The sequence below is a fragment of the Mobula hypostoma genome, chromosome 1 (genome assembly GCF_963921235.1).
Source record: "Mobula hypostoma chromosome 1, sMobHyp1.1, whole genome shotgun sequence".
Lineage (NCBI taxonomy): Eukaryota > Metazoa > Chordata > Chondrichthyes > Myliobatiformes > Myliobatidae > Mobula > Mobula hypostoma.
Window position 1 is genome coordinate 164,997,493 of NC_086097.1, and position 566,286 is coordinate 165,563,778.

Below are 566,286 nucleotides of genomic sequence, written 5' to 3' on the forward strand. Positions count from 1 at the left end.
TTAACCTACTATCAGTAAGGTACACCCTTGGACTATGGGAGGGAACTGGAGCACCCAGAGAAAATCCATGCATTCCACAGGAATGCCAGGATTGATCTCCGCACCCCAGGACGTAACAGCAGTGTGCTAACCAATACACGAGTGTGGCGCCCACAGAGAAAACCAGTGGGAAAATGGAATTACTGTGAGCTGGCAAAACCCCTATCGACTGAAATGATTTCCTTCAACGTGTTGAGTTAATAGTAAATTGTCTACCTTCAAAAAGAACACAATCAGAAATTTACATGAATCAGGAAAATGCGGAAAAAGGTAAGTGTGGATTGTGCTAAATTTATATGTATCAATGGAACAAATATAGCAAACACAAACACAAGACAATCTGCAGATGCTGAACATCCAAGGCAAAAAATGTGGTAAACAAAAAATAGCCATCAGTTCCTACTTTCATCTGGAATGTTTACAAGAGCATCCAGGAGACTTCAATATCCAAAGACACCATGGCAAACATGGAGACTTCAGACCCCTTCTGGCCAGCAACATTGTTTTTATTCCGCCAATAGCAACCCTGCACCATGACCTCTGCACCATCCGCAGGATTCCCTGTGTTTCAATTTAACTTGAGCTTCCATTGGAAAGGTAGAATGCTTGAGGAATACTCATGGGCTGTGTGGTAGTGTAGCAGTTAGCGTAACAGCTTACACCACTAGGGATTGGGGAGCAATTCCCACCGCTGTCTAGAAGAAGTTTGTACATTCTCCCCATGACCATGTCTCCTTTCAGTGCTCTGGTTTCCTCCCACATTCCAAAGACATATGAGTTAGTAGTTAGCAAGGCATGGGTGTGCTAATTTGGTGCTGGAAGAATGGTGACCCTTGCCCTTCGGACTGTGTTTGTCATTGACAAAATATGATGCATTTCACTCTATATTTTGATGTTTCGATGTACATGTGACAAGTAAAGCTAATCTTTAATCTTTGAGTGTAGAGAGTTGACATGCTGGATGTTGGGAGGACCTTCTCTTAACTTGCACCACCCTCATGGAGAGGGTGTGAAGCAAACAGTGAGGTATTTGGAGAAACAGTAAAACCTTGCAAATTCCCCAGCTGAAAATAGCATCTGTTCCCAGGATATGCCCATTCCATTCCAGCGCATCAGAGACTCAAAAAAATGGGGTTTCCCTTCCTCCACTATTGATGCTGCTCTCTCCCACACCTCCTCTACTTCTGCAGTCACCCCATCTTCCCACTGCTTTAACAGTGATAAAATTCCTGTTGTCCTTATCTATGACCACATGAGCTTCCTCATCCAAAACATCATAGAACATAGAACATAGAATAGTACAGCACAGTACAGGCCCTTCGGCCCACAATGTTGTGCCGACCCTCAAACCCTGCCTCCCATATAAGCCCCCACCTTAGATTCCTCCATATACCTGTCTAGTAGTCTCTTAAACTTCACTAGTGTATCTGCCTCCACCACTGACTCAGGCAGTGCATTCCACGCACCAACCACTCTCTGAGTAAAAACCCTTCCTCTAATACCTTGAACTTCCCACCCCTTACAAAGCCATGTCCTCTTGTATTGAGCAGTGGTGCCCTGGGGAAGAGGCGCTGGCTATCCACTCTATCTATTCCTCTTATTATCTTGTACACCTCTATCATGTCTCCTCTCATCCTCCTTCTCTCCAAAGAGTAAAGCCCTAGCTCCCTTAATCTCTGATCATAATGCATACTTTCTAAACCAGGCAGCATCCTGGTAAATCTCCTCTGTACCTTTTCCAATGCTTCCACATCCTTCCTATAGTGAGGTGACCAGAACTGGACACAATACTCCAAGTATTTCCATAAATGCTGCCTGACCTGCTGAATTCCTGTAGCATTTTGTATGTACTGTTTGAAAATAGTTATTAGCTATCTCCAGGACAAGCAACAAAAGCCATTTCATATGATAGTTAAGATTCAATCATGTTGTTATGGCCTTAAGATTTACATGTCAGATCAGCTCAGAACGGATTGACTTTGTACTCTATTAAAGAGAAAAGTGAACCAGATTTCACCTGTGCTCTATGAATAGAATTGAAATCAGATTTGGCACCCTGGCATTAGGTAACATGCTCAATTATATTTAGAATCAGCTAGGGACATGATCTTATTTAAAATCATATGGAAGAAACAGGTCAACACTCACAACTCCTACCTATTAAGATGAGTTATTGCATGAGGGGAAGATGTAAACATGCACTTTGTATAAACTGGCGAATTTGATTCAATTAACTGTTAATGAAGTGATATACTGCCATCTGCTGGCAAAGGCTATAATACACCAGCAACAACTCTAATCTTTGCACTTCGTTCAAACTGTGCTGTTATCTGAGGCAGTGGCTTAATTACAGAGGACACCAGCTCCCAACCTACAACTGGATGTACCCTAGACAAAATAAATTATCATAATAACTTTCAACTACAACCCGTGTATTTTCTTCTATAGGAAGGAGTCGGTGGCAGATCAGGTGACCTCTGTTCTGATTCCAACCTAGTTTGGACTTGCTTCTTCAAATCTCTTCACCAACCTCTTTTTTTCTTGGCTCTGTAGCTTGCTCCAATTAACTTTCAGCAGGCCACATGAATTATACCATTGCTATTCCAACACACCCTGAAAAAGTAGGTGTGTAACAGAAGAGAAAGCTGAGGCAAATAGACTTTAAAGAAGTAAGTCTACTGGCAAGGCAGGGGCAGAATTGGAGTGTGGAAAGTTTGAGAGGCTAAACTGCATTTATTTGAATGCAAAAAGCCTCAGGCGTGATGTGAATGAAATGGATTGGTTAGCATGAAACTGTGATATTATAACTATTAAGGTGTTCAACCCGGAGAAGTGTGAGGTGGTACACTTTGGAAGGACAAACTCCAAGGCAGAGTACAAAGTAAATGGCAGGATACTTGGTAGTGTGGCGGAGCAGAGGGATCTGGGAGTACATGTCCACAGATCCCTGAAAGTTGCCTCACAGGTAGATAGGGTAGTTAAGAAAGCTTATGGGGTGTTAGCTTTCATAAGTCGAGGGATAGAGTTTAAGAGTCACGATGTAATGATGCAGCTCTATAAAACTCTGGTTAGGCCACACTTGGAGTACTGTGTCCAGTTCTGGTCACCTCACTATAGGAAGGATGTGGAAGCATTGGAAAGGGTACAGAGGAGATTTACCAGGATGCTGCCAGGTTTAGAAAGTATGTATTATGATCAGAGATTAAGGGACCTAGGGCTTTACTCTTTGGAGAGAAGGAGGATGAGAGGAGACATGATAGAGGTGTACAAGATAATAAGAGGAATAGATAGAGTGGATAGCCAGCGCCTCTTCCCCAGGGCACCACTGCTCAATACAAGAGGACATGGCTTTAAGGTAAGGGGTGGGAAGTTCAGGGGGGATATTAGAGGAAGGATTTTTTACTCAGAGAGTGGTTGGTGCGTGGAATGCACTGCCTGAGTCAGTGGTGGAGGCAGATACACTCGTGAAGTTTAAGAGACTACTAGACAGGTATATGGAGGAATCTAAGGTGGGGGCTTATATGGGAGGCAGGGTTTGAGGGTCGGCACAACATTGTGGGCCGAAGGGCCTGTACTGTGCTGTAGTATTCTATGTTCTATGTTAAAACTTATTAAGTGTACCCAGGAAAGTTTTCTCATGTAATACGTAGAAGCACTACTAAAGAAAGGTCCATATTTGACCTCCTCTTCAGAAATGAGGCTGAGCAAGTGATTGATGTCACATAGGGGGAGCACTCTGAGACTGGTTGTCACAAGTCTGTTAGCTTCAAGGTTGTAATGGAAAAGGTAGGACTGGTTCTCAAGATAAAGTCATTGGTATCTACAGGTGAGGTGCCAGAGGATTGGAGGATAGCTCATGTTGTTCCATTGTTTAAAAAAGGCTCTAAAAGTAATCCAGGAAATTATAGGCCAGTAAGTTTGATGTCGGTAGTAGGTAAATTATTCAAAGGAGTACTAAGAGATAGGACCTACAAGTATTTGGATAGACAGGGACTTGTTAGGGAGAGTCAACATGGCTTTGTGCGTGGTAGGTCATGTTTAACCAATCTATTAGTTTTTCGAGGGGGTTACCAGGAAAGTGGATGAAGGGAAGGCAGTGGATGTTGTCTACATGGACTTCAGTAAGACCTTTAACAAGGTCCCGCATGGGAGGTTAGTTAGGAAGATTCAGTCGCTAGGTATACATGGAGAGGTAGTAAATTGGATTAGACATTGGCTCAATGGAAGAAGCCAGAGAGTGGTAGTGAAGGATTGCTTCTCTTGAGTGGAGGCCTGTGACTAGTCGTGTGCCATAGGGATTAGTTCTGGGTCCATTGTTATTTGTCATCTATATCAATGATCTGTGGTAAGTTGGATCAGCAAATTTGCTGATGATACAAAGATTGGAGGTGTAGTGACAGTGAGGAAGGTTTTCAAAGCTTGCAGAGGGATTTGGACCAGCTGGATAAATGGGCTGAAAAATGGCAGATGGAGTTTAATACAGACAAGTGTGAGGTATTGCACTTTGGAAGGACAAACCAAGGTAGAACATACAAGGTAAATGGTAGGACACTGAGGAGTGCAGTAGAACAGAGGGATCTGGGAATACAGATACAAAATTCCCTAAAAGTGGCGTCACAGGTAGATAGGTCATAAAGAGAGCTTTTGGTACATTGGCCTTTATTAATCAAAGTATTGAGTATAAGAGTTGGAATGTTATGGTGAGGTCGTATAAGGTATTGGTGAGGCCGAATCTGGAGTATTGTGTTCAGTTTTGGTCAACAAATTACAGGAAGGATATAAATAAGGTTGAAAGAGTGCAGAGAAGGTTTACAAGGATGTTGCCGGGACTTGAGAAACTGAGTTACAGAGAAAGGTTGAATAGGTTAGGATTTTATGACCTGGAGTGTAGAAAAATGAGGGGAGATTTGATAGAGGTATATAAAATTATGATGGGTATAGATAGAGTGAATGCAAGCAGGCTTTTTCCACTGAGGATAGGGGAGAAAAAAAACAGAGGACATGGGTTAAGGGTTAAGGGTGAAGGGAACATTGGGGGGGGGGTTTCTTCACACAGACAATGGTGGGAGTGTGGAATGAGCTGCCAGATGAAGTGGTAAATGCGGGCTCACTTTTAACATTTAAGAAAAACTTGGACAGGTACATGGATGAGAGGTGTATGGAAGGATATGGTCCAGGTGCAGGTCAGTGGGACTAGGCAAAAAAATGGTTCGGCACAGCCAAGAAGGGCCAAAAGGCCTGTTTCTGTGCTGTAATGTTCTATGGTTCTATGGTTCTAAGCAGGAATTTGCAAAAGTTGATTGAGGGAGGTTGTTTGCAGGTAAAGGAACTTCAGACAGGCAAGGAAGATTTTGGAGCCAGCACATTCCTATTAGAGTGAAGGACAAGGCTAGCAGGTTCATAGAATGCTGGCTGATAGTGACTGTTGAGGAAAAAGAAAGGGGCATATTTCAGGTGTAGGCAATTAGGATCGAGTAAGATTCTGGAGGATTATAACATCTGTAGAAGTACACTTAAAAAGAAAATCAGAAGGGAAAAATAGGCCATGAGATTTTCCTGTCGGATAGCATAAAGGAAAATTCCTTGAAGATTGTACAAGTGTATTAAAGCCAAAAAGGTAACTCAGGTGAGAGTAGAGTTCATAGAATTGTACAGTACAGAAACGGGCCTTTTGGTCCGACCAGTCCTTGCTGATCAAGATGCCACATCGGGTTAGTTCCATGTGCCAGTGTTTGGCTCAAACCCTTCTGAACCTTTCCAATTCGTGTATCCGTCCAACTGTCTTTCAAAAGTTGATATTGTACCTGCCTCAACCACTTTCTCTGGCAGGTCATTCCACGTGCATACCAATATTGGTGGAAAAAATGTTGCCTCTCAAGTTCTTCTCAAATCTTTCCCCTCCCACCTTAATTCTCTGCCTTTTAGTACTAAATTTCCAAACCCATTTTACCATAAGAGCAGAATTAGGCCATTCAGCCCATTGAGTCTACATCCCCATTCCATCATGGCTGATTTATTATCCCCTCAACCCCATCCTCTTGCCTTCTCCCTGTAACCTTTGGTACCCTTACTAATCAAGAACCTATCAACCTCCACGTTAAATATATCCAATAACTTGGCGCCTGCAATTGTCCAGAGCAATGAATTCTACAGATACTCCATCATGCGGCTAAAGAAATTCTTCCTCATCTCTGTTCTAAAAGGACATCCACTCTGTCTGAGGCCTTTCAATATTCAGTAGGTTTCAGTGAGATCCCCCCCACCCCACCTTACTCTTTTGAAATTCAGCAAGCACAGAACCACAGCCATCAAATGCTCCTCATACGCTAACCCCTTCATTCCCAGGATCATTTTCATGAATCTCCTTTGGACCCTGGACAAGAGACTGTTATAATTATAAAAGGTACTGATCGGGTGGATGACCAGAGTCTGTTTCCCTTGGTAGGGGCTTCTAAAACTAGAGAGCAAAGGTTTAAGGTGAGAGGGAGGAGGTTTAAAGGGGATTTGAGAGGTAACGTTTCACACAAAGAGTGTGTTCGTCCATCGTTCACATTGATGAAGACCTCGACACCATTATGATGGTGTCAAGACTAGCGCATGATATGGATTTAAGTGAGGGAGAGTTGCACAGCGTCAGCCTCACTCTCTGTTCCCAATTCCCATCTGGATCCAGCAGCAAGACAAGAGTTGAGACGGCTGGAGATTGGACTAAGCGCAGTGGATGACCAGGACGTCTTCTGTGTCATGTCGTGCTCTACACGTTCCACGACGTTTGCAGAGACTGCCTTCTTGATCGTTGGACCTTCCATTGGTCTCGTCCGCTCAATCCACCGGAGTCTGTCTTCACGTGCTGGGATAGACAACTCCCTATCTCACCGAGGGTTTGAGACCCGTCGGCTACCCTCACCTGGTTTAGCCGGCTTGTCGAAGCCGTTGCCCAGGGTGTGGCCGCTGTCGCATGCAAACAGCTACGAGGAGCCAGAGGTGAGAGCTGAGTGCCAGGTGGGGACCAAAGGTGGATTAACTGCCTTGAAAAGGATGTGACATGTTCCATGTTTAGCGATGTATGGGGTGTCAGGGAGGGGTGGCACCTCTGGTGGGGGAACATGTCACACAAAGAGTAGCTGGTATCTGGAAAGGGCTGCCAGAGGAAGTCGTGGAGTCAGAAAGAGTAGTAACGTTGAAGAGGCATCTGGACGGGTACTTGAATGAGCAGGGAAGAGAGGGATATGGAATTACTGAAGGCAAGCAGGATTGGTATGGAAAGGCAGTGATGTTCAGCATAGACACTGTGAGCTGAATAGCCTGATTCTGTTCTGCCCAGCTCTATCATGTCAGGTCACCGTGCCACATGGTCCACAGCTTACAGTAGAATAAACAAGAGGTTGTTTTAAACACAACAGGTTCTGCAGAAATCCAGAGCAGCTCACAAAATGGTGGAGAAACTCAGGAGGCCAGGCAGCAGCTATGGTTGGGGATAAACAGTCAGTGTTCTGATGAAGGGTCTCAGCCTGAAACATTCCCCTCCCTAGGCTGTTTTCAAAGCACTTTGAGAAGGATACCCAGCCACGGAGAGAGCGCAGAAGACAGCAGAACAGAAATTAGGATGGTGAACTGGAGCTGTGAATCGACAGTTGGACTTCCTTGGAGTAGTGAGAGGTGTGGATGGATATGTTCAGGTGGACGATTAGGGACTAGGGCCAGGATGAGGCAAATTGTGAGGTCAAGGGTTCATCTTTATCATACAAGAGCTTTGTTCGAGAGTCTTATAATAGCAGCATAGAAGCTGTCTTTGAGCCTGGCGGGACTTGTTTTCAACCTTCTGCCTGATGGGGAGAGGGAAAGGGAGAATGTCTGAGATGAGAGGAGACTTTGATTATGTTGGTTGCATTCCTAAGGCAACAGAATGTGTAGACAGAGTCCACGGAGGGGAAGCTGGGTTTTTGTGATGGAGAGAATTGTGTCCACAACTCTGCAACTTCGAATAGTCATGTGCAGAACAATTGCTATACTAAGTAGTGAATGCCGACAAGAAAATGAATCTTGGGGTAATATATGGTTTCATGTATGTACTTTGATAATAAATTTACTATGAAATTTTGAACTTTGAACTTTGATGCATCCAATACTTTCTGTGGTGTATCCATATGAATTGGTTTGATCAAAAAGAGCATCTGAGGAAGTACGCAGAGGTGCAGGAGTGGCCTCATTAGGATGAGATTTTCTGCAAGAACTGATTACTTTTGCACAGACTTTGATAAGTTACCGAATGAGATTTACCTTGTTTAAGAGTTGTGATGTTTTGTCATGAAAGGAGTTAAACTGCGTATAAGTAATTTTTGAATTTGAATTTAAACTTGCAGATATACTGCCTGGAACTGAAACTGAACTTAACTATAATACTTGAGAATAGGAATTATATTTGTTTTTTTAACTAACTAGGGATAAGTGTGTGGTTCCTATTCACTGCCTCCTTCCTGAAACCTGGATTCTCCTGATGGCCTATCAGCTCCCAGTGTAATTTGATTTTCTCTAAAGAGTGCGACGATTAGTCACATACGATAAGACTGGAGATACGCAGGTGTTACATAATCATGGGGCAATTTACACTGACCAGCTGGTTTGCCTTTGGACTGTGAGAGGAATCCAGAGCACCAGAGGAAACTCAAGCAGTCATGGGGAGAACACACAAACTCCATGCAGGCAGAGGTGGGAATTGAACCAGAGACACCTGCAGTGTAAAGCATTATGCTAACCACTACACTACCATGCTGCCCACTCAGTCCTGATCTTGCAACAGATCCACTTGGTTCTACCAGTTTTCTGTTAAATTTTATTCACATTATCAGGTCCACCCACCTTTTTGCTTCATGTGCCTAGAAATTAAATGCTAAATGTGGAATATGCAGCATTGATATAATGCACAGATCCTTCGAAATCCAATCCTGGAAACTATTTCTCAGTTCCTGGAGACTCTAAATGAATTCTAGAGAGTTGGGAGAATTATGCCCAGTCAAATAAAAAATGCTATTAATGTGGTTATCTGGATGGAAAAAGCTTTCTGCCAGGACTGGAGGGTCAGGGATCACTGGTGTCTAGCTGCTCTGTGTAATGAAGCTATGACAAACTCTATTTCCAAGGTGATAATTCCTTCTCACTGTCTCACTTTGAACTAGACAATTTGAAATCTTAGCATTATGTTTAATCCAGAGTTGAATTTGTACCCTGATCCTTTGTACTGTCTGCTTTCAAACCCATTATCTCACCACCTTCCTGCTCCAACTTAGCACACCGTCTGAAAGCACTAAGCATTCTTTTGCTGACGACAGCAGTTCCTAGTCTGTAAGTTTTTGACTGGAAATTGCTCAGTGTTGTTTTTCTCAGACTAAAGCAACACTACTGGCTTTGCTGTGTTTCCTACTGTATACAAGAACATCTGAAAATAGGAATAGCACTCAGGCACTCTGCCCCTCCATTCAATATGATCATGGCTCCTCAATTCGTTTTCTGTATCATTTCCTGATAACTTCTCCATCTTTCAAATATGTATCTGTCTCCAGCTTAAATGTATCTAACAAACTGGACTCCATTACCTTGTGGAGTAGAGAATGCCACAGATTTGCCACTTCCGAGAGAAGAGAAAATTTAAATGACCGTCCTTGTATTATGTGGTTATTTCCCTTGTTTGTGATTCTCCCATGAGAGAAAACATTTCAGCATCTACTTTGTCACCCATCACCCTCCGTCCCCACCCCACCCCAAGGATCTTACACATTTGAATAAGGTCATCCTCACTTTCCTGAAGCTAGAGGAGACCAGGCATAAACCGCCTGGTTCTGATAGGTAAAGCAGCCTCTCACAGCACTCATTGAACTCTTAAAGGGATAGGGCACAATGCAAGGGAGTATTGCCACTGGACAGTAAATGCTGTGTTGTTGGGAGACATGACAGTAGGAGAGCACTGCCACAGGATTAAATAGCCTGAACTCACTGGACAATAAATGCTGTGTTGTTGGGAGACATGACAGTAGGAGAGCACTGCCACAGGATTAAATAACCTGAACACACTGGACAATAAATGCTGTGTTGTTGGGAGACATGACAGTAGGAGAGCACTGCCACAGGATTAAATAGCCTGAACTCACTGGACAATAAATGCTGTGTTGTTGGGAGACGTGGCAGTAGGAGAGCACTGCCACAGGATTAAATAGCCTGAACTCACTGGACAATAAATGCTGTGTTGTTGGGAGACGTGGCAGTAGGAGAGCACAGCCACAGGATTACATAGCCTGAACACACTGGTAAACTGTCTCCACAGTGGTTATGTTCTTTATGCATGATAGAGCTCCTCTCCCACTCACCCCACCTCACCTTCATCCTTCCCCTGGGTTACACAGCAATCCTCCTGGCAAGTTGATTGACAGGCCCCTGAAAGGACATGAATGCATTCAGGAGAAGCATAAGGAGAATATATCATCGGAAACAATCCACCACCCATTTAATCGAGTATTACCTCCCCTAAATATGGCTGAGTCCTTGGATCCGATGTAGGGTTTATCAGACTTCTCAGCATGAACAGAATTGAAGTACAAGCAAGTCAGCCCCAGCTTGAAGCATTCCATTGGAAGACTGGAATAAGTTTGTCCCATCATTGCACAACGATGATCTCATCTGGGAAACCTCAGCTACTTATAAACTTTATGAATAGAATTTTGGAAAGTACTTAACTTTTGGAACAGTTTGATCTCAGTCCTCTCGCTCAACCACCCCACTCCGCCAAATCACTCACCTAGACATCTCACCACTGGCCCAATCACACTCCCTCCTCTTGCAGCAACTCTCACACTTCACACTTATCACTCCACTGCGCACTGCCCTGTTAGCGCATTGTCACAGGCACCATTACAATTCTAAGCCTACGAAGTCTGTCATTCAGAGTTTTGTGATATACCTAATGAAATTATGAAACTAGAATCCACAATAAATCACAGAGAACGAGCGTAGGACAGATGGTATGGCATATGCAAGCAATCAGTCAGCTTCACTAGCTGTAATAGTCTTACGTTGCAACTCGGTCTTTGACGTGCCTAACCAGGAACTGTGAACTACATACATGGTGCTGTGACTATTTGTTTAATATTAAAGTTCTTGAATTATATTTTAAATTTCAGCAGTTATTTACTCAGTAACATAAGAAAGAGTTTTATGCATGTCCTTTTTTGTTGAGCACAAAAAGAATTGAAATTGATGTTAAAATAGGACTGTATGTTTCAGTGACAGATGGTGTAAATTGGGTGCTAGACAGAAGACAAGCAGAGCCAAGGTGCACACATTAACACAAGCCAGGGTACTTTGTTCCCTGCCTGGAATTTTCATAAAGCTGTCACCTCTACTCAGGGAGCTTGATATTTTTTGATTTTCTCTTCTGCAGGCTGTTATTGAAAACCTCAACGTAATTTCCTTTGGTGAGCACTATTTCCTGGAAGAGGTTCCTTGTTAAATCAACATTTTATGACAATAATATTCATTTAACCCTCATTCCTTTATAACACTTTTTCAGGTGGGTTTCCATTGGAGAGGTTTAAAAATGTACATAATTAGGAGGTACAAATTCTTCAGATTGACAGAAATATATTCAACTCGATATGAAAGCCTCCAAAATGGATAGATCAGCCTTGGTCAATCACTATAGAAGCATTAGCATCTTATACTGGAGTATAAGCATCCTTGCCAAGGAGAGACTCTCTAGGACTATTCTACCGAATCCATGCTCTGTGAACATTTTTAATTGCAGAGACACCTCCAGATAGTACAGATAACACTGCCTCTTTGCTGTTTGTGGCAATAGTTGTGATCAAATGGCTTAGTGTCCTATGTCATGCATGGGGTGTATGGGGTGTCAGGGAGGGGTAGCACTTCTGGTGAGGGAACATGTCGCATCCTTTTCAAGGCAGTTAACCCACCTTTGGTCCCCACCTGGCACTCAGCTCTCACCTGTGGCTCCCCATAGCCGTTTGCATGCGACAGCGGCCACACCCCAGCCAACGGCTTCGACAAGCCCTCAAACCCTCGATGAGATAGGGAGATGTCTATCCCAGCATGTGAAGACAGACTCCGGCGGATTCAGCGGATGTGACCAATGGAAGGTCCAACGGTCAAGAAGGTGGTCTCTGCAAGCGTCGTGGAATGTGTAGAGCACGACAAGACACGGAAAACGTCCTGGTCATCCACTGTGCCTAGTCCCATCTCCAGCCATCTCGACTCTTGTCTTGCCGCTGGATCCAGATGGGAATTGGGAAGAGAGAGTGAGGCTGACGCTGCGCAACTCTCCCTCACCTAAATCCAAATCGCGCTAGTCTCGACACCAAGATCCAGCTGGTGGCGCAGTGGCATCAGTGCTAGACTCTGGAGCAAAGGGTCCCGAGTTTGAATCCAGTCGGGCCGCTCCCAGGCACGCTTTCCACCCGTGCCAGGTTGAGTGTCGAGCTAGCAACTCGACCTTGTAAAAAGTACTAACGGTGTCGAGGTCTTCATCAATGACGATGGATGAACCATGCAGATTTGCAGTATAAATCCTAATTTTTCTGTTCTAGTTGAAAAGATTTTCTATACACAACATACAAGGATGTCAGTTGTAAATCCCATGACACATGGGCAAGGCAAGCACCTTTTTCACAGGTTTAGTAAGAACCCAAAATCCCACCCTAGTCATTTCCTTTTCACACCCCCCCCCACACTTCAAAAAGAAAATACAAAAGCGAAAAAACATGCACCACCAGGCTCAAGGACAGTTTGCATATCACAGTTATTGGACTTATGAACAGACTTCTACAACAAAGATGAGCTCTTGATTACTCGGCCTACCTCGACATGGCCCTTGTTCCTTATTTATCTACCAGCACTGCACTTTCTGTGTAACTGTAACACTATATTCTGTTTCCCTTTTTACAGGCTCAATGTACTTATGTATGAAATGATCTGTATCACTAACAAAACTTTTCACATGTAATGATTTCCTTCACCAGTGCATCCAGTGCACTTGGCAAAATGGCTTCTCTTCTCAATGTTTCCTTATGTAGAATAAGATCAATAAAACTGTAGTTCTAATGCAAGGTAATTTATATTTCTTACTATTTTATCAAATGTGGCCATTTTTGTCTCCCTTTCCTGTCCTCCTTTCTTTCCTGTGTATCTCCTGCAGATTTGTCCTAGATGACCAAGGTATACAACACCCCTAACATTAGCAATGCATTACACAGGCTAAAGAGCTTAACTGCACATTCAATATCTCTTACCATTTCATCCAATGACAGGTATTCCCTATGTTCCACACACTCTCCTCCTCCACCTTCTCTTCGACTTAGACTAACTTGTTTTCTTTCTGTCTCAGCTCCCCAAATCATGACGTGCCACATCCGCCATACATGCCGATGAACCAACTGGTAGTTCCCATTCAGGATTTCTTCCTTCCAGATCAGTATGAACCACACCAGACGAAACCTTTGCTACCAACCTGAATGTCCGTTCCACACAACCAAATTCATCTCAGTGTACTGAAATGTACAGTTCTTAACCATTTTACCTATAAGTTGCAAATTGCCAGATCAACATTATTATTAGACTACTTCTTCTTGGAATTAAGATAGTAATTTCATTCTGATTAAGGAACTAAACTCCAATGATGGCTGTCCAGTGGTTTTTGGTTTCCACTGGTTCAGTGTAAAGTGCATCTGCTAATATATGTTCTTTCTTTGATAATATCTGGTCTGTCAAAGAGTTTAACTGTCTCAGACACTATCACTGACCTCATCCACTCTGGAGAACTCCCACCCACTGCCACCAAACTTATTAGTTCCCTATAGTTCCCTTACCCTGCACTGCTCGCTTCTACTTCCCACCCAAGTTCCACAAACTGGACTGTCTGGGTTGGCCAGTTGTCTCTGCCTGCTCCTGCCCCACTGACCTCATGTCCTCATATCTCAATTCCATTCTATTCCCCTTGATTCAGTCCCTTCCCATCTACATCCGCAACACTTCTCATGCCCTCGATCTTCTCAGTAACTTTCAATTCCCTGGTCCTGACCGCCTCATCTTCACCATGTCCCTATACAGTTCTATACCCCATCAGCAAGGCCTCAAAGCCCTCCGCTTCTTTCTTGGTGGAAGAACCAACCAATCCCCTTCCACCATCTTTCTCCATCTGGCAGAACTGGTCCTCACCCTGAGCAATTTTTCCTTTGGCTCTCCCACTTTCTCCAAACCCAAGAGGTAGCCATGGGGACTCGCGTGGGCCCAAACTAAGCCTGCCTTTTCATTGGCTATGTAGAACAGTCTATGTTCAAAACCTTCCCCAGTTATACTTCCCAACCATTCCTCTGCTACATTCATGACCGTATTGGTGCTGCTTCAGGCACCCATGCTGAGCTCATCAATTTCATCAATTTTGCCTCTAACTTCCACCCTGCACTTAAATTCACTTGATCCAACTCTGACACCTCCCTCCTTTTTCTTGATCTCTCTCTGTCTCCCTCTCAGGAGACAAACCGTCAACCTACAACATTTATAAACCTACTGATTCCTAGTTATCTCTTCCTACCCTATTTCCTGTAAAAATGCTATTCCCTTTTCTCAGTTTCATCACAACCACCGCATCTACTCTCAGGATGTGACTTTCCATTCCAGGATATCTGAGATGTCCTCTTTCTTCAAAGAATGGTGATTCCCTCCCTCCACTATTGATGCTGCCCTCACTTGCATCTCCTCCATTTCCTGTACATCTGCACTGAACCCATATTTTCACCATTGTAATAGTGATAGAGTCCCTCTTGTCCATAAGACAATAAGACGTAGGAGCAGAATTAGGCCATTCAGCCCATCAAGTCTGCTCCGTCATTCCATCATGGCAGATCCCGGATCCCACTAAACCCAATCCCCTGCTTTCTCACCAAATCCTTTGATGCCCTGACCAATCAGGAAACTATCAACTTCGGCCTTAAATATACCCACGGACTTGGCCCACACCGCAGTCTGTGGCAGAGCATTCCACAGATTCACTGCTCTCTGCTAAAAAAAGTTCCTCCTTACCTTTGTTCTAAAATGTCACCCCTCAATTTTGAGGCTGTGTCCTCTAGTTCTGGATACCTCTGCCATAGGAAACCTTCTCTCCACATCCACCCTATCTGGTCCTTTTGAAAGGTTTCAATGAGATCCCCCCACATTCTTCTACATTCCAGTGAGTACAGCCCCGAAGCTGCCGAATGCTCCAAGTATGTTAACCCCTTCAATCCCAGAATCATCCTCGTGAATCTCCCCTGGACTCTCTCCCATGACAACACATCCTTTCTGAGATATAGGGCCCAAAACTGTTGACAATACTCCAAGTGCAGCCTGACTAGTGTCTTATTATCGGCTTGCTTTAATATTCTATTCCCTTGAAACAAAAGCCAACAATGCATTTGCCTTCTTTACCACTGACTCAACCTGTAAATTAACCTTCTGGGAGTCTTGCATGAGGATTCCTAGGACCCTCTGTACCTCTGATGTTTGAACCTTCTCCCCATTTAGATAATAGTCTGCACTGTTGTTCACCTCCCAACCTCTGTTTTTAATCTCCATCCTTCCCACCCCCACCTAACTCCATCTGTCAATCAACTCGTCTTCACCTGGATCTACCTGTCACTTGCCAGAGCTTGCCCCTCCTCTTCAAATCACTGTCACCCCTTCACTCCTCTATTCTATCAACCTGAATTTAGGATCTTGGCTTGAAGGATTGACAGTCCATTTCCCTCCTTAGACGCTGCCTGGCTCACTGATTTCCTCCAACAGGAGGAAATTGTTAGTTGTAAGCACACGCCTCTTCTACTGCATATAAATTTTGCAACTGTAAGTGAAGTTCTCATACCATATTAATTATGGTACAAACAACTCAGTTTTAAGGAGGAGATGCTAGGGGAGAGAGAAGTGACAAATGAAGGAGGAGGTACACTGCAGTGTATGCTCTGTAAGGTGTAATTAATTATTTTATGGGACCAGTTGAGGGAAGAAAACCATGAAGGGTACATGAATAATTCACTCCTTTCTAACCAGTGGCAGGTCCTGGTAAGGGCATCACAACAGTGGGTATAATAATGTTCACTTACAAGCTGCAGTGGAAGTTTAGCACAAGCACTTCCCACAAGGAAAGGGGCACAGACAACTGAGCAGATGACGGTGCTTGGCTTTACAAGTTTGGAACCAAAGCCAAGGGACTAACGAACATTCTGGCCACAGTACTAAAGGTGAGCACTCCTGAACCAGCCTCTGCACTAGACAAATTGTTTCAGTTCACTAACAAAACAGGCATCTCACTGACAGTGAAGAAAACTGCTTAGGTATACGTATCTTTATCACAAGAATCATGACAAATCTAATCTACCTGATCACTACCGAGTCGCTCAGCAGAATGATGGAAATTGTTTTCAATTGGGCTATCAAGTGACATCCACTCACCAATAACCTGCACACTGATGCCTATTTTGCATTTTCAAAGAATTCAAAGTACCCTTATTATCAAAGAATGCATACATTATACAACCTTGAAATTTGTTTGCTTACAGGCAGTCACAAAGCAAGGAACACGGAAGAATCCAATTAAAAAAAAAAGACCAGCCACCAATATGCAAGGGAAATGTATACTGTAATAAAACCAATCATGCAAACAATAGAAGCGAGCAATAACAACAACACTCTGAACTAAATTGAGAGCTTGGATCCAAATCCCTGGAGCAGCCCAGAGTAGGCCCAGAGCCTCTGTATTCAGTTCGTCGTATTAGCAGGGCAAATCACCGCAAAATTCGCAGACACAAACTTTGTCTGTGGCAGTCTCACAGCCTTGGCATCGTGGACCGGGGAGCCCCCAATCTGTATGGGCTGGTGTTTAAATTGTCCAAGCAGCAGATCTTACCTCTGATTAGGACCTGGGCCCCTGCCACGCTGAATCGCACAGGGCCTAGACTTTGCTGCCAAAGAAGCTGTTCTCAACGTCTCCAAAATGGCTGAGGCACCTGGCTCTAGAGCTTACTATAACCTCGGTCTAAAGAGCTAGTTCCCAGAGATGAGCTGAGATACACTGCACTTGACATCAAGGTAACTAAGAGTGGCCTCAAAGAACTCCAGTGAAACTGAAGACAGTGGGCTGTGCCATGCCCAACACAATCAAAGCCTGTGTGCCGTGTAAACTACATAGCTTTCAGACAAGAGACAACTTCTAACAGGGAAGAGTCTAACCAACTGCTCATGCTACTCATGTCCCCGTCACAGAGTTCCTCCATCCTCCACCATCAGTATCAGGTGTAAACACCATTCCCACCCCCCCCCCCCCACCCTGACTACATCCAAATTTAGAGGTCAAATAAATACTGCAGCTGCAAGTAAATGTCAGAGCCAGTGAATGATTCATCTCCTGACACCCCAAAATCTTTCAACTGTCTTCAAGGTACACATCAGGAGTGTGAAGAATTACTCACCACCAGACTGTATGACTGGAGCTTCAGCAACACTCGATGCTCAACACTATCCAGCACAAAGCACCCTGTCTGATCAGTGCTCCGTCTACCATTACCACTCCAAATGTTTGACCCTCTACCACCCAGTGAACACTGGTTACAGAATGAACCAGCCACCAAACGGACTGTTGTTATTAGCCTGAGTTACTCTGCCAGTACCTCCCAAGCCAGCCATTCCTATCACCAAGATGAGCAGTATGTACATGGGAACACTGCCAGCAGCATGTTCCCCTCCAAGTCATACACCACCCCAACTTGGAAATGCCTCGCTGTTCACCTGGAACCCATGCCTCCACAGCACTGTGAGAGTAACTTCATCAAACGTATTGCAGCATTTCAGAAAGGAAGCTCTTTACCACCTTATGGGTAGTTCAGGACGGGGAACAGATACTGTCCTTGCTAAAATAATTTATAAAAATTCATTATTTTGATACTTTAGTAAAACTTATGGCTTAGCTATTTAAACCAACTTATCTTCTGCGATATGAAATTACTCTCCACTAGACATTCAACCCGTGGGAATATTAGTAGGAAGGCAAACTGTTGCTAACAATTTTGACTCAAGGACTTGATGTACAATGTTATCAGTCATGAGACCCAGTTCTGGTGATTACTATACAAAGTACATTGTGTATTAAAATTATTGAGAAACAGAAAAATGTCACTCCAGCCAGCAAGCTTTTCCTTGATATGTTCAATCTCATTAGTTTTTCTTCAGTATTTATCACTAGAATGGTGGATGGAGGAAGCCAGATGGAACAAATCATTCTGAAATGAGACCCAGAAAAAATGATCTGGGAAATACTGCATTTTTAAAAAAGTAATAGTGCATATATGTATAGTGCAAATAATAGTGTCAAGCAATGGTGAAAGCAGATTTGATGGTGGTTTTTAAGAGGCTTTTAGATAGGCACATGAATACAAGGGGAATAGAGGGATATAGATCATGAGAAAACAGAAGAGATTTGGCTTACTTTGTGGCCATATCTGTACAGACAATCTGGGCTGAAGGACCTGTTCCTGTGCATTATGACTTTTTTATTAAATGTAATGATGACTGTTTTCTAGCTCCTTGAAAAATTTGCCGTATCGTGTGCTGCTGGCAGTCTTTTTTTGTTGGCATGGAAATATAGAAGGAATTAGCAACCCCACCCCCCACCCCCAGCACTGCAATGTTTTAGAGTTCCAGCGGGAATACGAGATGGTTCATCTAAACCCTGGTGTCCTTTGGTAGAGAGTTTGCATTTATAGCTATTGATGAAAGCAGGGTTATTACTTGATTGTAGAAATCTTTTTCCTAAGATAATTTTATTACCCTACAATCTGAGGTAACAAATAAATTAGAAAAGCATGAGTGCTTGCAATCTAATTTTTAATCATCATTCTTTATTAAGACAAAACAAGGTATTAATTGAACAGAAATGAGCGCTCAGATTAAAAATACAATTTGTACTGTAAATGAGTAATCACTTTAAAATGCAAATATTAAATTTTCATATTGGTATTGCCAAAAGCAAATCAATTTTCAGGTTTGGGAATAATAAGGCAGACTCACTGTCATAACATTAGCAAATGCATTGGCAAAATTGGATGCAAATAGTCTGAAGGAAATGAGAAAAAAGACACTGGAGTTTTCATGGGATGCGCACTGGGCAAGTGTCAGTGATTTCGCTATAGATTCATTAGGTGGAATGGCTTCCTGTGCCTTCCTTTGCTGTCTCTAAGTCTAAGCTTTGCACTACGGGGGAGGAAAGGCAAAGGCTTCACTCAGTTCTGGAAAGAACAGGTATCTTCAGATTGCCATTTCAAGGTAAGAAATTTCATAACCCAGAGGACGTTCAATTGGTGAGAGATAATTTTCAAACAGTCTAAGAAAAACATTCTCCTTAAAGGGAGAAGTAGAATGAAGAAGGTGAAAAGTACAAATGTGCATAAGCAATTTTTTGCAATAAGTTTACTGACAATGCATAAAATAAGTATTAAAAATCAGTCAATTTGAATATTAAATAGAGAAAACTGTTTTTTAAATCAATGAGCTTATTCAATCAAGCAGCCTGTTTTCTGAAAAATTATTTCTATTAATTATGAGAATTAGTCATTTATTAATAAAACACTATTTCCATCAAATGTTATGATACATAAACATAGTCTTCATTATTAGATAAATGACTGCAGTATCTGTGAGGCATACCAACTACAACTAAAATAGTAAAGAAAAATTTCCCAAATCAAATCACATTATCAAATTAAATTTTACACTGAACATAGGGCAGATAAGCAAACCCTGGCCAGAGACAAAAACAGAAAATGCTGTAAATATTCAGACCAGAGTGACGGGTATTATATTTAGTGTCAAAGAGGAGAGAGTAGTAAATAGATGGAGATGTTTAGGAAGGGTGTGTGAAATCCTAAGGTTTCCCTGCTTTAATCAATCTCAGAAATATAAATAGACAAGCAATGTTCAGCATGAAACTATGACTATTTGGTATTTTTCTCATCCATTGTTTTCTCTTCCTAATGACCCTGGTTTTTGCTTGGATTCAAGATGCATATGCCTCCATGTCACATCTTTATTGTGCAAACAGGAAAAAAGGTGTAAGTTCAAACTAGTAGATGTTAATGTGAGGAAATTCTCATGCAAAAGTGAACAATAATATGCCAGTTTGAATAGGGATGTCATACTCTGGAATTTCTTAGGAAAGTAATTATTCATTGTAAGGCCATTTATACAAAGGAATTTCTTCATGAGAAAGCATACTTTAATGTGGACAATCTAGCGAGAAGATTTGTGTAAATACAGTCACTGGCCCTGTTTTAAATGTGGCTTTTTACTGGAGCTGAGTCTTGGACAAGGCCGTACATCACTTTAAGCAGCTGCTTGACCTCTCTGGCTGAAGAGGACATCCACCACTGTTGGATCAATAAGAGTGGAAACATCACCCAGTTCCTTCTCATTGCAAGCAATACGTCTCAGAATGCGTCTCATTATTTTACCTTTGAGAAAAGGATAAGGATTTGATTTAGTTTTATTCTGTTGTTTGTTGATAACATTTGCTCCAGTCCCAGTACTTCAAGATGACATGTATAATTTACCTGAACGGGTTTTTGGGAGCCCAGGTGCATTCTGTATGAAGTCAGGTGTGGCAATTGGTCCAATCTTTTGCCGCACTACAGATTGAAGGAAAGATGATGAAAATATTTTCATAAATGTAATAAAAGGCAGCAGATGCTGAAAACAAGCAACAGTCTGCTGGAGGAATTCAGTGGGTCAAGCAGCATCTGTAGAGGGAAATGGACAGTCAACATCGAGTTAAAATCTTTCTTCCAGAACATAGAAAATCAGCCTTTGGCCATAGCAGAGGTCAGTCTAGTTGAGGGGTCTCAACCCAAATACTGACTGTGTATTACACTCTACAGATGCTGCCTGACTTGCTGAATTCCTTCAGCAGTTTGAATTTAGGATAAACTTCTTGTGTCAGTTGATAGCATTCTTGTTTCTTGACTGACTGTGCTGTAGATTCAACTCCTGCTCTGAAAGCTTCAGCACAAAAGAAATCAAAGCTGAGGCTCCAGTCTGGGTGGTGAGGGAGCATTGTTTTACTAAAGGTGATGGCGTGAGCTAAGATTCTAAATCAAGTCCCCATCTGCTCTCTCCGATGGGTGAAGAACAGTGTTGTGTTTTGTAACTTCAAAACATTAAACTAATTTAAAGAAAGACATGGGTGTCTGAAATGTGAGTTTACTTTAAGTGAAGTGTGTACGTATCATGTGTTAGCATGATGACATAATTTGCATATGTATACATATAACTCATCATGAATTACTTAAACAATGAATGCTTAATCAAACAACATATTTACAATACTACAAGTACTACTGAAATATGAAATGCACACAAACAGCAAGAAATTTCTCCTAAGTTATGGATTTCTATTCTATACTTCAATGTAATTAAATTAGATTGTCTAGTCAATATCACATGCCTCTCAATCACTTATTTATATTAATTCTATGTTAATCCATCTTCTATTCTTCCCCACATTCTCATCAACTGCCCTCATCCACTACACTCCTCTCCTACACATTAGGTGCTATTTACTGTGGCCGATTCACCTTCCATCCCTTACACCTTTGGGATAAGAACCCAGAGGAAACCCACAGATGCAGTGACCACTCAAAATGGGTGAACCCAGGTCTCTGGCATCATAAGACCCACCGTCTCTCCCAATACATAGAATCTCAGAAGCCTGGAATAGACGACAGGAAAAGTAAACCACCCGCCAAACCACCCAGCCTACTGCCCGACCACTACACTTGTCAGCATCTGCAAGGTCCACACTGGCCTCATTCAGACACACCAGAACCCAGCACTAATGAAAGGAAGCAAGTTGGAATGGGTATTGGTGTACTATAGTCACTGTACTGAGATACAGTGAAAAGCTGGTCTTGCATACTGTTCATACAGATCAGATCATTACACTGTACATTCAGGCAGAACAAGGTAAAACAACAATAACGCAGACTAAAGTGTAACAGCTACAGAAAAAGTTCAGTGCAGGTAAACAATAAACTGCAGCGTCACAAAGAGGTAAACTGTGAGATTGAGAGTCCAATTTAATTGTACCAGGGATCCTTTTAATAGACATCCTTGGTCCTAAGGGCTTGCCTGAAAAGAAGACAACTTGGAGAAGAATTTATCAGAAACAAACAACATGGCTGAACTTCCAACAAATATTAATCTTCTTGAATTTGCCACCAGGTTACCAAGTCTGGGTAAACTGGTAAACATTGTGTGGATTTTGATACAATTCTTCACAAAATCAAATTTATCTGTAAATAGCATTTTCTTGAATTAGGGCTAATCTGCTCCAGGGTCTGAGAATCACCTTAATCTCATTAGGTTGTTAATTGGATGTGCTTCACAATTACTAATTATTACATGGTGAAGGGTGTGATTGTCCCTTCTTCACCTATATGTATGGGCCCTCCCTATCAAAGCATTTGCTACAGTATCCAAAATTGTGCCAAGTGTTACTGTTTCCAAAATAATTATGCCTTTTTTTCAAATTTGCTGCTGCTGTATTCCCTCATCTGAGAACTTTCTGTGGAGACTAAGCACGGTCTCTTCTGATCAACATACCTTTGCTTTTCAGTTCATCTGAAATGGACTTGGTCAATTCCTTTCCATCCTTCAGTGTGACAAAACAGTAGATACATTCACCTTTCACGGGGTGTGGATGGCTTACTACAGCAACCTCTGCCACTGCACTGTGTTCTGACAGGGCTGATTCCACCTCAGCGCTGCTCAGCAGATGACCTGTGGATTTCAAAGCAGAGATATCATTGATAGGATTCGTAGGGCAAGTGTATTGTTGACAGAAGTTTAGTGAACTTATCTGAACAAGGAGCAAATTTAGAAATTGAATGTGCAAATGGACTTGCGAGTCCTAGTGCAAGTTTCCCTAGCGGTTAACTTGCATGTCGGGTCAGTAGTGTGGAAGGCAAATGCGATGTTAGCATTCATTTCCAGAGGACTAGAGTATAAAAGCAAGAATGTAATTCTGAGGCTTTATAAGGCATTGGTCACTTGGAGTAGTAAGAGTGGTTATAGGCCCGAATTCTAAGCGAGTACAAGCTGGCATTGCAGAGGGTTCAGAAAAGGTTTCTGAGATTGAACCCAGTAATGAAAGGGTGAATGTGAGGAGTGTTTGATGGCTCTGGGCCTGTACTCACTGGAGTTAGAAGAAAGGGGTGTGGAGAGGGGGCATCTCATTGAAACCTACCAAATATATTGAAAAAGTGGACGTGCAGATGATGTTTCCTATGGTGGGTGAATCTAGGACATGAGGGCACAGCCTCAGAGTAGAAGAATGTCCTTTCTGAACAGAGATGAGGAGGAATTTCTTCAGCCAGAGGGTGGTGAATCTATACAAATCATTACCACAGATGGCAGTGGAGGCCAAATCATTGGGCATACTTAAAGCAGAGGTTGATAGGTTCTTGATTAGTAAGGGCACTAAGGTTACAGGGGAGAAGGCAGAAGAGATAGAGAAGAAAGTAACACTGCAGATGCCTGTTCAAGTTTAATTGTTATTCAACCATACAGGAATACCCATGAATAGACAAATAAAGCAGTGTTCCACCAGGGCCAAGGTGTAAAACACATTACTAACAATCATACACAGCACAATGCACATACAGCACATACTCTATAAGACAGCAGTAGACATACAGTCACACAAAAAACATGTAACATAGCCCAAGTCCCTGAGTCCATGAATGTTGTCAGCAAGAGCAAGCCCGCAGTAGTCCACAGGTAAACACACTCCAGCTTGTCTTCCACCAAGCAAACACTGGCGGGCAGCACCGATGCCGCGCCACACCGCCTCCGGCTACCAGCTCTGCACCTCTCTCCTGGATGGCTGCAAACAGGCAAAACTGCACATGAGGCCTAGTCTTCATTACAACCAAGGAATGCAACTCCCCTGTCGTTGGTCCCACCAATAAACCAGTGAAATGGATTTGCAGCGTTCCACAGTACCAACTTCCAACAGGGTCTTGCAATCACAAGAAACATGACTAAGATAATCACTCGCAGTTAGACAGCACACCGCCTTTATGCACCGACTCCAACCCCTCTGCAGCAAACAACGATATGGTCTGCACCAAGTCCAGCTCCTCTGCCAATGAGCAACTTGCTGATGGGGTAGACCAGCAGTTCTTGATGTCCAACATTGTCTTGCGATCATAAAAAAGATGTTTAAAAAACACAATAACACAGATGAGAACCAGGCAGATTATAGGAAGTTCAGAGAAAAGGTCAAAAGGAAATAAAAATGGTCAAAAAGAAATTGTGCAATAAACATAAAAGGGAATCCAAAACGTTTCTAGGGACTGATGAGATAGACCAATGAGTGACCTACTCTTAAGTAGAACTGTACCAAGTAAAATTTTACTGCTGGTTTCTCACCAAAGACATTGGATCTGTTAAAAATTGATAAAGGAATGTACAAGAAACATCAGCTGTACTTAAAAAGGATAAATCGGATGCATCCTAGATTGCCAAGACAGCTAACAGAAGAATACGAGGAGCATTGGCCAAAACCTCCCAAACATTTGTAGAAATAGAGGTACCTGAGCATTGGAGAAATGTAAATATTACTTCCCTTTTCGTGTTGGGGTAAACCCAGTAAACATCGGCTTGTCCTTGGTAGTGAGGAAGTGATTAGTTCAAAGTTGCAGTCACTTGCACAAATGTGGATTGATTAGGGAAAGTAATTATAAATTTGATAAAGCCAAATTGTGGTCAATCAACTTTGTTAGAGTTTCCTCATGAGATAGCAAAATAGGTTGATCAAAGAAGGAGAAAAACAATTCATATGCTGCAAATGGGCTTTCAGATGCTTGATTAGCCTGTCATTAAGATCAAAGCCTATTGAGCGACAACAACTTAACAGGAAACAGCAGTTTCAATTGTTTTTCAGATAAGAGAGAAATTTTCTGTGGATTTTCCCAGCAGCTCTCAGTACTTGAAACCACACTTCTGTTAATGTATATTAATTACATGACTTAGGTCTACAGAGCATAATTTCCCAATCTACAGTATGCTTTGGAAGTGCAGTGACCTGTGTCGAACTCAGTATTAAACCACGAGGACGAAGTAGTAGTACAATCACTTGAATTGAGTATGATGTTTTCCTACTGCATTATTTCCTTAAGGAGAACACATGCACATGACTTTGCATAACGCGGGGAGGCTGATGCACGAACAGCCATCACACAGTCCTTGATAGATCAGGGTCAGGTTCCAGTGGCGTGGAATGCAAGATGACTTGGGACCCTTCGTTGTCGCAGCCTTCCTCTACCTACGCTGCCATTGTGATGTGTCATCATCTTCCACCAGCTCCACTGTTGAGGTCTTGGTGGCGTTGCTTGCTCTTTGCTCTGTCATGATCCTACTGAATGTTGGGGCAGGCATCACAATGTACAGTGAACTGGGTCATTTGCATTAACAACCAACATAATCTGAGGATGTCCTGGGAGCAGAGCACAGGTGTCATCACACATTCCAGCACCAACGTAGCATGCCCACAGTGTTCATCAGAACAACACGCAGCCAGCATACAACAAGCAACAGCAGCAAAATAAACCCTTTTCCAAATAACCTCTCTCACACACACACATTGGCCTTCAACCCCATGACATGTCACCTCTGGGCCTCTGACCTCTGAACTTGTCGACCTAAGGGTTTCGACCTTCAGGCTTCAGCCTCCACACTCAGTAACCTTGGGCTTTGACCTTTGGACTTGCCAATCTTGGGGCTTCAACCTCCAGACTGTAGCCTTGGACTCTCAGGCATCAGGCCTCTGACCTCCAGACTTGCCCACTGTGGGCTTCTTATCCTTTATCCTTAATGACATTTCAATTCTTGAGTGTTGTTGAAGCGACATTCAAATGGAAAGTGCAGCACTGTAGGAGGGGTAGTGTAGCGGGCAGCATAAGGCTTTACTGCATGGATGATTGGAAGATCGGTATTCAATTCTCAGTTTTTTTTTATTAAGTGCAATCGTGAACAATAGCCAGATCAGAAATGCTGATCAAGTCAACTAGTTCCCAAAGAGAACTCTGACAGGCCAATCAGATGGTTCACTGCTGCTCAGTGATAGAACACAAAAAAATCATATGTACAATTAAGAAACATTAAAAAATAGTAGAAATACTGGAGTCATGACAATCATGATGAAGTCTGCTGGAGAGAGATTTACACACATGCTGTCCTCTATAATTCAAAGAGACTGAAGGATAAGGTTGCAGGGTGACAAAACATGACAGGAGCACCTGGAACTAAAAACTAATCCCTAGTGAGAGAAACCAGCACCTGTTCTTTTCGCACTGTTCTCCCCCTTACAGTTGTCTGTAAGGAGTTTGTACATTCTCCCCATGAACATGCTCCCACATTCCCAAGTCATACAGGTTAGTAAATTGTAGACATGCGACGTACGACACTTGCCGGCTGCCCTCAGGCTGCATTGATCGTTGACGCAAATGACACATTTCACTGAGTGTTTCGATGTTTCAATACACATGTGACAAATAAAGCTAATCCTTTAAAACCTATAATATGTGATTTTTAACCATAGCCTTATTTGTCCTCCCAGATTCCATAAATTTCTCTAGATACTACTTCAGAGAGCAAGAGAGATCTCTCAGTTCCTTGGTTGTAATTATCTCCCAAATAATCACCAGGGTGGCAGGGTAGAGATACATCTCCACCAAAGGAGGTGTAAGGCACTCCTTCCTTCCACTGGCCTGCAGGTCACCCTTGGGCAGGCTGTAGCACCTGCTTAGCCCCCCAATCAGGACCACGGGAAGCCATGGGAGCAGGCGGGGGGATAGTTGTATGAGCAGCTGATGCATATCACAAGTCCTAGTCAGGCAACCACTGACGCCAGCCAGATAACCTCTTCAGAGAATTGATCATGGCTGGCGTCACCTGCCTTGTAAAGACACTGCCCAGAAGAAGGCAATGGCAAAGCACTTCTGCAGAAAAATTTGCCATGAACAATCATGGTCATGGAAAGACCATGATCACCCACCTCAAACGACACAGCACATAATAAATGAACAAATCCCCAAATGGAATTATCTTGTCAGAATCAGAATCAGGTTTATTATCACTGGCAAGTGTCATGAAATTTGTTAACTACCATATCATAATTTGTTAATTATCATATTGTAGATGTTGGGAGTTTCTTGTAAGCAATTGGCTACCACTTTCCCAACATTACAACGGTGACAAAGTCATTGGTTATGAAGAGCTTGGAATACCCTAAAGAAAAATTATGAGTTTTTTTTTAAATGTGTATAGTATATCCAACATCCGAAATACAACCAAGCATGATCCCTACTGGAAAAAATACACCCCAGCCTTAGAACATTAAAGACGGTTTGTTCAGGGAGCACAGCTGATTTTTTTTTTATTTAATTGGCCGAACGAACAGATAACCCAGAGAGAGATAGTGTTAGCATAGCTACCTGAGACATTGAGCATATCGTCTACCCTTCCAGTGATCCAGTAATAGCCGTCTCCATCTCTCCTGCAACCTGCACAATAAAGCTTTCTGTGAGAAAGTCACCAAACTGGAAAAGAAAATGATTTATTATCAACACATAATGGCAACAAATTGTTAAACAATAGAAACAACATGATTACTTTAAATCATATTCAAGTTTCAGAAAGTAACTTCTTTTTCATAGAGTCGTAGAGCACAGAAATGTGTCGTCTGGCCCATGACCATGCTGACCAGTTGCTCATCTACATTCATGTTTGCTCATGTTAGGACCATAGTATCTACACCAGTGAGTCTCAATCTTTTTCTGCTCGTGGTTCACTTGTGACTTTCATTTACCACCCTCCATAGTCTCCATTAGTTGCTAAAGTTTTTTCTGATTAACTATGCAAATTATTCTATTTAATATTTATGTTTTAACAGTTTATAGGTATTATTGTATGTTAAATATAATGTTACAGGTGTATGTGGGAAAATAAAGCTCGTCATAGGATACTTGATTTATAATATATATATCGTATAATATTCTTCCAAGCAGCAACAAAAATGCTGTTAATATTGTTACTTTGTGTATTTAGTCATGTCCTTGCGACTGATACAAACTAGTGAGCACTTGAATATCTGGTTGCAACTTGGTTAAAGATGATCAAAGATCACCTCTTTCCACCACATCAAGATAGTTACTATTTTTTGATAGCAAGTGAAGAGCTTGACTAAAACCACGCTCAACTGGAGAAGAAGTGAAATCCAATTAAAAACAATATCGCCTTCTCCCGGATCTGTGGAAACTTATTTTGAATATCACCAGTCATCTAGAAATTGTGCTTGCTGCCTTTGAATTTTGTTTGATCCGTTCTATCTCTCTGCAGCTCAGTAAGACGTTCTTGCAATGTGGTGTCAACATCACTCACATTCACCCTAAATGGATCCACCACCCAGTCTGGAACACAGGGTATATTTCTTTACATTGGTTTCCTTGCTGGGCCATTCACAGATAATCCCTGTATCAAAGATATTGGAGAACCAGCTGGGTTTTTCCAATAAACAGCTTTGTAGTGACATTCACTGACATCAATTATTTAAGACTGAGCTTGGAAAAGTGAAAGGCGGTCTATTCAAACAAGACTTCAATAGTTCCTAGGCCACCTTCCCTGAGTAGTTATTAAAACTCCTGGGAACAACAACAGTGGGATTAAAACATGGAAAATCTGCCTCTATCAGGTCTCTTCAATCTGAAAATTCCTCATACATCAAAGCCAAATGCTTGAGTCCAGTCCAAGAGGCAAAACCAACCATGTGAATATAAATGGCTAAACCATTTGTGGCAGGAGCGTACAAGCTTTTGTACCTAGTAGGTCACTCTCCCATAGAAGGGAAAGACCACAGGCTGATATTGCTGTCAATAATTCTGTGCCTATCAGTCTACGCTCTTCCCCCTCCAAGGGAAAGTGATTTATCAGGTACAGCATGTGCAATAATGTTAAAAAACATATGATACTAATTTAATAACACACGTGCAAAATTCTACAACAGAATATAACTGAAGGATTAAGGCCTTCAGTATCATTTACACTCTACCCCAACTGGGCAGCATTTGGAGAGCTGGGGATGTCCTCTTTCCACCGCTTGCCAGGCCTGTCAGAGAGGGCACTATTGCTTTCCACCCACCTCTCTGCCCCTCACTGCCCACTCAAAGACCACCCACCATTACCCAGCCTACTCTAGTTCCCGTCAATTGCTCAAAGTACTTCTCCATCAATTACAGGATCTTTTCACCATCATCATCTTGACCCAACAGTCGCCCTTCGCTGATAATCCGCTAGATGCCTCCAAACAGCTCGACAGTGACATGATGTCTCTTTGGACTTGATAGGCAATTTCAATGACCTGTGAGATACTCTGGCACTTACATAAATGCCTACATTGGACTTGCAGAAAATGCTTGGGTGTAAGTAGTTTCAAAGTTTATTGTGAATTTAGAAAAATGAATACAAGCATCCTCAGGAATCATCCATCAAGCACTGATTCAGCAGAAGGCCAGTTCAAGCAACACAACAAATCTACATTTAATGCTAAAAATCACTAAATGTTAAAATAGTAGTTTACTGTCTCCAGTCAGGTAAAATCCCGGGAACTGTTTGAAGTAAGTTGTCTCAAAACGTTCATTGTCTCCGTACACTGTGCGTAGTATGGATGGCCATGGCTGCTTGAATGCCTGAGAACAGGATAATATCACCAGGAAAAAATATCCACAAAACACTTGAGAACAAGTCATACGCAATTTCCTCTTTACATCATTATTTATATAACTATTTATAAGGCCAATGTGGCCCAATAGTATTGTATGTCTCCAAAGCAGAAATCCCTGAAAAAGGAATTAGTGTTTCCCAGCCAGAATAAGAATTTCAGCAAAGATAAGGTCTTGCTCTTAAGTAAGAGCTGGAATACGATTTTAAACAAGGTGGGACAGCGGAAACCTGACTGGTTGTGGACTAACCAATCAGGAGGAACAGACAACAGGAGTTGAGTATATATAGTATATACCACTGGACTAGATGTACCTAGGTGTCATCTCTGATGAAGATAATGGAGTTTGTCACAGAAATATTGGTTAAAATCAACATTTGGACCCAGCTGGAAGCCCAAGAAGAGTTTATGCAAGAAGTCCCTGAGTTTTCTAGGTTCTAATTGACTAATGTTCTAACTAACATCTGGGATCACATTCTGCTCAGTACAGGGTTCACTAAATGAAAAGCCAGTGATCTGAATTGAGAGGTAAGTATTTTCCAAGACTGCTTTTACTTTCCTCAAAGAGTACTGACACCCACTTTAGAGAATAGGCTGTTCTCTCATCTGAAAGATAGCACTTCCAGCACTACATTGCCAAACTAGAATGTCAACCAAGACTTTAGTCACTATTAAAGATGTCTTTAAAAGTGACACTGTGCACTGGTTGGCTACCATGTTTGCTACTCTGCAGTCAGGACGCCCCCCGCACCCCCCCCCCACTCACTCCACTCTCTACCAATTACCTCTGTGGCTGTCCTCACAAAAGTAGAAAATGATGCTCCTCCTTTAACTCTGGTGAAAGTATGAAATATCAATAAAAAAAAAGAATAAAGCCTAATAGTCTATATTCTTCTATTGGCTCTCAGTTCTTGGGGGTATCTAAATACTTCTTAATCATTACTATTATATCTGATTCTACCCCCTCCCCTGGCAAAATATTACAGATATCTACCATCTTCTGTGTAAAAAAATACTTACCTCATATACCATGTCTCCTTTAAACTTTCCCCCATCACTTTAAATCTATTCCCTCCAGTACAGTATGTAACCTTTCCACCATGGGAAAAAGTCTCCAATATATACCCAAGCCATGCCTCTCATAATTTTTTAAACCTGTCAGGTCTCCCTTAGCCTCCAATGCTCCAGAGAAAACAATCCAAAACTGTCCAACTTCTCATTATAGCTAATACAGTCAATCCGGGCTTTGTCCTGGTAAAACTCATGCACCCTCTCCAAAGCATCCTCGTGTGACATCCAGATCTGCACACAGTACTACAAAAGAGGCCTTGCTAAAGTTAGAGAGCATTCACAAGCACATTGGCAGGACTGGAAGTCTTGAACTTTCAGGAAAGGCTGGATAAACTAATGCTGTTTTTCCTGGAGTGAGGGAGGGTAAAGGGTGATGATATGGAGATTTATAAAATTGAGGGGCAGAGATAAAGTGAGTGACCTTTTTTTCCAAGAATAGGAGGGACAAACACTAATGGCATAGTATTAAGGTGATACGGGAAAGGATGCTCAGGAGCAGGTTTTTTTTCCTCAAAGAGGGTGATAGATGCATAGAACAAGTTGCCAGAGAAGGTGGTAGAGGCAGGTACAATTAAAATGTTTTAAAGACATTGAACAAGCTCAAAGATAGAAAAAGGTTCAGAGCAAATGGGGCTAGTTTAACAAAGCATCTTGCTCAACATGGATAAGTTGGGCTGAAGGGCTTGTAACTCTAGGACCCTATGATGCTTTATAGTTTTCACTGAAAATTGTCTTCTTGCATTTGAACTCCCAAAATGCAACAGCACACACTTGTCCAGACTGACCTCCACCTCCCAATTCTTTGGCCAAATTTCTAACTGTTCTATATCCTGTTGTATCACTTTACAACCTTCCTCACTACCCACAACTTCACCAAATTTTGTGTCATCTGCAAACTTACTAATTATCTCACCTATATCATTAATATATACCACGGATAACAGAGATTCTGGAACTGATCTTTGTGGAACATCATTGGTTACAGATTTCAAGTCAGAGAAATGTCCATGCCAATTTCATATTCATCTTACCAAATCATGGTGGATCCCATGTGATTTAACCTTCCGGACCAGTGCACATGATGGAACTTGTCAAATGCTTTACAATTAATATTAGCATGAAGGGACAACCCTGCTGCTTTCCTCCTTTACTGAACACACATTCTTCCCTTCCCTCTATTCATACTTTCCTCATGGAATTGATTCTCAACTGTTGCAGATTCTTGAAGGCACATGGTATCCTCCAGTACTTTGCCCATTTTTACTGTTCCAGTGGTTCAGTGTTAGTGATGTTCTGGGTCTTTGGGTTTCACCTGGGACAGGTGACAAATCTATCTGATTTTGGTTCCATTAGTCTAAAGTAGCACTAGTGTCTTTTTCTTTCGGACTTGCTAATGCTACAAGAGTTGATCTGTTGGAGATGTTATCAAATCTCATTTTGTTCAGGAAGGGATGCTCACGCACACAACACTCATTGCATGGTGACTAACTGCATTCAATGGATGGAAGGCTACTCATTGATATTCAATGGGAGCAAATTCAGTATTACTGGGTGTAGCCCTGGCAACCTGTGGTTCTTCTTTGCACAGCCTAACCAGCTTTAACCATGGACAATATTTCAGCACACTCAATCTCTTTGAGTAACCTCTGATGTGTTGATCTTGCTGGATGTAACAGACCTCACATTTGCTTTGTTGTATCACAGATCAAACATCAATCAGTTCCTAGTACATTTTCCCATTAATACATTCACAGAACAGAGAAAAAAATCAGAAAATACTTGCTTGTGTACTGAACCTTATCTTACCTCTCACAAACATCTCAAGCCGATTTCTAAGCAGTGAATTGTTACTCAGCTTGTTACACTGAAGCATGTTTGCATAAATAAATTGTAACATCCTGGAAAAGAACTGGCATCAAAGTGTCACAGCCCAACAAAGCACAGTGTCAGCAGCAAAGGATCGACTGCAAATTGTTGACGTGCTCCCAGCCAAGGCTGTGTCACACTCTCTCTCGTCAGCAGATACGTGTGCTGAACCTCACAGTGGGGTTAGATATTTACCAATTCACAGGTTTAAGGAAGCCCAGGCTGAGCCGGACCAGGCACTTACCAAGTATCCTTCACCTTCTGCCTGCAACTCCTCACCATGTTCATTCAGAACGGCAGGGAGCACCCCAAAGAAGGGGAATGTCTGGTGGGATAATATGGAAGCAAGCAATTAAAGGAAGCAATTTCGGATGGAATATAACTCAAAAAGATCAATAACAATGCATCAGATGCAAAGCTTACAGCAGATCCTGGTTTCAACGGGGTTACAGCCGGCAGTGGTGTCATCATTGGGCCACCCTGTGCACACAAACAAAAACATAAGCTACAGCTGCGTGCACTTAGCTCACAGATCAGCCATGCCAGCTCTTAATGCAACATAGGTTTGATGGGCCGAAGGGCCTTAATGGACTAGAAGATGATGTTCCATCTTTGTTCAACACTAAATACCAGAATAGAGATAACTTGCATGAACTAGCTGAATATATCATTCTGGTGGGACAGTGGTACAGATAGTAGAACAACTGCCTCACAGCAGCCAGGGTTCCATCCCGACCTCTGGCACCATCTGTGTGGCGTTTGTATGTTCTCCCAGTGACTGCATGGGTTTCTTCCAGTTTCTTACCGTGCCCCAAGACATGCAGTTTTGGAGGTTAAGTGCCACTGTAAAATGGCTAGTGGAACTTTTCCCTTGTGTAAGTAGATGGTAGAATTTGGGTGGAATTGATGGGAATGCAGAGGGAATAAAATGGGATCACCGATCAGCATATCTTCCACGTGGACAGCTGAACACTGAGAGCCAAAGTGTTTGTCTCCAATCATCACAATCAAATCCCAGTAATTTTGAGGAGTAGGGTGAGTAGATGCAGCTGCTTTATAGTCCGCGCAGATGTGGTGTACCTGTTTCCACACTGTATGGATCTTAGACTCTCCATTTACCTCAAGATTACTGGGACTTGCTTGTGATGATTTGGAGACAAGGGCTTTGGCTTCCTACATTCAGCAATCCACGTGGAAGTCTGGCAAGTAAGACATCACATCCCAAGGGCTTATATGTATGATGATGTGGCAGGAACAGCAAATTGAAAGTTGGAACTTATTCCTATCCTCAAGCTACATGCCTGACCTTGGTCTAGCTGCTATTGGAGATGCTGTTAGGATGATGAATGGATAGGATATCAATTGCCTGATCACAAACACCTCCTATTTCAGAGTAGCAATAGAAAAAGCTGGTGAATTCCTGGCTGCCTCTAAATAGTCAAGAGAAGGAGAGAAATAAATTTTAAAAGGTGCATATTTAATTCATTTTCATGGTCAGGACATTGCTGGCTAGGCTTCTAATTTATTACCCATCCCTAACTGCATTAAGAAGGTGGTGATGAGCTGTCTTTAACCACTGCATTCCTTCTGGTAATGGCAATTCCTGCTGCTGGTAGGGAGCTCCAGGACTTAGACCCAGCAGCAATAAAGCAACACTGAACAAAGCAATAAAGCAACAAAGCGAAAGTGAAAGAAAACCAGTGAAAAGTCAGAATAGAGTGAGATGTGGCAGGAACCAACAAATGCTGAATTTCCATTCTCTCTTGCACGTGGTGTCCTTGTGGGAAAAGATTGTGGATTTAGATTCAAGATCCAAGATTGTTTAATGCTATTTCCAGGACATGAGTATAAAGGAGAACAAAATAATTGTTACCGTGGATCTGATGCAACACAAAGAAACACAAATGGTAAAGAACACAATAATTTTTTAAAAGACACAATAAATATAAATTCATGAGATAGCTTATACACAGTCAGATTGTACATCCATATAGTGATGCTAGGTACAGGTGTGTCTGTACATAATGACTCTGACAGGAAATGATAAAACAGTGGTGGTGGAGGCTGTGGAAGGGTGGGTTAGTTGTGGGGGTGTTGATCAGCCTTACTGCTTGGAGAAAGTAACTGTTTTTGAGACTGGTGGTCCTGGTATGAATGCTAAATAGCCTCCTCCCAGATGGGAGTGGGACTAACAGCCAATGGGTAGGTCAGGAGGGATCCTTCACGATGTTACTTGCCCTTTTTTGTAAATATGTCCTTGCTGGTGGATAAGTTGGTGCCAGCGATGCATTGCGCAGCTTTGACTACCTGTTGTTAAGTCTTCCCGTCTGCAGCAGTGTCTCATTGGAAGCATCTTAGCATCATAAAGGGTGGAAGCATGTCCTTTAGCCTGACTAATCCACGCCTACCAATTTGTCTTCGTGAGCTAGTTAGTCTCACTTGCTTGTGTTTAGTCCATGTTCCTTCGTACCTTCCCTATGCAACTACCTGTCCAAATGTCTTTTAAACACCCTAACTGTGCCCTACAGAACCCTTGCCGATACATTCTGGCTACTGGAACTAATCAATGAGTATGGGATATTCTGATTCTATCCTATTGAAAATATACAGGGGGGCCAGCTGGTGGCGCAACGACATCAGTGCTGGACCCAGGAGCTGAGGTTCCCGGGTTCGAAACCAGTCAGGTCCACCCCCGAGTACACTTTCCATCCGTGCCAGGTTGAGTGTCGAGATCACAACTCGACCTCGTAAAATAAAGGTAAAATACTGTGAAAATGTCTGTGTGAGGAGTGATGTGTCACACAGTCTCTCTCTCACTCCGTGCCTTGTAAAAGTCATGAAAGAGACATCATCACGGATGCACGCATGGACACACACACACGCACAGACTCGCACGCACGCAGGCACACGCCAAAAAAAAAGAAAATATACAGGGGAAGATAATAGATGAATGTTTGTGTTAATCAGTGCTCATTAAAGCTTCAGAGTAATCCATAACATGCCCAAATCTACCAGTACCTCCAGCAGTTCATTCCATATACTCACCACCTTCTGTGTGGGAAAAGTTACCTCTCTTAACTTAATCCTATTCTACCTATTTTTAGACTTCCATATCCTGGAAAAAAAAGGCTGTGACCATCCACTTTAGTTTTTGTCCCTGGTGATTTCATATAACACTGCAAGGACACACCACAACCTTCTGCACTCCATAGAACCATAGAACCATAGAAACTACAGCACAGAAACAGGCCCTTTGGCCCTTCTTGGCTGTGCCGAACCATTTTCTGCCTAGTCCCACTGACCTGCACACGGACCATACCCCTCCATACACCTCCCATCCATGTATCTGTCCAATTTATTCTTAAATGTTAAAAAAGAACCCACATTTACCACCTCGTCCGGCAGCTCATTCCATACTCCCACCACTCTCTGTGTGAAGAAGCCCCCCCTAATGTTCCCTTTAAACTTTTCCCCCCTCACCCTTAACCCATGTCCTCTGGTTTTTTTCTCCCCTTGCCTCAGTGGAAAAAGCCTGCTTGCATTCAGTCTATCTATACCCATCATAATTTTATATACCTCTATCAAATCTCCCCACATTCTTCTACGCTCCAGGGAATAAAGTCCCAACCTATTCAACCTTTCTCTGTAACTGAGTTTCTCAAGTCCCGGCAACATCCTTGTAAACCTTCTCTGCACTCTTTCAACCTTATTTATATTCTTCCTGTAATTTGGTGACCAAAACTGAACACAATACTCCAGATTCGGCCTCACCAATGCCTTATACAACCTCATCATAACATTCCAGCTCTTATACTCAATACTACGATTAATAAAGGCCAATGTACCAAAAGCTCTCTTTACGACCCTATCTACCTGTGACGACACTTTTAGGGAATTTTGTATCTGTATTCCCAGATCCCTCTGTTCCACTGCACTCCTCAGTGCCTTACCATTAACCCCGTATGTTCTACGTTGGTTTGTCCTTCCAACGTGCAATACCTCTCACTTGTCAGTATTAAACTCCATCTGCCATTTTTCAGCCCATTTTTCCAGCTGGTCCAAGTCCCTCTGCAGGCTCTGAAAACCTTCCTCACTGTCTACTATACCTCCAATCTTTGTATCATCAGCAAACTTGCTGATCCAATTTACCACATTATCATCCAGATCATTGATATAGATGACAAATAACAATGGACCCAGCACTGATCCCTGTGGCACACCACTAGTCACAGGCTTCCACTCAGAGAAGCAATTCTCTACCACCACTCTCTGGCTTCTTCCATCGAGCCAATGTCTAATCCAATTTACCACCTCTCCATGTATACCTAGCGACTGAATTTTCCTAACTAACCTCGCATGCGGGACCTTGTCAAAGGCCTTACTGAAGTCCATGTAGACAATATCCACTGCCTTCCCTTCATCCACTTTCCTGGTAACCTCCTCGAAAAACTCCAACAGATTGGTCAAACATGACCTACCACGCACAAAGCCATGTTGACTCTCCCTAATAAGCCCCTGTCTATCCAAATGCTTGTAGATTCTGTCTCTTAGTACTCCCTCCAATAACTTACCTACTACTGACGTTAAACTCACCGGCCTATAATTTCCCGGATTACTTTTCGATCCTTTTTTAAACAACGGAACAACATAAGCCACTCTCCAATCCTCCGGCACTTCATCCGTAGACGGCGACATTTTAAATATTTCTGCCAGGGCCCCTGCAATTTCAACGCTAGTCTCCTTCAAGGTCCGAGGGAACACTCTGTCAGGTCCCGGGGATTTATCCACTTTAATTTTCCTCAAGACAGCAAACACCTCCTCCTTTTCAATCTGTACAGTTTCCATGGTCTCACTACTTGATTCCCTCAATTCCATAGATTTCATGCCGGCTTCCTTAGTAAATACAGATGCAAAAAACCTATTTAAGATCTCCCCCATTTCCTTTGGTTCCGCACAAAGCCGACCACTCTGATCTTCAAGAGGACCAATTTTATCCCTTACAATCCTTTTGCTCTTAATATACTTGTAAAAGCTCTTTGGATTATCCTTCACTTTGACTGCCAAGGAAACCTCATGTCTTCTTTTAGCCCTCCTGATTTCTTTCTTAAGTATTTTCTTGCACTTCTTATACTCCTCAAGCACCTGATTTACCCCCCGTTTCCTATACATTTCATACAACTCCCTCTTCTTCTTTATCAGAGTTGCAATATCCCTTGAGAACCAAGGTTCCTTATTCCTATTCAATTTGCCTTTAATCCTGACAGGAACATACAAACTCTGCACTCTCAAAATTTCCCCTTTGAAGGCTTCCCACCTACCAATCACATCTTTGCCAGAGAACAACCTGTCCCAATCCACGCTTTTTAGATCCTTTCTCATTTCTTCAAATTTGGCCTTCTTCCAGTTCAGAACCTCAACCCTAGGACCAGATCTATCCTTGTCCATGATCAACTCTTGAGGAAAAATACCCCAGCCTAGTCAGTCTCTATTTATAACTCCAAACCATCCAGTCCAGGTAACATCTTTGTGAAAATTTGCTGCACTCTTTCCAGCTTAATGACATACCTCCTATAGAATATACGCCAGGGATAAAAATGGCAATCAACCCAACTCTCTTGGGTTCTTTACAACTTATAAAAATACAAAAATCCTTAATGAGGATCACTCTTTAACAGAATGTTTACCGTTTCAGTCTGCCAAAAGGTGTCCATGATGGGACACTGCCCATTGCCAATGACGTTATAATACCATGTCCAAGCTTCAGGGTTAATGGGTTCTCCAGCACAGCCCAAAATCTTCAAAGACTTGAGGTTGAACCTAAAGAGCTCAAATGAAAACTTTATCACAGAGAGGAAGGAAGATTCTTAAATCATACTAGACACCTGGCATTATAAGGTCAAATACACCAGAAATTTCAATTGAAACCCAACTGTAGCTTTGCAAGAAACTGAAATACAATTGATATAGCTGCCATTGTCCATCTAAATCTGAAAGGCAAAAAGCAGGTTAATGTTATTGCCTTTTTGAGAATTTTTAAAATATTTGCAATATCGCTCAAGGTATTAGACATCAAAAACAGAGAATTCCAGTAACATACACCAAGCCAGTCAACTAGATCTAAAGTGGAAACATTCACATTTTACAATAACTTCCCAGCAGGATTTCTACAAAACTTTTCATGGGTCATATTTTTTTCATGTATATATTCCTTCCAAAAAATGTATTGCTAATATTTGTCTTCTAGTTGTTTTAAGTTAGTTATGCTAATCTTATTCAAAATGAGCTGGAACGAATTTAGGATTATCAAAATTTGTTTAAGATGGTAATTATGATAATTCAGAGTTACAATCTTTTAATTAACTGCACTTATGAAAAATATTTAAATAACCTTAAAGTCTCATAAATCTGATTGCGTTTTTTTAAAGGAGGTGACTGGGAAAAGTCATGAATGCAGAGCAGCAGACACGTTGAACTTTAGCAAGGCTTTCGACAAAGTTTCACAAATTTGGCTGGTCGAGAAAGTTAAGGCATTTGGGATCCAAGACGTGTTGGCAAACTGGATGCAAAACTGGATTGGAGCTCGGAGGCAGAAGGTAATGGTTGAAGGCTGTTTTATTGGAAGTCTATAAATAGCAGCATGCCACAGAGATTGGTGCTAGGACCATTGTTTGTCATATATGCTGTATGTAAACAAATTGAATGAGGATATAGGTAGACTGATTCGTAAATTTGCTCATAATGGAAGAATTGGCAGTATAGTTTACAGTGAAGAAGGTTGTGAAAGGACATCTAGGCACACAGGCCAGCTGGAAAGATATACAGAGTCGTGGCAAATAGAATGTAATCTCTCCTCATATGTCAGAATTGTCAAGTAAACTTATGCTGCATTTCTACAGCTATGGGCTAATCAAGGTCATATTTAATTGAAATAAGATATCTTTACTCAAATCCTCTTTTAACAAAGGCTAATTTAGCATTTGCATCCTGAATTGCCCTCTGCACCTCTATGACAGTTTTCAGTAAGCTATGCACAAAAGCATATTGGTCCCTTTTAATATCAACATTTCTCAATATCTCACAATTTTTCTTTCTTCCCAAGGGTATAACGTCACACTTCTCCACATTGAACTTGTAGTACCCATTCCTGACTACGTCTCCCGATCCTTCTTGAATTCTCCTTTTAGCTATTCATTTTCCCAATTTCTTTTAAGTCATCCACAATGAAGAGGTACAGCCGAAGTATGGAACCCTGTGGTGTCCTACTGATCATACCCCGCCTATGTAAGAAGGGCTTGTTTACTGCTTTGTTTCCTATTTGTTAGCCAACTCTGAGTTCATTCTGGTAATGGGCATTACATTTTAACATTGGTGCTCTAAATGTGTTACACACAGAAATGGTCACATTAAGCCACGTTGTCTTACTTTCTCACAGGTCCCTCGCCGAACTTCATCAGCATTCTAATGACAGTGGGTGCCGTGTAGAGCTTCGTCACTTTGTACTTTTCAATTATTTCGTACAACCTCCCCACATGTGGATAAAGCAGCAGACCCTCAAACTGAGTGGAGATTAACAGAAATATATCTGTTGGAAATTCATCCTAATCAAGTGCATGTCTTGTTTTTCCTTTCTAAAATTCTTTTCTTTTGGTTCCCTGGCATCACTGACAAATGCCAGCATTTGGTTGTCCATTCTTAATTGACCTTGAAGTGAGTGGCTTGCCAGGCCATTTCATAATCAACCACCTAGGTGGATCCGGAGTCACATATAGATCAGACCAGTGAATATGGCAGTCTGTCTCCCCTGAAGGACTGTAGTGAATCAGCTGGGTTCTTTCAACAGTCCAGTAGTTTTGTGGTCATTACCATCAATGACTAGTTTATTTTTCATTCCAGTTAATAACTGAATTTAAGTTCCGTACCTGCCTTAGTGGGGATTGAACTTGGAACTCCGGGTTGCTAGTGCACAGCTTTTCTTTTAATAGTCTGGTAATTGAAGTGCATCTGCAAATGCTTCTGAAATGTTGTGAGAGTATCTGGCTCTGCCGCCCAGCACATTACAGATTTCAAACACTCTATTTGAAAAAAACCCTCCTCAGATTCTCTCTAAACCTTCTCGCTCTCACCTTATACCCGTGGACTTGGCTAATTGGTATTTCTTTCAGGCCTGATTTTGCTCTCCAGTCCCATAATTCCAACCTTACAATTGTATCTTTAATGCTGTTTCTGATCCCAATGAAGGAAGCGATAATAGGGGCATTTCACTGACCGGGCTGCCTCTCAGTCAGTGCTGGAGTCCTACACAGAAGCACCAAGATGGAGGCTTTAACCTTCTACACATTAACCAAACTTGCACAGACTATATTTCCATTTCCGGGAAAGATGTGTAACAGAGCTGGTACTCACAAGTACACTTGTTGCACCATTTGCCAGTGGTCCATAGGTGACATATGAGTGTCCAGTAATCCATCCAATGTCTGCCGTGCACCAGTACACATCATTATCGTGATAGTCAAAGATGTATTTAAAACTGATGGCTGTGTAAATTAAGTAGCCTGCCACAGTGTGCAGTACACCCTAGAATGAAAGCAACATGTTATTAGTGGAGTTGTTCTGAGGGGGGATCATGCTGGGAGAGGTCATGTTACGTATTATCTGTGACCACACTCCTCCTGTAAGCTGCCACTGGCCTGACACACTCATTCATTGTGGAAACTGTTCCTCAAATGCTAAATGGATTGATGTAATTATCCCAAAGTAATATCAAGTATATCAGAGCACCACACTCCACGCTAATGCCCCAACCCTTAACTACATGATCCAAAGCACCCCAATCTCAGAAAAAGAATCAGGTTTATTATCAAGGCATGTGTAATGAAATTTGTTAACTTTGCAGCAGTAGTTCAATGCAGTACATAATATAGAAGGAAAAAAAAATAACAAAAAATAAATAAGTAAATCAAGTACAGCATATGTAAATTGAATAGATTAAAAAACAGTGCAAAAAAGGAAATAATATATGTTAAATAAGTGAGGTAGTGTTCACTTTGTCCACTTTGCGTGCCTCCTGTATGTCGGTCACTTTCAAATCATAAGACTATAAGACATAGGAGCAGAATCAGGCCATTTGGCCCATTGAATCATGGCTGATCCCTTTTCCCCCTCCTAAATAAGACCATAAGACATAGGAGCAGAATTAAATCTTTCATCTTTCCCTGCATTGTACAATCACCTTGCAATACAGATGAAGGGTCCTGACCCAAAATACCAACTGTACATTTCCATTCATAGATGCTGCTCAACCCGCTGAACTTCTCCAGAACTTTGTGTCACTAGCTAAAAGTCAGGCCTTCTGATCATCCTAAATGCGATCATTGTTTATGTCCATACTTTCAACTGGCCATCCCCAACGTCTGGATTTGCCTTGTAACCTCCCCATCATTCTTACTTCCCTACGACTATTCCAAAAGCTTAGCTCTTTGACCAAATGTTTAATCATCTATAATGGAGCTCTGTCTCAATTTTGTTTGTTTAATAATCTTGGGAAGAGATGTTTGGTGTTTTACTACACCAAAGGTAACATAAAAAGAAGTTGTTGGTGTACGTGGCTTTCAGCCCCTCAAATCTTACATCTAAGAGGAACCAATGCTGGAATTCAACATCCTGAAATTCATGAACAGCAGCTAAAATGGTGAGTTGATCCAAATGTACTAATTGCTGCTCAGTGAGGTATTGACAAGTGAGAAAATTGATGGGCCGGCTGGTGGTGCAGCGACATTGGCGCCGGACCCAGGAGCTGAGGTTCCCGGCTTCGAAACTAGTTGGGTCCACTCCCGAGTACGCTTTCCATCCGTGCCGGGTTGAGTGTCGAGATCGCGACTCGACCTCGTAAAATAAAGAAAATACTACAAAAATGTCAGTGTGAGAAGTGGTGTGTCACACAGTCTCTCTCGCTCCGCACCTTGTAAAAGTCATGAGAAAGGCATCATCACGGACGCACGCACGGACATGCAGACACGCACACGCACACACACAGACTCGCACACGCACAGGCACACTCCAAAAAAAAAGAGAAGTAGGAAATTGCAAGCATTTACAGAATTTATTTACAATCTATATTAACTTGCACAGATAAGCAATAGTAAAGGACTGAGGAGGAGGGTGACAAAGGAGAGGTAAATTCAGAAAATGGATTAAGGTTGGATTTTAAAAGCTGTAAGAAGCCTGAGGATGTGCTACAGGAGCAAGGTTGTGGGAAGGAATGGGTAATAATAGAAATGCATGCAACTGCCCTTGATATCACTATGGTAACAATGAAAGGGAGCAACAATTTGAGCTGGTGTCTGTAACCTACAAGGAGACAGCAAGCTTGCCTTGGGCTTCCCAGTAGACCCACTGGTATAGAGAATGAAAAGAGGATGTTCAGCATCGACCCATTCTGGCTCACACTGCTCACTGGCGTTCTTCATTAGAAATTCCCAGCACATATCAGTCTCAGAGTTCCAGAATAGCTGTGGGAACACCACAAATAATTAGTGCAAGAAAATATTTTTAATTTAGCTGACACACAAGCTGGCACAGAATGAAGAAATGTCATTTCTCACTGTCTTGTTTGGTGATATATATATGTGTACAGTTGAATAATAAACTTGAACTTAATCGAACAGAATCATTGCTATAATCTTCTTTCTCACTCCATGGACACTAAGCCAAGAAAAATCCAGTCACCAGAATCACACAGACCCTGCACAGGAAACAGCTTCCATTATCTATGGGACTACAGTCGGAAACTGAAATGTACTCTTGGTGCCCCTTGAGCACTGGGTTCATCTTATGTTAGGCTTGCAATGAAAAGTTGAATATCTGTGTTGCGACCTCAATAAAAATAATGGTACAACAAAGCAGATTTAGGAAGAAGCCCTGCGCCAGTTTACTTAGCTGTTGGTGCATTAGGAACACAAGTTTGTTGAATGCTTTATAATAAATATTTGTGTAATTGGAGTACCATGGCAATGCCCATCCCTAATCATCCATGAGGAGATGGCGGTGAGCATCCTTCTCTCTGGAGATGACACACCAAGAGTGCTGTTTTCCTTAGAAAGAGACCATTTAACCAATTGACTTCATGCCAGCTCACAGAGAAATCCCATTCCCTCACTAAATTTCAATCAGGGGTCATTCACAGTGGCGAATTAACTTGTGACTTTGGGACGGCTGCACCTCTGTGCTGCTCTGTCCACAAGGGAGTTTCAGGACTTTGACCGAGTAACAATGAAGGATGGAGGATGACATCAGAATTGGAGAGCTGTTCACATTTCCAAAGCAATACAACTTTCAGAAAGCCAGGGTGAAGAAATAAAATGAACCAAAAAACATATTTGTTTCTAAATGGACTAAATTGACTAAACCATTTAGTTATTGACCTGTCGTTCAAAATGAAGACAAGAAATAGTCACTGGTCCATAGCATTAGCAATCAAGTGCACAGATCTTGAGATAGGAAGGGAGGGTGGGGAGGAGCAGGCCTTAAGGGCTGAATGGCCTTTACCTGATCAAGGATGTTCTTACATTTATGTCTATCATGATTGTTTGGCTATTTCATATTGAAGTCATTCAGCATTTACCTGCAATATGTTACAGTGGGCTTTTCCCTGGCTCTTCCTTAGCTTGTTGCCAAGGTGTTGAACCACAATGCACCTTTTCACAACAAAACCCTTTCTGTAAAGAAACTGAAGATTAATTTGTGTCAAAACATACAGAATCATTCTAATAATAGCACAGGGTTTACTCACATTTGGAAAAGCAAGGGTTTGTTAGGTATAGTCAGTTTCACAAATTTGGTTGAGTTTTTTGCGGTAGTGATAAAGATGATTGATGAGGGTAGGGCAGTGAATGTTGTCTCCCTGGACTTTAGTAAAACAAGTTCCCTCACCAGGCCAATCCAGAAAAAAAAGCACATGGTGAGTTGATAAATTAGATCGAAAATTAGCTTGGTCAAAGAAGGGAGAAGGTTATTTTTCTGATTGGAGGTCTGTGACGTGTGGTGTTCTTAGGGATCAGTACTGGGACCATCCTTATTTGTAATATATATCAGTGATTTGGATGAAAATGTAGGTGGGCTAATTAATAAGTTTTCAGATGACATGGAAATTGGTGGAGCTGTGGGTAGCGAAAAAGGTTGTCAAATGATAAATAGCACATGAAAGATCAGTTGGCTGATCCAATTTTCCTCTTAGCCCCAGTCTCCTGCCTTTTCTGCATATCCTTCATGCCCTGACCAATTAAGAATCTATGAACCTCTGCTTAAATATACATAATGACTTGGCCTCCATAGCTGCCTGTGGCAAATAATTCTACGGAGTCGGCATCCTCAGGCTAAAGAAATTCCTCCTCATCTCCATTGTCTATATTCTGAGTCATTGACTTTTGATCTTAGACTCTCCCAGCATAGGAAACATCCTCTCCACATTCACTCTATCAAGACCTTTCACCATTCAATAGGTTTCAATGAGGTCACCCCTCATTCTTCTGAATTCTAGTGAATACAGGCCCAGAGCCATCAGGCACTCTTCATATGACAGGCCATTTAATCCTGGAAACATTTTCATGAACGTTCTTTGAACCCTCTCCAGTTTCAGCACATCGGTTCTAAGATAAGGGGCCCAAAACTGCTCACAATACTCCAAATGAGGCCTCACTAGTGCTTTATAAGGTATCAACATTACGTCCTTGCTTTTATATTCTAGTCCTCTCGAAATTAATGCCAGCATTGCATTTGCCTTCCTCACCACGGACTCAACCTGCAAATTATCCTTCTGAGAATCTTGCACAAGTACTCCCAAGAACCTTTGCAGCTCAGTTTTTTGTATTCCCTCCAGTTGGAAAACAGTTAACTCGTTCATATCTTCTACCAAAGTGCATGACCATACATTTCCCTACACTATATTCTATCTGCCATTTCTTTGCCTGTTCTCCTAATCTGTCCGTCCTTCTGTAGCCTCTCTACTTCCTCAAAACTACCTACCCTTCCAGCTATCTTCATCTGCAAACTTTGCAACAAGGCCATTAATTCCATCATCCAAATCATCGACATATAACGTAGAAAGAATCAGTTCCAACACAGACCCCTGTGGAATACCACTAGTCACTGGCAACCCTTTATTCCCACTCTGTTTATTCCCACTCTTTGCCTCCTACCAATCAACCACTGCTTTATCCATGCTAGAATCTTTCCTGTAATGCCATGGGCTCGTAGCTTGTTAAGCAGCCTCATGTGTGGCACCTTGTCAAAGGCCTTCTGAAAATCCAAGCATACAGCATCAACCAATTCTCCTTTGTCTATCCTGTTTGTTACTTTTTTTAAAAATTCCGACAGATTTGTCAGGCAATACTTTTCCTTGAGGAAACCATGCTGACTATGGCCTATTTTATCTTGTAACTCCAATTACCCTGAGACCTCATCCTTAATAATCGACCGAACATTTTCCTAACTACTGAGATCAGACCAACTGGCGTATAGCTTCCTTTCTTCTGCCTCTCACCATTCTTGAGGAGTGGAGTGATATCTGCAGTTTTCCAGTCTTTAGGAACCATTGCGGAATCGAGTGATTCTTGAAAGATCCTTACTAATGCCTCCACAACTTCTTCAGCCACCTCTTTCAGAACTCTGATGTGTACACCATCTGGTCTAGATGACTTGTCCACCCCTGACATTTCAGTTTCCCAAAAACCTTCTCTCTAGTTATGGTAACTTCACACACTTCATGCCCCCCGACACCTGGAACTTCCTGGAAATATGCTTAATGTTTATGGTTGATAACTGCTATAGTCTCCTGTTACATTTCTACTTTCCACAGACATATATATTTGGTCTCCCCTTGATTTCTCCTCTTTCTGGTCCTTATTTTCTCCCAGGGCCCTTCTCCCTCTGTAAATAACTGTGTGGGCCAGTTTAAAAAATTGGAAACTATATACATATAAAAAAGCAAGGGTTATGTGTTAATGCATCTTGTGTTAAAACTCAGTATGCACAACTGCCCACAATCTCAAAGAGCTGCCACATTATTATCACAATGGTTGTAGGAAGTGGGATTAAGCCTTGAAGTTCACACTGCAAGAAACAAACTGTGGAGGAAATTAGACAGTTAAAATTTCACCTGTACTGAAAGAAAGAGGGGAGCCCATTATAGCCCATATACTGGTTATAATTCACACACTGGTTACCTCCTCTCTATCTTTCAGTCTGGATGAACAGTCTGACCCCAATGTTGACTGTCCATTTCCCTCCACAGATGTTGTCTGACTTGCTGAGTGCTTTCAGCAGGGCTCTTTGCTCCAGATTCCAACATCTGCAGTTTCTTGTGTCTCCGTCTGTCTTACAATTCACACTGTTCAGTTGCCTTTGTAGCGGGACAAAGCTCTGCCAAGGAGAGAAGGGACAACACTGGGCTGGGGGGGAGGAGTCAGCACATGGTGTCAGGAAACAGAGCTCTCCAAAACATTTGTATTCACATGCTTAAGTAGCCCCATGGCACTTCCTGCCAGAATTTATCCTGTGGGAAGAATTCGGGGCAGTGATCACATTGTGAAAAGCTGCGAGAGGCAGGCGAACTCACAAAACTGATTTGCTGCTGATCAGTCAGACAAACACGGTGAGAAGGAAATAAAAATTAATGTCCACATGGGACACTTATTTCATATGTGGTTGGCAATTTAGTCTTGGATTTTCTCCTGGTTTACTGTGAATAAAACAACACAGGTCGAAGGTTGCACCTTTTTCAATTATCAGCGAAGAAATGAGCACCATGTACATCGATGAACTGCATATATGACACCAAGGAAATGGCTCCCATCTTTAAGCATCTTGTACCCAATCCAATTGCCCACTGGCCTCAAGGTCAAAAATTACTTTTACACTCACTTTACATACTTTGGTACTCTTATACAGTACTACTGGTAAGGCCACACTCGAAACACAGTGTTCAGTTTTGGTCACCCTGCGATAGGGAAGATGTTACTGAAATGGAAAGAGTGGAGAAAAGATTTACAAGGATGCTACCAGGCCTTCAGGGACTGAGTTATAGGGAGAGGTTGGGCCAAGCTAGTACTTCATTCCTTGGAGTGTAGGAGATTGAGGTGATCTCATAAAGGTGTATTAAATCATGAGGGGCATGGATTTAAGCTGAGAGGGGAAGGATTTAATAGGAATTTGAAGGACATCATTTCTACACAATGGGTGTTATCTATGTGGAATCAGCTGTCAGAGGAAGTGGTTGAGGCAGATAAAATTACATCTTCTAAATGACAGTTCTACAGGTACATGATTGAAAAGGTTTAGAAATTATGGACCAAGTGCTGGCAAATGAGACAAGCTTGTATGGGGCATCTTAGTCAGCAATGACGAATTAGGCCGAAGGCCTTGTTTTCTTCCTGTATAATTCTCTGACATTACACAAACAACGCACACACATTTTGGTCTATGAGTGGTGAATAGTTACAATGTGGATAGATGCCAAAATACATTCACAAGAAAGTAACATGTAAAAATGCTGGGTGATAACAAGAATCAGACAATAGTGTACAAAATGACCAACAGGACACAGAGTACATCATAAAACTGCAGGAGTGCTGTGCAAGTATTAGTACCACAAATAAACTCTTCTCGGGCTTAGTACCACACAGAAAAATGTGGAACATTTGGTACAACACAGCCATAATTCCCAGTGGGCACATGGCCAAGTGGTTAAGGCATTGGACTAACGACCTGAAGGTTGTGAGTTCAAGCCCCAGCCGAGGCAACGTGTTGTGCCCTTGAGCAAGGCACTTAATCACACATTGCTCTGCGACGACACTGGTGCCAAGCTGTATGGGTCCTAATGCCCTTCCCTTAGACAACACTGGTGTCGTGGAGATGGGAGACTTGCAGCATGTGCAACTGCTGGTCTTCCATACAACCTTGCCCAGGCCTGCACCCTGGAGAGTGAAGACTTTCCAGGCGCAGATCCATGGTCTCACAAGACTAACGGATGCCTTCTTAAGTGCAGTTGATGAAACCTATGTTAGTTAGGAGGTATCTTCCTCTACTGCAGAGTATGTATTGTAAAGTTTACCCAACAACGCAGAACAAAGCATACGGTTGTTTTATTTTAAATAAAGGGGAAAGGTTATTTTCAGAAGATCGAGGTCCAAAATAACTCGGAAGTTTATCAAATGAAGTATCAAGATTTTAAGTTAGAATTTGGGTGACAATGTTTAAAATATTTAAAAGCAGAATTCCTGACTTCTGCATTTAATTTATTCTGTTATAACTCCATCATATTTCTTGCATTTGGATTTCCCCTATGCATAACAATGGTTTTCATTGAAAACTAATCACCATGGACAGAGCACTGGGTTTACAGAGCATTCAATAGGTAACTTCAAAAACGTAGGATCAATAGTGCACTAATAACAAAAACCTCACTTGCATTTACACTTCTCCAACGCAGCATCTGCGATCTGTTTTAGGTTGATCAGCTTCTCTCCTCTGTAAAAACCATCTAAATGACAGGAAAAAATGTAAATGTATTGACTTTTCCAACAAATATTCAAAGTGATTTTGAGTATTAAAGTGGCATAAACTAGGATAAGAGGCAGATTACAGAGAGCAAAGGGAATTGTCAGGAGAACAATAGACTTTACCTGCAGTAACCAGTAATATGCATTGGGAATCTAATATTCTGTCACACAGAGATTCAGCTGAGAAACCTGCAAACTGAATAATAAACACATGAAACAGCTATAATTCCCTCTGTTCTTTAGTCAACACAGCGGACTAAATATTCTGTTGATGGTGGTGTCAAGCCCAGGAAAAGATTAGAACTCAAGCTGAAAATCAATCTAAGAGAATACATTATGTGAAGATCGGATTATCTGACTTTTCCATGAAATTCCCACAAAATAAGCTGCATTCTATCAAATATAAGTTCAGGAGCTGGTTGGTCCACCCCAGCATTGTCATAGGGTCATAGAGTTTTACAACGTGGAAGCCGGCCCTTCGGCCCATCTCATCCATGCAGACTGTTGCCCAATGAGCTAGTCCCACCTGCTTTCATTTGGCCCATATATTACATAACACTCCCCTGGGCCCTACCATTTACTGCATGTCCTATTCTGCTTTGATCTCTCAAAATTCAATACCTCACATTTATCTGGACTGAAAGTCACACATCAATCCTCAGCCCACATACTTAGCTGATCTCACTGTAAGTTTCCATAACCTTCTACAGTGCCTGCAACACCAGCTCATCATCTGTAAACTTACTAACTACGTCTCGTATACTGACATTAAAATCATTTATATAAATTACAAACAAAGCTATCCGATGTACCATGATGAAACGGTGTCTTTGCAATTTGTAACATAAAACTGTTTGGCACCAAAATTATCAGTGATTGTCTCAAAACAGCTCAGATTTCTTTTGACTGATCAAGGCAGCAATGAAAGTCACACTACACAAATTGTTTGATTAGCTAACTTTACTTAACTCAACTAAAGAAGAAAGAAATGAGTATTTCATATAATTTTATTTAACTCTGCACTACAAATTTAATTTAACTCTTAACTAGAAAACAAAGCTCAAGTAACTTCATTTAGTACCTTTATTTAAATCTTAACTAAAAAAACACAACTCTTTATTTGACTCTCCACTCATGAATCAAGCCCAAGCCAGTGCAATTCACAGTGACACCTATTAGCAATCAACAGTTAAGCAATGCTGCTTGCGTGCTCGTAACCACTCAGTCTCTCAGCGCTGGGGAACACCAACACACAACAACAGACGAAGGAGTAGCAAGGTTGCCAGGTACTGGTCATAATCCAGTCCATAGTAAATCTCCAAAAATCCAATGATTATACAGTTCAGGGTCTCCCTTATCTGTCCTACAAGCAATTAACAACTCCACATAAGATAAGGCAACTGATATTCCATGTACTGGAAACCACCAAATGACCCTCTGAGACAGGCCTACCTGTGTAACCAGAGTCTAAAACAAAAATTAAAGTCAGCCATACTGTTACATATTCAGCCATTTTGTTAACCTATTCAGCCATTTTATAGCTTTTGCAATTTGGAAATCACTAGTTCTGCTTCACCTTACTGCAGTGGCCATCTGTACTCACCATTTGTCTGACCTTTATTGCACCTTATTGACTGCCTGCACTATACTTTCTCAGTCATTCTGACCTCCCTCATTGTTGAACATCCATCCTACATTGTGAAACCCAAAGGAACTGATTGTTGTACTACGCCATGGCAGGACCAGAGCTGTGTCAGAAAGTAGTTCTCCACACAAATGATGATTAATGAGGATTCTCAAGGTGATGTTCAAGAATCAATGATATCATGAACAGGACAGATGTGTGCATGGAATGATCCCCCATGCAAAATTTTAGTTTATGATTCACCACTCATTGATACTATAAACTGTCTCCTTCATTTGGTGTCTAATCCATGGATGTAAATTGATGAATAAGCACCTTTGCAATTAGTGTTAAAAAATTGCCTGGTAAAGTGATCAGTGACCACATGAACTCAATGTGTGGGAGACCATTTGTTAGGTCTGCCTGTGATCTGTGACTAACCCATTACCTCTGACTCTTCAGGACTTAACTGGTCGCTGCTTGTATTGAGCCTGTGCCCCTGACTGGCTCAAATCCCAGGTTGGCTCATGAATCCTGACCAGCTTGTAATCTCTGATTGGTCTGCGGATTTCTTCAGAACTCCTGATTGGATCATACCCCCAGTTGCTTTAGTACCCCTAACCTGATGGGATGTCTGATAGCTTATGACTTATTACATAGTTTGTGAGTTTCTTTCTAGCTCAGGATATAAGTGATTCGTAACCCTGTAAAACTGCTCTGGTTTCAAGTTCCTAATGCCACACATAAAGTTTTGCATTCAGTAAAACATAGCAAGTTCCACAAAGCAAAGGCCCCATGAAATAAACCAACCTTAGCTATCCAAACAGAGATACAAGAGACTGCAGATGCTGGAATCTGCTGCAACAAACAATATGCTGAAGTGGGTCAAACATCGTCTCTGGGAGGAAATGAATAATCAGTGTTCAGTTCTGGGTTTTGAAATAAAAAAAAACAAACCTGCAGGATTTTAACCCAAAACACTGACAACTCCTCACCACCACCACCACCACCAACCCCACCCCCACAGATGCTGCTCAACCTGCTGAATTCCTCCAACAAAAAACAGAGAAAATCTGCAGATGCTGGAAATCCAAGCAACACACACACAGCAGGACGGGCAGCATCTATAGAAAAGAGTACAGTCGACGTTTCAGGACGAAACCCTTCAACAGGAGTTCCTCCAACAGACTGTTTGTTGCTTACCCATCGAATTAACCTGATTTCTATGTCCAAGATACCAAGAGACTTCCATGGTTCTCTTTCAAATTGTCTCATGAGCTCTCTTTACATTCATCTATGAAATGGATAAAGCCTTATTTCATGCCTCCCTATTATGGGATATTGCCTCACAAGTGACACAATATACCTTTATCTGTTCCAGATTTCATACTCCCCTTGTCTTCTATTCCACAATTTTAACCTTAGTGTTATGTTTTACAGTGGTCCTGAGACACCTCATCTGTAATTATCAGTTTTAATATTGTGTTCACTGGGAAACTCAGATACCCCAGTGTATACATACCACGATAGAGTGGACAACTCCTATTCTTGCACAGGCCAGCATTGCGTATATCAGTTCTGGGATCACTGGTAAATATATGGCAACTCTGTCTCCTTTCTGCACACCTGCATATAGAACGAAATATTCAGCAGTTTGTTTATGATCAATTTGTTGTATTTCTGATGTCAAGCATTTGAACTTAAATCAGTAGACCTAAGAAATGTAGGCCAATTCAATCAGCCTCCTGAATTGTTGGCTGCTTTCCAACAGTATCACTTTCAGTAGGTGTTCCACACGAACATATACAAATCAAGAAAGCACAATCTTTTCTGCTCATAATTCTATATACTTTGATCAGTCACTTCTCAGTCTCTTATGCTCCAACCAAAAAAACAAAAGGATTGCATTAAGAGCAAGAGGATCGCAAGGGACAAAATTGGTCCTCTGGAAGACCAGAATAGTAATCCATCTGTGGAGCCAAAGCAGAAGGGGCAGATCTTAAATTAATTCTTTGCATCTGTATTTACTCAGGACTCAGATACAGAGTCTATAGAAGTCAGCAAAGCTTCCTGGACCCTGTACAGATTACAGAGGAGGAGGTGTTTGCTACCCTAAGGCAAATCAAGGTGGATAGATCCCCAAGGTCCAAAGGGTTCCCTCAGACTCTGTGGGAGGCAAGTGCAGAAATTGTTGGTGCCCTAGCAGAGATATTTAAAATATCCTTAGCAACAGGAGAGGTACCAGAGCATTGGAGGATAGTCAATGTTGTTCTGCTGTTTAAAAAAGTCTCTAAACAAAACCAGGAAATTATAGGCCGGTGAGTCTGATATCAGTCGTGGGAAAGTTATTGGAAGGTATTCTAAGCCACCAGATATATAAGTATTTGGATAGAACATGGACTGATTAAGGATAAGTCAGCATAGCTTCATGCATGGTGGGTCATGTCTAACCATTCTGATGAAGTTTTTCAAGGAAGTTACTAGGAAAGTGAATGAAGGCAAGCCAGTTGATGTTGTCTACATGGACTTTAGTGAGGCATTTGACAAGGTCCTGCTTAGGAGGTTGGCCAAGAAGGTTCAATTGCTTGGCATTCAGGAGGAAGTAGTAAATTGGACTAGACACTGGCTTTGTGAGAGAAGCCAGAGAATGGTAGTAAATGGTTGCCTCTCTGAGAGGAGGCCTGTAACTAGCAGTGTTCTGCAGGGATCGGTTATGGGTCTTTTGTTGTTTGTCATCTATATCAATGATCTGGATGATAATGTGGTTAACTAGATCAGCAAATTTACAGATGACACCAAGATAAGGGGTGTAGTGGACAGTGAGGAAGGTCATTGTGGCTTGCAGAGGGATCTGCATCAGCTGGAAAATTGAGTTGAAAAGTGGCAGATGGAATTTAATGCAGATAAGTGTAAGGTTTTGCACTTTGATAGGACCAACCAGAGTAAGTCTTACACAGTGACCAGTAGGGCACTGAGAACAAAGGGATCTGGGAATACACCTCCATAATTCATTGAAGGTGGTGTCACAGGTAGATTGGGTCGTAAAGAAAGTTTTTGGCACATTGGCCTTCATAAATCAATGTATTGAGTACTGAAGATGGGATGTTATGTTAAAGTTGTATGTTAGCAAGGTCTAATTTGCAGTATTGTGTACAGTTTTGGTCACCTACCTACAGGAAAGATGTAAATAAGATTGAAAAAGTACAGAGAAAATTTACAAGGATGTTGCTGGGTCTGGAGGACTTAACCTATAAGGGAAGATTGAATAAGTTAGGATGATATTCACATTTGGAGAACTGCGCACAGTGCCCCAATATAACATAATCAGTGTTCTGTAAGGATACAACATAATGGATTTGATATCCTGACTTATGAAGGCAAATGTGCCATATGCCTCCTTCACCACTCTATTAACCTGTGTTACCACTTTTAGGGAACTCAGACCCATAGGTCTCCCTGTTCATCAACATTCCATAGTGTTCTACCATTTTCTGCACATGTCCTACCCTTATCTGATTCCCAAAATGCATTAGAGTCAAAATCAGGTTCATTATCACTGACTTATACACTCAGTGGGCACTTTATTAGGTATCTCCTGTACCTAATAAGGTGGTCATTGAGTGTACGTTCATAGTCTTCTGCTGCTGTAGCCCATCCACTTCAATGTTTGATGTGTTGAGCATTCAGAGATGCTTTTCTGCACACCACTGTTGTCACACATGGTTATTTAAGTTACCGCCACCTTCCTGTCAGCTTGAATTAGTCTGGCCATTCTCCTCAGAGCTCTCTCATTAATAACAGAACTGAAAGTCACTGAATTTCGTGTATTTGTTTTTGTTTTTTGTAAGCTCTAAAGGGTGCTGTGCATGAAAATCCCAGGAAATCAGCAATTTCTGAGATATTCAAACCGCCCCGTTAAGCAGTAACAATCATTCCACAGTCAGTCACTTAAACATGGAACATAGAATAGTACAGCACAGTACAGGCCCTTCGGCCCACAATGTTGTGCCAACCCTCAAACCCTGCCTCCCATATAAGCCCCCACCTTAAAATCCTCCATATACCTGTCTAGTAGTCTCTTAAACTTCACTAGTGTATCTGCCTCCACCACTGACTCAGGCAGTGCATTCCACGCACCAACCACTCTCTGAGTAAAAAACCTTCCTCTAATATCCCCCTTGAACTTCCCACCCCTTACCCTGAAGCCATGTCCTCTTGTATTGAGCAGTGGTGCCCTGAGGAACAGGCGCTGGCAATCCACTCTATCTATTCCTCTTATTATCTTGTACACCTCTTTCATGTCTCCTCTCATCCTCCTTCTCTCCAAGGAGTAAAGCCCTAGGTCCCTTAATCTCTGATCATAATCCATACTTTCTAAACCAGACAGCATCCTGGTAAATCTTTTCTGTACCCTTTCCAATGCTTCCACATCCTTCCTATAGTGAAGCGACCAGAACTGAACACAGTACTCCAAGTGTGGCCTAACCAGAGTTTTATACAGCTGCATCATTACATCATGACTCTTAAACTCTATCCCTCGACTTATGAAAGCTAACACCCCATAAGCTTTCTTAACTACCCTATCCACCTGTGAGGCAACTTTCAGGGATCTGTGGACATGTACCCCGAGATCCCTCTGCTCCTCCACACTACCAAGTATCCTGTCATTTACTTTGTACTCTGCCTTGGAGTTTGTCCTTCCAAAGTGTACCACCTCACACTTCCTCAGCCCACTTCTGCATCCTATCAATGTCTCTCTGCAATCTTCGACAATCCTCTACACTATCTACAACACCACCAACCTTTGTGTCGTCTGCAAACTTGCCAACCCACCCTTCTACCCCCACATCCAGGTCGTTAATAAAAATCATGAAAAGTAGAGGTCCCAGAACAGAACCTTGTGGGACACCACTAGTCACAATCCTCCAATCTGAATGTACTCCCTCCACCACCACCCTCTGCCTTCTGCAGGCAAGCCAATTCTGAATCCACCTGGCCAAACTTCCCTGGATCCCATGCCTTCTAACTTTCTGAATAAGCCTACCGTGTGGAACCTTGTCAAATGCCTTACTAAAATCCATATAGATCACATCCATTGCACTACCCTCATCTATATGCCTGGTTACCTCCTCAAAGAACTCTATCAGGCTTGTTAGACATGATCTGCCCTTCACAAAGCCATGCTGACGGTCCCTGATTAGACCATGATTCCCTAAATGCCCAGAGATCCTATCTCTAAGAATCTTTTCCAACAGCTTTCCCACCACAGACGTAAGGCTCACTGGTCTATAATTACCCGGACTATCCCTACTACCTTTTTTGAACAAGGGGACAACATTCGCCTCCCTCCAATCCTCCGGTACCATTCCCGTGGACAATGAGGACATAAAGATCCTAGCCAGATGCTCAGCAATCTCTTCCCTCGCCTCATGGAGCAGCATGGGGAATATTCCATCAGGCCCCGGGAACTTATCCATCCTAATGTATTTTAACAACTCCAACACCTCCTCTCCCAACATATCAACATGCTCCAGAACATCAACCTCACTCATATTGTCCTCACCATCATCATTCCCTCTCATTGGTGAATACTGAAGAGAAGTATTCATTGAGGACCTCGCTCACTTCCACAGCCTCCAGGCACATCTTCCCACCTTTATCTCTAATCGGTCCTACCTTCACTCCTGTCATCCTTTTTTTCTTCACATAATTAAAGAATGCCTTGGGGTTTTCCTTTACCCTACTTGCCAAGGCCTTCTCATGCCCCCCTCTTGCTCTTCTCAGCCCCTTCTTAAGCTCCTTTCTTGCTTCTCTATATTCCTCAATAGACCCATCTGATCCTTGCTTCCTAAACCTCATGTATGCTGCCTTCTTCCACCTGACTTGTCACCCATGGTTCCTTCACCCTACTATTCTTTACCTCCCTCACTGGGACAAATTTATCCCTTAGATCACATTTCTTCCCCATTCTGATGTTTCATGTGAACAACTGAACTTCGTGACCATGTCTACATAATTGCTGCCAGATGATTAGATGAATAAATATATTGTATTAAAGAGCAGGTGTACAGTTGTACTTTTAAGTGACCACTAAGCGCACATTGTGAAATGTGTTGTTTTGCAGCAGCAGTACAGTGCAAAGATATAAAGCTGCTATAAATTATAAAATAAATAAATAGTGAAAAATGTTAATAGGTAGTGTTCACTGGTTCATGGACCATTCAGAAATATGCTGATGGAAGAGAAGGAGATATTTCTAAATGATTGAGTATGAGTCTTTAGGTTCCTGTACCTCCTCCCTGATGGTAGTAATGGGAAGGGGGCACATCAGCCATGTGTCGTTTCTCTGCTGCCATCTTGTGTTACATGGCTGTGGTAAACCATATATATATATATATATATATGTATGTTGTAACTGGGTTAACTGTCTGGACACGCCCCTCTGCTGACTGCCCCTGTGGCTCCTCCCACAGACCCCTGAATAAAGGTGATTTCAACCTGCTCCTCCCCCTCAGACCAGGGGCAGACACTCAGCATGCTGAAAGTCTTATTTTACTGTGAATAAAATAGTCTTTTGGAGTAATTGAAGGTGCATCAATGGCCTCCAGCCTCTTCCCTGCAGACTCTTCCATGTCTCGGAAGGTATGCATTCTCCTTCTTGGGGCACCACCTACTGATGATATCCACGATGGCGGGGAGAGCTATGCCTGTAGTGGAGTTGAATGAATCTACAGTCTCTTGTGATCCTGTGCATTGGAGCCTCCATACCAGTGAGAACACTTTCCCCTGTGCATCTCTAGCTAGAAATTTGCAAGAATTGTTGAAGATGCATCAGATCTCCTCAAACTCCTCGTGCTTGTCAGAATTAAACTAAATCTGCCAATTCCAGCTGAATCTACATGTTTCTGTGACCTTATCAACCTTCCTCGTATCCAAGCACCACCAATATTCATGTCACACGTTTTTGGTGGAGACCCTGTGGAATTCACACCCAGAATGAGTACCTGCAGCGGGCTGTATATCAGGACATTGAACAAAAGATCAAAAGAGAGGAATGGAGGGCTACACAGATTTATCAAGATGATTCAAGTACAGAGACAGGCCCCTTAGCCTGTCCAAACATCCCTGTGTTGGAACAATCCAGCTAGTTCCAATCCTCCTCATTCTCTTCAGAGCCCTGGAAATACTTACTTTTCAGGTAGTTACCCAAATCCGTTTTGAACGCTAAAATTAAATGAGCCGCCACTGCTTTTATTGGAAGTGCATTTGAGGCAGTAACAGCTGACTACATGAGAAAAAAGTTCCTCATGTCACTTTTGGGTCCTTTGCTAACCACCTGATGCCCTGAATGAATTTCAGAAACTCCTGCTCCTCTTTATTCCTTAGGTTATATTTGGATAGTTGGAGTCCCCTGATATATTTACTCTTATTTTGCTTCCCTGCAGTTCCCCTGCATATTTATTCTTCACCGTCCTTCCCATTAGCTAGCTGGTAATAGGGCGGTCCCAGCTGTGTTATTACACCTCTATTTCTTCACAATTCTAACCAGATAGACTCTCCCTGGGAAAATTTAGAGATACATCACAGCAAAAGATCCTCCTAGCCCAATGAGTCCATTCTGCCCAATTACACCTATGTGACCAATTAACCTGTTAAACCATGGGAATGTGGGTGGAAACCAGAGCACCTGGAGGAAATCCACATGGTCATGGGAAGGGCATACAGACAGTGTCAGAGTTCAAGCCGAGCTGCTGGTGCTGTAATAGTGTTACACTAACCACTACACTACTCCGTCGCTCACTCTAACACATCTCTCCTCTCCCGTACTACACATTCTCTGTACAATATTGCCACTCCCCCTCCTTTTTTCTCATTCTTCTAGTATCCAGGAGGATTCGGAACTGATTTCTGCCCAGTTTGAGGCACGTCTCTTTTACTATCATACTTCAATAATCCCATATGGTTACTTGCACCTTGAACTCAACAAACTCTTCTTGCATTTAGCACTATGCACCTTTAACACTTCTTAGATTTATAGGTAAGTTACTAGTTTATGGAGTTATAACTTTGGAAATTCATCGGAAATTGACTCGAACATTCTCATTTATTCTAGAAAATATTTAGTGTGGCTTAACACACTGATATCTGGAATCCACTTTTGCTGAGTTCCAGCAGATAGAGTTCAACCCAGGTAAGTGTGATGTGGTTCATTTTGGTAGATCAAATATGATGGCAGAATATAGCATTAACGGTAAGACTCCTGGCAGTGTGGAGGATCAGAGGGATCTTGGGGTCCAAGTCCATAGTACACTCAAAGCTACTGTGCAGGTTGACTCTGTGGTTACAAAGGCATATGATGCATTATCCTTCATCAACCATGGGATTGAGTTTAAGAGGCAAGAGGTAATGTTACAGCTATATAGGACCCTGGTCAGACCCCACATGGAGGACTGTGCTCAGTTCTGGTCACCTCACTACAGGAAGGATGTGGAAACTATAGAAAGGGTGCCCAGAAGATTTGCAAGGATGTTGTCTGGATTGGGGAGCATGCCTTATGAGAATAGGTTGAGTGAACTCGGCCTTTTCTCCTTGGGAGTGTCGGAGGATGAGAGGTGATCTGATAGAGGTTTATAAGATGATGAGAGGCATTGATTATGTGGATAGTCAAAGGCTTTTTCCCAGGGCTGAAATGGCTAGCATGAGCGGGCACAGTTTTAGGGTGCTTGGAAGTAGGTACAGAAGAGATGTCAGGGGTAAGTTTTTTATGCAGAGAGTGGTGAGTGTGCAGAGTGGGCTGCTGGCGACTATGGTGGACGGATACAGAAGGGTCTTTTAAGAGACTCCAGGATAGGTACATGGAGCTTAGAAAAATAGAGGGCTGTGGGTTACCCTAGGTAATTTCTAAGGTAAGGACATGTTCAGCACAGCTTTGTGGGCTGAAGGGCCTGTATTGTGCTGTGGGTTTTCTATGTTCTATGTTCTATGATGTATTGATATTGGTTTTGGTTTAGTATTGTCACATGTAAAAAGATACAGTGAAAAGACTCTTCCATACTGTTCATGCAGATCAAATCGTTACATAATACAAATCATTACAATATAAGGTAAAACAACAATAATGCAGAATAAAGTGTAAAAGCTACCTTAAAAATGCAGCACAGTTAAAAAATAAAGTGCAAGATTATAACAAGATAAATTGTGAGGCCAAGATTCCATTTTATCGTACAAGAGGTCTGATCAAGTGTCTGACAACAGTGGAATAGAAGCTGTCCTTGAGCCTGGTGGCACATGCTCTCACATTTTTATATCTTCTGCCTGATGGAAGAGGGGAGAAAGGACTATATCCTGGATGGGTGGGGTCTTTGCTTATGCTGACTGCTTTACTGAGGCAGTGAGGAGTGTTCACAAATCTCCGAGTTTCTTGTAGTCTCACGCAGAGCAGTTGCCACATGAAAGCATTATACACACATACAGAATGCTTTCTATGGGGCATCGGTAAAACTTGGTTAGAGTTGATGGGAACATTCCAAATCTTTTTAGCCTCCTAAGGAAGTAGAGGCATTGATGAGCTTCCTTACCATTATATCAACATGGTTGGACCAGGGCAAGAGTTCAACGTGACCTTGTCCAACCCTATTCTTGCATCAAACCAAGACGCCCAGGCACAGGTGCAGAATTCAACCCCGATAGGATTTTCCTGTCTATGGTGGCAGTGGGAGTGATGAGCTGTAAGAGACCCGTCAGCCTCCAGAAATGTGGTGAGGAGTGGAAGAGACAGGGGAATAGGTTGTGTAGGTGAAGTACAAATAATGCCTGAAAACTCTAAGCAAGTGCAAGTGTTTTTTTAATATATGGCATTATAACCTTCTTGTGAGAGAATTCCAACAGTGTGAACAGGTATGCATTCACTCAAAAGTGCCATGTAAATAAAATGGTCTTCTTCTAGTACTAATTACTCTGGAAACTACACTGTGGGGTTTCAGCCAGCACAGTCACAATACAACAGCTGTAATTAAGTTCATTCTGTAATAATAGTTAATTTGTATTCTTTGAAAAAAATGTCTGAGGCATAAAAAGCCTTTACTTTATGTTATATAATATTTGCAACAGCTGCTTCATTGGACATTTAATTCAAGTTTAATTTGGTAACTCTAGCCACTACATTTAAATAAAGTAAAATTAATTAAGGTGTGGGTTGGAGTGATAATCACCTTACTTCATGAAATAGTGAGAGACATTCAGAATTATGAAACAGCATGAAAGGTAGTAGGAGTAATATGTTTCTTCTCCAGCTTGTTCTGCTATAAAATAAAATCATATCTGATCATTAGATGCACTTTCCTGTCCTATTGCAAATTATCTTGATTCTCCTCATATCCAAAAAAAATCAATCCCTGTTCTGAATATATCTCAACATTTGAGACCAAAGATTCATTAACACTTGATTGAAGGAATCTCTTCTTACATCCATTCTAAATGCCTGACTCCTTGTCTGTGACCCATATTTCTTGTCTTTCCCATCCATGGAACCACGCCTCACCAGGATGAAAGTAACCTGAGTGTCTTACCAACTTTTTACTGAAGGTTCTAATCACATTCTTACCAACATACTGTATCTAATAGTGCACAATCATATCTGCATCCCATCATCCATCAAGCCTCCAAAGAACTTTTTCATTAGATCACCTTTTATTCATCTAAACTCAAAGCAGCACAGTCCTGATGGAATCGCTCCTAGGAGGATAGATTCATTTTTCAGAGTCTGTCTAACTTGTTGCACTCAGCTAATGCAAGTTAATCCTTCCTTATCTTAAGAGACTAAAACTGTACTGAGTTCCCCATGTGTGGTCACATTTTTTAATAGGCATCCGTTAGTCTCGTGAGACCATGGATTTGCGCCTTGGAAGGTTTCCAGGGCGCAGGCCTGGGCAAGGTTGTATGGAAGACCAGCAGTTGCCCATGCTTCAAGTCTCCCCTCTCCACGCCACCGATGTTGCCCAAGGGAAGGACACTCGGACCCATACAGCTTGGCACCAGTGTCGTCACAGAGCAATGTGTGGTTAAGTGCCTTGCTCAAGGACACACACACTGCCTCAGCCAAGGCTCGAACTAGTGACCTTCAAATCATTAGACGAACGCCTTAACCACTTGGCCACGCACCAACACTGTGGTCACATTAAAGCCTTGTATAACTGCAGAAAGACTTCTTTACCCATATATTACAATCCATTCATAATGAAAGCCAATATACCATTTGAGTTCCTCTTGGTTCCAATATTTGTCTTATTTTTCTGTAATTCATGTATAATGTCTCTCAAGTTCTAACAGTATTTTCTGATCTCTGTCCTTCTAAAAATATTAATTTTTTCCCTTTTTCAACCTTATTTGATAACCAAATTATATTTCATCCTCATATTCTTGTCCATTCACAGGATCCAAGTGGTCCATTTGTAGCACTTTTAAACACTCGGTAGTGTTTTGTCATATCGGGGCTCCACCTTTACAACATTAATACATTGATTTTCTCTGCAGATCTTTCCTCCCCTCCATCTTTAGCAAGTCTTTTACTATCATAGCCATATGGCTTCCTATTCATCCCTCATCTTTCCTTTCGGATGTCCCCTGCAGTTTCTCATTTCCAACTTTGCTCACCCTTCAACCGTCACATGAAATCTGCTTGTCTTCACCCCTGACAATAATTCATCCAGGGTTTTGGCATTCAGATGGAACACATTTAATCTGATCCTCTTGGTACTGTCCCTTATAATGCCACATCTGCTCCCTGCTGAAGTAAATGCTTGATGCTCTCCGAATTGTGAAACTGCTTTGCAAATTTTATTTTTAATCTAATATGAAACATCCCTCTATCTCATTCATTTGAAGTCCCACATACAGTATCTCATCACAACAGAGTCTGCCATACTTTGCTTTAATATAGTACTCCAAACAGTGGATTAATGAAGTTCCCTACATATTGGAATAGCATTACAAACACAAGAGATTCTGCAGATGCTGTAAATATAGAGCAACACACATAAAATGCTGGAGGAAATCAACGGGTCAGGCAGCATCTGTGGAAATGAATAAACAGTCGATGTTTCAGCTGGAGACTCTTCATCAGGACTGGAAAGAAAAGGGGATGAAGCCAGAGATGCTGCCTGACCTGCTGAGTTCCTCCAGCATTTTGTGAACATTATGTCTCTGCTGCTGCTGCAAAAAGCCGATTTGAATAGCATATATTCCCTTGGTATGTTTGCATATGATAATGAATTTGGATTAACAGAGCTCTTCACAAAGGCGCAGCCAGAGCTCACAGAAGATTGGACTAACAGAGTTTACAACACACTGGAGACCTCACTGTATACTGGGATAACAATACCGCCCAAGCACTGAATGTGCAGGTTCTCCACACACTAGGATAGTTGGGTTCCCTAAACGTTAGAATAATAGCACTCTCCACTTACATGAATAAGTTATGAACTCTCTACAGCTGTCTAGATAAAAGAGTTATTCACCTAAACTCCGCAGGACATTGGCAAACTTGCAGACTTCAGTTAAGAGCTGGGAGTAGGTGATGGCGGAGCAGTCATGAGGTTCATTCCCTTCCCTGAAATAATCGGTTAAAATCATTGGATTAGTGATAAAGTTCCATCATTAACATGATCAATCAATAAAACTCTACACTCTATGCATGCTGACTTCTATTCTCCTTCTATCCCACTGCCTTCTCTCCCTTCCCACCAACCCATTTCTTTATCCAAACTGATGGTTTTAAGTTTCGAGACACAAGCCATTGCAAATGCTGGAACCTGGAACAATGTGCAAACTGTGAAAGGAACTCATCAGGTCAGGCAGCATCTGTGGAGGGAAATGGACAGTAAACATTTTGGGTCAAGACCCTTCATCTGATCTGAAAGACAGAGGGGAGTTAACCAGTATAAAGAGGTGAGGGCGAGGAGTGGGACAAGAGCTGGCAAGTGATTGGTGGATCCAGGTGAGGAAGCATGATAGACAGATATAGAAGGGAAGTAGCAACAGAGGCTGGAAGAGGATAGGTGGAGGCAACAAAGGGCTGCAGGTTCAAAGTTCAAAGTAAATTTGTTATCAAAGTATAGATATGCTACCATATACTACCTTGAGGTTCATTTTCTTGCAGGTATTTACAGGAAAAATAAAGAAATACAATATAATCTTTGAAACAACACATACATGAACAAAGACAGACGAATAACCCATGTGCAAAAGTACAATGTGAAGTACAGATAGAAATCTAATAGGAAAGGAAAGTGGAGCTTGGTTTGAGGTTTAGATCTGCAGGGTTTGAGCTCTCCTGAACCTCATCCAAATAGCCAGTATTCCTGTGTATGCTTAAGAATTTACAGTACATTGCTAGAAAGTTCAATCGAGTAGGCATCTCTTTCCTTACTAAACCTTTCCTCAACAGAGACTGAATTTGGTGTTTTCAGAAAAAATCTATTGAAAAGTAGTCAGGAGCAGGATGAAAGGACCACTTTAATCTAGTAGTATTGAATCTGGCCTCATACCTCTCTGCAAAGCATGGCCTGCCTGCTGAACATCTGGCCATTTTCTCCAAGGTCGTAACTGACTGGTGCTTGTGCTGATCTTCCCTATGTAACTTCCAACCTCAACCCCCAGAGCCTGCTGGAGTCTTCACCCCAAGATCCACATGTCCTGCTAGACACATAGCTTCAGCATGCTCCTGGCCCACAACACACCTTTCTTCCTGCCTTAATTCAATTCTTCTCATTCTTATTCTTCCCACTTACAACAATGTCAATTGCATTTCCATACACCTGTGTTAAGCTGGCTGGTGGTGTAATGGCATACGCACTGGACTTCAGGGTGCGTGGTCCTGGGTTTGAATCCAGCCGGCCGGCTCCTTGCACACTTTCCATTCGTGCTGGGTTGTGCATTGAGTGAGCAACTCGGCCTCGTAAAACAGACAAACGCTAAAGAAATGGCAAGGTGCCGTTCAATGTGTCAGTGAGGCGCTGGAGGATGTTATTGTTTATGTTCACCCTTTTTCTCCCACTCAGAGGAAGAAAAGTCTTCCCATTGTCTTCACTTTACTACCGCCACTTTCAACAGCTCATACCTGCTAAGTGGTAAGTGGAGGTGGAATTTCTGCCAGATTTGCTCTAATGCCAGAAACAGATGCAACTTCCTCCTCTCTCAATTTTTATTATTCTGAAGGATTTTTTCTCTCTGTGACTTTCTGGTTCACTCGTCAATCTTCACCTGTACCTATTCCCATACTCAAGGCATTTTCCCATGCAACCACGAGAGATGCAAAACCTTCCCTTTTATTTCTTACTTTCTCTCCATCCAACAGCACAAACATTCTTTCACAATGAAGCACTGACTCTTCCAATCTGATATGCTCCTTTGTTCTCTCTCTTAATGTTAACTCATTTGTCTCAAGTAACATATTTCTGTTCTAAGTGGATTTAACAGTTTATCTGTTATGCTTCCAATTTACCATATCTATCTAAATTAGTGCTGTGACCCTCACAATCTACACTTCCATCCATTTGTAACTAGGATTGTTTTTTTTTGACTTAACTATTCACTACGCTTCCTTATTAATACAGGATAACAGGTCAGGCAATACTAATGCAGAAATTAACAGAATTAACATTCCAGATTGACCTGAGATTGTTACCTATTTATCTTTCCACAAATGCTCTTTGACTGCAGAGTATTTTCAGATTGTTCTATTTTCATTTCAGATTTCCAGCATCTGCAGATTTTTTCTGGATTACATTATACTCAGATTTTCAAGCTATACCTTATTAATACATGCATCTGCTTTAACAGTCTTTATAACATTGTTCCATTGCTGTGATGATATTGATATATTAAGGCATATCATAAATGTTTTAACATAGGATCATTCTTTTTAAGTGTTTCACTACTTGTTCATGCTGTCTCTTGTAAAACCATAAAGGCTTGCCTTTCATCGCCATAGCTTTGTTCTTAAAAGGCAACACAGCTCTTCGTTCTACTAAAGCAGATAAAGATGTCTCGTGATCAGAAATATAATAACCAGATTTCAGTAAATTAGGAAACTGAACTGCTGCAATACCTATTCTGGCAGAAAGTATAATAGACCAACAACATAATATTACTAAGCTCTCAAGGTCAGGAAGAGTTCACCACTGGTTCCCAAGGGCTAAAAATTCAAATGCACTGTATAACTCTCCAATGACTTCAAATGCATTTATTGCATTATTCACATTATTCATTTCTAGAGAATTTTATGCAAATCCTTCTACTCAAATGGCACTTGGTCGATAAACCTCTATTTAATTTTCTGGATTTATTTTATTCTGTGGTAGCACTGCTGACAATAATTTTCTTCCTTTGTAAAAATGACAGGAAATCAACTTAAAATGATTAATACCACTTATAATAGCAAAAGCTAAAACGACCATAAACCTTTCACTAAATATCCCCTTATGGACAGGTTGCATGATCGAATAGCCAAATTCAGCAAGAAGTAATGAAACTAAAAATCATTTCTGTGATAAGCCAAATATTTGAAAGAAAAGTAAACTCTGAGGAAGTGTGTTTGATTTTTTTTCATTACTTACATATGAGCAATTGTATAGATTTCAGATACACACAGCAGGATGAGTAAAATATTAGGCACATGCCAGCAATCAGAACTCACAATCTCTGGTTCCCGCCGCATCCCAAATATGGGTTCTTAAGTTAATTGGTATTGTCATTTATGGCTAATGGGAAAAAACTCAGGGAAGAATTCTGAACATGTAAGGAACCAGGAGAAGGGAAATGTGACTGAAGAGATTGCTCAGAGCTAGCATGGGCCAATAGGACAATTAGCATCTTTCTATGTCGCAACAATTAACAAATATTCCTTGATCCAGTCAAATTGGTCATAGTGAAGAGAGGGCAGGTCAAAGTTATGTCATAATGCTGCACTGCCTTCAACACAAAGAAACAAGGCTGAAAGATGCAGCAAGCAATCGTATGGATTCTGCCTGGCTCACTGCACAATAAGCAACAGTATCTGCTTATTGGTATTGGTTTATTATTGTCACATGTAACAAGATACAGTGAAATCAGATTTCCATTGTATTCCATGTTCTCCTATGGAAAAGTCAAACCTATTCATTAAAATATTCTTAACCATGCATATTGTATCAACACTTCCTCATGATTTGACTTGCCTATACCAGAATATAAAACTCCATCAGCAAATGCGTCTAAGTATGGCTCTATCAGTAAGTGCCATGGCATTCCTCTGCCTTCTCCCTCTAACCTTTGATGCCCATACTAATCAAGAACCTATCAACATCCACTTTAAATATATCCAATGACTTCCTTTCCCGAGCCATCTGCGGCAATGAAACCCACAGACTGACCACCCTCTGCATTAATAAATTCTTCCTCATCTCTGTTCTAAAGGTACATCCTTTAAAAGGTTGCATGAGGTTTAGAATATGGAATGAATTTCAACCCTTTGTTTTGCTTCCTGAACATGTCCAGCCCAAACTTGTATACACCATCCACAATTGCAATGCTAATTAAAAGACCAATTCCATTCTAATCACCTGAGTCACATTCAATCAATCAAGGGTTAGGGTAACAAAATTTGAAACAAAATTCCCTGACACAAAGAAATTTTGCACGTTACTGCGTGTAGAACAAATTTAACTTCATTAGAATTCACAATATTTTCCTTTATTTTTGCATCCCCCACTATTCTCTTTGATACAGAAGAACTTCAGTGAAGTGCCATAAGTAACTGGCTACTTTTGAACCAAACTGCAACATTAATGTCATTAGAAGCCAACGGTGGGAAAGGAGGATTCATTTTCTTGAATTATTTCCCGAAACAACAAAATTACTGCAGACACAGAATCACTTCTTACCTAATTAGTTTTACTAGGATACAAATTAAATCTTTGTTTAAAACATCCACCATCTACTGCACACCAAGTCATGTTTGATAGGCAATCAATCTTTAATAAAATAGGTGTGTGGAGGGAAGGATGAATGACAAATAATTGATTACCAGTAATAAGCTATTTTCTCTCCCTGATCAGTTTCTTGTGTTTTTCTATCCAGAAGATTGTAGCAGATGTTTGTGGTTGCTCCCTTCATGAAATTCACATACACGTTCCCCTTTGTCACATCAAAATTGTAATCTAGGATTGCACCTGTGGGAGGGCTGTTCCAGTAAAACTCTTGCACAAGCTCACCCCAGAATTCTATCAGAAAAAAAAATAAGAAAATCTATAAATATTAGAACATACTTTGTCAAAACAGAAAATGCTGACAGAAATCAGTAGGTCAGGCGGCATCAGTGGAGGAAAAATGATTGATGCTTTGGGTCTGTGACCCTTCATCAGAACTGGGAGAGAGAAAGATGCCTATAGGTTTTAAGTAGGAGGGAAGGTATGGGGAAGAGATGTGTAGAACCAAGGGGATGTCAGAGGTAGGGGAGAAATGGCCTAATGGGGCAGTTATTAGCAAATTAAGCTACTAGACCTGTGTAAAGGAGACAGAAGACAATACAGATGCTGGAATCTAGAGCAACCATCTGCTGGAGGAACTTAGAGGGCCAAGTAGCACCTGTTTGGAGGTGGGGGAGTGAAGCACCTTCAATTACTCCAAAAGACTGAGGTTTGGTAAAATACTGAAAGGCTTTTATTCGCTGTACAATACGACCTCCACAGTGAGTGTCTGCCCCCGGACTGAGAGGGAGGGGCAAAGCGAACACCTTTATACAGGATTCTGTGGGAGGAGCCACAGGGGCAGTCAGCAGAGGGGTGTTTCCAGACAGGCAACCAAGTTACAACATATATACATGGTTTACCACAGGGAGGGAGAAATTGTCAATGTTTCAGGCCGAAACCCTGCAAGTTATGTGTAATGAATTGTTAATGGTAAGATGGTGGGGCATCGTCCCACTGGCTAGACAAATGTGTGTAGAAACCATAAAAACTGAAAATAGAAAATGGTGGAAATCCAATCAGGGCAGGCAACATCTGTGGAAAGAAAAACAGTTAATGTTACAGATGAGACTACTTTCATCAGCACTTGTTTACAGCACCAGGGTTTTTAATTGGTTTCATATTTAGTTCAGAAGGTAAAATAACCACTAATAAATTTACAATTTAAAATTTATTTCTTCATTATGAAACAAGAATGTGGAGCAGAAGTCATTTGGCTGTTCTGCAGGTCATGGCTGAGCCAACTTTGTACAACCATCTTTGTCTTATTTTTCAATACCTGTTGCAGACAAATAACTATCAATCTCAAATTTCAATTAAACAATTAATCCAGCAAAGAATTCCCTAACATCTTGCAACAATTCTTTAATTTAAATCCTGTCTTTAATTTAAATCCTGAAACACAATGAATACATGGAATGGACTCGTTGTCTTACGAGGAAAGGCTGGACAGGCAAGGCTTGAATAGTTCAGAAGACTGGAGAGTATTGTAACTTGATGTACAAGATCCTGAAGGGTCTTAATGTGGTGGGTTTATAAATCTGTCTGGATCCTAAGGTTGCCATAGCCGGGGATGATAGTGGGGATAAGCTTCCACTACCTATAAAGTGCTCCAAATGGCGGTTGACTCTAACAGCCTCGGACAACCAAGTCCAACTCTTGGCCTTCACGTGCGGCTGAGCTACTAGGCCCAGCAGAATTGTTTTTACTGACAAGAGAAGGGGCAAAGCTGGGCCACTGGTGCCTCAAAACCAGTTGCTCTGGGCAGGTGGGGCTCGTCAGCCTCAGACGGCAGCCTGCCTAGGAGAAGGAAAACTCTGATTTTAAACCTCCGCTGCCTTGCGGCCATACCCACCCATGGGAAAGGCTTTGGGAATAAACCCCGAGGAAGAAATCCGGAGCTGGGGTCCCTAAGGCAGTTTGATGTTGTTTACAACTTCACTCTGGCAACCACTGCGACAACAGTGGTGCCAAGCTGTTATCAGTGCTTGCCCTTCCCTTGGACTACATCAGTGATATGGAGAGGGGGAGCCCACTGCATGGGCAACAGCTGGTTCTTCAAATCTTCCCATCCAGGCTTGCGCTCTGGAGAGGACTCTGTCTGCCAGAGGAGCAACCCCATGATCCCCTGGGATTGACAGCTGCCTACTATAACTCTGTCTTCTCCTGTGAAAGAATCTAGAAGTGAGGGGTCATTGCTTTAAATAAGGTGTTCCCTAAGAATGAGTGTGGGAACTGGAGCCAGGTTCATGACCAGAATTGGAAACAGCAAGGATCTGAAGAAGCTTCAGCCCTTGAACTTGCCCAACAGGTCTGAGATTGTTGCTCCATGTGAGGATGAAGGTGGGGACTGTAGGAAGGATGAGCAACTGAACCATGCCACCATGGTTCAGGAGGCCATTCAAGAGGGGGAGAGAAAAGAAATGTTGCTGTAATTGGGGGTAATATAGTCAGGGGAATAGACACAATTCTCACAATTCTCTGAGGGAACTTGAGCAGCTAGTGAATAAATTAAAACACAGAACCATAAAGATAATTATCTCTAAATTGTTACATAAGCCATGTGTGTAAATTGGCACAGGGTTAATAAGATCAGAGAGCAAAAGCATGGCTCAAAGGTTGGTGAGGGAGTAGTGGGTTTGAATTTGTGGGACATTGGGGCCAGTACTGGGGAAGGAGGGAGCTGTTCTGATGGGACGGGTTCCACCTGAACTATGCTGGGACCATGGTCCTGGTGAATCGCATAACTAGGGCTGTGGATAGAGCTTTAGGGGTGGGGGGGAAGGTGTTCAACAGCCTGGAAAAGTATGGATAAGATAAAAGGGAAGGAGAGTACAGAAGAAGTGATGGAAGTCTCCAAAATAAAGAATAAGACAAAAATTTAGTAAGGGTTAAGAATTTAACTTCAGGCGACATGAAGACAAAATTGAAAAGGGTGTGAATGCAGTAGTGAAGCTGTTCCTTTTGAATGCACACAGTATATGTAATAAGGTACTTCATCTTGTAGCACAGTTAGAAATTGGCAGATGTGATGTGGGCATTACTGATAGATGATTATAGTTGGGAGCATTGAAGGATACGGATTGTATCGAAAGGACAGGCAAGTATGCTGGGGGGTGGGGTGGTAGGATAGCTTTATTGGTCAAAAATTAAATCAAATCCTTAGAAAGAAGTGACATAAGATAAGAAGTTGTAGAAACTACAGGGATAAAATGACCCTGATGGCAGTTAATATACAGGACTCTCAAAAGTAGGTAGGATGGGGGGTACAAATTAGAAAGGGAGATGGAAAATGCATTGGGAAAGGACTATGTTATGATGGTAATTGAGGATTTTAATATGCAGGTAGACTGGGAAAATCAGGTTGGTGCAGAATCTCAAGAGAAGGAATTTGTAGAATGCCTATGAGAGGGCTTTTTGGAGCACTTTCTGGTTGAACCCACAAGGGAAAGGGCAATTCTGGATTGGGTGCTGTGAAATGAAGTAGATTTGATTAGGGAACTTAACGTAAAGGAACTCTTAGGAAGCAGTGATCATAATATAATAGAATTCACCCTGCAGTTTGATATGCTATTACAGCTTGGGGCATTCCGGAGTTTGGAGTTCCATTCCATCGTCTTCTATAAGAAGTTTGTACATCCTTCTGTAGGCATGTAGGTTTCCTCTGGGTGCTCATATTTCCTCACACAATCAAAAGACATACCAGTTAGTAGGTTAATTGGTCATTGTAAATTGCCCTGTGATTAGGGAAAGGGCCTGTACCTCATATCTCTAGAAAATAAATAAAAATTGGATGTATTACAGTAGAGAAAGGCGATCTACAGAGGATTGAGAGAGGACCTGGCCAAGGTAGATTGGAAGGGGACACTAGTAGGGATGACAATGGAACAGCAATGGCTATAGCTACTTAGAGCAGTCCAGAAGATGCATTATCGGATCATCTCAAAGAAGAAGCATTCTAAATGTAGAGTGAGGTTAACTGTGACTGACAAGTAGTGGGAGAGTCGAGGACCAGAGGGCACAGCCTTAGAATAGAAGGATGTTCCTGTAGAACAGAGATGAGGAGGAATTTCTTTAGCAGGAGGGTGGTGAGTCTATGGAATTAATTTCCACATATAGCTGTAGGGTCCAAATCATGGGGTATATTTAACGTGGAGGTTGATATGTTCTTGATTAGTAAGGGCATTGGTTCCTTAAGGCTGTCAAAGCCGAGGGAGGTAGTCGGGATAAGCTTCCACTACTTATTAAATGCTCCCAATGGCGTGCATCTGAAGTAGCCTGTGAATCTTTAAGATGAATTTGGCATCTTAAATAGCCAAGTCCAGCTCTTGGCCTTCATGTGTGGCTTAGTTACTAAGCCCAGTGAAACCATTTCTACTGACAGGAGAAGGGGAAAAAGTGGGTTACTGGTGCCTTAAATCCCATTGCTTCGAGCTGACAGGGCTTGTCAGCTGTAGTTGGTAGTTCACCTAGCAGAAGAACTCTGATCTCAAATCTCCACTGCCTTGCACTACAGTATACTGACTCATGGCCAAAGCTTCAGGAGAAAACCCCGAGATAAAGTACAGAGCGAGTCCCTAAGGCAGTCCAACATCAAGTTCAACACTGACTGGCAACTCCTACAATTCTGCTAGTGCCAAACTGTATCGGTCTCTGCTATTCCTTTGGAACCATCAGCTGCATGGAGAGGGTGTGCCTGCGGCATGGGCAGCAGCTTGATCTCCATATCGGACTGCCCTGGTTCGCATATCTCAGGTAGACAGCTAGGATGCAATATCCACGGTCGACCCTGACCAACAGAGGGCCGTACATAGAAATGGCATCACATGTTACGATGAGAAGGCAGGAGAATCAGGTTGAGAAAGTTAATAAATCAGCCATGATAGTATGGCAGAGTAGACTTGATGGACCGAATGGCCTAATTTTCACCTGCTTCTTATGGTCTTTTCTGTTAGAAATATGGGCAAGTTTACATACAAATTGAAGCTGGAACTGACACAGAAGTCCTCGTGCCCACTGCTGTACCTTATTGCAGCTTTAGTATCATTGCCAGTGAAGGGAACACCACAAAAGCATAGCGGCTAGCACAACACCTTTAGATCTCAGGGCATTGCTGAGTTCCAAGTTCAATTCCGGCACCATCGAGAAGGATTTTGCATGTTCTCCCTGTGGCTGCATGGGTTTCTTCCAGATGCTCTGGTTTCCTCCCACAGTCCAAAGATGTACAAGTTAGTAGGTTAATTGGTCGTTGTAAATTTCCCTGTGATGAGACGAGTGCTAATATAGGTTGGTTGCCAAATAAAAGCAATGAGGCTTTTTTTTTGGTTATTAATGAACATTTAGTTTAGTTGTTACAGAGTAGTAAGAGTTCACTGGACTGATTCCTGGGAGAGCAGATCCTCTCCTGAGTAGGCTGGTGGTCTGTCCATTACACTTTTGAAGACTGAACTCATTGATACCAGATAAAGACAAGAGACTTCAAGTACTGAAATCTGGAGCAACAGACAGCCTGCTTGAAGATCTCAGTGGGTCGATCAGGAAATCTGGGGAAGAATTGTTGATGTTTCAGCTCAAAATCCTTCATCAGGACTGGGAGGGGAGACTGAGCAATTCCATTCCCACCCCCATAACGGATGCTGCTCACCCACAGTATGTCCAACAGGTTGTTGCTCCAGATGAAGGGCAGACATGGGGAGGTTGCTGTAATCTGAGGGAGGCATCTCCATATACCAGGCTCACCACTTAGGACGGAAAAGCTGACAAAGACTTTCATTCAGAGGATTGTGAATTTTCATCCTGTACTGCTGTCGAGGCTCTGTTGCTGGAACATCTATCGATATATTTCTGGATATTAACGAAATTAGAGGAATGGACGATGCGGTAAAATGATGGTGGGGTTCAGGACTAGCACCGATCTTGTCGCCAGCCTCAAAGGGGCCGAATGGCATTCTGCTCTTTATTTTTTCTTATTTTCCTATGCCGTAGATTGAAAAGTATAGCGATTAGAAAAACCCTTCGAAATACTGGAGAATTTGCTTTGCCATGCTAACCAACAAAAAAAAATCAATTGTAAGAGATATGATTCTATGAAGTGCTATCCGCACTGTGAACTAAGTTTGCCGATTTAGTCGTATAACAAATCAGAATATCAAGGACACAAACTGAAACAGCCTCACCTGGAAACTCCGCGATGGTGCAGTGTGAGTGGGGCATACACTCACGAAATATAAAGAGAAATACCTACGCATAATTGGATTCCTTCACTCGTTTCCTCAATATACTCTACCTTCTGGGTTTTCAACTGATTTTTTGTGCATCCGTTTGTACGTTTCGATGTCGGGTATATGAGCTTTCGGATGGAGCCTCCGGTCGGGGTGGTAAAGTATCTCATTTCCCGAAACTCCTTCAGAGGTCATTGTTGGGGGAAGCGCTCCGGTTAAAGACTGGACTCGGCTCCTTGGAGAATCAACCCTTAGCACGGCTGGAAACCACCTCCTTCAAACTCCTCCCCTCCAATCCTGTACTGTCAGTCGACTAGAACGTTCACCTCACAAAAGCTACCGACAAGTGTGCAAACAATAGTAAATGCCCCGTTAAATAGCAAGGGAGAGGTTTTAGTGGAACTCTCAACGCTGGTAAATACAAATTCTGAACGTTCTTCTTCACTTTCTGTTTGCATCGGCTGCGCACTTTCCCGGGAGCACTAATGCTCTGCCCCAGATTCAAACAACAAATAGAATAAAAAATAGAAGATTCTAGACATGGCAGCATCTGTACCGAAACAACCATTAACGCTTCTTTCAGGCCATTGGTTTGGAAACAGTATAAGTTGCAGAGAAAAGGAAGGTTGGAGTGGACAATGAGAACGCCTTAGCCCCAGGGTTGAGCTGTTGAACAGCAACCACAGAAAGCGCACCCTTTTCCTATTGAGTGGATGCAAGGGAAACAGGAACAAAATCACACTGTGCCATTGATATGTCAATGGGAAATGATAATCTCTTCAGACAGTTTTCATTGTTCCTTTCAGTGCAGGAGGCCATTCAGCCCATCACACCAATGTCTTCTCTCAGGTGGATCCCATTCATCATTCCACCATTTACAACCTAGAACATTCCAGCACAGGTAGATTCTTCAGCCCACAATGACAGCAATTTAAACGGTATATCTGCCTGCACTTGGTCTATAACCGTCCATTCCCTTTCCATTTCATATGCTTGTCTAAATGCTCCTGTTGTATCTTCTTCCATCACTTCTCCTGCAATTCATCCCCAATACCTACCGTTCTCTGTGTTGAATAAATTTAACACAATCTCTTTTCTCTAAAGATTGGGACACTAGTGAAATGTGTTCAGACACATTGGTGGTCTGACCAATATTATTGTATTTGAGCACCCCTGTAATAATGTTGTTCAGACCTCTAATGTGCTAATAGGTTCTTCAGACCGGTATCTTCTACATATGCTTTCCTGAATATTCCAGAGAATGTCTCCCAGTTTATGGGAGACAAATGCTTTTTGAGCTCAACTTGTATTCAACATCTTTGAAATCCATAAGAAATAGTAGTTTTTTTTATATATATTACGTGCAATTGTGAACAATAGCCAGATCAGAAATGCTGATCAAGTCAACTAGTTCCCAAAGAGAATTCTGACAGGTCAATCAGATGGTTCACTGCTGCTCAGCGATTATAAAAAGTCATATGTAAACTCGTAGCAAGTACATAGAATAGGCACAAGGGTCGCTAGCCCCTGTACCCCAGAAACATAACTGAGCAGTGTGGCGGAGGTATGTGCTATGCATGACCTGATCTGAAAGCATGATGTTGACTCATAACAGATCATGTTCATGGTGGAACAGCTTAGTCAAGGATGGGGTGATCAGTACAGATGGACAAAATTATACCTCCACTACCCCCTAATACCCTTTAAGAATAATGTCTATGAAACAACATTTACTGCCTTCCCAGTGTATATGACAAATAAACTCTTCCTGGGCTTCCAGCCAGGTACAGGTATCCATTTTAACCATCATTTCGATGACAAACTCTGCCATCTTCATCAGGGATGATGCCTGGGCATGTCTGGACAGGTGGTATTTATACCTCTGTCATCCATCCCTCCTGGTTCGTTAATCCCACCTTATTTACAATCGAATTCAAGTTCTCACTTAGAGCGAGACCTTCACCTTTGTTAAAATTCTTTTCCTCCAGTTTTATTTCAATGACTTCCTTCACCAGGCAGTCCCAAAAGCTGTTGGCATGGCACGGTAGTTTTGTGCTGTCAAAGTAATCCTATAGCCTTTGCAAATACAATTTTCTCCCACCAATTTCTCCAGCCTGGCTGATATATACTACTCTGCTTTCACAGGGAATCCTGTAACCACCAACCATCCTGAGTCTCAGGTCATCTTTGACCTGCATAAACTGTGAATTGAGCTTCCTTACGGATTTGTGGATGGCCTTAATCCAGTATTTCTTCAGGATTCTGGCAGTCCTTCCAGAAACCATGGAAATATAGGGAAGACAGGTGGTAGCAACATGATACTCCTCATTGTTAGGTTTCCTGGTTTCTCCACAGCCCTCTTAAGGGCCTGATTGATTGCCTTCACCTTGTAGCCAGTAGGTAATCGTCTTATATCCTCGGGGAGACTATTGGGTCCGAAATAGTTTTCGCACGGTTAATCAAAGTAGAAGGAACTACATTGGAAGGTGTGGTGGTGGCAGTTATTGGTGAAGTATAAGTCTGTGTGAGTGGGTTTCTACTAGACGCCATGTCCAAGGCTACTGTCCAGTTTCCACCAGGATCCTGAAGAAATACCAGATTAATACCATCCACAAACCCATTAGAAAGCCCAAGTCTCAGCTTATGCAAGTCAAAGATGACCTGGGACTCAAGACAGCTGGCATTAACAGGACTCGTTGTGAATGTGGAGCAACATATACCAGCCAGACAGGACACACAGTGGAAACCCGCATCAAGGAACACAGGAGGTGTGTCTGTCTGGGTTACTTGGAGAAATCCGCAGTAGCAGAACATTGCATTTGCAATGACCACAGGATTGAACTACTGTGCTGCGCCAATGGCTTTTGGGGCAACCTGGTGAAGGAAGGCTTTGAAATAAAACTAAGGGAAAAAAATTTTAACAAAGACCAAGCTCTCACTCTACATAAGAACTGGAATTCAATTGTAAGCAAGATGGGAGAGCAGAAACCTGACTGGATGGGGACTAATCAGTCAGGAGGATGGATGACAGAAGTACAAATACCACCAGACTAGACATGCCCAGACATCATCCCTGATGAAGATGGCAGAGTTTGTCGTTGAAACGTCAGTTAAAATTGATATCTGTACCCAGCTGGAAGCCCAGGAAGTTTCCACATCTAACATGAAAGAACATCAAGAGCCTTGAGCCCTGGTTAAACCACACTTGGAATATTGTGCTCAGTTCTGATCGGCTCATTATAAAAAAGATGTAGAAGCTTTAAAGAGGGTGCAGTGGAGATTTAGCAGGATGCTGCCTGGATTAAAGAGCATGTCTTATGAGGATAGATTGAACAAGCTAGGACTTTTCTCAAAGAAGGATAAGAAGTGACTTGATAGACGTGTACAGATGATGAGACATGCATCAGGTGGATAGCCAAAGGCTTTTTCCCAAGTTAGAAATGGCTAATACTAGGGTGGTGTGGCATAAGCTTAAGATGATTGGAGGGAAATATAGGGGGAATGTCAGAGATAAGTCCTTTACACAGAGACTGGTGAGTGCAAGAAAATACCCTGCTAGGCATGATGGTAGAGGTAAATCATTTATAAAAATCTTAGACAGGGACAAGGATGGTAAAAAAAATGAAGGGCTATGTAGGAAGGAAGGGTTAGATTGATCTTAGGGTAGGTTAAAAGGTCAGCACAGCATTGTGTGCCAGTAGTGTTCTGTGTTCTTTGTTCTAACAGTAATAGTATAAATATGTGATAAAAAAAATACAGAACCTTGACAAGTTTATGAACTGCTATCTGGCAAGAAGTATAAGTTTTATCAGCTGTTTTAATTCATTATTGACATTATATCATAGCACTATGTAACATAGTAATAGCAATATCTTTAACATTATAACTTTATAATTTCTGTTGTCATGATTAGAATTGTAATTACTTGTGCAATGATGTAAGAAATAGTCATCAACTAATTGCAGACTTGACCACATTGTAACGCAGTAAGAGAACAGCATGAAGGGAAAATGAAAATTTATCTTTGAGAAGGGAGATTTAGGGGGTGTCTGGGAGAGTGAAGGGTATGAGAAAGGAGTGATAGCGATTGGGAAGCAATTGGCGTGCAAGAGGAGGAACTGGGAGATTGGAGAGGGGGAGTAGGAATAGAAGGAACAGGGATGAGTTAGAGAGAAAGTAAGGGGAGAAGTGAGCTAGAGGAGAGGTATGGGCAGTAAAGAGAGCATTAGAGGGGGAGTTGAAGAGCAGAGAAGAGTGAGGGAGGGAGGAAAGAAAGAGCAGGGTGTGGTTACTGACCTAAGTCAGTGGTATGAGAACATGGTAAAACACACAAAACACTGGTTTTCAATGAGAGTCTGATCTCCATGTCTTGGAAGGGTCAAGCCTTTAATTTCATATCCCCCTTCCTCTGTGGAGGAAGTGGAGAAGTCACCCTCACTAATAGCTGCAGAGAGCTCAGAAAGAATGAGGAGGGGCAGCATCTCTATGTCATAGTCACATGGGTGCCCATTGTCATTTTCATAAAAGCTGGTAGATCAAAAGCATAGATAAGAGATTTTAACAAAGAGTTCCAAAAGGGAAAACCAGAATTCCATAACATTCCAGTACCTCTTCACAGCTGTGGCTATCAAGGTAGGTAAGAAATTGTGTACCCTGTAGTAAATGACTTAACTCCTGACACCCCAAAGACTTGCCACCATCTACAAGACACAAGTCAGGAATATGGTGAAATACTTGCCTGGATAAGAAATTTGACACAAGCAATAGGGAACTGGTTTATTATCGTCATATGTACAGAGAAGAGATTCATTTGCATGCCATGCAGACAAATCATTCCATTCTGATGCAGTTCAAAATGGGAAACAAAACCGAATGTGGATCATAATGCTAAAATTACAGAGAAAGCGCAGTACAGTACAGGTAGAGAAATAAATTGCAAGGACCAAGGTGAAGTAAATTGGGTGATCAAGTCTATTGTATAAGAGGTCCATTCAAGAGTCTCATAAGTTCAAGACAGAAGCTGCCCTTTTGTATCTTCCCAGTGGGAGGAGGGAAGAGACCAGTACCAACAACTATCCAAAATGTTCACTCATCCCACCCCTGGTGATTGTGCACTCCATCCACAAACTGCGCTGCAGTTACTAAGACAATATTTGCACAACCCACAAATTTCCAACTTCCACCATTTTCAGGTGCTTGGGAACACTGCCACCTACAGGTTTCCTCCCTTATTACACACTGTTCTGACTTGTACATATACTATAAGTTCAAAGTTCAAAGTACATTTATTATTAAAGTATGTATATTATGTACAACCTTGAGGTTTGTCTCCTTACAGGCAACACCAAAACAAAGAAACATAATGGAACCCATTTTAAAACCACCCAATGTGTGGAAAAAAACACAAATTGTGCAAACAACTAAAGCAAACAACTGAAATTCACGAAAGTGAGTCCACAGCCTCGAAGCCAGTCGTCACTGCAGCCGATCTAGTAGCCTGTTAGTTGCAAGTCACAGTCTCAGTTCAATGCAGAGACAGGTAAACCTCACCAAGCAGCACGCTAAACAATCCATCCCTTGCTTCTGTCCCCATCACCCTGATCCTTTCGATCTGGCTTGGCGCTTAAGTTGATCAAACCTTGTGTCGTTCCTTGATCTTGGACCCGGATCCTGCTGCTTCGATATGCCCTCGGGCTCGGGCCTGTAACACATCTTTCCAATTCAGCCCAGCACTTAAACTGATCAAACCTCCAGTCTGTCCTCGCTCTCGGGATCGGACCACAAAAGCCATAAAACATAGGAGCAGAAATATACCATCCCCCTCAACCAGTCTGCTCCGTCATTCCATCATGGCTGATTTATTATCTGATTCTCCTGCCTTCTCCCCATAACCTTCCCACCAGAGTTCGTGTTTTGCTGCACAGAGGGAGTTTAAACCAGAGTTGCAGGAGGGTGGAAACCATAGCACCAGACAGACGGTGAAGTGGTGTCGAGAATGATGTTGTTAAGCCTGCATACAAAGTCACGAATCAAAAGTTGAGCATGGTGGAGCTAATGTTCTGAGTTGTGTATATTTCTACGCAAGGAAAGATGGATGAGCTTGGGCATGGATCAGCATGAGGGATTATGACATTGTAGCTATTAGTGAGACTTGATTGCAGGAGGAGTAGGACTAGTAGCTCAATATTCAGAGGTTGTGTTGCTTTAGAAGTGATAGGGTGGAATTACTAGTCAGGGAAAATTTCAAGGCAGTGCTCAGTGACAACTGGAGAGCTCAGCTAGTGAGGCTTTATGGGTAGAACGGAGGAACAAGAAAGGTATAACCAGGTAACTGTGATTATATTATAGACCTCTGAACAGTCCATGGGATTTAGAGTACTGTTGCAAGGAACATAAGGTTGTGATAGTGAGTAATTTTAACTTTCCACATATTGACTGGGATGTCCACACTGTAAAAGGGCTGAATGGGAAAGTGTTTCAAAGTTCAAAGTAAATTTATTATCGAAGTGCATGTATGTCACCATATGTAACCCTGAGATATGTTTTCTTGCAGGCATACTCAGTAAATCCATAGAATAATAACCATAAAAGAATCAATGAAAGACCACACCAACTTGGGCATTCAACCACTGTGCAAATACAAAAAGAAAGAAATAATAATAATAGTCAATAAATAAGCAATAAAAGACAAGAACATGAAATGAAGAGTCCTTGAAAGTGAGCTCTTAGGTTGTGGGAACATTTCAATGATGGGGCAAATGAACTTGAATGAAGTTATCCATTTGGTTCAAGGGCCTAATGGATCAGGGACAAAAACTGTTCCTGACCCTGGTGGTGTGAGTCCTAAGGCTCCTTCTTGATAGCAGTAGTGAGAAGAGAGCATGTCCTGCGTTGGTGGGGGTCCCTGTTTCCCTACGACAGCATTTCATGTAGATACGCACAATGGTGGGGAGGGCTTTGTCCATGATGGACTGGGCCGTATCCACTACTTATTGTAGGATTTTCCGTTGTTGGTGTTTCCATACCAGGCTGTGATGTAGCCAGTCAATATACTCTCCACTACACATCTGTAGAATTCAAATGGGTTCAGGAAAGTTTCCTCAATAAATACATAGAAATCCCAACTAAATAGATTGCAATACTAGATCTCCTATTAGGGAATGAGACAGGGCAGGTGACAGAAGTTGGTGTAGGGGGAAACATTGCATCTAATGATCATAATAGTATTAGTTTCAATCTAATTATGGACCTTGGGTTGAAATTCTAAATTGGAGAAAGACCAATTTTGATGGTATCAGAAAGGATCTGGCAAGTGTGTATTGCAACAGGTTGTTTTCCGGCAAAGATGTACTTGGTGAGTGAGAGGACTTCAAAAGTGAAATTTTGAGAGTATAAAGCTTCTATGTTCCTGTCAGAATAAAAAGCAAGGAGGACAGGTTTCGAGAACTTGGGTTTCCAAGAGATATTACAGCCCTGGTTAAGAAAAAGAAGGAAGTGCATAGCAGGTATAGGCAGCTGGGAACAAATGAGGTACTTGAGGAGTAGAATAAATGCAAGTGATCACTTAAGAATGAGATCAGGAAGTATAAAAGAAGGCGTGAGGTTGCTCTAGAAGACAAGATGAAGAATAATCCTCAGGACTTCTATAGATATATTAAGGGCAAGGGACAAAATTGGCCCTCTGGAAGGTAAGTGTGGTACAGAAAAAGATGGGGGAGATCTAAAAGGATTTAGCCAGAGAGTGGTGAATCTATGGAATTGTTTGCCACAGGCAGCTGTAGAAACCAAGTCTTTATTTATATTTAAGGCAGAGGTTGATAGATTCTTGACTGGTCAGGTCATGATGTGATACAGGGAAGGAGATTGGGGCTAAGAGGAAAATTGGATCAGTCATGATGAGCTGGCAGAGCAGAGTCAATTGGCTTAATGCCTTAATTCTGCTCCTATATCTTATGATATTGTTGTCTTATGGATTTTTTTGTATCTTTATTTACTCAGCAGACAGGCACAGTCTATAGATGTTAGGCAAAGCAGCACCAAGGTCATGGACCCTGTACAGATTACACAGAGAACGCTGTTTGCTACCTTGAGGCAAACTAAGGTGGATAAATCCCCAGGGTGTGACAAGGTGTGACAAGGTGTTCCCTTGGACCCTGTGGGAGGTTAGTGCAGGAATTGCAGGGGCCCTAGCAGAAATATATAAATCATTGTTAGTTACAGGTGAGGTACCAGAGGATTGGAGGAGAGCTAATGTTGTTTAAAAGAGGCTCTAAGAATAAACCAAGAAATTATAGGCCAGTGAGCCTGACATCAGTATTGGGAAATATATTGGAAGGTAGTCTAAAGGACCAGATATGGAAGTATTTAGATAGACAAGGACTCATTAGGGGTAGTCAACATGGCTTTCTGTGTGGTAAGTCATGTCTAAACAATCTTAAAGATTTTTTTGAGAAAATTACCAGGAAAGGTGATGAAGGCAAAGCAGTGGATGTTGCCTACATGGACATTAGCAAGGCATTTGACAAGATCCCGCATGGGAAGTTGTTTAAGAAAGTTCAGTCATTTGGCATTCATGATGAGGTATTGTAGTAAATTGGATTAGACATTGGCTTCGTGGGAGAAGCCAGAGAGTGGTAGTGGATGGCTGCCTCTTTGCCTGGAGGCCTGTGACTAGTAGTGAGCCACAGGGATTGGTGCTGATTCCATTGCTGTTTGTCATCTATATCAATGATCTGGATGATAATATGGTAAACTGTATCAGCAAATCTGCAGATGACATCAAGACTGGGGGTCAAATATCTTCAGTACCATTTTTATCACCATTTTTGATTTTGTCTCCATGTTACACTTCAATTAATCTCACTGACTGAAGTTTTGCCCGATCATCTGCTTGTTCTTCCTTACAGTTTCACTACACATTGCATCTACTTAAATACCAGCTGCACCATCCTCAGCCCCATCACTCCATTTCCCATCCCCTTGCCAACTTAGTTTAAACCCTCCTCAGAAGCTCTAGCAAACCTGCCCGCAAGGACATTGGTCTCTTTCAGGTTCAGCTGCAACTTGTCCCTTTTCTACAGATCATACTTTTCCCATAAGAGATCCCAATGATCCAGAAATCTGAAAGCCTGCCCCTGCACCAATTCCTCAGCCACACATTTATCTACCAAGTCATCCCATACCCTCACTGGCGCATGGTAACAACAAGCAATCCAGAGATTACTACCCTTGAAGTCCTTTTCACCTAACTCCTTATATTCTCTCATCAGGACCTCTTCCCTTTTCCTACCTTTGTCATTGGTACCAATATGCACCATGACTTCTGGCTGCTCATACTACCCCTTTAGAATGCTGAGGATCTGATGTGGGACATCCCTGATCCCTGGTAGGAGTCAACATACCATCCTGATGTCTCTTTCACGTCTACAGAATCTCATGTCTGCTCCTCCAACTATGGAATCCCCTATCATTACTGCACTCCTCTTCTCCCTTCTCTTCTAAGCCACAGAGCCAGACTCAGTGTGAGGGACCCAGTTGCTGCTGCTTCCCCCTGGTAGTTTATACCCCACAACAGTATCCAAAGTGTTATAATTGTTATTGAGGGGAACAGCCACAGGATTACTCTGCTCTGGCTGCCTATTCCCTTTCCCTCTCCTAACAGTCACCCAGTTACGTGCCTCCTGCAACTTAGGGATGACTACCTCCCTGTGGATCCTGTCTTTCACCTCCTCCCATATGAGTCAAAGATCATTTTGCTGCAACTCCAGTTCCTCAACACGATCACTGAGGGGCTGCAGCTCAATGCACTTCATACAGATGTAGTTACCATGAAGACTGGAGATCTCCCAGAGTTCCCACTTCTCACACAAAGAACATGCCACTAACCCTGGACCCATTTTCACCATATTAGCTACAGTATATATTAATAGACAAAGAAAGGGGAAAAAATTCTAGAAACTTACTTTGAGCCTCCATCTATTCTCACTGAAGCCTGTTGAACCAAACCCTGATCACTCTAACACTGTCCTCTCCAACAGTGTCCACTTCTACAATGGCTATTCCAATTACACCTTGCTTCTTTACTTTGACCTTTGCCAAGTACCTTGTAGATTGTTATGACTGCAGCCTGCTGAAAGTCCTGAAAGGCCCTGAGCTCTTTTTCAACCTCATGCCAATTCAGCCAAGCAAGCAATTGCTCACGATGATTGCAGACCACCATAAAAGACTTCTGACTGATCACTATTGAGGGGTCTAAGCAACATTGCAGGAGTACCCTCAACAGAAAGAAGAAAATGACTCCCTTAAACACCCCCTCAATGGCAATTAGGGATGGGTAATAAATGCCAGTGATGCTAGATCCAGAAAACTCATTTAAGCAAGTGTCCTATCTAGATGCGTTAGGCCAGTTATTGAATATTTGAGCACCTGAGATAGAAGAAAACTTTAGTTATAGAGTCATAGAGTTATACAGAATGCAAACAGTATCCAAAATGGCCATCTAAACTCAGTAGTTTCTACAGGTGCTATAAATCTTGAGTAACACACACAAGTTGCTGGAGCAACTCAGCAAGTCAGGCAGCATCTGCTTGAAGGCTGACTTGCTGAGTTTGTCTGGCATTTTGTGTGTGTTGCCCATCTAACTTGTTCCCATTTGTTTGTATTTGGCCCTGTTCCTCTCAAGGTTTCCTATCCATTCAGCCCAGTATTGATTGTCAATGGTTGTGCATTTTCCATCAAAGTTCAGCAGACTAGAAATTCTGTATTATATTTTCACTTAATAATCCATGGAATTTGAGTTTAATTTTTAGGCTTCCAATAACGCCTCAGCAGGGGACAATTAAGGTGGCCTTGAACCAGGAGCAACCTTGAGATATAACTAACCTGTATGACTTCGCAGCAGCGACAATACTCATTGAGAAGTTGCATAGGCTGCTTTATTGAATTTACGAAGAAAACCTTCTTCAATTTTTCAAAAGCAATTTTGGAATATCAAATATGTTCTAGTTGGTCCATTTAAAATAGTTATAACACAAAGAAAGGAGGGAAACATGGATTGTTACAGCAACAAAGCCTCAAATAGGGCAGTTCCACTGACATCTGTTCTTTCAAAGCCAGTCGCAGCGCAGTTGGGATAATGATCAAATTGTTTCAGTTACTGCACAATTCAGTAGCATGGAAAGTTGGAAACAAGGGCCAGGAATGTACAGCTGTACACATCATTATTATCATACAGAATGATCTGAAAGCCAGCATGCTGGGACTGAATCAACAATATTTATTGTTCTTCATTAAAAAAAAGATATGCACCAATTCGTTTATACATTGCAAATTATATGAGAAAATCCTGAGCTAACAGATCTCAACATAAAGGGGCTCACATGTCAGCTTTTCTGATGTGGAAAAGAACTCTGCTAATTTGCCAGTCCTGAATACTGTCACGCAACCATATCTGGTACACACACACACACACACACACACACACACACACACACACGTGCGCACACACACAAATAATTCTGTAATGCTCCCACGCAGTCAATTACCTTGTCATTGTGTACTGTTTGGATTTGCATCCATGTTATGTCAGTTTATGCAGGGTACAGGGCAGAAGCCCACGGCACTTTATGCCAGAGTAAGGGAAAGTCATGCATTACAAGTTATAGCTTATTTAAAAAACAGCGGTTTAAAAACCTATAAGCTGCTTTGATTCATTTGAATGCTGTTTCACACAGTGTAGGGCTGTAGCATAGCAGTTAGTGTAACACTATTACAGCACCAGCAAGCTGGGTTCAATTTCACCCCCGTCTGTAAGGAGCTTGTATATTCTCCCTGTGACCACGTGTGTATTCTCTGGGTGCTCTGGTTTCCTCCCACATTCCAAAGGTATTCAGGTTATTAGGTTAATTGGTCACATAGGTGTAATTGGGCAGCGCAGGCTCATTGGGCCTGAAGAGCCTGTTACCCTGCTGAATCTCTAAATAAAACAACAAAAACAATCAAGCCTTCCAGTTATTGAATCTGCATTTCCAATTTTGTCAATGGAGGGCAGTAGAAACCATTTCCTAATCATAAAAGTTGCTGGTGAACGCAGCAGGCCAGGCAGCATCTCTAGGAAGAGGTGCAGTCGACGTTTCAGGCCGAGACCCTTCGTCAGGACTAACTGAAGGAAGAGTGAGTAAGGGATTTGAAAGTTGGAGGGGGAGGGGGAGATGCAAAATGATAGGAGAAGACAGGAGGGGGAGGGATGGAGCCGGGAGCTGGACAGGTGATAGGCAAAAGGGGATACGAGAGGATCATGGGACAGGAGGTCCAGGAAGAAAGACAAGGAGGTGGGGGGGGGGAACCCAGAGGATGGGCAAGGGGTATATTCAGAGGGACAGAGGGAGAAAAAGGAGAGTGAGAGAAAGAATGTGTGTATAAAAATAAGTAACAGATGGGGTACGAGGGGGAGGTGGGGCATTAGTGGAAGTTAGAGAAGTCGATGTTCATGCCATCAGGTTGGAGGCTACCCAGACAGAATATAAGGTGTTGTTCCTCCAACCTGAGTGTGGCTTCATCCTTACAGTAGAGGAGGCCGTGGATAGACATGTCAGAATGGGAATGGGATGTGGAATTAAAATGTGTGGCCACTGGGAGATCCTGCTTTCTCTGGCGGACAGAGCGTAGATGTTCAGCAAAGCGGTCTCCCAGTCTGCGTCGGGTCTCGCCAATATATAAAAGGCCACGTCGGGAGCACCGGACGCAGTATATCACCCCAGCCGACTCACAGGTGAAGTGTTGCCTCACCTGGAAGGACTGTTTGGGGCCCTGAATGGTGGTAAGGGAGGAAGTGTAAGGGCATGTGTAGCACTTGTTCCGCTTACATGGACAAGTACACTTACACTTCGAATAAGTGCTACACATGCCCTTACACTTCCGAACAAGTGCTACACATGCCCTTACACTTCCTCCCTTACACCTTATATTCCGTCTGGGTAGCCTCCAACCTGATGGCATGAACATCGACTTCTCTAACTTCCGCTAATGCCCCACCTCCCCCTCGTACCCCATCTGTTACTTATTTTTATACACATATTCTTTCTCTCACTCTCCTTTTTCTCCCTCTGTCCCTCTGAATATACCCCTTGCCCATCCTCTGGGTCCCCCCCCCCACCTCCTTGTCTTTCTTCCCGGACCTCCTGTCCCATGATCCTCTCGTATCCCTTTTGCCTATCACCTGTCCAGCTCTTGCCTCCATCCCTCCCCCTCCTGTCTTCTCCTATCATTTTGGATCTCCCCCTCCCCCTCCAACTTTCAAATCCCTTACTCACTCTTCCTTCAGTTAGTCCTGACGAAAGGTCTCGGCCTGAAACATTGACTGCACCTCTTCCTAGAGATGCTGCCTGGCCTGCTGCGTTCACCAGCAACTTTTATGTGTGTTGCTTGAATTTCCAGCATCTGAAGAATTCCTGTTGTTTTCCTAATATAAGACAATAAATTCATGCATTCTTCTGCTTGAAAGAAACAAAATAACTTCATTAAAAATACCTCATTCATTTTTTATTAATCCTTTAAGTTTCAATTTTGTGCAAAATTTGAATAGTTGCTTTTTGATATTCTTCTTTTTGCAGGTATTTCTTCAGGATGGAAGGCAACTAACTTCCACTCCATTTTTTAATGATCTGAGAGATTGATGAGGCTGGTGAGGGAACTTCAGACTTTTCCACAGGTGGGACAGGATGTGGCCCTGAGAATTTTATGAGGTGGTACACTCCTTGCACTGCTCACCGGGACTCCTAGATGTTCCCAGTGCATGGTTTCAGGTTCTCATACAATCCCAAAATCTCCTTCCACACTTTAGTGATCCTGAGGAGTCATTGGGATTCCAGTTCTTTCGTTATTGACAGGAATGGAATGTTCCAGTCAGTGTATATGTCAACAACTCCTTGGGCAAAACAATGAAATACTGGGAGTTTATTAAATATGAAAGGATATGATGCAAATATATCTTTTAGCCACTAATATCGCACTTCTCTTTTTGCTGATTTTGTCATTACACGGACAAGCTTCAGTAACTGAAATGTGTTTCTGTAAAGAGTGCAAATGAAAGAAACCAGCATCAATGTGACACTTTTCATGACTTTCGGGTCTCACAGACCTTTGTGACCTAGATACCTGAGATTAGTCAATAACTAGAAACCCTACTGGCTTCCACATTGACACGCTTCCTCCCGCCCCACTTTCCTACTTACTCTAAGACCTCAATTCCATTCTCTAAGTTTCTCCATCTCCACATCTCTGATGATGAGAGATCTACACCGCTGTCTTAAAGATGTCTTCCTTTTTCCTTAATCATGTTTTCCTGTCTAGTATGGCAGAACTCTCAAGCACTTTTCTACTAGCTGCCCTTCTACTTTCTGTCTCTCTTCTCCTAGACAGAAGAAGGTTAGAGTTCCCCTTGCTCTCATCTTCCACCCCACCATGTTCCACATTCAATAGATTATCATCCATTATTTCCACCATCTTCAATGGGAGACCCACAATTAGACCCATTTCCCTCCCCTTCTATTTCAGTATTCCGTGAAGACCATCCCATTGTGACTCCATGGTCCACATCTACATCTCCATCATTTATTCCAATTCTCCTGGCACTTTTTCATGTAACCACCATGAAAATTGTTCTTCCAAGTGTAAAGCCCTGGTTAAGATTTCTACTGCTATGCTGTGAGGTATTTTATTTTAGCAGTTTTCTGTAAAAGCCATGCGTCCTGCTGGTAAGAATGTTTTGGTTTCAGCTAAAGAGAAGGAGCCACGTTGTCCAACTTAGGAATGCTGTGTCAGCCAATCAGGAGTGGGATGGCCAGGAAACATGCCTGGAGGATCCCATCCAAAGGAGAGACTCTATCACAAGGAAAGCTTTGCAAGGCGGAGGATTCCAGGAGGGAAAGTTCCACCTGTGATTGGTGATAAGAATTCAGCACCACGAGTAAAGCTACTCCCAGCTACTACAGAAACGAGCTCCAATGTGCATAATTAGACTGGGTTAACCAAAATGGGCCCTTTTATCTTTCTTTTTCTTTCTCTGTTAACTGTTTGATAAGGTTGAAAAATGGTAAATATACTTTTTTTACAACTTTATGCTGGCATACAATCTGTCATTTCTGGGCACTGATAACCATGTATGGGCAGTATTTACACAACATTCACTCAAATCGAGGTTCCTTTAATCAGAACATCCCAATGTTCCTGCTTGGTTGAAGCCCAAATCATATTGACCCCAGATGTATATTGCTTATAAAAGGTGGCCTTCTCACTGTTGAGTCACGTGGCTATTAGCAGGGTCAGCTAACGAGCCAATTTGGTGTATGAGCCCCAGTCTGAGGGTTACACGAGTGAAATATCGATTCACTTCCATTTCTTTCAATTTAATGTACTGTGATGAATGCAGAATTTATTCTCCGCTGAAGAAGAAACCAATTGCTAATCGAATGACTGCCCTGTGTATATCACTTCATTCCAGTTTTTGAACAGCGGCCAATCAGCATATGGGATTGATTGTAAAGAACAAATTAAAGTAAGGCAGAGGCTAGCGGAGTGGCCATCATTGAAGTGGACTGAGTTAAAGTGGAGATTTTGAGGATTTAGCTCCTTGAGGCTTCAGCTCCTTGAGGCTTCAGTGGGGAGAGTCAGAGAAAGCAAAAAAGCTGTAGGTAGATTCTTTATCCCCCATGGTTTATTGCTTTTCCTTCTTTATATTTGCTCAGCTAGGGCAGAAGAGATAACAGGCTGGATAGTGGAATGCTCCTCATGCAGGATGTGTGAAGGTAGGGAGACCTTTAGTGTCCCTGACGACTTCAGCTGGAAGAGGGATATCCAATTGCAGCTTCTATCACTCCACGTTAAGGAGCTGGAGATGGAACTGGATGAACTCTGAAACATTCGGGAGGCTGGGGGGAGGCGCTGATAGATAGGACATATAAAGAGGTAGTTACACCCAAGGTGCAGCATACATGTAACTGGGCAACAGTCAAAAAGGGGGAAGGGGTTAAGTAGCCAAGGTAGAGTATCCCTGAGGCCATCCCCTCAACAACAGGTATAGCATTTTGGATACTGTTGGGGGAGATGACCTCCCAGAGGAAAGTCACAGCGGTCAGGTCTCTGGCACTGACACTGGCTCTGTGACTCAGAAGAGAAGGGGGTGAAGAGGCAAGTTGTGTTGACAGGGGATTATTTAGGGGAACAGAAAGAAGTTTCTGTAGATGAGACTGAGATTCCTGGATGGTATGTTGTCTCCCGGGTGCCATGGTCTAGAACATCTCGAATCGAGTCCTCAGCATTCTTAAGTGAGAGGGGGACCAGCCAGTGGTCATGGTCCATGTAGGTACCAATGACATGGGTATGACGAGAGACGAGGCTCTGCAAAGAGAGTTCAGGGAGTTAGGTGCTGAGTTAAAGGGCAGGACCTCCAGGGTTGTGATTTCAGGACTGATACCCGTGCCATGTGCTAATGAGACCAGAAATAGAAAGATTATAGAGTTTAACATGTGGCTAAGGAATTGGTGTAGGAGGGAGGGCATCAAGTGATTGAATCATTTGACTCTCTTCCAGGAAAGGTGGAACCTGTACAGAAGAGATGGTTTGTACCTGAATTAGAAGGGGACTAATATCCTAATGGGAAGGTTTGCTAGTGCTGAGTGGTGAGGTTTAAACTAGAGTTGGAGGGGGATGGGAACCAGAGTGCCAGAACAGATAGTGGAGAGGTTGTGGAGACAGTTGTTGTTAAGACCTCAGGCAAAGTCAGGAATCAAAAGGTTGAGCATGATGCAACTAATGTCCTGAGCTGCGTATATTTCAATGCAAGTATTGTAGGAAGGGCAGACGAGCTCACAGCATGGACCAGCACCTGGAATTATGATATTGTAGCCATTAGTGAGACTTGACTTCAGGAAGGGCAGGACTGGCGGTTCAGTGTTCTGGGGTTCTGTTGTTTTAGATGCGACAGAGTGGGAGGGATTAAAGGAGGAGGGGTGGCAATACTACTCAGGGAAAATGTCACGGCATTGCTCAGTCAGGACAGATGGAAAACTGATCTAGTGAGATGTTATGGGTGGAATTGAGTAAAAAGACCTCATTAACAGGGCTATATTACAGACCACTCAACAGTCTAAGGGATTTAGAGAAACAAATTTGTAGAGAGATCACAGACTTTTGAAAGAAACATAAGGTTGTTATAGTAGGTGATTTTCACTTTCCACATATTGATTGGGACTCCCATACTGCAAAAGGGCTGGATGGGAAAGAGTATCAAATGCATTCAGAAAAGTTTCCTTAATCAGTAAATGCAAGTCCCAATGAGAGAATGTGTGATACTCGATCTGCTCTGAGGGAATGAGATATGGCAGGTGACAAAAGTTTTTATAGGGGAATACATGACATCTAGTAAATATGCAGAAAAATAGATCTTGTCCATGGGTTGAGATTCTGAATTGGAGAAAGGCAAGTTTTGATGTTATCAGGAAGGATCTGGCAAGTGTGGTTTGGGACAGCCTATTTTCTGGCAAAGGTCTACTTGGTAAGTGGGAGGCCTTCAGAGATGAAACTTTTAAGAGTACAAAGCTTGTATGTTCCTGTCAGAATAAATGGTAAATATAACAGGTGCAGTGAACCTTGGTTTTCAAAAAATATAGAGGTTCTGGTTAAGGAAAAAGAAGGAGGTGCATAGCAGGTATAGTCAGGTAGGAACAAATGAGATACCTATGGAGTATAAGAAATGCAAGAGAAAGCTTAAGAAATAAATCAGGAGGGCTAAAAGAAGGCATGAGGTTGTTCTGGCAGACAAGGTGAAGGATTCTACAGCTATGTTAAAAATAAAAACATGGCAAAATTGGTCTTCTGGAAAATCAGGATGGTAATCCATGTGTGGAGCCAAAAGAGATGAGGAAGATCTTAAATGAATTTTTTGCATCTGTATTTACTCAGGAGTCAGACACAGAGTCTGTAGAGGCGAGGCAAAGCAGCAGCAACTTCAGGGACCCTATATAGGTTACAGAGGAGAAGGTGTTTGCTGCCTTGAGAAAAATTAGGGTGGATAAATCCCCACGGCTTGTCAAGGTGTTCCCTCAGACCCTGCCAAAGGCAAGTGTAGAAATTACCAGGCCTTAGTAGACAAATTTAAATCATCCTTAGCATCAGGTGAGGTATGAGAGGATTTGGGGATAGCCAATGTTGCTCTGCTGTTTAAAAAAGGCTCTAAAAATAAGTTAAGGACTTATAGACTGGTGAGTCTGATATCAGTAGTGGAAAGTGTAATAACTTCTACTTTGAAAAAAGGCACACTTGACAACTTCATGCCAAAGAAACAACTTTATCTCGAACTTCAAAACCTTATGTACTTTTACAACCCGTACGGCATGGCGGGCACACTATACACAGAGCCCACCAGAAATAAAAAGAACGAAAGTAGAAACCCCCCCCCCCATTATCCTAATTAGTATTAACTTACTTTTAGTAATGCTTACTGTGGTAAACCATGTATATATGTTGTAACTGGGTTAACTATCTGGACACGCCCCTCTGCTGACTGCCCCTGTGGCTCCTTCCACAGTGTCCTGTATAAATGTGTTTCGCCTTGCCCCTACCCTTCAGTCCAGGGGCAGACACTCACCGTGGAGGTCGTATTGTACAGCGAATAAAAGCCTTTCGGTATTTTACCAAACCTCAGTCATTTGGAGTTATTGAAGGTGCTTCACTCCCTTTACAACACTTCTCCCCCTTTAAAATCCAACATCCCCAAATGTAAAAAACTAGGAAATAAAAACTGGTGTTATTAATTTGTGTACTCTGAAAACTTATACTAGTATCTTAGCAACAGTTTATCAGTACAAAACATCTGGGAAATGTGACGGATTCAACATTCAATCTAACAACAACAAAAAAAGAACTGTCCCGTCAAAAATTCAATCTGTCAGGAGGTTTACGAGTGCACTGTGATCTGCGCACTACCCCCGGTGACCCAGCAGGCCCCGCTGGTGATGGTGTTTTGGGTGGGTCTGGTGTTGGGGGCATGAGCGGGGTCTGTGTGTCTGCGTGAGAATGTCCATCATCCTCAGGGGACCCCGACCCCTCTGCCAGCGTCTCGCCCTCTAGCAAAGTCACTGGTGAACATGCTTCTGCAGTAGATCTGTCTCACAAATGGAAACTCCATGGAACTGTCTGCCTCTGAGCCGGTATCATGGCGCAGGTGCACATGGTCCTGATGTCTGCGGAAAACATGCCCATCGGTCAGCTGAACAACATAGGAGACGGGACCACTCCGCTTAAGAATAACCCCAGGCAGCCATTGCTGATTGTTTCTCACATAGACATTGTCATCTGGTTTTAACTGCCTCTCTCGCACATGTTGATCATGTCCCTCCTTCTGCTTTTCCTGCTTTCTCTCCACTTTCGCCTTCATATCTGGGCGCAGCAGGTCCAATCTTGACTTGGGCCCACGCCCCATCAGCATCTCTGCTGGAGTGCAGGCAGTTGTAGTCTGCGGCGTGAGGCGGTATTTAAACAGGAAACGTGAAAGCCACGTGCTACGAGAGTCCCTTGTCATCCACTTCAGGCTTTCCTTCACTGTCTGAACAGCCCGTTCAGCCAAACCATTTGAGGCTGGGTGGAAAGGGGCCATCCGAATGTGATGAATGCCATTCTGCTACATGAACTCACTGAATAGTTCACTAGTGAACGTCAGGCCATTATCAGTGACCAGAGTGTCAGGCAACCTGTGGAATGCAAACACTTGCCTGAGTTTGTCTATGATTGAGGGGGCTGTGATGTTGCTCATGATGTGAGCTTCAATCCATTTAGAATGCACTTCTACCATTACAAGAAACATCTGCCCCATAAAAGGGCCAGCAAAGTCCAAATGTAGCCTAGACCATGAGTGGTCTGGCCACTCCCATGGGTGCAAAGGAGCTGATGGTGGCATATTCTGATTAGTCCGACATTGTGTGCATGATTTTACCTTGTTCTCCAGATCTTGATCCATTCCTGGCCACCAAACATAGGATCTTGCAAGGCTTTTCATTCGAGACACTCCTGGGTGAATCTTATAAATTTCCTCCACAATCTGTGAACACCCTCGCCCCCCAGAAAATACAACCATCCTGCAGATTGAGTTCTGTCTTACGTTTGGCATAAGGCCTCAGTTCCTCTCCTTCCACGACTCTCCAACCTTGTAAAAGAAAAGTCTTGACTTGGGACAGGACTGGGTCCCTCTCTGACCACTGCTTGATCTGGGTCACCTTTACAGGTGTCTCTGACAGCCTCTCCAATGAAAACACAGTCTCTGGATTTGCCTGTTTACCAGTCTCCCTCCTGACTTGGTGCACTGCCGCCGACTGCGACTCCCCCATGTCTTTTCTGGATATCCTTGACATTATTAGCAGCCAGCTCCATACCTTGGGCAATCTCATAACCTTTCTTGAAAGTCAGTGGTGGGGTTTCCCCTAACAGGCAGCATTGTATGTTGTCATTATTAATGCCGCATACCAATCTACCACGGAGCACGTCTTCCAGCACTGCTCCGAAATCACAATGCTCCAACAGCTGCCGAAGCTCGGCCACAAAATCGGCCACAGACTGACCTGGCTTCCTGAAACGGCTGTGAAACTTACACTGTTGGACTATCACAGAAGGTTTTGGATTGTAGTGGTTCCCAACGAGCTTGACCAGTTCGTCATATGGAATGTCCCCCCCGGTTTCCGCGGTGCGGCTAAATTCCTTATTAGCTTGTAAGTTTTTGCCCCACACACACTCTGAAGAATAGAGCACTTCTTAGCCTCCTCAGTAATTCCATTAGCACAGAAAAAGTATCCCAACCTTTCTTCATACTCCAGCCAGTCCTCGTTCCCTTCCAGAAATTCACCGATAGTTCCAAAATTAACCATCTGAAATGCAAAGCTCCCATTCGAAAAACGTGCCAATACGTTCACAAAACCAGTTCACCTTGTCACCAAAAATATGTAGTAACTTCTACTTTGAAAAAGGACAACTTTTTCATGCCAAAGAAACAATTTTATCTCGAACTTCAAAACCGATATGTTTATACAGAGGCTTTTACAACCCATACAGCATGGCGGGCACACTATACACAGAGCCCAATGGAAGTAAAAAAGGAACAGAAGTAGAAACCCCCAATTATCCTAATTAGTATTAACTTACTTTTAGTAATGCTCACATTACAACAGAAAGGTTATTGGAAGATATGCTAAGGGACTGGATATATGAATATTTGGATAGACATGGACAGATTAAGGATAGTCAGCCTGGCTTCGTGTGTGGTAGGTTGTGTCTAACCAATCTTATAGAGTTTTTCAAGAAAGTTACCAGCAACATGGATGTTGTCTACATGGACTTTACCAAGACATTTGACAAGGTCCCACCTGGGAGGTTGGTCAAGAAGGTTCAGTCGCTCAGCATTCAAGATGAGGTAGTAAATTGGATTAGACATTAGCTTTGTGGGAGAAGCCAGACAGTGGTAGTGGAGGGTTGCTTCTCTGACTGGAGGCCTGTGACTAGTGGAGTGCCATAGGGATTGGTGCTGAGTTTGTTGTTGTTTGTAATCTGTATCAACGATCTGGATGATAATGTAGTTAACTGGATCAACAAATTTGCGGATGACAGTGGAGGGTGAGGAGGACTTTCAAAATTTGCACTGAGATCTGAACCAGCTGGAAAAATGGGCTGAAAATGGCAGATGGAATTTAATGCAGACAAGTACAAGCTGTTGCACTTTGGGAAGACCAGCCAGGGAGGTTTTACACAATGAATGGCAGGGCACTGAGGAGTGGGGTGGAACAGAGGGATCTGGGAATACAGGTCCATAATTCATTCAAAGTGGTGTCACAAGTCAATAGGGTTGTAAAAAAAGCTTTTGGCACATTGGCCTTCATAAGTCAAAGTATTGAGTACAGGAGATAGGATGGTATGTTGAAGTTGTATGAGATATAGGTGAGGCCTAATTTGGAGCATTTGGTGTAGTTTTGGTCATTTACCTACAGGAAAGATGTAAATAAGTTTGAAAGAATACAGAGAAAATTCACAAGGATGTTGTCAGGTTTGAAGAACCTGAATTATAAAGAAAGGTCGAATAGGTTAGGACTTCGTTCCTTGGAACATAGAAGATTGAGAGAAGATTTGATAGAGGTATACAAAATTATGAGGGGTGTAGATGGGGTAAATGCAAGCAGGCTTTTTCCAGTGAGGTTAGGAGGGCCGACAACTAGAGGTGGTGGTTAAGAGTGAAAGGTGAAAAGCTTAAGGGGAACATGAGGGGAAGCATCTTCACTCAGCGGACCATGAGAGTGTGGAATGAGCCGTCAGCATAAGTGGTGCATGATAAGCTAATTGTTGGCTTGATAACTTTGCTCTGCACTCTATCACAGACATTTCTTTATTCTCTTCAACACTGGATTTCCCCTGCTTCTCTCTACAACACTGGATTTCTCATGTTTCCAGTTCTGATGAAAAGTCCTCGACTTGAAATGCCTGCTCTGTTTCTTTTCACTTTAATGCCACTCGACCTGCTAAGTTCTTCCAAATTTTCAATTTTGTTCTGTAATTTAGACTTTACTGTTTTGAAAGAAAAACAAGCAGCCAATAACCATAATCATTTGTAGGACAAATGATTGCTTAATTTGTTTACTTTCACAGATACTCATTTTGAACATTGACCAGGTTGCAAGATGTATTTTCTATCCTTCTTTAAAAAGCATTTTTACACACATCCTGAATGTCAAATTTATGCAAACTAATTTCCTTGTCAATGTTGCACTCATCTCGCAGAAATACATGTAATTCTACTTTAGTTCATATCCTCAAATCCTGAGAAACATCTTCAAACTACAGTACTCTTGTTGCTCAGAGGACAGAACAACCAGACTTGACAGTAGTGAAATAGTCTGGTTCCTATAGTAATATTTGTCAAATAGTTTTTGAATACTTTTAAATCTGTGTTGACATTGAGGAATTGTTTACAAATGCCAAAGTCTGGGTATTTAGCTGAATTAATGAATTGATTTTTTATTGTCATATGCGCAGGGGTACAGTGAAAAACATTGTCCTGCTTGCCATCCACACAGACCATTTCAACACATCAGTGTACAAGGGAAAACAATAACAGGATGCAAATTAAGGTGTTACATTTACAGAGAAAGTAGAGTGCTGGCAGACAATAATACCATAACAAGATAGATTTATTCTAGTCACAAGAGATTCTGCAGATGCTGGAAATCCAGAGCAGCACACACAGAGGATGCTAGCGGAGCTCAGCAGTTCAGTCAGCATCTATGGAAAGGAGTGGACAGTTGACATTTGGGGCTGAGGGCCTTCATCAGGACTGGAAATTAAAGGGGAAGAAGCCAGAATAAGAAGGTGGGATGAGGGGAAGGAGCACAAACTGGAAGGTTGTAGGTGAAGCCAGGTGGATGGGGGGGGGGAGGAGGAATGAAGTGCGAAGCTGGGGAGGGATAAGTGGAAAAGATAAAGGGCTTAAGAAGAAGGAATCTGATAGGAGGGGAGAGTGGGATCATGGGAGAACGGGAAGGGTGAGGGCACTGGGGACGTGATAGGAAGGTGAAGAGAAGAGAAAAGAGGGGTGTCGAGGGAGGGGGATTATGATTGCCACCCAGCAAGTGCAGGAAAAATTACAGAAACTGTAGAGTTTAAAAGACAATAACCAAAGCTAAAGCCACTCCTTTCAAAACGCTGGGATATAGGTTATCAAATTATTTAGATTTATTGACTTTCATTGTCACTAACATCTCAAATGCTTTTATTTTATAATTAATACTTATTTCATTCAACATAGTGCCTGCATTTGGTGACAAATTGGAAGACAATTGTAGTTGCCTGTCAATCAAAACTTGTAAGCACATGCCTGTAGATAGACCAATATAATTTGCACATGAACGTCCTCCACTCACTGCACTTTTTGAAAAAAAAAGTTTTTATCCGGATTACTAACTTTCATTTCTGTTTCCTCTACTCTTTAAATAGATATTGCTTTCTGAGCATATTGACTGTTTTTCTTGCACAATACATCTTGCTGTGTGTCATATGGGCCGCTTCACTTCCTGTTTCTTTGGCTGATCCACTGTCATAAGTACAATGTTTATGGGGCATGTGCAGGAGACACAGCACAAAAATATTTATCTGAAATTTGAGCACAAGATATTGCACATATGCATTTATATAAATCAGCCACAGCACATAAAAAACAAGAACAAACCAGAAACCTGATTTTTTTAAAAAATATTCAGCAACTTCAGTGGAACTTGATAACTCTTCATCAGAGGTTAGAGAATAAGCATGTTTTAAGCTGCAGAGAAGGTACATTCTAGTTCCATCTCCTCCAGACATCTAAAATGCACTTGACAAGCTTCCTCAGCTGACACCAACACTATTTGTGTTTCTCCTAGACTTTGTCCTATCCCTATCACCAACTGTCATTTAAAACATGTTTTTTTTAACTTTACCTAATTCTGATAGAAGTTCGTCACTTTCTATTTCCACAGCTGAGCCTGACTTGTTATGTGTTTATAAAATTTTCTTTTTTTTAATCTCAGAAACACCATGGATGTATTTATTTGCATAACACTGCACATCAGATGTTTAAAGGAAAAAGTTGCACATTGGCCCACTCCAGACTGCTGCAGTGAGAGGTGAGTGATGCGCTAAAGATAGATGCAACCAATATAATGACTCTGTGAGGAGCACCACAATCCAGGTTCCTACTGGACATTTAGGGTTGAGTTTGCAAGGGAACCCCTCAAAGAACAGAGGGTGCATTACCCCAGAGGGCCAAATGAGAGCCAAGTTTGTGACTGTGAAAGAAGTCACTAGAGAGGCACTGAAGCTAGTTGATATTCAAGTCTTTATTCAGCAAAATGCGCAACAGGGATCATATTTGAAATAGTCTTGGAAGAAGAGACCTGTTTGACCCAATATTACATGATATTTTAATATGCTAAAGATTAAAGATAACAGCAGGACAATTCTATAGTTACAATGTAACTATAATGCTTCTTTTGATTGACATACAATTTTCAAACACCTCCATCATCACACCCGTACTCCAGACACCCAAAATGAATGTTAATTCCCACTGACTATGGTCCACATTCATGCATATGCAGGCACCTGAGGTCAAATGGAATGTTCCTTTGTTTGCAATCAGCCCCAAGATGCAGCTCCAGGAAGATCATCACTCAGAGCTGCATTTTAAATCCAATCTACAATCCATGTTCGGGTGTGAAGACTGGCTGCTGTTGCTATATTCCATAACTCCAGAATGCATCCTAGCACTCTATTCAAAAATAAGTGTCAACACTACTACATACAGAACTAGCAACACTGAATGTATTGACCAAATGATCCTAAGAATGTCTACTTCCTCATTACTCTTAACATCACAATCTACTTTATGATATTGCAAATTATTGTTTATCTGCACTGCATTTTCTTTGTAGATGCTGCACATTAACCTGCACTCTTATTGTGTTACCTTGTACTATCTCATGATTTGATCTGTATGAACAGTATACCAGACAAGTGTTTTACTGTAATTCACTACTTGTGGCAATTATAAACCAATTCTAATTCCACTTGTTAAGAATGTAAAAAGCTTTGCATTGCATTCTTGTTTTGTAAATTCAATTATAAATAGAGACCACTTTTAAAGTAAAAAAATACATGACATTGCACACCAGAGGCAATACACACTCATTGCATGACACTGCACATCACATGCAGAACATATAAATATAGGAGTAGAATTAGGCCATTTGGCCCATTGATTCTGCTCTGCCACTTCATCACGGCTGATCCAATTTTCCTCTCAGCCCTAATCCCCTCCCTTCTCCCTGTATCCCTTCATGCCTGACCAATCAAGAATCTATCAAACCCTGCCTTAAATATACATGAAGACATTGCCTTCACAGCTGCCTGTGGCAGCGAATTCCACAAATTCACCACCCTCTAGCTAAAGAAATTCCTTCTCATCTCTATTCTAAAGCAACACCACTCTATTCTGAGGCTATGTCCTCTGGTCTCAGACTTTTCTATGATAGGAAACATCTCCTCCACATCCACTCTATCAAGCCCTTTCATCATTTGATGGGTTTCAATGAGATCGCCCCTCATTCTAAAGAAATCTAGTGAATCAAGGCCCAGAGACATCAAACACTCTTCATATGACAAGTTATACAATCCTGGAATCATTTTCTTGAAACTCCTTTGAACCCTCTCCAGTTTTAGCATATCCTTTCTTAGATAAGGGGCCAAAGACTGCTCACAATACTCCAAGTGAGGCTCCATCAATGCTTTATAAAGTCTCAACATTACATTTGTACTTTCATATTCTAGTCCTCTTGAAATTAGTGCTAACATCACATTTGCCTTCCTCACCTTTGACTCAACCTGCAAATTAACCTTTAGGGGATCCTGCACAAGGACTCCCAAGTCCCTTAGTGCCTCAGTTTTTTGTATTTTTTTCTCTTATTTAGACAACCTTTCATTCCTTCTACCAAATTACCAAATTGCATGACCATACACTTCCCAACACTGTATTCCATCTGCCACTTCTTTGCCCATTCTCCTAATCTGTCTAAGTCCTTCTGTCGCCTACTTCCTCAAAACTACCTGCCACTCCACCTATCTTCATATTATCTGCAAACTTTGCAACAAAGCCGTCAATTCCATCAGCCAAATCATTGACATAAAATGTAGAAAGAATCAGTTCCAACACAGACCCCTGTAGAACACCACCAGTCATCGGCAGCCAGTCAGAAAAGGATCGCTATATTCCCACTCTTTCCCTCCTGCCTCTCAGCCACTGCCTTATCCATGCTAGAATCTTTCCTATGATACCATGGGCTCATAGCTTGTTAAGCAGCCTCATGAGTGGCACCTTGTCGAAGGCCTTCTTAAAATCTAAATACACAACGTCACTGATTCTCCTTTGTCTATCCTGCTTTTTATTTCTTCAAAGAATTCCAACAGATTTGTCAGGCAAGATTTTCCCTTGAGGAAACCATGCTGACTACAGCCAATTTTATCATGTGCCTCATCCATAATAATCAACTTCAACATCTTCCCAGCCACTGAGATCAAACTAACTGATTAATAGTTTCCTTTCTTCTGCTTCTCTTCCTTCCTGAAGAGTGGAATGGCATTTGCAATTTTCCAGTCTTCTGGAATTATTCCAGAATCTATTCTAGTGATTCTTGAAAGATCATTACTAATGCCTCCACGATCTCTTCAGCCACCTCTTTCAGAACTCTGGGTGTACACCATCTGGTCCAGGTGACTTATCTACCTTCAGACCTTTTAGTTTTCCAAGAACCTTCTCTCTAGTTATGGTAATTACACACACTTCATGACCCCCGAAACCTGGAACTTCTACCATACTGCTAGTGCCTTCCACAGTGAAGGCTGATGCAAAATACTGACTCAGCTCACTAGCCATTTTGTTTTCTCCCATTACTACCTTTCCAGCATTGTTTTCCAGCAGTCCTATATCCACTCTCACCTACTTTATGTGTCTGAAGAAACTTTGGTATCTTCTTTAATATTATTGGCTTGCTTACTTTCATATTCCATCATTTTCTTCTTAATGACTTTCTGTAGTTGCTTCCCAACCCTTTAACTTCCCATTAATTTTTGCTCTATTATGTGCCCTCTCTTTGGTTTCTATGCTGTCTTTAACTTCTCTGGTTAGCCATGGTTATGTCATCTTTCCTTTAGAATACTTCTTCCTCTTTGGGATGTACATATCCTGTGCTTTCCAAGTTGCTTCCTGAAATTCCAGCCATTGCTGCTCTGCTGTCATCCCTGCCAGTGTTCTCTTCCAATCAATTCTGGCCAATTCCTCTCATGCCTCTGTAATTCCTTTTGTTCTACTGTAATACTGATACATCTAACTTTAGCTTCTTCTTCTCAATTTTCAGATGAATTTGGTCATACCATGATCACTTGCCCCTTAGCGTTCTTTTACCATAAGGTCTGTAATCAATTTCAGTTCACTGCACGTTATCCAATCCAGAATAGCTGATCCTCCAGTGGACTCAACCATGAGCTGCTCTAAAAAGCCATCTCATAGGCACTCTAGAAACCCCTCCTCCTGGAATCCAGGACTAACCTGATTCTCCCAATCTACCTGCATATTGAAGTCCCCCATGACTATTGTAACGTTGCCCTTTGGCAGGTATTTCCTATCTCCCATTGTAATTTGTAGACCACATCCTTACTACTATTTGGGGGCCTGTATACAACTCCCATCAAGGTCTTTTTACCCTTGCGGTTCCTTAGCTCTACTCACAATGATTCAACACCCTCTCCTCACAACACATTGCCTCTGTTTGTAAACCAGCTACCTCATCTTCAGCACTATTAACTGCCTTTCCTATGATACTTCTTGCGTTGAAATATAGGCAGCTCAGGATACTAGACTCACCATGCTCAACCTTTTGATTCCTAACTTATCTGAGATCTTACCAACATCTGTCTCCACAACCTCTCCACTAACTGTTCTGGCGCTCTGGTTCCCACCCCCCTCCAACTCTAGTTTAAGCCCCACCTTGCAGCATTAACAAACTTACCTGCTAGGATATTTGTCCCCTTACAGTTCAGGTGCAAACCACCTCTTCTGTACAGGTCCCACCTTCCCTGGAAAAGAGCCCAATGATCCAAAAATCTTATGCCCTCCCTGCTACACCAACTCCTTAACCATGTATTAAACTGTATAATCTTCCTAGTTCTGGCCTCACTAGCATGTGGCACTGGGAGCAATCCTGAGATCACAACCCTGGAGGTCCTGTCCTTTAACTTAACACCTAACTCCTTGAACTCCCCATGCAGAACCTCGTCACTCGCCCTAGCCATGTCATTGGTATCTACATGGACCGCAACTTCTAGCTGTTCATCCTCCCACTTAAGAATGCTGAGCATTGAATCCATGATATCCTGGACCCCAGGCACCCGGGAGGCAACATACCATCCAGGAATCTTGTGCTCGCCCACAGAACCTCCTGTCCGTTGCCCTATCACCATAGTGTGCCTGTCCTCCCTGCTTCCCCTCTGAGTCACAGAGTTTCAAAGTATTTTCAAAATATATTTATTACCAAACTACATATTGTATATGTTACCATATCAGCTTGAGGGAAAAAATAAATACAGAAGAATTTATGAAAAAAACTATACATAAGCAAAGACTGACAAACAACAATGTGCAAACGAAGACCGTCTGTGCAAATAAGAAAGAAAACAGAAATAATATGAGTTGTAGAGTCCTTGAACATTCATTTATAGTTTGCACAATCAATTCAGAGTAGTGTTTGAAGTTATCCACTCCGGTTCAAGGCTCTGATGGTTGTACGGTAATAACTTGGTGCCACAGTAGCATAGTGGTTAGCGTGATGCTGTTATAGCTGGAAGTGTTAGAGTTCAGAGTTCAATTCTGACGTCTGTAAGGAGTCGGTACATTTTCTCCATGGAATGCATGGGTTTTTTTTCCTAGGTGCTCCGGTTTCCTCCTACCATCCATTGGTGTACTGGTTAGTAGGTTTAACAGGTCATTGTAAATTGTCCTGTGGTTAGGCTGAGGTAAAATCTGGGATTTCTGGGTGGTGCAGTTCGAAGGGCTGGAAGGGCCTATTCTGTGCTGTATCTCAATAAATAAACTGTTCCTGGACCTGTTGGATTGGGACTTAAGTCCTCTGTACCCCTGCCCATTGGCAGTAGCATGGCTTGGATATTGGGGGTCCATGATTTGGGTTCTGCTTTCTTGTGACAGTGCTCCAAAAAGTGCACTCAATGGTGGAAATGGCTTTGCCTGTGAAGGACTGGGCTGTATCCACCACTTTCTGTAGCCTTTTCTGTTCCTGGACATTGTGTTTCCATGCCAAGCTGTGATGGATATGCCAAATCTACTTAAACTTCTGAGAAAGCTGGGGCATTTCCATGCCTTCTTTGTAATGATACTTATGTATCGATCACAGGATAGATCCTCATATATGCTAATACCAAGGAGTTTGAAGCTATTGGCCCTCTCTACCTGTGTTCCCCTAAAAAGGATTGGTTTATGGACCTCCTGTAGTCAATAATCTGCTCTTTGGTTTTGCTTGTCTTTTGAGAGGTTGATGTTATGGCACCACTTAACCAGATTTTCAATCTCCCTCCTATATGCCAATTTGTCACCACCTTTGGTTCTGCCAACAACAATGGTGTCATCAGCAAACTTAAAATACTGCATTGGAGATATGCTTGGTCACACATTCATAAGTATAAATTGGGTAGAACAGGGGACTAAGCACATAGCTCTGTGGTGCATTTGCGCTAATAGTGAGCGTTGAGAAGACGTTGTATTCTTCTTCCGCATACTTTTATTATAAATAGAGTTTACTTTAAAAATGTAAGTATCAGATGCAGCGCATACACTGTGCATTGAATGCAGCACACCCACATCAGATGAACGGGGTGGGTGAACCCACTCGGAGTTCGATTGCAGTTTCTGTGCGCTAGGCTGTGCAGTGGCGTCGATCCTTCGAGTTAGCGGCCGTCATGTCGCTGTCGGGCCTTTTCCGCTCTGCCGTTTCACACTCGGTAAGGTCGGAGTGTTTGTTCCGGGCTCTCCGATGTTTCGATGCGAGGCGGGCATTGTTTAGAGAAGGAAACAGGGGTAAGGGTTACAGCAGTGGCGAGGTTGGGCCCAGATCTCCATGTCCTTGGCCAGGCCTGAGTGCGGATAATGGCGGCGGTCGACCTTGGTGGGGAGGGCGCCAGTGTCCCATCCTGGGTACAGTCCTCAATCACCCCCAGCAGACCTATCTGGACGTTGCCCCCCTCCCCGACCCACTTGGAGTTGTCTCGCCAACCCGTCGACCCTCTGCAGCTAGCTCCAGCCCCATTCATTAATGACTGTTATAGTGTAATCGACTGAAATAAAATAGAGATGTCCTAAAAGGATGGCAAATGGCGCCACATAAACGATCTAAGAATTACTACTCAGCCCGTTAAGCTTGTTCTGTTATTTATTAAGATCATAGCCAATTTAATTTCAAACTCAGTTCTGTATTCCTATGTGCCTGCAAAGGTTTTCGACCTTTGTTTTCAATTGTTTAACAGCTTTATAAATATTCAAGGAAAAAGCTTCCATCACCCTTTGAAGAGAGTTCCAAAGGTTCATCGCTTTCAGAGAAGAAACTGTATCCCATCTACATTTATGTCCTCTTATAATTTGTATCTTTGACCCATTCTCACACGAGTCCGAGAGATGAGTATTACAGAAAAAGGACCTCCATTTTGTCAATCTACACTAATCCCATTCGCCTGCATTAGGTGTATATCTAACACAACACCTATTCAGGAGCTTCTTCAAATGCCTGAAACAGGACTGTGCAAAGATCTAATTGCTGTGAGCAAATTGTTTAAATGGAGAGAAACTGAATATTGCACCTGCAGTTCAGAGGGAACTGAGTGACCTTGTATATCAGCACAGAAGGTAATAATGCAGGTACAGCAAGTAAATGGAACGTTGGTCTTTACTGTAAAAGGAACTGAGAAGAAAAATGGCAAAGTCTTTTTCCAATTGTACTATGTGCTGGCCTGGTCAATCCATATGGAGTTTTGGTCTCATTCATTATTGAGTTACATGCTTGCATTGAAGGCAGTTCTGAAAAGATTCACTAGGTGGAGTTCTGAGATAAAGTGGTTGACGGAAAAATGAAAAGTGATCCTTTTGATGAGATATGCTGATAGGATGTCACCTTTCAAAGGGGAATCTAGGACTAAACGTTCACTAAATTAAGAGAAGTACTTTTATTTTTCACATATTCATGAATATTAATAGTCCTCTACACTGGTGGTGTAGTGGCATCCAACACTGGATTTCAAGGTGGTTAGTCCTGAGTTTAAATCTGGCCGGGTCCTAACCTGGGCAGCAGCAGTATCTGTGCGGAAGAAAGGCCTGACCATGAAAACCCTTTGGACAACAATATCAAGCAACACACATCAAAGTTGCTGGTGAACGCAGCAGGCCAGGCAGCATCTCTAGGAAGAGGTACAGTCGATGTTTCTCTGGCGGACAGAGAAAGCAGGATCTCCCAGTGGCCACACATTTTAATTCCACATCCTATTCCCATTCTGATATGCCTATCCACGGCCTCTACTGTAAAGATGAAGCCACACACAGGTTGGAGGAACAACACCTCATATTCCGTCTGGGTTTCCAACCTGATGGCATAAACATTGACTTCTCTAACTTACGCTAATGCCCCACCTCCCCCTCGTACCCATCCGTTATTTACTTTTATACACCCATTCTTTCTCTCACTCTCCTTTTTCTCCCTCTGACTATACCCCTTGCCCATCTTCTGGGTCCCCCCCCCCCGTCTTTCTCCCTGGGCCTCCTGTCCCATGATCCTCTCATATTCCCTTTGCCAATCACCTTTCCAGCTCTTGGCTCCATTCCTCCCCCTCCTGTCTTCTCCTATCATTTTGGGTCTCCCCCTCCCCCTCCCACTTTCAAATCTCTTACTAACTCTTCCTTCGGTTAGTCCTGATGAAGGGTCTTGGCCTGAAACGTGGACTGTACCTCTTCCTAGAGATGCTGCCTGGCCTGCTGCGTTCACCAGCAACTTTGATGTGTGTTGCTTGAATTTCCAGCATCTCCAGAATTCCTGTTGTTGTGGACAACAATATCAATTCATTACAACTCATGTCCTCGGTGTTATTTTTTATTTGCCCAGGTTGTCTTCTTTTTCACATTGGTTGTTTGTCAGTCTTTATTTTTGTATAGTTCTTCATAAATTCGATTGTATTTTTTCCCCTGTAAATGCCTGCTGAAAATGAATCTTAAGGTATTATATGTTGATGTATATGTATACTTTGATAATAAATTTATTTTGAGCTTTGAAGCGGAGTACCATGGAGGCTGAATTATTGTAGGAATTTAAAACTTGAGTTAGTTTTTGGTCTGTTATAAACCCAAGAGAATAAACAAAAAAAAATGGATTTGAGGCCAAGATCTGACCAGCCATATTCTTATTGAATGGCAGAGCAGGCTCAGTGGGCAAAATGGTGCATACTTACTCCTTTGTTTATTTTCTCAAGTGTGCAGTTTCAGATAAAATCTAAGCCATGCAATGGTGAAAACAGAAAAATTCCTTTCATAAGCACAGTGGAAATTTGGAACTTATTCCCCAAAGGATTTTGTTGTGGAATCACTTGAAGCTCTCGTGATCAATACATTTTTTGATTTGTGGTCAGTCTAACTAAATGGTGAAAAGGGCACTTTGAGGGATAGCAGCTGAACACCTGTTCTTTTGATATTAGTCCAGTCTTGGTGTACAAGAGGACATGATGTCAAACATTAATGAAAAATTGAAAGGTTGATTCTAATTTCAATTATAATTGTGGTATTGGAATTGGTATATTATCACATACCAAGATACAGTGAAAATTTGTCTTGTATACAGATCAAAGCATTACAAGGTGCATTGAGCTAGAATAACATAAAACAATAGAAATGCAGAATAAAATATAAAAGCTGCTGAAAAAATACAACGTGGGTAAACTATACAGTTCAAAATCGTAAAGAAGTTGAGTTTATCGTATAAGAGGTCTGATAAGAATCTGATAACAGTGAGATAGAAGCTGTCTTTGAGCCTGGTGATATGTGCTTTCAGGCTTTTATATCTTCTGCCTGATGAAAAAGGCATGAAGGGAGAATGTCCAGGGTGGGTGGGGTTGTGATTACGCTGGCTACTTTACAGAGAAGTATAGACAGTGTAGATAGAGGGGAAGCTGGTTCTTGTGCTGAACTGTACATAGAATATATAACTAAACAGCACAGGAACAGGCCGTTTGACCCACAGTGTTGTGCTGAACCGAATAAATTAGTATCAAATTACTGAATAATCGAATCCCCTCTACCTGTGCAATGTCCACATCTTTCCATTTTCCTCTCTTTCATGTGCCTATCTAAGCGTCTCTTAAAAGTCTCTAATGTGTCTGCCTCTACCACCACCCCAGGCAGTGCATTCCAGGTATTAAAAAAAAACCTGCCCCTCATGTTTCCCTTGAAACTACCCCCTGTCACCTTAAATGCATGCCTTCTGGTTTAAGATATTTCAACCTGGGGAAAAAGATACTATCTTTTTACTCTGTCTATGCCTATCTTAATCTGATAAACCGCTATCAGATCTCCCTTCAGTCTCCAGCTCTCCAGAGAAAACAGCCCAAGTTTGTCTAACCTCTTGTTATAATGCATGCCCACTAATTCAGGCAGCATCCTTCTACACCCTTTTCAAAGCCTCAAGATTATCCCTACAGTGGAGTGACCTGAAGAGTATGCAGTACTACAGATGTGACCTAACAAGAGTTTAATACTCTAGCTGTGTCCATAACTCTATGCAGTTTGTTGCAAGTCATGTGTAGCGCAGCTGCCAAACCAAGCCATTATGCATCCAGACAGAGTGCTTTCTCTGGTGGATGGATAAAATTTGGTAAGAGTCAAAGGGACATGTCAGATTTCTTTAGCTGTTGAGGAAGTAGAGGCATTGGGGAGCTTTCTTTATTGTGATATCCAGATGGTTGGACCAGGGTAAGCTATTGTTGATGTTCAAATCTAGAAACTTGAAGCTCTCAACCTCAACAATCAAATGAAGCTCACTAATGCCTCTCCTTTCTGAGGAGGCCATAAAGGAGCTGGATTATGCACATCAATATGAGTATACGTCATCCTAACATGCTGCATCACTGCTTGGCATGGGAACTGCACTGCGGCAGTCAAGACTGTCCAGTGCATCAGTGGCACCAGCCTACCTGCCACTAAAGACATAAGTGTAGAAAGGTGCTGTAAAAAAGCTAGCTGGTGGACTGTTTGTCCCATTGACATCAGGGAACAGGCTATGTAGCATCCATGGTAAGACCAGCAGGCTCAAAAACAGTTACTTTCCCCAAGCGGTAAACTGATAACACCTCCAACTATTAATCCACTCCACCACCACTACTTTTTCATTTCCTGTCAGTCACCTTATGCGCGGACACCTCTGTACTTGGCATTACATTATGTACATATAATTAATCTATTTACATAAGATATTTTGTGTATTTATATTTATTTTGTTTTTAATTATTGTGTATATTTGTTATATATTGCATTGGATCTGGAGTAACAAATATTTTGTTCTCCTTTACACTTGTGAACTGGAAATGACATGAAACAATCGTGAATCTTGTACATTGTTTTGTAGACATGAGCATGTGCCCTGCCCTCCTTTCTGAAGTCAATGACAAGCTCTTTTGTTGACATTGAAGGAAAGGTTGTTGTCATGACACCATGCCCTTAAGCTCTCTGTCTCCTTCCTGTATTCAGGGTCATGTTATTTAAGATGCAGACATTTGGGATATCACAGAATAGAAACAAAGCATTCCACTCATGAGACAGGAGTTGCCTTGAGAGAGGGATTTTAAGTTATTTGAGGAAAAGATTGGCCAGTAGTTTTGAAAGACAGGTAGGCAGTTCCTTAGAAGGAACAATTTACTATATCTATCAGCATGATATTTAAATGTAAGGTGTTTAGTATGAATGGGGTTAAAGGAGCAGGCGTTGGGTTTTGCTGATAAAAACAAATTCATGAGGATTTTCAGAAACAGGAAAGCACAGTTAAGAACAAATGTGCTGGGAGACTTAAAGTAACTTTGTTTTGGCAGACAAAGATGGTAAAACTGAGACATGCATCATCATAGGAATATCAGTAAGCTGTTCAAGCCCTTGAGTCTGTTCTTGTAGTTCTGGTTGGATTTTATTTTTATTCAGTCTGCTTTGAGTGCAGGCTTTCTCAACCCTATGTTATATATGGAATGGAGTTTGCAAGTTTTTGTTGTTACTCATTACTGATTTCTCTGGAGTGTCGGGTGCTAACTGATGACCTGAGAGACGTAGAGTGCAGTCAGCCTTTTCATCTCAAGGCAAAAATGTCAAACGCTAGCAAACATAAATTTAAGATCAGTAGGGTGCAATTTGAAGGAGATTTATGAGGCTTTTTTTTCCACAAAGGGAGCGGCAGATGGCTTGGATTGTGCTGCCAGGGAACAGGGTGAAAACAGATAAGATAGCAGTAGCAACACTGAGGAGACAGACACGTGAACAGACAGGGAATCGAGGGGGAAGGGGCGGCGGTGGTGGTATAACCATGTGCAGGCAGATGTGCAATTTAAATTGGCATCATGGTTGGAGCAGACAGAAGGGCCTGTTGTGCTGTACTACCCTATAGCTTATAGCCAGTAACAGATGAGAGCTGAGGTATCAGAGAGAACTGGAAAAGGAAAGAAAGGCAAAGTGTATGACAAACTTTCAGAGGGAATAGACGTGTACAGTTTAAAATTGTGAAAGCATGGGGCCAAAAAATGACCACCTTGAAGAACGTGATGTAAACTACTTTTATAAACTGCCTTTACAAAAATGATTTTTTTCCTATGTTATAGCTAAGAACAGGTTAGCAGCATGATCGAACTAAGTACTGGATTTGTGCCCATCAACCTTTCCCCTATTAAATATAAACTGATTTGACATTGATCAAAATTAAATGATAGAAACCTTGAAAAACAGAAGTAAAGAGTCCTTTCAACTCCTTTTTGTCTGACCTACAGTTCAAAACAATCATGGTAAATCCTCTACCTCAATACCATATTTCCTGTTTCTCCCCATACACTTGATAACTTTGGTGTCTAGCAATCTATATAAATATCTTCAGCGATCGACCTCTCCCTACAGCTTGCGTGTCTAAGATGTCCACAGATTTACCAACCTGTGATTAAAGACTTTGCTCCTCATTTCACTTCAATTTTTTACCTCATCACTGTGATCACTATCTTACCTCTTCCATGGCTAGGAGAACACCTTCCCAGCATCTAGCCTATCGAGCCCTGGCAGAATTTCAATGAGATTTCCTAAACTAATGAATCCAGACCTAGTCAATCTAATTTCTACTTGTACTAAAATCTTGCCATGCCAGTTTGGTAAATTTTCATTGCACTTCCTCTATGGCACTTAGAATCTTTCTCAGATTAGGAGACTCATACTGCATACAGTATTTTAGGTGTGGCCTCACCAAGGCCCCATAGTAATTGTAGTTAGACATGCTTGTATCTGTACTCAAAACTTTTGCAGATAAGTCCAATATAGCTGAAAATGGTAATGAAGTACATGTATGGTATGTTTGCCTTTGTAGGCCGAGGCATTGAGCATAAGAGTTGGGAGGTCATGTTGCAGCTGTGCAAAACATTGGTTAGACCACATGAAGTGTGTGTACAATTCTGATTACCACACATCGTAGCAAAGGAGAGCATGCAAAAAAAAAGATAGACTGCCAGGGCTAGAGAGCTGTAATTATAAGGAGAGATTGTATAGACTGGGTTTATTCTCTCTGGAACATAGGACGTTATAGAAATTTATAAAATTATGAGGGACAGGTGTAGAATAGTCAGTCTTTAGTTTCCCATCAGGGAAGTTTAGAACCAGCAGGCGCAGGTTTAATTTGAAAGGTGAGAAATTTGAATAAAATCAGAGGGAAAAGTTTTTCATACAGAGAGAACTGCCAGAGGAGATGAAAGTGATAATATTATAATATTAAAAAAGCATTTAGACAAGTTTCCGTATGGGAAAGCAGTAGAGGGATCGAGGCCTAATGCAGGTAAATAGGATTAACATATAGAGGTATCATGGTCAACAACAATCATGAATCACAATCCACTCCAGTTTTGTGTTGCCAGCACATGTAGAAATATGACATTCAACACTCAGTTTACTTATCCAAGTCATATGTTGAATTTTGAAAGATGGTGATTATATGTATTGCATGAAGTACTCAAACATGTTTGCGTAGTCTGCGGCAGACCTTGTTTCTTGGGCTTTTTTTATTGTCAAAGTTAATATTACAGCCAGAATTACAGCCAATGTCACTAATAAATTTAGTTGTGGTAATTTCTACAAAGTCTTTAAATAAACACTAACTGAAACCTCTGATATATTAGTTTTGCTTCATTGGTCCTTGTGTGGAACGCACCTCTCTGGAAAAATGTCCTGAATTATGTATACTTGAGCTTTTGATCTGCATGAGTTTGCAATGCTTGTTCATGGGCTGTAGGTAGTCTGTAGATTTTAGTTGTACCTCATGGTCTCTGATGGAATTGATAGCCTTTCTGATGTAGTAATTAACCATCGCTGTATACAAGGGAATAGTCCATAAAGCACAGCTGAGATACACAGAAAGGTCTCTTTTCTCTACAAATCTGTCATATAAAGGAATATTCCATCAGATCGTGGGTGACACTCTTGCCATAATTACCACCTAGATGTTCAGAGCATGTTTAAAGAATTGCATCTGCTCAGTTGACCTGAGCCATGAGACAAAGGAGCAGAATTAAGCTACTCTGCTCTGCCATTTGATTATGGCTGATTTATTTTCCTTCTTAACCCGTTCTCCTGTCTTCAAAATGGTTATAAAATAAGTTGCTGAACAAAATGTAGTTAATTATTAACAATAGGAATGTACATACTTAATGGGAAAAGGGGGAATTCAAAAGGAAATAGTATTTTTACCCGAAGTTGAGTTATTTTGAAAGCTTAGTAATGCTGAGTAGAAAGGGCATCTTTAACCAGATGGGATGCATTCTAGTCACGGGAATGAAAATCTGGTGAATTTTAGAAGTTCCAGCCATAATCTTTCAAACCTTCCTTGTAAGAATGGTGGCAGAGAATTACAAGGATTGTGGGGTGGCAGTATTCAGAAAAGGAGAAAAGGATAAATCTAACAAATTAATATAAAAGGTGGGGAATATTTCAAAGAGATTAATTTGGGAGAAAATAAATTGGTGGTTGAAAATGTATTGGTTTGTTCAGGGCAAATTAGGTTCAATTTACTTCGTACTAACTAACTGATAAACTGGTAAAGACAGAGTAAGATTAGTACCATTAATGTCCACATCAACATCAAAGGACTTTTGATAAAATTTGGCAGATTTGTTCGTGAAATGAAATCTCTTGAAATTAAAGTGCAGCAATTGGACCAAGTGTTTGTAATTGAGTTATTGAATGTAAGTGTACAGTACTGTTATGCAGTGATTTGTGCAGGAATGCTAACAACAGGAATTCTGCAGATGCTGGAAATTCAAGCAACACACATCAAAGTTGCTGGTGAACGCAGCAGGCCAGGCAGCATCTATAGGAAGAGGCGCAGTATGTGTTGTATTTGGTTAACTGTACAATTTAAAAATTCGAATGTCCTTTATTATCAAAGTATGTAAACAGTAGACATCTTCAAGATTCATCCTCCTGCAGGCAGCTACGAAACAAAGAAACACCATGGAACCAGTTCAAGAAAACATCAAGCACCCAACGTGCGAAATAAAAAGAACAGATTGCACAAATGGCAAAAAATGTGCAAACAACACAGAAAATTAAACATCAAGCTAGGAGTCCAGTATAATTCAGTTCTGTTCACAAGAATCAAAAGTGCAATAAACATATGAGGATTGTAATTGACTTCGGAAGAATATAAGTGGGAAATAGTAAATGCAACTTAACCAAATATTTAGTCGTTTATTTGACCAGGGAAAAAAAACTAAAGAGCTAATATAGAGTAAATGATTAAGCCAAACATTTATAATGCAGCTACAACAATGTGCAAGGGCAGATCATTTTTTAAAAGCTATTTTATAGAGTATAAAAGGGGGCAGGTTTACAAGAGCAGTACTAAGAATGAGGGAATTTGGTTATACAAACATTGATTGGAGAAGCAAGGTTTGCTCTCCTTAGAGCAGAGAGGATTCAAAGTCATTAATGATAATGATGGAGTACATAAGGAAGTGTGTGTTGTGACAGATTTACAGTAATTGCCAAAAGAACCAGACGCAATGTAAGGAGAATTAGTTTTAGGATTATATTTTGGAATGCACTGCCTGAAAGGTTGTTGAAATCAGGCAATGTAGTAATTTTTAAAAGGGAATTAGACAAAGATTTGCATGGGGAAATTTTGAGGCACTCTGGGGACTACTTTGTTTCTGTCACAGGCACCGAAGAGGCAGATGGCCTCTTTGTCGTATATCATTCAATAAATGTTGCCAACGGGGAATTGTTTTCGGAAGCGGCCTGTAGGACTGAAATCATTGTAAATCAGTTGAAGTTTATTAATAAAGAATAGGTTAGCAATTGTGTCTCCAAATTCAGCTTCTTTCTGCAGAAGCCATATCTTATTTGAAACAAAATGCTCACATGATTGTTTGCTCATTTGATACTTTGTAATTGTACACTGCAAGTGTTCGGGGAGGAATTATATTTCACATTTCCTGTAAGGTTTAAGTAGACCCGTGATAGTTCTACAGATTGTGCTGGACTTCCATGTGCTTTCAATGGTGTTGCATTGTGCTGTTAGAGAAATCACTTTGATGCCTTGTACCACTTTTAATTCCTTACTTCACTTTTAAACTTCAGCCAGCAGTTAAAAAAATAAAACTTTCTAATACATCATGTTAAGTGTAGCTGAATGAACAATTGATTAAATTAACTGATGAGGAAGGCAGTTGCTTAAATTTTGTACTGTTTGAATCAAGCAACTAATTCTGCTAGTACACCAAGGAGATCAAAGGTTAAATTCAAAAGAGGTTATTTAGCAATGAAAATGAAGGGTTTCTGTCTTGATTTGGAGTTAGTAGTTGAGACTGTAAGGTTATAATTTTAGCACCATTCTTGGTTTGTTGCATTTAATGTTTTTTTTTACTGTTCAATTGAAAGTCTATATGGCAATTTAATGACTTGAGAGTGGATCTGATTGACAACACCAATATGCAAATTTATCCCCGTATTCTGAAAACTTTATCAACCTGATGAATTTTCTTCAAATGAAAATGATTAAACATTTCTGTGGCCAAAGAACTCTTGCAGTAGATTTTCTGGTTGTAAATAACTCTGAAACACATCTTCAAATGTGGAAGAAATGTCTGTCGTTGCTGGACAGGACTTAAGTTACACTTTAAAATTCCCAAAAGTTTCGTCAGGTAACGGTAGACTTTTATTTTGTTGATAATGGATTTTGAGAAATGCACTTTTTGAAATTTCAGTTTGAGAGCCAGTTGGCTGTTGCTGAAGGCCTAGATTAGAAGATTCAGTAGAGACAACACCCATCCAACCTTTAGATTAGGCTTTTATAAATGAAGAGAATATTGTTATACTTGCAGATGCATAGTAATGAAAGCACCTAAAACTATGCAATGAACACATTCCAATTACATTTGCTGTAAATTAATTTTGATGTATTGATTAATAGAATGGAACATTGGGCATTTCCTGGTGTTGTGTTGCGTGAATTTTAGAGGTTTTATATTTTCTTTTGAGACGTACCGCTTCTATTTTTTGTTCTTTCTTTTGTGTAATTTCAAAGTGCAGGAGGTTGTTGTGCAAGTTGTTCTCTTTTCTTAATTTACATTGTTCTGAAAATGCAATTGCAAATCCTCTCATTGGAGTATTTGTTCCTGGCCACAATCTTACCTGATATCTTGTCTTGTCATTTATTATTTGCTGTATATTTTTTAATGCATAAGGCTCAATAAACTGTCAGCTTTAGCTTGTGATCTTGAAGAAAAGTTCCTATAATGATCTAGTGATTAGTCATGTAGATAGTCTATTTCCCAACATTGATTACGATTGGGTGCTGTTCAAGGGTTCAGCAAAGATGATGTCATCAAGCAGACAAAATAGCAAGCCATGTTAAAGAATTCTCACAGGAAGCAAAATTGTAATTATTAACTCTTAACAGTTTGCAAAATGTGTCATAAAGATTGGAACATAGATAAATGTAGAATCTGAAACTTTATGAATGTCTTTTAGGGGAATTCCAATGTACCTTGGAACGTCTGGTTTTAAGTTTGTGAGTATTAGATGTGGCCTACTGTGTTCTTAAAATTTTACTTGGAGTTTATACAACAAATATAACATTTGTGAGTTTTAAATAGTAAAGAACTTAGTAAATATCTGAAATTCTATGTTCTGGAGTAAAAGAATGCAAACCTTCATACTGTGCAGGCAAGCAGGGAGTTGCTGACTTTTCTGTATTTGTGTATGATCCAAAATTTGCTATCAATTTCACAGAAAGAATGGAGCACATTGTCTTGCTATGTAGATAACCATAAAACTTAGTCTTTTTGATGATTAGATAGCTGTACTGTTAATAAATACGATACATTGCAGGATTAAGAGCACTCTATTTGTTTTATTTCATAATTCTCATTGACAGATTACAGATTGCATTACAAAGCTTTTGTTTCCTCCGTGATAACTTAGTTACATAAGATTATAAATAAATATAGCAGATCATTTGTTTCACAAGGTGTTAAACCAGCTTTCATACTCCATGTATCTCCTATTATTTCTTATTAGTGTCAGTGTAACTCCGCTCTTTGTCCTCCTTCAGCCTCCTGTTAATTTATATTGTTTATCTCATCATCTCTCTGTGATTGCAAGTTCCATATTTTCACTACTCTTTAGATGAGGCTATTTCTTTTGAAATTCCAGTTAAATTATTTGATGATTACCTTATAACAAAGGCTTCCAGTTTAGCTTTTCTCCGCAAGTGGAAGTCCGTTCTTACTCTTCCAGAGTCTTTATTTTTAACGTTTCTATTAGGAGGTCACTCCTAGCTGTTTTTCTCCAGAGAAAACAGATCCTGTTTGCAAATTCTTTCCTGATGTAACAGACTTGTGTTACTGTAAACTACCTTGTTAATCTTTTATGTGTTCTCTCCAGTGTCTGTATATGTATTTAAATAACATGGCAAGCAGAACTAAGTTTGATCTAATTGAGGTCCAATATGGTTTTAGCATGATTTCTTTAATCTGTAGTTAGCTGTAGTGCTCAGTTAGCTTTTTAATGGCCTTGCTAACCCGTGGTGCAACTTTTAGTAAATAATGTTTGAAACTGAAACTTGCATTATCCAAGTAATAAGTGACCTCCCCCTAAAATAAATTACCTTGCACGTGACCGTGTTGAACTCAGTGTGCCCCTCCATCAATATCTTAGGTGTCACGATTGACCAACAACTCAACTGGATCAGCCACATAAATACTATGGCTACAATACATGAGCAAGTAGGTATCCTGCAATGAATGACTTGCCTTTTGACCTCACAAGGTCTTTCCACAATCTACAAGGCACAAATTAGAGGTGTGATAGAGTAGACTACTTACCTGGAAGAGTTGCAATGCCAGCAACTCTCAAGGGGTATTACTCTTGCACTCTATTAATAACTGTAAACATTAATTTCCTCCACCATCTGCACACAATGGCTATCATGTGTAACATTTATTAATACTGGGCCATTATTGTCATTTGTACCAAGAGACAGTGAAAAACTTTTTGTTTTGCTTGCCATCCAGACAAATCATGCAATACATAATTACAACAAGGTAAAGCAAAAACAATGGAGAATGTAGAGGAATAGAAGCAGGAGTAACCCTTTTTTTTGTTTCTCAGTTGTGTCATGGCTATTTCTCCATACATACATGTGTGTTATTTCCAAGTACCAATGTGCCTTATTGAAAGCCTCCGAAAGTCTGAGTATAACACATCTGGTTCACCCTTGTTTATACTGTTAGTTGCAACTTCAAAAGCACAAATGTGATTTCCTTTTCATAAATCCATTAAATTTCACAGTATTCTTTTTCCTTTGAGCTACAAACTGTCCCAGGGAATGGGTTTTGTTTTTACAGATGTCTAAAAGTCAGTTTTGTTCATGAGTAGGAAAATAGACAAAAATCATTCAATATTGTAACCATACCTCCACTATGTTCAAAATGATGATTCCAGGAATGAAAGGGTTATCATATGAGGAATGTTTGATGGTTCTGGGCCTGTACTCACTGGAATTTAGAAGGGTAGCCGGGGGGATCACATTGAAACCTTTCAAATGTTGAAAGGCCTAGACAAAGTAGATGTGGAAAGGATGTTTCCAATGGTGGGAGAGTCTAATACGAGAGGGAACAGTCTTAGGATAGAGGGGCATCCAATTAGAACAGAGATACAGAGAAATTTCTTTAGCCAAAAGTGGTGAATTTGTGGAATTTGTTACCACTGGCAGCTGTGGAACCCAGATCGTTGGGTGTATTTAATGTGGAGATTGATAGGTTTTTGATTTGCCGTGGCATCAAAGGTTATGGGGAGAAGACTAGGAAATGGGGCTGAGGAGGGGAAAAGGATCAGCCGTGAGCGAATGGCGGAGCAGACTCGATGGTCTAAATGGTCCAGTTCTGCTCCGGTCTTGTAATGAACAGCATCAAAAACACATAAAGCTCATTAAGATGTACTAAAAGTGCTGAGAGTGGGGAAACTAGGTCTACCATTCATGAAAGCAAACAAACTTCTGCATTTCAGATTAGTACGGGAGCTTGCTTGTGTGTAGGGATGTCCACAAGTTGGGTGTTCATAGCCCAGGGAAACAGCATGTGTGCTGCTTTTAACTCCTTGTAATAGCCACACCTGCCTTAGCTGGATATACATTGGAAACTACATAATTATTCTTAAAAAGTTAGCTATTGCTGTTTTTTGGTATGCTTTTCAATATAATTTCCGAGTCTACCATGACCAAGTCATTCTTTTTGCCTTCATAATTCAAATTTAATTATTTCCTCTTTTAATTTTTATACTCCATTTTATTGTGATTATTGTTCTGTAAAGGCCACTGAAATAAAATTGCAACAGTGATCTTCTGCAAATCATTTATTCTTCATTTTTGCTTCTGCTTGTTTGGATTGTCCAGTCCATGTAGATTAATGTCTGCAATTATTACTCCTGCCACATGCTCCTTAAATATTTTGCTTTATGTTAATACTTTGCGTCACCTCTACTATTTGAGGCCTATGTACAACTCCCACCAATGTCAAATAAAAACAGAGAATGTTAGGAAAATTGTTTAGGTAGCATCTGTGGAAAGAGAATCAGAGTTAAGGTTTCTGGTCCAGAATTTAGTTTTTATTTCAGTTTTCTGACATCTGGAGTTCCCCCCCCCACGAATGTTATTTGCCTCTTCCTTAACTAAACCATCTGAATGTTCACTTGTTAATGTGTTATGTGCATATTTTTGTGAAATTAAAGGAGCAATAAAAATGAATGATTTTTGGATTTATTTTCTTATGCCGCTAGTTCACTGCTGTCTATGTCAGTAATTTGTCATTAACTTTTAGTGTTGTTTTAGATTAGCCTCAATCAAGTGATCCCAACATTCACCGAAAACTTTCATTCTTTTCTTTATCACATTTTAGGTAAGACAGATCCGATATGTACAAAGGACAGCACAATGTGCAGGAGGAAGTGGTGCAGCTTCGTTTGTGGTAAGTAATTGGTGCACAATATAGAATATGCATAAATAAATTGAAGCCTTTTCAAATGTTGTTGATGTATTTTCAGGTGAATTAACCCGGTACAGTGGTTAGACCCTTTCAATTCTGGACCACGACTTGATTAGAGATTTAGATTTAACTTACTTAAGGTCCTTACAAATAATAAGTAAAACTGCTTTGCTTTAGTCTCAACCCATATTTGGGTAGAAGATAATATCTTTGAGACCATATTAGATTACTTAGCAATAAACTAGAAATATTTGTTGTTATGTGATGTAGTGCTCAGTTTATTTGAATTTACAAAGTAGAATGCAATGTTGTTCCATTATAACCAGACAATTAGTGCTATTATTTGCTTTGAAAAATGTAGCAAATGTAACCCTTTCCCATATCTTAGTATTGTGGAAGCAGCTAATGGTAACTAAGAAAATATTCAATTTTAATATATTGATGGAGAGCAATACCACTAACTAAATCAATGAGGAATTTCATCTGTGATTGAAAAATAAAATTTATGAATTCACTCAGTCTTTGCAAAGTTGTGGTTTATTAAGCACCATATTATCTTGTTTTGCAATGTCTTCCCCATGGTTCAATCTGACAGATATACTGTAGAGCATATTTATGATATTAGAATTATGTATTTATGTTCAGTGTAGCTATTGTGTTTAAGTCGTCATTGGGGAAACTATTTAACTACATTTTAGTTAAAGTCATTTGAGTCTGAATTGTACACCATGGAAGCAGGCCATTCAGCCCACCAAGTGAACACCCTGCCATGTCAATTTTATCTAGGGTTTTCAGCTTGCATTTGTACTTTGCAGTTGTCTTAGCAATTAATGAAAAAAATTGGCTTTCATGCACTGAATAGTCATTTTTATTTGTTATTTCTGTATGAGTCATTGGCAAGGAAAGCATTTATTGCCCTTGAAAATAGTAGTGAATAACAGTACATAGAAACTTCAGCAGTTTGGGGCACTCCTACAGTCCTGGAACTTCCTGACTATTTGCCAGAACTGATTTTGATTATGAGGATTGTGCATTACTTGCACTCAGGATATTTCCGAAAATGATGTGTCATTATATAGATGCAACATCTGGATTAGAATTATTTCTATCCAATTGAAGTCTACAATGTCTGTAATCTCAAAATTATTACTCCACAATTAGTTTAAAGGTACTTTTATCCTTTCCCAAACATGGAGTGACATGGTAACGTAGCCGTTAACATTACGCTTTCATTTGGATTAGCTGACAACATTCAGTGCGGGACTGACTGACAGTATCAGAGCTTTTGTACCCTGATAAAAGGGATGGCACAGTGGCGTAGTGGTTAGCTAAACACTAATACAGTGCCAGCAACCCGGGTTCAATTCCCTCTACTGCCTGTAAGGAGTTTTTACATTCTTCCCATGACCACATGGATTTCCTCCAGGTGCTCTGGCTTCTTCCCACATTCCAAAGACATACGGTTAATTGGTCACATGGGTGTAATTAGATGGTGCAGGCTTTTTGGGCCTGAAGGGCCTGTAAGTTTGCTGTATTTCTAAATGCAAATAGAAAAAAACAGTTAAAATCTTATTCAATCATATTAATGACTTTTTAATTAAATTTTAAATATTAAATGAATATAGGAACATAGAATTAAGAAGGAGGGAGGCACAGGACTAAAAATTATAGGTTAGGTAGCCTGCCTTCAGAGGTAACTTATTGGAGTCCATTATTAAGAATGAGGTTTTGGGTACTTGGAGGCACATAGGCCAAAGTCAGTATGATTTCTTTAAGAGAAAATCTTGCCTAACAAATCTTTTGGAATTCTTTGAGGAAATAACAAGCAGCATAGACAAAGGAGAGTCAATAGATATTGTTTACTTGGATATTCAGAAGGCCTTTGACAAGGTGCTGCACATGTGGCTGCTAAACAAGATGAGAGCCCATGGTAACACAGGAAAGATACCAGCATGGATAGGATGAGAGGGCACAACCTCAGAATAAAATGATGTCCCTTTAAAACAGAGAAGAAAAGGAATTTCTTTAGCCGGAGCATGGTTTGTCTGTGGAATTCATTGACACAAACAAGTCATTGGGTAGATTTAATGTGGAGATAACAGGTTCTTGATTAATAACTGCGTTATAGGGAGAATGGGGTTGAGAGATAATAAATCAGCTATGATGGAATAGTGGTGCAGACACGTTTTTGGCAACATATAGGTTAAATTCACATCAGTCCTGCTTTACTGCACTGTAGATGGCTATAAAGCAAATTCTGTAAAGACCACAACAGGGGATTTCTGCATTAAGTTATGTTTTCAAATCACAAATGTTGGACAGTGTATCATTTCAAAGCAAAATACTCAGTCATCAGGAATCTATACAGCAAGGTTTGTGATGGTGAGAGTGCATTTAAAGAAGACTTTTGATGGAGTGTTGACAACTTTAAAAATTATAAGAGACGTGTTTAGAGAAAATGTAGGGCAAGAAAAGAAGGCCAGAAGCTGGACTCTGCATTTCAATCTTGCTCCACAATTTGATCTTTTACCTGAACTTCACTCTGCCACACATTTACGTCATGATCGGCTGAATGTCCCATTCAAAGCCAATTCCAATCTCATTAATTCTGTTCCCTGGCTAATTTCCCTGAAAGTCATTTCCTCTCACATTCCTATGAACTCCATATTGATTCTCCTAAAATGTACTTGTATTAGGGAGTAACTTAACCAATTTACTAACGATCAGCCTATCTCTAGAGTATGGCAAGAAACCCACACAGTCACAAACTCCACACAGACTGGATAAACCAGAGTTGCTAGAGCTGAGGCATGTATGTCTATTATTCCGCTCTCTATCTGTGCTTCTAAATGTAATTAATGAGTGTGCTTCCACAGCTTTTAGCTTGAGAATTCCAGCAATGAAGTTTACTCTTCAATGACCAACCCTCTTTCCCCTCCCCAACCTGCACAAGTGAAAAACTCTAATACAAGGAAACTTTGTATTGCTAAGCCCCTACAAAATGAATTGCAAATTTCAAGGATATCAATAAAGATTGTGGACTGGAGAAGAGATGTGATGAGGCTGAAGTAGGTTGCAGAAGTAGTGAAGATGAAGACCATGGATTAAGGTTGCTCAGGTCAAGGATTTTGGAAACCTCTGCATTGTGGCAGGAGATGATGCATGCTGATGAGGGGAGGTTAGGGAATAAGTGCGGCAGTCCAGCCCACTTGCCAACTACGTGGGCCAGATCTGGAGTTTGCAAAGACATCATTAAAGTAATTGAGTGCAAAGGCGAATAAAACTCAAACATCCCTTCAGTGGTGTGGGGGAGGATCAGTAGCATGTGTTTTTGTGAAAAATGTTCATCTTTTTAATGCCCAAGTTGTGGGATTTGCAGTTTACTCAGAGCTAACTAAAGTAGCTCTGTTTCTTGATTTTTGAACTGAGGGAAAATCTTGCTTGGTTATGTGGCACAGCCATGCACTTTTGATAAAGGCTGGTTTTGAGCTAGGTTTTGTCCATATCTGACCTACAGATGATGCAGCAAATGGCATCTAAATATTGAGAGAAAATAGGTAGAGAATATTAAGCCCAAAACGAATGCTGAGTTTGTGAAGAAAAGTTCTAAAGCTACAACAGTGATTCAGAAGGCAGAAAGAAGTCCGGAGATACAAAAAATGGGCAGCTCAATGTTAAAGGTTACAGGTATATCTTTAATATAACAGTCTATTGATAATCTCAATCTGATGTATTATTTCCTTTTGCAAATGTCAGCATGATTTTCCTTTACATACATTTGAGCAGTGTTTTTTGTTGAAGCACATCTCCTCAATGTGCAGTGGTGGGAGCAGCCTCAGAATTTCTTTTACCCAAGCAGTTGTTGGAATGATTGCTCCTTAATTCAGCCTGCAGTCTTTGACCATGGAATGTGCTAGTCCTGTGCATTTAGACATCTTTTACCAATCTGATCATCTTCCAACAGCAATTGGATGTTTGTTTCAGTTTGTCCCTGTAAGGCACAAAATCGCTTTTTTCTGAAAAAGCTGTGCCTTTGATTAGCATTATCACTGGATTACCTTGTTCTCCAACCTCACCTCATTAGGCTCCCTTCCTACCCATGCATGTTAATTGTACATTGTCAGAGTATTTTGTTGATGTAATTGTCTCCTATGCCACCTTGCTGACATTACATGAACTTGACGATCAGGCCTTTGAGAAGATCTTTGAAATTAGTGGAAAGCATTGGCAAAGACCATTAGATGTAAACATCTGGTGCAAAATGTAAATCAGCCCTATAAAATGTACAAATTCCTATTTATGTAATGAAAAGCACTGCTTTCCCTCATCAGCTTCTACTTAAAAATCTGTTTTCCTTTAAGCATAGGGATTCCCCTGAGAACAATCAAGACACACCTTTTGATTTCACACCTGAAAATTACAAGGTAAGAAAACTGTAACTTTTGAGCTTCTTCTGAGAATCAAGTTTACTATCACTAACATACGTTGTGAGATTTGTTTTGTGATAGCAATACAGTGTAATAAATATAAATTACTAAAAGTTACAATAAGAAAAATAAATAGTACAAAATGAGAGCAAAATAGTTCTTTGGGTATTCTAGGAAATAATTTCGTGAAATCCATCGAGAGAAGGATTCGTAAAATTGCTTTATATAATGATGACTCTGCAATTTACTCATTGATACAATGTTAAGCCAAGGCTCTTTGGTGTAAGAAGGAGAGGAAGACAGTAAAAGCAGAACAGCTCTTCCTGGAGGTGAAATGATTCTGTGCCACTGGAGATTGTGTATTATCAGAATATTTCATATTTTGAAAAAGGGGAAATGAGCATATATTATAGATTTTACATTTTAAGGTAAGCCTTAGTTTAGTTATAAGTAATTAGTATTGAGAACTCATCTATGCTTTAACAACATAATCTTTGGAAACTAAAGGATTGTAAACTTTGATGTTAGCCATTATTGTTTGGAAGCTTGGAGGGTCTTTGTAAAGTTAGATTGCCTTACTGACAACATTTGGAAAATATTCAGTAGTAGTACTGTTCTCTAATCAATAGTACACTGTACTGCACAAAACTAAAAATAAATAAATAATTAATGGCTAGAATTGGTGATTTTCACATTCACTCAACTTAAAACCATTTATTCCTCTCCTTGCTCTGCTTCTATTGGATGAAGTGTTTTGAGTCATACTAAGATCAATAAATTCTTGTACTGGTATCTATCATCATCTTGAACTACTGCTGTCTTTCCAGCAAGGTAATTCCACTCTTGTTGAGAAGGAGGTCCAGAATTTGGACATAATGATGGTGATGTCCATGTCAACGTGGTGGGTAATTTAGACATGATGGTTTTGAAGCATATCAGCTCCTGTCTGAATGGTGACTTGGATCCACTCCAATTCACCTACTGAAACAACAGGTTGACAGCAGATGCTACCTCACTTCACACAATCCTGCAATGTCTGAACAGCAAAGATGTATGCATCAGGATGCTCTTTATCAATTACAGTTTGGTATTTAACACTATCATTCCCTGAAAACTAGTCAGTAAAATCCAACACCTGAGCCTTGTGCAATGAGATGCTGGACTTGCTCACTTGTAGACCCCAGTCAGTCTGGATTGGCGAAAAACATTTCCTCCACAATTTCCATCGGGAACACTACAGGGATGTGTACTTAGCCCCCGCTCTACTCACTTTCATCTATGACTGTGTAGCGAAGTACAGCTCCAACACCATATGCAAGTTTACTGACAACACCACTGTAGTGGGCTGTATCAAAGTGGGTGATGAATCAGCATACAGGAGGGAGATTGAAAACTTGGCTGAGTGCTGTAATAACAACAACCTCTCACTCAATGTCAAAAAGACCAAGGAATTGATTTTAGACTTCAAGAGAGGGAAACCTGAGGGCCATGAGCCAGTAATTATCAGAGGTGGAGAGGGTCAGTAGCTTTAAAATCCTGGCTGTCACTATCTCAGAGGACGTGTCCTTGACCCATCATATAAGTACTGTTGGGAAGAAAGCACAACAGTGCCTCTACTTTCTCAGGAGTCAGTGGAGGATTGGCGTGTCATTGAAAACCTTGGCAAACTTCTATAGATGTGTGCTGACTAGCTGCATTACGGCCTGGTATGGGAACACCAATACCTTTGAGCCTTTGTTAGTATGTTTATGGTGCAAGAATCAAGATCCTGAAGAAAAGTTTGGATCTCCACATCAAGCCATCTCTTGGTTACATCAAACATCAGTGTCAGAATCCACCAGTCTTCCCATGTACTATCTCAGCCCTCAGCAACCTGAGCAACAGAATATTCTGAGAGCAAGCCTAAGGAGTACATTAGGGGTGCCATGGTTGTGTAGCAGTTCATGTAACACTATTTCAGTGCCAGCTGCAAGATCGGTTTGATTCCCATTGCTGTCTGTAAGGAGTTGTTTGTTCTCCCCATAACCATGTGGGTTTTCAGTAGATGTTCTGGTTTTCTGCCATATTGCAAACATGTATGGGTTAGGGAGTTGTGGACATGCTATATTTATGCTTGAAGCGTGGCGACACTTGCCAGCACAGTCACTCCATGTTGATTTGATGTAGTAACGTACAGTACTGTGCAAAAGTCATAGGTACATATATATAGCTAGGATGTGTAAGACTTGCACTTTGTCAACATGGAGCTGAGAGAGAGTGTGTAAATATGACGGGAGCAAAGAATGTTGGAAATGGGGAAGGTGGAGCACTGCGGGAGGGGTGTGAGATAGATGGCAGAGAAAGTGTGTCAGGGTCAGGGGGTCGCATGGGTGCAGACGCACCCAGCTCTGAGAGACCAGGCAGTCATTTGATTCTAAATATTTAGTTTATTGATCATTACAGAATGTCTCTCTGGTGCTTCCTGCTCCCTTCCCCTTTTCCCAACCATGATTCCTCTCTCTCCATCCCCTTCCCACTCTCAGTCCACAATAGAAACCCATATCAGAATGAGGTTTATCATCACTCACGTGTCATAAAATTTGTTTTTTTTTCGTGGTAGCAGTATAGAACAATACATAAAATTACCACAGTACTGTGCAAAAGTCATATGCACCCTAGATATATATATAAATTCTTATTCTCACCCCTTAGGGGTGGTGTGTATATGTATTTTCCCCTCATTCACGGGTCCTCTACCAGAGGCCTGGGAGCTTGAGGGTTCAGAGTAGTATCCTTACTGTTCCAAGTAGTGTGCTCGCCTGGTCCGAGGTCTCAGACGTTGTTCTGGGGATTTGTTGGGGCCACTCTCCCAGTCCACATGTCACAGCTCCATGTGCTCCTATCACCACCAGGATTACTCTGGCTTTAACCTTCCAGATCCTTTCTGTCTATTCTTTCAAGCTGTGGTATTTCTCCAGCTTCTCATATTCTTTCTTCCTGACGTTACTGTCCTTCAAGATTGCTACATCTATTACTATTGTTTTCTTCTGTTCCTTGTCCAGTATTACTATGTCTGGTTGATTGGCCAGTCCCTGCTATCAGTCTGTATTTGGAAGTCCCACAGGATCTTAGCTCTGTCATTCTCCACTGCTTTCAGTGTTTCCCATTTGGACTTGGGTGTCCACTCCATACTCAGCACAGATGTTCCTGTACACAATTCCTGCAACTTGGTTGTGCCATTCAGTGTATGCTGTTCCTGCTTGCATCTTGCACCCTACTACTATGTTCTGGATGGTTTCAGTGGATTCCTTGCACAGTCTGCATTTTGGGTCTTGTCTGGTGTGATAGACCCTTGCTTTCATTGCTCTTGTGCAGCCATGAGCAGCACATCTCTGCTGTCCCTCAGCTTTGCCATTTCCAGCTATTGTTAGGACTTTCTTATGTCAACCTCCTTTGATATCTGGCGATGATGCATCCTATGCAGTGGCTTGTACTGCCATGGCTTCTGGTCTTCTGGCTCTGCGTCTATATCCCGTGCCTGCTGTCTGGGGTATTCTCCTAGCAAGTCATCCTTAGGGGCTATGTTCTGAACATACTCATGGATGTTTCACATTTCTTCCAGGACTGTGGCCTTGACATTTCCAAGTCCTCGTCCTCCTTTATTCTGGCGGGTGTACAGTTGCTTGACGTTGGACTTTGGATGGAATCATCCATGTATTGCTAGTTGTTTCCACGTCTTGATATAAGCGGCTTGCAGTTCGCTCCTTGGCCAGCACGCTATTGTGGCCGGGTATCTGATGACTGATTGGGTGAATGTGTTGATGGCTTTGATCTTGTTCCTCCCATTCATCTGGCTTTTTAGGACCTGTCTCAATCTTTGGAGGTACTTGGATGTTGCAGCCTTCCTTGTGTCCTCATCATGGCTGCAGGATCCCCAGGTATTTGTAGCTGTCCCATACGTCTAGTATGTGGCCTTTAGGTAACTCCAATTTCTTCAGTCTTAATGAGTTTGCCTCTTTTCACCACCATCCAGTCCAAGTTACATCCTGATGTCTCTGCTGAACACCCTTGTCAGGTGGATTACTGAGTCAATGTCTCTTTCATTTGTGGCATATAGCTTGATACCATCCATGTACAAGAGATGGCTGATGGTCACTAGATTCTTGAACCTCTACCCATATCTGCTGGCTGAGGGGTTTTAAGCCGATGCAGAACAGCAGAGGGGATAGTATATCACCTTAGTATATTCCACATCTGATGGTCAATCATGCTACTGGCTTTGAGTTAACTTCTAGCATTGTTCTCCAATGGTCCATTGAGTTCTTGATTAAGGTCTTTAGTGTCTTGTTGACCTTGTACAGAGACAGGCATTCCAAGATGCATGTGTGGGGCATTGAGTCGTATGCTTTATGGTAGTCAATCCAGGTTCTGCTTAGGTTGGTTTCCCTGGTCTTGGAGACTCATGTGACTGCTTTGTCTACCAGTAGTTGGTGCTTGGAGCAATTATCAATCCTCCTCTGAGCAGGGCTCAGGAATTTACACACATGTTCCTTCAGCTTGGTGGCTATGATGCCTGATAGGAGCTTCCATGTTGTTGAGAGGCAGGCTGTAGGCCAGTAGTTTGATGGTGTTTGTGAGGATCCTTCTTTATGAGTACTGCCCTTCCTTGAGTTAGCCAGTCAAGGTGGGAGCCTGCTTCAAGCAGCTGGTTCATTTGAGCTGCCAGCCGTGTACGTAATGCTGTTAGTTTCTGCAACCAATAGGTGTGGATCCTGTCAGGCTCCGGTGATGTCCAGTTCTTCATACTTGCTACCCGTTGCTGGACATTACTGCTGTGATGGTGACTAGTTCTTCCTCTGGGAGGTTGCAGAGGCTTGCTTGTAGGTCTTTCAGCCATTGGGCACTGGTATTATGTCAAGCTTCTTTCTCCCATATATTCTTCCAGTACTCCTCAGTTGCTGTTTTGGTTGGTTCAGGTACTGGCATGTTGTTGCTCTGGAACTGTGTGAATACTTTTCCGGGTTCTTTGGAGAAGAGCGCATTTATTTGCTTGGCCTCTGCGCCCTTAGTATATCTCTGTAGTCCGGTAGTCAGAGTTTTTAACTGTTGCTTTCCAGGGCTTTAGCTAGGGACATACCTCTGTACTTCCTTAGTAGCCGGTCTTCCCACCTTTCTGCAGCTCAGTTAGTCTGCTGATCTTCGCCCTGTGGTTTTCATCCTGGCTTTGAATCATCAACTCCAGGGGGTGGGGTGGGGTTATAACAGTACTCTCCACTGTGTTTCATTTTGTAGCCCGGCATTTCTAGGACTGCTGCTGCTGATACATATATTAGGTTATTGGTCTCGGTTATTTTGGAGGTTGCAATTATGAGTAGTGCTTCATTGGCTGCTTCTAGCATGTTGTCTGATGGAATTTTATCAGTAAGTCTGATGGGCCTCGTTCGTTGATTGACAGTTGTCAGTTTAGCTTTGAGCTTCTCTGATTGCAGCAGCCAACGTCGATATGCCCCAGGGTGAGGTTTGAACTTGCATTTCCCGTATACAAGGTGATACTATGACCTTTGTGCCATCTGTGGGTGCTGGAGGTTATATATGCCTCAGTACTGTATTTCACTGTATGTTTCCATGTACATGTGACAAATAAAGCTAATCTTTTACATTTTTAAGGCTTCAGTATGGCACAAAATAATGGTCAACCTTGCAGTAGCGACTTACCCCATCCTCCTCAATCAGGCTCATTTTACAACCGGGAATGGATATCTCATAGCACTGGAGATATAACACCATCTTAAACATCAAATCAGATCAATTGGCAGGGAAAAATAAAGCCAATGTTCACTCCCATTGTCAACGTTCTGATCAGTTCATCCATCTGCAGTGGGTAGGCCACATTGTCCACAGGTTGGACAACAAATTCCCAAAACAAGCAGTCTAGTTCAAGATCAGTTGGAGTTAAAGATTTTCAAACAACTAAACAATATTTCCAAAAATAATATTTGTCAAAATGTTTCTTGATAAAACTTAAGACCCTTAATAACTCGGTATAGGAGGAGCAGTCAAGAAGATACTTGGCCCGGGAACACGGCTAGGAGCATTGCAGCAAAAGAAAGGCACAGTGTTGCAAACTTGCCTATATGGGACAGGTTCTGAACATCCCACTTAGTGCATGAACCACTTCAGAACCATGAGAACTGTAACAGAAATAAGTCAGGCTACATCCACACTACACTGGATAAATCTATAACCGAAGCCTTTTCTCTTTGTTTTTACCCTCCGTCCACTCTGAAGTGCCGTTTTCCTCCCTCCAGAGTGTGTAAATTTGAAAACACCGATTGTGCAGAGCAGTGTGGACGGGGTAAACGGATATTTTTAAAAACGCTGTCATGACGTGCCGGAACAGATAGTGGCAGCAGCGCGGCATTTCATTGTTTTCTTGAATGCAACCCCCCACACAACCTAACAATTTCAGAAGAGATGGCAATGAGACCGAAGCCAGAAGAGTTAGAAATGTACTCACCAAATACTTTGACCCATAGCTTACTGAATAAATAAATATACTCACTTTGCCCTGTTTTCTGTCCTTGCTTGTATGAAGGTGGTTTACCTATTTATGCAAGTGCTTCTCTGACAATAGATGTGTAGCAGCCTAATGTAACATTGTATGGAAATACAAGATAACACTGATGCAGACGTGTTTTATACATTTAACAAGGTGCTTTATTAATGCAACAGAGTTAGTCAGTTTTTCAGTGTTCGTCATCAACCGGGTCATACTGTCCGTGAACTCCCTGTTACTCCCTCCATACGCTCCAGTATTTGTGGTTTTTTAGTTTTAAGTCCTCCTGCGTGAGAGCCAAGAGCAACTCCTTTAAAGTTTTTCTAGTCTGTAACTGGACAAATGCGCACCAAGTGTACTGTTTCCTCTTTGCTTGTTTTCTGTGTGTCCTGCGCATGCCCAGTAGGAGGAGATTTGCCCAAATATCCGCCTAATGTGGACGGAAATATTTTGAAAAATGCCTGGTGTGGGCGCCTATTGTTTTTACGCGAAACCAGGGTTTTCAAAATTAGCCGATTTAGTGTGGACGTAGCCTCAGTCTCGGCCATGAAGATTGACAAAAAAAATAACATCATGAGTGTAGTCACCTTTCTCTTTGAGCCGAATGAAAATGGACTATGCAACCTTCATCATCTTAAATGGAGCTCTGTAAATGCAATTAGTTCCTTTCTCTCCCCCCCCCCAACCCTTATAGAATTTCCAAGCCCAGTAATTCATATTTTATCATTCGATTATGTACAACATAAAGTAGAATAGCTATGGTTTCCATATAATTTAATGTGTTTATTGATTTTTATCCTGGTTCTTTATTTGGAGGTGTGTGTAAATGTTTGCAGTTTAAATCATGATTGACAAAACACAAACTTGCTTTTCATTTTATCTTCGTTGTTGCAGCGGCTAGAGGTTATTCTTGAGAGTTATCCAGAAGGACATAAATCAGCTGCTGTAATCCCAGTACTGGATCTAGCACAGAGACAAAATGGTTGGCTGCCCCTCTCAGCCATGAACAAGGTAAGTTAAGTGTGATCAAAAGTTTGTGGTTGAAAGAAAGCTAAATGACATGGTTTTAAATTATATTTTCCTCCTCCTTTTCTCCTGTCCACCCTGTGTTTTACATGTTAGAGGCATCTGAAGCACAGTTTGTAAAAGTGCTTTGTAGTTAAACTCTTTTTGTTATTGTTTTGGTCCCTTTCAGTCAGAACTTTACAAAATTGTCATTCGGTTTTCAAGTTATTCCCTTTTTGTTCAAGAGCCTGATGGTTGAGGGGTAATAACTTCCTCCAGACTCGCCACTAGGTTTAGGAACAGTTATTACTCCTCAACCATCAGATTCTTGAACCAAAAGGGAATAACTTGAAAACTGAATGACAATTTTGTAAATTTCTTCACTCAACTTCACTTGCCTCACCAGAGAAATGTTCCCACAACCTATGGACTCATTTTCAAGGACTCTTCATCTTATTCTCAATATTTATTGCTTTTTTTTTCTTTTTGTATTTGCAGTTTGTTGTCTTTTGCACACTGGTTGAATGCCCAATTTGGTGCTGCCTTTCATTGATTCTATTGCTTTATTGCCTGCAAGAAAATGACTTTCAGGGTTATATATGGTGACATATATGTACTATGATAATAAATTTCCTTTTAACTTTAACCTTCTCTCTGTATGGAAGTGTCTCATGTCCTAGTTAGGTATGATGTCATCACGATTTGGCATTGCAGATTTGCAATGACAGATCTGCTGACACTTCCTTAATCCCCAGCATTTCTGATCATCCTAGCCTGAATACATAGTAACTATTTTTCCTTCGGAATCATAAGTGTGTCCATTGTTCACAATCACGGAAATATTATCTCAAGGGGTAGTAGTTCTAGAGGATTGTTCACCGTCACCAGTGCTTCATGGGAGTTAGGAATGCAGTAACACACATCCATAAATTAAAAGCAATATTAGTGTGGTGAATGATCTTAGATATTTAACTTCAGTAAAAACTACATTTACAGTAATTTCAATGGGTTTATAAATTCCAAATAGAAGTAAAATTATAGCTCTAATTAAGTATGAATAAGTAGAATCGGAGTTGTATAGCACAGAAAACAGACCCTGTTACTCATTACATCCATCTGCCAATCTTTTTGCCAATCTGCATAAATTTGTTTGCTCCTATTAGGGTAATTCTCTTCTGAGTTTTCCCTATTTAAGTGCTTTCCAAATACAGTGAATTCAGGTTAATTGGGACACATTGAAACCAGCACATTTTGGGCCAATTAAGCAGCCAAAGTTTCATGGAAGTAGTTAAAAAGACAATCTACCATTTAACTGAGTAACAGATTATGTATTTAAATGAACTAGAGAAGAAATTAGAATATTAGAAAATTAGAATTTTGCCTGACGCCAGCCCCCTAGGCCTGAGTCGACGTAGTAGTAGCGTCAGTACCACTACAGTATTAGAAAACTGTATTGGTTCCTAATAGTTATCGACAGAGGAATTCATCCAGTGTATGCTTTCATAGCCTTTTGTTTGTAAATGAACAAAATCAGTTCAGAAGTGTAGATAATAGACTGCCTTCATTGCCTTCCTGGATGAAGTTGTATCAAAAATTACTGCTTTTTAATTCACTGTGAGTCAGCCCAAATGAATTACATAACACAAGCACTCGCAACTGGCACTCTTTAAAAACTGTTTGCTCTAAGAATAGTGTAGTATCTAATGGTCACACAAGAGCACATGGCTGATGCTAATTAGAAATTGTTTGGCAACAGTCTCCCAATTAAGTGGCATAGTGTTCCAAATAAATGAAGGAAATTCCAGTCCTGCCGAAGGGTTTCTGCCCAAAATGTTGACTGTACTTTTTTCTCATAGAGGCTGCCTGGCCTGCTGAGTTCCTCTAGCATTTTGTGTGTGCTGCTTAGATTTCCAGCATCTGCAGGTTTTCTCTTGTTTGTGAAAGAAATTCTGGCTATTTTGTCCAATAATTTTTGTTCTTTAAGCGTTGTCCCAAATAAGTAGCTGCCCTGATTAACTGGAATCCACTGTACCTCCTAAACTTCATAATTGTATCTGATTCCACCACATTCAGTGGAGGCGAGGTGTAGGTATCAACCACTCTGTTTTAAAACAAACCTTGCCCTCAAATTCCCTTTTAAATTCTTTTCTGTTACCTTAAATCTATTCCCTTCTGTTTTTGATACTCCAGTATGAGAGAGAGATTCTGATTACTAACCGTATTTATGCTGCTTATAACTTTCTATATGTCTATCAAGCTCAGCCTCTTTTTCTCCAGGGAAACAAGTCCAGTCTATCCATTTTTTTCCCAATAACTAAACTTCATTCCGAATAACATCTATCCTGGAGGACCTGCTTTACAGATTCCTTCCTAATTACTTCAATTCTCTCTTCAGGAACTCCTCCCTTTTCCTACCTATGTGATTTGGGCCAGTATGTACCAAGACTTCTGGCTGCTCACTGTCCCTCTTTAGAACGGTTTGGACCTAATCGGTGACGTCTCTGATCCTGGCACCTGGGAGGCAACATACCATCCGGGTGTCTACGTCAAGTCCACAGAATCTCGTGTCTACTTCTAACTATGGAATCCCCTCACACTACTATAGTCCTCCCCTCCCACCCCCACCCCCGGCCGAGTCACAACGCTAGACAGTGCCAGAGACAGGATCGTTGTAGCTTTCCCCAGTAGGTCTCCCACCCCCTGACAGTACAAAAGTGGTATACTTATTATTGAGGGGAACGCCCACGGGGATATCTGCAAAGGCTGCCCATTTCATTCCCATCTCCTGACAGTCACCCAGGTATCTGTCTCCCACAACTGAGAGGTGATCACTTCCCTATAGCTCCTATCAGTTTCCTGTATAAGTGGAAGGTCATCAAGCTGCAGCTCCAGATCCTTAACATGCTTTCTAAGGAGCTACAGTTTGATGCAGATGTGGTTATCAGGGAGGCTGAAGGTCTCCCAAAATTCCCACATCTCACACAACACAACAAAGCCACTGGAGCCATCCTCACTGCACTATGTACTAACGTTGAATGTTACAATGGAAATCAAGGTTTGGAAGATGCAATTGTCGCGAGCGTTGTTTGAAGGCAGTCCATTATCTGCACTAGTGTCTGCGCTAATTTTGTTCATTTACAGTCAGTCAAAAGAACATGGTGGCATATAGTAGATTAATTCCTCCGTTGATAACTATTAGGAAGTAATACACTGTTTTAGATTAGATTAGATTCAACTTTATTGTCATTGCGCCGAGTACAGATACAAAGCCAATGAAATGCAGCTAGCATCTGACCAGAAATGCAAAGAATAGTGTTACTTACAAAATAACTACGAATAAAAAGTAAGTGCTACAGCACACAATTATGAAAGTACTGAGACAGTACAATAGGGGTGCAATACTGCTTAGCGCTGTGATGTGAGGTTCAGCAGGGTCACAGCCTCAGGGAAGAAGCTCTTCCTGAGCCTGCTGGTGCGGGAGCGAAGGCTCCCGTAGCGCCTACTGGATGGGAGGAGAGTAAAAGGTCCATGGTTAGGGTGAGATGCATCCTTGATAATGCTTTTTGCCCTGCTGAGGCAGCGTTTATGGTAGATGTTCTCAGTGGTGGGCAATAATCCGCTGGGCAGTTTTCACCACACGCTGGAGTGCTTTGCGGTCCGATACGGGACAATTGCCATCCCACACTGAGATGCGGTTGGTGAGTATGCTCTCAATGGTACAGTGGTAAAAGTCTGTCCGTATCCTGGGACAGAGGTGAGCTTTCTTGATGCTCCACAGGAAATAAAGGCACGGTTGCGCCTTTTTGATCAGGATGGAGGAGTTCAGGGACCAGGTGAGATCCTCGGAAATGTGGATGCCAAGGAATTTGAAGCTTGATACACACTCCACTACAGCTCCGTTGATGTAGGTGGAGACGTGAGTGTGGCTCCTGGCATGCCTGAAGTCCACAATGATCTCCTTGGTCTTCTGGGTGTTCAGGGCTAGGTTGTTGTTGGCACAACATGCGGCCAGGTGCTGTAGGCCGTCTCGTCCTCCCCTCTGATCAGGCCAACCACCGTGGTGTCGTCTGCAAACTTGATTGTGGAGTTAGAACCAAGTACAGGAACGCAGTCATAGATGAAAAAGGAGTACAGAAGAGGGCTCAGCACACAGCCTTGAGGCACGCCGGTGTTCAGGGTGAGAGTGGAGGAGGAGAGGTTGTCTAACTTAACTGATTGGGGTCTATTAGTCAGAAAGTCCAAGGTCCAATTGCAGAGGGATGAGCTGATACCAAGCTGGCGAAGTTTGGCGATCAGCTTGGAGGGAATCACGGTATTGAATACTGAACTAAAGTCAATGAACAGCATTCTGACGTAAGAGTTGGGGCTGTCCAGGTGGGACAGTACTGTGGTGGTATAGTAGTGTTCTAATTTGTTCTGTATTTCATTTAAATATATGATTTGTTATTCAAACAGCAGTCTGTCTTAACTATTTCCATGAAACTTCAGCTAACTGGGACAGTAACTTAGATGGGCCAAAATGTACTGGTCCCGATGTGCCCTAATTAACCAGAATCCACTGTATCTGGAGTAGTTTGCTGTAATATTTTGTCTAGAATAGTTGCTTAATTCACTTTTCATTATCAATGTATATTTATCATACGTCATTTTTTAGATGCACTGCAGGGATTTTTTGGTGTAGGGCATCACCTGATTGAAGTACAGTTGCAAGAAAGAGTTTGTGAACTCTTTGCAACTACCTGGTTTTCTGTATCAGTTACTCATAAAATGCGGTCTGATCTTCATCCAAGACACACTCATAGAAAAAACACAATCTGCCTAATCTAATAACACACAAACAATTGTACTTTTCATGTCTTTATTGAACACACTGCTTAATCATTCACAGTTCAGGCTGCAAAGATTATGTGAAACTCGGTATTTAATACCGAGTAGAATCTCCTTTAGCAGCAATAACCTCCACCAAATATTTCCTGTAGATACTGAATAGACTTGCACAATGGTGAGGAGGAATCTTAGACCATTCCTCCATACAAAACTCTTTCAGTTCACCAATATTTCTGGGATACCTTGCATGAACAGACCTCTTCGGGTCAAGCACAGCATCTCAATTGGGTTAAGGTTTGGACTCTGACTTGGCCATTCCAAAACATGATTTTTTTTTTCCTTTTTAAACCGTTCTGTTGTTGATTTACTCTTGTGTTTCAGATCATTGTCTTATTGCATCATTAAACTTATATTTAGCTTCAGGTGACGAGCCACTGCCCTGAAATTCTCCTGTCAATGCCTTGAAACAATTTTGAATTCATTGGTCCCTCAACAATTGTAAGCTGTCCTGGGCCTAATGCAGCAAAGCAGCCCAAACCATGATGCTGCTTTCAAACATGCTTCACAGTTGGGATGAGATTTTGGTGTTTGTGTGCAGTGCCCTTTTTCCTCCAAACATAGCTGTGTGCATTTATGCCAAAAAGTTCAACTTTTGTCTTATCTGTCGACAGAACAATGTGGAATATTCAAGTGGTCCTTTGCAAACTTGAGATGTGCAGCAATGTTTCTTTTAGGACAGCGATGTCCTTCATGAACACCACAGGCACTTGTTCAGGCAGAGTTTTTCTTCAAGTGATACATGAACAGAGACTTTAGCATGTTCTGAAGATTTCTGCAGGTCTTTTGCTGTTGCCATTGGGTTCTTTTTCATTTCCTTTAGCATTGCACATTGCGCTCTTGGTATGATCTGCAGTTTACCGAACATTCAAGAGTGTCAGGGAAATGAAGTATGTGTAGTGAAAATTACAACTGAGAAGGTGTTTAGGAAGCTTAATGGTCTGAGGGTGGATAAATCTCCTGGACCTGATGGAATGCATCCTCTGGTTCTGAAGGGAGTAGATAGAGAGATTGCGGTGGCTTTAACAATGGTCTTTCAAGAATCAATAGATTCTGGCATTATACTGGATGACTAGAAAATCGCAAATGTTACTGCATTATTTAAGAAGGCTGGGAGGCAGCAGAAAGGAAACTTTCGATCTGTTAGCCTGACATCAGTGGTTGGGAAGTTGTTGCAATCGATTGTTAGGGATGAGATTACAGAATACCTGGAGGCACATGACAAGATAGGCCAAAGCCAGCATGGTTTCCTGAAAGGAAAATCCTGCCTGACTAACCTACTGCAATTTTTTTTGAGGAAATTACAAGCATGGTAGATAAAGGAGATGCAGTAGATCTGATGTACTTGGATTTCCAGAAGGCCTTTGACAAGGTGCTGTACATGAGGCTGCTTAGCAAGATAAGAGCCCATAGAATTACAGGGAAATTACTGGCATGGGTGGAGCATTGGTTGATCAGTGGAAAGCAGAGAGTGGGTATAAAAGGATCCTATTCTGGCTGGCTGCCAGTTACAGGTGGAGTTCCACAGGGGTCGGTGTTGGGACCGCTGCTTTTTACAATGTATGTCAATGATTTGGACTATGGGATTAATGGATTTGTGGCTAAATTTGCCGATGATACAAAGATAGATGGAAGAGCGGGTAGTGTTGAGGAAACGGAGACCTTGATAGTTTAGGGGGATGGGCAAAGAAGTGGCAAATTAAGTACAATGTTGGATGTGTATGGTCATGCACTTTAGTGGAAGAAATAAATGGGCGGATGATTATTTAGATGGGGAGAGAATTCAAAGTGCAAAGATGCATAGGGACTTGGGAGTCCTTGTGCAGGATACCCTAAAGGTTAACCTCTAGGTTGAGTCGGTGGTGAAGAAGGCGAATGCAATGTCGGTGTTTATTTCTAGAAGTATAGAATTTAAGAGCAGGGATGTGATGTTGAGGCTCTATAAAGCACTCGTGAGACCACACGGAGTATTGTGTGCAGTTTTGGGCTCCTTATTTTAGAAAGGATATACAGACATTGGAGAGGGTTCAGAGAAGATTCACGAGAATGATTCCAAGAATGGAAGGGTTACCATATGAGGGACGTCTGGCGGCTCTTAGGCTGTATTCCCTGGAGTTCAGGAGAATGAGGGGGGGAATCTCATAGAAACATACCAAATGTTAAAAGGCCTGAACAGATTAGATATGGCAAAGTTATTTCCCATAGTAGGGGAGTCTAGGACAAGAGTGCACGACTTCAGGACTGAAGGATGTCCATTTAGAACAGAGATGTGGAGAAATTACTTTAGTCAGAGGATGGTAAATTTGTTGCCAAGAGTGGCTGTGGAGGCCAAGTCATTGGGTGTATTTAAGGCAGAGATAGGTAGTTTCTTGATTAGCCAGGGCATCAAGGGGTGTGGGGAAAAGGCAGGGGAGTGGGGATGACTGGAAGAATTGAATCAGCCCATCATTGAATGGCAGGGCAGACTTAATGGACCGAATGGCCTACTTTTGCTCCTATATCTTATGGTCTTATAACACACTGTTTTCCCATTTTTCTCAGTTCCTTCGTCCCCACCGCATCTGTTCCTAGGATGAGGCTTCCTTTCCAGGACATCAGATATGTCCTCCTGTAATGTTAAGAAGTTAGCATCTCGTAGGCCTCTTGTGACCCTGGCTATTTTGCAAGGGTCATAGCAGCTTAGACTTGGAGAAAATTATAGAAGCACAAATGTATTCTCATGAGATAAGCTGAGCGTGTGACATCGTCCTTGGTATGCAACCTGTGCTTAACTTCAGTTCTTGCTTAGAGTAGCTTGTATCATTGCTTGATTAATTGCTTTAAGAGACATACTCTGCTTTGTACTCACTATGGCACCTGCAATATAAGCATGATGATCAACTTCAATAAAAAAATAAATTCCAAAAAAATAAGAATGGCTATTTCAAGGGCAGGAGGCTTTGAATGGTAAGCCTGTGCCTGTTTGTATCCAGGCATAGTGGCAATTAAAACTGTTACACGAACAGTTTATGGCCTATAAAGTTAACAATACTCATCTGTACAGAAACTAAGGGGGTGAACCCACATGTATCTGTGTACGTGACTGCATGTGTATAAAAAGAGCTGTATTTGCTTCAGAAGCGGGAGACCTCTGGAGCAGCCTCCAAGAGTGCGCTTAGGGGAGGGTTCTCTCTGGTAACTTGCTAATAAAGAGTTAAAGTTACATTCACCGTAGTACGTGGTGTCTTTGCATCGGGTAGATCGAAAGAAGTTTACAATGCTCCTCTTTCAAAGAAGAGAGTTTCCCTTCTTCCACCATGGATGCTGCACTTGCCTGCATCGTCTCCATTTCCCTTAATGAGGATAGAGTTTCTCTTGAGCTCACCTACCACCCATGAGCCTCCACATTCAACACATTCTCTGCAACTGTCTGCCATCTTCAACAGGACCCTACCACCAAACACATCTTTACCTCGCCCCCACCCCCATCCGGTGTCTACAAAATGGTGGTACGCGTAGATGCGGCGGCCTTGCCGGCTCCAACCAGCAGTGAAATTTCTGGTCCTGTTCATCTTTTCTGTGAGCAAAAAACATTGCTATAGATTAAGAACACTGAAATTTGCAAGTTTACCTCATTAATCAGTGGAATAATGAAGGTGCTGCGCAGTTATGGACCAACGTGGCGAACGGGCTCTTGTTCTACACTTTGGTCTACTACATTAATTGGAGGAGCGACTGCTAGGAGCGGTACAGAAGCACAGTAGAGGACCAGTATTAAAGCAAGACTTTTAAGCTCGCTGTGCTCCTGTCGATTATACTTGATAATGTCTGATCACTAGGAAAGAAACTGGATTAGTGCATCTGAACTAGCGGGACATGAGAAACTGTTGCACACTCATCCTGACAGAAACATGGCTTCAAGACATCATTCCAGACTTGGCCATCCAGCTAGAAGGCATAACCCTTTCGGGTGGATAGCAATGCTGTGACCTCCGACAAGACCTTTGGAGGAGGTCTCTGTCTACAGCTATAAGAACTGATGTGTTAATGCCTTAGTAGTAATGGCCCACTGCTCACTGCAGATAGAGTTTTGAATGATGAAGTGCAGGTCTGTCTGCTTACCAAGGGAGTTCATTGTTATGGTGATTATTGCTGTTTACATCCTCTCTTTGCTAGTGCTGGAGAAGCGCTGCTGGAAGTCTACAGCATAATCTGCATGCTCGAAGCCACTCACCCTGTCTTCATTGTTGCTGGTGACTTCAATCCTGCCAACTTAAAAATGGTCCTGCCGAAGTTCTGCCTGCATGTTAACTTCACAACCAGAGGAGAGAATATATTAGACCTGGTTTATACCAATGTACAGACCACTGGTTAAACAAGTAAAGCCGGTTCACAGGGAGATCAGACCTGCCCAGAAGGTGCCACCTCAGTGCTGCTGGACTGCTTCGAAAGCACGGACTGGATCATATTCAGGGAGGCAGCTACTACAATCATCACTTCAACATAGATGAATATGTGGGATCAGTGACTGGCAACATAGGAAAGTGCATTGATGGCGTTAACGTGATTCAACACTATACTGCCAGGACAAACCAGAAACCATGGCTGACTAGAGGTTTGGTCACTGTTTAGGGACCGGAAAGCTGTCTTCAGATAGGGAGACAGGGCGACTTTAATGTTAGCAAGAGCTGCGCTCTCCCATGCCATCAGGAAGGCAAAACATGAGTACACACAGAAAATCACAAAACACTCGTGACACCAGGGACATGCGGCGCATGTGGTAAGGTATGTAAACCATAACCGATTACAAGTCCATCCCTCACATCGGTAACAGAGACGCCTCTCTTCCTGATGGGCTGAATGCTTTCTATGCATGATTTGACCGATTGAATGATGTAACGTCAAGGAAAGCCCCTTCTCCCCCGAGGAACAGGTACCCAGTTTGGTCGCAGCCGAGGTGAAGGGGACCCTAGCCAGGGCAAACCCGTGCAAAGCAGCAGGGCCAGACAACATAGCTGGTCAGGTCTGAGGAACTGTGCAGTTTAGCTAACAGAGGTCTTAACGAATATTTTTAATATCTCTCTGAAAGAGTCCAGAGTCCACTGTCCCTACAGACTTCAAGGTAGCCACCATCATTCCATCATCGGTGCCAAAGAGAGCAGCGGTACCTGGCCTAGATGATTACTGTCCAGTGGCACTGACTTCAACAATCATGAAGTACTTTGAGCAACTGGTAATGATCGTATGAAATTCATACTGAGCACTGGTGCTCCCCGAGGTTGTGTACTCAGTCCACTGCTGTTCATGATACTACAGTAGTTGGCCTTATCAGCAGCAGTTATGTGTAGGCATACAGAGAGGTGGTAGAGAGAACAACAATCCGAGTCTCAACGTGATCAAGACAAAAGAGATTATTGTGATCTTCAGGAAGGCACAGGTAGATCACTCTGCTGTGGAGGGAGTGAAGAGCACAAAATTTCTCAGTGTGCGCATAATGAACAACCTAACCTGGCCCCACAACATCTCACAAGTCAAGAAGGCACAGCATCATCTACACTTCGAGGAGATTGAGGCATGCATGGCTCCCGCCCCCGTTCTAACAACTTTTTACTGGAGCATGATTGCGAATGTACTCTATGGCTACATCATTATGGGGTACAGAAGCTGCAAGGTATCTGACTCCAATACCCTACAGAAGACAATAAAAACTGCCCAGAGGATCATTCAAAGAACACTTATTATTAAAGTATGTATACATTATACAACCTTAAGATTTGTGTCCTCACAGGGAGCCACAAAACAAAGAAATGCAAATAAACTCATTTTAAAAAAAAGACAAAACTTCTAATGTGCTGAGAAAAAAAACAAACCATGCAAGCAAATGGCATTCTGAACTGAAGTCCATAAAGAGAATCTGTACCCAGACCCTTAGTTCAGCGCAGAGCCTGTCCCTCACCTCGGGCTCTGACAGCCTGACCTTTTCAGTCTGGCCTGGTGCTTAGATCATTGTCCAGACATCGGGTTCTGTTGCTTCGATATGCTCTGGGGCCTGGACTCAGCTGTCTGGTTTTGGCCTGAACCTGATCTTTCCAATTCGGCCTGGCGTTTAAATCGATTGGACCTTGGGTCTTCCTTGCACTCAGCGAAGGGTCCACTGTCTCGCCTTGGCTCAGTTCTGCCGCATCGAATTGTTTCCAAGTCCAAAGGGAAGTTATAGTCTATTGCTTGTGATGATGTTTACCAAAAAATGATGGTTAACAAATATTTAGTTGTTTTCCTTGTTTCATCGGCCACCAGCCAGAGGTCACTGAGATTCACCAGTGCCATTAGGGTCTCACTCCCTCCTATTTGTGACATTTACTGGGAGTGCTGCAGATGAAGGGCCCAGAGTATTGTTGACTATCCTTCTCGCCCATCCCACAATCTCTTTAACCCACTACCATCTGGAATGAGTACAGAAGCAACAGGACTAGGACTGTCAGACTGGGTAACAGCTTCTTCTCTCGGACTGTGATAGTAATGAATACCTGCCACCACCGAGATCTCGTCACTAGGATAGTGAGATGCTTACGGTATTATTTACTGTTCACCTGTACTACTCTTTACTACATGCATTTTGAATTATTTTATTTATTTATAGTATAATATGTTGGGTTATGTGCTGTGTGTGATATATGTTGTGTGGGTGCACTATGGTCCGGAGGAAGATTGCTTCGTTTGGTTGTATATATAGTATGCACAGTAAAATGACAATGAACTTGAACTCTGCCTCCCCGTGATTCCCTTGTCCATTCGTCCCTCTCCATTAATCTCCCTCCTGGAACTTATTCCTGCAAGCGGCAGAAGTTCTACGCATGCTCTCCCTCACCTCCATTCAGGGCCCCAAACAGTCCATCCAGGTGAGGCAACACTTCACATGCAAATCTGTTGTGGTTGTCTGCTATATCTGGTGCTCCCAATGCAGCCTCCTTTACGTTAGTGAGACCCGACATAGATTGGGGAAATGCTTTATCGAGCACCTCAGCAAAAAGCGGAACTTCCCAGTGATCAACCAATGAGGCCGCTGTCAGATTGGAGGAGCAACACCTCATTTTCACTCTAGGTAGTCTCCAAACTGATGGCATGAACATCAATTTCTCTCATTTCTGGTAGTATTTTTCCCCTCCCCCTTCACTTCTCCACTCTGGCCTCTTACCTATTTTCCTCTCCTGCATACCACTTCTGTCTGGTGCCCCTCCTCCTTCTCTTTCCCCCATGATCCACTCTCTTCTTCTACCTGATTTCTCCTCCAGCCCTTTGCCTTTTCCACTTATCACCTCCCAGCTTCTTACTTCAACCCCCTCCACTAGTGACCTGGCTTCGCCTGTTACCTTCTAGGTTGTCACCCTCTTCCTCCTCCCCCAATCGTCATATTCTGGCCACCTTCTGCCTTCCCTTCCAGTCCTGATGAAGGTCTTGGTCTGAAACATTGACTGTTTATTCACTTCCATAGATGCTGCCTGATCTGCTGAGTTCCTCTGGCATTTTGTGTGTGTTAATCTCCTCTGCACTCTCTGTGGCATAATTACATTCTTCCTATAGTACTGCACATAAAGTAATTAATGTTGTGAAGTTGAAACTTCTGTCCCAATGTTGATATTTTTGTGACCTAACATATGACAAAGACATGTGTATACCTGTCTTCACCAGCTTATCTACCCAGGATGCCATAGGGAATTATGGATTGGAACCTCAAGATCCCTGTGTACATCAACATCCCATAAACTTGTACCATTTACTATACATATCTCACTCATATTTAATTTCCCAAAATGTATCATAATCTGCCAATACTCCAACCAAATTCCCATCTGATCGATATCCTCCCGTAACCTTGGACAACCTTTGCTATCCACGACATCACCAACTTTTGTATTTTCTGCCCAGTTATTAATCATTTCTCCTACATTCACATCCAGGTTGTTAATACATAACATGAGCAATAAAGTACCAACACTGATTTCTGCAATACTGAATTGATTATAGGCTTCTCATCAGAAAAGCACCCTTCCACTGCTCCCTGCCACTTAACACCAATCCACTTTTGGATTCTGTTACATCTCATGTGCCTTTAACTCTCTGGACCAGCCTGTGAGACCTTTAGCAAATGCTTTACTGAAGTCCATGTACTGCCCTGCCTGTTAACTTGTTAAAGAAAATCTAGTGAGACAGTGTTTTCCTCATCCAAGCTTCATTGACTCTATGTAATCATCCCCTGCTCCTCTTGACACACATAAATTCTATCCCTTTAGATTCTTTCCAGTAATTCAGAGAAAGAATAGTGATGCAAGGCTCACCAGCCTGTCATTACCTGGCTTTTAACATGCTTCCCTTCTTAAATAAAGGAACAACATTTTCTTTTCTCTGTTCTGGCACTTTGCCTGTGGCTAGCAAAGTTGCAAAATATTTCTCTTGCTTCCCATAGCAACCTGCAATAGAACTCAACAGACCCCGGATACTCATCAACCTTTATGTATCCCATAACATCTAATACCACCTCCTGCTCAGCATAGTCATGTAGCCCTGATCAAACATTCCATTCCTAATTTTGCCATTTGCCTTTCATCCATACTGGGACATGCTAGCCCGGAACTCTTCACACAATTTTTAAAAAGTTCTTTCTCGTCAGCTGTCAAGTTACCTGCATTGATCTATCTCAATCTGCTTATGTCATCTCCTCTAATGCTGTTGGAGTTAGCTATCCTTCAGTTCAAGATCTCACATGAGGACCAATCGTATTCCTTTCTCTAATTTTCTGGATCTTTCCATTTTCCATTGTCCACAATTTAAAATATATTCAGTTTAAATACAAGTTGATGAGGGATTTGTGGATTCAAAAAATTCCCATTTTACTAATTGAGAGCCTTACAGTTTTTCAGTGTTGTACCTATATTGGCTTGTATTATCAGAATTGAGTAAATGCCAAACTTATTCAATGCCATATGCATGAATATTGTAATTATTACCATCTGCCCCTTTTCTCATTCCTGTTCATTTTTATTCAGTTCTGCAGCCTCCTTTTACCTTTTCTAAGAAAGGCATATTTTTAAATGGTAAGTGCCTCCTTCAAAATAGTAAATTTCAGCAGAGACTAATTGATCACCTTGTAGAATTACTAAGAAATAAGCTTGGCTTTGAGAACACTATGCATAAAGCATTATTGTCAGCCATCTGTTGTGTTACAGCACTTCAAATCCAGCCAGGCATATTGGTGATCCTCTGATCCAGCAAAGTGCATCTGTTATTTTGACCTAAGAGTTTCATGTTGACAGCGGCCCAGTTATGAAAGCAAATGACATGTTGACCTTTATTGCGAGACAGTTGGAGTTTATAAGTAGGAAACTGTTGTTAGAATTGTGCAAGGTGTTTGTGAGGCCATAACACGGATTTCTATGCATTATCACTTTATTTAAAAAAATATAGAAGCACTTTGGATGCAATCCAAAAAAGATTTGTTAAGCTAATTCCTGGGTGAGAGCGTTGTCCTGTCACAAGCAGCTAACAAAAAAAATGGATCTGTAGTTAGAACAATGAAGGCTGAAGCACACAAGATCCCAAGGGGCCATAAAAGACTATAAATGGAGTTGTTTGCATTGGTGGGAGTCTATGGAGCAAGAGGGCATTGTTATAAGGGTGCCTGGTAGATTTTTCTTGCAGAGGATGTGGAAATCTGTAGAATTCTCTATTCTTTAGAGTTATGGAAGCTAGTTGATGGGAGGTATTTAAAGAGGGGGCAGGTAATCTTTTGAAACATTGGGGTATTAATGATAGATCAGAGTTGAGACCTGCGGTGGATAAGCCATGATAATAATGAATAGTGGTGCAGAGTTGTGTGTGTGTGTGGATGCGGTGGCTGTGTACTCTTATTTTTTATGCTTGGGGAAATAATGTTTACTAAATTAACTAACACAAAATGGAGCTAATAGTAAAAGTATTAAAATATTTACAGTTTTTGTCATCTGATTCTCAAGCAAGTATATTATTTGATTGCTAAACATGGTCATGGTTTAAATCTTTGAACACATGCAACTATATATTCAGTTACAGTTTCATGCTCGTCTGTCATAAGTTTTTCCATAGAAGGTTCAGTTAGTTCACATTAGCTTTTCCCATGTGAACTGCATGCAGTTATTTGCAGCATTAACCATTTACCATCACGGACAGTTTTGGAATGCCTAGAGGTACAGGGATAGTAAGAAAATCTCTCCAGGTAAAAGGCACCATTTAGATTATTGTGCTAGTGTCAGCTCTTTAAGAGCTATGCAATTAATATCACCCCCCATCTGTTCCTACTGCCTCAGGCTGCACATTTCAGATTATAAATTGCTTTTGCATTTTCTTGCTCTCAATTCATTTACTTGTTATTTTAGATATTCCACTGACTGCAATTTTGCCCTGGCTTCTGCCCATCTTTCCTCACAGTCTCACTATACACTGCATCTAGTTGTATACCAATTGCCCCATCCTCAGTTTCCCATCCCTTGCCAAATCAGTTTAAATCCTCCCCAACAGTTCTAGCAAATCTGCCTGTAAGGATATTTGTCCCCCTCAGATTCAGGTGTAATCCATCTCTTTTGTATAACTTAACCAAGAAGAGATCCCAGTGATCCAGAATTCTGAAACTCTACCCCCTACTCCAGTTCCGCAACAATGCATTCACCTGAGAAATTATCCTATTCTTACCCTGACTGGCGCGTGGCACGGGCAGCAGTCCAGAGATTACTATCCTGAAAGTCCTGCTTTTCAGATTCCTACCTAGTTACTTAAATTCTCTCTTCAAGACCTCCTCCCTTTTCCTACCTATGTGATTTGGGCCAGTATGTACCAAGACTTCTGGCTGCTCACTGTCCCTCTTTAGAATGCTGTGGATCTAATTAGTGATGTCTGTGATCCTGGCACCTGGGAGGCAGCATACCATCCGGGTGTCTATATCACGTCCACAGAATCTCGTGTCTACTCCTAACTATGGAATCCCCTCTCACTACTGTAGTCCTCCCCTCCCACACCCCCTCTCCGGTTGAGTCACAACGCTAGAAAGTGCCAGAGACATGATCGTTGTAGCTTCCCCAAGTAGATCTCCCACCCCCTGACAGTATCAGAAGTGGTGTACTTATTATTGAGGGGAATGCCCACAGGTATATCTGCAAAGGCTGCCCATTTCACTCCCATCTCCTGAGGGTCACCCAGGTATCTGTCTCCCACAACTGAGGGGTGATCACTTTCCTATAGCTCCTATCAGTTTCCTGTATAAGTGGAAGGTCATCGAGCTGCAGCTCCAGATCCTTAACATGTTCTCTGAGGAGCTGAAGCTCGGTGCACCTGGTGCAGATATGGCTATCAGGAAGGCTGAAGGTCTCCCAGAATTCCCACATCTCACACAACACAACAAAGCCACTGGAGCCATCCTCACTGCACTATGTACTAACAAGTGTTACAAGGAAATGAAGGTTTGGAAAATGCAATTGTCGAGTGCATTGTTTGAAGGCAGTCCATTATCTGGACTAGTGTCTGCGCTAACTTTGTTCATTTAGTTTGTCAAAAGAACATGATGGCATACAGTAGATTAATTCCTCTGATAACTATTAGGAAGTAATATACTGTTTTATAGTACTGTAGCGGTATAGTAGTGTTTTTGTTCCGTATTTCGTTAAAATATATGATTTGTTACTCAAACAGCAGACTGTCTTAACTATTTCCATGAAACTTCAGCTAATTGGGACAGTCAGTTAGATGGGCCAAAATGTACTGGTCCCGATGTGCCCTAATTAACCAGAATCCACTGTATCTGGAGCAGCTTGCTGTAATGTTTTGTCTAGAATAGTGCTTAATTCGCTTTTCATAATCAATGTATATTTATCATACAAGTCATTTTTTGGATGCACTGCAGGGATTTTTTGGTGTAGGGCATCACCTGATTGAAGTACAGTTGCAAGAAAGAGTTTGTGAACTCTTTGCAACTACCTGGTTTTCTGCATCAGTTACTCATAAAATGCGGCCTGATCTTCATCTAAGACACACTCATAGAAAAAACACAATCTGCCTAATCTAATAACACACAAACAATTGTACTTTTCATGTCTTTATTGAACACATTGCTTAATCATTCACAGTTCAGGCTGCAAAGATTTTGTGAACTCCTGTATTTAATAACTGGTAGAACCTCCTTTAGCAGCAATAACCTCCACCAAACATTTCCTGTAGATACTGAATAGACTTGCACAATGGTGAGGAGGAATTTTAGACCATTCCTCTATACAAAACTCTTTCAGTTCATCAGTATTTCTGGGATACCTTGCATGAACAGACCTCTTCAGGTCAAGCATAGCATCTCAATTGGGTTAAGGTTTGGACTCTGACTTGGCCATTCCAAAACATGAATTTTCTTCTTTTTAAACCATTCTGTTATTGATTTACTTTTGTGTTTCAGATCATTGTCTTATTGCATCATTAAACTTCTGTTTAGCTTCAGGTGACAAACCACTGCCCTGAAATTCTCCTGTCAATGCCTTGAAACAATTTTGAATTCATTGGTCCCTCATCAATTGTAAGCTGTCCTGGCCCTGGTGCAGCAAAGCAGCCTCAAACCTGCCTGGCCTGCTGCGTCCACCAGCAACTTTTATGTGTGCAGCCTCAAACCATGATGAGATTTTGGTGTTTGTATGCAATTCCCCTTTTCCCTCCAAACAGCCATATGCATTTCTGCCAAAAAGTTCAACTTTTGTCTTATCTGTTGATGGGACATTGTGGAATACAGGTTTCCCCCGCCATCCGAAGGTAGAGCGTTCCTATGAAACGGTTCGTTAGCCGGAATGTCGTAAAGCAAAGAAGCAATTACTATTTATTTATATGGGAAAATTTTGTGAGCATTCGCAGACCCAAAAATAACCTACCAAATCATGCCAAATAACACATTAAACCTAAAATAACAGTAACATATAGTAAAAGCAGGAATGATATGATAAATACACAGCCTATATAAAGTAGAAATACTTTTCCATAATCATTGCCAGCACTGTTCTCTGAAGCGAAAATCTCACGCAAGCGCTGTTGGCAAAAACACTCTCTCCAGTAACCTTTAAGCTATGAAGCTGCCAAATCGTACCAAATAACACGTAAAAATACACAGCCGATATAAAGTAGAAATAACGTATGTACAGTGTAGTATCACTTACTGGAATCGGGAAGACAGCTTGCTGAGCACACTGATGATGGTGTGTTAGGCTAAGTCGTCGCAGGTTGGGGTGGTGCAGTGGCCCCCACCTTCCAGGCCACCGACCGATACCAAACCGTGAAGCATGCAGGGGTAGCTGGGATGCATTCAGCACATCTTTAAGAAAAAAGCTGAAATAAACATGCTAAGTAATTAGGTGCTGCCTGACACGTAATTAATTAGCATGTTTATTTTGGCTTTTTTCTTAAAGATGTGCTGCGTGTCTCCCGGCTACTGCTGCATTCTCCGCAAATCGGTACCTGTCCGCTGTCTGGGTGTTGGGGTGGTAGGACACTGAGGTGTCATCTCATCGTCTGTTTCCATTAGAGCAGGCAGCTCATCTTCTCCTATGACTGCCCGCCTCGATGTCGAAGGTTGAGGTTCGTCATCTGCTGTGGCTGATGTGGAAAGCTTGCTTGACTGCTGAGCCTCGTGCATTTTTCTATCATATAGTTCTTTGTAAGGACTCAAACTATCTTGCAAATACTGTATGCCCTAAACTGACGTATCCTTTCAAAGTTAAAGTCGTACTTTATCATTGCGGTGAAAATCTCATGCAGTTGTTTCACGTTCTTTTCGCTACTGCATTTGGTTTCGATTGTTATCCTTTCCTCTTCCAATTGCATCAGCTCTTCATCCATCAATTCTTGGCCATGGGATGCCAAAACCTCTTCAACATCATATTCGTCAGCTTCCACAAGCCAAACTCATGTTGTCCTTACTTCGTTCAGCACGATCAAAATGCTTAATTATGTCTAGTTTTACGCTAAGTGTAACACCCTTACGCGCTCTTTCAGGCTTTTCCGATACCTTAGAACTCACCTTGCTAAAAGCTGCTCACAGGCACGTGTTTAAGCAATGCCGTTCCGAATCCGGGGGGAGAGCAGCTGCCTTTTATCGCACGCTGATTTTTTTCATAACAGTGAAAACACCTTCTGTTAGTGAAAACAGGGTGCTAATATACACTTTGTAGATCTTTCGTAACAGTGAGGTTCGGTAAAGCGAATGTTTGAAAAGCGGGGCACACCTGTATTCAAGTGGTCATTTGCAAACTTGATGTGCAGCAATTTTTTTTTAAAGGAGAGCGGTGGTTTCCTCTGTGGGGTCCTTCATGAATACCATACATGTTCAGTGTTTTTCTTATAGTGGACACATGAACAGAGACTTCAGCATGTTCTAGAGATTTCTGCGGGTTTTTTGGTGTTGCCTTTGGGTTCTTTTTCACCTCCTTCGGCATTGCACTCTTGGTATGATCTGCAGTATACCAGACATTGAAGAGTGTCAGGGAAGTGAAGTACGTGCAGTGAAAATTACGATTGAGAAGGTGTTCAGGTAGCTTAACAGTCTGATGGAATGCACCCTTGGGTTTTGAAAGAAGTAGCTGGAGACATTGTGGAGGCATTAACAATGATCTTTCAAGAATCAATAGATTCTGGCATTGTACAGGATGACTGGAAAATTGCGAATGTTACTCCACTATTTAAGGGTGGGAGGCAGCAGAAAGGAAACTTTCGACCTGTTAGCCTGACATCAGTGGTTGGGAAGTTGTTGGAATCGATTGTTAGGGATGAGATTATGGAATACCTGGAGGCACATGACAAGATAGGCCAAAGCCAGCATGGTTTCCTGCAAAGAAAATCCTGCCTGACTAACCCACTACAATTTTTTGAGGAAATTACAAGCATGGTAGACAAAGGAGATGCAGTAGATGTGGTGTACTTGGATTTTCAGAAGGCCTACTGCACATGAGGTTGCTTAGCGAGATAAGAGCCCATGGAAGTTACTAGCATGGTGGAGCGACAGAAAGCAGAGAGTGGGAATAAAGGGATCCTGGAGTTCCACAGGGGTTGTTGTTGGGACTGCTGCTTTTTATGATGCATGTCCATGATTTGGACTATGGGATTAATGGATTTGTGCCAAATTTGCTGATGATACAAAGATAGGAGGAGGAGCAGGGGTAGTGTTGAGGAAACAGAGACCCTGCAGAGTGACTTAGATAGTTTAGGCGAATGGGCAAAGAAGTGGCAAATGAAATACAATGTTGGAAAGTGTATGGTCATGCACTTTGGTGGAAGAAATAAATGGGCAGTCTATTATTTAGATGGGGAGAGAATTCAAGATGCAGAGATGCAAAAGCACCTGGAAGTCCTTGTGCAGTATACCCTAAAAGTTAACCTCCAGGTTGAATCAGTGGTGAAGAAGGCGAATGCAATGTTGGCGTTCATTTCTAGAGGTATAGAATATAAGAGCAGGGATGTGATGTTGAGGCTCTGTAAGGCACTCGTGAGACCACACTTGGAGTATTAGGTGCAGTTTTGGGCTCCTTATTTTAGAAAGGATATACTGACATTGGAGAGGGTTCAGAGAAGATTCACAAGAATGATTCCAGGTATGAAAGGGTTACCGTATGAGGAACGTCTGGCAGCTCTTGCTGTATTCCCTGGAGTTCAAGGGAATGAGTAGGGAATCTCATAGAAACATTCCAAATGTTAAAAGGCCTGGACAGATTAGCTATGGCAAAGTTATTTCCCATGGTAGGAGATTCTAGACAAGAGGGCACGATTTCAGGATTGAAGGATGTCCATTTAGAACAGAGATGTGGAGAAATTACTTTAGTCAGAGGGTGATAAATCTGTGGAATTTGTTGCCACGAGTGACTGTGGAGGCCAAGTCATTGGGTGTATTTAAGGCAGAGATAGATAGTTTCTTGATTAGCCAGGGCATCAAAGGTTATGGGGTGAAGGCAGGGGAGTGGGGATGACTGGAAGAATTGGATCAGCCCATCATTGAATGGCAGAGCAGACTCAATGGACTGAATGGTCTACTTCCGCTCCTATTTCTTATGGTCTAAATAGCTTTTGGAGAGGGCATTACCGTAGAGGTTCTCATACTTTTTTGAACCTAGACTGTGATTGTTTAAATGGGAAGAAGTACAATTGTTTGAGAGTTGTTAGTTTAGGTAGAATGTGTTTGTCTATTATTGTGACTTAGATGAAGATCAGACCACATGAGTAATTAATGCAGAAGACCAGGTAATTGTAAAGGGTTTACAAACTTTTTCTTGCAACTGTATATAACAAATTATGAAGGGCATATATAATGAAAAGATTTTTCCCCATTGCAGATCTGTTTAAAATAGGAGATATAGGATAGAAGGTTCAGGGAACTCTGCAAAAGAATGTTTTCACCCCGAGGGAACACACTGTGTGAAGTGGAAGTGGAATTTCTCACAATGTTTCAGCATCTAGATGAGCACTTGAATTGCCAAGACATATAATAATATGGACCAAGATCTGGTAATTGAGATTAGTATGTTGTTTAGCCTGCAGCGTTCTGGAGAGCTGAAGGATCCAATTCTGTCCTATGCCTCTATCTCAGCAGAAATGATCTGGAGAAGTACTCAGCATGACAAGTAGCATCCATATAGAGAAATTACATTAATGTTTTGGGGTGGTGTCTTTCCATTAAAAAAAATCATAGTTTCATACAACATAGAAACAAGGATTTTAGCCCACTGATTGCAATAAAGTGCCTGTTTCTATGCTATATGAACCATACCAACTGTTAAGACTCTGATTGGGTTAATCCCATTTTATTCTCCCTACATTCCCTCCAGATTCTACCTGATCCAGAATAGTAAGATGCATGGAATCAACTCAAAATTGGCTTGGGTAAAGAAGACAAACTGTAGTGGTGGAAGGATGTTATTCTGACTGGAGGACTGTAACCAAAGGTGTTCTGCAGTCATCAATGCTTGGACTATTTATTTGTGATAATGTAAAACTAACTCGTACAGCAACATAGATGACTGATTAGTATGTTGGCAACAACAAAAATTGCCAATCTCCTTCATTATCCAGAACGCTTCCAAACGATACAGCAGAATATAGATCAATTGTAGAGATGAACAGAAAAATGTTGAGTTGACTTTAGTCCTGAGAAATGTAAGGTGTTGTATTTTGGGAGATCAAATGTTAAGGAGAATGTACACAGTAAATGTTGAGACTCGCAGGAGTATTGAACTATAGAGGATTCTTTGGGATCCAGGTCCATAGCTTCCTAAAAGTAACAAGACAAATGTTTAGAGTGCTAAATGTAGTCATTGAGTCATAAAAAATTACAGCATATAAAAAGGCCTTTCAGCCCATCCAGTCTATGCCAAACCATATAAATTGCCTAGTCCCATCAAATTACACCCAGGAATAGCCCTTCATACCTCTCCCACTTTTCTTGAACGTTGAAATCAAAATCACATCCACCACTTGCGCTGGCAGTGGTGTTCCACACTCACCACTCTGAGTGAAGAAGTTTCCCCTAGTGTCCCTCCTAAACATTTCACCTTTCACCCTTACTCATGAAAACTAGTTGTAGTTTCACCTAACCTCAGTTGAAAAAGCCTGCTTGTATTTACCCTATTTATACCCCTCACAGGCCTCCAGTCATAGAGGCAACCGTCTATTACCACACCCTGGCTTCTCTCCCAAAGCTATTATCTAATCTAATTTCTTACCTCATCTTGAACCTTCTTGACCAACCTCTCATGCAGAACCTTGTCAAAGGACTTGCTAAAGTCCATGTAGACAACATCCACTGCCTTGCTTTCTTAAATTAAACTTGCCTGATAACTTTCTTGAAAAACTCTTAAGCCCGGTTAGACATGACCTACCAAGGACAAAGCCATGTTGACTATCCCTAATCAGTCCCTGTCTATCTAAATACATGTATATCCAGTCCCTTAGAATACATTCCAATCAATCATTTCCCCTCTACTGATGTCAGGCTCACCGCCTTTAATTTCCTGATTTATTTTTAGAGCTTTTCTTAAACAACAGAACAAGATTAGCTATCCACTATCCTCCAGTACCTCAACTGCTACCAAGGATGAGTTAAATATCTCTGCTTAGGCCCCTGCAATTTCTGCACTTACCTCCCAAAGGAACACCTTGTCAGGCCCTGGGAATTTATCCACCTTAATTTTCCTAAGACAGCAAACACCTCCTTCTCTGTAATCTGTATACAGTCCATGTCTTTGCTGCTGCTTTGCCTTATTTCTGTAGACTCTGTGTCCATCTCCCAAGTAAATACAAATGCAAAAATTCCATTTAAGATCTCCTCATTCTTTTGCCTCCATGCAGATTACCATTCTGATCTTTGTCGACCAATTTTGTCCCTTGCAACCCCTTTGCTGTTAACTTATCAGTAGAAGCCCTTAGAATTCTGCTTCACCGTGTCTGCTAGAGCAACCTGTCTTTTTTTAACCCTCCTGCTTTCTTTGTGGTTTCTTGCATTTATTATACTCCATAACTACCTCATTTGTTGCTACCTGCCTACACCTGCTGTGCACCTCCTTTTTTCTTCTTAAACAGGGCATCAATCTATCTTGAAAACCAAGGTTCTATAAATCATTTATCCTTTCCTTTTGTTCTAACAGGCACATACAAGCTTTGTACTCTCAAAGGCATCCCACTTACCAAGTATACCTTTGTCAGAAAACAGCCTGTCCCAATTCATACTTGTCAGATCCTTTCTCCAATTTAGAACCTCAACCAGAGGATCAGACCTATCCTTTTACATGATTACCTTGAAACTAATAATATTATGATAACTAGATGCAAAGTATTCCCCTACATAAACTTGTCACCTGCCCTGTCTCATTCTGTAATAGGAGATGAAGTATTGCACACTCTCTTGTTGGGACTTCTGCCAACTGATTAAGGAAACTTTTCTGAACATACCTGACAAGCTCTGTCTTTTACAGTATGAGAGACCCAGTCAATACACAAAGTTAAAATCACTTCCTATCCCAACCTTGTGTTTCTTGCAACAGTCTGCAGTCTCTGTACACATTTGTTCCTCTAAATCCCAGATTGTTGGGTGGTCTATAATATAGCCCCATTAACATAGTCATACCTTTCTTAGTCCTGTCTGCCACTAGAAATGTCAAATATGGCATACTTGCCTTCAGAGTATAAAAATCAGGAAGTCATGTTGCAGTTGTAGAAAAACTTTCGGCTGCATTTGGAATACTGTGTTTAGTTCTGTTTGCCCCATTACAGTAAGGATGTGAAGGCTTTGGAGAGGGTGCACAGGAGGTTGCTGATTGGATTAGAGAGGTTGGATAGATTTGGCTTATTTTCTCTGGGAGCAGAAACTGAAGGGAGACCTGATTAGAAAATGAGAGTCATAGGTAAGGTAGATAGCCAGAGTCTCTTTCTCAGGGTAGAAATGTTAAATACTAGAGGAGATGGCTTTAAGGCAAGAGGAGAGATGTTTAAGGAGATGTTTGGAGTTGATATTTTTTTTAACAACAGTGTCTGGAATGTACTGCCAGGGATGATAGTAGAAACATACATGATAGTGGTGTTTAAGATACAGGTGTCCCCTGCTTTTCGAATGTTCGCTTTACGAAACCTCAGTGTTACTAAAGACCTACATTAGTACCCTGTTTTCGCTTTCAGAAGGTGTTTTCACTGTTACGAAGAAAGGCAGCACGCGCCCCGAGCAGCCGCTCTCCCCCGGATTCGGAACGGCATTGCTTTAACACGTGCCTGTGAGCAGTGTTAGCAGGGTGAGTTCTAAGGTGTCGGAAAAGCCTGAAAGAGTAAGGGTGTTACACTTAGCATAAAACTAGACATAATTAAGTGTTTTGATCGTGGTGAACGAAGCAAGGACAAAGTGAGTTTGGCTTGTGGAAGTTGAGGAAGATGATGTTGAAGAGGTTTTGGCATCCCATGACCAAGAACTGATAGATGAAGAGCTGATGCAATTAGAAGAGGAAAGGATAACAATCGAAACCGAATGCAGAAAGTGAAGCAACTGCATGAGATTTTCGCTGCAATGATAAAGTATGACTTTAATCTTGAAAGGGTATGTAGGTTTAGGGGATATTTGCAGGATGGTTTGAGTGGTTACAAACAACTGTATGATAGAAAAATGCGTGAGGCTCAGCAGTCAAGCAAGCCTTCCACATCGGTCACAGCAGACGATGAACCTTGACCTTCGACATCGAGGTGGGAAGTCATAGGAGAAGATGAGCTGCCTGCCCTGATCGACGATGAGATGACACCCCCGTGTCCCACCACCCCAACACTCTGGCCCCGGACAGATACTGTACCGATTCGTGAAGAACGCAGCGGTAACCGGGAGGCACACAGCACATCTTTAAGAAAAAAGCCGAAATAAACATGCTAATTAATTAGGTGCCGCCTAGCACGTAATTGTCGGCCCAGATCAGAGGCGATGCAGTTGGCAATCGCCTCTGATCTGGGCCGACATTTGTGTGCCGGGCAGCACCTAATTAATTAGCATGTTTATTTCAGCTTTTTTCTTAAAGATGTGCTGTGTGCCTCCCGACTGCTGCTGCGTTCTTCGCGGCAATGTATCAGGTCGGCAGCCCGGAGGGTGGGGGCCACTACACCACCCAGCCTGCGACGACTCAGTCGAACACACCATCATCAGTGTGCTCGGCGTTGTTTTCCCAATTCCAGTAAGTGATATTACACTGTACATACATTATTTCTACTTTATATAGGCTGTGTATTTTTATGTGTTATTTGGTAGATTTGGCAGCTTCATAGTTTAAAGGTTACTGGAGAGCGCTTTTCTAAAATATAATTTTTATTAAATTTTCAAAAAGAATACATGAAAAGATAAAACCTACCCACCCCCCTCCCCTTAACTCTCCCCCCCACATATATATAGTCCTACCTAAAAGAAAGAAAGAGAGAAAAAAAAAGAGCCGCCTGGGTATTGGAAGGTTTCCACACGCTCCATGGGATTCAAAATAAATTTGGTATAATTATTCGTTACTTTCCCCAAGTAACCAAATTCTTTGTCGGAGCACTTAAATATGACATCCTATCTTTTGTAAATAAGGGCGCCAAATATTCAAGAATGTTACATAATTATCTCTTAAATTATAAGTAATTTTTTCAAGTGGAATAGAACTAGCCATTTCATTATTCCAACGATCCATACTTAAATACGAATCAGATTTCCAAGTAACTGCTGTAGTCTTCTTAGCTACTGCCAATGCAATTTTTATAAATTCTTTCTGATATTTATTCAATTTAAGTTTCAGTTTTATCCCTTCAATATCACCTAATAGAAATAATACAGGTGGAAGTTGAATTCCAGTAATTTGTTCCAATAAGACTCTTAAATTTATCCAAAAGGGTTGAATTTTAAAACAAGACCAAGTAGAATGTAAAAAAGTACCAATGTCTTGATTACACCGAAAACATTTATCAGATAGATTTGAATTTAGTCTATTTATTTTTTGTGGTGTAATATATAATTGGTGTAAGAAATTATATTGTACTAGTCTAAGTCGAACATTTATTGTATTTGTCATACTGTCCAGACAAAGTCTTGACCAATTTATTTCATCAATATTAATATTCAGATCTGTTTCCCATTTTTGCTTTGACTTATGAGTTCCTGTTTAATTGTCTGTTCTTGAATCAAATTATACATACAAGAAATAAATCTTTTAATTTTCCCTTTTTGAATTAAAATTTCTATTTCATTAGCTTTTGGCAAAAACATTGTTTGACCCAGCTTACCTATTAAGTAAGCCCTTAACTGAAAGTAACAAAAGAAGGTATTATTAGATATTTTATATTTATCCTTTAATTGTTCAAATGACATCAATATACCTCGCTCAAAACAATCTCCTATAAATTTAATCCCTTTTTGGTACCAATTATATAAAAGTTGATTGTCCATTGTAAAAGGAATAAGTCTGTTTTGAAACAAAGGTCTCCTTGCTAATAGAGATTTCTGTGTTTCATTATCAACATGAATATATTTCCGAGATTACAGTATTTGTTTCAAACATTACCAATACAATTGCCACAGAAATTTTTTCAAGAGTTAAATAAATCTGTGAGAAAATTTCTTTGGAAAGGTAAAATGTCAAGAATATCATTGGAAAAACTGACATGTAATTTTAGGTTAGGAGGGTTACAACTTCCAAACTTTAAAAATTACTAAAAAAGCAAATCAACTTAGATTTATTGCATCTTTTTTCGATGATCAAAAACCAGCATGGATTAAAATAGAACTAGACAAGATAGGAGAAAATAAACCTGAAGATTTTGTATATAAATGGGAATCTAAATGGATACGGGAAAAGAAAGAATCTCCTATATTAACACACTTGATTGATCTATGGAATAAGATAAATGTTGATAAGGAGAGCGCTTTTATGCCAACAGCTTTTCTGCCAAGAGCGCTTGCGTAAGATTTTCGCTACGGAAATCTGTGCAGGCAATCGTTGTAGAGAAATATTTCTACTTTATATAGGCTGTGTATTTATCATATCATTCCTGCTTTTGATAGGTTATTTTTGGGTCTGCGAACGCTCACAAAATTTCCCCATAGACAGGTTCCCCCCGCCATCCGAAGGTAGAGCGTTCCTATGAAACGGTTCGTAAGCCGAAATGTTGTAAAGCGAAGAAGCAATTACCATTTATTTATATGGGAAAATTTTGCGAGCGTTCGCAGACCCAAAAATAACCTACCAAATCATGCCAAATAACACATAAAACCTAAAATAACAGTAAAAGCAGGAATGATATGATAAATACACAGCCTATATAAAGTAAAAATACTTTTCCACAATCATTACTGAACTGTTCTCCGGAGCGAAAATCTCACGCAAGTGCCATCGGCAAAAACACGTGCAAGCGCTCTCCAGTAACCTTTAAGTTATGAAGCTGCCAAGTCATACCAAATAACACGTAAAAATACACAGCCGATATAAAGTAGAAATAATGTATGTACAGTGTAGTATCACTTACGGGAATCGGAACAGCGCCGAGCACGCTGATGATGGTGTGTTAGACTGAGTTGGAGTTTGGGTGGTGCAGTGGCCCCCCCACCCTCCAGGCCGCTGAACGATACATTGCTGCGAAGAACGCAGGGGTCCAGCGGTAGCCGGGAGGTACACAGCACGTCTTTAAGAAAAAAGCCGAAACAAACATGCTAATTAATTAGGTGCTGCCCGTAATTGTCGGCCCAGATCAGTGCCGATTTCCGATTGCGTTGTCTCTGATTTGGGCTGACAATTACGTGTCGGCGGCACCTAATTAATTAGCATGTTTATTTCGGCTTTTTTCTTAAAGATGTGCTGTGTGCCTCCCGGCTACTGCTGCATTCTCCGCGAATCGGTATCTGTCCGTGGCCTGGGGGTTGGGGTGGTGGGACACTGGGGTGTCATCTCGTCGCCTGTTTCCATTAGAGCAGACAGCTCATCTTCTCCTATGACTGCCCGCCTCGGATGTCGAAGGTCGAGGTTCGTCGTCTGCTGTGGCAAGCTTGCTTTACTGCTGAGCCTCGCGCATTTTTCTATCACACAGTTCTTTAATAAGGACTCAAACCATCCTGCAAATATCCCCGAAACTGACGTACCCTTTCAAAATTAAAGTCGTACTTTATCATTACTCATTCGGTTTTCGATTGTTATCCTTTTTTCTTCCAATTACATCAGCTTTTCATCTATCAGTTCTTGGTTATGGAATGCCAAAACCTCTTCAACATCATCTTCGTCAACTTCCACAAGCCAAACTCACGTTGTCCTTACTTTGTTCACCATGATCGAAACACTTAATTATGTCTAGTTTTACCGTAAGTGTAACACCCTTACGAGCTCTTTCAGGCTTTTCCGATACCATAGAACTCATCTTGCAAACGGCTGTTCACAGGCTTGTGTTTAAGCAATGCCGGCGAGAGTCCGGGGGAGAGCGGCTGCTCGGGGCACGCTGCTTTTATCGCGCACTGAATTTTTTTTTGTATCAGTGAAAACACCTTCTGAAAGCGAAAATAGGGTACTAATGTAGGTCTTTCATAACAGTGAGGTTTCGTAAAGCGAACGTTCGAAAAGTGGGGGACACCTGTAAAAAATGGTAATTGCTTCTTCACTTTGCGACATTTCGGCTTACGAACCGTTTCATAGGAACGCTCTACCTTCGGATGGCGGGGGAAACCTGTATATTTAGGCAGGCAGTTGGACATGCAGGAAATGGAAAACTACAGTTCATATGCAAGAAAATAGGTTTTGCTTAATTTGGACTCATTTTGACAGACATTGTGAGCCAAGGAGCCTGTTCCTGTACTGTTACATGTAAAATAATGAGCCTATGGAATTCTCTACTTATAGAAGGCAGTTTGAGGTCAAATCATTAATCATATTGAAAATGAAGCTACAGACAGTTCAAATGGCTAAAGAAATGAAGGGAAAAAGACTGGAAAGGATTCAAATTTTGGATCATTAGCTATGATCATATTGAATGGCAGATCAAACTTGAATGCTCATCTGGCCTACTATTTGCTATGTAAAATAGTCAACTAATATTAAAAGAATGGCAAATGTCAGAAATCCAAATTGTTGCTTCTCTGTAATTGTTGAATGGAGTGCTAAATTTCATCAAGCACTGTATTCCTGGAGCTTGTATTGAGTTTTGTTGGACTAAAAGAGATGGGGACAGTAACATGCCTGTAAGGTCAGTCATGTTTCTGAACTAAAGGTATCCTGTAGAGTGGTTTCCCATTTTGTATTTAGTCAGTCTGTGGTGGAAGAGGCCACATTCTCATCTTTGTCTGAAAAATATCATGGACCTAAAATACTAACTGATAGTCTACAGAACCAGCCTGACTTGAGCTTTACCACAAGGAGTTGCAAACATGAAATGCTGTATCTGAGAGTCCATTCTTGGAACCAAAAAAATTATGAATCACCTTCTGTACTTTTATTTCTGTATCTTTCCCTTTAAGGTTGCTGAGATTCTAAAAATGCCTGCAATGAGAGTATATGAAGTGGCAACATTTTACACCATGTTTAATCGTAAGCCAGTGGGAAAGTACCACATTCAAATATGTACAACCACGCCATGCATGCTGCGAAACTCTGACGCCATTGTAAAATGCATCAAGGAAAAACTTGGTAAGCAGGAAAAAAAATTCTCAAAGAATAGAATTGTGTTTTTAGGTAGATGTGCTTCTAAACTGGATTTGATTACACGATCCTTTCAAATTCTTGAATGGACCACTAGGAATAGGGTTCCCCTGGTCCTCACCTACCACCCCACCAGCCTCTGGGTCCAACATATTATTCTCCGTAACTTCCGCCACCTCCAACGGGATCCCACCACTAAGCACATCTTTCTCTCACCCCCCCTCTCTGCATTCCGCAGGGATCGCTCCCTACGCAACTCCCTTGTCCATTCGTCCCCCCCATCCCTCCCCACTGATCTCCCTCCTGGTACTTATCTGTGTAAGCGGAACAAGTGTTACACATACCCTTACACTTCCTCCCTTACCACCATTCAGGGCCCCAAACAGTCTTTCCAGGTGAGGCAACACTTCACCTGTGAGTCGACTGGGGTGATATACTGCGTCCGGTGCTCCCGATGTGGCCTTTTATATATTGGCGAGACCCGACGCAGACTGGGAGACCGCTTTGCTGAACATCTACGCTCTGTCCGCTAGAGAAAGCAGGATCTCCCAGTGGCCACACATTTTAATTCCACATCCCATTCCCATTCTGACATGTCTATCCACGGCCTCCTCTACTGTAAAGATGAAGCCACACTCAGGTTGGAGGAACAACACCTTATATTCCGTCTGGGTAGCCTCCAACCTGATGGCATGAACATCGACTTCTCTAACTTCCGCTAAGGCCCCACCTCCCCCTCCCCCTCGTACCCCATCTGTTACTTATTTTTATGCACACATTCTTTCTCTCACTCTCCTTTTTCTCCCTCTGTCCCTCTGAATATACCTCTTGCCCACCCTCTGGGTCGTCCCCCCCCTCGCTCCTTGTCTTTCTTCCCGGACCTCCTGTCCCATGATCCTCTCGTATCCCCTTTTGCCTGTCCAGCTCTTGGCTCTATCCCTCCCCCTCCTGTCTTTTCCTATCATTTTGGATCTCCCCCTCCCCCTCCAACTTTCAAATCCCTTACTCACTCTTCCTTCAGTTAGTCCTGACGAAGGGTCTCGGCCTGAAATGTCGACTGCACCATTTAAAGTTGTTTTTTTTGTAAATCTTTACTTATTAAGAAAACATTGCCTACATACTATTTTCATCTTTGCAGAATAAATCAAAAGACCTAAACAATATATACATTTAAAGTTACTTAAATATAGACACAACTAATTTGCACAAATACCAAATTCTGTTTTAGTTATCTCAGTTGTAGGAGATGTACTGGTAAAGAAATCTGTTCACAGAATTCCAAAAGAATTATATCTAGCTAAACAAAGAAATGGCATCTTATTGTAATATCACAACTTGAAGAAAGCATATCTAACAATATGCAACTCTGGACTCAATTATTTAAGTTTTGAGTGGAACTTGGATCTGTAATAATGCCACTTCTGAGGATTAGTTCCCTCATCATGTATTTTAGATTGGCTAGATAGTTGGTTTAGCATTAAGATAATGCCAAACAAAGCTCAACTATGTTTCATTTGAAGGTTAGGATTATAAATTTGTGATAAAATGGACTTTTTCCAGCACTCCTATATTAACTTGTATTTATCTCGTAGAATTTACATTTCATTTTATTGTGCATTCATGTCCTGGACTAAATAGTAAGATGGTAATCTGAAATGAAAATTAAACAACAGCATTATTTATTAAAAATTTAGTGGGGAAAAACTGCCTTTGTAGTAGTATGTATTTTGACAAAATGTCTCTATCTGTCTTGCTGCTTCAAAACAAACTAGATAGTGTTTTTTTTGGTTCTTGCACCTTTTCTTTAGAATTGTGGTCTCCCTTTCATTCTCCCTACCAAAATAGAACACATCACATTTTGCAACATCAGATTTCATCTGCGACTTTAATCAGCAAGCATCAACCAATAAATATAGAGGTAGAAGAATCAATTTAGTCCAAATTAAATTGAGAAGTTGATAGCTTAAGCATGGTTTGTGAAGTAAATTGTGTGTATAAATGAAGGTGTAAACTTAGCTTCCTACTGAGTGAAATAAATGCTTCAAGGCAAGACTAATCTTAAACACTTATTCACTCTGCTTTCCATAAAAAAAAGGATAATGACATCATTTCAGTAAGTGGAATTAATGTTGTAATCTTTATGTAACGTTATTATTTAACTAGCTTGATTAAAAGTTTTGATCTGAAATGTAGAGACAGGAGAGTTTTGAGTGACTAGTATTGAGCCTGATAAACATAGCACTTAAAGCCTCAAACTCTTGAATCAATTGTGTTGCATAGGTCTTGGTGCTATGTGAGACTATACTGATGTTTTGTAACGATTGAATTATTGCAGATTTTGATCCAAAAATCCCATGTCTTATTGCTGGTGCTTTTAATATCTTAGACATGATCAGTACCTGATGTTCACCAGACCTTTGCAAATGCACCTGTATGCTTCCTAGAGGAGATTATTTACTCAGTACTAATCATGAAGTCATTATTTACTTCCACAGGCTAATGAAATTTCTATTTTTCATCAATTTTTCTCATAATTATGGCTTGTCAGTAGTCCTGTACCAAAAGTTTGCCATTCCAACAATGGTCTAATTAATTATCTGTACAGATTTTTCATTATCTGCTTTCTTTTTCCTTTTAAATAAATGATCCCATTTGACTAATGATTTCCACTAGCTTGCAAACAATTGAAACAATTGTCCCTCCCCCAAATACTTGTAACATTTGCTTCCCCTTCTTTTTCCTGTCATCCTACTACTGAATTATCACTTTTTCTCCTTTCTAGTCTTTCTAATGAGAGACAATAAGACCATCATTACCCCAGCTGAAAATGGTATCCCAAGGCAGTCATGGTTCAAATCAAAGGCATTCATGCTCTCTAGTCAGAATGTGAACAGCTGTGGAAGTAAATTGCATTTCTTGCAAGTGATTAACTATAACTCATGACGGTAGCTGAAGAATGATAATCAGGTTAATCAGTTCTAGGCTATAAATAGTATCCTACAATTCTTTACATTTTTGCAATTTGTAGCAGAATCCTGGAGTCAATGACCAAGCTTCCCATTTCTACCAAATTCCATCCCCATTTCAGCTCTACTTTATTCCCTCCCCACCACTGAATTGGCAGTTTTGCCTTTAAAAAAAGTAGCAGTAACTTTCCTTATATAAATTTCTAGTTGCTGTCATTTTTGAAACAGTGCAAGTTATAATATTTTTGGTTAATAACAGGTATTAACCAGTCTCAGCATAAAACAATGCATTTTAAACATAACAAGTTTCAATTTTCTATCTGAAAATGAACAGGTCTTTAATGATTAGTTTTGAAGTTTAATTCAATAGCAAGTGCCTCAACTTGTTTAACAATGAAAGATTAACATATTCTTAAACAAGCTCTGTTTTTTACTATTTTTGAAAAAGCTATTCAAAATTGGTTCTGACCATCTCAATTCAAATGGTTTTGATGCAAAATTAGGAAATTTAATTTTGTTTTTAGGTATTGCAGTTGGAGAAACAACATCTGATAAGCTTTTCACCATCACAGAAGTGGAGTGTCTAGGCGCATGTGTGAATGCACCAATGGTGCAAATTAATGACAATTATTATGTAAGTATTACACATCTTTCACCATTTTAGATATTCATGTGATGATAAAAATGAAGACCATGCATATTATTCAGATTGTACAAATACAAATCAGATGTTAAAGGCAGGAAGTAAGTGCCTCCCTTAGAACCACAAGAGCAAACATTTCAAAGTAAACCTAAGATTATTAAAGTCCAATATTCATACCAAATCATTAACAGCATTGATCATCTCTCACTGAACCTTGTGGTACACCAATGCTCAGATTTTCAATATAAAATATCCTTCCAATATCACTGTCTTAGTCCTATCATCAAGCCAATTTGTAGTCCAATTTATGAAGTTGCCTTGAATCCTATAGGCTAGTCTTTTGATCCATCTCACACGTGGCCTTGTCATAGACCTTACTGAAATCAGTGTTAGCTACATTAACTGCAATGCCCTCAGCAACATAATTATTACCTCTTCCAAAAATTCATTTCAAATTGATCATACAGAATCTCCCGCTAATTAGGTGCTGTTAACCAACTGAAATCCCTGCTTTTAAACTGTAGAGTAATCCTGTTCTTCGGTTCCTTCCCCACCCCCCCCCCAATAATTTCCCTAAACACATAAATCAGTAATTATCTGGGTTATCTCTATTGGTTTTCTTGAATAAATTCACCACATTTGTGGCCTTCCAGTCATCCTGTAGCTCAACTGTAAGCAGTGAAAATTTAAAGATCTATTGCAAGGCCCTAGCAATTTTCTCCCTTGCCTCCCATAGCAGCCTCGGATGCATTTTAGAAAAAATCAGGTTTCAATCACTGGCATAAGTGATATCACATCAGGTTGTGGTGATTTATCTGCTTTTAAGCCTGCTAATATATCTAAACCTTAACATCATATTTCAAGATGTCATTGTTCCTATACTCAAATTCTCGGAAAAACAATGCTGAGTAAATCCAGATTAAGTATTCATTTAAGACATTGCTTTAATGAAATAAAAATTATGTCCATCAGCCATTGTCATTAATTCTACTTGTTGGCTACATGAAAGTCAAGACACAAAAGCTGACTTCCAAATTGATGACACCTTGATTTAACAGAATTTGAGATGGATGCGTCCAGCTGAGGTTCTGGATATAAGTCTTTGCAGTGGGGCTTGAACGCCCTAGCTTTCTAACTAATATTAACCAACATAGTAATAATTTATAACTAAATTACAACAAGCTTCTCGAAAGATTGCACAAACACTTGACTGTTCTTTACTTGCTTCTCAGAATATAATCCCTTGAGCATCCAGTAGTTCTCTTGTATTATTTTCATCTAATGCTATGTAGTTTCTCATTTTCAGCTTTAATACCACGTATTTCCTCTAACAATAGTGTATAATTTATATTTATATATTAAATATAACTAATGGTATTTAGTGATCTTAATAATTTGCATTATAGGAGGACTTAACACCAAAAGACATGGAGGAAATAATTGATGAATTAAAGGCAGGCAAGATTCCCAAACCTGGCCCAAGGTAAATAGAATGTTAAGTTATGTAGTAAAATGCAATATTTAAAAGCTACTTACATTTGGAAGATTGTTATTGTGCATTATTTATTAAAACACTTCATATGAACCTCTGTGCTTGTTTCCCCTTATAATTTTAGTTAGACTAGTCCCTTTAAGAACCTGTGTTTTAGCATCAGCAAACAAGATCGTGGCTTTCATGTGCATCACAGATGGATTTATGATCTTAGACCATAAGACATAGGGGCAGAATTAGACAATTTGGCCCATCAAGTTTACTCTGACATTCAATCATGGCTGGTTTATTTTCCTCCCTTCAACCCCATTCTCATGCCTTCTCCCCTTGGCCTTTGTTATTCCTACTAATCGAGAATCTGTTCATCTTCAGTTTAAACATACTCAGTGGCTCGGCCTCCACGGCCATCTTTGGTAATAAATTCCACAGATTCACCACCTACTGGCTAAAGAAATCCCTCTGCATCTCTTAATAGAATATCTTTTTATTCTAAGGCTGTGCCCTCTTGTCCGAGACATTCTACACAGCCACTCTATCATGCGCTTTCAATACTTGGTAGGTTTCAATGAGATCCCCCCTCCCCCTTCTGAAATCCAGCACATACAGACCCAGAGCCATTAAACACTTCTCATACACTAAGCCTTTAATTTCCAGATTCATTCTCATAAACCTCTCTAGACCCTCTCCAATGCCAGCACATCCTTTCATCGAAATGGGGGCCCAAAACCTCGCAATACTCCAAATGCAGTCTGACCCAGTGCCTTATACAGCTTCAGCATTACATCTGTGTGTTTATATTCTAGTCCTCTGGAAATGCATTTCATTGCATTTGCCTTCCTATCTACTGATTCAACTTGCAAGTTAACCTTCAGCAAATCCTACACTACGACTCGCAAGTCCCTTTGCACTGCCAATTTCTGTATTCGCTCCTTGTTTAGGAATAAGGTTTAGACTATAGTGGATTCCAGTTTTTTTTCTTTCTTAATCCACCTTGATAGGTCAGACTTGAAACAAAAGTCTAGTTTGAAATCAGCACATTTTTGGGTGGGTCAAAATGTTATTTCAAGGTCTGGATGTTTTAATTCCTGGACTCAATTGAATGCCATTGGTTAGCCAAAATAGCTCAGTCAGAAGCTACCAGCCAGTGTTAAATACAAGGTTGCTGGAAAGTAAGTGAAATGTAGACTAGAATCTAAAGCAGAAACTTTCCTTGTGGGTACTAGTAAAGGTTGCGTACTGCGCTAGTAACAATCTGCCCTTTTAAAGAAATGAATTAAAAGCTCTTACAGTGTGCTCAAATACAAACAACTTAAGTTGAAGGTAAGTAAAGCATATGTTTGAGCACACAGCATATAATAAATTCAACAAAAATAGTATAGAGAAACAGAAAAATGGCACAAAGTGCAAGATTCAATATAAAGAAATGGATACAAGTTGTGCATATCAATCTCATTTACAAAGAGGTAGAAGTCTTCATTGACAGAATTAATTATACCCACCCTTCGTAAATTATAGTTGTCAATATGTAGCCTTTTAAAGCTATCTTGATGTATAAGGGCACACAAATATAATGTCTAGGTTCTCATCTCCATTGATCTTAAACCTTGCTCCTCTTGCACTTATCAAAAACGGAGAGATTTATGGATTAGCATGTCATTAAAACAACGCCAATGTAGCTGTGTTAGTTCTTCTCTCCTTTCATCCTATTTCTTTCTTGCACTAGCATCTTCATTCCTTATATGCCACTTCCTTCGTTCAGTTTCCATCATCTGCTTCCTCAAATTTCCAAATTTCTGTAATTTCTAACTCCATTGTTATAAGGTTTCTCAAAAGTTCCAGCTATTTTCCCATTAAATCTACTATCAACATTCTCTTCAAGTCCCACCAGTTCTTCATTTTCAACCTTACTGAAGTTTCATGTTTGAATCTGACTTTGTTCCTGCCATAAAACTGAAAAGCTGTAATTTTTTTTTAAACTTAAGTTTGAAGTTTATTGTCATCTGACTGTACATGTATACAACCAAATGAAATATTTCTCCAGACCATGGTACACCCACAAAACATGTATAACGACAAATATGTTAATAAAATGTAATTCAAAGTGCATGTAGTGCACAGCATCGGTAAACAGCTCACTGTCCTAGTGTTGAGACCTTGCTGGTGGCAGGACTTTATTAGTCTCTCAGCGTGAGGGAAGAAGCTGTTACCCAGTCTGGTAGTCCTAGTCCTCTACCTCCACCCTGATGGTAGTGGGTCAAAGAGATTGTGGGATGAGTGGTAGGGATCCTCAACAATGCTTCTGGCCCTTCGTATATAAGTGTCACAATTATGGGGAGGGAGACTCTCAGCTGTTTTACTATCGTCTGTAGGGTCTTGTGGTCCAATATCTTATAGCTTCCAGACCATGCATGAGGCAACCAAACTGGACCTAATAGTGCTCCTGTAGATAGTTGTTATAATGGAGAGCTTTACATACATTAACCTCCTCAAAAAGTGTAGATACTACTGTACCTTCTTGACTAATGTGATGGTGTTGTGGGTCCAGGTTAGATCGTCCATTACTTGTGCACTAAGGAACTTTGTGCTCTTCACTCTCTCCACAGCAGAGCCATTGATATGCAATGGAGTGCACTCAACCTGTGTCTTCCTGAAGTCCACAGTCATCTTTTGTCCTTGTTGAGACTTGGGTTGTTGTTCTCATACCTCTTGACAAGCCTCTCTACCTCCTCCTTGTATGCCAACTTATCATTGTTGTTGATGAGGCCAAACACTGTTGTATCATCAGTGAACTTAATGCGGTTTGAGCTGGATCTGGCAATGCTGTCATGAGTCAGCAGTGTGAACAGCAGCAGGCTTAAGCACATAGCCCAGGGGGAGGAGACACCAGTGATCAGCATGATGGAGCTTGAAATGCTGCTGCCAACTCAGACTGACTGGGGTCTTTCCATCGAGAAGTCCAAGATCCATTTACAGAGAGAGGTGTTGAGTCCCAACAAGGACTATTTAGCCTCCAGTCCCTAAAGGCTGATCATGTTAAACACTGAGCTTAAGTCGAACAACAACCTGGCGTATGAAGCATTGTTTTCCAGGTGGGGCAGTAACGAGTGGAGGATCAAGGCTATGGCATCATCAGTGCACTGGTTTGAGTGGTAAGCAACCTGGAAAGGGTCCATTGTAGCTTGAAGGTGGGATTTTATATAATACATTATCAGCCGCTCAAAGCACTTCATGATTGTTGAGGTCAGTGCCACTGGTGGTAATCGTTTAGGCCAGTTATTGTCTCGCTCTCTCTTGGGCACCAGAATGATGGTGGCTACCTTGAAGCCTGCAGGAACAATGGTCTGTTGCAAAGGGATATTAAAGATGTCCGTTACGATTTGGTGACATGATTGATTACAGAATTCAACACCTTTCCCACATCGTGCCACTAGATATTCCACCCACAAATATTCACTATTATTTGTCCAATCTCTACAAGAAGCATCTGTAGTGGACTCTTTCCCTCGTTTTATATTTTGCACTACTACAGCTGGAGTGACTCAACATCTAACACTTGGTACTTCAAGTCACTTTTATTGTCATTTCGACCATAACTGCTGGTACAGTACACAGTAAAAATGAGATGACGTTTTTCAGGACCCTGGTGCTACATGGACAATACAAAAACGACACTGAACTACATAAAATAACAACACAAAACTACACTAGACTACAGACCTACCCAGGACTGCATAAACTGCACAAAACAGTGCAGGCATTACAATAAATAATAAACAAGACAATAGGCACAGTAGAGGGCAGTAGGTTGGTGTCAGTCCAGGCTCTGGGTACTGAGGAGTCTGATGACTTGGGGGAAGAAACTGTTACATAGTCTGGTCGTGAGAGCCCAAATACTTCAGTGCCTTTTGCCAGATGGCAGGATGGAGAAGAGTTCGTATGAGGTGTGTGTGGGGTCCTTCATAATGCTGTTTGCTTTACGGATGCAGCATGTGGTGTATATGTCTATAATGGTGGGAAGAGAGACCCCAGTGATGATCTCAGCTGACCTCACTATCCGCTGCAGGGTCTTGCGATCCGAGATGGTGTAATTTCCGACCCAGGCAGTGATGCAGCTACTCAGGATGCTCTCAATACAACCTCTGTAGAATGTGGTGAGGATGGGGGAGATGGACTTTTCTCAGCCTTCGCAGAAAGTAGAGATGCTGCTGGGCCTTCTTTGCTATGGAGCTGGTGTTGAGGGACCAAGTGAGATTCTCTGTCAGGTGAATACCAAGAAATTTGGTTCTCTTTAACGATCTCAATGGAGGAGTCGATGTTCAGCGAAGAGTGGTTGTTCCGTGTCCTCCTGAATTCAACAACCATCTCTTTTGTTTTGTTCACATTCAGAGACAGGTTGTTGGCTCTACACCAGTCCATTAGCTGCTGCATTTCCTCTCTGTATGCTGATTCATCATTCTTATTGATGAGACCCACCACAGTTGTGTCATCAGTGAACTTGATGATGTGGTTCGAGCTGTGTGTTGCAGCACAGTCGTGGGTCAGCAGAGTGAACAGCCGTGGACTGAGCACACAGCCCTGGGGGGGGCCTCCGTGCTCAGTGTGATGGTATTGGAGATGCTATTTCCAATCTGGACTGACTGAGGTCTCCCAGTCAGGAAGTCTAGGATCTAGTTGCAGAGGTTGGTGTACAAGCCCAGTAGGCTCAGCTTTTCAATCAGTTTTTGAGGAATGATAGTGTTGAATGCTGAACTTAAGTCTATGAACAGCATTCAAACATACATGTCTTTTTTGTCAAGGTGGGTTAGGGCCAGGTGGAGGGTGATGGCAATGGCGTCGTCTGTTGAATGGTTGGGACAGTACGCAAACTGCAGGGGCCCAGTGAGGGGGACAGCATAACTAGTGCCTCATAACTAGCCTCTCGAAACACTTCATGATGGATGAGTGCGACGGGACGGTAGTCGTTGAGGCAGGACACTGAGGACTTCTTCGGCACAGGGACAATGGTGGTGGCCGTGAAGCACATAGGAACGACGGCGCTGCTCAGGGAGATGTTGAAGATGTCAGTGAGAATCTCAGCTAGCTGGTCTGCACATCCTCTAAGCACTCTGCCAGGAATATTGTCTGGTCCAGCAGCCTTCTGTGAGTTGACCCTGCACAGAGTTCTCCTCACATCGGCCACGGTACAACACAGTATCCTTGGTACAATCTTTGGTACTTTCTGGTCTCTCAGCAGCTTCATCCAAAAAGTGTTTCACAGGAACACTATCTCACCCAGCTCTGGCATGCATATTCAATTCTCAATTTGAATGGAGTTCTTTTGAAGCTGCTTATTTGACATCCATCACTGGATCAACAGAAATTTCTACCTAAATAATGGAAAGCTGTGTCTTAACACTAAACCACAAACTGTTCTCTGGGCTCCAAGAGGAAGAACCTGGCTAGAGGCTACCATGACTTTAATCATTTCTTGATTAAAGACTGCTCAGCTCCATCTCATTAATGTTACTCAATTGTAGCACTGCTTAAATTCTTACAGATTTTTGGTACTTCTAGGCTTGATGATTCCAAAGTCCTTCCATCTGGGCTCCCATTCTCTACTTATTGTAAATTTGTTCTCCAACTCAATTACCCATATTATAACTAACAAAAGTTCTAGCCACCAAATATTTGCTGTCTCTGAGCTCCTCTGGGAATTCTCTTCACATCCTTCTAGATGTTTAGTACTTTGACCAATCGTTTAGATACCTGCTGTCACGTGACTGTTAAATTTTGTCTAGCAGATCTGTACTTTAAAGCATGCAGTTAGAGATGTTCAGAAAAAAAATCCCTTTTCACACTTAAGCTTTAAGAGGGCTCCGTATTGAGTGTCTATACCAGGTAGTGCTGAATACAAGCACATTCTGAAGAATGGTGCATGGTTTGGAAAAACATTTTTCTCTGTGGTATTTACACAAAATGCTTCATTATCTTTTTCCCTTTTTAGGAGTGGGCGATTTTCTTGTGAGCCAGCTGGAGGTTTAACTTCATTGTTAGAACCACCCAAGGGACCTGGTTTTGGACTTCAGCCGGGACTTTAACTAATGTAGCTGGTAATGTCTTGAACTGATGGTGTCTCAGTATCTGCACAAACAAAATGTATATAATAAAATGTTTTTTCTCATACTATAATCCTGAACTCAATTCTTTTGTCCTATATTATTGAATATATAAACTGGCTTTTATTCATGATGCTACCCCGGCTGCTCCCCTCCCACTTTGTACTACAACATTTAATACACATGGAAAGCTACTCATTATCTTCCTATATATTTGTAGCATGCCACACAGGAAAGTACTTATGCCATTTCTACACCCCCCATGATGTTCTGATGGAACAGATCAACCATTTTCAGACATTTAGTTCAGCCAATGAATTAGCTGTTCAGCACCCCCCCCACCTTCAATGAAATCTTATAAAATTAGAATTCCATAGTTAGATTTTTATAACTCATACCTGAAGACAGTGTACATGTACCTAATTTTGGTACAATGTTTAGTTCAAGAGGATGAACATTTGGCATTAATCAATAGATACGTTCTGAATTAGTTCTTCTATTAGGCATCCCGTAATCCACCCTACACCACTATGTATTCTCCTGAATATCAGATAGTAATCTGTATACTTTGATAAAGACATAAAAAGGATGATGAAGAGTTCCCTTCATCTTTGAAACTGACATTTTATTTTTTTGTAATTTTTTATTGAAGTTCATCAAACATTTCCATAAGATGTATTTGAGATATTGTACATATATATCATAGTCATATATGCCACAAATCTCCACATAATATCTAAGGTATACACTTACAGAAGAGAGGAAAGAAAGAACAAGCAAAATGAGAAAACTATGTACAAGTAGGGAGTGATTTTTTTTTACAACATATTCAACATTAGAAAGTAAGGAAGCTACATATCCAGAAATCAGTAAATTCATTTCACAAGGAATGGATGCCATTTTGCGCAAATGAAAGCTGAAAGATAAAACATAGCACGGCACTACACTGTCTCTGATGCCAAAGATAACTCAAATGGACCCTAATCCCCTACCACAGCCTTTTAAATGAGTGCAAATCAGAATTAAATCAATGAACAAAAATTACAGTATATACACATGCTTTGTTAAAAATAATTTGTAGTTTTCAGTTCAGTACTTAATCTAAAAAAACTTGTACAAAGTTGGTTTTATTACTAGAATGTGCTTGTCCGTCCCTTGTTACTCTTGGTGTAGTGATCCACTTAAAACTACTGCAGTCACTGATATAGCTATTTTAAAATAGAAATTCACTCATTATTAGCTGCTTAAGATGAACAAATATTTAAGCGCAGTCACAATGACGTGCACCTTGGTGATGGTATTGCCATATGTCACCTGCAGTTGTTCTTCCAAACAGTGAAATGTATATCCAGATGGTGGATGCTTTGAGTTTTTAAATAAAAGACCTCGGGTAATGGTTTAAATGGAGCCACAGAACACTGGTGACAGATAGCTGTCAAACATTTTCTTAGTGGATGATGCAGAGATGAGGGTTTATAGCTTCCTTATCACACAAGCCACAGGCTTTCACCAGAAAGCCTGTGAACTCCAGCAGCTAAAGTACAGCTGTTACATTGATGTAGTTAATGGAAAGTCTTGCAGTAATGGTTTAGCGTCAATGTAAGTAACAGCTCTGAATATCATGGAGGGGCAATCAAACTCTGGATACTGTGTGGCAGAGATAGTATGTTAATTATTTGAGCCTTTATAGGTGGAGGCATGTTTTCTTTTAGCTGTGATTGGGACTGAATGCTGCAATCGTTGCTAATCTTGAGCATATTGTAGTTGAAGCAAGCTGAGTTTAAGGTAACATTCAAAGGTTGAGATGATCATCCATTTGTGCCAAGTTTGACATCAGCTATGTGAGATTTCAATCTAATCCTTATCAATTTTAGTTTTGTGACTTTCTCTGTGATCAATTTTTTAAAAAAAATCTATGTTTCCCCTCTGCTTGGAACCATTTATGGCCAGGTCTTATTCTGTATAGGGACTCTAAAATACCCAAATCTCACATCTAAATTAGACCAACTGCTGGTAAACTTGAAGTTTTATAGTTTCTACATGTGGCTTCAGTTAAACAAATGTGATTTCTAATGATCAATCGGACATCTGATAATTCTGTGCTCGTTTCTAAGATGCCATAAGCTAAATTCTGCTATATACTTTCAAACAGGTGACTAACAACTGATTCTGAATATATTCCAAGAAGCTACAGAACAAGTTTAGCAACATTAACAGTGAGAACTGGTTTTTTGCTTTTAATTGAAAAGCTTGTGCAACATACTTCCCAGCATTCTAGCTCCTGGCATGCAGTTGGTCCACCCACACTGAATATGTAGCCAGTAACAGAACTCCAGATAAGTATCACTGTTGAATTAGCTTACCGTTTGATCAGCCACCACAGTCAATCTTAAAATCTGTTTGACTTTAAAACATTTTAAACCTGTCAAATTTGTTATTCAACTGTGCCCTTATTGAGCTGAATCATTGTCTATTCAATAGCAAAAGTAAGATACTTTATCTCGACATAAATACTCTCTTACCTGAATATTCTAACATTATAGTTTAGGTTGCATTTACTAGAGTACCATAAATACCACAATTAACACAAATGCAAGGAATATAAAACAACTTTAATTTTACTATTCCTTTGTATGTTCAGTATTACATGCTGTATCTCATATCCAGCAGCACTATGGAAGTACTTGCTTAATGCTGATTGCATTGGCTTAAAGTAGCAGTTCACCAACTTCAAGGTCAATTACAGACTGACAATAAATGCTTGCCCTATTAGTAATAACCATATTCTGTAAATAAATGTGAAAGACATCTATTTGTAAAATTACTAATATCAACATAATATTTAACATGCAATTATTCAATAGTAAATAGCGACTATGGTTATTTTGCCCTCTAACATGCTCATTATTTATAGCAACAGCAGTGTTTTTTTTTCTTAATTGGATAAAATAGCTTGATAACCTTCATATAGATCTAGAGGACATCAGGCACACTACAGAAATGGATTGACATAACTGCAGACAAAACAAGCATTTTGCATGGGATTCATAATAGTCTTGTATTATTAAAAAAATTAACTTCAGCTTGGGGAATCATTAGAAATGTTTCTAACAATCTTTTTATTCTTGAAGTAAAGGAAATAAAAGCAGATCATTGTTTTAAAGTGAAAAGAATTACCCTTCAATGAAAACAGTGACCCAAATTGAAAACAAAACTCTAGCATAAAAATATTTGCCATCTGTTTCTGACAACTGTGAAACTTAAGAATAATTTCAAATATGATAACTGAGTAAAAGAACTTAGAACAGTACAACACAGGAACAGGCCTTTTTTCCCACTATGTTGTGCTGACCTAATTAACCTAATTCTGCCTACGGATGGGAACATATTCCTCTATTTTCTCCTTGTAACCCATACTTTCTAAATGAAGGCACCCAGTAAACCTCTTCTGTACTCTCCATAACCTCCCCATCCTTCTTATAATGGGGTAACCAAAATGTTTAGTCAATGGTGTGACAATTGCACAAAATGCAATACAGTAATGCTAATTTTTTAAAAAATGGGACATAGTTGCAAATTAAAGTCTCAAAATGACCTGTAGTTGTATTAAATTTGTACATTATGATTATTGTATTGATTACAAGTATCAGGCACAACTTATGTCAACACAAAGTAATCCCCATTAGCTTTTCCTTCCTCATGGTAGGGAATGGATAACTTACTTCTCCATCCCTTACATATAAATCTAGACAGTGAGCATCATGACAAAGAATTGGGACCTTCCTAGTCCAGTATATTACAAATACTAAATTGTGCACTTAAGGAAATGAAAATAGGGAACAACCAGTAGTTTCTGGTGGGAACAGCTTACCATCTTTAACGTACTCCCTAATATGGCAGCTGATATGGAATCAAAATATGACAAATGTCAGTAACTATATGTCTCCACTCACATTAACAGCCAGTATCTGCCAGTGGCCAGCTATGTCAATTCCACTTCCTATTCCCAAGTCTGTTCGTGACCTCTCTTTACTGACAAGTTGAGGCTAGATGCAGATTAGAAGAATCCCATCTTGGTAGTCTCAAACCTGCTGGTATCAACATTGATATCTACTACTCTTAATAACTACTCTCCTGTTCCACCCTACTTTTATTTTCTCCGTATCCCTCTGGCCCCATTAGCCCCTTCCCTTTCCTCTTGCGTCTTATCCATCATCCACACCTTCATCCCTCTGGTTCCCCACCTCCCCTTAACTCCATGGTCTACTGTCTTCTATCAGATTCCATATTCTTCAGTGCTTTGACTTCCTCCCGTCACATCATTCCCATTCCTCCCTCCACCTACCCATTTTCCTCCTCTTGCCCGGATTCACCCATCATCTGCCAGCTTGTGCTCGTCCCCATGCCCCATTTCTTTTTGTTCTAACTTTTGCCCTCTTTCTTTTCAGTTATGATTAAGGGTCTCAGCTCAAATGTTGACTGTTCATTTCCCTGCCTGACCTGCTGAGTTCCTCCAGAACTTTTGTCTTGTTCCAGACTCTCATCATCTGCAGTCTCGTCTCTAATATAACTTTCATGACAAATTGCATGGAAAGAACAATACATTTTATGATGCAGTTTATCCAGAGAATGAGAGCTAGGTTTAACCAGAACTCAGATGTAGATTTGATTATAGCCTTGGTCCAAATACAAGTCATATAATTAAATTCCAGAGAGTAACTTAGTGTGACATCAAATAACAGTGATAAAACTTAAATCCACAGGTATCAAAAAAAATTTAATTGGTTGAAGTGATACCTTACAATAAGATGGTTGAGGTTAGAAATCAATTATCACACCTCTAGAATGTCACTTGACAACCAAAAAGGCAGTGGATGCAACCATCTTCTGCTTCATCAGAGACTTTCATCAAAAGGTTGGAAATGGAGACTTCAGAACAATTCACTTGCAAGTCCTCAGTAAATAAAAACAACCCATGCCTGCTTGCAACAGGATCCAGCAAAAGACAAGTAACATTTCTTGTCACAAATATGTCAAACAATCACAATCTTCAATAAATGCCATCCATCTACTCTGGACAATCAATGGCATTACTATCTAAAATTCTCTGAATATCAACATCCTTAAGGTCACTATAGACTCAGACTAAACTAAACTCACCATGTGTATACTATGATTACTACAGATCATAATCTAGATACTTCATGACAAATGACTCATCTATCAATCACCCTAAGCCTTACCACCATTTAAAATGCACAAGTCAGGTAAGACTGAATAGTGAACACTTGCCTAGATCAATTAAGTTCAAACAACTAAAAGAAATTATCAATATTCAGGACAAAGCCTCCCACTTGATTGATTAATAACTGTACCATTTTAAAAAAAGCTTCTAGTTTACTACAATAGCATTTTCGAAAGCCATAATCTCCAACACCCGGCAGGCATATAGGAACAGCACTATGTAACAGCTCACAAAGTCACACACAGGCCTGATCTGGAAAACACTGGCAGTCCACCATTGTCAGAGACTAAATCCTGTAAGTCTCTCTCCACAGCACTTTCAAAATAACTTCACATGAAAGACAGCAACATTTGAAGTTAGTAGCTAGGCAATCGAGAATGGACAATGAATGAGCCTTGCCAGCAACACCCACGTTCTAAATGGATAATCAAAAATATTCAAATTGAAAGACTACATGTAGAGAGAATCCAAAATGATAGAACATAGATAAAAAATGTAGCTTACAATAAATATGAAAGTCATTTCATGAAAGTTGTGAGTAAATTTCTGCTCATTAGTTTTAGTTTCACAAAGCCAAGTCCATCCAAATCACTAGCAAAAGTTGTGATCCTTGTTTTAGTTTTAGTTTCAGAAACAATGCTTCATTACTACTGACTCTTGTCAGCTAGTTTTCCCATCTATGTGCAGCCTCTACAATCTTGGGCACATTTATAAGTGCTTTGGAGCATTTTATTTTCCTATATCAGCTGCATTGGAACATATACAACTAACCTTAGCTTATTCCAAAAGTTTCTCCTCTAACACATGTTGCCTTAATAAATCTACCTAATTTTTCTTATCATCAAGTTTTAATTCTATACTCAATTCTGTCTACACCTTCTCCAACACAAGTATTACTGGTTTACAGTTACTGTGTTTATCCTTACCCTCTTTTTAACAAGAATGTGACACTCACAATCTTCTATTCAGGCATCATCCAACTCTATAGCTACTTGGAAAATGACAGATAAGGACTCTGCTAATTCCCACAACAGCCTAGTAAGCATCCCATTCAGGGTACATGTTTTAATCCAGTTTCAGTACAATAAGCTTTTCTGGCAGCCCCACTGTACAAATTTAGCCCTTCCTATATCTAAACCAAGTTTTTTGGTAAGGAAAAAGTCAATAAATTAAAGTAGAAATATAGCAATTTAGGAAAATTGAATACAAATCAAAATGGCTTTATGAAAGTCAATTTATCGTCATACACAAATACAAGTGAATGGAAAATTTGCGGCAGCATCACAGGCACATAATATCACATAAGCATCATTCACCCGAAAAACAAATTTTACATTTCTTTTTACAAAAAGCAAAATTAGAACAAATTCCATTTGAGTCCAAAGTGATCAAAATAGTTAAATTCCTGACGAAGGGTCTCGGCCTGAAACGTCGACTGTACCTCTTCCTAGAGATGCTGCCTGGCCTGCTGCGTTCACCAGCAACTTTGATGTGTGTTAGTTAAATTCCTGATGTAGGTTTCAGACTGAAACATCAACTATTTATTCCTATCCGTAGACGATGCTCGGCTTGCTGCGTTCCTCCATCATTTTGTGTGTTGCCAAAGGTAAATTTGAGACAAACTTGCTTGAATTCTGAGGATATGACAGGAAGATGTGATAAGGGAACCTGCAGATATTGTGCATTTAGATTACCTAAAGGCACTTAAGTTGCCCACAAGAGGCTACTGAATAAATTAAATGTGCAGGGCTTTGGAGGAAATGCATTGGCATGGATTGAAGAATGGAACTGAAATAAACGTACCTCTCCCATCAGCCCCTCCAGCCCTTTAACTTTCCGAGCCACCTGCTTCACCTACCACCACCTATCTACTCGTCCTTCCTCTCCTCCCACCTTTTTATTCTGGCCTCTTCCCCCTTCCTTTCCAGTCCTGAAGAGACTGTTCATTCATTTCCATAGCCTGTCCTGCTGAGATCCTCCAGCATTTTCTGTGTTGTACTGGAATAAATGAGTCCTTTTCAATCAGGAGTAATGTAACTAATGGTTTACTCCATGGATCAGTTGGCTTTCAATTGTTTACATTAATGACCTGAAGGGAACAAAACGAAAGGTTTCCAATGCAAACATGAGGAAATCTGCAGATGCTGGCATTTCAAGCAACATACATAAAAGTTGCTGGTGAATGCAGCAGGCCAGGCGACATCTCTAAGAAGAGATCTCCTGACGAAGGGTCTCGGCCCAGAACATCGACTGTACCTCTTCCGAAAGGTTTCCAAGTTTTCTGATGATACACAATTAGGTAAAAAGGCATGCTATGAGGACATTCAAATTCTGCATCAGTATATTTATAGATTAAATATACTGATTGAGCAAAAACCTGACAAAAATGGAGTTTACTGCAGGGAAGGACAAGGTCACATGATCAAAGAGGGATCTAGGTATTTCTTGTGCATAAATTGGTAGAGATTGATTTTGATGTTCCCACAGGAGGGCAAGCCATGAATTACATGACATGGGTGCAAAATAAGAGTTAATTCATTTTAAACTAGTTTGTACAAGTTTTAGAAGGTTGAGAATCTCTGGAATTCTCTTTCACCTAAGGGAGGTGAATGCCCAATCATTAGATATGGGCAAGGTTGAGATACTCAAGCAACTGAAGAACTGAGGCATAAGGCCATCACGTAGGGTCTTCAAGAGCCTCTCGGCCTACTATTGCTTTTGTGTTTAGCTTAGTAGCTCAGCTCTACACTAAACTTTTTTCTGTAGCTGTTACACTTCATTATGCATTGTTAGTTTTTTTTACAGATCAAATGCACAATGCATTGACATATAAACAAGGTTTTCACCATCTCAATACACAGGACAATAAACTAATTCCAAAAAAAAACGTAGCTATGCCTTTTGCCTTTATTTTCCTTTCAGTCCCTATTCAGGGCGACCTGTCCTTTTTCCGGTTTATTTGTCTGTAGAATATGTTTGTAATCGATTTTGTTTTAAGAGTTGTTTTAAAAAGGCACAAAAAGGAAAATAATTGGTTTGGACTCAATCCATTTGCAGTCAAAATGAATTAAACATAAAGAGAAGTGTGCGTGTTTTGCTCTGGATTTCCCGTATCGGCAGGATCTCGTGTTTACAACTGATCTGACTCACGTCAGATTTAAACAGAAAAACAAAATTATAAGCCATGTTAATGTTAAAATAATTTTATTAAACTACACGGAATACAGGAAATAAGGTCTTTTAATAGTTCATATTCATACAGGAAATGCATACTTATAACAAAAAAAATTTCGGAGTTCAGTTAAAATAATTACGTTTCCTTTCTGGACGGCACTGGCTTTTGTTTTGACAAAAGCAAATTCGTTGCAAATGGAACACATTTTCTCAATGCTATATACTTTAAGGACCACAGTATTCCAATCAACCCTGTTCGACCTCTCAATGTCTTCACACTTCCTCCACTGCTCCCTCGGTAGATAGAACAGCACTGCCCACAACATTCCCAGGGACCGCGCATGCGCCCTACCATCCCAGACATCTGGCCGCCAGGATCCCTTTCCTCAGCAGAGCATCCAAGCATTTCTAAGATAACGCTTCATAAATAATTCATAGTAGACTTCTGTGACATCTGAACACCAAACATCTAACTCTTTAAACAATGAGGCACATTCAGCATCTCCGCATTTGATCACTCCACCCCCATTATTTCCATATCAATCCAGTCGGCGCCAGTGTAATCTCCATCCTGCGTATGCGCAAACTGTTGCCAAACTCCAAGGAGAGTCACCCTTCCCCCAACGCTCGGTCCTAGTGCGCCTGCGTATACTGCGACAATCGGACCAACGCCCTATACCCCACAAACGGCGGCAGGCTATCGCCGTTCTGCGCTTGCGCCCAATTGGTCTCTCCGGGGCTTGCCCTCGCGCACGCGCAATTGCTTCCTCCTGCCCTGTCACGAACAGCAAACCATCGCCTCCGCAGAATCACCGCTCACAAGCAACTACCGCATACAACAGCGCCTGCGCACATTCTTTCTACACCCCCACCAGTAGACAAGAGTAGAAAGCATCGTTCCGCATTTAATCCCCAACTACGTCCTAATCCTCATCCAGACAATAACTAAAATCAAATTAACACTCGACGATTTTTTTTACCAACCGTCTTGCAGATCCATTTTACCAACAGGACGACCGAATCAAACTGTATTTTAAAAAAAATACAAAGCCACTTTCATGCGACAGCTACTCGGTATTCTTTCGGTCGTTGCAGAGCCTCTTTACCCTTTTCTAGAACTTTCCAGTCTCTTCGGAGACGTTACGTCACAAATTATCAAACGCCGCCGTTGAATGCTGGGAACGGTGCTTTGCCACCGTAGTTATTAAACTTATAAGAATACAAAGTGTTTTAGGGGCAAAAAATAACCATAGCACATCCTAGAGAATTTGAAGATTGTTTCTACATTAGGTGCTTTAGAAATTGAAAATCGATGACAGGAACGGGCTGACGTGAGCCAAACATCCAATCAGATGGCCTGTAACAAAAGTCTTGGGTTTGTGGGTCACGTGAGGGAGTTACGTCCAACCAGAGGAAACGTTGGGCCCGCGGAAAGTCAAAGGCCGTCCCGGAGATGGAACCTTATCAAAGGTCTCGCCGTTTATAATTTCTCTTTTTTTAATATTGTATATTAATAAAATACGTTATAGTATCGGTAGCCCGTTTTTCGGTGGGATTGCAGCGTATATTGTTTGTTTGCAAGTCCGGAAATTTTTCAGCGCGTTTCCACAACACGTCCCTTCAACAAGGTAAAGGCCGTGAGCGATATGATGTTTTAATAGGAAAGAGCGAACGAAGGCCCGCAGTAGCAATCAGATATTGTGTGTTGTGCGACTGGGTCATGGCTACCAGGAGGCGTGTATGAGTCTCACATTCTCTATGTTGAACGGCGTATATATACATATTTCGGAGGTGGGGTGGGGGCTGAATTTACATTGTTCCATGTTGCCAACTGCTCGCCTTTTTTATTTCCTTGATGTCCTGCTTTGGTACGTTCCCCAGCGATTTAAGGATTGTGGAGTAAATATTTGCTCAGATAACTGTTTAATGAGTACTGCATTGGGTGCAGCGTAGAGGTAATGCTCTCTTTGTTGATTAAGTATATGCTTAAATGCAGTCGAAGATGTTTCAAGGTTTATATTGGCAGAAGTAGTTTGGTGTGTTTTATAATTTAAGTTAGTGATAATATGATTCGACAGTAGCTTCTCAGTGCTGCAGCTTTGTGAGATACGGTGGTGGTGACGCGTCTGCACTGAACTAAAATGGCTTTATGGTTGTAGTCGCTTAGTGGTAAAGCAGCATTGTATATAGACTACTTGAAGCCGTTTTACAAATATTACAAGTGATACTAATAATCCCATAATGACATGATGCTGGCGTAATGAAAGGAAGAAATGAAGTCTTGTCAACCATTTCCTTTTAAGTATTGGATAATTGAAGCGTAGGGTGGTTGAGTCGTTGTGGTGGGGTGGTGTTTGGGGAGAGGAAGGGAAAGTGATTCAAATTAAATCTGTTGATAATTGAGCATACTGTTTTATGTTAATATTGAGCGAAGTAGATTTAATTTAATCCTTTAGATTTAATAATGATCTATGTTCTGGTAGTGTGAAATGCAATTGTCTGGGGAATGTAGACATTTTGAATCTCAAAAATCGTGATTTTTTTTGTTGTGTGTACGTCTGCCTGTGAAATCGGATTTAGATCACGGAGGGAATTGGGACCAGTTTTTCTGTAAACAGGAAATGGTTTAATGTTGGTTTTAAAAGCTTTATTTATAGCGCATAAAAATGTGCGCAAATAACTATGCTCTTTCAATGCGCTTGAAATGTAGGCTCTGGCTATGAAGTAGTTGATACTGCAGGTTTAACAGACCCTGAATGGCATTAATTTATTTTCACCTCCTCGCCCCCCCCCCACGGGAGTACTCAAGGTGGTGGGAGTAGTAGCATGGTACTATGATTACCCATTTAAAGATTCTAATTGAGAGCTCTGTTCGTGTCTGTTTTTTTCCTAACAACGCAAATAACACGTGAAATGTATGTGAAATCTTTTCTTTTGTCATTTAATAATTGACATTTTTTCCACCCTGCAATCTGTGAAAGCCGAATGTCACTTTTGGTTGTATTTTATTTTCAGCCACGCGTCTTTGAGTGCATTCAATATATGTCGAGGGTTATTTCACTTCATGTATTTTTATTATACTATAAAGGTGGTTCTCTTATGCTAGGGAGTGCAATAGCATTTAGAGTAGATTAAACAACTGTACACAAAATCTGGTTCAATATCAACAGCATATGTTGTGAAATTTGTGCTTTGCAGTAGCAGTACTTTGCAATACATAATAATAACTAGAAGTTATAATAAGTGGGTGTGTATAGAGCAAAAACAGGAAAAAAGTGTCTAATGTCCATACAGAAGTCTGATGGTGGAGGGGAAGAAACTGTTCCTGAAACATTGAGTGTGCATCTTCATGTTCTGTACCACCACCTTGATGGCAGCCCTGAGAAGAGGGTACGTCCTGGGTGTTGGAGGTCCTTAATGACAGATGCCACCTTTTCGAGGCATTGCCTTTGGAAAATGTCCTCACTGCTGGAGAGGCTAGAGCCTGTGATGAAACTGGCAGAGATAACAACTTTCTGCAGCTTTTTCTGATCCTGTGTAGTGGTCCCTCCATACCAGGCAGTGATAAAATTGGTTAGAATGTTCTCCACCCCTTCCTGAAGTCCACAATCAATTCCTTTGACTTACTGATGTTTAGTGCAAGGCTTTGTTGTGTCATCATATGATTCCTATTCACTTTTTTATATTACACCTTGCTGTCACCCACAAGCAATGTCAGTTTTTATCACAGCTGAGCCCCACCTCTGTTTTCACTATGAATGCAAGAAATTTTCCTATGCACTCAAATGCATACTTCAGTCAAACATTAGTAAAACTTCATGCTATGCATTTGGATAATGTCTCAATGGACTAGAACAGAGTTCACAACCTTTTTTTATGCCATGGATCTCCGCCAGGTTGGGAACCCCTGGACTAGGATAGAAAGATATAAAAACATCATGTACTATGCATTTACATTTAATATGCAAATGTCTTGGGCACCCTAGAGTTTTCTGTATCAATTTTGTTTTACATGTTTTTTGTCGTCTTCATTAGTGTGTCAGCAGAAAAGAGCAAGCATTCATTTGGAAAATGTTACAAAGATAAGTTCAATATTTCATTAAAGAAGGTAACATGAAGTAGTAGACTACTTCTCAAATAAAAACTTGATTATGGTGTATAGTCCAGAGAATGATTAAACACAGATAACAAGCAGGTGCAGATCAATGATACAATAAGTTGAATGAACTGAAGCAGAAATGGATGCAGAAGGAATTAATTTGGGCAAAGGACAACGAAACTAAAAGGTGAATGTGTGGTAGATGTGACAGTTCTTACACCATGGCAAAAGTGAGCATCGCAGGAAGACACAAGGTGGTCATCCTGCATCAAAACAAATCCACAAGGAGTCAGGTGCTGAACAATAGCAGCAAATGCTCTGGACTGACGACACAAAATGTAAAATTTTTGGCTCGGGCAGGAAGCAGTCTGTCCTTAGAAGAGCTGGAGAGTGCTACATGGATGAGTATCTGCAGCCAACATGTTTGGGGCTGTATTTCTGCGAATGGAGTTGGTGATCTGATCAAACTGAATGGAATCCTCACTGCTAAAAAGTATAAGCAGATTCTTATCCATCACAAAATACCATCAAGGAGGCATCTGATTGATCCCAACTGCATTCTGTACCAGGACAATGACCCCAAACGCACGGCCAAGTCATAAAGAACTATCTTCAGCGAAAAGAAGACCAAGAACTTCTGCAGCTGATGGTATGGCTTCTGCTGAGCTATGATCTCAACATCATCGAGGCTGTCTGGGATTACCTGGAGAGACAGAGGCAAACAAGACAGCCAAAGCCTTCAGAAGAACTGTGGCAAGTTCTCCAAAATGCTTGGAGCAATCTACCAGCAAATTTTCTTATTAAAATACACAACAGTGTTTCTAAGAGAATTGATGCATTTTTAAAGTGAAAGGATGGCCATACCAAGCATTGGTTTGATTTAGGTATTTTTTTTACTGTTTACTGCCCTTTATGGTTTTTTTTATATTCAGAAACTTTTCATTTCATTATTTTTGAAAGCATCTTCACTTTACAGATTTCTTTTACATGTGTCAAAGTCTTGCACAATAGTGTATATAGCTGTGGGAGGCAAAATACAACAAAGTGACTGAAAATCTAAAATAGCTTGAAGGAGCATTGAAAACTAAAGTCTATTAGTGTATCATTGAATGCTGGATAAGCTTTTTTTGACCTTAATGCTGATTAGAAATTAATGTTTCTTTTTGAGCTCACTAATATCTGTATGTGCTTCTAACATATGAAGCAAAAGAAACATGAGCTGGAGTAGGCCATAAGGTTCCTTGCACCTGGTCCACCATCAGCAAAATTATTGTTGATTTGATCTACATCCGTCTTTACTTCCCACTTACCCTTGCATCCCCAACACACCAAAGACTACATGGGCTGTAAGTATATTTAATAATTTGGGCTCCACAGCTTTTTGGTTTTGTGTTTTCCAGAGATTCGTATATATTCCAAGAGGAAAACAATCCTCTTTTGCTCCTATAAAATTTTCCTTGTGTACTTGTCCAATTTCTTTTTGAAAGCCTTGATTACCTGTTTCTGTGATTATGTGGAGTAAGTCCTTCCTAAGAGTGGTGACCTGAATTGGAAGCAGTACTCCAATGGTGCCTTAACTGATGTTTCACACAAATAGAACTTCAGTCGTTGCAGTTTTACTCTACATTTCTCTCTGAGATCTATGAGCCCTATTGTTTTGCTAACAGCAGTCATGTCTGCTACTTTCAAATATGTGTGATTACAGAAGTTATTTGATATTTCCTACTAATTTTAGAATATTGGGAGAATAAGTCTTGCAAAACTATGACACTGCTGGTGGAATAGGTTGCCCCCTTTGATATTTATTGCTGAGCAGTAATTACTTTTTAAAATTCTCAGGAATCGGTTCAAAATACATTTATAAAGTATGTTGTCTACAGCTTAACCTGTGTGAATTTTAATTTCATGTTATACAAATCAATGAAAATAAATCTGATTCTGATTTCAATATATTGTGATGATGCAGATGCAGATTTACTGCTGTGATTGACTTCACAATGACCCTGACTGCCTAAGCTTCAGAAGTATCTAATCAGTTTGTGATGGTTTGGGATGTTTTGAAATCACATGAAGCCATAAATGAACATCTTTTTACTCAAAATATTAAACTTTTACATTTATTGTGGAATTTTTTATTTTGACCTGCGAATAAAAACAGTTAATTGCTATTGAATCCTACTTTAGTCGTACTGTTTTTGATCTTTTTATCTGATCAAACAGATTGATAATTTGGACTAAGTTTTTCTATGTAGCAGTCGGTGTAGCATAGGATGCTTTGCCACAGACAGTTGCCTTTTTCCAAATTACTTTAGTCCAACATCAAACATGGTTCACTGTTTGCATTTTCATACCACAATAACTGGCTGACACTTGAATTGCTGTTTTATGTTGAATTATTGTTGTTCTGTACTACTTGCTACTGAATGTTAGCTATTAAATTTAGTTTATTGCTGGACTGTTTCGGGGATTACAAAGATATGCTAATTCAAGCATTCAATGAGATCAGTAAGATGAGTTCAGGTTGCAAAGGAAAGTGTTTTATAACTTTGTTTTATTCTTTATTTCTCATAACTATTTAAATTATTTTTATGGTGTAATTATTTACAGGGTTGCCATTGAAATCTATTTGCGATCGATGTTAGTATCTAAATCAGAGAAGCTACATGTATTTATAATGATCATGATATGACCATCAATTGCAGGCAGAGCAAGTGGGTATAACCTCCAATGAATTAAAGAGAAAAATACAAAACATATGGAGAGGTACTAAAAATGACAACCTGGATAGTGTTCAGAATTCCATGCTTAGGGAGGTGCAATAAATACACCTGTATCTTGGGAAATGAGAGAAACCTGAAATTAATAATATTGGCATCCTAATGTTACAAGTTCAGTAGTTCCATTTAATGTCAGAGAAATATATACAGTATACATCCTGAAATCCTTGTTCTTCGCCGACATCTACAAAAACAGAAGTGTATCAAAGAATGAATTACAGTAAAAATGTTAGTACACCAAAGCCCCCCCCCACTCCCCCATCACACACAAGCGACAGAAAAGCAATTACCCTTCCCTCACCCACTTACGCAAAAATCAACAGCACCCTTCACCTACAAAGCATGCAATAGCAAGGCCCCCAATAAAGATCATGATCTGTAGTACAACAAAAACTAACCGATATGCCACAGGCTCTTCATTCTCCCTAATAAAGAGAAAAAGAGTTGTCTTCTTCCACAGTGGGGTGGGGGGAACATAACAAAACAACTCGCTGATTTACATTGTTGAAAGTCTGTCATAGTGCTTTTTTTCCCAGAGTTCTGAGACTCTGGAATTGACAAGACTTTCCCCAATGACAAGACAAAAAGAGAGCTTGAATGGCCAAGTACAGAGCACCCGACAGCCAATCTGTTCCTTATTCTCCTGCGGCACGTCAGTCAGCAGCATACTGGCTTAGAATCAGCCTATCTCCAGGGCTGCGAAACCTCAGAACCGCAAAGGCACACTCATCTTCTAGGTGCGTCCTTGGGATATCGAAAAGCAGCCGGTCATGACCGGAGAGTGGGCCCCACCACTGCAAAAAAACAAAGTCTGAGTGTAGCTCCAGGTCAGAGTCTTCAGCAGATCCCCATCCACCCTGAAAGGGTAAAGGAGAGACAGTCAAGCTGTTTTCACAGATGAATGCGAAGGAGTTGCAATTTAGCGCCATCATGACTCCGCCTACAAGCCTGTTATTAGTTGATTAGTCTGTTATTAAATTTCTAGTTTTTTTTTGTCAATAGTCAAATGCACTTGACTGGATTTGTTTTCTCACTAACCTTGGTTCAGTTTGTTATGCAGTACGTGTATACTCTAACTGAAATATTTGGCTTAGTACTAGGTACAGTCCTTTGAAAAGGTATTCAGTCCCTAACCGTTTGTTCATATAAATGGTTATTACAACCAGGGATTTTGATCAAGTTAACTGGGGATTTTATTTGTAAATCGTACGAGGGGTGATTGATAAGTTTGTGGCCTAAGGTAGAAGGAGTCAATTTCAGAAAACCTAGTACATTTATTTTTCAACATACTCTCCTCCTACATTTACACACTTAGTGCAGCGGTCGTGGAGCATACGGATCTTGGACCTCCGGAAAGTGTCCACGGCAAGGGTAATTGATAAGTTCGTGGCCTAAGGTAGAAGGAGATGAGTTATACAGCTCTCGTTACATGCACATGCAGTTCAACTGTTTGAGTGATTATGCAGAAAGATTGAAGTTAATAACTCTTCTCCACCTACCTTAGGCCACAAACTTATCAATCACCCCTGATGAGTTACTAATTTCAAACCTTCTGCATAATCAGTCAGAGTTGAACTGCATGTGCATGTAACGAGAGCTGTATAACTCATCTTCTTCTACCTTAGGCCACAAACTTCTCACCCCTGCTGCAGACACTTTCTGGAGGTCCAAGATTACGTCCCACGACCGCTAGACTAAGTGTGTAAATGTAGGAGGGAACTATATTGAAAAATGGGCTGGGTTTTCTAAAATTGACCCCTTCTACCTTAAGCCATGAACTTATCAATCACCCCTTGTATGTTCCTTTTTTCACACTACAGTCAAAAACAAAATTGTAAAATATGATACACTTAAAAACTCAAACTGAAATGTTGGCAATTCAAAAGTACTTAATTGAACTACCTCTCGCAGCTATTACAGCCAGTAGGTTTTATTGTACTTGCTTCATGCACTGGGATACTCTCTTCAGTTGGTCAGGAGCAGATGTTGTCAGGTGGTGTCCAACCTTCACAAAGTTTTTCAATTGTTAACCACTACACTCTCCAGTTTTACTCTATTAGATCTGCACAACGTGATGGAGCAAGATTTGTCCCTTCATCCTTGCAAAATTGCTCAAGCAGTGTCAGGTTAGTTGGGGAGCAGCGGTGGGCAGCAATCTTGACATCTTGCCAGAGATGTTCGATTGGATTAGGGGTTAGGCCTCTGACTGGGCCACTCATTACAGACTCAAGGGTCTGTTATCATTGGAATTCAGAAGAATGCATGGGGATCTCATTTGAAACCTACAAATGTTGAAAGGACTAGATAGGGTGGATATTGAGAGGATGCTTTCTATGGTGGGGATATCCAGAACTAGAGGATACAGCCTCAGAATTGAGGGGTGACCTTTTAAAACAGAGATGAGGATTTTTTTAGCCAGAGAGTAGTGAATCGGTGGAATGTTCTGCCACAGACTGCGGTGGAGGCCAAGTCCATGGGTGTATTTAACGTGGAAGTTGATTGTTTCCTGATCGGTCAGGGCATCAAAGGATATGGCAAGAAGGTAGGTATATGAGGTTAAGTGGGATCTGGGATCAGCCATGATAGAATGGTGGAGCAGACTCAATGGACTGATGGCCTACCTCTGCTCCTGTGTCTTATGGTCTTATGGACATCAATTTTTTTCCCCCCATTTGAAACCACTCCATGGTTGCTCTGGCAGAATGCTTTGGGTCGTTGTTCTGCTGAAAGAGAAACTCTCTCTCCAGTTTAAGCTTTCTGGCAGAGGCTAGCAGGTTTTTATCCAGAATCTCTCTCTCTATTTAGTAGCATTCATCTTCCCATCAATCTTGACAAGATTTCCGGTCCCTGCAAAGGGTGAAAAGCATCCTCATAGCTTGAGCAACATACATCAAAGTTGCTGGTGAACGCAGCAGGCCAAGCAGCATCTGTAGGAAGAGGTGCAGTCGACGTTTCAGGCCGAGACCCTTCGTCAGGACTAACTGAAGGAAGAGTGAGTAAGGGATTTGAAAATTGGAGGGGAAGGGGGAGATCCAAAATGATAGGAGAAGACAGGAGGGGGAGGGATAGAGCCGAGAGCTGGACAGGTGATAGGCAAAGGGGGATACGAGAGGATCATGGGACAGGAGGTCTGGGAAGAAAGACAAGGAGGTGGGGGGTGACCCAGAGGATGGGCAAGAGGTATATTCAGAGGGACAGAGGGAGAAAAAGGAGAGTGAGAGAAAGAATGTGTGCATAAAAATGAGTAACAGATGGGGTACGAGGGGGAGGTGGGGCCTTAGCGGAAGTTAGAGAAGTCGATGTTCATGCCATCAGGTTGGAGGCTACCCAGACGGAATATAAGATGTTGTTCCTCCAACCTGAGTGTGGCTTCATCTTTACAGTAGAGGAGGCCGTGGATAGACATGTCAGAATGGGAATGGGATGTGGAATTAAAATGTGTGGCCACTGGGAGATCCTGCTTTCTCTGGCGGACAGAGCGTAGATGTTCAGCAAAGCGGTCTCCCAGTCTGTGTCGGGTCTCGCCAATATATAAAAGGCCACATCGGGAGCACCGGACGCAGTATATCACCCCAGTCGACTCACAGGTGAAGTGATGCCTCAGCTGGAAGGACTGTTTGGGGCCCTGAATGGTGGTAAGGGAGGAAGTGTAAGGGCATGTGTAGCACTTGTTCCGCTTACACGGATAAGTGCCAGGAGGGAGGGATGGGGGGGGGGACGAATGGACAAGGGAGTTGTGTAGGGAGCGATCCCTGCGGAATGCAGAGAGAGGGGGGGAGGGAAAGATGTGCTTAGTGGTGGGATCCCGTTGGAGGTGGCGGAAGTTAACGGAGAATAATATGTTCGACCCATAGCTTGATGCTATTTCCACCGTACTTTGTAGAAGGGATGGTGTTAACTGGTTGATATACAGTATTAGATTTATGTCACACGTACTGCTTAGTGTTGAGGCCAACAAGTTCCAGTTCAGTCTCGTCCAACCACAAGACCTTCTTCCACCTCTTTATAGTGACACTTTGTAAAGTTGTAATGGGTAAGGATATGCTTTTTTTTAAAGCTGTGGCTTCTTCCTTGCCACTTTTCCATAAATAACCTTTTTGTTCATGGCCTTAGAGATTGTGGAGCCATGAGCTTCATCTCCAGTTGCAGCCACTGACTTCTGCAGCTCATTCAGAGTGACCATTGGCATCGCAGTAGTCTCTCTTATCTATATACTACTAAAACTCTCATGCTCTGTCTGTCTGTTTGTGATCTCCAATTAGCGCAAACACTGCATTACAGCAGCACTTTTTTTTGGCTAAATCGAACTAAAATGCGCTAACTTACAGCATGTAGGCAAAGTTCAGGGTTGTATATTCGTATAAAATTGCTCATTCGCCAAAATCAACAGGCTCGTTTTCACCTGAGAGCCGATTGGCCATCATGGAAATTGGGACGCGACAGCCCGATGCATGCGCACGGCCAATCTTAGCAGCAACACCGACCGGAGCAAAAGGGCAGGGCAGCTCTATTTCGAGGGGTCACATTCTGCTGATCACCATCAGCATGTGCAGGATTGGGACAGATGTAGCTGCCACTCATCAATAAGAGATAATTACTTCTTATTGTAATGACATACTTCAAGACACTCATAAAACCCTTTGATGCAGTCAAAGGACAGCGGTGACTATATCACATTCATTTAGGAGAGAGCCAACCACATCAAGAGTAATCAGCATCCTTTGCTGTTAGTGTGTCGTATCTTCTATCCAGCATTAGGGTAAAAAAAATGGTCAGCCTAATTATGCCGTGTGGAAACGGAAGGGGGGCATTATGGTCAAGAGATAACGCCAAACGTCGTTGGGAAGCGGCAAGGAGAGGGAGAGAACAAGAATCGGATGAGGCCAGGGATGCACGACTCCAGGATCAAAGAGTTAGGACAAAAAAAGATGAGCGATGAAGAGACGGGGGATGAAAGGGCTGCACATTTCCAGAATGACAACGAGAGGCACAAGGGTGGCAGATAAACCAGAAATTATGCCATCAGAAGTGTCCTTCATTAAATGAGGAGCAGCTATATTTGCTTTGCTATGTGTCGTTCTTCTTTAATAAACTGAGGTTTTCTACTTCATTTTCCAAAGCAAAGCAATACCAGTAGCATTCAGGAAAATTTAATGTTCATTCTGGTTACATCAGACTGCACTACCCTTCTCTCAAAGGATGCCCCAATGGGTCACCCCGTTGTCTAGTAAGTGGTATTCTTCTCCAGCAGCTAAATTTAGAGGGGTGGCCTGACCTAGGCGGTGGGGCTGTGGTTTCAGATATTTCCACTTTTTCATGATGGACTGCACTGAGCTCCAAGGTATGTTCAGTGCCTTTGAGATGGTTGACTACTTTTTCCCAGATTTGTGCTTCTCTATTAATCATTTCCTTGAATTGTCTTCATTTTGATTTGATCTGTTGAAAATATATTGTTGGACCGTAGAGAGGGGCTCTTTACAGCATTATGAATTTATTGAAAACAGGTGATCCTCCAATTTCCTACATGAGTGAGTTGGCATCTGAGTAAAGTTAACATAGTAATTACAAAGGGGGTGAATACTTTTGCAACCTCGCAATTTTGTTTTTTTAAAATTTTTAGTAAGTGATCACAGGTTTTGGAATTTTTCTTTCGATTTGATATGATGCACAATGTTTTGTAGATTAGTTCAAAAAATTCTACTTAAGTATATTTTAAATTTAGAAAATGAGAGTAAAATGTGAAAGTAGTTGTGGGGACTGAATACTTTTTCAGAGCACTGTATATTTAAATCCTTTTGATCTAATATTAAGTGAAAGGAGATGGGAACCAGTTGGATATTTCCCTACTTTATCTTACATAAATAGTGCACTTCAAAACTAAAAATAGCATTTTTTTTATGTATATAAGAGAAAACTGTTTAATGTATGCATTTAAAACATACGCGCTTATTTGATCTTCAGTGCTTCATTCAAATTGCAATTTAGGTAAATCATAGGGTCCAGTGTTTTTAAGACTTTATATAGGAAGTTTTCACAGTTGGTCATGTGTATCTCATGTCCTTAAACACTTAAGTTTAGCAATGATTTTCCAGTTTTAACATGGTCAATGTTTTATGTTTTCAATTTTCAATGACACTGTTTTCCTAGGCACTGTTATACTAAATATGAGCTGGGTTTGATAATTTGAGGAATTTCTTGTCCTTAACTGCTCTTTTGGAATAATTTTTAAAATTTTTATTTATTGTTCCAGTGTAGAAGTAAAATCTTTTTTTTCTTTTATGTTCTTTATTGTCTGTACTCAGAACTCAGGAAATGTTTGAATATGATGTTGTTGACAGAATTGCACATCAAGCCCATTTCTATATTTGTCAAACATAATAACATAATTAGTTAGGTCTTTGGGCTGCTGAAGGGTCAGGGGTGATCTTCCTTAGCTCCATTCCCTTGATTCCCATAATATAAGGGCTTTTCATGTTACAAATGTACTGGCTTTTCAGAATCATGTTTATTATCACTGTCTTGTATGACATGAAATGGTTTGTTTTGCAGCAGTACAGTGCAAAGACATAACTGGTATAAATTACAAAATACTGCAAAAAAAAAGTGTATAATGAGGTAGTGTTCACAAACTGCTCAGAACTCCGATAACACATGGGGAAAAACTGTTCCTGTGTCATCAAGTATAGATCTTCAGGCTTCTATAGTAATGAGAAAAAGGCATGTTTGGGATGATAAGGGTCCTTAATGATGGATTCTACCTTCTTGCAGTATCACTTCTTGAAGATGTCCTTGATGGTGGAGGAAGTTGTGCCTGTGATGAAACGGGCTGAGTCTACAGCACTCTGCAGCCTCTCAGAATCCTGTGCATTGGAGATTACATATCAGTTGGTTATGCAGCTGATAAGAATACCCTCCACTGTAATCTATATAGAAATTTGTAAGAGTCTTTGGTGACATACCAAATCTCAAACTCCTAACTAAGTAGAGCTGTAGGCTTGACGACTTTGTGGTTGCATCAATATGTTGAGCCTAGGACCAATCCCCAGATTTATTGACACCCAGGACTTAAAGCTCACTATTTCCGCTGTTAACCCCTCAATGTGGATGGTGTGTGTTCTCCTGTCTTCCCATTGCTACAGTCCACAATCAGTACCTCAGTTTTGCTGACATTGAGTACAAGGTTGTTTCAATACCATTCAACTAGACGATTTATCTCATTCCTGTACACCACCTTGTTGCTATTTCAGATTTCACCAACAACAGTGGTGTCATCAGTGAACTTATAAGTGGCACTTCATGCAAATTTTCCCAATTGTTTAAAGCAGTTTCCAGACTGGTAATAACTTAATGACTGGACGCGGTATATATTCCATTGGTTTAATAATGAGTTCTGCTGGGGTGCTTCATTTTAATTTTAAAAAAAGTAATTATTGCAAGTGAATGTGGAGCCTATAGAAAATAGATGTTTCTGATTTGCAGAGAAATTGGCTTGCGGAGGGTTCACTGGAATTGGATTCCTTACAGAACCCAAGAACTTCCTGTATTATGAAATCTTAAGATCTCAGTTTTGAATCGCTTTTATGATTGGGTCTTCATACCTCTCAGCTAGAGAATTCCAAAGGTTTACCATCTACCAAGAAAAAACTTTTCCCATTGTTATGGTCGTATGTGGCCTACACTTCACATGAAACTGTGACTCTGGGTTCAAGGCTTTTCAGTCTGAGGAGTGTGCACCGGACAGTATTTTTACATGTTTCATTAAGATTGCCTCTCATTACTCTAAACCCCAGAGGATGCAGGTATAGCTCATGCAACTTCTCATCAAGCAAACCCATGATCAGAGTCCTGATGAATCAAGTAAAGATTTTTTTTCAAAAGTCAGAATTGCACAGTTAATACTAGAAACATTCGGCAGGTCTTATTGTATCTGTAAATAGAAAACTGGGAAAGTGAGAAGATGGGTGTTTTAATTAATAGAAAGGGCTGGTTAGAACAGAGAATTTACCTGGTGGGATAAAATTGGGGATGCTGAGGTTATTCTGTTCACAGAGCTAGCTAGTGAGTAGATTAGAGGACAATGAGAGAGGAAAGAAATAACAAAGGAACATGTTAAAACTGTAAATTCAGATTAGAATTGCTAAATCTAAATGCAAAAAGAATGCTGGAAATGATCAGCCACTGTTTGTGCAGGCAGTGAAACCAATTTGAGCAAATAAAGATGGATCACCTTGTAGCAAAACTGGCAAGTTTTGTACCAACAGAAAAAACAATTAATGGAGTTTGTTGAAATTGATTATTGAGTGCAGAGTGTTGCAGCTAGCCCAGGGGAAGATGAGGTGCTAATTTTTTTAAAATCTGCAGTTTCTGGAAATCCAGAAATTAAAAACACAAATTGCTAGAAGCATTCAGCAGGTCAGGGATATCTCTGCAAACAAATGGGCACTCGCTCCATGGAAAGAGAAACCCTCTAACATTTCAAAAATGCCAGGTCAAAACTGGATGTGATGGAAAATCAAGTCAGCTTTATGTTGCCAAGATGAGGTGGAGGAAGTGCGGTTTGTCAAGCATACATTAGCATAGTGCAGGGGGCCACATACAGGTCAGAGATGGATGGAGAATTAAGATGTCAGGTAACTAGAACCATGGGGTTGCTGTCCCTCCAGAGCTGGATGGTTCAGCACAACTTCCTTCACAATCTTGGACTTGCCCCATCAGAAGTACTGTAGTAATCTTTGTTGTATCCATCCCGATACTCTTGTCTGCACCTTAAAACTAAGCTGCTTTCTTATTATTCCAATGAAGGGCCTTCAACCTGAAATGCTTACTCTGTTCATTTTACTACAGATGCTGCTTGACCTACAGAGTGTCAAGCAGATGAATTCTTTGTTCATCTTCCAATATATTGTACCCTCTTCCAGTTAGACATTGGATTTGATGCTAGCTAACTATGTTCCCTTTGCTATCACCATGCTTCCTTCACATTGCAATATTATAAATACCATTTTGTTAAAGGGCTCCAGCTGCTTGGTGCTTTATTAAATAATTTTTTTGGTTCCCTTCTCACTACTATTCCACCTGTTGAGAAAATTATACTGCTAGTGATTTGTGTATGACCACAAAACTTAAAAAGGATGGATTAGTATTTTCTCTGTGCAGGGTATCAAATTGATTCTTTCCTGCTGATTTTGCTTTAAATTGAGAAACCACAAAGGGGAAAAAGCATGTAATACATAAAAACTGCCAAAATGACTAAGAGTGAAAGGGAAGTTAGTATTATTGGGAAGTAGTGAAGAAGTAAATAACCCAATCAGAATCCGGTTTAATATCACTGGCATATATCTTGAAATTAGTTTTACAGCAGCAATACGGAACAGGTCATAATAAATAGCAGTATAAATTGCAAAAAGATAATTAAGTAGTGCAAAAAGGGAATGAAATAAAGGTGGGGTCGTGTACATGGGCTGTGCATTCATAAATCCAAAGGAGGGGAAGAAGCTGTTACTACAGTGCTGAGCTTATGTCTTCACACTCCTGTAGCACCACCTTGATGGTAGCAATGAGAAGGGGTATGTACTAGTTGATGGGGGTCCTTAATATTGGATGCTGCCTTTTGAAGACGTCCTCTTGATGCTGGGGAGGCTAGTAATAATGATCAAGCTGGTTGAGTTTGCAGCTTTTTCCAATTCTGTGCAGTGGCCCCTCCGTACCAGATGCTGATGCAACCAGTTGGAATGCTGTCCATGGTACATTTAGAAATTTACTAGAGTCATACCAAATCTTCTCAAACTCATAAAATATAGCCACTATCATGCTGCTCTGTAATTACACAAATATGTTCGGCTCAGGAACTGGAAACTGCTCACTCTTTCCACTGCTGATCCTTCATTGAGGACTGGTATGACTTCCCCTTACTAAAGTCCACAATTTTACTGACGTTGAGTGTAAGGTTCTTGCTGTGACACCATTCAACCAGTTGATCTATCTCATTCTTGTACACTCCCTCATCACCATCTGAAATTCTGCCAACAATAGCTGTGTTACCGACAAGTTTATAGATGGTGTTTGAGCTGTCCCTAGCCAGACAGTAGTGGGTGTAAAGAGAGCTTAGCAGTGGGCTAAGCACACATTCTTGAGATATGCAGGTGTTGATTGTCAGTGAGGAGGAGATGTTATTTCCAATCCACACTGCAATTTGATCCTTGACTTCCTCATCAGGAAATCACAGTCAGAGGGAGGTACAGAGGCCCTGCTTTTGTAGCTTATTGATTAGTACTGAGGGTATGACGGTGTTGAATGCTGAGTTGTAATCAATAAACAGAAGCCTGATGTAAGCATTGCTATTCTCCAGGTGGTCCAATACCAAGTGGAGAGCCAGTGAGATAGCATTCGCCGTAGACCTAATGAGGCAATAGGCAAATTACAGTGGTTCCAGGTTCTTGTTGAGGCAGGATTTGATTTTGGTCATGACCAACATCTCCAAGCACTTCATCAGCGTAGATGTGAGTGCCATTGGGCAATAGTCGTTGAGGTGGCTCATCCTGCTTTTCTTGGGTGCTGGTATGATTGTTGCCCTTTTGAAGCAGGTGGGAACCTCCAACTGCAGCAGTGAGAGATTGAAGATTTCATTGGACACACCCGCCAGCTGGTTGGCACAGGTTTTCAGTGCCCTACCAGGTTCATAATTGGGGCCTGATGCCTTGTGAGGGTTCGTCCTCTTGAAAGATGTGGTCTGCCTCCAAAAAAGAGAACACAGGATCTCTGGGGATTCGTACAGGTATTGTTTTATTCCCCCTTTCAAAGCATGTATGAAACATGTTGAGCTCACCTGGGAGTGAAGCATCACGGCCATTGATAATAGATTTGGCTTTGTGGGAAGTAATGGCCTGCAACCCCTGCCAGAAGTGCTGTGCATCAGATTCCATCTCTAATTGGGATTGTTTTCTTACTCTTAAAATAGCCTTCCATAGGTTGTACCTGGACAGTTCTGGATCATTGGTCATGAATGCCACAGATCTCAGCAGACTGTGAATCTTCTGGTTCATCCACAGCTTTTGGGTTGGGTATGTCCAATATGTTCTCGAAGGGACACAGGGCTTAGTGATAACTGTGGTATATTCATTGAGATTCAAAGCTTAATTCCTGAATATTATTTAGTCCCAGCCGGCTGGTGGCGTAGTGGCATCAGCGCCGGACTTTGGAGAGAAGGCTCTAATTAATTAGATTGTTTATTTTGGCTTTTTTCTTAAAGATGTGCTGGGTGCATTCCGGCCACCACTGCACCGCTACATTCTTCGCGGTGATGTATCAGTCTGTGGCCCAGGGGTTGGGGACCACTGTTGCAATTGACTTATCACTATATTCATGTGAGGAAAATATGTGCTGTGTGTTTAATATTAAATTCGTTAGATAAACCCTTTTAGAAACGAAATTGAGTATATTAGCCACTTATAAGTGACTTATAGTTGACTAATCACCTATACTCTGGTATTCTGGTCGTGATTAACACCCCCTCCCCCACAGTTGGCCGGTCCACGGTGTAAAAAGGGTTGGGGACCCCTGATCTAATCCATCAATTCAAAGTAGTTTCATAAGCCATCCTCAGCCTCTTACTGTATGATGAAAGTAGAAGTACAGCCAGGTGATTGGACTTTTCAAAGTGTGGGTGCGGAATGGCGTGGTAAGAGGTCTTGATGGTGGTGTAACAGTGGTCAAATGTGATGGCTCTTAGGTGATGTGTTAGTGGTAATTGGTGAAATCCCCTGCAATGACAGGAAAAGCATCAGGGTGCACTATTTTCTGACTGCTGATCACTCTGCTCAGCTCCTCCTATACCTGCTTGACTTTGGCCAGGGGTAGGATGTATACAACCACCATGATGGCAGCAGACTTAGTTGTTCTGTCTTTGAAGTAGATGTTGAACCCCTCAGGCTGCAGTGCATGAGGTGGGGGGTGAGCCATGTTTCCATGAAGCAAGGTACACGACAATCCCTGATGTCCCTCTAGTTCTGCCATCTTGCTCTGAGGTCTTCAGTTTTATTTTCCAGAGATTATATTCACCAGCAGGATAGCAGGCAGTGGGGCCCCTGGTCTCAGGGTGTTGCATTTCAATTTTACTTGCAGACCAGCAGGTTTCTTTTAAGGGAAACTGCACGTGACTTGAGTCTGCAGTCTGGAGTCCACTGTTTTTTTAAAAAACCTTAAAATGATGTTACTTACTCAAGAGCCCATGGCTGTGACTGTGGATTTCAGATGTAGTCGTCTTAAACAGGAATATTTGATTCCCTTCAGAGCTGCATGCAAAGAGTTGCCTCTTTCTGGTGTCAGCTTGGTCATGTTGGCTAATATTTTTTAATTATGAAACGATTAAAAACAAAATGAAATCTTGCAGCATTTAAGTTATGAGAAGATCAGAAGTGACATTTTAAAAAAATAATTCATGGTTCCTCTATACCAAAATACCTAGTAATAAGACAAATGTTTGTTCTATATTTACTTGAATCTGAAACTGGGCTATCATCTATCTAATTCTATCTACTGTGCATTGTAAACAACCATTTTCAATTGGCTCAGCACTGATACTTCATTATTTTTCAGTTCAATTTTGAAATTATTCCAATAGTCTAGTATGTAAACAAGCCATTAAAGTTATTTGTGATGTTCACTAGAGTCCTGCAAAAATCTATATTATTTTCTTTTGATTCTCTTCTTCTTCCCCCACCATTAGTACATCTGTTTTTATGTTCCAAAATACTCCTTTGAGACTTGAGTGCATGCTTGATCTTACAATCTCTCCAGTAATTGGCAGAGTAGTCTTTGATTTTACTAGTTGAAAATTCATTAAAAATTAATGCAGAAAAGAGGGGAAAATTGAATTTTTCACTCAATGTCAGCAAGACTAAGAAACTGATTATTGACTTCAGGAGGAGGAAACCTTGAAGTCCTTAAGCCTACCCTCATCAGGGAGATGAGAGGTGGAGAGGGTCAGCAAATTTAAATTCCTCTGTCTTATCATTTCAGAGGATCTGTCCTGGATCCAAAGCTTAAGTGCCATTATGAAGAAAGCACTGCAGTGCTTTTACTTTCTTAGGAGTTTGGAAGTTTCAGTTTGTCATCTATAACTTCGACAAACTTCTATAGATGTGTAGTGGAAAGTATGCTGACGCCTTGCATCACAGGCTGGTTTGGAACCACCAATGCACTTGCTTGGAAAATACTAGAAAAAGTAGTGGACACGGTCCAACTTTCATGGGTAAAACCCACTCCACTACTGAGCACATGTAGGTGGAGCATTTTTGCAGGAAAGCAGCTCCATCATCAAGGACCCCCACCACAGCCCAGGTCATACTCTCTTCTCGCTGCTACCACCAGGAAGAAGGTACAGGAGTATCAGAACTTGCACCACCAGGTTCAGGAAAAGTTATTACCCTCAACCGTCAGGTTCTTGAACCAGTGGGATAGCTTCACTCAGCTTCATTTGCCCATTACTGAACTGTTCCCACAATCTGTGGGCTCACTTTCAAGGACTCTTCACCTAATGTCCCTGTAATTATTTAATTAACTAATTAAATATAGTATTTCTTAATTCAGCTTTGTTATTAGTATTTCTTTAGACTTTTTGTATTTGCAGTTTGTTGTCTTTTGCAGTTTAGTTGTTTGTCATCATATTGGGTACAGTCGTCCATTGATTCTATTGTGTATTTTGTATTTGCTATGAATGCCTGCAAGAAAACGAATCTCAGGGTTGTATATGGTGACATCAGTGTACTTTGATAATAAATTTACTTTGAAATTTGAGGATGAGAAAGGCAGGTATTAAATATCACATTAGTTTAGAGGTGTGGTTAATTTAAGCATGGTGCAATAAGTTCAGCAGTTCAGTAGTTAATGCTATCTGCGAAAGGCGTTTTGTGAGTCTGTTCATTATTGTATGGAATCTTTACTCTGGCATGAATATTTTGTATGCAGTCATTATTAAGATAGAATTTAACTTATTGGAAATTAAATGTAAATAAAAACTGCAGATGTTGGAAATGCTTGGATGGTCAGGATAGGAAGTTCAAACCCTTTTTAAATTGATGTCTGGTGAAAGGGTAAATAAAATTGTGCGGGGGAGGGGTTTAGGAGCATGCTTTAAACCGAGTTTCAGATTTCTGGTTGTATGTACACTCAGAAGCTTCATCAGTTCCCCATTGAATACTTGCAGAAAATTCATACACAACACATTTAACAATTGATTCTAGAGGTCTGTAAGTGCAAGTTAATTTTTCTCTTCTGATTCAACTGATTTTTTTTTATTTTCTATGCCTTTTCAACCTTAAATAGCCTGTCATTTTGGATCTTCTAATTGTGTCATCATTTACATACTTCAATCAGTAATCTGAAATGTCACCATGTTTGCAAATATGTGTTTATAATAGAGGACCTCATATAATGTGAAGTGGTATAGTAACTACCTTAGCTTGCCCAAACCCCTAGCATTAACACCAATCTAAGAATAAATATGAAAATGCTTAATGATTGCACTTGGATGCTTGGAAACGACTTTCTATACATGATTGGCAAAAATTCCACGGCCAGTGAGTGGAAGGCAGCAACAGCTGCACACAAATGATACATTACTCAAATAGATTTCTGGAAAAAATTAAAACTAGTAGAGCGTGAAATATTTCTTATAAGGATTCAAAATTAGCTCCATATGTAGAACTAAAAAAATTCTAGCTTTTAGAATAATTTTACAAAAAAGACTCAATTTAAAAGATTAACAAAATAAACTATCTGAAATATCCCAGAATGAGTGTCTTACAGTAATATAAAAAATGTCTACATAAGCATGTGGATATTTGTGGGGAGTGAATTCTTCCAGAACGGCCACACCTGTGGAAAGTATCTATGTTGAGTCAGTCCAGCAAAGTTGTCAAGCTGAAACAGAGATGTACTGTATAACTTAAGAAATGGATAAGAATCTGCATAATTTACTCCAGATAAGAGTCTTGAGATGCATAGATCTCCACTGTTTAATTAAAAATCTCCCCCATTTCAAAAAGCCAAAATTGAGGTTGTTCACTGCTGATTGAATGGACAAGTTTGATCTGAAACACTGCAAAATGAAGCAGCTTATGGCTATATGTAGCTCGACTTGGATGATAGCCAGGACTGGGAGAACAAGATTTTATGTGGCACATGATTACCCTTGACTTCAAAGAAGCATTTGCCATCAAGCGTCCTTTATAAAACCATCTATAAAGTACAAGTAAACAATGCTTGGATGAGTGCAGCTCAAACAGACTCGAAAATTCAATGATAGTTTGGGCAAATGAGCTTGCTCTATTAACAGTTCTTGAATCAGCTGAATAAAGTGGCTGTGGTGTGTATTATATACAAAAAATACCAAGAACATGTCAAACTTCAGCACTTTCTAAACCTGTGACCTGTACCATTTTAAAGGACAGAAGGCACATGGCATCACCAGCAACTGCATGTTGTATTTCACACTGCACAATGTCTTGATTCCAAATGTTATAAGAAAGGAACGATGTATTTTCTAGTCTTTGAGCTTCCTGCTAACAATGTGGAGTACTTTAACCACAGAGACAATATAAGTTGACTTGATATGCCCTATTATTGGGCAATAAATGTTGGCTGAGTCAGTGTCTCCATCCCATTAGCTCTAACATTTCCAGTGTTAACAAAGTTCATACAGGAAATGAGGTTTCAAATATCTGCCCATACTTATCACTATGCAAATATTCACCATTGGAACCTGACTTCCCCATCCTCAGATTTACTCAACTGATGTTGGAATACCGATCTTTGCGTTCGTCTATTTCCTAATTATGAAATTGCAAGTCTGGTTGGTCTCCCATCTATCGTAAACTTGTGCTCATCCAAAGCTCTAACAATATCCTTGCCTAAGTTCCATTTCACTAGTTACTCCTCTGCTGGTTTCACTTAAAATTCTCATTCCAATTTTCAAATCTCCTCACCTTCTCATCAACAATTCCACAACTAAATCCACAATTCTAGTCTACTTGATAACCTCTGATTTAATCGATCTACTGACATTGAAGTTCTGCACTGAAGTTCTGAACACCTTTACAATTCCCTTTTCAAATCTTTTTGACCGAGCTTAGTAAAGTTTCCCAACATCTGCTTATTTGTCATGGCACTGAGTAATAAAACAATTTCAGTAAAATTCCTGTGAAGTACTCCTTTTCACTAAATTAAAGGTGATGTATGTTCCCCAACTATTAATAGGGGAGAGATAGGTTTTGGTTATGGCAGTGGCCGTAGATATCATAATTGCTAGAGACTTGATAGTTCATAGTAAATAGTTTACCATTTACTTTTTGCCCTTTAGTATTGCTTTGTGCTATTTGCTAGCCTCAGGTTGGTAAAATTGTTCGTTGGTTTCTAGGTGGTGAATACTGCAAGTGGATTCTATCTCCATTATTTTTCAAACTAAACAGTGAAAATGTGTAAACTATATTAACCAATTCCTTGGGTAGAGAGGAGCACTCCAAAAACATCACCCCAGCAAATTTTATTATTACATTTATGTTGGTGAAAACTTGCTGGTGCACATCAGCCACTATTTCCTAATGCATAATACTGACTGTAAGTTAGACTTGTTTGTCAAGTGTTTTGAGATGCAATTGAAGTCTCTTGAGGATGAATATAGTATTCCTTTAGTCTACGGGATGGACTGAAGCATCTTGCCAAGTTTTTTTTAACCATACTTTCTAAACCCATAACTATCACCTAGAATAGTGTTTCCCAACGCCCCCCTAAAACACCTTCATACTTGCCAACGCCCCTTTCCAGCACCTGCATGGTGTAAAAATATGTCTACCATATGCTAACATGAGAAAAATTATTCTGCTTTAAATTTTCATTTGTCTTTAAACCTAGTTTACACAGTGTCTGTGCTGTACAGCAGCTTTGATACCAAGGTGATCCTTGAGCTTAATGGTTTTTAAGACTTGAAATATCTGGTTCGAGTTGTAACAGAAAAAGCCTTAAGTCGCGAAATAACACAATATTCAAGCGATTTCTGTTTTTTGTGAGTATATGGTTCACTGCACTGAAGCCTCTTTCCCAAGGTAGGAGGATGGAACTGCAAAGAAGAGCAGTTTGGCTCTTCTCCAAAGACTAGGAAATTTCATATGACAGTGTAGCCACATACGACAAAAGCCAACATTTTTGAAAAGCTTTTTTGTTTCTTCATCATTCTGAATTTTGATAATTTCTTCTTGCAGACCCTCTTCCTGTTCTTCCACCTTGCAAAGAAATGGGTTAATTATCCAGTCTGGAATTTCCAGATTGTTCAAATCCTTGATTCGATTCTGAAAATTCTCCAGTGCCTGCAAGTGAGAACAGTACTTTGCAAATCACCACCTGTGAAAGAGAGTGGCATACTTTCCATGCAGGGAAACTGAGAACATTGTCCTCCCAATATTTTGCTCATATATTTCTAGCTTTCCAATAAAAATGGACACTACACTTTTTAGCTGGAGTAAATTGAAATTCTCACCCTGCAGTTTCATATTTAGAATGTTCATTTTGTCATACAGATTGGCTAGGCATGCCACATCTCCATGTAGAAGTTCAATCTTGTTTCTCAAGCTTTTGTTGACTTTGAGCAAAATATCAACGATGGTCAAAAAGATCAAAGAAACATTTTAAGCATCAGCCTTTGACAGCTAATGCACTTCAGTGTGAAGAAGCAAGAGTTCAAACACTTCATCATTATCATGGCATAACTGGCAAAGTATTCTGCTGTTTAATGGATGAGCTTTAATTTTATTGATAGCAGATATTACAAGAATTATGATTGAAAAAAGTTGCTAGCTGAGGTTTACAGCTGTAAGATGTTGATGATGAATTACACAATAGATTGCAAATGGGCTTGGCATTTCTTTTTTCATAACTGCCACCTCACCAGCATGGTGACTTGTCATGTATGGTGTTCCATCCTTTGCACAAGAAATCATGTTCCTAATTGGAATACTTTTATCCTCTGTATAAATTTTGAGCTCGTCGTAGATTGATTCTCCGTTGCTGTTTTTAACTTCATAAACTTTCCTGTTTTTGATAAGCCATGTATATGTCATTAGCAACACACATCAAAGTTGCTGGTGAGGGCAGCAAGCCAGGCAGCATCTCTAGGAAGAGGTACAGTCGACGTTTTGGGCCAAGACCCTTAGTCAGGACTAACTGAAGGAAGAGCTAATAAGAGATTTGAAAGTGTGGGGGGGCGGGTGCCATCCTCTGGGTTTTTCCCACCTCCCCCTTTTCCTTCTCTCTGGGCCTCCTGTCCCATGATCCTCTCATATCCCTTTTGCCAATCACCTGTCCAGCTCTTGGCTCCATCCCTCCCCCTCCTGTCTTCTCCTATCATTTTGGATCTCCCCCTCCCCCTCCCACTTTCAAATCTCTTACTAGCTCTTCCTTCAGTTAGTCCTGACGAAGGGTCTCGGCCCGAAACGTCGACTGTACCTCTTCCTAGAGGTGCTGCCTGGCCTGCTGCATTCACCAGCAACTTTGATGTGTGTTGCCTGATTTTCCAGCATCTGCAGAATTCCTCGTGTATATGCCATTAGCAATGCCTCATTGTCTTGCACAGTTGACTCATCCAGTTTTTTGTAGCTCTGGGCATAGTTGATACTCAATATCTTCACTCATTTGGTCAATACGACGAGCTGCAGAGTTATTACTCGGGAATTGGTTTTTAAGATACTGGTATCCATTTTGAGCACATCTGATACAGCAGGCATTATTAATCTTTCACCGATTGTATGAGATTTTCCACACTTTGCTATCATTTTGTAAATGTTAAAAGAAGCAGTGAGATCACTATCAAGACCACTTTTAGCTATCTTGGCAAATGACTCGTGTGCAATGCTTTTCAAATGCTTCTTTCATCTTCTGGAACTGAGTAATGCCATAAGTAGTCTTTTTAGGGTGTCTTTTACTGAAGTGTTCCGGTAATCTTGATGGTTTCATGGTCTCATTCGTACAGTATTACAAATAAGACATGGGGTGTCACTGATTTGACAGAAACGGAATAAAATCATACTCTGAGTTTGTAACATTGCATTGACACACTTTCTGTAGTTTCTGTTTCTTATAAGTTAGAATTCAAGGATTCTACTTGGAATTAAAGCGTTCTTTGGTTGAAAACACTATCATGGTTTGAGATTAAACTTTGAGGTACATCTGCAGGCATTTTGAACACGAAACAAATCTGTAACTTAAAGGACAGAGGTATCTGCTGATCAAGGACCCACCCCACTAAGAACCAAGAAAGGATGAAGAATCTTCAAGGATTGTGAGATGGCCAGAACCTGTTCGAATGAAAACTTTGAAGAAATCCTCAGTTGAAAAGGCCAACCAACAACAACTGGACTAGACAGAATCCTTGCTGAAGTACTTAACCATGGACAATTTCTGGTGTTAATACTTGCCTCCATGTGCAAAGAACAGAGCATGGTAGGAGGTCTCAAACACGGCAATCATAACCACTTTACTTCTGATTGCACTAATTAAAGATGTTTTCTTATTGTAATTGCAAGGATTTTTCTCAACTACTTCCTCTTGGAGGCCTAAGAGTTATTCTACTTATGTAGTAATACAATGGGCAAGATGTTCGTTTTATGACAAATCCAAGGAAAATATAGAGAACATCAGCCACTGTACAGGCTTTTTAAAAATATATCTCAATAGCTTTCAACTCAATGAGAGGAGTTAGGCAGTATTCTTCTACACTTTGTAATTCTACCATTGCATACTAGTCATTGAAGAAATCCAGTACAGATCCAATCATGTATAGACAAGGGTCAAGCAAGGTGGTGTTTTCAAAACAAGTCTTGTCTCAATCCTTTCTGTAGTATTTCACCTCCCCTCAAATGAGCTTCCTGCTAAAGTGGAACTAATTTACAAGACTGACAGTATGTTGTTCAGCTATTGTGATCTGCATTCCAGAATAAAATGAGTGGAACCTCAGTGAAGAAGTCATAGTACACAGATAGTGCTTGTGCACATGGAACTTAGCAGCATTCCAAATCATTGTTGATTCTGTTACTGAAGTGCAATAAATAATGGCTGTTCATCAAGCATCTGAAAGACAAAGACAACACCATTGCCAATTATCAAGAAATATAATCACATCCTGGTCAGCTTAGATTATTCCTCTATTTAACAAGCTATCTCTTAGTGAGTACAAACAGTGGTAAATTTCATCATCAGTATTCATTCATTCCCTTCAAATAGCCAGGAAAAATGTATGTGAAAACAAAGGCGTATAGGCTCTGCATCAAGCTTATGTTTTGCTGAACAGCAGTGACCCCTACCTACTCTAATATATGGAAATGACGGGCAGCCAATGGCATGTATCTAACATTTGTAACTACAGGAGGTCAAAATCTGCTGGTATGATAGCCATTCTATCTCTATCAGGCCAGTTTCTCCAACATCAAAGTTGTAGATGAGTTCGACCATTTCCTAATACTCAGGCCACAATGTCTGTTTTTGCATCAGACTTTTAAACCACTGTCACAGCAAACAATAGATTAACTATTTCAAGGACATCCTGAAAATCTCCTTGGATGAATGCAAAATCTTTGCCCACTCATGGAGACCTCTGGGCCATAGCTGCTTAAACCAATGGATAAGCACATGGGATGGGAGTAGTGTATCCAAAAATCTGGAGGCTACTCACGAACAGTGGAAGGAGCACACAAGGTTCCAAACAACTTGCTACATCTATTAATTAAAGTTCCACTTCAGTACTCTCCTGTGCATCAGGATCTATGGATCTCACGTGGAATTTGTTGGTCACATCAGAATAGTAATGAATGCAAGTCATCTTTGATCCTAAGGGGTGCCCAAGGAAGAACAGTAATGTAATAAACTTAACAGATGAGTAGGAGAGAAGCGCAAAACTGAAATATTCATTGGACAACATCTATGGCGAGAATAACTTGAAGATACCTACTGAGTTTCTCATGATAAACTCAACATTGTTGCAAGTTTCTTACATAGAAGCCAAGGGTAATGTTTGGTTTGTGTGGGTGTGTGTGCGCGTGTGGAGTATACTTATTATGGTGGTCAGAGGTTCTGCAGTTATTTTGCATTGCTGAATGCAACTTGGCTTCAGCAATGCTGCTGTTTTCTAGAGATGTAAGCTCCACCCACAGAAGTGGTTCTATAGTGTAGCTGAAAGCATTAGCTGAATGTAAGGGAGTCCAACATTTCTGACAATTGTCTTCATGTATGTAAGCAGTTTTTCTCCTATTGTTTTGAGGTAGCTTTGAATTTAAAGACTCTTGGCTATATGGTTGGTGCTGGGGGAATTTTATTGTGCAAAAGCAGTTTTATGTATTGGAAGTGGTTCTGTACTAGAACTGCAAAATCAGTTGTTACGTAACCGGCAACAATGAATATTAATCGAGACAGGTTTTATAAAAACAACCGAACACACATAAGCGATGAGAAAAAACAAAGGAAAACTTTGACCGGAGGTTAACAGGTACGCAGTTGTTCACCAGCTCGCCACTCGGCTCTGGTTCTTAAAGCGTTAACTGTGAAAACAGTTCTTAAAGCGATACAGTCAGAGATAGTTCTTAAAGCGATAACTTCAAAAGTCCAACAGTTTTACACATTCAATTGGGAGAGACTTCTCTAGAGTACGATTCCTTCACCGATGCACCTTTACTGCCAGTTCTGTTCACAGGATTCGCGATGCCGACAATAAACAGTTTAGATCGACTGACCTTAAATTCCTTTTAGAGAGCCTTTTTGCATGAACTCATTGTGCTTTTACAAGAGTTATCTCAATGCAGCTTCTCTTCAACGAAGACCCAATAAGGTCGATCCTTTATTAAACTGCCAACCGATGCCAACTTCTCTCGATCCTTCACTTCGATGAATTCTTCACTCTCCCTTCAAAACTGTCGGAATTGAGTAAATTGGCACTTCCAGCCGCAAATTCCCAGTCCAAGTAATATAGAACCTTTCAACAGAACATACAACCGTTTTAAAAATGAAACTGCGTCGCAAAAACAAACGCAACAGAAACGGAGGCACAACACGTTCTACCTGGAAATCTACAAACTCAAAAACCCACTGCGTCACCTGAGTCGACCCTTATTTAGTCACGAGGCACATGTCATCACGTGACCTCAACGGCGAGAAACTCACATCAGGTGACCTCCAAAAGACCATTACAGCATTCTTACCAAAAAAACAGATCTCGAGCATGTAACACAGTATCTTCTAGTTCTCAGTATTCAGCACATTGTGATTTGCAGACATCTCTTTTTAGAGTACATCCTGGTTTGTGTTGTTTTAAAATGTGCTGGAACTTCCTTTTGATGTGGAGTTTACAAATGTTTGTTCAAAGAACCATGATGTGACTAGCACCTGTAGATGTGTTTTGATCCCTCTGCACATGACAGACACATTGTGATTAATAGGAATTCTTTCCCTATTGCAGTTGGATATAATTTTTGTTCTCCTAATTTTGGTCTTCATTCAGCAGCCAGGGTGTGTGCCCATTGACCAGGAGGTCATGAAAGTGAGACATGAGGTAGTAGATAGTGTTGGTTGGCAGTAAGGATTTGGAAATCACACCTACACACAAGGTTGTTTTGATGAATAATAATCTCCCGCTTGCTGTCATTGAAAAATGGCTATATGTGTGTGTGGTGCTAGGCTGGGTGGAGTTAAGTTATGGCCAACTGGATGCATAGGTGTATTTAGTTTGGGTCTTCGTAGAATCATGCAGTACTGAAACAGGCTCTTCATCTTACCATACGGATGTCAAAGATTGAGTACTCTTCTGTACTACTTGCATTTTGTCGCACATGGCAGGTAGTTTACTATGCAACACACACCAAATGCTGGAGGAATTCAGCAGCCAGGCAGCATTTGTGGAAAAGAGTAAACAATTGACATTTCAGGCCGAGACCCTTCATCAGGATTTTTCTATGCGTTGGCAATTCATATGCTGGTTACTCCAATCTCTATTTCCATCTCTTCAAGAAATGTTTTCCAGATTCCATCATACCCTGGGTGAAAACAAAATTCGTCCTTGTGCATGAAATTGTTGCTGTATGTTTAGTTCAGTGAAAAATATCATTGGGACTAAAATGTTTCCTAATGTTGATAGTGTGATAGATGTAAAACCGAGACAGCTACATTAACACACGTTTTGGTCGTGTTCTGTATTGAAACATTTTTGGAAATCTATTTTTTCTACAATTTCTAAAGTTTAAAAAAATTAATTTACAACCTAATAAATTGACAGTTTGGTATAATCCCTCAATATATTCATGGTATTTCTCTATCAGACCAACATGTAATTGCATTCTTAACATTGTTGGCCAGAAGGACTATTTTGTTGAAATGGAAAGATGCTACTGCGCCTACTTTGATATAATGGTTCTTTCAGGTGATGCTATGTCAGAGTTTGGAGAAAATCGGAAGTGAAACTTTTGATCCTCAATTTGATTTTGAGAAAAGGTGGGTCTTTTTGCCTGCTATTATCATCTGATTTGAGTTTTTTAATATGGTTTCCTTCCGACTTTTGTTTAAATGGATTTGAGTTGGCGGGTGGATGTTTTTCTCATATGGAAGCTTGTATGGCATATAGCTCCGGGGTTGTGCTCCCAATGGGTTTTCTTTTCGTTTTTTTTAGTTAGTAGGGGTTTTTTTCTCTCTTTTTTCTTTCAAAAAAAAAATTAACACTTTATTTTTTCTTGTTATTGATATATTGCTTAGCTTTGTTAATCAGTTATTTGCTAATTTAATTCTTTACTGTACATATTGACATATTGACTTGATTATCTTAATGTATTTTTTGTTGATCTTTAGTAATAATAAAAAAGATTTTAAAAATGAAAATATCATTGGGGCTCCAAGGTAGTGTAGCAATAGCATGACACTATTACAGCTCCAGGTGTTTCGGAGTTCAATTCTGGCATCATTTTGAAAGGCGTCTGTACATCTTCCCCATGGATGCGTAGGTTTTCCCTGGGTGCTCCAGTTTCTTCCCACAGTCTGAGGATGCACCGGGTATTGTAAATCGGTCATTGAAAACTATCCTGTGATCAGGGTAGGGTTAATTAGGATTGTTGGGGGTTGCTGGGCAGCATAGCTCAAGGGCCTACTCCACACAGTATTGCTAAATAAATAAATCTGGACCAGTCAAAAATTTTATCGGCATTCATACAGAACTAGAAATTATAGTTCTGGTGATTCTTCTGCATCTATTTACATGCTGTACTCCTTTAATTGGGCCTGTGCCTTAGCCACTTCCATCACAGCAGCCTCTGGCACAGCATAAATAACTATTAAACATAATGATTCTTCACCAAGCCTGCAATAAAATCAAAACTCTTTTGGCAATTAGACAGAGAGCTCAGACTTTCAGTGTTTGAGTTTGTATTGGTGTCTGTGAAATTCTTAATTCTCTCAGTTGCAGCTGCTTCCTCTATTTGTGGAAAGAATTTATAATAATGAAAGGAGTTTCAAAAAGTTGTTCTTGGCTCTACAATTGAAAGCATCCAGTGTAAATGGCACTTTGGTGTTATGCACAGCAATCACTTTTTTGTACCAATGTTGGGATGTAAATTCTTTGTATGATCATGCCAGCATTTGATAGGTAGCTTGAAATGTTGTTCTGTTAGTTGGAATATTTACTCCAATGCACTTAGACATAGGCATTTCCTATTTTTTCTAGATCTTTCTTCATTTTGTATAAAGGTTCTGTTTTTATTTCTTTGGGAAATTTAGGAAGGAGCATTCTGCAATGATGCAGGGCTGAGTTCTAACAATAGAGCATCTGGCCACTTACTACTTTAGAAGGTATAGAAAATCAATCTTAGGGTATCTTTGTATTTAATATTTAAGATATTTATTGCACAGTTCTTATCAGTAGATAACACTTAATTCATACATAAAAATTGTAAGTCTTGTATATTATTAGATTCTACAGATGCTGGAAGTCCAGAGCAACACACACAAAATGCTGGACAAACCCAGCAAGTCAGGCAGCATTTATAGAGAGGAATATACAGTCAACGTTTTGGGCCAACAAATGATCACGAAAATCTAGCAGCAGATCAAGTCTTAGATGGTGATAGTTTTTATACCTTACATAACGACATTAAATTTTTTAAGGTTGTTCATAAGAAATCTAACACCAGAACAAGTCTACATTGCTGGTTGTTTATATACTTTACATAAAGCCTAAAAAAAAGTAAAACTACAAATACAGTGTACTGTAATCTTTTAATCAAACCACGGCATTGCAGATGGAGACTGGAAGCTTTGCCGCTGTTTGTTGGTGTTCAATAGCTGATACAGGTATTTTCCCGATGCTGCTTTTGTTATCCTGCACACATTATGTCTTCATTATATTAATGGTGTGTACTAATTTTTACTGTTATGAATATATGTGTGATGAACAAGTGTAAGACCAAGACTTCTTACATAAATTATAACATAAATTTAGAGTTGGAAATGATGATGATCCCAAGCTATCTCATTTTATATTCCAAAATTCTAAAATGCCCCATAAAAAATCCAAAATACAAATCACTTCCAACCCTAAGCATTTCGGTAAGGGGTACTCTACCTGTATTGATCTGAGTATGGAGAAAGTCAATTAGCATGTCTCTTTCTCCCTCTCTTTCCACTCACCACTCACCCATAAGAGAGTTCCTTATATCCTGTGCAGCTAATGCTTGCCTGGTTGGGGGATGAGGTTGTGAATGTGGAAGCAAGATGTCACTGTCAATCTCTGTGCTGCTGGGCATAGTGCTCTTTAGGGTCTGCTTTATGGTCCATTGATTGCAAGGCTCCTTGCTGTACTTCAGCAGGTCCCTAGACCGTTGAAATACTAGAATCTCCTTTTAAAATTTCCTCACAAGCATTCTATTACTTGCATTGCACATATGTCTGTGCTCAGCTGGTACCCTGTTTGTGTACATTAGTGTGGAGCTCTCGAAATAGAAAGAGCCTCTAATCCCTCAGAGCAGTTTAAATAATCAGGCAGTACTTGATGAAGGTGCAACGTGTGCTTCCAGTGCAGGAGGCTAATTTCATGATTTGGGATCTCTACTTTTGACTCCCAATTTTCTGTAGGCATATTTAAAAAAAAATGTATTGCAAGCTATCTTTAAGTAAATTTGCTATTTACTCTATAGCTCATAGCACATAGTATCTATGTGGGTGATACCTTGGTCTGATATACAGAGCATTGTCAGAGAAATTTCAGTAAGCCAGAATGTTTTTTGTCCAGATGCACTTTATCGTCTTTGCAAAAGGGATTTAAACAACTTTGCATGATCATGTAAATGCAACAAAGATCCTTTCAAGCCTCATTTAAACTTTATGCAAATATTTCCATTAATTTGCATGTTACTGTATTTGTCAGTTTGAGTTGTATGACTCAAAACTCGTTTGGTGACACCTGAATGTTGCATGTGAGCAAAGAGCCAATTAAAGACCTGCTATTTCTCAACTTTGTATAAGTTCATGTCTTGTTGCTTCATTTATCATTTTTTTTCAGAACTAATAACTTTGCGGAAATCCATCTGGACTAGCCCTGTTTAACAAATTTCATATTAGATGTCCAGTTGTATGAAGTCTATGTTTTAACAAGTGCTCAGTAAACAGGCTAACAATTCTCCTTAGTTTACTTCAGTGCTGCTCTTGTTTGTCACACTATAGTGCTCTTGATTTTCTTTCAATATTATTTTGGAAAGCACAAAGTCTGTTTTATATTCTTCACTTCCCTTTCCAATTTTGAGCACAGTGATGGTCAACCTTGGATTTTTATGATTTTTGTATCGTTAAACTCCAAATAATTTTCATTAACTGGATGATTCTTAATCTGGTGGCCCAGAAACTATTTATTCCTCGGTTACTTTAAAAATAATTTCTACCCAATCGCTAATAGATTATTTCTTCTCCTGATTTATACTTCTATTTATTCTTTCCCAGTAGCTTATCTGTATTTAAATATGTCTTGTGTTTTATTATTTTATTTTTAGTTTCAAAAACCCATATGTGATCCAGTCAAACCAAAAAAGGACAATTCTAAGATGGTACAACAGAGGATTATTCCACTATTATTTTCTGTGCTGTGACAAAACTACCTTATTGGACACACCCTCTTGTTTTTCTCCATAACTTGCTAAATTACCTCTTTTAGTGTTTATCTAATTTCATTTTGAAAATTCTGAAAATAATTACCTTTTAGAGATGTGTTCTTAATGTAGTGACTCATCAATTAATTTTCATTTTCTACTTCATTTTTTTGTCTTGAATTGCTTCAGGTACTGGCATTTCTATCACTGGATTACACTACTTGTACCCATGATGAGTTTGAATATCCTTCAAAAAGCTGAATGAGCTCAGCAAGTCAGGCAGCATCTATAAAGAGGAATTCACAGTTGACATTTTGTGCTAAGATCCTTCATCAGGACTGGAAAGAAAGGGGATACAAGCCAAAATAAGGAGGTGGGGGAAGGGAAGGAAGATAAGCTGGCAGGTGATAGTTGAAACCAGGTGAGGGGTAAGATGGGAAAGGAAGGGGAGGGGATGTAGTAAGAAGCTGGGAGGTGACAGGTGGAAGAGATAAAGGACTGAAGAAGGAATCTTAAATGATAGTGGGCCATGGCAGAAAGGGAATGAGAAGGAACACCAGAGGGAAGTGATCACAGATGAGGAGAGAAGAGGTTATACAGAAGCCAGAATGGGGGAATTGAAAAAAGAATGAAGAGGGGTGGAGAAATTACCGGAAGGTAGAGGAATCAATATTACCAGAAGTTAAAGAAATCCACCTCCCCACCTTATTCTGGCTTCTGCTCCTTTCTTTCCAGTTCTGATGAAGAGTCTTAGATGAAATGTTCCCTCCACGTCAGATGCCGAGTTCCTCCAGCATTTTGTGTATTTTGCTCCAGGTTTTCAGCATCGACAGAACCTCTTATGTTTATATTTAGTGTTTAGAGCATCTCCACATACTGTAATTCCCTTCCCTGATTCTAATCTAGTAAATTTTTAAAGCCTTCATGTATTTTCTGAAGTGTAAAGCCAAAAGTTGGCCGAGTACGATGGCTACGGCATAGCCATTGACACGATAACTACTTTGCTTTTATGTATTCTTGTGTTTTGTGTTTAAAAATCATAGATGCTGTAGGCCTCATTAAGTTATTTGGCTTGTTATGCTCCCTTCAGAATCTTGTGTACTTGTATGCTCAGGTCCAACTATCCTACCAACCACTTTCTTCTACAGCCTCCCACAATTTTGAATTTGTTCATTGAAGTTTGTGGCGTTTGTTGGGAGGTTGGGGTGGTAATGTTGTGGTCTTAAAAATTTATTAGAATAGAGTTGATATGAAATAGTTTGTTATGAGAGCAACCACAAAGTTTTATATTTCCTTTCCTCATTCACTTTATTAATGTGAAATATTTTCTTTATGCTAAATTTTATGTATCATTTTACCAAGTCTCCTATTGTCATTTTCCTTTATTGCACGTCCTGTATGAGTGTAGCTCGAACAACACTTGAGACAATGCCATCTTAAAAAGAAGCAGATACAGGACCTTGATTAGCACCCCATCAAGTGTTCTTTCAGAGTTGCTGAACCTAAATCCTGGAACACCTGATCCAACAACATTGTAGGAGCACCATCATTAAAACTGATAGTAGTGGTTTAAGAAAGTGGCTCACCTCACTCGAAACAGGGATGGCCAACTAATGCTGACTTTGCCGGAGACTTCCCCACATCCTGATAAAATATTTAAAAATGTTTTGTGTCAATTCCATAAAACCACCCAAAAAATATTATTAGTATAAAACTATGGATTACTTGCAATGGACTAGGCCAGGGGTCCCCAACTTCCTTTGCACCGCGGACCGGTTTAATATTGACAATATTCTTGCGGACCATCCGACCCGGGGGGTGGGGCGGTGCGGGGGACGTTAATCACGACTGGAATATAGGTGATTAACTATAAGTCAACTATAAGTCACTTATAAGTGGCTAATACACTCAATTTCGTTTCTAAAGGGGGTTATCTCATGAATTTAACATTAAACACACCGCATATTTTCCTCACATGAATATAGTGATAAGTCAGTTATAACAGTGGTCCCAAACTTCCGGGCCGCGATACATTGCTGCAAAGAATGCAGCGGTAGCCAGAACGCACCCAGCACACCTTTAAGAAAAAAGCCGAAATAGACAAGCTAATTGATTAGGTGCTGCCTGGCACGTAATTGTCAGCCCAGTTCAGAGGCAACGCAATCGGCAATCGCCTCTGATCTGGGCTGACATTTACGTGCCGGGCGGCACCTAATTAATTAGCTTGTATATTTCGGCTTATTTCTTAAAGATGGGCTGGGTGCGTTCTTTGCGGCCCAGAGGTTGGGGACCACTGAATTATAAGTCAATAGCATCATAACGCTTTAAGTAACATTTGGATATTAAACACACAGCGCATATTTTCCTCGTATGAACATATAAAATCACTGCAGCACACCAATATCGCTGAATCAGTGGGAGCCCTGGGCTTGTTTTCCTGCAACAAGACGGTCCCATCAAAGGGTGATGGGAGACAGCGATACTCGAAGGGGTTTCCTTATGTCCAGTCTATTCCGCAATTTAGTTTTCGTTGCATTCATTGCAGAAAACTCCGCTTCGCAGCGATATGATGTTGGAAATGGAAGCAACGTTTTCAGTGCTTTCGTGGCTTTCTCAGGATATTCAGCCTTGACTTTGATCCAGAATGCTGGCAGAGATGTTATGTCAAACATACTTTTCAGCCCGTCATCATTTGCAAGCTCGAGGAGTTGATCTTTTTCCCACACTGACATGGAAGATTCACCGGAAACATTCACAAATGGGTCACGGACCCATTCCTTTGCACGTCTTGAGTCACTGATGACCTCGCGTGCGTTCAAGTTCAACAGTGGGCGTGACAGGGAATGAGGAAAGGTGCAGCTGAGACTCGTATCGTTTCATATTGCCAAATCATATCGTTTCCTCGTGGCCCGGTAGTACATGCTTTGCGGCCCGGTGGTTGGGGACCACTGGACTAGGCACCAGGCTTGGACATATGGAGCCTATTTGATTAAGCAGAGTTCATCTAATATTAAAGGCCTTTACCAAAATTGCAAGACCTGTCCCACAGTTTACAAAGCAGTATATTTTAGGATTGATTACTAATGATCAGGAGGCTGTTGAACTGTTGTAAAAGCCCACTGATTCACTAATATTTTTATAAAAATAAAACCTACCGTATAAATGTCCCATTATTAACCAGGATATTGTTATTATATGACTCTTTGGCTGTGATATTGGTTACAGTCACAAAGCAGAAAATAGGAAGAGAATGTGTAATAATGTCCCAAAGATGATTCTTCAACACTCTGAAGTTATTCCGGCAGGACACACAAAATTATTTCTATCTGCTACACCTCACTGCTTGAACAGTAGAACGAAGGTAGCAGCATAATTATGCTTAAAAAGAATACAGGGGATCAAAGTCTTCATCTCTAGTTTGGTTAATGACAATATTGAGAATCCTTAACATTAACTTCAGAGCTATATGAATTATCCCATTTATGGGCATGGACATGTGCTTATTACTACATACTACCCTATCCCAGCTTGTGAATGAGGAGTGTAGTACAGCAACAGGACATGGATCTTTACTATCTGCAGTATTCATTGTGGTGAAAGGCTTTGTGATATCACTACAGATCAAGCTGATGTTTCTTAAACCCAGCCTTACTTTTGTTAAATGAAAGAGCTTAAGAGCACTTAAAACCTAGATGCTGAAAGTGTCTCTGTCCAAAAGGCGGTGCCGCCGCAGCAACAGCAGCATTCCAGTGTTATCTCCTATTACATCATTTGTCATATTCCTTCACTATTACCATCAAGCCAGAGACCAAAATCATAGAATGAATATACCATGGAAGGAAGTCATTTAACTCCAACTCTGTGCTGGCTCTAAATGAGCAATTTCGATACTACCATTTCACCATCCTCTCTTCATAGCACTGAGAGTTAGTTTTCCTTCCGGATACTTATCTACCACCCTTTTGCAGCAGATTTCTATCTACCTGCAGTACTGTCCCTGGCAATGCGTTCCCCAGTTTTGCCACTGTAACATAAGTTTTGTCCTCATGCCACTTTAGTTCTTTGCTAATCAATCTGTTTCCTTTGGTTCTTGACTCTTCTACTTATGTGAATGGTTTATTTCCCTTTCTTAGTCCATTATTTTCATGATTAAATATTATCTCTCCTAGATCCCTTTTGATCTTTTAGTCCAAGGGGAGCAATTCTAGTTTCTCCTAAAATAATAAGAGAAAAAGCTGCAATATTTAACATTTTTGCTTCCCATCAATGCTGTCTAAACTACCATTTCAAGATTCAAGATTGTTGAATGTCATTTCCAGTTCACAAGTTTAAAGAGAATGAAATAATTGTTACTTGGGATCTGATGCAGCTCAAAAAAACACCAAGATAAATAACACAAATATAAATACTTAAGATAGCATATATACATTGTATGTCCATTAAGTGATGCTAGGCATAGCAGCATCTGTACATAAGGTGACTCTGATAGGAGTAAAGTCGTAGTTGGGGGTGCGGTGGGGTGGATTATTGGTTGGAGCTGTTGATGATCAGCCTTGCTGTTTAGAGAGGTAACCAACTGTTTTTGAATTTGGTAGTCCTGGCATGGATGCTACATAGCATCCTCCATGAGCAGGATGGGTGAGATCCTTCGTGATTTCTGTTTTTATTTTAGGATTTCCAACATCAGTAGGTTTTTTTTTCTCTAGCTTCATTCTGTCTCCTTATCTAAAGTCCCTTATTCCCTGATTCATTTTGCTCAATTTCTGCTGCACCCTATCTCAGAGCTTCAGTTTATTTTCTAATGACGGACTAGCCAAATCCTTATTATCTTCCCAAGTCAGTAAAATTTGAAGTAGACAACCCAACAGTGAAAAATACAAATGAAAATTGAAATTAATCTTGATTTTGTTGGGTACAGTCTAACATCCACACTTGGTATTGATCTGAACTTAGCTGGCTTCAGATCTAAAACTTGGAACTCATTGGCCAAGATCACCCTGTATTCTTTCAGTGAATCCCTGTATGTTGCCAGAGCCTTAAGTAACATTATCAGATTATTTAGGTGGGTAAAACAAAGCATGTCTACCAAATTGCTGACAAGTTTGACAGATGCCAAAACCATGCCTGTCTCTGCATCCTTATCAAAAGCATCGCTGTAAAGCCAAAATTCAGAAACATTCATAAACTATTAGAATTATGAACAAACTCATCTTAAAATGCAGTAAGCCATTTTCAAAAAATACAGCAAGTGCTGAAAAAAATATAACATTACTTTTTTAAACTACATTGGAATAAAAAGAATCTCCATTGAAATAAATGGGTTTGTGGATTCTGTACCAGTTACAATTTAGTACTGAATATGTGCACAGGGTCTCCCCCTCCCCCCCCCCACCACCCTAGGTGTGCTGCAGAATCTCAAGAAGTTCAGTCTCTGCATTTGAGCTCTGTGAATTAGCCAGATGAAATCAGTAAGCAAGTTGAAGAATTCAGTCATTGAATTAATGTGCCAAAGTCCTGTACTTGCTTGCATCTTTAGGGGTGAATGAAGCCATTTCTCTGCACAACTGCTGGCATTTACTAGCAGGATTTAGAAATCAAGCGCAACAATTCTGCCATCACAAGACTGCAGATACTGGAAGTTGGGAGCAACATGCAGAGCAAGCCAAGCAGCATCTATAGAGGGAAATGAGCAGTCAACATTCCATTCATCTAGACTGTTGGCTCAGTGGAATGGCCAGTACATTTCTGTTCACCAATTAGTTTGAACTTCGAAAAATAACTAATTCACACCAGCACTGAAGATTGTTTTAAATTAGAGAGGCATCCATGGAGTGAGCATTATGTGTAGTGTTGAAACTGAATTAAAATGAAGATAATTTGTAAATTTGTCAGCAGTGTTAGTATTGGGAGCAGTTTGAAGATCAGTGATGACCACAACAATAATGCATTGGTTTGAGAGTTATAGTGTCGTGATCAATGAGTATTGATTATTTTAAGTTAATACCATGCATTGCATTTATATGTGAGTTTATTCTGTAAAGTATTTTGAAAATCTTTTGCTCCAGGTATTGAATTCTGTTTTAAAAGTTAGTTTTGATCTACTCACCAGAAGTATTTTTGTTTTACAATTAATGTTGCAATTAGAAGTGTGTGATTGACTGTGATAATATTCTGTAAGTAATGTTTGAGTAAATTATCAAAGAATTTTTTGATTTAACTACAGTTTAGGTTTTAATTCTAGGAAATCTATTCTAACCTTGAGCCACTAGAGGAAAATTCATCGTAACAATTAGCTGATATTCCACATTGTGACATGTGGCTTAGGTTCTCGGTTACCTTGGCTAACTTGATCCATTGGAGTTTTATAAATAATAAATGCAGTTTTCCTGTGTGGTGTATATTTCCTGCCCATTTCTTTCCTGCTTCTCCTTTTTAATGAGTATTATCTGTTATGTTTTATAGTTCCAGTTATTCTACACCTCATTGAGTTATTCTAGACAGGCCCCTTGACTTAAAGCAGTCCTTTTTTCTACACTAAGGAATGGATTGAAATGTGCTGTGGTGCAGGCATGGTTGGCACACAAACACAACAATACCAATGGTTAGGACTTGTACTCACTCTACTACTAAATTCGGTGGCTAAGATTTTTGGTTCATGTTATCACTAGTCATATCATTAGGCAGTTAAAATGTAAGAGAACACTGTACGAGGAGGCAACATCACACTCAATGTCAACAAGACATTACTTTGCTTTACTGGCTTTGAGAAGATTCTGGGAAGCAAGCACATACTCTGGCCTTGGTGCGAAGAAACTTCGAGACGGGACGCAAGCCAATGTTTGACTCCATTTTACTGTTTACGTGTCCATTAATTGCTGATTAACACATCAAGGAAGACTGAGACATTGAGATGAACGCAGAAGGTAAGCAAAGGGGTTCAGCGCCAACTGCCTGCCTTTTTGCTCACTGCCAGAGGAGGGGTCTGTGTGCAGCATGTTGCTGTGTGGCTTGCTGTGGTAGATGAGTAGGCCTCTCTGCCTTATGTAGTGTCCCTCTCTTTCAATGGATGCAGGTGATATCGGAGGATAGTATTGTGGTCCTGTATTTTGTGGATTGGACTGTTGTGTTTATAGACTGTGGTCTTTTTCAGACTTAACGGTTTTTATATTCTGTGTTTTTTATAGACTATTCCTTTTCTGTTTTGTTGGATGTGAAGGGGGTGTGGTGTTTGGAGGTTGATATTCTGTTAGTTTTTTTGTCCGGGGGAAGGGTTGTTTTTTGGGAATTGATGTTCCGTTTTGTGCAGGGTGGGTGGGGTTGATGATCGGTTCATTTTTCGGTTTTTGTGTGGGGGGGGCAGTTGTTTCTCCCTGTTCTTTCTTTGTTTCTAGGATATCTGGTGAGATACAAATTTCAGAATTGAATTCTGAATTACAGGCTTTGATAATAAATGAACCTTCGAAGACCGACAAAGTGACTGTTTACTTTAGAAAGGGGAAGTCAGGAAAACTCGTAAATCCCCATTGAGGGGTCAGTGGTAGAAGGGGCGAACAGCTTTAAGTTTCTGGTTATCAACATCTCAGGATCGATCCTGGGCCTGACAGATGCAATCATGAAGAGACATGTCGCCAAGGTCAGGGATGGCTTCTGTCTTCCTTTTATCTGGCTCCTGAAAGGATCTCTTTTACGGTAAGATGGGCTCTTGGTCTTGCAATCTACCTCATTCAGATCCTGCACTTCTTCGTAGAAATCAAGGCCTTCCATTGGTTGGTTTGACCATGAATGTTGTGTTCCAGCTGTCTATGTGTTAACACAAACCATATCATACTGCCCTGGATCACATACTGGAGAGCATGGTGTTGCCCCTCTAGCAGGCTTCTGCTCTCCATGGAGCTGATAAATCCAAAGGAACAATAGAGATCAATATAGTTTGGCAGCTGTGGCATCGCAGGGGTTGCCAGTCAGCGTTGAACTCAACGTAGGACTGCCTTAGGTTCTCCAACTCTGCATTTTTCCACGGGGTTTATTCCTGAAGCCTTCCCCATGAGTGGGTATAGCCTCAAGGCTGCAGAGGTTTGAGATCAAGAGTTTTCCTTCTACTTGATGAGCTGCTAACCATGGCTGATGAGCCCCATCTACCCAAAGCACCAGATTTTAAGGACCAGTGACCTCCCTTTGCCCCTTCTGTCAGGTTGTTCCAGGCTTAGTAGCTATGTCGCACATGAAAACCGCTCTTGGGCCCTCGGAGACTCCATCTTCCTCTCACTCCACCATCCCTGAATACCTCAAACCTCCCTTTTCCTCAGATACTACCAGCCCCCTTCCCCCTCCAATCCCAGCTCTCATCCGTACCAGGTCTTCACCATTCACTCTGACCTTCCCCTCTCTGAGGCAGAATGTTCTGTCCTCAGTAAAGCCTCACCTGCGAAAATGGGGGAACACCCCCCTCTCCCTTGCCAGGGAGAGAGAGAATCTGTGGTTTGTTGGATGAAATGCGAAGCCTTTGGGGTAACTGTAAGGTCTGTGTCTTTGCTATCGCTTAGCACACGTTTGTGGTTTGTTGCTTTTTGTTTTGCCAGTGGGGGAGGGGGGAACTGGGAGGACTTTGGGGTTCTCACATTTAACCGTCGTTCATTCTTTGGGGCACTTTCTGTTTTCGTGGATGTTTGCGAAGAAAAAAGCATTTCAGGATGCATATTGTATACATTTCTCTGACATTAATATTCGATCTTTGAACTTTTGAACCTTTACCCCTCTACACCCACACCTCAGCAAGTTCTGAACCTGCCATGACGCTGATCTTTTCTTCCGCCACCTCTGTCTCTGAGCCTACTTCTTTGGCAAGGACTCTCCACCCTGCACCGGTGACCCCTTCTCCTGTCTTTAACCCTCCTCTTCCTGGACACCCCACCCTGGTCTTCTGCCTGCTCTGGACCTTTTCATTGCCAACAGCCAAAGGGATATCAGCCGCCTTGACTTCAACATTCCCCTCTCCAGTTCCAACCTCACCCCTTCCAAATGCTCTGCTCTCCACTCCCTCCGCACTAATTCTAACCTCACCGTCAAACCCGCAGATAAATGGGGTGCAGTAGTAGTCAGGCAGACCGACCCCTATCTTGCTGAGGCGCAGCGACAACACTGAGACACCTCCTCTTATGTACCTTTTGATCAGGATCCCACTAAGGAGCACCAGACCATTGTCTCCCACACCGTCACTGACGTTATTAGCTCTGTGGATCTCCCATCCGCTGTCATCAACCTCAAATTTCCTTCAGCCTGCACCTCCCGTTTATCTACCTCCTACCCAAGGTCCACAAACCCACTTGTCCAGGTAGACCCATTGTTTCAGCTTGTTCCCGCCCCTCTGAACTTGTATCTGCATACAGTACATTGACTCTGTCTTATCCCCCCCAGTTCAGTCCCTTCCTACCTATATCCATGACACTTCACACATTTTGGATCTTTTCAATGTTTTCGAGTTCAATAATTCTATCCATTTGTCCCTCCTCACTGGTCTCCCTCCTGGCACTTACCCTTGCAACCAAAACAAGTGCTACACCTGCCCCTACACTACCTCCCTCACTACCATTCAGGACCCCAAGCAGTTCTTCCAGGTGAGGGGACACTTCACATGTGAATCATAGACTGTGTCTGGTGCTCCCGGTGTGGCCTCCTGTATGTCGGTGAAACATTGACTACTCTTTTCCATTGATGCGGCCTGGCCTGCTGAGTTCCTCCTGCATTTTGTGTGTGCTGCTTAGATTTCCAGCATCTGCAGGTTTTCTCTTGTTTGGGCTGTATAATGATTTGATCTGTATAAACAGTATGGTACTTAGTACATGTGACAATAATAAACCAAAAGCAAGGGCAATTTCTTCTCCCTTTGCCATCAGATTTCTGAATGGTCTGTAGACACTACCTCACTATTTGTCTTTTGCGCTGTTTATTTAGTTCTGCAACTTTTTGCAACATTTTTGTCTTGCACAGTAGTGCTGCTGAAAGCAACAAGTTTCATGACGTATGTTAGTGAAATCAACTTGATTCTGATTGTCGGAGAAAGTTTATTGATTTTTCTCTGGTTCGGAGTTCAAAGTACATCTATTATCAAAGTATGTATACTGTATGCAACCTTGAGTCTCATTATCTTGCATTCAGCCACAAAACAAAGAAACAATATAGAACCTATTTTAAAAACCACAAAACAAAGACCATCAGACACCCAATGTGTTATTTTAAAAAAGTACAAATAATATATAAGTAAACAAATAACGCACAGAGCATTGACCTCAAGCAATGAAAAAAAGATAAACTTTCAAGGTCAGTACAATGATGGACTGCTGGGATCATGACTAGCAATCCCTTGGATCCTCTCATCTTTAGATTGATGGCAAGATAGGTGAGAAGCATTTTCTAAAATTGGGATTGTGAAAACATCAGTATATTTATATTTATAGACTGATATCCTGACAATTTAATGAATATTCAAGTTTGATATTGGGTCACTTAAAGCTAGTATCAAGTTTTATATATTCTTGGAGTAATGGGAAGAGATACAACATTTAGCTTGGGATGAGTCTGACATTGAGTGGTTTCCCACTTGCTGTCCTATCATGTCATTCTCCTGAAAAATTGAGTTGTGAAATGGTGAGAGAACATTCCCAGGGCGTTGTTGGGTACGAAGTTCCATAATTCAATTATTAATATTGAAAGAAAATCTATTGGCATGTCAGGATGGTAGTTCACTTCGAGGGGAATTTTCAACCAGCTCCAGGTGTGTAGGAGGTAAAGCTGAAGAAGCCTTGTGGAGATAATGCATTATGTTTTGCAAATAGTGCATCAGTATTGAGAGACAACTGATTTGTTCTACAGTTGTTGTGCTTCTTTGGCATTGTTGACCAACACACAAAGGAACTGGAGGAACCCAGTGGGTCAGACATCACCTTTGGAGGAAGCGAACTGTTGCTGTTCAGGGTTGAAACTCTGAAGTTGCTTTCAATAAGCAACTGAGCAGACATCCATTGTTTTTTTTTTGTTGCTATCTTGATGAAGGCCCAGTCAGGGTGGTCGCAAGCTTTCAAGGCTTCTCTCAAATATGTGTGCTCCTTGCCTTTAGCTGAAATGTTGGTTGGCACATTCTCTGCGCGGCAATAAGCCCCAATTTATGTTTTAATGGAGCATGAGAGTCAGACTGTAGGTACTGATCTGTGTGGGTTGATTTCCTGTAAACTTCAGTATCAAGATGTCCATTTTCTTTGGAAAAAGTACTGCACAATCTAAAAAGGCCGGTCTATTGTTCTCAACGTCTTCTCATGTAAATTTAATGTTATTATCCACTGAGTTGATGTGTTCTGTGAAGGCTTGCAGCTCATGGATTTTTTTATCTTGACCCAGGCCTCATCCACAGACCCGAGCCAATGACTGGGTGATGTTCCACTGAAGGTGTTCAAAGTTATCCTTTCTATGTCTTTGATGTATAAGTTGGCTACAGTAGAGACACCGATGTACCCGTAGCACAACTGTGTTGCTGTAGAAGACATCTTTGTATTGCTTTCAGGTTAAATCTCGGCTATATATCTACATCTAAGGACAAGGGACACTCCTTTGATAATGTGTACATTTTAGACAGGGAGGGCAGCTGGTTTGAAAGAACTGTTTAAGAAGCCATCTTTGTTAAACTGGAAAACCCATCCTTGAAAAGAGGGGTGGGGTACGACACCACCAATCAGCTGCTTCCAATGCAGTCCTAACATCTCTACTCTGGCATCTCCACAACAGTTCACACCTCCATTCATGTAAAGATGAGACTAATGACCTTCTCATTACCCCTATGTCTCTTAACAACCCTTGTGTGATTGCTATACCTTTTTTTAAAAAACTCAAGAGTTTATAAGGCAGAAAACTACCCACCCTGGAACTGAATAAGCTCTCTTGGATGAGTGGCGAAGCGTCTTCTAGACAACACAACAAGTCCAGTTGCCTTGATCTACTACTGCTTGATATATAATGACTGGATGACTGAGAACCTTCATAGACAAACATCCATTGCTTTGTGTTATGTAAATTGTAAATTTGCAGTGACTGAAAGGATACTGAGACCTTGCTCTTATAGTTCCTAGTGTACAATAACTCTCAGGATGACAATGATGAAGAAATTGACAATAATGCTGAATGTATAAGTATCTTGCACTCATTCTGAAGGCTGATTTATATTTCTGCGTACGGGCTATGCCGTAGGCCTGATTTATACTACTGCATAACTCTACGCCGTAGCGAGCATGCGTTGTGTCTGCAACGCTCTGCAATTCGCTGCCAAAACACTAGTTGGCAGTGGGGTTTCTGTGCCACTGTGTGGGGTTTCTCTGTGAGAGACATGGACAAGGAAATGCATTTCAAATATTTTCGGATGTCGGCAGGTAGATTTGACGATCTGGTTCATCATCTTAAATCATTTATTTCGCATCAGTGTACAGACATGGCGGAGAAAAGCAACTGGAAATGCGATGCTACCAAGCGGACCGATCATGGTTGTTGCGGTCTGCGACACGTGAGTTACTTTTTTGGGGGAGGTACACGTCACTCTACGTCATAGGGTACGTGGTACCTACGACGTAGAGTTGACGCAGAAATATAAATCAGGCTTAAGTTTTACGTTTTAAATGTGTTCTTGTCTACCAATTATGGATGTATAATCCTGTAAGATTCTGCAACACTCTGCAATGAATGACAAATTGCATGGGTGTTAAAATGTCTGAAAGGGTATATTCTTTCACATACAGTTTCACTTTTCTTAGATGTTCCTCTTGTAGGAAATTTGAATAATGAATATTGCAACAAGACAGATGGTTTACCGTATGTTTGGGATTACTGTCGGAAGTTAATGCCCTACAGTGCTTATGTAGAGCAATTCTGTCAGTGTTAATAGAAAAAAATGTATAATCTTTGCACAGTTATCAAAAGAACAGCCAATATATTTACACAGATGTACAGATCTTAACAATTCTGATCTTTGCTTATAATGCAAGCTGGCCCTACTGATTACTCAAAAATATTCTTAATTTTTTCTTGACCTGAGCCTCAATATTGCTCATCAGTTGAGATTTCCTAAACTTGCCAGGTTTCCCCTTCACCCTAATAGGAATATGCAGCTCCTGGACTTTTGATATCTCATTTTTAAAAGCTTTCCACTTGTTTGTTCCTTTCCCTTCAAATAGGCTTACCCAATCAATCTTTGCTAAATCCTGCCTAAATCTCCAAAATTAACCCTAATATGTGGACCGGTACTATCCCTTTCCATCACCATCTTAAAACTAAAATGCTCTCTGACTGCCACTTCAGTTATCTACCCTGTCTCTTTCACAGAATTGCACCTTTCTGAGTTACACCCACCATCAAGTTCTATAGGAGCAATTGGCTATCTTAAGCAACCAAACTAAAATTGGGAAAATGTTTCCTATCTAATTGTTCAGGAGTAGCCACTTTTTTTGTGAAAGGGAATTTAGATTAGGATTAACTGGGCTGGAAATAGAGCATTCTAATTTGTATCTGACATCCTTTTTTCAATTTCAGGAATGCAGAAATGATGAGGTTAGAGATAACACACAAAATGCTGGAGGGGACCTCAGTAGGTCAGACGGCAGCTATGGAAATGTCGATGTTTCGGGTCAAAACCCTTCATCAGGACTGGAAGGGGAGGGGGAAGAAGCCAGAATAAGGTGGGGGAGGGAAAGGGGTACAAGCTTGGAAGGTGATGGGTGAAACCAGTTGGTAGGGGATGAAGTAAGAAGCTGGGAGGTGATAGCTAGAAACAGTTGGAGAAAAATGCTGGAAAAGAATCAGATAGGAAAGGAGAGTGGACCATGGGAGAAGGGAAGGATGAGGGACACCAGTGGGAGGTGATAAACAGATGAGGAGAGGAGGTAAGGGAGGAGCCAAAGTGGGGTATTTATTTCTTATCCTGGTTAAGGGTCTCAGCATGAAATGTTGACTGTTTACTCATTTCCATAGATGCTGACTGACCTGCTGAGCTCCTCTAGTATTTTGTTTGTGTTGCTTTGGATTTCCAGCATCTGCAGAATTTCTTGTGTTTAGATAGTTAAAAAAGTTCAAAGTACATTTATTATCCAAGTATGTATACTATATAAAACCTCGAGATTCATTTCAGCCGCAAAACAGAGACCCAATAGAACCCATTTTATGTGTACACACACACCATCAAGCACCAAAATATGCAGGGAATAAAAACAAATTGTTTAAACTGAAATTCATGAAAGAGAGTCCAAAGCCACAAAGCTAGTCATCATTGCAGCAGACGCAGGAGCCCACAGGTTGTTGGCCACAGCTTCAGTTCGGCACAGAGGTGACTAAACCTCATGGAACAGTGACCTAAACTGGCCCGAGCTTCTTCAGCCCCGACTACCTGACCTTTTCAATCTGGCCTCGTGCATAAAACATCCAAACCTGGGATCTTGCCTCGCTCTCTGGTCTGAGCTCTGTCGTCTCGACTGCATCCCCTCTGCTTACCTTAGTTTTGCTGCATTGAATCGCCTCCAAGTCCAGTCCAGCAATGACCAAACATAAGCTTATTCCTGCTCTTGTGTCCAGGCCAAGATGCCTCAATTCTGCCTGTACATGCCACACTACAACCTTCCTGCACCTTTGAGAATTCAGTTCACAATGCAAAATTGCTGGGTCATACAGGCAGTCAGCAGCTCAGCTCCAAAAGGGAAGTTGTAGATCACTGATTGCAGTGATTGTATCTGAGAAAAAGTGTGATTAATACAGTAGTTTTTTATTTTGTTTGCTACCTGCAAGATGTTGCTGTACTTCACCAGTGCCATCTTAAATCTCAAGTTGGAGGTAAGTATGTTTTACATGTTGAGAATAATATTTGTTGCATCTAATTTTCAAACAGAAATACATAGATTTTTTTGTTTAATGAGGTCAGTTGAATGCATTATTATTGATTTGAAAGCCAGGGACTTGTTTTAAAATGGAGTACAATAGAAGTAACAAATGGAAAATGAGTGTGAAGTTAAAACATATCAGATTGTTATTCTTTGGAGCAGAACTGTATTTCAGGTATAGGTACAGAGGGGGATGCCTAAAACTTAATTTTTTTGCCATTGTTTATTTAGTTACCTTTAAACTTAATTCTACTTGCACTATGTTGCACTATGTAATGATCTCATCGAGTCGGCTCTGCCATTCAGTCATGGCTGATTTATTATCCCTCTCAATCCCATTCTCCTGCTTTATCCTCATAACCTTTGATACCCTTACTAATCAATAACCTATGAACATCTGCTTTAAATATGCCCAATCACTCCCCTCTGGCTAAAGAAATTCCTTCTCACCTCTGTTCCAAGGGATCATCTTTCTGTTCTGAGGCTTTGCGCTTTGGCCCTAAACACCCCCACAATAGGCAACTTACTCTAGGCACCCTGTCACACTCACCTCAATTATAAGCGAATGCTCTGAGAGGCTGGTTAAAGACTACATCTGCAACATGCTACTACCCACACTGGACCCCCTACAATTTGCCTATCGACGGAACCAATCTACCAATGAAAACATAGCCACAGCACTACACATCATCCTCACTCACCTGGAGAAGAGGGATGCATATATTAGAATGCTCTTCCTGGACTACAGTTCAGCATTCAACACCATAATTCCCCCCAGACTTGACAGGAAACTCAGAGACTTCGGCCTGCACCCTGCCTTGTGCAGCTGAATCCTAGACTTCCTATCGGATTGTCGACAAGTGGTAAGGATGGGCTCCTTCACCTTTGACCCTCAATACAGGTGTCCTGTGTCCCCTCCTCTACTCCCTTTACACCCACGACTGTGCTGCCACACACAGCTCTAATCTGCTAATCAAATTTGCAGATGACACGGCATTGATTGTCTTTATTTCTAGTGGTGACGAGACAGCCTACAGAGCAGAGGTTAATACCCTGATGCAGTGGTGCCAAGATAACAACCTCTCCCTCAATGTCCAAAATACAAAAGAGCTGATTGTGGATTACAGCTTGCCCCAATCATCATGGATGGGACTGAGGTTCAGAAGGTGAGTAGTTTCAGGTTCCTCGACACCAAAGATCTCACCTGCACTATACACACCGGCTGTGTGGCAAAAAAAGCACAACAGCATCTCACCTCAGGCAACTGAAGAAATTTGACATGAGCCCCCAGATTCTGAAGACCTTCTACAGGGGCACCATTGAGAGCATTCTGACTGGCTTTATCACTGCCTGGTATGGGAACTACACCAAGCTTGATCGCTGGGCACTGCTAGAAACTTCCCTCCATTGAGTACATTTACAGCAGCAGTTGCATAAAGAAGGCCTGGGGAAGATCATCAGGGACACCAGTCACCCCAACCATAAACTGTTAAAGCTGCTTCTGTTTGGCAAATGGTACCTCAGCATTAAAGCAACAACTATGGGACGGCTTTTTTCTACAAGCCATTAGTCTTATAAATTTGTATGTCTGTACATTGTGACAGAATCACAACACAAAGATTTTTACTCCCTCATGTTGTGGGATGGATGTAAGATTTAAATTTAAGTAAATTCCTCTAACTAAGTTCAGATGAATTCTCCACATATCTAGGCCTTTCAATATTTGCTAAGTCTCAGTGAGAGCACCCCTCATTCTTCTAAACTCCAGTCAGTACAAGCCCAGAGCCATCAAACTCTCCTTGCACGTTAACTCTTTCATTCCTGAGTTCATTCTCATGAACCTCCTCTGGACCTTCTCCAGTGCCAGAACATCCTTTCAGAAAGGATCCTCATTCGGAAAAATGAGGGATGACCTCATTGAAACCCATCGACTGGTGAAAGGCCTTGACGGAGTGGATGTGGAGAGTGAAAGGCCTTGACAGAGTGGATGTGGAGATGATGTTTCCTATGGTGGGAGAGCAAGACCAGATGGGACAGCCTCAGAATAGAGCTGTGTCCTTTCAGAACAGAGATGAGGAATTTCTTTGGCCAGAAAGTGGTGAATCTGTGGAATCCGTTGTCACAGGCAGCAATGGAGGCCAAGTCCTTGGGCATATTTAAGGCAGGGGTTGAAACAGATTCTTGATTAGTCAGGGCGTGAAGGGATACAGGGAGAAGGCTGAGAGGGAAAATGGATCAGCCATGATGAAATGGCAGAGCAGACTTGATGGGCCAAGTGGCCAAATTCTGCTGCTTTATCTTATGTCTTTTAAGAATCCCATAATTGCTCACAATTTTCCAAGTAGTGTTTTACACATGCCTTCATAAAGTCTCAGAATTACATCCTTGCTCTTGTATTCCGGTCTTCTTAAAATGAATGGTAACATTGCATTTACCTGCCTTACCACTGATACAACCTGCAAATTAACCTTTAGGAGATCCTGCATGAGGGCTCCCAAGTACCTTTGCACTTCTGATTTCTGAATTTTCTTCCCATTTAGAAAGTGGTCTATGCCTTTATTCCTTCTACCAAAGTGCATACACCATACACTTTCCTACACTATATTCCATCTGCCACTTTGCCCATTCTCCTAATCTGTCTACGTCCTTCAGCAAATTTCCTGCTTCTCCAACACTTACTGTCTTTCTTTGCATCATCCGTGAACATGGCCACAAAGCCATCAGTTCCATCGTTCAAATCATTGACATATAATGTGAAAAGAAACGGTTCCAAAACCTACCACTGTAGAACACCAGTAGTCATCAGCAACCAACCAGAAAAGACCCCCTTTATTCTGTCTTTTTGTTTTCTGCTGGTCAGCTAATCTTCCATCCATGCAAGTATCTTTCTTGTAATACCATGGGCTCGTAACAGCCTCATGTGTGGCATCTTGTCAAAGGCCTTCTGAAAATCCAAATAAACAATAACTACTAATGCTCCTTTGTCTATCCTGTCTGTTATTTCCTGACAACTCTGTAGGAAATACTTCCCCTTCAGGAAACAAAGCTGCTTTCAACCTTGTTTACCATGTGTCTCCAAGTACCCTGAAACTTAATAATCCTTAATAATGGACAACTTCCCAACCAATGAAGTCAAGCTAACTGGCCTATAATTTTCTGTGTTTTGCCTCCCTTACTTCATAAAGTGGAGCGATGTTTGTGATTTTCTATTCCTCCGGAACCATTCCAGAATTTAGTGATTCTTGAAGGATCACTACTATTGTCTCCATAATCTCTTCCACTACCTCTTTCGGAACCCTGGGGTATAGTCCATCTGGACCAGATGACATGTCTAATGATATTGAGAGCCTGTTGAATGGCAGCTTTGAATTAAATTTCTGGGAAGATCATAGGCAACTTCAGCATTTTGAATTTGCGATGTTAAAGGAATTTGAGTGTGTTTCTAAACAGACATGCAACACGGAAGCAATCCTTTTCCCCCACCATTTGCATGATGCTCACTGAGTGCCCATCTAATGACATTGCATTTTTCAGTACTGGAAAAACCTGTAGCCTTTTATGCCTTGACACTTCAGATGTTTGTCTAGGTACTTAAATGTTGCGCAAATCTGTCACCTTGCTACTCTTAAACAGTGCATTCCAGATTCCAACTGCCTTTAGTCTGAAAAATGTCTTCCTCTGCCCCTTATCTTAAACATATTGATTTTTTAAATTCCTTTGTTTTGGAGGAAAATATCTCCCAATTTCTCCTTATCTCTGCCCTTCAAAATATTTGCATTTCACAATCGGGTCTCATTGCTCTCCTCTGCTTCAAGGAAATAAATGCAGCCGGTGCAGTCTTTCTCTCTCCATGACTGAAATGCTTCAATTTGGGCAACACTACTTGCACCTTTCTAGTGTAATTATGTCTTTCGTGTATTATGGTGACCAGAATGTCATGTAATACTTTAACTGGAACCTAAACAGTACTTGATAAAGTGTGCCATAACCTTCCGCTGTGTATCGATTGCTGTGGCTAATAAAGACAAGTACCCCATATACTAGTTTCACCAGCTTGTATACATCTCTGCCACCACCTTTAGGGGTAGTTTGTATATACCGGGTGCATCCTTGGACTCTACCATTCTTTGCAAGGGTGGTCTGCTACTTGGAGGGAATCTTGAAGTGATGGCTTTCCTTTACATTTGTTGTAACTTTCTCTATCTAGAGCAGGGGTTCCCAACATTGAGTTCACAGACCCCTTGCTTAATAGTATTGGTCCGTGGCATAAAAGTGTTTGTAACTCTCTGTTCTAGTAGGATCAGTTCCAGCTTGGAAAGGTTGTTTATATTTAGATAAAAAGCATTGGTGGGTCACTTCAAGGTATTTATGTTACAACAGTGATGTGAATAATGTTAAAAGTGTCCAGTGGTTTGCTTGATTGGCTGGAGCTTTTTTGAATGTTGGGGCTGCATTCATCCAGGTAAGTGGGGGTATTAAAGAAACGAAGCTAGTCTAGTGTTCCAAGATAGCAGGATTAGAGAATGCTAGTTAATAATCGATATTGGGGCTTTGGTCAGGAAAAAGAAGGGTCCATATCTTGAGTATTTTCAGCTGGGACAAATGAAGCCCTTAGGTACAAGGGTTGTTGGTGGGCAGAGGGAACATGAGGTATCCTTGGAATAAAGGAAAATCCCAAACAATTCTATTTATATTAAGAGCAAAAGGGTAAATGGGGAGAGGCTAGGTCTCCTTCAGGATCAATTACATATGGGTTTTCCAGAGGTAAAGGAGTTCTTCAGTAGATACTTCTCATCATGATTTACCATGGAATGAACTAGTGAGTTCAGAGAAGTAAACACAAATTCCCTGAAAAATATCCACATTATGAACAAGGAGGTGCTTGGCAGTCTTCAAGGACATAAAGGTGGACACATCTCTGGTACCTGGCAAATTGTATCTTTGGATGTTGTGGGAAGCAACTGTTGGATCTTTGTTAGCCACAGCCAAGGTGCAGGAAGGTGGTTAATGTGTACCTTTAAGAAAGGCTGCAAGGACAAGCCAGGGAATTACAGGCAGGTGGGTTCAACATCAGTGGAGGGGAAATTAACTGGAAAGGATTTTGAGAGACAGAAGTTATCTGCAGTTGGAAAGACAAATTGAGTAAGGTTTTGTGTCTGGAAAATAATGTCTCATGAATTTAAGGTTTTTGAAAATGTGACCAAGAGGATTGATAAGGGCGTGTTGGTAGATGTTGTCTCCATAGACCTTAGCAAGGACTATGACAAGGTCCCATGTGGTAGATCACATCCAGAGTGAACTAGCCAATTGGATGCAAAATTAGGTTTGTGATGCAAGACATGAGGATGTTAGTGAAGATTGATTTTTGGAACGGAGTCTGTGATTAGTAGGTTGCCATATGGATTACTGCTGGGTTCCCTGTTGTTTGCCATTATATCTTAATATTTGGATGAGAATATACTGTATGTAGCATAGTTGCAACAGTGTGTCATGTGAAGTTATTGCTTGACTGATTAAGTGTTTTCCCCTAATCTCTATTGACTTCAGTTTTCCTTGGCCTTGCCATGCTAAGGCTGCATCACTATTGAGAGTAGTTAATTTCATATCAAGTTCCTCTTTTTTCCATTTTTGAAATTAAATTGGAGCCAATTGACCTTGGTAGGATCTTAAATTAAGCTTTGGTCAGCATTTCCATCAACCTGAGTGTACTGATGGGCTGGATTAAATGTGTAAATTCATTGACCCCGTGAAAGATAAACTGGAAAATGCTTCAGTGGGTAAGGCAAGAGCCAGAGTTAACATTACAGGTCAAAGATCAACTCATCAGAGGTGTAAACAGGAATCACCTTAGTTTTTAAGTTGCAGAAAAAGTGGGGACCACCCTTTGAGATGGTGTGTTGTTCCAGAGAGAGGCCAAGTACATGTACAAGAGGTGATGTGGCAATGCATAGTACTGAGCATGGATCTTAAGAATACAGTTGTTTGAGAATGTTTAGATAGCTTGAATATGCCTTTGATCTTAGGTGAATTTGAATTAAGTAATCTCTGGTGGAATCAATTTGAACTGGAGATGTTGCCAAGGAAAAGTGTGTAGCTGTGGTAGTGAGTTTTAGTGAACATATTGCAGATAAGAAGGCAACAGAAAGCAGTGAGGGTAAACAAGATAAATGAGGTCCTGCCGAAGGTTTCAGCCCAAACCATCAACTGTATTCTTTTAACAACACACATAAAAGTTGCTGGTGAACGCAGCAGGCCAGGCAGCATCTCTAGGAAGAGGTACAGTCGATGCTTCAGGCCGAGACCCTTCGTCAGGACTAACTGAAAGAAGAACTAGTAAGAGGTTTGAAAGTGGGAGGGGGAGATCCGACCATTTCGGATCTCCCCCTCCCCCTCCCCCTCTTAAATCTCTTACTAGCTCTTCATTTCGGATCTCCCCCTCCCCCTCTTAAATCTCTTACTAGCTCTTCTTTCAGTTAGTCCTGACGAAGGGTCTCGGCCTGAAGCATCAACTGTACCTCTTCCTAGAGATGCTGCCTGGCCTGCTGCTACGTTCACCAGCAACTTTTATGTGTGTTGCCTGAAATTCCAGCATCTGCAGATTTCCTCATGTTTGTGACTGTATTCTTTTCCGTAGATGCGGCCTGGCCTGCTGAGTTCCTTCAGCATTTTTGTTTGTGTTGCTTGGATTCCAGCATCCGCTGATTTGTCTCTTGTTTGTAAATGGGGTGCTTAGAAATTTTGTCGAAGTGTGAAGTACCCACTCTGCAGCTTAAAACAAATTCTCTTTCTCACTTTCCAGAGATCTTCAACTTGAAATGTGAATACTGATTTTCTTCACAGATGCTCCATGACCTGCTGAGTATTGCAAGCACTTTTTATTTTTAGTTCAGGCTTCCAGTTTTTGAGGTTTATTTGATTTTCAAAATTGGAACTTTGGAAAATGGTAATGTTGCTGGTGTAGACGTGCAGATTAACAATACGGGCAGCATATCCTCATACATAACATCCAGAAAACTGTCTGGGCTCGTGCTATATATAATAATATTAAAACAGATCAAATTTTCTTAAAACTGATATTTGCAACAGTGTGCTATCTGGAGGAGTCCAATTATTTATCTTCCATTCAACCCCTAAACACCAGCATTTGTTGCTGTTTCTGCTTGGTGAAGGAGCAGTTCTATGCAATTGACTTTGTACTGCTATATTGCCTCATGGCTGAGGCAGCTCCTGCAATTATGGTGCAACTCTCAAAGATGCTAGTGAGGTTACTTTGCGGGATTAGTTAGGTGTGATTTTGCTGTTTCAATTCAATGCCTAGTTTGATCCTGGATGGTCTGTTTGATTTTATTCCTCTTTTACTCTGTGGAAGCCGTTTGCCATCTATGGCTTATTGGCCTACTTCAGAGAAAAGGTAAAAATTAACCACGATACTGAAGTTATTTATAAACCGGACCTGCAAAGACAACAGGTTTTCTTCCTCAAAGAATGTTAGGTAACCAAATAAATTTTTACATTTAGCTTTTCTAGTAGCTTTAGGATCACCCTCAATATTAATTTTGTTTAATTGTTTTAAAATACTGTTTTATTTTTGGTGGAATTGAAGTTGGCAAAAAATGACTTGAAACTAACATGACTGAATGGTTCTTTAAACCCTTCCCACCATTTCCACCCCCGTGATTAATTGCAACTAAAAATATTTACAACACAGAGGTTTTGCAGATGCTGGAAATCATGAGCAGCATGCAAAAAATGCTGGAGGAACCCATCTATGGAGGGCAGTAAATAGTCAATGATTCAGGCAGCAACCCTTCATCAGGACTAATAAAAAATCGGCAAAACACATAAAATTTGCTGGTGAACACAGCAGGCCAGGCAGCATCTCTAGGAAGAGGTACAGTCGACGTTTCGGGCCAAGACCCTTTGTCAGGACTAACTGAAAGAAGAGCTAGTAAGAGATTTGAAAGTTGGAGGGGGAGGGGGAGATCCAAAATGATAGAAGACAGGAGGGGGAGGGATGGAGCCAAGAGCTGGACAGTTGATTGGCAAAAGGGATATGAGAGGATCATGGGACAGGAGGCCTAGCGAGAAAGAAAAGGGGGAAACTTCCGCTAATGCCCCACCTCCCCCTCGTACCCCATCTGTTATTTATTTATATGTACACATACTTTTTTTCTCCCACTGTACCCCTTGCCATCCGCTGTTCCCCCCCCTTTTCTTTCTCCCTAGGCCTCCTGTCCCATGATCCTCTCATATCCCTTTTGCCAATCAACTGTCCAGCTCTTGGCTCCATCCCTCCCCCTCCTGTCTTCTCCTATCATTTTGGATCTCGCCCTCCCCCTCCAACTTTCAAATATCTTACTAACTCTTCTTTCAGTTAGTCCTGACAAAGGGTCTTGGCCCGAAACGTCGACTGTACCTCTTCCTAGAGATGCTGCCTGGCCTGCTGCGTTCACCAGCAACTTTTGTGTGTGTGTTGCTTGAATTTCCAGCATCTGCAGATTTCCTCGTGTTTGCGCTAATAAAATATCGGTTTGTTAATATTATTTGAAGGTGACTCTTAAAATCAATTTAATATATTAAGATCGTATGCAAAATGGTGTTTCTTTTCTGACAGTATGATCTAGTCATGTACTATTTACAGGACTTTGCGAAGTGAGACCTGATTGTCACTTTATCTGTTCAGATTACTTGATAATGCAGACCAAGAAATGTTGGTTCACAGCATTTAACATGGTATAATTAGACAGGTTAATTATTTTAAATTGGGTTTGTAAATACGTTTGGAACCTGTGGTAACAAATATAACTCCTCAGATTTTTATTAGGCCAAAATTCCTGTACTAGTACTTTATCAATGCATTGTGCAGATCCAAAGGTTGTCAGTAACTATAACTACATTGGGCAGAATTAATTTTTTTATGATTTCAAATTTTTGAACAATTATAAACTTACATATGATCTGGTGCAAACTTTAAAGATGGGGGTTTCTGTTATTTTCATACACCAAACTAGTTTACTTACTGTAACAATGTTTTTCCTAATGTCCAGGGATAATGGAACTTAATGCAGAGGATGGATGTATTAAATTACATTTAAATGTTAGATATTTGAACTTAAGAATTTGGTGCATGAATTGCCACACCTTAGCTGTTTGTACCATGCATTATTCTGATTTACAGTATTTCCACAGCTGGTTTGAATTATCAATTTATTAATTACTAACACTTTTAAACTAAAGCTGGTTTGATGTATTCTGTCTGTAAGCCTAAGAGTGTAGTGTTTTAACTTGGCAAATTCCAGTAGTTTCCTGCACGCACAGTTAGCTATTACATCTGAGCTATATAAGGCAGGAAGTGAAAGATTCATTCAGTTGTTCACATAGTCCATTTATGGCAGCTGCCTTTTGTGTTTTTGTAGCAAAACCCAAAGTGGGTGAAAACATGATTTGTGTTCATTTCCCTTTAACAACATGAATGGAGGAAAGCCAATATTTCCCATCTATTTTCATTGGAAACACGATATGCTATCTGGATGAAAATAAGCATAGTTCAGTAGCTTATTAAGAACATAACTGTCGTTCTTTTGGGTTCTTTAAGCTGCTACTGCTTGGTAACTGCCAATTGCTAAATGTTACCATTTCTGAACAAAAAGTTAAAAATATGACCATTAAAAGCCTTCCCATAGAAAATACAAATTCTGCTTACAATAGTTTGTAGTTCATTATTTAAATAGATGGGATGTTTGAAAAGTTTAGATGAACTGCCATATAGTATAGTTGTTTCTCTATATGAATTTACATTTTTTATATTATTCACTTTTGATCGTGACTACCTGATCATCTTCCCTTTCAAAACTGTCCAAAAGTAGTTTTAATCAATGTTCCCTCTAATTTTTAGTAGTCAGGATGCGCAAAAATCTTAAGTTGTGCAAATTTTTTTCCTGTGACAAAAGTATGTGCGCACTGAATGTACACATGTAGGTTTACAAAATATTTGACATAAAACTGCACAGAATAACAACAAAATAACATACATATTTAAGTCACTTATTTTTTTTCTTTCTCCTGTCTTTGGCATTTACCCATTCTTTGTAAACTCTATCTAGACTAATAGAACTTCCATCCAATTGATAGTTTTTGATTCTCATTAACATATCCAAATGACATTCACCTAAACAGTTTCTCAGCTTGTTTTTGAGTTGATTCATTAGGCTAAAACCTTGCTCACAGTCAGCATTAGACGCAAGAAAGGTTCCCTCAATGTCCATCAACTGTGCAAGGTCGCAAAACTGTTCATTTTGAAGTACAAATGCCACCATTTGAGCAAAGTTTGAAATGCGTTTGGATTTAATTTTTTCTTGCATGGAAAATTTGAAATAATTAAACTATCTATTACAATATTTTCAGCTAGAAAATCATGATATTTTAGACATAAGACATTAACTTGTTCACCGCCAAGTGTGAAGTCACAATCTACAATTGCGGAGAAATCGAAAGCTGACCATTCTTGTACCTCAACTTTGATCTCCTCTGGGTTTGATCGTTTCGCATTCACTCATCTGCACTCAACCGTAACATGCGTAGCATTCCTGTAACGGGTAATGACGGGTTCTGTTGCCTGAGCTTTTGCACACCGTCCAAATGCGATTTACTTGCCAAATGACGCTTCAAAAAGTCAAGTTTCCAAATATCATCCCACTTCTTTCCACTCGCAAATTCTTCAGCAACTTTTGCATCACAACATAAATATTTCTCGTAGCTGAACGTTCATGACTTCATGAGCAGTTTCTACTCTTTTGTTATGCCATTCAACTTTAAACAAATTTGCAGTTCTTTTGGGCTTCACGCCCTTCGCTTCCTTTGAATTCGACATAGTGAATCAATACTTTTTTCAATAAAAACTTAGTAAGCTATCAACAGGATTTGAAACAAAGCTTTGTAAACTTTACGATATGAACACTGTCCGTGGAACAGGAAAGGCGAGGTGACGTAAATTAGTGATGTGCATTGTGATATTTGAAAAAATGACTAACTAGCTAACAGAAACAGCTAAAAGATTATTTTCAATAAGATTAATTATTAATTACTACATTATTTTAGGTAACTAACCTTTTGTGTGCACATTAACTTCCTTTGTGCGCTGGTTGAAAAACGTGTGTGCCCACACACACGCGCACAGCTTAGAGAGAACTATGGTTTTAATACTGTATTTTTTACTTGTAAATACAAAACTGCTGACAAGGCTGAATTGCATAATGATCCTGTCACTGGACTCCTCTTCCAGAGCTATGATCTATAGATTGAGAGATGTTTAAATCCCAGTAGCATCTGGGGAATTCAGATTCAAGTAAATAAATTGAAAAGAAATCTAATTTAATGCTAGCATTGGTAGTAGTGACCATGAAATTGGTCTATTGTCATCAAAAACACATCTGCTTCAAATGACATCCTTCAAGCAGGAAACTTGCCATCCTAGTCTGTTGGAAACTCGAGATCCAGAGCAATATGATTTGACCCTTAAATTGTCCTGCACTTTATGAATGAGAGTTTGAAATAAGTTGAGTTTTAGCAGAGAACTGTACAACTAAACTTAAGTAATAATGTTTTGACAAATTTGATTTCCTGTTTCAGTAGGTTTGTTTGCCGCAAGAGATCTGACATTTTATATACTTTTGACTTTGTAAAATGATGAACCATATTGGTTTTAAATGTGAAAAATAGCAGAAGCAGGCTATTGGACGATTTAAGCTTGTTTCGTTCTATAAGATCATAGCTGGTTTGATCTTGACCTCTAATCCTCATTCCTACCATTTTCCCATGACCCTTGCACTTAAAGTTTCTTTTTTTTTAAGATCTATTTTAGTCTGAATGGTGGGGCCCTTGATGTTGGATATTGCTTTCTTGTGGCAGTGCTGCTTGTAGATGTGCTCATGTTGGGGAGAGCTATTTAGAGAAAGATGTCATCTTTAATTGTCGTTGTCGTGGCTATCCCTCGAGGTCGAGGATGATGGTCTTCGTTCTGAAGAAGTGGCCCACAGAGCAAAGACACTTGTGCGTGTATTTGTTTAACGTGTACTTGTTGTTGCACTCCAAGAAGCACACGATACTTCACAAATCATCCAACTGATTCCAGTGGCATGGAATGCACGATGATTGGAGCTGATGGACTTGTTGCAGCCTTCATCCGCCTTCACAGCCGTTGAGTTCGACATAACTTCATCCGCCTGTTCCACCGTTGAGGTCTTGGTTGGATTGTTCTTCGTCAGGGACCTCACCCTCGACCTTATCGCCATGGGTGACCCTACCAGGAGCATAGGTCCAGACGGCATCGCTCTCGGGATCACAGGACCATACAAGCTTCTCCACCGCGACAAGGTGACAATCCGTGGAGAAGCATCTTTAATATCATTATCAAAATGTTGCCTTTTGTTTTGCCATATTTTATATGATAAATTACAATCTGTTATGGTATTTTATTTGGTATCCAGGACTTAATAATAAATTTATTCTGCAGTTCATATCTTATTGTTCGTGTTAGTTTCACAGGCTCTTAGAAAATTACAAGAATGCTTGCAAGGGGTTCAAGAGGTTTTGTTGGAAGGGTTTCCATCCCTCCAGCCCCCACCGTTCACATTAAATCACATTTTATTTCATCATATGTGAATTGAAGTTTTGTAATTATTGCCATGAAGCAAAAGTTAGTGTGAATCACAAGAGTGTAAAATTCAATGTGCTGTGTGTTGCAAAACGTGTTTTTGTCCTGTTACTCGAGGTTCAGTTCAGCTACGTGTATGTATATATCTGGGTGATCATATTGTGAATTATAACATAACAGGGCCATTATCTTTTAAAGCAAAGATGACATTTAAAAAACTTTTTTTCTCTGATGTGTTTGTTCTTCATGAGGAACAACATGAATAATTTTTAGAAAATATTTTATTGCATTTTACAGGGAAACGTGGTTTAGCTCTGTGTGAACAGTTTCCTGTTTTCTATGTCATTGTTTGCCATTGCTGCTTGTTCAGTCAGCTATGTCTGAGAAAAGATTTTGTGTAACACTGTAGCCTATTATGATGCATTTGATATGGGGGCAGTTTTTCTGTTGCCCTGAAATTGCTGGCCACCTACCGTGTGCCTTGCTGTTTGGTGCAATGTTCTGCTGGGTGACCATCTGTCAGTACATTGGCATGAAGATATCTTTGCTTGGACAGCTTCCTGCACTTAGAATGACTTTGATAGCAGATGAGGAGCTGCTTCAAGATTCTCCGACTGCCAGAGCTGTTAATTTAATGAATGCTTGTCAATGTCTTTGCCTACATTCAAGTACACTATACAAAATAAACTTTTCAAAACAAATTTTAAAAGATAACAGATTAGAGCTAAAGAAGCAATTTTCAAATTAGCAAGCCACCATCATTTGTGTCACAGGTTTCATTTGCTGTTTGAAGATATAGGCCATCCCCAGGTTACAAATGCAGGATTTATGGACAGACAGACACACAAATGAGTCCTCTAATATTATTAAATTTAAAATACTTTTTGTTGTGTTTTGCAACTAAATGAAAAACTGATTGAAAGTAAAACAAGAGAGCTGCGAATGCATGTCTAACTTTGACTTTTATGCGAGGTGTGCACATATCACGTGGTGGCATGATGTCATATGCCATTTTTGTACGTTTACCTATAAGCCTTAATGTGTTGTGTAAATAACAAAGAAAGCTTAATCAAACAATGTTTACAATATTCAAATATTACTGAAATATTAAATGTACAACTCTCCTCCCTGCTAAGCTATAAATTCCAGCTGGATATAGAATGCATCTCAACTATCTATCTAAACAGTATACTATATAATACAACTACTATATAGACATCCATAGCATCGTAAATTTTAAATTGTCCCATTCAGGCCTAAAGATTGAATTGCTGTGGAAGATTTCTTTCTTTTGTGGGATGATGTCTTCCCTAACTGTGGGCGGTGGGGGGGGGGTGCGTGGTGCGTGAGGGTGGCGGTCACCCTGCTTGGCAGGTGAGTTTCAGGGTCTGGGGTCTCCTCGGTGGATGTATGAGTTGATTCTGGGACTGCAGGAAGTTATGGCAGCTTTGGACATCTTTCTTCTCTAATAATTGCCTCTGCTGTCCTCAACTGATTGATGTGTTGTCTTCAGATGACATCAGACGCAATCTCCACTGTGTAGGAGAATAGTGCAGTTCTGTCCTTAATCTTTCCAAGTACCCACTTTTGATCACCTCTGTAGTCCCTTGCCAGGACTGAAGCATTGAACCTCCTTGTTTGAGGAGCCCTCAGTTTAACTCAGCTGTTTGTCCTGCTTACTCCTCCTGAGATTAGGTTTGAAGAGATCCAAGTGAGAACACGGGATGACCCAGTTACAGCATAGATAGTGAGTGGGTTGTGGAGTGTGCTACATTACAATAAGCAAGGAGGCAATTAGCGAGCCTCTGGTTCAGTATTAGTATAGTGTGTTCTGCTGGCGTTGCTGGCAGTGTGTTCTTTAGACTGCAGACAATATTTCCACCTTTCATAGCTGGGTGGTATGGTGCAGATGTAATGTGTCTTATTCTATTCATTTTCAGGATTAACAAACTGTTTCACCACAAACAGTGGTCCATTGTCACTGACTTAGTTTTCTAGAACACCAGTCCTTTGAGAAGTGGCTTCTCAACACATCAACAGTGTGCAGGGCTGTAATGGAGGCTATTGGGAACACTTCTGGCCACTTAGTAGCTGTGTCCATTAACTACCAAGAAATTTGTGCCCATGAATGGTCCAGCAGAATCTACATAAATCCTTTGCCCAGTGCAATGGAAGCCATTCCCAAGAATGGCGAGGTGCTGCTCTTGGCATCTTCTGGACTAGTTGGCATCCTGCACATTCTACGGCAAGCTGCCAGATCTGCTCATCAATCCCAGACCACCAGACAAAGCTTCAAGAAAATGCTTTCATTTTAACCATGCTTAGATTACCGTCATGTAGCTCCTCCAACACTTTAGCTCTCAGTTTAGATGGAGCAACAATTCTCAATCCCCACACAAGTCAACCTCCATCAAGGACAAGTTCATTTTGGTGCTAGTAAAAATGGGGGAACTGGCATTTCACCTGCACATTCCCGCCATCCTGTGTGCCATCATGCCAGCTATCATGTAGACCTGACAATGTGGGGTCTTTTTTTGTTTCCCTTAGGATCATTGCTTCTGATTTGAGTCAGGAAGAATACATCAGGAATGCGTCCTCTACTCTTGACGTATTCTTCCTGGATCAAGTCAGTGTCCTCTTGTAAATTTTGATGCCATTCATTGTAATACTGTGTTTTTAAAAAAAAAAAATACCATATTGCTTTTGGTGTATTTGCCAACCTACTAATAGGTTCGAACTATGGACACGTAAAAACAGAGCCAATTCATTACCTGGGTCTGCAAATCAATTTCATTTATCTTTTTTTCTGATGGAATGTGGATCTATATTATTAGAAGGATGCAAAATCTTTGAGATATAGAAACATAGAAAATAGGTGCAGGAGTAGGCCATTCGGCCCTTCGAGCCTGCACCGCCATTCAGTATGATCATGGCTGATCATCCAACTCAGAACCGTGTACCAGCCTTCCCTCCATACCCCCTGATCTCTTTAGCCACAAGGGCCATATCTAACTCCCTCTTAAATATAGCCAATGAACTGGCCTTAACTGTTTCCTGTGGCAGAGAATTCCACAGATTCACCACTCTCTGTGTGAAGAAGTTTTTCCTCATCTCGGTCCTAAAAGGCTTCCCCTTTATCCTCAAACTGTGACCCCTCGTTCTGGACTTCCCCAGCATCGGGAACAATCTTCCTGCATCTAGCCTGTCCAATCCCTTTAGGATTTTATACGTTTCAATCAGATCCTCCCTCAATCTTCTAAATTCCAACGAGTATAAGCCTATTTGATCCAGTCTTTCATCATATGAAAGTCCTGCCATCCCAGGAATCAATCTGGTTAACCTTCTTTGTACTCCCTATGTGGTAAGGATGTCTTTCCTCAGATTAGGAGACCAAAACTCCACACAGTACTCCAGGTGTGGTCTTACCAAGGCCTTGTACAACTGCAGTAGTACCTCCCTGCTCCTGTACTCGAATCCTCTTGCTATAAATGCCAGCATACCATTCGCCTTTTTCACCGCCTGCTGTACCTGCATTCCCACTTTCAATGACTGGTGTATAATGACACCCAGGTCTCGTTGCACCTCCCCTTTTCCTAATCGGCCACCATTCAGATAATAATCTGTTTTCCTGTTTTTGCCACCAAAGTGGATAACTTCACATTTATCCACATTAAATTGCATCTGCCATGAATTTACCCACTCACCTAACCTATCCAAGTCACCCTGCATCCTCTTAGCATCCTCCTCACAGCTAACACTGCCGCCCAGCTTCGTGTCATCCGCAAACTTGGAGATGCTGCATTTAATTCCCTCATCCAAGTCATTAATATATATTGCAAACAATTGAGGTCCCAGCACTGAGCCTTGCGGTACCCCACTAGTCACTGCCTGCCATTCTAAAAAGGTCCTGTTTATTCCCACTCTTTGCTTCCTGTCTGCCAACCAATTCTCTATCCACATCAATACCTTACCCCCAGTACCGTGTGCTTTAAGTTTGCACACTAATCTCCTGTGTGGGACCTTGTCAAAAGCCTTTTGAAAATCCAAATATACCACATCCACTGGTTCTCCCCTATCCACTCTACTAGTTACATCCTCAAAAAATTCTGTGAGATTCATCAGACATGATTTTCCTTTCACAAATCCATGCTGACTTTGTCTGATGATTTCACCACTTTCCAAATGTGCTGTTATCACATCTTTGATAACTGACTCTAGCATTTTCCCCACCACCGATGTTAGGCTAACCGGTCTATAATTCCCTGGTTTCTCTCTCCCTCCTTTTTTAAAAAGCGGGGTTACATTAGCCACCCTCCAATCCTCAGGAACTAGTCCAGAATTTAAAGAGTTTTGAAAAATTATCACTAATGCATCCACTATTTCTTGGGCTACTTCCTTAAGCACTCTGGGATGCAGACCATCTGGCCCTGGGGATTTAACTGCCTTTAATCCCTTCAATTTACCTAACACCATTTTCCTACTAACATGTATTTCCCTTAGTTCCTCCATCTCACTGGACCCTCTGTCCCCTACTATTTCTGGAAGATTATTTATGTCCTCCTTAGTGAAGACAGAACCAAAGTAATTATTCAATTGGTCTGCCATGTCCTTGCTCCCCATAATCAATTAAGTCATTAAGTATATTAAGTATATAGTGGATATGGCTTCAATAGTTTGAGGTGTAGATTTAAGAAGAAAGTGAGGAGCAGTTTGCTTTTCCCAGAGAGTAATAAATATCTAGAATTTTCTGCTCAGGGAAGCAGTAAGGACTACATTATTAAATATATTTAAGATACAGTTAGATGGATTTTTGAAGTGTAGAGTAACTAAGGGTTGTGGAAAAAAGCAGGTAGGTGGAACTGATCCAGGGCCAGATCAGCTATGATCTTCATGAATAGTAGAATAGGCTTGAGGACCAGTTGTCCTAGTCCTGCACCTATTTCTTATAGGTAAGTTAGGTGAATGGGCAAAATTTGCCAATGGAATATGACACAGAGAAGCATAATTTCAGTACCAGTTCATAGATCTCAGAACTGTTGCTTGGGATCAAGAGATTGAGCAGATTGGTCCTATACTATGTAGTTTAGAGGTTACCATATAAGTTACTTGTTTAAGGCAGAAATGAGGAATTTCTTCTCAAAGGGTTGTGAATTTTTAAAAAACTTTTGCAGAATGCTGAGTCACTAAGTATATTCAAGTCTGAAATGTTAATTTTCTCAACTTTGACAATACAAAGTTATGAGGACAAAGCAGGAAGTTGAGGTTGTAGCTAGTATCAGATCAGCCGTGAGTGATGAGTAGGCTCAGCATCCTTCATGAACTATTATTAAGCCCATTTCTTAACTGTTTTCTTAATATGTTCTTCATCTTTTCAGCTATATAACTCAATTTTTGTGAGGCTTCTCCAAATCTACAGCACTGTTTCTTGATTTTTTTTCCTTTCTCTGCTCTCTGTTTGCACTACTAATTTAATTATATTTATAATTAATTTTCTCGTTCTTTTGTCAAGTTATGTGTGATAAACTGCCTTTTGCTAAGACACAGTAATTTATAAGTTAGGTGCATTAAATGTTGCTGAAAATTTAGCTGTCATGTCAACCACTTTATTTTTGGCAAGGACAGACAGCTTCAAATGGTCTTCGTACTAATTTTTCTTGGTTTATAGTTCTGGAGAGATTTGAAACTTAGAAAGGCTTAATCTTATAGTGCTAACAGAAAATGTTTTTATTTTGCCTTGTAACTTGTGTTTTCAAAATATTTCAGAAGGAAAATGGGGAAAAAAATTTCTGGAAACTTAACTTGTGAGTATCGCACTAGTGGTTAGGGAAGTTACTGAAAAGATTCTTAGGGAAAGGATTTATGAGCCTTTAGACAAACATGACCTAATTAGGGATAGTCAGTGTGTCTTTATGCAGGACAGGTTGCGTATTAGTAAACAATAAAATTTTCAAAGAGGTATCAAAAGTGATAAAGGTAGAGCTGTGGATGCTGTCTACATTGATTTTAGTAAGGTGTTTGACAAGGTCTGTCATAGGTGGCTCATCCAGAAAATTCAAGATTGTTGATTGTCATTTCAATTGCACAAGTGTAAAGAGAACGAAATAATTGTTTCTTCGGCTCCGATGCAGCACAAAAAAAACCAATAAGATAACGCAATAATTTTTTTAAAAAAACAATAATAATACATAAGATTACTTGCATACAAAGTATGTCCAAAAAGTAATGTTAGGCACAGGAGTGTATGCTCCTAGGGTGACTGACAGGAAATGATAAAGTAGTGGTGGTGGGGATGTGGAGGGCTGGGCTAATGGCTGGAGATATTGATCAGCCTCACTGTTGGGGAAAGCAACTTTTTGAGTGTGGCATGGACGCTACAAAGATTCCTTGTGTGAGTGGAACAAATCAGTCCATAAGCAGGGTGAGTAGGATCTTTAATGGTGTTACTCGACCTTTTCCAGCACGTATCTGTCGACATGTCCTTGATGGCGTGTAGGCTGGTGCTGGTGATGCATTGGGCGGTTTACATACCCTGCACTGATGCAGCTTGTTAGATGCTCTCTGCTGTGCATCTATAAAATGGCAGGAGTGTAGATATGCATAGTCCAGCATTCTTCAGCTTCCTCAGAAAGTAGAGACGTTGGTAAGTTTTCCTGATTATGTAAAATGTGTTCTGTGACCATGAGACGTTTTACACCCTCAGAAGTTTGAAACTGTTGTGCCGCCAATGCAAAGAGGGATGTGGGTTCAGCTGAAAAGGTGCATAGGATCCATGGTGAATTGGCCATGGATTCAGTGTTGGCTTGCCCATAGAAGACAAAGTAGTGGCACTTATTTCAGCTGGAGGTCTATGCCTAGTGGTGTTTTGCAGCTATCCATACTGGGACCTCGGGTGTTTATGATATGTGGAAATTACCTGGATAAAAATATAGATTGGTGGGCGAGTTAGTTTCCAGGCAGTATGAATATTGGATAGCATTGAAGACTGGCAAAGAATATAGCAGGATATACAATAGATCAGTTGCAAATATGTATGAGGAAATCTGGCAAATCTGAAGCTTTACACTTTGGGGCATCAGATGTCAAGATGCAGTATTAATGTTGAGACCCTTAACAGGATGTTGCAGCTTTATAAAACTGTGGTTAGGATGCACCTAGAGTACTGCATTCAGTTCTGATCGTACCATTATAGGAATAATGTGGAGGCTTTGGAGAGGGAGCAGAAGAGGCTTGCCAGGATGCTGCATAGATTCCAGGGCATGTGCTTATAAGGAGAGATTGAATAAACATTTTTTTCTCTCTGCAACGACAGATGTTGAGCAGAAGTCTGATAGAGGTTTATAAGATTATGAAAAGCATGCATAGGGTAGACAGTAGTATCTTTTTCCCCAGGTTGAAGTCCAATACTGAAAGACATGCATTTAAAGTGAAAGAGGATAAGTTCAAAGGAAATGTGCAAGACAAGTTTTTTTTTGCACAGGAAGTGTTAGGTGCTTGGTATGTGCTGCCTGAGGTGATGGAGGAAGCAAGTACAATAGGGGTGTTCAAGATGCTGTTAGGTAAGCACATACAGTACTGTGCAAAAGTCTCGGGCACGTGTAAAAAAATTCTGTAAATCGAAAATGCTTTCAAAAGTAATGAAATGAAAAATTTCTAAATAAAATTCATTATAAAACACAGTAAAATTTTTAAAAATACTAAATCAAATTAATATTTGGTGTGACGACCCTTTGCCTTTAAAATTGCATCAATTCCCGTAGGTACACTGTCATACAGTTTTATAAGAAAAGTGGCTGCTAGGTTCCAAGCATCTTGGAGAACTTGCCACAATTCTTCCGCAAACTAGCTGACTCGCTTGCTTCTGTTTCTCCAGTTAATCCCAGACAGCCTTGCTGTTGAGATCAGGGCCCCGTGGAAGCCATCCCATCTGTGCAAAATTCCTTGTTCTTTTCGCTTAAGATAGTTCTTTATGACCTTGTCTGTGTGTTTTGAGTCATTGTCCTGCTGCAGAATGATTTCGGGACCATTCAGACATCTCCCTGGTGGCACTGCATGATGGATGATAATCTGCTTGTGCTTCTCAGCATTGAGGATTCCACTAATTCTGACCAGATCACCAACTCCATTTTCAGAAATGCAGCCCCAAAGCTGCAGGAAACCTCTGCTTGCTTCACTGTCGGCCACAGACACTCATCCATGTAGTTCTCTCCAGCTCTTCTATGGATAAACTGCCTCCTGTTTGAGCCAAAAATTTCAAATTTTGACTCGTCAGTCCAGAGCACTTGCTGCCATTGTTTGCCACTCCGGAGGAATGACTTTTTGGCAGCAACTACTTCTAACAAGACCTCTCCAGTGGTTTCTGAGAGTTCGGAGCTGATTGCAGTGCTGGAGTTTTTCCGATTTAGAAGGGACGTCAGTTTGATGTATCTCTCGTCCGCTGCACTCAGTTTCCGTGGCCGACCAATGTGTTTCTGATCCTCAACCTTGCCCAGTTCTGTGCTTCCTCAGAAGAACTTGGACAGTACATCTTGAAACTCCTGCCACACAATTTCTGCTTGGGTGAGACTTTGCTGATGCAGGATGACCAACCTTGTGTCTTGTTCCTCTGCTCACTCTTGGCATGGTGTAAGAATTGATGATTTGAAGATTAAACTGTCACATTTACAGCACCCTCACCTTTTAGTTTGGTTGTCCTTTGTCTAGTTTGATGCCTCCTACACCTGTTTCAGTTAATCAGTTTAGTTTATTCAACTCAATATGTCATTCATCCTAGTGTTTGTTATCTTTGGTTAATCACGGACCTACAAGAGTGTAGGTCTTACCTATGTACCTATGTAGGTCTCACCTACCTATTTACCTACAAAGTAATTTTGTTTTTGTTTCTAAAGTAGTTTATTACTTAATGTTACTTTCTTTAACAAAATACGAAAATTTCTCTTACAGTTAATTTTTCGGAAAATGAATGTTTAGGAATCTAACATTTGCTCTTTTCTACTGACACTCTAATGCAGAAGACACAAATAAACATATAAAACAAAACCTATATTAAAAATCTCAGGTACTTATGAGTTTTGAACAGAACTGTAAATGTGCAGGAAATAGAAGGACATGGACCATGAGCAGGTTGGAAGTGATCAATTTTATTGTGCATCTGATCACTAGTTGGTTCTGCACAACATTGTGGGCCAAAGAGCCTCCTCCTGTGCTGTTGTGTTCCATGTTCTATATTTTGTCTGTTTTCCTTTTGATGCAAGGTCCAGCTGATGGGAAAATTATGCTGTCAATTCAACTAGTTCTGATGTTTAGGATTTATTAAAATCAAATTCGTAAACAGTTGATACAGAAAATAATTTTCACTTTTGGCTTTCAGTGCGTTCAATTTTCTTGTGAATTTGGTGGCTTTTGTACATGGCATCACTAAGATAATGCTCATTTTTAAAAATTGGAAATGGAAGCATACAACAGGAATTCTGCAGATGCTGGAAATTCAAGCAACACACATCAAAGTTGCTGGTGAACGCAGCAGGCCAAGCAGCATCTGTAGGAAGAGGTGCAGTCGACGTTTCAGACCGAGACCCTTCGTCAGGACTAACGAAGGGTCTCGGCCTGAAACATCGACTGCACCTCTTCCTACAGATGCTGCTTGGCCTGCTGCGTTCACCAGCAACTTTGACATGGAAGCATACAAGCTGGGTTTTAAAAAGAAACATACAGCTTCAGGCACAATTTTGATTATTTTATATCTTTTATATTTTATTTTCCACTGTAATTCCCAGTACAATTAGGACCAAAGGCAGCATTGCATATTGTGGTATCTCATACCATGGCTAAAGTCAAACTGATGCTTATATTCAAGTTTTGCATTAGCCTACTTTTTCAGATCTATGCTATCAAATTTCAATATTTGGGTCTCTTGGAATCTGGAGTTCTCATGCATAATGCATGACTACCTCATTTTGTGGTCAGTGTTTCTTATTTTATGTTTAAGCACATAAAAGATAAATGACCAGGCATATAGGGAGCAAGTGGAAATATGATATTGAGGTAGAAAATCAACCACAATAATACTGAATGCAGATTAGATTTGAATGGCAAAGTAGCCACACCTATTCTTTTATCTTTTTCCCTGTGTATCTATATGCGAAGTAGAAGGGGAGTTCTTGGCTATATAAAGGCTCTTTAGTAGTGTTGCAGCAGACACCCCCCCCAAAAAAAAAGTATTTTTGAACTGCCTAGGGATATGTCAAAAGTTCTGAGATCTATGAACTGGTACTGAAATCTATTAAATTGCCCTGTGGCCTCTTGTTTGAGCTGCTTGTAACATTTATATATAAGCAAATGTTATGTCATCACCTTTACTAAGTAGATTGAGAGTAGAACATCTAGTCCTCACATTTTCTGTTCTTCTCTCACTCTTCCCTCCCCCCACCCCCATTTTAGCCACCACAGTTTGGTTTGTTGTCCACGATAATCTTGTGTGGTTATCTTTTATGTGTTTACCCATTTGTTGGGATGTGCAACCAAGTTACAGGGAGTAATGTTTTGACAAGCAATAACTAAGCTTTTGGAGACTCTCTGAAGCATTGTGCATGTTCATAAACTTTTATAAGTATGCTCCCTTGAATGCCTGCTGGTGCTTTACAACTAAAGATTGATTAATCTGCTCAGAAAAGATTTTGAACAACGGACTTCACTCTATTCATGTTCCTCCATTTGTTTGAGAACTTCAGATTAATCTGACGCTATCATCTACAGTACTCTGGTAATCGAATGTCGATGGGCCTATGAATTAAATATTTATGCTTGATCCCTTATGCTACTCCTCTCCAGCAGGCTGGAACTGATGTCAATTGTCTTTGTAGTTCATTGATTGCAGGTCAACGATCATTCATAATGTCCTCCAAAGTTTGTTCTTTGGATTTGATAGACGTATACAAAATTGAGGAGTATAAATAGAGTAAATGCAAGCAAGTCTTTTCCACTGAGGTTGAGTTAAGGATGAAAGATGAAAAGTTTAAGGGGAACATGAAGGATAACTCCTTCACTCAGGGTCAGGAGAGTGTGGAACAAGCTGCCAGTGCATGTGATACATGCAAGCTCAATTTCAATGTTTAAGAGAAGTTTGGATAGGTGCATGAATGGTAGGGGTATGAAGGGCTATGGAGGGTAGGTCAATGGGAGTAGACAATTTAATGGTTCAGCATTGACTTGATGGGCCAAATGGCCTGATTCTATGCCATACTTTTCTATGACTCTAATAGTGTTCTCCGTGAACAGGGTAGGGCTAAAATTATGGCATGTGCTCCATGTAATGTCTCTTTAATACCTTGCTTAATGCTATGATAATACCTCAAGTTTATTCTTGTTGGAACAGGGTGTGATGCAGCTCCTTTACACGGCATAAGAAGTTGGGGAGCATGGTCTGCATGCTGGGGGTTCTTGATGATGGATGTTGCTTTCTTGTGGCAGTGCGCCTTGTAGGTCTTCTCTATAGTGGGGGTGGGGGGAGCTTTTCCTGTAATCAACTGGGCTGTACCTACCACTTTTTGTAGGCTTTTCTGTTCTTGGAAATTGGTGTATCCATACTGGGCCATGATGCAAACAGTCAGAATACTCTCCACTGTGCATCCACAGAGGTTTGTCAACGTTTTAGTTGGTGTGTTGAATCTGTGCAAGCTCCCAAGGAAATAGAAGTGCTGCCATGCCTTCTTTTGAAATGCTGCTTAAGTGTTAGTCCCAAGACACATAGCCTCACAGGATAAAACCAAGAATTTGTTACTAACCCCTCTCCATCTCTGATTTTCCCCCAATGAGGACTGACTGATGGACCAGAAACCTGTAGTTAATAATCATTTCTTTGGTTTTGCTGACATTGAGTGTGAGACTGTTGTACAAAATAAATTATTGGTTCATTCTTACATTGCTTTTCATGTAAGTTTTCTGTGTGAAATTGGCTTCTGTGTTTACCATTGTTATAATACTGATTACACTTCAGAGTGATTTGTTTGGCTTGGATTTTGAGTGGCCTTGCTTTGCAAAAGGAATTAAATTTATGTACAGTTGCAAGAAAAAGTTTGAGCCCATTTTCTGCATTAATTACATAAAATGTGGTCTAGTCTTCATCTAAGTCACAATAATAAACAAACACAATCTACCTAAATTAATAACATACAAACAATTGTACTTCTCACGTCTTTATTGAACACATTGTTTAATCATTCACAGTCCAGGCTGGAAAAAATATGTGATCCCTTGTATTTAGTAACTGGTAGAACCTCCTTAAGCAGCAATAACTTCCACCAAACATTTCCCATAGCTGTGTCTCAGACTAGCACAACAGCAAGGAGGAATTTTAGACCATACCTCCATACAAAACTGTTTCAGTTTATTAATATTTTTGGGATAAGTTGCATGAACAGCCCTCTTCAGGTCGTGCCACAGCATCTCAATTGGGTCAAGGTCTGGACACTGACCTGGCCTTTCCAAATTATGAATTTTCTTCTTTTTAAACCATTCTGTTGTTGATTTAAGTCTGATTTATACTTCTGCGTCAAATGTAGACCGCAACAACTGTGATTGGTCCACTTAGTAGCATCGCATTTCCAGTTGCTTTTCTCCGCCATGTCTGTACCCTGATGCGAAATAAATGGTTGGAGATGATGAACCAAATCGTCAAATCTACCTGCCGATATCTGCAAATATTTGAAATGCATTTCCTCATCCATGGCTCTCATGAAGAAACTCAACACAGTGGCATAGAAACCCCATCGCCAGCTAGTGTCTTGGCGGTGAATTGCAAAGTGACGCAGATACAACAACACATGCTCACTACGGTGTAGGGCTACGCAGAACTATAAATCAGGGATACAGTGTAGCCCGTACGCACAAGTATAAATCAGGCTTTACTCTTGTGTTTTGGATTATTGTCTTGTTATATCATCCAACTTCTATTAAGCTTCAAGTGACAGATTACTACCCTGATATTCTCCTGTAAAATGTCTTGATACAATTTTGAATTCATTGCTCCCTCAACAATTGCAAGCTATCCAGGCCCTGAGGTGACAAAGCAGCCCCAAACCATGATGCTATTTCCACCATGCTTTGCAGTTGGGATGAGGTTTTGGCAAGGGTATACAGTGCTCTTTTCCCTCTAAACATCTTGGCTGTTGCTTGAATCATGGGTCATCTTTGTATGATCAGTTGTAATCTCTTTTTAAACATATACAACCATTGTAGAGTTTTATCATCTGCAAATTTAGTCACTGTTAACTGTATGCCTTCGGTTTTTCATGAAAATAACAACCAATTTCAGAGAGTTGAAAAGCTGCTTCAACAAATTCTAAGCTGCTTTTTAGTTTCAATTTGATGTAGTTTGATTAAATTATCTGTGCAGCAGCATAACAAGGCTGCTAAAAGTCCCTAATAAAGTCAGAATGTCTTGTATGGAAATGAATGCACAAGTAGTGACATTTAAGCTATTTGTTGTTTGAGAAATGCTTTGGGACATCCTTGGTCTTAAAAGATATTATCTTCATGCCTTAAAAGTGGTGACTGGCTTCCAATCTCTTGATCTTCTGAGCTGAACATTCAGTTTAAAGTGCTGCATTGTAGTTTTGCAGTTAGCGTAACACTTTACAGTGCCAGTGATTGGAAAATCAGGATTCAATTCCTGCTGCTATTCGTAAGGAGTCTATACATTCTTCCCATGACTGTAAGTTTACTCTGGGTGTTCCTGTTTCATCTCGTATTCCAAAGGTTAGGGTTAATAAGCATGCAATGTTGGTACTGGAAGTATGAAACTACTTGCAGGCTGCTTAGAGCCTATCCTCTGTGTTGGGACATTGATGTAAATGGCATATTTCAATGTATATTTTGATATACATATAAAAAATAATGCAAATCTTTAATTTTGATAATGGATTGATAATTCATAATATTTCTCAAAATACTAGTGACAGCAGCACCAGATGAACTTAAAAATGAGGTGTCACTGGGTTAAACTACAACAATGTGCACAATCTGCAAATTGTGCAATTAAAGCACCATTGAGTAGGAATCTAGGCAATCCCATAATCAGTAGATCAGATTAAACCTCTTGTGTTTCTGCCACTGGTAGTTGTGGATGGTAGTAGGCCATTAAACAGCTGGCAGGAGAATAAGAATCCAGGAACATTCACTTTGTACCTGTTGGGGTGGGGGAAATTAAACAGTGAGCAGGAGAGTAAGTGAACAGTGGACATCCCCATTAACTGTTAATTAGACTGTTGTATCATGCTAAAAGATAGGTTGAAGCATTTACAGCCAAGTTTATCCAGAAATGCAGGGTCAGTGGTTAATTTTACTTTCCTCCTAAGATCCCCACTGTTGTAGAAGCCAGTTTCAGTTCTTGACTCACGTCACAACCTATGGATTCACCTTCAAGTACTTTACAATTCTTGTGTTCACTGTTATTTATTTATTTATTTTCTGTATTTGGGCACTGCCTTTTGCACATTGGTTGTCAGTCTTTATTTGTGTGTAGCTTTTCATTGATTCTATTGTAATTTTCTACTGTGATTGCCTACAAGAGAATGAATCTCAATTTTGATAATGCTATTTATTAGGAAATGCCTGAATGCATCAGATACTCAAAGGACTATGAATTCAGGGCACCCCTGTTGTAGTACTGAAGTTTGTGTTTTAGAACTTCAGGAAGCTGTGGCAGAGTTGTTCCAGTACAGACCTGTCCTCTACCTATGATTAGTAAAGGCATCCGTTAGTCTTGCAAGACCATGGATCTGCGCCTGGAAAGTCTTCACTCTCCAGGGTGCAGGCCTGGGCAAGGTTGTATGGAAGACCAGCAGTTGCCCATGCTGCAAGTCTCCCCTCTCCGCGACACCAGTGTTGCCCAAGGGAAGGGCATTAGGACCCATACAGCTTGGCACCAGTGTCGTCGCAGAGCAATGTGTGATTAAGTGCCTTGCTCAAGGACACAACACGTTCCCTTGGCTGGGGTTCGAACTCATGACCTTCAGGTCACTAGTCCAATGCCTTAACCACTTGGCCATGTGCCCACCTACCTATGATTGTAGAACAATTGACCAGCTATGTCTAAACCACAAATAGCATATAACATAAAAAATAGAAGCAGTAAACGGTCATTTGACCCCAGGTGTTGCTCCAACATTCATTAAGATTATGGCTGAATGTTTTATTAATTATGGTGCCATTTTCTACACTGCCCTTTTCCTCCTGGATTATTTCATATTGTACCTTCCTTTTCTATCCATGATTTGGTCATTCATTGCTGAATTCCTGACTTTTTCCAATCCATGGATGTTTTCTTCTGTTGTGAGATTATAAACATTTACTTTTTGATCTAATACTGTTATTTCTTGTAAACCACTCACTTATTTTCTTGTTAGCTGAAATTACTAAATTGGAGAAAGGCTAATTAAAACAGTGTTAACCAGGAGCTCGGGCAACTGTTATTGGGAAGTCCATACCTGATATATGGGAGTCGTTTGATGGCTTGCTGGTCAGAATTCAGAAGCAACATGTTCCTGTGAAGGATAAAGACTAGGATGATAAGATGTTACAAATTAAGGAAGTTAAAATTGGATGGGGCCTTTGAGTAATACAAAGCAAGCTGGAAATTGGAGAAAAGGCTGAAACAGACTATGAAATGTCCTTGGCGAGTAGGATTAAAGGATCCTAAGGCGTTTTATACATACATTTAAAACTTAGGCAGAGAATTTATACCTGGAGTGAGAAGATACAGGTGAGGTACTAGCTGGATACCTTGTATCGGTATTCACCAAGGGTAGGACCTTGTGGATTGTAAAATTAGGGAGGGGTGTGCTGATATTCCAGGGCATGATGACGTCAAGGACAAGATGATCTTTAAGGTCAGGGCTTGATGGGGATCTATCCTAGGTTGTTGAGATATACAAGGGAAGAACTTGATAGGTGTCTCTATATCCTCTTCAGCCACAGTTGAGGTCCCAGGTGACTGGAAAATAACCACTGTTCCTCTGTTTAAGAAGGGGTGAAAGAGACAGACCAGTGATTTATAGGCCAGTGAAACGTATATCAGTGGTAGGAAAATAAGATTCTTAAGGATAGTCAGCATGGCTTTGCATGGGAAAAATTTGTGTTGCAAACTTGATTGAAATTTTTTGTGGAGGTGATGAAGATGATTGAGGGTATGACTGTGACTATTGTATATGTGGAATTTAATAAAGCTTTCAACAAAGTCTCTTATGATAGGCTGATCCAAAAGATTAAGGCAGATGGGATCCATAGAAACTTGGTAGATTGGATTCAAAATTGTCTTGGCCTAGAAGACAGGTAGTGGTAGAAGGGTATTACTCTGATTGAAGGTCAACAAACACAAGGATCAATGCTGGGAGTTCTGTTTATGAAGGATATAAATGGTTTGGATGAAAATTATTAGTAGGTTTCTAGACAACACAAAAATTGGGATAGTTAGGAAGGTTGTCGAAGGATTAAGCACACACACAAGTCGAAAATTTGGGCAGACAAATGGTGGATGGAATTTAGACAAGTTTGAGGTGCTGCTCTTTGGGAGGCCAAAACTAAAAGTATAAAGGGCAGGACCTTTGGGAGCATTGTGGCAATGAGAGGCCTTGGGTTCCCTGAAGATTGTAAACAACATGTACAGCATTCTTCCCACCATCTTTCAGGGTGTTCAGTATAAAAGTTGGGAAGTTATGTTACAGCTGTATAATGCTTTAGTTAGGCCACATTTTGAATATTGTGTGCTAGTCTGGTTGTCATGTTACAGACACAATGTTAGAGGATTTTATGGGAGTGTGGAAGAAGCTTGAAGTCCAAAGTCCTCATTAGGGAACAGAGGTGGAGAGGGTCAGTAGCTTTAAGTTCCTTGGTGACAATATTTCAGAGGATTTGTCTTGGGACTATCACAAGTGTCATCACAAAAGGCATGACAGTGCCTCTACTTCACTGGAAGTTTGAATAAATTCAGATTTGTGATTGAAAACTTTGACAAATTTCTTTAGATGCACAGTGGAGAGTATCCTAGCTAGTTGCATCATGGTGTGGTATGGAAATGCCAATACTCAGAAATGGAAAAGACTACTAAAAGTGATTAATACACCCGAGTCCATCGCAGGCAAAACCCTAACCACTGTTGAGTGTATTTACATGGAGTGCTGCCACAAGAAATAGCATCCATCACCAAAGACCCCCACCATTCAGGCCTGGTACTCTTACTTGCTACTACCTGGCAACACAGAAGCCTTGGGTCCCACACCATTAGGTTCAGGAACACTTATGATGCTACAGCCATGAGGCTGCTCAACCATTGTGCATAACTTCAATAACCGCTACTCTGAACTGATGCTTTGACCTATAGACTAATTTTCAAGGACTCTTTACAGCTCTTTATTTGCACGGTTTCTCTTCTTTTGCACATTGGTTGTTTGTCACATTTAGTCTGTTTGTGTATAGTCTACTGCCCTTGCAGTGCTTTGTCTACAAAGTTAGGCAGGGAGTCAAGCACTTTCTCAAAAATCACCCAAGCTGAAAGCTATTTTCAGGGTTTTTAATGAGAAAATTTTGTGAAACTGCAGAAGGTTAAGTAAAACGCATATTAGGTTCAATACAGAATTGTTGCACATTAATATTATAGATTGTTCCTACTATCAGCATTAAACAAGGAAATGAACATGTGCAACATTCTATAACTATGCTGTGGACTACAGTGAACTCATGGCGCGACAATAGCTTAATAGCGATGAATGATAAACATAATACTTCCTTCAAGGTAAATCTACTGAATGTTTATCAGCATTAAGAAGCTGAAGACTTATAGATATTGCTGTTTCAAGGGAAAATAGAGTGGATGAAGATGGATGTCTTTCTACCGTGAGTGCTTCAAGTCAAAATCCAAATTAACCCGTGCAGGAAATGATGTAAAACAAATTATATTTATACAAGATGAATTTATACAGATATATTTATACAAGATGAACTGTATAAAAAAGGAACAGAGCCTCTAGAGGCAGAATACCCCCCTGCCTGACTATACAATGTCAAACTTAACTACTGAAACTAAAAGTCAAATGACTATTTCATTACCCCTGGCAAAAGAATGTACAATCTCAGAGGCTAGTCTTGAAGCAGTCTTGCTGAGAGGTCTTTAACTGTTCTTGCTTCGAAAGTGTCATCCTTCATGACATGCTTGTAATGTCTGATGTGTAGACCAGTGAAATGATGAGTGGGGTGCCTCTGAAGTGAGTTGTACTCTCTTAATATGTCCTCAAACTCACTGTAGCCCATCAGAGCCAAGAAAGGGGAAAGAGTTCACTGAGATAACTTTGAATGCAGAGAGATTGTACTGCTCACCTGCCTTATGTGTCTGCCAAGCAACAGGAGAATCTCAGCAGAAGAGCTGAAGTGGGAGAATCTTGTCAGCTCTGTTCTTAAGATGTGAATGATTGCATGCATCTTCAGGAGCTGTGATTTCATCCCTGGTGTTGGGAATATGGTCACACTCAATGAGGGTTGGCAGGGATAATCAGATCTCCCCTCCTATTGACTTCACAACAAGTCCTCTGACTCTGCTTCCCACAACTTCTGATATTGCAGAACATGTCATTAGAGTGAACATGTTCTGCTGCAGGTGTGCTAGAACCAGTCTCCCAGGGTGCTAGCCCAGAACTTATAGCTGTATCTGTGTCTAATTCTTAGGTGTAAGATGGTTGTGAGCTCAGTTTCCTGGAGAGCACTGGTGCTTACTGCACCACTATTATGTGTCTATCTCTGTTCTGAAATATATTGTTACTGCTTCTCCAGTTCTCCTTGCTATTATCATCGGATTCTCCACCACTTTCCAGATGACTGTCTCGTCCACATCTGGACTGACTCTGCCTCGTCTTTCCTGGCAAGTCTCAGCATCTCACTCAAACTGTTGTCCAATTGGTGATTTATCACCACAGCCTCGTGCAGCAAGTGAGGGCTGTGCATTTGGTTCTGCAGTAGCTTCTGTTAAGAGGCAAGCCACTGACGCAATTAGAGCATTTTGTGTGCTCTGTTTAAGTGACCTTGGAAACTTCTCACTTTCTACCTTAAATAAGGATTCATCTTTCTTTAGATTTGAATCTGAAGCAGAGGATGCAAATTCAGGAGGAGGACTGGGTAAAACAGTGGTATGAAGCATAACAGGAAGCTGGTTCCTTTGTTGATATGATGTCACCCTCTGTTGAGCAACCATGTCATATTAGAGGGCTTGCACCAATGGTCAGTTCTTCAGTCACCATCCCAGAGAGACGACCACTCCTGTCTAAGTTAGCTGCTACTTCATGCGCTTTTGTCTCTGCTAAAACAGCTTCAACTTTGTGCTCCTCCTTGAGTGCAAGGTAGCCGCTACACAAGCTTTCTCCATGTCTTTGAGCTTTTTCCATCAGTATTTCAACTTTGTGCTTAGCATACACTGCTTTCATTCTTCCTGCTTCAGCTCTGGCAGGCTTGTGCTGCAGCTTTGGTACTTGTTTTGCTTGAGTGTCACAAAGACGCTATCAACGCGCCTCATTCTGACCTGATTTCCAGGGCTCAACAATCGACATTGCTGGGTTCAGAAGCTGACATTATAGCGTAGTGTTCAGATGAGTCTCCAGCCTGCAGGCTATACCATTGAAGACAATTTATCTTTTCACTTGGTTTGATCAAGGCATCGTGCAGATAAAAAGATTTTTCTTGAGAAGATCAGGTTCTGTCAGTAACCTGACTTTGTGTGACTTTCTTTATATAGGGCAGGGCAGCTCTTCAATCTTATCTCATTGATTGGAACACCTGACTCCAAATAGCTTTTGTAGAAGGCATTACCCCAGAGGTTCACATACTTTTTCCAGCAAATACACATAATATTGGACCATTTTTCTCAATAACTAATTGAACAAGTATAATGTTTTTGTGTTCTCTTTATCTAGCTTTAGGACTTGCATGAAGATGTGATCACATTTTAGGTCATATTTTTGCAGAAATAGAGAAAATTCTACATGGTTCACAGACTTTCTGGCACCACTGTATGCACTGTTTGATAATAAATTTACTATGAACTTTGGAAGAGACTTACCATAGGATTGCCTGGATTAGAGTGCATTAGCTAGAAGGAGAAGATGGGCAAACTTGTAGTGTTTTCTCTAGACCAGGGGTCCACGGCATAAAAAAAGGTTGGGACCCTTGCTTTAAACCATCAGAAGTTGAGGGATGACCTGATGGGTATATAAAATGCTGAGAGGAATGCACAGAAATATTTTCTGGTGTTTTAATGTCAATGATCGTTGCTTTACTGCTGCTTACATGCGGGAGAGAGGGGAGCTGGGGGGGTGGATTTTGGTGCTCTAACATTTAACTTATTATTTGGGGCCATTCCTCTGTTTTTTGTGGATGTTTGTGAAGAAAAAGCATTTCAGGATGTATTTTGTATACATTTCTCTGACATTAAATGTACCTTTGACATACAAAAGGACATTGATTTAAGGTGAGAGGGAGAAAATTTTTTTTGTGAGCAATTTTTTTTTCACCATGTTAAGTGCCTGGAATGCACTGCCAGAGAGATAAATGAAAGCAGATACAATAGCAACAAGGTATTTAGTTAGATAGATTAATAGGCAGGGGGTGGAGGGGCATACTATGTGCAGTCAAATGGGATTAGTTCAAAGTGGCATCATGATGGGCCAAAAGACCTTTTCTTCTATGGAACAGTTTTTTTCTGATGGGTTTCTGCAAGTCTGTTACACACCACAGCCATAAACTTGAAAATCCTCATCACTTTGTTTTTTTCGTTTTGGACAGTAAGTTTTTTTCAGGAATGTAGTAAATAATTTCAGAAGCATTCCTGTACATCCAGCATATGTTTTGTCTGTCACATGACTCACTTGGAAGAGTCTTTTTCAAAAGAAAGAAAAACTTTACAACCAATATTTTGACAGCCACAAAATTGGCTTGACTGCAACTTTGATGTTTTTCATCATTTATGTGGAAGAGTTGATCTTATAGGAAGAGGTACAGTCGACGTTTCGGGCCGAGACCCTTAGTCAGGACTAACTGAAAGAAGAGCTAGTAAGAGATTTGAGAGGGGGAGGGGGAGATCCGAAATGATAGGAGAAGACAAGAGGGGAAGGGATGGAGCTAGGAGCTAGAAAGTTGATTTAGCAAAAGGGATATGAGAGGATCATGGGACAGGAGGTCCAGGGAGAAAGAAAAGGGGGAGGGGGGGAAAACCCAGAGGATGGGCAAGGGGTATAGTGAGAGGGACAGAGGGAGAAAAAGGAGAGAGAGAAAAAGAATGTGTGTATATATAAATAACGGATGGGGTACGAGGGGGAGGTGGGGCATTAGCGGAAGTTAGAGAAGTCAATGTTCATGCCATCAGGTTGGAGGCTACCCAGACGGAATATAAGGTGTTGTTCCTCCAACCCGAATGCGGCTTCATCTTTACAGTAGAGGAGCCTGTGGATAGACATATCAGAATGGGAATGGGACGTGGAATTAAAATGTGTGGCCACTGGGAGATCCTGCTTTCTCTGGCAGACAGAGTGTACACCTATGTCCCATTCCCATTCCATTCTGATATGTCTATCCACGGCCTCCTCTACTGTAAAGTTGAAGCCACACTCAGGTTGGAGGAACAACATCTTATATTCCACCTGGATAGCCTCCAACCTGATGGCATGATCAAACTTCCGCTAATGCCCCACCTCCCCCTCGTACCCCATCCGTTATTTATTTATATATACACACATTCTTTTTCTCTCTCTCCTTTTTCTCCCTCTGCCCCTCTCACTATACCCCTTGCCCATCCTCTGGGCTTCCCCCCTCCCCCTTTTCTTTCTCCCTAGGCCTCCTGTCCCATGATCCTCTCATATCCCTTTTGCCAATCAACTGTCCAGCTCTTGGCTTCATCCCTCCCCCTCCTGTCTTCTCCCATCATTTTGGATCTCTCCCCCCCCCCCACTTTCAAATCTCTTACTAGCTTTTCTTTGTTAGTCCTGACGAAGGGTCTCGGCCCAAAACGTCGACTGTACCTCTTCCTAGAGATGCTGCCTGGCCTGCTGCATTCACCAGCAACTTTTATGTGTGTTGCTTGAATTTCCAGCATCTGCAGATTTCCTCGTGTTTGAGTTGATTTTATGTTTGCTTTTACGTAGAAGGGCTTGCCCCAGTTGCTTTTTTGTGTGTGGATAAGTGGGTTGGTATCCACAGGTAATTCCTTAAATACCTGACAAAGGAACTGAGCATATCAATTTAAAATTGAGCATTGTTTTGAAAGCATTACAGGAAAAGATGGTGGAACTGAATTTCACAGCAATTTTTAAGATTTGAGCAGGTACCTGGGAAGGATTGATTTCTAGAGTAATGAAGAAAGCTCGTTGTCTGTGAACCTTTGGGAATGCAGGCAGCTCTTTCAAAGAAGTATGATTTTTGTTGCATCTGATCATGACTTTGTTTCCCTCTTTTGCCCCTGTTGCTGCTAATTCACCAATCTGCAGGATCTGCTTAACATTAAACTTCATACAACATAATCAGAATTTCACATATGTTACTTATTCTGCCATTTCTTCAATCAAGTGCCACACCTACCAAAATATATGTGCATAGTTTGTAATTTTGCTGATAAAATGGACTCTGCTGCTAGAAAGTTCTGAGGCAGCATTCTTATCCTTACAATTGGTAACTGAGCTCGTACTAAAGAACACAGCCACTCTGCCATCTGGAAGCATGTTCTGCCAGTATCAAACAAATATGAAAAATGTATTCATCTAGGAAAAATGGAATTCCTCTTGCAGAAAGTCCTGAGATCAGGCAGCTCGTGTTTGTGCCCCATATAAATCAATATGTCATGTTGTGGCAGGAAAAAAATTTGAGTATTGTTTTGAACTTACAGAATTTTCTCAGTATGCAATTTGTTTTGTGCTAGAGTTGCATTTGTCTGATTTAGCAATGTGTGTGCTATATAAACAAAAGAAAATGGAAAATGCTTATGTAGCAACATGAACCAAGAAAACTTCCTCTGCTATTCATTTAGAGTATAGGATTGTAACCACTACAACAAGATTTATTCTAAAGCTAATGTTTTTCAGATATGCAAATAGGCAGTGCATGTAAGTTGACTTGTTTTCGAAGTAATGTTGCAAGACATAGCCAATATACAACCTTTTGATTGTATATTTTCCATGAGATTAACAGGCCACCTTAGACGAAGTACTTGAGTAAAGCTATCATGACTAAGATAATCTGAACAAAAGACTGGCGTCATTGACAAGTCCAATTTTCAAAGTAAACCTAATTTCTGTATTTTCAAAATAATTTTTAGAGGTGCTATATTATTTTTTATTATTATTGTTAATACTACTCTACCTGCTCACCCAAAGTTACTTTATTAATAGACAAATCAGATTTTTCTATCCCACAATCCTATTTATTACACACCAGCATGGTGAGCCAGCATGGCCTTTGTGCAGGGCAGGTGTTATCTTACTAACTTAATGGAGCTTTTTGACAAGGTAACAAGAGAGGTTGGGCAGTGAGGGCAAAGTAGGGCAGTGGATTTTGTCTACATGGATTTTAGTAAAGCATTTGACAAAGTCCCTCATGGGAGGCTAACACAGAAGATTAAGATGCTTGGGGTCCATGGTGAATTTACTGTTAGGATTCAGAACTGGCTTGCGCATAGAAGAAAGAGGGTAGTGGTTGAAGGGAGTTAAGATCATAAGTCATAGGAGCAGAATTAGGCCACTTAGCCCATCGAGTCTGCTCCACTATTTAATTGTGACTGATCCTTTTTTTTCCCCTTCTCAACCCCATTTCCTGGCCTTCTCCCCATAACCTTTGCCGTGTCCAATCAAGAATCTATCGATCTTTGCCTTAAATACACTAAATGACCTGGCCTCCACAGCTGCACTTGGCAACAAATTCCACAAATTCACCACCCTCTGGCTAAACAAATTTCTCTGCATTTCTGTTTTGAATGGACACCGAAAAGTTTCAATGAGATCCCCCCCCCCATCCTTCTAAATTCCAGCAAGTACAGACCCAGAACCATCAAACGTTCGTCATATGATAACCCTTTCATTCCTGGAAGCATCCTTGTGAACCTCCTCTGGCCCCTCTCCAATGCCAGCAAATCTCTTCTAAGATGAGGAGCCCAAAACTGTACACAACACTCAAGGTGAGGGCTCACTTTATAAAGCCTCAGCATAACATCCTTGCTCTTGTATTCTAGATCACTTGAAATGAATGCTAACATTGCATTTGCCTTCCTCACCACTAGTTCAACCTGCAAGTTAACCTTTAGGGTATTCTGCACAAGGACTTACAAGTCCCTTTGCATCTCAGATTTTTGGATTTTCTCCCCGTGCAGAAAATAGTCTGCACATTTATTTCTACTACCGAAGTGCATGACCGTGCATTTTCCAACATTATATTTCATTTGCCATTTTCGTGCCCATTCTGATCTGTCTAAGTCCTGGCAACAAAGCCATCTATTTCATCATCTAAATCATCGATATACAGCATAAAAAGAAGTGATCCCAGCACCAACCCCACTAGTCACTGGCAGCCAACCAGACAAGGATCCTTTTATTTCCACTTGCTGCCTCCTACCAATCAGCCAATGCTCTAACCTTACCAGTCACTTTCCTGTAATACTATGGGCTCTTAACTTGGTAAGCAGCCTCATGTGTGGCACCTTGTGAAAGGCCTTCTGAAAGTCCAAATATACAACATCCGCTGCATCCCCTTTATCTATCCTACTTGTAATCTCCTCAAAGAATTCCAACAGGTTCATCAGGCAGGGTTTTCCCTGAAGGAACTAAAGGGAACCATGCTGACTTTGTACTATCTTGTCCTGTGTCACCAAGTACTCCAACACTTCATCTGGAACAGTTGACTCCAACATCTTCCCAACCGCTGAGGTCTATAATTTCCTTTCTGCTGCCTTCCTCCTTTCTTAAAGAGTGGAGTGATATTTTTGCACTTTTCCAGTCCTCTGCTACCAAGCCAGAGCCTAATAATTTTTGAAAGATCATTTCTAATGTTGCCACAATCTCTAATGCTACTTCTTTCAGAACTCTAAGGTGCAGTTCTTCTGGTCTGGGTAACTTATGTACTTTCAGATCTTTCAGCGTTTTGAGCACCTTCTCCCTTGTAACAGTAACTGCACCCACTTCTCTTCCTTCACACACTACAACATCTGACACACTGCTAGTGTCTTCCACAATGAAGACTGATGCAAAATGTTCATTTAGTTCATCTGCCATCTCCTTGTCCCCCATTATTATTTATGCTGCCTCATTTTCTAGCGGCCCTTTATCCACTTTTTTATTTTTTTACATACTTGAAAAAGCTTTTACTATCCACTTTGATATTATTTGCTAGCTTGCTTTCATATTTCATCTTTTCCCTTCTAATGATTCTTTTAGTTGCTCTGTAGGTTTTTAAAAAGTTCCCAATCCTCTATCTTACCACTAATTTTTGCTTTGTTGTATGTTCTTTCTTTTGTTTTTACATTGGCTTTGACTGCCCTTGTCAGCCACCGTTGTACTATTTTGCCATTGGAGTATTTTTTTCATTTTTGGAATGCACATGTTCTGCACCTTCCTCATTTTTCCCCAGAAATGCACGCCATTGCTGCCCTGCTGACATCCCTGATAGCAGCTCCTCCCAATTTACTTCGGCCAACTCCTCTCTCATACTACTGTAATTTTCCTTACTCCACTGAAATACTGCTATGTCAGACTTTACTTTCTCCCTATCAAATTTCAAGTTGAAGTTCATATTGTAATCACTGGTTTTTAAGGGTTCTTTTACCTTAAGCTCCCTAATCGCCTCCAGTTCGTTACATAACACCCAATCCAGTATAGTTGATCCCTTAGTAGGCTCAATGACAAACTGCTCTAAAAAGCCATCTCTTAACCATTCAACAAACTCACTCTCTTGAGATCCATTACCAACCTGATTTTCCCAATTTGATCTGATTTGATCTGCATGTTAAAATCTCCCAACACTATCATAACATTGCCCTTTTGACGTGCCTTTTCTATTTCCTGTTGGGAAGGCTGTGTATAACTGCCATCAGGGTCCTTTTACCCTTGCAGTTTCTTAACAAGGATTCAACATCTTCCGAACCTATGTCACATCTTTCTATTGATTTTGATGTCATTCTTTATCAGTAGAGCGACGCCTCCCCTTCTGTCTACCTTGTTATCCCTCCGATAAGACGTAACCTTGGACATTCAGCTCCCAACTACAACCATCCTTCAGCCATGATTCAGTGATGGCCACAACATCATCCTGGCAATCTGTAATAGTGCAACAAAATCATCTACCTTATTTCTTACACTGTCCGCATTGTGATACAATACCTTGAGATACTGTATTTGTTACCCTTTTTGATTTTGCATTGCTGATGTACTGATACTCACCCTGTTGACTGCGACTTTCTCCCATCATCTGCCCGCCCTTCCTGACAGTCTGACTGCACGCCATCTTTACCTACTCGAGCTGGAGATCTGTAATTAGTGGTGTTCCGCAGGGATTTGTACTGGGGCCTTTGCTGTTTGTGCTGTATATAAATGACCTGGGTGAAAATGTTTCCAAGTGCATCTTTCTGCCAAGAGCCATTGCATTTTTTTTTCTCATTTCAGATCTCCAGGAACACTGATGGGGGGGGGCGGGGTTCAGAGTAAATTAGGAAATTGAGTTGTATTTGTGTCTTTAAAAAGAAAATGCTTCCAGAGAGGTTAGTGATCCTGGAAACGGCCTTGAAGGAGGCAAGACATGAGATTGCTGGGGCTTTGAAATGTCCTCTCTAGGTGTAGACAAGGGTCCTGAGGACTGGTGAGTGGCTAACGTTATACCTCTATTTAAGAAGGGAACAATGGAACGTCCTAGGATGGCGAATCTCTCGTCAGTTGTAGGGAAGATGCTGGAGAAAATTAGGGATAGGATATATGAGCATTTGGAAACCCGTGGCCTAATTGGGGAGAGCCAGCATGGCTTTGTGTGACCAGGTCGTGTCTTAACAACTTGATTGATTGTTTTGACAAGGTGACGAGAGGTTGATGAAGGTAGGGCAATGGATGTGTCTGCATGGATTTTAGTAAGGCATTTGACAAAGCTCCTCATGGAAGGCTAATCCAGAAGATTAAGATGCTTGGGGTCTGCAGCAAATTGTCTGTTTTCATTCAAAACTGGCTTGCATATAGAAGACACAGGGTAGTGGTTGAAGGGAGTTATTTGACCTGGAGGTCTGTAATTAGTGGTATGGCGATATAGGCAAATACATTAGAAGCTTTTAAGAGTTGTTCAGATAGGCATATGAATGTGAGGAAGATTGAGGGATTTGGACATTGTGTAAGTAGGAGAGATTGGTGTTTGGGTGTTTTGATTTGCATTTCAACTGGTTCGGCACAACATTGTGGGCTGAAGGGCATGTTGCTGTGCTGTTCTATGTTCTGAATCCCCAAGAGCTTTATAACCTCCATCCCAGAGTTGCTAAAGAAATAATGGATCTTCAGGGAATGATTGTTATCAACTTAGAGAATTCTTTTTTTCTCTGCATACTGGAAAATGGCAAGTGTGACACCTCAGTTTAAGAAATGGAATGAGAAAGGAGCCAGAGCACTTTTGACATGTAGACCTATGGCAGTAGTTCGAAAAAAAAAATTGTGGAATTTATATAATGAAATTGATATCCAGGTGAGTAAGTATGAGTATATTGAAGGAAAATCTTGTTTGACTGTTCCATTGGGATTCTTTGAGGATGTGTATCTAGTAAAGAAGATGGGTTGGAGGCAGTGAATATATTCTATTTAAATTTGCAGAAGACCTTTTACTGAAATCTCACATTGGAGGTTGCTGAACAAGATTGGGTCATATGGATTTGGGAGTAATCACTGTGGATTAAGAGTTGATTAACTGATATATAACTGGGAATAAACGGATCCATCTAGAGTTCACAAGTAACAAGCACTGCACAGTAACATCTGTGTTCAGGGCTCCATCGGTTTGTAGTTTATGTCAGCAATTTCTCTCAGAGGACTAAGTCTAACACTTCCAAAATTATTGTTGACATAAAATTTAAGTGGGAATGTGAACAGTGGCAAAGGTGCAAAGAGGCCTCAGAAGTTATTAACAAGAATGAGTGGGGAGCAACATGCAGGTAAAGTATGTTGTGAAAAGATGATTAGCTGTCTGTGTCACATGTACTTCAAAACAGTGAAATGTATTGTTTTTGTCATTTTTTTATTTTGTGGAGCAGTCTACGAGGATCGCCATGCTTCTGGCACCAACATAGTATGCCCACAACTCCCTAATCCTAATTGTACATCTTTGGACTGTGGGAGGAAACCAGAACACCTGGAGGAACTCGGCAGGCTGGGCAGCATCTATGGAAATGAGTAAACAGTCAACATTTCGGGCTGAGACTCTTTGTCAGGATTAGAAAAATAATATTCTTTTTTCCCCCAGTCCTGCTGAAGGGCCTCAGCCCAAAACGTCAAGTATACTCTTTCCCGTAGATGTTGCCTGGCCTGCTGAGTTTCTCCAGCATTTTGTGTGTGTTGCTTGGATGTCTAGCATCTGCAAATTTTTTGGCACCCAGAGGAAACTCACATGGTTATGGGGAAAAACCTGCAGACTCCTTACAGACAGTGGCAGGAATCGAACTCCGATCAGTAATGACTGGTACTGGGAAACAACTGCATTTACTACACTACTGTGCCACTTCTAGATGTGGGGTCATCCACTTTGATCAAACAAAAACAACACTGCTGGGATTTTTAAATGATGAAAGATTTGAAATCAAGTTCACAGAGATCTGGGAGTGCATAATTTACTGAAAACAGAAGAGTAAGTGCATTAGGCAATTGGGAATGATGATTTTATTGCAAGATTTTGTAATAATGTTTTACGATTATATAATGTCTTGCTAAGACTTCACTGTGTACTATTTTGGTCATCTTTCCTAAAAACAGATTTCTGTTGTGAAAAGGAGTTCATTAGATTGGTTCCTGGACTTGAAAATTTAACATAAAAGCACAGCAAGTAGTCAGCAAGAGGAACAACTAACTTTTCATTTCATAGATCAGAACAGTTGACAAAAGATCTTTGACCTAAACATTTAACTTTTTCCACAAATGCTACCAAACCCTCTGAGTGTTTCAAGCATCTTCAGTTTTATTCTTGGGCTGGTGGATCTCCTCACCTGGAAAGGGGTAAAGGTAGAATAGGTCTCAGTTATCTAGAATTTAGAAGAATAAAAGTTGATCTATTGAAAGCTGCAACATTTGTGAAGGATGACTTGACAAAGTGGATGAAAAGGCTGGAAGGGGAAAAATTTCTGCAATATTAGGATGCTGAGTCTTTGGAATTACCTACTCCAGAGGACTTTAAGCCTCATTCATTGTTTCCGTTATGAACAAAGATCACTAGGTTTCTGGATATTAAGGCTTCAAGGAATTTGAAGGGGCAATTGGGTGTTTGGAAAAGTTAAATCACAGGCTTGTATGGCTGAGCAAGCTTGAAGGGTCATGTAGCTCACAGGCACACATCTCATTAAAATTAAATCAGATATTAAGATCTGCCATTCAGTAATGAAAACAATTTTTGCACGGCTATTTCTTATTGATTTTAATAAGCTTTCTATATTTGTTAGTCTAACATGGCACTGGATCAGTGTGCTAATTCTCAAGTATAAAAACTGGGGAATTAAGAGGAAGCTTGCATTGCCTGGTTGGACTCCATGGAGAATCTGCCAGTACAGCATTGGTGTCCCGGGGCTAACATTAAACTGAATGTTAGACCGCATTTCATTGCTTGAGTTTTAGTCAGTCTTCGTAGGCTCCCAGGTTCAGCTGCTAGAGGACTAGTTTGGGCAACATGCCAGATCAACTTTACTCCAGCTCAATGATTCACTATGCTGTTTCCTTTCATATTTGCCCTATAGTGCGAAAGCCTTCACTTGCTGTATGCATGACTGATGTGTTGCTATATTTTATCACTGTACATTGCAGATTCTTCCAGCTTTCTTTATCTGGATGATCTTGCCTTGACCCACAACACCACCTCATGAGTCAAGAAGACGTGACATTATCCATACTTTCTAAGGAGTTTGAGATCTGCAAGGTTCCCTGCCCTGATTCAAACAACTTTCTACATGAGCACCATTGACAGTGTCTTGTCTGGCTACATCTTTGTGTAGTACAGAAGCTGCAAGGCATCGAACTATAAGATCCTTCAGAGGATGGTTAAAAATCACTAAGAGGATCACCAGGGTCTCCTCCCCCCACCCCCCATATTTATGATATTTACCAAAAGCAGTGTATATGAAGGACCCAAAGCATTGTTGAGATCCCTACCACCCATCCCACAAACTCTTTGACCCACTGTCTTCAGGAAGGAAGTACAGGAGCATTTGGTCTAGGACTGCCGGACTGGGTCACAGCTTCTTCCCTCAGGCTGTAGACTCATGAATACCCTGTCACCACCAAGGTCTCGTCATTAGGACAGCGAGCGGTTTACCTACACAGCACACTGCATGAACTTCGCATTATATTTTGTTGCGCAGACACGAGGAAATCTGCAGGTGCTGGAAATTCAAGCAACACACACAAAAAGTGCTGGTGAACGCAGCAGGCCAGGCAGTATCTATAGGAAGAGGTACAGTCGACGTTTCGGGCTGAGACCCTTCGTCAGGACTAACTGAAAGAAGAGATAGTAAGAGATTTGAAAGTGGGAGGGGGAGGAGATCCTGAAACAGCCGGAAACGTCGACTGTACCTCTTCCTATAGATGCTGCCTGACCTGCTTCATTCACCAGCATTTTTTGTGTGTGTTGATTATATTTTGTTCTGTTTTATGTTCTGTGTGATATTTTGTGGGCGCTCTGCAGTCCAGAAGAATGTTTCATTTGGTTGCATACATATACAATAGTAAGATGACAATGAACTTGAACTAATACGGTTGTCACACAAATTCAGTGACCTAGGTTCAGTCCAGACTTTCATGTTGTCTATATGGAATACGTGTGTTCCCATGTGACTGTGTGGACTTCTTTGTGTGATCCAGTTGCTCCCACATCATAGAGATCTGCAAGTAGGTTAATTCAGTAAATTACCTTAAATGCAGCATCTCCAAGTTTGCGGATGACACGAAGCTGGGTGGCAGTGTTAGCAGTGAGGAGGATGCTAAGAGGATGCAGGGTGACTTGGATAGGTTGGGTGAGTGGGCAAACTCATGGCAGATGCAATTTAATGTGGATAAATGTGAAGTTATCCACTTTGGTGGCAAAAATAGGAAAACAGATTATTATCTGAATGGTGGCCGATTAGGAAAAGGGGAGGTGCAACGAGACCTGGGTGTCATTATACACCAGTCATTGAAAGTGGGCATGCAGGTACAGCAGGCGGTGAAAAAGGCGAACGGTATGCTGGCATTTATAGCGAGAGGATTCGAGTACAGGAGCAGGGAGGTACTACTGCAGTTGTACAAGGCCTTGGTGAGACCACACCTGGAGTATTGTGTGCAGTTTTGGTCCCCTAATCTGAGGAAAGACATCTTTGCCATAGAGGGAGTACAAAGAAGGTTCACCAGATTGATTCCTGGGATGGCAGGTCTTTCATATGAAGAAAGACTGGATGAACTGGGCTTGTACTCGTTGGAATTTAGAAGATTGAGGGGGGATCTGATTGAAACGTATAAGATCCTAAAGGGATTGGACAGGCTAGATGCAGGAAGATTGTTCCCGATGTTGGGGAGGTCTAGAACGAGGGGTCACAGTTTGAGGATAGAGGGGAAGCCTTTTAGGACCGAGGTTAGGAAAAACTTCTTCACACAGAGAGTGGTGAATCTGTGGAATTCTCTGCCACAGCAAACTGTTGAGGCCAGTTCATTAGCTATGTTTAAAAGGAAGTTAGATATGGCCCTTGTGGCTACAGGGGTCAGGGGGTATGGAGGGAAGGCTGGGTTCTGAGTTGGATGATCAGCCATGATCATAATAAATGGCGGTGCAGGCTCGAAGGGCCGAATGGCCTACTCCTGCACCTATTTTCTATGTTTCTATGTTTCTATGTCGGTGGTGAGAGCATTAGAGATTTGCTGGGTATGTAAGTATTATTGACTCAGTAAGCTGAATTGCTTTTTGTAAATATTGTAAGGAAATATGGAAATTTTTCTTAACTAGACTGGGGAGAAAAATGGGGCGTATTTTTCAAGTAATAAGAAATTAATGGAATTTACAGGGGAATTGAGAAATAATTGTCACTTAATCATACTATGTTTGAGTTGAGAATGATGGGGCAGGCTTGAGGGGCCTGATGGCCAACTCATGCTCTTTCCTTGTGTGCTCTGCTTACAGAGAGTTGTTTAATTTTGAATCAACTGTCTTATGTTTCCAGTTTATACTTTGAAGTGATGACCTGAGAATCATCTTGGAAACAATGAATTCCTTTCACAAGTTAGTATGAGGATTTTTTGCATTACGGTATCCTATTTAGTCACCTCCATCAATCATCATTTCTGTTGGATTGTTCCACATGGATCTGTTCTGGGATCCTTCCTCTTTGTGATTTTTATAAATGACCTGGATGAGGAAGCAGAAGGGTGAGTTAGTAGGTTTGTTGATGACACAAAAGTTGGGGGCGTTATGGATAGTCTGGAGGGTTGTCAGATGTTACAGCAGGACTTCAATAGGATGCAGAACTGGGCTGAGATGTGGCAGATGGAATTAACCCAGATAAGTGTGAAGTGGTTCATTTTGATAGGTCAAGTTTGAAGACAGAATATAATATGAATGGTAAGACTCTTTGCAGTCTGAAAGACAGGGAAATCTTGGTGTCCGGGTCCATAGGATACTCAGAGCTGCTGCACAGGTTGACAGTGTTGTTAAGGCATATGGTGTGTTGGCCTTCATCAACTGTGGAATTGAGTTCAAGAGCCGTGAGCAAATATTATAGCTATACAAGACTTTAGACCCCACTTGGAGTACTGTGTTCAGTTCTGGTCATCTCACTACAGGAAAGATGTGGATACTATAGAGAGAATACAGAAGAGATTTACAAGGATGTTTCCTGAATTGGAGAGCATGCCTTATGAGAATAGTTTGAGTGAACTTGGCCTTTTCTCCTTGAAGTGATGGAGGATGAGAGGTGACCTGATAGGGGTGTATAAGATGATGAGAGGCATTGATCATTGGATAGCCAGAGGCTTTTCCCCCAGGGCTGAAATGGTTGACATGAGGGAGCATAGTTTTAAGATGCTTGGAAGTAGGTACAAGGGGAAATGGCAAAGGAAAGTTTTTCACACAGAGTGGTAAGTGAGTTGGTCTTTTAAGACAGGGGTCCCCAACCTTTTTTGCACCACGGACTGGCCGACGGAGGGGGGTTGTTAATCACGACCGGAATATAGGTGATAAGTTAACTAAAAGTCACTTATAAGTGGCTAATACACTCAATTTCGTTTCTAGAAGGGTTTATCTAACGAACTTAGTATTAAGCACACCATATATTTGATGCCGTGCAACATCAATGATATTCTAAATGCTCAGTCATGTTATGAGTATAGACTACTTGAGATGGAGTATGGGTGGGGGTAGGAATCAAAATTAATGTAATCATGTTTTCACTTAAATCGAAGATGTCCTCAATGGTGGGGGGAGGGGGCTTGTACCCATGATCAAGCTTGCTCAGTCTACAACCGTCAGCAACCTCTTTCAATCCTGTGCACTGATTTTCAGGAACCTGGACCCTTTCTACCACTGACCCCTCAGTGAGGATTGGTGTGTGATCTCTTGGCTTCCCATTCCTGAAGTCCCCAGTTAATTTCTTCATCTTTGCTGACATTGACTGCATGATTGTTGTTGTGACACCACTCAACCAGCTGGTCTATCTTGGGCCTGCATGCTTCTGAGATTCTGCCAACAACCTGTGGTTGTGAAAAAGGATATAGTGCTTTCCCGGCATATATGACGAATAAGCTCTTGGGTTACTGGTATCAATTTTAACCAATGTTTCGATAACAAACTGTCATCTTCATCAGGGATGATATTGTGATTGGGGGCTCTGAAGGTGTAGATCCAACTCTTGTTTGAAGCATGGGTCCAATATCCTAGCACAGATTTAATAGAGTTGTTAGGGAGGGTTTAAACTAATTTGGCAGGAGGATCGGGCTTAGTGATAGGGCTGAGGAAGGGGGAAACAAATAAATCAAAGATAGCGTGTAACAGAGATGATAGAAAGGACAGGCAGGAGGTTAGGCATAATCACAGCCAATGGGATGATTTACAGGGCAATGGAGGCATGGTGTAGTTAAAACAGAAAGCAACAAATACTGGACTGAAAGTGTTATATTTGAATGCACGCAGCATAAGAAATAAAATGGACAATCTTCAAATTCAGCTACAGGTTGGCAAGTATGATGTTGTGGCCATCTCTGAAACTTGGCGAAAGGATGACTGCCATTGGGAGCTGAACATCCAAGGATATACAATGTATCAAAAAGATAGGTTAGTAGGCAGAGGGGGTGGTGAAATAATATTAAATCATTAAAAAGGGATGACATGGGATCGGAAGGTGTAGACTCTCAGGGTTGAGTTAAGAAATGGCAGGGGTAAAAGGGACCATAATGGCAGTTGTATACAGGCCTCTAAACAGCAGCCAGGATGTGGATTACAAATTACAACAGGAGATCGAAAAGGTGTGTAAGAAAGGCAATGTCATGACAAGCGTTGGGGATTTTAACATGAAAGTGAATTGGGAAAACCAGGTCAGCACTAGACCTCGAGAGAATTTGTAGATGGCTTTTTAGAACAGCTTGTTGAGCCCACTAGGAGGATCGGCTGTGCTGAATTGGGTATTGTGCAATGATCCAGAGGTGGCAGTAGAGCTTAAGGTTAAGGAACCCTTGAGGAACAATGATCACAAAATTATTGAGTTCACTTTGAATTTTCAGAAGGAGGAACTAAATTCCAATGTGTCATTTCAGTGGAATAAAGGAAATTACAATGGCGTGAGAGGGGAACTGACCAAGGTAGACTGGAAAGGGACACTAGCAAGATGGACAGCAGAGCAGCAAAGGCTGGAGTTTCTGCAAAAAATGAGGGAACTGCAAGACAGATATATTCCAAATAAGAAATTTTTGAATGGAAGAAGGATACTACCGTGGCTGTTAAGTGAAGTCAGAGCCAAAGTAAAAGCAAAAGAGAAGGCATGCAAGGAAGCCAAAGCTAGTGGGAAGATAGACAATTGGGAAGCTTTTAAAAACTTGCAGAAGGAAACTAAGGTGATCATTAGGAAGGAAAAGATGAATAATGAAAGGAAGCTGGTGACAAATATCAAAGAAGATACTAAAAGCTTTTTTTAAAGTATATAAAGGGTAAAAGAGAGTTGAGGGTAGATATAGGACCAATAGGAAATGATGCTGGAGATATTGTATTGAGAGACGCAGAGAAGGCAGAGGAACTGAATGCGTATTTTGCATCAGTCTTCACAGTGGAAGACACCTGCAGTGTACTGGATATTCAAGAAAGTCAGGGAAGTGAAGTATGTGCAGTGAAAATTACAACTGAGAAGGTGCTCAGAAAGCTCAATGATCTGAGGGTGGATAAATCTCCTGGACCTGATGGAATGCACACTTGGGTTCCAAGGGAAGTAGCTGGAGAGATTGCGGAGGTATTAACAATGATCTTCCAAGAAATGATAGATTCTGGCATTTTACAGGATGACTGGAAAATTGCAAATGTTACTCCACTATTTAAGAATGGTGGCAAGCAGCAGAAAGGAAACTATAGACCTGTTAACCTGACATCAGTGTTAGAATCGATTGTTAGGGATGAGATTACAGAGAACCTGGAGGCACAGAACAAAGTAGGCCAAGGCCAGCATGGTTTCCTGAAAGGAAAATCCTACCTGACTAACCTCCTGCAATTTTTTGAGGAGATTACAAACAGGGTAGACAAAGGAGATGCAGTAGATGTGATGTACTTGGATTTTCAGAAGACCTTTGACAAGGTGCCGCACATGAGATTGCTTAGCAAGATAAGAGCCCGTGGAATTACAGAGAAGTTACCAACACGGGTGGAGCATTGGCTGATCAGCAGTAAACAGAGATTGGGGATATCAGTGGAGTTCCACAAGAGTCGGTGTTGGGGCTGCCGCTTCTTATGATTTATCTCAATGATTTGGAATATGGGATTAATGGACTTGTAGCTAAATTTGCCAATGATACAAAGATAGTTGGAGGAGCGGGTAGTGTTGAGGAAACGGGGAGCCTGCAGAGAGACTTAGATAGTTTAGGGGAATGGGCAAAGAAGTGACAAATGAAATACAATGTTGGAAAGTGTATGGTCATGCACTTTGAAAGAAATAACTGGGCAAACTACTATTTAGATGGGGAGAGAATTCAAAGTGCAGAGATGCAAAGGGACTTGGGAGTCCTTGTGCAAGATACTCTGAAGGTTAACCTCCAGGTTGAGTCGGTGGTGAAGACAAATGCACTGTTGGCATTCATTTCTAGAGGTATAGAATATAGGAGCAGGGATGTGATGTTGAGGCTCTATAAGGCACTTGTGAGACCACACTTGGAGCATTGTCTGCAGTTTTGGGCTCCTTATTTTAGAAAGGATATACTGACATTGGAGAGGGTTCAGAGAAGGTTCACAAGAATGATTCCAGGAATGAAGGGGTTACCATATGAAGAACGTCTGGCAGCTCTCGGACTGTATTCCCCGGAGTTCAGGAGAATGAGGGGGGGATCTCATAGAAACATTCCAAATGTTAAAAGGCCTGAACGGATTAGATACGGCAAAGTTATTTCCCATGGTAGGGGATTCTAGGACAAGAGCGCAGGACTTCAGGATTGAAGGACATCCATTTAGAACAGAGATGCGGAGAAATTGCTTTAGTCAGAGGGTGGTAAATCTGTGGCGTTTGTTGCCACAAGTGACTGTGGAGGCCAAGTCATTGGGTGTATTTAAGGCAGAGATAGGTTCTTGATTAGCCAGGGCATCAAAGGTTATGGGGAGAAGGCAGATTGGTGGGGACACTTGGAAGAATTGGATCAGCCCATGATTGAATGGCAGAGCAGACTCAGTGGGCTGAATGGCCTACTTCTGCTCCTATATCTTATGAGCCGCCATGCTTCTGTCCTAGCAGCTGCTTGGTGAATCTGTAGGGATTTGCAGTATTGGGATTGACATATTTTACGCTTTTAAATCCTGTAATATTTCTAACACAAAATGTTGCTTATGTTGTATTTAGTTACTGTAAATTAATATTTGAAATGGATATAAGGCTTTTAGCAAAAACAATGTAGTCTCTTCTTGACTATTACTGTCCATTGCAAATTTACAAAGCTGATCTTATTTGAAGTCCTGACGAGGGGTCTTGGCCCAAAATGTCAACTGTACCTCTTCCAATAGATGCTGCCTGGCCTGCTGCGTTCCACCAGCATTTTGTGTGTGTTGCTTGAATTTCCAGCATCTGCAGATTTCCTCGTGTTTGCTTATTTGAAGTTTACAGCTTTGATACATAACTAACTGCATTGTGCATAAATCCTTGTAAAATCATGTACTGAGCAATTCTGTGCTATTTCTGCAGTCATAGGTATTCACACAGTAAAAAATGATGACATTATACTTTATTAATATAATTTATAACCTTCCCTTGTGTATTTGCTATAATTTGCCAAAAATACTATCAAATAATAGCAATTTAGATCTAGAACAGTCAAGCAAATTTCGTGACTTTGATGAAATTACACTGCCACTGGTAATGGAATTATTATTTTTGATGGTCTTTCTGTTTCCTTAATTTCCTTCGAAGTGTGTACTCTTCAGGCTGCTTAGTTTTGGCCATCCAAAAAAGGGGTGTTAACTTAACAGCAGAATCTGTACAAGGTTTTATTCTTTCCATTCCATATCTTGACTTGCTAATAATGGATCAGTGAGACATCTTCACAGGAAAGATGTAAAGTGTCCTTAATCGGACAAGTATTATTATTGACTTAGTAGGTGAGATTTATTAATTTTTATTGTGATAGATTTCATATTCTGATGCCAGTTAATTTTTAAAGGTATCCCCTAAAGAATTTCCAATAAAGAAATGTATTTGCATTCCATAACTGAATACAGGTCGACCTTCTATAATCCGGCACCGTTGAGACCTGAGGAGTGCCGGATTAGTGAAAATGCCAAATTACAGAAGGATCACATTAAGCAATAGCTAACCGCCTCATGATACCTTTTAAAATATCAAAGGATTCAAAGGTTCATTTAATGTCAGAGAAATGTATACAATATACATCCTGCAATGCTTTTTCTTCGCAACCATCTGCGAAAACAGAGGAATGCCCCAAAGAATGAACAACAGTTATAACCCCTAAGTTTTCCTCCCCCTGCGCACGTAAGCGGCAATCAGCAACAATTTCCCCCTCCCCACCGGCAAAAAATAAAGCGCACACACTACCAGCACTTAAGTGTGAGCTAAGCGATGGCAAAGACTTAGACTTGCAGTTACTCCAAAGACTACATTGCACTCGCAGTTATTGAGGGAATCCTTGTTAGCTTCTTTTCCTCCGCTTAGTAATATGCTTAAATTCAGCAGGTCACCACGTCTGATCTGAGGTCATGGGCAGAAGAGAATGGACCGCTGGCCGGGCGACGCCGGAGGGCAGTGCGCAACTGCTGGCAGGTGGGCGAGAAGGCGGACTGACCTAGCACGCGTCAGCTCCCCTGCTGCTGGCGGGTGAGACGGCCGGGTGCCGGGCGGCTGTGCCTCATGCAAGTTATATTAATAAATGCAGGAAGACAAGCAGGAATCGCCTGTCTGTGCTTACAAGAGTGTGCCAACACGTAAACAGATCTAGCGCAACCAAAACAATGCGCAGCAAAGTGGTACGGTGGCCTGGAAAATTCGAAATTACGGTTGCGCGGAAAATTTGAAATCAGTGTAGATTATCGAAGAAACTAGATAACAGGTAGTCGGATTAGTGAAAGTCGACCTGTACCTCAAGAAAAATGCAATTTGTATTCTTTCTTTTTCAGATAAAGGATGACCAAATTATTGCCTGAAACAGGCAGCTGAGGAGAAAGGATTAAAAAGCTGTAAAATGCCCAAATCTGGGTCTTCCAGAACAGCACAGACTGAAAGTTCTGATAGCAACAGCAACATGGTTGAAAAACAGACTGGAAGGAAGGTAGGTTATGCTTTATAATAGAATATTCTTGGAAATAATTTGTTTACAGGCATGTCTTTGTAATTTTGTAATAAAACTAAGAACATTTTCAGAAACAAATTCATTAAAAACTTGTTAGATTTGTAGTTCTGGAATACAGTTTTCAAAGATATATTAATTTTTAATTACTTTCCAAAGGACTTCCTAAATTCATATTTAGTAACCTTTTCTTTCCAATGAAAGTGTTACTAGAATTTACATGATATCCTTTTCTGATTATCTTTGTCAGGAATACTTGGTTTGAGTATTCATTACTTGTTTGGATGAGTTATCTGGTAGCAGATGGAAGTCTTTAATTTGTAAGGAGTTTGAATTTCTATTCATATAATTATATTTACTGTTTCATTTCCTGCATGGTAGTTTCCAGAAATGTGTTTGTCACTCTGGGGTGGAGCAGAATTGAACATTCAAATTTACATGTTTACTCCATTCTGCATCCGAGAAATAAATGAATTTTGTAGATTTCTGTTCAGATATGATTTGTCTTCAAACCTTCCAGATAGCGTAAGGTATCTTTAATGGAAGTATATAACATTGTCAGATAAATTCATCTTCTTTGCACATCTATCACATAGACATAATTTTCCAAAAATAATATTTTTTTTCCCGATTCAATGAATCTGAATTTAAAATCCAATTGAGTCACTACTTTCAAATATTTTCTCTCTCTCCTATCCAGTCCCTGAAGAATGAGGATGACATCCATTCCAGTTTGTGGTTTCTGCATTGATTGATATGAGATCTGCTGTTAGTGCCACAAGTGGGGCTGGATTGTTTGGTGGGGTGGGGGAACAATATAGTTTTGTGAGGTGATGCATTCCTTTTGCTTTTTAAGGTGAACTTCTGTGTGTTCCTGAGCTGAATGGTCTCAGTGCTATCCATATAATTTCAATATTTTTGTATTTTTAAACAACATGGAAGGAGCCCATTTAACCCAATGAGATGATTAGGCTCTTGGGCTCATTCCTCCTTTATTCCTCCTGTAACCTATATTTCACATGCCATCAGCTCCCGTGCTGATTCTCCTGTTGCCCACCTACACCGGTGAGAAATTTACAGTGGCCAATTAAAGGTCACACCTTTAGGACATAGAAGGAAGCAGAGCACCTGGAGAAAATGTATACAGTTATAGGAAGAATGTGCAAACTTCACACAGACAGCATCTGAGGTTGGTATCAAACTTGGGTCACTGGAGTTTTGCATAGCATCTGTATGTAAGGGGTTTCTTCTTTTACGTTACTGCGTAGGCTAGTTAAAATGACTTCTTTGTTATGTTAACTGCTGAGAAAGTTCTCTCGCTAGCAGCTTGTTTGGGTTATATTATTGATAAGAGAGCAAACGAACCATTGGGATAGATGTTATTCTTGTGCGTCTGTAAGCTATTGTGATACACGGGTTTTTGGGACAGAAGGTGCGATGGGGAGAGAGAGTGGACGCGGTGCTGTGAGCTGGCTAACGGGGTCGGACCCCGAGCAAGAGTCCGAGGTCCAGGGTCTTCGGCGAGGAGAGGAGACGGAGACAGACTCGTGTGGAGCGTCTGGTCAACCACTGTGGTTGTTCCCAGGCGGCGGGTCGAAATGGTGAGAGGGGACCGAATGGTGAAGTGAGGATCATTACTCGAGCTCCAACTGTTTGTGCATGAAGTGATTGAACTTTGATAAGTTTTTAAAAGTTTAGCCTTTTATTTTCCTTTTATATTCTATCTACTAATTATATAGTTCCAGTAATATCTATAAATTGTAATCAATTAATCGCATATGGTGTTTTCTCTGTGATTTGGCAGGGAGGGGTACATCACACAGCATCCACACAAACTTAATTACCCAGTTTGGCAGGGCCGAAGTCTGCTTCCCCTAGACGACAACGAGTTGAGCGAGCCTAAGGTTTACCAGGGGTACTACATGTAATTGCTGTGCTAAAAACTTGTGGACCATAGATTCCTAGTTCTAAAAGGGAGTATTTTAAAAGTAATGTTTCAGGATCATTGTTGTATTTTTTCTGTCTACCTGTAATCTCCTTTATGATAGAGCTCAGAATAATATGTCTGTTTTATGGAGTCTGGTATTAGGCACACAAATGATGTAGCTTATCCAGCTGAGGCAACTGAATGTAATTGGGGCCTCATTGCCGGGGTACTTGTCCTGGAAGAGAATACTGACCTTTCTTTTCTTCTTGAGCCAGTCAGTTTAAGATTCTGCTGCAGGATTATTATTGGTATTACTCCTGTGCTGTGTAGGATGTCAATGCCTATGAAATGTAAAGGAAGGCAGAGATCTCTGTTGCCATGGGAACTAAGAGTTTTTTGCCCATTTCCCATGAAGAAAGCAATGCTAGTGCATTGAAGGTAATTTTTTTCTCTCAACATCTGCCTATACTCAAAGCTTGCTTTTGTTATGATGAGAGAAATCCATTGAACCTTGTGACTCCTTTGGTCAAGGGTTGGAGGCCTGTCTGTGTTGTGGTGGGAGAGAAGGTAGGAAAGAGGTTTGTTTGCTAGCTGCTATTCTGTTGTGTTATTCTGCTGAGCTTTGTGGGCATGCTATATTAACAGTGCAATGTGTGGTGACGCTTGTGGGCTGTCCCAGCATTTCCTTCGGTGCGTTGGATGTTAACACAAAATGACATGTTACACTGTATATTTCAATAAACATATGACAAATAAATCTGAATCCAACTCAACAGTCCAGTCAGTTCCATTCTCCTCTTTGACCTGCCACTTATTTTTGTCATATGCTAATTATGTCTCCTTTTGATTCTTGTGCTACCTATCTACACCTCTTTTTTTCTGTAGACAGCGAACTTGCCTTCTCATCTTTCGGACATGAATTTGGAACACCTGGCAGAAATGCACATAACCATGGAGAGAACCTGTAAACTCTACACAAAGGATTTAATATGCTGCAAAATGCATTTTAGTTACTGTGTCAGTAACATGTGCGAATATCATGTCATAATAATAACTCACAAAATGAAGGATTGACATCCTCGCTATAGTTCTAAAGATTTGTGTCCCACGCTAGAACAGACTTCTGGTTAAGCATGTGGTATTTTTACATCTGATTTTCAAAATCCAGTCATCCTCTTTGGACATTCAGTGGCTTATTACTATTGCCAAATCCTATTCAGTCAACTTCCTGGGCGTTGCCACTTCCTGGTATCTTAACTGGATCAACCACAGTCATGCCATGACTGCAAGAGTATAGATTGTTCAATAACAAATGATAACAATCCTGATCACAAAAGCTATTTGTCTTCTGTGGTTTCTTCCCACCAGAAAGCACAAGTCAGGAACGATGAAATATCTCCATTTGTTAGAAACTAAGGCATTTCTGATGACTTTTAACAGGTTCAGTACTATATTTTTAAAAAAAAGGTTGATTGCAAATCCCACCCCTAACATCCTCTTTCTTGAATATTCACATTTAACCCTGTCAGATGTATCCTCTAAGATGTACTAGAAGCCTGAATATGCTTTTCCAACCACCTAGGATCACAGGTTCAGTATTTCAAGATAATAATATACAAATTCTCTTCCAAGCTGCATACCATTATATCTTATAGGAAATGGGTTTCTGTGCCTGCATTTTCCCTGAGTTAGAATCCTGAACTTTTATTATTGTGATATCTCATGTTGGAAAGTAAATTTGGTAATTTTTTTCTTATTGTCACATCTACTGAGATGCTGTGAAAAAGCTTTTGTTTGTGTGTCATTCAGACAGATAATTCCAGAGATGAGTAAATCAAGATAATAAAAGAGAAGTGTTACAATTACAGAGAAAGTACAGTACAGGTAGACAAAGTGGAAGGGCAATGACTATGTAAATTGGAAGATCAAGAGCTTGTCTTTTGGTGTGTGAGAGATCTGTTCAAGAGATTTTATAACAGCAGAATGGAAGCTGGAAGCTGTCCTTGAGACTGATGGTACATGTAGGTACATAGCTATTTTTCATCACTACAGTCAGAGTACGATTTCTCTCTGACTCCAGGAGATGAAGCAGACATTTTACTATGCACCTTCTCAAGAGCAGTTCGCATTAGAAAATAAATGGAGTATTTCCCATGAGTTGAAAAGATGAAAAAAAAACAGTTGGTGTCATTTTCAGACAGTTTAATGGTAGAGGAAATTGACAGATCAGGTCTGATCTGAACATCCATTCTTTTCATTTGTGTATAAGAGCTATTAATATTATCTGATGGTGGCAACCTGCAATGAAATAGTTTGACTGAAAACCACTTCATTCTGGTGCACAATTTTTCAAAAGTGCATCTGTTAAGTACATAGTTTTTATTGTGTAGGCTGGATCCTTTTCTCTGTTATGGGGATGGTGTAGAGACAACTTGAAAATACTAAAAGTTACTGAGAGGCTAAGTGAGGCAATATTACGTATGACGTGCTTCCAACTAACTAAATTCCAAGTTGAAGAAGTACATTTAATCCTTTATTACAAATCAACAATAAAATCATTGGACTATTCCATAATTCATGTAAAAGTAATAGGATCAAATTGAAACAAGGACGAGCGGTCAGTGAAAATATCTGCTCCCTACTCACCCCCTTTCTGTTCTACCAAACAGGTGACTATATTCATTTATTTTAACCGCTAATTCCCACCCAAACCCAATGACGAATTACCTTAACCCAGAATGAAGGTACACAACATAAATTCAATACAGACAGACAATAAATGGGTACATGGCTACTGCATCCAATTATAATACTATAATAATTACATTTATTTATTACTTATTACTGAATAGGAAACATGAAATCCTTAAGGATAAACATATTGTCAGCACATTTTAACATTATGCAAATGTCATCTTTCTTCTTTAAACCAAGTCCTGTAACAGTCATCTGGGCCAGAGGTTATTAGCACTTAGCCCAGTACAGAGTAACTTTACTACCATTGTCTTTCAATTCAGTATGTCAAGTCAGTGTCACGAAGTCAAACAACCAAAGTAATTGAAGCTTCTAGAGCTGTAGCTTCTCAAATGTCTACCTCCTGTAGAAGACAGATCTTGGTTTTAGGCCTGTCCAGACAGCTGATCTTGGTCATGATGCACACCTGTCGCATAAATCCTCTTCTGGAAAGGCTGGATGACCCTGACCGTGATCCCATAAGTTTCAAAGCACTGTGTCATCAACTGTAAGTGCAAACTTTCCTGGGAGGAAATTGTGCTTTGTACACGACCTTTTCTGGCATTCCTGTAACTGTGGTAAATACTCCTTGACCCACTGTTTCCAAAACAAGTTTTACATGTATTGGACCTGCTTCCATCTACAATGAGCTTAAAGTGATGTTCTCTGAAAAGTTGCTCCACAGTCAAGCACACGTGGAATTTCACAAGACAAAGGAGCAGAAGTAGGCCATTCAGCCCATTGAGTCTGCTCCGCCACTCCACCATGAGCTAAACTATTCTTCCATCCAGTTCCAATTTCTGGCTTTTTCCCCATATCTCTTGATACCCTGATTAATTAGATACCTATCAATCTCCTCCTTAAACACCCTCAATGATCGGGCCTCCACAGCTGTATGTGGCAATGAATTCCATAAATCCACAACCCTCTGGCTAAAAACATTTCTCTTCATCTCTGTTTTAAATGGGTACCCACTAATTCTAAGAATGTGGCCTCTTGTCCTGGACTCACCCATCAAGGGAAACAGCCTTTCCACATCTATTCCGTCCAACCCTTTTAACATTCGGAATGTTTCTATAAGATCCCCTCTCATTCTTCTATACTCGAATGAATACAGTCCAAGAGCCGACAAACGCTCCTCATATGTTAGGCCCTGCATTCCAGGAATCATCCTCGTAAATCTTCTCTGAACTTTCTCCAACATCAGTACATCCCTTCTAAGATAGGGGGCCCAAAACTGCACACAGTATTCCAAATAAGGTCTCACCAGTGCCCCATAGAGCCTCATCAACACCTCCTTACTCTTGTACACTATTCCTTTTGAAATGAATGCCAACATAGCATTCGCTTTCCTTACTGCCGATCCAACCTGGTAGTTAACCTTTAGGGTATCCTGCATGAGGACCCCCAAGTCCCTTTGCACTTCCGATTTTTGAATTTTCTCCCCATCTAAATAATAATCTGTCCGATTATTTATTCTTCCAAAATGTACAACGGTACATTTCTCAACATTGTATCTCATCTGCCATTTCTTTGCCCACTCTCCTAAACTGACCAAATCTCTCTGCAACCTTTCCGTTTCTTCAACACTTCCTGCTCCTCCACCTATCTTGGTGTCATCTGCAAACTTAGCCACAAAACCATGTAATCCAGAATCTAAAATCATCGATATACATTGTAAAAAGAAGCGGTCCCAACACCGACCCCTGCGGAACACCGCTGGTAACGGGCAACCATTAGAATAGGATCCCTTTATTCCCACCCTTTGCTTTCTGCCTATCAACCAATGCTCCACCCATTCCAATATCTTTCCTGTAATTCAATGGGCTGTCATCTTACTAAGCAGCCTCTTATGCGGCACCTTATTGAAGGTCTTTTGAAAATCTAAATACGCAATATCTACAGTCTCTTCCCTTGTCAATCTTACTCGAGATTACCTCAAAAAATTCCAATAGGTTGGTGAGGCAGGATCTTCCCTTCATGAAACCATGTTGGCTTGGGCCTATCTTGTCATGCACCTCAAGGTATTTTTCATAACGTCGTCCTTGAGGATCGATTCCAATATCTTTCCCACTACCGATGTCAGACTAATAGGCCTGTAATTTTCTTTTTGCTGCCTCCCTCCTTTCTTAAGCATCGGAACTACATTTGCGACCTTCCAGTCCTCTGGAATCAAGCCAGAGTCTATTGATTCCTGGAAGATCATTTCCAATCCCTCCACAATCTCCAAAGCCGCCTCCTTCAGAACCCGTCGGTGCACCTCATCCGGTCCGGGAGACTTATCTATTCTTAGTCCATTTAGCTTCCCAAGCACTTTCTCTCTAGTAACCTTGACTGTACCTAATTCTATTCCCTGAGACCTCTGGCTATCAAGTATGTTGCTAATGTCTTCCACTGTGAAGACTGATGCAAAATACTCATTTAGTTCCTCTGCCATCTCTTTGTTACCCATTATAATTTCTCCAGCATCATTTTCAATCGGTCCTATATCCACCCATGTCACTCTTTTACTCTTCATATATTTAAGAAAACTCTTAATATCCTTCTTTTATGTTAATTGTCAACTTACTTTCATAATTCATCTTTTCTTTCCTAATGACTTTCTTAGTTTCCTTCTAAGTTTTTAAAAGTCTTCCAGGTCCTCATTTTTCCCACTAATTTTTGCTTCCTTGTACACAGTCTCTTTTGCTTTTATTTTAGCCTTAACCCCTCTTGTTCGGCACACTTGTGCCATTTTTCCATTCATGATTTTCTTGTTTCTTGGAATATATTTTTCCTGCACTTTTCTTATTTCTGCTAGGAATTTCATCCAATCCTGCTCTATCGTCCCTCCATCTAGCTTACTTTCCAATTGACTTCAGCCAGTTCCTCTCTCAAACCACTGTAATTTCCTTTGTTCCACTGAAATATCGATAAACCTGATACCAGCTTCTCCTTTTCAAATTTAAAACTGAACTCAATCATATTATGATCACTACTTCCAAGGGGTTCCATTACCTCCAGCTCCTTAATTGCCTCAGGTTCATTACACAGCACCCAATGCAAAACAGCCGATCCCCTGGTGGGCTTATGGACAAGCTGCTCCAGAAAGCCATCCCGTAGGCATTCTACAAACTCCCTCTCCTGAGATCCAGTACCTTCCTGACTTTCCCAATCCACTTTCATATTAAAATCCCCAATAATTACCTTGACATTTTCTTTCTGACACGCTTTTTCTATTTCCAGCTGTAACTTGTCCACATCCCGGCTGCTGTGTGGAGGCTTGTATATAACTGCTATTAGTGTCTTTTTACCCTTGCCATTTTTTAACTCGACCCATAAGGATTCTACCTCTTCTGATCCTATGTCCCTTCTTTCTAGTGATTTGATATCATTGCTTACCATCAGGGCCACGCCACCCCCTTTACCTACCTTCCTATCTTTCCTATACACTGTGTATCCTTGGATATTCAGCTCCCAATCACATCCATGATTTAGCCATGACTCGGTGATGGCCACAATGTCATATCTTTTAACCTGTAGCTGTACAACAAGGTCATCCACTTTATTTCTAACTGTGTGCATTTAAGTACAGTACACGTGGATCAGTATCTGTTACCGATTTTGCTATGTTTCCATCGCACAGCAAAATATTCTGTCTATTCACCTGCCTGTCCTTCTTGCCATTTTTGCTGCACAGTATCTTTGACTTATTTCTATTTTCCTCTTCCTTGACCCTAACACCCTGGTTTCCTTCCCCCTGCCAACTTAGTTTAAACCCTCCCTAACAGCTATATTAAACAATCCCACCAGGATATTAGTACCCTTTGAGTTCAGGAGTAACCCATCGTTTTTGTATAACTCGTACCCTCCCCCAAAATAGATCCCAATGATCCAAGAATTTGAAGCCCTACCCCCTGCACCAGTTACTTAGCCACACATTCATCTGCTTAATTCTGCTATTCATACCTTCATTAACGCGTAGCTCAGGCAGCAATCCTGAGATTATTACTCTGGAGGTCCAGCTTTTCAATTTTCTTCCTAGCTCCCAGTAATCTTCCTTCGGGACCTCCTCTCTTTTTCTGTCTATGTCATTGGTACTAACATGTACCAAGACTTCTGGCTGCTCGCCCTCTCTCCTCCGAAAACTCTGGATCCTATCTGAGATATCCCGTACCCTGGCACCAGGGAGGCAACACACCATCCGGGTATCCTTGTCCAGCTCGCAGAATCTCTTGTTTGTTCCCCTCACTATGGAATCCCCTATAACTACTGTATTTCTCCTTGCTCTCTTGATCACGGCACTGGGCAGAGTGCCAGAGTCCCGTTCACTGTGGTCTTCCTCTGTCAGGTCAACCTCTCCAACAGTATCTAAAACGATATATCTGTTTCTGAGGGAAAATGTCACAGAGGTGCTGTGCACTCTCTCTCTATAGGTATTATCAATCACCTCCTCACTTTCCCTAACCAGCTGAAGGTCATCAAGTTGCAGCTCCAGATCCCTAACACGGTCCTTAAGGAGCCTCATCTCAATGCACCTGATGCAGATGTAATCCTTGTGGAGGCTGGGAGTCTCCCAAGGTCCCCACATCTGACACTCCAAGCACAACACTAATCCTAGATGCATACCTCTAATGCTACTGTTATTACTAAATAAATAAACCTGTAACTTATCCCTTTACTATGAGACTCAACAGTCGCAGGAAGCCTCTTCCCGTTTCTGCCTAAGCCCGTTGAGCCAAAGCCCTATCACTCTGCAGCCTCTCACTCCACTGCCCGCAGGATACGGTGGTGTTCTTTTTAAGCCTTCCGTGCTCTGAAAAATTTCCTTTTTCTGTGGTGTGGAATGTACCAGACTTGCCCATCACTGCGTTCCAGATCCTGAGCGGGTACTCTCTCAGCACAGCCTTTGGAGATGACATCCTTCATGAAAGCTGCATAGTCAGTGTAAAATGACAAATCCCTCTTAAAGCTCTTACTTAAATTCAGAGCACAATGTTCCGCAATCTTCCTATATTTGGAATGTTAACCACCTTTCTCTGGTAAGCTAATCTTGTAGTAGCCATCCACCAGTTTTGCAGAATTTGCAACCAACTCCATGAACTTGTGGTCTTTCCTTGACGAACCAGGCTGCTCATCCTGACTGCATTCAGCAAAGTTTGTGTTAAACTGCTGCTGCCAAAGCTCATCCAAGTTCGAAACTGAGATCCTGCTGTCAGCTCGGCAGTGCACGATCTTTTCCTTGCTCTCCTTTCAGTGGTCCACAGTCCAACCCAGCATTGTTCAAATTGCATAGAGTCCATCATTAACACTGCTACTCACTTGCAATGGCTCCAAAGCTTTAGGCACATTTGTCCCTATCCGCAGCTCAATTTCTGAATCAACCTCTTGGCAAATGGACATATTTCAGGTGAGACCATCCCTGGAGATCCCTCTGTCATGGAATGTTCCCTCCATTGACAGGCATACTTTCCTGTGAAGAGATGTTAAATAGTTCACAATAATTTTCACCATCTAAACCAGCCACGTCCAATTCTGAAATAGTCTGGAACTCACAACCTTCTCTTGACCCATAGTCTGTAAGAGAATGTGAGTCTTTTTTCCCTGTAAGGTTGAGCTTGTTCCATTTAGGCCCATTGTGCAGAAAACTGCTATACTACATTAATCTAGGAAAGCACAAGTAACCACCGTCTTGTTACCTTTCTTAGACTTCACGTACTGGAACTATAGGAAATTTACATTCATGATCAGCAGCCCCATAAGGCCCCTGGATAACAGAACACTGATCACTGATCACTGATCTGTCTGATTCTTTCCTAGCTTGTTCTGATTCTGCTCTCCCTTCCTGTGAGTGGATATGAAGTATGATGGGATGCCTAAAACTGCAAAACTTGCATGAAAGACACTTCCTGTGATCTTTGCTGATGCGTCCTGTACACAAATAGCCACCATTTTCCTTTAGGAAGACAATCTTCTCACTATGGCCTTTTTCTCCAGCTGAGGGCACAAATCTAATGCGTGTCCACCCCCACAGAACAGGCAAACCCTTTTGACTGATGAGACCATTTCCCTCCTTTTAGTTCCAGGTTCAGTATTAGCTTTACTTCCCACAGAGGCCACAGTAGTGGCAAAGCTGCTTCCTTTAGCTCTAGAACAATGTTGTTACTTAGTTTTTTTCATACCTTTGCTTATTGCAGGTAATGGATGGAACATCCTGCATATTCCCCAAACACTGAGTTTGTTGCAATCTTTACTTGCCTTTCAGTAACATTACCAATTTTAATGAAAGTAGCCTTAGAATTGTGCCTTTCTTACAATTCACAGGCCACCATTTAACTTCTATCCCTAAGCTTATGAGGCAGTTTCTTTAGAACAGTCAGCATATTAGCAGGCATATGGTCTTATGGTCATATCCAGCTCACTTTATGCACTGCACTTTAATGGAATTGCAATAGCCTCTAAGAAAAAGACTGAAATCTTGAAGAGCTTTCACATCTTCAGATTTGATGGATATCCATGAAAGAACCTTTTCCATGTAGGTGGATGCAATTTTCTGTTTATTATCAAAATGTTCCTGTAGTAAAGCCTTAGCCTTGACATATTCTCTCTTAGAGTCAACATTCTGGCAACTTCTAACAAGTTCCCTAGGATGACCCCCTCATGTACTGTTTCAAGGAAACAGAGGCAGTCACTATGGCTGTCAGTCTTGCTTTCTACACTGTTTTCATAGGCCTTCATGAATGCATGATATTAAAATGGATCACTGTTGAAGATTTGAATCTTTTAGGCAAAGGTGAAAGATGTTTGTGTGCAAATAAGGTTGTTGTTTTATTTAGTTTCCTCTTAATATCCAAAATGCTGTTTGATCTCTGTCATCTGAAACAAGTGTTTCCATGCTGTAAGTGAATGTTCCTATGAGCACCTGGAGCTGCTGGATGTGAAATAGATTCAGAGTGCTTCAGTAGTGCAGACTGAGAGTAAACACCCTGAACTACCTCTTAGGGGTTTTATTCATATTTCCCAGACATTTGAGGAATGAATAAATCAGCACTGACCTTGGGTGTTTTTTGACTGTCCTTATGCATTGGACTGTCCTTATGCAGCACTTTAATCACTGAACATACATGAAGCCCTTAGCACCCTAACCTTAGCCATACTTGCAACGATTTCTTACCCCATTTTCCTTCCTTTTCCATTGCTGTTCCTCTTGCTCTTCCAGTGCATATTTAGATTAGATTATTAGTTTATGAGGACACGTAGTCCTCTTTTATTGTTATTTAGTAATGCATGCATTAAGAAATGATACAATATTCCTCCGGTGTGATATCACAAAACACAGGCAGACCAAGGCTGAAAAAACTAACAAAACCATATAATTATAACATATAGTTACAACAGTGCAACAATACCATAACTTGATGAAGAACAGGCCATGGCACAGTAAAAAAGTTCAAAGTCTCTTGAATGTCCCACATCTCATGCAGACGGGAGAAGGAAGAAAACTCTCCCTGCCATGCCCAACCACAGTCCGACTCTGAGTCATCCGAAAACTTCGAATCTCCGATCAGCCGTCCGACACCGAGTACCGAGCACCATCCCTATCCGAACGATTCAACCTCAGTCTCGGTCGCCAGCAGCAGGCAGAGCCGGGGATTTTGGGGCCTTCCTTCCTGAAGATTCTCGATTGCCCAGTAACAACGGCAGCGAACTGGTGTTTCAGAAATTTCTCCAGATGTTCCTCTGTGCTTTGTCCTTCAATTGGGAAACATGGTCTGTTGGAAAGTAAGGCATGTCTTCATTCATTGCAGTAGCATCAGATTGAACATGGCCATCAATGTGAAATGTTTGAGCCATCTATGGTTTTACATCCTCTTTTAATGCTGTGTTTATCAATGCTTGTGAACCATTCATTTTGTTTTCCTGTTCATCTTTGGGAGGTAAAAGAATCACTGTGTGATGTAGCTTAGTGGCAGCTTCACAAAGGTTAGCCAAGTTTTCAAATTGAGATTGCATCTGTAAGGCACTTTCCTTATTTTTCATAAGATCCTTAAGTAATGGTATTAAACCTTCAATTTTGTTCACAATTGTTCTACACTCCTTTTGAAGACTTTCAGTTTTATTCACTAAAACTTTGGTAGTAATTTTAACTTCTCTCTTGCCGGCCTCCATTTCAGAGCCACTGATGTCAATCCCATCCTTTGATCCACACATGTTTGCAAAACGCATTTGCGTTGTTCCGTTAATCAACACAGGCAACAAACAAGCTACTCGGGCATCTACAGCACGTGAACCAAACTAAATAAACAGTGTTCAATTCAAATGTCAGCAAATGGGACAATATTTCAGCACTTAGGAACTTCACAAACCAGACAACAAGCCAGAGCTTTAAACTCTTCAATAAAACAGAACAAAGAACCATCAAGCAAACGCCATATGATCGAGCAACGGTCCCCAATGGACAGGCAGTACCGACCAAACTGTGTTCCATCCATAAATACACAGCATGAATCAACACAGCCATAGGTAGGACTGCCACTTCAGCTGCTCACATTGCCAATATGCCTTCTCACGTTCTGTGTTGCGATGGTAGTTACCTCAGATAACAGCTGGCCTTTCTTTGTGTTCCTTTCTGTTGGAGTTCTTTTTCCACCAACAAGTCCAAGCAATTTTCTTCGTTTAGAATGTGATACATTGTACAAAATAGTCTGTGCTGATGGCTTTGCCATAAACTGGTTTTTGGCATGTGGGAAAAAAATTATTGTTGACAAAATGCAGTGACTACTTGAAAACAAACAAAAAGTCACTGGGAGGCTAAGTGAGGGAGCATCACACTGTATGGTGTGCTTCCAACTAACAAAATTCCAAGCCAAAAACTCCATTTAATCCTTTGTTAAAACCAACAATAAAATCATTCAACTCTTCCATAATTAATGTAAAAGTGATTGGATCAAATTCAAACAAAAATGAATAGTCAATGAAAACTATGTGCTCCCTACTCACCTCTTTGCAACAGGTGACTATATTTGTTTATTTTAACTGCGACTCAGTACCACACGCCACACACTAACCGCTGTCCAAACCCATGTGATAAATTACCTTAACCCAGAGTGAGGATGTGCAACACAAATACAATGCAGGCAAAATATAGATACATGGCTCCTGCAGATGGGAATCAGAATTTCTTGCAAACAGGGTAGCAACCTGCAGAATTGCTTTCTTGCCACTTTTCATCCTTCAAGTATCTCATTTGTCCTTGCCTGTCTATACTTGCGATGCACCTCCATTTTTTTCCTTAACTAGAGCCTCAATATCTTTTGAAAACCAAGGTTCCCTAAACCTGTTGTCTTTGCCTTTTATTCTGACAGGCACATACAAGCTGGTGTTTGTTCTGAAATGTTCACTTTTGAAGGCTTCCCACTCACCAAGTACACCTTTACCAGAAAACAGCCGGTCCCAATCCACACTTGTCAGATCCTTTTTGATACCTTTCTCCAATTTAGAATCTCAATCTGCAGACCAGACCTATATTTTCCGTACTTACTTTGAAACTAATGGCATTATGATCACTAGATGTAAAGTGTTCCCCTACACTAACTTCTGTCACCTGCCCTGTTACATTCCCTAATAGGAGATCAAGTATTGCATACTCTCTCATTGGAACTTCTATGTACTGATTAAGGAAACTTCCCTGAACACACTTGGCAAGCTCTGTCCCATCTGGATTTCATGCTTATCCTCCAGTTCTGTATATTCTGAGGTGCTTGAAGAGTCCTATGTGGGATCCCCACATACTGTCCATTCTTGAGTGTCATTTATTTCAATGATTTGGATGTACAAAGCAAGGTTAGGAAGTTTGTAGGAGATAATAAAATAGCTGTTATCTTTAACAGTGACAAGGGTTATCAGGATTTACAGAGGGGTATTGATTAGATGGGTAAGTGGGCCAAGAATTGTAAATAAAGTTTAATTTGGATCCGTGCAAGGTATTACACTTCTGTAAATGATGGGACTTGCACAGTAAGCAATAGGGCCCTGTGCAATGTTGTAGAACAGTGAACCTAAGAGTACAAGTACATGATTCCCTGAAAATTGTATCATAGGTAGAAAAAGTGATTAAGAAACTTTTTGACTTTCTGGCCTTTATCCATCAGGTCACTGAGTTTAGAAGTTGAATGTTATATTGCAATTGTAGAAGACATTGGTGAGAACGCTTTGGAAGCTGGGATATTACGTTAAGATATAGATGATATCACATTTGGAATATTGTAGAACATAGAAATCTACAGCACATTACAGGCCCTTTGGCCCACAATGTTGTGCTGACCATGTAACCTACTCTAGAAACTGTCTGGAATTTCCCTACCGCATAGCCCTCTATTTTTCTAAGCTCCATATACCTATGTAAGAGTCTCATAAAAGACCCTATTGTATCTACTTCCACCGCCGCTGGCAGTGCATTCCATGTACCCAGCACTCTCTGCGAAAATCTTACCTCTGACATCCCCGTTGTACCTACTTCCAAGCACCTAAAATTATGCCCTCACGTATTAGCCATTTCAGCCCGAGGAAAAAGCCTCTGGCTATAAACACGATCAATGCCTCTCATCATATACACCTCTATGAAGTCACCTCTCATTATGTGATGCTCCAAGGAGAAAAGGCCAAGTTCTCCCAACCTATTCTCATATGGCATGCTCTCCAATTCAGGCAACATCCCTGTCATCCTGAGCAGCAGCTTTGAGTATCCTATGGACACGGACCCCAAGGTCTCACTGATCCTGCTCACTACCAAGAGTCTTGCCTTTAATATTATATTCCATCTTCTAATTTGACCTACCAAAATGATCCACTTCACACATCTGGGTTGAACTCCATCTGCCACTTCTCAGCCCAGTTCTGCATCCCCCAACTTCATTGTGTTTAGTTTTGGTTACTCTGTAGAAGAGATTTACGACAATGTTGCTGGGCTTTGAGGAGATGAGTTATAGAGAGAACTTGAGAAGGTATGGCCTTCTTTCCCTGGAGAGCTGGTGAATGAAAGGTGATCTTAGGTGTAAAATTATGTGGGGCAAAATAGGGTTAATGAGTACAGTCTTTCTGAGGATTGGGGAATCAGAACTAGAGGGGAGACATTTGATAGGATCTTAAGAGTCATGTTTTCACCCAGAAAGTTGTCAGTATATGAAATAAGCTGCAGAGGAAGTAGTTAAAATGTACTTGGATAGGCACACAGATAGGAAAGGTTAGATGGATATGGGGCAAATCTATGCACATGTAACTAGATTAGATGGAAATATTGATTGGAATGGACTGGTTGGGTCAAAGGACTTGTTTCCATGCCCTGTGCTCATTGACTACGAACAGTGGGACAGGAAGTCCTTGACCAGATGGGTGGCTAGTATGGTGCTTCTTCTGTTTTTGTTAAGTTTCTGCACGTTCCCAACAAAGAGGTTTGATGTTCTTTGTACTTTGCTGGATGCTGCTGCTCTATTTTGATTGATAGCTAACAAGGGATTGCCAGGAGTGGGTAAGAATGATGCTCTTTTCAAAACAAGCTTTAGGAATTTTCTAAAGCATTTTCTCTATCATCCTGGTAATTATGGAGAGCTTACAATAGAGTGGACATTTCAAGAGCCCAATGCTGGTCATACAAACATGATTCTGATATTGGTCATACAGCCTACCCATGAGAGTTGGTTGACTTGCTCGAAATATTGGTCTGGGAAAGTTTGCTGATGAGACCAAACAATGTGGAAAGTTTTGCAGGAACAGCTGTAGCACCATTTTATTGGCTTGATATACTCACTGTAGATCAGGGGTTTCCAACCTTTATTACGCCATGGACCCCTACCATTAACCAAGTGGACCCCAGGTTTGGAACTCCTGCTACAAACAGTTCATGTCTCCAGTATAGTGTCATACAGCAATACAGGTTTCCCCCACCATCCGAAGGTAGAGCGTTCCTATGAAACGGTTCGTAAGCCGGAATGTCATACAGCAAAGAAGCAATTACCATTAATTTATATAGGAAAATTTTGTGAGCGTTCGCAGACCCAAAAATAACCTACCAAATCATGCCAAATAACACATAAACCTAAAATAATAGTAACATATAGTAAAAGCAGGAATGATATGATGAATAGACCGCCTATATAAAGTAGAAATATCTTTCCACAATCATTGCTGCACTGTTCTCCGTAGTGAAAATCTCACGCAAGCGCTCTCGACAGAAAATCTCACGCAAGTGCCGTCGGTAAAAACACGGCGCAAGCGCTCTCCAGTAACCTTTAAGCTATGAAGCTGCCAAATCATACCAAACAACACGTCAAAATACACAGCCTATATAAAGTAGAAATGATGTATGTACAGTGTAGTATCACTTACCGGAATCAGGAAGCCATTGAGACCACTGGTGATGATGTGTTAGGCTGAGTCATCAGAGGTTGGGGTGGTGCAGTGGCCCGATACCGGGCCACGAAGAATGCAGCGGTACAGCGGTAGCTGGAATGCACTCAGCACATCTTTAAGAGAAAAGCTGAAATAAACAAGCTAATTAAAAGTGCCGCCCGGCACCTAATTAATTAGCTTGTTTATTTCGGCTTTTTTTCTTAAAGATGTGCTGGGTGCCTCCCGGCTACCGCTGCATTCTCTGCGAATCAATATCTGCCCGGAGGTTGGGGTGGTGGGACACTGGGGTGTCATCTGTTTCCATCAGGGCAGATAGGTCATCTTCTTCTGTGTCTACCTGCCTCGATGTCGAAGGTTGAGGTTCATCGTCTGCTGTGGCTGATGTAGAAGGCTTGCTTGACTGCTAAGCCTCGTGCATTTTTAGATCATACAGTTCTTTGTAAGCACTCAAACCATCCTGCAAATATGACCTAAATCGACGTACCCTTTCAAAATTAAAGTCGTACTTTATCATTGCAGCGAAAATCTCACGCAGTTGCTTCACATTCAGTTCCTGGATAACTTCACTTTTGACCCGTTCGCTGCTGCATTCGGTTTCGATTGTTATCCTTTCCTCTTCCAATTGCATCAGCTCTTCGTCTATCAGTTCTTGGTCATGGGATGACAAAACTTCTTCAACATCATCTTTGTCAACTTCCACAAGCCAAACTCACGTTGTCCTTACATCTGCCTTTGTTTCTCCCGTTTTTCTTTATAGCCCATACTTCCTCATTCCTCAAGAAATAGGAATCTCTTAATCCTGTATTAAGCTGTTGTACAACCAAAACTGAAATTTCTGCGGATATAACAGGAGAGCAACTTTAGAAATTACTAACACAAGAAAGTCTGCAAATGCCGGAAGTCCAAAACAACACACACAAAATACAGGAGAAACTCAGCAGGTCAGACAGCATCAATAGAAATGATTAAATAGTCAACGTTTCAGGACTGAGAAGAAAAAGGGAAGCTGCCAGAATAAAAAGGTGGAGGGAGAGAGCCAGTTTTACCAGCAATAATTGGGTCTAGAGCTATCCCCACCAACAAGATTAAATTAACTGCTCAGTTTAAACAGTTAATTGAAGTACTAGAGAGGCATTCAAGCAGATCACCCAGGTGCCAGACCTTGATATCATTTTGTGTTGGGGAGCAAGTAGAGAGGGTTAAGACAAAATCAGGAAACCTATGAATAGTCAGGTGAAACTAATTGTACAATTAGAAAGATGAAAAAGTGCTTGAAAAATCTCTCGTAACTAAAATTAAGGAAAATCCTAAGATGTTATATGATAACAAATAGTCAGTCATTGTCATACTTTATTGATCCCGAGGGAAATTGGTTTTCATTACAGTTGCACCATAAATAATAAATAGTAATGGACCATAAATAGTTAAATGGTAATATGTAAATTATGCCCGTAAATTATGAAATAAGTCCAGGACCAGCCTATCGGCTCAGGGTGTCTAACCCTCCAAGGGAGGAGTGGTAAAGTTTGATGGCCACAGGCAGGAATGACTTCCTATGACGCCCTGTGTTGCATCTCGGAGGAATGAGTCTCTGGCTGAATGTACTCCTGTGCCCACCCAGTACATTATGTAGTGGATGGGAGACATTGACCAAGATGCACATAAATATATATCAGGTACTCGAGAAACAAGTATGGAAATGGAAAAGATTCAGTCGTTTTTCAATTCTCTTTAGATCCACGCAGAATCAAGGAGACAGCTGTTAGGTACTGGTGTTTAGAAATGGAGTAAAGAATACAATTAAAAGTCACTGTGCCTAATGGATATGAAGAGGAAATTACCAGTGAAGCAAGTCATTGAAAAATTATATAGATAATCGTTCAAAAAGGCTGTTTAATTATTAACTATCGGTATGGATTCAATCAGAGACTGTTATCAAACTTTTTTTCCTCAGACTGAGGAATTTAATGCAGACGTGCGAGATGGTGTACTTTGGAAGGACCAACCAGGGTAGGTCTTAGACAGTGAGCGGTAGGTACTGAGGAGTGCAGCAGAACAAAGGAATCTGGGAATACAGGTCCATTATTCATTGAAATTACATCACAAAAAGATAGGGTTGTTGTGAAAGCTTTTGGCACTTTGGCATTCGTAGATCAAAGTACAAGAGTTGGGATATTTTGTTGAAATTGTATAAAATGTTGGTGAGGTTAAATTTGGAGTATTGTTTGCATTTTTGTTCACCTTCTTACAGGAAAGATGTAAATAAAATTGAAAGAGTACCGAGTCAATTTACAAGAACGTTGCCGGGACTGGAGGACCTGAGTTGAATAGGTTAGAACTTTATTCCCTAGAACGTAAAAGATCAAGGGAAAATTTGATAGGGGTACACAAAATTATGAAGATAGTAACAAGGGTAATTATGAGAAGGAATCTAGAATTCCTCCTACACCTTATTGGTGACTGTCCTATGTTTGCATATTGATTATTGGAAATTGTATTTCATGATGTTCTGTCTCAAAATTTTCTTACCTTTGAAAGTTAAAGTCCTTTTTTTAAAGAAAGCACCTTATCCGTTACTGTTTAAAATATAAACACTCATATCTTCAAAATGTTCAGTTCTAGTATTATAGTAAATCTTACGTGCTTTTCATAGCTCCAGTAATGCTAAAAACTGCAAGGAACTCTCCTAGATGTGTCTTTCAAAAGTACTAATTCAGCACTATTGGCATGTCCTCCTTTGATTCCCAGCATTCAGAATTTCCAATTGTTTTATTCAACACTCTTTTTCTACTTCCACTTTGCTTAGAATTACTTGAATTTAAAATTAGTATTGTCACAGGTTCTGAGGTACAGTGAAATAGCCTATCATTGCATACAGAAGTTTAGACATTGTCTCTGTTACTTGGGGGTAAACTTATTCACTACTACTTTGTCTGTAGGAGCTGGACCAAGACTGATGGTGTTTTGGTAGAACCTAATCTAAAGGCACAAAACAAAATAAGACTTAAATTACCTTCAGCAGGAGGACCTGTAGCCTTTCTGAAGGTTTGATGATTGCTTTCATTCAGTTACAAAGCACAATTGATTGATTTTTTTGTCTCTGTTGACCAGTAAATATGTCTGAAGGCCATTTTCTCCCACCCTTTTACTAAAATAATGCTACCAACTGGGTACTTAGTAAGATTTTCAATAAGAAATTGCATTTAAGTGATACAGAAATTAATTATAGTAACCACTCATGACAAAAACTGTTTCACAATATCAATGGCATTTACTGTGCTGTCATGCTTTTTTAAATGCCTTGCTGTAAAAGCCTTCTTAAGCAGGGGTCCCCAACCTTTTTTGTATTGCGGACCGGTTTAATATTGACAATATTCTTGCGGACCCGCTGACCGGGGGGGTGGGGGCGGGGTAGGGTTGCCAACGGACAAGAGTCGCAGTCAAATACGTTGAGTTTACCCCGAGAAAGACTACAATGACCATGAAGCCTTGCGCGGGCACCAGTGCGTGTGTGTAACCTGACGATATTTTTTCCTCCTCCTACAAATGGTTTTTGGCAATTCTGCTCGGGGGGTGGGGGGGGGGTTGTTAATCACGACCGAAATATAGGTGATAAGTGGCTAATACACTCAATTTCGTTTCTAAAAGGGTTTATCTAACGAATTTAATATTAAACACACAGCGCATATTTTCCACGCATGAATATAGTGATAAGTCAATTATCAGGGGAGGACAGGGGAGCTTGAAGTAAGTGTTGAACGAACTTCCAGTAGAAGTGGCAGAAGCAGGTTCGATGTTATCATTTAAAGAAAAATTGGATAGGTATATGGACAGGAAAGGAATGGAGGGTTATGGGCTGAGTGCAGGTCGGTGGGACTAGGTGAGAGTAGCGTTCGGCACGGACTAGAAGGACAGAGATGGCCTGTTTCCGTGCTGTAATTATTATATGGTTATAAGTCAATAGCATCATAACATTTTAAGTAACGTTTGGATATTAAACACACAGAACATATTTTCTCCATATGAACATATAAAATCATTGCAACACACCAATATCGCTGAATCAGTGGGAGCTCTGGGCTTGTTTCCCTGCAACAAGACGGTCCTATTGAGGGGTGATAAGGAGACAGTGATACTGTACTCGAAGGGGGTTCCTCATGTCCAGTCTATTCCGCAATTTAGTTTTCATTGCATTCATTGCAGAAAAATGTTGGAAATGAAAACAACGTTTTCAGTGCTTTCGTGGCTATCTCAGAATATTTAGCCTTGACTTTGATCCAGAATGCCAGCAGAGATGTTATGTCAAACATACTTCTCAGCCGGCCGTCATTTGCAAGCTCAAGGAGTTGATCTTCCCGCGCTGACATGGATGACGCGTGCGTAATGACCTCATGTGCGTTCAAGCTCAATACAGTAGTGCGTAACAAGGAATGAGGAAAGGTGCAGCTGAGTCATACCGCCAAATCATATCGTTTCCTCGCAGCCCGGCACAGGTCCGCGGCTCGGTGGTTGGGGACCACTGTTCTTAAGTATGAAACACCTTGGAAGAATCTTTTTGGCAAACCATGGAAGTTATTAGATGTATCAGAAATCACTAATTCATTAAAAGATGTGATAGAAATAGAAATTCAGATCTTCAGAATCATTGAGTGTGGATGATGGAGATATAGGTTTCATTATAATCTCTAAATAATAGTGTTTATATGTTTAAAATAATAGCTCAACACCGATTCAGAGCTTGAAATATAAGCAGTTACTTGGCCATCTGTACAACAGAAAGGAATCGGTGGAGCGTAATGCTGGCACCATGCATTATACAGAGAGATATTTTGAGCATATTTTCAAAATGCAGTATCCCAAAAGGCAGCATCCTTCATTAAGGACCCTCACCATTCAGGGCATAACCTCTTCTCAGTACTCCCATAAGGAAGCTGGTACAGCAGCCTGAAGATGCACACTGAGTATTTTAGGAACAGCTTCTTTCCTCAGTCGTCAGATTTCTGAATGATGCATGAACCCAAGAATGCTACCTTATTATTTTACAATTTTTGCACTATTTATGTACTTGTTTCTTATTGTAACTTGTACTGACTTATAGTAATTATTGTAAAGGGTGGCACAGTAACGTAACGGCTAGCATAACGCTTTTCAGTGCCAGCGATCAGGATTCAGTGCTCACTGTTGTCTGTAAGGAGTTTGTGTGTTCTTCCCATGACAGTGTGGTTTCCTCTGGGTGCTCTGTTTTGATCTCACCTTCCAAAGACATAAGGATTAGTAAAGGTTAGTAAGTTTTGGGCATGTCATGTTGGCAGCGTAAGCATGGTGACACTTGCGGGCTGCCCCAACACACATTCGGACTGAGTAGGTTGAAGCAAACAATGCGTTTCTCCGTATGTTTCAATGTACATGTGACAATAAGTTAATATTTAAACATTTAATCTTTATTGTGTATTGCGCTGTACTACTACTGCAAATAAACAAATTTCATAATGTATGTCAGTGATAATAAACCTGATTCTGATTCATTCCTGAGATCATCAGGATATCAGTAAGATTGAAAGAGTGCAGAGAAGATTTACTGGAATGTTGCCGGGTCTTCAGGAGTTGAGTTACAGGGAAAGATTGAACAGGTTAGGACTTTATTCCTTGGAGCGTAGAAGAATGAGGGGAGATTTGATAGAGGTTTACAAAATTATGAGGGGTATAGACAGAGTAAATGTGAATAGGCTCTTTCCATTTAGATTAAGAGAGATAAATACAAGAGGACATGGCTTTAAGGTGAAGGGGGAAAGGTTTAGGGGGAATATCAGGGGGAACTTCTTCACTCAGAGAGTGGTGGGAGTGTGGAACGAGCTGCTATCTGACGTGGTAAATGCAGGCTCACTCTTAAGCATTAAGAGTAAATTGGATAGGTACATGGATGGGAGAGGTCTGGAGGGTTATGGATTGGATGCAGGTCAATGGGATTAGCAGAATAAAGTTCGGCACAGACTAGAAGGGCCGAACGGCCTGTTTTCTGTGCTGTAGTGTTCTGTGGTTCTAAGATTGCAGGCTATATTTTAAGATGTTACCATGCTGGAATTATAATCTGCTTTCTTATTTACAAAAGTTATCTCTGCACTCAAAAAATTGCAGCAGAATGCCATATTTAAAGGTCTCCGGGCTGGATACCAAGAAAATCGACTTCAGAATATAGAAGAAAGCTCATTGCAGAAGTGAGAAAATGAATTTGGGAACATTCCATGCAAAGCAAATCAAGACATATTTCAGCACATGCCCATCATTTGTGCTTATCAGGAATATTCAAAGCATTTGGTGATGTTAAATGGAAAAAGCATAGTGCAGTTTAATTTGGAGTCAATTCATATTTTAATATGAGCAGAGAGATTGCATCTTCCCTTTATCATATTTGCACTTATGAAATGTACCTTTCCATAACACATGATAAGTATTACTGTGGCTTGGTATTTTTAGGTTAATGTATATATTTTGCCTCATTTTAGAATAAAGAGAAAGTTACATCCTACAACAGAACACCTAAGATAGACCGCAGTGAGCTGGAAAAAGAAGTGAAAGAGAAAACTTCTATGAAACGTAAACTTCCATTCACTGTCAGTCCATCCAGGAGTGAGCAAAGAGAATCCGACACAGGTAAATCAGATGTTTTATGTGGAAATGTAACAAATTATCTTATTGTAGATTAGTATTTTTATAGATGATTGGAAAAAATAAGCAGTTGGTGTATTAGTAAACATGGATAAAGAATAAAATATGCAGAACTATGAAAGAAGAATTTAACTTATTTGAGCAACCCAATGCAGCCAACTTTGTTAATTATATTTTATCAGTTAATTTTCCAGCTAGATGTACATTTGCCTCTATCACATTGTGTGATGCATCCAGATTGAGGACGCCCTCCATTAGTCAAAGTCGACCGTGATGTTTCTTCCTAGTTGTTTACATGATATGCAAAGCAGGGCAGCATGATAAGAAGAGCAAGCTGTTGCCCATGCAGCAGGCTCCCCTTTCCACACAACTGATGAATCCAAAGGGACAGCAGAGACTGATAAAATTTGGCACTTGAGATGTCGCAGGAGTTGACTACGTTGAACTCGATGTAGGACCGCTTTAAGAACTCTAGCTCTGGATTCTTCCTTGATGTTTACTCCCATGAGAGGGTATAGCTGCAAGGCAGTGGAGATTTGAGATCAGACTGTTCCTTCCCTTTGATGGGCTGCCAACCACAGCTAACGAGGCCCATCAAACTGAAGTGACTGGTGCCAGTAACATGCCTTTGCCCCTTCTCCTATCAGTAGAAACTGTACTGCTGGGCTTAGTAGCTAAGCTATATGTGAAGGTCGACTGCTGGACTTGGTTGTCGGATGCTACTTGAGATGCACACCATTGGGAGCATTTAGTAGATTGTGGAAGCTTATTCCCACTACCTCCCCTGGTGATGACAACCTTTAGAAACCTGCATCCAGATTATGCATAGTTATATACTACCCTGAAGTGAAATAATTGTGTTTAGTCGTCCATTCAGCTTCTTTCCCCTGAAACCTTTTTTTTCTCTCCCCATTGTTTTTCTCGGGCATATAGTAAATAATTTCTCCAATTATATCTTGTCAATATGGAAAATCAGGAGATCCTTTAAGGCCAATTTATACTTCTGTGTCAAATCGCTGCCATAGGTATGGCGAGCCGCGTACCCTATGCCTTAGCCTGACACGCACCTCCCCAAAAATGTAACTACGCGTTGCGGTGACCCAGACTGCAACAACTGCTTGGTAGCATCGCATTTCCCCCTACACTGCAGTAGCTTGCCATTGGGCAACTGAAGGGCAGGGAAGGATCTCTGGCTGCAATGCTTTCCGTAAAGCTTTACAGACCTCCAAAATTATGGAGGACCCTGCGCTTGATGCCAGTTTGTAGCTAACTGCTACAGCCTGTTGACTTCCACCTGAAACTAAAACTCGAATGGTGATTGCCAGTCTCTGAGTATACTGTGTTTACACTGATGTGAAATAAATGGTTGGAGACGATGAACCAAATCGTCGAATCTACCTGCCGACATCCGAAAATATTTAAAATGCATTTCCTCGTCCGTGTCTCTCAGTGGCCGGGCAAGCACAGAAAATTCACCCTCCTTCAGTTTCAGTCGCCATTGTTTGAAATTTGAGTTTCTTCGTGTTGAGTTCCAACACAAAGAAACTCAACACAGTGGCATAGAAACCCCGCCGCCAACTAGCATTTTGGCGGTGAATTGCAGAGCAATGCAGACACACCAATGCACAAGTATAAATGCTCACAACGGCGTAAGCCACTTGCGTAGGGTACGGCGAAGGCTACTACGCAGAAGTATAAATCAGCCTTTAGAGATCCACAATTAAGTTTTTTAGTTGCAAATGAACAACTTCTATTGTCTTCCCACCAGATCTTGTGTCTGATGCCAAGTATGAGAATAACATTTGCTACAATGTTGCCAATGGCATTATGTTCTTCTTGCATGATGATAACCAGCCCTGCAGTCTGTATTCCATATAGAGAAAATCCTATGCTTGGTATTACTCTCTTGATTTTAATTCCATTTACTATCACAACTAAGATCTCAGCTGCTTCTCTCACATTATGTGCAGATGGGATCAATGATTCATCTACCAATATATCAAGATTATTTTTCTACACTGTAGGATAAGTTAATGCCTTATAAAACGGAGAGATTGCAATTTAATGCAGTTTGAAAAAAGATGAAATTACAATCATAACAATGTTACTGGGTAGTTTTCCATGTATTGGTATATATCTGCTGCAACATTTTCACTTGTATGCAGCCACAACAGAGGCCTACATCTGCAATACATTGATTTCAGTGTTGATCAAAAACCACTGTAGTTTATTATAAATAAAAACAAAATACTAGAAGCAGTCAGCAGGTCAGACAGAAAGGAGTCAGAGATAAGGTTTCAGATTGAAGACCCTTCATCAAAACTGGGAGAGAGGAAAAAAACTAAGTTAATTTTAAATTGCAGAGAGCTGGCTGCTGCTTTCTCCCTGGAGAGACATGGAGCTCATTTAATTTACCTTCCCACTCCCACATTACTGCCACATTAGTCATTTCGTCTCACTCTGAGATGTAATCTCTGTTCAATCTAACCCTTCCCCTCCTTCTCTGCTACTGAAAACTGACCTGTTTTCTCTCTTTCCCACTTCTGATGAAGGGTTTGAGACCTGAAGTATTAACTATTTACTTACTACAAACTTTGACAGGCATAAGTGTTTCTAGCATCTGCAAATTTTTGATTTTCATTCGCAGTTCTAGGAAGGGGTGGATAAGATGAGGGAAATATTAGTCAAAGAGTGAGACTAGGTTGCCATTGGTCCGTCAGGCATAAAGATTGATGGGGGCAGTGGAGGATGATAATAGCGAAGGAGTATGTAATGGCTATGGTACGTGCCTAGAAGGTAAGGTTATACTAATGAAGTGAAAGAAAACTCAGATAGTGTCACGGATTGATGGCACAACAGAAATAGTCTGTTCTGATAGAGACAGAAAAAGCAAGTAAGAAATTTTGATATTGAGCTGATGGTGAGGTGCTGTTACTCAATCTTACATTGGGCCTCAGTATAACAGTGCAGAAAGGCAAAGACTAATGGGAGTGGGTTGGGGAATTAAGGTGGCAGACAGTAGTAAACTCAGTCATTCTTACAGAATGAACATGGTTACACTGCATATCCGGAATTCGTTCCTTCCATGTAGAGCATTGTGAGCACTGAATGGAGTACAGGTTTCCCCCCGCCATCCGAAGGTAGAGTGTTGGTATGAAACGGTTCGTAAGCGGAAATGTCGTAAAGCGAAGAAGCAATTACCATTTATTTATATGGGAAAATTTTGTGAGCGTTCACAGACCCAAAAATAACCTACCAAATCATGCCAAATAACACATAAAACCTAAAATAACAGTAACATATAGTAAAAGCAGGAATGATATGATAAATACACAGTCTATATAAAGTAGAAATACTTTTCCACAGTCAGTACTGAACTGTTCTCTGTAGCGAAAATCTCATGAAAGCGCCATCGGCAGAAAATCTCACGCAAGCGCTGTTGGCAAAAACACGCCGCAAGCGCTCTCCAGTAACCTTTAAGCTATGAAGCTGCCAAATCATACCAAATAACACGTAAAAATACACAGCCTATATAAAGTAGAAATAATGTATGTACAGTGTAGTATCACTTACCGGAATTGGGAAGACAGCGCCGAGCACACTGATGATGGTGTGTTAGACTGAGTCGGAGTTTGGGTGGTGCAGTGGCCCCCACCCTCCAGGCTGCCGACTGATACATTGCCGTGAAGCATGCAGGGGTACAGCGGTAGCCGGGAGGTACACGGCACATCTTTAAGAAAAAAGCCAAAACAAACATGGTAATTAATTAGGTGCCGCTGGGCACATAATTGTCGGCCCAGATCAGTGCCGATTTCCGATTGCGTCGTCTCTGATCTGGGCCGACAATTATGTGTCGGCGGCACCTAATTAATTAGCATGTTTATTTCGGCTTTTTTCTTAAAGATGTGCTGTGTGCCTCCCGGCTACTGCTGTATTCTCCGTGAATCAGTATCTGTCCGTGGCCTGGGGGTTGGGGTGGTGGGGCACTGGGGTGTTATCTCGTCGCCTGTTTCCATCAGAGCAGGCAGCTCATCTTCTCCTATGACTGCCCGCCTCAGATGTCAAAGGTCGAGGTTCGTCGTCTGCTGTGGCTGATGTGGAAGGCTTGCTTGACTGCTGAGCCTCGCGCATTTTTCTATCACACAGTTCTTTGTAAGGACTCAGACCATCCTGCAAATATCCCCTAAACCGACGTACCCTTTCAAAATTAAAGTCGTACTTTATCAATACTCATTCAGTTTCGATTGTTATCCTTTTTTCTTCCAATTGCATCAGCTCTATATCTGTCAGTTCTTGGTCATGAGATGCCAAAACCTCTTCAACATCATCTTCGTCAGCTTCCACAAACCAAACTCACTTTGTCCTTACTTCGTTCACCATGATCGAAACACTTAATTATGTCTAGTTTTACGCTAAGTGTAACACCCTTACGACCTCTTGCTTTTCCGATACCATAGAACTCATCTTGCAAACGGCTGCTCACAGGCATGTGTTAAAGCAATGCCGGCAACAATGCAGTTCCGAATCCAGGGGAGAGCGGCTGCTCGGGGCGCGAGCTGCCTTTTATTGTGCGCTGATTTTTTATTGTGTGCTGCTTTTTTTTTGTAACAGTGAAAACACCTTCTGAAAGCGAAAACAGGGTACTAACAGGGTACTACAGGGTCTTTCGTAACAGTGAGGTTTCATAAAGCGAACGTTCGAAAAGCGGGGGACGCCTATATACTAGATTGGAAGAAATGCAAGTGAATCACTGTTGGGACTGTTTGGGTCCATAGATGGTGGAAAAGGAAGAAGCGAAGGGACAGGTATTGCTTCTATTGTTTTTGCATGGGAAAATGTGATTAGGTGGAGAGCAGTTGTTGGGATCAAAAGAGTCAACCAGGTTGTCATAAAGGAAATGTTTGAAATGCTGAATTCTTGCTGGAATTGGTGGAAATTGCAAAGGATCATCAATTGGATATGAAGGCTGGTGGGATGCAAGGTGAGGAATAAGAAGAGCAGTGAGAATGAAAGTGTAGGAAATAGATGAGATACAGTCAAGGGATCTGGCCACTATGGTTGAAGGAAAGCCATGGTTCAGCCAGAAAGACTGGCATAGCTTCAGCCCACAAGGGTTTCCATAGCGACACTTTTGATCTGGAAAATGAGAATGGAGTTGAAATTATTCAACTTTTTTTTATAATATAATTTTTATTGAGTTTTCAAAAAGAATACATGAAAGATAAAATCTACCCTCCCCCCCCTTAACCCTACCCCCCCCCTCCATATATAGTCCTACCTAAAAGGAAGAAGAGAAAAAAAAAAGAAGAGCCGCCTGGGTATTGGAAGGTTTCCACATGCTCCATGGGATTCAAAATAAATTTGGTATAATTATTCGTTACTTTCCCCAAGGGACCAAGATTTTTTTCGGAGCACTTAAATATGCCATCCTATCTTTTGTAAATAAGGGCGCCAAATATTCAAAAATGTTACATATTTATCTCTTAAATTATAAGTAATTTTTTCGAGTGGAATAGAACTAGCCATTTCATTATTCCAACGATCCATACTTAAATACGAATCAGATTTCCAAGTAACTGCTATAGTCTTCTTAGCTACTGCCAATGCAATTTTTATAAATTCTTTCTGATATTTATTCAATTTAAGTTTCGGCTTTATCCCTTCAATATCACCTAATAGAAATAATACAGGGTTATGTGGAAGTTGAGTTCCAGTAATTTGTTCCAATAAGACTCTTAAATTTATCCAAAAGGGTTGAATTTTAAAACAAGACCAAGTAGGATGTAAAAAAGTACCAATTTCTTGATTACACTGAAAGCATTTATCGGATAGATTTGAATTTAATCTATTTATTTTTTGTGGTGTAATATATAATTGGTGTAAAAAATTATATTCTACTAATCTAAGTCGAACATTTATTGTATTTGTCATACTGTCAAGACAAAGTCTTGACCAATTTGTTTCATCAATATTAATATTCAGAGCTGTTTCCCATTTTTGCTTTGACTTATGGATTCCTTGTTTAATTGTCTGTTCTTGAATCAAATTATACATACAAGAAATAAATTTTTTAATTTTCCCTTTTTGAATTAAAATTTCAATTTCATTAGGTTTTGGCAAAAACATTGTTTGACCCAGCTTACCTTTTAAGTAAGCCCTTAATTGAAGGTAACAAAAGAAAGTATTATTTGATATTTTATATTTATCCTTTAATTGTTCAAATGACATCAATATACCTCGTTCATAACAATCTCCTATAAATTTAATCCCTTTTTGGTACCAATTATATAAAAGTTGATTGTCCATTGTAAAAGGAGTAAGTCTGTTTTGGAACAAAGGTCTCCTTGCTAATAGAGATTTCTGTGTTTCATTATCAACATTTATCTTATTCCATAGATCAATCAAATGTGTTAATATTGGAGATTCTTTCTTTTCCCGTATCCATTTAGATTCCCATTTATATATAAAATCTTCAGGTCTATTTTCTCCTATCTTGTCTAATTCTATTTTAATCCATGCTGGTTTTCGATCATCGAAGAAAGATGCAATAAATCTAAGTTGATTTGCTTTATAATAATTTTTAAAGTTTGGAAGTTGTAACCCTCCTAACCCAAATTTACATGTCAATTTTTCCAATGATATTCTTGACATATTACCTTTCCAAAGAAATTTTCTCACACATTTATTTAACTCTTGAAAAAATTTCTGTGGCAGTTGTATTGGTAATGTTTGAAACAAATACTGTAATCTAGGAAATATATTCATTTTTACAACATTGACTCTACCTACTAATGTTATTGGTAGTATCATCCATTTGTCAAAATCTTCTTGAATTTTTTTCAATAGTGGTAAATAATTAATTTACACTGGCATAGCTTCAGCCCACAAGGGTTTCCATAGCGACACTTTTGATCTGGAAAATGAGAATGGAGTTGAAATGATTCAACTTGAAGGTGTTTTCAGCCAAGCAAGTAAGTGTGTGCATGTGTGTGTTTGAAGGGGAATTGATTGGCGCTTGTTCAAGAAGCTGGTTTTTAGACACTCTGTAGTATGGAGATGTAGGGTTGTTTATCTGCTGTGAAGGTGGGCCTTTTGGGACCAGGGAGTTGTCAAAGTGGCAGAGAACATCAGAAATAGTTGGTTGGCATCCATCTGTTTCAAAAGACAGTGGGTGAATGTGATCATCATCACAAGCCTGGGCGAAAGGTATGGAGATCCTGAGATGCCCAGTTGTCAAGATCCTCCTCTCAGCCTCACCAGTGTCGTCCAAAGGAAAGCTAATGAAGCAATGTATTTGGCACCAGCTTGGCTGCAGGAGCAACTGGAAGGATGTTCAATGACATTCAGCCGCCTTAGGGACTCACTCTGGATTTGCTGTCTGGAGCAAATCCATAGCTTTTACTCCCGTGGCTTTCATCTCTCTAGAGGATGCCCACAAGACAGTGGGGCCATTTACCCATAGCTGGGGATCTGGTTTACGAGCAGCAAGGCGTGTCCACACACCGGTGGGCCTGCGTGCTCTGTGTGCAGGGACCAGACCTCCTCCCCGTCCTCTGTAGTTCAGCTTGACCAAAAGGAGTACAGTTTCTGTGTGTTGCCAGCGAGGACGAACTATATGAGGTTTGCTGTTGGAGAGGCTATGTACTGGCGGGGAGACACTTGCACATTCAGCTGTCCTTTTCGCAAGACTGCTAACCAGCGGTGGTAGGTGAAAGTAAGAGTGACGAACATTACTCACTACACTACCACACTAGACGTGTCACAACAACCAATTTGATATCAGAAATGCAGTGGATATAAATGGGAAAGAGCTGAGGTCAGGTCAGAAGGCATAATTTTAATGGGCAAGAGCAGGCCAAAACAATGGGGCTGCCAGAACGGAGTCGTCTTTAGGATCTTGGGCAGACATTAGAAGTGGACTGTGCAGTGGTGGACCACAATTTATCTTGTTGTTCTCAGATTGTCTTCTAGCAACAGAAAAACTGATTGCGTGGCAATGTGTCTGTCAACCAGTAAGCAAAGGAGACTCATTTAATACCATACGCATAGTTAAAGAAGGGAATCAACCCATGCTGCTTTCAAAATATGTAGTAACTTTCACTTTAAAATGATATGGTATTGTTTGATTATTTGTTTTGGCATCATCTGGAAGTGTAGAAACCTTTTAAGTATGAAAGTACTGGAGTTGTAAAGAACTTGCTGTTCTACTTTTGTTTTCAGACAGTTCCCATCAAAACGAAGTCTATCTCTATTCACTAGGTCACTAACTGTAATTAAATGTCATTTTCTGGAATGCAAAATAACAAGCCCTGAGAAGGGTGTGACTGCGCAGGTTATAAACATTTTCTTTCAGGCAAAACAATTGCTAATTAATTGTAAGTGTATCTTTATATTACATTGATACAAAATTCATACAGATATTTTTAAAAATCTGAATGTAATAGTTGACGGGGGGAGAGAGTGTGACTGAAAGCAAAATGTTAACATTTTTACTAACCATTCATTTTAAGCATGTACTACCACCCTATAAACTTACAATTATAGTGTGGGGTAATGTAGTTGGATAGATGACACATATCGTTCATAATAGAAAATGTTCTATGTAATTCACAAACAGCAGCATTGAGTGCTTGTGTTCACTTTAAGACACAGTGTCTAACATAATGATGACTGCATAAGGCAATTGCTTTGGTTTTGTTTGTACTGGAAGTAAAAGGCTGAGGCTTTTGTTAAGTATATAGAGTGACTCCTAAATGTCTTATTCACAAAATCCTACATTGGTGACCTTGACACTGTCAGACAACTCCAGACTTGCTCAGCAACATGTCAACCAATGGAGTCACTTTGAAGCTGCCAGAGTTTTGGGAGCAGCACACTGCTTCATGGTTTGCACAGCCAAACGCCAGTTCACACTGCAAGAAATTGCCACGGATAATATTAAATTTTGCTATGTAGTAGCATTGCTTAGAAGTTCCATTGCAGCCAGAGTGATGAGTCTACTAGAAGATCCACCTGATTGTGATAAATATGTCACTCTGAAAACTGATCTATTACAGACTTTTGAGTCTTAGCGCGCCAGACGGTTGCTCTCCTTGCCCTGCCTGGGTGACACAAGGCCTTCAGAACTAATGGACCATATGCTATCTCCTGGGTAATCACCGTCCTCATTTACCTTAGTTACCAACATAACTTCCACCACCACCAAGCACATCTTTTCCTCTCTCCCCACCCCCCCCTGCTTTCCGCAGGGATCGCTCTCTACGCGACTCCCTTGTCCATTCGTTCCCCCCTCAATCCCTTCCCACCGATCTCCCTCCTGGCACTTATCCTTGTAAGCGGAACAAGTGCTACACCTGCCCTTACATTTCCTCCCTCACCACCATACAGGGCCCCAGACAGTCCTTCCAGGTAAGGCGACACTTCACCTGTGAGTCGGCTGGGATGATGCACTGTGTCCGGTGCTCCCGGTGTGGCCTTCTATATCTTGGTGAGACTCAATGCAGATTGGGAGACCGCTTCACTGAACACCTACGCTCTGTCCGCCAGAGGAAGCAGGATCTCTCAGTGGCCACACATTTTAATTCCACGTCCCATTCCCATTCCGATATGTCATTCCATGGCCTGCTCTACTGTCGAGATGAAGCCACACTCAGGTTGGAGGAACAACACATTATATTCTGTCTGGGTAGCCTCCAACCTGTTGGCATGAAGATTGATTGCTCTAACTTCCGTTAATGCCCCTCCTCCCCTTCTTACCCCATCCCCATTTCTAATTTATTATTTATTTATTTTAAAAATTTTCTCCTCTTTTCCTCTCACAATAACTCCTTGCCTGTTCTCCATCTTCTTCTGGTACTCCCCTCCCCCCTTTCTTTCTTCCAAGGCCTTCTGTCCTATGATACTCCCCCTTCCCCAGCCTTGTATCCCTTTTGCCAGTCAACTTCCCACCTCTTGGCTTCATCCCTCCCCCTCCTGTCTTCTCCTATTGTTTCGAGTCTCCCCTCCCCCTCCCACTTTCAAATCTCATACTATCACTTTTTTCTGTTAGTCCTGACAAAGGGTCTCGACCCGAAACGTCGACTGTACTTCTTCCTATAGATGCTGCCTGGTCTGCTGCGTTCCACCAGCATTTTGTGTGTGTTGCTTGAATTTCCAGCATCTGCAGATTTTCTCATGTTACCATCTTTATTTTATCTTTAAAGTACTCTTTATTGCAACAAATGCCTAATCAAGTTCACACAGCCATTGCTAATACACCAGTGATGGACAATAGTGAGCTTGCTAAAATGGCCAGTAGTCTACACTCAGCCAAGCAGAAGTGCATCATTTCTCCTCCTCTCTTTCTATCAGAAACCCCTATCAGCAGAGCCTCCAGCAGACTCATGCCGGTGGCTCCACACAAGATGTTTTTACCATGCACGCTTCAGCATGAACACCATGAAGTGCTGACTGCCATGCAGCTTTGACAGTGTCAGGACATCAGAGGTCTGTGAACACCATGGGTTCAGCTGCCAGAGTCATCTGTTGTTCATTTCAATCACCCTTTTAAAACGTTGCTTCCTCTGTGACATGGGCACTCATGGGTGTGCTGCCATCATCGCCCATTGATATAAGGGAGAGAACAACAGCCCCTCAATGGAGGCTGCCACTGGCAACGGGATCTGGACTTACAGGTCATGATGGTCTACCACAGTGGAACAGCTTGGGTACAGCTGAGAGTCTGCCTCTGTCATTGGATACCCTCTGGTGAATTTATGACTTGTAATTTAAGAAAACAATCTTCTGAGTTTAAAACTTAGCCTGACTTTTCCAAACCACCAGAAGTAACCTGCTGTAACTTGTCTTGCTTAAAATAAAATTAGATTTTTCAAGAAACCTGCTTTAATGTGTGCAAACAATCCTGATTTATGAACTATGCAATACATTTTAAAAGGGCGTGGGAATAAAGGATTTGTTTTTATAATCTGAAAGCCTCACTGATTTAGAATGTACCACAAATTCCTAATTGTCTGCACTAATCTCAGGTGACATTCCTGTGACTTGGGTGTGACCATTGAACAGAGAATAAAGCAGATGTACATCAGAAAAAAAGGTTTCCACAGCATTATTTATTAGTGGCTGAGATAACACAGTATTCTGAACAAGGTGATTCTTTGCATTTGGTTAAAGTCAGTGATTCACATACTGATAATAAAAATGCAAAAACAATAGGTGAGCTGCTGGAGGAACCCAGTGGCTCAGGAACTATCTGTGGAGGGAAACAGACAGTGTTTTGGGTCATCTGGACTGAAAGAGCAGAGAGAACATAGAAGTAAGGTAGAGGTTTGGGGCAGAGCTTGCAAGCAATCTTCCAATGTCTACAGTTTCTCTTGTCTCTATCAAAGCACAAAATGACTACATGAAGTAAGTTAAAATAACTATATGAAGGAACCTATAGAAGCAAGCCCTTCAGCCCATCTTGCCCATGCTGAACTATTAATCTGCGTAGTCCCATCAACTGTACTTTCCATAGTTTTCTACTTCACCCTGTGATGTTCTGGTTTTGTTCTTTTTCTTAGAAATGTTTTTCTTTTAATATTTTTATTGTTTTTTTAAATAAAGAGAGCATAGTATAAAGGAGGTTTTTGCAGTTCATAACAAATGTATCACATGTACAATTCACATTTATGAAAGAGATGCACCCATAGTACAATCATGCTTTGGTTGCCTCCCTGCCCCTGACCCACCCCTCCTAATCCCCATCTTCAAGCTATCATTACATTAGCAAAAAGGGTTAGACAGAACCTTTGTCCCCACAGAGCTGCATTGGTATAGAGAGGGTGTATTTTCCTAATACATAGACTGTTGTATGTTTACAAGTCTGAGTCCGTAGAATTTTACTGGGAAATGCTGGAGGTCAGGGATTTATGTGCAGAGGAAAGGAAGAAAGGATGAACCTTTAGTATGGCTGGGAATCCTGGAAATATTCAGGAAAGGGTCCCCACACCTTTTGGAACTTTATGTCCGGGTTGAGAATTGAATAATGGATGTTCTCAATGTAGACTGGACATGATGTCCCTGAGCCACTGAGCGTTGGTGGGCGGGGCAGCATCCCTCCACCTGAGCAAGACTGCACGCCTGGCCAACAGAGAGGCAAAAGACAGTGAGCGATATTTGGTCGGACTTAAGTGCGTGTCCCCCTCTCCTGAGATGCCGAAAAGAGCACTCAAAGGGTTAGGTTCCAAATTATAATTAAGTATTTGCGATAGAATTTGGAAAACACCTTTCCAGTATTTTTCCAAGCTAGGGCATGTCCAGTACATGTGAATAAGGGAAGCCTTGCCCCTTTTGCTTTTGTCGCAACAGGGATTAACATCTGGGTAAATGTGAGATAATTTAGTTTTAGGCATATGGGCCCTGTGTACAACCTTGAACTGTAACAAGCAGTGGCGGGCACATAAAGAGGTTGAGTTAACTAACTTAAGAACTGAATCCCATACATCGTCTGACAGTGAGATATTTAAATCTTGCTCCCAGGCAGTTTTAATTTTGTCTAGGGGGGCTCGCCTCAGGACCACTAGCTTGCCGCAAATACAGGTCCACAATCCCTTATCCGAAATCCTTGGGGTCAGTTGCATTTCGGAATTCAGAATTTTTCGGATTTCAGACCCCCTCCCCACCCCGATACCAAAAAACACGTTTGCTCAAGTCCCTTAATTAACCTGTCTCAATGCGGTGGACTTTAAGACCCAGCGGCGCACCAAACCTATGCACATCCTCCCATTTACTTTAAAACATCTCTAGATTACTTATAATACCTGATACAATGTAAATGCTATGTAAATAATTGTTATGCTGTATTGTGTATGGAATAATGACAAGAAGAAATTTTATTTCCAACAAAAACATTCAATAAAACATAAAAATATACAGCTTCAAACGAACCGCATCAAACACATGGTAAATGACTTATCGGAATAAATGTAGAACTCAACGTCACTGTCACTGTCACTATAAAACTTCAGTAACTTGTCTTTCTGTTTATTTAAATCATATACAATGGTAGTTCCGACACTAATTTCTTCAGTAAGAGGCCACACAGACACACCACGATCAGGCTTCTGCAATAACTCCACTTCCTGCGTTATTGATAAAGAAGATTCCTTCTCTTTTTCTCATTGTTACCCATAGGGGTATCTGCAGCTCTTTTTGACATTTTCACAGTGAAATTAAACACAAAGTTAACAGTGAACACAAAATATCAGCGAACAGCAAATGCACGTGCAACCAGTATGAGCGCTGAGCCACAGACTGACGTCTGGCGTCCTCTGCTAGTGCTGCCACGTCACACCTGAGTGACGTCAGCTGTTGGCGAAAAAAAACTTGGGTTTTTGGAGCTTTTTGGATTTCAGAATTTCGGATAAAAGAATGTGCACCTGTAGTAGATATTAGACCTTTGCGCAATGGATTCATGCAGAGAAACATATCAATAACATTTGTGTCGGTTGCCTCAGGGAAGTTTGATATCAAAGGCTGATAAAATGTCTAATTTGCAAATATCTGAAGAAATGAGTGTTGGGTAGGTGAAACTTTGCAGACAGTTGTTCAAATGATGCAAAGCAGTGGCAGAATTCCACCCTGCAAAAACTCAGTTCAGGGAGGTGGCACCATCAATTTGCGAGAGACTCCCGGAACTTCCGGGAGAGGTGGGATGTCTGCAATTGAGTCGCTCCTTAGCAGCTAGCCAGCTAGTTTAAATAACATTAGTTATACTAATGAACGAATGACACCTGATAAACTCACCTCAACATGTCTTTTACAGTCTTAACCCACCATAAGCAATAGAAAAGTCATTGTTGCAAACAGTCCAGTGAGCAACACTGTCATTATTTTTGACCCCTGTTAGGCAGGGGTACACTTCAGTGTAGTCTGTGGTGACGTATGTTTTATATTTACTTTTTTTTTGGAACACTCTGCCAAGGCGTGTGCTCTCTCTCAAAAAGATCGATTTCCAGGATATTGTACAGGTGTCCCCCGCTTTTCGAACGTTCGCTTTACAAAACCTCACTGTTACGAAAGACCTACATTAGTTACCTGTTTTCGCTAACAGAAGGTGTTTTCACTGTTAAGAAAAAAGGCAGCGCGCACCCTGAGCAGCCAAGCTCCTCCCCTGGAACTGCATTCGAGCCGGCATTGCTTAAACACGTGCCTGTGAGCAGCCGTTAGCAAGATGAGTTCTAAGGTATCGGAAAAGCCTAAAAGAGGTTGTAAGGTTGTTACACTTAGCGTAAAACTAAAGCATAATTAAGCGTTTTGATCGTGGTAAACGAAGTAAGGACAAAGTGAGTTTGGCTTGTGAAAGTTGACGAATATGATGTTGAAGAGGTTTTGGCATCCCATGACCAAGAACTGATAGATGAAGAGCTGATGCAATTGGAAGATGAAAGGATAACAATTGAAACCGAATGCAGTAGCGAACGGACCGAAAGTGAAGTCGTCCAGGAACTGAATGTGAAGCGACTGCATGAGATCTTCGCTGCAATGATTGCAGAAAAGTACGACTTTAATTTTGAAAGGGTACGTCGGTTTAGGGCATGGTTTGAGTGCTTACAAAGAACTGTATGATAGAAAAATGCACGAGGCTAAGCAGTCAAGCTTACTGTCGTTTTTCAAGCCTTCCATATCAGCCACAGCAGACGATGAACCTCGACCTTCGACATCGAGGCAGGCGGACATAGAAGATGACCTGCCTGCCCTGATGGAAACAGATGATGATGAGATGACACACCAGTGTCCCACCACCCCAACCCCCAGGCCGTGGACCGATACATTGCTGCGGAGAATGCAGCGGTAGCCAGGACGCACCCAACACCTTTGAGAAAAAAGCTGAAATAAACAAGCTAATTAATTAGGTGCTGCCCGGCACGTAAATGTCGGCCAACATCAGAGGCAATTGCCAATTGCGTTGCGTCTGATCTGGGCCGACATTGACGTGCCAGGCATGATTTGGTGAACGCTGACAAATTTTTCCCATATCAATAAATGGCGATTGCTTCTTCACTTTACAACCTTCAGTCTTACGAACCGTTTCATAGGAACACTCTACCTTCGGATGGCGGGGGGAAACCTGTATATAATTTGCGGGCATCAGGGAGCCACTGTCAATATGCGGGAGATTCCTAGAACTTCCGGGACAGGTGGGATGTCTGCAGTTGTCTATAAAAAGATCTTTAAAGCGCCTGATGCCTTTTCTATACCAGTCTTGAAATGTTGGATCATGTATAGAAGGCTGGAAGAGATGATTATATAGAATAGGAGTTGAAAGAGAGAAGCCATGGAGTCCACTCTGCTTTCTGAACTGAGCCCATACTCTCAGGGTGTGCTTGATATCAGGATTAACAATTGGTTTTGGTGTAAGAAAAGGGAGTTCTGGTTTTTTTTTTAAATCTTCCTTTTTTCCTTGACTTTTGTTTCTCCTGGGCACTCCATCTCGGGCATATTCATTAATTCTCTCTCAATTTGTCTGGGATAGAGAATTCCAAACTGTAACAACCCTGTGGAGAAGCATTTTCTTGTCATTTCTCTTAAATGCTCACTCCCCTATTTTGAATCCATGTATTTCAGTTTTAGATGCCCACTCTAAGGGAACCTCCTTTCAGTATTCACCCTTGCAGAACCCTCTCTAACATTTATGTTTCAATCAGGTCTCATTTCCTTCTAAATTCCTGCACATGCAACCCAATCTGCATTGCTTGTCTTATGTCAACCCCTTTATCTCAGCAATGAACTTAGTAAACCTTCTCTGCTATGCCTCCAGTAAAAGCATGCCTGCCTGTAAGTGATCACATTCATATATAGAATATTAGGTGTGGCCTTAGCAGCACCCTGTTAAGTTGCTTCAAAGCTTTCCTGTTTTGTATTCCATTCCCCTTCTAATGAAGACCAATATTCCATTAGCCACCTTGATTTCTTGCAGCACCTACATGCTAACATTATATTTCGTGCACAAGGACCCCAAAACCCCTTTATATTGCACTTTTCGTTTTGTTCTTGTTAAATAATTACTTTCTCATTCTTTTAAATGGATACTCATCTGCACCATTATTATTTTGGTCAGTTACGTTTTGAATTGCACCTTATTGTACAGTGTGGAATTCCAAATACACTGTGTGTACTGTTTCCCTATTATCTTGCCTGCTTGTTACATTCTCTATCAACTCTTTCAAAATGCTTTCCCTTTCATAAAGCCATGTTAGTTCTTGACTGGCCAGCAACTTGAACCATGAAATCTGAAGGTAAACAATGTACTTTGACCTGGAGATATTTTTCCTTTTTTATGTCAACAGGTGCAACTATAGTTATGTATTTAGCAGGACCATATTACAAATGCTGAGCCCAAGTGCTGGAGAATATTGAAAATTATCCTATAAGCCCAGAGCAACAGTGAGTCAAAAATTGTAGATAACAAATCTGATAATGCTGGTATAACAACAATACATTGTTCTTAAATAATGTGGGAACTTTGAAGCATTTTAGCTTACTGGAATCCTTGGACATTTCAGAACTGTTCTTTAGTCCAACCTCCTCCCCCGCCCCCCAACCTTTTTTGCACTGCGGACCGGTTTAATATTGACAATATTCTTGTGGACTGGCCGACCCGGGGTGGGGGGGGGGTAGGGTTGCCAACAGACAAGAGTAGCAGTCCAATACGTTGAGCTTACCCCGAGAAAGACTACAAAGACCACGACGCCTTGCGCGGGCACCCGTGCGCATGCGTGTACATGCCGATTTTTTTCCACAAATCATTCTTGGTAATTCTGTTCAGGGGCGGGTGTTAATGCAACCGGAATATCGGTGATAAGTGGGTAATACACTCAATTTCCTTTCTAAAAGAGTTTAGCTAACGAATTTAATAATAAACACACAGCGCATATTTTCCTCACATGAATATAGTGATAAATCAATTATCAAGGGAGGACAGGGGAGCTTGAAATAAGTGTTGAACGAACTTCCAGTAGAAGTGGTAGAGGCAGGTTCGATATTATCATTTAAAGAAAAACTGGATAGGTATATTAGGTATATTGACAGGAAAGGAATGGAGGGTTATGTGCTGAGTGCAGGTCGGTGGGACTAGGTGAGAGTAGCGTTCGGCACAGTCTAGAAGGGCCGAGATGGCCTGTTTCCATGCTGTAATTGTTATATGGTTATAGAAGTCACTTGTAAGCCAATAGCATCATAACATTTTAAGTAACGTTTGGATATTAAACATACAGCACATATTTGCCCCGTATGAACATATAAAATCATTGCAACACGCCAATATTGCTGAATCAGTGGGAGCCCTTGGCTTTTTTCCCGGCAACAACACGGTCCTGGTGAGGGGAGACAGCGATACTCGAAGGGGGTTCCTTATGTCCAGTCTATTCCGCAATTTAGTTTTCGTTGCATTCATTGCAGAGATATATTGGAAATGGAAGAACGTTTTCAGTACTTTCATGGCTATCTCAGGATATTTAGCTTTGACTTTGATCCGGAATGCCAGCAGAGATGTTGTGTCAAACATACTTTTCAGCCTACCGTCATTTCGAAGCTCGAGGAGTTGATCTCCTTCCCGCGCTGACATGGATGATATGTGGGTAATGACCTCACGTGTGTTCAAGCTCAACAGTGCGTGACAGGGAATGAGGAAAGGTGCAGCTGACTCATATCGCCAAATCATATCGTTTCCTCGCGGCCTGGTACCAAATGCTTTGCGGCCCGGTGGTTGGGGACCGCTGCTTTAGTCTATACAGCAGTAATAATATACTTAGCGATTTAGAAAGCATTTATCCAGAGATTTGGAAATAAAATTTAAGGCCCGTAAGGTTACCCAGCTGATCTGCTAATCAAAAGCACACATGTGTTTTGTGTGGGAATAATGACACCAGCAACTACTCAACCTCTGTCCTAAATTCTCTGCGTAGATTTTAATTACTATTACTCAGAACTAAGAGGTCAAGCAAAAGGAAATGGAGCATTGAAACAGAAATAAGTTAATTAAAGTGCTGCAATTAGCTTGAAGGCAACTTTTATAATAACTATTCATTAGCAGTTCTGACAGGATCTTTCCCGTGTCCAAAACTGCTCATTATTCCAGGATCAATCTAGATTGTAGACAGCCCTGACTTCATATTGTGAACCAACTTCTTGCATCCTTTCACTTCAATAAATGCAAGGTATATGTGAATATTTTGTCATCAAATTCAAAATCATTAGTTACCTCTGCTGTTTCTCTCCATTCAGCACAGAATTTACATTTCTCATGCTTTGTTATATCATCTTAACTTTCTGAGCACACATTTTCCACGAGAGCCACCTTTGCTCTATTCCCTATTCTCACTGACCTCCGATGTTAGCAGGTATTATTTACTGGTTCCTTCTCCTGTATTGTTCTCATTCACAACAGCTGCGGAAAAGCTTCTCAAAAAAATCCTCACTATTGAACCTTCAACATTCCCCAAATTTCCCTCCAAAGTGTTCACTATGCTAACACTTGTTAAATATCATGCATCTTATCCTCAGAGATCCATATTTTAATGCATCTAGTAAAACTTTCAATCCCAACACAATATGAACATTGCTTATAAATGTGACAAAATTTTAAACTATCCCATTTTTAACTGTAGTTTTTGACCTTCAACAATGCTATTCCTTCTCGTGTTCCTCCTCCTTTAACTGCTGTTATTTCTTCTTTCTTATTGATCACTTCTATAATTGGAGAATTGACTTGTAATGTTTTTTTTCTCCCTCACCAATACATTTAGTCTCTAAACAGGAATTGATTCCACTCCCTCCTGTTTCAGTGCAGTCTAAAGGTACAGGAGCCTCAGATTCATGAACAGGTGTTACAGTGTCTAATACCAAAGGGTATGCATTGAAAGTGAGAGGGGGATAGGTTCAAAGGGGATGTGAGGGGTAAGTTTCTTTCCTGGGTTTGTGGATGCCTGGTATGGTGATGGAGGCAAATACTTTGGAGGCTTTTAAGAGATGTTTGGATGACACATGGATGTAAGGAAGGCGGGGAGATGGACATGGTGTAGGTAGGAGAGATTAGTGTTTGAGTGTTTTTGATTTGCTTTTTAGCTAGTTTGGCAAACAATATTGGCCGAATGGCCTGTTCCCATGCTGTACTGTTCCACGTTCTATATTACCCTTCAACCATCTGGCTGATGAACGAAAGGGGATATTTATTTTTGATATTTATTGCTTATTTATTTACAACTTATTATTATTTCTCTTGTATTTGCACAGTTTTTTGTCTTTTGCACACTGGTTGCATGCCCAAATTGGTGCTATCTTTCATTGATTATATGATATTCATTATTCTATTATGGATTTGTTGAGTATGCCTACAAGAAAATGAATCTCTGGGTTGTATATGGTGACATATATTTGTACTCTGATAATAAATTTACTTTGAACTTTCTAATGTACATGCTAACCTTTAGAAATTTCACCTCAAAATGCAAATGTTTCTACATGTATTTTAATGACATCCAGCTCTTGTGTGACTATTGTTGGCACTTCAGTACAATGTTAAAAGAGAGAATAAAAGTATGTGTAAGATTTTCTATATAGCAAAGTAATTCTAGCTTAAAATGCCAGCAAATCTTTGCAGTCAAGCTAGCATATAGGAAAGAAACAGTAATGCTTCAGGTCTAGCCCTTCATGGAATCTTTTAGATGTGGAGCCTATAAAAGTAATTGTTTCACTTTTCTCCAGATGCTACCTGACCTGCTGAGTTTATTCAGCATTTAGTGTTTTTATTTAAAACTAGACAATGGAGTGACCTGTTGGGGCACCCTTTGAGAGAAGGGTAGTGCAGTCTGATGTGACCAGAATGAACATTAAATTTTCCTGAATGTTATTAGTATCACTTTGCTTCGGAAACTGAAGTAGAAAACCTCAGTTTATTAAAGAAGAACGACACATAGCAAAGCAATTCCTCCTCGTTTAACGAAGGACACTTTTGATGGTATCATTTCTGGTTTATCTGCCACCCTTGTGCCTCCCTTTGTCATTCTGGAGATGTGCGGTCCTTTCATCCCGTCTCCATCTCTTCTGTTTGTTCTTTGTCTCTGATTCTGGAGACGTGCATTTCTCAGCTCCTTTGTCTCTTCCTCTCTCCTCCTCCTGTGCCTGTTTTTATCATTCTGGAAATGTGCAGCCCTTTCTTCGCCCATCTCTTCATCTCTTCTGTTTGTTGTTTGTCTCTGATCCTGGAGACATACATACCTCTCCTCCTCTTCTTCTCATCTTTTTTTGTCCTGATTCTTTGATCCTGGAGTCGTGTGGCCCTGGCCTCATCCGATTCTTGTTCTCTCCCTCTCCTTGCCACTTCCCGATGACGTTTGGTGTCATCTCTTGATCATAATATCCCCCTTCCCTTTCCACGCGGCATAATTAGGCTGGCCTTTTTTTTTACCCTAATGCTAGATAGAAGATAGGAAGCAGTAACACCAAAGGATGCTGATTATTCTTGATGATGTGGTTGGTGCTCTCCTAAATGAACGTGATATAGTCACCGCTGTCCTTTGACTGCAGCAAAGGGTTTTATGGGTGTCTCGAAGTATGTCATTACAATAGGATTTAATTATCTCTTATTGATGGGTGGCAGTTAGATCTGTCCCAATCCTGCACACGTTGATGGTGATTAGCAGAATGTGACCCCTCGAAATAGAGCTGCCCTGCCCTTTTGCTCCGGTAGGTGTCGCTGCTGAGGCTGGCCATGCGCATGCATCGGCTGTCGCGTCCCAATTTCCATGATGGCGGATGGGTTGTCGGGTGAAAGTGAGCCTGTTGATTTTTGCGAATGGGCAATTTTATACGAATATGTAACTCTGAACTTTGCCTGCATTCTGTAAGTTAGCGCATTTTAATTCGATTTAGCCCAAAAAAGTGCTGCTGTAATGCACCATTTGCACTAATTGAAGGTCACAACACAGAGAACATGAGAGTTTTAGTAGTATATAGATAGATGTAGTGTTTCTGCATTTAACATACTTGGGCCACTGCCCATACTTCCAATTTCCTCCTGTTCAAAGCTGTTCAAAGACTCAGGATATTCCAAAGCTTAAGTAAGAAAAAGTGAAAGTCCAGTTTCATGGTGTAGTAAACCACTAAAAAAGTAATTCCAAATTATTTTGCGTTAACCTCTATTACTTCTCACAGATACAATACAAATATTGCATGTTGTTATATTAGTGTTTTCCATTTAAAGCAAACATTTTCTAGTTCAACTTTACAAATGCTATTAATATGGAAAGTCCCTTGTAATTTAGTTCTGGGTCACATGATCTGAATTTGATGTTTTTTGGTCATTCCACTTAACAGAATCACATGATTGGAAACTTTGGTTTCTGAAATGTTGGTGTGCTGAGATTTAAAAATAGACATCGCAGGAGCACGCATTTTTAAATTATTTAATTTGACCTTGGCAAAGTGAGAATTCTAAGATGAAAAATACAGCATTAGCTTAGTTTCCATTTCTTCAGCTCGATAGACTATAATCTTTAGAGCCTTCCTTTCAACATAAAAAAAATTTTGTTGATCAATCTTGTCCAGAAATTTCCAACCAAATTTTTAGGTAGTTGTCATGTAGAATTTGGTAATTGAAATCTGTTAGATGCTCTCATAAGTTCTCTTAAAATGTTGGAAATACTATTTTGAATAGACTGCCACTAAGATAGAAGTTCTTATTCATGGTTAGATTATTATATAAGACCAGAATTTCTTTATAACAGATATGTTACAAGTATTAAATTTTTCTCTTTAGATTCAGATCCAGGACATTCAAGTGAAACCTGGGGAGAACGATTAATACCACCTTACAGGACATATTCAGGTAAATCCTGTTAATGTTATTAATATCCTTTTTTTCTCCAAATACATTATACATTATTAATATTTTGTGCTTAACATTCATTTACATTAGTCAATTATGTATAGGAAATACAAGAGAACACTTAAGATGGAAATCAGGAGGGCTAAAGAAAGCATGCGATTGCTCTAGCAGACAAGGAGATGAAGAATCCCGAAGGCTTCTACAGATATATTAAGAGCAAAAGGATAGCAAGGGACAAAAACGGTCCTCTGGAAGAACAGAGTGGTTTTCTGTGCATGGAACTGAAAGACATGGAAGAGATCTTAAATGTGTTTTTTGCATCTGTATGTAGTTGGGAGATGGACACAGTCTAGGGAAGTGAGGCAAAGCAGCAGTGAGGTCAGTAATCCTATACCGATTACAAAGGAGAAAATGTTTCCTGTATTAGACCATAGGATACAGGAGCAGAATTAGGTCATTTGGTCCATTGAGTCTGCTCCACCATTTCATCATGGCTGATCCAGATTTCCTCTTAGCCCCAATCTCCAGCCTTCTCCCTGTATCCCTTCATGCCCTGACCAATTGAGAATCTGTCAACCTCTGCCTTAAATATACTTTAAGACTTGTCCTCCACGACTGCCTTTGGCAAAGAATTCCACAGGTTCACCACTTTCTGACTAAAGAAATTCCTCCTCATCTCCATTCTAAAAGGATGCCCCTCTATTCTGAGGCTATGTCCTCTGTTCTTAGACTCTTAGACCATTCAAGTAGATTTCAATAAGGTCACCTGCCATTCTTCTGAAGTTCAAGTGATACAGACCCAGAGCCATCAGATGCTCTTCACGTGATAAGCCATTCATTCCTGGAATCATTTTAGTGAACCTCGTTTGAACCTTCTCCAGTTTCAGCACATCCTTTCGAAGACATGCGACTTAAAACTGCTCACAATACTCCATTAGGTATCGCCAGTGCTTTATAAAGCCTCAACATTACATCATTAATTTTCTAATCTAGTCCTCTTGAAATGAATGCTAGCATTGCATTTGCCTTCCTCACCACAGACTCGACCTGCAAATTAACCTGCACAAGGACTCTCAAGTCCCGTTGCGCCTCAGTTTTTTGTATTTTCTCTCATTTAGAAAATAGTCAACCCTTTCGTTTCTTTTGCCAAAGTGCATGACCGTACACTTCCCGACACTGTATTCTATCTGCCATTTCTTTGCTCCTTCTCCTAATCTTTCTATAGACAATAGACAATAGGTGCAGGAGTAGGCCATTCAGCCCTTTGAGCCAGCACCGCCATTCTCTGTGATCATGGCTGATCATCCACAATCAGTACTTTTCCTGCCTTCTCCCCATATCCCTTGACGCCGCTATCTTTAAGAGCTCTATCTAACTCTTTCTTGAAAGAATCCAGAGAATTGGCCTCCACTGCATTCTGAGGCAAAGCATTCCATAGAGCCACAACCCTCTCTGTGAAGAAGTTCTTCCTCAACTCTGTTCTAAATGGTCTACCGTTTATTCTTTAACTGTGGCCTCTGGTTCTGGACTCCCCCAAAATTGGGAACATGTTTCCTGCCTCTAGTGTGTCCAATCCCTTAATAATCTTATATGTTTCAGTTAGATACCTTCTCATCCTTCTAAATTCCAGTGTATACAAGCCCAGTCACCCCAATCTTTCAACATATGACAGTCCCGCCATCCCGGGAATTAACCACGTGAACCTACGCTGCACTCCCTCAATACTAGAATGTCCTTCCTCAAATTTGGAGACCAGAACTGTACACAATACTCCAGGTGTGGTCTCACCAAGGCCCTGTACAACTACAGAAGGACCTCTTTGCTCCTATACTCAACTCCCCTTGTTATGAAGGCCAACGTGCCATTAGCTTTCTTCACTGCCTGCTGTACCTGCATGCTTACTTTCAGTGACTGATGAACAAGGACACCTAAATTTCGTTGTACTTCCCCTTTTCCTAACTTGACACCATTCAGATAGTAATCTGCCTTCCTGTTCTTGCCACCAAAGTGAATAACCTCATACTTACCCACATTAAGCTGCATCTGCCCACTCACCCAACCTGTCCAAGTCACCCTGCATTCTCATAACATCCTCCTGACATTTCACACTGACACCCAGCTTTGTGTCATCTGCAAATTTGCTAATGTTACTTTTAATCCCTTCATCTAAATCATTAATGTATATTGTAAATAGCTGTGGTCCCAGCACCGAGCCTTGCGGTACCCCACTAGTCACTGCCTGCCATTCTGAAAAGGACCCATTAATCCCTACACTTTGTTTCCTGTCTGCCAACCAATTTTCTATCCATGTCAGTACCCTACCCCCAATACCATTTGCTCTAATTTTGCCCACTAACCTACTATGTGGGACCTTATCAAAGGCTTTCTGAAAGTCCAGGTACACTACATCCACTGGCTTTCCCATGTCCATTTTCACAGTTACATTTTCAAAAAAATTCCAGAAGATTAGTCAAGCATGATTTCCCCTTCGTAAATCCATGCTGACTCGGACCTATCCTGCTACTGCTATCCAAATATGCCGCTATTTCATCTTTTATAACTGATTCCAGCATCTTCCCCACCACTGATGTCAGACTAACTGGTCTATAATTGCCTGTTTTCTCTCTCCTTCCTTTCCTAAAGAGTGGGATAACATTAGCTACCCTCCAATCTGCAGGAACTGATCCTGAATCTATAGAACATTGGAAAATGATTACCAATGCATCCACGATTTCTAGAGCCACCTCCTTAAATACCCTGGGATGCAGACCATCAGGCCCTGGGGATTTATCAACCTTCAGTCCTATCAATTTACCCAACACCATTTTCTGCCTGATGCGAATTTCCTTCAGTTCCTCTGTTACCCTAGGTCCTCTGGCCACTACTACATCTGGGAGATTGTGTCTTCCCTAGTGAAGACAGATCCAAAGTACCTGTTCAGCTCATCTGCCATTTCCTTGTTCCCCATAATAATTTCACCCGTTTCTGTCTTCAGGGGTCCAACTTTGGTCTTAACTAATTTTTTCCTCTTCACATACCAGAAGAAGCTTTTACTATCCTCCTTTATATTCTTGGCTAGCTTACCATCGTACCTCATCTTTTCCCCCCGTATTGCCTTTTTAGTTATCTTCTGTTGCTCCTTAAAAGTCTCCCAATCCTCTGGCTTCCCGCTCATCTTTGCTATGTTGTACTTCCTCTCTTTTATTTTGTCCTTGACTTCCCTTGTCATCCACGGTCGCCCCATACTCACCTTAGAATCTTTCTTCCTCTTTGGAACGAACTGATCCTGCACCTTCTGTATTATTCCCAGAAATACCTGCCATTGTTGTTCCACTGTCATCCCTGCTAGGGTATCTTTCCAGTCAACTTTGGCCAGCTTCTCCCTCATGGGTCCATAGTCCCCTTTGTTCAACTGTAATACTGACACTTCCAATCTTCCCTTCTCCCTCTCAAATTGTAGATTAAAACTTATCATATTATGGTCATTACCTCCTAATGGCTCCTTTACCTCAAGTTCCCTTATCAAATCTGGCTCATTACACAACACTAAATCCAGAATTGCCTTCTCCCTGGTAGGCTCTAATACAGGCTGCTCTAAGAATCCATCTCTGAGGCATTCCACAAACTCCCTTTCTTGGGGTCCAGTACCAACCTGATTTTCCCAGTCTACCTGCATGTGGAAATCCCCCATAACAACCGTAGAATTACCTTTGCGACATGCCAGTTTTAACTCTTGATTTAGCTTGCACCCTATATCCAGCCTACTGTTTGGGGGCCTGTAGATAACTCCCATCAGGGTCTTTTTGCCCTTACAGTTTCTCAGTTCTATCCATACTGACTCTACATCACCTGATTCTATGTCTCTCCCCCCCCCCCGCCTCGCAAGTGACTGAATTTCATTCATCATCAACAGAGCCACCCCACCTCCTCTGACAACCTGTCTGTCCTTTCGATAGGATGTGTATCCCTGAATATTCATTTCCCAGCCCTGGTCCTCTTGCAGCCGTGTCTCTGTTATTCCCACAGCATCATACTTGCCAATTTTCAACTGAGCCTCAAGCTCATCCACTTTATTTCTTATACTCCGTGCATTCATATATAATACTTTTACTCCCCTCAACTTTCACATCGATTCCTATTGCACTTGGCCATACTCTCCAATCCCTTCCTGAGCTTTCTGCCCCTTTAATTCTGTTGTCTTTCTTAACTTTTCTTATTCTCACTTTCCCTTTATCTCCATCTTTATATTTCCAGTTCGTCCCCTCCCCCCCCACTACTTAGTTTAAACACACCCGTGTAGCAGTGGCAAACCTGCCTGCCAGAACGCTGGTGCCCCACCTGTTAAGGTGCAACCCGTCCCTTCTGTAAAATTCATCCTTACCCCAAAACAGATCCCAGTGGTCCAAGAATCTAAATCCCTGCTCCCCGCACCAGCTCCTCAACCACACATTCAGATCCCCTATTTCCCTGTTCCTGCCTTCACCAGCACAAGGAACTGGAAGCAAACTGGAGATAACCACCCTGGAGGTCTTGCTTTTCAGCCTTCTTCCGAGTTTTCTGAAGTCACGCTGCAAAATGTCTCCCTTCTTCCCCACGTCACTTGTGCCGACATGTACCACCACCTCCGGCTGATCACCTTCTCCCTTGAGGATGCCTTCTCCCTTTCTTCGCCTTTCTACTTCCTCAAAACTACCTGCCCCTCCACCTATCTTCGTATCTGCAAAATTTGCAACATAGCCATCAATTCCATTGTCCAAATCTTTGACATGTAACATTAAAAGGGATTGGACCCAACACAGACCTCTATGGAATACCACTAGTGTCACCAGCAGCCAACCAGAAAAGGGTCCCTTTACTCCCAGTCTTCACCTCCTGCCAATCAGCCACTGTTTTATCCATGCTAGAATCTTTCCTGTAACACCATGAGCTCGTGGCTTGTTAAGCAGCCTTGTGTGGCACCTTGTCAAAGACCTTCTGAAAATCCAAGTACACAACATCAACAGATTTCTCCTTCGTCTATCCTGTTTGTTATTTCTTCAAAGAATTCCAACAGATATGTCAGGCAAGATTTTCCCTTGAAATCATACTGACTAGGGCCAATTTTACCATGTGGCTCCAAGTAACCCTGAGACCTGCTCCTTAACAATCAACTCCAGTATCTTTCCAGCCACAGAAGTCAGACTAACTGGCCTATAATTCCCTTTCTTCTACCTCTTTTCCTTCTTGAGTGGAGTGATATTTACGATTTTCCAGTCTACCAGAACCATTACAGAATCTAGCAATTCTTGAAAGATCATTACCAATGCCTCCAAGAGCTCTTCAGCCACCTCTTTCAGAACCCTGGGGTGTATACCATCTGGGTCAGAAGACTTATCTACCTTCAGACATTTCAGTTTCCCACGAACTTTCTTCTGAGTAATGGCAGCTTCACACATTTCTGACTCCTGACACTCTTGAACTTCCAGTGTACTGCTAGTGTCTTCCACAGTGAAGTAAAGTACTTATTCTGTTCATCTGCCATTTTGGTGTTCTGCCTCTCCAGCATCATTTTCCAGCGGTCTGATATTCACTCTCGCCTCTCTTTTACATTTTATGTATCTGAAGAAGCTTTCAGTATCCTCTTTAATATTATTGGCTGGCTTACTTTCATAATCCATCTTTTCCTTCTTAACTTTTTTAGTTGTCTTCTGTTGGTTTTTAAAAGCTTCCCAAATCCTCTAACTTTTGCTCTATTATATGCCCTCTCTTTGGCTTTTATGTTGGCTTTGACTTCTCTTGTTAGCCATGGTTGTATCATCTTGCCTTAGGAGTACTTCTTCCTCTTTGGCGTGTGTATATCCTGTGTCTTCCGAATTGCTTACAGAAATTCCAGCCATTGCTGCTCCGCTGTCATCCCTGATGGTGTCCTTTTCCAGTCAATTCTGGCCAAATCCTCTTACGCTTCTGTAATTCCCTTTACTCCACTGTAAAAGTGATGCATCTCACTTTACACCTCCTTCTCAAAATTCAACGTGTATTCAATCATGTTATGATCACTGCCCCTAAGGGTTCTTTTACCTTAAGGTCTCTGATCAATTCTGATTCATTGCACAAGACCCAGTCCAGAACAACTGATACCCTAGTGGGCTCAACCACAAGCTGCTCTAAAAAGCTATCTCATAGGTACTCTAGAAATTCTTCCCCCTGGGATCCAGCACCAATCTGATTTTCCCAATCTACCTGCATATTGAAGTCCTCCTTGACCATTGTAACATTGCCCTTTTGGCGTGCATTTTCTATTTCCTGTCATAATTTGTAGGTCACATCCTTGCTACTGTTTGGAGGTCTGTATACAACTCCCACTAGGGTATTTTTACTCTTACAGTTCTGTAGCTCTATACACAATGACTCAACACCTTCCATCCCTATGTCACCTCTTTCAATTGAGTTGATTTCATTTTTTACCAACAAAGCAACGACACCCTTCTGCCTTCCTGCCTGTCTTTTCGATATAATGTGTATCTTTGGACATTAAGCTCCCAGCTATAACCTTTCAGCCATGATTCTGTGATGCCTACAACATCATAACTTGCCAGTCTGCAACTGTGCTGCAAGTTCATCTACCTTATTCCATATACTGTGCGCATTCAAATATAACACCCTCAGTCCTGTATTCAGCTTTTTTGATTTTGTCCACCTTTTTTTGTTGCGACTCCATCCTGTTGACTGCAACTTTGCCCTATCAACAACATCTTACTGCATATTGCCTCTGTTTGTAAACCAACTACCCCATCTTCAGCACTATTATCTGCCTTTCCTACGATATTTCTTGCATCGAAATATATGTAGCTCAGGTCACTAGTTGCACCATGCTGAACCTTTTGATTCCTAACTTTGTGTGAGGTCTTACCAATATCTGCCTCCACAACTTTTCCACGAACTGTTCTGGCACTCTGGTTCCCATCTCCCTGCTACTCTAATTTAAACCCCACCATACAGCATTAACAAACCTTCCCACTAGGATATTAGTTTCCGTCCAGTTCAGATGCAAACCTTGGGCGCAGCTACCTCTCTGTATGTCCTATCAATCACCTCTTCAACCTCCCAAATGATCTGGTGTTCATCTAGTTCCAGCTCCAACTCCTTAACCTGGATTGTTAGAAGCTGCAGCTGGATGTACTTTTCACAGTTGTAGTCGTCAGGGGCACTGGAGGTCTCCCTGCCTTCCCACATCCTGTAAGAGGAGCATTCAGCTACCCTGCCTGGCATCTGTACTATCCTAGCTGAGCAGGTATAAAGAAGGGAAGAGGGGAAAAAAAACTTAACCTAGAGAGTTTCTTTCTTTTCTCTGACTGAAGCCTCTCTTAGTTGAAGCTTCAAAGAGTTAAAGTCTCAAAATCACCATTCTGACTCTGTCCACTCAGATGATGGCTGCTGCACTTGCCCCTGCCTTCCTTTAATTTGCTCTTGTTAATCAATTGCAAGCGGCATATGGTCGCTGGTCAAAGCTCTTTTTCACTGTACCAACTCGCTGCTGCCTGTGTACTCAGGCAGTGGATCTGCTTGAAGTCCCCTCCTCTCAAAACTTCTGATGTCAGGATTGGTCACTGACCAAAGCTCTTAAGGCAAGTTAGGGTGGATAAATCCCCAGGGCCTGACAAGGAGTTCCATCAGACCCTGTGGGAAGCTAGTGAAGAAATTGAAGGGGCCCTAGCAGAGATATCTAAAACGTTCTTTGACATGGGTGAGGTGCTGGAAAATTGGAGAATAGCTAATGTTGTTCCATTGTTGAAAGGCTGTAAGAATAAGCCAGGAATTTATGGGCTGGTGAGTCAGACATCAGTAGTGGAAGGTATTCTAAGGGATCAGATATATACAGTGGCATGCAAAAGTTTGGACATCCCTGGTCAAAATCCCTGTTACTGTGAATAGCTAAGCGTGTAAAAGATGACCTGATTTCCAAAAGGCATAAAGTTAAAGATGACACATTTCTTTAATATTTCAAGCAAGATTACTTTTTTATTTCCATCTCTTACAGTTTCAAAATAACAAAAAAGGAAAAGGGCCCGAAGCAAAAGTTTGGGCACCCTGCATGGTCAGTACTTAGTAACACCCCCTTTGGCAAGTATCACAGCTTGTAAACACTTTCTGTAGCCAGCTAAGAGTCTTTCAATTCTTGTTTGGGGGGATTTTCGCCCATTCTTCCTTGCAAAAGGTTTCTAGTTCTGTGAGATTCTTGGGCCATCTTGCATGCACTGCTCTTTTGCAGTCTATCCACAGATTCTCGATGATGTTTAGGTCAGGGGACTGTGAGGGCCATGGCAAAACCTTCAGCTTGCGCCTCTTGAGGTAGTCCATTGTGGATTGTGAGGTGTGTTTAGGATCATTATCCTGTTGTAGAAGCAATCCTCTTTTCATTTCATCTTCAGCTTTTTTACAGATGGTGTGATGTTTGCTTCCAGAATTTGCTGGTGTTTAATTGAATTCATTCTTCCCTCTACCAGTGAAATGTTCCCCGTGCCACTGGCTGCAACACAAGCCTAAAGCATGATCGATCCACCCCCGTGTGCTTAACAGTTGGAGAGGTGTTCTTTTCATGAAATTCTGCACCCTTTTTTCTCCAAACATACCTTTGCTCATTGCGGACAAAAAGTTCTATTTTAACTTCATCAGTCCACAGGACTTGTTTCCAAAATGCATCAGGCTTGTTTAGATGTTCCCTTGCAAAGTTCTGACGCTGAATTTTGTGGTGAGGACGCAGGAAAGGTTTTCTTCTGATGACTCTTCCATAAAAGTCCTATTTGTTCAGGTGTCGCTGCACACTAGAACAGTGCACCACCACTCCAGAGTCTGCTAAATCTTCCTGAAGATCTTTTGCAGTCAAACGGGGGTTTTGATTTGCCTTTCTAGCAATCCTACGAGCAGTTCTCTCGGAAAGTTTTCTTGGTCTTCCAGACCTCAACTTGACCTCCACCGTTCCTGTTAACTGCCATTTCTTAATGACATCACAAACTGAGGAAAGGACTACCTGAAAACGCTTTGCTATCTTCTTATAGCCTTCTCCTGCTTTGTGGGCATCATTTATTTTAATTTTCAGAGTGCTAGACAGCTGCTTAGAGGAGCCCATGGCTGCTGATTGTTGGGACAAAGTTTGAGGAGTCAGGGTATTTATAAAGCTTTGAAATTTGCATCACCTGGCCTTTTCTAATGATGATTGTGAAAAAGCTGTAGCCTTAACAAGCTGATTAAGGTCTGAGACCTTGGTAAAAGTTATGAGAGCTCACATCTCTTGGGATGCCCAAACTTTTGCACGGTGCTCCTTTCCTTTTTTTTTTCACTCTAAAATTGTACAAAACAAAAATAATACACTAATCTTGCTTAAAATGTTGAAAAGAATGTTTCATCTTTAACTTTATGACTTTTGGAGATCAGTTCATCTTCTACTCACTTAACTATTCACAGTAACAGAAATTTTGACCAAAGATGCCCAAACTTTTGCATGCCACTGTATATGTATATCTAAGGGACTGAATTGAGATGTTCAGCATGGCTTTGTGCGTGATAGGTCATGTCTAACTACTCTTAGTGAGTTTAAAGCAGTGGGTGTTGTCTACATGGATTTTATCAAGGCCTTTGACAAAGTCCTGCATGGGAGGTTGGTCAAAAAGGTTCAGTCACTTAGCATTCAAGATGAGGTAGTAAATTGGATTATACATTGGCTTTGCGGGAGAAGCAGGAGAGTGATAATAGATGCTTGGCAGCAGTTACAGTTGACGTTTTGAGCCGAGACCCTTCGTCAGGACTAACTGAAAGAAGAGATAGTAAGAAATTTGAAAGGGGGAGGGGGAGATCCGAAATGATAGGAGAAGACAGGAGGGGGAGGGAGGGAGCTAAGAGCTGGAAAGTTGATTGGCAAAAGGGATACGAGGCTGGAGAAGGGAGAGGATCATGGGATGGGAAGCCTAGGGAGAAAGAAAGGGGGCGGGGAGCCCAGAGGATGGAGAGCAGGCAAGGAGTTATAGTGAGAGGGACAGAGGGAGAAAAAAGAGAGAGGGAAAAGGGGGGGGGGGTAAATAAATAAGTAAGGTGCAGCATATGAAGATTTCCTCGTGTTTGCGTAGTAGATGCTTGCCTCTCTGACTTTAGACTTGTGCCTTGTGGTGTGCCACAGGGATTGGTGCTGGTTCAGTTGTTTGTTATCTATATCAACAATCTGGATGATAATTTGTTAAATTAGATGAGCAGATTTACCGATGACACCAAAATGGGGGGTGCAGTGGAGAGTGAGGTAGACTATCAAAGCTTGGAGCGGCATTCAGACCAGCTGGAAAAATGGGCTGAAAAATCCAGATGAATTTTAATGCAGACAAGTGCGAGGTATTGCACTTTGGGAGGACAAACCAGGATAGGACTTAAGACGGTGAGCTGTAGGGCACTGAGGAGGGTGGTAGAACAGAGGGATCTGGGATAATTAATTGAAAATGGTGTCACAGGTATATAGGGCCATAAAGAAAGCTTTTGGTACATTGACCTTCATAAGTTAAAGTTTTTAGTACAAAAGATGCAATGTTATGCTGAAGTCGTATAAGATGTTGCTGAGGCCTACTTGGAGTATTGTGTGCTGTTTTAGTCACCTACCTCCAGGAAAGATGGCAATAAGATTGTATGAATGCAAAGTACATTAACAAGGATGTTTCCAGGACTTGAGGACCTGAGTTATAAGGAGAGGTTGAATAGGTTAGGATTTTATTCTCTTGAGTATAGAAGATTGAGAGGAGATTTGATGGAGGTCTACAGAGTTATAAGAGGTTATAGATTGGACAAATGCAAGCAGGCTTTTTCCACTGAGGTTGGGTGAGATTAGAACTAGAGATTATGGGTTCAGGGTGAAAGGTTTAACTGTGTTCTTCAGCATTCCAATCAATTTTTGTAAATTATCAGCTCCTTCCTTGGCAAATGAGTGCTATAACAACTTCTAATTGCAAGTTCTTAATACCACCTATGCAAAACAAGCTTTTCACTGTATCTTAGTACCCTTGACAATAATAACCAACACCAATAATCTGAATGAATGACTGCTAATCCAGTTAACTGTCCAGCCTCTGCACAGAATACAGTTTTTAAACCAATTAATTGAAACACTGAGTTGTCAAAGAGCTATGCATATCGCCGACTCTGTTCTGAGCCATTTATTTTGCTACAATCTCTTCTAAGTACCATTCCAATCCATTGAGTTCCATATTAGGCTATTGGAGAGAAGCATTATGTTCATCAAGCCTCTATTTCAACAGAAAGCATCTTTGTGAGTTCTACTAGTCATTACCATGATATGTGTCACAGCACAATCATTTTAGTAAGTTTGGTGAGTGAGACTATGATGAAAGTAAAACTATAGCAGTGAATCATTTGTTACTGGATTTTGAGCATCATAAGGTTAGAACTGTCATTGTAGCAATGTGTACCGGTTGTGTAGCTTACTGGGAAAACATCGTGATAGTATCTCAACCCACAGTAGATTTAACTGTCTGACTTTTGTTTTGACTGCATCATCCACAGAGCTGAATTTCCATTTCTTTCAGCTTAAATGACCACCACTGAATATACCACCATTCACTTAAATATTCCTCCATATTTCAGACCCAATCATCTATTCAGATTGTAATAGTCATGCATCATGGAGTAAAGACGTAGAGCATCCTTCAGTAATAATTTTACTCCTTTCAGCAATATTGCGGAAGCCTATTTATGAGCAAAAATGGGACAGTCCATTGGATGCTGTCTTTCCACAAATGAGAAAATCTACAGATGCCGGAAGTCCAAGCAACACACACAAAATGCTGGAGGAACTCAACAGGCCAGGCAGCATCTATGAAAAAGAGTACAGTTGATCTTTTTGGCCGGAACTACCCAGCCTGCTGAGTTTCTCCAACATTTTGTGTGTGAGATGCTGTCTTTCAATTATTTCAGAGATTCTAGTCTTTCATTAGCATTAAACATTTGAATGAGGGATTACAGTAACAGTAAAGAGCAAAATTTAAAAAGACATTAACTAGGCTGCGAAGTGCAGGCTACCCAATATTAAAGTAGACTCCTCAAAGCCAAAAGTTGGTGGTATTATGGATAGTGTAGAAGATTCTCAAAAGATACTGTGTGGGATATCTACCAGGTGCAGTTTAATCTGTAAAGGGAGAGTACACAGTCAAAATGCCAGGACCCTTAGGGTTGATGTACAGAGGGATCTTGGGGTCCAAGTCCATAGCTCCCTGAAAGTTGCTGCACAAATTGATAAGGTGGTAAAGAAAGCATATGGCACGCTTGTCTTATTGTGGCGCTGACTTTGAATCAGTAACATGTTGCAGCTTTATAAAACTGGTTAAGCTATGTCTGGAGCATGAAATTCCCTTTCAATAGCCTCATATAGAAAGGATGTAGAGACTTTGAAGAGGATATGGGTGATGTATACAGCATGTTGCTTGGATTCGAGGGCATGAGCGTGAGGTTGGACAAATTAGGGTTGTTTTCTTTGGAGCATTGGTAGCTGAGATGGCACCCCATAGAAGTTCATAAAATTATAAAAGGCATTAGCAGAGTAGGCAACCAATATCATTATTTTAGGGTCAAAATGTCAAATATTAGAGGGCATGCATTTAGTGTAAGAGGAGGAGTTTCAAAGGAAGTCTGCAGAGCAGGCTTTTAAAAAATAATAATCAGTGATGGATGTCTTGAAATCACTGCATGGGTAGTGGTGGAAGCAGATGCGATGGGCGTTTAAGAGGCACTTGGATGGGTAATTGGATATGCAAAGAATGCAGAGATTTAATTGAAGAACAAACTACTGGAGGAGCTCAGCAGGTTGGGAAGCATCTGAGGAGAGGGATAGTCAATGTTTTACACAGAGACCCTACAGTCTCTTGTCTTCTCTTGGATTTTGCTGTTGTTTAGAAGTATTGCATCTAATAACGTAGGGTGTACTCCTTTTCCAACCTTACTGTTATTCTTCATCTTTTTGTAATTGGAGTATGGTGGTAAGCCTTCTGGAAAGCCCATGAAGTTCAACGTAAATTTAATATCAAAGTGCATATACAGTCGCAAGAAAAAGTTTGAACTCTTCGCAGTTATCTGGTTTTCTGCATTAATTACTTGTAAAATGTGGTCTGATCTTCATCTAAGTCACAATAGTAGATGAGTGCAATCTTCCTAAATTAATAACACACAAACAATTGTACTTCTTGTCAATACTGAGTACACCATTTAAACAAACACAGTCTAGGTTCAAAAATGTATGTGAACCTCTGGGGCAATACCTTCTACAATCGCTATTTGAAGTCAGGTGTTCTAATCAATGAAATGAGATTGGACGTGTGGGTTGTAGAGGTGCCCTGCCCTCTATTTAAAAAGAAAGACACAAGTCAGGTTGCAGACAGAGCCTGTTCTTCTCAAGAAAGATCAGTTTATGTGCACCATGCCTTGATCAAAACAATTGTTAGAGGACCTTAGGAGAATTGTAGAGATGCATGAAGCTGGAAAACGCTACAGAAGCATTTCTAAAGATCTGAGTGTTCATCAGTCTATAGCAAGAGAAACTATCTACAAAGTCAGTACTTTTGCTGATCTCCCTAGGAGTGGGCATCCTGTAAAGGTCACACCAAGAGCACAATGTGCAATGCTGAAGGAGGTGAAAAAGAAGCTAAGGATAACAGTAAAAGACCTGCAGAAATCTTTAGAACTTGCTAAAGTCTCTGTTCACGTGTCTGCTATAAGAAAAAGACTGAACAAGAGCAGTGTTCATGGAAGGACACCTCGGAGGAAACCACTGCTTTTCAAAAAAAATCCTGCACATCTCAAGTTTTCAAAAGACCACCTAGATGTTCCAGAACGCTTCTGGGACAGTGTTCTGTGGTTAGATGAGACAAAAGCTGAACTTTTTGACAGAAACGCACACTGCTATGTTTGGAGGAAAAAGGGCACTGTTCTCCAACACCAAAGCCTCATCCCAGGTGTGAAACGTGATGGAATGAGCATCATGGTTTGGGATTGCTTTGCTGCATCAGGGCCAGGACAGCTTCCAATCATTGAGGGAACAATAAATTCAAAATTGTATCAGAACATTTTATAGGAAAATGTCAGGGTAGTGGTCCATCACCTGAAGTTTAGTAAAATTTGGATGATTCAACAAGACTATTATCCAAAACACAAGTGTAAATCAACAATAGAATGGTTTAAAAAGAAGAAAATTTGTGTTTTGGAATGACTAAGTCAGAGTCCGGACCTTAACCCAATTGAGATGCTGTGGAATGACCTGAAGAGGGCTGTTCGTGCAAGGTATCCCAGAAATATTGATAAACTGAAAGAGTTTTGTATGGCGAAGTTGTCAAATATTCTTCCTCTCTGTTGTGCAAATCTGATCGGCAGCTACAGGAAATGTTATTGGTTCTATCAGTTATTAAATACAAGGGTTCACATTTATTTTCCAGCCTGGACTGTGAATGATTAAACAATGTGTTCAATAAAGATATGAAATAACAGAATCAATAAATGACTGCCCAAATTGGACATTTAACCAAAGTGCAGAAGACAACAAACTGTGCAAATACAAAAATAAATAAATAATAAATATTGGGAACATGAAGTGTCCTTGAAAGTGGGTCCATTGGTTGTAGGAACATTTCAATGACAGGGCAAGTGAACTTATCCCCTTTGGTTCAAGAGCTTGATGGTTGAGGGATAATAATTGTTCCTGAACCCCGTGGTATGAGTCCTGAGGCTCCTGTACCTTCTTAATGAGGGCAGCAGTGAGAAGAGAGTATGGCCTAGATGCTGGGGATATCTGGTGATGGATACAGCATTTCGTGTAGATGTGATCAATGATGGAAAGGGTTTTACCAGTAATAGACTGGGCCATATTCATTACTTTTTGTAGGATTTCCAGTTCAAGGGAGTTGGTGTTCCTATACCAGACTCTGATGCAGCCAGTTACTATATTCTCTATTACACATCTATAGATGTTTGTCGAAGTTTAGATGTCAAGCTGAATCTCTGCAAACTCCTAAGGAAGTAAAGGTGCTGCCATGCTTACTTTGTAATTGCATATGTGCTGGGCCCAGAACAAGTCCTCCAAAATAATAACACTGAGGAACTTAAAGTTGCTAATCACACCACTTCTGATCCTCTGATGAGGACTGGCTCATGGAACTCTGATTTCCTTCTGCTGAAGTCAATAATCAGCTCCTTGGTCTTGCTGACATTGAGTAAGAGGTTGTTGTTATGACATGTCTCCGCCAGATTTTCAGTCTCCCTCCTATATGCTCATTCATCACTACCTTTGATTTGGCCTACTACGGTGGTATTGTCAGCAAACTTGAATATGCATTGGAGCTGTGCTTAGCCACACAGTCAAGCAAGTAGAGCAGGGGGTTAAGCACACAGCCTGTGGTGCACCTTTGCTGATGGAGAACATGGAGGAGATATTATTGCCGATTCTATAATGATAAATAGCTCAAGAATTCCATGGCAAGTGTGTGTGATTAGTCCTTTTGAACATTGTTCTATTTACATGAATCTATAAAAGTCATTAATTTAATGAGGTGTAGGGAAGTGAGGAAGGGACAAATGATGCGCCTAGTAACATGGGCCTAAGTTGTCCTAGTTTCTATTAGGAAGATTCACCAATCCGGTGAAATTATGACAGTCTTTCTATCTGCTGTAATATGTAAAAGATGATCTTAGAATGAATGAGAATTATTCTAAAAATAAAACGTTTGCAAATATTTTGCTGAAACAGCATAATAGAAAGACATTAAGATGTTAACCCAGATATTGCTGGCCTGGGAAATGTATATGAAACTTGTATTGTGCAGTGAGCCAATGAACTCTTCATTCTGAGGGCACACTGCCACAAAATTCTTTCATGCACGAGACCTGTGGAGAAAATGGTGAAACGCAATTAAATGATAGTGTGGGAAGGGAACTGAAACTCTTGGTTAAATTATTAGTCAGTAGTGAAGCATTGGAGCTTCAAAGATTATCAAGAACGTTTAGGATTGGGGAGAAAGGGCAGGGGAGAAATGTGGTGCTGCCATATAGGTGATCAAGTGCACAATTGACTGCTGGATGTAATGTATAGACAAGTTCAATATTGAGATCTGTGAACATTGGGATTATGATTAGCTGCTTGTAGAACTGGTATCAAGACAGGTTGAGTGAGTTGGGGGATTTTGGGGGAGGACCATTATCAGAGTTTTTAACTGTAAAATTTCTTTGGAAGCTGAAATTAACTTTTTTATTGTCACATGTACTGAGATATGGTGAAAAGCTTATCTTGCATGCTGTTCATACAGATTAATTCATTACACAGTGCATTGAGTACAAGGTAGAACAACCAGAATGCATAATAAAGTGTTACAGCTGCAGAGACAGTACAGTCGGGTGACCAATAAAGGTGCAAGATTATAACAAGGTAGATTTTGAGGTCGAGTCCATCTTAGTATACTACAGAACCGTTTAATAGTCTTACAACAGTAGGGTCAAACTGTTCTTGGACCTAGTGGTATGTGCTTTCAGGTTTTTTGTATCTTATACCTGTTGGAAGAGGGGAGAAAAGAGTATTTGGGGTGGGTGGGCAGTTTATGCTGAGTGCTTTACTGGGACAGTGAGAAGTATAGACAATGCATGAAGGGAAGGCTGGCCTCTGTGATTTACTGACACTTAATCCAGCACATAATTCTCCATAACTTCCGCCATCTCCAATGGGATCCCACCACCAAGCACATCTTTCCCTCCCCCAGTTTCTGCTTTTCGCAGGAATCGCTCCCTACGTGACTCCCTTGTCCATTCATCTCTCTCCATTGATTTCCCTCCTGGTACTTATCCTTGCTAACAAAGCAAGTGCTACATGTGCCTCTATAGCTCCTCCCTCACTGCCATTCAAGTCCCACAACAGTCCTTCCAGATGAGGCGACACTTTACCTGTGAGCCTGTTGGGGTCATCTATTGTATCTGGTGCTCCCAATGTGGTCTTTTGGTATATTGGTGAGACCTGACGTAGATTGGGAGACTGCTTCGCCAAACATGTAAAAGCAGAATCTCCCAGTGACCACCCATATTAATTCCACTTTCCGTTCCCATTCCGACATGTCCATCCATTGCCTCCTCTACTGTCACAATGAGGCCACACTCAGGTTGGAGGAGCAACACCCTGTATTTCTCCAACCTGATGACATGAACATGGATTTATTGAATTTCCAGTAATCTCCCCCCGCCCCCACCTTCTCTATTCTCCATCCCCTTTCCCTCTCTCAGCTTATCTCCTGCCTGCCTATCGCATCCCTCAGGTGCTCCTCCCCCTTTTTTCTTTCCTCTGTGACCTTCTGTCCTCTCCTATTAGATTCCCCCTTCACCAGCCCTATATAGTGGCAAGCAAAAGTTTGGGCACCCCGGTCAAAATTTCTGTTACTGTGAATAGCTAAGCGAGTAAAAGATGACCTGATTTCCAAAAGACATAAAGTTAAAGATGACACATTTCTTTAATGTTTTAAGCAAGATTGCTTTTTTTATTTGCATCTTTTACAGTTTCAAAATAACAAAAAAGGAAAAGGTCCCAAAGCAAAAGTTTGGGCGCCCTGCATCGTCAGTACTTAGTAACACCCCCTTTGGCAAGTATCACAGCTTGTAAACACTTTTTGTAGCCAGCTAAGAGTCTTTCAACTCTTGTTTGGGGGACTTTCACCCATTCTTCCTTGCAAAAGGCTTCTAGTGCTGTGAGATTCTTGGGCCATCTTGCATACACTGCTTTTTTGAGGTCAATCCACAGATTCTCGATGATGTTTAGGTCAGGGCACTGTGAGGGCCATGGCAAAACCTTCAGCTTGCGCCTCTTGAGGTACTCCATTGTGGATTTTGAGGTGTATTTAGGATCATTATCCTGTTGTAGAAGCAATCCTCTCTTCATCGTCAGCTTTTTAACAGATGGTGTGATGTTTGCTTCCAGAATTTGCTGGTACAGGTGTCCCCTGCTTTTCGAACGTTCGCTTTACGAAACCTCACTGTTCCGAAAGATCTACATTAGTTACCTGTTTTCGCTAACAGAAGGTGTTTTCAGTGTTACGAAAAAAGGCAGCGCGCGCCCCGAGCAGCCAAGCTCCTCCCCCGGAACTGCATTCTAACCAGCATTGCTTAAACACGTGCCTGTGAGCAGCCGTTAGCAAGAGGAGTTCTAAGGTATCGGAAAAGCCTAAAAGAGCTCGTAAGGGTGTTACACTTAGCGTAAGACTAGACATAATTAAGTGTTCATGGTGAACGAAGTAAGGACAAAGTGAGTTTGGCTTGTGGAAGTTGACAAAGATGATGTTGAAGAGGTTTTGGCATCCCATGACCAAGAACTGATAGATGAAGAGCTGATGCAATTGGAAGAGGAAAGGATAACAATGGAAACTGAATGCAATAGCGAATGGACCGAAAGTGAAATCGTCCAGGAACTGAATGTGAAGCAACTGCGTGAGATTTTCGCTGCAATGATTGCAGAAAAGTATGACTTTAATTTTGAAAGGGTACGTAGGTTTAGAGCATATTTGCAAGATGGTTTGAGTGCTTACAAAGAACTGTATGATAGAAAAATGCACAAGGCTAAGCAGTCAAGCAAGCCTTCCACATCAGCCACAGCAGACGACGAACCTCGACCTTCGACATCGAGGCAGGCAGACATAGAAGAAGATGACCTGCCTGCCCTGATGGAAACAGACGACAATGAGATGACACCCCACTGTCCCACCACCCCAAACCCCAGGCCGCGGACCAATACATTGCTGCAGAGAATGTAGCGGTAGCCGGGATGCACCCAGCACATCTTTAAGAAAAAAGCCGAAATAAACAAGCTAATTAATTAGGTGCCGTCCGGCACGTAAATGTCGGCCCAGATCAGAGGCGATTGCCGATTGCGTTGCCTCTGATCTGGGCCGATATTTACGTGCCAGGTGGCACCTAATTAATTAGCTTGTTTATTTCGGCTTTTTTCTTAAAGATGTGCTGGGTGCGTCCCAGCTACCACTGCACCACTGCATGCTGCGCAGATCGGTATCAGTCGGCGGCCTGGAGGTTGGGGACCACTGCACCACCCCAACCTCCAACGACTCAGCCTAACACACCGTCATCAATGTGCTCGGTGCTGTCTTCCCGATTCCAGTAAGTGATACTACACTGTACATACATTATTTCTACTTTATATAGGCTGTATATTTTTATGTATTATTTGGTATGATTTGGCAGCTTCATAGCTTAAAGGTTACTGGAGTGAGTGTTTCTGCCGAGAGCGCTTGCCTGAGATTTTGCATGAAAACAGTGCGGCAATGATTGTAGAGAAGTATTTCTACTTTATATAGGCTGTGTATTTATCATATCATTCCTGCTTTTACTATATGTTACTGTTATTTTAGGTTTTATGTGTTATTTGACATGATTTTGTAGGTTATTTTTTGGGTCTGCGAACACTCACAAATTTTTCCCATATAAATGGTAATTGCTTCTTCACTTTATGACTTTCTGGCTTACAAACCATTTCATAGGAACGCTCTACCTTCGGATGGCAGGGGGAAACCTGTATTTAATTGAATTCATCTTCCCTCTACCAGTGAAATGTTCCCCATGCCCCGGGCTGCAACACAAGCCCAAAGCATGATCGATCCACCCCCGTGCTTAACAGTTGGAGAGGGGTTCTTTTCATGAAATTCTGCACCCTTTTTTCTCCAAACATACCTTTGCTCATTGCGGTCAAAATTCAGCATCAGAAGTTTGCAAAGGAACATCTAAACAAGCCTGATGCACTTTGGAAACAAGTCCTGTGGACTGATGAAGTTAAAATAGAACTTTTTGGCCGCAATGAGCAAAGGTATGTTTGGAGAAAAGAGGGTGCAAAATTTCATGAAAAGGACACCTCTGTAAAAAAAAAAAAGCTGAGGGTGAAAAGAGGATAGAAACATAGAAACATAGAAAATAGGTGCAGGAGTAGGCCATTCGGCCCTTCGAGCCTGCACCGCCATTTATTATGATCATGGCTGATCATCCAACTCAGAACCCAGCCTTCCCTCCATACCCCCTGACCCCTGTAGCCACAAGGGCCATATCTAACTTCCTTTTAAACATAGCTAATGAACTGGCCTCAACAGTTTGCTGTGGCAGAGAATTCCACAGATTCACCACTCTCTGTGTGAAGAAGTTTTTCCTAACCTCGGTCCTAAAAGGCTTCCCCTCTATCCTCAAACTGTGACCCCTCGTTCTAGACCTCCCCAACATCGGGAACAATCTTCCTGCATCTAGCCTGTCCAATCCCTTTAGGATCTTATACGTTTCAAGGATAACTTGTACAACAGGACAGTGATCCAAAACACACCTCAAAATCCACAATGGACTACCTCAAGAGGTGCAAGCTGAAGGTTTTGCCAAGGCCCTCACAGTCCTCCGACCTAAATCTCGAGAATCTGTGGATAGAGCTTTATAGAGCATTGCATGCAAGACGGCCCAAGAATCTCACAGAACTAGAAACCTTTTGCAAGGAAAAATGGACAAAAATCCCCTAAACAAGAATTGAAAGACTCATAGCTGGCTACAGAAAGCGTTTACAAGCTGTGATACTTGCCAAAAGGGGTGTTACTAAGTACTGACCATGCAGGGTGCCCAAACTTTTGCCTTGGGCCCTTTTCCTTTTTTGTTATTTTGAAACTGTAAAAGATGGAAATAAAAAAAAGTGATCTTGCTTAAATCATTAAAGAAATGTGTCCTCTTTAACTTTATGCCTTTTGGAAATCAGTTCATCTTTTACTCGCTTAGATATTCACAGTAACAGAAATTTTGACTAGGGGTGCCCAGACTTTTACATGCCACTGTATCTCTTTCACCAATGAACTTCGCAACTCTTTACTTGACCCTTTCATCCCACCGCCACCGTTTCACCTGTCACCTTGAGTTTCTCCCTCCACTCCCCCACCCTCTAACTCTGACTCCTCATTTTTTTCTCTCCACTCCTGCTGAAGGATGTCAGCCCAAAATGTTGACTGTACTCTTTTCCATAGATGCTGCCTGGCCTGCTGAGTGCCTCCAGCATTATGTGTGTGTTACTTGGATTTCCAGCAACTGCAGATTTTCTCTTTCGTTTGTGATATACTGAGCTGTGTCCACAACTCTTTCTGATCTCTTGTGGTTGTAGATAGATACTTTATTGATCCCAAAGGAAATTACAGTGTCACGGTAGCATTACAAGTGCACAGATATACAAATACTAGAAGAGAAGTAAAAAAGAATTAAAAAATAAGTTACTTCAGACAGTCTAATGGGGGTGGGAGGGTGGTCATCACTTCTCCGGCTATAGTTTGACACATTATAGAGCCTAATGGCCGTGGGTAAGAATGACCTCACAGCAGTTTTTGAAGCAGCACAGTTGTCTTAGTCTACTACTAAAAGCGCTTCTCTGTTCAGTCAAGGTAGCATGCAGAGGGTGAGAAACATAGTCCAGAATTGCCAGGATTTTCCATAGGGTCCTTGGGTAGAGTTGTTGCTGTACAAACTGTGGTGCATTCTGATAGGATGCTTTATATAGAGCATCACTAAGAATTGGTGAGGGCTGATGGGGATATTCCAAATTTCTTCAGGAAGTGGAAGTGTTTGTGAGCTTTCTTGGCCATGCCATGGCATCTACTTGGTTGGACCACACAGGTGACATCCACTCCCAGGAACCTGAAGATCCTCTGGCTAGAATTTTGTCATTTGAAGTTGGGCTGGAAGTAGGTCTTACCTGTCTTGGGAAGGCCTGCTTCTACATTATCAACCACAGGTGTTAAATTATTCTGCTTTCCTGAGAGGTATCATATTTTAATACGGAAGATCCTGTTATTGTTAGATGGATAAAACTCTGCATACTTGAAACTCTGTTAGTGGAGCTGCTTCAGAATGCGTAAGTTTTTTTGCACAGAGAGTGGTGAGTGCATGGAATGGGATGCTGGCGGCGGTGGTGGACGCAGAAACGATAGGGTCTTTTAAGAGACTCCTGGATGGATACATGGAGCTTAGAAAAATAGAGGGCTATGGGTAAGCCTAGGTAGTTCTAAGGTAAGGACATGTTCGGCACGGCTTTGTCGCCCGAAGAGCCTGTATTGTGCTGTAGGTTTTTTATGTTTCTGTGACTCCAAACAAAAATATAAAATTCACAAATCAGTCCTTTTTATGCGCGAGTTCAGTTCTGTAATTTCATCCTTAATTATTATTTGAAATAATTAGCATTTTAGTTAAATGTAAAAAAAATTGTGAGCTGATGTTGAATATTAGCAATATTGATGCTCAGATGAAAAATTGTAAAGACTATAAACCCTCTTGCAGATCTAAAATCTAAAAAAATTATTTAAATTGTGACTAACAATATAGCATAAAGTAGTAATCTAAAATGTATATTCTAAATAATTAGTTCATAGTTCATTTAGGCTTGTTTCCTTGATAATTTAATTGTGTAACACTTTATTCGGTGGTGTACAATCTTTCCAGGTATGAAGTTCATAATAACCATTTCCGAGTTGTTTTATACTACTCAGAAATCAAAAGTGAGTCACCTTTTCAAACTAATGTGACTCTTGCATCAGGGCAATATAGGATGTTATTTTCTAAGCAGTGCTCTTTTTGAGCAATGCTGGGATGCATTTAGTTCATTTTTCTTCAGGTGTTGCTGGCAAGGCTAGTGTTTATTACATATCGTTAATTCCCTGTGAACTTGGGGACATAGCCTCAAGATTCTGGGGATTAGATTTGGGGCGGAGATGAGGAGGAACTGCTTTTCCCAGAGAGTGGTGTATCTGTGGAATTCTCTGTCCAGTGAAGCAGTGGAGGCTACATCAGTAAATATATTTAAGACAAGGTTGGGTAGAGTTTTGCATAGTAGGGGAATTAAGGGCTATGAGGAAAAAGGCGGGTAGGTGGAGATGAATCCATGGCCAGATCAGCCATGATCTTATTGAATGGCAGAGCAGACTCAATAGGCCAGATGGCTTCCTCCTGCTCCTATTTCTTATGTTCCTATGTAATATTGTGCTAAGCCAGGTTGCTGTTCTGACAAAGCTATTTCCATAGTGTAGGAATTCCAAGATTTAGAACAAGTGGAATGATGGTATATTAATTTGAGGTCCTTATCCTTATTGGTAGGAGCTGTAGATTTTAGAGATGAGGGTGAATTTTGTATTTCATTCTGCAGTGTAGTGGTTTTAATTTTCGAAAGGTTCAGGTAAGGTATCTTTGGATTGGAAAGTAGCATTGTAATCAAAGAAGTGAGATGGCCAGCAGCAAGAAACTGCCAGTGAATTAGCATAATGGCTGTCACAGGGAAGACATTAGAACAGGGGTAGGCAACCTACGGCCCGCGAGCAAATATTGAGATACTATGCTTATCTGGCCCGTGAGCGATTTTTCCTTATTCTGAGTGTTTCACGCGACTACACTGATTGACATGCATGGCGTACACTGGCCCCAGGTTCCGTTTTGTTCCAAACCAAACTCTGGTATATACGAATGATGGGAAGGCAGACTACCCTATTAACATGTATTAGATACTCTCTGTGTACGTGAAGGTTTTCAGATGGGATCTTTCAAACTTGTAAACAGAAACAGCGTCTCTGTGTTTTAACAAGAAATCCACGTTAAATATCCAGATATTTACATATGCTACGATACTTGTTGAATAACTGGCGTTTCAAAATAAAATTAAAGAAAAAAATTCCAATGGCAATGAATGCAAAACGCAGGAAGGTAGACGCTGAGTGCCGAAAAAGCAGTGAAAATGAAGGAAATACCCGTGCCAGCTACAAAGTCTTGAAATGTATTGCAGAAAAGATTAAGCGTTTTACAGATGGAGAGTTTGTGAAAGAATGTTTACTGGCAGTGGTGAATAGTGTTTGTCCTGAAAAGAAATCTTTATTTGCATCTATCACCCTGTCAGCAAGAACGATCACACAGCGAGTTAAAGAAATGTCAGCAGATGTTAAAAGTTGTTTAAGGGATGCCTGCAACGAATTGCATTTTTTTTTCAATTGCGTTTGATGAGAGTACAGACTTGAGAGACACTGCTGAACTTGCAGTGTTTGTGCGAGGAGTGACCTCAACTTTTCAAATTTTTGAAGAGCTTATTCAACTAATTCCTATGAAGGACACTGTTACTGGAGCAGACATTTTTGAAGCTGTGCAGAAAATGATGTCAGAAATGAAACTTAATGTGTCAAAGCTAATTGGTATCACAACTGATGGGGTACTAGCAATGGTGGGACAGAAAAACTAAACTGAGTTCTTTGATTACTAATTGACATCCTTGGTTAAGCACAAATGATTTTCTAGCATGTGTTATTCATTAATTTGAGGCAAAACATAGCAAGATGTATTTAAATGGATAATTCCCATATTTCATGTTTTTTATGGTATTTATCTGGCCCACCATCCGCTCATTAATACGCGATCCAGCCCACAGAGGCAAAAAGGTTTCCGACCCCTGCATTAGAAGCTGTTATGAAAGATGGTATACAGCAGTACATCTAGAAAAATACAACATAATCAGGAAAAATTAAGGATAGTGAGTATGGTCTTGTGAGGGGCAGATCATGCCTCACGAGCCTGATTGAAATCTGAGGATGTGACAAAGCACATGAATGAAGTTAGAGGAATGGACATGGTGTATATGGATTTTAGAAAGACATTTGTAAAGGTTTTCCATGGTAGGCTCATTTAGAAAGTCAGGAGACATGGAATCAAGGGAAATTTGACTGTAAGGAATTGGCTTGGCTTGCCCATAGAAAGCAGAGGGTGGTAGTAGATGGATTCTTCCAAGGGGTTGGTTTCAAAAGTTTCAAAGGTATACTTAATGTCAGAGAAATGTATACAATATACATCCTGAAATGCTTTTTCTTTGCAAACATCCATGAAAACAGAGGAGTGCCCCCAAAGAATGAATTACAGTTAAATGTTAGAACTTCAAAGTCCCCCCCCCCAGCTCCCCTCCCTCCCACAGTGACAGCGGTGTTTTGCAGTGATTTGTTCTGGAACCTCTGCTGTTTGTGATTTTTATAGATGATTATTCCTGAATAAAGAAAAGGTATTTTAGTAAGTTCGCAGGTGACATGAATGTTGGTAGAATTGTGGATTATGGAGGGCTGATGTAGGTTGCAACAGTCTGAGAAGTGGTAGATGGAATTCAACCCAGAAAAGTGTGAAGCAATGCACTTTGAAAGGTTGAATTTGAAAGCAGAATAGAGCGTTAATGGCAGGATTCTTAGCAATGTGGAAGAACAGAGGGGTCTTGGAGTCTGTTTCCTAGATCCCTCAAAGTCCCTCTGTAAGTTGATAGGGTTGCCAAAAAGGCAAATGGTGTGTTAGGCTTCATTTGTCAGGGAGTTCAAAAGCCACAAGGTAATGTTTATCTTCATGACCACATTCATAAGAAAACTGAACATGCCTTTCACAACTCTAGGTTCTTTGCCCATATCCAAAGCTACTTCAAATGAAGCTGGAAACGGATGAAGCTTTAGCACCAAAAGAAATACTAATTTTAGTTATTTGTGAAGCAAACACCTAGCATACGTGAAAACTGTTGAATAACCTCCCGGGACGGGGGAAGAAGATGGCGCGACGGCAGCGTGCGTGGCCACTTCGGTGATGATATCTGTTATCTGTCAAGTAGGGGACCATGCACAATTCTGATTTGATGGAGATAGATGTGAGAGCACGGAGGAACATCTGGAAAATTTCTGAAATGCCCACTTCGCTGCCGCTGCTACTGTGTGGTAACCGGAATCTCTGGAGCTGAAGGCCTTGAAATCCTCGGCTTTGCATGTTTCAGCTGCCGGGGAGAGGTTGAAGGTGCTCGGCAGAGGATGGCGCTTGGGAGGCTGTATCGGAGAGGCTGGTCAGAAGCTCAAAGTCTTCGGTCGGATGGACTCAGAGTCGGCTGCTTCCAAGGTATCGGCAAGTTGACGGTGCCTGGAGGTTTATGGCAGGGAGTTTCTCCCTTTTGCCACCTGCTATCGGGGACTCGGAGTCGATCGACTTGGGACTTTGAGACTTTTTTTTACTGTGCCCATGGTCTGTTCTTCATCAAATTATGGTATTGTTTTGCACTGCTGTAACTATACGTTATAATTATGTGGTTCTGTCAGTGTTAGTCTTTGGTCTATCCTGTTTTCTGTGATATCACTCTGGAGGAACATTGTATCATTTCTCAATGCATGTATGCATTTCTAAATGACAATAAAAGAGGACTGAGTGTTCTGATGATCTAAAAAAAACATCCTTAAATAGGTGTATTGAATGGCACTAATGCAACTCCAGAAATGAATCTTAAAGAAATGCAGCAGAAGTCCACCAGCCCACCATGCCTGCATTAGTTTGTTGAAAGAATTGAAAATCAAAAGAAGAATTGCAAGTGTTGGAAACATGAAATAAAATAAAATGCTGGAGGTTCTCAAAATCAGGACGCATTAATGGGAAGAGAAACTGAGCTGATGCTGCAGATTGAAGACCCTTGTCAGGATTGGAAAGGAGACAAGGCAAATTTAAAGGTATAGGGAGGAATTTGTTTTTTTTAAATTTTTAGGGATGCAGCACAGAGTAGGTCCTTCTGCCCCTTCCAGCAATCCCACAACCCTGATCAACACTAACATAATCATGGGACAATCTACAATGACCAATTAACCTACCCAGTACAATCTTGGACTTTGGGAGGAAACCAAAGCATTCCACAGGAAAGACATATAAACATTCCTTACAGTGATAGCAAGGCTATTGGAAAGGATTCTTAGCTGTAGGATTTGCTCACATTTAAGAAGAATATGAAATAATTAGAGATAATCAATATGGCTTTGTGTGGAGCATGTCATGCCTTACAAAGTAAAGGAAGTGATTAAAATCATTGATGGGAGATCAGTAGATTTTGTCCACATAATATTTTACAGAGCCCCTCAGGGTAAACTAATCCAGAAGATTAAGATACGTAGACCCTGGAGAAGCATCTCGTCCCAAAACATTGACTGTTTATTCATTTCCATTGATGCTGCCTGACCTGCTTTTTCTGTGTGTTGCTGTGGATTTCCAGCATCTGCAGACTTTCTTGTGTTTATGATTTGCTGCTCCATGATCAATTGTTAGTTTGGATTGAAGACTAGTTTGTTCATAAGACAGAGGATAATGCTGTTGAGCTGTTATACTGACTGAGGTCTGTGACCAGTGTGTTCTACAAGGATCAATGCTGAGGCCTTAGTTGTTTGTGATGGACATACATGATGTGGACGAAAATGTAAAGGGGCTGATTAGTAAGTTTGCTGATTGTGCAAACCTTGGTAAAGAAATTTGTCAAAGGATACAGCTGGATTTTGATACTCTGCAGGTATGGTAGAGAAATAGCAGATGGAGTTTAGTCTCTGCAAGTTTGAGATATTACACTTTAGAAGGTCAAATGTAAGGAGAAAGTATAGAGTTAATGGCGGGACCCTTAACACCAGGGGTCCCCAACCTTTTTTGCACCGCGGACCGGTTTAATATTGACAATATTCTTGCGGACCGTCCAACCGGTGGACGTGTTAATCACGACCGGAATATAGGTGATAAGTCAACTATAAGTCACTTATAAGTGGCTAATACACTCAATTTGGTTTCTAAAGGGGTTTATCTAACAAATTTAATATTAAACACACAGCGCATATTTTCCTCGCATGAATATAGTGATAAGTCAATTATAACAGGTCCCAAACCTCCAGGCTGCGGGCCGAGGTTAGGCTAATTGATTAGGTGCTGCCCGGCACGTAAATGCCGGCCCAGATCAGTGGTGACGCAATCAGCAATCACCTCTGATCTGGGCCGACATTTACGTGCCAGGCGGCACCTAATTAATTAGCTTGTCTATTTCAGCTGTTTCTTAAAGATGTGCTGGGTGTGTTCCGGCGACCGCTGTACTGCTGCATTCTTCGTGGCCCGGAGGTCGGGAACCACTGAATTATAAGTCACTTATAGGTCAATAGCATCATGACATTTTAAGTAACGTTTGGATATTAAACACACCGCACATATTTTCCTCATATGAACATGTAAAATCATTGCTACACACCAATATCGCTGAATCAATGGGAGCCCTGGGCTTGTTTCCCTGCAACAAGACGGTCCCATCAAGGGGTGATGGGAGATAGCAATACTCGAAGGGGGTTCCTTATGTCCAGTCTATTTCACAATTTAGTTTTCGTTGCATTCATTGCAGAAAACTCCGCTTCGCAGCGATATGATGTTGGAAATGGAAACAATGTTTTCAGTGCTTTCGTGGCTATCTCAGGACATTCAACCTTGACTTTGATCCAGAATGCCGGCAGAGGTGTTATGTCAAACATACTTTTCAGCCCACTGTCATTTGTAAGCTCGAGGAGTTGATCTTTTTCCCGTGCTGACATGGAAGATTCACCAGAAACATTCACAAATGTGAGTCCGTCCGTGGACTCACTTTACACCGCACGTTGTCGGAGCAGTGCTGCCGGGATAATCAAGGACAAGACCCACCCAGCTAACACACTATTCGTCCCTCGTCCCTCTTCCCTCTGGGAGAAGGCTCAGGAGCTTGAAGACACGTACGGCCAGATTTGGGAACAGCTTCTTTCCAACTGTGATAAGACTGCTGAACGGACCCTGACCCGGATCTGGGCCATACCCTCCAAATATCCGGACCTGCCTCTCAGCTTTTTTGCACTACCTTACTTTCCATTTTTCTATTTTCTATTTATGATTTATAATTTAAATGTTTAATATTTACTACCGTTTTGTAATCCAGGGAGCGGGAAGCGCAGAATCAAATATCGCTGTGATGATTGTACGTTCTAGTATCAATTGTTTGGCAACATTAAAGTATAAAGTATGGGTAAAGTATAAAATGGGTCATGGACCCATTCCTTTGCACGTGTTGGGTCATTTGCATCTTGGGTCACTGATGACCTCGAGTGTGTTAAATTTCAACAGTGGGTGTGACAGGGAATGAGGAAAGGTGCAGCTGACTCATATCGTTTCATATCGCCAAATCATAATCATTTCCTTGCGGCCCGGTAGCACATGCTTTGCAGCCACCCCGGTACCAGTCCGTGGCCCGGTGGTTGGGGACCACTGCTTAACGGCATTGATGTACAGGGGAGTCTTGGACTCAAGGCTATAACTCCCTGAAAGTGGCAATGCAAGAAGATAGAAGGGTAAAGAAATTGCCATGGCATGCTTGTCTTCATCAGTCAGGTATTGAGTATAAGCGCAGGAAGTCACATTGCAGCTGTATAAAGCTTCAGTTAGGCTATATTTGCATGCAGTTCTGGTCAGCCAATTACAGAAAGAATGTTGAGAGAGTACAGCAGAGGTTCACCAAGAATTGATTCTGGACTTCAGAAATCTTCGTTAAGGGATTAGTAGTGGAAAGGGTAAGTTTCAAGTTTCCGGGTGTCCACAGCCTATGGACTTACTTTCCAGAACTCTTCATATCATGTTCTCAATATTTATTGCTTATTTACTTATTGTTATTATTATTTTGGGGATTTTTTGTATTTGCACAGTTTTTTCTACTCTGCGGTTTTTCATTGATTGTATTGTGTTTCATAGTATTTACTGTGAAAGCCTGCAAGAACATAAATCTCAGGGTAGTATAGTATGATACTGGTGTACTTTGATAATAAATTTACTTTGAACATCTCTGAAGATCTTTTCTGGGCCCAACATATTGATGCAATTACAAAGAAGGCACAACAGCAGCTATATTTCATTAAGAGTTTGAGGAGACTTGGTAAGTCACCAAGGTCTCCTACAGATTTCTATAGATGTACCATTCTGACTGGTTGCATTACCATCAGGTATGGAGGGGCCACTGCATAAGATCAGGGAAAAAGCTGCCGAAAGTTGCAAACTCAGCCAGCACCATCATGGGCACTAGCCTTACCAGCATCGAGGACATCTTCAAAGTTCAATACCTCAAAAAGGTGGCATCTGCCATTAAGGACACCAGTCATCCAGGACTTGCCGTCAAGGAGGAGGTACAGGAGCCTGAAGACACACACTCAATGTCTCAGGGTCACTTCTTCCCCTCCGCCATCAGATTTCTGAATAGACAATAAACTCATGCACCCTACCTCAGTATTTTTTTCATATTTTGCTCTCTATTTGCACTATCATTTATATTGTAATTTATATTTTTAATATGTATCGCACTACACTGTTGCTGCAAAACAAATTTAATGACCTACTGTATGCCAGTGATATTAAACCTGATTCTGGTTCTGTATCATTTGGCTTTTGTGCCTTTTAACTTGGCTTTGGTTGGATAGTATTTTATCGTTATTTACCTGCCTTAAATTTTATTCATTATCTAAGAACCTTTATTTAAGTTGTGTGAGAATCTTCAGCCTTTCTCAGGACCAAAAGAAAAATCCACATTTCCACAACCCATTGGGAAACAGTATTAGCTATAATGAGAGGTTGAAAAAATGGATTGTTTTCTCTGGAGCATCAGAGATTAAAGCTTATAGAGATAAAACAATGAGAGCTATAGCTAGATTAGCCAGTCTTTTTCTCAAGGTAGAAATGTTAGAAACTAGAGGACATAGGTTTAAGGCGGCTGGGAAAATGTTTAAAAGAGATGTGCAGGACAGGCAACACACATAAAAGTTGCTGGTGGACGCAGCAGCGTTCCCCAGCAACTTCTTTTCCTCGTGTGAGCAGGGCAGGTTTTGTTTTAGACAGTAGTAACTGCCTGCAACATGCTGTTGGGATGTTGACAGAATTGGATATGATAGTGATGTTTAAACAAGTGAATGAGCATATTGGAATAGAGGGATATAGATCATGTGCAAGAAATAAGTTTAATTTAACAGGTGGATGTAGAAAGAGTATTTACACTTGTTGAAAATTTAGAATTTGGAACTGACTTCCCTGTATAAACCCACGTCATCTCATTAAATTACTGCAAGAAGTTGCTAAGACAGGGACACAAAAGTGGACCACATTGTATTAAAAGCTTTTGTGCCATTTAACTTGGCTTTGGTTGGATAGTATTTTATCGTTATTTACCTGCCTTAAATTTTATTCATTATCTAAGAACCTTTATTTAAGTTGTATGAGAATCTTCAGCCTTTCTCAGGACCAAAAGAAAAATCCACATTTCCACAACCCATTGGGAAAACTACATCCTAATTTTCTTCCAAGATGACTGAGTTATCTTAAAATTATATGCCCTCACTCTTCTTCAAAGCTAGTGATATTTAGATCCTCTCTCCCCATTGCCCTACCTCCTCTATCCCCCAACACCTCTCCCTCTCCCTGTATCATCCCTCCCCCTTTCCCTGACACTAATATAATACACATTCATGGAATTTGTCATTATGTTCATCCCATGAGCATGGTATTATTTTTAAGAAAATTTGTAGTGCATCACTCCACGTCAAAATGTTGTGAGGTGCCATAAAAACTGAGCTTCTGAATAGCATGGTGTGAAAAACTTCCTGAATTACATACAACTTTCCTCTTTGGAATGATAAGTTCCTTCCTTTTTTAACCCAGCCCTCTTGAAATGATGGTATCTTTTTGGAACTGGTGATTATTTTTCATTTGTCATGAGTGTTTTTCATTCATTGCATTTTTTTAGATCATGTATTCATAAATTTTTAATGCTGTCAAATAAGCCTTGTGTATGATGTTTTTAGGATATTACATAACTTTGCTCTTTTAAATTTCAGAAAAGGAAGGTCCTGAGAAAAAGAAAATGAAAAAGGAACCTGGAAGCAAAAAATCTGTTCCTGTTTGCAAGGCTACACTTGGCGGCATACTTATTGGGTATCCACTGTCGGAGCGTCAACAGATGGCTCTAGTGATGCAGATGACTGCGAGAGATAACAGTCCAGGTCATACCAACCATAATTTTTTTTCTTGTCAACTTGTGCAATAAATCTGGGCTCTTGAGCAAAATTTCTAACGAGCTTATATGTTCTATGCTTAGATAGTACAGTCAGAATGCAAAGCTATTTTGCTTTGTATAAGCAAACATGATTTCCTATGAAAATATACGGATACTTTCAGACAGGAATTTAACTAAAAGTGATTCAAATAAGCAAATGTTTCTCTTTATTTATTTTTATTGAGATACAGTGCAGAATAGGTCCTTCCGGCCCTTCGAGCCGTGCCGCTCGGAACCCCTGGTTTAACCCTAGCCTAACCACGGGACAACTTACAATGACCAATTAACCTATCAACTGGTACATCTTTGGACTATGGGAGGAAACCAGAGCATACAGAGGAAACTCACACTGTCATGGGGCAAACATACAAACTCCTTACAGACAGTGGCGGGAATTGAACTCTGGTCACTGGTACTGTAAAGTATTGTGCCAACTACTACGCTACTGTGCTGTCCTATAAAACAGTATGCTTGCCAAATTAGATATTCTGCATGATATCCTGCGTATTAATACTGAGTATACATGTCAATGTGAATAGGAATCTTTCATGTTTGCTTTGACTTTCTATCTAATTTTCTTCCCTTTGTTAAACTGCTTATTCTGTCATAGACATACTGTCATTAAGCAGCTGTTGCACTGGTTTGGAAATGAATTGCTAGTTGAAGTTATTTGTCTTAACCGACTGATGAAAATTACTATGTCATATCTTAAAGTTTGAGCTATGGAATTCACACTCATAATGAATCAGCAGTTTCAATAGCTAGAATTTAATCGATATTTTATCAACCAACCATTTTTTGTGAGAACGCTGATTTATTCCAATTACTGTATGTTTCCTGAAGTGAGATTTTATTCCTAATGTGAGCTTTCATTTCATAAATTTTTGATCTCTATCATCAGATGACTGCAATGTGGAAGGGATATCCAGTTTCATTTATTGTCGTCATTTTAAAAGGCAGACTGTAGCTCAATTTAAACAGAAGCTTAGAAAACAGTGGTCTGATTTGAATAATCCTTCAGAAAGGGCTAGAAAACAGAGATTCACACAAACAACTGGAAAATAATTGAATCTTAAATACTTTCAGCTTAACTTCTTCCACCTGTGTATTTCACTGACCACTTGAAATTAGCTGAGTCAGTGATTTACAAAAGTAAGATATGAATCTAGTCTGTTAAACATCTTTTTCATTCTGCTGAGTTAATGAAGTAAATTAATAAATAAATCAATACCTGTACCAGGCTGGAAGTCCAAGAAGAGTTGATTCGTCATATATGCTGGGAAAACACTGATCCTTTTCCAAGTGAAATAAAGTACACTATGTTGGCCTACTCAAGTTACCCTATTATTAAAAGCTTGTGGTAATTTGGATGGTAAAAGAATAGATTCCCTATATAATTGATAACACTTCATCTGTGCTATGTAATTAGGGGTGTGGAGGGATACTGCCTTTTCCTGAATTTGTATATCCATCTCTTTCATTGTCCCTTAATCTCTTATAATATTGATTCTTCCTTAGTCTGGCTTGATTCCAAATGCAAGTTCTTTATAGTACATGGGTCCTTTTTCAAGGGAGAGTCTGGGTGGAAATGCTATTTTGTATTTTCACACTTTATATTGGGCATACTTTCTCCTTGCCTTGTCAAATTCCAGTCTAACTTTGAGGAAATTATGTTCTTTTAGCTTCTATCTCTCAGCTGATTATGAACCTGTTTACCATACAAAGCAGCCAAATCTCTCTTTTAGTATTCAATTTATGAATTTGATTTGTTTTAATTTTACAATACTTTTGTATTATTTTCTGTGCCTGTTTGCACTTCTGTCCCCAAGTCAATTAAAATGTAGTAAACTTTATTTATTTTATTTTTATTTGGATAAGGAATTCACAAGTATCGTGTACTTTTTTCACATGTATAACCTTTTCCATTTTTTTATATGTATAAAACTATAATTATTTATACATTCTTAAGTACACATTGAGATGATATAAAAAGAAATTAGACACTTAAATAGATAATTATGTACAGTAGAAATTCTAATCTATTAGGCTAAGTAATGGTATTAATTGTTAAGAAAAGTAGTAATAGTAGTGGATTAGTAATAGTTTCCATACATCTCTTCTGGATCACTTCTTCTGGTCCAAAATGTTGTATGTAAGCCTATGTAACAACCATTGTAGGTGTTTATATCCTAACTTGTTCATGCTTGCTCCTGCCCCCAAACATAATTATCCGATCCCTATGTACTTATTTACTTAATTTTATCATTTTTTATCCCTTACCCAAATCTTTTCCTTTACTTGTATTAATTCTCGATTTTCCAAACAAAAAAAAGACAAAAACAGTAAACATTTAGACTAGGGGTGCTTACATTAGCAATATTACTGTGTTGATGAGAAGAGCAGTATAAATCATTAGGAGATTCATCTAAAGTCTGCTCGCATTGGGGTTATATATTCAATCCATTTATTCCAAATTTGATAAAATTTTTCTTTTTGAATTCTCAGGAAGTAAGTCAACTTTTCCATTTTAAATATTTCCAAGATAATTTCGTCCCAGTCTTCTAATGTAGGTGATATTGGATTTAGCCACTTTCTAGTGATTGATTTCTTACTTGCCGCTAAAAGGGCCTGCAGCAACTTTATGTCTTCCTTCTGTTCAAGAAACAATACATGCCCCAAATAGAGCATCTCAAAGTTCAGAGGTATCTGGGTCCTAATCAATGCCAGAACATGTAAACCTTTTGAAGACATTTCACCTTTTTAATTTATTTGACTTAATATTTGATAGAGGAACAGCAGGGTTATTGTGGCTTTTATTGCTTCAGCATCCCATAAATTTGACTTTGCAGGATTGTATGGGGTCCTATGAAAGATATTTCCTAGAAACTAACTTGTCTCATTAATCTACTCAAGGCATGTTTTGTGCTCAGATTATCCATGTTGGCTTCACAGTATCCAGTAATGCTAATTACTTTCCTCCAATATAATACTGTTGTGGTAAACTTCGTTTGCATGGTAATATTGAATAAATGAGGAATAACTACATAGATTACTAACTAGCAGTTCAGTCTTGCTCATTATTTTATCAGTCTTCACATACAAAGTTTGTGTATTTCTTTCTAACCTGTGGCAACATGAACTATTATCAATAATCTTGTTTTGTCTGAGGAAACCCTATTTTTATATTATAAGAACATAACCAATCAAAGTAAGAAGAGGCCATTTGACCTCTCATTCCCTCTAAATCATTTATAAGATCATGTCTGGTCTTCAACTGCCATGCCACTTCGCTACACTTGCCCCATATTCCTTAATTCCCTCTGCAAGATTTTATCTGTGTCTTGAATAAACTTGGCAGTAGACCCACTACAACCTCTTAGTAGAGAATTCTAAAGATTCATTCTTCTATGAAATTTCTTCCCATTTCAGATCTTAGTCAGTGACCCCTTATTTTAATACTGACACCTGGGCCTAAACACTTCGCAAGGGAAATCTATCTTAACATGCCTCAATGAGGTGATCCCTCCTTTTTCTAAAATACAAAGAGTATAGGCTCTGTCTGCTTAATCTTTTCTCATTGGACATTCCCCACAATTCAATGTAGTGAATCTCAAGTGTACTTTCTGTATTATAATTAATTTATCTTTCAGTAGGGAAACTAAACCACATTTCCAATCTTAATGAATTGGGTCAGACTATTGGTCTCACAGGCTTGAACTGCTGCTGTATTAATAGTAATGAATTAGCCGAGTTACTCATGAATAATTTGAAATACAAAGAGACGATGTTTTTGAAGCGCAGACATGAGGAAATCTGCAGGTGCTGGAAATTCAAGCAACGCACACACAAAATGCTGGTGAACGCAGCAGGCCAGGCAGCATCTATAGGAAGAGGTACAGTCGATGTTTCGGGCTGGGACCCTTTGTCAGGACTAACTGAAAGAAGAGATAGTAAGAGATTTGAAGGGGGGGGGAGATCCGAAATGATAGGAGAAGACAGGAGGGGGAGGGGTGGATCTAAGAGCTGGAGAAGGTAGAGGATCATGGGACGGGAAGCCTGGGGAGAAAGAGAAGTGGGGAGGGGAGCCTGGAGGGTGGAGAGCAGGCAATGAGTTATAGTGAGAGAGACAGAGGGAGAAAAAAGAGAGAGTGGAAAAAAGGGGGAATATATAAAAAAAATATTAAATAAATAAGGGATGGGGTGTGAAGGGGAGGAAGGACATTAACGGAAGTTAGAGATGTCAATATTCATGCCATCAGGTTGGAGGCTACCCAGACAGAATATAAGGTATTGTTCCTCCAACCTGAGTGTGGCTTCATCTTGACAGTAGAGGAGGCTGTGGATAGACATAACAGAATGGGAATGGGTCATGGAATTAAAATGTGTGGCCACTGGGAGATCTTGCTTTCTCTGGCGGACAGAGCGTAGATGTTCAGCAAAACGGTCTCCCATCCTGCATCGGGTCTCGCCAATATATAGAAGGCCGCACTGGGAGCACCAGACACAGTACATCACCCCAGCTGACTCACAGGTGAAGTGTCGCCTCACCTGGAAGGACTGTTTGGGGCCCTGAATGGTGGTAAGGGAGGAAGTGTAAGGGCACGTGTAGCACTTGTTCTGCTTACAAGGATAAGTGCCAGGAGGGAGATCGGTGGGAAGGGATGGGGGGGGAACGAATGGACAAGGGAGTTGTGTAGGGAGCGATCCCTGCGGAATGCAGGGGGGGGGGAGGGAAAGATGTGCTTGGTGGTGGGATCCCGTTGGGGGTAAATTTTCAACAGAGGATAGAGGAGGAAGGTTAAATTTCTTCCGAGTAATTCTGAAGTTGGTCAATTGTCTTGAACAGGCTGTCCTCACTGCCAACTTTTCATTGTAACCTTTTAAAGTAACTATATTTACATTATTTGTCTTTATTTGCTTTTTTCCATAAAGAGAAAATTATAGAAGGAATAACACCTTTTAAGGATGTAAGTTTAGGGACTTAATTCCTTTGTGCATTGAGAATATTTGCCAAGCCAGATAGTAAAGTCTGAAAAATTCAACTTGTTTCTAATAAAACATAATCATTTGCAGAATGGTAGAATTAGCTGAGAACTGCAGCAACATTGCCAGTTCTGGCAACAAAAAATGGATAAACAGTCTTCCTTATACCGTTGAGACCTCAGGTTGGCACGGCAGTGAAGTGGTTAGCATAACACTTTACAGCACCCGCAATTAGTGATTGGGGTTCAGTTCTCTTCACAGTCTGTAAGGAGTTTGTATGTTCTCCCCGTGACCACGTGTGTTTCCACCGGGTGCTCCAACTTCCTCCTACATTCCAAAGAAGTTCGGGTTAGGGTTAACAAGTTTTGGTGCTGGAAGCATGTTGTTTGTTGCGGGCTGTCCCTAGCGTATCCTTAGACTGCATTGGTCAGTAACGCTAACAACATATTTCATTGCATATTTTGATGTAAATGTGACAAAGCTAATCTTTAAAACTGGAACTTGTAATCAAACATAAATGCACACGTCTGCAGAGCAAACTTGACTATATCTGAAGTTAAAGCATTATTCCACTCTTCATTGCAATTTTTAATGATAGATTGGTCACATCTTCCATATAGTCATAATAAATCTGACTGTGATTGAGTCTTTTGGCTAGTTATTGAATCAGTTATTGAATCTCCTACCTCTGTAGTAGGAGATGCGAGGTCATGCAAATCAACAACTGAGGCCTCAAAAAGTTGTATTTATTTTGTTTAAAATGAGCTGCTAAGAGGCATGCTGCAAGGGATTCAACACTCCTAAACTTGAGTGTATTGAAGTGTGGAATGGAGTTGGCTAGGGTAAATATAAAATATAAAATTTTGAGGAGTTAACTTCCTAATTTAATCTGAAAGACAGAATGTAATATTTCATTTATACAAAACATTTAACTTGTGCAATTGGCTTTTTGTCAAAAGTGCCTTAGGATATTTTGTTGCATTAGTTTCATTACATTTTAATGGAAATTTGTGTTGCTAACCAATATTTACAGTAGAAACCTCATACTAATTTGCAGACATTACCAAATTGGAATTGTTAAATATGGGCCTGTAATTTGGGAACTACAAGTGGCAGTTATAGACATTGTAAGTAGGATAGTAGCAGATAAAACTTAATATGGGCAAATGAGAGATACTACACAAAAAAGTAAACAAGTCAGCAAAGAAAATTCTCCACTGAATGATTATCATTTTTTTGATTCAGATAAAGTGCTTTGCCGTATCCACCTTAGCAAACACTGAGCTATGGCCAAATCTTAAACCCTAAAAGTTGAAGAAAGCCATGCTGTGTTCGTTCTGACCTTGAGAACTGCATCTGTTTCTGTTAACTGGGAAATGGAGCCATATGTTATGCTCCAGCACCAATTTACAGGAGACTATATTCCTGGTGTCAAGGTTAAGTTGAAATCAAAATCTGATCAAGCATAGCCTTCTCAGCCTTAAATAAAAGTGACTAAAAGATAATATAAATGTTTGCAAGATTAAAATTTTACTATGTAGAAAGGAAGAACCAGAATATTGCTTCAAACTACTCCTGACGAAGGGTCTCGGCCTGAAACGTCGACTGCGCCTCTTCCTACAGATGCTGCCTGGCCTGCTGCGTTCACCAGCAACTTTGATGTGTGTTGCTTGAATTTCCAGCATCTGCAGAATTCCTGTTGTTTGCTTCAAACTACTCAATGTTTATAGCAGGAGAAGACACACGTTCAAACTTGTAAAGGGTGGAATTGACTAATTTTGCAAAATCCTTCCAGAAAATGATCAATAAATAAATTTTGATACAGTTAAAGCGGCGAATATATATTCCCTAATATGCCTTTATTCAAATAAGATGCTAAATTGGCTTTTGCTGATTATCGATAACCTGAGGCAGGAACACTTTGAACTGTCATACTTCCAAAGAAAAACTGTATCATGGCCAGAAAATGAAAATTCTCGCAATTTTTTATGCTATTGGAATTTAAATAAAATAATACTGGTATTAAAATTACTGTAAGATTTGCTGATGCAATAGTAAGAAACAGTATAACTAGTATTAATATAGTGTCTTTTATCATGCCCAGTTTAATCACAGCAATTAAAAGTTATATAGGAACATACATACACAAATCCTCCCTTACAATAAGATCTCCTTACACTATGTAAATTAAGTAAACTGTTACTAATAATTTCACTTTGATTGTGATGAGCCTGAAATTGGTCAAAGCTCTAACTGCAGTGGAATGAATATCTTTCAAAGGCCTGTCAGATAGAAATGCTGAATGGGTCTTTTGATTCAGGAAGGAATTCCTCTGACATCATTGTTCTTTTTCGAGCAATGCAGTATGAAGTATGATAATTGCAAATAAGTGTGTTCTCATTTACCAAATTGGCTTTCGTTGGGACCATATATTGATTGATAAAGAACTGCTGTTATAATTGGGATCATCGCATCAAATCACTGAGTTCCTCTAGCAGATCCAGTAGCTCCAGCGTCCAACATCTGTATTCTCCCGTGTCTCTTTCCACTGTTCCCACTGTCCCAGTTTTACCATAATGCTGATACAGTTTGAAATTTACAACTAATAAGAAAATAATGAATCTCTGGAATTTTTTCTCTAAGGCAGTAGAGGGCAGATCATTAGGCATCTTTAAGATGAAGATAGATACATACTTGATGATAATCCATGTGATGGGAATTAAAAGTGATATAAAAATACACATGACCACAATAATTCAAGAAGACAGTAGCACTGCAATTCCATTCTCTGATTTGTTTCACCAAGACGCTGTACCGTCACATAGCTGATGTGGTGTGGTGCACTTGGACCATTAGGTGGTCTGTAAAAATTCTCATGTCAGAATCTTGTGTGCACAATTTAGCGAAGTGAGATAGTGGTAAAATGACTGTCTGGAGTGGTTGACGAAGGGTCTCGGCCTGAAACGTTGACTGTACCTCTTCCTAGAGATGCTGCCTGGCCTGCTGCGTTCACCAGCAACTTTGATGTGTGTTGCCTGGAGTGATAGTTGTTTGACAGGCAAAGAAAGAGAGGGGAGGAATATTGGAATATTTGTGGTGTAAGTGTTTGTCAGTGAGGTACGGCAAGAGTCATTTCTTATGGCCCTGGTTAATTACAGTCAGTGAGATAGTCAGTGTTTTGCCTGGGGGTACTGAATGCAAGATTACTGAACATGTGAACCAAAAACTTAGTGGAATTGTGAGTTCTGAAGAGGATGCAAGGAGATTGCAGAGTGATTTAGACAAGATGCAGGAATTGACAAATACATGACACGTGCAGTATCTGGTTGCACAGCATCATATGCTTGGAGGGTCTGTACTGTGCTGTACTGTTCTATGTTCTACATGCAGTCTTGATAGTGCTTGGAGAAAACTAAAGAGGGATGTCAGAGGTATAGTTTTTTTTTCCCCAAACAGATTGTGATAGGTGTGTGGAATTCCCTGCCAGGGTGCAATTAGGGACATCACAAGATCACAAGATAAAGGAGCAGAAGTAGGCCATTCAGCCCATCGAGTCTGCTCCGTGACTCCTCCATGAGCTAAACTATTCTCCCATCTAGTTCCATTTTCTGGCTTTTTCCCCATATCCCTTGATACCCTGACTAATTAGATACCTATCAATCTCCTTAAACACTCTCAATGATCAGGCTTCCACAGCTGTATGTGGCAACGAACTCCATAGATCCTCGACCCTCTGGCTAAAAAAATTTCTCCTCATCTCTGTTTTAATTTGGTACCCTCTAATTCTAAGACTGTGGCCTCTTGTCCTGGACTCACCCACCAAGGGAAACAACCTTTCCACATCTATTCTGTCCAACCTTTTCAACATTCGAAATGTTTCTATGAAATGCCCTCTCATTCTTCTATACTCTAATGAATACAGTCCAAGAGCCGACAAACACTCCTCATATGTTAGCCTCTGCATTCCAGGAACCATCCTCATAAATCTTCTCTGAACTCTCTCCAACATCAGTACATCCCTTCTAAGATAGGGGGCCAAAAACTGCACACAGTATTCCAAATGAGGTCTCTCCAGTGCCCCATAGAGCCTCATCAACACCTCCTTACTCTTATACACTATTCCTCTTGAAATGAATGCCAACATAGCATTCACTTTCCTTACCGCCGATCCAGCTTGGTAGTTATCCTGCATGAGGACCCCCCCCAAGTCCCTTGGCACTTCCGATTTTTGAATTTTCTCCCCAACTAAATAATAATCTGCCCGATTATTTCTTCTTTCAAAATGTACAACTGTACATTTCTCACCATTGTATCTCATCTGCCATTTCTTTGCCCACTCTCCTAAACTGACCAAATCTCTCTGCAACCTTTCCGTTTCTTCAACACTTCTTGCTCCTCTACCTATCTTGGTGTCATCCGTAAACTTAGCCACAAAACCATGTAATCCAGAATCTAAATCATCGATATACATTGTAAAAAGAAGTGGCCCCAACACCGACCCCTGCGGAACACCACTAGTAACCGGCAACCAATCAGAATAGGATCTCTTTATTCACACCCTTTGCTTTCTGCCTATCAGCTAATGCTCCACCCATTCCAATATCTTTCCTTAATTCCATGGGCTCTCATCGTATTAAGCAGCCTCTTATGCAGCACCGTATCGAAGGCCTTTTGAAAATACAAATACACAACATCCACAGACTCTCCCTTGTCAATCTTATTTGAGATTACCTCAAAAAATTCCAATGGGTTGGTGAGGCAGGAAATTCAGACATTTAGGAAACTCCTAGATAGGCACATGGAGGAAACAAAAATGAAGGGCTTTGTGAGAGAAAAAAGATGAATTGATCTTGGAGTAAGTTAAAAGGTCAGCACAATATTGTGGGCTGAAGGGCTCGTACTGTGCTGTACCTTATTAGCCTGAAAATGGTCATCTCATTGGATCTCAGAGGCTAAGCAGGCTCAGGCCTGGTTAGTACTTGGATGGGAGACAGCCTGAGAATACCAGATGCAAAAATAAAATTGTTCTGTGCTATTTTAGGTAGAGGGACAGGTAGTTTTAAAGAAGTAGAGAAGTTACAGAAGGCCTTAGACAGATTAGGAGAATGGGCAAAGAAGTGGCAAATGGAATACAGTGTCAAGAAGTGTGTGGTCATGCACTTTGGTAGAAGAAATCAAAGGGAAGACTATTTTGTAAATGGAGAGAAAATTCAAAATACTGAGGGACTCGGGAGTCCTTGTGCAAGATTCCCTAATGGTTAACTTGCAGGTTGGGTCTGTGGTGAGGAAGGCAAATGCGATGTTAGGATTCATTTCAAGAGGACTAGAATGTAAAAGCAAAGACGTAACGTTGAGGTTTTATACAGCACAAGTAGGGCCTCGATCGGAGTATTATGAGGGGTTTTCGGCCCCTTATCTTAGAAAGGATTGCTGAAACTGGAGAGGGTTCAAGTTCACGGAAATGATTCCAGGATTGACTGTCTTGTCATATGAAGAGCGTTTGATGGCTCTGGGTTTGTATTCACTAGAATTTAGAAGAATGAGGGGTGACCTAATTGAAACTTATCAAATGGTGAAAGGCCTTGATAGAGTGGACGTGGAGAGGATGTTTTCTATGGTGCGAGAGTCTGAGACTAGAGGACACAGCCTCAGAATAGAGGGGTGTCCTTTGAGAGCAGAGATGAGGAGGAATTTCTTTAGCCAAAAGAGTAGTGAATCTGTGGAATTCTTTGCCACAGGCAGCTGTGGAGGACAAGTTTTGATGTACATTTAAGGCAGAGGTTGATAGATTCTTGACCACTCAGGACATGAAGGGATACATGGAGAAAGCAGGAGATTGGGGCTAAGGGGAAAATTGGATCAACTATGATGAAATGGTGCAGCAGGCTCAATGAGCCAAATTGCATAATTCTGCTCCTATATCTTATGGTCTTTTAACAGTTGGAATATTACTTCCAATTTGAACAGCAGACTGTCAAACAGACAGTTGTACCATATTTAAAAAACCATGGTAAAGCATCTTTTGCCTTTTCCAAATGTAATGTCCTGATATATCATTCCCTCTTGTTCATCTTCAACTTTACTTTCTAACTTCCCAGGTCAACCATTATGAGAGCTCCTCTCAGTAAATTTGTTAAATATAGGACAATTGTTATTCTCTTGTCATTCATTTCTCTCTAATGTGAATACATGAATGATTTCTTACCATTGCTGAAATAACAGATCAGGCCAGAGCACTATACATCCTCACTAGATTTTCCATGAATAATTCACATTTCATTGTGGAAGTCAACATGGAAACTATTGCACCTGTATCAACAATTCAAGCTCATCCTCAAGAAGAAGTGGTGAAATAAAGAGATTTATGTGCGATCAGCCTGAGCTGCTTTTGAATCTGGTTTCCAGAAGTGGCAGGATAGTGTATTCACTTGCAACAAAATTTAATTACTGGTATTTCATTTTCTAAAACTAATCTTTGCATTAGGAAGGCACTTTCAATTGTTTTGGCCAAAATTTGTTGTGCTCATATGCCTCTCTCTCTCCACGTTGTGAACTTCCTGTGTTACCTTTCTGCTTTGATTCTATTTTCTTATTGATTATCCAAAATTAGTAACTTACATAAATTTACATACAGTTCAGTTCTTCAACAATTATATTGGTTTTGAAAAGGTCTTTTGTGAAATTTCATTTATTTTCTAAACAGTTGGTTAATAGTGCCGTATGATTTCTTTTTTTGATTTTAATTAAGTGGAAGAATGTAGTATCACAGGAATTGATGTCAATGAATTATGGTTTACATTTTCTACTTTTCACTGAATTTTCAGTCTCAGATAGTTTTGGAGTAGTATTGATGGATATATTACCCATTATTCTGACCAATGGTACTCTAGATGTAGGGGGAAGAAATCTGGGAAGATGAAGCAAAAAATTTGAAATATTTTAAGAAAATGCCATCATATCCATGCTGCTGCCTTTTCTGCACCTCATGTTGGAACTCAAGCCTACCTGTAAAACTAATCTTGCAATTGAACAATTTGTTACATTGGCACCCTTTACAACATTAACTTAACAAATATTTTAATTTATTCTTATTAGATTCAACTCCAAACCACCCATCTCAGGCAACGCCAGGACAGAAAAAGACTCCAAGTTCCTCATCTCGACAGAAAGATAAAGTTAATAAACGAAATGAACGAGGAGAAACACCATTACACATGGCAGCCATTCGTGGTGAAACTAAGCAAGTCAAAGAACTTATTAGTCAAGGTGCTGATGTTAACGTTAAAGATTTTGCTGGTAAGTCATAATGTGACCCTGAGATTGTACTTTAAATAATTTTTTTGACCTTTTTGTGTTCTCTTTCACTCTTATGACAAACAAGAGATTTCAGTTTCTCTGTCTCAATGAGATTATCTCACTGATGAACTGAATTACCTGAGACAATTATGGTCAGAAATAAGTTGGTCGATATCTGTAAACACAAAATAATCTGCAGATGCTGGGGTCACTGTAGCAGCGGCATATGGCCTTGTTCTTTAATTGGGAGCAAAACAAAAAAAAGTTTCCAATTCTTCGGATACATGTTCTTGTTGGAATGTGCACATGAATGATATGATCTGAATTGCTTGTCCACTCCATAGTAAAGCAGTCTGTTAAGCTTTCATGTGAATAGAAACTACTTGGAGCTCAACCAGTCTCTGGTCTCATGACCGACACCCCATTATCTATATTATACCTGCACTCTCTCCAGTATAATGGCTGCAGTGTGTGCTTTCTTCAGAATGCAATACAGTAATCCAACATAATTCTAAAAGCCACAATCTTTTATCACCTAGGGCACAGGCAGTGGCCTACTAAATCACAAACCATTCAGACATTTCCTTCATCATCTTGTCAAAATCCGAGATCCCCATTATTAATATTAGTATGGGAAAAAAAGCAGCATTTTGGGAAGCAATTGAATACACCTTCTCAAGGATAATTGGGGATGAGCAATAACTGATCATGTTTTACGTTCAGGTTTTTTTTATTTGAGCAGTTTTACAGGTACTACAACATAGCAGCCATTAACGACTGAGAATTTTGCCATTCTTAGTAAAGTACTTAAGTCAAAAGGGTTTAAATGTCTTTTTGTTGCAATGGCAGTTTGCCAAGAGCAACCAAACTAGCTGCCTCTTGTAAGAGTATATTTTTTTTGAAATTAACATCAGGAGAGATGTTCTTTAGGTGCTCCACCAACCTATATTATTGGTATGATTGAACTACATCCCTGAATCCTAAAAGAGGTCTTATTTTCAGACTCTTAAAACCCCATTGGCAGTAAAGCATAAACAATGAGTGCATTGAATGACACCCTGTATAGAACTTGTCCAGTAATTTCTCCAGTTGTTACTGATTAAAGGTGTTCTTTTTTCTAAATAATGTGAGTTAATTACCCATCTTATTGTCTGCTGTAGGTTTTTAAAAAAAAGTTGTAATTAGATTCAAAGCAATATTGGTAATGCTCAACACTTGCAAACATTCATCAATCTATCAGGTTCAAATGGTGGGTGTTATTGGTAAAATTATTTGCTCAGCCTTTTAGATAGTGTGCTTAGTTTACAGAGCTCGTCAGTGTATAATAATTGGCTTGAGAATTCTTCTGAAGACGAACTGAAGCTCTCTTCCCTGAACTTCTCTATTGCACCCTCTGCAGGCTATGATAAAATCTATCCTTCCAAATTTAAGATCTTGTATTCCTAAAGGACCCAAGGTAATGTGGAGGTCATCAAACTTCCATTTGGCAGAAAAGATGCCTAAAGTTTTTAGTTCAGCTGGTAATTCTATTTTAGAATTCCTCTTTTCCTCTGATCATTAGTATTGTCAAACCTAAATTATTAAAACCTGAGGAGCCTCCAGTAATATGAATTGAGGAGGAAAGATTAAAAAGAAAACTTCTCGACCCACTTAGTTGGACTTCTTGATTCTCATTTGAGCACATCCCAGAGATTCTCAATTTTGGTGGTTAACTTCTGACATTTGCACCAGAACCAAAGTAGTAAATAGCATTGCATAATTAATTATATGTTTCTACAGCCATAAATACAGAAAGTCATGTGGCTAAAATGACAAGATTTTTTAAACTATTTCTTAAGCTGCTGTTGCTCCTCTTATTGTCCTTCCTTCTCTTTCAATTTAACTATAATTTTGTCAAATAAGCTTATTCAGATTGATTGAAGAAGTCAAAATCTAATTAATTGACATTTTGTTAATAAAGATTTGTAATTGTTTCACATATTTTCATGAAATATTTTCAAAATGCATTTTATCTACAAATTGTAAAAACAATTAAGGAGGAAATTGGGCTTTGGTTAAGGAATTCTTAAATGAGTGAAAAGTGCAACAAAATGAGCATGATCAAATTTCTCTATCCGCGCTCACCCCATCTTCTCGTCGCCTTAATAGTGACAGAGTTCCTCTTGTCCTTACTTACCACCCCATCAGCTTCTGCATCCAACACATCATCCTCAGCAACTTCTGCCATGACAAAATATATCCTTACCTCCCTCCCCCCCTGGCCTCCACTTTCCACAGGGATAGTTCCCTCTGCGATTCCCTTGTACATTTGTCCCTCCCAACACTTAACCCTGCAAGCAGCCCAAGTGCTACACCTGCCCATACATCTCCTCCCTCACCTCCATTCAGGGCCCCAGGCACACCTTCCGGGTGAGGCATCTCTTCACCTGTGAATCTGCTGGGGTCATCTCTTGTGTCTGGTGCTTCCGATGCTGCCTCCTCTACGTTGGTGAGACCCGTTGTAAATTAGGGGGCCACTTCATTGAGCACCTCCGCACCATCCGCCACAAGTGGCACTTCATGGTGGCCAAACGTTTTAATTCCGATTCCTATCCCAATTCCAATGGTCTATGGCCACCTTTTGTGCCAAGGTAAGGCCACCCTCAGGGTGGAGGAGCAACTCCTTATGTTCTGTCTGGGTAGCCTTCAACCTGATGGCTATCGATTTTTCCTTCCGGTAAACAAAATTACACCCCCCCCCAACCTTCCTCTGTTCCCCACTCTTACCTTTTCCCCTTTTCTCATGCCTATTATTTCCCCCTGGGTCCAACCTCCTTCCCTTTCTTCTATAATCTACTCTCCTGTCATATCAAATTTCTTCTTCTCCAACCCTTGACTTTTCCTACGCACCTGGCATCACCTATCACCTTCCAGCTAGGCTCCTTCTCCCTGCCCCCCCCCAACAGCTTTTAATTTTGGCATCTTCCCCCTTCCTTCTCAATGCTGGCAAAGGGTCTTGGCCCAAAACAAAGTCTATTCATTGATTTCCATAGATGCTGCCTGGCCTGCTGACCTCCAGCATTTTGTATGTGTTACTATGATATGTTGCTTTTGGAATTTTTAAAATTAAAGATAATCAACAGAGTTGTTGACCTAATAACAAAAGTATTATCATGAAAAGTAGGGTGCTAAAAATATTAAATCAAATTTTTTTAATAATGTGGGATAATTCACTGTTTTTGAGACAGACTATTTGAAACAAAACTGGATAGTTTGGAAATGTGATCCTTGCCAAAATTCTTTGAGTTAAATAATCAGATTTTCTTGATGTCTGTGGCACTGATTTCTGGAAGTCCGTGATAGAAAAAATGAATTTGAAGATTTTGAAAATCTCTATATCCATTTAGCTGTGTAAGATAATTATGCTTTTTCTTGTTTGCTCTTTCCCAACTCTTGTTATTCTAGGCTGGACTCCACTACATGAAGCCTGCAATTTGGGGTATTATGATGTTGCTAAACAGCTGATACTTGCAGGAGCAGACGTTAACACTCGAGGTCTTGAAAATGATACTCCACTACATGATGCTGCAAGCAATGGACACAGAGATGTATGTATTGTGATTTAAGGACTATTTATTATGTTGCATGAGCTTGAATTTTAACTTAAATTATAAAGTGCTAGAGGCCAAACAAACCCTTCTTCACGACTGGAAGGGAAGGGGGGGAAAACACCAGAATAAAAAGGTGGGGAGAAGGGAAGGAGGGTAGCTAGAAGGTGATAAAAATGCCAGGTTGGGTAGGAAAAGTAGAGCAGCTCTTCTCACTGCTCCCATCAGGTAGAACAGCGGTCCCCAACCACCGGGCCACAAAGCATGTGCTACCGGGCCGCTAGGGAACGATATGAGTCAGCTGCACCTCTCCTCATTTCCTGTCATGCACTGTTGAACTTGAACATTGCGTTGCCAACTGTCCCGTATTTGCCGGGACATCCTGTATATTGGGCTAAATTGGTTTGTCCCATACGGGACTGCCCTTGTCCCATATTTCCCCCCGCTGAGGTAGAGCGTTCCTATGAAGCCTTTCGTGCTGAAATGGTGTGAAGTGAAGAAGCAATTACCATTAATTTATATGGGAAAAATTTTTGAGCGTTCCTAAACCCAAAAAATAACCTAACAAATCATACCAAATAACACATAAAACCGAAAATAAATGACACTAACATACAGTAAAAGCAGGAATGATATGATAAATACACAGCCCATATAAAGTAGAAATAATGTATGTACAGTATAGTCAGGAAGATGAAGGCAAAACCGATTAGTGGGGAAAAAATCGGCATGTATGCGCCTGTGCGCATCACATATGCACGTCACGCATGCGCACACAGGTCTCCGCGCAAGGCTTCATGGTCATGGTTGTCTTTCTGGGTGAAGTGTCCCGTGATCCACTCCTATGATATAGTGTATGAGTCTTCAATCCTACTTCAACCAAAATGTAACAAATTTGAAATTTGAATTACAGGTCCACAATCCCTTATCCGAAATCCTTGGGGCCAGTTATATTTTGGAATTCAGAATTTTTCGGATTTCAGACCCCCCCCCCCATACCAAAAAACACATATACTGAAGTCCCTTATTTAATCTGTCTCAATACAGTGGACTTTAGGACCCAGCGGCACACCAGACCTACACACATCCTCTTATATACTTTAAATCATCTCTAGATTACTTATAATACCTGTGTACATACATCTATTGATGCTTCTGGACACATCTTCAGTGATGTTCCTGGAATCATTCGGGTGTTTCGGGTCTTTCAACGTCATACAACCTCCTCCAGGTGACCCAGCCGGGGCTGATCAGACCCCAGCTTGTGTCCAGATGGCTAGCTACTTATGACTCCATGGCTCCCCTCTTTTGAGCCACAGCCATCTTGAGGCCCTCTCTGCTGCATCGGTGGTACTGCGGATGGCTCTCCTCTTCCCCTGTCCCTCGATGCCCAAAATGCTGAAGGCTCTAACTAAAGAACAGGCTATGAATCCCCTACAACCAACCTCCACTAGGACAATAATTGTTGTCATGGCTTGCAGCTTCCTATCAACCCCTGTCTTCACCATTGCCTCCAGAATTTGGTCAACATCTTCATCAAACTGCTTCCACAGTGAAGTCATGTTAGCTGCAGGCCATTTGATCCGCCTCCTGTTAGACTTCATGTTAGAGGGATTAGTTTGCAACACTTGGAGGTTCTGGGCACTATGGGGTGACTCCGGGCCTGGCCCCTCCTTCGTCTCACCAGGTTGGATACCTGCGCGCTGTGCTGCTTCTGCTCCCACCAAACACTTCATCCTCGCTTGGTGGATCTTCAAGCCACGATCGTTCTTGCAGATTTTGCCACATGCACACTGCTTCCTCATCATCATTTGTTCATTGCCTAGGTCTGATTTTGTTGTGTCCATCCAGCTGAGGTGCTCATCCTCCCCCACTCTCGGGCACCCCTGGGGGAATCTTTCCCTTAGATTCATTGTAGCTTTTGTGGGGGTCCTCCTCTCAGAGGACACAGATTGGGTTGCCAGCCTGTTCTGCCCCTGTTGCCGTCTCTCTGGGCTGTCACTGACTTTCCAGTCGTCACCACTCTTTTTGCGGTTGTCACCCAGTCTTTCCTGGTTGTCACTGATGAACTCGGGGTGTAAGCTGTGTAAATACATCTATTGATGCTTCTGGACACATCTTCAGTGATGTTCCTGGAATCATCGGGTGTTTCGGGTCTTTCAACATCATACAACCTCCTCCAGGTGACCTAGCCAGGGCTGATCAGACCCCAGCTTGTGTCCAAATGGCTAGCTTAATACAATGTAAATGCTATGTAAATAATTGTTATACTGTATTGTTTATGGAATAATGACGAGAAGAAATTTTATTTCCAACAAAAACATTCAATAAAACATATACAGCTTCAAACAAACCAAATCAAACACATGGTGAATGACTTATTGGAATAAATGTAGAACGTCACTGTCACTCTCACTATAAAACTTCAGTACCTTGTCTTTCTGTTTATTTAGGTCATATACAGTGGTAGCTCTGACACTATTTTCTTCAGTAAGATGCCGCACAGACCCACCACGATCAGGCTTCTGCAATAACTCCACTTTCTGCGTTATTGATAATGATAGCTGCTTCCTTCTCTTTTTCTCATTGTTACCCATAGGGGTATCTGCAGCTCTTTTTGACATTTTGACAGTGAAATTAAACACAAAGTCAACAGTGAACACAAAATATCAGCGAACAGCAAATGCACGTGTAACCAGTATGAGCGCTGAGCCACAACTGACGTCTGGTGGCCTCTGCTAGTGCTGCCACATCACACCTGAGTGACGTCAGCTGTTAGCGAAAAAAACTTCGGTCTTCGGAGCTTTTTGGATTTCAGAATTTCAGATAAAGGAATGTGCACCTGTACAGCCTTTTGGCAGTGATAACGCATGTGTCCAAAAAAAGTTACGTTGCATGACTGAAGGATATGTTACTGACATTGTATGAGCTACATGTAATCCTAGTAACCTATAATCTTAAAACAAAGCATAATGGTGACAAAATATGCTTTCTAGTTTCTTTTGCATTTCAAAATACTGACATTTTGTTCTATGTTTATGTTCCTTTGCTCAAAATATCTTAATTACTTGTATAAGTTACAAGTTTTAAGTATCAGCTGTGAAGTACTCCCATAATTGATAGCATACTTAGTCTTACATTTTAAAAGTGCAATTTTGTTGAGTTTATCAACTGTGTCTGAGAATAAGAGTTACCAGTTTTTCGTCCGATACCCTTTACTTTTAGATTGTGAAGTTGCTTTTGCGTAATGGTGGAGATGCGTACCAGATGAATCATCGTGGAGAACGTCCTGTAGATGTGGCTGATTCAGATGAAATGGAACAGCTTCTGAAAGGGGAGCTTCCACTTTCTGATGATGATGATGATGATGACAGTTGTACAGGTAGTGAGATAACCTTTCAGAATAAATCCCTGATGTACAGTTTTAATATTGTAGAAAAATTAGTAAAATCCATTTTCTGTCTGTACACCAGTTTAATTCATATCCCTGTTGTAAGTATTATGTTTAATACTCATCATAGGAGTACGTATTAAATTTTGTTCCCCTTTTGGCATATTAAAAAGCAATCTTAAGCTCTTCATATCATTCATGAATACATTCTCCATATAGTCAGTATTCGTCCTCCTCTTTTTACTTCCTTCTGTCACTACTATTTGCAAAGTGGTATACTTTATTTCTTCAATTCTTGCAATTTTTCCCTTCCTTCCCTCTCTTTTCAAGGAGCTTTGCCTCTTCTGATTTATTTTTTCTTAGAGGATTATTGATCATATAGGACTATGATGATGGATCGGCTGGTTGAGTGGTGTTGCAACAACATCCTTGCTCCGAACGTCAGTAAGACTAAGGAATTGATTGTGGCTTTCAGGAAAGGGAAGTCGAGGGAACACACCAGGCCTCATCAAAGGGTCAACAGTGTAATGGGTGAGCAGTTTCGAGTTCCTGGGTGTCAGTATCTCTGAAGATCTATCCTGGACCCAGCATACTGATGCAATTATTTTGAAGACATCCCAGCGGCTCTGTTTCAATAGTGTGTGAAGAGATTTGGTGTGTCACCAATGACTAGCAAATTTCTACAGATGAAATGTGGAGAGCATTATAACTGGTTACATCACTCTCTGGTATGGAGACAGCAGTATAAGGATTGGAAAAAGCTGCAGGTTGTAAACTCAGCCAGCTCCATCATGGGCACTGGCCACACACACCCCCACCCCCACCACCACCACTGCCGCTGCCATCGAGGACATTTTCAAAAGGTGAAGCCTCAAAAAGGCAGCATCCATTATGAAGAACCCTCACCACCCAGGTCATGTCCTCTTCTCCATACTACCATCAGGGAGGAGGTACAGGAGCCTTAAAACACACACTCAACGTTTTAGGAACAGCTTCTTCTCTGCCATCAGATTTCTGAACAGTCCATGATCCTATAATCACCACTTCACTTTTTTTGCTGTCTTTTTGCACTACTTATTTTATATTTTTTTATTATTTTTTACTGTAACTTTTTTTTATGTATTGCACTTACTGCTGCTGCAAAAGAACAAATTTCACGACATATGTCAGTGATAATAAACCTGATTCTGAGAATTCAGATTCTAATCTATAAGACGGCATCACACTACACTTCAATTTAATTACATTCACATGCTATTAACTAATATATACGGGGATATCATAAAGTTGTCAACTTTACTGTTATTCTGGTTATTATTGTGCCATCTGGGTTTCATGATACAAGTCCTTCATTCTATTTAAATTTGAAGCATTTAAAATGTGCCTTTTAACTTCCTGTTGCTTCTAAACGTAGTGTTCATATTTTTCTATGTTAATGCAATCTGCCATCTGAATAAGTGTTCTTCTATATCCCACATTATCCTTTTACAATCTTCTCTCTTACTGCTCATCATTTTAACAATTTTTTTTTGTTTCCTTATTTCCTGAGAGTTTATCATTAATTTTTTAAATTAAAGGAATATTGGTCACTGCAAGTATAGGGTTTGAAATTCGCTTATCTGTCTCAATCTTCATTATACCTATTTCTAGAATTTCTGTAAGTTACTGGTATTTACCCTTCTAATATCAGCCATTCATATGAAATACATTCATCATTTTTATATTTGAGCTTGATCTTGAAAGGACAATGGTGGTGTTTTAATATCTTGCATAAATTCAGCTCAAGGAATTAAGCATTGCAAATCCCCAGACCTTGTTGATCAGTCTATCAAAAAAAATAGCAGTTTGCTCATAACGTCCCCATTATTTTTAAGAATTTGCTGGATTTGCATTTGAATTCATGTTTGACTATTTAGAATCTTGCCAAGTTTTTTTTTAACAATCACTACTAAATATAAAATTTGGTCCCAGAAAGGGCTGATCCAGTCAGTAATTCAGAAGCAAAACATTGAGGGCACTCGTAATGCTCAATTGGTCATCAGGTGATGAGAGAACCTTAATTCAAAATTGAGAAAGTCAATGATAAAATGTTTCAAGAATCAAAGAAAGGGGGAGGAACAAAAGGAAAAGTCAATAACAAAGTGGGGACAGGAAACATTAAATGACAGAAAGAATGGAGTTGGGTAAAAGAGGATGGTAAATATATTTAATAAATAGTAAGTTGCAAAACATGCTTTTGAAAATCTGAACTAAACAGATAATTCTGGAATCAGCACAACTGCAAAATGTTTAAGCTTCCAGTTGTCCGACACCTTTTTCCAACTCAATCCTATCTTCAGCCTCTTATTTGTCGTACCAAAGCCCCCTGCAAGTTCAAGGAACAGCAACTTATCTTCCAGCTGCAGCTTTTTGGACTTAATGATCATCAGATAGTCTTTTATTTAGCATTTAGGGTTTATAGTTTTCATTCCTCTGTTTTCCATTAGTATTATCTTCATCTATGTATTCCAACCTCAGACCTACTTTGTATTTTTACCTCCCTTGTTCACCAGGTGCCATCATGTTTTTGTTGTAATGAATCAAGTCTCGTGTCTAGCCTTTCACAAATATTATTTCTCCCATACTGCTCCTTGCCTACCCACCATTCTTTCCATCATAAGATGTGCTTTCCTTCCACTTCTAGCAAGTTGGGACTCTAGAATTGGGTCTGATTTTACCTAACAGAAAGCTTGAAATGTGGAAGAGTTCTTCTTTCGAAATCTGTGCTTTGGCGTTACTAGGTTGCACAATTTTTTTTTAAATCAAATCAGCTATTTAAATAATCACTATTGACAATCTATGATCTTGTTAACCAATATTTGTTCAGATTAGTTTAGAAAAGGTCCTTTTAAACTTTTTTGTCTCTTTGCATTGGATTTTATTATGTTTGTATTCTGTGTTCAATAAATCTTCCATTTTGGAGAAGCAGGAAATTTGTGTTCCCTCCTTGAAGTTTCAACCTATCGATTGAAAGAACAGCCTAACAGACTGGGAAAACTGAGTTACTCCATTTCACCACATTTTCCATATATGAATCTAATTTTGGATGATTCATATCTTTCACCTTTTTCTAACTTTTGTCTACAAAATCAATCTACAATATTTTTCTCAGCATACTTTTGAACTTTTCGGTTGTGCAATGATCATTTTTATATTCGTATTGTTAATTTAAAGGAAGGTATCACTATATTTTAGTTTGTTTTGCTCTTACTTTGTGTACCTGTTAGAAAATGTATATTTTCTAGTAGGGTTTGGTTTGTTGAATGTTGGGTTCTAAGAGAAATATTGCACTAGTATGGGTTATGAAGAGAAAGATGTCTGAATCTTTCTTATCAAAGTTCAAAATAATTATCAAAGTACATATATGTCACCATATACAACCATGAGATCCATTGTCTTGCGGGCATTCATAGTAAATTCAAGAAACACATAGTATCGATGAAAGACTGCACCCAACTGGATGGACGAGCAACCAAAGAGCAAAAGACGATAAACTGTGCATACACAAAACAAATTTTTAAAAAATAAGAATAAAAAAGCAATAAGTATCAAGAACATGAAATGAAGAGTTTTGAAAGTCCTTGAAGATAGGTTATGGGACCAGTTCAGTGATGGGGTGAGTGAAGCTGAGTGAAGATAACCCTTCTAGTTCAGGAGCCTGATGGTTGAGGAGCCTGAACCTGGTGGTGTGGGTGCTGAGACTCTGTGCTTCCTTCCTAATAGCGGCAGTGAAAAGAGAACATGGTCTGGATAGTAGGGGCCTTGTTGATGGATGCGACATCGCTGCAAGTAGATGTGCTCAGTAGTGGGGAGGGCTTTTCCCATGATGGTCTGGGCCATTTCCCCTACTTTTTGTAGTATTTTTCCATTCAAGGGCAGAGGTGTTACCATGATGCAACCAGTCAATTTACTCTCCACCACAAACCTATAAAAGAGAAAGTTTTAGATGACATGCCAAATCTTCGCAAATTTCTGTGAAAGTCGAGGTGCTGCCATGCTTTCTTTGTCATGGCACTTGCGTGCTGGGCCCAGGACAGATCCTCTGGAATGATAACACCGAGGAATTTAAAGTTGCTGACCCGCTCCACCTTTGAATCCCTGATGAGGTTTGGCTCATGGACCTTTGATTTCCTCCTCTTGAGGTCAATAATCAGCTTCTTGGTCTTGCTGATATTGAGTGAGAGGTGGTGGTTGTAGCACCACTCAGCCAGATTTTCATTCTCTCTCCTATATTCAGATTCTTTACCGCCATTGAGTCGGCCAGTGATAGTAGTATCAGCAAACTTAAATATGGCATTGGAGCCATACCACTCGTGCCATTAGAAAATATTTACAATAAAAATTGAAAATATGCATTTCTTACAGTAACCTAAATTCATTTTGTATTTCCAGAATCTGAAGAGTTACCTTCTGTGAACCCATCTAGTGTAGATGATAATGTCGATGATTCTGAAGCAGAAAAAGAATTAAAAACTGATACTAACCAGCAGTTGACACCTTGCAAATCAATTGTATCATCTGCACTGGATGAATATGAATTCAAAGATGATGATGATGAAGATATTGATGAAGAAGAAGAACAAATAAGCAAGCTTGTGGATCAGAAACGGATTCGTAGAAGAGATGGTAAAAAGAGTGTTGTTAAAGAGAACAGCTATTTAACACCACCAAAGCTAGAATTTCAGAAGCCATTTAAAATTAAGAAGCAGAAGTCAGCAAGAGTTCTTGTTTCCTCCAGCTCTGATAGCTCAGATGAAGAACCACATCAAGAGAAAAAGACTTGTTCAACCAGCTCTCTTGAGATTGTTCCAGATAGCAGCAAATCTGATGCAAGGACTAAGAAGGAAAACTTGATCTCTCTGGAACAGAAAGAGAAAGGAAAAGGAAAGAAAAAAGTGAAAAAGCAAAGTAAAAATAAGGAGAACCAGGAGTTCAAAGAGGAGAAGGAAGAAAAGGAAAATGCTAAACTGATGCTTTTCTCCACTTGCTCTGCTTTGGACTCATTAGATCGCTCAAGAGATGAGGATTCATTTAAAAAGTCTTTGAAAGAAGATTCTTCAGGTCATCAATTCCACCTTTCAACTGCCAAGTCGCCAAAGCATTCGTGTAGTTTAAATGAAAAAAGAGCCAAGCCTCTTAAACAGGAAAATGCTAAAACTGGTCTATCTTCAGGAGCATCAGAAATAACTTTTCAGTCTGAGGTGGTTCGATTTGATCACCTTACAGATTCTGACTACACTTCTGAGAGTTCCAGCAATAAGTCTTTTAAGTATAGTACGAAGACCAAACATCGCAAGAAGGATCTGAGTATAGAATTTGGTGAGAAGTCTGGACAGAGAAGCAAAGAGGAGGAGACAGGCATATTTGATAACATGGAAGACGTTTTTAAAAAGACTGACAAGGATGGCAAGGTTATAAAAAAGCATAAGCTAAAGCATAAAGATAAAGAGAAAAACAAAATTAAGAAAGAACATGAAAATGAAAAGGGAAAGCACAGACAAAAGGAAAGTGAGAAGATTTATCCTGAGTTTGATAGAGAATACTGGAAAGAGAACTTCTTCAAAAATGATGATACTAATGAAACTTTCAAAGATGAGAATTCAAACATGGCTCTTACAGAAAAACCATTGAAAGATAAGACTGTCATTAAAGAAGATAAAGTATCAAAAGAGAAATATTTTAAGGAAGAGAAGCCTTTCAAGGAGGACAGAGAAAAGGACAAGTCTAAAAAGAATAAAAAGGAAAAGCACTATAAAGAAGAGAAAGAAAAACTTTCAAATCTGGAAGAACGGAAGGAAATTGTGCTTGCAGACAAAGACGATTCACTTTACTCAAGTGTTTTTTTAAAGAAAGAGCATACAGAATTCTTTGAGAAAGAAAAAGGCACAGATAAAGAGAAATCTGATACTCAAGATAAAGAAAAGAAGGAAAACAAGGAGAAAAGTGAAAAAAAGTCCCCAACTAAAGAGAGAGACTTGGAAAGGTTAGAGAGAAAATATTTTGACAGAGAGAAGAAAGTGAAACACGAGAATAGGTCAGAGAAAGAGAAATCAGAGTCTCATGAAAAATTACAGGAAAAATCTTTGAGTAAATTACAAGAGATTGGAGAAAGGACGAAAGAAAAAGATCGATCTGGGAGCTTGTATTCCACTTCAGAAAAAGTCCACCGTGAAAATGATAAATTGAAGAATGTATTCTCTGTCAAAAAACTTGAGGAAAAAGAAAAGAGCAAGGAAAAATTGGATAAAAAACATGAGAGAGAAAAAATTGAAAGGGAGCGTCATTCCAGTGGTATAAAAGACAAAGTGGAAAAAGAGAAGCATGCTAATGAGAAGAAGGCTAAGTTTTCAGAAAAAGATTCACAGGATAACATTCTAAGTAAAGCAGACAAAGTTAAAGTAAAGGAAAAAGAGAAAGACATAGAAAAAGAGAAGAAGAAAGAGAAATCAAGGGAGAGAGAGGGTGACCCTGTGACAAACTCAAAGCATTTGCATGATGAGAAAAAACGCAGCACAATTGAGAGTAGCAAAGGATATCATGATAAGTTATGTTTTTCAAAGGATAAAAGTAAAGAGGATTTCCCTAAAACTCCTGAAACAAAAGAAAGAGAAAAGAAGGAAAAAGACAGACAAAAGGACAAAGTACCAGTGAATGCTTCTGTTAAAGCAAAACTCAAAGAGCCAGAAGCTGACAAACTGAAATCTAAAGATCCTAGTGCCACAAAGGACATGCGACCAAAAGAGAAGCGACTAGTAAATGATGACCTAATGCAAACCAGTTTTGAAAGAATGCTAAGTCTCAAGGATCTGGAGATTGAGCAATGGCACAAGAAACATAAAGAGAAGATAAAAATGAAAGAAAAGGAAAGGCAAAGGCATCGATCTGGCATTGACCTCTCAAAAATAAAAGAACGTGAGAAATTGAAGAGTTCATCGACAAGCAAAGAACTTACTAGATCTAAAAGCTCAGATCCATCAGAGATGCATTTAAAAGACAAGCAGCTGAAAGACGTTAACAGTGTGAAATCACTGACCAATGATACAAAACAAAATTTACCAGAAACTCCAAGACCTCTCTTGAGTTGTGAAGGTAATTTAACTGCATCCCCCAGACAAGAGCGTGATCGTATGGGACTTACTTCAAGATCAATATCAATGATTTCTGTTGCAAGTTCAGAAGATTCATGCCAGACCTCAGCTGTAGCAACACCACGGCCTTTAACTGATTATGATTCAGATTTCACCATTGAGGGTTCTGAATCTCAGTCTTCCTTTTCACAGTCTGTATTTCTCTCCAGTGCCAAATCACCTGCTGTATATGACCGAGACTCTGATGTTTTGACTGATTTACCAGATCGACTTAAGTCACCACATTCCAGTAAACTTCCAGGATCTTATCTACGGTCAGTATCTGCTGACAACGCTAGATGTGAGAATGAATGCCGGTCTGTAGGTGATGTTCGGAGATGCAGTATACCAGTTGTTGCAAATGACCATGATAAACAGTTCCACAAGCAACTAGAAGTTAACCTGCCCCTCTCAAGTGAAAAACAATATAGTTTTTCACCAACAGTACAAAGCCAGGTCTGTACCTCTCCGCGATCAGAACCACTTCCAGACAGTGGCCCTGAAGAGGCTGCATGTAATAGTACTTCGTGTTTACAGTCTCCTGCTGTCATTGTACCAAACGACACTAATTATTTATCACAGGATACAAATCCCAGCAGCATAATCGTGCAAAGTACTTCTCAGCAGATGCCTATGGTACAGCCACAAGTAAACTGTTTGATTAATGACATTCAGCCAGAAAAACCAATGGAAATATCATATGATAGGCTTGATATTCCTTCACACAGTAATAATGATGGTTATACAACTACAGCAGCTTGCGAGAAAAACACATTTAACCCTTTACCACATGTTCCACAAGAGTGGAGTTGTACAGAGCAGATAACATCAGAACCAGCATCCAAGTCTCCACAAAGGCTTTGCAGTGAGTCTTCCCAGGCCGTAAATCTCCTTGAAACACCATCTTATTTTTCACCTACGCATTCATCCAATTCTTCTTGTACACGTTCACCGTTAGACAGTGATAGTGCCCCTCGAGTACTCTTCTGGCCAAAATGTGGCGGAACTCAAGAAGAATCATCACAAATTCAAACCTTGCAAGATATTGATCAGAGTTCCACTTCATGCAAACCTCATTCAGAATCTTCAGGAATGGCTGATGAAAAGGATGGTAAATATCCTCCTCTTGATGTAAATTCTGATCTTGCAAATCAAAAGACTCTAGAAGATCCTTCAAATGATTTCAAACCAAGTGAACTCCAAGGCTTGGAAGAAAACTCCTCCACACCATCTGCAGCATTACCAGATGGCAGCAGTGTTAATGAAAATCTTGTGGACCATACAAGGACTGTACAGAGTTTATTAATTGAAGAGAAGATGGAAAGTGCAAAAAGTACAATTTTAGGCAGTCATGAACCAGCTTGTAATCAGGAGAGCTCACAATTAGAGACACTGTCAGTAACATCCATTGATGAAATGCAGTCAGAGCCAAAAGAAGAACTGCCCGAAGCAACATCTTCCACAGAACATGTACACACACCTCCAGTTATTGACCAATCTCAGTCTTTGGAAAGTAAAGCTCAGGACCAAGATTCCTCACCAGATATGGAAGTTTCCCAACATTTCACAACTGCTGGTCAGGACCCTGTAATGATGCATGAAGCAGCACTGGATGAACAAAAGCCCTCCGCTGAATCAACAAAGGAGGAGTCAGAAGACCGAATGGAAACTGACCGCACAGAGCATGATATTCCTCAGAGGATTACTCGCAACAGAGCAAATATATTAGCCAATCAAAGCAAACAGTCTGTTGTCAACTGTGCACAGATCTCTGATAAAGATACAGAATCTGCCACTCCTGTGAAAAGTAAATCGAAGTTATCAGAGGAGGAGGAAGGCCAAGTACATCACCCACATAAACGCAAGTTGTCACGTGTTCCACATCCAACACAAGTGAAATCTACTCTGCAGCAAGCTAAGGAAAAAACACAACAGTCACTGGCTGCCATTGTAGATTCTTTAAAATTAGAGGAGATTCAACCTTACCATTCGGAAAAGGCAAACCCTTACTACGAGTATCTCCACATAAGAAAGAAAATAGAAGAGAAGCGTAAAGTGCTATGTAGTGTCACTCCACAAGCACCACAGTTTTATGATGAATTTGTTACATTTACTGGATCATACCTGCTGGACGGAAACCCTTTGAGCAAACTTTGTATACCAACTGTAAGTGTTATCCTTTGAAATAATTGCTTTGACTTCATTATTCCATGTGATATAGCCTTACATTCAGTTTGTGTTGACTATAACAATTTGCTTCAATTATTTATTCAAGAGAGAGAATTAAGTATATTATAGTAGTGCACAATTTAGTTCTTAATTGATTATTTGCATTCACCGTTCAGATCAGGCAGCTTATGTATATCCAGTCTTTCCTGGCTGTCAGTTTTTGCCCCATCTATTGTCTCCACCCCTCCTCTAATATTTTGTCTGAATCCCCTTCCTCAGTAAACTTCAGTGAGCTGATGCATGAGTCTGTATGTTAACCATCTCATCCTTAACAATCTCCTGTGCTTCTTGCAGTTTTCCACAAAGTGTTTGAATTAATTTTACACTAGTTAAATTATTTCATCTCAGTGAAGTTGGCCTTCTTCCAGATTAGACATTCTACTTTAAATTGAACCGTGATCTTCTCCATTGCTTATGTAAATTTTATGCAACAGTGGTCATTCTTACCAATATGCTTTCCCACAGACACTTGATTGTTGGGTCCCATCTCCAAATCTACCTTTGCTCTCTCCCTCCTCCCTGATAGACGGAGAATCTACTGATTGAAGAAATTCTCTTAACACATTTCAGAAGTTCCTGTTCCTTCCCCCTCCCCACTTTATTCTAACATTATATTGATTAATTTTTAGGTAGTTAAGGTTGCCCAGTATCAGCAGTGTAATTCTTGCACGTCTTTGTAAACTCCCTACAGATATCCATATTGGTATTGGTTTATTTTTGTCACATGTACCAAGATACAGTGAAAAGTTTGTCGTGCATACTGTTCCTTTCTCACTATGGAGATTTATGGAACATCCCAGAAACACATTGGAGCATTATTTGTCATAACTCTTTCCTAGCCACCTCAAGGATGCCACCTATTCCTATACCTTCTTCCTATTTAAATGTCTTCCCAAATCGGCACTATCCTGTCACATTCCTTTTGCCTTCTGTATATTTCTTATCACTTTTTAATCCAGGAATATTGTTCCCGGTTTTGTCCCTTCTTGATCTGTTTTGTTATTGTTTTACATTTTTTTAATTCTCAGAAGGCTATTTGAATTTATAGCTTACCAATTCCATTCATCACACTTAGTTTACATTCTAAATCTTTGTATTCTGTACTAGGCTACTACAGTGTAATATGGTGCTTGTACTTTCTCTGATACATCCCATCTTATTCTTCTACTTCTGTAAACCAGTGCCTATCCCCGGCTAAAAACTTCCACATCTGCATGTTAACGTGTCTTGGATCCCAGGGTATATACATCAATTATATGATAGATGTCCATAGCAACACCTTCTCGTCGGTGCCCCCCGTTTCCACCGAGCTTGGTACGTTATGGCACGACCGAGTGTCTGGCAGTATGACTGGATGGTTAGGCTGAGCTCGTTAACCTTGGGTTGGCAGCCAGCCTAAGAGAAGGACAACTCTGAATCCAAACCCGATGAGGTGGGGCTCGTTAGCCTTGTCAGGCCATCCACCAAGGAGAAGGACACTCCGACGTAAATCCTACGACCTGAGAACCTCGCTGTCACCGTCCCAGCTTGCTAGGCTATGGCATATGAACCCCGGGTGTAAAGGGTGGGGCCAGTACCGCGCACACTGCACTCCACCTAAAATACCATTGCACAGGCCGAAGGACACGCCCATGTTGTGGGCAGCCCCCTTCCTAAATCTTCGTTTGCGAAGCCAAGCCATGATGATGATATAGAAGATACTGTTACATTGGGCAAGCTGGATAATGAAGTTTAGAATAAGTGTGCATTTTTGATGTTTGCATTGAAATTTATGTTTTATCAGCTGTGGGAGAAAAGTAATAGGAATCTGTGATCACATTTGATTAAATTGGTCAATTTGGTGCACCTGGGGTAAAGCTGCTGCATCATTGCTCCAGTCACCCCATGTTCAATCTTGACCTCGGGTGCTGTCTTTCTGGAGTTCACACATCTTCTTTGTGACTGTGTTGATTTCCTCTAGGCAATCAGTTTTCTTCCCAAATTCCAAAAGGTACTTGGGGTGACAGATTATTTGGCCAATGCAAAAACTGTATATACTGTAAGTGAGTGGTAGAATCTAAGGGAAATTGATGGGAATGTGAGGGTGAATAAAACATGGGGATTGGTATAAATGATTGTCAATGCAGACTCATTGGACCAAGAGGCCTTTTATCCATTCTACTGTATATGTCACTGTGACTTGAACTGAACCAGTAGGAACTGATAATGTAGTTTTTAAATTTGTATTGCTATTAATTACTATGACTTTTTATTTAAAGATAACTCCTCCTCCATCATTGTCTGAAGCACTGAAAGAACTCTTCAGACAACAGGAAGTTATTCGAATGAAGCTTCGATTACAGCATAGTATTGAACGGGTACTGTTTTTGTTCTAAAAGATTCTTTGAACTTTAAATGTGTTTAGTATTTTAGAACCTATATAAAGGATGCCCTAGAAATTGTATCCTTAAAATTTAAAACACTTTCTGGAAAACATGGTAACATGGCACACCTTGCCACAATGTTTTGAATTTTGAACTTGGTAAGTGAGATGAGCAACAGACCTGTGAATTCAATAAACTGGATTTTTTTTTTGTTTGGTAGCTGCTCATTTCACTTGCTGATAGACTATTCTTGTGAGGTTTGAATTGGAATTTACGATTAGAAAACATTTTGGCACACTGCCCTCTACAGGGCATCTACAAATAGTATGAATAAGATGTCTCTCCTTACCTCATCCAATCATGTTTACAGAATCATTCGTACACTGTGCAGAATCTGCATCAAACAGCTTCTACTTCAAAAGTTAAATAAAAAGGGAGAAAGAAAGATGGACTTGAGAAGTAAAAGAGATTATAATACTATTATATTTTCTTTAATTATAATAAAAAGCAACTCCATACTTGTTATCTTTCAAAGCTAAAAAATTGACAGTAATGTTAATATTTACCATGGTCTTCCAATTTACTTACACTGGAATGGACACACCCTTGTATTTTTGTAAATCAAAGCCTGCGGGTGCTGGAAATCTGAAATAAGAACAAAAATTATTGGAAATGTATATCAAGAACAACCAGATAACCAGGGAGAGGGTAGGACTGTTAAAGGATAAAGGAGGGAACTTGTGTTTAAGATGTGGCTAAGATCCTAAATAAATACTTCATGTCTTTATTTACCAGAGGGAGAGTGGAAAATGGCAAAATCAGAGTGGAGCATGCTAAAATGCTAGGGGATTTCAAGATTAGAAGAGATGTAGTGGTTAAGTTCCCAAGGCCCAGTGAGATGTAATTCAAAATATAGACAGAGGCAAGAGATGAGATGCCAGGACATTGACCAACATCTTTATATCTTCACTGGCCACAATTGTAGTGCCAAAAGACTGGTGTGTAGCTAATTTCCTTTGTTTGAGAAAGGAAATAAGGATAATCCTGGAAATTATAGGCCAGGAAATCAAACATCACTGGTAGAGAAACAAATGAGAAGGATTCTTAGGGATAGGATTTATGAGATTTGGAGAAGCATAGCCTAATTAGAGACCGTCAGTGTGGTTTTATGAGGGACATGTCATGAGTTTTTCAAGGAGGTGATGAATGTGATTGTGGACCTCTGCTGTTTGTCATACGTATAAATGATTTGGATGAAATTGTGGTAGCTTGTATAGAAGTATGTAGATGACACAAATATTGCTGTGGTTGTAAATTGCTTAGAATATATCCAAACGATACAGCGGGATGTAGATCAGTTGAAGATACAGAGGGAGAAATGGCAGATGGAGTTTAATCTGAGCACAGGTAAAGAGCTGCACTTTGGCAGATACAACATAAAGGGAAAGTACACTGTAGATGGCAGGATCCTTAATGGCATTGATGAATAAAGTGATCCTAGGGTCCAAGTATGTGGCTCCCTGAAAGTGACTGTACAGGTTGGTAGGTTAGTATAAAGAAAGCATATGGCATGCTTGCTTTCATTAGTCGAGGTGTTGAGCTCAAGAACGAGGAAGTTATGTAACAGCTGTATAAAACTCTAGTTAGGCCATATTTAGGGTATGCTTTCAATTTTAGTTTCCTCATTATAGAAAGATGATGGAGGTTCTGGAGGAGGTTTACCAGAATTCCAATCCTGATGAAGGGTCTTGGCCTGAAATGTTCGACTGTTTATTTCCTTCCATAGATGCTGCCTGGCTTGGAAGACGTGCCTTGAGGAGAGGTTGGACAAGCTGGGGTTGATTTTCTAAAGTGGCAGAAGCTGGGGGGAGATTTGATAGAGATTTATAAAATTATGTGAAGCTTAGATTGACAGCTAGTATTTTTTCCAGCCTTTTAATACCTAGTACAGGAGATTATGTATTTTAAGGTGAGAGGAGGAAAGTATGGAGGAGATGTGGAAGGCAAGTTTTGTTTTACAGGTTCAAGGGGGCCTGAAATACACAGCTGGTCTGGTAGTAAGAGTTGGATAGCGGAGAAGCATTTAAGAGACTTTTATGTTGGCGCGTGAGTATGCAGAGAAGGGAGGGATAAGGTCAATGTGCAGGGAAGAGGGATTAGATTAGGAGTTATTCGTTTAATTAGTTTGCCATAATATTGTGCTTGTCTTGTACTCTACTATTCTATGCACGTTAGGCAGCATTTTTTATAAAACAAACAAGCGTAACTTTGTTTTTCTTAGTTTTGGTATGTTTTGATGATAAATAACCATGTAAATACGTCCATCATCAGCTGTAAATTTGCCGTTGCCAGCTCATTGACAAAATGTGTCAAGGACATGCTGATATAGTCAGCCTTTAGCGGAACAGAGGAATTCAGAAAGCAACTTTCTGATGTGATGTCTGTCAAAAATATGTGCCACAGCTTTGATTTCTACCTTGAACAATTATCAGAAGATGGTATTCAAAAGCACTAAGAATTGACATCTTTACTTTGTTTTAAAAGTTGTAAACAAGTTCTGTTGCTTAATACTGAAATTAGTTGAAGTTACATAATCTCTCCTTTGATGATCTTTTTGGAGAGACCAACTTGCTTTTTTTTTAAATGTATTCTTTGTATTTCTTTCAGGAAAAGCTTATTATGTCAAATGAGCAAGAGGTTCTAAGAGTACATTACCGTGCAGCAAGGACACTAGCAAATCAGACTTTGCCTTTTAGTGCCTGTACTGTGCTTCTAGATGCAGAAGTTTACAACATGCCTCAGGAGCCTCAGGTGAGAAGGAAATTAGACTTTGAAGATCTACATGGGGAAAACATTATCTTTATATGAATTAGTATTATAAAAGAGAAATTGGGCTAATCATCTGCCAAGATATGTATAGATCTTTCAATAGATATGACTGTGGTCAGGTTATTCCTAAAAAAACAAGGCTGCAAAAGATCCTGCCACTCAAGAGTATTGTCTCTGCATACTCGCACTGTGCTCGTGGACTCTGCATGATGTTCATTAAGATTGTACACATTTCTACAGACCTCCCAGCTCAAGCTGGGAGATCCATCAGCTGAAGCAGCACAAGGTTAACCAGATGATAGTAAAGCAGAGCCAATGAAATGAATGGAGAAATCCAGTCCTGCCGAAGGGTCTTGGCCCAAAATGTTGACTATACTCTTTTCCATAGATGCTGCCTGGCCTGCTGAGTTCCCCCAGTATTTTGTGTGTGTTTTGCTTGACTTTTCCAGCATTTGCACATTTTCTCTTGTTTGTGAGAATCCATTGCCAGAGAAAGGTTAGATTATTTGACTTCATCAAGCTAATTAGATGCATGCTTTTTAACCTTTCTGTTTTATAATTCTTTTCAAAATTTATATTTTTTGCTAAGTTTTGAGCAAGTTTTGAATACCTAAAAACATCAAGGACATTTACAAATATTTGTTGATCAGCTTTCACTGATCTAAGTCTGGACAAGGAATGCCACCTACTGTCAATGCCTTGTCAGCACCCAGAGAGGTAATATACTAATTGGCTGGGAAACATGGCCTTCCAGTGAGATTGCAACTTGGACGAGGCTAAAAGACCAACAAAGGCAACCAGCAGTCTCAGGGCAGCAAAAGATTGGCCCCAGTGTTTTGACTAAATGTTCTCTTCTCAAAGTTGTTTCTGAAGTTATAAAATCTTTGCTTCAGGGTGATGAAAACAAAACATCGGTGAGGGATCGATTCAATGCACGCCAGTTTATGTCCTGGTTGCAAGATGTGGATGATAAGTTTGACAAATTGAAGGTAAGCTTCCTTGAGGAAATTTTTAAAATATGGTATAATACATATAAGAATGAAATGCTATAAGCTATTCATAATACTCTGTAAAGAGAGTAATAAAATCCTGCTTAATAATTTTAGGAGCTCCTGACCACGAGAGTTCCATCTGTAAGGTTAGCGCTGCATTTTCAGGGAAAAAGACAGAGGTGAACATGGAAGCTTTGAAAATATAAGGGCACTCCCCAATTTGGTACATTGAATGTGATATTGTTCATCTATCTAGTAATAGGTAATTAGTATAGATTAGTTAGTAAAAGTTCACAGTTCAGTCAACAACTCCATCGAAGCTTAACTGTTAGGTTCAACATCTTTACACATTCTTCCTTTCATATCCGATGATTCTGGGGGGGGGGAATACAAATGTTTTTAAATCACTTTATTGCTTGAAGTCACTTCAAAAATGTACTTAACATTTGATTGCAGAGATTGGACCAATGGATATGTGATGCAATTTATTTAGGGATATGACATCTGAACTAACCCAACTAAAAATCTGGAAGTACTGAATTAAAGACACAAAATGCTATTTCCAGGAGCAAAGATACCTGAAATGAAGAAAAAGTACTGAAATGCACAGCAGCTATTGATAAAATATTATAAACCCCAAAATATTATCCTGATTCTCTCTCCACAGAATCCCCCCATCTCGTCAATATTTCTGGCATTTTCTGCTTTTATTCCACACTAAAATAATCTTCTCTCTAGAAGTTTGAAAACAAATTGTATAAATAAAGTATTGGGTGAGGTCTTTAGTACTGCAAGTCATTTTTATCTTGTATTAATGTATTTCTTAATTCATTACAGACATGCCTTCTCATGAGACAACAGCATGAAGCTGCAGCAATGAATGCTGTGCAAAGACTGGAGTGGCAGCTTAAGCTACAAGAGCTTGATCCTTCTTCACACAAATCTTTGAGTATCTTTGAAATTCCTGAGTTTTACATCCCTCTTGTTGATGTTAATGATGACTTTGACTTAACACCAATATGATTGTGCATCTGTTCAGGTGGTTTTAAGCTAGTGCTTAATGATATAGATAGTCACTGCTGAATGATACAGGACAGTTACAAATAGGCTTGTGTATTTGGCTTTGGAGCACTTGGAAGAAAAGTGAGGAATTGAGGATATGGGTGTGTGTGGTAAAGAAGGTGCAGTACCATTCCTGCATAATGATGTGAAATTCAGCACTAACGCACTGTGACTTCCCATCACTGTTTACCAGTAACCACTACTGTCTTTCAGTAGTTCAACAGTTGTAGCTGACAAATAGATATTCCCTCTTAATATCTGCCTGTACTTTAAAGTTTACAAAATGGGGGCATTTGCTATATTATGTTCGTACCAGCAGCGCTGGCAGCTGCAAGGTGACAGGGGCAAAGATACTCTGTCCCCAAGAAGGAGTTCATGGTACAGTAGAACCTCACCTTTGCACTCACAGCTGGAGTGCTGCCTCATTTAAAATATTATACATTGGCTCCTAATATCTATGCTTTTCATCTTCCAAGTATAGGGATCTGTTTCTGGGTAACATTCTAATAAGAACCTAAATCTATCTATCTAAATTACCATTCTCTTCATTGCTGTATCAATTCCACTCCATTCAAAACAGAAACTACTGCATCAAGAGGCACTTGCTGGTTTTGTCAATGTTTCAAGAATTAATGGTATTTAAAAGAAAAATTCTGTTTACATGTCTGCACTTTTTTAAATTTAATCACCTTATTGTTTTGAGCACTTCAGATTCCTTTCATCAATTTAATTTAAAAACATTTCACAGGATTCATAAACCTAGTGTTCATCTCTAAGGGTTATATAGATACATCCGAAGAAATCTTGAGTGTGGGAAGTCAAATCTTAATTTGTCTTCCTATGAATTCTCTCATATCGCAAGTCTCTGGGAGTAAATGATGTATTAGAGTATATCTTTGGATCAGCCAGCATTGTTGAGAAGCATCCAGGCTCTTAAATTTGGAGAATTCAAACCAACAAAAATATTAAAAATGGGGCGGTGGTAGGACTGTAGAATCTTTGCAGCCCAGTGGATTATATTGGACTCATCTTTCTTAAGCTAGCTGCTCTGAGTATATGCTTATTATTTGTTATGTTCATCAGGTCTCTTTGGAGATGGCTTGATAATTTAAAGCAAAACATTCTCCAGTGCTATTCTATATTTTGCTCTGCTGCTGCCAAATTATTCAGTATCACACTGCTTTATCCATGTACCCACAAATTTAGAGCTTCTGTAAGTAGCTTATTCCACTTTTTTCCCTCTCCCTCATTTCCATGTGATTCTCATGTGTCCTAACTCTAAGCTACTCTCTGGAGTGTTGTATGTTATAGCTAGGCTCTATTACATTTCCACATGAGCAGTTGATCATTATTAAATACACCTTGGGCCTTTTATTCTTTTACTGCCATAAGGAGGCAAGCACTGTACTCTGAATAATTTGAATTTTAAAAAGAATAGACAAATTAGTTTAAAACAAAATTAGTCCCATCATTTTTACTTCAGTTACCAGTTCTGATCCTAGATACTGTACAGAATGTTTTTGTTTTTGGGGATGGGGGGGGAAATTCTGCACAGATGTATTATTTTGTCTTTTTTTAAAAAATAAGTTATTTTATACATATCATTGCGCAGATGTAAATAACATTGTATTTAACAATATTGTTTAAAATATGTATAAAGGAAATTATATAGTTATTTTGATTGTATAGCCCATTAATTGTCTAATGTTTCACTGGACCAAAGTTGCAATTGATAGTTGGTTTTATATTGATTGTAATGTGCTGTGGTTTGACCTTGTTTGTTAGGGCATGTGTTTGGTTTGCTTTTTACATTGCAGCAACTGTTCGAGATTACAATTATGATGCAATGCATGTGTTACCAGGCTATCTTGTGTCCTGTTCTCCTCCTTCCCCTCTCCTCACAACCCGAAGAAAAATCTGCAGCAGAACCTATTTTTTCAGCACAAATGCTTTTTGAATTATAGTTCTAAAAGTGTAAATTGTTTATTTTAATATTTACCTGTTGATTAATATGTAAATACATGTAAATATGTTGTTAAATAAATTTTAATGGTCATGTTAATTAAATAGAGTTGCATCAATGGCTGTTCAAATGGAATGGGATTTGTTTCATTGTCTTTCATTGTCTGCTTTTGAACCACAGATAACATTTCTATTTGTTTTAGTGGGAAGAACACTATTTTTAACTGCACTTAAATTTGGAGAGCTAACATTCATTAATGATCGTCACTTAGGTTTGATGGACCTAAAAGTATTTTCTTGTGTTGAACTTTGTTCTGTAATGATAATCCTTACCTAATAAATAAAATTTGTTTTCCATAGAAATTGCACAGAATTTGCATAGAATTTAAGATAGTAACAACTATTTGATCCCACCATTGATGGTATTAGAAACACAACACTAGGCATCACCTGTAAAAGAAGAACTGATAGTAAATCTTTCAGGTTGATGACCTACTGACAATGAATTTCTGTTTTCATTTCAGATATTAGCATTCACTTATTTTTGCTATTTCAGTCTTTTTTGTGATTCTTTTATACCAGCAGTAGCTCTGGTGTCAGGTACCTGTTCTTTCTAGACATTTCATTCTACCTATCAAACCCTTTCATCTATTTAATCATTTTTCATGTTCCATTTAACACCCAAGTGCTATGGGCATTTTCTTGCATTTTATTTTGGATTATTTTTGTTTTTTTATTGAAATCTGATGGAATATATTTATCAATGCCAATTAATTTTTCCCTACTTGACAATATTTCTGTTTAAATAATAGGCTTGCGATGTACTAAGAGCGCAGTGTGTTTGTGCAGTTATCTGTTCCTGGTGAGGCTGTAATCTGAAACAAAATTCGCATCTGCCAACTTTCCATTCTATTCATTATTGAAGTAAATGTGATTGTACTGCAGGAGCTTCTAATTCTATCGGCCTTTTCTGATGTCAAATCCTCTCCCCCCCACCCCCCACACCCCAAGTTTGGATATTATTTATTTAGAGATACAGCGTGGAACAGCTCCTTCCAGCCCAACAAGCTGCACTGCCCAGTAACCTGCTTATTTAACCCTAGTCTAATCACAGGACAACTTATAATAACCAATTAACCTACTAACCATATACGTTGGATATTCCCAAGTTTCCCCAACAATTCCACTCTGGTCAACCCTGTTCTGCCCACTTAATACAGTCTCTATTCTGAGTCATTTGTAGGAGCAGATAAAGAAAAATGGTTTTACTTCCAAAAACAGTTGATAGCAATTTTGATGTGAGGTTCCAAAAAAGAAAGTCTTTATACTACTACACACATCAAAGTTGCTGGTGAACGCAGCAGGCCAGGCAGCATCTTTAGGAAGAGGTACAGTCGACATTTCAGGCCGAGACCCTTCGTCAGTCCTGAGTATGTGCCTTTGGGCTTCTGTATCTCCTTCCTGATGGTAACAATGAGAAGAGGGCATGCCCTGAATGATGGGGGTCCTTAGTGATGGACATAGCCTTTCTGAGCCACCGCTCTTTGTAGATGTCTGGCATACCACGGAAGCTAGTGCCCAAGATGGAAAGCTGAAATTTTATGACTTTCTGTAGCTTCTTTCAGTCCTGTGCAGTAACCACCCACCTCCCCAACCAGGCAGTGATGTACTATCAAAATGTTCTCCATGGTACATTTATGAAAATTTTTGAATGTTTTAGTTGACAAAACAAATATCTTCTAATGAAATATAGCCACTGTTTTGCCGCCTTTATGGCTGCATTGATATGTTGGGACCAGGTTAGATCCTCAGAGATTTTGACACCCAGGAACTTGAAATTGCTCACTATCTGCACTTCTAATCCCTCTATGAGGATTGGTTCACGTTTCCTCGACTTACCTTTCCTGTTCTGTCGTTTTAATGCCATGATGATTCCATTCTTCAATAGATCTTGATTTCTGTGTGGTAATATTGGCCCATTCAATTCACTTAAGCCATTCTATAGCAAATGAATTATGGGAAATTAGGAGTTAATGCTTATGATTGAAACCCAACAACAGCATCTGGGTCTTGGGGAGCAGTTCGAGATGTTGAACGTCAAAACAAAATACTTGAGCTACCTTCCAAGTGATTTTTGATCTCTTAAGGTCAGTGTCTGTCTCTTCTATAATCATGGGGTTGTCCATTGTCGTCGTCGATGAAGACCTCGACACCATGATGGTGTTGAGACTAGCGCTTGATTTGGATTTAAGTGAGGGAGAGTTGCGCAGCGTCAGCCTCACTCTCTCTTCCCAATTCCCATTTGGATCCAGTGGCAAGACAAGAGTCGAGACGACTGGAGATGAGATTAGGCACAGTGGATGACCAGGACATCATCTGTGTCATGTCGTGCTCTACACGTTCCACGACGCTTGCAGAGACCGCCTTCTTGACCGTTGGACCTTCCATTGGTCTCGTCTGCTCAATCTGCTGGAGTCTGTCTTCACATGCTGGGATAGACAACTCCCTATTTCACTGAGGGTTTGAGACCTGTCGGCTACCGTCGCCTGGTTTAGCCGGCTTGTCGAAGCCTTTGCCCAGGGTGTGGCTGCTGTCGCATGCAAACAGCTATGGGGAGCCACAGGTGAGAGCTGAGTGCCAGGTGGGGACCAAAAGTGGACTAACTGCCTCGAAAAGGACACAACATGTTCCCCCACCAGAGGTGCTACCCCTCCCTGACACCCCATATAGCACATGTGAACCCTTCAATTAAAATGTTGATCTTTGCAAAGGAGTCTCTATGTCTCTATCCCCAGAGTTCAGCAGTACAATATTTTTACATTCCTCAAAGTTACTTTATAAAATGTTTACCATGATGATCTCTTCAAATGTACAGAGTTATGAATTCAACAGAGAAAATTGAAGATATTTGTTAATCTACAAACATTTGTACAAAGAACAGTAATATTGGTGGAAAGTATCGCAGGTTACTGGTAAAATCCTAATCTATCCAATATACAGTAGATGTTTACATACAATTCTTAAAACGTGAAAAACTTTCTAATGCTAATTTAACCCTCATTTAGATTGACGTGCTTAATCTGAATTAGTTGTGGCTATAAAACTGGACCTCCAAAACCCATATTACCACAGATATCTCACCAATCAAACAATCCATGGATGATGTGGAGAAGGGTACTTCCAAAAAAGAAAATGTTCTGGCTCCATATGGTGAATATGGTCAGCATTTGAAGGAAGCACACCCCATGAATAAAAGGTGCATTCATAGAAGGACTGATGATAAAGGAATGGCATTGGAGAGGGTCCAGAGCAGGTTCATGAAAATGATCCCTAAAAATGAAAGGATTAATACACAAGAAGCATTTGATGGCTGTGGCCCTCTACTTACTTGAGTTCAGAAGAATGAGGGGGATCTCATTGAAACCTGTGGAATATTGAAAGGCCTAGGTATGTGGAGAGGCTGTTTCCTATAGTGGGGGAATCTAGGACCAGAGGGTACAGGCTCTGAATAGAAGGATATCCCATTAGAACAGAGCTGAGGAATTGATTTTGTGGAAAAATGATGCTGCCTTTATGAGGTATTGTGCCTTGAAGATGTCCTGAATGCTGGGGATACTGGTGCTCATAATGAAGATGACTGAGTTTTCAAATATCTGAGGCACCCCCGGTACCAGGCGGTAATGCAGCCAGTTAGAATGCTCTCCATGTTTCACCTTGTAAGAATTTAGAGTCCGAGTCACCAAACAAGCCCTTCAGTTACCATGTCCTTTCTTGCTATCAATTACTCCACATTAAACCCACCCACCAGCATTTAATCTGTAGTTCAAAGTACATTTATTATCAAAATCAGAATTAGGTTTATTATCACTGGCATGTGACGTGAAATTTCTTAGCAGCAGCAGTTCAATGCGGTACATAATCTAGCAGAGAAAAAAAAATAAAATGATAATAAATAAGTAAATCAATTATGTATATTCAATAGATTAAAACAACGTGCAAACACAGAAATACTCTTTTTAAAAGTGAGGTAATGTCTGAAGGTTCAATGTCCAGTTAGGAATTGGATGGCAGAGGGGAAGAAGCTGTTCTTGAATCACTGAGTGTGTGCCTTCAGGCTTCTGTATCTCCTACTTGACAGTAATAGTGAGAAAAGTGCATGCCCTGGATGCTGGAGGTCTTTAATAATGGACGCTTCCTTTCTGAGACACCACTCCCTAAAGATGTCCTGGGTACTTTGTAGGCTAGTGCCCAAGATGTAGCTGACTAGATTTACAATCTTCTGCAGCTTCTTTTGGTCCTGTGCAGTAGCCCCTCCATACCAGTCAGTGATGCAGCCTGCCAGAATACTCTTTACAGTACAACTATATAAGTTTTTGAGTGTATTTGTTGACATGCTAAATCTCTTCAAACTCCTAATAAAGTATAGCCACATTCTTGCCTTCTTTATAACTTCTCTCCACTTCTGATCCCTCTATGAGGAATTGGTATGTGTTCCTTTGTCATACCCTTCCTGAAGTCCACAATCAGCTCCGTCTTACTGATGTTGAGTGCCAGGTTGTTGCTGTGGCACCACTCCACTAGTGGGCAGGCATATCTCACTCCTGTACACCCTCTCATCACCACCTGAGATTCTACCAACAATGGTTGTATTGTCAGCAAATTTATAGATGGTATTTGAGCTATGCCTAGCCACACAGTCGTGTAGATAGAGAGTAGAGCAGTGGGCTAAGACACACCCCTGAGGTGCGCCAATGTTGATCGTCAGTGAGGAGGAGAAGCTATCACCAATCTGCACAGATTGTAGTCTTCCGGTTAGGAAGTCGAGGATCCAATTGCAGAGGGAGGTACAGAGACCCGGGTTCTGCAACTTGTCAATCAGGATTGTGGGAATGATGGTATTAAATGCTGAGCTATAGGCGATAAACAGCACCCTGACATAGGTGTTTGTGTTGTCCAGGTGGTCTAGAGCCATGTGGAGAGCCATTGAGATTGCGTCTGCCATTAATCTATTGTGGTGATAGGAAATTGCAATGGGTCCAGGTCCTTGCTGAGGCAGGAGTTCAGTCTAGTCATGACCAACCTCTCAAAGCATTTCATCACTATCGATGTGAGTGCTACCGGGCTATAGTCATTAAGGCAGCCCACATTATTCTTCTTAGGCACTGGTGTAATTGTTGCCTGTTGGAAGCAAGTGGGAACTTCTACCCACGTTATAATGTATACATTATACAACCTTGAGATTCATCTCCTAACAGGCAGCCATGAAACAAGGACACCCAAAAAATTAACTATTTACCTACAAACGACTAACACCCAATGTGTAGAGAGTAAAAACCACATCGTGCTCTTAAAAAAAATAAAAGAACCCATAAAAAATAGACACTTGAATGCCCAATGTGCAATGATTTAAAAAAACATGCAAACAGTAACCACAAGCAAAGAGTGTTTTTGAACTGAAGTCCACAAAGAGCGTCAGCGCAGAGCCGAGCAAACGCCGTGGAGCAGTGATCTGAACTGGCCCGCACCTTGCCTTGGGCCCCAGCACCCTGACCTTTTCAATCTGTTCTGGCACTTAACTCTGTCTGAACAACCAGTCCTGCCACTTGGATATGCTGGATTTTGCCGCCTCGATTCCACCTGGAAATCTCTGTACAAACATTGTGTTGAGCCCCTTTGAAACACTCTGGGGCCTAGACCCCACAGCTTTGATTCGGCCTGTGCCTGACCTTTCACACTTTTCCACGCTCTAAAACTTGGCAGAGTGCTTGTCTACATACTTTTGACCAGATTCCAATCACTCCATATTCTTCCTTAGATCTCCTCCATACCTCTGTTCCGAAACCTATCATAACCCTTGACACCTCTTAAGGGATTAAAAAAGATTCCTACTGTCTACACTGTCTATATTCTATGTAATTTTGTATGCTTTTTAATAAAGCCAACAGTCCAAACAGTACAAATCCAGTCTGTTTCATCTCTCCTCATAATTGAAATGCCCAAACTCACGCATTATCCTCTTCATCTTCTCCACTCATCTTAGACATTTGGAGAATGGGCAAAGAGGTGCCAGAGGGAATATCATGTAGGAGACATAAGTATAGGCCATCCAGTCCGTTGAGCCTGCTCCACCATTCAATAAGATCATGACTAATCTGACCATGGACTCATCTCCAACTACCTGCCTTTTTCCTCATAACCCTTAATTCCCCTACTATACAAAAATCTATTCAAATTTGCTTAGGTAGCCTCCACTGCTTCATTGGGCAGAGATTTACACAGATTCACCACTCTTTCCTCCTCATCTCCATCATAAATTTACTCCACCCAATCTTGAGGCTATGTCCCCTAGTTCTAGTCTCACCCACCAGTGGGAAAATCTTTCCTGCCTCTACCTCATCTATCCCTTTCATAATTTTATGTGTTTCCATAAAATCTCCTCTGAATTCCAACAAATACAGTCCCAGGCGGCTCAATCCCGCCTCATGGTCTAACCCCACCCGACCCCCCATCTCTGGAATCAACCTAGTCAGCCTCCTCTGCGCTGCCTCCAAAGCCAGTATATCTTTCCTCAAGTAAGGAGACCAGAACTGCACACAGTACTCCAGGTGCGGCCTCACTAGTACCCTGTATAGTTGCAACATGACCTCCCTGCTGTTAAATTCAATCCCTCTATCATGAAGGCCAATATTCCATTTGCCTTCTTGATAGCCTGCTGCAGCTGCAAACCAACCTTTTGCGATTCATGCCCAAGCACTCTCAAGTCCTTCTGCACAGAAGCATGCAGCAATTTTTTACCATTTAAATAATAATCTCATCTTCCATTCTTCCTTCCATTGTACTCTATCTGCCAGACCCTTGCCCACGCACTAAACTCATCTATATCTCTCTGCAGACTCTCCATACCCTCCACACAATTTGCTTTCAACTCAGTTTAGTGTCTTAAGCAAATTTAGATACACTACACTTGGTGCCCTCTTCCAGATCGTTAACGTATATCATGAACAGTTGCAGGCCCAGCACCAACTCCTGTGGCACACTGCTCACCACTGATTGCCAACCAGAGAAACACCCATGTATCTCAAGTCTCTGCTTTCTATTGGTTAACCAATTCTCTATCCATGTTAATACATCACCCCCAACTCAATGCATCCTTATCTTATGGATAAATCTTTTATCTGGCACCTTATCAAAAGCCTTTTGGAAATCCCAGTAAATAACATCCATGTGTTCCCCTCCATCCACTGTGCTTGTTATATCCTCAAAGAACTCCAGTAAGTTTGTCAAACGGGACCTGCCTTTGCTGATTCCATGCTGCATCTGCCTGATTGATCTATTTCTTTCCAAATGCTTTGCTATTTCTTCTTTAATGATAGCTTCAAACATTTTCCTAACTACTAATGTTAAAACTAACTGGCCTATAGTTACTTGCTTTTTGCCTACATCCTTTTTTAAACAATGGCATGACATTCACTTTCTTCTAATCTGCGGAGACCTGCCCAGAGTCCAGAGAAATTATCCTCAAAGCCTCAACTATAACCTCTGCCATTTCTTTCAGTAACCTGGGATGCATTTCTCAGGAACAAGGGACTTGTCTATCTTTAGGCCCACAAGTTTGCTCAGCACTACCTCTTTAGTGATATCTATTGTATTCAGGTCATCACCTCCCATTGCATCCATATCATCTTGCTTCTGCATGTTAGACATGTCCTCCATCGTGAAAACCGACACAAAATAGTCATTCAAAGCCTGGGGCATTTCCTCATTACTGAATATCAATGACCCCTTCTTGTCCTCCAAGGGAGCCACTTTCACTTTGGCCACCCTTTTCCACTTTATATGACTGTAAAAACTTTTACTATCCGTTTTTATATGTTGTGCTAGTTTATTTTTCATAATCTATCTTCCCTTTCTTTACTGCTCACTTAATGGTTCTTTGCTTTTTAAAGTTTTCCCAATCTTTCAGTTTCCCATTACTTTTGTTGACTTTGTACGAATGTGCTTTTAGTTTGATGCCTTCTTTTATTTCCTTACTTATCCATGGCTGGCTCTCCCCACCCTTACTGTCCTTGCTTTTAACTGCAATATACTTTTGTTGAGCACCGTAAAAAATCTCTTTGAAAGTCTCCACTGTTCCTCAACTGACCCACTGTGTTGCCAATCCACCCTACCCGACTCCTTCCTCATCCTGTTGTAGTTTACGCATAATACACTGGTTTTAGATCGAACTATTGCGCCCTCCATTTGTATGAGAAACTCAATCATTCTGTGATCACTCTTACCAAGAGGATCCCTCACTACAAGCTTGCTAATTTTACCTATCTCATTGCACAGGACCAGATCTAAGGTTCAGTAACATGCTGTTCAAGAAAGCCATCAAGTATGCATTCTATGAAATCCTCCTCAAGACTGCCTCAACCAACTTGATTCACCCAATCTATGTGCAAGTTAAAGTCCCCCACGATAACTACTGTTCCATTCTTACATGCCTCAGATATTCCTTGGTTTATTGCCTGTGCACTGTAATGTTATTATTTGGTGGCTGATAGGCAACTCCCAAAAGTGATTTTTTCCCTTTGCTATTCCTAATCTCTACCTAGATGGATTCAATATTCTGCTCTGTAGATATTATATTTCTCTCACTATCGTCCTGATTTCATCCTTAATTAAGAACACTACCCCACCTCCCTTACCTTCCTGCCTATCCTTCCGTATTACCTGATATCCTTGGATATTTAATGTATGGTCATGCAGTTTGGTGGACTATTTTCTAAATGTGGAGAAAATTCAAAAATCAGTGGTGCGAAGGGTCTCAGGAGTCCCTTTGCAGAATTCCTTAAAGGTTAACTTGTAGGTTGAGAATGCAATATATTAGCATTCATTTCGAGGTGACTGGAGTTGAAAAACAATAATGTAACACCGAGGCTTTATAAAGCAATGGTCAGTCTGCACATGGAGTATTGTGAGCAGTTTCAGGCCCCTGTTAGAACCATAGAACACTACAGCACAGAAAACAGACCATTTGGCCCTTCTAGTCTGTGCCAAAACATTATTCTGCTAGTTCCATTGACCTGCATCCAATCCATAACCCTCCAGACCTCTCCCATCCACATATCTATCCAATTTATTCTTAAAACTTAAGAGTGAGCCTGCACTTACCACATCAGATGGCAGCTCGTTCCATACTCCCACCACTCTCTGAGTGAAGTTCCCCCTAAACCTTTCCCCTTTCACTCTAAAGCCATGTCCTCTCATATTTATCTCTCCTAATCTAAGTGGGAAGAGCCTATTTGCATTTACTCTGTCTCTACCCCTCAATTTTGTAAACCTCTATCAAATCTCCCCTCATTCTTCTACACTCCAAGGAATAAAGTCCTAACCTGTTCAATCTTTCCCTGTAACTCAACTCCTGAAGACCCGGCAACATCCTAGTAAATCTCTGTACTCTTTCAATCATGCTAATATCCTTCCTATAGTTAGGTGACCAGAACTGTACACAATACTCCAAATTTGGCCTCACCAATGTCTTATACAACCTCCCCATAACATCCCAACTCCTATACTCAATACTTTGATTTATGAATGCCAGGATGCCAAAAGCCTTCTTTACAACCCTGTCTACCTGTGACACCACTTTCAGGGAATTATGTATCTGAACTCCCAGATCTCTTTGCTCCTCCGCATTCCTCAGTGCCCTACCATTTACTGTGTATGTCCTACCTTGATTTGTCCTTCCAAATTGCAACACCTCACACTTATCTGCATTAAATTCCATCTGCCATTTTCTGGCCCATTTTTCCAGTTGGTCCACATCCCTCTGCAAGCTTTGAAAGCCTTCCTCTCCATCCACAACGCCTCCAATCTTAGTGTAATCAGTAAACTTGCTGATCCAATTTACCACATTATTATCTAGATCATTGATATAAACAACAAACAACAATGGTCCCAGCACAGATCCTTGAGGCACACCACTAGTCACAGGCCTCCAGTCTGAGAAGCAATCATCCACTACCACTCACTGTCTTCTCCCACACAGCCAATTTCGAATCCAGTTTACAACCTCTCCATGGATACCTAGTGTCTGAACCTTCTGAACTAACCTCCTATGTGGGACCTTGTCAAACGCCTTACTGAAGTCCATGTAGACAACATCCACAGCCTTTCCTTCATCTACTTTCTTGGTAACCTCCTCGAAAAACTCTACAAAATTCATTAAACACAATCTACCACACACAAAGCCATGCTGACTATCCTTAATCCGCCCTTGACTGTTCAAATACTTGTATATCCGATCTCTCAGAACACCTTCCAATAATTTACCTACTACTGATGTCAGGCTCACCGGCCTGTAATTACCTGGTTTACTTTTGGAGCCTTGTTTAAACAACGGAACAACATAAGCTACCCTCCAATCCTTCGGCACCATACCCGTGGCTAAGGACATTTTAAATATTTCTGCCAGGGCCCCTGCAATTTCTACAATAGTCTCTCTCAAGGTCCGATGAAATATTATGTCAGACCCGGGGGACTTATCTACCTTTATTCGCTGTAAGGCAGCAAGCACCTCCTCCTCTTTAAACTCTATATGTTCCATGACACTACTGCTTGTTTCCCTTCCTTCCATATACACTCTGCCAGTTTCCTGAGTAAATACTGATGCAAAAAAACTGTTTAAGATCTCCCCCATCTCGTGAGGCTCCACACATAGATGACCACTTTGATCTTCTAGGGTACCAATTTTGTCCCTTACTATCCTTTTACTCTTAATATACTTGTAGAAACTCTTCGGGATTACCTTCACATTATCTGCCAAAGCAACCTCATGTCTTCTTTTTGCCTTCCTGATTTCCTTCTTTAGTATTTTCTTACATTTTCTATACTCTTCAAGTACCTCATTTTTTCCTTATTGCCTATACCTGCTATATAACTCTCTCTTTTTCTTAACCAGATCGCCAATATCCCTTGAAAACCAAGGTTCCCTATGCCTGTTAACTTTGCCTTTAATCCTGGCAGGAACATGCAAACTCTGCACTCTCAAAATTTCACCTTTGAATACCTTCCACATACTGATCACATCCTTGCAAGAAAACAACTTATCCCAATCCACTCTTCCTAGATCCTTTCTCATTTCCTCAAAATTGGTCCTTCTCCAATTTAGGACCAGACCTATCTTTATCCATAATTAACTTGAAACCAATGACATTATGGTCACTGGACCCAAAATGTTCACCTACACATACGAGGGGTGATTGATAAGTTCGTGGCCTATGGTAGAAGCAGTCAATTTTAGAAAACCTAGCACTTTTATTTTTCTTACATTTACACACTTAGTCCAGCGATTGTGGCACATACGGATCCCTTCTTTGTAGAAGTCGGCATCTTGGACCTCCAGAAGTGGTCCACAGCAGGGGTGATTGATAAATTCGTGGCCTAAAGGAGATGAGGAGAAACTTCAAACTTTCTTCATTTTCACTCAAAGAGTTGAACTGCACATGCATGTAATGAGAGCTGTATAACTCATCTCCTGCTACCTTAGGCCACAAACTTATCAATCACCCCTGCTGTGGACCACCTGGAGGTCCAAGGCGCTCTTGTTACATGCACGTGCAGTTCAACTCTTTGAGTAATAATGCAGAAAGTTTGAAGTTAATAACTCATCTTCTTCTACCTTAGGCCACGAACTTATCAATCACCCCTCGTACTTCTGTCACCTGACCTGTCTGGTTCCCTAATAGGAGATCAAGTATTGCATCCTCTCTCATTGGTACCTCTATACCCTGTATATTGATTTAGAAAACTTTCCTGAACACATTTGACAAACTCCACGCCATCTAACCCTTTCACAGTGTGGGAGTCACAGTCAATATGTGGAAAGTTAAAATCCCCTACTGTTACAACTTTCTGTTTCTTACATCGATCTGCTATCTCTCTACAGATTTGCTCCTACAATTCTCTCTGACTATTGGGCGGTCTATAATACAACCCTATTAGTGTGGTCACACCTTTCCCGTTCCTCAGCTCCACCCATATGGCCTCTATAGACAAGCCCTCCGGGCTGTCCTGTCTACACACAGCTGTGACATTCTCCATGACTAGTAATGCCGCTCCTCCTGCTTTCATCCCTCCCCCTCTATCACGTCTGAAACAACAGAACCCCGGAACATTAAGGTGCCAGTCCTGCCCCTCCTGCAACCAAGTCTCACTAATAGCAATAATGTCGTAGTCCCACGTGTCAATCCACGCCCTAAGCTCATCTGCCTGATCTACAATACTTCTTGCATTGAAATAGATGCAACTGAGAACATTTCTATTATGTACAAACCTTTGATTACTGTCTATACATGCAGTCCTTGCATGACCTTTATCCTCCTCCACCTCACTACCTGCTGTAACACTCTGGCTCCTCTCCCCCTGCAAATCTAGTTTAAACCCTCCTGAGCAGAACTAGCAAACCTACCTACAAGGATGTTAGTCCCCCTCCAATTCAGGTGAAACTGTCCCGTTGGAACAGGTCCCACCTTACCTGGAACAAGGCCCAATTGTCTAGAAGCATGAAGCCCTCCCTCCTGCACCATCTCCTTAGCCACGTATTTAGCTGCATTATCTTCCTATTTCCAGCCTCAGTAGCACATGGCATGGGTAGCAATCCTGAGATTGCAACCCTGGAGGTCCTGTCCTTCACCTTTGCACCTAACTCCCTAAACTCTCTTTGCAGGACCTCCTCTTCCTTCCTACCCACTCCATTAGTCCCTACATGGACCACAACATCTGGCTGCTCACCCTCCCTCCTGAGAATACCGAGAACTTGATCCAAGATATTGCGGACCCTGGCACTGGGGAGGCAACAGACCATCCAGGATTCTCGATCTCTCCCACAGAACCTCTTATCTGTCCCCCTAACTATCGAATCCCCTATCACTACTGTTCTCCTCTTTTCCCTCCTTCCTTTCTGAGCTGAGGGTACAGTCTTGGTGCCAGAGACATGACCACTACAACTTGTCCCTGGTAGGTCGTCCCCACCAACAGTATCCAAAACAGTATACTTATTATTGATGGAAATGGCCACAGGGGTGCTCTGTTCATTCTGTCTATTCTCCTTCCATCTCCCGACAGTCACCCAGCTACCTGCCTCCTGACTTTTAGGGGTGACTATCTCCCTGAAACTCCTGTCTATTTCTGCCTCTGCCTCACGAATGTTCCAAAGTTCATCCAGCTCCAGCTCCAGTTCCCTAACTCGGTTTGTCAGGAGCTGCAGCTGGATGCACCTTTTACAGGTGTAGTCATCAGAGGCGATTGCGCTGTCCCTGACTTCCCAGATACTGCATACGGAGCACTCAACTGCCCTAACTGCTGCTTCTATTATCTACTCCTAAGTTAATTAAATTCATTAAAGGAACTTACCCGGCCTTACCTCACTGGGAGCAGGCTCGTCCTCAGCCTCTGCTCGCCGAAGCTTCTCGAGCCAAAGTCTCAAAGCTCCACTCCTACTCCAAGCCACTCACACACTGGCCGCTCCTCTTCAGTTACCCCTCCTTTTATTTGTCCCTGCCAATTATCTCAAGTACTCACTCCCTCTGATCAACTAATCAACACTCTGTTTAACCTCTCAGTCGCCCTCCACGCTCCTTTTTAAAGCACACTCACCTGAGCTGCTTCCCAGCACTCAGCGCTCGCTCTCCCAAGCCCCTTGCTCCTCCTCCTGCTGTGATCGTTCCTCAATCACACTTAGAAAAAGGTGTGCTGGTATTGGAGAAGGTCCAGAGGAGGTTCACAAGGTTGATTCTGGGAATGAGTAGGTTAACATATGAAGATTGTTTGATGGCTCTGGGCCTGTACTCATTAGTGTTTAGAAGAGTGAAGGGGGATCTCATTGAAACCTATTGAATATTGAAAGGGCTAGATAGAGTGGATGTGAAGAAATTGTTTTCCATTGTGGGTGAGTCTATGTCCAGAGGGCACAGCCTCAGAGAATAGAGGGAGATCCATCTAGAACAGAAATCAGGAGGAATTTCTTTAGTAAATTTGTGGAATTCATTGCCACAGATGGCCATGGAGGCCAAGTTATTGTATATGTTTTAAGTGGCGGATCAGGACTTCAAAGGTCACAGGGAGAAGGCAGGAGAATGGAGTTAAGAGGGATAATAAATCAGCTATGATGAAATGGTGGAACAGACTTAATGGGCCAAAGGACCTAATTCTACTGAAATGTCTTAAGGTCAACTACAATCACATCCTTCTGGGCCTTGTGTGGTAACCAGAACTGTGTACAATATTATGGCTGTGGCCTAACCAGAGTTTTATAAAGTTGTTCTTATTCTTCTATGTCTTGGCTGGTGAAGGCAAGAATTTCAAACACATATATACCTCTGCTATTCAGTAATCCTTAGACATGTGCACGAAGCTTCCCCTGTTCCGCGGTAACCGTAACACCCTGCCATTTTGATTGTCCTATCCTTGTTAACTCTTTCAAAGTGATTATCAGGATTAAATTCCGTCTCTAATTTCTCTGCTTACCTTGCCCACCAAACAATATCACCCTGTGGTTTTACTATTAACACCACAACATGGTGTCATGATAACAACCTTTCCCTCAATGTCAGTAAAACAAAAGAACCGCTCATTGACTTGAGGATGGTGGCTAGTGCTGTTGTTCCTGTTTACATCAATGGTGCTGAAGTTGAGAGTTTCAAGGTCCTCAGAGCAAACATCACCATGGCCAAAAAACCTCACCAATGCCTCTACTTCTTCAGGAGACTAAAGATATTTGGAATGTCCCACTTGACCCTCACTAATTTTTATCAGTGCACCATAGATGCATCCTATCCAGATGCTTCACAGCTTGGTATAACAACTCATCTGCCTGTGACCGAAAGAGATGGCAAACAATTGTGGACACAGCTTACCACATCATGGAAACCAGCAGACCCTCTATGGACTCTCATCTACATTTCTGGCTGCCTTAGGAAAGCAGTCAGTATAAACAAAGACCTCACTCACCCCTGACATTCTCTCTTTCCCCACCTCCCATTGGGCAGAAGGTACAAAAGCCTGAAAGCATGTATCACCAGGCTCAAGGACAGGTTCACTAATACAACAAGACACATCATTGATCCTCACAATTTACCTCATTATGACATTGCACCTTATTGTCTACTTGTATTGCACTTGCTCTGTAACTGTGACATTTTATTCTGCACTCTGTTATTGTTTAAACCTCATACTAACTTAATGTGCTTTTGTAATAACTGTATGAACAGTAAGCAAGTTTATCATTGTACCTCAGTACATATGACAATAATAAATGAATTTACCAATCATTGTTGGCTGCAAATTTACTAATACCAATTTCAGATTTATTAATAAATTTCAACTTTCAAACTTTGAACATCTGCTGTTAATTGATTTGCTGTAGAATATATCATTGCTCGACATTTTCTCTCCTTAAACCGATTTTTATATATTTCCCCCCAAACTACAAGCATCCAGGTCTATGAGATTGATGTTGAATGCCTGGAGTCTTGTAGATTGTCAATATCCCCATTGGAGGAGAGTTTTTAATATACGTGATCATATTGTAAGGGAAGGAAGTAATAATCGATATCAAGGAGCAAGTTAAAGAGAGGGAGAGAGTTTGAAGGGAAGGAATCTAATGGATGCAACTGTAAGATACCTAAGGTCGGTATCTCAGATTTTGGAGGGTTATAGCACATAAGGAGGCTGTCAAAATCGAAGTCGAGTATATTGTCACATCCACAAATACACGTGCAATGAAAAACTTAATTACAGCAGCAGCATCACTGGCACATAGTAACAGATAAGCAACATTCACAATAACATAAAATAAGCGTACATCACAAGAAAGAACGGCAACATTTTAAAATCAATTAGTTACCAGGTTACGAGCGAATTTCGGACTGTAAGCCCAACATTCCACAGAATTCTGGAAGTAGTACTGTAATGAGAAGCGTTTTGACTATTTAGGCTGGCGGGGGGCGCAGAATAGAGTGGCTGAGCATAGAAGTAACAAGGGGAACAATTAATTTGAGGTAGTGCCAGTTATAAGGAATATTATGGAGGTTGAAAGTGGTATTCTAGGCAATGGAGAGAACAGGGGGTTGAAAACCAAGAAGATTGGTGGCGATAACAATTTTGGCAGCACTATTGTTGTTTTGCGTTTCCAATCCAAAATACAAAAAAAACTAAACTCGTCCTAGAAAAATAAACCTATTTTTGTAAACGTACCATCTTGCTTCTCAGAAAGAAACTAAGAAGTATATTGTAGATTTGACCAACAGTCTAATTTGTTTCTCATTAGACTGTAGATGCTGGGATCTGCAGCGACAAATACTCTGCTGAGGAATGCGATAGGTCAAACAGATCGGTGGAGAGACAAGGATAGACAAGGTTTCGCGATGAGACCGTGACTCTGGAATGCGTCCAGACGAAGAGTCTCGAGCCGAACCGCTGATTATCCAATTTCATCCACTGATGCTGTCTGATCCGTTGAGTTCCAGATAGCAGAACTCCGCCCGAGCAACTCAGCGGGTCTGTAGAAATGCTCCATGACGATGCAGCATCTGTGGAAGAAGGAACGAAACTTTGTCGACGTTTCGGGTCTAAATTCTGCATCGAGACTCCCTGTTTGGGATTTCATCCCACACTGTGGTTGGCGTGATAATCCTTTGCCGAATTAGAAACCGAGATAACAAAACAGGAAAACAAAAGGGAAAACTCAACCAGGTTAGAACCATCCCTGCACAAGCTCTCCCTGCATTGTTCCCAGGTTGTGTTGCTGTAGAAGAGGAGGCGGGATTTTGTTTCCTCCCCCTCCTCCCCGCCTGCGCTGTACCCAGCAGGGACTCGCTTCGCAGCGCAAACATATGAAATCTTCACCGACTGACTTAAAAGAGTTGCTTTACTTTTGCTTTACATAAATTGTTGTTGTACTCACTTTACGAAAAAGCGAGGCGCCCCGGGACTGCAAACGGGGGGTAAGTTTGAGAAAAGAAGAACCAATACTTTTAAGAGTTGGTAGAGAAGTTGAACACAGTTTAGCGAGCCTTCGCAATGGCTGGAGTGTTTGGGGGGGGGGAGCATTGTGTTGGGAGAGTGAAATACGGTTAAAGGAGGACAGGGGTTCGCCGGGATTAGGTCTGGACGGTTTCTTTCGTCGGGGTCTCCAAAGCCCTTCGGTGCTGGAGACGTTCCCGCACCGTGAGCAACCTCCCCCACAGTTTGGAGACGCTGCACCCCACAACCCTCCGTGTTTTCATGTAAGTCGTAATTTTTTTGGAAGATTGAGGGCAATGGATTCAATCCGCGGGGGAGACCGTGTTCCGTGGAACCGATCTGGGACTCGAGATGGTCTTCAGGCAGGGTGACGGCACTGGCGAACCGAGCGGGGCGGTGGGCGGGAGATCGTCCTTCCTCCGCCCCGATCGCCGTCCTCAGCCCGTGCACGGTCCGGCCCAAGATGTACGCAGGAACAAAACACTGGCTGGCCGTCCACTGCAGTGTTGCTTCCGAATTGCCCTGTTGGTCGGGGAAGGAACCGCGGCAGAGGGTCAGTGTGAGTGAGGGCAACCTCTGTCTCCCCCACGGAGACATAGTCTTCAGGCATGGTGTTGAACGCACTCCTGACCAACCTACCCTTCCTCGAGCCCACCACCCCTACCCCATTACTCTCGCCCCTTTTCCCCTCATTTCTCCCCTCCCCTCCCTTTCTTCTCACCCCTCCCCCTCCCTTTCCCTTCACCCCCTCTCCCTTCCTCCCCTCACCCCCATCCCCTCATCCCCTCTCCCTTCCTCCCCTCCATCCCCTCATCCCCCTCCCCTCCATCCCCTCATCCCCCTCCCCTCCATCCCCTCATCCCCCCTCACCTCCCTCCCCACCCTCCTCTCCTCTCCCCCACCCTCCTCTACTCTCCCCCTCCCCTACCCCTCTTCATCGCTCCTCTCCTCTCCCCTACCCCTCCTCTCCTCTCCTCCCTACCCCTTCTCTCCTTTACCCTCCCCTACCCCTCCTCTCCTTTCACCTACCTCTCCCCTCCCCCTCCCCTTCCTCTCCCCTCCCCCTCCCCTTCCTCTCCCCTCCCCCTCCCCTTCCTCTCCCCTCCCCCCTCCCCTCCCCTCCCCTTCTCCTCCCCTCCTCTCCTCACCCCACCCCTCCTCTCCTCTGCCCCTCCCCTTCTCCCCTCTCTCCCTCCCCGCTCTCTCCCCCCTCCCCTCCCCCTCTCCTCTCCCCTCTCCCCTCCCCTCCCCTCCCCCTCTCCCCTCCCCCTCTCCCCTCCCCTCCCCCTCTCCCCCCTCCCCTCCCCCTCTCCCCTCTCCCCTCCCCCTCTCCCCTCTCCTCCCTTCTCTCCCCCCTCCCTTCTCTCCCCCTCCCTTCTCTCCCCCTCCCTTCTCTACCCTCTCTCTTCTCTACCCCCCTCCCTTCTCTACCCCCTCCCTTCTCTCCCCCTCCCTTCTCTCCCCTCCCCTCTCTCCTCTCTCCCCTCTCTCCCCTCTCCCCTCCCCTCCCCTCCCCCTCTCCCCTCCCCCTCTCCCCTCCCCTCCCCCTCTCCCCCTCCCCCTCTCCCCCTCCCCTCTCCCCCCTCCCCCTCTCCCCTCTCCCCTCCCCCTCTCCCCTCTCCTCCCTTCTCTCCCCCCTCCCTTCTCTCCCCCTCCCTTCTCTCCCCCTCCCTTCTCTCCCCCTCCCTTCTCTCCCCCTCCCTTCTCTCCCCCTCCCTTCTCTACCCCCCTCCCTTCTCTACCCCCTCCCTTCTCTCCCCCCTCTCTACCCCCTCCCTTCTCTCCTCTCTCCCCTCACTCCCCCTCCCCTCCCCTCTCTCCCCTCTCTCCCCCCTCTCCCCCTCCCCTCCCCTCTCTCCCCTCCCCTCTCCCCCCTCCCTTCTCTCCCCCCTCCTACCCCCTCCCTTCTCTCCTCTCTCCCCTCACTCCCCCTCCCCTCCCCTCTCTCCCCCCTCCCCCTCCCCTCCCCTCTCTCCCCTCCCCTCTCTCCCCTCCCCTCTCTCCCCTCCCCTCTCTCCTCTCTCCCCTCACTCCCCCTCCCCTCCCCTCTCTCTCCTCTCTCCCCCTCTCCCCCTCCCCTCCCCTCTCTCCCCTCCCCTCTCTCCCCTCCCCTCTCTCCCCTCCCCTCTCTCCTCTCTCCCCTCACTCCCCCTCCCCTCCCCTCTCTCTCCTCTCTCCCCCTCTCCCCCTCCCCTCCCCTCTCTCCCCTCCCCTCTCTCCCCTCCCCTCTCTCCCCTCCCCTCTCTCCTCTCTCCCCTCACTCCCCCTCCCCTCCCCTCTCTCTCTCCCCCCTCTCCCCTCCCCTCCCCTCTCTCCCTCCCCTCTCTCCCCTCCCTCTCTCCCTCCCCTCTCTCCCCCCCTCTCTCTCTCTCCCTCACTCCCCCTCCCCTCCCCTCTCTCTCCTCTCCCCCTCTCCCCTCCCCTCCCCTCTCCCCTCCCCTCTCTCCCCTCCCCTCTCTCCCTCCCCTCTCTCCCTCCCCTCTCTCCTCTCTCCCTCACTCCCCCTCCCCTCCCCTCTCTCTCTCTCTCCCCCTCTCCCCTCCCCTCCCCTCTCTCCCTCCCTCTCTCCCTCCCCTCTCTCTCTCTCTCCCCCTCTCCCCTCCCCTCCCTCTCTCCCCTCCCCTCTCTCCCCTCCCTCTCTCCCTCCCTCTCCCCTGCACCCTGCACCCCCCCACCACCACCACCTTCCAAATATGGTGTGTATTCTGGATGCGTTGAGAACCAGGTGTCACTCTCTCATGTCAGGTCGCGCCTGCTTAGGCTGAGACACGAAGAATTATATTCATCCACAGAAGATCTATGCTGAAGTTTTGAAACTCTCATTGGGTTCTTTGAAGAAAGGCATCAGTGAGCATTTGGTTATTAAAGGAAATGGGAGATTTTGGGCAGGGCAAGACACAAACTGCCGGAAGCACTCAGCAGGCCATACGGCATCTGTGGAATTATATAGACAATTGACATTTCGGCTCAAGACCTTTCACCTAGACCCATTATGGAGCCCTATTGGGATAGAGGGGATAGGGCAGGAAACAGATATATATGCTGGATACATGGTTGTGATCTTACTGAATCACTGATCAAGTATGAGGGGGTAGGTGAGTGTGTTGCAGCTTTTTCCTTGTGCACCACCTGGGCCTTCTCTTCCTGCCCCATCTACACTTCTGCAGTACAGTTCTTTGAGAATAGCAGGCACCTGAGGAGTGGGCTCAGATTGCTGGTCGGTCAGAATGTGTGCCTGGAATCTGCTAATCCTTGCTTGCATTACAAGCTGCCTTGTGCAGCTGGATCTTGGACTTCCTGTCAGATCGCCACCTGTTGGTAAGAGTGGGCTCCCTCACCTCCACACCTCTGACTCTCAATTTAGGAGCCCCTCAGCACTGTGTACTAAGTCCCCTCCTTTACTCCCTGTATAGCCATGACTCTGTCGCCGCCCACAGCTCTAATCTGCTAATTAGATTTGCCAACGACACTACGTTGATTGGCCTAATCTCAGACAATAATGAGGTGGCCTACAGGGAAGAAGTCATCTCTCTGACACAGTGGTATCAAGAAAAAAGTCTCTCCCTCAATATGCAAAACCAAAGGAGCTAGCTGGTTGTGGATTACAGGAGGAATGGAGACAGGCTAACCCCTATTGACATCAATGGATCTGGGGTTGAGAGGGTAAACAGCTTTAAGTTCCTTGACATCCACATCACCAAGTACTTCACGTGGTCTGTACAAACCAGCTGTGTGGTGAAAAAGGCATAACAGCGCCTCTTTCACCTCAGACAGTTGGGGAAGTTTGGAATGGGCCCCTAAATCCTAAGATCCATAGGGGCACAATTGAGAGCATCCTGACTGGCTGCATCACTGCCTGGTATGGGAACTGGCCTTCCCTCAATCACAGGACTCTGCAGAGAGTGGTGCGGACAGCCCAGCGCATCTGTAGTTGTGAACTTCCCACTATTCTGGGCATTTACAAAGACAGGTGTGTAAAAAGGGCCCAAAGAATCATTGGGGACCCAAGTCACCCCAACCACAATCTATTCCAGCTGCTACCGTCTGGGAAATGGTACCGCAGCATAAAAGCCAGGACCAACAGGCTCAGGGACAGCTTCTTCCACCAGGCCATCAGACTGTTGAACTCATGCTGATTTGAGTGTATTCTATGTTACATTGTCTGTTCTGTTTATTATAAATTAATATGATTGCACATTGCACATTTAGATGGAGATGTAATGTAAAGATTTTTACTCTTCATGTCAGAAATAAAGTCAATTCAATTCCAGTGGCAGACAGATAGGGTCACTCAGTTGATGGTTTTGTTGAGTGCACAGTATTGTGCATCATACAGTCCTTCTTTAAATAACATAGCTCAGAAATATAAATACGTTGAATTTAAATTGTGTGTCATCTGGTGAAATGCTTCTTTTTTTTATTGTTGTAGCAATCCACACTGCATATCATAAGAACAGAAAATGCTGGAAATACTCAAGGGGTCAGGCAGCATCCATTGGAAGGGAGCAGTTAACATTTCACGTTAATGGCCCTTCAGCAGAACCTAGAGCCTTTGACCTGAAACATGAACTATGTTTCTCTTCTCACAGAAGCAGCCTGATCTCCTGAGTACTTACAGCATTTTCTGCTTTTACTTTAGTTTTCCAGAATGTGTAGTAGTTATTAAATTTTCTGTGTATGAATTCTCTGTACCTCTTTACAATTGAACTTCCTTTGCATCCCCTCCAGTGCAGCTTGGCAGTCCCGGGCATTGATAGTTTCATTCGAGAAAGATGAAGCATTCCCAAAGTGTTGCAGTATTGATATTTGCTACAATATTTTTCGTCAGTTGGATCACCAGTGCCAGGGCATGCAACAAGGCTTTATGTGCTAGCGATGTTAGCAAGTGCCTCATTCAGGTAGGTTGACCATTAAATCACTGCAATCATAATTGGTGTAAAGACTCATCATCTTCAGCTTAAACTTTAATCTAATTGGGTATGGTCTGGACTCCCCACATGCATAGTCATAGGTTGACAGTCCTGAGAGAGTACTGCACTGGCAGGAGTTCAAGTGAGAAGTTAAACAGAAAGGACCTTACCTCACCCTGGTGTGATAGATTTCATGGCACTGTTTGAAGAGGAACAGGAGAGATATTTCCAGTCTACATTTACCTCTGAACCATCATCACTGAAGCATTTGATCTGCTCATAATGACATAACTCTTCAGTGAAGCTTACAGGGCACTGCTTACCTCGATGTCTGCAGTACTTCGTAGGATATAAAGCACTTTGGGTGGTCTTGAGGATGTGAATAATACAATAGTATTACTTTCCTCGCAGGCTGAGCATTAGAACTGAGCTGAAGTTCCTGTTATGTAAACCTAAACATCATCTGTGGAGGAATCCTATTTAAGCCTAATCATATACCGTCTCGTAGCTAAAATATAAAATTTCTATGGGGATGAGTTGTGTTAAGAATTAAGTATTTCTGTTTCGTAATCTACAAATGAAACGTGTGTTTTTTGTCATTTGTGTTAACATCAGGCAGTCTTCAATGTGCATTTTAATGCAAGGTTATATATTATCTTTGGACATCACCTCTTACTTAGCTTTGAGCTTGGATCCCACTGAGGAAGATCAGGCCATTCTCTCCTACACCATCACCATCTTCCCTCTACATCTTCCAACCTCATTGTTCCCCGTCCCCGTACTGCTCATTTCTACCTCTTACCCAAGGTCCACAAACCCAGAAGGCTCGTCATTTCTGCCTGCTCCTACCCCACTGAACTGAACTCATGCCCTCATATCCTAACTCCGTCTTATCCCCTTCCGTTCCATCCCCTCCCACCTGCATCTGTGACACTTCATCAACTTCCACTGCCCTGGCCCCAACCACTTAATCTTCACCATCAGCGTCCAGTTCCGGTGCACTTCTTTCCCCCAAGTGGAAGGCCTCAGTGCTCTCTGCTTCTTTCTGGATAACAGACCCAACCAGTTCCCCACCAACATCACCCTTCTCTGTTTGGTGCCATTAGTTCTCATCTTCTGCAACCTGATCTGTCTGTCTGTATCCCAGGAGTCAAATTATTCTCTGATATCCTTTAACAGTGTGACTCTCACCACTCCCTCCTGGGCCCCCAGTCATTTACTAGGATGCAATTCCATTCTTGTTTCCTCTGCCTCTTCTGCATCTATTCTCATGAGACTTTCTATTCAGAAAGTGGAGTTCCCCCTCCTCCCACTGTTAACAAGGTAAACACTACTTGCATCTCTTGTATTTCCCACAAAACTGGTATTGTCCAATCACCCCCAGACATAATAGGGGTAGTTCCCCTTGTCCTCACCTATCAGGTGTGGCCTCTTCTATATTGGTGAGACCCAACACAGACGGGGGAATTGCATTGTTGAGCACCTATACCCCGTCTGCCTTAACAGCCAGCGTCTCCTGGTGGCCAGTCTTTTTAATTCCACTTCCCATTCCCACACAGACATGTCTGTACACAGGTTCCTCCACAGTCAAGGTGCAGGTGAGAGGAACCGCACCCTGTATTCCACCTTTGTAGGCAGGAACATCCATTTCTTCAACTTCCCTTAGTCCCTATCCTCCCACCCCTTATTTTCTCTTGTCTCATTGGTCCCAAAGCCCTTCTCTTTTCCCTCCAGCCTTTCCATCTGCCCATCACCCACACCTTCACCTTTTTCTCTTCAGCTTATGTCCTTACCCCCTTCTCTTTTCCATGGGACACTGTCCTCTCTTCTATCAGGTTCGATCTTCTTCAGTCCTTTGAGTCTTCCAACAATCATCTCCCAGCTTCTTGCATCATTCTCACTCCCTTCTCCCCCACCTGCCTATCTTCCCTCTCTTGCTCACCACCGCTCATCACCTGCCACTCACCAGCTCTTGCTCTAACCCTTCCCCAGGTGCTTTTATACCGGCTGTTGTCCCTCTTTCTTAAGAGTCCTGATGAAGGGTCTCGACCCAAAACATTGACTGGCCATTTCCCACTATAGATGCTGCTTGACATGCTGAATACCTCTAGCATTTTTTGTGTTCCACCAGATTTCCAGTACCTTCAGGTTCATATCTATTGAAAATAATTTTCTTTGGCTCAGTTTTGTAGATGAACATCAATACCAGATATCTTCAATTAAGTTGGAACTTACAGTGAAATTTCTGTGGTCTTCTGCATGCTTTTGGTGTTATAAAATCAGGCTCAGTAACAAAACAATTCAAACTGGGTTAATATTGGAATCTGGGATTTGTTGCACAAACAACTTTGAAACCAGTTTTCACCAAGTTTTTTGAGGCAGCCTCAACTGAGTGGTTAAAGAAGCACTGGCAGGCATGTTTTGATTTCGGAAGGTATTTGACAACATGCCTTTTGAAGGATAAAGTCACAGAATTTGAGCACATGATTTTGGAGGTGTCTTAGTGACATGGATAAAGATTTTGCTAATGAGCAGGAAAAACACAAGAAAATAGGTGTCCCTCAAGCCTAACTTGCCATTTCTTGTGAATGTGGCCTTAGCTCTTCTGTGCAGTATCTCTGTAGCTCTCAGTTCCCTGAACTTCCAAAAAGTTAAAAAGTCAGAGTCTACGCTATTAACCTCTTTAAAGGCTCAAGTAATCTAGCCTCCACAACCTTCCAGATTAGAGAATTCCATATGTTCTCTACTCTCTGTCAGAAGAAATTTGTTGTAAATGACTGTCACATTATCTTGTAACTATGTTCCCTTATCGAAGACTCTCTCATCATTGGGAACACCTCAGCAGGTACCTTATCATATCCCCTTAGGATCTTGCAAGTTTTAATAATGTCGCTCCTCATTCCTGTAAATTCCAAAGAAAGTTGCTCATAACTGTATCACCTTTTCACTTAAGAAATTAGCCTGATGAACTCCGATGCTACTACATCGTTGTATATGGGGACCAAATTCTCCAGGTGTTGCCACTTGTAACAGTACCTTTCTATTTCTAACTTCACCCCCTTACGATAAAGGCAAATATACCATATGTTTGTCTTAACTATTGCTGAGTCTGCCTGCAAACCTCCCGTGATTCACTCACCTAGGTCTCCCTGTACTTCATTCATTTGCAATTTCTCACTATTTCCAACAATGAATGACTTTGCATATGCCCATTTTCTACCTGTGTATATTCTGGGTCAGTGTTCTAATATCTTCATCATAGCGAATTATTATTGTGAAGAAAGCACAGCAGCACCTGTACTTCCTCAGGAGTCTGTGCATGTCATTGAAAACCTTGGCAAACTTCAGCGGATGTGTGGTGGAAAGTGTGCTTTCATTATGGTCTGGTATGGAAATGTCAATGCCTTTGAGCAGAAAATTCTACAAAAAGTAGTGGATCCAGCCCAGTACCTCACAGGTAAAACCTTCCCAACCACTGAGCACATCTACATGAAAGGTTGCTGTAGAAAGGCAGCATCTATCATCAAAGATCCTCACCACCCAGGCCATGGTCTTCTCACTGCTCCCATCAGGTAGAACAGTGGTCTCCAACCACCGGGCCGCAAAGCATGTGCTACCGGGCCGTGAAGAAACGATATGAGTCAGCTGCACCTCTCCTCATTCCCTGTCATGCACTGTTGAACTTGAACATAGGGTTGTCAACTGTCCCGTATTTGCCGGGACATCCCATATATTGGGCTAAATTGGTTTGTCCCATACGGGACCGCCCTTGTCCTTTTTTTTTAGATTATGAAGACACTCAGTCCTCTTTTATTGTCATTTAGTAATGCATGTATTAAGAAATGATACAATATTTCCTCCGGTGTGATATCACAAAACACAGGACAGAGCAAGACTGAAAAAACTAACAAAACCATATAATTATAACATATAGTTACAACAGTGCAACAATACCATAACTTGATGGAGAAGTCCATGAGCACAGTAAAAAGTTCAAAGTCTCTCAAATGTCCCACATCTCACGCAGACGGGAGAAGGAAGAAAAACTCTCCCTGCCATGCCGACCACAGTCCGACTGAGTCATCCAAAAACTTCAAGCCTCTGATCAGCTCTCCGACACTGAGTACTGAGCGCCATCTCTGTCCGAACGATTCGACCTCAATCTCGGTCGCCAACAGCAGGCAAAGCCGGGGATTTTGAGGCCTTCCCTCCGGAAGATTCCCGACCGCACAGTAGCAACAGCAGCGAACTGGCGTTTCAGAAATTCTCCAGATGTTCCTCTGTGCTTTCACGTCTGTCTCCATCAAATCAGAATTGTCCACGGCTCCTATTTCCCCCGCTAAGGTAGAGCATTCCTATGAAACCTTTCATGCCAAAGTGGCGTGAAGCAAAGAAGCAGTTACCATTAATTTATATGGGAAAAATTTTTGAGCGTTCCCAGACCCAAAAAATAACCTACTAAATCATATCAAATAACACATAAAACCTAAAATAACACTAACATATATTAAAAGCGGGAATGATACGATAAATACACAGCCTATATAAAGTAGAAATAATGTATGTGCAGTGTAGTCGGGAAGATGAAGGCAAAACCGATTTGTGGGGGAAAAGATTGGGACGTACGCGCATGTGCATATCACATGAGCACGTCACGCATGCGCACACAGGTGCCCGCGCAAGGCTTCATGGTCATGGTAGTCTTTCCTGGGGTTAAGTGTCCCGGGATTTGACTGCTACTTTTGTCCCTTACTTGGGAGTGAGAAAGTTGACAACCCTAACTGTAAAAGACATGTTGAGGTGAGTTTAACCCTACTTGAACACCTCCCCCCCCCCCCAGGTTGGCCGGTCCGTAAGAATATTGTCAATATTAAACCAGTCTGTGGTGCAAAAAAGGTTGGGGACCCCTGAGGTAGAAGGTACAAGTGCCTTAGTGCTCACATCACCAGGTTCAAGAATGGTTATTACCCCTCAATCCTCAAGCTCTTTAGCAAAAGGAGATCACTGCACTTATTTAAGGACTCTTTTATTGTAATTTCATGCTTGTTATTTATTGCTGTTTACTTATATCTGCATATGCACAGTTTGTTTACATTTAACAGTTTACAATATTCAATTACTATTCTATAGATTTGCTCAGTGTGCCACAGAAAAAGAATCTCAGGGTTGTATGTGGTGACATATGTACTCTGATAATAAATTTTACTTTTACCCTTGATAGCAAGGAGGGATAGGGTGGTTGTTTTTGGGTTGGTGAATGGGGCTCCATGCTGGGACATTTTACTGGCTTGGACCAGAGAAAAGTTGATTGATCGGTAAAAGAATCAAGGGTTATGGTGAAAGGGCAGAGCGGTAAACTGAAGAAAACTGGATCAGCTATAGGTGGAGCGGGCTTGAGCGGCATAGCCAACTCTTGTTTTCACCATTTATGATCTTGTGTACTGCACAATCAAAAGATATCCTTTTAGGCCCTAATAATTGTTACTTATAAGTTCAAACTCGTTCTGAAGCTGTGCCACACTGTCAACTGTGGTGTCTTCTGGGAGCAATGTTACAATGAGGTTCAGTCAACTGTCTTGGATGTAGGTAGAAGATCCTGTCCCATTGCACTATTTTTAAGTGCAGGAGGTCCTGACAGCCTAAACTCCAACAGATTATTTGATTGCAATTTTGTTTTTTGTGGAATCTTGCCGTCTATAGAAGTAGAAGCAGGATTAGATAGTTTTGGACCTTATTCCTGCTGTACCCTTCCACAGAGTTAAGGCTGTTTCTTGCATTTCAACAGTGGCTACACTTCACCACTGCTGACTGATCTGAAGAAGTGAAAGGCATATATAAACGCAAGTTGTTGTTCTCAGAGTGGGTTTATGGTTAGCTTAATGTCGTATTTGATCAGACTTTGATGCATATCTTAGATTAGTATAGCATGAAACAGGGCTATACCAACTACAGCATCCTCTCTGCTGGTCATAGCCATAGAAAAGTACAGCTGAGGAGTAGGCCCTTTGGCCCATCTAGTCCGTACTGAAGCATTTAAACTGCCTACTCCCATCAAACTGTACCGAGATCATAGCCCTCCATACCCTTACCATCCATGTACATATCTATACTTCTCTTGAACATTGAAATTGAGCTTGCATGCATCATTTGTATTCACAGCTCCTTCCACACCCTCACAATACTCTGTATGAAAAAGTTTCTCCTAATGTTCCCCTTAAACTTTTAACCTTTCACCCTTAACCCATGACCTCTGGTTGTAGTCCCGCCCAAACTTAGTCGAAAGAGCCTGCTTGCATTTACCCTGTCTACACATATCATCATTTTGTATACCTTTCTCAAATTGCCTCTCAATCTTTGATGTTCCAGGGAATTAATTCCTAACCTACTCAGTCTTTCCCTGTAACTCAGGCCCTCCAGACCTGGCAACATCCTTGTAAATTTTCTCTGTACTCTTTCAACCTTACTTACGTCTTTGATCCCCATTGCCTGCATTTAACACATAACCCTCCATGCTTCTCCCCTTCACATACCTATCCAAATGCCTCAATCATTTCCTCTGGCATCTCGTTCCAGGTATTCAACTTCCCTTTGTGAAAAGAAGTTACCTCTCAGTTCCCTTTTAAATATCTCCCCTTTTGTGTTTCTGTTCCCCCCTCCCAAGACATAGAGACCAACTTCTTCCCATGACTCAGACCCAGGCAGCGTCGTCGTAAATCTCTTCCACATACTCTCCAGCTGAAACAATGTCTTTCCTATAACAGGGTGACCAAAACCATACATGATACTCTGTACTCCGAGTCTGGCCTCACCAATGACTTAGATAACTGCAGCATAATGTCCCTACTCCTAAACTTCGTGTCTTGACTGAGCTCCTCCCCCACCCTGTCTGCTTGCATGGCCGCTTTCAGTGAACTATGCACATGTATTCCTGGGTCCTCTGTCCCACAATATTCATCAATGACCTGCTATTCACTATATAAGTCCCACCTTGTTTTGAATATTCAAAGTGCATTACATCACTCTTAACTGATCAAGATCTCTTTGTAATTCATTATAACTTGTTTCATTATCAACAAGATTCTCTAATTTTGTATCATCAGCAAACTTGCTAATTGTGCCACATACATTCATATCTAAATCACTTGCATAAATAATGAATAGTAGGAGTATATGGATTTTAGCAAGGCATTTGATAAGGTACCCCATGCAAGGCTTATTGAGAAAGTAAGGAGGCATGGGATCCAGGAGTGGCTTGCCCACAGAAGGCAAAGAGTGGTTGTAGATGGGTCATATTCTGCATGGAGGCTGGTGACCAATGGTGTGCCTCAGGGATCTGTTCTGGGACCCCTCCTCTTTACGATTTTTATAAATGACCTGGATGAGGAAGTGAACAACAGGAATTCTGCAGATGCTGGAAATTCAAGCAACATACATCAAAGTTGCTGGTGAACGCAGCAGGCCAAGCAGCATCTATAGGAAGAGGTGCAGTCGACGTTTCAGGCCGAGACCCTTCGTCAGGATGAGGAAGTGGATGGGTTAGTAAATTTGCTGATGACACAAAGGTTGGGGGTGTTGTGGATAGTGTGGAGGGCTATCAGAGGTTACAACGGGACATTGATAGGATGCAAAACTAGGCTGGGAAGTGGCAGATGGAGTTCAACCCAGATAAGTGTGAGGTGGTTCATTTTGGTAGGTTAAGTATGATGGCAGAATATAGTACTAATGGTAAGACTCTTGGCAGTGTGGAGGATCGGAGGATCAGAGGATTCTTGTGGTTCGAGTCCATAGGAAACTCAAAGCTGTTATGCAGGTTGACTCTGTGGTTAAGAAGGCATATGGTGCATTGGCCTTCTTCAATCGTGGGATTGAGTTTAAGAGCGAAGAGCTAATGTTGCAGCTATATAGGACCCTGGTCAGACCCCACTTGGAGTACTCTGCTCAATTCTGGTCTCCTCACTACAGGAAGGATGTGGAAGCCATAGAAAGGGTGCAGAGGAGATTTACAAGGATGTTGCCTGGATTGGGGAGCATGCCTTATGAGAATAGGTTGAGTGAACGCCTTTTCTCCTTGGAGTAACGGAGGATGAGAGGTGACCTGATAGAGGTGTACAAGATGATGAGAGACATTGATTGTGTGGATAGTCAGAGGCTTTTCCCCAAGGCTGAGATGGCTAGCATGAGAGGGCACAGTTTTAAGGTGCTTGGAAGTCGGTACAAAGGAGATGTCAGGGGTAAGTGTTTTTACGCAGAGAGTGGTGAGTGCGTGGAATGGGCTGCCGGTGGGGGTGGTGGAGGTGGAAGCAATAGGGTCTTTTAAGAGACTCCTGGATGGCAACATGGAGCTTAGAAATATAGAGGGCTATGGGTAAAGCCTAGGTAGCTCTAAGGTAGGGACATGTTTGGCATAGCTTTGTGAGCCGAAGGGCCTGTATTGTGCTGTAGGTTTTCTATGTGTGCCAGCATTGACCCTTGGGGGAAATCCGCTAGTCAAATGCCTCTGGTTGGAGAATTTACCTTCAACCATCAACCCTCTGCTTCCTAACATTGAGCCAATTGTGAATCCACCTTACCAGCTCTCCTTGAGGACTATGTAATCTAATCTTCCAGATCAGTCTGCCACGCGAGACATTGTCAAAAGTCTTATATTCCAAAAGGTCCATAACGTCCACTGCCCTACCTTCATCTATCCCATTAGTTATCTCTTAAAAAACTCACAAAGATTTGTCAGACTTGATCTCCCATGTGTAAAATCGAATGAACTACTTTATCCTATGGCAATTTTCTCCCCGGCCTCCCATAAGGTCTGGGGATGCACTTGATGGTCTTTAAGAGGATCTAGTCTCTCCCTAGTTAGCCTTTAACAGTCAATGTAACTGAAGGACGTTTTCGGATTATTCTTTGTGTTCTGGCTGGCCCAGTCAATACAAGGAGAATTGAAATGTCCTCCAACTTGTATAATGACCTCTAGCTGTTTGCACTCCCCCCTTGAGAATTTTCTGCATGACATTGGGAAGAATAAGAGATTGCTGGAAATATTTAATGAGTCAGACAGAATCTGCAGAGAGTAAAATGGTTAAAGCTTTGGTCTGTAATATTTCATCTGATTAAGACCTGAAGCTTCGGATTTTCTGCAGCTATAGTAGCTTGCTTTTCTGAGATGGGCCCTTATGATTGCACAGTGTTGCTTGGAGTGACTTCCAGTTTAATCTGCATCTAATGGAGGGTATTGTTTTTTATGAAGTTCATTTAAGTGAAGAAAAGCCTTTTGTGGTCTGTTGTTTTAGTCCGGATGTTGCTGCTAGGGATAGCAGTAGGGGAAGATTCCACTGTGGCACTAAAAATGAAGCTGGATAAGTGTCTGAAAGGAAAGAAATTGCAGAGTGTAGGGGAGATGGCAAGGGAGGGGGATAACGGGATAAAATTTACAAAAGGCCAGTTTGAACTCAACAGACTGACCTACTTCTTTGCCTTTCTGTGAAATATTTGTCAAACTATCTTACAGCTGTTACTTTTGACCAACCAGCTGCTGTTTGTACTTTATACAAACAAAGCCATGACTAGCATTACATTTCAAATAATGCCTGTCGTATCTGTGTTCCATGACTAATGCTTTGAGTGCATATTGCGTGACTAGTTCAGCAAGTGTGTGCCAAATGTTTGAAAAAATCTGCCTGAGACATGGAGTTCCAGGTGCAACTCCAAGAAAAGAGTTACTCATGTTTGATGTTTGGCTGGTGGTATTTTGTGCAGACTTTTGGATTGATGAGATAAAACTGAAGTACAGCTGTGTTGGCTTCAGTTTCCTGGCATAATTACGGAATTGTGGATTAAATGCTGGCAACTCAAGCAATGTTGCTTCAGCCGAGAATTGTTTGCTGGTGCCAGATTCCCATCCCTTGCTGTTGCCTTCCTCCTTCACTGGTCTGCATTGCTTTGGATTAAACTGAGTCTCAAAGTAAAAGGGAGATTTTCTCGCTCATCTGAAGGACAGTGCTGTTGAATACATGGATATTCATTGAACACTAAATCATTGATTTGAATGAGAGAGCTTCCTGATTGAAGTTTTCCGTTCATCCTCTGCTGCTTTCTAGCCATCCTAACCCATAAAGCTATAAGTTACAGGAGCAGAATAATGCCATTTGGTCCATCGAGTCTGCTCCGCCATTTCATTACGGCTGATCTTTTCCTTCTCAGCCCCAATCTCCTGTCTTCTCCCTGAACTCTTTCTGCCCTGTCTAATCGAGAATCTACAATGAATTCTGCGGATTCACCATACTCTGGCTAAAGAAGTTCCTCTTCATCTCTGTTCTATAATGGACATCCATCTATTCTGAGTCTATGCCCTCTGGTCCTAGACTCTTCTCCCTCTCCCCCCACCAATAGGAAAGATCCTTTTTACATCACTGTCGAGGCTTCTCAACATTCAATAGGTTTCAATGAGATCCCCCCCTCATTCTTCTGAATTCTAGTGAGTACAGGCCCAGAGTCATCTCATGTTTCCCATATGGTAACCTTTTCATTTCCAGAATCATTCTCATGAACCTCCTCTGAACCCTCTCCAATATCAACACATCCTTTCTTAGACCTAATGAGTCAAATCAGATTTATTGTCACTGCAACACACATAAAAGTTGATGGTGAACACAGCAGGCCAGGCAGCATCTATAGGAAGAGGTACAGTCAACGTTTTGGGCCGAGACCCTTCGTCAGGACTAACTGAAAGAAAAGCTAGTAAGAGATTTGAAAGTGGGTGGGGGAGGGGGAGATCCGAAACATCAACTATACCTCTTCCTATAGATGCTGCCTGGCCTGCTGCATTCACCAGCAACTTTTAGGTGTGTTGCTTGAAATTCCAGCATCTGCAGATTTCCTCGTGTTTGCGTTTATTGTCACTTACACATGCCATGAAATTCCTTGTTTTGTGGCAGTAGTACACTGCAAGACATTAAAAAAACTATATGTTATAATAAGTGTGAAAGAGGAATAGTGAAGTATTGTTCATAGGCTCCTCAGCAATATGATGAAATCTGAGAAGAAGGCATGTCCCAGATGCTGAGCATCCTAGTAATGGATTCCATCTTCTTGAGACATTGATTTTTGACATTGCTGCCTTTTGAAGATGTCAGAAGGTAGGAAGGGGTGCTGTGGTAGAATCGCGATTAGCTTAACATTATTCCAGAACCAGCAACCCGGATTCAGTTCCACTGTTGTCTATAAAGAGTTTGCGGCTTCTCTGGGATGCTCTGGTTTTCTTCCTCATTACAAAGACATATCGATTAGTAGGTTGATAGGTCGGTCACATAAGTGTATTTGGGCCTGTTGGCCCACAAAGCCTATTGTTGTGCTGTATCTCCAAATACATTATGTCCTCAATAGTGGGGAGGCTTAATGAAGGTGGATAAGTAAAACTATTTAAAGGTAATGGCAAAAAGGAGGCTGCCTCCCTCCCCACCCCCACCATTCCCTTCCCAGTACATGCCAGCTTTCCATAGCTGGTACCACTTCCCTCTTCCCTTCCTGTACCCATGGAATTCTTCCCTTCATTTACTGATCCACTTTGAAAACCACAATTGAATCTTCCTTCGTCAACTTGTCATGCAAGCATTCCATCTGCTTACTACTTGCTGCGTTGAAATACTTAGAAACCCTTTTTATTCCGCCTTGGGTCACTGTTAGTTCTTAAACCAACATCATAAATCTCACTCTTCTTGTTCTCAACTGGAGCACCAATGAGAACAATTCATCTTCATCAAGGCCTGTCATTACTTAAAATGCCTCTATACTCCTGTGCTCTGGCCAGTCGAAATACATGAGTGGCTTATCCCAAGGGCTCCCAGTTCTAGGGGCTGTGCATTAAGCATGCACCAAAGTTCATGGCCTCACACCCCCAGACATAGATGAAATGTTAAGAAGTTTTAATTTCAGGATTTCAGGACTTTTCAGTCATGATCTTAATGAATTGGTTGAGCAGTCATAAGGTCAGTTGAATGGCCTTCCCTTCTCCTGGTTCTATCAATGAAAATTTATTATGTTCTTAAAATGTCTTTTGAATTCTTTATTTCTGTGTTTTTATTTCTCTCCCATCCTTGCAATCTCCAAGCACTCCCCATTCTTCTACCCCCAGTGTATATGGTATACTTACCTTTATCGGCTAAGGTACTGAGTGGGAGTTGCAACTATTAGCATTGTACAATGGTTCTGCCGCCATTGGAGAATTGGTGCACAGTTCTGGATACAGTGTTATAAGCTGGATGTGATTAAGCAGAGGTTGGAAAAAAGATTCTCAGGAATGTTCCCTGGTCTGGAGGTGTTAAGTTATAAGGATTGGTTGAATAGACTGGGACTGCTTCCCTGAAGTGAATGATGACCTTATTGACCTTTATTATGAGGGCATAGAAAGGGTAGGAGCTCATTTTCTTTCTCCCCATTTGATGTGAGAGAGGAAATATTTAAAAGCGACCTGAGGGTTAAGTTTTTTCACATAGAGGTGGTAGATATAACAATATTAAAATTACATTTGGACAGGTACACGAATAAGAAAGGTTTATAGGAATACAGGCCAAATGCAGCCAAGTGGTATTAGCGTAGATGGGTATATTGGTCAGCATGTACTAGTTAGGCTGGAGGGCCTGTTTTCATGCTATAGAATGTTCTGAATCTTCCCATTCCTTTTCCCATATTGGTGACTTCTATTTACCTTGTTCTTGCATACTTGAATTTCTTCTATTCCTCTAACAGTTCTCCTCTCTTTCCTTACACCTTTCATGTCTCAAGCTTCATTTCAGGCTCAGCTGTGATCAAATGCTTCCTGATATCTACGTAAGCAACACACACAAAATGCTGGTGGAACGCAGCAGGCCAGGCAACATCAATAGGAAGAAGTACAGTCGACGTTTTGGGCCAAGACCCTTCATCAGGACTATTATTTATTGATTGATTGAGATACAGCACGAAATAGTCCCTTCTGGCCCTTCAACCCATGCCGTCCAGTAATCCCCCAATTTAATCCTAGCCTAATTATAGGACAATTTACAATGCTCAGTTCTCCAACTGCTACATCTTTGGATTGTGGGAGGAAACCTGAGTGGCCAGAGGAAGCTGGCATAGTTGCGGGATTTCAGCAGTCAATTTTTTTTCATGATCATTTTGGACCCCATGACTAAGGAATGACGTGCTGGCATTGGAAAGGGTCCAGAGAAGGTTTTCAAGATTGATCCCAAGAATAAAACAATATGATCAGTGTTTGATGGCCTTGGGCTTGTACCGACTGGAGTGTAAAAGATTGAGAAGTGGACTCATTTAAACCTGTTGAATATTGAAAGCCCTGAATAGAGTGGACGGTGGAGAGGATTTTTCCAGTAGTGGGAGAGTCTAGGACTAGCCTCAGAATAAAAGGATGTCCCTTTAGAACAGAGATGAGGGGGAATTCTTTAGCCAGGGAGTGTCGAATCTGTAGAATTCATTGTCAGAGACGACTCTACAACCTTGGCTATACTTGGCTATATAAGTGGAGTTAATAGATTCTGAATTAGTAAAGGTGTCAAAGGTTATAGGGAGAAGCCAGAGAATGGAGTTGAGGGGAATGTTAGTCAGCCATTATTGAATGGCAAAGCAGACTCAGTGGGCTAAACGGCCTAATTCTGCTCCTGTGCCTTATAGTCTTCTGGTCTGTGAGCTAATGTTTTAATCCAGTGTTTCAGTGAACAAGTTAATTTCTAAGAAAGTAGAGGCACTGCCATGCTTTCTTTGTAATGGCACTTGTGTGCTGGATCCAGGACAGATCTTCGAAAATGACGAAGCCAACGAATTTAAAGTTGCTGGCATTCTCCACCTGTGATTCTCCAGTGAGGACTGGCTCATGAGCCTATGGTTTCCTCCTGCTGGTCAATGATCATCTACTTGGTCTTGCTGTCATTGAGTGAGATGCTGTTGTTGAGGCACCGTTCCGCCAGATGTTCAGTTTTGCTTTTTTTGACACTGATCAACAGAAAAAGACTCTTCCAAGTCAAAGTGAAAACAAATCTCTACAAAATGATCTAAATAGAGACACAAAATATTTGATAGTATAAGTATTCACCCTTTTAAGTCAGTATTTAGTAGATGCACCTTTGGCAGCAATTAAAGCCTTGGGTCTGTGTGGATAGGTCTCTATCAGCTTTGCAAATCTGGACAGTGCGATTTTCCTCCATTCTTCTTTATAAAACTGCTCAATCTCTGTAAAATTGCATGGGGATTGTGAGTGAACAACCCTTTTCTAATCCAGCCACAGATTCTCAATTGGATTGAGGTCTGGACTCTGACTTGGCTACTCCAAGACATTAACTTCATTGTTTTTAAGCCTTTCCAGTGTAACTTTGGCTTTTGCTTGGGATCACTGTCTTGCTGGAAAACAAATCTTCTCCCGAGTCGCAGTACCTTGCAGACTGCATCATATTTTCCTCCCAGATTTCCCTGTATTTTACTGCATTCATTTTATCCTTTACTTTCAAGCCTTCCAGGGCCTGCTGCATTGAAGCATCCCCACAGCATGATGCAGCCACCACCATGATTCACAGTAGGGATGGTGTGTTTTTGATGATGTGTGGTGTTTGGCTTACGCCAAACATAGCATTTAGTCTGATGGCCAAAAAACTCAATTTTGGTTTCATAAGACCATAGAACCTTCTTCCAGGTGACTTTCGAGTCTCCCACATGCCTTCTGGCACACTAGCTGAGATTTCATATGAGTGTTTTTTGAACAGCGGCTTTCTCTTTGCCACTCTCCCATAAAGCTCAACTGGAGAAGCACCAGGGCAATAGCTGTGTTTGCAATCTCTTCCATCTCAGCCACTGAAGCTTGTAACTCCTCTAGAGTTGTGATAGGTCTCTTGGTAGCTTCCCTCACTAGTCCCCTTCTTGTACGGCCACTCATTTTTGAGGATGGCCTGCTCTAGGTAGATTTACAGCTGTGCCTTATTCTTTCTATTTCTTAATGATTAATTTAACTGTTCTCCAAGGGATATTCAGTGACTCAGAAATTTTCTTGTATCCATCTCTGGACTTGTGCTTTTAAATAACCTTCATGCAGAGTTGCTTGAAATGTTCGTTTGTCTTCATGGTGTAGTTTTTGGCAGGATACTGACTCACCAGCAGTTGGACCTTCCAGATACAGGTGTACTTTTACTACAATCAATTAAAACACCTTGACTTCACATGACGATCTCCATTTAACTAATTATGTGACTTCTAAAACCAATTGGCTGCACCAATGATGATTTGCTGTGTCATATTAAAGGGGGTGACTACTGATGCAATCAATTATTTTGTGTTTTATATTTGTAATTAATTTAGATCACTTTGTAGAGATCTGTTTTCACTTTCACAAAAGAGCCTTTTTCCATTGATCGGTGTCATAAAAGCCAAATTAAATCCACTGTGATTCAGTGTTATAAAACTTGCGGGGGGAGTGGGGTAAATACTTTTTATAGGCATTGTACATGCTGACTTGTCAGCACCTTTGATTTGATCAGTGATAGTGGTGTCGAGAGAGCAAACATAGATATGGCATTGGATGTTTGCCTAGTCTCACAGTCATAAGTATAAAGTACGTAGAGCAGGGGACTAAGTACACAGCATTGTGGTGTACCTGTAGAGGAGATGTTACCAAGCTATGCCATCTGAGGTCTGCAAGTGAAGAAATTGAGGATTCTGTTGCAAAGAGGATATATTGAGACCAAGGTACTGAAGCTTATTGATTACTTTTAAGGGGATGGTAGTATTGAATGCTGAGCTGAAGTCAGTGAAGAGAATCCTGGTGTATGTATCTTCCCTGTCCAGATGTTCCAGGGTAAAGTGAAGAGCCAATGAAATGGCATCTACTGTTGACCTGTAGTGTAGATGATTTGGCAAATTGGAGTGGTTCCAAGTTGCTCCTCAGGCAGGAGTTGATATGTTTCATCACCACCCTTCAAACCTACATTACAGTGTATGTAGGTGCTACTGGATGACAGTCATTGAAGCAGGTTATCTTGTAGCAGGTGGGTACCACAGACTGCTGAAGCGGAGGGTTAGAGATATCAGTGAACACTCCAGCCAGTTGATCAGCATAGGCCTTCAGTACTCAGCCAAATATCCCGTCTGGGCCGGATGCTTTCTGTGGACTCTGACGGATGCTCTCGGGTTGGCCTCAGAGACTGAAATCACAGGGTCATCAGGGGCTGTGGGAGTTCATGAAGGTGCCTCCATGTCTTTTTTGTGTTAAAGTGAGCATAAAAGGTATTGAGCTCATCTGGGAGCAAAACCTTGTTGTCACATATGTCACTTGGTTTTACTTTGTAGGAAGTGATAGCATTAAAGCCCTGCCACATCTGGTGAGCATCCTCTGTGATTCTAGTTTGATCCAGAATTGCCACCTCATGCGAGATGATCTTCCAGAGGTCATACCTGGGCCTCTTGTATTTTATTTGGTTGCCAGTGTGAACACCACTGATCTGGTCCTCAGCAGATTGCAGATCTTTTGGTTCAACCACGGATTCTACTTGGGGAAGACCCGAAATGATTTTGTGGGGGTCATGCATGTCTACGACTGACAGTACAACACAGGAACGGGTGCTTTGGCCCATGGTGTTGTACCAGACTAAATGCCTATCTAAATTCAGCCCTTCTGCCAACACAATGTCCATATTTTTCCATTCTCTGCACATCCATGTGAAGACTATTTTAAACACGCTGTCATAGTTGCTTCCATTATCACCCTGGCAGGAAATTCCTGCTATCGACCACTTCTGTGTTTAAAAAAAAAGTCTTGCTACACACATCTTATTTGAACTTGCCCCCTCTGATCTCCAGCACCCAGGACATGCCCTTTTCTCACTGTTACCATCAGGTAAGAGATACAGAAGCCTGAAGGCACACACTCAGCGATTCAGGAACAGCTTCTTCCCCTCTGCCATCCGATTCCTAAATGGATGTTGAAGCTTTGGACATTACCTCACTTTTTTTTAATATACAGTATTTATGTTTTTGAGTGTTTTTTTAATCTATTCAATATACGTAATTGATTTAGACCATAAGACCATAGGATATAGGAGCAGAAGTAGGCCACTCGGCCCATCGAGTCTGCTCTGATTCAATCGTGGGCTGATCCAATTCTTCCAGTCATCCCCACTCCCCTGTCTTCTCCCCATACCCTTTGATGCCCTGGCTAATCAAGAACCTATCTATCTCTGCCTTAAATACACACAATGACTTGGCCTCCACAGCTGCTAGTGGCAACAAGTTCCATGGATTTACCACCCTCTGACTACAGTAATTTCTCCGCATCTCAGTTCTAAAAGGACGTCCTTCAATCCTGAAGTCGTGCCCTATTGTCCGAGAATCCCATGCCATGGGAAATAACTTTGCTATATCAAATCTGTTCAGGCCATTTAACATTCTGAATGTTTCTTTGAGATCCCCCCTCTTTCTCCTGAACTCCAGGGAATACACCCCACGAGTTGCCCGACGTTCCTCATATGGTAACCCTTTCATTCCTGGAATCATTCTTGTGAATCTTCTCTGAACCCCCTCCAATGTCAGTATATCCTTTCTAAAATAAGGAGCCCAAAACTGCACACAGTACTCCAAGTATGGTTTCACAAGTGCTTTATAGAACCTCAACATCACATCCCTGCTCTTATATTCTATACCTCTGGAAATGAAAGCCAATATTGCATTCGCCTTCTTCACCACAGACTCAACCTGGAGGTTAACCTTTAGGGTATCGTGCACAAGGACTCCCTAGTCCCTTTGCATCTGTGCATTTTGAATTCTCTCTCCATCTAAATAATAGTCTGCCTGTTTATTTCTTCCACCAAAGTGCATGACCATACACTTTCCAACATTGTATTTCATTTGTCACTTCTTTGCTCATTCCCCTAAACTATCTAAGTCTCTCTGCAGGCTCTCTGTTTCCTCAACACAACCCGCTCCTCCACCTATCTTTGTATCATTGGCAAATTTAGCCACAAATCCATTAATCCCATAGTCCAAATCATTGACATACGTCGTAAAAAGCAGCGGTCCCAACACCAACCTCTGTGGAACTGTACTGGTAACTGGCAGCCAGCCAAAATAGGATCCCTATTTCCCCATTCTCTGTTTTCTCTTTTACTCTGTTTATTTATTATGTTTTGTTTTAATTATTATTATTTTTTCTCTCTGCTAGATTATGTATTGCATTGAACTGCTGCTGCTAAGTTAACAAATTTCACATCACATGCTGGTGATAATAAACCTGATTCTAATTCTACCTATACTACTCATAACCTGCTTCCAGTGGCCACACATTTTAATTCCACATCCCATTGCCATTCTGACATGTCTATCCACGGCCTCCTCTACTGTAAAGATGAAGCCACACTCAGGTTGAAGGAACAACACCTAATATTCCGTCTGGGTAGCCTCCAACCTGATGGCATGAACATTGACTTCTCTAACTTCCACTAATGCCCCACCTCCCCCTCGTACCCCATCCATTATTTATTTATATACACACATCCTTTTTCTCTCTCTTCTTTTTCTCCCTCTGTCCCTCTGACTATACCCCTTGCCCATCCTCTGGTTCCCCCCCCCTTGTCTTTCTTCCCGGACCTCCTGTCCCATGATCCTCTCGTATCCCCTTTGCCAATCACCTGTCCAGCTCTTGGCTCCATCCCTCCCCCTCCTGTCTTCTCCTATCATTTCGGATCTCCCCCTCCCCCTCCAACTTTCAAATCCCTTACTCACTCTTCCTTCAGTTAGTCCTGACGAAGGGTCTCGGCCTGAAACGTCGACTGCACCTCTTCCTACAGATGCTGCCTGGCCTGCTGCGTTCACCAGCAACTCTTATGGGTGTTCTACAGAGGTTGTTTCTGGGACCACTTCTTTTCATATTATACATCAGTGATTTGGATGACTGACTTGATGGCTCTGTGACCATTTGCAGGTGAAACGAAGATAGGTGGAGGGTCAGGCAGCGTTGAGGAAGCAGGGAGTCTGCAGAAGGACTTAGACAGATTAGGAGAATGGGCACAGAAGTGGCAGATGGAATATAGTGCAGGGAAGTGTATGGACATGCACTTTGGTAGAAGAAATTAAAGTCCTGTCTTTTAAACAGGAAGAAAATTCTGAAATCAAAGGTGCAAAGAGATATGGAAGTCCTTGTGCAGTGTACTCTAAAAGTTAACTTGCTGGTTGAGTCAATGGTAAGGAAGGTAAATGCAATGTTTGCATTCATTTTGAGAGGACTAGAATACAAAGCAAGGGTGTAAGGCTGAGGCTTTATTAGGCATTGGTCAGACAGCACTTGAAGTATTGTGAGCAGTCTAGGGCCCCTTATCTAAGAAAGGAAGTGCTGGCGTTGGAGAGGCTCCAGAGGATCTTTATGAGAATGATTCCATGAATGAAAGTGTTAATGTGTGAGGAGTGTTTGATGGCTATGAGCTTGTACTCACTGGAGTGTAGAAGAAAGAGGGGAGGATCTCATTGAAACCATTCGAATATAGAGTGGATGTGAAGAGGATGTTTCCGATAGTGGGAGAGTCTAGGGCCAGAGGGTGGTAAATCCTTCCCAAAGACAGCTATGGAGCCAGGTCACAGGTATATGTAAAGCGGAGGTTGGTGGCTTCTTGGTTAGAAAAGGTGTCAAAGGTTACGGGGAGAAATCAGGAGAATGCTGTTGAGAGGGACTATAAATCAGCCTTGATGGAATAGCAGAGCAGATTTGAAGGGCTGAATACCCTACTTCTGCTTCTATGTCTTATGGTCTCTTTTAGCACATGCCTTCTCACCCAGGCAGTACGCTGATAAACCTCTTCTGCACCCTCCTCCAAATTCTCCATATCCTTCCTATAATGGGGCAACCAGAATTTAATGTGGTATTCCAGATGTATAAAGCTGTAACAAAGCTTCCTGGCTCTTGCCATTAACTAATGAAGGTATCATGCTATACACCTCCTTTATACAATCTTTACCACCCTATCAACCTATGCAGCCAACCCTGTTCCATAAACTCCTAGCTTGGACCAATGGTTATCCTGGTTCAGAGCTGTAACACTCTGTTTCAGATAGAATGTTGAACAGAGCTTCATTTGCCTTTCCTGTATTTCAGCTACATGTTAAACTTCATTTAGCTTCTGATTTCCTCCCAGTTTCTTAGCCTAAGATATCTTTCCAGTCACTTCCACATAAAAAGAATAATTAGTCAGTCAGTTGTTCATGGGACTGCACGAAATGCAGAACAGATTGTTATTTACTTGTTGTCATGTGGTCAATATGTCTCTTCACCATTTCTGGGGTGCCTCTAAATGCTGAGTTCAGGCTTGCAAGGTTATTGCAGGGGTGGGACTAGAAATAGGAGAGAGCTGTGTGTTTGTTTTATTACCAATTGTTAACATTTGAAATACTATTCAAAAAGGGGAAGAGAATGATCATTAAAGAACAGAACCTTTTTCACTAAGTTTCTACTTTGATGCATTTATATTTTGCACAGAGTTAAAAGTTTCTTTTCAAAATGCCTTCTTTAAATTTACTATTATTTTTTGTAATCTGATAGCTTACTCTGGTAAGTGGCTGCCACATTTATTTATCAGGACAGTAATTCAGTGCTCAAATGGCTTTTCCCCCCTCTTAGAGTTGATGAAACATGATCATTATGCCTCTTGGCTAATTTAATATCTGACTTCAAATCTTACAAGGACTTGTGGGTTCCAGACATGTAGAATCAGGAATGTATTTTTTGACTGTGGTGAATTCTACTGCAGAAATTTGACCAAAAGATTGAGGTCATCGCACTGTGCTCACACTACACATAAGAAGGAGGCTATTGTTTGCTAAGGAAAGGATTAGGGTCATGTTCATGTTTAATGAAAATTTAGAACAGCAAAATTATTACTACTCTGGACATGTTCATCAAACTGAGAGCTTTTTGTCTGATCTGTTGCGGATGATAGAAAATAATTCTAAAAATTCTTATCTTACTGAGTGTTTATTAATAAGTGTTACATCATCACAATTACAGTTTGAATGCCTATTGCAGTTCTTGGATCATTGGGATCTCTTCTGAGGGAGGGGTATGACCTGCTCAAAAGTGAAGGGTTGCACCTGATCCCGAGGGGGACCAATATTCTTGCGGGCAGGTTTGTTAGAGCTGTTGGGGAGGGTTTAACCTAACTTGGCAGGGAGGTGGGAACCAGAGTGAAGGGACTCAGGATAGGATGGATGGTGAAAAAGTAAAGATAGCGTGCTGTCAGATTGTCAGGAAGGGCCGACTTAGTTGCAGCAGGCTGAGTATCAAGTCATTAGGGGTGTAGAATCAGAAAGGATAGCAAATATGGTACTCAAAGTGTTGTATCTAAATGCACATAGTATAAGAAATAAGGTGGATGATCTTATTGCAATATTACAGATTGCCAGGTATGATGTGCCCATAGTGCATATAGTGACTGAAGGATTGTTGTAGTTGGGAGCTGAATATCCAAGGTTACTCGTTATATCGGAGGGATAGGAAGGTAGGTAGAGGGGGTGGTGTGGCTCTACTGGTAAAGAATGGCATCAAATCAGTAGAAATATGTGACATAGGATCAGAAGATGTTGAATCCTTGTGGGTTGAGTTAAGAAACTGCAAGGGTAAAAGGACGTTGATGGCAGTTAGATGCAGGCCTCCCAACAGTGGCTGGGAGGTGGACCACAGGTTACAACAGGAAAGTCATGGGAGATTCTAACATGCAGGTCGATCGGGAAAATCAGGTTGGTAATGGATCTCAAGAGAGTGAGTTTGTTGAATGCCTAAGAGATAGCTTTTTACAGCAGTTTGTCATTGAGCCTACTGGGGGATCAGCTATACTGGATTGGGTGTTATGTAATGAACCAGAAGCGATTAGGGAGCTTAAGGTAAAAGAAACCGTAGGAACCAGTGATCGCAATATGATTGTGTTCAACTTGAAATTTGATAAGGAAAAAGTAAAGTCTGATGTAGCAGTATTCCAGTGGAGTAAGGGAAATTACAGTGGTATGAGACAGGAGTTAGCCAAAGTAAATTGGAAGGAGCTGCTGGCAGGGATGTCAGCAGAGCAGCAATGGCGTGCGTTTCTGGGAAAACTGAGAAAGGTGCAGGACATCTGTATTCCAAAAATGAAGAAATACTCAAATGGTAAAATAGTACAATGGAAGTCAAAGCAAAAGAAAGGGCATACAACAAAGCAAAAATTAGTTGGAAGATAGAGGATCGGGAAGTGTGTAAAAACTTACAGAGAACTCAGCCTTTTCCCCTTGGAGTGACGGAGGATGAGAGGTGACCTGATAGAGGTGTATAAGATAATGAGAGGCATTCATCATGTGGATAATTAGAGGCTTTTTCCCAGGGCTGAAATGGCTAGCAAGAGAGGACACAGTTTTAAGTTGCTTGGAAGGAGGTACAGAGGAGATGTCAGGGGTAAAAAATTTTTAAGCAGAGAGTGGTGAGTGTGTGGAATGGGCTGCCAGTGACGGTGGTGGAGATGGATACGATAGGGTCTTTTAAGAAACTCCTGGACAGGTACATGGAGCTTAGAAAAATAGAGGGCTATGTGTAACCCTAGGTAACTTCTAAGTTAAGGGTATGTTTGGCACAGCTTTGTTGGCCGAAGTGCTTGTATTGTGCTTGGGTTTTCTATGTTTCTTTGACAAGAGGACACAGCCTCAGGATAAAGGGGCGCTCTTTCAAAACAGAGATGTGGAAAAAATTCTTTAGCCAGAGGATGGTGAATTTGTGGAATTTGTTGCCACACGCAGTGGTGGAGGCCAGGTCGTTGGGTGTATTTAAGCCAGAGATTGATAGGTTCTTGATTGGACATAGCATCAAAGGATATGGGGAGAAGGTCAGGAACCGGGGTTGAGGAGATTAAAAAAAAGATCAGTCATGATTGAATAGCGGAGCAGACTCGATGGGCCAGATGGCCTAATTCTGCTCCCTTCCCTTATGGTCTTATGGTCTTATCACCATGGAGTGAAGCGATGCAAAATGGAAATAGTGAGAATAGGGTAATATTTTTGGACCCAGTTGGGTGGTCATGATGTGTCACCCAGGGACTTTCCTGAGGCCTCAGTTTATCACTAGTTACCAAAAGATGACTTTGTATCTAATTTGCTGATGGCACTAAGGCAAGTGACAGAGTGAGGAGGAAATGGAAATTTGCAAAGGGATGTTGATGAGTTACGTGAATAGGCAAGACTGGCAGATGGAATTCAGTCCAGCCAAGTGTACTAGACCCAAAGAAGGTGATCAGAGATGGGAAGGGAGATCATAAGAAGTTTTGGATATCCACCGGAATTGATCACAAAGACATATGAAATGTAGACCTTCAGTGGAATTCCTACTTTGTTCCTACATGATGGTGATGGACATTCCCACCTGCTTTAAAAGAGCCTCAATCAAAAAGGTGCCCAAGAAGAGCAGGATGAGCTGTCTCAATGACTATTGCCCGGTAGTACTCACATCTAATGTGATGAAATGCTTTGAGAGGTTAAGTCATAGTAATGTAAACATGGACCAAAAATGACAACAAAGCAGTAGAACATAGAAATCTACAGCACATTACAGGCCCTTCAGCCCACAATGTTGTGCCGACCACGTAACCTACTCTCGAAGCTCCCTAACACATTAGCCCTCTATTTTTCTAAGCTCACTTACCTATCTCAGAGTCTCTCAAACGGTCCTATTGTATCCGCCTCTACTTACATTGCTGGCAGTGCATTCCATACACCCATCACTCTCTGTGTGAAAAACTTAACTCTGACATCCCCTACTTCCAAGCACCTTAAAACTATGCCCCCTCATGTTAGCCATTTCAGCCTTGGGGGGAAATAGCCACTGGGTATCCGTATCCACATGATCAATGCTTCATTAAATATTTTTAAGCTTGTTAGCCATGGTACACACTGGACAATTTACAGTGTGGTAGTGACAAACCAACCTCTCCAAGACAAAAAAAAGCTCACTTGAAAGTCCGCCCAAAAAGAGAGCGTCTCCCACACATGTAGGAGGTCCAGTCAATTATCTCGAGGTGAATTGGCCACATGCACACTTGCCACATTCTTGCAATTGATCTGACATGGTTTAGGACATGGCTGGAATCAACTCCTGCCTAAGCAAGGACTCACAATTTACCTAATGCCACTACAGGTGTCTGGTGGATGCAATCTAATTGGTTTTCCATTCAGCCTCAGACCTCCTGGACAACAGCAATATCTACGTGTATCAATCTGCTGTTATTGATTACAGCTTAGCTTTCAATAGAATCATCTCCTCAGTACTGATCAATAAGCTTGCAATCCTAGGCTGCTGTACCTCCCTCTGCAACTGGATCCTTTACTTCCTCATGGAGAACACAGTCAGTGCAGATCAGTTGCTGGCTGACAGCTAGCGTTGGTGCACCTCAAGGATGCATGCTTAAGCACATTGCTCTTATCTCTACACTTGTCACTGTGCCATGGTACCGTTGAAGCATCATCTGTAAGTTTGTCAGTGGCACAACTGTTGGCAGAATCGCAGGTGATGACGAGGAGGCATACTGCAATGAGACAGATGACCATAAGAGATAGGTACAGAATTGGGCCATTCAGCCCCTCGAGTCGGCTCTACCATTCCATCATGGCTGGTTTATTATCCCTCTCAGTCCCATTCCCAGTAACCTTTAACACCCTGACAAAGCAGAAACCTACCAACCTCTGCTTTAAATATTCTCAATGATTTGGCTTCCACAGCTATTTGTGGGAAGGAATTGCACAGATTCACCACCCTCTGGCTAAAGTAATTCATCCTCATCTCTATTCTAAAAGGATGTCCCTCTATTCTGAGGCCTTTGGTTCTAGACTCACCCACTATAGGAACCATCCTCTCCACATCCACCCTTTCTAGACCATTCAATATTTGACAGGTTTCATTAAGATCCCCCCTCATTCTTCTGAACTCCAGTGAGTACAAGCCCGGAACCATCAAATGCTGTACAGATGTAAACCCTTTCATTCCCAGAATGATTCTCGTGAACCTCCTCTGGACCTCCTCCAATGCCAGTGTATCTTTTGTAAGAGAGGGAGCCCAAAGCTCCTCACAGTACTCCAAGTGCAGTCTGACCAATGTCTTATAAATCCTCAGCATGACATCCTTGCTCTTATATTCTAGTCCTCTTGAAATGAACGCTAGCATTGCATTTGCCTTCCGACTCAATCAGCAAGTTAACTTTTAGGGAATCTTGCACAAGGTCTACCAAGTCCCTTTACACCTGATTTTTGAATTTTCTTCTTGCTTAGAAAATAATCTGTGCCTTCATACCTTCTTTCAAAGTGTACCACCATACACTTTCCTACACTGTATTCCATCAGCCAACCCTTTGCCTTTTGTCTCAATCTGTTTAGATTCTTCTGTGGTCTCCCTTTTTTCTCAACACTACCTGCCTCTCCACCAATCTTTGGGTATTATCTGCAAACTTGGCCACAAAGCCATCAATCCATTATCCAGATCATTAACATGTAACCTGTGAAGAAGCGGTCCCAACACCAACCCCTGCGGAGCACCGTTAGTCACCAACAGCCAACCAGAAAAGGCCCCTTTTATTCTCACTGTTTGCTTCTTGCCAGTCAGCCAATCTTCTGTCCATGCTAGTATGGCTCTTACCTTGTTAAGCAGCCTCATTTGCTTGTCAAAGGCCTTCTGAAAATACAAGAAAACAATATCCGTTGACCCTCCTTTGTCTATCTTGTGTGTTTCGCCTATTTTACTGTGTGCCTCCAAGTACCTTGAAACCTTGTCCTGAATAATGGATTCTAACATCTTCTCATCCACAGCAGTCAGGCTAACTGGCCTATAATTTTCTTTTTCCTGCCCCCCTCCCTTCTTAAAGAGTGGAGTGACATTTGCAATTTTCCAGTCCTCCAGAACCATTCCAGAATCTAGTGATTTTTTGAAAGATCATTACTTATGTCTCTGCAATTTCTTCAGCTACCTCTTATAAAACACTATGGTATAGACCATTTGATCCAGGTGACTTAGCTATCTTTAGACCTTTCAGTTTCCTAAGCACCTTCTTTTAATTGATAGCAACTACATTCAGTTCTTCCATCGACACTTGAATTTCTGGCATACTGCTAATGTCTTCCACAGTGAAGACTGATGCAAAATACTTATTAAGTTCATTTGCCATTTCTTTGATCCCCAATACTATTTCTCAAGCCTCATTTCCAGCAATCCGATATCTACTCTCACTGCTCATATATTTTATACTGTATATATATCTGGTAAAACTTTTGTATCGTTATTTTATTGACTAGCTTTCCTCATAGCTTTCCTTTTCTCTCTTGATGGCTTTTTTTGGTTGCCTTCTGTTGGATTTTAAAAGCTTCCTAATCCTCAAACTTCCCACCCATTTTTGCTATACTATATGCATTCTCTTTTGCTTTTATGCTGTTTTTGACTTTGCTTTTCCAACCACAGTTGCCTCATCCTCCCTTTAGAATACTTCTTAATCTTTGAGATTCATCTATCTTGTGCCTTCCAAATTGCTCCCAGAAACCCCAGCCATTGCTGCTCTGCCATTATCCCTGATAGAGTTCCTTTCCATTCAATTTTGGCCAGCTTCTCTCTCATGCCTCCATAATTCCCTTTACTCCACTGATACATCTGACTTTATCTTCTCCCTCTCAAACTGTAAGGTGAATTATGTCATATTATGATCACTGCCTCCAAGGGTTCCTTTACCTAAAGCTCACTAACAAATCTGGTTCATTACACAACACCAGTTCAGAATTGCATTTCCCCTAGTGGGCTCAACCACAGGCTGCTCTAGAAAGCCACCTCATAGGCATTCTACCAATTCGCTCTTGGGATCCAGCATCAACCTGATTTTCCCAGTCTGTCTGCCTTTTGAGACCCCCCCCCACCCCCAATGACTATCGCAACATGCCTTTTCTACCTCCTATTGTAATTTGTATCCCACATTCTAGCTACTGTTCGGAGGCCTGTATATAGTTTCCATCAGGGTCTTTTTATCCTTGCAGTTTTTAAACTCAACCTACAAGGATTCTACATCTTTCAATCCTATCTCACCTATTTGTAAGGATTTGGTTTCATTTTTTACCAACAGAGCCACTCACTCCCTCTGCTTATCTCTCTGTCTTTTCAATACAATGTGTATCCTTGGATGTTAAGCTCCCAACTATGATCCTCTTTCAGAGACAACTCTGGTGCCCACAATGTCGTACCTCTAACTGCACTACAAGATAATCTACTTTATTCCGTATTCTGTGTGCATTCAAATATAACACCTTCAGTCCTTTTTCATTGCCCTTTTCGATTTTGTTACCCATGTTCAACTCATTGCACTGACTGCAACTTTGCCCCATCATCTGCCTGTCCCTCATCACACTCCCACTGCACACCACATCTACTTGTATACCAACGGCCCTATCACTCTGGTCCCCATACCCCTATCAAATTAATTTAAACCCTCTCTCAACAGTTTTAGCAAACCTGCCCACAAAGATATTTGTCACCCTCGGGTTCAGGTGTAACCCGTCCTTTTTGTACAGGGCATAACTTCTCCCGAAGAGATCCCAATGATCCAGAAATCTGAAACATTGCCCCCTGCACTAAATCATCAGCCATGCATTTATCTGCCAAATCATCCTATTCCTACCCTTACTGATATGAGGCACAGTGAAGTGTCAGAACAACAAGCTTACTCTCAAAGTCAGTAAGACTGAGGAATTGATTGTGGACTTCAGGAAATGGAAACTGGGAGAATACTTTGCTGATCTCATTGACGAGTCTGCAGTGGAAAAGGTGAACAGCTACTTGTTCATGGGTGTCAGCATCTCAGAAGATGTATCATGGGTACAACATAGAGATGCAATTACAAAGAAAGCACGCTAGTGTCTATCGTTCATTAGGAGTGTGAAGAGATTTGATATGTTATCTAAAAATGTACCTAGAAAGCACTCTGATTGGTTGCATCACTGTCTGGTATGAAGGCCCCGATGCACAGGATTGGAAAAAGCTCCAGAAGGTTATGCCAGACATTCAGTCTCTCTACCACAAATTCACCATGGCTGCAGGATGTATCACCTACTGGATGCTAACTCTGAAACTTGTATCCTGAACCATCTGGAATGTTGCGGACAATAGATGCCTAAGAACATCATTAGCTCCAAGTGCACAGGACACTACACACTATCCTGGCTTGGAAATGTTATTGATCCTTCATAACCACAGGTGAAAATCTCAAAAACCCTGCTCGCCCTTTAGGAGTATTCTTACAACATGGAGTGCAGTAGTTCAAGAAAGCAGCTCACACTGGCTAAAATGTGGGATGTCATTGGATTATCTCCTCCCCTTTACTGAGTCAAAGAGAACCTGGATTCTCTTTGAAAAAAGGTCTTTTATCCCATACATTTCTAAATCTTTTCACACAGATTCTGTTTGACCTCTGCTACCAACATTTTCTTTCTCACATTGTGGCCTTTAGAAGTTAAACTAGAACCATTTAATTTTTTTAGTTGGAGGTGGCAAGGAAGGAAGTTCCTGTCAACGAATACAGATAATGTAACTCTCTGGGCTTTGGGCTTTGCCAGTCTGAGTGTCTTGTATATTTTTGGTTGTTTTGATGGTCATCAAGTAAAGAGAAACTATATTCTGAGAACATCTTTGAGAAAATGGACTGAGCAAGTTCTATTGTTGTCAGGGGAACTGGACAATCTTGACGAAGATTTTGAACTTTCTGGTGCTCATTTCTAATATCCTCCACAATACACTATTTGATGCAAAATTCATCCATATTTAAGAGATTTCCCTCTGAGATTGGTGCAGGCTTGAGTCCTCTGATGTTGAATTTGTGTTCTAATCAGGCGGGGGATGCCAAAAAACTGCACTAAGTAAGTGTGACTTACTGGCTGTGTTGTGGGTAGGAGGTAGGAAGAGTTTAACAGTCAAATATTTATTAACCGTGCTGGGCAAAGAGGCATGAAGACAAAATGGGAAGTAATTAGTTTTGCTGGAATTGAGGATTAAAATGTGTTGAATTTTAATATGGTTTAACATGCAAGTATTAAAGGCTGCAATAAATTTAAGGTGGTTTCAGAACTTTGCTGACAATAAATGTGGAAAAATAGCTGAAATGCAACTTAAAGTGCATGGTTTAAGTTCTAAATCTGCAATTAAAAACAGGCAGGTACTAAATGTTTTTAGGCTTTTCGCTATAAATTTTAGTTATTTCATGCAGGTTCTGTTTCTGGGACAGATGGTGCAATGGTAATCTTGAGTCTTGGATGTGGAGTTTCCATGGTGGGGTTTGCCATACCTGGCACTATGCACCCGGCCCAGTTTGAACTTTTAATTAAGTTAGTGGAGCATGAAACATGTGATGGCTTCTCTGTTGTATTTGAAATTGAAGCTCATATGCAGAAAAACTTCATTAATGCACTAAAGTTGAATCAGGCAGCAAAGTTAAAGGGCATGACTGCAGCCATGTTTCCTTCTCCCAAAGCAGCTGAATGACTTAAAACACTATCAATGTTTTTTTCCTGAAAGCATTTTATCAGGCAAATAGTCTTGTATTAAGTGCCTTTTGCAACTTGGAGTATTCCAAAGAATTTATAGACACGGTTGTAGCGTAGTGTTGTAATGTGAGCATTATTAAAAGTAAGTTAGTACTAATTAGGATAATTTGGGGGGTCGGGGTTTACTTCCATTCTTTTTACTTCCGGTGTGCTTTGTATATGGTGTTCCTGCCATGCCATACGGGTTGCAAAAGCCTCTGTATATACATATTGGCTTTGATGATCGAGATAAAGTTGTTTCTTTGGGCATGAAGTTGTCGAGTGTGCCTTTTTCAAAGTAGAAGTTACCACATATTTTTGGCGATGAGGTGAACTGGTTTTGTGGACGTGGTGGCACGTTTCGAACGGGAGCAGCAGCGCCAATAAGGGGCCTCATGTTTGGATGGCTACGTTTGGGACTATCGTTGATTTTGTGGAGGTAATGGAGGACTGGCAGGAATCTGAGGAAAGGTTGGGACACTTTTTCTGTGCTGATGGAATTACTGAGGAGGCTTTAGGCTTCTGAGTGTGTATGGGGCAAAGACTTACAAGCTAATAAGGAATTTAGCCACACTGCGGAAACCGGGGGACATTCCATATGATAAACTGGTCAAGCTCGTGCAGAACCACTACAATCCAAAACCTTCTGTGATAATCCAATGGTGTAAGTTTCACAGCTGTTTCAGGAAGCCAGGTCAGTCTGTGGCCAATTTTGTGGCCGAGCTTCGGCAGCTGTCAGAGCATTGTGATTTCGGAGCGGTGTTGGGTGACATGCTCCGTGATAGATTGGTATGCGGCATTAATAATGACGGCATACAACACTGCCTGTTAGGGAATCCCCACCACTGACTTTCAAGAAAGCCTTAGAGATTGCCCAATGCATGGAGATGGCTGCTAATAAAAGAAAGGACATGGGGGGTCGCATTTGGTGGCAGTGCACCAAGTCAGGAGGGAGACTGCTAAACAAGCAAGGCGGGCAGAATGTTTCCAGTGTGGAGGGGACGCACTATGCAAATGATTGCAAATTCAAAGATGCTGTCTGCATGCTTGTCGCAAAAAGGGACATTTAGCTAAAAAGAGCAGAAGTTGATAGGGTAAGATTAAGCCTGGGCAGGGGAAGCTCAACAGGGTCAGGCAGCCACGCACCATCTAGAAGAAGCAGATGGAGAGGCAGCGTGTGCCTACAACGTGTTTGCAGTGGAAACAGATGAGGAATCACCTGAACCATATTATGCCACAGCCACAGGGGAAAGGACATTAAGTTTGAGATTGATTCAGGGGCTACTGCATCAATCATTAGTGAGGAGACCTACAGGAGGACATGGGGGTCCAACCTGCCTCCCATTAGACCGTCAAAGCTCAAACTTAGGACCTATACGGGGCAGCCCATACCTCATTTAGGGGTGTTATGTGTGGACATTTCAGCCGGGGGTCAGAAGGCTGAAGCCAGACTAGTGATAGCTAAGGGCAGGGGGCCCAGTCTTTTGGGTTGCGATTGGCTTCGCAAAATCCGGCTAGACTGGCATGAAATTAAGTATGTGCACACGACGGAGAACATTCTGCATCGGTATAGTGGAGTTTTCAGGGACGAGCTGGGCACGTTGAAGGGTGTGACAGTGAAACTCCATGTCGACCCTGAGGCTACACCATGTTTTTTTAAGCCCAGGTCGGTGCCCTATGCCATGAAAGGCAAAGTCGAGGAGGAACTGGAACATTTACAGAGGCTGGGCATTATTGAGCCTGTCCAGTTTTCAAGGTGGGCGGCTCCCATTGTTCCAGTTTTGAAGGCAGACAAAATGGTGAGAATACGTGGGAATTATAAGCTTACTGTAAATCAGGTCTCTAGGCTGGAGGAGTACCCGTTGCCACGGGTGGATGACCTGTTTGCGACCCTGTCGGGGGTAAGCTGTTCACAAAGCTGGACGTGAACCACGCTTACCAACAGCTGCTGCTCGACGAGGATTCAAAGGAGTACGTCACAATTAATACGCTCAAGGGATTATTCAAGTAAAATCGCCTGGTGTTTGGAGTGGCTTCCAGCCCTGCCATTTTCCAAAGGACATTGGACACTTCGCTGCAGGGGATTCCGCACGGAGCAGTGTACCTTGATGATATTTTGATCACAGAGGTGGAGCATCCGGCTAGTTTAGAACGGGTGCTGAAGAGGCTCTCAGACACAGGGCTGCGGTTGAAGCGCAGAAAATGTGTGTTCCTGGCATCGAGTGTGACTTACCTGGGACACAAGATCACAGCTGAGGGGCTTTGCCCTGTGGAGGACAAAGTGAGAGCTATTAAAGAGGCCCCAAGCCCCAAAACCGTCACTGAACTCAGATCATTTTTGGGCATGGTGAATTATTATGGCAAGTTTCTTCCTGACCTCTCAAGGGTATAAGCTGCTTCAGAATGACACTAAGTGGCAGTGGCGTGAAGAGCAGGAGAAAGCTTTCAAGGAAGTGAAAGAATTCCTCCACTCAGCGATGCTGCTTGTTCACTATGACCCAGACAAGGAGATCACCCTTGCATGCGATGCCTCACCCTATGGAGTCAGGGCAGTTCTCTCACATGTAATGGAGGACGCTCAGAGAAGCCTATTGGTTTTGCTTCACGTACCCTGACAGCTGCTGAGAAGGGATATTCACAGCTAGACAAAGAAGGTCTGGCCATTGATTTTGCAGTCAAACGCTTTCATCAGTACCTTTATGGACGCATATTTACAATTTATATGGACCATAAACCACTGATGAAAGTGAGACTAGCTGCATCCCACCGCTAGCCTCAGCCAGGATACAGCATTGGGCTCTTACATTGTCAGCCTACCAGTACACTATAGTGTACAGAGCGGGTGAGGATAATGCAAACGCTGATGCACTGAGTCGACTACCTTTACCTGAGACACCTGTTACTACACATGTGCCTCCAGAGACTGTGTTTTCATTGGAGAGGCTGTCAGAGACACCTGTAAGGGCAACCCAGATCAAGCAGTGGACAGAGAGGGACCCAGTCCTGTCCCAGGTCAAGACTTTTCTTTTACAAGGTTGGCCCAGAGTCGTGGAAGGAGAGGGACTGAGGCCTTATGCCAAACGCAAGACAGAACTCAGTCTGCAGGATGGCTGCATTTTCCGGGGCGCGAGGGTCATTGTGTCTCCCACTGGCTGTTCACAGATTGTGGAGGAAATTCATGAGGTCACCCAGGGGTGTCTCGAAAGAAAAGCCTTGCACGATCCTACATTTGGTGGCCAAGAATGGATCAGGATCTGGAGAACAAAGTAAAATCATGCACGCAATGTCAGACTTATCAGAATATGCCACCACCAGCTCCTTTGCACCCATGGGAGTGGTCAGACCACCCCTGGTCTAAGCTACATTTAGACTTTGCTGGCCCTTTTATGGGGCAGATGTTTCTTGTAATGGTAGATGCGCATTCTGAATGGATTGAAGCTCACATCACGAACAACATCGCAGCCCCTTCAACCACAGACAAACTCAGGCAAGTGTTTGCAGTCCACGGATTACCTGACACTCTGGTCACTGATAATGGCCCGACATTCACCAGTGAGCTGTCCAGTGAGTTCATGCAGCAGAATGGCATTCATCACATTCGGACGGCCCCTTTCCACCCAGCCTCAAATGGTTTGGCTGAGTGGGCTGTTCAGATAGTGAAGGAAGGCCTAAAGCCGATGGCATTTCCTGTTTAAATACCGCCTCACGCCACAGGCTACGACTGCCCGCACTCCAGCAGAGATGCTGATGGGGTGTAGGCCCAAGTCAAGATTGGACCTGCTGCGCCTGGACATGAAGGCAAAAGTGAGACAGACTGGTGGAAGCATGTCCACCAGTGACTTTGCCAGAGGGTGAGACGCTGGCAGAAGGGTCGGGGTCCCCTGAAGAGGATGGATATTCTCACACAGACACACAGACCCCTCTCATGCCCCCAACACCAGACCCACCCAAAACACCATCACCAGTGGTGCCTTCTGGGTCACCGCGGGTAGTGCGCAGATTACGGCGCACTTGTAAACCCCCTGACAGACTGAATCTTTGATGGGACAGATTTTTGTTGTTGTTGTTGTTAGATTGAATGTTGAATCTGACATGTTTTCCAGATGTTTTGTATTGATAAACTGTTGCTGAGATACTAGTATAAGTTTTCAGGGGTACGCAAGTTAATAACACCACTATTTTTGTTTCCTAGTTTTTTTACGTTTGGGGAATGTTGGATTTTAAAGGGGGGGAAGTGTTGTAATGTGAGCATTATCAAAAGTAAGTTAGTACTAATTAGGATAATGTTTTTTTTTACTTCCATTCTTTTTACTTCTGGTGTGCTTTGTATATGGTGTTCCTGCCATGCCGTACGGGTCGTGAAAGCCTCTGTATATACATATCAGCTTTGATGTTTGAGATAAAGTTGTTTCTTTGGGCATGAAGTTGTCGAGTGTGCCTTTTTCAAAGTAGAAGTTACCACACGTAGGGAGTGGAGTAGCCAGTTTCACAGTAAGCTTCAATGAACAGCAATGTGATAATCAGAGATTACTTTGACAGAAGGACAAATTGTGATGAGTATTCCTCAGCTTTTTGAATAGTGTGATGGGATCTTTTGCAGCCATCTGGGAGAAGTGGCCTCGGTTTAATGTTTCACCCAGTGGATGACACCACCAAAGATGCACCACTATTTGCAGAATGGCACTAGGATGACAACCCAGATTTTCTGCTGAGGTCTCTTCACTGAATATAGGTGCAACTTACATGGAGTTGTTGGCCTCCTGTAGTAAATACTTTTCACATTATTTTGTATCCCACCACCCCTATAAATATTATTGCAATGAACAGCAGCTCGATTGACTTATCCCGCTGTTTCATGAGGCCAAGGTACAACTCCAGCTAACTTGACTATCCGTGCAGTGATGTAATTAAAACCAAAAGCTTGTTGCATCTACACATGCCAGCACACATCTGTTTAAGGACTACTTGAGCACTTTCTCCAGGAAATGTAGCTAGTCATTTTATCCTTTATTCTTTTAACAATTCTTTAACCCCTTCCAATATAAATCTGACCTAGTTGCCTTAGAAACATAGGGCTATGTTAAGATCCTTGGGGAGTGAGAGGTTAATTAAAACCAATACTCTTGGCAAAATCTGGAAAGTATTGTAAAGTTCTGTTTTCAGTTATTGGAGCTGGGAGAATGCATTTTTCCGCTACCTCCTTTGTTGCAGGGTCTTTCTCTAAAAGCTCTCAACCAGCACTACAACCAGAGGTTTGCAAGTGATGATTGTCCTTCCCCAAATAGTCATTCGCACTTACAAATATAATCACTGAAACTTGCAGGGTTTTTGGTTATGGATATAATACGTTTTGGGCAATAAATAAAATGAGTCTCTTGACATCTGCATATAAACTGCTTTTCAAGCCTAGTGGTCCTGCATGGCACCGTTGATTTGCTTTTCTCTAATTCTGAATTTGGCAATTATGCTTAAAGCTGTTTAACTGTTCACTACCCTGTTGTTGGTTTAGAATACATGGAAGGGCAATTTAGAGTTGCCACTACAGCCAATTTAGAGTTGATTTCTTCTGGAGTGATTTACATATTCACTTATTTCACTAATTAGTTTTCACTATCAAACAAACAAAAAGAAAGAGGAAAACTCTATCCCACAAAGTTCAAAGTGAATTTATTATCAAAGTATGTATATGTTACTCTATACTACCTTAAGATTTATTTTCTTGCATGCAGGCGGTTAGAGAAAAAGTGAAGAGCAATAGGATTCTTTATGAAAAATTATACATAAACGAAGACTGACAAACAACCAATGCATCAGGCCTCAGGCTGAAATGAGAAATGTCTTCACTTGTAGTAATGAGTCTGGAGAATGGCAAAGGCTCAGTAAAGGATTTAATTTGAAACTGAGGTTCATACATTATTAGATAGTGGAGGAATGAAGAAATATGGGTTTAGAGCTGGAAATGAAGGATAGAGTAGGATAATGTAATGGGTTACTGATGACATATATTGTTCATAGTAGAAACTGTTCTACATAATTCACAAACATTGTCATTGAGTTTTTGTGTTCTCTTTAAGAGCTGGCGTCTAACATATGATGTTAGTGTAAGGCGACTACTTTTGGTTTTGTTCATAACGGAAATAAAGAGTTGCAGTTTCTGTTAAGCACATAAACAACTCTCGCATGTTCTGTTCACAAAATCCTACATTGGTGACCCAGATGCTGCCTGACGTTTCCAGAATTGCTCAATGACATGTCAACCAACGTAGTAACTTTGATACTGCTGGAGTTTTGGGAGCAGCACGTAATCGTGTGGTTTGCACAGACGGAAGCCCAATTTGTGCTGCAAGAAATCACCATGGTCAATACCAAATTTCACTACATTGTAGCATCGTTAAGTAGTTCCACTGCAGCCAAAGTGGTGTGTTTACTAGAAGACTCACCAGCCCACTCTGAAAACTCACCTATTACAGATGTTTAGACTGTCAGAGCCTAAGTGTGCCCAACAGTTGCTCTCCTTGCCTGGCCCTGGGGACACTAGGCCTTCAGAACTAATAGACCACGTACTATCTCTCCTGGGCAAGCACCATCCATCAAGTGTGCTCAGCCTTCGCTAGTACACCGATGAATGTTTATAGGGGGCTTGCTAAAATGGTCGATAGTCTACACTCAACCAGGCAGAGATGCTCTGTTTCTCTTCCTTTCCTTGGCTCAATAAGCCCCATTAGAAAAGCCTCCAGCGTACTTACACCCACAGCTCCAAACCAGATAATGCTGGGTTTATGTTTTTACCATGCACACTTCGACATGAACACCATAGATTCCAGCTGCCGTGATCATCTATTGTTCGTTACAGACTCCCTTTCAGGGTGAAGCTTCCTGTGATACACAGGCGCTTGATTGTGCTGCCAACATCACCCATGGATTGTAATGCTGAGAGTGGCGGACCCTCACTGGAGGCCACCACCAGCAGAAGGATCCAAACATATGGGACATGATGAGTTACAATGCTTGAGTGGACAACACCACAGGTGAGACTTTGTCTTCACTTAAGCTGCTAGACCTCTGCTTGGTGCAGATTTCCTGTGCACGAATGCAAAGGACTGTATCCTGTTAAGTTCCCCACAATGACTCTGTTGCATGCATCGACATGTGAATTCACTCGCCTGCTGGGCAAATTCCCAAACCTCGCCAAGCCCACATTTCACTGCAGTCACAAAGCATGGGGTCGAGCACACACTTCCACAACTGGTTCACCGGTCCACGCCCGTGCATGTAGGCTGGACTCAAAAGCTGAGTTTGCTAATGTGGAAATGCTTGGCATTGTACACAGGTCGAATAGTCCTTGGGCTTTACCCAAACACATGGTCCCTAAGCCCGATAGTGTTTGCTGTCCGTGCAGTGGTTACCACCATCTTAACAAGGCCACCACACTGATTGTTGTCTGCTACCACATATGCAAGACTTCTCGGCACATTTAGCCAGAAAGATATTTTTTTCTAAAATGGATTTAGTCAGGAACTATCATCAGATGCCTCTGTGCACTGAGGACATTCCCAAAACTTCTGTTATAACCCCATTTGGCTTATTTGAGTTTGTGCACATGCTGTTTGGGCTGAAAAATGCAGCACAGACTTTCCAGCGGCTAATGAACTCTGTTGAAACACTTAGATTTTCTTTTTGTTTACTTGGAAGATATACTTGTCACCAGCGCATCCAAAACCAAACACTTACCACATGTCTGCACACTCTTCAAGCACTTAAGCCAACGTGGACTGATTATTAACCCCACTGAATCCCAGTTCAGGTTGGCTACTATTGACTTTCTAAGCCATTGCATCTCTGCAGAAGGTACAATACCCTTGCCATCAAAAGTTGCTGCTGTTATGGACTTTGCACGGCAAGAATTTTTAAGTATGGTGAATTTCTATCACTTTTTCATTCCATGAGCTGCTAAACTTATGGTCTCCTTGTATAGTGCCCTTAAATGCAGTGCCCATTATCGCATGCTTGAGTGGTCAGTGGGCATGACCAGTGCATTTGAAGACACCAGATAAGCTCTTTTGAACGCGACCCTACTGGCGCACACACTCCTCAATGCACCTATAGCCATCACTACTGACACGTGGACAATGCTGTGGGTGCTGTGCGTGAACAGTTGGTTGGAGGTGTGCCTTCTTCAGCCATCAGATCCCCCCACCCCAGGAGGAAGTACAGCATGTTTCACCGCGAGCTTCTTGATCTCTATCTGGCTATGCTCCATTTTCATTGTCTACGGGATGATCAGGGTTTCAAGGCGTTCTCTGACCACAAACCCCTTGTGCACACAATGGCGAAAGCGTCAGACCCTTGCAGCAATGACGCCTGGCCTACGTTTCAGAATTCATGACTGTCATACAGCATGTTGAAGGGAAAAATAATGCTGGTGGCCTCTCATGGCCCGCCATCAATGCCATACACACCGACGTTGGCTATGCCGGCATGGCAGCCAACCAAGCCGCTGACCCAGAGGTCCAGGTTTACCGGACAGCACTCACGGGCTGATGTCAGGTTCGGGGATGCAAGAGTTTCTCTCCTGTGCAATGTCTCAAACGGTAGCCTTTGCCCCATTGTGTCTGCAAAATGAAGGCAAACTCCATTGCATCCAGGTGGGAAGGCTTCAAAGAAACCAGTTGCTTTTAAGATTGTGTGGCACGGCCTTAGGAAAGACTTGTGAGACCGGAGTGCAGCCTGTTTTGTGTGTCAGCGGGTGAAAATTTCCTGTCACCTTTGGGCACCATCAGCACTATTCAAGGTCCCTGAGCAACGGCCTGACCACATCAATGTGGACCTAGTTAGTCCTGTTTCCACCCCACCCCTCCTGCAATTTCACACATTTCCTTACCATTGTGGACTGTGCCACCAGGTGGCCAGAAGTTGTCCTCTGGCATTGACCACAGCTGTGGGTGTGGCTCATGTGTTCATTAATACCCGGATCGCTTGGTTTGGCACGCCATCTGATACTTCTTCCTACCACGACCGCGGTCCCCAATTCACGTCGGATCCCTGGGCCACGATGGCCCAAAACGTCGGTGTCAGAGGTAAGTTTTTCACACAGAGAGTGGCGGGTGCATGCCATGCACTGCCAGCAACAGTGGTAGAAGCGGATACAATAGGGTCTTTTAAGAGACTCTTAATTAAATACATGGAGCTTAGTAAAATAGAAGGCTATGTGATAGGGAAATTCCAGGCGGCTTCTGGAGTAGGTTACATGGTCGGCACAACATTGTGGGCTGAAGGGCCTGTAATATGCTGTAGATTCCGTGTTTCTGTGCTAAACTGCATCACACCATGACATATCACCCACGGACCAATGGGCTGCTCTGAGGCCATCCTGACGGACAAGTGTTGACACAGTTGTCTCCCATGGGTCCTACGGGTGCTCATAACAGCTCCAAAAGAGGACCTGCAGTCCTCTGCGGCTGAGTTGATGTACAGGCAGCTGCTACGGGCGACTTTATTCCTGACGTCACGAACCTCCTCAGTAAATTCAATAATTTTACACCTATTGCTACTTCCCATCATGGCACACCGCACCCCTGGGTTCCAGTTGACCTACCTTGTTCGTTTTTGTCCACTGTGCTGCCGATAAACACCCCCTTAAGCCCCCTTACGATTGCTTGTTCAGCATTTTAGAACAGGGTGAAAACACCCTACACAGGCCCCCATGTAGGGTAGGAAGGTTAAGCCTGAATGTATTACTTTGGATACTTTAAGTTGGCCATCCAAGACCTGGATGGTTTCACTATCGTATCCCCTGTACCACGACAGGTCCATGACAGTCGATATTTTGCATTGAGGCCCTTCATCAGAACTCGTGAATCCTGGTGAAAGATCTCGCACTGAGACATCGACTCTTTATTTCTCTCCATAGGTGTCGCTGGACCCACTGTGTCTTGCTCAAGATTTCTAGCATCTGCAGAATCCCTTCCTTTCATTCTGTTCTCAAAACTACACAAAAAAGGGGGTGAAGCTCTTTAAGACAGTGTGGAATAGATCCACAAGATCCTCGTTGATGGGGATTTGAGTAGGCTGCGGGCCAAATCATATAAAAGGAGCCACAAAACAAGAAGATATTGTCAGATAACTCTCACTCTCCCAGACTTAGCCAGGTGGATGGTTTTATGTGTTCCAAGCCATTCAAAGACTTGTAAGATGCCTTAAAGAAAATTTGTGTTCTTTTCTTTAAAATGATATATTCTAAAATTAAAATTGCAAGCTGCTTTGTTTTATCTTTTTTGAAATAATAAACTATGCTTAATAGTCCTAAATTACCAAATACTTGATATATGAGGGATGATTGATAAGTTTGTGGCCTAAGGTAAAGGAGTCAATTTTAGAAAACCTTGCACATTTATTTTTCAACATAGTCCCCTCCTACATTTACACACTTAGTCCAGCAGTCGTGGAGCATACGGATCCCTTCATTGTAGAAGTCAGCATCTTGGACCTCCAGAAAGTGGTCCACAACAGGGGTGATTGCTAAGTTCGTGGCCTAAGTAGAAGGAGTTAAGTTATTAACTTCAAAATTTCTGCATAATCACTCAAAGAGTTGAACTGCACGTGCATGTAACGAGGGCTGTATAACTCATCTCTTTCTACCTTTTCTGAAAATCTTTTAGGAGTCACAAATAGTGGTACAGTGGTACAGCTGCTGCATTCAATCCTGACCTCTTCCATCTGTGGGTATTTTGTACGTCTGGGCACTGACCGTATTGGGTTCCACCAGGGTGCTGTAGCTCCCTGACACACACCAGAGTCATAGAGTAGTACAGCCAGCACAGGGACAGGCTCTTTTACCAAACTAATCCACGGTGGCCATCCAGCTAGTCCCATTTGCCACATTTAGCCCATGTCCCTCCAAACCCCATGTTGTATCCAGATGTCTTAAATGTTCTTGTATCTGCCTCCGCCACTTCTTCTGGCACCAGCATTTGCGTTAATAAGTTGCCCCTCAACTCCCTTTTGAGATTTTTTCAAATTTCACCATAATAATATGCCCTCAATCTTTCATTTCCCTTCGTTGGGAAAAAGACTGTGTCAGTCTAGCTAAGCCCTGGGTGATTTTATACATCTCTATAAAGTTACCCTTCAGTGTCCAGTGTTCCAAGTAGAGTCCTCACCTGCTCAACTTCTCCATATCACACAGGCCCTCAAGTCTTGGCAGCAGCCTTGGAAATCACCTTTGCACTCTTCCCAGTTTAATGATATCTTTCTTATAACTGGATGACCAAAGCTGTAACCAATATTTCAAGTGTGAATTGGCTTCTACTGACCTGCCACAGATGCCAATTTAAATGCTTCCTCAGTGAGGAGAGGGGGCAAAACAATCATAGGGGAGGGTAAACAAATACACTCAAAAACATATACAGTTGTACCGTGGAGAGCATTCTGACAGGCTGCATCACTGTCTGGTATGGAGGGGCTACTGCACAGGACCAAAAGAAGCTGCAGAAGGTTGTAAATATAGTCAGCTCTATCTTGGGTACTTGCCTACAAAGTACCCAGGACATCTTTAGGGAGCGGTGTCTCAGAAAAGCAGTGTCCATTAATAAGGACCTCCAGCCCCCAGGGCATGCCCTTTTCTCACTGTTACCATCAGGAAGGAGGTACAGAAGCCTGAAGGCACACACTCAGCAATTCAGGAACAGCTTCTTCCTCTCTGCCATCCGATTCCTAAATGGACATTGAATCTTTGGATACTAGCTCACTTCTTTTTAATATACAGCATTTCTGTTTTTGCACGTTTTTTAAAAATTTATTCAATATATGTAATTGATTTATTTGCTTATTATTATGTTTCTCTGCTAAATTACGTATTGCATTGAACTGCTGCTGCTAAGTTAACAAATTTCACGTCACATGCCGGTGATAATAAACCTGATTCTGATTCTGAAATAAGTCTCTGAGCTATAGCAAAAGCAGAGGGTGGACTGATGTGTTTCTTCTGTTGGAGGCTGGCATCTACCTGATGGAACAAATGGACCTTATTACAGTGAAAACAACAGAATCACAAATTTTTGTTTTGTATGGTAATTACAGCAAAGGCCTCTATTTTTGTCAGTGTTCCACAATACCAGTTATCTCCTCCAAAAAACAAGTTGCTTGAGGAACTTAGTGGTTTAGGCAACGTCTGTGGATGGAAATAGGCAGTTAGTGTTTGGAGTCGTGATGAAGGGCTCGACCCAAAATATCGACTGCTCATTTCCCTCTATAGATGCTGCCTAACCTGCTGAGTTCCTCCAGCAGTTTGTTTCTTCTTGTTCCAGATTCAAACATCTATAGTCCAGTTATCTCTATGTCTAAAATGGCACTGAGATCTTTTTCTATGCTGTGTGCTGATGATATTTTAAGTTCTTTATTTGCTTGTCTGTTCTCTTACGTATGTTTTTCCTGCAGGAGCTCTGTCAGTGTCGCCCCGTGGACGGAAACTGTTCGTGCTGCAAGGAATGCATGCTTTGCTTGGGGACCCTGTGGGACGAGTGCTGCGACTGTGTGGGTGAGTCATCTTTTGTCCTCAGGCATTTGTTAGTTTAATCTCTGTGACGCTGATTGTTAAACTGCAATTGTAAAGAACAAGAAAAGTACAATGTACTATTATCTGGGTTGTGTTTTTATTGGAATAATTGCAGCTTGCTTAAGTTTAGTTTGGCATTCCCCATATTGGATTTAGAGTTTAAAATTTCGCTGTACTAACTGTTAACTTGGCTTTAGTGACATTCTACTGTTAATCTTATGAGTTTGGCAATTATAGACAATAGATATAGGTGCAGGAGTAGGCCATTCGGCCCTTCGAGCCAGTACCGCCATTCACTGTGATCATGGCTGATCATCCACAATCAGTATCCAGTTCCTGCCTTATCCCCATAATCTTTGATTCTGCTATCTTTAAGAGCTCTATCCATCTCTTTCTTGAAAGCATCCAGAGACTTGGCCTCCACAGCCTTCTGGGGCAGAGCATTCCACATATCCACCACCCTATGGGTGAAAAAAATTTTCCTCAACTCCATTCTAAATGGTCTACCCCTTATTCTTAAACTGTGGCCTCTGGTTCTGGACTCACCCATCAGTGGGTACATGCTTCCTGCCTCCAGCGTGTCCAATCCCTTAATAATCTTATATGTTTCAATAAGATCCCCTCTCAGCCTTCTAAATTCCAGAGTATACAAGCCCAGTCGCTCCAATCTTTCGACATATGACAGTCCCGCCATCCTGGGAATTAACCTTGTGAACCTATGCTGCACTCCCTCAATAGCAAGAATGTCTTCCTCAAATTTGGAGACCAAAACTGCACACAATACTCCAGGTGTGGTCTCACCAGGGCCCTGTACAACTGCAGAAGGACCTCTTTGCGCTTATACTCAATTCCCCTTGTTATGAAGGCCAGCATGCCAGTAGCTTTTTTCACTGCCTGCTGTACCTGCATGCTTGCCTTCAGTGACTGATGTACAAGAACACCTAGATCTCATTGTACTTCCCCTTTTCCTAATTTGACTCCATTTAGATAATAATCTTCCTTCCTGTTCTTACCACCAAAGTAGATAACCTCACATTTATCCACATTAAACTGCATCTGCCATGCATCCGCCCACTCTTCCAGCCTGTCCAAGTCACCCTGCATTCTCATAACATCCTCCTCACATTTCACACTGCCACCCAGCTTTGTGTCATTTGCAAATTTGCTAATGTTACTTTTAATTCCTTCATCGAAACCATATGCAATTAAACAACTTAGCTTTATAATTAATTTGACTAAAGGGTTAATAAAGAAAAAGCAAAAAGAAAAGGCCCTATTTTAATGAAACAGTCTAATGTGCACAAGTTGGAGCTCACGGTTTCCCTTTTGCTGATCCTTCATCGATTTCCCTGGGCTTCGTCAAATCCCGGCCCCACTCCAAGTCCACTCCTATGATCTCTCCTGTCCAGCGTCTTCTCTCTCCATCTCCCACGGAACAAAAGACCCAGGTCACCTCAGTGTCAGGCACACAGCACGAAAACACACTCTCTTCATTGGATGGCTCACATTCCAAAACACCCATTATCTCTAACCACAGCCCAAACACTACTTCTACAGAAAGACCATTACATTAGCAGTGAAACCTTTCCTAGGGTGTTACATATAGATTATATATTATACCAAAACTGGAATTTTAAAATGTGCATGATATTGCAAAAGTTAATACTTGGGTAACACTTCCAAATATTGTATAATTCTACACAGTGGATTCTGGTTAATTGGGACACATCAGGACCGGTACGTTTTGGCCCAATTAAGTGGCTCTCCAATTAGCCGAAGTTTGATGGAAATAGGGATAAAAAAGACAAACTGCCAACTGAGAACCAATTCATGTCCTTAAATGAAATACGGAACAAATTAGAACACTACCAAGACCTATACAGTGCTATAAAACTGTGTATTAGTTCCTAATACTTATCAACAGAGGAATTCATCTGCTGTATTCTTATAATTGACTGTAAATGGACTAACATCAGCATGGACACCTCCTGCAGGTAATGGACTGCCTTCATACACTACTTTAGACAACTGCATCCTCCAAATCTTCATTTTCATTGTAATATCTTTAAATCTTTGTAATTTCTAACTTGTTGAAGTAGTGGAATTGTTTCATTTTCTCTTCTGGGCCTTTCTGGCATCTCCAAGTCTGAATGCTTGATACTGCAGTGAGCAAAACCATTCCCAATTTTCTTACTGTTTCTCACCAACTATCTGTGCCAAAACGCACTGCTTTTTGAACACAAACATACACAGTGACACTATTTTAGAACTCTGCTCTAAGCACAGTGTAGTGTCTAGCGGCCAAATGACTGACACTAGTTAGAAACTAGCAACAGTCTCTTCCTCCAACTAAGTGGCCCCTGTCCCAATAAATGGCTGCCCCAATTAACCAGTGGCCCAATTAACAGGAATCCACTGTATTTGGAAAGGAAAGTTCTGGTGCATTTACAGGTAAAAGAAAGAAGGACATGTACAAGGACGTTTGTTAGTTCAGGGCATCCCAATGTTTTGCACCTATTAAAGTATTCTAGAGGATACTTTAGAGTATTTCAATGTACTCCAAAGAGTTCTTTCCATCCAGTTCAGTCTCTAGCTTACAGGGCAGTCACTTTCCCACTTTCTCTGTGTACTGTTCTCCCCATACTTTCATCAACTCTGCAGATTCTACCTCTGACCTACACAGCCAGGGGCAATTTACCGTTTCCTTGTTCACCTACCAACCTTTGATGTGAGAGGAAACCTGAGCACTTGGGGGTACCTGTCCAGTTACAGTGGGGGCGTGGAGTGCGCACACACCGAGTGCCAGATGCCAGGATCGAAGCTGAGATGCTCGAAGCGGTGGCAGCAGCTCTATGAGCTGTGCCTCTCTGCCACAAATCACAAGTGAAAATTGTTGTACCAGTTTTGCAGCCTTGCTTCAAGGAAATTCAGGACGTTGGGGCTGGCTGTCCTGTGCCTTGAACTAAGATCTGAGGTTTATGTAGCGGGGAAGGCAGATGTGTAGTTCCACGTGGACATGGTAGGCTGAGAGGCCTGTTTCCGTGTTGCATGATTCTGTGACCCTACAGCCGCCTTTCTGGTAATAGAGGGATGCAGCATGAACAGGCCTCACTGACTATCAAGCACCTATTTATACCAATTCCAAAGTTCAAAGTACATTTATTATCAAAGTGTGTATACATTATACAGCTCTGAGATTCGTCTTCTTGCAGACAACCACAAAAAAAAGAAACCCAAAAGAACCCACTTTAAAAAAGAGACTGTCCAACACTCATTGTGCGGGGGTGGGGGGGGGGAAACAAATCATGCAAACAATAAACGCAAGGAAATAGCATTCTAAACTGAAGTCCACAAAGAGAATCTGCCCACAGACCTTAGTTCATGCAGAGCCGAATTAAACTTCTTGGAGCAGTGAGTCTTCCCCTCGCCTGGGACCCCGTCTCCCTGACCTTTTCAATCTGGCTTGGCGCATAAGTTGTCCAAACATTGGGTTCAGTTGCTTCAATATGCTCTGGGGCCTGGACCCCGCCGCCCTGATAGCACCTTGTACCCAAGCCTATTCTCCTCAACCCCTGACCTTCCCCCTCCATTCCTCAGGTTCTGCCATTCGCTTACACTCGGGGCATCTTACAGTGTCCATTTCACCTCCCAAGCCAACATCTTTGCCCATCACAAGGAGAACGTGCAACCTCCACACAACCAGCACCAGAGGTCAGGATTGAAGTGGGTCTCTGAAGGTGTGAGGTATCTCATGGAAGGTTACATTTCTAACTGTGTAGGATTTTGTGCTTACATTATTGCGGGGGGAGGGCAACTTGGAGTTCTGGGAAAGACTGTTACCTAAGGACCAATATCTGACACAACAATGAGCGAATTTTGATTTCTTTGCAAAATTCAGCAGTGTTGTGTCTGCAAATAAGCATTCTATTTTCACTTACTTTGCAAATTACTGAGATATCTTTGTTATTTATAAATCCTGATTCCTGCAATGTTTGAGCAGAAGGTAACAAATCACGCACAGTTGGTGATCTGGTGTGCAAGGAATTTAACTCTTAAATTAAGCTATTTGATGCTCTTACATTGTTAAAGGGGATGGGATTTGAAACTGAGAGAAAAGAGAGGGTAAATAGAGGGGCTTTGTCAAAGACCTTGGAACAGTTACTTTTTGTCTTTTGCAATTTAACTATTTTTCTCATTCGCTCTTCAGAGACTATCTGTGTGTGTCCAATGTCCACCACAGTATAAGCATTTATACGTGTTAACTTGTATATTCAGAAGGGTTTAATAAGTGCAGAAGTTCTTCTTAACAAGGACCTAACTCCTCATTGGGATTGGTTTATTATTGTCACATATACTGACAAACTATGAAAAACTTGTCTGCAGAATAACAAATAGCAACTTGTGAGAAAAACCAAGCCCTAAAAATATTATTAAAATGTGCAACAAGTCAGGCTTCATCCTTTGAGAGGTAAAGCTTTACATCCCTGTTGGATGGCCTTTCATCATCAGAATTATTTTAAAATGTGGTTTTGAGGATAATATTAGAACCAATTAGAATTATGGAGAGATGAAAATCTACATATTTCCACTTAACATCAGAATGTAAAATCAGGAAACACATGTTCGGTGGTGGTACATTTGGAATATTCTTCCTTATACAGCTGTATACAGATTATTGATTGTTAATTTTTAAGCTATTCTTATTGATCAAAGATACTAAGGAGTCATATAACAGACCAGTCACAATCTGACTGAATAAACTTGAGTACTTAAATGACTTACTCTTGTTCCTCTGAGGGACTATTTGTTTTGAGCCTTTGTAAGTTCTGCTGTTTCATTTTTTCCCTCTGGTCCTGTCTTTGTTCCTTTGATCACTCTTTCAATGAAGTTTTGGATTTCTTTATTCATTGCTTTTCTGCATGAAGATTTGTAAAGATAAGTTTCCTCTTAATGTTACACAATAGCTAATGCAATAAGAGATTGCTGATCCCAGCAGACTGAACTAGCATCCTCTAGAGAAAGTGAAATGTGATAGGTTAATGCTGTGATGTTAATTTTTCTTTAATTCCTAGGAATGTGCAACCCTAGAAATTATAGTGACACACCACCCACATCAAAGAGTACTGTAGAAGAGCTACACGAACCCATCCCATCTCTCTTCCGTGCTCTGACAGAAGGTGAAACTCACCTGCATTGGAACATCGTCTCATTCCCTGTCTCAGAAGAGCTCACTTATCATGAGAACCTAGTCTCCTTTTTGGAAAGCCTGGACATGTCTCCACTTCAGAATATATCACTGCCTGTAAACAGCCCCCATGTAGAAGTCGTGACTGAGAAAGGTAACGATACCATTTGTTGTTTGGTTGTGTTGAGCTCGGTAACTCTTTCCTTTTGTCTTGTCAGAACAGGTCATTTCTGCTTGTTATCTGCCTTTGATTCTGGCACAGTTTCCTTTTCATTCACAAAGACTGGCCTGCCGACATGGTCTATAGCTTTGCTAGTAGTAACAAGCTGATTATAACTGTTACATTGGCTCATCTGATATTAACCTGTCACAGATATTCCCTTTACTCTACTCATTCTTGCCGCCTCTTCTCTGCCACTAAAGGCTCTATTGTACTCACACCCAGTTCCGATGAAGGGTCTCAAGTCAGAAACATTAACTCTGTTTCTCCTTCCACATATGCTGGCTGACCGGCTGAGTGTTTCCAGCTATTCTTGGTAAATTTGTTTATTACTGTCACATATACCAGGGTATCGTGAAAAACGTGTCTTGCATACTGTTCAATTCGCTACAACAGTGCTTTGAGATAGTACAAAGTAAAACACTAACAGAGGTTTCTTAGCTATGGAGTCAACATGATTGGACCAGAACAGATTATTGGTGATGGCCACTCCTAGGAACATGAAACTCTCAACCCTCTTAAATTCAGCACCTTTGATGTAAACATGAGCATGTGTACCAGCTGCTAGCCTTTCTGCTTTTCAAATCTTTCCTATCAGTTGATATAAAACAACAGTGGTTAAATTACTTCAGTTTGTATACTTCCTTTGCCGTACGCAATTGGAGCAAAGGTTGTAAAGCCTGTTCTGAAGGATGACACACTTTGGCTCCGTCACAATGTATGACAGAGACTCTTTGCTTAAGGTGTTTGTTTGATGATGCGGCTGGGTGGAGGCTAGAGCTGGAGAATAGTGGTTCGGCAAGAATTTTACAGTGACAAACTTAAATATGGAAACTTTAATATGTATAGTGCAGTTAATTAAGAAGTTACAGAAAATGCTGTAATAGAAGTTGCAACACCTGTCTTTCACCTCTTCCCTTTTCACCATCAGGGACTAACAGGCTCTCCAGCTTCCTGTCCCTGTCTCTCTACCTACTCTTCCTTCATCCTTCAGCCCCCTCCGTTCAGCTGAATGTGTTGTGTGAAACATTCATCATGCTTGTTTACAATGCTCAATAAAACTTTGGAATATTGCCAGCACTTTGTAGTTATTCCAATTCCAGAGTTCATTGCCTCTTAAAAGATAATCTGATGGGTCAATTATGTTGCAAGCACTTAAATTAGTGTTGGATTAGTAAGACAATAGTGTATTAATGCTTTTGGAATTAATGCTTCCTTTAATTTCCCACTCAGAGTAGCTGATACCTTGTACAGGTGACCCCTGCATTATTATCTTACAGACTTCAATATTCACTATGAAAATCATGGCTATGAAATAAAATTTCACTCCGATGAAATTTATTTAAAAGGATAGAAAGTAAATAATTTAAACTTTTTCCCCAACTTGCGCCTTTTGCCAGATGAAGATGACATGGCTTTGCACAATGCAAGCGTCACCTGTATTATGCGAAGTGCAATAAGATGCTTTTCTCCATGGAGAAGGGCATCGGTTTATGGTAAGGGGAAAGAAATTGAAGGGGATCTGGGAAAGAACAGCATCCCATCGTTTTCTCATCACCACTTTATCTGTCTGTGCTGCTATCAATGTGGATCTTTGTATTTGTACACCAAGGTCCTATTGGTCTTCCTAAAGTCCTACTGATGGTTGTGAATGTCCCACCCATTTTAGACCCCTCCCCCCTCCAAAATGCATCACCTCACAATTATCAGGATTAAATTCCATCTACCATTAGGAAATCTAAAGCCTTTGTCTTTAGTTCCCTATTCTGTGTCCTAGCAACTCAGTGCAATTCTGGTATCCTGGTTGATGCTGAGTTCACCCATACTAAGACCATTAATTTTCAGAATGAGATTTATTTTCCATGACTTGGATAATGTGAAATTTGTTGTTCACTTTCACTACATTGCCTCATGCGATTTGCTAAAAACTTTGTTTATATTGTTAATTACTTTAGTCATACCACTGAGCATCATCTCGCTCTACATCCTTGCTAAGCTTGAGTTGAGCAAAAATTCTGCTGCTCAATTTCTATTAACCATGTATCTGTCGACCTTTACTTATCTATTTTGCTGATGTTTCCTCTTTTTTTCAATTATTATTCTCACTTTCAGATTCCTCCACAGCCTTGTCCCATCCTATCTCTGAAATATCTTATAGCCTATACATCTAAGATCACTGCTTTTTCGGTTCTGGGTCTCCTGCCCAGTCCCAGCCTAACTTCTCTCCTTATTACTCAAAAACGTCTTCTCCTTTAAATGCATATTAAAATCTACCTTTTTGAGCAAGCTTTTTCACATCTCTTTGACTATTTCTGTCCCAGTATCAAGTTTTGTGTGCTAACATTTGTATGAAGCATGTTTTAGATGTTCTGTTTTGTCAGAGGCATGTTTTTGAAATTTTATTGACTTTGAAAAAATATTTTGCAGAGCCTCTGTGCACCGTGGTCTACTTCAATGAATGCATGTCAATCCATCAATGTAAAAATTCATGCGAGTCCATGGGTGCCTCGAAGTACAGATGGTTTCACAATGCCTGCTGTGAATGTATAGGCCCAGACTGCATTGATTATGGCAACAAAGTGGTCAAATGCATGAACTGCACCTTTTGAAGACAGAACTGTAATGTGAAGGTAGCATGTAATCGCTGTAGAGCTAACAATATTGACCGTCTTTTCATGTGAAGTTTAGAGTTTTGCTATTTTTTTTGTTAAAGTTCTGCACTTCATGCTTAAGAATGTATTACGGATGTTGGAACTTTGAAGTGACGTGAGAGTTGAAACTGCAGCTTTTTTATATGGTGTAATTTACTGCTGATGTGTAATTTAAAAAAAAGCATTCCTTTAAAATCATACTGACATGTAGATATATGGAATAAATCAATTGTATCTTCTGTTTTTTAATTGATGTACTCCTGCACCTGCTTACATAGTTCTATGAATAAACTATTCTTGTAGGAGTGACAAGGGTGTTTAAGAGTTAGTTCTACTTTTCTCTCTCACTTATGTAAGTAGCACTTCAACAATAAAAATGAATCAAAAGATCTACCTGTAGATCAGGATGGAAATGATCCAGTGGGAACATTCATATTGCACAGGGTATTCCGTTGGCTTGGGCAACCCAGGTTGCTTTCTTAGTAATTTTGGGAAAAACTAAGTGGTTTGTATGAAACCAAAGTAGGTGTTTCAGTCCCCTGATTGAATTCTGATCTGTCTTTTTAAAATTGCTTCACCCTTGCTCCCCTGAGCAGTCTAATGAGGAGCAGAATGCAAGGCCGGCTCTTGGTAGAGAGTTGTACTGACATGTAAAAAAACTATTTATTTCATCATGCCAAAATACTTTACAGTGAGTTCCTCCCTGTGCTCTGAGCCAATAATAGCCTTGATTTGGAACTCCTGCATAATCTCATGAAAATAATTAGACATACCTCAGTGATTTACAGAGATGTTTGAAATGCAAATAAGGTGCAAGTATCAAGTCTGCTCCATTATTCAGTTAAATCAGAGCCAAGGTGCATCTCAACTCTATTTATCGGCCTTTGCCCTCACTGTTTGAAAGAGTTTTACTTCCTTCCCCTCATTCAGCCCACATGGTTCCTATGTTAATGGCTGGAGTGCCTAGTGTGAGCTGTGGCTGAGCTAGGAGCACTTGCACCTGGGTGCACAGGTACTAACCTGTGTCAAGCAGGCTTCAATTACACCAGTGCCTAAAAAGAGCCTGGTGTCCTGCCTCAATGACCATCATTCAGTTGCACTTATAGTCACTGATGAAATGCTATGAGAGGTTTGTGAGGAAACATATCAACTATGGCTGAGGAGAGACTTGGACATGCTCTCATTTGCTTACCATCACAACAGGTCAACAGCAGATGCCATTCATTGGCTCTTCACTCAACCCTGGAGCATGTGAACAGTGAAGATGCATACTTCAAGATGCTCTTCATTGGCTACAGCTCAGCATTCGATAGTATCATTCCCTCAAAACTAACCAATAATCTTGAAGACCTAAGCCTCAATATCTCCTTGTGCAATTGTGTCCTTGATTTTCCCACTTGCAAACTCCGGTCGATTTGGATTGGCAACAGCATCTCCTCCACAATTTCCATCAGGACCAGTGCACCACAAGGTTGTGTGCTTAGCCCCTTGCTGTACTCACTATATACTTATGACTGTGAGACTAAGCACAACTCTAATGCCATATTTAAACTTCTTGACGACACCACTGTCGTTGGGCAAATCAGCACGTAGGGTGATTGAAAATCTAGCTGAGCAGTGCCACAACAACAACCTCTCACTCAGTATCATCAAGACCAAGGAGATGATTATTGACTTCAGGAGGAGGAAAACGAAGATCCATGAGTGAGTCCTCATCAGGGGATCTGAGGTGGAGCAGGTCAGCAACATTTCAGAGTATTTGTCCTGGGCCCAACATGTAAGTGCCATTATGAAGAAAGCACAGCAGCGCCTTTACTTTCTTAGAAGTTTGCGAAGATTCGGAATGACATCGAAAACTCTTGACAAATTTCTATAGATGTGTGGTGGAGAATATATTGACTGGCTGCATCACAGCCTGGTATGGAAACACCTATGCCCTCAAATGGAAAAGCCTACAAAAAGTAGTGGATACAGCCCAGTCCATCATGTGTAAAGTCTACAAAATGCAGTGGATATGGCACAGCCCATCACAGGTGAAGCCCTCCCCACCATTGAGCACATCTGCATGGAGTGCTGAGGCAGGACAGCAGATCCATCATCAAGGAACACATCATCCAGGACATGCTCTCTTCTTGCTGCTGCCATTAGGAAGGAGGTACAGGAGCCTCAGGACTCATACCACCAGGTTCAGGAACAGTTATTTCTCCTCAGTCATCAGGCTCTTAAACCAGAGAGGATAATTTCACTTGCCCCATCACTTGAACTGTTCCCTCAACCAATGGGCTCACTTTCAAGGACTCTGCATCTCATGTTCTCAATATTTATTGCTTACTTATATATAATTATTATTGTTATTTCTTTTGTTTTCCTTTCTTTCTGTATTGCCTTTGTATAATGGTTATATGTCTGTCCGGTTGGATGAGGCTTTTTATTGATTCTATTGTGTTACTGTGAATGCCCACAAGAAATTTCATCTCAGGATTGTATATGGTGACGTATATGTACTTTGATAATAAATTTATTTTGAACTTTGAGTTAGATGAAAGGTTCAAGAACCAATGTAAAGGCTTGAACTTAAAAATATTAGATGTGCATTCAATTGTAGTACAGAGAGAATGAATGCTGCATTCCTGAAAGGCTTCCATTCCTTGTTTGCTCCCTCAGGTTAGAAGAAAAGTTCCAATCCTGATCAGATTTTACAACTAAAACAGATTAGCCACTGTGTACAAATCAACTGCCATGTTTCCTTCACTACAGCAGCAACACAATATTATGAGAGATGTGGTAAAAATCCAGATCCTTTTCAAGTCTCAAGCAACCCAATATTGGACAGAATTAAAGAAGCTTTGTTTGAGAATTGCAATAGCAGGTAAAATGGGATGAAAGACTGGAGTATTATCAGCTGAAATATTTCCTCCAACATTCATACCCAGACAGTCTTGATATGGAGCTCTTGTGAAACATAATGCTAATATCTGATATATTTACTTTGGAGAGAAAACTGGTCCCAATAGTTCCTTACCATATATGTACCATCTTTAAGGTGGAATGTTTTTCTTGTCTGCTCACAGTGTTCTCAGAGCTGGTAAGGATCCCTTGTGTTGGTTTCTGTGTGATGGTTATGCATAGGCATTTGGTTCTTCACTCCAGCTTGTAAGACCACTGTTCCACATGTCCTAAAGGTTTTCTGTTGCAAACAGTACTCCTCTCCTAATAACTTCAATGAATTGTTTTAAAATTTAATTTGTAATTACATGGCATATTACAGTAAAGTTCATCACCAACTCTAAATCAACAAATATCATTCAAATGAATTTCATTCCTCTTTACTTTAGAATTTATTTAAATCTTCAATGCATCCAATGTGAGGGAGTAAAAATCTCTGTGTTGAGACTTCGTTGCAATGTACAGACATGTGAGTAAAAGTCTAATGGCTTGTAGAAAGAAGTTGTCCCGTAGCCAGCTTTTGTGTTTGTTTGTGACCAGACTATTAGCTTGATTCTAATCTTAGAATCTAGATCACTTGTTAATGCTGCAATTTTACGGAAAATTCACAGTTACGACAGTAAGGGTGGTTTTATTTAAGCCCAACAGGAAAACTATTTGGTGTAAATAGACTGCAAATTGAACAACCATTAACAGCAATGAATGAAAGACAGGCAACCATGAAACATTTATAATTGCATAAAAATATTCCATGGGTTTGCAAATTTAATGATATTTTTGTGGAAGTTTTATTTTAAAATGATCTTAATACTTTTCCCTTAGATCACAACAAAACATGAAAATATGACAGTTCACAATTTATATAATTTTTCACTAAAAAATCATTGGATCTTAGAAGCACATTGACAAAACTGTTTTTGACTTTAACACTGTTCTCCACACACTGGAATGTTCTGTTTTAATCTGCTTTCATTCATTTGTCCTTAACTTTTTTATTTCTGAAATGTTACTTGGCGTTTTCCAGGTACATGTGTCTGTCATAAATCAGGGGGTTGTAGAGAGCTCGGTTTAGTAATCTTTTTATACACACATCTCACCTCAGTCATTTTAGGACCATAAGATATAGGAGCAATATTAGGCTATTTGGCCCATTGAATCTACTACACCATTTGATAATGGCTTACTTATTTTCACAGCATAGTGGATAATCAACCTGTCAATGATTCCTTCCATCATAAAGAACATATACCAACTTTAATGTAGTAGAAACTTCTCAAAACATTTTGTCAGTGTGTTGTTTGGCTTGATAATGAGAGTGGGATGCACGTATGTTGGGAAGGACAACCAAAAACTTGGAGAGTTTTAGGCAGTATCTGAAAGTTGTGTATTCTCGAAGGTAATTCCAGAGTTTAGTTTTGACACCTGAAGACAGTTTCCAATGCTTCCAAAGTTTCCAGTACTTAAGCTTGTGATGGCAGGATCAAGGATCAGCTTTATTCGCCATGTACATGTATTAGAAATTTGCTGTGCTGTGTTGGTTCTGGGTGTGACATGCAACAAAAAAAAATTCAACAATCATAAAAAAAATTATATAAAAACAAAGTTAGGTTAAAATAAGGATAGATAATAAACTGTGCATAAATACATAATAAAAGTGATTTAAAGTGTTTACAGTACAGTGACAAGGGTAATAGGGGATTGGGGGCTAACTAAAATGGTTGATCAGATTAATTGCCTGGGGGAAGAAACATTTAAAATGGTGTGATTTTTTTTGTTGTTGTTTTAGTAGTCCTATAGCCCCTTTCAGAAGGGAGCTTTTGACGAAGGGAATTTGCAGGGTGAGTAGTGTCAGAACCAGGAGACCAGAATTTGAGGAGTAAAGATATCTAGACAGGATGTCAGAAATTTGAAACATAGAAACATAGAAAATAGGTGCAGGAGTAGGCCATTTGGCCCTTCGAGCCTGCACCACCATTCAGTATGATCATGGCTGATTATCCAACTCAGAACCCTGTACCAGCCTTCCCTCCATACCCCCGATCCCTTTAGCCACAAGGGCCATATCTAACTCCCTCTTAAGTATAGCCAATGAACTGGCCTCAACTGTTTCTTGTGGCAGAGAATTCCACAGATTCACCACTCTCTTTGCGAAGAAGTTTTTCCTAATCTCAGTCCTAAAAAGCTTCCCCTTTATCCTCAAACTGTGACCCCCTCGTTCTGGACTTCCCCAACATCGGGAACAATCTTCCTGCATCCATCCTGTCCAATCCCTTTAGGATTTTATACATTTCAATAAGATCCCCCCTCAATCTTCTAAATTCCAGAGAGTATAAGCCTAGTCGATCCAGTCTTCCAGCATATGAAAGTCCTGCCATCCCAGGAATCAATCTGATGAAAGATGGGAAAAGTCAAAGATAAAGTTTTTGGCTGTGGCATCAACATGGTTGGACCAGGAATGTAATTGCTGTGAGTTAGGACCAATGCAGTAGAGTTTGAATCACATTAAATTTGCAATGCTGTGGGAGCCTGAACAAAGTCAATTGGAGAGTAAACCAGAGGTCAACAATAGAGAAGTTGAGGAAGCGAGAGTTAAACAATGTTATTGAGATGGAAATTGGCAGTCTTACTGATGTTAGAAATATGTAAATTATAATAAGTTATAATTTCACATGGCTGCAGGGGGAGAGAGAGAGAGGGTTGAACAGCTAGGGAATAGAATTTGGACAGGATCCAAAAACATGAAGGTGATGGATTCAGTCTTCCAATTTCTGTTTGCTCAGTGTTGGATGTTGTCCAAATGTTTCTAATATTTGAGTTTAAATAAATGATTTTCTTTTAATCTAATATGGAACTTTGTTGAAAGAATTTTCATAATGCTGCTCTCTTGTTTGAAGCATTTGTAATCACTGGATTAGCTTTAAACATAAACACTAGAAACTCCCATGCCATCTTTATACAGACACGGCCACTGAAGTATACTCTTAAAATAGTTTGAGGACATGAATAGTAGAAAGTACATAGATCAGTATGGCACAGGAACAGGCCCTTTAGCCCACAGAGTCTGTGTTAAACACAATGCCAAATCCCTTCTGCCTGCACGTGATCCATATCCTTCCTGCATATGACGAGACAAGGTGAGGAGGTCCTAAAGAAAACTGAAAAACAGGACCTCCGGGTAGTAATCTCTGAATTGCTGCCTGCGCCACGTGCCAGTGAGGGTAAGAATAGGATGATTTAGTGGGATGAATGCATGGCTGAGGAACTGGTACAGAGGGCAGAGGTTCAGATTTGCGGATCATTGGGTTCTCTTCTCGGGAAGGTATCATCTGTACAAAAGGGAAAGGTTACACCTGAACCCGAGGAGACCCAATATCCTTGCGGGCAGGTTTGCTAGAGTTGTTCAGGAAGGTTTAAACTAATTTGGTAGGGAGATAGGGACCAGAGTGATAGTGCTGAGGATGAGGGCTGATGATAGAGCAAAACTGCAGTCAACAGGCTGAGTTGCAATGTAAAAGGTGGACAAAATTGAAAAGGATGAATACAGGACAGAAGGTGTTATATTTGAATACACACAATATATGGAATAAGGTAGATGTAGCACCACTGGGCATGAATCATGGCTGAAAGAAGATTATAGCTGGGAGATTAACGTCCAAGGATACATATTGTATCAAAAAGACAGGCAGGTATGCAGAAGGGCTGGTGTGGCTCTATTGGTAAAAAATGAAATCAAATCATTAAAAGCAGCTGACGTAGGATTGTAAGGTGTTGAATTGTGGTTAGAGCTAAGGAACTGCAAGGGTAAAAAGATGCTGATGGGAGTTATAGACAGACCCCCAAACAATAGGAAGGATGTGGTCTATAAATTACAACAGGAGAGAAAAAATGCATGCCAAAGGGCAATGTTACAATAGTCATGGGTGGGGGTGGTTCAATATGGAGACAAGATTAGGAAAATCAGGTTGGTGCTGGATCCCAAGAGAAGGATTTTCCAGAATGCTGACGAGATGGGTTTTTATAGCAGCTTGTAGGGCACCAGCTATTCCAGACTGAGTGCTGTGTAATGAACCAGAGTTGATTTGTGAATTTAAAGTAAAAGAACTCTTAGGAGAAAGTGATCATAATATGATTGAATTCATCCTGAAATTTGAGGAAAAGCTGAAGTCAGATGTATCAGTATTACAGTGGAGTAAAGGGAGTATAGTGGAGGCATGAGAGAGGAGTTCGCCAGAACTGATTGGAAATAAACACAGGCAAGGATTTCTGAAAGCAATTCAGAAGGCGTAGGATTGATTCATCTCAAACATGAATTATTTTTAAAGAACCATGACATGGGAAGTCAAAGACAGCATAAAAGCAAAAGAGAGGGTATATAATACAGCAAAAATTAGTGGGAAGTTTGTGAACTGAGAAGCTTTTAAAAAGCAACTAAAAAGTCATTAAGAAGGAAAAGATGGAATAGAAAAGTAAGCTAGCCAATAATGTTAAAGAAGATACTAGAAGTTTCTTTAGAGACATCAAGCGTAAAAGAGAGGTGAGAGAGGATATTGGACTGCTGGAAAATGATGCCGGAGAGTAGTAATGGTGGACAGACCAAATAAGTATTTTGCATCGGTATTCATAGTGGAAGACACCAGCAGTGTGCTAGAAGTTCAAGAGTGTCAGAGGTCAGAAGTGTGTGAAGTTGCCATTACTAGGGAGAAGGTTCTTGGGAAACTGAGAAGTCTGAAGCTAGATAAGTCACCTGGACCAGATGTTGTGCACCTCAGGGTTCTGAAAGAGGTGGCTAAAGAGATTGTGGAGGCATCAGTAATGATCTTCCAAAAATCACTAGATTCTGGAATGGTTTCAGAAGACTGGAAGACTGCAAATGTCACTTCACTCTTCAAGAAAGGAGATGGACAGATGAAAGGAAACTATAGGCCAGTTAGTCCGACCTCAGTGGTTAGTAAGATGTTGGAGTCGATTTTTTAGGATGTGGTTTCAGGATGCATGTTAAAATAGGACATAACATGGTTTCCTCAAGGGAAATTTTGACTGACAAATCTATTGGAATTCTTTGAAGAAGTAACAAACAGGATGGATAAAGGAGAATCGGTGGATGTTCTGTACTTGGATTTTTAGAAGGACTTTGACAAGATGCCACAACATGAGGCTGCTTAACAAGTAGAAAATTCAAGAGAATTCTTGAAAATTCAAAAATCTGATGCACAAAGGGACTTGGGAGTCCTTCTGCTGGATTCACTAAAGGTTAATTTGTAGGTTGAGTCGTTGGTGAGGAAGGCAAATGCAATGTCAGTATTAATTACAAGAGGATTAGAATATAAAAGCAAGGATGTAATTTTAAGGTTTTATAGAGCACTGTGAGGCCTCACTTGGGGTATAGTGAGCAGTTTTGGGCCCCTTATCTTAGAAAGGTTGTGCTGACACTGGACAGGGTTCAAAGGAGGTTCATGAAGATGATTCCAGTATTGAACTGCTTTTCATATAAAGAGTGTTGTTTGATGGCTCTCGGCCTGTATTCATTGGAATTCAGAAGGATGAGGAGTGACCTAAATTGAAACCTATTACATGTTGAAAGGCCTTGATAGAATGGATGAGAAGAGGATGTTTCCTATGGTGGGAGAGTCCAGGACCAGAGGACACAGCCTCAGAAAAGAGGGTGTCCTTTTAAAACGGAGAAGAAGTGGAATTTCTATAGCCAGAGAGTGGTGAATCTATGGAATTCTTTGCCACTGGTGGCTGTAGAGGCCAAGTCTTTATGTATATTAAGGCAGAAGTTGATAGATTCTTGATTGATCAGGGCATGAAAGGATACGGGGACAAGGCAGGATATTTGGGCTGCGGGGGAAAGTGGATCAGCCATGATGAAATGAAACAGACTTGATGGGCCAAATGGTTAATTTTGTTCCTATATATTATAGTTTTGCATCTGTTTACTAATAATCTCAAACACCAGTTTTGTATCTGCTTCTACCGTTACCCCTGACAGCCTGTTCCAGGCATCTAGCACTCTCCTTATAAAAATAAACTTGACCCGCACATCTCCCTTAAAACGACCTGCCTCCCACCTTAAAGCAGTCGTAATGTTTCTGAACTTGAACAACCACTTGTGTTCGCTCTATGGATAACACCATAAGGCATAGTGTTAATGTGTGTAAGGAAAGGGTGTGGTTACATGTGCGAATCTGTCTTTTGATTAAAGCCATCTGTATGTTCACTGGAACACACACAAAATGTTGGAGGAACTCAGCAGGCCAGGCAGCATCTATGGAAAAAAAGCATAATCGATGTTTCGGGCCAAGACCCTTTGGCAGGACTGGAGAAAAAAAAGCTGAGGAGTAGATTTACAAGGTGGGTGGAGGGGAGAGAGAAACACCAGGCGATAGGTGAAATCCGAAGGGGGAGGGAGGAAGTAAAGAGCTCAGTAGCCTCCAACCTGATGACATGAGCATTGATTTCTCAAACTTCCGGTAATGCCCCCTTCACCATTCCTCATCCCCTTTTCCTTCTCTCATTTTATCTCCTTGCCAGTCCATTGCCTTGCTCTGTTGCTCCTCTCCCCTTTCTTTCTTCCATGGCCTTCTGTCCTCTCTATCAGACTCCCCCTTCTCCAGCTCTGTATCTCTTTCACCAATCATCCTCCCAGTTCTTTACTTCAACCCTTCCCCTCCCAGTTTCACCTACAACCTTGTGCTTCTCTCTCCCCTCCCCCCACCTTTTAAATCTATTCCTCAGCGTTTTTTCTCCAATCCTGCCGAAGGGTCGCAGCCCAAAACGCCGGCTGTACTTTTTTCCATAGATGCAGCATTTTGTGTGTGGTACTTGGATTTGCAGTATCTGCAAATTTTCTCTTGTTTGTGTATGTTCACTGATTAGGTTTTGTCTGCATAATATGGGCAGTGTTAAAGTGATCCGTGGATGCCCAGGAATTGAATCTATTTGAGACACATTTAGCTTTTAGTTCTTGGTATTGATTACTTCCATATTGTTTGGCAAACATCAGGAAATTGGCCCAGGTACTTCTGAGTGCAAATCACAATAGCATAAATGATGGCAACACACACAGTGTATCCAAGGTAGCTGGAAGGTGTGATTTTATATGATCCATTACCAGCCGCTCAAAGCACTTAAGTGCCACTGGGCGGTGATCATTTAGGCCAGTGACCGCTGCGGCCCACGAGAATGATTTTGACTGCTTTGAGCATCCTGTCCCCCGATTTGAAGGCAGCATCCCGCTTCCTAAAAAGTGCAGGAACCTCTGCAGTCAGCCTTGGTTTCTGGTTTGTCCTGGCAGTGTAGTGTTGAATCACGGTAATGTCCTCAATGCACTTTCCTATGTTGCCAGTCACCAATTCCGCATATTCATCAATGTTGACGTGAAGATCATAGGTAGCCACCTCCCTGAATATGCTCCAGTCTGTGCTTTCAAAGCAGTCCAGCAGCGCTGAAGTGGGACCTTCTGGCCAGGTCCTGACCACCCTGTGAATTGATTTGACTTGGTTAACTAGCGGTCTGTATGCAGGGTTTAGCAAAATGGACACGTGGTTTTGCATTTGAGGTGAGGATGGGGGCATCCTTATTGGCTCTACAAACATTGGTGTAAACCAGGTCTAATATATTTCCTCCTCTGGTTGCAAAGTTGGTGTGATAGTAGAACTTCCACTGGACTGTTTTTAAGCTGGCATTACTGAAGGCACCATTGGGGTGAGTGGCTTCGTGGTCACAAATGGTGCCGTGGACCTCGTGCACTGCTTCCCCAGCACTTGTATGGGGGGAATGTAAGCAACAATAATCACAATGGCTGCGAACTCCCTCGGTAAGTAGAAGGTCATACACCTCACTATTAATAACTCTACCTGTGCTGAGCTGTGGGTTCTTACTACCAAGGCGTTCGTACACCAGTTCTTATTGATGTGGACACATAGACCTCCTCTGCAGGCCTTGCTGGAGATAGTATTTCTGTCCACTCAAAAGGTTAGATTAGGCAGCAATATTGATTTCTGCAGGCAGTTGCTGTCAGGAACCAAGGAAGTTTGAAGAGAGAAACTAGGGATGCTGGAATCTGGAGCAACACAGAAGGCTGGAGGAACTCGGTGGGTCAGACAGTTTTTATGGAGGGAAAAGGACAGTGGATAATCTGGCATCTGGACACGCATATAGCCAATATTAAAAGGTAGAGGGAAGGAGTAAGGGATTTAATAGGCAGACTGGGGAGGGATAAATGGGAAGAGTGCCAGAAGCTGGGAGGTGATGAGGGAAGTGACAAAGAGCTAAAGATAATGGAACTTGATAGGAGAGGAAGGTGGTGTATGGAATAAAGGAGGGAGGAGGGGAAAGAAACGGTGAAGGGAGCTGGTTAGTTCAGTAGAGAGAAAAGGAATTGAAGCAGATCAGTTTACTAGAAGTTGGAGAATTCAATATTCCTGTTTCCAGGTTGTAGCCTACCCAGTCAGAATATAAGGAACTATTGCATGAGTTTGCATTTAGCTTCATCTAGACTCGTGGCAGTGAAGGAGACTGAGCACACACAAGTCAGTGTGGGAATGGGGAGGAGAATTAAAATAGCTGGCAACTGGGAGATCAGATTGCCACTACAGATGGAACATAGGTGAGGTCAGTGTCTGGTCTAGACGTGGAAAGGTTACACTGGGAGCATCCGATGGTATAAATAACTCTAAGAGTACAGTACATGCATATGAAAGACTGCCTCACCCGGAAGGGCTGCACTGGACCCTGTGTGATGGTGAGAGAGGTTCTGTCGAGACAGGTGATGCCCTTTTTCAGGTTACGGAGAGAGTGCCTTGGGGAGGTGGGGTGGATGGTGGGTGAGTGAGTGGACCAGGGAATCATGAAGAGAGTGATCCCTGTAAAAAGTGGTGGGGAGGAGAGGTGTATTTGGTGCTGAGATGACATTGAAGCTGGCAGAGGTTGCCAAGAATAAAATGATGAAAGTAAAGTTTTAATACAAGGAACAAGCTGAAAATCTTATTAATTATTAACCAATTGCTTTTTGCTTATTTTGTGAAGTTTCTTCTAAATTTTGTATAGGGCGTTTCATTTGGGTCAGCCGATCTTTGCACCAAAGTGGATGAACAATTTCTGGCAATTATGTTTAAAAACATCTCAGTTCCTTATAGAGCACAGAACATAGAACAGTACAACACAGGAACAGACCCTTCAGCTCACAATGTTATACTGAACCAATTCAATTAGTAATCAAATGACTAACTAACCTAATCTCTTATGTCTACACAACATCCATATCCTTCCATTTTCCTCACGTTCACATGCCTATCCAAACTGTCTCTTAAAGTCCCAAGTGTTGCCTCAACCACCAACCCAGGCAGTGCATTCCAGGCACCCACCACTTGTTGTGTTACAACTTGCCCCTCTTATGGCCTTTAAAATTACCTCCTCTCACCTTAAATGTATACTGTCTGGTATTAGACATTTCAACTCTGGGAATAAGATGCTGTCTACTCTATCTATGCCTCTAATAATCTTATAATCGTCTATCAGATCTCCCCTCAGACTCTGTCACGTCAGAAGAAAAACAACTCAAGTTTGTCCAGCCTCTCATTATAGTGCATGCCCTATAATTCAGGCAGCATCCTAGTAAACCTCTCTTCCACCCTCTCCAAAGCTTATAATGGGGCAACCAGAACTGCATGCAATACTCCAGATGCAGCCTAACTACAGTTTTGTAAAGTTGCAACATAACATCCTGAACTCAATGCCTCAACTAATAAAGACAGGCATGCTATCTGTCTTCTGAACCACCCTATCAACTTGTGTAGCCACTTTCAGGGAGCTGTGAACTTGGACACCAAGATCCCTCTGTTCATCAACACTGTTTAGGGTCTTGTCCTTGACAGTGTCCGAGATCCCTCTGTTCATCAACACTGTTTAGGGTCTTGTCCTTGACAGTGTCCGAGATCCCTCTGTTCATCAACACTGTTTAGGGTCTTGTCCTTGACAGTGTCCGAGATCCCTCTGTTCATCAACACTGTTTAGGGTCTTGTCCTTGACGGTGTCCGAGATCCCTCTGTTCATCAACACTGTTTAGGGTCTTGTCCTTGACAGTGTCCGAGATCCCTCTGTTCATCAACACTGTTTAGGGTCTTGTCCTTGACAGTGTCCGAGATCCCTCTGTTCATCAACACTGTTTAGGGTCTTGTCCTTAACAGTGTCTGAGATCTTTCTGTTCATCAACACTGTTTAGGGTCTTGTTCTTAACAGTGTACTGTCTCTTTCTATTTGACCTACCATAGTGCAACATTTCACATATGGCTGGGTTAATCTTCATCTGCCACTTCTCCATCCATATCTGTAACTGATCTATATTCTGCTGCATCCTTTGAGGACTCGATCCACAATACCACCAATCTTTGTATTATCTGCAAACTTACCATCTAAATTTTCATCCAGGTCATTTATATAGTACATTACAAACAGCAGAGGCCGCAGTACAGTTAACTACAGAACACCACCTAATCAGACCTCCAGCTAGAACAAGTCCCTTTGACCACTACCCTGTCTTCTAGGGGCAAGCCTTGTCTTCTATGGGCAAGCCAGTTCTGAATCCAAATGGCCAATTCACCATGGATCCCATTCATCTTAACCTTCTGGATGAACCTCCCCGAGGGACCTTGTCAAAGCTTACTAAAATCCATGTACGTAACATCCACAGTTCAACCTTCATCAATTACCCTTGTCACCTCATAAAAAATATCAATCAAGTTAGTAAGACACAACTTGCCCTGCACAATGCCATACTGGCTCTCCCTAATTAATGCTATAGCTTTCCTATCCCTAAGAATTCTCCCCAGTAACTTCCCTACAACTGACATGAGACTCACCGGTCTATAGTTTCCAGGATTATCCCTGGTTCCCTCCCTGAATAATGGAACAAGATTAGCTACCCAGAAGTCCTCTGGGAGGATTTGAAGCAGTCATGATTTTTGAAATCTGAAGATGAGTCCAAAGCTTTTGGAGGTTGGGGTGGGACCGGTTGGTGGTTCAAACACTAGTGGCAGGGACCAACTACCATGACTAAAGGATTCCACCAAATGTGGAGTTGATGACTGGAGTATTTATTTGCTAAAATAGTATTTATATAAAATGAAACAATGTGCCAGCCATTTACCATAGAAGAGCAGTTGTGTAAAACTTGCATTAGCATTTCTTAGGAGTGGTAATTCATTATTCTTCAACATTTGTCAAAAATAAAACAGAACCTACAGGAACACACAAAGGGCTAGAAAGTCACGAGTGATTCTGTGGATGTTACAAAGCTTTGAGCAACACACATAAAATGCTGGAGGAACTCAGTGGGTTAGGCAGCATCTGGGGGGGGGATGCAGAGTGAATATTTTGGGGTGAGACCCTCCATCAGGATGCTGCCTGACCTGTTGAGATCCTCCAGCATTTAAAACGTATTGACAAAGATAATGTGTGTGGCATATATTTGAGGCATGTTGCTCAGCAACCTAGAAATTTAAATCTTGGCATTCCTAAACCAGATGAAGGTGAGATTAGATTTATATTAAATAGCCCACTGACACTCACTGTTTATTTGTTTATGATCAGTGGTCAGTGCTGATGCCTTCAGGAAAAGTGCAGACAAAAAAGAAAGGAAAATGTAGAACAATTCATTCATCATAATCATCCCTGAAGGTGTCCTGTCTTAAGCTAATGAAACATATCACCAAGAGAAGATGGAGTTTATAGGTCATTAGGCGGAGGTGGGGGAGTGCACGGGGAAATTAAACAATTAATGGAGTAACAAACAATCTGCTGGAAAAACTTAATGGCTCGAGCAGCATTTGTGAGAGGAAGGAATTGTTGACATGAAAGATAGAGAATCTGTTGGGTTTTTAGACCAATTGTTGCTAGGGTTATTTCTTTCTCTGCTAATCTAGAAGCTATCAAGTTAGTTTAATTTAAAATCTGCTGTGGTGGGATTTTAGCTTGCTAAAATTACTATGTTCACCCTTCATTAAGAGAAACCAGCAGAGGCAATAAATGAACACTACACTTTTTTAATGTTCAAACAAGTTGATCTTAAAAAAAACTTTAAATGGTATAGATGTTAAATGTAATATAGAAGTTCACATTTTTTGTTGTGTATATTAACACCAGTGAAAAATAGACACCCTTTAGAGAAGTCACTATAAACCAGATAAGTCATTCTGCTGTACAAATGTGGTTTGAACTGAATTGAATTGACTTTATTACTTACATTGTTCATATACATGAAGAGTAAAAATCTTTACGTTACGTCTCTGTAATGTGCAATTTATAGTAGTTTATAATAAATATAATGTACAACAGGATAGTCAATATAATATAGAAATACAGTTGCATCAGCATGAATTAAGCAGTCTGATGGCCTGGATGAAAGAAGTTGTCCTGGAGCCTGTTGGTCCTGGCTTTTATGCTGTGGTACCGTTTCCCAGATGGTAGCAGCTTAATCTGTTGATCTGAGAGTGAAGTATATCATCTGAGTTAATCCACAATTACTACACCACTTAGTACTCTCAGAATAGGCATCTGGAAGTGAAATTCTTTTCTAGACACAGAGAAAAATATCTTTGCCTTTTGCCAGAACCCAAAATACATGCAAATTTAAAAAGAGAAAAGTAGACATTGTATGACAATTCTCAATACAAACCTACGGGTCATGTAAGATCTCTCAGTTGTCCAGATGGTATGTGTCAATTCTGTGCCATGTCTAATATTCTCTGCTGATGCTTTCAATGAAAGGGATCATTCTTCGGCAGCCCTTATACTGAGGATGGAAACTCACAGTGACTGAGAACTGGATTATTTCACAAAATGTGGACTGCTCTATCTATAATCCCCCAAAGGAAAACAAAGGGCATTTGTGTAGATTTTTCTCTACAAGTAAAAATCTGCACAATGACCTCTTTGAAAAGAATGTCTGTGAGAGCAATTGCATATCATGTAATTTAACATTGCAAAGGCAGGATGCCAGACTGCAGTAGAACACTGATCTAAGATTTTTTAATATACTGGATACTAACATGAGAACTTATTTATGTACATGAGATCTCTTCCAAAATTATTTTCTTTTTTTTGTCAATGCTACTTTGAAAACATTGAGTCTATAAGATACACTCAACTAGTCTTATGATGCTAATTAAACAAGAGAGAATTAACCTATGAGAACTAATAGGTTAAAATAACTATTGGGAACAAGTTTCACCTTGCACCAGCCTCTGATTCCCTGGCGCCCACTGCTCCTTCTTTACTATGGATGTCCTGACCCTCCACCAGTTCCCCTACACCAACACTTTCATCTGCCCAGTAAAATTTGAACAGCTTCTATTTTAATTCTCACTTCCTGTGAATCAAAGGTATAGCTGTGGCCCTGGCTATGTGGAACAGTCCTAGATCCAAACCTCTACTGGTATCATTGCCCCACCTTTTCTCCATTATATCAACAACTGCACTTGTGATGCTTCCTGCAGTTTTATCATCTTCATTACTAACATCCAATCCACTCTCAATTTCACCTGGTACATTTCTGACACTTCTCCCCCTTTTCTTGATGTCTCTGTTCCCACCTCAGGAGATAAAATGTCACTATAAGATCACTTATACTATAAGATTTACTATAGTATAAATCTATAGTATACTATAATAATAGTATAGATTTATAGTATAGTAATAGTATACTATACTATAATTTACTATACTATAACATTTACTAATAAAGGCATCCATTAGTCTTGTGAGACCATGGATCTGCGCCTGGAAAGTCTTCACCTGGGCAAGGTTGTATGGAAGACCAGCAGTTGCCCATGCTGCAAGTCTTCCCTCTCCACGACACCAATGTTGTCCAAGGGAAGGGCATTAGGACCCATACAGCTTGGCACCAGTGTCATCGCAGAGCAATGTGTGATTAAGTGCCTTGCTCAAGGACACAACACGTTCCCTCGGCTGGGGCTCAAACTCACGACCTTCAGGTAGCTACTCCAATACCTTAACTATTTGGCCACATGCCCACACATTTACTATAAGATCACTTACTCCCACAGCTACTGTCTCCAGTAAGTATAGATGGTAGTCCACTATCAGCACTTGGTGTCTTTGCTGATTTTGTTCATTTACAGTCAATCAGAAAAACGGCAGTGTTCACTGAATAAATTCCTCCCTCAATATCTATTAGGAACTAAAAACACATTTTTATAGTAGTTATAATTTGTTCTGTATTTCATGTAAATACATTATTTGTTACTCAGTTAAATGGTAATTTGTCCTTTTATACCTTTTTAACTATTATCATGAAACTTTGGCTAATTAGGGCAGCCAATTGGATATGTGACCACTGACACCATGCAGACAATATCTGAAGAGTATTGATAATGACTGGGGTCACCCGTCTTGTAAAGACACTGCCCAGAAGAAGGCAATGGCAAACCACTTCTGTAGAAAAACTTGCCAAGAACAATCATGGCCAAGACCATGATCACCCACATCATATGACATAGCACATAATGACTGAATGAATGAATTCTAACGTACAGCTGCCGCAAAACAACAATTATCATGACATATGCCAGTGATGTTAAATGTGATTCTGATTCTGCATCAGGCAAGAGGTACCTAAAGTCCCACACTACCAGGTTCAGGAACTTCCCTTCAACCACTCGGTTCTTGGATCATCCGGCACAAGCCTAGTCACTAAGAATATAACATCACTATGACAACTGATCATTTTGCACTAAAATGGATCATCTTTGTTCTAATTGTGTATAATGTATGCTGATTGTTTATTTTTGATTTATTGTTTAATATTGAATGTTTAATTTGTGAATGCTGCTTATCTGACCTATGCACCTGTGAAGCTGCTGTAGATAAGTTTTTCATTGTACATGTACATACATATAATAAACTTGATTTTGACTGGACTTGACCTTGTGATCTGACCTATCAAGCAACATGCACAAATTGCTGGAGGAACTCAGCAGGCCGGGCAGCACTTATAGAAAAGAGTACAATCGACATTTCGGGCTGAGACCCTTCATCAAGACTGGGAGTGGATAGGTTAGGGTGATGAAATGCTGATGAAGGGTCTCGGCCTGAAACATCAACTGTACTCATTTCCATAGATGCTGCCTGGCCTGCTGAGTTCCTTCATCAATTTGTGTGTGTTCCTTGGATTTCCAGCATCTGTGGATTTTCTCTTGTTTGTGATCCAACTTATCAAGTTGTTTTGTCCTGTGGTGATTACTCAGCTCATGGCTATTCTGAAAAGCTCTGAGAAGAGAATCCAACCAGACGTATTACAACCTTATGAATTTAACAGTGTTCACATTATTTTTACATAATGCACATTTCCAGCATTTTTGTTTTAATTTGGGATTTCCGATATCCACAATTTTTCAGTTGATCTTACTACTCCCATTTACACCTTTAGATTATTCCCTGTTGCTCCATGATCTCTTGAGTCAGTTAATCTCATAGGGACAATACAGCATTGAAACAGGCCCTTTGGTCCATCAATTATCCATATATCATGTCTTTTACTCTTAACAGTCCTTCTTCCATGTTTGTTCATCTTCTTCATCTCTGTTTTCTGTATATCCTGATTCTACAACCAGCTGCGAACATTAATTAATATTTACGCTAACAATTAAAATTGCCAACTGGCATGTGTTTGGGATGCTTCATTGAGATAGGAAGTAGGCGGACTAGGCCACCTTGCCTCTCAAGCTTGCACCACTGTTTAATAAGATCATGGCTTCTTTGATTCTCACCTCATCTCTGCAACCCCACCTAGCCCTGGTAACATTCTAGAGCATTTTGACTGGTTGCATTAAATTCTGTTGTGAAGGTGACAATGCACTGGATCGGAAAAAGCTGCAGAGGATTGTAAACTCATTCAGCTCTATCAAGGGCACTAGACTCCCCACCACCAGGATATCTTCAATAGTTGATACCTCAAGAAAGCAGCAACCATCATTAAGGACTCTCACAATCTAAGACATGCACTTTTCTCATTGCTACATCAGAGAGGAGATTCAGGAACCTGAAAACACACACTCAATGTTTTATGAACATTTTCTTCCCCTCCACAATCAGATTTCTGACTGGATCATGAACCCATGTACAATAACTCAATTATTACTCTCTTTTGGAACTACTTATTTAATTTTTATATTTCTTATAACTTACAGTATTTTTATGTTTTGTGCTGCCACAAAACAACATAATTCACAAACTTCAGTGATAATAAACCTGATTTTGATTCTAACTTTTTACACTGTTTGGATACCAAGAATAGTCAAAGACTCTCCTAAAACCCTTTGAGGAAATGTTCTAAATACTCATGATATGTTGGCTGTATTTTGTAACCTTGGTTCTGGAGTAGAAGTGAAGTATATTGAATACCTCCCCATTTCTCCTGTAGATTAACTCTATTCCAGTAAGAACCTTTTTGGAAGTGAACTGCAGCGAGATTGATTGAGAAGACTGTTGGGATAATGAAACGGCTTTATTCAACAGCAATATGCACTGGGATTGATCTGTCACGGATCTCTTGGCTAATATCACAGCTTGTATGTCATCATTTAGCAAAAGTAGAATGAAGATGAATTTCTGCAGGCATGCAAGTTGAGTACTATACTCTAAGTATGAGGTGTGCTTAACTGATAGTCTTTTGTGAGGTTGTGAAAGGCCGGACACTGTCATTAATATTACTCTCTCTGTTTCTCTCAGAATTGATGTGGATGCTATCTTTTTGCTTCTAGACGGAGAAAAGTCACACAGATATTTAGGAAGCATGTCTCTGGACACTTGGAAATTGCAGTTGAAGAAGACATAATTAATTTCCCTGTGGCAGAGAGCAAAGAGACCACTGTGAACTTGTAATTGAAGTTTCTTCTCTTCCTCATCGTAGAAATGCAACATCATCGTCACTGCTCCCAAGACCTTGTTCTTCCTCAGTTGTAGCATGATTTTTTCCACTTCTTAGGCTTCAGTGTATGTTGAATAGTTGACCATGGAATGCAGTCAAGGACAGTCATGTCAAAGACTGTGCAACTTTTAGGGTATCCTGCACAAGGACTCCCAAGTCCCTATGTATCTCTGCGTTTTGAATTCTCTCTCCATCTAAATAATAGTCTGCTTATTTATTTCTTCCACTAAAGTGCATGACTATACACTTTCCAACATTGTGTTTCATTTGCCACTTCTTTGCCCATTCCCCTAAACTATCTAAGTTTATCTGCAGGCTCTCTGTTTCCTCAACACTACCTGCTCCTCCACCTATCTTTGTATCATCGGCAAGTTTAGCCGTAAATCCATTAATCCCATAGTCCAAATTATCGACATACAATGTAAAAAGCAGCGGTCCCAACACCCAACCCTGTGGAACTCCACTGGTAACCAGCAGCCAGCCAGAATAGGATCCCTTTATTCCCACTCTCTGTTTTCTGCCGATCAGCCAATGCTCCACCCATGCTAGTAATTTCCCTGTAATTCCCTGGGCTCTCATCTTGCTAAGCAGCCTCATGTACAGCACCTTGTCAAAGGCCTTCTGGAAATCCAAGTACACCACATCTGCTACACTTCCTTTGTCTACCCTGCTTGTAATTTCCTCAAAACATTGCAGTAAGTTAGTCAAGCAGGATTTTACTTTCAGGAAACCATGCTGGCTTTGGCCTATCTTGTCATGTGCCTCCAAGTATTCCATAATCTCATCCCTAACAATCGATTCCAACAACTTCCCAACCACTGATGTCAGGCTAACAGGTCTATAGTTTCCCTTCTGCTATCTCCCACCCTTCTTAAATAGCGGAGTAACATTTGCAATTTTCCATTCATCCGGTACAATGCCAGGATCTATTGTTTCTTGAAAGATCATTGTTAATGCCTCCACAATCTCTCCAGCTACTTCCCTCAGAACCCAAGGGTGCATTCCATCAGATCCAGGAGATTTATCCACCCTCAGATCATTAAGCTTCCTGAGCACCTTCTCAGTTGTAATTTTCACTGCACATGCTTCACTTCCCTGACTTTCTTGAATATCCGGTATACTGCAGATGTCTTCCACTGTGAAGACTGATGCAAAATATGCATTTAGTTCCTCTGCTTTCTCTGCGTCTCTCATTACAGTATCTCCAGCATTATCTTCTATTGGTCCTATATGTACCTTCAACTCTCTTTTACCCTTTATATACTTAAAAAAGCTTTTAGTATCTTCTTTGACATTAGTCACCAGCTTCCTTTCATAATTCATCTTTTCCTTACTAATGATATTCTTAGTTTCCTTCTGCAAATTTTTAAAAGCTTCCCAATTGTCTATCTTCCCACTAGCTTTGGCTTCCTTGTATGCCCTCTCTTTTGCTTTTACTTTGGCTCTGACTTCACTTGTCAGCACGGTAGTGTCCTTCTTCCATTTGAAATTTTTTTCTTATTTGGAATATATCCGTCTTGTACTTCCCTCACTTTTCGCAGAAAGTCCAGCCATTGCTGCTCTGCTGTCCTTCCTGCTAGTGTCCCTTTCCAGTCAACCTTGGTCAGTTCCCCTCTCATGCCATTGTAATTTCCTTTGTTCCACTGAAATATTGACAGATTGGAATTTAGTTTCTCCTTCTCAAATTTCAAAGTGAACTCAATCATATTGTGATCACTGTTCCATAAGGGTTCCTTAACCTTAAGCTCTCTTATCACCTCCAGATCATTGCACAACACCCAATCCAGTACAGCCCTGGTGGGCTCAACAACAAGCTGTTTTAAAAAGCCACCCCTTAAACATTTTACGAATTATCTCTCTTGAGGTCCAGTACTGGCCTGGTTTTCCCAATCCACTTTCATGTTAAAATCCTCAATGATTATCATAACATTGCCCTTCTGAAATGCCTTTTCTATCCCCTGTTGTAATTTGTAATCAATATCCTAGCTACTAGTATGGAGGTCTGTATACAACTGCCATTAGGGTTCTTTTACCCTTGCCATTTCTTAACTCAACCCATAGAGACTCTACACCTTCTGATCCTATGTCATCCCTTTCTAATGATTTAAAATAGGCATCTGTTAGTCTCGTGAGACCATGGATTTGCGCCTTGGAAGGTTTCCCGGGTGCAGGCCTGGGCAAGGTTGTATGGAAGACCGGCATTTGCTCATGCTGCAAGTCTCCCCCTCCATGCCACCGATGTTGTCCAAGGGACGGACACCAGGACCGATACAGCTTGGCACCAGTGTTGTTGTAGAGTAATGTGTGGTTAAGTGCCTTGCTCAAGGACACAACACGCTGTCTCAGCTGAGGCTCGAACGAGCGACCTTCAGATCACTAGACCGATGCCTTAACCACTTGGCTGTGCGCCACTAATGATTTAATATTATTTCTTATACACAGGGCCATACCACCCCCTCTGCCTGTTAACCTGTCTTTTCCATACACCGTATATTCTTGGACATTCAGCTCCTAATGGCAGCCATCGTTTAGCCAAATTTTAGAGATGGCCACAATGTCATACTTGCCAATCCGTAGCTGAATTTCAAGATCGTCCATTTTATTTCTTATGCTGCGTGCATTCAAATATAACACTTACAGTCCAGTATTTGTTGCTTTCTGTTTTAACTGCACCATGCCTCTATTGACCTGTAAATCATCCCACTGGCTATGATTATGCCTCATCTCCCGCCTATCCTTTCTATAATCTCTGTTACATGCTATCTTTGATTTACTTCTGTTTCTCCCTCCCTCAGCCCTATGTATTAAGGCAATGGGTGGGGGGAAGGGCTGTGAGATTAGTGCAGGAAAATGGCACAAAGGTAAAGCATCAGCTATAAATTTATTGAACGGTGGAGCAAATATGCAAAGTCTTGACTTGAAATGCCAGCCATCCTTCTGCCTATGCAGATTCTGAGTGACTCATTAAGTACCTGCAGCAGTTTGTTTTTTGCCTAAGATACCCAATTCTTGTGTGTGGCGAGGAAACTTGGTTCTGCTTCCATTTCTTCTGCACTTATGTTTAAAGTGTTTCTTCTAGTAAAGCTTGATTGCCTCTCTGCTCCATTGAGTAGAGTCTCATTATAGCCTTGCACTTTGCCTGTTCGTACTGTATTTTCTCTGTAACCGTAACATTATATTCTGCATTTTGTTATCACTGTCCCTTGTTCTACCTCAATGTGGTGAAATAATCTGTATGAATGGCTTGCAAAGCAACGTTTTTCACTGTACCTTGGTATATGTGAGAATAATAAAACAATTACCTCTTGTCATGAAGAAGGCACGCCACGGCTTTACTTCATTAGGAGTTTGAGGAAATCTCAAAGACTCACAAATTTCTAGATGCACAAAGCATTCTGGCTGGTGGCAGAATAGCCTAGAATGGAGGCTCCAATATACATGATTGAAAGAGGCTGCTGAGGGTCGTGGACTCGGACAGCTCTATCAGGGCACAACCCTCCCCACCATCGGAGATCTCAGGAGGACGCCTTCCATCATTAAGGATCCTCACAACCTGCAACATGCCCTCTGCTCATTACTATCAACACAAAGGAGGTACACCCACATTTATGTTTAAGGAGCAGTTTCTTCCCTTGGCCATCAGATTTGTGAACGGTCCGTGAACCTATGAGTGCTATCTCGCTATTCTTCTTTTGCATTATTTATTTTGTAATTGATAGTAATTTTAATGTGAAGAAATACTGTATACTATTCCGAGAGCAACGTATTTCATGAAATACATTGGTTCATGGTAATAAACCTGAACCAGTCGGGTAGCAGGGTGGAACTCGCATTGTTTTGGGCAATGATCTGATATTTACGGAGAAAGTGTTACTATCCACCCACACAGGGTGGAAACCCCCCGCAGCACAGCGCCGACGCGCGCGAGCGCCTCTCCCGTGGGGCGTCGGGCTGCCGCACCTGCGCGCTGACTCCGAGTGCGCGAAGCCCCGCCTCCCGCCGGGCCCAAGCCGCCGCAAAGTGGACGAGGCGGGTGGTGGATCGGCTCCGCGGGAGATGGGCGACGCAGCCCCCAGGAAGGGGTTGCTATAAATTAGGTGAGGCGCCGGGGTTAAATGTCTGGGGAGGGGAAAGAATGAGATAAAATAGAATGGCGCGGTGATCTCCTGTGCGGAGCACAGGATGAGGCCTGGCGGGGAGGGTCGCACGGACACCGGCCCCGTTTTCACGAAGAGCAGCTGGGTGGGGGAGTCGGGAAGAGCCCTTGTACGGACGCTACCAGCAGCATGGCGGCAGCTGGATTTCGCCCTCACACGCCCCGGCACAGCTTCACATCACATCACTAAACAATTCGAATTGAGTCGCTTGGCTCCGTGTAGCTTCTTCACCATTATACCCCCAATGTCCCGTTAAAGATCACTTCCATCATCATCCTTCCCAGCCACGAGATGTGCCGTCCCCCTCCCTCCGCGCGAACCCCCCCCGGTCCCTCCTCCCTCCACGCGACCCCCCCGTCCCCCCTCCCTCCGCGCGAACCCCCCCCCGGTCCTTCCTCCCTCCGCGCGACCCCCCCCGTCCCCCCTCCCTCCGCGCGACCCCCCCCGTCCCCCCTCCCTCCGCGCGACCCCCCCCGTCCCCCCTCCCTCCGCGCGACCCCCCCCGTCCCCCCTCCCTCCGCGCGAACCCCCCCCGTCCCCCCTCCCTCCGCGCGAACCCCCCCCGGTCCCCCCTCCCTCCGCGCGAACCCTCCGCGCGAACCCCCCCCGGTCCCCCCTCCCTCCGCGCGAACCCCCCCCGGTCCCCCCTCCCTCCGCGCGAACCCCCCCCGGTCCCCCCTCCCTCCGCGCGAACCCCCGTCCCCCCCGCGCGACCCTCTCCCCGGTCCCCCCCTCCCTCCGCGCGACCCTCTCCCCGGTCCCCCCCTCCCTCCGCGCGACCCTCTCCCCGGTCCCCCCCTCCTTCCGCGCGACCCCCCCGGTCCCCCCTCCCTCCGCGCGACCCCCCCGGTTCCCCCTCCCTCTACACGACACCCCCATTCCCCTCCCTGTGTGCGACCCTCCCCCATCCCTCTCCCTCTGTGCGACACCCCTCTTTCCACTGGCCCTCCCTCACTCTGCGCGTCGTTCCTCCCCGCCCCCGTTCCCACTCCCTCCATGTGACCCTGCTGGTCCCCCCTCCTGCGCAACCCCTTTCCACACTGCTCCCCCTTCCCCTGCACAACCCCACACAGGTCCCCATTCTCTCCATGTGACCCCCACCATACCCCTATAAGCAAACCCACCCCGGTCTGTCCTCCCTCTGTGTAACCCCCCCCTGCACGACCCCCCTGGTCCCCCTGCTTCTGCACGATCCCCTAGTTACCCTTGAGAAGGTGCTGGTGAATTTCTGCCTTCAACCTGTATTGTCCATCTGGGAAAGGTACACTTGTCTAAGGAATTCCAGGATTTAGAATGAGCAGCTGTTAAGGAATTTAATCTTTTATCACACAGTTTTGTTAAAAGGCCTTCAAGATATATTGTGAGTTTGGAACAACCTGCCAGGGAGTGCAGTTTATAGCAAATTGGCAAACATTGGCAGTGGATTAATTAACAATCACTACTGCGAAGCTTCTTCCGGTGATGCCTACACTGAAGAAGTTTAAATCTTCTCTTCGACGGGAGTTCAGTGAAACTATCTCTCACTGCTCCCCATCTCTTACTAGCTCTCCTTTCAGTTAGTCCTGACGAGGGGTCTCGGCCGGAAACACCAACTGTACCTCTTCCTAGAGATGCTGCCTGGCCTGCTGCATTCACCAACTTTGATGTGTGTTGCTTGAATTTCCAGCATCTGCAGATTTCCTCGTGTTTGCGTTTTTAATCAGGAACAATTGTGATTCCTATGGCATGGGTATTTTACTGCGCAATGCAACTTCACTATTGAAGTTGACTTTAGCAGACACCTTGTAAGAGATTCTACCTTTTCAATGTCTATGCTGTCTTTCTTCCAGCAGTTCTTATTGCTGTTGCTCACCTCATGGCTAAGTGTTCTGAGTGGCAACTTTTGTTTAAATGCACCTGACAGCAAACTTCACACGACGTTTGGATTTACTAGTTAAGAAAGTTAAAGATGTCAGCTGTATGTTAACTCCAGCTGCTCTACAGATGGAGCTGTGCACCTAGACGAGCAGATAAAGCAGTTCATTCAGGATAAACTTATATTTGTGCCCCAAATGCTGATGGTCAGATTTATTGATGTCATTGCTGTTGCCCTTCTGATCACCTGTACCCTCGCTTTTTTTTATTTCCCTTATGCACTGGTGCAATGCATTGAAGGTGAACATTGACATTCTTCCTCAGAGCTGTTGAGACAACAAGAGTCAAGTGGATGTCAGCTGACTCTGGAATACCATGCAGAGTCTTTTGCTGCTGCAGTTAATGGGACTTGACATCAAGAAGGAACTCCAAAGCAAAATAATGGACTAGCAAGCTTCTTTTTTTGCTTTGGACTCCATGATAATCAGTGATTGATCCTTGGAGCAAGATGAAATGTGCTCAGTTTCTCCTTCCAAGAAGGTCTGTAATTAGTAGCCTTAAGGAAGAGGATGGCTTAGTTAAGCCCCTTGTAGCCAGAAATATTAAGTATCACTAAATATGTTTGTAGTAGGCCATGTAGTTTGAGGGTCACAGACTGCACACTGACACAAACCTTCCCATCCTTCATCTGAAGTTTTAGTTGCATATACAGTACAGTAAGTGCCCTCAGAAAAAGGCCAACATCCTGTGAACTCAAATGATTCTAAACTATGGGCTTAGTTTGCAAAATGTTAATGAGAAATAAGGTGACTGTTCGACAGTAACATAGTTGTTTAAAAGAAAAACTTCTGAAATTTGGAAATAAAGGAAGTCCATTTCTCAATTTGAGTATTTACCAACTTTTTACTTATTTACTGTACCAGTAATTAGCCCATGACTTAGTACAACTTTCTGTCTACAGATATCATTGCCTTAAGCTGTATAATGTAACCAGTGGACTAACTTGGTGAATGCCCCCAAAATAAATTTCCTCATTGCTGTATTTCCAGCAATATTTGAGAAAAGTAGTTGCTTCCTGATTATTTATACTTTTAAATAGAATTTTAAAATTTCTTCAGTCATCAAAGATAATTTGTTGAAAGCTAATTTCTAAGAACATAAAATCATTTTGCTGTCAACTAATGTCATACTTTTATCATCTTTGTTGTGAAAAATGGGTAGTTGGTATAAATTTATTTGGTAATCTATAGTACACTGAAAATTTATGGAATATTTCCACACAGATTCAACACATCAAGCTCTTGCCAGCTTTCTGCACGAACATTCCTTTTCCCCATTTTCCCCCTGTAAGTTTGAATCTATATCCAGTGTTTACCTAATTGTCTTTTGAAAGTGATGACCATCAACAGATCACTTGCAATACCAGAGGAAACAACACACTGGACCATTGCTACACCACCATCAAGAATGCCTACTGTGCTATTCCACGCCCTCACTTCGGGAAGTCTGATCATCTAGCTGTACTTCTACTCCCTAAGCACAGGCAGAGACTGAAGACTGCAGCACCAGCAGTTAGGACCAAGAAGGTTTGGACAAAGGAAGCACAGGAGCACCTATAGCAGGGGTCCCCAACCTTTTTTGCATCGTGGACCGGTTTAATATTGACAATATTCTTGTGGACTGGCTGACCGGGGTGGGTGTTCAAGTAGGGTTAAACTTGCCTCAACATGTCTTTTACAGTTAGGGTTGCCAACTTTCTCACTCCCAAATAAGGGACAAAATACTGTACGTATAACCATATAATAATTACAGCACGGAAACAGGCCATCTCGGCCCTTCTAGTCCGTGCCGAACTCCTCCTCTCACCTAGTCCCACTGACCTGCACTCGGTCCATAACCCTCCATTCCTTTCCTGTCCATATATCTATCCAAATTAACTTCAAATGACAACATCGAACGTGCCTCAACCACTTCTGCTGGAAGCTCGTTCCCCACAGCCACCACTCTCTGAGTAAAGAAGTTCCCCCTCATGTTACCCCTAAACTTTTGCCCTTTAACTCTCCACTCATGTCCTCTTGTTTGAATCTCCCCCACTCTCAATGGAAAAAGCCTATCCACATCAACTCTTATCAATACCCCTCATAATTTTTAAACACCTCTATCAAGTTCCCTCTCAACCTTCTACGCTCCAAAGAATAAAGACCTAACTTGTTCAACCTTTCTCTGTAACTTAGGAGATGAAACCCAGGCAACATTTTAGTAAACCTCCTCTGTACTCTCTCAATTTTATTGACATCTTTCCTATAATTTGGTGACCAGAATTGTACACAATACTTCAAATTTGGCCTTACCAATGCCTTATACAATTTCATAGTCATACTTTATTGATCCCGGGGGATCAATATTACATCCCATTCCTATACTCAGTACGCTGATTAATAAAGGCCAGCATACCAAAAGCTTTCTTCACCACCCCATCCACATGAGATTCCACCTTCAGGGAACTATGCACCATTATTCCTAGATCCCTCTGTCCTACAGCATTCTTCAGTGCCCTACCATTTACCATGTATGTCCTATTTTGATTAGTCCTACCAAAATGTAGTACCTCACATTTTTCAGCATTAAACTCCATCTGCCATCTTTCAGCCCACTCTTCTAACTGGCGTAAATCTCTCTGCAAGCTTTGAAAACCTACTTCATTATCCACAACGCCACCTATCTTAGCATCATCTGCATACTTACTAATCCAGTTTACCACCCCATCATCCAGATCATTAATATATATGACAAACAACATTGGACCCAGTACAGATCCTAGAGGCACACTGCTACACACTGCCCTACAATCTGACACACAGTTATCCACCACTATTCTCTGGCGTCTCCGATCCAGCCACTGCTGAATCCATTTTACTACTTTGATATTAATGCCTAACGATTGAACCTTCCTAACTAACCTTCCGTGTGGAACCTTGTCAAAGGCCTTACTGAAGTCCATATAGACACCATCCACCGCTTTACCCTCATCAACTTTCCTAGTAACCTCATCAAAAAATTGAATAAGATGTGTCAAACATGACCTTCCACGCACAAATCCACGTTGACTGTTCCTAATCAGACACTGTCTTTCCAGATAATTATATATACCATCTCTAAGAATACTCTCCATCAATTTACCCACCACTGACGTCAAACTCACAGGCCGATAATTGCTAAGTTTACTCTAAGAACCCTTTTTAAACCATGGAACCACATGAGCAATACGCCAATCCTCCGGCAACATCCCCGTTTCTAATGACATTTGAAATATTTCTGTCAAAGCCCCTGCTATTTCCACACTAACTTCCCTCAAGGTCCTAGAGAACATCTTGTCCAGACCCAGAGAGTTATCCTCTTTTATGTTCCTTAAAAGCGCCAGAACTTCCTCTTCTTTAATTGTCATACTTTCCATAACTACCCTTCTTGTTTCCTTTACCTTACACAATTCAATATCCTTCTCCTTAGTGAATACCGAAGAAAAGAAATTGTTCAAAATCTTCCCCATCTCTTTTGGCTCCGCACATAGCCGTCCACTCTGATTCTCTAAGGGACCAATTTTATCCCTCGCTATCCTTTTGCTATTTATATAACTGTAGAAACCCTTTGGATTTATCTTCACCTTACTTGCTAAAGCTGCCTCGTATCTTCTTTTAGCTTTTCTAATTTCTTTCTTAAGACTCTTTTTACATTCTTTATATTCCTTGAGCACCTATGTTTATTATATTCCTTGATGCCTATATTTATTGTAAATCCCTCTCTTTTTCCCAACCAAGTTTCCTACATCCCTTGAAAACCATGGCTCTCTCAAACTTTTAATCTTTCATTTCAACCTAACAGGAACATAAGGATCCTGTACCCTCAAAATTTCACCTTTAAATGACCTCCATTTCTCTATTACATCCTTCCCATAAAACAAATTGTCCTAATCCACTCCTTCTAAATCCTTTCGCATCTCCTCAAAGTTAGCCTTTCTCCAATCAAAAATCTCAACCCTGGGTCCGGTCCTATCCTCCTCCATAATTATATTGAAACTAATGTTATTGTGATCACTGGACCGGAAGTGCTCCCCAACACATACCTCTGTCACCTGCCCTATCTCATTCCCTAACAGGAGATCCAACACTGCCCATTCTCTAGTTGGTACCTCTATGTTTGCTGCAACAAACTATCTTGCACACATTTGACAAAATCCAAACCATCCAGCCCTTTTACAGAATGGGCTCCCCAGTCTATGTGTGGAAAATTAAAATCTCCCACGATCACAACCTTGTGCTTACTACAAATATTTGCTATCTCCTTACAAATTTGCTCCTCTAGTTCTCGGTCCCCATTAGGTGGTCTATAATACACCCCTATAAGCATCACTACATCTCTCCTATCCTCAGTTCCACCCAAATAGCCTCCCTGGACGAGTCCACTAATCTAACCTGCCAGTGGACCGCTGTTATATTTTCTCTGACAAGCAATGCTACACCTCCCACTCTTGCCCCTCCTATTCTATCACACCTGAAGCAACGAAATCCTGGAATATTTAGTTGCCAATCACACCCCTCCTGCAACCACATTTCACTAATAGCTACAACATCATATTTCCAGGTATCAATCCATGCTCTAAGCTCATCCACCTTTCTTACAATGCTCCTAGCATTAAAATAGATGCATTTGAGAAACTCTCCACCTCTTGCTCTCTGTTTATCCTTAATGGAGCAAACAACTTTGCTATCTTTTTCTTCCTTGCCCCCTACATCTTTGGTCTGAGTGCTCCTGATCTCTGTCCCCTGCCTATCCTCCCTCACACACTGCCTACTAGCTTTCTCTATTTGTGAACTAACCTCCTCTCTCCTAGTCTCTTTGATACCCACCCCCCAACCATTCTAGTAGTACATAAGTTATTTCTACTTTATATAGGCTGTGTATTTATCATATCATTCCTGCTTTTACTATATATTAGTGTTATTTATTTTCGGTTTTATGTGTTATTTGGTATGATTTGTTAGGTTATTTTTTGGGTCTGAGAACGCTCAAAAATTTTTCCCATATAAATTATGGTAATTGCTTCTTCGCTTTACGCCATTTCGGCACGAAAGGTTTCATAGGAATGCTCTACCTTAGCTGGGGAAGTACGGGAGAAGGGTGGTCCTGTATGGGACAAACCAATTTAGTCCAATATACGGGATATCCCAGCAAATATGGAGCAGCTGGCAACCCTGTGTTCAAGTTCAACAGTGTGTAACAGGGAATGAGGAAAGGTGCAGCTGACTCATATTGTTTCCTTACGGCCCGGTAGCACATGCTTTGCAGCCCGGTGGTTGGGGACCACTGACCTATAGGACGGCTTTGAATTGGTGGACTGGACTGTTTTCAGGGATTCATCTTTGAATCTGGATGAGTATGCTGCAGTTGTTACCGACTCCATTAAAACCTGTGTGGATGAGTGTGTGCCTACAAAGACTTACTGTACATTCCCAAACCAAAAGCTGTGGATGACTACTACGTCGACTCAGGCCTAGGGTGCCGTCGTCAGGCACAATGACGGACTCTCCACTTCTCTCTCTCCCTCATCAGTATGTTCAGTTCATCTACATTAACCCCGCTGCTATCTTCTAGGAGAGTGTTGACCATAGTCTTGGGAGGGCGCCCAGGGTTCATCCTCCCGTGCTTGGGCTCCCATATGAGGACGTGGCGTAGACAGTGCCCTGCTAGTTGCAGTCTTCTTGCCTCGATTTTAGTGATGAGCATCGAAGTTCGTCGTGCTGTTGCCAACGCACGTCAAGAGCCGTCCCGAGCATTCGTGTATAGCAACCATTTAGAGACTTTCGCATAGTCTTGGTGAGTGTCCATGTCTTGCATCCGTACGTGAGAATGGACTCTTATGACTGCTATGAAAATCCTCTTTTTAAGCCCTCTGGTCAGGTTCGACTTCCAGATTTCCTGCATGTTGTTCATAGCTCTCCACGCCAGCGCCTTCCATATCTTTATGTCCTTCTCCGAACTCATCATTCTTGACCCGAGGTACTTGTAGTCAAAGACTTTCTTAATGGCATCATTCTTTACGGTCTTGAGAGTACCTTTGTCGCAGTTAAACGCCATGTACTCTGTCTTTTTAGCGTTTAGGTGAAGTCCAACTTTATTGCACTCAATTTCCACTTCTGTCAGTAACTGCTGTGCTTCCTCCATGTGGTCAGAGAGCAGGACTATGTCATCTGCAAAATCTAGATCTGTGAGCATAACTGGTCTGACCCTTTTGGTTTGTCCTGGTTTTATGGTAAAACCAAGCTTGTCATGATCTTTGGTAGCTTGTTGCAGAGCGTAATCAAGGACGATTATAAAGATGTAGGGTGCCAAAGTGTCTCCTTGCAGCACACCAGCTAGGAGCTCAAACACTGCTGTTTCTCTGTCTGGTGATACAACTTTTGCCATGGTTTTGGTATAGCTGGACTCTATTGCTCTCAGTTGAAGGTCTGGCACTCCGTAAGCTTTCAGGGTCTTCAACATTTTACCTCGGTGAATGGAGTCAAAAGCTTTGTGAAAATCAATGTAAGTAAGCACGGCTAGTAGGTTGCTCTTCTTGACTTCCTCGATGATCCTACGGAGAGCAAGTATTTGCATTACTGTTGTGCACTTCTGCCGAAAACCATTCTGATTGAATCTTAGCTTAGGATCAATGGCGGTGCGAATCCTGTTCAAGATCATCTGATTGTATAGCTTTGCTAAGATGCAGGTCAAGCTGATACCGCGGAAGTTATCTGTCTTAGTGAGGGATCCAGACTTGGGGACTGGGATAATGTTTGAGAGTGACCACTGTTCTGGTTTGTCGCCTTTCATCAGTGCCATATTACATATTTCCAGCAAGATGTTGTCCAGGTCGCAGTTCTTCAGGACATCTGGTGGTATCCCATCTGGTCCAGTGCTCCTGCCCTGTTTGAGTGCATATTTGGCCTTCTTCAGTTCCTCAATGGTGAAGGGGCCGTCATCGATGTCGACTTGTGTTAGTATCGTGGGTATGTCCTCTTCTTCTTCTGTGATCGTTGGAGGGCTTCCCAGCAGGTTCTTAAAGTGGGTAAACCATGTCTGGACACGGTCCTCTGTTGTTTTACCACTTATATGAACTGATGGGGACTTCTTCCGTCTACTGATCTCATTGACTGGGCACCATGCTTCTCCATGCTGCATGTCTTCATTAGCAGCCTGTATCTCTCTAATCCTCTCAGCTAGTTCCTCTTCTTCAGTTGGTCATAGGTGGCAAAGAGATTCTTCTTTGCTGTCTTGGTCTTGTCTCAGCTCTCCTGTTTTGCTCCTAAGTTCGGCATGACAAGCATTGACCACACCTCTTGTTGCGACGATGTCAGGATGTTTGGAGATCCAGGTCTTCTTGATTCGCTTCACAGTAGGCAAACTCTTTGTTGCATCTGTGTGTGCGTCTATGAGCCATTGATAGCGGTCGGTGGCAGTCTCTTCCTCCCCCCTTTCCAGTGGGCCAAAGCAATTTCTCACCTCCACTATGTACTGGGCTTGAAGAATAGTTTGTGAGGAGAATGCCTCCAGTCTACCTTCTCCTTGGGACCTGTGGCTTTGGGTTGCCGCAGGCTCAGTCTCACTTGCATTGACACTACTCTGTGGTCAGAACTGACCGAGTTGAAGGTGCTGTAGGGTTCTGTGTTGATCACACAATTACGCCATTTTGTTCTTATGAGGATGTAGTCGAGCTGTTTCCTGTAGATGGAGGCACTGTTTTCGTATGTCCACAGTTTACCAGCTCGCTTCTTGAATTGTGTGTTGGCGGCAATGAGACTGTGTTCCTGGATGAAATCAATTAGATAGTCCTGACGAAGGGTCTCGGCCTGAAACGTCGACTGCACCTCTTCCTAGAGATGCTGCCTGGCCTGCTGCGTTCACCAGCACCTTTTATGTGTGTTGCTTGAATTTCCAGCATCTGCAGAATTCCTGTTGTTTTCAATTAGATATTGTCCATTTCTGTTGGTAAAGTCTTGGTATGAGTATGGAACATCTTCCAGTCCGACCTGGGCATTAAAGTCGCCGAGCACAGCCAGGAAGTTATGTGCCGGTATTGAAGTGACAGCTTCATGAAGTTTACTGTGGAAGGCCTCCACCTCCTTCTCCTCACTGCAGTTGTACGGGGAGTAACAGATGATGACAGAGGTTGCTGGGTTTCCGTCAAATTCCGCAGTAAGGATTCTGTCACTGACTGAGACTACGCCCCTCAGTGCCTTCTTCGCCTTGCGGCTCAACATCAGCCCTACTCCTCCTTGTGCTGACATCGTCGTCGGCTGTCTCCATGCGGACGAGGTGATGAGGTGCATCCTCTCTACCTCTGTGAACCTTATCTCTTCGTCAGGGTGTATACAACGGTGTTTTTGGATCCCCAGGATGGAGATCTCGTAGCTGCTTGCCTGTGATGCCAACTCTGTGCATCGAGGCAAGAGGCGGATGGTGTTTGCGTTGAAGGTTGAGATGATCGTTTTTACCTTACAACGCAAAAGAGGCGCAGTTCGCTCGGCCCCCTGTCGGACTCAACCCTCCCTGTGGGGTTTGAGGTTGCATCGTCATACTGCCTGTCTCGGCCAGGGTCTGGGTGTTCCGCAGAGTTCCTGAGCACTCCCGGCTCTGGAAGTATAAGGTTTGTTGGCTTGTCTGTCATCATAATGCCTTACATAATGCTGTGGATGAACCAGGAGGTAACGTCGTCTGCTGAAGACTAGATCTGTTTTATTCAAGTCTGGCAACCCAGACCTGTACCAGAAAACCAGGTATGATTTGTGGAGGGCTATTTCAAGGGCAAAGAGACAATTCCAAATGAGGTTGGAAGAGATATCAGATGCACGGCAACTCTGGCAGGGTCTGCAAGACATTGCTTCCTACAAAGCGAAACCCAATAGTATGAATGGCAGCGATGCTTCACTACACCTTCTATGCATGCTTTGAAAGGGAGAACACAACTACAGCTGTGAAGATCCCTGCTGCACCTGATGACCCTGTGATCTCTGTCTCAGAGGCCGATGTTAGACTGTCTTTAAAGAGAGTGAACCCTCGCAAGTCGGAAGGTCCCGATGGAGTACCTGGTAAGGCTCTGAAAACCTGTGCCGACCAACTAGCGGGAGTATTCAAGGACATTTTCAACCTTCCACTTGCTTCAAAAAGGCAACAATTATACCAGTGCCTAAGAAGAATAATGTGGTCTGCCTTAATGACTATCGCCCGGTAGCACTCGCATCAACAGTGATGAAATGCTTTGAGAGGTTGGTTATAACTAGACTGAACTGCTGCCTCAGCAAGGACCTGGACCCATTGCAATTTGCCTATCACCACAATAGGTCAATGGCAGGTGCAATCTCAGTGGCTGTCCACACTGTAGACCACCTAGACAACACAAAGACCTACGTCAGGATGCTTTTCATTAACTATAGCTCAGCATTTAATACCATCATTCCCAAAATCCTGATTGCGAAGTTGCAGAACCTGGGCCTCTGTACCTCCCTCTGCAATTGGATCCTCAGTTTCCTAACCGGAAGACCATAGTCTGTGCGGATTGGTGATAACATATCCTCCTCGCTGACAATCAACACTGGCGCACTTCAAAGGTGTGTGCTTAGCCCACTGTTCTACTCTTTATATACACGTGACTGTGTGGCCAGGCATAGCTCAAATACCATCTACAAATTTGCTGACGGTACAACCATCGTTGGTAGAATCTCAGATGGTGACGAGAGGACGTACAGGAGTGAGATATGCCAACTAATGGAATGGTGCCGCAGCAACAACCTGGCACTCAACGTCAGTAAGACGAAAGAGCTGATTGTGGACTTCAGGAAGGGTAAGACGAAGGAGCACATACCAATCCTCATAGAGGGATCAGAAGTGGAGAGTGAACAGCTTCAAGTTCCTCAGTGTCAAGATCTCTGAGGAATTAATCTGGCCCCAACATATCGATGTAGTCATAAAGAAGGCAAAACATCAGCTGTACTTCATTAGGAATTTGAAGAGATTTGACATGTCAGCAAATACACTCAAAAACTTCGATAGTTGTACTGTGGAGAGTATTCTGACAGGCCGCATCACTGTCTGGTATGGGGGGCTTACTGCGCAGGACTGAAAGAAGCTGCAGAATGTTGTTAAGTCTAGTCAGCTCCATCTTGGGCACTAGCCTACAAAGTACCCAGGACATCTTTGGGGAGCAGTGTCTCAGAAAGGCAGCGTCCATTATTAAGGACCTCCAGCACCCAAGGCATGCCCTTTTCTCACTGTTACCATCAGATAGGAGATACAGAAGCCTGAAGGCACACACTAGCGATTCAGGAACAGCTTCTTCCCCTCTACCATCCAATTCCTAAATGGACATTGAAGCTTTGGACACTACTTTTTTTAATATACACTATTTCTGTTTTTTGCACATTTAAAAAAATCTATTCGATATACGTAATTGATATACTTGTTTATTATGTTTTATTTTATTTATTATTATTATTTTTTCTCTCTGCTAGATTATGTATTGCATTGAACTGCTGCTGCTGAGTTAACAAATTTCACATCCAGTGCCGGTGATAATAAACCTGATTCTAATTCTAATGAGTCTGTGTGCTTTTAGGCAGAGTACTCTAACACACTGTCATTTGCTTTGTGAAAAAGCTTTTCCACATTTTTTTTGGTTCTTTGCTGCTCACTTAATCTACACCTCCCTTTTATCCTCTGCCTACTTTCTTGATAATGTATATCTCATAAATTTTCTTGTTGCTTGAAGAAAGGGAGGATCTAAAAGGTTTGTTACATACTTTAATGAACTTTTATTTTCTTGTTATTTGTTGAGATACAGCACAGAATAGGCCTTTCTGGCTCGTTGACCTGTGCTGCCCAAGCAACCCCTGATTGAACTCAGCCTAAATCATGGGATAATTTACAACGACCAATTAACCTACCAACTAATTTTCGCAATCGGTACCTGCCTAAACGTAAATTGGAAAGAGAAAATGGTTTCTCTTTTCCAGATTGTCATATTGTAAACTTTTTTGGATTATTATGGAATTGTTTTTGTTTAATACCTCTTGCATTCTCAGGTGTTATGGACAGGTAATGAAAGGGAGAAATTCCCAGGTGCAACAATGACTGAATGTTTCCTGCCACCAACGAGCAGTCCCAGTGAACACCGCAGGGCTGAGCATGGCAGTGGCCTAGCTCGTACTCCAAGCTCCGAGGAGATCAGTCCTACAAAATTCCCAGGACTGTATCGAACAGGTGAAGTTTCACCTCCTCATGAAGGCCTGCATGAGTCTGTTGATATAGTGTCTGACGACGAAAAGGAGCACACAAAGAAAAAAGGCAAATTTAAAAAGAAAGAAAAAAGAAGTAAGTATTGTTCACCAAAGATCATGATATGTTTACTTTGACCATAAAAATGCACCAGGACTGTTACTATGATTTAACTGATCGTGTGAGGAAAGTAGTGGATGGACAAGAGGGGTAAACTGATCTTTTTAATCCCTGGATCCTGATTTTTTTTTTACTCCACTCAAAAAATTGACTGTGAAGGTTGTGTGTTTAGTTCTCAGTCCAGCTGCTAATGGGTTTGAACCTACAATATAAACTGACTTCATTATTAGATATCTCACTCAGGCTGAAGTGAGATATAACAAATAAATTATATCATACGACCGTATGTCTCCACTCTACAGTTTGTTCTGAAATGGAAAACATTTGATTTCCCAATACTAATATTCTCATCTTGGTGAGCAGAAACAATATGAGCCATAATTTGCAAATGGTAAATTATTGTAGTTATACTATATTCAATAATATTTTTGGGTGATGAGAAACTGGTAAAAATTGGTGTACAGAAGAATATTGATGTGTATGCAGATAGAGCAAGTGATTAAGAGGCAAATGACTATCATTATTGCAAAGTGATTGGCATACAGGAGCGAGGAAAGCTTCCTGTGATTCCACATGACTTTAAGTCCGCATCTGATGTACTGTGTATAGTTTTGCTCTCTATTTAAAGACATGCTTGTCTTGGAACTAGTGTAATGTTGAATCAGTAGATTAGTTCATTGGATGTGATTTTCTTCTGGAGATTGAACAGAGATAGTCTGTCTATACAGCACTCTGGAGTTTGACATGTTGAAACCTAATTTTTTTTTTGAAGGATAAATGGTCAATCTAGAACTTTTGGGCTATAGGCTCAAGATAATAAATTGTCCATTTAGAATTGACATTAAACAGGACAACTCCTTTTAAATTTTTGGCATTGTACAGTTCAGAGAACAATGGGTAATCTCCCAGAGAGTATATTCAAGATTAATATTGATAGAATTTTGGGGACATGAGGAATTCCAAGGAGTGGGAATCAGTTAGGAAAGTGGATTTAAGGCAATCACCATACTTTTATCGAGTTATGACGGAGGTTTAAGAATTCTTGCATTTTGCATGAATGATTCATGATATAGTTTGAAGAAGTTGTGTCCTGGAGAGGTCTGAGAAGGTGGCAGATTATAAAACAAAAACAACATGGACCTTATTTTCCTTTCTTTTTACATAGCTGAGGGGTATGCAGCCTTCCAAGAGGACAGCTCAGGTGATGAAGCAGAGAGCCCATCAAAGATGAAAAGACCAAAGGGTATCCATGTCTTCAAAAAGCCTAGTTTCTCCAAGAAGAAAGAAAAAGATTTTAAGATCAAAGAAAAGCCAAAGGAAGAAAAGCACAAAGAGGAAAAGCATAAAGAGGACAAACACAAGGAGAAAAAGTCCAAAGATATAACTGCAGCAGATGTCGTTAAACAGTGGAAAGAGAAAAAGAAAAAGAAAAAACCTGTTCCGGAGCAGGAAGCAGTTCAGATGGATACTCCTTCTTCCTTCCGGCCTATCTTTGGTATTCCATTGGCTGAGGCTGCTGAGAGGACTATGCTATATGATGGGATCCAGCTACCAGCAGTTTTTCGTGAATGCATTGACTATATTGAAAATTATGGCATGAAAAGTGAAGGCATTTATAGGGTATCAGGTATGGTTTCAGCTTAGTTTGGGCTGTTCACTGTTTTTGTTGAAGAGAGCAATTATACAAAATTAGAACTTGCTTCCAAAACCTTTTCATTGCATGAATTTTCTTGTTATGTAAGTTGAAACTATAAGGTTGATTAAATTTATGGTTTAAAATTAATATCTGTTAGATTCATGCTTCCTCTAGATGATCAGATGCTGATTGATTTACATTTGTAGTTAGTTACTCTGCATCAGCAATCATTTTTTTATCTGTTCTATCTTCACCCAAAAAACTGTAATGATTTTGATGGAACCTAGCACTGGACAGCCCATTTGGCCCACAATGTTGTGCCAATCTTGATGCTAATTTATACTGCATCCTCTTGTGTATCACCCATATCCATCCATTCCCTTCATATTTATCTTAAAGCCTCTTAAACTCCATCAAACCGCCTGCTTCAGCTACTACCCCTGCTAACCTCTTCCAGGCATATACCTGGATAGAAGAAACTTGCCCCTCATGCAAAAAAAATGTTCTTCTAGCTATTGAACAAATCACTGATTATGGTCCCGTACAATCACTACAAAACTGTATTGAACAAACACTGATTGGATGAGCCAATATGTCCTCCAGTTAAACAAAGTGCAAACTGAAATACTTATCCGTGTAAGCGGAACAAGTGCTACACCTCCCCCTCGTACCCCATCTGTTACTCATTTTTATGCACACATTCTTTCTCTCACTCTCCTTTTTCTCCCTCTGTCCCTCTGAATATACCTCTTGCCCATCCTCTGGGTCACCCCCCCCCTTGTCTTTCTTCCCGGACCTCCTGTCCCATGATCCTTTCGTACCCCCTTTTGCCTATCACCTGTCCAGCTCTCGGCTCTATCCCTCCCCCTCCTGTCTTCTCCTATCATTTTGCATCTCCCCCTTCCCCTCCAGCTTTCAAATTCCTTACTCACTCTTCCTTCAGTTAGTCCTGACGAAGGGTCTCGGCCTGAAACGTCGACTGCACCTCTTCCTATAGATGCTGCTTGGCCTGCTGCGTTCACCAGCAACTTTGATGTATGTTACTGAAATATTTGTGTTTGGTGCCAAAATAGAATGATTGAAAGTTAGTGCTCACTTACAGTCCTTGTTGTTACAGACCACAAACCAAGCCAGAATCCTTGGTGTTGTGATGGACTCTGAGTTAAATTTTAACTGCCACATTAAGACAATTGCAAAGTCAGCCTACTACCATCTTAAAAATATAACGAGAGTTTAAAGGGCTTATAGTGCCTATAAGTATTTATCCCCTTTGGAAGTTTTCATGTTTTAATGATTTATAATATGGAATCACAGTGAATTTAATTTGGCTTTTTTGACACTGATCAACAGAAAAAGACTCTGTTCAAAGTGAAAAGATCTCTACAAAGTGATCTAAATTAATTACAAATATAAAACAAAAAATTGATTGCCTAAGTTTTCGACAGTGGCTTTAACTTTGCCACTCTCCCATCTCAATCACTGGAGCTTGTAACTCTTCCAGAGTTGTCATAAGTCTCTTGGTGGCCTCCTGCACTAGTCCCCTTGCAAGGTCACTCAGTTTTTGAGGACGGCCTGCTCTAGGCATATTTACAGCTGTGCCATATTCTTTCCATTTCTTGATGATTGACTTAACTGTACTCCAGGGGATATTCAGTGACTTGGAAATTTTCTTGTATCCATCTCCTGACTTGTGTTTTTCAATAACCTCTTTGCGGGGTTGCTTGGAGTGTTCTTTTGTCTTCATGGTGTAGTTTTTGCCAGGATAATGATTCACCAGCAGTTGGACCTTTCAGATATTTTTACTACAATCAATTGAAACACCTTGACTGCACATAGGTCTCCAAAAACATATCCATTTAACTAATTATGTGACTTCTAAAACCAACTGGCTACATCAGTGATGATTTGGTGTCACTTTAACATGAAGAATTTTTTTCTGTTGAAAAGCCAAATTATATCCACTGTGATTCAGTGTTGTAAAACAATAAAACATGAAAACTTCTAAGGGGGTGAATTCTTTTTTATAGGCACTGTATGTCTCAGCATGATCTGGAAAAGCTCATTCATGCTTTTATTTTTAGTAGGCTTCACTACTGTAATGGCATTTTCACAGGTCTGTAAAAAAAATCCCTCAGACAGCTGCAGCTCATTCAGTATGCTGCTGCTAGAGTCCTCACTAAGACCAAGAAAGTAGAACATATAACTCCAGTTCTCAGATCGCTACACTGCTTTCCAGTCCATCAGAGGATTGATTTTAAAATATTGCTACTGGTTTATAAAGCACGGAATGGTCTATGGCTAAAATACATCTCTGATTTCTTGCAGCATTATGATCCTTCCCAAGCTCCTAGATTGTCTGGGGCAGATCTGCTTACCATCCCCAGAGTAAAAACCAAACATGTGAAGCAGCTTTTAGTTACTATTCTCTACATATCTGGAATAACCTTCCAGAGGATCAAGTCTGCCCCAACTTTAAGCTCTTTTAAATCGAGGCTTAAAACTTTTCTTTTCGCTATAGCTTTTAATTAGAATCTCCTTCACTGTAACTTCTATTTATCATATCTATTTTTTTGTGTGATTTTATTCTCTTATATGTTGTCTGAAATTTGCTGTTTGATTTTTATTTCTTGTTCTATGTAAAGTACTTTGAATTGCTTTGTGTTTGAGAAGTGCTATACAGATAAACTTGCTTGCTTGCTTACAGCACTGAATTACTAGCCATCAGTTGGCCAAGAATAAAATCTGATTTTTTTGGACTGATTTTCCAAATGGTGTGGTGTGAACTTAGGATGCAGGGAGTTCAACAGGGATCAGCAATGTGTGTTACATTCTTCCTAGGGTACATAGGGTAGTTCTAATTGAGACCATATTGAAGACATAGGTTTATTTAAATTAAACATTACAGTTTCTATTTGAGTCGTTAGGTTAGCATCTTAGTTATCTTGCAGTGGACGGTAAAACTAACCTGGGAAATGAAAATCTAAAATGGGGAAAAAAGCAAAGTCAAAGAAGCCAACTGAAATTCTGTAGTCTAAGTATAGATTTTGACAATCAGTAATGTAGTATAAGGTACAAATTTAATTTCAGGTCAGTTTTTGAAACTGCTACCATTTGCGCCAGTGTATTGCCCATTTGGAGCTAGTCCATCTATTACAGGGATTTTCAACCTATATTCTGCAAAGGACCCTTAACATTAACTGAGGAGTCTGTGGACCCCAGGTTGGAATTCAGGTTGCATTCTCAGGAATGAGAGTGCTAATGGAACCATCTGAAAGGAATTGAGCATGATTCAGTGTGGAGCGTTGGCAATGTGCAGTGGCTGTCTGTGAAGGCAGTTAATGGGCTGTCTGGAGCAAATGGTGTGGATGGTAGCAATTTGCACAGTGACGATAGGTCATTGCTAGAGGTGGGCTGCTGCTGCTCCATTTGTAAACAGGCCGTCAGGATCTTAAGGTGATTACCCTGTTTTGTGCTGTTAAGAATTAAGTGATTCTGGCCTAGCTCTAAATTGTAGGTTTACAGAGTCTCCTAAGGTCTGCAAAATAAGAAACTTACAGTCATGTAACTGGATTTGGTTACACTGCTTAGCATCCAGGAAAAATTTGTATTGATATTCCATTTATTTTCCAATATGTAAAATTAATTTTCATTGAAATAATGAATATTCTGCTTTTTGTATTTACTCTCTGACTTAGGAACCAAATCAAAAGTAGATGAATTAAAAATTGTATATGATCGTGAAGAGTCTCCAAATCTGGATGATTATGATGCAAATACAGTGGCCAGCCTCTTGAAACAATACCTTCGTGAGTTGCCAGAAAATATTCTTACCAAGGAACTTTTGATGAAGTTTGAGGATGCGTGCGGGAAAGGCACGGACAGTGAAAAAGTCCAGGAGTGCCAGCGTCTGCTAAAAGAACTGCCTGCACCTAATTACCTTCTCTTTTCTTGGCTTATTATCCATATGAACCATGTCATTGAAAAAGAAAGTGAAACAAAAATGAACATCCAGAATATTTCTATTGTTCTTAGCCCTACTGTTCAGGTACTCTATGTGATCCAAGTTTATTTGTTAGTATAATTGTTATAGAATTTGCTGTAAATTAAGAAAATAGTAGTTCCATTTATTCAGTTAAACCTTTGCTTTTTCTTCCTCCATGATTTCTGTTTAGTTTCTCCAGTTTTGGGTCTATGATGACCACATTTGCATGCAAACATAGGGTGAAGTTTAGATGAATGAGAGTTGGACTTATTCAAATACAACGTCCTAGTGAGGCTTGACAGGGTAAATGCTAGGATGTTATCACAAATGGAAGAGTCTCAAAATCATGACGTAACTACAAGGGCTTGTCATTTAAAGCTAAGTTATGTACAGGTTAGTGAATCTGTACAGTGGGTGTTGGAGGCAGGGTTAAGTATTTAAATATTTGACAGTTTGTGGAATAGAGGGTTATTGGGGGAATGGCACAGAAGAAAAGTTGAACTTAGTATAGATCAGCCATGGCTGTATTAAATGGTGAGACGGGGTTGATGAGCCTGATGGCCCACTGTTGCTCCCTTTTTCATGTATACGGTAAAAAGGAGGTCACTTAATTCATAATGAGGACAGTTTCTCTTTTGAGTTCAATTCTGGAGAAAGTGGCACTACTCAGCATCTTTTTCTTAGGATTTACAGGTTTTACACTTGCAAATTTAAACCCTTGAATTCCATAGATTATGTGGAGTTCAAATTAAGCATAGTAGTCCACTCATGCATGTGAGAATGAATGCCCATGTTACTTTCACCAAAATCCAATAATTGTCGGTCCAGTGGTGGCTTCAGTTTGTTTGTGGTTTAATAATGCATCTTTATCTCTACAACAAAGAATAAGAGAAATAAGTTAAATCTTGAGCTGCTCTCACTTGTCTGTATTTTGGAATGATAAGATTAGATGGAATATCAAGGTTTGCTATGCTTTGGCTTGTTTATTTCTGTGTATCTTTACTCAACTGGTTGAGTATATGAGTTAAGTGGACATTGCCACCAGACATTCTCAGTGACTTGTCCTGAAACTTACTGTAAATGCTGATGGACTTCTTGGGTCTATTCAGATGACCAAGTGAAAAGTGCTTGAGTCATGATTTTAGTAAATTGTTGATTTTTGAGATTATCTGCTGAACATTGTTTTTGAAATGAAGATACAAGGATAAGAGAGGTATGATAAAGTGCATAGGTAGAAACTGGATCGTCATGGACTAGATAGGCGGAATGGCCTGTTTCAGTGCTGTATTACTGTATGATTGAAAAAGTGTGATAGCTTTTGTGGTATAGAGTTCCCTTGAGAATCACCTTAAATTAGAAAAAGTACACATTGCATGATCTCTGGCCAACTAAGTAATTTTATTGTGTAGTTACTATGGTAGTGTGGGAAACTTGGCACTGATTTGATCAAAACATTTCTTGGTTATTCGAGAGAAATGTTGGTCAGGGACTAAGATTCGAGCACATCTTTTGGTGTATGTAATTATTTTAGTGAAGTATGGAATATATTTTTTAATTTTTAATTTTTATTTGGATAAGGAATTCACAAGTATCATGAACTTTTTTCACATGTATAACCTTTTACTTTTTTTATATGTATAAATCTATAATTATTTATACATTCCTAAGTACACATTAAGATGATATAAAAAGAAATTAGACACTTAAATAAATAATTATGTGCAGTTGAAATTCTACTCTATTAGGCTAAGTAATGATATTAGTTGTTAAGAAAAATAGTAATAATAGTGGATTAATAATAATTTCCATATATCTCTTCTGGACCATTTCTTTCTGGTCCAAAATATTGTATGTAGGCCTATGTAACTACCGTTGTAGGTGTTTATATCCTAACTTGTTCATGTTTGCTCCTACCCCCAAACATAATTATCCAATCCCCATGTACTTATTTACTTAATTTTTATTATTTTTTATCCCTTTCCCAAATCTTTTCCTTTACTTGTGTTAATTCTCCATTTTCCAAAAAAAGAAAAAAAAACAAAAACAGTAAACATTTAGACCAGGGGTGCTTACGTTAGCAATATTACTGTGTCGATGAGAAGAGCAGTATAAATCATTAGGAGAGTCATCTAAAGTCTGGTCGCTTTGGGGTTATATATTCAATCCATTTATTCCAAATTTGATAAAAATTTTCTTTTTGAATTCTCAGAGAGTAAGTCATCTTTTCCATTTTAAATATTTCCAAGATAATTTTGTGCCAATCTTCTAATGTAGGTGGTATTGGATTTAGCCACTTTCTAGTGATTGATTTCTTACTTGCTGCTAGAAGGGCCTGCAGCAACTTTATATCTTTCTTCTGTTCAAGAAACAATACATGCCCCAAATAGAGCGTCTCAAAGTTCAGAGGTGTCTGGATCTTAAGTACCTTAACTAATGTTCTATGAATACCTTTCCAATATAAACTTAATTTAGGGCAATCCCAGAAAATATGGAAATGATTTGCCTCCTTGGAGCCGCACCTTCTCCAACACGTCACGTTTGTGTCTTTGTTTTTCCTGATATGGGGTCTTGAAGTATCTTATAATATTTTTCCAGCAATGTTCTCTCCAAGTCAAAGAGTTAGTCGAAGACCACTGAAAGCTGCATATTTTCCCCCAAGCCTCCTCTGAAAGTACAACCTCGCTTCTTTCTCCCACTTCTCTTTAATATACAGTGTATTTGCATTTTTAGCATGGGAGAGTGTATTATATAATCGAGAAACTGATTTACTTGGTATTGAACTGTAAGCCGAATTCAGAATCTTGAAAAATTCTAATTCTACTGTTGCTAAGTCTGTATATCTACAACTCTGGTTAACATAGTGTCGTACTCGAAGGTATCTAAAAAAGTCATTGTGTTCTAGGCTATGTTTGTCCTGCAGGAATTGGAAACTTTGTAATACTCTTTTATGTATAAATGAGAGGTAGGTTGTAAGACCTTTCTTTGTCCATAGTTCAAGTCTTTTATCTCCTCTGTTGGGAAGGAATTCGCTATCATATGCACACCATCTGAAAAGTTTTAACATGTTATTGATTCCACATGAATTAACCACCTTCTGCCATACTTTTAATGTAAGATTTATCCAGCTGTTTTTAAGGTTTTCCAATTGGGCCATCAATCCTTTGTCTGCTATTGAGGCCTGTAGAGGAAAACTGTCAACCAATCCAAATTCTATTTCCTTCCATCTAGCCTTATATTCCCTATTACACCAATATAACAGAGGGGTTATCTGTGAAGCATAAAAATAATTTCTCAAGCAAGGAAGTACCATACCTCCTCCTTCCTTCCCTAACTGTAAGGTGTTATATCGAATTCTAGGTTTCTTTCCTTGCCAGATAAAGCAGGAAATCCATTTGTCCCATTCCCTGAATTGATTATCATCCACCTCCACAGGTAAAGTCCGGAAAAGATAGAGTAACCGAGGGAGAATATTCATTTTTATGGTATTTATCCTTGAATTTAAACTTAAAAAGGGGATAAGATTCCATCTATGCATATCTGCTTTTATCGCTGAAATTAATGGCCCATAATTTACCTATGACAGCGTTGAAAGATCCTTCGGCAGGGTTATTCCTAAATATTTTAATGATTTAGCTTCCCACTTAAGATCATATGTATCCTGCAGTTTTTTGGATGGTGTATAATTTAGGGACATAACCTGCGTTTTCTTTACATTTATTTTATAACCTGTTATTTTCCCAAAGTCATTCAACAGTGTAAATAATCCTATAAATGATTTTTCTGGTTCACTCCGATAGAGTAAAACATCATCTGCGAATAATGCCACTTTCTGTTCAATCCCTGCCACCTTGATACCTTTTACAATTTCACTCTGTCTTATTAGTTGGGCAAGCGGTTCAATGTATAGCGCAAAAAGGAGAGGAGAAATTGGGCATCTCTGTCTAGTGCCTCTCTCTAAAATAAAGGAGTCAGAGAGGTCCCCATTTATCTTATTTTGAGCTGTAGGGCTGTCATATAAAGTCTGGATTACTTTAATAAACTTTTCTTAAAAGCCGTATCTTCCTAATACTGTATAGGAACGCCCAACTAACTGAATCAAAAGTTTTCTCAGCGTCTAATCCCACTAACATTGTCTCTGTCCCGTTCTTAGTAACCTGTTCTAGTATGTGTAGAGTTCTCCTTATGTTGTCCTGTGTTCGTCTTTGTTGAATAAATCCAGTCTGGTCTAAATGGATTAGGCCAGGTAAAAGGTTTTCCAATCTGCGCGCTAATATGTAAATAATTTGTAATCTAAATTAAGAACGCTAACTGGCCGATAATTACCACATTCTAGTTTATCTTTACCCTCTTTAGGAATAACAAATAATCGCTTCTCTCCAGGAAGGTGGAGTTTCTCCTCTCTGCAAGATCCAATTAAAGGTGTTAAGTAGTAATGGGGCTAACTGTGACTTCAGCGATTTGTGGAATATATTTTCAATGTTAAAGGCACTTGTAAGATTTGTTGGATTAAGACTATGGAGAGTTTTGATTTGTAAATATTACTGGATGAGATGGAGATCTGTTTTTGTTTAATGAGGAAGTTATTGAAAGAACGGGATATTATATGTGATCAAATCTGGGAAGTGTACTTTTTGTCAGGGGGAGGCCAGAAAGGAGAATTTTAGGATACTGAGTTTTGAGAGTTATTGCATATATTATTTGATGGTATCAGGACAGAAATTAACTGTCCTGGACTGTCCCAAGCCCAGCTATGAAAGGAAGAGGATTGAGCATGGGCTACAATCCCATCCTGTAAAAATCTAGAGCTACACAAATATGAACAAAAGCTCCAAAGACCTCATACCTGGGAGAGGAAGGATTTTCGAAGTTGGGCTACACCTGGGGGATAACTTGGACAGGCCCAGGACAGAGGAACCTGGCGAGCTGCTGTCAGTGGCCTATGCCCCAGTAGGTGTGATGGACTAAACAGAAATCAATCTCCTACTTGTAATCATAAACACAAGAGTTCTGCAGGTGCTGGAAATCTTGAGCAACACACACATAATGTTGGAGGAACTCAGCAAGTCAGGCAGTATCTACGAAGGGGAATAAACAGTTGCAGTTTTGGGCTGAGACCTGACTAAGGTCTCGGCCCAAAACATTAACTGTTTGAGATTCAGATATATTTGTCGTATGTACATCAAAACATACAGTGAAATGCATCATTTGCATTAATAAACAACACATCCAAGTATGCACTGGGTGCAGCCCAGAAGTGTCATCTTACATTCCGGTGCCAACATAGTATGCCCACAATGTTCAATACAACACAGAACCGCATGGTGGCAGCAACAACAGCAGCAAATCAACCCCCTTCACACATGCAGGCCTTTGACCCCAGGACGGACTGCCTCTAGGCCTCCAGACCTTGGCCCCAGACTTTCTGGCCTGCACTTCCAGACTTGCAGACATTAGAGCTCCAACCACCAGTCTCTGGACTAGACTCACTAAGTTCAATCTTCAGACTTTCAGGCTTCAACCTTTGGTTTTGCCCTCCGTAGATGCTGCCTGACTCGCGGTTTTCCTCCAGCATTTTGTATGTGATGTAAGAACCTATAATCTTGTTTTTGGGGTTTTGAAGACCCTGACCTGGAGTTACACTCTGACTTTAGTTCTTTGCGGGAATGGGGCCTGCTCTCAGGGCCTCACGACCGGCTGCTTTTTGATATCCCAAGGACACAGCCTGGAAGACTAGCATGCCTTCAGGGTGCCAGGTTTTCGTGGCTCTGGATTCAAGGTTGGTGCCCCTGACTGAGGCGTCATGGGAGAACACGGAACATGGGGAGCAGTGGGTTAGCTGCTGTGTGGTGTGTGTCCAAAGACTTGAGCCCAGGGGCCAACTCTCTGGGCGTGGAGCTCAGAAAAAGCGACGCAACAGACTTTTAACATCATAAATCAGCAAGTTATTTGTTATGTCTCCCCTTTCGCTGTGAAACGGGGACACCTCTTTTCCCTTAGTTGTGGGAGAGAGAGAGGGAGAGCCTGTGGCATGTTGGATAACCAGGTGAACAAGTATTCTATGCAGTACTGCAAGTCTGTGTCTTTACTGATGTTTTGCTGCCCGCTTGAGTGCTTGGTGGAGGGCGCCGATGCTTTTTGCTGGTGGGGGAGGGAGGGTGTTGTTGTCTTGCTGCTGCTTGTGCATGGGAGGGGGTTACTGCGGTTCTTTGGGGTTCTAACGTTTAACTGTCATTCATTCTTTGGGGCACTTCTGTTTTCGCTGATGTTTGCAAAGAAAAAGAATTTCAGGATGTATATTGTATACATTTCTCCGACATTAAATCTACCTATTGACCTATTGAAATATGTCTAGGATAGATTGCAAATATTTAGAAGTCAGGGAAAATATAATACATGGTTAAACAAATTATAATAACAGATTGTAAGAGCTTCAATGAGAATCAATTATAAGAAGATAACATGTCTTTTTAAAAAGTTATTGGATAATCTATCTGAATCAATATAATCTTCTGAAAGCAAAATCATGTTTGGTAAATTTACTAGAGTTCTTTGATGCTAAAAAAATGAGCAGGTGCCACATCAAATATTACTACTCAAAAGGCTGTTGTCAACGTAGTGGCAGGTTTTGCAGAAGAGGAGGAAAATGGGTCATTTTCGGGTTAGATCATAGCTATTGAAGCAGAATTAGGCCCATTAAGTTTGCTTCAGAATTTATTTATGGCTGATTTTATTTTTCAACCCCATTTTCCTTGCTTTCTCCCCGTCTGGGTTAGCAGTCAGTAATTACTGGGGTGTCACAGTAATCATTGGTAGAGCCTCAACTATCTATAATCTATGTTGATGACTTGGATGAAGAGGCTGAGTGTACTGTAGCCACATATACTACCAGTTTAAAAGTGGCTGGATTAGAAATTTGTGGACCATCCATAAAGTCTCCTAGGGGAGGTTGATAAGATTAAGGAAGTGTGTATGAAACTGGCACGTAAGAGTTTAATGAAAGTACTCACTTTGGAAGGTTAACTGGAGTGAGTCTACAAAATATTCTTGTAGAAAGGGACCTTGTTGATTTTGTGCATAGAATGCACAGGGTTGGCATGTAGGTACAGCATATACCTAAGAAGGTTAATTTTGACCATTTGTTAGAAGTAACCTGGAATAAAAATGGAAAGTGTGATGCAACTTTAAAAAGCATTATTAAGACCAGATCTGGAGCACTGTTGAGTTTTGGTCTTAAGTTTTAAGAAAGAATGTTCTTGTATTGATGGTAGTGCAAAGAAAGCTTACTTGGTTGAGTTCTGAAATGAAGAAACTTTTATTCATTCAAGGCATGCATTCTTCACAGGCTGACCCAGAAATTAATTGACCATCCCTAATTGCCCTTGAGAAGGTTTCTTCTTGAACTGTTGCAGACCTTGAGGTATGGGTACACCTGCAGTGCTGTAGGAAGTGAGTTCTAGGATTTTGTCTCAACAATGGTGAAGGAACAGTGATGTATTTACAAATCTGAAAGGTGTGTGGCTTGGAAGGAAACTTCCATATAGTAGTGTTCCTGTGTTTTGCATCCTTCCAGCTAGTACAGGCCACAGATTTGGAAGCAGCTGTTTAAGGAGCCTTGGCGACTTGATGCAGTGCATTCTATAGATGATACAAACTGATTTTATTGTGCATTGGAGGTGCAGTAAGTGAATGGTAGTGGAAGGTTTGCCTGTCAAAAGGGCTATGTCCTATATGATGTCAAGCTTCCTAATGAGTGTTGAATCCAGACACGAGGGGAGTATTCCATCACATTCCTCACTTGAGGTGAGTTATACACTATAGGTTTCCTTGCCTCTCACCTGCACTTAAAATCATGTACATATGGTTAATTTAATTTTAATTCAGTGGTAACTCCCCAGATATTGAAAGTGGAATATCCGGTGATGGCAGTACTATTGAAAATCAAGGGGTGATGGCTTGATTTTCTCTTGTTAAGCACCATTATTGTCTGGCAGTCATTTAGCATGAATGTTACCTGCCAACTGTCAGCCCATTCCTGGAATTGCTGCATTTGGATGTGGCTTTTCTTCTGAACTACTCATCTAATTCTATTGGAAGGTCTGATTGAAACAGTAGTTGCTGTTGTTTACAGGCTGAATTCCAGGTATAAATATTTTAACTTTAAAAACAGTTTTCCTCACATTTCCCTTACCACTGCCCTTCATTTTGAATTTTAGTGTTTTGATCATTGGAATGTCTAATAATACAAATAAATTCCTTCCAAGTTCATTTGCAAGAAACTCTTTGCAATTTCCTTGTATCTTACATTAGTTATTCATAAAATGTAGTCTGATCTTCATCTAAGTCACAATAATAGACAAACACAATCTGCCTAAATTAATAACATGCAAACAATTGTACTTCTCATGTCTTTATTGAACACATTGTTTAATCATTCACAGTCTAGGCACCCTTGTATTTAATAACTGGTAGAACCTCCTTTAGCAGCAATAACATCCACCAAATATTTCCTGTAGCTGCTGATCAGACTTGCAGAATGGCAAGGAGAAATTTTAGACCATTCCTCCATACAAAACTGTTTCAGTTCATCAATATTTCTGGGATACCTTGCATGAACAGACCTCTTCAGGTCTTGCCACAGAATATCAATTGGGTTAAGGTCTGGACTCTGACTTGTTCATTTGAAAACATGAATTTTCTTTTTAAATCATTCTGTTGATTTACTCTTGTGTTTCAAATCACTGTCTTGTTGCGTCATCCAACTTCTGTTAAGCTTCTGGTGACGGACCACTACCCTGACAATCTCCTGTAAAATGCCTTGATACAATTTTGAATTCATTGTTCTCTCAATAATTGCAGGCTCTCCAGGCCCTGAGACAGTAAAACAGCTCCAAACCATGACGCTCCTTTCACCATGCTTCACAGTTAGGATGAGGTTTTGGTGTTGATGTGCAAGGCCCTTTTCCTCCAAACATTGTGATGTGCCTTTCTACCAAAACGTTCAACTTTAGTCTCATGTGTGCACAAAACGTTGTCCTAGAAGCGTTGTGGAACAATTAAGTGGTCTTTTACAAACTTGAGAGGTGCAGCAATTTTTTTGTGCAGAGCAGTGGTTTCCTCCATGATGTCCTTCCATGAACACCACTCTTGTTCAGTGTTTTTCTTCTGGTGGACACATGAATAAATTTTTGCATGTTCTAGAGATTTCTGCAAGTCTTTTGCTGTTACCCTTGGGTTCTTTTTCACCTCCTTCAGCATTGCATGTTTTGCTGTTGGTGTGATCTTTGCAGGATGCTCACTCCTAGGGAGAGTAGCAACAGTAATAAATTTCCTCTGTTTGTGGACATTTTCTCTTACTGTGGACTGATCACACCCAGGTCTTTAGAAATGTTTTTGTAGCCTTTTCCAGCTTCTACAATTCTTCTAAGGTCCTCTGAAAGTTGTTTTGATTCAGGCATAGTGCACCTAAACAGATCTTTCTTGAGAATAGTAGGCTGTCAGTAACCTGACTGTGTGTGTCTTTTTTATAGAGCAGGGCACTCTACAGCCCACACCTCCAATCTCATCTCATTGACTGGAACACCTGACTCCAAATCACTGTTGTAGAAGGCATTACCCCAGAGGTTCACATACTCTTTAGAACCTAATGGTGTACTTGGTATTGACGAGAGGATGTACAATTGTTTGTGTGTTAGTAGTTTAGCAGATTGTGTTTGTCTACTATTGTGACTTAAATGAAGATCAGACCACATTTTATGAACAGTTAAAGCAGAAAACCAGTTAATTGCAAAGGGTTCACAAACTTTGACTTGCAATTGTGCCTTGCCTTTTGACAAGACATTTACTTCTCCATCAATCTTCCTCTAAATTTTGTGCTCCAAGAACAAACCTTTGGCCCCACCACTTATTAACGAGGTTGAAATCTTCAATAGTCCCTCCATTGTGGTCTTGCAAATTTTGTGCTTCACTTGTTCCCCTTGGCATTATATTCCAGACACTAATTTGTTATGTATAAAAAAAGAAATCTTGTTTTCCTTTTGGTTCTTTGCTTATTATTTTCATTCTGTGTCATCTGCTTGTTTTTTTCTCTCCATATGTTATTTGCAGTTCCTTCATACTCTGGTTGTCTATTTATCCTATCTGAACACTCCCAAGTTTGTATGTCTCTGTCAACTCCTGGTTTTGGAGTTAGTCCAGGGATGTTATGGAGGACTCACATAAATTTATTTTCCTCGTTGCTTACAGCGATAAACTTCATTCCTAGGAGGACAGTACAGAATTACTTCTGATGGGTGAAATATTTATCAAATGTACCTTTCAAGTGACATGCTAGTGATAAAGTGCATAAATTAAAATACTTGATTATCTTTCATTGTAGAAGGAAAGTTCTTTAAAATTCATTTTTCTCAGAAGAGATATCAAATAGTTTTTGATAATGTTACCCAGTATCAAGACCTTTTTAGTCAGATGTTATAGTAATCACAGTTGACAACAACATCCCTTGTGCTTTTTCTGTAGATGAGTACTATTGGTTTTCCTTTAGATACTAATGTAAGGATATCCATTTGCCAAGTTATCCAAGAATAATGTATGATTGTGGGGCTATATCTAAGAGGAAGACTTTATCATCGGGCATAGAGAAAGTTAGGAATTATAAATGCCTAAAGCATGTTGGGAATATGTACTAATTTCTGTCATATTTTTCTAGATCAGCAATCGTGTATTGTACCTGTTTTTCACTCATGTAAAAGAGCTATTTGGAGAAATAGAGCTAAAACCAGTTGTGAAACCACTCCGTTGGTCTAATGTGGCAACAATGCCAGTTTTACCTGAGACACAAGAAAGCATTAAGGAAGAAATTCGGCGGCAGGTATGTTTGAGATCATTATATGAACTGAATAGACAATCAAAAGTCACATGAAAGTTGAATTAAAGTTTACCTGTTTAAAACAATGTTCTTCTCCATTAAAATACTTAACATTTACTTAAATTCTTTGCTTAGTATTTTGGAATTTTATTTAATTTGTTATAAGTGATGCATTCCGAAATGACATCAAAATATTTATTACAGTACTTAGCATATTCTGGAATAAGGAATTAAAAGTGAAAATGTTCCTAGGGTTGATGGAAATCTGTGTTGATCTGTGCCAGTGCAGTGGAAATTGCTGAATTGGACTTCAATGTTTTCTGAATAAAGAGAAAAATATTGTGGGAGTTCCAAATCAGTATTTTGAGATTGCAGTTGGAACATAGTTTTATATAGTTCTTTCAGATTAAAGCAGGTGCATATTATTTAAATAATTTATCTACCGAAGGAAGTAGTGAAATTAATACAGTAAATACCAGAGCAAAGTTGTACAACACAGCAGCAGATCAGCTGGTAGGAAGAGCTCATGGAAGTTATAGAGAAACTAGGATGACTTGAGGGCTACCTGCCTATAAAACAGTCATAATTCATTCGTAAGGCCAGAGATGTTGTGGGGATGGAACTGGACTCTCTCACGGTGGTGTCTGAAAAGAGGATGCTGTCCAAGTTGCATGCCATCTTGGACAGTGTCTCCCATCCACTACATAATGCACTGGGTGGGCACAGGAGTACATTCAGCTAGAGACTCATTCCTCCGAGATGCAACACAGAGCATCATAGGAAGTCATTCCTGCCTGTGGCCATCAAACTTTACAACTCCTCCCTTGGAGGGTCAGACACCCTGAGCCAATAGGCTGGTCCTGGACTTATTTCCTGGCATAATTTACATATTACTATTTAACTATTTATGGTTTCATTACTATTTAATTATTTATGGTGCAACTGTAACGAAAACCAATTTCCCCCGGGATCAATAAAGTATGACTATGACATACTTAATTTACATACATTCAGATTAATAAAATTACAGTTCAGCAAAGATAACTTAAGCTGCTCAAACTATCTGAAATACCGAAATCCGAATCAGATTTATTATACATGTTGTGAAATTAGTTTAGTTTTTTTTGTGACAGTACAGTGTAATACATTGTAGTTGCTATATATATAGTGCATAAAGGTAGCAAAATAGTAAGGTAGTGTTCATGGACCATTCAGAAATCTGATGGCAGAGGGGAAGGAGCTGTCCCTGAAATGTGTCTTCAGACTCTTGTACTTCCTTCCTGATGGTGGTAATGAGAAGAGGGGGTGTCCTGCTGGATGGTGAGGGTTCTTAATGATGGATGCTGCCTTCTTGAAGCACTGCCTATTGAAAACGTCCTTGATGGTAGGGAGCCAAGTGCCCATGTTGGAGCTGGCTGAGTTTACAACCCCCTGTAGCTTTTTCCAGTCATGTGCATTAACACCTCCAGATGGTGATGGAACCAGTCAGAATGCTCTCCACAGTACATCTGTAAAAAATTCACTAGTGACATAATTCTTTGGTGACATAATAAATCTCCTCAAACTCTTAATAAAATATAGCTGCTGGTATGTTTTCTTCATAATTGCAACAATATGTTGTTCCCAGGATAGACATTCAGAGATGTTGACACCTAGGAACTTGAAGCTGCACATCCTTTCCACTGCTGCCCGCATTGCTACAATACAATAGTTAGTGTACTTAAAAGGCATAAGTGCTGCTTTTGTTATTAATTGCTTTGGTAATGATAAGTGGTAAACTTTGTGCACCCAATGTAATTGGTTGTCTGCAATAAACAATGATAATATAAATGGTGCAGTGTGAAGTTTCAACATGTTGCTCTCAGTTGCAAAATCAACTTTTATTGTTATATTCAGTAAGGGTCCACAAACTCATGAACACTACCTCACTACTCTGTTTTTGCTCTATTTATTGTAACTTTTTTATGTCTTAAACTGTACTGCTCCTGCAAAACATCAAATTTAACAGCATACATCATTGATGATAAATCTGATTTTGATTCTGAAATAATAGGCAGGATTCTTTGTTTCTGCTTTGCTAATGCTGTTTGTACTGCAAATGTGCCAAGCAGTCAATTTCAGCAAAACATTTTGGTGACTGTCACTAGTTGGGCTTAGTGACGATCTTATTTCCCTTTTTCATTTTGTTCCCATTATATTTCTTGCTTTCTTTTAAGTTCTGGGTTTATAGAGTTTAGGACAAGGACTGTTAGGATGGGAAACAGCTTCTTTCCCTAGGCTGTGAGACTACTGCACCTCTTGCCACTGCCATGGTTTCGTCATGTATGAAGCGACTGTAGCGTTGTACTGCTTTCCTTTTAACTTGCGTCATAATGCACCTTGTGCTAAATGTTCATCTTCTGGAATATATTTTATTATCTGTTAATATTATTTGTTAATTAATTCATTGTGATATTACTTGATATATTGTGTGAGTTATTTATTGTTTTATGCACCTTGTTTGGGAGGAATTTTGTTTCATTTGGTGGTATACATGTATACAATTGAATGACAATAAATTTGACTTGAACTAAGGAAGTGCATACTCCAATTTCTCTACTTACTAGATATACAGTGCCTATAAAAAATATTCACTCCCCTTGGAAGTTTTCATGTTTTATTGTTTTACAACATTGAATCACAGTGGATTTAATCTGGCTTTTTTGACACTGATCAATAAAAAAAACTCGTTAAACCTGAACAAATTTCTACAAATTGGTCTAAATTAATTACAATTGTTAAACACAACATAATTGATTGCATAATTACTCACCCCCTTCAAGTCAGTATTTAGTAGATACACCTTTGGCAGCAATTACAGTCTTGAGTCTGTGTGGATAGGTCTCTATCAGCTTTGCACATCTGGATACTGCAACATTTCCCCATTCTTTACAAAACTGCTCAAATCTCTCAAATTGCATGGGATTGTGAGTGAACACCCCCTTTCAAGTCCAGCCACAAATTCTCAATTGGGTTGGGGTCTGGACTCAGACTTGGCCACTCTAGAACATTAACTTTGCTGATCTTAAGAGTTTCCTGTATAGCTTTGGCCTTATGCTTGGGGTCATTGTCTTGCTGGAAAACATATCTTCTCCCAAGTTGTAGTTCTCTTGCAGACCGCATCAGCTTTTCCTCCAGGATTTCCCTATATTTTACTGCATTGATTTTACCCTCTACCTTCACAAGCCTTCCAGGCAGGGCCTGTTGCAGTGAAGCTAACTTCAGAGTCTCCCACGTGCCTTCTGGCAAACACTAGCTGAGTTTCATGTGAGGTTTTTTCTAACAGTGGCTTTCTCTTTGTCACTCTCCCATAAAGCTATGACTGGTAAAGCACCTAGTCAACAGTTGTTGTATGCATAGTCTCTCTCATCACAGCCACTGAAGCTTAAAACTCCTCCAGAGTTGTCATAGGTCTCTTGAATGCCTCCTTCACTAGTCCCCTTCTTGCATACTTACTCAGTTTTTGAGGATGGCCTGCTGTAGGTAGATTTACAGCTGTGCCATTTTTTTTCAATTTCTTGATGATTGACTTAACTGCACTCGAAGGGATATTCAGTGACTTGGAAATTTTCTTGTATCCATCTCCTGACTTGTGCTTTTCAATAATCTTTTTGCAGAGTTGCTTGGAGTGTCCATTTGTTTTCATGGTGTAGTTTTTGCCAGGGTACTGACTCACCAGCAGGTGGGCCTTTCAGATACAGGTTTATTTTTATTACAATCAAATTTATTATAATCAATTGAAACACCTTGACCACACACAGGTCTCCAAAAACAGATCTCCATTTAACTAATTATGTGACTTCTGAAACCAGCTGGCTGCACCAGTGATGATTTGGTGTGTCATATTAAAAGTGGCGAATACTTATGCAATCAATTTTGTGTTTTATATTTGTAACTAATTTAGATCACTTTGTTGAGATCTGTTTTCACTTTGACACAAAAGTCTTTTTCTGTTGATCAGTGTCCAAAAAAAGCCAAATTAAATCCACTGTGATTCAGTGCTGTAAAACGATAAAGTATGAAAATGTGAATACTTTCCCTAGGCACTCTACAGCTTTATTGTTGAAGTTAAGAATCCAGAAAGTAGCATTGCTGAATTTTCCAATGTTCAGCTTAAGATTGAATTGGGCAGAGGTATGGGAGCCAGTATCTAGAGGGAAAGAGATTAGAATATTTTAAAAAATTCATTGAGTATCACAGTGGTGATAGAAAGTTTGTGAACTCTAGAATTCTCTCTAATTAGGCGTAAGTATGGCCTAAACTGGTCCTGGGCATGACTCTAAACTGCAACAGAGGATGAGGCTCTGATTGGGGGCTTTCAGAGCTTTGGGGAAAGTGGAGTTACCCCTTGGTCATTCATTGTTCCCAGGGCCACTTTGACCCGGAATGGTAGCACCTACCAGGGTTCCTGCTCAAGATACGAGCGAAGGCCAATGACAGATCTGGCAGGTTCAGTAACTGAACTTATGACGGAGAAGCCGGATGAGCTAGGACCTCAAATGTCAACGGCTAGTACAGGTGGATGAACATTTGGGAAGAGAAATGGCGATTTCTTTAGTTCGCCCAATGGTAGGCAATAGCAAAGCACTGTTGCTAGATACTAGGTTTCCTAGAATCTATTTGCTAAGAAAGCCATGGTCAAACTCACAAAATGTATCACACAACAACAGCTTCAAGAGGATCTTCAAGACAATTCTGAAGATGCTTCGCTCGGTGGGGTTGATTCTGGTCAGCAGGGAATTCCCAACCGTCATCAAGCTACTGCTCATAAAATTCAAGTAACACAAAAGAAAATTATTGCCACTTGGAATGCAAGAACCCTATATCAAGCAGGAAGATTGGACAATGTGATAAATGAAATGGAAAGACTAAAGATTAACATCATGGGAATTAGCGAAGTTCGTGGGATAAGTGCTAGAACATGTCAGAATAGAAATAAAATACTAATTTATTCTTGTGGAACATCCCATACTAATGGAGTAGGAATTCTTATGGATGAAAACATGGCAAAAAGTGCTTTAGGACATTGGGCAATATCAGAAAGAGTGCTCCTTCTTAGATTCAAAGGACAACCATTTCATTTAGCAATTATACAGGTATATGCACCAACAACAGATGGAACAAATGAGGATATAGATAAATTCTATGAAGAGCTTGAACAAGCAAAGAATGGATGCAAATCTCAAGATATTGTTATTGTCATGAGAGATCTAAATGCTAAAGTAGGACAAGGTGCTGATGGAAATACCATAGGAAAATTTGGACTACGGGAAAGAAATGAAAGAGGTGATAAATGGGTAGAATGGTGCAAGATGAATAATCAGGTCATTATGAATACCTACTTTAAAAACCATCCAAGGCACTTGTGGACCTGGAAAAGTCCAGGTGATAACACTAGAAATCAAATTGACTTTATTACTATAAACCAAAGATTTAGAAACTCAGTGACTCAATGCAAAACATATCCAGGTGCAGACTGTAATAGTGACCATAACCCAGTAGTATGTCATGTAAAAGTAAAACTTAAAAAAACTAAAGGAGCAAAGACCTGAACAATCCCTTGACTACTTACAATTAATTAAAGAAGAAAACTTAAGACAAAAATTTACTATTGAAGTAAGGAATAGATTTCAAAGTCTAGAAATATAATCTGTTGAAGATGATAGCAATCATGTAGAAATGAAATTTAACTCTCTAAAGGATACCTTGGTAGAATCAGCAAAGTCACTGGTTCCTAAAAAGAGAAAAAGCACAAAAAATAAATGGATGACAGATGAAATCAAAAATCTAATGGAAGAAAGGATTAGATTAGATTATGAGAACACTCAGTCCTCTTTTATTGTCATTTAGAAATGCATACATGCATTAAGAAATGATACAATGTTTCTCCGGAGTGATATCACAGAAAACAGGACCGACCAAAGACTAACACTACAGAACCACATAATTATATAGTTACAGCAGTGCAAAGCAATACCGTAATTTGATGAAGAACAAACCATGGGCACGGTAAAAATAGTCTCAAAGTCCCCGAGCCGATCGACTCCCGAGTTCCCGATAGCAGGCGGCAAAAGGGAGAAACTCCCTGCGATAAACCTCCAGGCACCATCAACTTGCTGATGCCTTGGAAGCAGCCAACACTGAGTCTGTCTGTCCGAAAACTTCGAGCCTCCGACCAGCCCCACCGATACAGCCTCCTGAGCGCCATCCTCTGCCGAGCGCCTTTGACCTCGCCCCAGCCGCTGAAACACACAAAGCCGAGGATTCGGGGCCTTCTGCTCCGGAGATTCCGGTTAACCACACAGTAGCGGGCATTTCAGAACTTTTCCAGATGTTCCTCCGTACTCTCACGTCCGTCTCCATCAAATCAGAATTGTGCACGGTCCCCTACTTGACAGATTACAGATATCATTCATTCACCAGAGAGGCCCTGCCATCGCGCCACCATCTTCTCCTAAAGGAGATGGAAGAAAGCAAATCCTATAGAATGTAAGTCCTTGGATAAAAAAGTTAGAAGCTTATGTCAGAAAGTCTAAGAAGAATGGTTAAACCAGGAATGTGAGCAAATAGAAAGAATCCCTATGACTGATCCAAAAAGGTTACATCAACAAATCAAGAATATCACTGGTAAAAAGCTCCTCTGTTCTTCAGGTGGATGTTTGAAAGCAAAGGAAGGTATCATTATCATGGAAAAAGATGAGTTTATGAACAGATGGACTGAGTATATTCAGGAATTGTTTGAAGACGATTGAGGCGAGAAACCAGAAATTAAGAAAAATATTGAAGGTCCAAGTATTTTAAAATCTGAAGTTCGTAATGCAATAAATAAGATGAAGAAAGGAAGGGCAGTCGGTCCTGATGAATTAGTAATAGAACAAATTATCGCCCTTGAAGATTATGGAATTGAAAAACTTACTGATTTAATCAATGATATTTATGAGACTGGATTAATACCAGAAGAGATGAAAAAATCAGTATTTATCACTCTTCCTAAGAAACCTGGAGCAATAGAATGTGAATTACATAGGACCATAAGTTTAATGAGTCATATCACCAAGATACTTCGCAGAATTTTGATGACAAAGAGCTAAAAGTAAGATACAAGCTGGAATAGGTAAAGAACAATGTGGTTTTGTGAAAGACAAAGGTACAAGAAACGCAATATTGATGTTAAGGATACTATCAGAACGAGTTACTCAAGTGCAAAAAGATTTGTTTGTTTTATTGATTACACAAAAGCATTTGATAAAGTGAAGCGCAATAAGTTGTTTGAAATATTACAGAAAACTCTAGATCTAGATTCGAAAGACCTCCACCTAATCAGAAATATGTACTGGGAACAAACTGCCGCTGTAAGAATAGATGGAGAAGTGAGTCAGTTTACGAAAATCAAGAGAGGCGTTAGACAAGAGTGTGTTTTCTCCCCTGATTTATTTAATGTGTACAGTGAAACAATATTACAAAAAATAAGAGGCATCTTGGGAATCAAAGTTGGCGGTGAAAGCATCAATAATTTCAGATATGCAGATGACACTGTACGGAGGAAGAACTACAAAACTTAATTGATATAGTTGTTGAAGAAAGTGCAAAAGTGGGTCTATCTATCAATAACAAAAAGACAATGTATAGTGATATCCAAAAAGAAGGAGAATCCTATCTGCAGGCTGAGAATAAACGGGAAAGACATAAAACAAGTACAGAACTTTTGCTGCTTAGCAAAAGCCGCGTGAGATCAGATGGCAGGTGCGACATGGACATCAAAAGAAGAATAGGGATGGCAAAAGACACCTTTACGAGAATGAAGAGTATACTGACCAATACTAAACTAGGCATGACAACCCGCGTCAGAGTACTGAAATGTTACGTTTATCTAGTTATGTTATATGGCTGAGAATGTTGGACAATATCTAGTAACATGAGGAAATGAATTAAAGCAGCAGAGATGTGGTTTTTGAGGAGGATGCAAAGAATATCATTGACGAAATGAATATCTAACGAGGATGTCATGAACAGAGCAAACACAAAAAGAGAAATAATGTATGAGATCATGAAAAGGCAACGTAACTTCATTGGATATGTGATTAGGAAAGAGGAGTTAGAATGCACGATAATTATGGGAGTGATTAAAGGGAAGAAAGTGTGACAAAAGACAAAGTTATCAGAAGATTGATGCCGATGAGAGAGATAAGAGAGACAATGGGGAAACATTCAGAAATGTTAGTGAGAGACGAGAGAGATTAACGAAAAGAGACACAGTTCTGAGTATTGTCAGACCGGTTGCTTTGAACCTGAACTGTTTGAAGTTTGATGGACAGGCGATACCCCAGCAGGGGGATAAAAGGAACAGGTTCGCTAAGGCAAGACACACCACGAGATAACGAGACCCTGGAAGTGCGGTGTGCCCCCCCCCCCCCCACAAGTTGGTGGGAGTTTTGGAGGTCTGGTCGCGGGACCGACCATAGACGCACAGGGTGAAAAGGTACGATCGGCGGGAACCTGGTGTGTGTGTCTGCCCTTGCCTGGGTGCCGGGTTCACTGTGGAAGAACGGTCATATCCAGAACGGAGGAGTCACAGTCGGTGACCTCGGAAGACAATAAAGGGTTCACCCGAAAGCTGACTGCGAAGAACAAAGGTCTGTCTGAATCAGATTTGCATATTATCTCTCTCTCTCCAACGGCACAACAGCGATTACTGCGAACTGTACTAAGCTGCACTGAGCTCTGCGTCACTTGAGACTGATCATTTTACTCCTAGGCTGCGATAGAGCTTGATTGATTCCTATTATCCTAGTTCTGTGTACATGTGTGTTTTATCATTGCTAACCTGTTGCATTTATATCCTTACTATTAGAATGCTGTGTTGCTCATTTCTTTAATAAAACTTTATTAGTTTCTGTTAACCAGACTCCAACTAAGTGGTCCATTTCTGCTGGTTTGGCAACCCAGTTACAGGGTACGTAACATAAGCAAGAGGAAGACAAAGAGAAATGATGATGGAGACAGCAGCCAGAGAACTGGAAATGAATACCAATGAATTGATCCACTTGACCTGAAACAGGAGTGCATGGGCCATGACAGTCAAAACTCAAACTGGGCACGGCACCTGATGATGATGATGGCCTAAACTGTGAGTTCTTGACATACTCTTAAAAACTAGATAAAGAGAACACAATGAAATAAATAACACAAAACATTATATTTGTTCATTTATTTATTGAGAAAAATGACCCAATATTACATGAATTTGTTGGAAAAAGTATGTGAACCTCTGGGGTAATGCCTTCTACAAAAGCTATCCACAGAGCCTGTTCTTCTCAGGAAAGTTATGTTTATGTGCATCATGCCTCGATTAAAACGACTTTCAGAGGACCTTAGAAGAAGAATTGTAGAGATGCATGGAGCTGGAAAAATCTAAAGAAGCATTTCTAAAGACCTGAGTGTTCATCAATCCACAGAAAGAGTCATTACTGTATAAGGGGTCACACAAGTTACTGAAAGCAATGATCCTTATGCTTTTTCCAACAAATACATGTAATATGCAATCATTTTTCTCAATATTTAACAAATGAACAAGTGTAATGTTTTTTGTGTTATTTAATTGGGATCTCTTATCTAGTTTTAGGACTTATGTGAAGAATTGATCACATTTTAGGTCATATTTATATCAAAATACACCTCTACAGGATTCACAAACTTCGCAGCACCACTGTAGTCTTTTCCACCAAAGGGAATCACAACTTTTGACCAGGCAGTGTGTATGTAAACACGAGGAATTCTGCAGATGCTGGAAATTCAAGCAACACACATCAATGTGTGTATGTAGCTGTATAACAAATGATTGGCATTTAAGATGAATTGCTTTCATAAATTTCCTGAATGTAGATTTGTTTTTGAGTGGCAATTTATTTTAACTTTATTTTTTGATTTCTCTTTAATTCAAGGAAAAAAACGGTTATTGCCATGGTTTTGATATCCACATCCCTGTGGGATTGGTTTTCAGTGACTAAGATACATGAGCCAGAATGCTTGTTTCACTTGAGTAATCATCGTTTAGCCCAGGTTGAAGCATTTGAAACAGGGGTTCCCAACCTTTTATATACCATGAAACCCTACCATTAACCAAGGGATTTGTGGACCCCAGGTTTCCTCTGATTTAGAGGAAACTAAAATTTAAAGGGAACTGGGCATTTGCTTATTATATATCTCTGTTACATCTCTTGGATACTTTATTGTCTTCCGGTTTTCACCCCCACCCCCCAGGAATTTCTGTTGAATTGTTTGCACAGAGATCTGCAAGCTGGCATAAAGGACTTATCCAAAGAAGAGAGGTTATGGGAAGTGCAACGAATTTTAACAGCACTAAAGCGGAAACTTCGTGAAGCTAAAAGGCAGGTGAGTTTCAGTGGATCTTTCCTTTATGGCAAGGTCAACATAAGAGTTGTAGAAGAACCTAAAAGGCATTCTCCTCATCTGTGTTTGTAATGTTTTAGATCAAGTCAGAAGGTTTCATGCTTTTAGCTTAAGATGGTGTTCCTGTACATTTTCATGTAGGTTATGCTACTGATAAGAATATTCCTTCAGTATTCCAATTTAGAATTCAATCCCTAATGAGAGACCAGCAACAACTTAAAAAAAGGCTATGTGCATTGAAAAAGACATTCAAGAGAGTTTTAAATTCAAAATTATGAACAAGCAAACATGATCTTTATTATGTGTATATGGGCATTGCTGCAACGTGGAAAGAGTCACAACTGAAAGGTAGATTACTTGTTACACTTAAGCGGCTTGCTATGCTACTCACAGTTACATCAAATGGAGTGCTCTGGAACTGCACCGACATAAAAGCCACTCGGAATAAAATGGCAGATTTTCTTTCCAGGTTTCTAGTTGAACTGGTGAAATTTTAGAATAATCAGCCACTAGCTTTTTATTCAAATGATTTAATTAATTGAGATTCCCTGTTTGATGTACATAATGTCTCTAGTTATTATTTCAGTTTTCTATATTGCTAACTAATAATCTATCAGTAATTTTGTATCCCAGCTACTATTATTTCTCCTGTAAGCTTAAAGCACTTTTACTAGAAATTTTATGCAAATATAACAGATGGCATAACTGTATAAAATTGCATACTATTTTGTATGGCATTAGAATTCTGTCATCTCTGACTTTTTTCTTCTTTCTCCATATGTAATTTTACCACATTAGTTCTGTTATTGGTACTGATGCTTCAGCTGGCAGGGAAGGGTAGTAGCAGAATTCTGCTTTTGCACCTGTCATCCAACTGCTCCAGATTGTGTTGTGTCTCATTCACTGCCACCTCCCCCAACCATCCAGCCTTTAAAATTAACAGATGGAGCTGATTGTCAAATCAGGCTTTAATCCTAGATTTGATACAATAGAAATAGATTACTATATTCTAACTTTTTATTAGCAGGAAACATTGAAACTCTCGAATGTTGAACTTATTAGATAAGGTGGATGTGGAGAGGATGTTTCCCATGGTGGGGGTAGCCAGAACTAGAGGGCACAGCCTCAAAATTGAGGGGCAACCTTTTAGAACAGAGGTAAGGACGAATTTTTTTTAGCAGAGAATAGTGAATCTGGATGCTCTGCCTCAGACTGTGGTGGAGGCCAAGTTCGTGGGTATATTTAAAGCAGAAGTTGATAGTTTGATTGGTCAGGGCATCAAAGGATATGCAAGAAGGCAGGTGTATGGTGTTGAGTGGGATCTGGGAACAGCCGTGATGGAATGGCGGAGCAGACTCACTGGGCTGAATGGCCTAATTCTGTTCCCATGCCTTATGGTCTTATGGACATTGGAATTTTCAGTTGAATTGTTACAATTTTTTATTATACCCTTACACCCAGTTGAAGCTTCCCATATTTCCCACTGTTTCTGGAAGTTTTGATTCTGGGCACTTGTCACCCCCCTTAATTTGGTAAGGATTCAAACAGGTGTTCTTACCTAGCTTTAGATGTTGGAGTCATATTGAGCATTTATTCCTTGCCTCTCACTTTCAAAACAATAAATGCCTGATACATCTTTCATTTGAATTGTTTTCCAATTTTACTGCTGTATTTATTAACAGGCAATGAAAAGAGATGCACTTTTTTCACTTTGAATCTAAAAATTGTTAGTGGCTCTTAAATTTTAAAAAACCGCGCTCATCCATGTCATTTAGTGAATCTACAGTGACTCCTAACAGAACTTTTAAGTTAGTAGTGTATATTTTTCTTTTCTCTGTTCATCTGGCCTCAGTTCATCTGCTGAAATCCTTGTCACTATTAACTGTATGCTTGACAGCTATAATGCTCTCTTGCCTGATCTACTATCTTCCATCATCTAGAAAGAGACTAATCCAAAACTCATCAGCCTGAATTCACCCATCACCCCTGTGCTTGCTGACTTATACTGGGTCCCATTTAAACAATGGCTCAATTTAAAGTTCTTGCTCTTATTTTCAAATCCCACGTTGGATCAAGGTAGTGATCAAAGCTAATTCTATTTGTCTGTGTTTGATTCTCCATCTCTCTAAACCTTTCTTATCCTTGTACCCCTCCAAATATCTTTTAAATGTTGCAATTATATGCCCTCTAGCTTCCCCTGGTAGCTCATTTCATATACCCAACACATTGTGTGGAAAAACTTACTCCTTTTGATATGTCCCCTCTCTCCTCATATTTTGACCTCTAGTTTAAGACTCCCTTAGCCAGGGACAAAGACTGACCGTCCAGCTTAAACATGATCCATCATTTGCCTGAGAAAGTGGAATCATTATAGTACCTAAGTGGAATACAAATCGGAAGAGTGCATCTAATAGACAGGAGAAATTGTTGACGTAATAGAAATACTCAAAACATGTCAGTGATTTTATCTGTTTGCTTCTATGTAATTATAGGAATGTGAAACAAAGATTGCTCAAGAAATTGCTAGCCTTTCAAAGGAAGACGTTTCTAAAGAAGAAATGAATGAGAATGAAGAGGAGGTCATTAATATTCTACTAGCTCAGGTATGCTCAGCTGCAATATGATATAATCCTACTTAATGCTTAAAATGCCAGTTTGTCCTTTTGTTCTTGAGATATTATCTGAGCTAATGGTTAGTTTCACAAAGGTTTTAACTCATTTTAAAGGGGATGGAAACACAGAATGATTTTGGCTTGGGTCCTAGTTGCACAAATTGGAAGAATGCACGTGACACAAAATTTGGAAATGTTAATAAGAAAAATATCTGCAGACCTAGGAGTTATAAACTGCCAAAATATGTAACTATTTAGCTGAAGAAATGCAGAACTCTGCCTTTCGAAGGAGAAAGAAAACAAAGCACTATAAGGAGATTCAAAACATAGGTGTGAGACTTTGTACATACGTATCTTCGAAGTTCATAAGGCACTCTAGAAAATTGCCTTTTGTTTGTGTTCAAGTTTATTGTACCTCTTACTGTATATATATACAACCAAATAAAACAATGTTTTTCTAGACCACGGTGCACCTACAAAGCATATATCACACATAGCACATAAAACAAAAATATTACCGTAAGTGAATAAAATAGAATATAATTCAATATACATGTAGTGTGCTCCACAGGTAAATAGTAAACAGCTTGCTGTCCTGGTGACGAGACCTCAGTGGTGGTAGGGTATTCATTAAATCTCAAAGCCTGAGGGAAGAAGCTCTTACCCAGTTTGGCAGTCCCAGTCCTGATGTTTCTGTACCTCCTTCCTGATGATAGTGGGTCAAAGAGATGGTGGGATGGATGATAGGGATCCTCAGCAATGCTTTGGGCTCTTTGTCTACGATGTTCCCAGAAAATATCACAAATAGTGGGGAAGGAGACTCCAGTGTCCTCCAGGGCAGGTTTTATTATCTTCTGTAGGGACTTGTGATCCAGTGCCTTACACTTTCTGTACCACGCAGTGATGCAGCCAGACTCTGAGTACTGTGAGATAAGAAGGTTTGGTCCAAGTTAATTGGCAGTGCTTAGTAAACAGCCAACTGATCAGAACTGGAAAATGGCTAGAGTTGATGGCTAGAATACAAAAAAAATACACTAAGAAGAATTGAATTCTTCAAAGAATTGAGTTTCATGGAAAATATGTTATTAAAACTGAGCAGTCTAAAATAGGCTAGGGTTGAAATTATGGCAGAAAATCATCTTGGTTGCCCTTAATTGTGAATTCTAAAGGATGTTGAATTGTTTTAATTCTGTGGTGAGCTATCTACATTTACAAGAAAAGGTTTGTGAATCCTTTGCAAGTACCTGCTTTTCTGTATTAATTACTGATAACCTGAGGTCTGATCTTCAACTAAGTCACAGTAATAGACAAACATAATCTGCCTAAATTAATAACACACAAAAAATTGTACTTTTTTGTCGTTATTGAACACATTGTTTAACCATTCACAGTCTAGTCTGGAAAAAGTATGTGAACCCTTGTATTTAATAACTGGTAGAACCTCCTTTAGCAGCAATAACCTCCACCAAACGTTTCCTGTAGCTGCTGATCAGACTTGCATAACGGAGAGGAGGAATTTTAGACCATTCCTCCATACAAAACTATTCCAGTTTTATCAATATTTTGGGGATATTTTGCATGAACAGCCTTCAGGTCATGCCACAGCATCTCAATTGGGTTAAGGTCTGGAAACTGACAGCCATTCCAAAACACACATTTTCTTAATTTTAAACCAATCTATTTCTGATTTACTCTTGTGTTTTGAATCATTTCTTGTTGTATCATCCAACTTCTACCCTGATGTTCTCCTGTAAAATGTTTTGATACAATTTTGAATTCATTTTCCCCTCAACTCCAGTCCCTGAAGCAGCAAAGCAGCCCCAAACTAGGAAGCTCTTTGCACCGCGCTTTACAGTTGGGATGAGGTGTAGGTGTGCAGTGCCCTTTTTCCTCCAAATCTTTTGCTGTTACCCTTGGCTTCTTTTTCACCTCCTTCAGCATTGCATGTTGTGCTCTTGGTGTGATCTTTGCAGGATGCCCACTTCTAGGACATCCATTTGTGGACAATTTCTCTTACTGTGGACTGATGGAACACTCGGGTCTTTAGAAATGTTTTGTAGCCATTTCCAGCTTCATGCATCTCTACAATTCTTCTAATGTCCTCTGAAAGTTGTTTTGATTGAGGGATGGTGCACATAAACAGACCTTTCTTGAGAAAAGCAGGCTCTGTCAAAAACCTGATTTTGTGTGTCTTTTTTATAGGGCAAGGCACCTCTACACCCCACACCTCCAATATCATCTCATTGATTGGAACACCTAACTCCAAATAGCTTTTGTAGAAGGCATTACCCCAGAGGTTCACATACTTTTTTGAACCTAGACTGTGATTGTTTAAATGGTGTACTCAATATTGACAAGAGGATATACAATTTTTAAAAAAAATTATTCATTTACTGGATGTGGGTGTCGCCAGCTAAGCCAGCATTTATTGCCCATCCCTAGTTGCCGTTGAGAAGGTGGTGATGAGTTGCCTCCTTGAACTGCTGCAGTCTCTGAGGTGTAGGTACACCTACAGTGCTGTTAGGGAGGAAATTCCATGATTTTGACCCAGCGATAATGAAGGAATGGCGATTTATTTCCAAGTCAGGATGCTGAGTGGCATGGGGAGGCGGATTTCCGAGTGGTGGTGTTTCCAGGTGTCTGCTATTCTTCTAGATGGTAGTGGTTGTGGGTCTGGAAGGTGCTGCCTTAGGAACTTTGTTACACTGTTGCAGTGCACCTTGTAGATAGTAGACACTGCTACAACTGTTCGTCAATGGTGGAGGATTGGATGCTTGTGGAAGGGGTACCAATCAAGTGAGCTGCCATGTACTGGATGTTGTCAAAATTCTTGAGAGTTGATGGAGCTGCACTCATCCAGCTGAGTGGTGAGCATTCCATTACACTCCTGACCTGAGCCTTATAGATGGTGGACAGGCTTTGGGGAATCAGAAGGTGAGTTACACACCACAGGATTCCTAGCCTTTGACCTGCTCTGGTAGCTACGGTATTTATATGGCTAGACCAGTTCAGTTTCCTGTCAATGGTAACCCCCAGGATGTTGATAGTAGGGGATTCAGTGAAGGTGATGCCACTGAATGTCAATGGATGATGGTTAGAGCCTCTCTTGTTGGAGATGGTCATTGCCTGGCAGTTGTGTGGCTTGAACGTTACTTGCCACTTGTCAGCCTAAGCCTGGATATCGCTCAGGTCCTAGTGCATTTAGGTATGAACTAGTGCACTATCTGAGGAGTCACGAATGGTGCAGAGCATTCTGCAGTCATCTGCGAACATCCCCACTTCTGACCTTATGATGGAAGGAAGGTCATTGATGAAGCAGCTGAAGATGTTTGGTCCTAGGACACTTCCCTGAGGAACTCCTGCAGTGATGTCCTGAGGATGAAATGACTGATCTCCAACCACCAGAACCATTTTCCTTTGTGTCAGGTATGATTCCAACCAGCGGAGGGTTTTCCCTCTGATTCCCATTGACTCCATTTTAGTTAGGGCACCTTGATGCCATGCTCGGTCAAATGCTGCTTTGATGTCGAGAGCTATCACTCTCACTGGATTAGTGATTGTGTGTTATTAGTTTAGGCAGATCGTCTTTGTCTATAATTGTGACTTAGGTGAAGATCAGACCACGTTTTATGAGTAATTAATGCAGAAAACCAGGTAATTGCAAAGGGTTCACAAACTTGTTTTTGCAACCATCTATCTCCTTGTTCTCAAGTCAGTTTTTGGAATATATGCCATTGGGCAAAATGAGGCATGAATTCCAAGTTTTAAACTAAAATATTGCTATCCCTCAATGTTTGTTTCATACTCTTCACCACCTGCAACTCCTCACCATCACCCTCAACTAATTCACTTTTTTTTTTAGCTCTCCTTATGTATTTACGATGGTTTGAGGTTTTTAGCATTTAAGCTAAGTCTCTAAAGTTGGTATAATTAGCAGGACTTCAGGGACTTGGAAACATGCTACATTGGCCCCCAAAGCCCACTTTTTCCAAACCAGCCCATTTATATCCAACTGTGCCTAGCTAAAATCTTAAGCATAGAAATTTTTTAAATTGTAGGAAATCTGAAGTAAAAATTGAAAATGCTAGTACCACTCAACAGGTCAGGCAGCATCTGTGGAAGATGTTTCAGGATGTGGGGAAAAGAGAACGACATTACCTTTAACTTGCAGAGAAAATGGGAGGATAGATAAGGAATCTCTGATAAGTTGAGGATAGAGTTGCACAGGCAGGTTAGGGTGGGATGGAGAATTAAAGTAGCAAGCAACAGGGAGCTTCAGGTCATCCCAGCAGATTAAACACAGATGCTCTACAATGTTTAGTTTCTACAGTGTACAGGAGACCATTTTATGACCATCAGATGTATTGTACTATGGCTGAGGATGGTTAAAGTCAGCACTTGTAGTGATATGATTGATGATGACTGGAAAGGGTTAGGATGGACTTAAATGCAACTATTTGTATCAAAATTTGTATGCAACTATGATTGTATCAAAATTTATCTGTGAGAATCTTTACTTATATAAGGAACTGGAGATCTCTAGTAATTGTAGTCCTATACTACATAATTCATTGACTAAGAAGAAAACAAATGGAAGATAATATAGTTTCAGATTAGTAATGTGCTCCATATCCATTGGTTTAAATCATTAAAACATGCTGTCTTCCCCATGATATGTGATACTTATGTAGTTTACCCCTCTCCACTTTGATGTCACCTTTTTGTCATTCTCAAGTTGCTTTCATTCTCACATTGAAGAATTGTTTTAAAGGAGAATGAAATCCTGACCGAACAGGAAGAATTGCTGGCCATGGAGCAGTTTTTACGAAGACAGATTGCATCTGAAAAAGAAGAAATTGAACGTCTTAGAGCAGAGATTGCAGAAATTCAGAGGTAAGTAAAATGCTGTAGTACAGAGAACATTGTTTAAACTCTTGTACATATGAATGTTACAATTTGGGGCAATAAGAAACTTGGCCCATCAAAGGTGCTCCACTATTTAATAGGGTGAAGGTGATTGTAACTGCAGGTCTGCATTCCAATCAATCTACCTTATTATTACAAAGACCAAGCTTCCACTGCCCTTCGCAAAAGAGTTTCAAATTGTCATGAATCTCAGAAAAAAGATTCTCCCATGGGAGAAAGCACCCTCTCCACATCCACCCTGTCAGACTCAGGATCTTGAGTTTGAACCAAGTCCCCTTTCATTCTTCGAAACTCCATAGGATATTAGCTTCATTTGTCTAATCTTTCATCATAAGGTAAACTGCCTATTACAAGTACTACTGTGGCAAACCTCTGAAATGCTAACACATTTATGTCCTTTATTAACTAAGGAGACCAAAATGATACTCAGCATCGCTGATGAGGTCTCACCAGTACCTATAAAAGTGAAACAAAACCTCCTTTAAACAAGTTCCCAAGCAATAAACCATGACATTGTGGTAGATTTCATAACCACTTGCTGCCATTTGTGAAACATACACTAGGGCACCTTGATCACTCTGTAACTCAGAGCTCTGTATTCTTTTGCCATTTAGATAATTTTTTTTTGTAATCTTTCCTATCAAAATGGGCATTTTCACATTTTCCCACACAACCCTCCATTTGCCAAAATTGTTGCGTACCACACTTAACTATCCATTTCGCTTTTTGGAGCTTCTTTATGCCTTCTTCAGTTTGCTGTCCTACATAATCAGCAAATTTGGCAGCCAAATGTTTATCCCAGTCATTTATATAAATTGGGAGGCAGTCTCTTGTGTCTTTGCCCTTTCTTGCAGCAAACCCAAATCTCTTGTAAATGAGGAAATCAATCCAATTCACTTTAAACTGATTCAGCTGGCTTGGCATTTGCGGCTCTATTTCATTCAGTGATATCTGCTTCTGCTTAAAATGGCAAGTACTGAATGGCAAGTGTTTCTCTGGTACATATGACTAATAAACTCTTCTCAGGCTTCTAGACAGGTACAGGTATTGACTTTAACCAACATTTCAATGACAAACTTTGCTGTCTTCTTCAGAGCTGATGCCTAGGGCATGTCTAGTCTAGTGGTATTTATACCCCCGTCGTTCATCCCTCCTGAGGACTCACCAATCAGGAGGGATGGATGACGGGGGTATATATACTATCAGACTAGACATGCCTAGGCATCATCCCTGAAGAAGATTTCAGAGCTTGTCATTGAAATGTTGGTTAGAATCAGTAACTACCTGGTTGGAAGCATGAGAACAGTTTAATAGCAGTACTGAGTTTGATGGTCACGTGATGTGATAGACTTGGTTTGAGAATCAGAAAAATATACAAACAATGTTTCTTAAAATGTGGCTCAGTGCTGAGTGAAATAAGGTTTTATTAGGCCATCTGCCCCGTCAAGTCGGCTCCACTATTTCATCATGGCTGATCCATTTTCCCTCTTAGCCCCAATCTCCTGCCTTCTCCCCCTTATCCCTGCATATCCTGACCAATAAAAAAAATCTATCAACATGTGCTTAAATATATAATTGCAAGAAAAATTTTGTGAACCCTTTCCAATTACCTGGTTTTCTGCATTAATTACTCATAAAATGTGGTCTGAGCTTCATCTAAGTTACAATAATAGACAAACACAATCTGCCTAAACTAATAACTCACAAACAATTGTTGTACTTCTCATCAATACTGAGTACACCATTTAAACAATCACAGCCTAGGTTTGAAAGAGTATGTGAACCTCTGGGGTTCGACAAAAGCTATTTGGAGTCAGGTGTTCCAATCAATGAGATGAGATTGGGATGGTCTGCCCTTTAAAATAGATACACAGAGTCAGGTTACTGCAGAGCCTGCTCATCTCTAGAAAGATCTGTTTATGTGCACCATGTCTCAATCAAAACAACTTTCAGACGACCTCAGAATAAGAATTGTCGAGATGCATAAAGCTGGAAAAGGCTGCAAAAGCATTTCTGAAGAGCTGAGTAGTCAGCAGTCCACAGTAAGAAATTGTCTACAAGTGGAGGAAACTGAATACTTTTGCTAATTTCCCTAGGAGTGGGCGTACTGCAAGGATCACACTAAGAACACAATGTGCAATACTGAAGGAGGTGAAAAAGAACCCAAGGGTAACAGCAACAGACCTGCAGAAATCTCTAGAACGTGCTAAAATGTTTGTTCATTTATCCACTATAAGAAAAACACGGAACAGGAATAGTGTTCATGGAAGTACACCACTGAGGAAACCACTACTCTCCAAAGCAAAACATTGCTGCACACCTCAAGTTGGCAAAAGACCACCTGGATATTCTACAACGCTTCTGGGACAATGTGCTGTGGACAGATGAGACAAAAGTTGAACTTTTTGGCAGAAACACACACTGCTATGTTTGGAGGTAAAAGGGCACTACACACCAACACTAAAAGCTCCTCCCAACTGTGAAGCATGGTGGAAAGAGTATCATGGTTTGGGACTGCTTTGCTGTCTCAGGACCTGGACAGCTTGCAATTGTTGAGGGAACAATGAATTCAAAATTGTATCAAAACATTTTGCAGGAGAATGTCAGGGTCGCACTCTTATCACCTGAAGCTTTAAAAGGAGTTAGATGATGCAACAAGACAATGATCCAAAACACAAGAGTAATCAACAACGGAATGGTTTAAAAAGAAGAAAATTTGTGTTTTGGAATGGCTAAGTCAGAGCCCAGACAACCCAAATGAGATGCTGTAGCATGACCTGATATGATCTGATATCCACTCTCACCTCTCTTTTACATTTTATGTATCTGAAGAAACTTTAGGTATTCTCTTCAATATTGTTGGCTGATTTACTTTCGTATTCCATCTTTTCCTTCTTGATGACTTTTTTAGTTGTCTTCTGTTGGTTTTTAAAAGCTCCCCAATCCTCTTACTTCCCACTAATTTTTGCTCTATTATATGCCCCCTCTTTGGCTTTTATGTTGGCTTTGATTTCTCTTGTTAGCCATGGTTGTGTCATCTTGCCTTTAGAATACTTCTTCCTCTTTGGGATGTATATAGCCTGTGCCTTCTGAATTGCTTCCAGAAATTCCAGCCATTGCTGCTCTGCCGTGGTCCCTGCTAGTGTTCATTTCTGATCAATTTTGGCCAACACCTCTCTCATGCTTCTGTAATTCCCTTTACTTCACTGTAATAATGATGCATCTGACTTTAGCTTCTCCTTCTCAAATTTCAGGGTGAATTTGATCATATCATGATCAGTTGCCCTTAAGATTTCTTTTACCTTAAGTTCTAATCATTTCCAGTTCATTGCAAAATATCCTATCCAGAATAACTGATCTAGTAGGCTCACCTCAAGCTGCTCTAAAAAGCCCACTCATACACATTCTATAAATTCCTCCTCTTGGAATCCAACAGCAACCTGATTTTCCCAAATTACCTGCATATTGAACTCCTCTTTGTCTATTGTAACATTGCCCTTTTGCCATGCATTTTCTATCTTTTGTTGTAATTTGTAGACCACTTCCTTAATACCGTTTGGGGATATTTTTACCCTTGCAGTTCCTTAGCTCTACCCACAACTATTCAGTACCTTCCAACCCAATGTCACCTCTTTCTAATGTTTTGATTTCATTATTTTTTACCAACAGAGCCATGCCACCCCCTCTGCCTACCTGCTTGTCCTTTCGATACAATGTGTAGCCTTGGATGTTAAGCTCTTAGTTATTATCTAATTTCAGCCATGATTTTGTGATACCCACCACATCATACATGCCAATCTGTAACTGTGCTACAAGTTCATCTACCTTATTCCGTATAATGCGTGCATTCAAATACAACACCTTCAGTCCTGTATTCATCCTTTTCAATTTTGTCTGCCTTTTACATTGCAACTCAATTTTGCCCTATCATCAGCCTCTCCTTGCTGGGAGTCTCACTGCGCAGTGCCTGTTTGTAAACCAACTACCTCTTTCTCAGCACTATCACTCCATTTCCCATCCCCTGCCAAATTAGAATGTTTTTGTGCTGTTTGTTTCATAGCCGTCAGCAACAGCATGGTCGTAGTGAAACAGAGGAGTACTCTTCTGAAAGTGAGAGTGAAAGTGAGGATGAGGAGGAGCTGCAGCTCATCCTGGAAGATCTTCAGCGACAAAATGAAGAGTTGGAGGTAATTTATAACAGAATTACAAAGCTGTACAAACAATTTAGTTTATTGGTATTAGTAAATCTTTAGTCAGATCATTTTCATGTACTTTATTTTTTCATAGCTAAAATTATTAGAGTTCTGGAAATTTAACACCCAGAGATTTAATTGGCTAGGAAGAGTTATATTAACTAATCAGAATCTTCGTCCCTTCCTTTGTTTCAGGATGTTCTACGTTGAGAGTAATTCACTACAAAGTACTGTAATCTCCAGCCAACTGCTGAAAATAATGGAAGTACTAACATACCAATGAATGTATAGAATCAGTCAATCCATTAAGTGCAGACCTGCTGAGGTTCCCAAATGGGCACAAGATCCAAAGGGTGCATAAAGAATTCATGAAGAGGTTGCCAGACTGGAAGGCTTGAAATATAAGGAGAGATTGGATATGCTGGGATAATAGGAGGTTGAATGGCAACCTTATAGAGTCATAGAGCACTACAGCAAAGTCCTAACCTATTCAGCCTTTCCATATAACCTGGGTCCTCGAGTCCTGGCAGCATTCTTGTAAATTTTATTTCTTTGCACTCTTACAGTCTTATTGACAATTGTCCTGTAGGTAGGTGACCAGAACTTCAAATTAGGCTAATCAACATCTTATACAGCTTCAATATAACATCCCAACTCCTGTACTCAGTACTTTGATTAATGAAGGCCAATTATGTAAGCTTTCTTTACAACTCTATCTACCTGTCACACTACTTTCTAAGAATTATGGATCTGTATTTCTAGATCCCTCTCTGTTCTACCACATTCTTCAGTGCCCTACCACTCATTGTGCAAGTCCCACCCTGCTTTGTCCTCCCAAAGTGCAACACCTCACACTTGGCTGCATTAAATACCATCTGCTATTTTTCCACCTCGTCCAGATCCCGCTGCATAGTCTTCCTTGATTTCCACTACACCACCAATCTCAGTGTCATCTGCAAATTTGCTGATCCAGTTTACCACATTATCATCAAGATCGTTGATATAGATGGCAAACAACAACGGACTCAGCATCAATACTTGTCACAGGGCTCCAGTCAGAGAGGCAACCATCTTCTACCACTCTCAGGCTCTCCTGCAAAGTCAACGTCTAACCCAATTTACCTCCTCATCTCGAATGCCAAGTGACTGAACCTTGATCAACCTCCCATGGAGGACCTTGTCAAAGGCCTTGCTAATGTTCATGTAGGCAACATTCACGGCGTAGGCTTCTTCAACTTTCCTGGTAACTTCCTCAAAACTCACTCAGATTGGTTAGATACGACCTACCACGCACAAAGCCATGACGACTATCCTTAATCCCTGTCTATCTAAATACTTACATATCCAGTTCCTAGAATACTTTCCAATAATTTACCCACTACTAATGTCAGGCTTACCAGCCTCTTATTTCATGGATTATTCTTAGAGCCTTTCTTAAACAACAAAACAACATCAGCTATCCTCCAACAACTCACGTGTGGCTGAGGACATTTCAAATATCTCTGCTAGGGCCCCTGTAATTTCTGCACTAGCCTCCCATTGTGTCCAAGGGAACACTTTGCCAGGCCTTGAGGATTTGCCGCAATAGAGCAAACACCACCTCCTCAGTAATCTATAGGTTTCATGACTTCACTGCTACTTTACCTAAAATCTATAGGTCTATCCATCTCCCAAGTAAATACAGTTGTGAAAATCCATTTACAATTCCCCCCCACCCCCCCCTTTTGGCTCCATGTACAGATGAGCACTCTGATCTTCCAAAGGACCAATTTTGTCTCTTGCTATCCACTTGCTCTTAATATATCTGTAGAAGCCCTTGTGATTATCCTTCACTTTGCCTGCTAGAGCAACTTCATGCTGCCTTTTATCCCTCCTGATCTCCAATAGTGTTCTCTTGCATTTTTTTATAGTCCTCAAATACCTAATTTGCTTCTTCCTGCGTATGCCTACTATGCACCCCCTAAGGCCTCAATCTCTCTCGAAAATCAAGGTTCCCCAAACCTGTTATCCTTGCCTTTTATTTTGACAGAAATATACAAGCTCTGTACTCTCAAAATTTCACTTTTGTAGACCTTCCACTTACCAAGTACATCTGTCCAACCATCACCTTTCTCCAATTTAGAATCTCAACCTGAGGACCAGACCTATCTTTCTCTGTAATTATCTTGAAACTAATGGCATTCTGATCACTAGATGGACAGTGTTCCCCTACATAATCTTATGTCACCTGTCTTGTCTCATTCCATAATAGGAGATCTAGTATCACACTCTCTCTAGTTGACTTCTATGTACTGATTAAGGAAACTTTCTTGAACACATTTGACAAGTATCCTATCCAACTCTTTTACACAATGGGAGTTCCAGTCAATGTGTGGAAAGCTAAAATCACCTATTTTCACATTCTTAAGTTTCTTGCAACAACCTGCAATCTCTGTACAAATTTGCTGCTCTAAATCCTGCGGATTTCTGGGTGGGTTATAATATCACATTAATGTGGTCATCCTGTTCTTATTCTTCAGTCCCACTCATACAGCCCCAGTGGGACAGAGCTGTCCAGTCTGTTCTATCTGAGCACCACCATGACCTTTTCTTGAAGTAGTAAAACCACCCCTTTTCCTTTTATTCCCTCCTACTCTGTCACATCTAAAACAACAGAACCCTGGAACATTGTAGCCATTAGTGAGACTTGGCTGCATGAGGGGCAGGACAATGTCATAATTCCTCATGCTGATCCATGCCCTAAGCTCATCCATCTTTCCTATAATACTCCTTACATTGAAATATACACACTTCAGCACATTATGCCTACCATGCTTAGTCTTTTGACTCCTGATTTTGTAGGCTTAACAACATCTTCCCACAACCACTCCACTATCTGCTCTGACATGAGGAAATCTGCAGATGCTGGAATTTCAAGCAACACACATAAAAGTTGCTGGTTCCTGATGAAGGGTCTCAGCCCAAAATGTCGACTGTACCTCTTCCTAGAGATGCTGCCTGGCCTGCTGCATTCACCAGCAACTTTTATGTGTGTTATCTGCTCTGACAGTCTTCTTCCCACCCCTCTGAAACTATAATTTTAACCCCCCCCCCCCCCCCCCCCCCGTACGGCACTAGCAAACCTTCCTGCAAGGATATAGCCTCCGTCCAGTTCAGGTGCAAACTGTCCCTCTGTACAGGTCGCATTTTTCCTGGAAGAGAGCCAAATGATACTAAAATTTTAAGCCCTCCTTCCTACACCATTTCCTTAGCTGTGTGTTAAACTATATGATCTTCCTATTTCCGGCCTCACTAGCATGTGGCATGGGTAACAGCCCTGGAAGTCCTGTCCTTTAACTTAGCACCTAACTCTCTGAACTTACTTTGCAGCACTTTGTTATCCGTCCTACCCATATCATTAGTACTGACACAGACCATGATCTCTGGCTCTTCATCCTCCCACGTAAGAATGTTGTGGACTTGATTTGAGTTGTCCCTGATTCTGGCAACCGGGAGATAACATACTATGTGGGACTCTCGTTCTCATCTACAGAACCGCCTGTATGTTCCCTAACCAATGCATCTCCTATCATTATAGCTCGCCTCTTCTCCTCTGCTAGGGCATTCCCCTTGCAGAGGAAGATAAAATTATGAGGGGAGTAGATAAAGGTGGATGTTCATGGTCCTTTTTCCCAGGGTAGGGGAGTTAAAGTTTATCGAGCAAAGGTTTAATATGTGAGGGAAGTAGTTTAAAAGGGACATCCTTTTCCACACAGTGGGTGGGTGGGTGTATATGGAATGAGCTGCCAGAAGAAGCAGATACAGGTATATGGATAAAAAGGGCCTAGGGGTTGGGAGCCAAATGCAGGCAAGTTGGACTAGCTCAGATGAGTATCTTGGTCAACATGGATGAGTTGAACCAAAGAGCCTGTTTCTATGCTGTATAACCCTGTCTTCATCCAGCACCTTCCATCTATAACCTGGCAAATGTAAGACTTCAGAGATGATGATGCTTTTCCAAAGTATAAGAATATGTATTTTTGAATTTCAGAAATGAGAAATAATGTTAATGTGCCAACTGTTAATATTCATTTATTCTTGTATAAGGTGAAGAACAACCATCTGAACCAAGCAATCCATGATGAACGAGAAGCCATTATTGAGCTGCGAGTGCAGCTTCGACTGTTGCAAATGCAAAGACTGAAACAAGAACAACAGCCTCAGGAGGATGGAGAAGAACGGGGAGATAATGCCACTGGTGCTCTCCAGCACAGAGATGCTGTAAGCGATGCGAGAATTGCACATGAGCAACCCAAGTCTGTGAAGGAAACGTTAAAACCCTCTCCAAGTAAAGATCGTAAGGAGACTTCAATCTGAAGAGCTCCAAGCAATTTGTTGCATTGCAGCTGCACTTAAATCTTTGACCAGAAAGCTGTACAAGCGGTGAACTGTAACAGTTGTTAAAATCTTTCTCTACATTTTTGGTGAATAAAAGATTCCAATGATATCCCAATTATAAGGTCAAAAGCAATGAGGTGAAATGGTGTTTGGTAAGCGCATTAGACAAATCATTTGAATTTTTTTTAAAAAGTAGAAAATGGGGTTCTGTTTTGTTAGAAGGACTGTGAAGACTCTGGGCCATTTTTTGTTTTTAATTATGCATGTGGAAATACTTTATTTTAACTGAATTTTCCCTATTAAATAAAAATCTATATTTCTAGCTAAGGATCATTCGGTACCAGGAATGTTCAGAGTAGAGGCCTTTAAAACAATAAACATGGATGAACATGAACTAAATTGTTACTATGAGCAAAATTGTTGAATGTTATGTGGTTGTCAGTAATTTCTCCTTTGTTAGCTTTTTATTTTATAAGCTCAGTATTTGTCATTTAATTAAATCGATGGGATATCTTTACGGCGTTTACAGAAATACCAACCTGAAAATAGATTGTGCCCTGGACCTCCGATAACTCCTGCTTTTGTACAGTTGTTTGCACTGATCGATAATTTAAAATAAAAATAATAAAATGCTCGAACGCCGATGCATGTGTTGAACATTCCAGAGCCAGCTGAGGCTTTTGTAAACCATATTTCAACTTGTGATGGCAGTGATTTTTATGAACGCAGTCTCAGTTCAACCACTCAAGTGCTATTATCTTATAAACTATTGCCACTTAATGACTAAGAGTGCCTGGTGTGAATGTCAACGTCTCTTAAATTTTTATCGTCAATTGATTAGTTTGTCTGCTGTTAAAATATTAGGTATTTGCTTTGTTTTTGTGTAATTCATTCACAAAAATAAAAAAAAGCCTTTTAAACTTCATTTGTTTTCCATAGAATATGGGTCTAAAATTGAAATGTCCCAGGCTGTGAGGATTGTAGCAGAATAATATGAATATTTTCCATTAATTTTACAAATTGATCAGTAGGTGTTGCTGGTATTAATTGTCTAGATGTCCAGAAAGGTTGTAGTGGATCTTATTCTGCTACCAGCGCATACGTATGGTGAAAATAGTCTCACAATATTGTTAAGTGGAGCTTTAATGATCTTGACAAAGAAATGAAGGGAGTTCAACATAAACCATAGAAACTACAGCACAGAAACAGGCCCTTTGGCCCTTCTTGGCTGTGCCGAACCATTTTCTGCCTAGTCCCACTGACCTGCACCCGGACCATATCCCTCCATACACCTCCCATCCATGTATCTGTCCAATTTATTCTTAAATGTTAAAAAAGAACCCGCATTTACCACCTCGTCTGGCAGCTTATTCCATACTCCCACCACTCTCTGTGTGAAGAAGCCCCCCCAATGTTCCCTTTAAACTTTTCCCCCCTCACCCTTAACCCATGTCCTCTGATTTTTTTCTCCCCTTGCCTCAGTGGAAAAAGCCTGCTTGCATTCACTCTATCTATACCCCTCATAATTTTATATACCTCTATCAAATCTCCCCTCATTCTTCTACACTCCAGGGAATAAAGTCCTAACCTATTCAACCTTTCTCTGTAACTGAGTTTCTCAAGTCCCGGCAACATCTTTGTAAACCTTCTCTGCACTCTTTCAACCTTATTTATATCCTTCCTGTAATTTGGTGACCAAAACTGAACACAATAGTCCAGATTCGGCCTCACCAACGCCTTATACAACCTCATCATAACATTCCAGCTCTTATACTCAATACTACGATTAATAAAGGCCAATGTACCAAAAGCTCTCTTTACGACCCTATCTACCTGTGACGCCACTTTTAGGGAATTTTGTATCTGTATTCCCAGATCCCTCTGTTCCACTGCACTCCTCAGTGCCTTACCATTAACCCTGTATGTTCTACCTTGGTTTGTCCTTCCAACATGCAATACCTCACACTTGTCAGTATTAAACTCCATCTGCCATTTTTCCAGCTGGTCCAAGTCCCTCTGCAGGCTCTGAAAACCTTCCTCACTGTCTACTACACCTCCAATCTTTGTATCATCAGCAAACTTGCTGATCCAATTTACCACATTATCATCCAGATCATTGATATAGATGACAAATAACAATGGACCCAGTACTGGATCCCTGTGGCACACCACTAGTCACAGGCCTCCACTCAGAAGCAATTTTCTACCACCACTCTTTGGCTTCTTCCATCGAGCCAATGTCCAATCCAATTTACCACCTCTCCATGTATACCTAGCGACTGAATTTTCCTAACTAACCTCCCAAGCGGGACCTTGTCAAAGGCCTTACTGAAGTCCATGTAGACAATATCCACGGCCTTCCCTTCATCCACTTTCCTGGTAACCTCCTCGAAAAACTCCAACAGATTGGTCAAACATGACCTACCACGCACAAAGCCATGTTGACTCTCCCTAATAAGCCCCTGTCTATCCAAATGCTTGTAGATTCTGTCTCTTAGTACTCCCTCCAATAACTTATCTACTACTGACGTTAAACTCACTGGCCTATAATTTCCCGGATTACTTTTCGATCCTTTTTTAAACAACGGAACAACATGAACCACTCTCCAATCCTCCGGCACTTCACCCGTAGACAGTGACATTTTAAATATTTCTGCCAGGGCCCCCGCAATTTCAACACTAGTCTCCTTCAAGGTCCGAGGGAACACCCTGTCAGGTCCCGGGGATTTATCCACTTTAATTTTCCTCAAGCAGCAAGCACCTCCTCCTTTTCAATCTGTATAGTTGCCATGGTCTCACTACTTGATTCCCTCAATTCCATAGATTTCATGCCGGCTTCCTTAGTAAATACAAACGCAAAAAACCTATTTAAGATCTCCCCCATTTCTTTTGGTTCCGCACAAAGCCAACCACTCTGATCTTCAAGAGGACCAATTTTATCCCTTACAATCCTTTTGCTCTTAATATACTTGTAAAAGCTCTTTGGATTATCCTTCACTTTGACTGCCAAGGCAACCTCATGTCTTCTTTTTGCCCTCCTGATTTCTTTCTTAAGTATATTCTTGCACTTCTTATACTCCTCAAGCACCTGATTTACCCTCTGTTTCCTATACATTTCATACAACTCCCTCTTCTTCTTTATCAGAGTTGCAATATCCCTTGAGAACCAAGGTTCCTTGTTCCTATTCAATTTGCCTTTAATCCTGACAGGAGCATACAAACTCTGCACTCTCAAAATTTCCCCTTTGAAGGCTTCCCACCTACCAATCACATCTTTGCCAGAGAACAACCTGTCCCAATCCACGCCTTTTAGATCCTTTCTCATTTTCTTCAAATTTGGCCTTCTTCCAGTTAAGAACCTCAACCCTAGGACCAGATCTATCCTTGTCCATGATCAAATTGAAACTAATGGTGTTATGATCACTGGAACCAAAGTGCTCCCCTACACAGACTTCCGTCACTTGCCCTAATTCATTTCCTAACAGGAGATCCAATATTGCATCCCCTCTAGTTGGTCCCTCTATATACTGATTTAGAAAACTTTCCTGAACATATTTTACAAACTGTAAACCATCTAGACCCCTAACAGTATGGGAGTCCCAATCAGTGTGTGGAAAATTAAAATCCCCTACCACCTCAACTTTATGTTTCCTGCAGTTGCCTGCTATCTCTGCAGATTTGCTCTTCCAAGTCTCGTTGACTATTGGGTGGTCTGTAATACAATCCCACTAATGTGGCCATACCTTTCCTGTTTCTCAGCTCCACCCTTAAGGACTCAGTAGACAAGCCCTCTAATCTGTCCTGCCTGAGCACTGCTGTAATATTTTCCCTAACCAAGCAATGCTACTCCCCCTCCTTTCATTCCTCTGCCTCGATCACATCTGAAACATCGGAACCCTGGAATATTAAGCTGCCAGTCCTGCCCCTCCTGTAGCCAAGTTTCACTAATTGCTACAACATCATAATTCCACGTGTCAAACCACGCCCTCAACTCATCCGCCTTCCCCGCAATACTCCTAGCATTGAAATATATACACCTCAGAAGATTTTTACCACCACTCACAACCTTTCTATCAGCGGATTTGCTTAAACTTTCAACATCATTTATTTTCACCCCAGCCACACTGTCAGCTCTGGCACTCTGGTTCCTATCCCCCTGCAAATCTAGTTTAAAGCCTCCCCAATAGCACTAACAAACCTCCCTGAAAGGATATTGGTCCCCCTGTGGTTCAAGTGTAACCCGTCTCTCTTGTACAGGTCCCACCTGCCCCAGAAGAGGTCCCAATGATCCTGAAATCTGAAACCCTGCCCCCTACACCAGTTCCTCCTCCAGAGCATCCTATTCCTACCCTCACTGGCACCTAGCACAGGTAGCAATCCTGAGATTACCACCCTGGAGGTCCTGCTTTTCAACTTCCTACCATGTAAATAGCAAGCTTGAATAACCTGGATGGGGAGAGTGGAGGTGAAGCTTACTTACATTTGCAATACCTTTCACTCTGGGGAAAAGGGCAGGGATTTGTGAAGAAATGTCAACTCTTCCATAGACAGTAGATTCTCTCCAAATCCGTTCTCACCCAGAGGGAATGTGTGAGATTGATTGGGACTCCTGCTCCAGCCTTTATATACTGGCTATCGCCTTGCCAGTCCAGATGAAGGGATGTGACCCTAAACAGTGACCAACTTCGCTCCACAGATGCTGCCTGTCCTGCTGTGTTCCTTCAGATCTCAGCATCTGCATTCTCATCTTGAAAATCAGGTTAATCCAAAGTACTGATAACTAGTAATGACCAAAACCCTGACTTGTTAGCAAACTTGGTATAGACTGAGCAGGAATCCAGGTTTGTACTGGAGAAATTGGTTTTAAACTGGGGTATCATGTTTAAAGCTTCCAGCTGTCAGATTGGAAAGCGTATAAGGAATGGGGCAAGAGAATTTAAACAATATTTATTTTAAATTGTGGAGCAGGTTCTTTAAGGTTATCGTAATGGGGATAAACACCTACTACCTAATTAATTGCTTCTAATGGCATGCATCTCAAATAGCCTCTGTTCTCAAGTCTCACAGGTAGTTTAGTTACTAAATCTACTGGAACAGTTTCTATGGACAGGAGAACGGAAAAAGGCAGGTTACTGACACCTTAAACCCAATCACTTAAGGCCCAATCACTGCCCATCCCCCACGAGTCATCTGTTGTTAGCCCCCAACGAACACATATTCACTCTCCCCTTCCCCTCCTCACAGACCCCCACCCTGCTCTCATGACTATACCCCTTCCCCACACGAAACCACCATGGTGGGCTTCACAGCTGAACAGGTGAGAAGACAGCTGAAACGTCTCAATCCAACTAAGGCTGCAGGACCGGATGGTGTCAGTACCAGGGTGCTCAAAGCCTGTGCCCCTCAGCTATGTGGAGTACTTCGCCGTGTCTTCAAACTGAGCCTGAGGCTCCGGAGGGTTCCTGTGCTGTGGAAGACGTCCTGCCTCGTCCCAGCGGCCTCAATGACTACAGACCGGTGGTATTGACCTCCCACATCATGAAGACCCTGGAGACACTTGTTCTGGAGCTGCTCCAGCCTATGGTTAGGCCACACTTAGATCCCCTCCAGTTCGCCTACCCGCCCCAACTAGGAGTTGAAGATGCCATCATCTACCTGCTGAACTGTGTCTACGCCCACGTGGACAAGCCAGCGAGCACTATGAGGGTCATGTTTTTTGACTTCTCCAGTGCGTTCAACACCATCTGCCCTGCTCTGCTGGGGGAGAAGCTGACAGCGATGCAGGTGGATGCTTTCCTGGTGTCATGGATTCTTGATTACCTGACTGGCAGACTACAGTATGTGTGCTTGCAACACTGTGTGTCCGACAGAGTGATCAGCAGCACTGGGGCTCCACAGGGGACTGTCTTGTCTCCCTTTCTCTTCACCATTTACACCTCGGACTTCAACTAGTTGGATGCATCAGCAAGGGAGATGAGGCTGAGTACAGGGCTACGGTAGGAAACTTTGTCACATGGTGTGAGCAGAATTATCTGCAGCTTAATGTGAAAAAGACTAAGGAGCTTGTGGTAGACCTGAGGAGAGCTAAGGCACCTGTGACCCCTGTTTCCATCCAGGGGGGCAGTGTGGACATGGTGGAGGATTACAAATACCTGGAGATATGAATTGACAATAAACTGGACTGGTCAAAGAACACTGAGGTTGTCTAGAAGAAGGGTCAGAGCCGTCTCTATTTCCTGAGGAGACTGAGGTCCTTTAACATCTGTCGGATGATGCTGAGGATGTTCTACGAGTCTGTGGTGGCCAGTGCTATCATGTTTGCTGTTGTGTGCTGGGGCAGCAGGCTGAGGGTAGCAGACACCAACAGAATCAACAAACTCATTCGTAAGGCCAGTGATGTTGTGGGGATGGAACTGGACTCTCTGACAGTGGTGTCTGAAAAGAGGATGCTGTCCAAGTTGCATGCCATCTTGGACAATGTCTCCCAGCCACTACATAATGTACTGGTTGGACACAGGAGTACGTTCAGCCAGAGACTCATTCCACCGAGATGCAACACAGAGCGTCATAGGAAGTCATTCCTGCCTGTGGCCAGAGACAGCCGGTACACAACATCCAGTCAACCCTGACCAATGGAGGTCTCAAGGAGCAGCCAGGCTACTGGAATTAATTTATTGTTGTCACCTACACTGAATTACAGTGGAGAAAAAAAATGCTGGAATTGTGGCTTGGTATGCAAAGAATAAGAGGACAATGCAGAATGTAATGTTGCAGCTATAGGGAACTTATCCTTAGCATATGAGAAGTAATTTCAAGTGTCTGATAACAGAAACTCCTTGAGTGTAGTGGTACATTAAAGCTTTTGTATCTTCTGCCTGACAGAGGAGGGGATAAGAGAGAATGACCGGGGTAGGAAGAGTCCTTGATTATGTTGGATGCTTTCCCAAGATAGCAGGTAGTGCATTCAGTGTCAATGGAGAGGAGGTTGGTTTGCAACGATGGACTGGGCTGTGTTCACATCTCTGCAATTTCTTGTGGTCAATTAGAAAAGGAGTATTATCTGGACAAAACTCCCCCTAGGGGAAAGTGGAGTACTTTAGGGTGGGGTAATGCGAAGAAAGTGGAGGATAGTTGGATGAACCTTGGAAAAATCTTGTTGGGGGGCAAACAGAAATGAGGCAGAATTCAGAAGAGCACAGCCAGCGAGTCTTAGTAAAATTTGTTGACAGACTTGTGATGTCTTCTCAATTATTAACTGAAGACTGGCTCGAGTGATCATGTTGAAACTGACTTCTAAATGGTGACATAATCTTTTGAGGGGGAAAATGAAGGGAACTGGGTTTGACCTGAGGAAACAGGCCAGGATCAAGAAACCAATGCCTGGATAGTCTTGATATCAGCAAACAAGATGCTGGAGTGGGACAGGCAGTACTTACAGAAGTACATCAATAAGAACAGCAGAGGAACAGGCCCCTTAGTCCACGCTGTGCCAAGTTAATTAATAGGTCTCTGACCAGTAGCCAGGACATGAGCTATAAATTACAATGGGAGAGAAGGCATGTCAAAAGGGCAATGTTACAGCTGTCATCTGGGATTTCAATGTGCAGATAGATTGGGAAAACTTCACTTTCTCTTGAGAGAGAAGATGCAGAATTCTGATGAGATGGCTTTTTAGAGCATCATGCATTCATGGTCAATCTCACTATGGAAAAGGCAACTCTGGATTGGGTGTTTTGTGTAATGAACCAGATTTCATTAGGGGGTTTAAGGTAAAAAAAAAAACCCTTAGGAAGTAGTTATTATAAAATGATAGAATTCACCTTGCAACTTGAGAGGGAGAAGTTAAAGCCAGATGTATCACTATTGCAGTGAAGTGAAGGAAATTGCAGAGGCTTGCGAAAGGAGCTGACCAAAGTTGATTGAAAGGGGACATTAGCAAGGATGACAGTAAAGTGGCAATGTGGAAGGTGCAGGATAGTTACATCCCAAAGTAGTAGTATTCTAAATGCAGGATGACACAACTGTGGCTGACAAGGGAAGTCAAAGCCAACATAAAGGCAAATGAAAGGGCATATAATAGAGCAAAAAATAGTGGGAAGTTAGAAGATTGGAAAACTTTTAAAAACCAATAGAAAACATCTAAAATATGGGGGTGGAAAAAGTTGATATATGAAGGCAGGCTAGCCAACAATACCAAAAAAAACCAAAAGATTTTTCAGATATATGAAGAGTAAAAGAGAAGCGAGAATAAATATTGGACCACTGGAGAGGTAGTAACTGGGGACAAGAAAATGGCGAATGATCTGAATAAGTATTTTGCATCAGACTTCACTCAGGAAGACACTAGCACTATGCTGGAAGTTTGAATGTGTTGGGGACAGAAGTGACTGCAGTTGCTATTACTCAGGAGAAAGTGCTTGGGAAACTGAACAATCTGAAGGTAGATAAGTCACTTAGACCAGATGGACTATACCCCAGGTTTCTGAAAGAAGGAGCTGAAGAGGTAGTGGAGGCATTAATGATCTTTCAAAAATCACTAGATTCTTGTATGCTTCTGGAGGAAAGGAAAATTGGAAATGTCACCCCACTCTTCAAGAAGGGAGAGAGGCGGAAGAAAGGGAATTATCAGCCAGTTAACCTGACCTCAGTAGATGGAAACATGTAGGAGTTGATTGTTAAAGATGAGGTCTCGAGGTATTAGGAGGAACATGATAAACTCAGCATGGTTTCCTTAGGGAAAATCTTGCCTAACAAATCTGTTGGAATTGGGGATGTATAGACAAAGGAGGGGAAAAAATGGTGGATGCTTTGTTCTTGGGTTTTCAGAAAGCATTTGACAAGGTGCCCTACATGAGGCTGCTTAACAAGATAAGAGCCAATGGCAGTACAGGAAAGATACTAGCATGGATGCTTGATAGGAGGCAAAGATTGGGAATAAAGGGAGCCTTCTCTGATTGGCTTCCATTGACTCGCGGTGTTCGGCAGTGGTCAGTGTTGTACTGGCTTCTTTTCACATTGTACATGAATGATTTGGGTGGTGGAATTGATGGCCTGTGGCCAAGTTTGTAGACAACACAAAAGATAGGTGGAGGGGCAGGTAGTGTTGAGGAAGCAAGGAGACTGCAGAAGGACATATTAGGAGAATGGGCAAAGAAGTGGCAGATGGAATACCATGTCGGGAAGTGTATTGTCATGCATTTTGGTAGAAGGAATAAAAGGGCAGACTGTTTTCTAAACAGAGCAAATTCAGAAACTTGAAGTGCAAGGGAACTTAGGAGTCCTTGTACAGGATTTCCTAAAGGTTAATCTGCAGGTTGAGTCTGTGGTGAGGAAGGCAAATGCAGTGTTAGCATTCATTTCGAGGGTACTGTAATATAAAAGCAAGGATATAATATTGAGGCTTTATAAGGCACTGATGAGGCCTCATTTGTAGTGTTGTGAGCAATTTTGGGCCCCTTATCTAAGAAAGGATGTGCTGACATTCGAGAGGGTTCAGAGGACGTCCACAAGAATGATTCCAGGAATGAAAGGGTTATCAAAGGAGGAGAGTTTGATGGCTCTGGGCTGGTACTTGCGGGAATTTAGAAGAATTAGGATAGAGCTCATTGAAACCTATCGAATATTTTAAGACCTAGATAGTGTGGGTATTTCCTATGGTGGGGGAGTCTAGGAACAGAGGGCACAGCCTCAGAATAGAGGGATGTCCATTTAGAATGGAGATGCAGAGGAATTTCTTTAACCCAGTTGGGTTTATATGTTGCCACAGGGAGCTGTGGAGGCCAGGTCATTGGGTGTATTTAAAGTGGAGGTTGACAAGTTCTTGGTTAGTCAGGGCATGAAAGGTAGAAGGTAGGAGAATTTGGCTGAGAGGGAAATGGATCACTCATTATGAAATGGCAGAGCAGTCTTGATGGGCTGAATGGCCCAATTCCACTGTATCTTATGGTCTTAATTAAAAACAGTAATTAATGTCCAACAAACAACAGGAATTCTGCAGATGCTGGAAATTCAAGCAACACACATCAAAGTTGCTGGTGAACACAGCAGGCCAGGCAGCATCTCTAGGAAGAGGTACAGTCGACGTTTCAGGCCGAGACCCTTCGTCAGGACTAACTGAAGGAAGAGTGAGATCAAGGTCCTAGCTTTTCCAGCCTTAGTGCCAATGGCAAATGATTAACATTAATGAATGCATGACTGTACTACTGGAATTGATACCCAGGAATCAAGAGCACTGAAAACATTTAGAACAATGAAATATATTACTAAAGATCATAGATGGGATTTGATATCAAAGATAAGGTTAGGCTATCTGAAACCAGGAGTCAGGTAGGGGAAATCAGGCAGAGGGGAAAACCTTCTGTGTCGATAGGGTGGTGAATCCTGGGAATTTTCTACTCGTTATTGCTGTAGAGGTCTGTCTTTTATTATTTTAGATAAAGGAATCTGGGATTAGTGCAGGAAAAAAATTATATAAAAGATTATATTCAATCTCATTGAATCAAGTGGAGCTGGTATTGTTGTTGGATGGTTTAAAGAACCTCACAATATTTACAAGAGAAAATCTGCAGATGCTGGAGTTTCAAGCAACACACACAAAATGCTGGTGGAACTCAGCAGGTCAGGCAGGATCCATGGAAAAGAGAAAGCAGTCTACATTTTGGGCCGAGACCCTTCATCAGGACCTCATAATATTATTTCTTACGCATTTATGTAAAAAACTAGAATAGTCATTACAATAACAAAACATGTTTTAATTATGTAAATACTTGAGCCTTTTTTTTTCTTGGCTCTGCATGATGGTTGGAAAAGAGTTAAAAGTTTCTCTTCAAAGCATTACCCATAGATGTATCCTGAAGCAATGCAGGTTTGCACTAAGTACAGAGACAATAGAACCAGAGGGAAATACTTGGAGGGCAAGATAAATGAAGACACTGCAGTATAATAAAAGCTGATGATTAAGAATTTGGAAAACACAAGCACAGAAACTAAATAACTTCCTGCTAGGGTAGCTGACTTATGAAATACTGCCACCTTGTGTGGTAACCAATTTCACAATCATTTCAGGGCAACTTAAAGCATTTCAGATTAGTGGAGCACTTTTGAAATGTTACTCATGTAATGTGGGAAACCTTGGAATTACGAATTGGAACATTACTGTCCCTTTTGTTGGTAACTGCAGATAAATTTTGTTAGGGGCACTTAAAAATAATGCCACTGTTTTTCAACCACCTGAGGGTAGGTAGCATTAGTTTAACATCTCCAAACCGCAGTATGCAGTACTCACTCGTCTGCACTGGAATAAGAAATTGTGCTCAATCCTCTCTTGGGACTTGAACACATTTGGTGCTACCAAATGAGGTCACACCTGATGGTACATGGGGCTAATTCTGAGTTAGCCAAGCATGGTTTCATCTGTTTCCTCACCCGAATGGACGTTTTCAAGCATCACTGATGGATGGAAATACAGTACACTTGGAAGGTAGTTTACGACTAGATGTTTCAGTAAAAATGTAGAAGGCAGATTTGTAACATAGTTGCTAATTCCTAAACAGGCAAAGAAGAACAGCAAAAATGCTATATTAGTTGAAAGGATCCAAGTTTAAGACCTCAAACATGTCTCATGGTCGACCAGACAGGTTTCTATGTTTCTAAGACACATTTCAGATTTCCTTATGGTGCAGAAGTAGGCACAAGTTAATTCTGCTCACAGAAGATTTCAATTTCCCTATTTATATCCTTATCTTTTCTCCTACCACTTACCCACATGAACAAATTACAAAACCCAATTAATTTTGTAACCTAGTTCAAAGATAAAAGATTAACTTTATTGGTCACATGTACATCAAAACAGTGAAATGCATCACTTGTATTAAATCAAAATCGCAGATGTTGCCACGCTTCTAGTGCCAAAATATCATACCCACAACTCACTAACCCTAACTGTACGTCTTTGGTATGTGAGAGGAATCCAGAACACCCGGAGGAAACTCCTGCAGTCACTAGGTGAATGTACAAACTTCTTACAGACAGCAGCGGAAATTGAACTCTGATCTTGCAGGTGGCACTGTAATAGTGTTATGCTAACCACTATGCAATTGTGCAGCCTTTCCTGAGGATCCCCAGCTCTTGGGGATACGAAAAGAACCTGATGCACTTAGGGAAACCCATGCACCCTTCGGGGAGATCGTGCAAACTCCACATGGACATAATGGGAACGTCAACTCACTGGAGCTGCAAAGCAACTACACTACATGCAGTGAGCCAGTACCACCCATTGACCACAGCAGGTACCTCGAAGCATTGTTAATGCTAATGGTACAACCTTCACAAAATACCCTGAATCCACTGTCACAAGTGAACCAGCATTTCTCCCAAGCCAAATTCAAGGTCTTAGATGTACCATCACCAATGCTGGGTGGACCATGAGTCATGGACATGTAAAAAGGCTCAAAACACTGAACTCCAATTATGAAATCAAACATATTCTCAGAGTCTTCTTGAAAGGAGTAATACCTCTACTACTTTGTGGGAAACCCCGATCCACAACAGCTCAAAAGAGAAAAGACACATTGCAGTTCATACATAGGAGGCACATAAAAGCCCAGTCCAAGAAGCTAAATGTATGCATCACCTCCCACCCCATCTAATAACATTTGCCCCATAGAACTGGTGCTGAATAAAATCCTAATTTCCAAGGTATTAAGATATCCTGAACACATCTACTAGTAGGCAAAGAAAATGGCAGAGATAAGCAGTAGTTCTAAATGAGTTGGAAAGCATGAGCAGAACAATTCAGAAAACAATCACTTCCAACCAGCCAGACAACATACTGTGGGTGAAATTGTCATTTGGATGTTTACATACAAAGAACGCAAACTGTGCAACGTGTACTGAATCTAACCAAAAATCAAATAGAAAGTCCATCAACATTATAAGAGAGAATGGAATACAAATGAGTAGTGGGAAATTCTTTTTCGAGATGTGGTCAGGTTCATTTATATATTTTCAACATTGCTGAATTCTGAAATTGTAATGCAAAATGACGACTAAGGAAGTGACAAATAGAAAAATAAATAAACAGAATGGGATTAAAGTCATGAGGCTTAAAATATACATGTGTAATAGGGGAAAGTCTATTAAATGTAAACATAGATCCCGTGCAAAGGAGTGGGAGAATTTATAATGAAGAATGAGGATAAACTTGATAAACATTGCACGCATCTTCACAGATGACAAAAAAAACTGTCCAGAAGTACTGGAGAATTAAGGGCCAAGTGTAAATGCAGAAACAAGTTATTAAAAAGCTATTGGAGAAGTTAATAAAATTGAAAATTGATACATGCTAAAGACCTGATGATTTATATTCCAGTTTGAAAAAAAGTGGCTACAGAAATTCTGCAGGGTCCTTATAATCTTGCAAAAATTTCCAGATTCTGGAATGGATCTTGCAGATCAAAGGCAGCATAAGCTGATATATGGATTTACATGTTCTAAAAATCAGTTGAGTTCTTTGTGAGTGTATCTGCAAGTTGGCGAGATGAGTATTTAGATTTTCAGAAGACTTTTGATATGGTTTTACACAGGCTGGTGAACATGGAATTAGGGGTAAAAGCATGATTTGAGAATTGATTAATATTGAAACAATAGGAAGAAACTAGCCCTTCACAAGTGGATAGACTGAGAAAGTTTGGTACCACAGGGATTGGTACTTGGCCCTCTAATATTCACAAACTATGTCAACAATTGGGGGAACAGACCAAATACTGCATGCCATCAACGCAGAAATACTAAGTGGGAATGAGAGCAGTGATGAGGATGCCTCTGGGAGGGGATGCAGACAAGCTGACTTGCCTCAGATAAAGAATATCAGATTATGCAGGATTCTCAGCAGCGATAAACAAGTGCAGTTTATTTTTGTTAAAAAATTTAAACACTGGTGTACAAGGATACATATCCTTTGAACACATCACTGAAAGATAATGCAGCAGGCACTGAGGAAGGCACAATATGGATTGGCGTTTATTGCAAGTGGATGACTACCAGAGTAAAGTGTCCTACCACATTTATACAGGACTTCTTGTCACCACACAGGAGAATTGTGCACAATGTCTCCTCACGCAGCAGAATGATGTTTCTCCAGGCAAACTCTATCCTGTCCAGGGCTCTGTTTCCCATATATTCCAACTTGTAGCAAGGCCCATTTATCCATCTAATTGGATTGGCAACAGAGTTAACATTCAACATTTGCTTGTGACCTTTCTGTTACAGTCCTTTAAAATACTCTATTCAAAGTCTTCCATTGGAAAAGACAAGTAACCCCTTGAAATTCCTCCACAAACTTCTACACTTCAGTTACTTAGAAGCCAGTACTTTGGCCCTCAAAGGTAAATGGATCTTTTCACTTACTTCATCTAGACCCATCATGTCATGCATTTCAATTGTTTCCCCTCAGCCACCTCTGTTCTAAAGAAAGCCTTAGCTTAACTAACATTTCTCCATGCTCAAAATTTTCAGCCCAGTGGGTGAACATCTTTGTTAATCTCCTCCACCCAGTCAAATGTAATCACATCTTTTCCTGCTAGTTATTCAAGCTGTGGCCTAAGGGGCATTGTATAGTTCTATCATAATCTCTTTGCTCTTAAGTTCCATGGCTCAGCTAATAAAAGCCATTCCATGAATAGCTTACGTCTGTGGTGGGAAAGCTGTTGGAAAAGATTCTTAGAGATGGGATCTATAGGCATTTAGAGAATCGCGGTCTGATCAGGGACAGTCAGCATGGCTTTGTGAAGGGCAGATTGTGTCTAACAAGCCTGATAGAGTTCCTTGAGGAGGTGACCAGGCATATAGATGAGGGTAGTGCAGTGGATGTGATCTATATGGATTTTAGTAAGGCATTTGACAAGGTTCCACACGGTAGGCTTATTCAGAAAGTTAGAAGGCATGGGATCCAGGGAAGTTTGGCCAGGTGGATTCAGAATTGGCTTGCCTGCAGAAGGCAGAGGGTGGTGGTGGAGGGAGTACATTTAGATTGGAGGATTGTGACTAGTGGTGTCCCACAAGGATCTGTTCTGGGACCTCTACTTTTCGTGATTTTTATTAACGACCTGGATGTGGGGGTAGAAGCGTGGGTTGGTAAGTTTGCAGACGACACAAAGGTTGGTGGTGTTGTAGATAGTGTAGAGGATTGTCAAAGATTGCAGAGAGACATTGATAGGATGCAGGAGTGGGCTGAGAAGTGGCAGATGGAGTTCAACCCGGAGAAGAGTGAGGTGGTACACTTTGGAAGGACAAACTCCAAGGCAGAGTACAAAGTAAATGGCAGGATACTTGGTAGTGTGGAGGAGCAGCGGGATCTCAGGGTACATGTCCACAGATCCCTGAAAGTTGCCTCACAGGTGGATAGGGTAGTTAAGAAAGCTTATGGGGTGTTAGCTAGTCGAGGGATAGAGTTTAAGAGTCGCGATGTAATGATGCAGCTCTATAAAACTCTGGTTAGGCCACACTTGGAGTACTGTGTCCAGTTCTGGTCACCTCACTATAGGAAGGGTGTGGAAGCATTGGAAAGGGTACAGAGGAGATTTACCAGGATGCTGCCTGGTTTAGAAAGTATGCATTATGATCAGAGATTAAGGGAGCTACGGCTTTACTCTTTGGAGAGGAGGAGGAGGAGGAGAGGAGACATGACAGAGGTGTACAAGATAATAAGAGGAATAGATAGAGTGGATAGCCAGCACCTCTTCCCCAGGGAATACAAGAGGACATGGCTTTAAGGTAAGGGGTGGGAAGTTCAAGGGGGATATTAGAGGAAGGTTTTCTACTCAGAGAGTGGTTGGTGCGTGGAATACAGTGTCTGAGTCAGTGGTGGAGGCAGATACACTAGTGAAGTTTAAGAGACTACTAGACAGGTATATGGAGGAATTTAAGGTGAGGGCTTATGTGGGAGGCAGGGTTTGAGGGTCGGCACAACATTGTGGGCTGAAGGGCCTGTACTGTGCTGTACTGTTCTATGTTCTATGAACCTTTTGACAATCCTACTGACCATTAAAAACTAGTAAGTAGCACCACCGTTTGCAACTTTTGCACTATTTTTCATTGTAACCATAATTTTTTTTAATATCTTGTACTGTACTGGTGCTACAAAACAAGAAATTTCATGACAAGTATCAGTGATAATAAACCTGATTCTAACTCCTATTTAAGGATGAGAACACACACAGTCCATGATTATTTTGTTCTTCCACACCACTTACCTTTAACTTGGAATTTTTTTTCCTGATCACACTTATGTTACAAGTTTAAGTTGTGGTGGGTGAGGGGAAAAACTTACATT

General features: G+C 41.1%; 6 protein-coding genes across 9 annotated transcripts; 4 read left to right on the plus strand and 2 right to left on the minus strand.

Annotated features, from left to right (window-relative positions):
* Window positions 1–19,859: 19,859 nt before the first annotated feature.
* Window positions 19,860–74,432, minus strand: acss2l (acyl-CoA synthetase short chain family member 2 like). The gene is made up of 18 exons (XM_063049724.1): window positions 74,303–74,432; window positions 68,076–68,271; window positions 63,529–63,620; window positions 52,536–52,639; window positions 49,513–49,585; window positions 49,295–49,370; window positions 44,457–44,550; window positions 43,207–43,344; window positions 41,240–41,410; window positions 40,259–40,392; window positions 38,521–38,653; window positions 33,260–33,316; window positions 33,081–33,161; window positions 29,759–29,867; window positions 27,618–27,686; window positions 22,723–22,899; window positions 20,676–20,750; window positions 19,860–20,576 (listed from the first exon to the last, which is right to left on the minus strand). The coding sequence occupies exons 1-18, from the start codon at window positions 74,430–74,432 to the stop codon at window positions 20,449–20,451; spliced, it is 2,037 nt and encodes a 678-aa protein (XP_062905794.1). The 3' UTR covers window positions 19,860–20,448.
* A 30,284-nt stretch (window positions 74,433–104,716) lies between these two features.
* Window positions 104,717–172,961, plus strand: ndufv2 (NADH:ubiquinone oxidoreductase core subunit V2). Of its 2 annotated transcripts, XM_063059080.1 has the most exons (8): window positions 104,721–104,861; window positions 119,571–119,639; window positions 124,019–124,081; window positions 131,514–131,630; window positions 161,512–161,680; window positions 165,183–165,292; window positions 166,708–166,784; window positions 172,777–172,961. In XM_063059080.1, exons 1-8 carry the CDS (start codon window positions 104,820–104,822, stop codon window positions 172,868–172,870), a joined length of 741 nt encoding a protein of 246 aa, XP_062915150.1. In that variant the 5' UTR covers window positions 104,721–104,819; the 3' UTR covers window positions 172,871–172,961. The 2 variants fall into 2 exon arrangements, with proteins under 2 accessions (XP_062915158.1, XP_062915150.1); XM_063059088.1 differs by lacking the exon at window positions 131,514–131,630 and having other exon boundaries at window positions 104,717–104,861.
* A 9,758-nt stretch (window positions 172,962–182,719) lies between these two features.
* Window positions 182,720–397,850, plus strand: ankrd12 (ankyrin repeat domain 12). Of its 3 annotated transcripts, none has more exons than XM_063059048.1 (13): window positions 182,720–182,777; window positions 281,951–282,102; window positions 305,671–305,818; window positions 327,627–327,695; window positions 359,423–359,587; window positions 371,719–371,919; window positions 375,364–375,506; window positions 378,732–378,888; window positions 383,329–388,229; window positions 390,551–390,649; window positions 393,323–393,466; window positions 394,378–394,473; window positions 395,314–397,850. In XM_063059048.1, exons 2-13 carry the CDS (start codon window positions 282,016–282,018, stop codon window positions 395,497–395,499), a joined length of 6,396 nt encoding a protein of 2,131 aa, XP_062915118.1. In that variant the 5' UTR covers window positions 182,720–182,777; window positions 281,951–282,015; the 3' UTR covers window positions 395,500–397,850. The 3 variants fall into 3 exon arrangements, with proteins under 3 accessions (XP_062915118.1, XP_062915136.1, XP_062915128.1); XM_063059066.1 differs by having other exon boundaries at window positions 359,423–359,581; XM_063059058.1 differs by having other exon boundaries at window positions 182,749–182,935.
* A 16,474-nt stretch (window positions 397,851–414,324) lies between these two features.
* twsg1a (twisted gastrulation BMP signaling modulator 1a) lies at window positions 414,325–469,917 on the plus strand. The gene is made up of 5 exons (XM_063040707.1): window positions 414,325–414,488; window positions 419,236–419,405; window positions 461,415–461,514; window positions 466,605–466,871; window positions 469,365–469,917. The coding sequence occupies exons 2-5, from the start codon at window positions 419,280–419,282 to the stop codon at window positions 469,544–469,546; spliced, it is 675 nt and encodes a 224-aa protein (XP_062896777.1). The 5' UTR covers window positions 414,325–414,488; window positions 419,236–419,279; the 3' UTR covers window positions 469,547–469,917.
* Window positions 469,918–493,462: 23,545 nt separating this feature from the next.
* ralbp1 (ralA binding protein 1) lies at window positions 493,463–550,835 on the plus strand. Its single transcript, XM_063059099.1, has 10 exons — window positions 493,463–493,579; window positions 506,605–506,893; window positions 508,083–508,544; window positions 512,249–512,598; window positions 523,241–523,402; window positions 533,699–533,830; window positions 536,341–536,451; window positions 541,232–541,353; window positions 545,447–545,573; window positions 549,666–550,835. The coding sequence occupies exons 2-10, from the start codon at window positions 506,650–506,652 to the stop codon at window positions 549,933–549,935; spliced, it is 1,980 nt and encodes a 659-aa protein (XP_062915169.1). The 5' UTR covers window positions 493,463–493,579; window positions 506,605–506,649; the 3' UTR covers window positions 549,936–550,835.
* LOC134347400 (craniofacial development protein 2-like) lies at window positions 503,113–506,598 on the minus strand (the record flags this gene model as incomplete). The annotated part of the gene is made up of 3 exons (XM_063049766.1): window positions 506,590–506,598; window positions 503,487–504,057; window positions 503,113–503,342 (listed from the first exon to the last, which is right to left on the minus strand). Coding segments are annotated over exons 1-3 (810 nt in total), but the record flags the coding sequence as incomplete, so codon positions are not given.
* Window positions 550,836–566,286: the final 15,451 nt, after the last annotated feature.

Coding starts and splice junctions, on each gene's coding strand:
- ndufv2 (XM_063059080.1), top strand. CDS start 104,820: ATGTCGCTGTCGGGCCTTTTCCGCTCTGCCGTTTCACACTCG. Junction 104,862..119,570: donor GCTCTGCCGTTTCACACTCG/GTAAGGTCGGAG, acceptor ATCACATTTTAG/GTAAGACAGATCCGATATGT. Junction 119,640..124,018: donor GTGGTGCAGCTTCGTTTGTG/GTAAGTAATTGG, acceptor TTTTCCTTTAAG/CATAGGGATTCCCCTGAGAA.
- acss2l (XM_063049724.1), bottom strand. CDS start 74,432: ATGACCTCTGAAGGAGTTTCGGGAAATGAGATACTTTACCACCCCGAC. Junction 68,272..74,302: donor ATCAGTTGAAAACCCAGAAG/GTAGAGTATATT, acceptor TTTTTCTGATAG/AATTCTGGGGTGAGCTTGTG. Junction 20,751..22,722: donor AGATGAACTGAAAAGCAAAG/GTATGTTGATCA, acceptor TTCAATCTGTAG/TGCGGCAAAAGATTGGACCA.
- twsg1a (XM_063040707.1), top strand. CDS start 419,280: ATGAAGCATTCCCAAAGTGTTGCAGTATTGATATTTGCTACAATATTT. Junction 419,406..461,414: donor TTAGCAAGTGCCTCATTCAG/GTAGGTTGACCA, acceptor TTTTTCCTGCAG/GAGCTCTGTCAGTGTCGCCC. Junction 461,515..466,604: donor CGAGTGCTGCGACTGTGTGG/GTGAGTCATCTT, acceptor TTTAATTCCTAG/GAATGTGCAACCCTAGAAAT.
- ralbp1 (XM_063059099.1), top strand. CDS start 506,650: ATGACTGAATGTTTCCTGCCACCAACGAGCAGTCCCAGTGAACACCGC. Junction 541,354..545,446: donor GAGATTGCAGAAATTCAGAG/GTAAGTAAAATG, acceptor TTTGTTTCATAG/CCGTCAGCAACAGCATGGTC. Junction 545,574..549,665: donor GACAAAATGAAGAGTTGGAG/GTAATTTATAAC, acceptor TTCTTGTATAAG/GTGAAGAACAACCATCTGAA.
- ankrd12 (XM_063059048.1), top strand. CDS start 282,016: ATGCCCAAATCTGGGTCTTCCAGAACAGCACAGACTGAAAGTTCTGAT. Junction 327,696..359,422: donor ACCTTACAGGACATATTCAG/GTAAATCCTGTT, acceptor TTTAAATTTCAG/AAAAGGAAGGTCCTGAGAAA. Junction 378,889..383,328: donor TGATGATGACAGTTGTACAG/GTAGTGAGATAA, acceptor TTGTATTTCCAG/AATCTGAAGAGTTACCTTCT.